General features: G+C 49.7%; 10 protein-coding genes, 2 long non-coding RNA genes and 2 pseudogenes across 52 annotated transcripts; 8 read left to right on the forward strand and 6 right to left on the reverse strand.

The window, feature by feature from the left end:
* Window positions 1–8,659: 8,659 nt before the first annotated feature.
* Window positions 8,660–87,356, reverse strand: NWD1 (NACHT and WD repeat domain containing 1). The gene is given in 19 exon segments (XM_069589150.1): window positions 8,660–10,838; window positions 12,718–12,823; window positions 16,039–16,589; window positions 18,542–18,818; window positions 20,706–20,860; window positions 24,356–24,446; window positions 31,054–31,326; window positions 38,449–38,657; window positions 45,777–45,899; window positions 48,919–49,116; window positions 56,867–57,025; window positions 58,324–58,441; window positions 60,925–61,084; window positions 63,410–63,613; window positions 70,759–72,031; window positions 76,484–76,781; window positions 84,813–84,929; window positions 87,277–87,311; window positions 87,314–87,356. Coding segments are annotated over 19 exon segments (4,692 nt in total). The 3' UTR covers window positions 8,660–10,536.
* Window positions 87,357–109,133: 21,777 nt separating this feature from the next.
* Window positions 109,134–109,253, forward strand: LOC138441942 (U4 spliceosomal RNA; annotated as a pseudogene).
* An 18,588-nt stretch (window positions 109,254–127,841) lies between these two features.
* Window positions 127,842–155,298, reverse strand: TMEM38A (transmembrane protein 38A). Its single transcript, XM_069590658.1, has 6 exons — window positions 154,265–155,298; window positions 135,085–135,241; window positions 134,677–134,861; window positions 132,128–132,215; window positions 130,202–130,319; window positions 127,842–129,435 (listed from the first exon to the last, which is right to left on the reverse strand). Exons 1-6 carry the CDS (start codon window positions 154,605–154,607, stop codon window positions 129,208–129,210), a joined length of 1,119 nt encoding a protein of 372 aa, XP_069446759.1. The 5' UTR covers window positions 154,608–155,298; the 3' UTR covers window positions 127,842–129,207.
* Window positions 154,507–168,711, forward strand: SMIM7 (small integral membrane protein 7). Of its 2 annotated transcripts, none has more exons than XM_069590660.1 (5): window positions 154,507–155,751; window positions 155,834–155,875; window positions 156,361–156,413; window positions 160,610–160,700; window positions 167,626–168,711. In XM_069590660.1, exons 1-5 carry the CDS (start codon window positions 155,660–155,662, stop codon window positions 167,639–167,641), a joined length of 294 nt encoding a protein of 97 aa, XP_069446761.1. In that variant the 5' UTR covers window positions 154,507–155,659; the 3' UTR covers window positions 167,642–168,711. The 2 variants fall into 2 exon arrangements, with proteins under 2 accessions (XP_069446761.1, XP_069446760.1); XM_069590659.1 differs by having other exon boundaries at window positions 155,683–155,751; window positions 155,834–156,261.
* Window positions 168,712–182,982: 14,271 nt separating this feature from the next.
* LOC138440784 (uncharacterized) lies at window positions 182,983–184,277 on the reverse strand. Its single transcript, XR_011257128.1, has 2 exons — window positions 184,129–184,277; window positions 182,983–183,204 (listed from the first exon to the last, which is right to left on the reverse strand). It is a non-coding gene; the product is annotated as an uncharacterized lncRNA (long non-coding RNA).
* Window positions 183,577–224,390, forward strand: MED26 (mediator complex subunit 26). 4 transcript variants are annotated; one of them, XM_069590661.1, is made up of 4 exons: window positions 183,577–183,713; window positions 183,900–184,773; window positions 220,915–220,989; window positions 221,666–224,390. In XM_069590661.1, exons 2-4 carry the CDS (start codon window positions 184,702–184,704, stop codon window positions 223,316–223,318), a joined length of 1,800 nt encoding a protein of 599 aa, XP_069446762.1. In that variant the 5' UTR covers window positions 183,577–183,713; window positions 183,900–184,701; the 3' UTR covers window positions 223,319–224,390. The 4 variants fall into 4 exon arrangements, with proteins under 4 accessions (XP_069446762.1, XP_069446763.1, XP_069446766.1 ...); XM_069590662.1 differs by having other exon boundaries at window positions 183,577–184,773; XM_069590665.1 differs by lacking the exons at window positions 183,577–183,713; window positions 183,900–184,773 and adding an exon at window positions 193,959–194,102.
* Window positions 224,391–226,298: 1,908 nt separating this feature from the next.
* Window positions 226,299–245,523, forward strand: SLC35E1 (solute carrier family 35 member E1). Its single transcript, XM_069590666.1, has 6 exons — window positions 226,299–226,948; window positions 227,354–227,424; window positions 229,653–229,790; window positions 230,804–230,929; window positions 241,777–242,022; window positions 242,492–245,523. Exons 1-6 carry the CDS (start codon window positions 226,522–226,524, stop codon window positions 242,720–242,722), a joined length of 1,239 nt encoding a protein of 412 aa, XP_069446767.1. The 5' UTR covers window positions 226,299–226,521; the 3' UTR covers window positions 242,723–245,523.
* A 209-nt stretch (window positions 245,524–245,732) lies between these two features.
* On the reverse strand, window positions 245,733–250,212 carry LOC138440785 (uncharacterized). The gene is made up of 2 exons (XR_011257129.1): window positions 249,962–250,212; window positions 245,733–247,058 (listed from the first exon to the last, which is right to left on the reverse strand). It is a non-coding gene; the product is annotated as an uncharacterized lncRNA (long non-coding RNA).
* A 79-nt stretch (window positions 250,213–250,291) lies between these two features.
* On the forward strand, window positions 250,292–269,606 carry CHERP (calcium homeostasis endoplasmic reticulum protein). Of its 2 annotated transcripts, none has more exons than XM_069590668.1 (17): window positions 250,292–250,439; window positions 250,750–250,923; window positions 255,546–255,730; window positions 256,786–256,923; window positions 257,184–257,335; window positions 258,947–259,058; window positions 259,152–259,241; window positions 260,469–260,721; window positions 261,746–261,921; window positions 263,463–263,898; window positions 264,755–264,993; window positions 265,893–266,026; window positions 266,693–266,779; window positions 267,053–267,196; window positions 267,280–267,396; window positions 267,882–267,976; window positions 268,237–269,606. In XM_069590668.1, exons 1-17 carry the CDS (start codon window positions 250,415–250,417, stop codon window positions 268,428–268,430), a joined length of 2,751 nt encoding a protein of 916 aa, XP_069446769.1. In that variant the 5' UTR covers window positions 250,292–250,414; the 3' UTR covers window positions 268,431–269,606. The 2 variants fall into 2 exon arrangements, with proteins under 2 accessions (XP_069446769.1, XP_069446768.1); XM_069590667.1 differs by having other exon boundaries at window positions 250,340–250,439; window positions 258,914–259,058.
* C5H19orf44 (chromosome 5 C19orf44 homolog) lies at window positions 268,853–292,831 on the reverse strand. Of its 2 annotated transcripts, none has more exons than XR_011257130.1 (8): window positions 292,708–292,826; window positions 284,068–284,812; window positions 281,719–282,031; window positions 277,105–277,178; window positions 275,611–276,031; window positions 273,392–273,487; window positions 271,630–272,142; window positions 268,853–270,153 (listed from the first exon to the last, which is right to left on the reverse strand). XR_011257130.1 is itself a non-coding variant. In XM_069590669.1 (8 exons), the coding sequence occupies exons 2-8, from the start codon at window positions 284,809–284,811 to the stop codon at window positions 270,052–270,054; spliced, it is 1,917 nt and encodes a 638-aa protein (XP_069446770.1). In that variant the 5' UTR covers window position 284,812; window positions 292,708–292,831; the 3' UTR covers window positions 268,853–270,051. The 2 variants fall into 2 exon arrangements, 1 of the variants encoding a protein (XP_069446770.1); XM_069590669.1 differs by having other exon boundaries at window positions 271,630–271,796; window positions 292,708–292,831.
* LOC138440788 (large ribosomal subunit protein uL11-like) lies at window positions 286,248–286,730 on the forward strand (annotated as a pseudogene).
* A 148-nt stretch (window positions 292,832–292,979) lies between the features above and the next one.
* On the forward strand, window positions 292,980–319,959 carry CALR3 (calreticulin 3). 2 transcript variants are annotated; one of them, XM_069592749.1, is made up of 9 exons: window positions 292,980–293,145; window positions 293,360–293,461; window positions 299,395–299,598; window positions 307,749–307,843; window positions 312,647–312,835; window positions 313,941–314,048; window positions 314,131–314,259; window positions 315,104–315,196; window positions 319,438–319,959. In XM_069592749.1, the coding sequence occupies exons 1-9, from the start codon at window positions 293,055–293,057 to the stop codon at window positions 319,579–319,581; spliced, it is 1,155 nt and encodes a 384-aa protein (XP_069448850.1). In that variant the 5' UTR covers window positions 292,980–293,054; the 3' UTR covers window positions 319,582–319,959. The 2 variants fall into 2 exon arrangements, with proteins under 2 accessions (XP_069448850.1, XP_069448851.1); XM_069592750.1 differs by lacking the exon at window positions 312,647–312,835 and having other exon boundaries at window positions 292,986–293,145.
* A 16,026-nt stretch (window positions 319,960–335,985) lies between these two features.
* On the forward strand, window positions 335,986–446,974 carry EPS15L1 (epidermal growth factor receptor pathway substrate 15 like 1). 34 transcript variants are annotated; one of them, XR_011256929.1, is made up of 26 exons: window positions 335,988–336,071; window positions 361,768–361,809; window positions 362,010–362,099; window positions 362,565–362,612; window positions 364,415–364,510; window positions 365,196–365,258; window positions 372,297–372,422; window positions 376,233–376,292; window positions 379,851–380,084; window positions 384,174–384,331; window positions 386,051–386,207; window positions 386,492–386,577; window positions 389,308–389,380; window positions 397,576–397,737; window positions 398,482–398,679; window positions 400,648–400,812; window positions 405,341–405,464; window positions 406,355–406,405; window positions 408,088–408,224; window positions 415,279–415,339; window positions 416,336–416,418; window positions 422,321–422,453; window positions 437,175–437,380; window positions 442,404–442,845; window positions 444,976–445,090; window positions 446,573–446,974. XR_011256929.1 is itself a non-coding variant. In XM_069589151.1 (25 exons), the coding sequence occupies exons 1-25, from the start codon at window positions 336,039–336,041 to the stop codon at window positions 442,548–442,550; spliced, it is 2,802 nt and encodes a 933-aa protein (XP_069445252.1). In that variant the 5' UTR covers window positions 335,988–336,038; the 3' UTR covers window positions 442,551–443,013. The 34 variants fall into 34 exon arrangements, 29 of the variants coding, with proteins under 29 accessions (XP_069445281.1, XP_069445252.1, XP_069445256.1 ...); XR_011256930.1 differs by having other exon boundaries at window positions 400,648–400,770; XM_069589151.1 differs by lacking the exons at window positions 444,976–445,090; window positions 446,573–446,974 and adding an exon at window positions 424,815–424,862 and having other exon boundaries at window positions 362,565–362,633; window positions 442,404–443,013.
* A 20,667-nt stretch (window positions 446,975–467,641) lies between these two features.
* On the reverse strand, window positions 467,642–470,240 carry KLF2 (KLF transcription factor 2). Its single transcript, XM_069589182.1, has 3 exons — window positions 469,852–470,240; window positions 468,842–469,667; window positions 467,642–468,322 (listed from the first exon to the last, which is right to left on the reverse strand). The coding sequence occupies exons 1-3, from the start codon at window positions 469,924–469,926 to the stop codon at window positions 468,147–468,149; spliced, it is 1,077 nt and encodes a 358-aa protein (XP_069445283.1). The 5' UTR covers window positions 469,927–470,240; the 3' UTR covers window positions 467,642–468,146.
* Between the last annotated feature and the right edge of the window lie 83,372 nt (window positions 470,241–553,612).

A 553,612-nucleotide genomic window follows, 5' to 3' on the forward strand; every position in this document is an offset into this window, starting at 1 on the left:
AGAATAAAAGGCTGTTCTTTTCAGCAGCTAAGTTTGTGGTGATTTGTTACTCAGCGATAGCTCACTTCTGACACGCTAGTAAAGTAATGCTCAAAATTCTCCAAGCCAGGCTTCAGCAATACGTGAACCGTGAACTTCCTGATGTTCAAGCTGGTTTTAGAAAAGGCAGAGGAGCCAGAGATCAAATTGCCAACATCCGCTGGATCATGGAAAAAGCAAGAGAGTTCCAGAAAAACATCTATTTCTGCTTTATTGACTATGCCAAAGCCTTTGACTGTGTGGATCACAATAAACTGTGGAAAATTCTGAAAGAGATGGGAATACCAGACCACCAGACCTGCCTCTTGAGAAACCTATATGCAGGTCAGGAAGCAACAGTTAGAACTGGACATGGAACAACAGACTGTTTCCAAATAGGGAAAGGTATACGTCAAGGCTGTATATTGTCACCCTGCTTATTTAACTTCTATGCAGAGTACATCATGAGAAACACTGGGCTGGAAGAAGCACAAGGCGGAATCAAGATTGCCGGGAGAAATATCAATAACCTCAGATATGCAGATGACACCAACCTTATGGCAGAAAGTGAAGAGGAACCAAAAAGCCTCTTGATGAAAGTGAAAGAGGAGAGTGAAAAAGTTGGCTTAAAGCTCAACATTCAGAAAACAAAGATCATGGCATCTGGTCCCATCACTTCATGGGAAATAGATGGGGAAACAGTGTCAGACTTTATTTTTTGGGGCTCCAAAATCACTGCAGATGGTGATTGCAGCCATGAAATTAAAAGACACTTACTCCTTGGAAGAAAAGTTATGACCAACCTAGATAGCATATTGAAAAGCAGAGACACTACTTTGCCAGCAAAGGTCCATCTAGTCAAGGCTATGGTTTTTCCAGTGGTCATGTATAGATGTCAGAGTTGGACTGTGAAGAAAGCTGAGTGCTAAAGAACTGATGCTTTTGAACTGTGGTGTTGGAGAAGACTCCTGAGAGTCCCTTGGACTGCAAGGAGATCCAACCAGTCCATCTTAAAGGCCATCAGCCCTGAATATTCATTGGAAGGACTGATGCTGAAGCTGAAACTCCAATACTTTGGCCACCTGATGTGAAGCACTGACTCACTGGAAAAGACCCTGATACTGGCAGGGATTGGAGGCAGGAGGAGAAGGGGACAACAGAGGATGAGATGGCTGGATGGCATCACTGACTCGATGGACGCGAGTCTGAATGAACTCCGGGAGTTGGTGATAGACAAGGAGGCCTGGCGTGCTGCAATTCTTGGGGTCGCAAAGAGTCGGACACGACTGAGCGACTGAACTGAACTGAACTGAACTGATAGCTCACTCATACCCTATGAAGTAGTCTTCTCAAAACCGTTTACCGTGTGATGATGAGGTGTCAATGTAGGTTCTTCAGGTGTGACAAACGGACTGCTTTGGTGGGGATGTTGATAACGGAGGAAATGACACGTGTGGGTGGAGGGGGGATATGAGAAATCGCTGTGCCTTCCACTCAATTTTGCTGTGAACCTAAACGTCTGTTTAAGAAAATGTCTGCTCTAAATCTAATCAAGTCATTTAAGGCCAGGGTTGGCGGACTGTAAATATTTTATATATATATATATTTGAAATTTGTTTGTTTGGCTGTGCCAGGTCTTGGTTGTGGCATGTGGGATCTTTGAGCTTTGTTGCAGCATGCAAACTGTTTAGTTGCTGCATGTGGGATCTAGTTCCTTGACCAGGGATCAAACCCAGGCCCTCTGCATTGGGAACATGGAGCTTTAGCCACTGGTTCACCATGGAAGTCCCAATATTTTATATTTTAAACAAATAACTATATAATAAAAGTATTATAAATGTTATATACAATATAAATATGTATGTTTATTGTATGTCTGTATAATACACACAGTATTAAAGTATGCAGTATAAATAAGTACAAAGAGGCAGATTGTAAGTATTTTTCACTTTGGGTTCATACATCCTCTGTCACTGTAGCATGAAAACAGCCATAGATAATATGCAAATGAACAGGCATGGCTGTGTTTCAATAAAACTTTATTTACAAAAACAAACATGTAGACTGTGGCTTGCTAACTCCTGCTCTACAATATGAGACTAGAGACAAAGCAAACGAATGCAGTGCAATGGGTGAACAAATCTTGATTGCATCCTAGTTTGAAGAAATAGCTAATTAGGAATGCTTTAAGACTAATTAGAAAACTTAGGAATGCCTATTGTACATCATGAGAAACGCTGGGCTGGAAGAAGCACAAGCTAGAATCAAGATTGCCGGGAGAAATATCAATCACCTCAGATACGCAGATGACACCACCCTTATGGCAAAAAGTGAAGAGGAGCTAAAAAGTCTCTTGATGAAAGTGAAAGAGGAGAGTGAAAAAGTTGGCTTAAAGCTCAACATTCAGAAAACAAAGATCATGGCATCTGGTCCCATCACTTCATGGGAAATAGATGGGGAAACAGTGGAAACGGTGTCAGACTTTATTTTGGGGGGCTCCAAAATCACTGCAGATGGTGCCTGCAGCTATGAAATTAAAAGACGCTTACTCCTTGGAAGAAAGTTATGACCAACCTAGACAGCATATCGGAGAAGGCAGTGGCACCCCACTCCAGTACTCTTGCCTGGAAAATCCAATGAATGGAGGAGCCTGGTAGGCTGCAGTCCAAGGAGTCGCTAAGAGTCGGACACGACTGAGCGACTGAAATTAACTGAACTGAAATTAACTGAACTGAACTGATTGTTAGTTTGGGCAGGTGTGTGCAGTTGTGTAGAATGACCTTCTTCCTTAAAGATGCCTCTTTACATAAGCACTGAAGTGTCTTGATATCACCAGGGCCAGAATTAGGGTGAGCAGTCTGTGCAAATACAGGATCAGAATCCAGTTTTATTGAAAATGTTGGCATTTTGTTCAATATGCATTTTCATTCATTTTGATTTAAACGTTGTGGTAACCCAACGTCTGTTTTGATGGTTGACTATTTTCGGTGCCTCTTTAACTTTGTGTCTGGGTGCTCCCTCCACTCTTCTCACCCTAGCCCCAGTGTCACTTCGAATTGGTTTAGCAGGAGATTCGCAGCAGTAGGGCAATCGGGGAATCTCATAAATACATGTTCATTGTCCTCAATATTGCAACTTTGCTGCGGGTTTGAATGTTTTCACAGAGTTTAGCAAAAAAAAAAAAAACTCTAGACTTTAAAGTTAAAATTTTTTAATTAACTAAACCCTGCCAGGGACTTCCCTGGAAGCCCAGTGGCTAAGATTTGGCACTCCCAATGAAGAGGGCCCAGGTTCAATCCATGGTCAGGGACCTAGATCCCACATGCTGCAACTAAGAGTTCTCATGCCATAACGAAAGATCCTGCATGTCGCAAGTAAGACCTGGCATAGCCCAATAAATAAATATTTTAAAAAATAAATTAAAAAAATACCGCCCCTCAAACTTATAGATACAGAAAGCAGATTGGGGGCTGCCAAAGGAAGGAGGTAGGGTCCGGTGAAATGGGTGAGGCTGGTCAAAAGGTATGGCCCTAGGGGGCAGGAATTGGGGGATTAAGAGCTGTTTCAGTTCAGTTCAGTTCAGTTCAGTTGCTTGTTGCGACCCCATGAATCGCAGCTCACCAGGCCTCCCTGTCCATCACCAACTCCCGCAGTTCACTCAGACTCACATCCATCGAGTCGGTGATGCCACCCAGCCATCTCATCCTCGGTCGTCCCCTTCTCCTCCTGCCCCCAATCCCTCCCAGCATCAGAGTCTTTTCCAATGAGTCAACTCTTCGCATGAGGTGGCCAAAGTACTGGAGTTTCAGCTTTAGCATCATTCCTTCCAAAGAAATCCCAGGGCTGATCTCCTTCAGAATGAACTGGTTGGATCTCCTTGCAGTCCAAGGGACTCTTAGGAGTCTTCTCCAACACCACAGTTCAAAAGCATCAATTCATCTGTGCTCAGCTTTCTTCACGGTCCAACTCTCACATCCATACATGACCACTGGAAAGACCATAGCCTTGACTAGACGGACCTTAGTTGGCAAAGTAATGTCTCTGCTTTTGAATATGCTATGTAGGTTGGTCATAACTTTTCTTGCAAGGAGTAAGCGTCTTTTAATTTCATGGCTACAGTCACCATCTGCAGTGATTTTGGAGCCCCCCCAAAATAAAGTCTGACACTGTTTCCACTGTTTCCCCATCTATTTCCCATGAAGTGATGGGACCAGATGCCATGATCTTCATTTTCTGAATGTTGAGCTTTAAGCCAACTTTTTCACTCTCCACTTTCACTTTCATCAAGAGGCTTTTTAGTCCCTCTGCACTTTCTACCATAAGGGTGGTGTCATCTGCATATCTGAGGTTATTGATATTTCTCCTGGCAATCTTGATTCTAGCTTGTGCTTCTTCCAGTCCAGCATTTCTCATGATGTACTCTGCATAGAAGTTAAATAAGCAGGGTGATAATATACAGCCTTGACGTACTCCTTTTCCTATTTGGAACCAGTCTGTTGTTCCATGTCCAGTTCTAACTGTTGCTTCCTGACCTGCATATAGGTTTCTCAGGAGGCAGGTCAGGTGGTCTGGTATTCCCATCTCTTTCAGAATTTCCCACAGTTTATTGTGATCCACACAGTCATGTGGTCCACTGGAGAAGGGAATGGCAAACCACTTCAGTATTCTTGCCTTGAGAACCCCATGAACAGTATGAAAAGGCAAAATGATCAGATACTGAAAGAGGAACTCCCCAGGTCAGTAGGTGCCCAATATGCTACTGGAGATCAGTGGAGAAATAACTCCAGAAAGAATGAAGGGATGGAGCCAAAGCAAAAACAATACCCAGTTGTGGATGTGACTGGTGATAGAAGCAAGGCCCGATGCTGTAAAGAGCAATATTGCATATGTTAGGTCCATGAAACAAGGCAAGTTGGAAGTGGTCAAACGAGATGGCAAGAGTGAACGTCGACATTCTAGGAATCAGTGAACTAAAATGGACTGGAATGGGTGAATTTAACTCAGATGACCATTATATCTATTACTGCAGGCAGGAATTCCTTAGAAGAAATGGAGTAGCCATCATGGTCAACAAAAGAGTCAGAAATGCAGTACTTGGATGCAATCTCAAAACTGACAGAATGATATCTGTTTCCATGGCAAACCATTCAATATCACAGTAATCCAAGTCTATGCCCCAACCAGTAACGCTGAAGAAGCTGAAATTGAACGGTTCTATGAAGACCTACAAGACCTTTTAGAACTAACACCCAAAAAAGATGTCCTTTTCATTATAGGGGACTAGAATGCAAAAGTAGGAAGTCAAGAAACACCTGGAGTAACAGGCAAATTTGGCCTTGGAATCCGGAATGAAGCAGGGCAAAGGCTAATAAAGTTTTGCCAAGAGAACACACTGGTCATAGCAAACACCCTCTTCCAACAACACAAGATAAGACTCTACGCATGGACATCACCAGATGGTCAACACCGAAATCAGATTGATTATATTCTTTGCAGCCAAGGATGGAGAAGCTCTATACAGTCGGCAAAAACAAGACTGGGAGCTGACTGTGGCTCAGATCATGAGCTCCTTATTGCCAAATTCAGACTTAAATTGAAGAAAGTAGGGAAACCACTAGACCATTCAGGTATGACCTAAATCAAATCCCTTATGATTATACAGTGGAAGTGAGAAAGAGATTTAAGGGACTAGATCTGATAGATAGAGTGCCTGATGAACTATGGACTGAGGTTCGTAACATTGTACAGGAGACAGGGATCAAGACCATCCCCAAGGAAAAGAAATGCAAAAAAGCAAAATGGCTGTCTGGGGAGGCCTTACATATAGCTGTGAAAAGAAGAGAAGCAAAAAGCAAAGGAGAAAAGGAAAGATATAAGCATCTGAATGCAGAGTTCCAAAGAGCTGTTTAGGTGACCAGATATCCTGATTTGCCAGTGACTGAAGAGTTATCATAACATGGAGCTTTTGCTTTTAAGTGGCATCAGTTCAGTTCAGTTGGTCAGTCATGTCTGACTCTTTGCGACCCCATGGACTGCAGCATGCCTGGCCTCCCAGCCAGCCCATGGCCAGCTCCTGGAGTTTGCTCAAACTCATGTCCATTGAGTCGGTGATCCCATCCAGCCATCTCATCCTCTGTCATCCCCTTCTCCTCTTGCTTTCAATCTTTCCCAGCATCAGGGTCTTTTCCAAGGAGTCAGTTCTTCGCATCAGGTGGCCAAAGTATTAGAGTTTCAGCTTCAACATCAGTCCCTCCATTGAACACCCAGCACTGATCTCCTTTAGGATGGACTGGTTGGATCTCCTTGCAGTCCAAGGGACCCTCAAGAGTCTTCTCCAACACCACAGTTCAAAAGCATCAATTCTTCGGCACTCAGCTTTCTTTATAGTTCAACTCTCACATCCACACATGACTACTGGAAAGTCTCGTGTACCAAGTCACCCTGATCACCCTACTTCTGATTTTTACCTTATAGCCTCTGTTCTATTTGATTGCTTGCTGTGATAATGCATTATTATTTGTGTAACCAACTAATAAGGAAGCTGACTTCTCACCAAAAATAACTTATGATAAATAAGTCCTGGAAGTGTCATGTACAATCTGGTGACTATAGTTAATAATACTGTATTGTATATTTGCTGGAATCAGAATTGCCAAGAGAAATATCAATAACCTCAGATATGCAGATGACACCACCCTTTTGGCAGAAAGCAAGGAAGAACTAAAGAGCCTCTTGATGAAAGTGAAAGAGGAGAGTGAAAAAGTTGGCTTAAAACTCAACATGCAGAAAACGAAGATCATGGCATCTGGTCCCATCATTTCGTGGGAAATAGATGGGGAAACAGTGGAAACAGTGTCAGACTTTATTTTTTTGGGCTCCAAAATCACTGCAGATGGTGATTGCAGCCATGAAATTAAAATGCTTGCTCCTTGGAAGAAAAGTTATGACCACCCTAGACAGCATAGTAAAAAGCAGAGACATTACTTTGCCAACAAAGGTCTGTCTAGTCAAAGCTATGGTTTTTCCAGTGGTCATGTATGGGTGTGAGAGTTGGACTGTGAAGAAAGCTGAGCACCGAAGAATTGATGGTTTTGAACTGTGGTGTTGGAGAAGACTCTTGAGAGTCCCTTGGATTGCAAGGACATCCAACCAGTCCATCCTCAAGAAAATCAATCTGAATTTCTTTGGAAGGACTGATGCGGAAGCTGAAACTCCAATACTTTGGCCATCTGATGTGAAGAACTGACTCATTTGAAAAGACCCTGATGCTGGGAAAGATTGAAGGCAGGAGGAGAAGGGGATGACAGAGAATGAGATGGTTGGATGGCATCACCAACCCAACGGACATGAGTGTGAGTAAACTCCCGGAGTTGGTGTTAGACAGGGAATCCTGGCATGCTGCAGTCCATGGGGTTGCAGAGAGTTGGACACGACCGAGCGACTGGACTGAACTGAACTGAATTGTATATTTGAAAGTTGCTAGGACAGTAGGTCTTAAAAGTTCTTACCAAGAAAAGAATGAAAATAATGTCATTTGCAACAACGTAGATGAACCTAGAGATTATCATACTAAGTGAAGTAAGCCAGACAGAAAAAAGACAAATATATGATATTGCTTACATGGGAAACCTAAAAAAAAGATACCAATGAACTTATATACAAAACAGAAATTCGCCTACAATTTGGCATTAACATATACATGCTACTATTAATATATATAAAATAGATAACCAAGAAGGACCCACTGTATAGCGCAGGGAACTAAACTTAATATTTTATAATATTCTGTAAGGGAAACATATCTGAAAAAGAATACACACACACACATATAAATAGTGGGTTGGCCAAAAGGTTCATTCGGATTTTCCCATAACATCCCAAATGAACCTTTTGGCCAACCCACTATATATAACTAAGTCACTTTGCTGTACACCTGAAATAAAGACACTGTTGTAAATCAACTGTGTGTGTGTGTGTGTGTGACTCAGTTGTGTCTGACTCTCTGCAATTCCATGGACTGTAGCCCACCAGGTTCCTCTGTCCTTGGCATTTTCCCAGGCAAGAATACTGGAATGGGTTGCCATTTCCTCCCCTGGGGATCTTCCCGACCCAGACATCACACCTCCTGCATCTCCTGCCTTGATGGGTGGATTCTTTACTACTGATCCACCTGGGAAGCCCAGTGTTGAATATTAACTACACTTCTTGTGATCATTTCATAATGTATACAATATCAAATCATTATATTGTACACCTGAAACTAATACAATGTTATATGTCACATTTCATTTTTAAAAGGACTCTCTAGAATTTAATATAAATTAATCCCTGCTATAGCTAGAGGAGCTGTATATTCCAATTGTCCTGGGATAGCCAGCTTGTTGTAGTTGTCCTGGAGTAATTGTTTGGATCACTCCCTTTCACTGTCAAAAAGTGTTTCAGTTTGGATAGTATGTTAATACAGTCCTGTTGGCACAATAACCATGCTCTCACCCTGGCTCCACCACAGCTGGGGAACCTCAAGCAAGTCACTCCGCTACAAAGCACTGTGCCTGTCAAACATTCATAGCAACTGAACACGTTCTTAAATGAAGACTCTCTACAGAAATACCACGGTAAGCAACAATTCAAAGTAGCATTTTATTAGTAAAAAAAATTCTTTCCTATAGCCACGTTAGTGTTTACATATGAAGCAACTGATTCTCACTGAGGCTGCTGAGATGGACACTCATTTTAAACCGGAAGTTGTAGCTAAATCTTATTTATGCATTGGGTAAACCCCTGATTCACAGAGACATGGTGCAAAGAGTAGCTTTTATTTTCTTTCAAGGGCTCCCGTCCCCTCTAAGTTAAATGGAGATGGCAGGAGAATCCTATGTTAGTTATTTCCAACACCTTAAAAACTGCTACCCAATGTATATTTTTAAATTACAGTTATAAAACATTTTTAAGTGGAATTTGATGCTAAGTAATATTTGTAGAACTGTCAAAGCCCTCCTTGGAACACTAGTTTTAAAAATGGCTGAATGAGACCATTGGTCAGGTCACATCCAGCTCAAAGGCCTCTATTTCTAAGGCTGTTTTTTTCTGTCTGGAATTCAGTTGGAGGTGGCGGGGGAGGAGAGGATGGAATAGCACCTTGAAGGTTTGGACTCTGCTATCCTTACAGCAAAAGCCCCAGAAGCAAGTGGGGGCTTTTAGAAGGCTGCAGGCAAAAGAGAAAAAGCCATTTAAGTGGAGCAGAAACTCAGACTTTTCAACTTGCACAAGGCAGAGATGGTCCAAAAGCATGGTAGGAAGATGTTGGCAGCTTTATCCATCTGCTTCCGAGAGTCTCCAGTTTTTAAGATAAAAAGCGTCTCTGGCCTCATAGTTTGAGAGCCAAGGAGCATAGATGGAAGAATGATAACAAGTTTACTGTTTTAATGCCAAATTGGGTCACAATGGACTAGAGACATGAGCCAAGTGTGCCTATAAATGCAAATTTGAACCAACTGCCAACTTGGTTAAAATGAGGACATTTCTCATAAAAATCCAGATTTCTGGCTTTACTTGTGACAACAGGAAGCTCTGGCACCAGTGGGCTGCTCTCCCCAGGGCCATTCTGGGGTAGAGTCAAGCTTCTCCTTCTCGTGTCTCGTGCCCAGACTGAGCAAAGCCCTCCATGTTGGCATTGTCGCCATCGTAATCTGCTGGTCACCCCAGTGCACAGCAACCAGCTTGATTACTTGTTGGTCCCTGTGGGCATTTGAATGTGCCATCCATGGAACTGATGGTTGTGCTTCTGGGTCTAAAATTCGAGCGAGGTGTTCCCAACAAAAATTGGAACAGGAAGGCTCTGGATTCTAATTTCTCAGAGTTCTCTCGCACCTCAGGCTCATGATCTTGAGCAAATCACAGCTAACTCTGCACGGCTGTTTCCTTATCTGTAAAATGGAAGCAGAAACTCCTGCCCTCTCTGAAGTATGGGCTGTGATAAGGATCAGACCGTAGCACCTGGTGCTTTATAAACTGTAAGGTTCTGTGGTCCTTTGTGGTTTGTGGTTTAGTTGGTCTCACATCCATCCATCCATTCCCAGCTTGACTAGCACCCCAGTTACCCTGGGGAGTAGCCTCTCCCATTCTCAGTCTGCAGAGTTGGGTGGTGTTGACCCCAACCTCAGTCTGGATGGACGTGGGGTCAGGACCACCAAGCAGAGTGCTGCATTTTCCTCAAAGATATCTTTGTGTCCTGGGATGGGTGTATGAACTAACTGGGGCTAACAGATTTAGAACCAGGACTTTGGATCAAACTGTTGGAAAGAGACCTTCTTTTCTGCTGAACTTGGCTGTCATGATGCTAATCTGGGGATAGACCTGAGAATACAGCTGAGGAGAGAAGAAAATGGAAAGATGGTAGGAAACAAGGTCTGAGTCACATAATTGGAGGCTTCGAGTCCAGATATTTATCAACACATACTTTCCTTTTGCTTCAGTTGGACTGAATGGGACTAACTCACTTGGTGCCATAGGGGGGTCTTACACCAGCAGGCAGACTTGTGAGCGTTTGTTTGATTTGGTTTCATTTCCCTGGGCACTCTCTGACCTCAAGTCCTGGGGTGCTCCTGCAGCAGCTTCCAGCTCTTCTCTCTGCCTGGATTTGACCATCCACACTGCTTTCTTGAAGTTCTTGAGAGGGTCCTGTTGTGACAGTCTTGACGAAGGGCACTGGAAACGCTCACGGATGAGATAGCCGTGTCTGGAGGGGGCAATGAAGCCATTGGAGGTTGGGATGATTCTGTTCACCACGGCATGGACAAACTGGACAGCCAACAGTGTGCCTGTAGGGGAAAGTGGGGGGATGGGCACAAATGATAAAAATGCAGCCACAGAGATCCAGTCTCACACATTTGAGAGTTAGCTGCATGGGGTCAAATTTCTTCTATCCCCCTTACTCGCTTAGGCATGACAGCAAAATTCTCAGTCCCTCTTGCTTCATCCACAATATGGGAATGATAACTGAGCCTACCTGCTGAGGGGAATTCTGAAGATTTGAAGATGGTATGCATGTCAAGTGCTAAGTATCAGTTTCATCCCAGAGTGAATTCAGTCAATATTATTATTGAAGAAGAAGTGGGAAAAGAGGTTGTGAACCTGTGCAGGATGGGCTTTTAAGGCCACAGTCCACAGACCTTAGCTTCTGAGCCATCTGTGACATTGTGCCAGGCATCTTTATTACACTGTATTAGAATACAGTGTATTTAGTTGCAGTGTATTAGAGTATAGCTATTCAATTATATTGATTCAATCATAGTGTTTTCAGTTATAATGTATTTGATTACAATATATTCAACTCTATCTGCTATTCATTCAGCCACTTACTTGCTTTATGACCCTGAGAAAATTCCTTAATCAACTCTGAACTTCAGCTTCTTCATTTGTCAAATGGGGATAGCAATAACTCCTACCCCTCCCTGCCAGTGTCAAAAGGGTCGCTCTCTCTATAGGAGAATCTGACAAAGGTACCTGTGGGGGACAGGTAGACCAGCTTCAAACCACAGCCCAGCCCATCTCTCAGAGCCTCACATTTTATAATAGGCGGATGTGTACTGAGATAATGAAATGACTTGGTGGCAGTATCCAGTACACAAGAAATGTTAACTTCTGTTAATATGTCCTTGCTGCTGCTGCTGCTAAGTCATTTCAGTCGTGTCTGACTCTGTGCGACCTCATAGACGGCAGCCCACCAGGCTCCCCCGTCCCTGGGATTCTCCAGGCAAGAACATTGGAGTGGGTTGCCATTTCCTTCTCCAATGCATGAAGGTGAAAGGAGAAAGTGAAGTTGCTCAGTCGTGTCTGACTCTTAGTGACCCCATGGACTGCAGCCTACCAGGCTCCTCCGTCCATGGGATTTTCCAGGCAAGAGTACTGGAGTGAATTGCCATTGCTTTCTCTGTAATACATCCTTAGTGTGATGTTTAACAGAATGAGAAATGTGGAGTTTTCAAAGTGGTTGATGTTAAACAAGGTTCCCCAAACATTTACAGGGCCTCAGGAAAGAGAATGAATGAAGGTCAACATCCTATAAGATACAATATGTAAACACTGTAAATCCAGCTAATAAACTATTGTATTAAATGAAATATATTCTATCCTACATTGGTTGATATACCTTCAGAACACCTGGAAGGTCAGGTTTGGGTTGAGGATTCTCAGGCTCTTCAGTTCCATGTCCGAATATAACCGTGTGGGAGACCTCAGCTGTCTGTGATTTTCCCCTTCTCTGCCCACATCCAACTCCATCCTACATCCCTAGAGGGCCTCAGATACATACATGTGAATCCCCACCCAGTTCACACATCCAGACTCCATGCACACCGTTCCACAATCACTCTCACAGCCTGGGGGTGTGCACACTCAAGGCATAGCCCACTTTCAGAAGGATAGACCTGGGAAAGAGGCCCACAGAGGCCCTAAAGAGGGCTTCCAGGGCAGGTGGGGAGGGTGTTCTGGAGTTCCAGGTTTTCAGAGCATGGGTTCTAGAAGAAGAGGTATTGCTCCAGTTGGGCCTGTTCCCTGAGGCTGCAGATACCTGCCCCCCAAGCAGATGGACCCAATGAAGGGAGGTCAGAGCAGAGCCCTCTAATGGCAAGGATCCAGAACAGGGTCTTTTGTCTCCAGATCTAAGCTCAGTCCTACCCTCAAAGCAAAATGACTCACCATCCAGCACACTCCAGACAATTATGGAGCGATCTTTCAAGCCTGCGTAGACATACTTGTCATCCTTGGAGAAGCAAGCACATTGGACTCCTACACAGTAAGAATTCTGTAGAAAAAGGCAATGTGATCTTGGTTTCAGACTGAAAGACACCTAGGAATCCAGCCCCAAGGAACTTCTATAGGAAGCCAGACTTGTAAACACTTCTTGGGTGATGCATATGTGCTAAGTCGCTTCAGTCATCTCCGACTGTTTGCGACCCTATGGACTGTAGCCCACCAGTAGCTCCTCTGTCCATGAGATTCTCCAGGCAAGAATCCTGGAGTGGGTTGCCATGCCCTCCTCCAGGGGATCTTCCTGAACCAGTGACTGAACCTGCACCTCTTATGTCTCCTGAATTGGCAGGCAGGTTCTTTAGCACTAGCACCACCTGGGAAGCTCCTTCTTGTGAGATGGATTAAGTTAAAACCTGGAGAGATGCTACGCATTGATATTCCTTGGCCCAAAATACATCTTCAAAGAGATTGGTTTGAGAGGATTAGTGACATTTTGCATTGGAGAACAGGAATTTTAGGATTTAATTTCTTAAATGATCTTGGTTATACAAGAATTAGCTCCAATTGTATTTAATTAAAAACTATATGCTAAATTAAATTGGGAATCCTAGAACAGAAAAAAGGAACTCACTGAAAAACATATGATCCTGGACTTCCGTGGTGACACGGTAGGTGGGAATCCACCTGCCAATGCAGGGGACGAAGGTTCAATCCCTGGTCCAGGAAGATTCCACATGCCGTGGAGCCCCTAAACCTGTGCGCCACAACTACTGAGCCTGCGTGCTGCAAGTACTGAGCCTGCGTGCTGCAAGTACTGAGCCTGCATGCTGCAAGTACTGAGCCTGCGTGCTGTAAGTACTGAGCCTGAGTGCTGCAAGTACTGAGCCTGCATGCTGCAAGTACTGAGCCTGCGTGCTGCAAGTACTGAAGCCCGTGTGCTTAGAGTCTGTGCTCTACAAAAAGAGAAGCCACAGCAATGAGAGGCCTGGGCATCTAAACGGAGAGTAGCGCCATACATTGCAACTAGAGAAAGCCCACGCAAAGCAGTGAAGACCCAGTGCAGCCAAAAATAAATTAGAAATTTAAAAAGATACAAATTAAAAAAAAACCAACAACATATGATCCCAATAAAGTTGATAGCTAATAATATTGTCCCCACGTTACTTTCTTAGTTTTGACAAACATACTTTAGTTGTGTAAGCTGTTAACATCAGGGGAAGCTGGGTGAGGAGCAGGTAAATGGGAACCTTCAAACTATCTTCACAACTTAATCTGTAAATCTGAAATTATTCCAAAATTAAGTTTATGTTTTTAAAAAGAAAAAGCTAGGTGTATTTAACTGCTGTGGTGATATTTCCCGACTCAACAAGGCAAAGGATTACTTATATCTTAGCCTTATAGGGACTTCATAAAAATAAGTCAGGGGGGATGAAGGCATTTTGAGATAAAACTGCATATATTCTGTTCTCTTAGTTTCAAGATTGTCTCCCTTAGTTTATTAACGATGCTTATATCTTGCCACCTCAGGTACTATCATTGTTCCCCATCTGGAATAATAGCACAACCTTACAAGACTGTTGTGAGGATTAAATTATAGAATGGTATTTTAATATGTATATTTGGACTGCAAGCAGATCAAAGCAGTCAATCCTAAAGGAAATCAACCCTGAATATTTATTAGAAGGACTGACACTGAAGCTGAAGCTCCAATACTTTGGCCGCCTGATGTGAAGACCCGACTCATGGAAAAGACCCTGATGGTGGGAAAGATTGAAGCCAAAGCAGAAGAAGATGGCAGAGGATGAGATGGTTAGACAGCATCACCAACTCAATGAACATGAATTTGAGCATACTCTGGGAAACAGTGAAGGACAGAGGAGCCTGGCAGGCTGCAGTCCGTGGGGTCATAAAGAGTCGGCAGTAGTGACTGAACAATTTTGCATAATATATAGGAATATGTAATCATATAACTCAACCATATTGATATAAAATTTATAATAACTTCTTAAGAGATGGATGTAAAAACTCTTAAACACTTTGTATGTAAAGGACTTATCAGTTTCCCTCCTCAGAACCTTTGCAGTTGCTGTTCCTTCTGCCTAAAATGCTGTTCCACCAGACTTACCTGACTTTCTTAATAGCAGCCCTTGCACGCTCTACCTGTTTCTCTTGCCCTATTTTCCTTCAAAGGTCTTGTTGCACCCCAAACATCACGTGTGTGCTGCTTTGTTTTTATTTCACAAACATTTCATAGTCAGGAGCTCTCCTAAGGACAGGTACCACCTCAGTGAACAAAACACATAAACATCCTGCCCTCACAGAGCTCACAGTGTCTCCCCGACTAGAACGTGGCTCCAAGAGGCGGGACGCTGTCTGCTATGGCCGCGGTGCCTTCCTTGGCACCAGAAAGAGCCCTGGCATGGGTCATACAATCAAAGCCTTTGGGTGAAAGAAAGGCCAGACAGGATCAGGGTGAGGAGAGTGAGGCAGGACTGTGCCAGCGCAGGATTTGACCCTGTCTTTATTTTTACTTTTTGACTGTGCTGTGTAACACGTGGGATCTTAGATCCCTGACCAGTATCGAACCCGGGCCCCCTGCATTGGAAGCTCGGAGTCTTAACCAGTGGACTGCCCGCAAAGTTCCAATCCTGTTTCTATTTTAAATGTTGCTATTTGGGGCTGCACTGGTGGCTCACTGGTAAAGAGCCTGCCAATGCAGGAGACACAGCTTTGATCCCTGGTCCGGGAAGATCCCACACGCCATGGAGCAACTCAGCCTTTGCACCACAACTATTGAGCCTGTGCTCTGGAGCCCAGGCGCCACAGCGACAGAAGCCTGCCGGCCCTGGAGCCCATGCTTTGCAACAAGAGAAGCCACCACGATGAGAAGCCTGAGCACCTCAGCTGGAGAGTAGCCCATACTCGCTGCAACTGAGAGAAGCCCGTGCAGCCACGGAGACCCAGCACAGCCAAAAATAAACACACAGATAAAATATTTGAAAATAAATGAATGCTGATATTTTATTTTGTGTGTATTTTTGCATTTATTTTGATTTTTTAAACATTGAACTAAACCATTATTTCTCTGGATGGCCAAGATTTTTGGCATCCCCTGAAACTCTCCTCTGGAGGCGAGGACCTCTCTCACTTAGCTCATCCTAGTTCCGAGCCTGGTAGGCCGCCCACAGTGTACTACCCTTAATAAATGATGCCCATCATCCATTTTTCTAATGCCAGGACATGCACATGGTGTGGCAGGCTACCCACCGTGTAGCTCATCTTGAATTTCCACTTGCACGCCTGCAGGTCCCAGAGACACAGTAGGGCTTCCTCGGCCCCGCTGACTGCCAGCTGCTCCTTGTGGCTGACCTCCACACAGGTGACTCGGCTCCCATGGGCCTCCAGAGGGAACACCTTGGAATTCACACACTCGTAAAGGAAGAGGTCGCCGTTGAGCATGCCGTAGATGACACGATAGTCAGCCAGAGCAGCCACACTGGCTATGGTGTCAGGCAGCTGGGTATAGAAGGTGTATTTTGGCCCATCGATGACTGGACAGGGGTCCCCCGGGCTGATGTCCAGCACCAAGACGGTGCTGTCATAGGCAATGGCCAGGTGCCCCTCGTCCTTACTGAGAGCCATGCAGTTGACGGCCTTCCGGGCTTCTGGAGGAGGGATACACATCACGTCTTGTCTGGAATTCAGGGGGAACACCAGGACAACCCCTGAAACGAGGCCAGTGAAAAGGAGATTGGCCTGCTCAGCGACCTCCAGACATCTGACCTCGTTGGAGGTGTCCAGAGCATCTTGCTCCTCACCTGTCATAGAGAGAAGGCCGCATCAAGAATGGATCACGGGGATACTGGTTCCCATCTTTTAAGGGTTAAAAAAAATGCTTTTGTTACCCTTCAACTTGGCTATAGCCAGCCTCCCTGCTTTTGCTCCTGCCCACCAATCATCCAAGCTTTAAAATACGACAATCGCAACATCTCACTGCCCTGCCTCAGACCCTCTGAAGATTTCGCAGAACCAATATACATGCCTTTCTCTGGTCTTCAGAACCTCTCATCCCAAATGTTTCCTTTTTCCACCCTCTGTAAAGGGTAGGAGAGTAAATATATTTGCCCCGTATGCTCTCTGCTGTCACCACTTAACTCTGCTGGCACAGCCCTAAAGCGTCCTCAAACAACATGGAAACAAATGTGTGTCTGGATGTGGCCCTTCGGCTGTGGTTTACTGACTCCTATCTCCTTGCCCACCACCCTGCTCTGTTTCTGCACTTCCTACTCTCCCCCATGACTAGCAGGCAAGCACCTCAAAATTTGCAACTTCATCTGTCTTGCTCACTGTTAACTCCCAGAGTTTGGCCCCAAGACTAGCACTAAACCAATGTCTGTGGAATCCAGACACAAACTTGAGAGTGAATTTCTTTTCTCATGTTATGATAGCCAGGCAGAAGATTGAAGGCAGAAAGAGAAAAGGATGACAGAGGATGAGATGGTTGGATGGCATTACCGATTCAATGGACATGACTTGGTGACTGAATAGCAACAGGAATTTCTATACTTCCGTCCACCCAGTGGGGATCGAGCAGATATTACTGCTGACGTGCCTAGATCCCCTTTACCATCAGTTCACCCAGATCCAAGACCTCATGGCTGTTGAGTGAAGGAAGAACCTCATTTAGAAATGCCTGGGGGCTGGGCCCACCACCTAGGATGGCCAGGGACTGCCTGATATGGGAGTAAAAAGGCTGGTCCCTTTGCTTCAAGATGGGACAACTGTGAAGTGCAATTCGTGTTCCTGGGCTCCTTGCGGAGTCAGGCTGAGACCAGCCCCATGTTCAGCGCTGCCGCCACCCAGCCTGGTTCCTCACTCTCTCCTCCTGGGAGCCCTCCTCCGTACACCACTTGTGCAAATATCCCCATCGGGAACCCTGCCTCCAGGGAAGCCTCAACTAAAACAGGAATTGACAATCAAATAATCAATGATCATATGCTAGAAATTTATGAAATCGAGTCCTGTTTCCTATCAGCCACTTTTACCCTAACTGGAGTGGGTTGTCACACACTGAATGTTTGGGTCCTACCCCTAAATATGTGTTGAAGTCCTAACCCCCTAATGTGATGGTGTTGCTGCTGCTGCTGCTAAGTCACTTCAGTCGTGTCCGACTCTGTGCGACCCCATAGACGGCAGCCCACCAGGCTCCCCCGTCCCTGGGATTCTCTAGGCAAGAACACTGGAGTGGGTTGCCATTTCCTTCTCCAATGCATGAAAGTGAAAAGTGAAAGTGAAGTTGCTCAGTCGTGTCCAACTCTTAGAGACCCCATGGACTGCAGCCCACCAGGGTCCTCCATCCATGGGATTTTCCAGGCAAGAGTACTGGAGTGGGGTGCCATTGCCTTCTCCAGTGATGGTGTTAGGAGGTGGGAACTTTGGAAGGCGATTAGATCATGAGGGTGGAGTCCCCGTGAATGGAATTAGTGGCCTTATAGGAAGAGACTCTCGAGCTTGCTTCTTTCTCTGCTCTCTGCCATTGGAGGACACATTGAGAAGGTGGCCATCTGCAAACCAGGAAGTGGGCTCTCGACAGACATTGATCTGCCAGGGCCTGATCTCAGACTTTCTAGCCTCCAGATCCATGAGAAATAAGTGTCTGTTCTTTAATCTTCTCCTCTTCCTGTCTATGGTGTTTATGGCAACCCAAACAGACCAAGACAGGGGCTTCAGTTCTTACCCACACAAAAGGCTGTGCTTAAGTCTTACAAACCTTCTGCCAAGGCCCAAATGCTGACTTTGTTTTTGTCCCCAGTTTTAGGGAAGTAGACGTAGCTGCCGTTGTGGGAGACTGCCGTGAGGCCAGTGCGATCCAGGAATGGGTTAGAGGCCCTCGGCTTCTGAGCGCAGGTGAGATCCCAGACTTTAAAAGATGAGGACTGACGGGAAGCAGATGCCACTAAGGCCCCGCCCCGGGCCAGCAGGCTCACCGGGGCCCCGACACCATCCAGGACGTCCAGCAGAGTCCCCTGGGCTGACAGACTCCACACCTGAGGATGGAAGCAGAGAGGCAGAACTGACTTCTTCCTCATGCTGCTCTAGTTCAGGAGTAGTCTTAAGCTCACTTGTCTGCCTAAGATAAACTTTCAGGCTGGAGTTCAAGGGCCTTCACATTTCCTCACCCCCTCAAACTTCCCTACATCTCATCAGTCAGCTATCATGGCAGTTCTCAAAGTGTGTTCTGGGGAACCCCTGGAAGTTAGCCTCCAGGTGGTTCTGCAAAAGGGGAGATTCGGGGAGTTCTACAAAAACACAATTATTTTTGCTGTTATTTAAGAGGCCATTTGTCTTTTTACACATTCTTCCTCTCATGAATGAGCAGTAGTCTTCAAGAAACTATGGAATATGTTATCAGAACAGATGGGAGAAGGTAGAATCAAATATGAGAATCTGATTGTCTTCTATGAAGCCAGACAAGAAAGAGATTTGCCAAAATATGAAACAACACTTTCCATGATTTTTTTGGTATGTGTTTCAGAAAATAATGTTTTCACAAAATTATGTTATTATATTCATATGTCATGTTGAATTAATGGAGAAGTATTTTTAGATTTGGGCATTTAAAAATTTAACATGGCAAGTATCAGTAGATATTAAAGGCAATACAGGATCTGAAAAATGACTTGTAGAAAAACTGGTGAAATAGGATCGAGGTCTGTAGATGAGCATTGTCCCAATGTTAATATCTTGGTTTTGATAATGAGATCAATGTGATATAAGATGTTAACCCTGAGGATAGCTGGATGAAGAGTTGATATGTATAGTTTATGTTTCATGGAAGAGTTGTGAAGAGACCCAGAGAGTACTCATATATGTGTGTGTGTGTGTGTAATCATATATATATGTACAGAAGTGTGTGTGTAATCATATACATATATATGTACGTGTGTGTATATATGTATGTCCAATCCTGCTCTTCTGAAAGTTATACACACACACACACACACACACACACACACACGGGGCTTCCCTGGTGGCTCAGGTGGTAAAGAATCTGCCTCCAATGTGGGAGATCCGGGTTCAACCCCTAGGTCAGGAAGATCCCCTGGAGAAGGGAATGGCAACCCACTGCAGTATCCTTGCCTGGAGAATCCCGTGGACAGAGCAGCCTGGTGGGCTACAGTCCACGGCATCACAATGAGTTGGACGACTGGGTGACTAACACACACACACATATATGTGAGATATATCTGGGCTCTCTTCACAATTCTTCTGTAAAACCTGAAACTATGTCAAAATAGATAATTTGTTAAAAACATATGAATCATGTTGATATAATCCACATACATGAAAGCTCCTTGAAGGTTCTCAATGGCCTTTAAAAATCTAAAGAGGGCCTAAGACCAGAATGTTACTGCTACTGTATCACATGCCCTTCTCCCCAGCTTGGAGAACGTTGAGCTTAATAGGATTTTTTCCCCGTCTCCCCAACCCTGCTCCTCCGAAAGTCAAACTCTTCCCAGCATTTCAGGTTTAGCGGGAGTGCTCTGTCTTTTGTTGAATGCTTCAATAGTTCCCCCTAGATCTGTCTCTGAGTGCCAGAAGACCACCCCTGCCATGTCATCCAGTAACCTGCTCTGTTTTGCCTGCACTGGTTTTTGTGGCTTTCTGTATTTTGAAGCCAAATAATCCCGAAAGAACCATACTTTGGGACTTCCCTCGTAGTCTGGTGGCTAAGACTCCTTGCTCTCAATGCAGGGACCTGGAGATCCCACTTGTCACAGCTAAGAATTTGCATGTCACAACTACAAGATTCCACATACTGCAACTAACACCCGAAACAGCCAAATAAATAAATATTTTTGTCTAGAAAAAGAATCATACTTTCTCTTCCAGAGGTGGAGGTGAGGATGATGGGCCATGCATCTCCCCCTCACCTGAATGAGTGCATCCCGGGACCCAGTGACAATCAGATTATTTTCAGGACCAAAAGTGGCTGTCTCTACCACATCTTCATGTTCAAGGTCAGTGGCCATGAATCGATGAAATCCCTGTGCATCTGCCAAAAATATCCTCACAGACCTTCCAAAACCTGAAACAGCAGAGACCAAGATTATACCTTTCACTCCTTGAGGAGTTTGAGAGTAATTGAATTCAATCAATAAAGATTTTTTTTTTTGAGCACCTACTATATGCAGGTGGAAAGAATACAGTGGTGAACAAGATAGACTAGGCCTCCATCCTCATGGAGCCTACAGTGGGGGAAGGGTGAGCACACCAGTGATCAATAACCTCATAGAAAACAGTAAAGTTATTTATTATCACAAGGCTATGAGTTTTCAGAGAGCTGATTCTGCCTGTTTGGGTTGCTCGTGGTCTCCCAGAACAAAGCTGGACACATGGTAAATACGTTTTGAAGATGGAAGGAGGGGTGGGAGGGCAGGAGGGAGGAAGGAAAATAAAATGATTACAGCTTGTGTTAAGGGCAATGAAGTCAGGGGCTGGATGCCACGAGAAAAACAGGACTCAGAGACACACATAGCAGAGAAGGCAACGTGACGATGGAGGCCGAGATTGGAGAGATGTGGCCATAAGCCAAGGAATCCTGGCAGAAGCTGGAAGAGGCAAATCACAAACAAGTGAAGAAAAAAAAACAGCGTCAAAAAAGGATACTTCTCGGAAGACTTTGGAGGGCGCCGGTCCCACCAATGCCTTGATTTTGGACTTCCTGACACTAGAACCGTGAATAAAGATATTCTTATTGTTTTAAGCTGCCATGCTTGTGCGGTAATTTGTTGTAGGACATTTGTATTGCTCTTAGAGAGAGGAAGAGGTGGCGAGCACTGGAAGGGTGGGAATAGCATGAGACGCCCAGAAGGAGGGAAAGGCTTGCTGTGTTTGAGAGAAGCATGGAAGCCGGTGTGGCTGGAGCGGAAGGAAGAGGAGGTGAAGGAGAGGAAGGAGGGGCAGATTTAGCGAAACAGCAATAGGAGCCTCCTTAGTGGTCCAGTGGTTAAGAACCTGCCTTTGAGTACTACTGATGAACCAGCAATGGAGGTGCAGACATAGAGAACAGATTTACCGACACGAGGTTGCGGAGGTCGGGGGTGGGAGAGAGGAGCTGGTAGGATGAATGGAGAGACGAGCAGGGACACATATACGCTGTCGTATGTAAAATAAATAGCCAGTGGGATAGCTGTGTGACATGGGGAACTCAAACTGAGGCTCTGTGACAATCTGGAGGGGTAGGCCCCCGTTAAAATCATGCTGATTTCATGTTGGGTTTGGGGGTCTATTGCATTAAATAAGATGTATAGAACAGTCTTTTGGACTCTGTGGGAGAGGGAGAGGGTGGGATGATTTGGGAGGATGGCATTGAAACATGTATAATATCATATAAGAAATGAATTGCCAGTCTAGGTTCGATGCAGGATACAGGATGCTTGGGGCTGGTGCACTGAGATGACCCAGAGAGATGGTATGGGGAGGGAGGAGGGAGGGAGGTTCAGGATGGGGAACACATGTACACCTGTGGTGGATTCATGCTGATGTATGGCAAAACCAATACAATATTGTAAAGTAAAATAAAGTAAAATAATAAAAAAAGACATATTGATAACACGAATGCCACTTATTTCTCTTTACCTTTTTAAAAGGGGTCACGAGAACATGCACAATATGAATGTGGTTCACATTTGTAGTTTTCATTCCTGGACAGCGCTGGTCTAAAGTGTCTTGGCCCCTGGAAGTGGCTTTGTAAAAATCAGACTGAAGGATTTCCCTGGTAGTCCAGTGGCTAAGACTCCACACTCCCTTTGCAGGGGCCTGGGTTCTATGCCTGGTCAGGGAACTAGATCCCACAGGCTGCAACTAACCCAGTCCACAGGCTGCAACTACCGATCCCACATGTGACAATGATCGAAGGTGCCGCCTAGTACAGCTAAGACCCAGGGCAGCCAAATAAATAAATTTATTAATTTTAGAAAATTGGACTGGGACTTCCCTGATTGTCCAGAGGTTGGGAATCCATGTTGCAGTGCAGGGGACAAGGGTTCAATCCCTGGTCGGGAAACTAAGATCTCACAGGATGCAGAGCGACTAAGCCCATTGGCCACAAGTAGAGAGTCCATGACAGTTATAAAAGATCTCACATGATGGAAGGAGGATCCCACATGCTGCAACTAAGACCTGATACAGCCAAATAAAAAATAATAAACATGAATATTTAAAAAAAACTTAGACTGATCTAAGGTGGCTCAGATGGTAAAGAATCTGCCTGCAATGTGGGACACCCGGGTTCAATCTGGGTTGGTAAGAGCCCCTGAAGAAGGGAAGGGCTACCCACTCCAGTATTCTTGCTGGAGAATTCTATGGACAGAGGAGCCTGGCGGGCTACAGTTCCTGGGTTGCAAAGAGTCAGACAGACTGAGCAGATACACTTTCACTTTCAAGGACAGTGAAAGTGATCTGTATGATGCTACAATGATGGATATACATCACTACCCATTTGTGCAAACCCACAGAATATGCGACACCAAGAGTGAACCACAGTGTGAGCCGTGGACTTTGAATGAGGACGCTGCGTCAGTGCGGTTTCATCAATCTTGTCGCAGTTGCCTCAAACACGCTGCTCTAGTGGGTGACGTTGAAAATGGGAGAGGCTAATGGGAGCAAGCAGGTACCTGGAACTCCCTGTGCTTTTTGCTCAGTTTGGCTGTGAACCTAAAACTACTCTAAAAATTTTTTTTCTTTAAAAAATAAAATCAGGATATGGAGCACCTGTTTGTCACCTCTACCAGGAAGCCTTCCCTGATCGCTTCAGACTAAGTCATATGTTCCTATAACCCCTGATTCTTGTCTGAACATGGCACCAACCAGGCTTTCTTGTGGCTACCTAATCACTCATATCTCCTGATATGCAGGGTTATGTGGGCTGAGTGTACTTTATCCTCTCACCCCTTGCCTCTCTATCCCTGTAACTCTCAGGCAGGAATAACCCCTCTCATTTCAGAGACAATGGAACAGAAGTCCAGAAAGTTTCGGAGATTTATCCAGAACAGAGGTTGACAAACTACAGCCCGTGGGCAAAAATTGGCTGGTCATCTATTTTCATATGGGAGCTAGTAGTTCTTAAGTTTTTTCCATCCTTGAAAGCACTAAACTAGGATTACTATTACACATGACAATGGTATAAAATTCAAATTTCAGCATTCATGAAAGGACTTTTTAAACTTTTTGGCCACACTGCATAGCATATGGGATCTTAATTCCCTGACCAGGGATTGAACCCCTGCCCCCTACATCAGAAGCATGGAGTCTTAACCACTGGACCTCCAGGGAAGTCTCTCAGCATCCATGCAAATTTTATTGGCACACAGCCATACTCACTTGAAATATTGTCCATAGTGGCTTTCTCATTACAGGGATAGGTTGGATCGTTATGACAGAGACCAGCAATGATGTTTACTATGAGGCCCTGTGCAGAAAGAGTTTGCCAACCCACTTCCCCGTTTCCCCAAGCCCCTCTCCACTTCCAACCAAATCCAGAGTTGCTGCCTTATGACTCCGACTGAGAGCTAAACGCTACCTGCAGCGAGAAGAGACTCATCTTCAGATACCACCAGGAACCCCACAGCTTCCGGAAGCTTTTCCAGCAGGCTGTCTCCTTCGGAGGAAACCTGTGCAGAATCAAGGATGCCCATCAAGCATTTCCACCAGGTTAAGGGTTTAAGGTCAAGGGCTTGCGTGTGATGCAAGGCTCTGCCACTCACTAGCTTTGTGATCCTAAGTAAATTCCTTCAGCCCTAGGCTGCCTCAGTTTCCTCATCTGTTAAGTGGGCGATGATCCCAGGACTGCCTCATGGGGCTATCATGGGGTTAGAAGTGCATGGGATAGAGCTTTCTGTCTCATAATCAACCCTTCCAAAGTGGTAGCTATTATTACTGTTGATGTTATTGTTGTAGCCAACTCAGGGACCTGGCGACTATCACAGCACTCTAGTTTTCTGCCCCAAGAAGAGCTCAGAGCTCATCAATAAGAGAGAAAGATAGATTGCAGCTGGAAGAGGGCAGTACCGTTCTCCCCATTCCCGAGTTGCAGAGATGAACTGATTTTGTTCAGCTCTTAGAGGAAGGTTTGGGTTTATTTTTGGTTGTTTTTGCTTTTGTTTTTGTCTGAAGCAGGGGCAGGAGGAAGTTAATTTTTGCAATGGTTGTCGATGAAATACAATTTTTATTTTAAGGCAGGACAAGAAAAAACTAAACATAAAATTCTCTCTGTGTGTTAGTTTGGGCCTTCTCCCTCCCTAAGGGGCAGTGTGCATCTGCCTGACACAGTAGCCAGCTCTCCTCAAAGATGGGAGTGCCTGCGCAACCATAAAGATCAAGTTTTCTTTCTTCTTCTTTTCCTTTTTACAATTTATGCTTTAATTTTGAGGGAAATGGAGATAGTAGGACAAGTAATTCTTTTCTATAGATATTTCACTGTGAAAGAGAGTCTTTTTAAGGTTCTCATTAGTTATCTACCTTATATATAATTGGAGAAGGCAATGGCACCCCACTCCAGTACTCTTGTCTGGAAAATCCCATGGACGGAGGAGCCTGGTAGGCTGCAGTCCATGGGGTCGCTTAGAGTCGGACACGACTGAACGACTTCACTTTCATGCATTGGAGAAGGAAATGGCAACCCACTCCGGTGTTCTTGCCTGGAGAATCCCAGGGACGGTGGAGCCTGATCGGCCGCCGTCTGTGGGGTCGCACAGAGTCGGACACGACTGAAGCGACTTAGCCGCAGAAGCAGCAGCACAAAGTGCGACAAAGTGGATCAGCTACACGTGTACATACAGGGCTTCCCTGTGGCTCCGCAGTAAAGAATCTGCGTACAATGAAGGAGCCGCAGGAGACACAGGTTCGATCCCTGGGCTGGGAAGGCCCCCTGGAGGAGGGCATGGCAACCCACTCCAGTACTCTTGAAAGGAGAATCCCATGGACAGAGGAACCTGGAGGGCTACCATCCAAAGAGTCGCACAGAGTCGCACACGACCAAAGCGACTTAGCACACACGCACACCTATATCCCCTCTTTCTCAGATGTCCTTCCCCTCTCACTCACCACGGAACACGGAGCAGAGTTCCCTGCGTGATACAGCGGGTTCCTGCCGGTTATCTATTTCACACATGTGAGTGTGCTCGGTCATGTCCAACTCTGTAACCCTATGGGCTGTGGCCCGCCAGGCTCCTCTGTCCCTGGGATTTCCCAGGCAAGAGTACTGGAGTGGGGCGCCATTGCCTTCCCTAGGGGATCTTCCCAACCCAGGGATCAAACCCACATCTCCTGCGTCTCCTACACTGGCAGACGGGTTCTTTCCTGCCAGCATCACCTGCGAAGCCCCTCTAAAAGGAGAGTGGAACCTAAATAACATTTAACCTTACAAAGAAGAGGCTTCCTTCGAGCCTCTAGTGGAGGGCTCTGAATCAATTTAAGCTGTACTTCGAGGGGGCCTGGACTTGACTGCATCTTTAGTTTAAGTTGATTTTCCCACTGTCTTCAAATGTGCTAAAAAAAGAATCAAGACTTTCTCCGTAGCGGGGCTAGGATCTGAACACTAGTGAGATTCTAGAGACCCCTAGTTCTTACAGCCCAGTCACCATCCTCCTAAATAGCAGAACTGATCTTTCTTCAGCCTGACCACCAGCTTTTTTGGGGTGCTGGGGATTGTCGTCCAGTCACGCCAACAGTGTTCTGCCCCGATATGCATGTTTCTAGGAATCTAGTTTGAGTTCTGCCAGAAAAAGACACTGAGAAGAGTATTTGAGTGCAACTAGTTTATCTGGGGGTTGATCCCGGGAAACACTGGTAGAGAGTGGAGAATTGAGACAAGGAGGGAAAGGCAGCCAGTCAGTGTGGCTCGACAGGCAGTTACCAATGCAGGGAAATGTACGTGAGTCCTGCTGGGGATGCCTTGAGAGGAGAGCAGGCATCAGAGTTGCCCCCACTGAGGGGTCAAGAGCTGGGTGGGGTTCTACCCACCACCTCTATTTCAGACTGGGTAGAGGCTGCTCCCAGGAGCATCAGTGCAGAGACCAAGTGTGCGGGTGTCGGGAGAGAAGGGCAGGAAAAAAAAAAAAGACTGAACTAGGTGCAGGGTCACAGATGTGCCTAACATCAAGCTTTTTGACTGCTGAGGCATCCATTTCCAAAGACAGCCATCTTGAATAAATAAGTTGGCAGCTGCTAGCAAAACCGCCAGATAAGGAACCAAGCTGCCCACCCATGAAGGTTCCTCTTTCAGAAAACTCTGGTAACCTAGATAGCTGACCACTTGGGGGATCCTGCCTTCCCCTTCCTACATCCTAGCTCCTCCCCGTATGTTTTAAATTTTCCAGTGAAGATTGGGTCCACAAAAGGCTTGGCACCTCACCATCAAATCTGTGTGGCCCTTAGGCATGCTATCTACCTTCTTCAAAGTTCTCTGATGGTTTTTAGCTGAAGTGCATCCCAGGATCATTAAAAAAAAAAAAAAAGAGCCACAAGAGCTGACCCAGTCATAAATAGGGGCTCTGTGGGAGAAATGTGTTAGAGCCCTCTATGAGTGATAGGTGCCCAGGCAAGCTCCATAGGCATTCCTAACCGAGGGCGTTATCATCAGTAGCCTGGGGACCTGGAATGGGGCATCAAAGATGAGTTCAGTTCAGTTCAGTTGCTCAGTCGTGTATGACTCTTTGTGACCCCATGAACTGCAGCACGCCAGGCCTCCCTGTTCATCACCATCTCCCGGAGTTCACTCAGACTCACGTCCATCGAGTCGGTGATGCCATCCAGCCATCTCATCCTCGGTCGTCCCCTTCTCCTCCTGCCCCCAGTCCCTCCCAGCATCCGAGTCTTTTCCAACGAGTCAACTCTTCACATGAGGTGGCCAAAGTACTGGAGTTTCAGCTTTAGCATCATTCCTTCCAAAGAAATCCCAGGGCTGATCTCCTTCAGAATGGACTGGTTGGATCTCCTTGCAGTCCAAGGGACTCTCAAGAGTCACAGGGAGAAATCTGAACTCAACTAGCATTATTTTCAGTTTACCCACTGTTATCCTTGTGCTCCCACCCTGCCCCGGCCGACTGGAAGCCTGAAGAGGTGCCCATCTGTTCATCCCTTTTAGTGCCCTGGATGTAGTTTCCCTGTGTGCCCCCATTTTACAGATGAGGAGACTGAAGCTCAGCGAAGGGCTGAGTAGCCCAAGAATACAACTAGGTAAAGGTAGAACTGGGGTCTTCTTTTCTGTTTTTGTTTTTTTTTGGTTTGTCTTTGTTTGTTTGCTTATTGAAGTATAGTTGATTCTCAACATTGTGTTAGCTTCTGGTATATGACGAAGTGACTCAGTATATATATTCTTTTCCATTATGGTTTATTACAGGCTATTGAATCTAGTTCCCTGTGCTATACAGCAGGACCTTGCTGTTTATCTATTTTGTACCTAACAGCTTGTATCTGTTAATTTCAAACTCTTAATTTATCCCTACCCACCCCCCCATCCTCTTTCCCCTTTGGTGACCGAAAGTTTGTTATCTGTCTGTGAGTTTGTTTCTGGTTTTTAAATAAGGTCATTTGTATCATATTTTAGATTCCACGCATCAGTTCAGTTCAGTTCAGTCGCTCAGCCGTGTCCGACTCTTTGCGACCCCATGAATGGCAGCACGCCAGGCCTCCCTGTCCATCACCAACCCCCGGAGCTCACCCAGACTCGCGCCCATAAGTTTACCATATGGCATTTGTCTTTCTCTGTCTGGCTCACTTCACTCAGTGAGATACTCTCTGGGTCCAGCCATGTTGCTGCAAATGGCATTATTCCGTTCTTTTTTTTTTGGCTGAATGATGTTTCCTTATGTATATGTACCATCTTCTTTACCCATTCATCTGTCTGAAGGATATTTAGGTTGCTTTCATGTCTTGACTCTTGTAAATAGTACTGCAACGAATATTGGGGTTCATGTATCTTTTTGAATTGGAGTTTTCTCTGGATTTATGCCCGGAAATGGGATTGCTGGATCATATGGCAACTCTAGTTTTAGCTTTTTAAAGAACCTCTGTACCGTTTTCCATACTGGCTGCACCGATTTACATTCAGGACTGGGATTTTCAAACTCAGTGGGTCTGACACTAGAGTTCATGTTCCTTGCTAGGCTGGAGGATATTAATGAAAACAATCAGTGATTGAAGGAGTAATGGGAAGCAACCAAGAGACCTGATGAAAGGACTGGGATTATCTTCCATGATCATGTTTGGTGCCTTGATTGCTCAAGGAGGCTGTGAGGCATGAGGTCCAGAAATCTGGAGTTTGGGGGTGATTCTTTTTTAAACCTTTTATTTTGCATTGGAGTATAGCCAATATTGGAGAAGGCAATGGCACCCCACTCCAGTACTCTTGCCTGGAAAATCCCATTGATGGAGGAGCCTGGTAGGCTGCAGTCCATGAGGTCGCTAAGAGTCGGACACGACTGAGCGACTTCATTTTGATGTTTCACTTTCATGCATTGGAGAAGAAAATGATGCTGAAGTTGAAGCTTCAGTATTTTGGTCACCTGATACAAACAGCTGACCCTTTGGAAAAGTCCCTGATGCTGGGAAAGACTGAGGGCAGAAGGAGAAGGCACCAGAGGCTGAGATGGCTGTACGGCATCACCAGCACAATGGACATGAACTTGTGCAAACTTCGGGAGATGGTAAGGAACAGGGAGGCCGGGTGTGGTGCAGTCAGTGCGGTAGCAAAGTCAGATACAACTGGCTGACTGAACAACAACAACGATGTAGCCAATTAACAATGTTGTGATAGTTTCAGGCAGACAGCAAAGGGACTCAGCCATACGTATGCATGTATCCATTCTCCCCCAACTCCCCGCCCATCCAGGCTGCTGTACAACATTGAGCGGAATTCCCTGTGCTATAAAGTAGGTCCTTGCTGGTTATGGGATGATTCTTTAGTGGCCATATTTCTCCCTTCCTGAAACTCTCACCTCCTCAGTAGGACACACAAAACCCTCTGTGATCTATTTCCACTCCACTTCTCTTTCCTCCATAGCACCCAGTGTGTTCCTACCGCCTCACCATGCAATCCCCTATTCGCTCCATCTTTGCTTATGCATCTTAGTAATCCTTTCTCCTTCTGAGGCTGTCTCCCTGGAGAGGAACCTTCCAAGACTGCCTCTATCAGAAGCATTTGTTCCTTCACCCAAGCAAGAACATGCTATTTCTGCCTCTACTGAAAACAGACTCTGCTCCTCTTAGTATGACTATGAGTCATTGGAGAGCCTGGCTCCCTCCCTAGACTGAATTCCTCCCTAGACTGACGATGTGGTTAGACTCTAATGCACGGCCTGGTGCCCTTGTTCCTCCACCTGCAGCTCCGATATAACGCAACCCTGGTGCCCCATCCATGTCCCCTCAATGTACCCCTCTATTCCTGAAGGGTGCGCACTGCACACCTGCAACTCGGCGCTGGGAGGTTGTTTTTTCTGACCTCACTCCTTCATACACTTGGCCCCTGTGCTAATGCTCCTGGGAGCAGCCCTCACCTAACCACTGATGCAGCTGGTAGATAGAAACCCAAGTCCTATCCCCTCATCAGGGACAGTTCTGATACGTGTTCTATACTTTCTCCCAGAGCACCCGCAGAAAGACAGGGCATCATCAGTCACACAGTGGCCAGCCCCCAGGAGACACCAAGAGACATTTCCTGGGCTGTGCTGAATTGCAGCCCCCTGGAATGAAGAAGCCAAGTGTCATTCATTAAAAGGTCAAAGGTGATGAAATAATGCCGTCTGCAGCACATGGATGGACCTATATGACATTCTTTCTCTGTGGGATCTAAAAAGAAATGATACAAATGAACTTATTCACAAAACAGAAACAGAATCACAGATTTGGAAAAGGAATTTATGATTGGCGGGAGGATATAAGGAAGTGATAGTTAGGGAATTGGGGACTGACGTGTACATACTGCTATATTTAAATGGATAACCAGCAGGGACCTACTGTATAGCCCAGGGAACTCTGCTCAATGTTATGTGGCAGCCTGGATGGAAGGGGATTTGGAGGAGAATGGATACATGTGTATGTATGACAGAGTCCCTTTGCTGTCCACCCGAAACTTTCACAACATTGTTAATCAGGTGTACTCTTAATATGAAATAAAAGGTTAAAAAAAAATCAAAGGTGAGATGGTTTCTCCCAACTTCTAGGACATCTAAGCACTTCGCAGCTGAATTAATGTTGACTCAGTCAACATTAGTTGCTTACCAAAGAGATGGAGCCTGTGCTGGACCCAGTAACCATCATTCTTTGTTTCTGGACTGAGACCCCGCAGGCAAGTGTATCTTCTTTGATGCTGGACAAACGTTGCCGCCTGTGCAGTGTTCCCGTGGCTGAGCTCCACAGACTGATCATGCCGCCCCGGGACACAGTCAGCAGGGTGGCCTGGGAAGCCAGCACTGCCGTGCATACCCAGGGGTCAGAGGCATCCCCCAGGATATGGAAAATCAGCTCTGCAGTTTCCAGATTCCAAGCACTGACCTAACAGAATGATAAAAAGACAGACCCATGTCAGAGGGAGACCTAGGCTGCAAGCTTGCCAGAGTCAAATGCAAGACCTGTTTTTTTTTTCTTTTTGGTCATTGCAATTAATTTTAATGATTCCGTTCCATTTATTTGTTTTTGTTCAGTCACTCAGACATGTCCAACTCTTTGCAACCCCATGGACTGCAGCACGCCAGGCTTCCCTGTCCTTCACAATCTCCCGGAGTTTGCTCAAACTCATGTTCATTGAATTGGTGATGCCATCCATTCATAGTTACTACAAAATATTAACTATATTAAAACCTGCTCTTTTTTAGAGTTTATACATTTAATTGTCAACACTCCATCAGTTTAAAGAAAAAGGAGGGAAGGACTTCCCTAGCGGTTCAGTGGATAAGAACCCACCTGCCAATGCAGGGCACATGGGTTCTCTCCCACTAAGCCCGTGAGCCACAACTTCTGAGCCCATATGTTGAAATAACTAAAGCCTGTGCGCCTAGACCCCGTGCTCTGCAACAAGAGAAGCCGCTGCAACGAGAAGCCCGGGTGCCGCAACAGAGCAGCCCCTGCTCATCACAGCTAGAGGAAGCAGCCCAGCGAGGAAGAGCCAGTGTAACCGAAAGAGGTAAATCCATGTAAACAGAAGTAATGGCGAATTTTAAAAAAATTTAATTAAGAAGGAAAAAGGAGTGGGGAAGTGGAAGGGATCCTGGAATGGATTCTAGAACGGCAAGAGAACGTTTGTGGAAAAACTGATGGAAGCCAAATGAAGTACGGAGTTGAATTGATGGTAACTGTCCATATTAATGTTTAGTTTTGATAAATGTACACTTGTTATGTAAGATGTGGGCACTGGAGAAAGCTGGAACAAGGCCATACAGGAACCCTCTCTACTATCTCTGGAGTTTTTCCACAAATCTAAAACTGTTGGGAGTTCCCTGGTGGCCCAGAAGTTAAGAATCCACCTTTCAATGCAGAGGACACAGGTTTGATTCCTGGTCAGGGAACCAAGATCCCACATGGCATGGGGCAACAAAGCCCAGGTGTCTCAACTAGAGAGCCCGCACACTCTGGAACCCGGGCACCACAGCTAAAGAGAAGCCCGCAAGCCACAGCAAAAGATCCTGCAAGCTGCAAACAAGACCCAACACAACCAAAAGTAAATGAATATATAAATTTTAGGGAAAAAAGGGTATTACTTCTCAAATACATGTTTTTAAAAACAAATAAATAAAATTGCTTTAAAATGCAGCTTTAAAAAAATAGAAAAACAGCCATGCCATATGCATATATGTTCATTCCAAGTAATTACTGATGAATAATTAGAGAAGTTTCATCCTCAACCTTACCCCCCAAAGTATCTTTTCATCAAAAGTAATCATTTAAATAATTCTATTAATTCTACTTGTGGGATTTATACTAAAGGACTAGGAAACGAGACACAGAAAGACATACACATATGTATATATGTATAAGGAAAGTTACCTCAGCTATTTGAACATGCAAAGAACTGGAAGCAACCTGTATGTCCAGTATGAAGGGATTAGTTACATAAACTGCAGCAGAGCCACGCAGTGGAATCTTATGAAATCACTAAACATGCTGATTTTGAAGAATTTTTAAGGTTGTGGGCAAAGATCATTTTATAAAACTGTAGATATGGTTTTATCCCCCTTTTGTTTCATACACACATGCGCACCACAAAAAGCAAAATTATGATAATTTTATGATGATTTTTGATAATTTTTATGATAAGGTTTGCAGTTATTTATTATCTATTATTTCTTTACTGTATTTTCCCAACTTTTGCTGATAACGTAGCTGATTTCTATAATCAGTTTTGAAAACAACCCACACCTCTGTAATAGCTAAGCCTACACTGTCCAATAGAAATACAATGTAAGCCACATATGATGTTACATTTTTTATAAGCCACATTTAAAAAGGTAAAACGAAACAAGAGATATAAATTTTAATGATATACTTCCAATATATTCAAATGTTGTCTTTTCAACATATAATCAATACAAAATTATTATTGAAATGTTTTACATTATATTTTATGATACTGAGTCTTTGAAATCCAATGTGTGTTTTATGCTTACTGTGCCTATAGGCTCAGATGCTCAGTCACATCTGACTCTGCAACCCCATGGACTGTAGCCCACCAAGCTTCTCTGTCCATGGGATTCTCTCAGCAAGAACACTGGAATGGGGTGTCATTTCCTCCTCCAGGGTATCTTCCTGACATAGGGATTAAACCTCCATCTCCTACCCTTCTCGCATTGGCAGGGGGATTCTTTACCCCTAACGCCACCTGGGAGCCCTCTGTATACAGTTCAGTTCAGTCGCTCAGTCGTATCCAACTCTTTGTGACCCCATAGACTGCAGCATTCCAGGCCTCCCTGTCCATCACCAGCTCCCAGAGTTTACTCAAACTCATGTCCATTGAGTCGGTGATGCCGTCCAACCATCTCATCTCTGTTGTCCCCTTCTCCTGCCTTCAATCTTTCCCAGCATCAGGTTCTTTTCCAAGGAGTCAGTTCTTCGCATCAGGTGGCCAAAGTATTGGAGTTTCAGCTTCAGCATCAGTCCTTCCAATGAATATTCAGGACTGATTTCCTTGAGGATGGACTGGTTGGATCTCCTTGCAGTCCAAGACTCTCAAGAGTCTTCTCCAACACCACAGTTCAAAAGCATCAATTCTTCGGTGCTCAGCTTTCTTTATAGTCCAACTCTCACATCCATACATGACTACTGAAAAAACCATAGCCTTGACTAGACGGACTTTTGTTGGCAAAGTAATGTCTCTGCTTTTTAATATGCTATCTAGGTTGGTCATAACATTTTTTCCAAGGAGCAAGCATCTCATGGCTGCAATCACTATCTGCAGTGATTTTGGAGCCCAAAAAATAAAGTCTGACACTGTTTCCACTGTTTCCCCATCTATTTGCCATAAAGTGATCGGACCAGATGCCATGATCATAGTTTTCTGAAAGTTGAGTTTTAAGCCAACATTTTCACTCTCCTCTTTCACTTTCATCAAGAGGCTTTTTAGTTTTTCTTTGCTTTCTGCCATAAGGATAGTGTCATCTGCATATCTGAGGTTATTGGTATTTCTCCTGGCAATCTTCATTCCAGCTTGTGCTTCTTCCAGCCCAGAGTTTCTCATGATGTACTCTGCATATAAGTTAAAGAAGCAGGGTGACAATATACAGCCTTGACATACTCCTTTCCTAGTTTGGAACCAGTCTGTTGTTCCATGTCCAGTTCTAACTGTTGCTTCCTGACCTGCATACAGATTTCTCAGGAGGCAGGCGGGGTGGTCTGGTATTCCGATCTCTTCAAGAATTTTCCACAGTTTGTTGTGATCCACACAGTCAAAGGCTTTGGTGTAGTCAATAAAGCAGAAATAGACGTTTTCCTGGAATTGTCTTGCTTTTTCAATGATCCAGTGGATGTTGGCAATTTGATCTCTGGGTCCTCTGCCTTTTCTAAAACCAGCTTGAACATCTGGAAGTTCATGGTTCGTGTACTGTTGAAGCCTGGCTTGGAGAATTGAGCATTATTTTACTAGCCTGTGAGATGAGTGCAATTGTGCAATAGTTTGAGCATTCTTTGGCATTGCCTTTCTTTGGGATTGGAATGAAAACTGACCTTTTCCAGTCCTGTGGCCACTGCTGAGTTTTCCAAATTTGTGGCATATTGAGTGCAGCACTTTCACAGCATCATCTTTCAGGATTTGAAACAGCTCCACTGGAATTCCATCACCTCCACTAGCTTTGTTCGTAGTGATGCTTCCTAAGGCCCACTTGACTTCGCACTTTAGGATGTCTGGCTTAAGGTTGGTGATTACACCATCGTGATTATCTGGGTCGTGAAGATGTTTTTTGTATAGTTCTTCTGTGAATTCTTGCCACCTTTTCTTAATATCTTCTGCTTCTGTTAGGTCCATACCATTTCTGTCCTTTATTGTGTCCGTCTTTGCATGAAATGTTCCCTTGGTATCTCTAATCTAGACTCTAATGTTCCCTTGATATCTCTAATTTGGACTCTAAGTGGACTGCCGCAGGGGCAGAGGCTTTGGGGGCAGCAGACCTGGGTATGGCAAAGCCCTCCTGGAGGAGGTCCCATTAACCCCACCATAGAGCCACCAGAACTCACACAGGACTGGGAAATGAATGCTTGGAGGGCACAAACAGAACCTTGTGCACCAGGACGGAGGAGAAAGGAGCAATGACCCCACAAGAGACTGACCCAGACTTGCCTGTGAGTGTCCAGGAGTCTCTGGTGGAGACGTGGGTCATCGGTGCCCTGCTGCAGGGCTGGGGGCACTGAGTGTAGCGTGCAGGCATGGGCCCTTTTGAAGGAGGAAGCCATTATCCTCATTATCTCCACCATAGTTTGGCCCCAGGTAAATACCAGGGAGGGAACACAGCCCCCCATCAACAGAAAATTGGATTAAAGACTTACTGAACATGGCCCTGCCCATCAGAACAAGACCCAGTTTCCCCCTCTATCAGTCTCTCCCATCAGGAAGCTTCCAAAGGCTCTTACCCTTCTCCATCAGAGGGCAGACAGACTGAAAACCACAATCACAGGAAACTAACCAATCTGATCACACGGACCACAGCCTTATCTAACTCAATGAAACTATGAGCCATGCTGTGTAGGGCCACCCAACACGAACAGGTCATGGTGGAGAGTTCTGACAAAATGTGGTCCACTGGAGAAGGGAATGGCAAACCACTTCAGTATTCTTGCCTTGAGAACCCCATGAATAGTATGAAAAGGCAAAAAGATAGGACCTGAAAAATGAACTCCCCAGGTCTGTAGGTAGGTGCCCAATATGCTTCTGGAGAAGAGTGGAGAAATAGCTCCAGAAAGAATGAAGAAACAGAGTCAAAGCAAAAACAACACACTGTTGTGGATGTGACTGGTGATGGAAGTAAAGTCCGATGCTGTAAAGAGCAATATTGCATAGGAACCTGGAATGTTAGGTCCATGAGTCAAGGCAAATTGGAAGTGGTCAAACAGGAGATGGCAAGAGTGAACATCAACATTTTAGGAATCAGCAAACTAAAATGGACTAGAATGGGTGAATTTAACTCAGATGCCCATTACATCTACTACTGTGGGCAAGAATCCCTTAGAAGAAATGGAGTAGCCATCATAGTCAACAGAAGAGTCTGAAATGCAGTGCTTGGATGCAGTCTCAAAACTGACAGAATGATCCCTGTTCGTTTCCAAGGCAAGCCATTCAGTATCACAGTAATCCAAGTCTATGCCCCGACCAGTAACGCTGAAGAAGCTGAAGTTGAACGGTTCTTTGAAGACCTCCAAGACCTTCTAGAATTAACACCCAAGAAAGATGTCCTTTTCACTATAGGGGACTGGAATGCAAAAGTAGGAAGTCAAGAAATACCTGGAGTAGCAGGCATATTTGGCCTTGGAATACAGAATGAAGCAGGGCAAAGGCTAACAGAGTTTTGCCAAGAGAATGCACTCATCACAGCAAACACCCTCTTCCAACAACACAAGAGAAGACTCTACACATGGACGTCACCAGATGGTCAATACTGAAATCAGACTGATTATATTCTTTGCAGCCAAAGATGGAGAAGCTCTATACAGTCAGCAAAAACAAGACTGGGAGCCGACTGTGGCACAGACCACAAACTCCGTCTTGCCAAATTCAGACTTAAATTGAAGAAAGCAAGGAAGGAAAACCACTAGACCATTCAGGTATGACCTAAATCAAATCCCTTATGATTATACAGTGGAAGTGACAAATAGGTTCAAGGGATTAGATCTGATAGACAGAGTGCCTGAAGAGCAGGATGGAGGTTCATGACGTTGTACAAGAGGCAGGGATCAAGACCATCCCCAGGGAAAAGAAATGCAAAAAGGCAAAATGGTTGTCTGAGGAGGCCTTTGTGTACGGCACATCTCAATTTGGAATAGCCACGTTTCAAGTGCTCGATAGCAACATATAGCTGGTGGTCACCATATTGGACAGCAGGGCTTATAAGCTACCAATATTACTTACATGTTAACGAGGACCAATTACTTTTATTACTTCATTGTAGAACAATCAACAGCTATTAATTATTTGGTGCTTACGATGTATCAGACTTTATTTTTGGGGGCTCCAAAATCACTGCAGATGGTGATTGCAGCCATGAAATTAAAAGACACTTACTACTTGGAAGGAAAGTTATGACCAACCTAGACAGCATATTAAAAAGCAGAGACATCACTTTGCCAACAAAGGTCCATCTATCAAGGCTATAGTTTTTCCAGTGGTCACGTATGGATGTGAGAGTTGGACTGTGAAGAAAGCTGATTGCCAAAGAATTGATGTTTTTGAACTGTGATGTTGGAGAAGACTCTTGAGAGTCCCTTGGACTGCAAGGAGATCCAACCAGTCCATCCTAAAGGAGACCAGTCCTGGGTGTTCACTGGAAGGACTGATGCTGAGGCTGAAACTCTAATACTTTGGCTACCTGATGGGAAGAGTTGACTCATTTGAAAATACCCTGATGCTGGGAGGGACTGGGGGCAGGAGGAGAAGGGGACGACCGAGGATGAGATGGCTGGACGGCATCACCGACCTGATGCACATGAGTTTGGGTGAACTCCGGGAGCTGGTGATAGACAGGGAGGCCTGGCGTGCTGCAATTCATGGGGTTGTGAAGAGTCAGACATGACTGAGCAACTGAGCTGAACTTAACTGATGTACCAACAAACTGTGGGAAATTCTTAAAGAAATGGGAATACCAGACCACCTGACCTACCTCCTGAGAAATCTGTATGCAGGTCAAGAAGCAATAGTTAGAACTGAACATAAATAACATAACATATCAAAGTTTGCAGGATGTAAGTAAAGCAGTACTCAGAGGGAAATTTATAGCACTAAAAATGACTGTATTAAATACTATGAAAGGTCTCAAATCTTAAGGTCAGAAAGAACTATCAAGGTTATCTAATCTCGGCACCCCCTCAAGTGGTTGTATACTTTTGTCTCATTTCAGGGAACACCTCCTTATAAACACAATATGCTATCTTTGAATGCTCTGGTCTCAGCCTTCCTTTGCAAACAGGGCAGGTATCTGTTACCTTTGAGCCTGAAGCTGAATACACAACCTTCTTTGCTTCATCCACATGAAGGCTCCAGGTCTGAGATTCAGTGGGATCTTTTGAACCTCCATCCCAAATGGTGAATTTCTCCTGGCCAGAGAGTAAGTCCCACAAGCGCAAGGTGTGGTCTTTCGAGGCAGAGACGGCAAGTGTCCCTTGGGCAAACACTTCCACACACCTCACCTCTCCTGCAACAGACCAGGGTGGAGGAGAGTACATTAGCTGGGAACATTTCGCCCTTCCAACTACCAAAACATCTATGGGCTTGGAAATCCCTGGTTTACCAAAGAAGAGATGTATAGATTAGAACACGTCTGAATTACAAATAGTGGAATGTGGGGGCTTCTCTGGTGGTCCAGAGGTTACGGGTCTGCCTGCTAATACAGAGCACACAGGTCCGATCCCTGGTCCAGGAGGATTCCACATGTCGTGAAGCAGCTAAGCCTGTGAGTCGCAACTACTGAGGCCTCACTCTAGAGCCCGTGAGCTGCAACTACCGAGTCCTGGCACCACAAGTACTGAAGCCTGCGTGCCTTCAGGCCCGTGCTCTGCCCTGAGTAGCCCCCGCTCACCACAACAGAAGGAAAAGCCCGCACAGCGATGAAGACCCAGCACAGCCAAAAGTAAACACATACATAAATGAACACATCAAAACCCATAATGGAATGTGGCAAAGCTAAACTGAATGAAACCACTGGCTGGGATTAAATCATTTGCCCAAACGTTGAATCTCTAATAAATAGATCATTGAAATGTATAAAAGTTCATCATCTTGGGGGTATTTAAAGTTAATAAACTAACCAAAAAACTGAAGTGAGATTATAGAAAATTTCATACTTGTGGAGAGATGTTTGTCTAAGAAAAACATGAAATCTGGAAGACATAAAGGGGAAAAATTGACCGATTGGATTGCATAAAAGTATAAAATTTCAGAAGGATAAACTTGAAAGATATCACATACTGGGAGAAAATATTTGCAGTCTATAACAGATAAGTGAAGCGCCTCCCTAATAAACAAATAGTTCTTACAAATAAGCAAGAAAAATGCAAATAACTTACTCACAAACTGGACAAAGAATATAAACAAGAAATTTACAGAAACAGTACAAGTGGACAATAAGCATGTGAAAGTGATGCTCAACCTTACTAGTAAATCACAAAAATCCATCATGAAATACCAATACTATTATTATTCATTGTATTGGCAAAAATGTGATGGATTGCTTGCTGGAGTGCTGGCAGAGATACAAGAAATCAGTTATTCTTATACCCCACTAATGAGAGTATAAATTGATAAAAACTTGCAAAGATGTAACTTGGTGACATTTTCTTAAAGTTAAAATGTGCAACCTCTTGGTTTTGATAATATACTATAGTTGTATAAGGCATTGCTAGTCTGGGAAGGTGTATAAAAGTACATGGGAACTCTTTGTACTATTTCAAAAATTTTTCTGAGTCTATAGATTTTTTTTTAGTATAAGAAGCTAAGAAAAAGATAGAAAACATGAAAAATGTGCATACAATTTGACTAAGAAATCCCACTTCTAGAAACGGTGTCTTACAGAAGTAATAGCATAAGTGTGTGAAGATGGATAAGGACTTTAATTGCAATATTGTCTAAGTAAAACAAACAAACAAACAAAAAACAAACAAAAAAAAAAAACTGGGGACTTTCCTGGTGGCCCAGTGGCTAAGACTCCGATCTCCCAAAACCAGGGGCTTGGGTTCAATCAATCCCTGGTCAGAGAATTAGACTCCACATGCTAAAAACCCCACCCAGTGCAGTCAAATAAATAAATGTATATTTTTAATGTTCAAAATGGATGGAGGGGGTACCCTGAGGGCACAGAAGCCATTCTGATCTTTATTAAAGAAAACACCCGAAGGGAAAAACACGTGCAGTCATACACACTGAAGTCGATCGGGTTCTGGGGTCTCTCAGGTGCGGGGGGATTTAAAGGGTTGACCCAGCCCCAAAACTTCAGCGCCCTGGTTAAACTGTGTCCAAAAGAGAACCTCGTTGTCAAGGTTTTTTTCTTGTTTAATCTTTCCTCTTTAACAGCAGCCTGAAAGAAGACAATTCTCTTTTTCCACTGGAAATATAAAACTGAAAAGCCCATCCTGGAACTTCCCTGGTGGTGCGTGGCTAAGACTCCATTCTTTGTCCAGGAACCAGATCCCACATGCTGCAATGAAGATCAAAGATCTTGTGTGCCTCAGCTGAGACCCGACACAGCAAAATAAATAAATTAAAAAATAAATATTTTAAAAACTAAAAACAACCTAAGAAAAGGGAGCTGGTTAAATAATACGGTGTGTGTTAATTGCTCAGTCACGTCCAACTTTTTGGGACCTCATGGACTGTAGCCCACCAGGCTCTTCAGTCCATAGAATCCTCCAGGCAAGAGTACTGGGGTGGAGAGTCATTCCTTCCTTCAGGAGATTTTCCCTACCCAGGGATCAAAGCCAAGTCTCCTGCACTACAGGCAGATTCTTTACCATCTGAGCCACCAGGGAGGCCCAAATAATATGGTACACCCATGTAAAGAATATTATGCAGGAATTAAAAATAAGAAGAAGGAAGGAGGTGAATATATATATTCCCCTGGAGAAGGAAATGGCAATCCACAACAGTATTCTTGCTGGGAAAATCCCATGGGCAGAGGAGCCTGGCGGCCTATAGTCTATGGGGTTGTAAAGAGTTGGACATGACTGAAGTGACTGAGCGCTTGCGCGCGCGCACGCACACACACACACACACACACTCACACACACACACATATGCACTGACCTGACCATAATAGTCATTATTACTACAATAGCCAATATTTACTGAGTGCTTTCTGTGTGCCAAGCATAGCTGTTAACATGCACTAAACTCCTTTAATCTCATAACAACTCTTTGAGATATTATTATTATCCCATTGGGCTTCCTTGTGACTCAGGTGGTAAAGAATCCACCTGCAATGCGAGAGACCCTGGTTCGATTCCTAGGTCAGGAAGATCCACTGAAGAAGGGAATGGCTACCCACTCCAGTATTCTGGCCTGGAGAATTCCATGGACTGTATAGTCCATGGGGTCAAAAAGAGCTGGGCACGACTGAGTGACTTTCACTTCACATTGTATAGATGAGGAAACTGAGTTATAGCCCGGGACGGTAACTTATGCAAAGCCACATGGCTACTAAGTAACTGAGCCAGGATTTCAGCCAGGAGCCCAGACTCTCAATCTCCACAAAACATTGATACAATCTATTGGGCTTCCTTGGTGGCTCAGATGGTAAAGAATCTGCCTGCAATGCAGGAGACCTGGGTTCAATCCTTGGGCCAGGAAGATTCCCCTGGAGAAGGGAATGGCAACCCACTCCAATATTCTTGCCTGGAGAACTCCATCAACAGAGAAGCCTGGTGGGCTACAGTCCATGGGGTTGCAAAGAGTCAGACATGACTGAGTGAGTAACCCACATACTTGTGACAGAAGCAAGCTGCAGCCCAGTGTGTAAAACAGCATGATGTGATTTTTCACAAGAGCTCAAGAGACAGATCTATGCCTGCATAGTGAAGAGAAGTCGCTCAGTCGTGTCGAACTCTTTGCAACCACAGACCGTAGCTTACCAGGCTCCTCCATCCATGGGATTTTCCAGGCAAGAGGACTGGAGTGGGTTGCCATTTCCTCCTCCAGGGGATCTTCCTGACCCAGGGATCGCCCAGATCTCCCACACTGTAGGCAGACGCTTTACCCTCTGAGCCACCAGGGAAGTCCTTACGTCTGCATAAGCCTGAGGAAAAATTGCTAATGGCGTATAACAGAGTGTGTGTACTGGTCACTTCCGGGGGAGCATTGACGGATCGAGGGAGAGAAAAGGAAGGGAATTTTGTTTTAGAATTCACATGTCCCCAGTATTTGGAGTGATTTTTATTTCTTGAGATTGGGATATTTTTCAACCAGAATTTTTATAAATAAAAACACTTTATAATACTTCCCATACATAGGCCATTATATCACTGTTAAAATGAATTAGTGGACCTCCTTGGTTGTCTAGTGGTTAAGAATCCACCTGCCAATGTAGAAAACATGAGTTCAGTCCCTGGTCGAGGAAGATTCCACGTGTCTCAGAGCAACTGAGTCCACACGCCACAGCTACTGAAGCCCTCGCCTCCTAGAACTTGTGCCCTGCAGCAGGAGACGCCGCCGCAGTGAAGGGCCTGCATATCACAGTGTAGATTAGCCCCTGCTCGCTACAGCTAGAGAAAGCCGATGAGCAGCAACAAAGACCCAGCACAGCCAGAAAGAAAACAAATGAAAACGAACTAGAGATATATACATGATATGGAAAGAGGAAAAAATAAAAATAAAAAACCAGGTTGCACAAGTTTATATGTCTATATATAATCATATATATCACACAGATATAATAACCAAGAAGAGAGATAAGAGTAGCGTATTGTGAAATATTTAGAAAATGATGAGTTTTGAGGATTTATTACCTTGTTTCAGTAGAATTGATTAATTGTGTGTTTCTATGATGTCATGTTTAAGAATGGCTGTTTGAACATAGGGAAGAGACCAGTGACCGTCAAAGAAGAGAAGGAGTAGGGAAGGGATGGACTTGGAGCTCGGGATTAGCGGATGCAAACTATTCACAAACAGAATGGACAAACGACAAGGTCCTACTGTAGAGCACAGCAAACGATTCTCAATTTCCTGGGATAAACCACAGTGGAAAAGAATATAAAAAAGAACCCATATCTGTGCATAACTGAGTCACTCAGCTGGACAGCAGAAATGAACACAACTTTGTAAATCAACTAAATTTTCAATAAAAATATTTTGTTTTAAGAAAAAGAATGACCACCTCACCAAATTCTTGAAAATTTCAAAGTTGACTCTCAGAAGCCAGTGCAAAAGACCTCTAGCACCCTACCATGTGATGGGAAATTTTTGTTTTCTTATTATGTGCTTCCCTGGTGGCTCAGACGGTAAAGCATCTGCTTACAATGCGGGAGACCCGGGTTTGATCCCTGGGTCAGGAAGATCCTCTGGAGAAGGAAGTGGCAACCTACTCCAGTACTCTTGCCTGGAAAATCCCATGGATGGAGGAGCCTTGTAGGCTACAGTCTGTGGGGTCGCAAAGAGTCGGACACGACTAAGCGACTTCACTTTCACTTTCACAGTGGCTTCAGGGCTTTCCTGGTGGGTGAGACGGGAAAGAATCTGCCTGCAATGCAGGAGACCCAGGTTCGATCCCTGGGTTGGGAAGATACCCTGGAGAAGAGAATGGCAACCCACTCCAGTATTCTTGCCTGGAGAATTCCATGGACAGAAGAGCCTTGTGGGGCTACCGTCCAGGGGTCGCAAAAAGCTGGACATGACTGAACAACTAACACACACACACACACACACACACACACACACACACACACACAGTGTTTTCGGTTTTTTCAGTAAATTGATTACTGAGTTTTTCTGATTATAGATGATAAGAGTTTGAAGACTTTAAAAAATGAATTAAGGTCGCCATGAGTCAGATACTGTACAAAGATTGAATCATCCTCTGGGAAAATAGCCATCCTGATGAAGATAATAAAATAAAGAGACTCATTTGTCAATACTCTATCAGTACCTACTCCACTGCAACCCCTTAGACAAAAAGTATAAAATTAAAGTATCTAATGCTGGGAACTTTGGGGTTAGGGAGTGTTTTAATCTGTTGCAGCCTGTTTGGAAAGCAATATGATGACACTTCTCAGTCAAGAGTGCCACTCTCTGGAAATATTCAACAGAATGAAAAAAATACTGACCAAGAGTTAAAACAGATTCATCCCAGTATTATCCAAATAGCAGATAACTAGAAATAGCCTAAATAGCCACAAAGTGTTTAAATAATTTTAAAAATTTAATAAATTCTGAAACATGCATGATCTATTAAGATAAATGAAATTTTTTAGTGCATTTAAACATTATAAAGATGAAGACATAATGAATCAGAGTAGCATTATTCACAACAGCTCCAAATTGGGAACAGTGTAAATGTCCTTCAAGTGATGAATGGTTGAAAACCCGTTGCTTCCATACAAGGGAATACAATTCAGCAATGGAAATGAACAAACTATCTATACTTGTAATGCAAATGAACTGCAAACTCATTATGCGGACTGAAAGAAAATTGATGCAAAAGATCGCATAGTATACAATTTCATTTATAAGAAATGTCCAGAAAGCACGAATCTATAGCCTCAGAAAGCACATCAGTGTTTGCCACGGGGCTGGAGTGCCCACTCACACTGTGTGTGTCAGTTGCTCGGTCATGCCCGACTCTTTGCGACCCCACGGACTGTAGCCCCATCAGGCCTCTCTGTCCATGGGATTCTACTGGAGTGGGGTGCCATTCCCTTTTCCAGGGGATCTTCCTGACCCGGGGATCAAACCCAGGTCTCCTGCATTGCAGGCAGATTTTTTACCGTTTGAGGCACCGGGGAAGTGCCCACTCACAGAGGTGAGCTAAATAAGCAGCTATTGTTTGAAGCTGCTGTGTTTGGGGTGATTTTGATTCTGCATTTTCCTTTTTTGTATTATTTTCCATTATGGTTTATCACAGGACATTGGATAGAGTTCCTATTCTATAGAATAGAATCTTGCTGTTTATCCCTTCTATGCACACACGTTTGCATCTTCTCACCCCAAATTCCCATCCGTCCCTTTCCCAATCCCCCACCCTTGGCAACCACAAGTCTGTTCTTTTGCTGAATCTGCTTCTGTTTTGTAGATTAGTTCATTTGCATCATATTTTAGATTCTGCATATGAGTGATACAATATGGAACTTGTCTTTTTCTGACTTACTTAGTGTGATCATCTCTAGGTCCATCTGTGTAGCTGAAAATGGCATTATTTCATTCTTTTTGTGGCTAATATTCATATATATTATATATCTTACATCTTTATCTATCAATCCATTGATGGTTGCTTCTAAGTCTTGGCTATTTTAAATACTGTTGCTATGGACATCTTGCAGGTATCTTTTCAAATTATAGTACAAATATATGCCCAGGTATAGGATTGCTGAATCATATGGCAACAGTCTTTAGTCTTTTGAGGAACCTCCTTACTGTTCTCCATAGTGGCTGTTCTGATTTGCATTCTTATTTGGGGTGTTTTGTTACACGGCTGTAGCTAGCTGATGCAGGAACAAAGACCACAGTTTTGACACAGAGAAGTGAATTGGTGGTAAATGGACCCTGGCAACTGACTGATCAATGTAGGACTCTAGGAGGAGCCTGATCATCAGCCCCATTTTCCAAGCCTCACCTGTGTGTCCAGGTAGGATGTGGACTGCCTGCTGTTCCTCCATGTCCCACACAGCCACCATGCCCTCCTGCGTGCCAACCAGCAGCAGCTTCTCTTCCAGGCTCCATGCCATGGCAGTGATGCCTGCAGCCACACAGAAATGAGAGCTCATGGGTCTGAGTTCTCAGCCATGAAACACTCTCCCCACTTCGCAGATAAGGAAGCTGAGGCCCAGAGTCAGTTCCTGGTCCAAGGTCACACATCTGGAGGTGGCAGAGCTGGGATTTCAAAGCCAGCCCTGTCAAGAGGCCAGATGCAGACTCTGAGCTGCTCTGAGGCAGGAGGATGGACCAAACCACTGTTCAGTCATAAGTGTCTCTAGTTCAGCGACTCCTACCCAGGGGTGATTCTGCCCCACACGCCCAGGGCACACTGGGCGATGTCTGGAGAAATTTCTGGTCGTTACAACTGGGCTGTCGATGTGCTCAGTCACTCAATTGTGTCCGACTGTGTCCCCATGGACTGTGGCCCACCAGGCTCCTCTGTCCATGGGATTCTCCAGGCAAGAATACTGGGGTGGGTTGCCATGCCCTTTCCCAGGGGAATCTTCCCCACCCATGGGTCAAACCCGCGTCTCTCATGTCTCCTGTATGGGCAGGCGGGTTCTTTACTGCTGAGCCACCGGGAAAGCCAAGGTGGTGGGGGAGGTGTTAAAGTCAGACCCAGTCCAGGTCTGAGAATCCAGGATCGTGTCTCCACCTCACTGGGACAGGATATGAGGAGGTGGGATTTTCCTTTTCTTTCCTTCCTTTTTTTTCTTTTTAAATTTGTGATCACTCACGAACTGTGTCACCTTGGAAACGTGAACTCAAACTTTTCATCTTAAAAACGAAGAAACTGGGAATTCCTTGGGGGCCCAGTGGTTAGGACTCCACACTTTCATTGCCGAGGATGCGGGTTCAATCCCTGGTTAGGAAACGAAGATCCTCCAAGCCACATGGTACGTCCATAAACAAATAAAAGCGAAGAAACTGAAGCCCGGAGTGAGTAGGAAGTTTCTCAACCTGAACGTGTCATGTGTGTGTGTGTGTGTGTGTGTGTGTGTGTGTGTGTGTTAAATTGCTTCAGTTGTGTCCGACTCTTTGCGACCCTGTGGACTATAGCCCACCAGGCTTCTCTGTCTGTGGGATTCTCCAGGCAAGAATACTGGAGTGGATTGCCATGCCCTCCTCCAGGGGATCTTCCTGGCCCAGGGATGGAACCCACGTTTCTTATGTCCCTGCGCTGGCAGGCAGAGTCTTTACCACTAGCGCCACCTGGCAACAGGACCAGAGCTCACGCAACTGGCACAGTGGGTCTGAAACACAAAACATTTTCCTACTGAGATGAGAAAAACCAAAAACACTTCTGAGTTGTGACTGCCTTTCCCTATGCTTTGACAGACCTCACCAATCAATCCCCACACTCTGTGATCTGCCCCACCCCCTACAGGAGCCATTCTACTGATATCATGCTTCTTTTAGTAATAAAATCCATAGCCCGCAGGTTTTGTTGAGTATTTGGTTACCCAGACTAAGACCTTATTTCCCAGGCTCCCTTATAGTCAAAGATGGCCATGTTCTCACCAGTGAAACAGGAGCAAAAAGTAGCAAGTTCTGCTTCAGGCTGTGTCCTTGAAGGGAAGGGGACTGCCATCTACTTCTTCCCTCTTCCCCCTGGCTGGAATGCCACTGTGATGGCAGGGGCTGGAGCAGCCATTTTGGGCCATTAAATGGAAACCTCACATTGAAAATGGCAGAGCAGCAAGTTTGGAAAGGTCTGAGCCCCTGACAACCTGGAGACACCATATTACCTTCATTTATGCGTGGACCGTTGCGTCTGAGAGAAAGGAAGCTCTTTTTTATTTTAGCCATTGCTATGTTGGCTTTTGTTACAGCGTCAGAATCAGCATCATAATAAATGCACATTCTTTCCTGTTAGATTCAGTCTTACAATCCTTCTCAACACAGTATTCTAGCAGCTCTCCCTAAATCATTTTTTTTTCCATGCAATGTATCAAGTGTCTCTTAGAATTTCTGTTTTTGAAGCTCTGTGCCTTGAGAATGTAGCTTTCCCTACAAGACTCTGTGGCACAGAAAAGGCACAAGTTATAATGTCTGGTATTTGAACAGCAAGCTACTTGTATTAGTAGCCTCGTGATTAATGTGAGACTGTGGGTGGGCAGACAAAGGGATGGATGAGCGGTGGTGGGCTGGTGGGTAAGTGGACAGATAGACGGCTGGCTGGGTGACTGGGTTAGTGAACGGATGGGTATTAGAAGGGCAGATGAATTTGATAGATGGGCGGGTGAGCTGATGAATGGCTGAGTGTCTAGATGGGAGGAGGGGTATTTGAGCAAATAGAAGGTGGCAATCTGGGGAAAATGGAAGGTAAGTGGTGTGGATAGAATGGTGACAGGAAGGATGACTCCTGGAAATACGGATAACCGATGGCGGGTGGGTGGGTGGGTGTGTGGGTGGGTGGATGGTGGGAAAGGAAGAAGGAAGAAGGGAAGGAAGGATGGAAGGACATACAGATGGACGGATGAGAGGGAGGAGGGGCGGATGGAGGGATGGAGGGAAAGACAGATGGATAGCTGACTGGTTGGAAGGAAGGGAGGGAGGGAGGGAGGGGGGTTGGACGGATGAAAAGGCAGACAGATGGAAGGAAGAGAGGGATGCTGCATGGATGGATGGAAAGGTGGGTGACAAACGGAGGGAGAGGACGAAATCCACTCCTCCTCTGACATTCTGCTGTCCCGTGGAGAACCTAAAAGTCCCACCAGCCTCTCCGGGGCCAGTCAGGAGCCAGGCTCTAGTTTCCAAACTTGCTAGCTTGAGGCTGTAAAATCACAGACGCTGTGGTAAGATGGGCACCGAACTCTGAGTGACGAGACCCCAGAGGCAGTCAGCATCCACTTGCTCTGGGCTCAGTAGCAGTATTTACACTAGCCGTCTACAGTCCCTGGGCGACAGATGGAGTCAAGTCAGCATGAGACAGCAGGGCCAGGCCCAGCTGGCACCCTTGGGACTTCCCAACCAGCAGAGGGGAGCCCCAGAGAGCAGCCTGAAATACCTGCATCCACTGCCCCCAGACGGACAGGGACTGCGCTGGGGAGACCCACCTTTGTGACAGCCGGTGAGGGTTGCCCGCAGGGGCCCTCCAGGCGGAGGGAGGAATCCTCCGAGGGGCACCAGCACAGGCTGTGGGCACATCCAGAGCCAGCTCTGTGCCTGTTGGCACAGCTGTCCCACCAGCCCGGGATGTGAAGTGGTAAAGAAATGGAGTCTGGCCAGGAGTTCTGTGCACAGGACGCTTCTCTCTGCAACAGAGGGGACGCTTGTTGAGGGGAGGGGCACTGCTGCCCCAGCTGGAGCCCTCCCCGCTTCTGCCTCCTTTTCTGTTCTCTCCACCCACTCGCCCCTACTTCAAGTGCACCAGGAGGATCCCCACCTCACACCCTAGACCTTGGGTTTCCTGGGAACAAAGACAATGCCTGTCTTGCTCATGGCTGTGTTCTGAATCCCAAGTGTGTTAGTCACTCAGTCGTGTCCTACTCTTTGTGACCCCATGGACTGTAGCCCACCAGGCTCCTCTGTCCTTGAAATTCTCCAAGCAAGAACCCTGGAGTGGGTAGTCATTCCCTTCCCCAGGGAATCTTCCTGACCCGGGGATTGAACCCCGGTCTCCTACATTGCAGGCAGATTCTTTACCATCTGAGCCAACAGGGAAACCCAGGCACCCAGCCAGTGTGTAGGATCATTTCACCAACAGTTCGTAGTTACCGAGTGGGTTAGTGTCCTGTGGCTGCTGTAAACAAGAGAACTTTGGGGGGCTTCAAACAACAGAACCTTCTTCTCTCACAGTTCTGGGGGCCAGAAGTCTGAAATCAAGGTGTGGCCAAGGCTGTGCTCCCTCCAGAGGTTTTGGGGGAGCATCCTTCCCCGCCTCTTTCAGATTCTGGGGGCTCCAGGCATCTTTGGCTTGTGGCCACATCACTTCAACTTCCTTTTTTTTATTATTTAAAATATTTATTTCTTTATTTTGGCTGCACTGGGTCTTGGTTGCTGTGGGCTTTCTCTAGTTGCAGCAAACAGGGGCGACTCTTCGCTGCGGTGCGCAGGCTTCTCATCGTGGTGGTTCTCTTGTCGCGGAGCACAGTCTCCGGGTGCCAGGGCTACAGAAGTTGCGGTTCGTGGGATTAGCTGCTCTGTGGCACGTGGGATTTTCCCGGACCAGGGACTGAACGCATGTGCCCTGCGTTGGCAGGAGGATTCTTATCCACTGTACTACCAGGGAAGTCCTCAATTTCTCTTTTTTTATTTTTAATTTTTTATGCAATTTAAAAAGGTTACATTCTGTTTACACTTATCACAAGATATTAGCTATATTACCCATGTTGTACAATACATCCTTGTAGACTATCTTACTCCCCCACGCCTATTTTGCCCCGTCCATTCCCTCGAGGCCTTCCCTAGTGGCTCAGCTGGTAAAGAATCCATGAGCAATGCAGGAGATCTGTGTTTGATCCCTGGGTTGGGAGGATCCCATAGAGAAGGAAGCAGCTTCTGGAGAACACCACTCCAGTATTCTGGCCGGGAGAATTCCATGGACTGTATAGCCAATGGGGTCGCAAAGAGTCAGACACGGCTGAGTGACTTTCACGTCACCATTCCCTCGCCCACTGGTAACCACTAGCTTATTCTTGTGAGTATGCTTCTTTTTTATTATATTCACTAGTTGGTTCTATTTGTTAGATTCCACGTATGTGATATACAGTATTTGTCTTTTTCTGTCTGGTTTATTTCATTTAGCACAATCCCCTATAAGTCCATCCATGGTGCTGCAAATGGCAAATTTTCATTCTTTTTTATGACTGAGTACTAGTCCATTGAATACATGTAGCAAATATTCTTTATTCATTTATCTGTCCACGGACATCTTAGGTTTCCTTCATATCTGGGCAATTGCTAATAATGCTGCTATGATCATGGGGGCTCACGTATCTTTCAGTGTTTTCATTTGTGTTGTTTACCCTGGAATGGAATTACTGGCTCATAAAGAATAGCAAGGAGAGATAAGAAAGCCTTCTTCAGCAATCAATGCAAAGAAATAGAGGAAAACAACAGAATGGGAAAGACTAGAGATCTCTTCAAGAAAATTAGAGATACCAAGGGAACATTTCATACAAAGATGGGCTCGATAAAGGACAGAAATAGTATGGACCTAACAGAAGCAGAAGATATTAAGAAGAGGTGGCAAGAATACACAGAAGAACTATACAAAAAAGATCTTCACCACCCAGATAATCACGATGGTGTGATCACTCACCTAGAGCCAGACATCCTGGAATGTGAAGTCAAGTGGGCCTTAGAAAGCATCACTATGAACAAAGCTAGAGGAGGTGATGGAATTCCAGTTGAGCTATTTTAAATCCTGGAAAATGATGCTGTGAAAGTGCTGCACTCAATATGCCAGCAAGTTTGGAAAACTCCGCAGTGGCCACAGGACTGGAAAAGGTCAGTTTTCATTCCAATCCCAAAGAAAGGCAATGCCAAAGAATGCTCAAACTACTGCACAATTGCACTCAGCTCACATGCTAGCAAAGTAATGCTCAAAATTCTCCAAGCCAGGCTTCAGCAATACGTGAACCGTGAACTTCCAGATGTTCAATCTGGTTTTAGAAAAGGCAGAGGAACCAGAGATCAAATTGCCAACATCTGCTGGATCATGGAAAAAGCAAGAGGGTTTCAGAAAAATATCTACTTTTGCTTTATTGACTATGCCAAAGCCTTTGACTCTGTGAATCACAATCAACTGTGGAAAATTCTGAAACAGATGGGAATACCAGACCACCTGACCTGTCTCTTGAGAAACCTGTATGCAGGTCAGGAAGCAACAGTTAGAACTGGACATGGGACAACAGACTGGATCCAAATAGGAAAAGGAGTACATCAAGGCTGTATATTGTCACCCTGCTTATTTAACTTCTATGCAGAGTACATCATGAGAAACGCTGGACTGGAAGAAGCACAAGCTGGAATCAAGATTGCCGGGAGAAATATCAATAACCTCAGATATACAGATGACACCACCCTTATGGCAGAAAGTGAAGAGGAACTAAAAAGCCTCTTGATGAAAGTGAAAGAGGAGAGTGAAAAAGTTGGCTTAAAGCTCAACATTCAGAAAACAAAGATCATGGCATCCGGTCCCATCACTTCATGGGAAATAGATGAGGAAACAGTGGAAGCAGTGTCAGACTTAATTTTTGGGGCTCCAAAATCACTGCAGATGGTGATTGCAGCCATGAAATTAAGATGCTTACTCCTTGGAAGAAAAGTTATGACCAACCTAGATAGCATATTCAAAAGCAGAGACATTACTTTGTCAACAAATGTCCATCTAGTCAAGGCTATGGTTTTTCCAGTGGTCACGTATGGATGTGAGAGTTGGACTGTGAAGAAAGCTGAGCGCCGAAGAATTGATGCTTTTGAACTGTGGTGTTGGAGAAGACTCTTGAGAGTCCCTTGGACTGCAAGGAGATCCAGCTAGTCCATCCTAAAAGAGATCAGTTCTGGGTGTTCTTTGGAAAGACTGATGCTAAAGCTCCAATACTTTGGCCACCTCATGAAAAGAGCTGACTCATTTGAAAAGACCCTGATGATGGGAAAGATTGAGGGCGGGAGGAGAAGGGGATGCCAAGGATGAGATGGTTGGATGGCATCACCAACTCAACGGACATGGGTTTGGGTGGACTCTGGGAGTTGGTGATGGACAGGGAGGCCTGGCGTGCTGCAGTTCATGGGGTCGCAAAGAGTCAGACAAGACTGAGCAACTGAACTGGACTGAACTAGCGGTCTAGTGGTTAAGAATGTTCAATGAACAGGACAGAACATAGGTTCCATCTCTGGTTGGGGAACTCAGATCTCACATGCCTCAAAGCAATTCAGCCCTTGTACCACAACTACTGAACTCTCGCGCTCTAGAGCCCATGCACAACTAGAGAGCCTGTGTGTGGCAGCTACTGAGACTGCACGCCAGTTAGAGAGCCTGTGTACAGCAACTGAGACCTCATGCAGCTAAATAAATAAATATATATTTTAAAAGTAACTACATCTTGGGGAGGGGGCAGTTTAGATGTATCATCACTATCAGCCCAAGTGTATAATGCGGAAAACTGAGGCATGGTGAGGTTCAGAAGCAGCAACCCACTTGGGCATTCTTGCCTGGAGAATTCCCAAGGACAGAGGAGCCTGGCGGCCTACAGCCCATGGGGTTGCAAAAGAGCTGGACATGACTGAGCAACTTAGCACACACGCAGGAGGTTCATCAGCTTACACCAGGTCACACGAACTGTGGGGCCTGGGGCATGGTGGCCATGCCCTGTGCCTGGGTTTGCTGGTGGGTGAAATGGGGTGAGGCCAGGGATAGGCGAAAGTGTCCCACTCACCATGGGTGTAGCAGTTAAAGTGGTGCTAACAAACTTAACTGTCAAGAGAAAAACTATTTTAATGCAATATTTTTTTTTAAGAAAATCAAAAGCATGCCCCCAGGTCCATGATGAACAAAATATCAGTCTTTCAAATTAAAACAAACAGGAATGGCACCACACCAAGTCATCCTGGAGCCGGAGGCACCGGGGGAAATCCATAATAGGACTGGTTTCTAGGAGCTTGCTGGAAAGCACTGAAATGTCCTGAGAGGGCACGGTTGCTCAGCTGCACCATCTGGTGGCAACATGTCTCTCTACACCTTCTCCTTGTGCTGGGCAGCCACAGGTTGTCAGTCAAGGAGCGATGCAAAGAACATACTGTGATTTGGGCTTTGAAATCTTTTCTTAAACTGGCCCAAGGTATTTTCCTGGGAAATCACTCCCTTTGAGGTATAAAACATCTGGTGAGCATAAATGCAAGAAGGCAAAAGCGTCATCCACTTGGGTGGGGTCCTAGATACCACCTTAGCGCTATTCAACATTTTGCAGATGACGAAAGCAGAGGCTCGGGGCAGAAGTGGCCCCTCCAAGGCCTTTCAGGTCAACAACATCAGTGCTGTCACCTGACAGTAAAAGGATCCTCAGAAGGCACCATGGGGACAGGCTCTGCATGAATTGACTTGCAAACTGTTCCCAGAAGCCCTAGGGGGGAGGGTTCACCAACACCCCTCATTTTGCAGATGGGGAAACTGAAGGCTGCAAGGCAAGGGGAGGGGTGAGAGTAAGGGAGGGGACGAGGTAGTAAGGGACGTGAAGGTCACACTGCCAGTAAACGCCAGAGCCCAGATTTAAATCAACGTGGCGGGACCAAGATACATGTACTTGGCCTGATCTATGTGATAGGGGTGGACATTTGGCAGGGAGCAGGGACAGACAGACTCTTACCTGGAGAATCCCAAGGACAGAGGAGCCTGGCGGGCTACAGCCTATAGGAGTGCAAAGAGTCAGACATGACTGAAGCAACTTAGCATAGCATAGAGGCAGATAGAGGATGCAAAAGAAACCAGAGAAAATAATAACTAAAGAGTTAAGATATGTGGACGTAGCATGTAGCAATGGAATATGCAGGGTGTGAGGGGCCAGGGGTGTCCAGCCTCAGTAGGCTTCTCAGACAAGCAACAGTTGTCAGGTATGAATGAAGCATGGAAGGAATATGGGAATTAAGCATCCTTATAAATCACTTGTAAAAACCCTCAAATCAAAACCAACTGGGAAGGGAAATCCCTGGTGGTCCAGTGGTTAGGACTTGGCGCTTTCAGTGTGAGGGCCAAGGTATCCGTGGTTGGGGAACCAAGATCCCATAAACTATGCAGTGTAGCCAGACGAAAACAAACAAAAAATCCAGTTGGGAAATGCATGATCAAAACCATCATGGGGACTTCCCTGGTGGTCCAGGGGTTAAGAATCCTGCATGCAATGCACAGGACCGGACTCAGGTTCAATCCCTGATTGTGGACATAAGATCCCACGTGCCGTGAGGCAGCTGAGCCCGTGTGCCACAACTACTGAGCCCGTGCGATGCACCTAGAGAGAAGCCCTCGAGCCACAGCAGAGATCCTGAATGCCACAGCTAAGACCGAATGCAGCAGGGGAAAGGAAAAAACACATCCCGGCCACTTCACACGCAATAGGATGGCTACTTTTTTTTAAATCAGAAAATAACAAGTGTTGTAGAGGATATAGGGAAACTAGCACCTTTATGTGCTATTGGTAGGAAGGTAAAATGGTACAGCCAGTATGGGAAGAGATCTGGCAGTTCCTCAGAAATTAAACACAAAATTACCACATGACCGAGCAATTCCACATCCAGGTATATATCCAAAAGAACCGAAAGCAGGGTTTCGTGAAGATATTTGTATCCGCATCGTCACAGCAATGACAGAGGATGAGATGGTTGGATGACATCACTGACTCGATGGACACGAGTCTGAGCAAACTCCAGGAGATGGGGATGGACAGGGAAGCCTGGCGAGCTACAGTCCATGGGATCGCAAAGTTGGACCAGACTGAGTGACTGAACTGAACTGAACACAGTGGAAGACCAGAGACGCAGGTTGGATCCCTGGGTCAGGAAGATCCCCTGGAGGAGGGCATGGCAACCCACTCCAGCATTCTTGCCTGGAGAATCCCACGGACAGAGGAGGCTGGCAGGCTACAGTCCACAGGGTCACAAAGAGTGAGACACAGCCGAAGTGACTTAGCACGCACGCACACACAATGGAACATTACTCAGCCTTAAAAAGAAGGATATCCTGACATGGATGAACTGAGGACTTTATGTGAAGTGAAATAAGTCAGTCACAAAAAGGAAAATTATCGCGTGAGTCCACTTACATGGGGTCCCTAGAATGGTCAAATTCCTAGAGACAGAAAGTAGAAGGGGGAGTGCCAGGGGCTTAGGGAGGGGGAAAAGGAGCGAGTGTTTCATGAGGACGGAGGTTCGGTGTGAGAGGACGCACAAGTTACGAAGACAAATGGGGTTGATCGTCGTGCAACGGTGTGTGAATGGACTTACTGCTGCTGACCTGGACAATCAAAATGGCTCATTTTATGTTACGGGCATTTCACCACAGTTTTAAAAAATACAAACAAACAAAATTCCGTCCTGGACAGAGTATCACCTGAGGACACAGGGATCCTTCAAACTCCAGGCCACAGCGGGGGCCAAACCCTGCTCAACACCTGTCCCTGAAAGCTAGGAATGGCTTTTGTAAAACCACTGATGTCTTTAAACTGATACGTGTAATTAGTGGGACGACAGAAAATGCCGACTTTGAACCCCAACTGAGCCCTGAATGTTCTCTGCCTGATCAAGACCTCCCCTGCTTTCTCATGAGTAGACCTAACTTACAAAAAGCTGTGCTCAGTTACTATCATTCTGAGTTTCATCCACTAAAAAAAAAAATTGGTGGGAACGTTTTCTCCCTTGTTATATTAAGTGTCGTGGGCTTCCCAGGTGGCGCTAGTGGGAAAGAACCTGCAGGTTCGATCCCTGGGTCCGGAAGATCCCCTGGAGTAGCAAATGGCTACCCACTCCAGTATCCTTGCCTGGGAAATCCCATAGACAGAGGAGCCTGGTGGGTTACAGTCTATGGGGTTGCAAAGAGTCAGATACGACTGAACACTATCTGTCTATACTAAGCATCAACATAATTTCCTTGATTTTGCCTAAAATATTTCCTATGTGTCCCTTTCTAGAATAAGATGCTGGAGGAATTCCTTGGCAGCCCAGTGGTTAGGACTCTGTGATCTCACCGCTGGGGGCCTGGATTTGATCCCTGGTCTGGGAACTAAGATCCCACAGGCTGCATGGCAAGGCCAAAACAATAAAAATAAACTTAAAAAAATTTTTAAATACAATAAATTGCTGGGCTGAGGTAAGAAGAAGGGCTCTTCCTTGGTAGTTTTTACTCCTAAACTCTCCCAGATTCAATTCAAAGTTCTAGAAGCTGGAGCTAGGAGAAACCCCTCAGCTATAACAGGAAAGGTATGTGAGTGGCTCAGTGAGGAGACTGGGCTTCTAGAGGTCGGTGCAGAGTGGACCACAGCTCCCCCATCCCGCCGTCTCCGCACCACTCACCCATGCCTCGGAGCTCCACTGCTGGGCGGCACAGCTGGAGAGCTTCCCGGACCAGGCTGACCTCAGGACAGTCCATGTGCGGGGCACACAGGTCAAAGTCTTCCAGCAGACCCTCGATGCCCCCAGAGAGGCCCCGGCAGCAAATCCAGGTCATGCAGCCTGTGGGCAGAAGGGGGCGCTGTGGGGGCCTGCGGCTTCTTCCAGCGCATCCTGGGAGGTGGGGTCTCACCTCCTCGTTTCTCTGAGGTTCTCACTCTCAGCCTCACTGACATTTGGGGCTGGGTCGTATTCTATGGCGGGGCCATCAGGTCGGGAGTGGAGAGCAGTGTCCCTGGTCTCCACCCACTAGATGCCAGTGACGCCTCCCGAGTGACGACAGTCAGAAGCATGCATATTGTCAAGTGTCCCTTGGGAAGCAGAGTCATCCCTGGTTGAGAATGACAGGAATGAAGACACAGATGGATGGATGGGGAGAGAGGGAGACGGGTGGATAAACAGAAAGATGGATGGACGGATAGATGATGGACAGACAGATAGACAGCCATAGATGGTAGATGGTGGGGTAGATCCCCTGGAGTAGGAAATGGCAACCTGCTCCAGTATTCCTGCCTGGAAAATTCCATGAACAGAGGAGCCTGTTGGGCTATAATCCATGGTGCTACAAAGAGTCAGACACACCTGAGCACTGAGCACACACACACACACACACACGTACACACACACAGATAGTACAATGATAGGAAAATAGATAGATGGATGGATAGAGATAAAGATGATAGATACATAAATGGCAGAGAGATAGAAATTTAGGTAGGTTGGTAGGTAGATAGATAGTTATGATAGATATTAGATAGATAAATATAAAGATGATAGATACAGATGGTAGAAGGAGATACACGTTCGATGAGATTTTATATTTATATAAATAACAGACATGCTAGATATGGCAGATTATAGATAGATGCAGACAGATAGGCGGGGAAGGCAATGGCAACCCACTCCAGCGTTCTTGCCTGGAGAATCCCAGGGATGGGGGAGCGTGGTGGGCTGCCGTCTATGGGGTCGCAGAGTCGGACACGACTGAGCGACTTAGCAGCAGCAGCAGCAGATAGATAGGTGATAGATACTAGATGGACAGCCGTATATGGTAGATAAAAATAGAGATGGTAGGTGATGGATTGACAGATAGGTAGACAGGGTCTCTCTCACTCTAAGGCAGTTTCTCATCTTCTGTGCTATCAACTAGCCCTAGATGCCAGCTGCAACCAAAATATCTCCAGACATCACCTTGGTGTGTGTGTATCTCGGGGCAGTGATGGTGCAGAACCGCCCCTGGTGAGAACTTGTGCCTTAAAAGGAGCCAGCGATTCTAACCTTCACCCTTCCACCTTGTCAGGCTCTGGAAAGTGGGAGCACCAGAGGGTCGGGAACCCACGCAAGCCCCTCCGAGGCCTTACCCAGCACCTCCTGCTTCAGCTCCTCGATACGGCCCGCGTGGACCAAGTGGTAGGGTAACTCCTTCAGCTTCCTCAGGTTTGCAACCGTGTTGGAGAACCACAGGGGCTGAGGGGCCACCTGCAGGGGAGGAGAGAGCTGGCAGCCAGGCCACTAAGACACAGTCTCATTCATTCACGCCACAAACATGGGCCAGGCCGGGTATCAGGTGACGCTGGAGGGACAGTGACATGATATCAGATGGGGACACCGACGCATACCCACACACAGGCTGGGCTGGGACAGGAGGGGTCTGGGGCTCCAGGAATCCAAGGGGCATTGAAACTGCGTCTCACAGGGTAAGTAGGAGCCTGTCTGGCAAAATGCATTGGAAATGATGGCGTTTCAGAGCAAGGGAGCATCATGTGCAAAGGCCTAGTGGTGGGAGAGAGCAGGATCAGAGTTTGGGAAGCCTGAATTATAAGACAGAGTGAAGCCAATACAGTATACTAACACATATATATGGAATTTAGGAAGATGGCAATGACGACCCTGTATGCAAGACAGGGAAAGAGACACAGATGTGTATAACGGACTTTTGGACTCAGAGGGAGAGGGAGAGGGTGGGATGATTTGGGAGAATGACATTCTAACATGTATACTATCATGTGAATTGAATCGCCAGTCTATGTCTGACGCAGGATGCAGCATGCTTGGGGCTGGTGCATGGGGATGACCCAGAAAGATGTTCTGGGTTGGGTGGTGGGAGGGGGGTTCATGTTTGGGAATGCATGTAAGAATTAAAGATTTTAAAATTTAAAAAATAAAAAACTAAAAATTAAAAAAAAAATTAAAAAAAAAAAAAAGACAGAGTGAAGGATCGTGGTTGGGCTGAGACTAGTGAGGTTGTTGATAGTAGATCACAAAAGCACTGAACATCAGGCTGGGGAGATTGGACTGGAGACAGAGGGCCAGTCATGGGAAGTATTAGAGGGGAGACATGATCAGACCAGATGGTCAGAGGCATTGCTGGGGAAGACGACTGGAGCGGGAGGTCCTGAGGCTATGAGACCAGGCAGGGGGCAAGCCACATCCTAAAGCGATGAGGCTGAGCCTGCAGAAGTTCTGGGCACACAGGAGAGTATCTGTGAGAAACCAGAGAGGAGAAAGAATCAGGCCGGGCCCTGCCTCTGGCCTGCCTGTCCAGGAGGGAAAATGCAAAAGAAAAGTCCAACTATAATAAAAGACTTGAAAGTGTATTCCCTAGTCGCTGTGCTATGCTTAGGGGAAATGTTAACAGCAGGGGAATCTGAGAGTGCCCACGGGAACTCTTACACGCGTGGCGACTAGTCTGTGAATCTAAAATGACTTTGAAACTGAAAGCTTCTTTTAAAAAGTCTGAGTTCTGGACTTTCCTGGTGATCCAAGGGTTAAGAATCTGCCTGCCCATTCAGGGAACACGGGTTCAATCCCTGGTCCGGGAAGATCCCACGTGCAGAGGAGCAGCTGAGCTCAAGCGCTGCACCTCCCGAAGCCCATGCGCCTAGAGCCCGTGCGCCTAGAGCCCGTGCCACGCAACTAGAGAAAGACCGCTCGCAGCAACGAAGGCTCAGTGCAGATGAGAAAGAAAGAAATACCCAGTCTGAGCTCTGCCTCGGAGTGAGGGGAGTGAGGGGCACATGGAGTAAAGAACAAATAGTCAAGGGAATTCCCTGGCAGTCCAGTGGTTGGCACTCTGTGCTCCCACTGAAGGGGACACGGGTGTGATCCTTGGTTTGGGAACTAGATCCCACAAGCTGCGTTGGCATGGCAAAAAGAAGAAGAAGAAGAAGAAGTAAGCAAAAGAAAGGAAATTATGGAAGGCTTACTGAAGGAAGAGTCATTTGAGCTGGGCCTCGAGGTATTTGAAAGGCAAAAAAAAAAAAAAGAGGTGGCAGCTTGTAAGCTAAGGACCCAAGTCTTAGAGCTCCTGAGTACAAAAGAAAGACTGGGAGGAAATACGTGAATAGTGACTGGAAGCCTGGGAGCAGCTCTTCAGAGCGGGGACTTCTGGGTCTAGCTTTTATCCTGTTTAATCCTGTGTTCTCCAACGATTACACACTATTCTCCTAGGTGGGAAATGAAATAAGTATTATTTTTAAAATGAGTAACACTTTGGGAGAACCAATGACTGAAAATTGAATTGTATGAGAGGATTCACAAGGAAAACACCAACCCCACCCCCCCACCCTCCCCACCTCTCATACATACACACACACACACACACACACACACACACACACACACACACAAAACAAGGAGGAAACTGGTGTGTTGCAGGATGAATCAGAGCATAAGGAATTAAATTCTGGGATGCCGCAAGGCATGACTTTGGAGATAAGCTTTTAAACGCTGTGATTTTGTTCTCTCATCTGGAAAGTTAGTGGAGCATAAATTCCTCATCTGCTGCTCCCCACCCTTCAGATAATGTTTGGGGACTTTCCGTCCTTTGTGAGAAAAGAAGGAAAGGAGGCAGAGTGTGTCTGGGGTGGAAATAAGGAATGGTAGTGGGCACGTGGCCCCAGCTTTGCAGCACAGAAGTGCAGAGGCTGAGAGTGGGGAGCAGGGGCCCTTGGACACCTCACCTTGCGGTCCAGGTTCAGGGGTTTTCCCACGAGTGGCAGGGTGATGAGTTTCTTGATGCCCTGGCTCCAGGCCCCTGAGAAGAAGTCAGCCAAGACTCCGTGACTCTTGGCTTTCTCAGGCCCAGACAGGTAGAGCTCTCGGACCACCTCGGCCAGCTGTCTGCAGAGAGGAGACATGGGCTGATGGGCCTGGGTGGGCTCAGAGGTGGTGACTGGCCACCACTTCCAGGAAGTGGTTCCCAAGTGCCAGTCCATCCGAAACTCCTTCTAGATGCTTGCTGGCTCAGCTGACCACCTGAGCTACTTGTCACCTACCATGTATCTCTAAATCAGCCCATCTTACTTTTTCTTTAAGTAATTTTACTTTAAAAAGGAATATTTGATAAACAACAAGACCTACTGCATGGCACAGGGAATTGTATCTTATAATAATCCATAATGGAAAAGAATCTGAAAAAGAATATATATAAAAATATACTGATATATATAAATATATTAATATTTAAGTGTAAATAATATATAATAATATATAAGGTAATTTTTATATAAGTACTAATTTATACATATATAACACATATATAATATATGATAATATGTATATATCTGAATCACTTTGCTGTATTCTTGAAACTAACACAAAACTGTGAATTAACTATGGTGGCGGTTTAGTTGCTAAGTCATGTCTGACTCTCGGGAACCCCTGGACTATAACCCTCCAGACTCTGTCCATGGGATTTTTCCAATTTAAAATTGGAAAATTTGGGTTCCTCAATAATTAAACATAAAGCAAGTTACTGTATGATCCAGAAATTTCACTCCAGAGTATATACCCCCCAAAGAATGGAAAAGCAGGCGTTCAAATAAAAACTTGTGCGTGCCTGTTCACAGCAGCTCTAGTCACAGCCACCAAAAGGCGGAGACAAGCACGTGTCCGCCAACAAATGAGCGAATGAACAAAACGTGACCCGTGCCTGCAGGGGAATGGCATTCAGCCGTAACAGGGAATGAAGCACTAACGCATGCTATAACATGGACAGACCATGGAAACGTCACGCTGAGATAAGCCAGGCGCAAGAGGCCACACTGCGTGCGACTACATCCATACGAAATGTCAACAACAGGCACATCCACAGAGACGGAAAGCAGGCGCATGGCTGCCAGGGGCTGGGGGAGCAGGGCCTGGGGAGTGGCTGCTGACGGGGGTGGGGTACCTTTTAGGGCAGTGGGAATGTTCTGGAAGTAGACAGAGGTGATAGTTGTACAACATGTGAAGATGCTAAATGCGCTCAACTATACGCTTTCAAGTGATGGATTTCACGTGAATTTCTCCTCAGTTTAAAGAAGCAGTTCATTGCGGGAGCTCCCTGGTAGTCCAATGGTTAGGGCTCTGCAATTTCACTGCTGAGGGCTCAAATTCAATTCCTGGTCAGGGAGCTGGCAGCCCACAAGACGTGCGGTGTGCAGTCAGAATGGCAGCGATCCAGAAGTCTACAAGCAATAAATGCTGGAGAGGGTGTGGAGAAAAGGGAGCCCTCCTACACTGTTGGTGGGAATGCAAACCAGTACAGCCACTATGGAGAACAATGTGGAGATTCCTTAAAAAACTGGAACTAGAACTGCCTATGACCCAGCAATCCCACTTCTGGGCATACACACTGAGGAAACCAGAATTGAAAGAGACACGTGTACCCCAGTGTTCATCGCAGCACTGTTTATAATAGCCAGGACATGGAAACAACCTAGATGTCCATCAGCAGATGAATGGATAAGAAAGCTGTGGTACATATACACAATGGAGTATTACTCAGCCATTAGAAAGAATACATTTGAATCAGTTCTAATGAGGAGGATGAAACTGGAGCCAATTATACAGAGTGAAGTAAGCCAGAAAGAAAAACACCAATACAGTATACTAACACATATATATGGAATTTAGAAAGATGGCAATGACGACCCTGTATGCAAGACAGCAAAAGAGACACAGATGTTTAGAAAGGACTTTTGGACTCTGAGGGAGAGGGAGAGGGTGGGATGATTTGGGAGAATGGCATTGAAACATGTATACTATCATGTAAGAAACGAATCGCCAGTCTAGGTTCGATACAGGATACAGGATGCTTGGGGCTGGTGAACAGGGATGATCCAGAGAGATGATATGGGGTGGGAGGTGGGAGGGGGGTTCAGGATGGGGAACTCATGTACACCCGTGGTGGATTCATGTCAATGTATGGCAAAACCAATACAGTATTGTAAAGCAAAATAAAGTAAAAAAAAAAAAAAAGATGTGTGGTGTGACTAATAATGATAACAAACAAGTTAGCTGTGTTAGAGCTCACGGTGGGGAGACCCTTGCATGCTGTGCTAAGTAGACTTTATTTCCTGGGAACGGGGAGTGAAGAAGGATCTGAAACAAAGAGGAACCCGATCAGGGAGTCCTTGGTCTTGGAGTCCCACCCAGACAGTGTCACCAACCCGCTCAACTCACCTGTGGGCAATGGCCAGAAGGGTGAAGCCGTCCACCGGCCGCCTGGCCAAGCAGTTACCCAGATCTCGACGAAGCCTCACCCACAGCAGGGGCGGGAAGCGCAGAAGCTGTTTGCTGGGTGGGGTCCAGTCTTGGTACACGCTCTGCAGGACCTCGTCATCCAAGGACAGGACATCCTTTAGCTCCGCCTCTGAGAGCCCATGCCTACGGAAAGGAGGGACGGACGTGGGAGCACACTTGTGTCTCCTGCATTTGGAGAAGGCAGACGCTGAGGGAGGGACAGATGTGACCAGCTCTACGGCACCCTGCCCATCACCGAAGGGTTCACCATGGAGATCAGCGTTTGGGCAGTGCCCACGGTTAGCTGGTACTCATGCCTGGTTCTAGCTGTACCCATCAAGTAAGACATTTCCTGATCTTTCCTTCCTTCTCACACCTACAGAACCCTGAACCATCCCTCCCCCAATCTCAGATGAGTCAAGTAGCACAGGAAGAGAAGTAACTTCGGAAAATAATGCATAAACCACCCCCATGTGTTTTTGCCTGAAAAAGGAAGTGGCTTTAAACACGATAAGCATCGGACTGGAATGGACTTCATAATACCTGCAAGCATTTGCCTGGAGAAACTAAGGCACTTGTCCACAAATTTCCTTTGGCTTAGAGAACAAGCAGAGTTCATTTCAAAGCAGATGAGAGAGGGAGGCTGGCTTCTGCTTACAAGGAATACAAACACCTTGTGTGTGTGTGTGTTCAATTCCCTGATATTGATTAGTCTTGGCAAAACTCGATTAGTCTTTGCCCTGCTTCATTCCACGTTCCAAGCCCAAATTTGCCTGTTACTCCAGGTGTTTCTTGACTTCCTACTTTTGCATTCCAATTCCCTATAATGAAAAGGACATCTTTTTGGGGTGTTAGTTCTAAAAGGTCTTGTAGGTCTTCATAAAGCCATTCAACTTCAGCTTCTTCAGTGTTACTGGTTGGGGCATAGACTTGGATAACTGTGATATTGAATGGTTTGCCTTGGAGACGAACACAGATCATTCTGTTGTTTTTGAGATTGCATCTAAGTACTGCATTTTGGACTCTTTTGTTGACCATGATGGCTACTCCATTTAAAATGCACTAGTCATAGCAAACACCCTCTTCCAACAACACAAGAGAAGACTCTACACATGGACATCACCAGATGGTCAACACTGAAATCAGATTGATTATATTCTTTGCAGCCAAAGATGGAGAAGCTCTATACAGTCAACAAAAACAAGACCAGGAGCTGACTGTGGCTCAGATCATGAACTCCTTATTACCAAATTCAGACCCAAATTGAAGAAAGTAGGGAAAACCACTAGACCATTCAGGTAAGACCTAAATCAAATCCCTTATGATCATACAGTGGAAATAAGAAATAGATTTCAGGGCCTACATCTGATAGATAGAGTGCCTGATGAACTATGGAATGAGGTTCGTGACATTGTACAGGAGACAGGGATCAAGACCATCCCCATGGAAAAGAAATGCAAAAAAGCAAAATGGCTGTCTGGGGAGGCCTTACAAATAGCTGTGCAAAGAAGAGAGGCAAAAAGCAAAGGAGAAAAGGAAAGATATAAGCATCTGAATGCAGAGTTCCAAAGAATAGCAAGAAGAGATAAGAAAGCCTTCTTCAGTGATCAGTGCAAAGAAATAGAGGAAAACAACAGAATGGGAAAGACTAGAGATCTCTTCAAGAAAATTAGAGATACCAAGGGAACATTTCATGCAAAGATGGGCTCGATAAAGGACAGAAATAGTATGGACCTAACAGAAGCAGAAGATATTAAGAACAGGTGGCAAGAATACACAGAACTGTACAAAAAAGATCTTCACGACCCAGATAATCATGATGATGTGATCACTAATCTAGAGCCAGACATCTTGGAAAGTGAAGTCAAGTGGGCCTTAGAAAGCATCACTACAAACAAAACTAGCGGAGGTGATGGAATTCCAGTTGAGCTGTTTCAAATCCTGAAAGATGACGCTGTGAAAGAGCTGCACTCAATATGCCACAAATTTGGAAAACTCAGCAGTGGTCACAGGACTGGAAAAGGTCAGTTTTCATTCCAATTCCAAAGAAAGGCAATGCAAAAGAATGCTCAAACTACTGCACAATTGCACTCATCTCACACGCTAGTAAAGTAATGCTCAAAATTCTCCAAGCCAGGCTTCAGCAATACGTGAACTGTGAACTTCCAGATGTTCAAGCTGGATTTAGAAAAGGCAGAGGAACCAGAGATCAAATTGCCAACATCTGCTGGATCATGGAAAAAGCAAGAGAGTTCCAGAAAAATATCTATTTCTGCTTTATTGACTATGCCAAAGCCTTTGATTGTGTGGATCACAATAAACTGTGGAAAATTCTTCAAGAGATGGGAATACCAGACCACCTGGCCTGCCTCTTGAGAAACCTACATGCAGGTCATGAAGCAACAGTAAGAACTGGACATGGAACAACAGACTGGTTCCAAATAGGAAAAGGAGTACATCAAGGCTGTATGTTGTCACCCTGCTTATTTAACTTCTATGCAGAGGACATTATGAGACACGCTGGGGTGGAAGAAACACAAGCTGGAATCAAGATTGCCAGGAGAAATAGCAATAACCTCAGATATGCAGATGACACCACCCTTATGGCAGAAAGTGAAGAGGAGCTAAAAAGCCTCTTGATGAAAGTGAAAGAGGAGAGTGAAAAAGTTGGCTTAAAGCTCAACATTCAGAAAACAAAGATCCTGGCATCCAGTCCCATCACTTCATGGGAAATAGAAGGGGAAACAGTGTCAGACTTTATTTTTGGGGCTCCAAAATCACTGCAGATGGTGATTGCAGCCGTGAAATTAAAAGACGCTTACTCCTTGGAAGAAAAGTGATGACCAACCTAGATAGCATATTCAAAAGCAGAGATGTTACTTTGCCGACTAAGGTCCATCTAGTCAAGGCTATGGTTTTTCCTGTGGTCATGTATGGGTGTGAGAGTTGGACTGTGAAGAAGGCTGAGCGCCGAAGAATTGATGCTTTTGAACTGTGGTGTTGAAGAAGACTCTTGAGAGTCCCTTGGCCTGCAAGGAGATCCAACCAGTCCATTCTGAAGGAGATCAGCCCTGGGATTTCTTTGGAAGGAATGATGCTAAAGCTGAAGCTCCAGTACTTTGGCCACCTCATGCGAAGAGTTGACTCACTGGAAGAGACTATGATGCTGGGAGGGATTGGGGGCAGGAGGAGAAGGGGACGACCGAGGATGAGATGGCTGGATGGCATCATGGACTCGATGGACGTGAGTTGAGTGAACTCCGGGAGATGGTGATGGACAGGGAGGCCTGGTGTGCTGCTATTCATGGGGTCGCAAAGAGTCGGACACGACTGAGCGACTGAACTGAACTGAACTGATTGATTAGTCTTCATTTTGCTGGAAACATTTCCCACATTCTTTACACATGCAGAATGCCTGCTCACTTGGAATTTTCTGTTGTCCAACGAGGTAGGTGTTATCAGTATTCTCTGAGATCTCCTCCACGAGATCATCTCATCTTTAACAGTCACAGCTGAGTCACTGGCGGTGTTCACCAGTTTCCCCATTGGAGTAGCCAGCCCGTCTCCCTAATCTGCTTTTCTCCTCTTGACAGGTCTTTCCAAACCAATATTCCTGGGAGCCACAACACGAGGGTTTACATGGGGTGGTCCAGTGTTTCCTCAAACATTTCCTCTTTCAGAATAGAATCTTCTGGAATTTCCCTGGCAGTCTAGTAGTGAAGATTCTGCTTCCAATGCAGGGGGCACAGCTTTGATCCCTGGTCGGGGAACTACGATGCCACATACCTTGAAAGTGAAAGGGAAGGTCGCTCAGTCGTGTCTGACTCTTTGCGACCCCATGGACTATACATACAGTCCATGGAATTCTCCAGGCCAGAATACTAGAGTGGGTAGCCTTCCCCTTCTCCAGGGGATCTTCCTGACCCAGGGATCGAACCCAGGTCTCCCACATTGCAGGCGATTCTTTACCAGCTGAGCCACAAGGGAAGCCCAAGAGTACTGGAGTGGGTAGCCTATCCCTTCTCCAGCGGATCTTCCCGACCCAGGAATTGAACTGGGATCTCCTGTATTGCAGGCAGATTCTTTACCAACTGAGCTATGAGGGAAGCCACATACCTCGAGGTGCAGCCATAAGGAAAAAATAAAGAATAAAATCTTCTTTCTCAATCTTCAGTATACTCTCGAAACAAACCAGGCTTAGAGTCTCTCTTTGCGGTTTCAGGCACAATGAATGGCTTGTCCACCAGATCAAAAAAATGGGACATCCTAAGAGGCTTTCAACCTGGATATCCAAGGGAGCACAGCCCCACACTTCTCTGGCATCACACCCCTGCACGGGGCCCTCTGGGTAGGGACCAGGCCAGTCCATTCATTCTCAGAGAAGCAGAGGGCTGCATCCTGGAAGGCCACTGACATCAGTAAAGCGTGGGCACTTTTGCTTAACCCCTGTTTATGGAGTGTCATCTTTGTGCTGCCCCCTGGAGGACAGAGAGCTAGAGCCCCACGTAGCTGATCTAGCACAGAGAGCCACATAGAAAATAACCGGGAAAAATAGAAACAGTAACACCAGTTGCTAGGAAGAAGATAAGCCAACTCACAGGAAGGAGAGAGACAAGGTAAGTGGCAGGAGAGAGAGATGGTTCTCGGAGCACGTGAGTCCCTCTGATAAGGTGCCCTCAAGAGCTGGAATTGTGCAGGAGGGGGCCTTCTTCCGTTTGTCAGATGGGGAAACTGAGGTTTGTGTATTCATGGTCCTGGATGGCCAGGGGGAGAGAAATTCAATTCCATCCCTGCTCTTGAAGATGTTGTATCTCATCAAGTCTAGAGCCATGATGTCCAGTATAGTCGTCACCAGCCACACAGTCATTGAAAGTTAAAAATTAATGAAGTTTCAAATCTGGTTTCTGGGATGGATAAGCTGGCTTTCAAGTGTTTATTTGCCACACGTAGCTCGTGGTTACCACTGTGGACAATGAGATAGAGCGTTGCCCTCATTGCCAATATTCTATTGGACGGTGCTAGAGCTGTGCATTGGGGGATGTGCCTAAGGTCACAGCCGAACCACTAGGTTAAGAGCCCTTCTCCATCCCCAAAGACATCCCCTTGACAATGTGGACCCAGGCGGTGCTAGTGGTAAAGAACCCTCCTGGCGATGCAGCGGCTCCCCATCATGAGACCTGCCTTTCCTGCACTGCAGACAAGCTCTGTGTGTGAGGTCACACCACACTGCATGTGGTGCTGGCTGAGGGACCTTGGCCAGTGATGTCTATTTGCAAGTATAATCTCAATATTTCTTTCAGCAGCCATATACAACGGACACTCAGCAACCCACTCTGTACAGAGGTGTTTGAAAAGGCCAGAACGCATGCCTAACAGAGTTTCTCAGCCTCCCACTGTGATGCTAAGGATCAGATCCTCTAGGATGCTAGGAGAACTCCTAGCCTCCAACCACTAGGTGTCAGCAGCATGCTAGACAGATGAGAGGTGACGTGCTGAGCCCAGGGACTGTAGCCCACCAGGCTCCTCTATCCATGGCATTCTCCAACCAGGCATACTGGAGTGGGTTGCCATTCCCTTCTCCAGGGGATCTTCCCAACCCAGGGATCGAACGCGCATCTCTTACACCTGCTGCATCGCCAGGAGGGCTCTTTACCACGAGCACCGCCTGGGAAGCCCCGGCAGATGATGGACAGATCCGTGTTGCTGTAGCTGTTCAGTCACTAAGCCATCTCTTTGCAACTCTTTGCAGGCCTGTGCACTGCAGCATGCCAGGCCTCCCCGTCCCTAACCATCTCCCGAAGTTCACCCACGTCCGTGTCCATTGCATCGGTGATGCTACATAGACAGATACATAGACAGATAGAAGGAAAGAGAGATAACCTAGACAAATGTGTGGAGACGGAAAGCAGATTCATGGCCGCCAGGGACTGGGAGAGGAGGATGAGGAGTGACTGCCGACGGGGACAGGGTCTCCCTCGCGGGGTGAGGAACCATTCCTCATGGTTATCGGTAGCACAACACTGTGGATGTACTGAGTGCTGCCAAACTGGAGACTTCAAAAGGGTGAACTTTGTGGTATGAATGATACTGGGTTGAAAAGTGTTCCTCAAAATTCATGCCCATGGGGATCCTGTGAATAGGACCTTATTTGACACCAGTCTTTGGAGAAGTGGTCAAGATGAGGTCCCACTGAGACAGGCTGGGACCTGGGACCTGGGGCCCTCTGCGGCGGTGCTTGCACCTGGACAAATGTCTCCTCAAACAACAGAATAAAAACAAACTATAAGGAACTGAAAACAGCTTCATGCATGCACCACTGGGGAAATTATGGATAAGACAGAAAAAGCAAAAACTCAACTGCCGCTTCGGAAGAGCTGGGAGCAAAAGCAGGGTGTTTCACAGGCCCCCTGCCTACCACACCACCAGAGGGGTGGACAAACCACCTAAGCTACCCCTTCAGCCCGACAGCTGACCTTCATCCAAATAAGGAACCAGCTCACTGGGAGCAAGCAAGCAAAGGAGATTGTCGTTTGTTCTCCCTCCCCCCTGCTGCAGCAATTCATGCGTGCTAAATTGCTTCAGTTGTGTCCGATTCTTTGCAACCCCGTGGACTATAACCCACCAGGCTCTTCTGTCCATGGGATTTCCCAGGCAAGAATATTGGAGTGGATTGTCATGCCCTCCTCCAGGGGGTCTTCCTGACCCAGGGATCGAACCCATGTCTCTTGCCTCTCCTGCATTGGCAGGCAAGTTCTTTACCACCAGCACCACCTGGAAAGCCTGAGCTCACAGCAGAAGCACCAGTAAAGCCTTGCCTGGATTTCTTGTCTGGCCTCTGATCAATTTCTATCTATTGCGAAGGCCAAGAACCCCGGTCAGTAACAATACTGGACAAGGCCAAGAACCCCGGTCAGTAACAATACTGGACAGGAGTAGACCCTAAGCCAATGAGTGATGTCCTTCCAAGAAAAGAGGGAAATTCAGACAGAGAGACACACAGGGAGGAGGCTGCAAGATGACAGAGGTGGAGACTGGAGTGATGCTTCTAGAAGCCCAGGCACGCTGAGCATGGCCAGCAGCGCCGGAAACGAAGGAGAATGCCCAGAACAGAGTCTCCTCCAGAGCCTCCAGGAGTGTGGCTCTGCTGACACCTCGATTTCAGACTCTGGCCCTCAGAACTGTGAGAGAATAGACTTCCATTGTTCTAAGGCACCCAGGTTGTTGTGGCAGCCCTTGGAGAAGAATGCACGCGTACAGTTCAAAACAGAGTGAACCCAGCAGAGACTCACCGGGAAGACACAATGTAGCCCAGCACGCGGGCCACCAGGAGCCGCCCGTGTGTCTGCTCCAGGCGGGCACACAGCTGTTGCATCGCCTCCTTAGCAGTGGAGGCCAGTGGGGCTGGCACAGTGAAGGAGGCCCACTTCCGGGCCTCCTCGAAAGCCAGCCTCAGCCGCCCTGGGTGTCCACACTCTGGGAGGCTGGCCCAGAGCATGTCCCTCTGCACCTGACTCAGTGTCCTCCTCGAGGCGGCCAGCAGGAGCTGGATCATCTCTTGCCCTTGGTTTCCAGAGAGGGGTTTCACCTCCCAGTAAGCCCCTTGGTCCGTGAGCACCTGCCGCATGGTGTCTAAAACCCCCCGCTGTCCAGAGCAGGCCGAGACGATGAGGTGGACCCTTGGAGGACATTTGGGAGGCAGCCAGGGGATCCTCCTAGCACAGTGGACAGAGTCCACCTCATCCACCGAATCCAGCAGGATCACAAGGGACTCAAAGTTTCGGCTGGAGACGGTGTGGAGGAGGATGTGGAAAAACTGGACCAGCCTGGTGTGGGCCTCTAGGACCTGGGCAGGGGGCAGGGGCAGCCCGTAGGCCAGGCACGCCTGGAAGCAGATGCTCTGGAGCAGGCCTCGGGCCTCAGAGCTCATCTGAGATGTCCCCAGCAGCCGCAGAATGGTCACTGTCTTGCGGCCGAGCAGCCCCGACATCTGCTCAGCCAGCTTGCACATCAGAGCCGTCTTTCCGATGCCTGGGGGCCCAAAAAGCACCAGGGGTGGGTGGGGGCGGCCATCACTCTGTCGCAGTCGCTGCCCCAGCTGGGTCAGGAGCTCCTGGCGTCCACAGAAGGTCCGGTTGACCTCGGCACTGAGTCCCAGGTGGTGGCGGATCTCCTGGTAGAGCCACGCCAACTCATGCCTGCCCGCCTCCAGCTCCCGGAGGCACTCAAGAACCTGATGGTTGGCCCTGGCCACAAACTGCTCCCCCAGCTCCTTCAGGTATCGGGCATGAGCCTTGTTTTTGGGGTTCACCAGGTCTCGGCTCCACGCTAGGTGGTGGGCCTTAAGAACTCCAGGCTGCCGGTCAGCAATGCGCCCCTTGAGGTTGCTGAGAAGGTTCTGGGCATCCGTGTCCAGGCAACCATCTGCAAGACGGTCCACCATTTTGAGGGCACAGTCTTCCAGGATGTGTTTATTGAGGCCTTGGATATCTCTCAGGAAGACTGTTGCCCCGTGATCCCCAACCGTTGAGCTCAGCAGGGCCCGTTCTATTTCCCACTCGATGACTGCAAAAGTAGAAGAGGGTAGAAGCATTATGTCATCAGCTGGCTCAAATGGGGACACTTGGGAGACATATTCCAGGAACAAGAACACTGGAATTCAGGCTTAATGTGGGCCAGAGTCATTTGGCATAACTATGAGCAACATGCAAAGGAAGGGGCTCCAATGTGTTCCAACAAAACTTTATTCATAAAAACAAATGGTGGGCCAGGTTTGGCTTGAGGCCACAATGTGCCAGAATCACTTGGGGGCTCACAAAAACCTACATGGCTGGACCCCGGCTCCAGAAGTTCTGATTCTGCATGTCGGGGTAGGGACTATGGTTTGAATTTCCAACAAGCTCCCAGGTGATGCTGAGGCTGGGGTTCAGAGGCCACACCAAGAGTGGCATTGATTTAGGCACTACTCGAGAAGAGCAGACTCACTGGAAAAGACTCTGATGCTGGGAAAAACTGAAGGCAAAAATGGGGCAGCACAGGATGAGATGGTTAGATAGCATCACCAGCTCCAGGGACACGAATTTGAGCAAACTCTGTGAGATAGTGAGGGACAGAGGAGGCTGACATGCTGCAGCCCATAGGACTGCAAATAGTCGGACATGACTTAGCAACTGAACAACAGCAACAGCAAAATCAAAGATACCTTGGTGTAGGCAACACACAGGTTGTTGTGAAGCAGTGTGTGTGTGAAGCAGTCTCAACATAAAACAATGCCATCAGACTCAAAATAGTTAAATATGGGGTTTATATAGCTCTTAGGTGTGGCCCCAAAAGAACTGAAAACAAGAGCTCAAACACTTGTATGCAGGAATTGTTCATTTCAAAGAGGTTAATTTCATGCCATGTGAAAGCAGCCGTAGATAACTTACAAACTAATGTGCTTGAGTGTGTTCCAATAAAACTTTATTTATAAAAACAAGCAGTGGGCTGGGTTTAGCCCTTGGGCCACCGTTTGCTGACTCCTGTCCCAGAGAATGCAGCAGCTGCCCTGAGGACCTGTATCTTCTAGAGCCAAGAGCCCACACTGACTTCTCCTTGGAGGCCTCTGTTTTGAAATAGCAGTCAGGTTCGAGTTATTTTTGAAACTGCCCTGGGCTCATCAGAGGCTCCCAGATCTCTGCAGCTGAGTGAGTCACGCCCTTGGAGACAGGACTCAGTCACAGAGCCAAAGACAACAGCCTCTCAAAAGTCCTCCTTGGTCTGACCCCACAACCCCCTTAGCCTCATGAATGGAGAGCAGAGACGAAGGCAACTCAGTCCTCAGATGGGATGCTTCTTGGACACATTTTGGCATGAACCAGTCCAAGACTGTCTGCCAGTAACAGGCTGTGTGACCTTGGGAAAAATCACTGCACCTCTCTGAGTCTCTGTTTCCTCCCTTTAATGTGAGTACTAATCCCAAAATTGAAAGAGCTGCTATGAGGATTTTCTATGAAATAATGGTTGTGAAAAGCTGAGCATATTATGCTGAAAGAATAAAAGGTTACAGTCTGCAATTTTATCTTCTGTGACATGGTCGAAAGAAAATAAATGAGATGGAGTTGGGTTAGGGCCTGCTAAGGCTGGGGTTTGTGGGGAGGGGTGAGTGTAGCTCTAAATGGCAGTGGGAGGGAGCCTGTGGTCAGGGAACAGTCCTTGTGTATCAACCATGGTGGTTACTTGAAGCTATACAGGTGATAAAATTGCCGAGAAAGAAAAGGCTCATACAGGCACATGCACAAACGGTTTCTGTTACTCTCTCTGTATTCTAACAATGTCCACTTCCTGGTTATAATATTGCACCCTAGCTATGCAAGATGTTACCTTTGGGGAAATCTGGGTAAAGGATACATAAAACCTCTTCCTCTTTATTATTTTTTTTTCCAATTTCTTGTGAAACTCTATTTCAAGATTAAAAAAGCAACTTTTTTAAGAAAGTTTAGCAGGGTGCCTGAAAAATAGTATGGTCTAAAGATACTGTCTATGACTTGCCTCTGACTCCACACCCATTTGTGCTTTTTGCTGATGTCTAGGAATTTCTATTTGTTCTTTCAGATGGGGCTTACTAATGGGTGAGGTTTGACATAATTGCTTAGTGATCTTATGGTTAATAAGATCACGGCCGAGACAGGACCTTTCAGGTCTCCATAACGACTCTCCTAGGTACGACTTCTGACTAGTTCCATTTTACAGATGAAGAAACAGAGGCTCCAAGCCTGCCAGAGGTCATGCCTGGAAAGGGGCAGGGCTGAGATGCCAATCCGGGCCCATCCCAAAGTGCAGACCCCCGATGCTGAGCATGACCCCAGGGTCAGATATCTCTCTGAGAACAACTGGCACACTTGCCTCGTGTCGTAGAGCAAGCTATAGTGACAGAGTAAGTGCTCGACAGACAGTGGACTCCACATTGTTCCACACACAGACGGTGAGTCCAAAACTGGCCTGTCCTTACTAGTCTCAGCCAGCCAAGGTCAGCCCCGCCTGTGATGCCAGGTGGGCCTCAGGTACTCCTGATACGATGGGGTGGCGAGGGAATTTCAGCTCCGTGGTCTTCCTCCCCCACACCTATGCTGCTGCTGCTAAGTCGCTTCAGTCGTGTCCAACTCTGTGCAACCCCATAGACGGCAGCCCACCAGGCTCCTCTGTCTGTCCATGGGATTCGCCAGGCCCCCCACACCTATAATCCCAGTCAAATCATGAGAAAGCACCAGCCAAGCCCAGACTGAGGGACATTCTATAAAAGACCTGGCCAGTACTCCTCAAAACAGTTCTGAAAACCTGTTACAGACCAGAGGAGCCTAAGGAGACAAAGGATGAAACGCAGTGTGGAATCCTGGGACAGAAAGACGTTGATGGGAAAACTGCAGAAATCCAGGTGAAGTCTGGAGTCTAGTTACCAGCCTTGTACAGATAGTAAATATCGATGTTCGTTTCTGAGTTCCGGTAAATGTACCTCGATCATACAAAACGTTACTCTTATATGAGTAAGAGAAATCTACACTATCTTTGTAGCTTTATAACACTGTAACTTTTTTGTTAATCTAAACTTATCCTCAAATAAGATTTTTAAAAATGGATTATGCCCTTACTAGAATTACTATATATACAATAAATAGCAGTCAATATATTGTAATAAAATACTATTAGTATAAATTGCTACGTTCAATACCTTTAAATAAATCAATTTATGTAATATGTTGATCAAATGAATTTATATATTTTATAGTGTGGGTAATATAAATTCATATATTCAATATTTTATAACATAAATTGATATATTTAATAGTATGGATAACATGAATTCATATAGTTAATAGTTTGGATAATATAAATTCATATATTTAATCATGTGAGGGCTTCCGTGGTGACTTGGTGGTAAAGAATCTGTCTGCTACTGTAGGTGATATGGGTTCGATCCCTGATCCGGGCAGATCCCAGATGCCACAGAGCAACTAAGCTGGTGCCCCACACCTATTGAATCTGTGCTCTAGAGCCCAGGAAACGCAACTACTGAGTGCACACTGCAATTACTGAGGCTCTCGTGCCCTAGAGCCTCTGCTTTGCAACAAGAGAAGCCACCGCAATGAGAAGCTGGCGCACCGCGTCTGAAGAGCGGCCCCCACACTCTGCAACTAGGGAAAGCCTCGCAGCGAGGAAGAAGGCTCCGCACAGCCAAAAGAATAAATAAAATGATATAAAAGATAAGGTGGGTGATGTAAACTGTCATACTGCTGCTGCTGCTGCTAAGTCACTTCAGTTGCGTCCGACTCTGTCTGTTACTAATCCATAAATAATAAGAACCTTTTTCTTACTGAAAGAACCTATTTCTTTCCTGAGTCAGCAAAGGATGGGGCAATGGCTTGATCTCACTGCCTTTTTAGAAATACCTTTCTGCTAGCCCGGTGTGGAGGACGGAAGGGGCAGAGGACGAGGTGAGAGGTGAGAGGTAAGGGAGCAGGAGGGAACCAGGTGATGAACTCAGCACAGCGGGGAAACTCTACTCCCCTCCTTGGGCAAAAGATACTTCTTCCTTCGCTTTAGTTTTCAGAGGCAGGTACGTTGATGAAGGACAATTTTCTCAGTAGCAGCCGGCTCTTAGCTAGCCTGGGGTGACCCACTCTTCCAGTTTTCCCAGAACTGTCCTGGGTTTGACCCTAAACACCCTGAATCCTGAAAGGATCTCGGTCCCAGGTGTATGGGGATGGTGGTCATCCTAGGACAAGTCCCCCAAAGCCAGGAGCCTGCCTGAGAGAAGGAAAGGACCCCGAAGAGAAGAATCCTAAGAGGCTGAAATTAACCAGGATGTGGCTACACTCTCTTGGGTGAGAAAAATAATCTTTCTCAGAACTGGGCCTCCGAGAGCTAGGTTGGTTTGGCATTTATAGAAATGCAGGCAGTGGTGTTTGGATAAAGCGTGATGTGTATTTTGAACCCCTGGGCATTTCCCGGGGACCCCAAGGGGAGTCTTGGCAGCCTCACCTGACCGGTAGTAGCGGTGCCACTGCTCCTGGCTGATGAGCCCCAGTCTGTGGGCCTCCTGGGCTCCGGAGCGCAGTGCAGAGATCAGGGTGGCCTCCTCAGGCCCAGAGGCCTCCCCAGTGCCCAGGGCCTGCAGCAGGTAGGCAGGGGGCACCGTGTTCTCGTCCCTCCAGAAGCTTCGTGCCACCAGCTCCAGGTCGTGGGGCCTGGCAGTCAGCTGAGCCTTCAATGCCTCCCACTCCTTTTCCTCGATCCGCGTGGGGACTGGGCAGGGACCGTACTGGTCACCCACGAGGGCCTGGAGGAGAGAGAAGTGGAGAGGTGTGGTATGGGGTTCAAGTCTTGGCTTAGGCATTAAGCTCAGGGACCCTGGGTGAGGCATGCCGAGCCCTTAAAATTAGCCTGGTGGTTGTTCCACAGAGATAATTAGATTAATGTAAGCATATCAGTTAGGGGTCCCCAGAGAAAGGGAACTGGTAATGGTTTTCTTGACATAAGAGAAACCATTTGGCCTAAGCCATTTTGCGATTGAAACCTGGCCTCAATGCTTGCCCTTGAACACATCTAAGTAATTAATTATCTTAAAGGAAGTGAGACGATGCAGGAATAAAGGAAAAGCAGTCAAGAAACAGGCCAATAGTCCAGTTGTTAGGGGGAACCACTGACTAAAGCCACCCACCCTAGCCAGGCCCAATAGTGACCACCTGCATGAGTTATCTTAAACAGGGGGTCCTGGTAAGGGACGTAGAATCCCTTGAGGAGGGAAATGTCAAAAGGTGGTTCAGTGGTAAAGAACCTGCCTGCAATACCAGAGATGCGGTTCCATCCCTGGTTGCGGAAGATCCCCTGGAGAAGGGAAAGGCTACCCACTCCAGTCTTCTTGCCTGGAGAATCCCATGGACACAGGAGCCTGGAGGGCTACAGTCCATGGGGTCGCAAAAACGTCAGACATGACTTAGCAACTAAACAACACAGAAAGAGACTCTAGTTCAGATATCCCACCAACACCCCCAGGATCCTTCTCGCTGGGATCCACCTTGGCTGATGCGGTGCGTGCACCTTCAGGAAAGACCCGGAGTCAGAGTAATTGGCCAGAGACAACCCAGCAACCAAGCCAATTACCGTAATACTGGGCACTGGGAGCCACGTGGCAGAGCAGTTCTCCTGGGTTCCCTTATCCTACTGCTCTCTGCCCGGGCATACTTTCCCAATAAAGTCTCTCGCTTTGTCAACATGTATGTCTCCTCAGACAATTCATTTCTGAGTGTTGGACAGGAGCATGCTCTTGGGTCCTGGAAAGTGTTCCCCTTCTTGTAACACAGAGATAAAACAGACTCCTAGTTAATCTTCAAAGGATATACATGTAATACATCTTTGAGTTCTGCAGGAACTAAGACTCCTGCCCAGGTGGAATATAGGATGATGGTGTAGACCCTCCTGACTTCAATCAATCAAAGCTTGGACGCTGTGGACCTTTGTCCCAATTCTAGGCTGAATTCACCTCTGCTCGAATCACTTCATGAATATGCATGCCCCCTTGGCTTAAAATTTTCTCAGTTTTGCTGTTCAGGGAGACACTGCTTTGGAAAAAGTCTCTGGTGTTTTCCTGACTTATTGCAAGTAATAAGTCCTTCCAGGCTTCCCTGGTGGCTCAGTGGTTTAAAAAAAAAAAAAAAATCCGCCTGGCAATGCAGGAGACATGGGTTCGATCCCTGGTTTGAGAAGATTCCCACATGCCTCCGGGCAACTAAGCCTGTGCATTGCAGCTACCGAGCCTACGTGTTGCAACTACTGAAACCCTCGTGCCCTGGAGACCCTGCTCTGCGATAAGAGAAGCCACTGCAATGAGAAGCCAGTGAGTAACTTCTCAGAGAGTAGCCCCTGCTCGCTGCAACTAGAGAAAGCCCGCGTGCAGCAACAAAGACCCAGAGCAACCAAAACTAAACTAATTAAAAAAATTTTTTTAAAAAAGAGCTAATCTGGAAAGGGAGACGGTGAGATCCCCATGCAGAATATCTTCCCTGAATATATATATTGAGCCAAACCCATGACAGCTGCTCAGCAGACAGCAGTGACCGAATCGGTGCTGGGCCCTGCCTTCCTGGACCTTGGAGTCTTAACAGGAGAAACAGGCTTCAGTCTGAGAATCACACCAGTGTCAGTATTTCAGCTGTCATCGTCCTGAGAGGAAAAGGCAAATTAGGTCGCACGAGGGCTGTGGAGTCCGAGAAATTCCCCTGAGGGAGTCAGGATCAAGCTACAGAGTAAGACACGAGAAGGAATGCCCCTGGCAGAGGGCCTGCAGGGAAACAGTACCTCCAAAAGCCCTGGGACATACTGTGTGGGAAAGACAGGGTCTACAGGACCAACAGGGAAGGGGCAGTAAAGGGGGATGAGGCCATCCCCTGGGACGATTTTGCAGGGCTTGCGGAGACCCTAAGATTTTGGTCTTATTGCAAGAGTATAGGAGGCCCTCTTTCCACCTTCAGCATGCTTGAAGAAAGAGCGAACTGGAATTCAAGAAAATTAGGCTGGAGAAGGCCTAGGACAGTGGACCCAAAGTCTTGAGTTTCTTCATTATGTAAAATGGAAGCAATCAACCCTCCCTTCTTCATTGGGACATACCAGAATATTCCAGGGGGTGTGTACCTGGGAAATCTGAATGACTTGAGTCCATGATGATGGTGTAATGGAGCAGGACCCTAGGGGACAGACCCCTCCCCCATATCCTCACCTTTAGCTCCTCCCTGAAATACATAGAAAACAGTATCTGACGCACATCTCCTGAGTTGTCTTGCAAAAAAAGAAAGTGTGAGTCGCTCAGTTGTGTCCAACTCTTTGCAACCCTTTGGACTGTAGCCCACCAGGCTCCTCCGTCCATGGGATTCTCTAGGCAAGAATACTGGAGTGGGTTGCCATTCCCTTCTCCAGGGGATCTTCCCAACTCAGGGACTAAACCCAAGTCTCCTGCATTGCAGGTGGATTCTTAACTGTGTAAGCCTCCAGGAAAGCCCAATGTGAAAACCCTCACCAAATGGAAGAAATTCACTTCGTGATGATCATGAACACATAGCCCTCAGACCTGTGGCACCTAAGGACTGGTAATGTTAACCCCTGTGATACCACCCTGTTACCTCACCATCAACTAGTCAGAGAACTGTGTGAGTTGATCCCATACCCGGCAACTCTACTCCCTCATCTGGCCTTTAAAAATGCTTTCCTGAAAGTCATCTGGGAGCTCAGGGGTTTTGAGCCCTAGCTGCCCTGGACTCCTTGCTTGGCACCTGCAGTCAGCGCTGTGCTTTCCTTCAGGACAACTCGATGTTGGTAGATCGGTTTTACTCTGCATGGGCGTGTGGATCCAAGTTTGGTTTGGTAACACCAAGGTGTTGAAGAGGATTCCACTCTCCAACTGCCTTTCTTGAAGGCAGAGCCGTGGACAAGCAAGAGGAGTTGGAAAAGATGTAGCCAGCCAAGCACAAACCGGAGCTCTCAGGAAGGAGACAGAAGATACAAGATGCTCCTGCCTGCGGGACCAGAGCAACGGGAATGGGAGGAGCTTGAAAGAAGCTCAGGTTAACACCACCAGGGGCAGCTCTCTGGAGATGCTGGAGCTGCAGGTGGCCCGAGAGAGCCAGAGCTTCTAGAAGGAAGTGCCATGGGGAGCCGTCCCCTGCCGCACTGCCTAATGACTTATTTACCAGAGAGATGCCTCTCCAAGGGCCTCCACTGCGTCTCTGAGTTTTGTGGAAAGCCCCCTAAACCAGAGCCACTGAAGGAGAATGAAGCTGCAACTCTCAAGAGTTAGAAGGGAGACACCTGTTTCAGGAGGAACACAGGAAGTGGCCAAAGGTCAGCTTGTGGCCCAAGGAACCCTTATGGAAGGATTTGCAAGGTCCCCGGGCCTTTCAGGCCTGGGGGAAGCTCCGAGATCACCCTCCCTCCCGTCCACCATCCCTCATGCCACCTGGAAGCTGCGTTGCGCTTTTGGCTGCCTGCAATTTCAGTTGCAAAATGGAAGTCCTCCTGGAGTTCCTTTTCTCCCCATCTCCCTTTTTTCTTTATGAAACTTTTTTCTTTTCTTTTTTTCTTTGAAACTCAACAAAATGATCAATCATCAGTCTCAATCATCAGCAAAAGCAGAAAACTGGGGGGAAAATTCGCAAAGGAGATACATAAGTCAGAGGATTTTGTTTTTGTTGCTTAATAACACAGTTGTGTCCGATTCTTTGTGATCCCATGGACTGTAGTCCTCCAGGCTTCTCTGTCCATGGGACTTCCCAGGCAAGCATACTGGAGTGGGTTGCCGTTTCCTTCTCCAGGGGATCTTCCAAACTTATGGACTAAACCCATATCTCTTGCATTGGCAAGCAGATTCTTTACCACTGAGTCACAAGGGAAGCAACTCAGAGGGTAGAGTCTTTAAAATATTAGACTGTATCTTAAAGCAATAATAATTAAAATAGGGAGCCATACTCAATACTTTGCAACAACTTTTAAGGGAAAAGAATCTGAAAACGTTTATACATATATATGCATTTGTACTCAGTTGCTTCAGTCGTGTCCGACTCTTTTCGACCCTTTAAAGTACACCTGCCAAGCTCCTCTGTCCATGGGATTTTTCAGGCAAGAATACTGGAATAAATTGCCACTTCTTCAAGGCTCCAGGGAATCTCTCACACCCAGGGATCAAGCCTACGCTTCCTGTGTCTCCTGCATTGCAGATAAACTCTTTACCTGCTGAGCCATTACGGATGTAGGTACCTGAATCACAGCTGAAACCAACAGAACTTGAAAATCAGCTACTGCCGGGAGCCAGCGTGAGGAAGCCCACCTGTGACAAGGTCATGCGGCAGGGATCTGACGGGCAAGGCGAGTCAAATCTCAGGGCTTCCCCCTGGGATTTCCTGAGCCTGTACGCCAAAAACCCAAAGTCTGCCGGCCTTTGTACTCTGCTTTTCCACTCTTCTGACACACTCTGGAAAAAGTCAACTCAGGGCTTTAGTCTTCTGCATTTGAAAGGGTGTTTCAATCCAAAAACCCCTCTGAGGGCTTTCTAGCCTGCCTGCAGGACTCGTACAGCTGCGCCTGTGATTGTTTGAGGCCTCCCCGACCTCGGGAGGCACAGGAAGCTTAAAACATCCTAGGAATGTAGGGGCTTCCGAGGAGTCAAAATCATTAGAATAGGACTGATTAAAAGTTTCGTTTGTTGAGCCAATACTTGCTGCCAAATTTTCATATATTTTATTTGTAGAGATAGTTGGTATATAGAGAAACAGGTAGTAGCAACATAAGATCTTTGAGTTAAGTACCTTCTTTGTTATAACCCACTGCACCTTTGTTCTACAGGAATGTATCTTTATTTAGTACTTTGAGGGTGAGGCAGAGTAAAGAAAAAACACTTCTAGGGAAAAGGAGTTTTCTGGTTGATAGACAATTATCCAGGAAGAGAGCCATAAAAATGTTAACAGGCCTCTTGGCCAGAAGATAATGTAAACCACCTGAGACCTTTTGTATACGGGAGGGTATGCAAAAAGAAAGCCTGGTCTCAGTGAGGGTCAGGACTGCTGCCCCTGCATAACTCTGCATATTCCATTATTTCTTTGTGTACAACTTGGGGTATATAAGCTGATTTTGAAAAATAAAGTTTTTGGAGTCTTGCACCGATGCTGGGCTTCCCTATGTCATTCTTTTCTCCCTTTTTTAGGCTGAATTCCCATCTGGAGCGGGGAGGCTCACCATGTCTACTTATTTGCCCTGGCTGCTAAGATCCATGTGAAAGGGAGCCTAAGGCGGGGCACCCTTCAATATTCAAGTGGGCGCCAGTGACTTAACGTAGATGGTGCAAACCTTTTGTCTCGAGGTTTTATTGGTTTTCCCTGTAAACCAAGTTATTGAGCCTCTTTTTCTCCACCTAAATTTCCTACTCTACCATTTCTTCCTAATCTAATCTTATATCTCTAAATAAATAAGTTTTTCCTTGCCAACACCGTCCCTGCTTCAAATCACCCTGGATCCACCGGGGCTGGACCCCGGCAAGCTATAAAATAAAAAAAATAAAGAATTCAATAAAAAAATAAAGACATGAAATCCAGTGATTCAAACTTCCAGTTATAAGATAAGTAAGTCCTAGGGATGTAATGTACACCATGGTGACCGCAGTTAACACTGCTGTAGGGTATATTTGAAAGTTGCTAGGAAAGTAAACCCTAGACATTCTCATCACGAGGGAAACCATTTCCCTTTTTCGTATCTATATGAGCAGCTGGGTGTCAACTAATATTATTTCACAATACGTGTAAATCAAGTCATTATGTTGTATACTTTAAGCCCATACAGTGCTGGGTATCAGTTACAGTTCAACAAAGCAGGAAAGAAAGAAAAATTGATGTCAGCCTACAAAGAAAAGTATAGGAGCAAAGCATGAAAATACAGTGGTAACTGTACAGATAAAACTTAACACATAGCAAAGCTTTTCACATCTGCCACCCAGATCTTAGTGTTTTTGTTTTTTTTTTAAAGAGACGTAATCTCTAAAGGAGATCAGTCCTGGGTGTTCTTTGGAAGGAATGATGCTAAAGCTGAAACTCCAGTACTTTGGCCACCTCATGTGAAGAGTTGACTCATTGGAAAAGACTCTGATGCTGGGAGGGATTAGGGGCAGGAGGAAAAGGGGACAACAGAGGATGAGATGGCTGGATGGCATCACTGACTCGATGGACGTGAGTTTGGGTGAGCTCCGGGAGTTGGTAATGGACAGGGAGGCCTGGCGTGCTGCAATTCATGGGGTTGCAAAGAGTCGGACACAACTGAGCGACTGAACTGAACTGAACTGATCTCTGAAGCAGCACTAGAACTTTCAGCAACCCTGGAACTGTTCATACCCATGCTGTCCAACACGGTGGCCCCTTGACACACGCGGCCACTGAGCCACTGGAATGCAGCTGGTGCAACCGAGGAACTGAAGTTTTAATTCTACCCGATATTAATCAATTTAAATCACCACATGTGGTTTGTGGCTGCTACGCTGGGCAGTGGGCTTCCCAGGTGGCATTAGTGGTAAAGAATCTGCCTGCCAAGGCAGGAGACATAAAAGACATGGGTTCAATCCCTAGGTCGGGAAGATCCCCTGGAGAGGGCAGGCACAGCAACCCACTCCAGGATTCTTGCCTGGAGAGTCCCATGGACAGAGAGCCTGGTGGGCTACAATCCATAGGGTTGCAAAGAGTCGAACACGACTGAAGCGACTTAGCACGCATGCACGCACACTGGGCAGGGCGATTTTAAGTCCAAATGGGCTTCATGTATTTGTCTTTATTTCCCTAGAAAACAGCTTTTATAAACCTTCTTTTACTTGCTGTATTCTTACCTCCAGAAGTTTTTTGGGGGAGCTGCTCAAAGCTTCTTTTTGATTAAGATGTATTGGGCAAAGATACTTTCTTGACTTTTTCTCTCTTTACCTTCTGGGACAGGTTTAGGCAAACTTTCTATCAAAGGCCAAATAACCAATATTTTCAGGGTTGATGGACAGATGGTTTCTGTGGCAACTACTCAGCTCTGCCATTGAACCCGGAAGCAGCCTAGAGTGGTATGTAAATGAATGACCGTGGCTGTGTGCCAATAAAGGTTTGTTTACAAAAACAAGTAGAAGGCCGGACTTGCCCCATGAGCTGTGGTTTGCTGACCCCTGCTCTAGGATTTATGAGCCAAAATTCTCTAGTTCTTGGTATATTTGAAACTTGGTAATGTAACAAATCAAAATTTTAGAATATCATATGCTGATTATAACTTAAACCATTAATTGTGAGCTGGAGATTGTTCTGGGATCAGAGAGAGTTTAGCTGGGGAGGAGAGAAGACCCGGGTTGGTCTTACCTAGGGTCAGAAGAAGTTAGCTCCTGAGGCTGGCTCAAAAAAGGGACGCAGATTGCTCCCAATAACACAGGGCACATGGGAGAAAAAAATTTGCATACCCTGTAGATTTTCACCTTCTCTATGGTTTTCTAGGATCTCAAAGTTCCCCAAACAAAGCTGATGATGTGGGAAAGCTCGGAGCAAATCCTAAGATCCCTTTGGGCTTCAGCACTCTGCTCCGCCACTCACCTGCTGCTTGCACTTGACTGCTACTGTCTGGATTCTGGCTAGCTCTCCAGAAAAATGGGTGCTGTGATCAATTAGCAATGTCTGCCATGGGCAGGCTATGAAGATTGAGCATGATAGCAGACATGCCACCCACTTCCCTCCATTGACGGGTGTGGTCTAGAAACAGGGCCGTATCCTGGTGCTAGAATGAAAAGTAAGAGTTACTCTGTCCCTCCCAAGAGACTCACAACAAAGGCTGGCCCAATGGATATTTCCTGACACCGGTCCAGCTCCTCCAAGCAGATTTCTGTAGTCAGGGGGTTAGTGGCCTCAGTGTTCCGAATACCCCACCGCAGGTCAACCACCTGGAAATGACAAGCATGGGTTTGTCAGGAAGGCGGCAGGATGGGTGATGTTTTCCAGTTCCTTTTGATAAAGGCATAAGGTTTCTTTCAGTCATTTTTTTATTTTTGGCTGCCCTACGCAGCATGCCAGATCTTAGTTCCTGGACCAGAGATCCAACCCTGGCCCCCTGCCCTGGGAGCTCAGAGTCTTAGCCCCTGGACCACCAGAGAAGCCCCTCTTTCAGTAATTTGACAACCTTTCCTCAAAGAGGGCTGTCTGCATTAAAAGAACTTGAATGATACCCATAATCCCAGTGTAACCATGAGAAAAATATCAGACAGACCCAAATTGGAGGTATGCCACAGGACTCCCAGGCAATCTTGCCCACAACTGTGCTGCTCATGAGTATGAAGGAGAAGACCAAGGAGCTGTCCCAGCCACAGGTGACTGGGGAGCTGGGACAACTAAATATAACAGCGTTCCTTGGCCTTCTGAATGTAACCGAGTTCTCCAGCCAGAAAGGAGACACAGATGGCGATAGTCAAAAAGTCTGGAGGTTGCTTAAAGGCAACGTACTAATGTCCATTTCTTAGTCATAGCAAACATGCTCCGATAATAGAAGATGTTCACAACAGGGGAAAAAGTGGGTGGGTGGGACATATGGAGACTCTATCCTATAGGCAATTTTCCTGTAAATCTAAATTCCAAACTCAAACATTTACTTTAAAATATTTTAAAACATTTTTAAAGAACTTGGGCATTTTCAAACTGCTCCTTTTTAAACAAGGACATGTCCACCCTTGTTTGCAGAGCTTTCTTTGCAAAGGAGGGTTTTTGCTTGACCAGAATCAGACATAGCAAAGTGTCCTGGGCAACTGCATGCTTCCGGTCCATTTGGGCCTACTGGCCAGAGGTGAGGCTGAGTAGAATGGTTTAATTCAAACAGTGAAGCTGATCAGGCAGAAAGCTGGGATGAGGAGAGAGTGGGTGGGACTCAGAACAGGCCAAGTCTCCCTCAATTCTTTAGTCTTCTCCCAGAGAGAAGGACATAAAATTCCTAATAAACTACAGCATGGGATAAAAGGACTGCAGTACCGGATGTGGCTGGAGGAGGAAAGGGAAAAGGAAAAAGGCTCAGCCACTGGGCCCGCACAAGAAACTCCACCTCTCCAGGCCACTGTCTCCCAGCCTGCGTCTTGGCGATGTTTATTGCCTTAGTCGCACATTAAAGGGACGCACACGGGGCGTTCCATCGGTGCTCAGCACCTTTGTCTTCCTGGTCTGCCACTGAATCATGAATCATGATCAGTGAGGGCAGAGGCGAATTCCCTCCACAGCGTTGCCTCTTTCTTAGTAATGTAGAGGGACCTTCCTGGTGGTCCAGTGGCTAGACTCTCTGGATGACTGTTATAAATGGCAAAGAGATAGCATCAACTGAGGCTGAGACTCCAAAGATGGTTTATCAGTTTCCGCTTAGAAACATGCAGGCATCTACATCCCCACCCTGGGACTGGTGCCCTCTATCTAGGGCCCATGGTGACGGCCCAGCTGGTGCACGTATCACATGCATGCCCACCCAAATATCCCACAGCCCTCGTAGACACGCCCTAAAGCTGTTCCAGTGTAGGGAGGGCTGGAGGACAGGACAAAGCAACAACGAAAGTGATATGCAAGGCTTCCCTGGTGGCTCAGGGGTAAGGAGATACAGGTTTGACCCCTGACCCAGGAAGACCCCACATGCCACAGAGCAACTCACCCCTTGCACCAGAACTACTGAGCCAGTGCTTGAGAGCCCGGGAGCCACAGCTGCTGAAGCTCACATGTCCTAAAGCCCATGCCCCACAGCAAGGGAAGCCACCGCAATGAGAAGCCTGCGTCATCCATCACACCAGCAGCCCCCACCGTCATTTGTTAAAGTACTTTTCCTTATTGATTCACTTATTTGGCTGTGCTAGGTCTAGGGGTGGCATGTGAGCTCTTAGCTACAGCATGTGGGGTCTAACTCCCTGACCAGGGATCGAACCTGGGTCCCCTGCATTGGGAGCAACGAAGAGTAGCCCCTGCTCTCTGCAACTAGAGAAAGCCCACGTACAGCAATGAAGACCCAGCACAGCCAAAAAGAAAAAGACAGTACATCTTTTTTTTTTTTTTTAAGTGACATGCCCAAGGAGCAGAGTTGCAAGGCATTCACTCGTAGTACTTTGCCACACCACCTGGGCAGACTGCAGTGCCCATGGCCATGACCTCTCCACCTGCCTTCTTTAGAGGACTTTCATCTGTAATTCTGGGGTGGAGCCCCTCTGAGCAGGGAGCCCGTATGACTGCCCGGGTTGCTGAGACAGTGAGCGGGGGAGGGTGGGTCGTTACCTCGAACATCAGGCCATGCTTCTGGCAGAAGGTCTGCACTTCAGGGTAGGCGGTGCTCTGTAGGGCTTCCCTCTCTGCATCCATATCTGCAAGGAACGGCATGGAGGCTAGGAACCGGAAAAACTCAGAACTCGTCCCTGCCTCGCAGCTCTGCTTTTAGCCTCAGGTGCTCCTACAGAGGAAAGCTATGATAAACCTAGTGTGTCCGCTCAGCCACTTTAGTTGTGTCTGACTCTGTGTGACCCTGTAGACCGTAGCCTAGCCTTCCAGGCTCCTCTGTCCATGGTGATTCTCCAGGCAAGAATACTGGAGTGGGTTGCCATTCCCTTCTTCAGGGGATCTTCCCAATGCAGGGATGGAACCTGCGTCTCTTACATATCCTGTGTTGGCGGGTGGGTTCTTTACCACTGGCGCCAGCAAACCTAGACAGTGTATTAAAAAGCAAAGACACCAGTTTGCCAACAAAGGTCTGTATAGTCAAGGCTATATTCTTTCCAGTAATCATGAACAGATGTGAGAGCTGGACCATAAAGAAGGCTGAGCACTGAAGAACTGATGCTTTTGAATTGTGCTGGAGAAGACTTTTGAGAGTCCCTTGGCCTGCAAGGAGATCCAACAAGTCAATCCTAAAGGGAATCAACACTGAATACTCATTGGAAGGACTGATGCTGAAGCTGCAGCTCCAATACTTTGGCCTCCTGAGGTGAAGAGCTGACTCACTGGAAAAGGCCCTGATGCTGGGAAAGATCGAGAAGGACAAAAGGGCGACAGAGGATGAGATGGTTGGATGGATCCATCACCGACTCAATGGATGTGAACTTGGGCCAAGTTCATGTCCAAGGGACAGGGAGGCCTGGCATTCTGCAGTCTGTGGGGTTGCAAAGAGTCAGACACAATTTGGTGACTGAACAGAACAACTCTTACGGAAGCTAGGACCCTTCATGAAGAATCAAAAGCTGCAAAAAATAGGAGGCATGCCAGAAAGACCAACTATGCCTGGGACTTTCCTAGTGTTAGTGCTAAAAATCCCACATCCCAGGAAACCGCTCAGACCCAGCTAACCAGTATGGTTGTTCACCTTTGGTTAGGGTTGCCAGATAAAATACAGGACACCCAATTGATTTGCATTTCAGATAAGTAATGAGAAGCCTGATAGCATAAGTATAGCCCACTCCCTGAACTCCAGAATGTGCATTTCTGATAAGCCCTGTTCCATGTGTAACACAAATCGCTTGTTAGCATAAGTACGTCCCTCTCTGCACACTGGCGGTGGTGGGTTACTCACTCAGTCGTGTCTGACTCTTTGTGACCTCATGGACTGCCAGGCCCTTCTGTCCATGGGATTTCCCAGGCAAGAATATTGGACTGGGTCACTATTTCCTTCTCCAAGGGATTTTTCTGACCCAGGGATCAAATCCATGTCTCCTACATTGCAGGCAGTCTTCCTTGCATGCAGATTCTTTACTGCTGAGCCACTAGGGAAGCCTCTCTGCACGCTATCTTATTCTAAAAGATCATTGGTTGTTTATTTCAAATGCAAATTGAGCTGGGTGTTCTGGTTTTGTTGGTTACGGTGGTGGTTTGGTTTCTTATTTTTTATAAATCTGGCAACCCTGCCTAGGGTAAATCTGGATTCTAAGATTATTTTCTTAGAATCTTACACTTGCCTTCATTGTATGGCCTTGTGCCAAGCATCATGCTATCCTTGGCTTCCTCCTCTGTAAAAAGGGGGTGATGCCTCTACTCTGCAGGGCTACAAGCTCCCCAAAGTCAAAAACCTCTGCTCTGTCTAAGTCATTGCTAATTTCTCAGCACTCAACACAGGCACTCAATAAATGTTGATGCAACCATTGAGGCTGCACTTACTGTAATGTAAGCATTCAAGAATTATTTGCTTTCTCCACGGCCAGGGGAAGGTCACTTGAGCATCCATGAAAGGACTCCTAAAGCCGCTAGTACAAAGAAGCTGCCTGGGTCCTTGCATAGGCACTGACCTGATGCCAATCTCGGACCTGTCTCCCACTCCCTTCCTGTGCCTGTCCTGTGAATTCCACAGTTTATTTATATTTGTCCATAAAATGTCCACTGTGAAGTTACTTTATGTCCGAACACTAAAAAGGATCCCTGGTGGTCCAGTGGTTAAGACACAGGTTCAATCCCTGGTCAGGGAACTAAGATCCTGTGGCATGCGTGCTAAGTTACTTTAGCCATGTCCGACTCTTTCCGACCCCATGGACTATAGCGAGCCAGGCTCCTCTGTCTATGGGATTCTCCAGGCAAGAATACTGATGTGGGTTGCCATTTCCTCCTCGAAGGGATCTTCCTGACCCAGGGATCGAATCCGAATCTCTTGTGTCTCCTGCAGTGGCAGGCAGATTCTTTACCACCTGGGAAGCCCCAAGATCCCGCAAGACAAAAATGCCAAAAAAAAAAGCATCACGGACACAATGGCAAACAGTGCATATGGAGAGAATGCAGCTTGCTGGAGCCGGCCCCTGCTGTCCTGGGAGAGCTGACTGCTAAACCATCAGGAATTTTGTTAAAACAGCCATTGTGAAAAATTAGCTTCTCGGGTGACTCAGTGGTAAAGAACCCATGTGCTAACGCAGGAGACTCAGGCTCAATCCCTGGGTCGAGAAGATCTCCTGGAGAAGGAAATGGCAACCCACTCCAGTATACTTGCCTGGAAAATCCCATGGACGGAGGAGCCCGACAGGCTACCGTCCATGGGATCGCAAAAGAGTCAGACATGACTTAACTAAACAACAACGACATGAAAAATTAAACTATCTAAACTTAGGATGAAACACATTATAGTAAAAGCGGAGATTGCAAATACTTAGACCTCATCACTTCTGAATTATTTTACTACCCTTGACCATGGATTCTGCTCTTGAGTTTGTTTACAGCTATTGATTTTGCATTAGGGAAATATTCGAGGATGGTGAGCTACCCAACATATCTGACTCCGTGTTTATGAGGTCACCCCAGGATAGCTTGAAATTGACCGTGGTGGGAGAATTTACACCACAGAAATTGGCAGACAGTATAAATCAGGGGGTTTTGTTTTAATTTTTGGAGAACAGGTTATTAAACACTTGCCAGCACACACTGTGAACTCTTTGCCTTCATGGAGCTTATAACCTGGTTGGAGGAGTCATGCATTAGATAAACAGATCAGCTGAATAACTACAGCTTATGGGGCTTGGGGCTTCATAGTTTCCTGGGCCTATTGGAGCTCAGTGTGACTATAACATGTGGGTGAGGTGAGAGTTATACCAGATAAAGTTGAGGAGTAAACCGGATCCTGTCATACAGAGTTTTGTAGCTGTGGGAAGACTCGGGCACTTTTTAAGTCTAGCTTAGAACATTTATCATTAATATTAGTTGAGGTATCATTTGCTACTCACAACAACTCTCTCAAGTCAGGCTCTGAGGCTGGCTGATGGAGGAGGGAGCAAAGGGTCAGGGACGCTCTCCCTCACCAGTTCCTATGTGTGTGGGTCACTGGCCGGGCTGCGCTCACATCCAGGTCTAGAAGATGCTGTGAGCCATGCCCACTGGCCCTGGCACCCCCCGACCTCCCAGTCCGGCCCTGTCCCTTACCTGAGACCGTAGAGCTGATAAAGATGGCCACGCTTCTGGATGCAGGCGCTGGGAGGGGGCCTGCCTGACCCTGGAGAAGTCGCCGGCGGGTGCCTGGGCTTAGGGGGCTGCAGTTCATGCTGCCCACTCACCTGGACAATCTTTCCCCAGGAAAAGGCCAGGGCCTCAGACACCTCACACCAGTGGCCAGATGGCCTTCCTAGGAGGCCAGCCGGGCAGGGCCATCTGCAGTGGGGTACCTCTCTCACCCTCTTAGGTTTCTTGACCACCTGCAGCCTCTGTCACCTCCAGAGCCCCTGGGGAGATGAACCAGCGGCTCTTCACGCCTCCACTTGGTCTACGAAACCTAATGGGGGGAGATGTTGGACAGTGGCCTCCCAGCCGACATCCCCTGGATGTTGACTCCGCCAGGCACCCGAGCCTTTTCCCCCTCAACCAACAGCTCCTCGCCCTGGGAGCTCATCAGTAGCCACAGTAACTGTGGTTTCCTGGCACTCAGCTTTGGAGCCCAGGGACCAACCAGCCTCCCAAACACCTGGGTCCCCTGGGGCTCCATGGAAATTGAGCCCTGGCCCAGGCGTGCAGGGGGAGGCTGTGCGATACTGGGAGCGGTGCCAAACCCTGGCAGGGCAGGCAAGAACGACAAACTCGGGGGAACCCTGATCCCATCCTGTGCTCACTGTGCTCTCCAGTGGAGTACGGGCACAAGGTGTACTATTTAAGCTGGCAGTTCTCAACTGGGGGCCGTTTTGCACCCCGCCAGGGGACACTTGCAATGTCTGAAGACATTTTTGGTTGTCACGACTGGGGGAGGAGAAGCTCTTGGCATCTAGAAAGTAGGACCCAAGGATGCTGCCCAACACCCCGCAAGGCACAGGACAGGGCCTCCACAGAGAACTATCTGTCCCCAAATGTCAGCAGCACTGAGAAACTGGAGCACCAACTTTAAATCAACTCTAGCTGAATCTCCTTGCCTGCAGGAGGTATGGAACCTGAGGCCTGCTCTCCTTGAGAAGGAGGGAGATTAGCAAGTCTCCGGAGGGGCAGTTAAGGACCTACCCACCTGGAACTGACTGAGGGATTTCTCTCACGGCCTGGTGGTTAAGACTCCACGCTTCTAATCCAAGGGGAGCAAGTTTGATCCCTGATTAACATCCCATATGCCGGTCAAGGTCAAAAAAACAAAAAGGAAGCAACCGAGATGTGCTGTTTGAAATAATCAAATACACCATTTGGAACAACGTGGATGGAGCTTGAGGGCATTACACTGGGTGAAACAAGTCAGAGAAAGAAAACTGCTCCAAGACCTCACTTCTACGTGAAATCCAAAAAGAGCCCAACTCGGGGGCTTCACTGGTGGTCCAGTGGTTAATAGTCTGCCTTCCAAGGCAGGAGATGCAGGTTCGATCCCTGGTTAGGGAACTAAGGACCCACATGCTGCTGGGAAACTAAGCCCACGTGTCGCAGCTACTGAACCTGCATGCCCTGGAGCCTGTGCTGCCCAACAGGGAAGCTCACGTGTTGCAAAAAAGACCCAGCACAAACCACCACACAAAAGAAGCCCAACTCAGAGCAGAGAGGAGAGTGGTGGGTGCCAGGACTGTAAGGTGGGGAGATGGGGAGAGGTCGGCCAAGGGGTACAAGCTTCCAGTCATGAGTCAGTCCACGGATCTAATGTGCAGCTTGACGATTACCGTTAACAGTACTGTGCTATGTTGCGTTATACACCTGGAAGTTCCTAAGAGAGTTAGATGTCCTCACCACAAAAATGAAATGGTAATTATGTGACACGTGTTAGCTAATGCTACTGTGGGTAGCCATCCTGTAATAAATAAGTGCATCATTTGGACATGATACACCCTAAACTTACGCAATGTTATATGTCGATTGTATTTCAATAAAGCCTGGGGAAAAATTTTTTTTTTAAATGAGCAGGACCCCTCAGTGCTGACAAACCACAGACTGGAGGAATGGATCCCTTGGTGTCCACGGGTTTGCTTGAAATGCTGACTCCTCCATTGCCTTGCTGGGGGACTTAAGCCAACAGCCTCTTTCCCGGGACACCAGCTGCCAGCTTGTGGTAAATGGAAGTGAGAACCACTCCCGGGTGGGCTAGGGTGAGAAGAGGAGGCTCTCATCTCAGGAACAACACATAAGGAAGAAAGCACAATGTGCCTGACAACCAAAAAAAAAAATACCCAAAGTTCCATGAGGAATCAAATGTGAACAAGGCCTTTGGGAGAGAGGTATGTAAGTACCCGCCTTAGCTCAGCTCGTTGCTCTGCGATGACCTAGAGGGGTGGGAAGGAGAAGCGGGAGAGAGGCTCAGGTGGGGAGGGTTTATATACATACGTATGACTGATTCACTTCATTGTACAGCAGAAACTAACACAGCATTGTAAAGCAATGATACTCCAATCAAAAAAATAAAGAAAAAGGGACTTCCTTGGGGATCCAGTGGTTAAGGCGCCATGCTCCTAAGGCAGGGGGCTCGGGGTTGATCCCTCGTTGGGCAATGAAGATCCCACATCCCACATGTGTGGTCAGAAAAATAAAGAATGAAAATATGATCTGCTTTTCCACTTGTTCATATATATATTTTTTAAAGGCCCCACTTTACGTACAGGCACTCAAGAAATAGTTTTACCTAACAGCCTGAACTTTTGCTCATCTTTTTCTTCTCTGCTCCAACTTCCCTTCCCTGCTTTGTCTATCCAGAAAGGCCTTGCTGTTCAGAGGTCTCCAGGACCACTCTAAGTTTGGAGGATTCCCTAGGAGGACTCACAGAATTCACAAATGCTGTTTCACTCACCCTGACAGTTTATTACAGCAAAAAGTTAAAGTGTTAGTTGCTCAGTCATGTCCAACTCTTTGCGACCCCATGGACTATTACCCTGCCAGGCTCCTCTGTCCATAGAATTCTCCAGGCAAGAATACTGGAGTGGGTTGCCATTCCCTTCTGCAGGGCATCTTTCGGACCCAGGGATTGAGCCCACATCTACTGCCTCTCCTGCACTGACAAAGAGATTCTTTACTACTGAGCCACCTGGGAAGCCAGTTTCAGTTCAGTTCAGTCACTCAGTCATGTCCAATTCTCTGTGACCCCATGGACTGCAGCACACCAGGCTTCTCTGTCCATCACCAACTCCTGGAGCTTGCTCAAACTTAAGTCCCTTGAGTCGGTGATGTCATCCAACCGTCTCAGTCTCTGTTGTCCCCTTCTCCTCAGGTCTAATGCTGGCCAATATATCTCAGCCTTTGCATACGCCATACTTGAACTCCCATGCTGCACCTTTTCAAGTTACGCACATTCCACCTTAAATGCCACTTCCTGAGAGGCTCTCTCTGACCATGCCATTGCTCCTTGACCTCTCAAATTGCTCCCCGCACCATCACCCTATTTTAATTCTCTGCACAGTACTCACCACCAGCTGATGTTTCTTCTTCGTTTACTGTTTGTCCCTCCTATGAGAACGTGACGTCCGCGTCTGTGCCAGGTCAGCGTGCCTGGCACATAGTAGGTGCTGAGTCCATAACTGTCCAATCAGTCAGCTCATCCACAGTTATCCATCTTTCTCAACTCCTGTTGGTCACCTAAGGAGACAGCTAAGCAAGCCTGGATTCCCCAGGAAGGACAGAGGTTTTCCTTGGGGGCTCCAGCCTGCCTTCAGCTCCTACTGGTGGTGAAAGGGCCAATTTAGAATCTTCTGGGGAAGTAGGCTGGAGAAGAAAGTTTCCTGGGCTCGGCATTGCCTGAAAGGCATGCCCCCAGCAACCCTAGTAACTTTTGTCTTAGGCACTTCACAGGTCTTTCTCTGCCAATTCCCCCAGCAACTAGGATAATGAAAGAAATTGTTTGGCTCTCCAGCCCTGGCTAGGCTGGGCACTTAGCCAGACTTGGCGGTTAACTGTTGTGTGCTGGCTAATGGGCTCATCCTAGCAGATGCCCTTTGTGGAGGGCAGTCCTCCCAACAACCTCGAGAGGCACACGCCATAATCCCGTCCCACCAATGAGGAGTGCGTGTATTTGTCGCTCAGTCGTGTCCAACTCTTTGCGCCCCCATTGACTGTAGCCCGCCAGGCTCCTCTGTCCATGGGACTCTCCAGGCAAGAGTACTGGAGTGAGTTGCCATTCCCTTTCTCCAGGGGATCTTCCCAACCCAGGAATTAAACCTGGGTATCCTGCATTGCAGGCAGATTCTTTATTGTCTAAACCATCAGGGAAGGCTGCCAATGAAGGAAATGAGGTCCAAAGAGATGTAACCCCTTGTTCAGGCCACTTGGCTTCCCTGGGCTTAAATTTTCTCACCCACCTTCCTGGTGGGTGAGAATGAAATGTACTTACAGAGACTGTGAGGCTAGCACCACGCCTGGTTTTTGCAAAGACCCCATGAAATGCTGGTTGTGATTCACTGCTATTTTTATTTATTTATTTATTTGGTTGTGCCAAGTCTTAGTTGCTGGCACAGGAAATCTTTGATCCTCAGGAGAAGGCAATGGCACCCCATTCCAGTACTCTTGCCTGGAAAATCCCATGGATGGAGGAGCCTGGTGGGCTGCAGTCCATGGGGTTGCTGGGAGTCAGACATGACTGAGCGACTTCACTTTCACTTTTCACTTTCATGCATTGGAGAAGGAAATGGCAACCCACTCTGGTGTTCTTGCCTGGAGAATCCCGGGGATGGGGCAGCCTGGTGGACTGCCGTCTATGGGGTCGCGCAGAGTCGGACACGATGGAAGCGACTCAGCAACAGCAGCAGCAGCAGCATTGTGGTGTGCAGGATTTTCAGTCGTAGCACCTGAACTGTTGGTTGCGGCATGTGGGATCTAGTTCCCTGACCAGGGATCGAATTCCGCCCCCTCTCCCCCACCCCCCGCCCCGTCCCATTAAGAGCAAGGACTCTTAGCCATTGGACCACTGGAGAAATCCTGTTAATGACTGTTTTTGCTAGCGGAAACATGAACTGAAACCACCCACCCTGTCCAGGCACTATAGTAACAATTTGTGTGAGTTACTCTGTGACAGGAGGTCCTAGTAAGGAACATGGAACTAACAAGCCATCACCAACTGGAAGAATTTGGGAAAGGTCAAAAGGAGATGCCCACATGTCCTACCAACCTCCTAGAACCCACCTCACTGGAATCCATCTTGGCTGAGTGATGCATGCACTGCCAGGAAGGACACTGAGTCAGAATGCTGGCCAGAGATAAGCCTCAAACTAATTCCATCATCATAAGCTTGAAAGTGGGAGCCACGTGGCAGAGAAATCCTTCAGCTTTTCCTTACCCTCCTGCTCTCCTCCAGGGCGCCCCTTCCCAATAAATTCTCTTGTTTTGCCAGCACGTGTATCTCCTGGACAACTCATTCCCAAGTGTTAGACAAGAGCCCACTCTCGGGCCCTCGGAGGGGTTCCCCTTTCTGCAATGTTTTTACTAGCGCCTCCTCCACCCAACTAGTGGCACAGTCAGGAATCAAAGGTTCCAACTGTCGAAGTTTCAGCCACAGTTAACGAACTCCAAGTCTCTAGAGCACAGTGTCTCAGCCTTGGCTCTGCTGACTTTGGAGCTGGATCATTCTTTGTTGGGGAGCCATTCTGTACACTGCGGTATATTGAACAGCATCCTGGCCTCCACACACTAGGTGCCGGTAGCGCCACCCTCTCAAAAATGTTTCCTACCTGGCCAGGTACACCCTGTGTGGTAGAGTCCGCACCTCCTGCTCCTGGTTGAGAACCATCCCTCCACTCTGTTACTATACTCCTGTTTCAGGCGTGCTTGCTCAACCACTGTTGTGTCCGACTCTGCGGCGCCATGGACTGTAGCCCGCCAGGCTCCTCTGTCCATGGGATTCTCCAGGCAAGAATACTGGAGTGGGTAGCCATTCCCTTCTCCAGGGGATCTTCCCCACCCAGGGATCAAACCCACATCTCCTGCATCTTCTGCCCTGGCAGGCAGATTCTTTACCACTGTGCCGCCTGGGAAGCTCACGTTACCATAGCCGTATTATTTTCTAAATTATTTTTTGTCTTTTATTCTTTAATATCTATTGGAGTATAGTTGATTTACAGTGTTGTCTTAGCTACTGATGCTGAATGTTCGTTACTGATGTTCGTTAACTGTTGCTGAATCAGTTATACATATATACGTAAAGCCACTCTTTTTAAGATTCTTTTTCCATATGGGTCATTACAGGGCACAAGCAGAGTTCCTTGTGCTATACAGTAGATTCTTACCAGCTACCTATTTGATGTATAGTAGTGTGCTGGGCTTCCCTGGTGGCTCAGTGAAAAAGAATCTGTCTGCAATGCAGAAGACGTGGGTTCGATCCCTGGGTCAGGAAGACCCCCTGGAGAAGGAAATGGCAACCCACTCCAATATTCTTGCCTGGGAAATTCCATGAACAGAGGAGCCTAGTGCACTCCAGAGTCAGACAAGATTCAGACGCAGCTTAGCAACTAAACACCATCACAGTGTGTATATATCAATCTCCCACTTCACACATCCCCACCTCATTTTCTACTCTGGCAACTGCAAGGTACCTGGTAACCCATGAACAGTATGAAAAGGCAAAAAGATAGGACCCTGAAAGATGAACGTCCCAGGTTGGTAGGTGCCCAATATGCTACTGGAGATCAGTGAAGAAATAACTCCAGAAAGAATGAAGAGGCTGAGCAAAAGCAGAAACAACGCCCAGTTGTGGATGTGACTGGTGATGGAAGTAAAGTCTTTTGCTGTAAAGAGCAATATTGCATAGGAACCTGGAATGTCAGGTCCGTGAATCAAGGCAAATTGGAAGTGATCAAACAGGAGATGGCAAGAGTGAACATTGACATTTTAGGAATCAGCGAACTAAAATGGACTGGAATGAGTGAATTTAACTCAGATGACCATTATATCTACTACTGCGGGCAGGAATCTCTTAGAAGAAATGGAGTCGCCATCATGGTCAACAAGAGTCCGAAATGCAGGACTTGGATGCAATCTCAAAAATGACAGCATGATCTCTGTTTGTTTCCTAGGCAAACCATTCAATATCATGGTAATCCAAGTCTATGCCCCAACCAGTAACGCTGAAGAAGTTGAAGTTGAACGGTTCTATGAAGACCTACAAGACCTTCTATAACTAACACCCGAGAAAGATGTCATTTTCATTATAAGGGACAGGAATGCAAAAGGAGGAAGTCAAGAGATACCTGGAGTTACAGGAAAATTTGGCCTTAGAGTACAAAACAAAGCAGGTCAAAGGCTAACAGTTTTGCCAAGAGAACTCAGTATCACAGCAAACACCTTCTTTTAAGAACACAAGAGAAGACTCTACACATGGACATCACCAGATGGTCAATACCAAAATCAGATTGATTATATTCTTTGCAGCCAAAGATGGAGAAGCTCTATACAGTCAGCAAAAACAAGACTGGGAGCTGACTGTGGCTCAGATCATGAGCTCCTTATTGCCAAATTCAGACTTAAATTGAAGAAAGTAGGGAAAACCACTAGACCATTCAGATACGACCTAAATCAAATCCCTTACAACATACAGTGGAAGTGAAAAATAGATCTAAGGGATTAGATCTGATAGACAGAGTGCCTGAAGAACTATGGACAGAGGTTTGTGACATTGTACAGGAGACAGGGATCAAGACCATCCCCAAGGAAAAAAAATACAAAAAAGCAAAATGGCTGTTTGAGAAGGCCTTACAAATAGCTGTGAAAAGAAGAGAAGCTAAAGGCAAAGGAGAAAAGGAAAGATACACCCATTTGAATGCAGAATTCCAAAGAATAGCAGGGAGAGATAAGAAAGCCTTCCTCAGCGATCAATGCAAAGAAATAGAGGCAAACAACAGAATGGGAAAGACTAGAGATCTCTTCAAGAAAATTAGAGATACCAAGGGAATATTTCAGGCAAAGATGGGCTTAATAAAGGACAGAAATGGTGTGGACCTAACAGAAGCAGAAGATATTAAAAAGAGGTGGCAAGAATACACAGAAGAATTATACAAAAAAGATCTTCACCACCCAGATAATCATGATGGTGTGATCACTCACCTAGAGCCTGACATCCTAGAATGCGAAGTCAAATGAGTCTTAGGAAGCATCAGTACGAACAAAACTAGTGGAGGTGATGGAATTCCAGTTGAGCCATTTCAAGTCCTTAAAGATGATGCTGTGAAAGTGCTGCACTCAATATACCAGCAAACTTGGAAAACTCAGCAGTGGCCACAGGACTGGAAAAGGTCAGTTTCCATTCCAATCCCTAAGAAAGGCAATGCAAAAGAATGCTCAAGCTAACCCACAATTGCACTCATCTCAATGCTAGTAAAGTAATGCTCAAAATTCTCCAAGCCAGGCTTCAATAGTACGTGAACCGTGAACTTACAGATGTTCAAGCTGGATTTAGAAAAGGCAGAGGAACCAGAGATCAAATTGCCAACATCCACTGGATCATGGAAAAAGCAAGAGAGTTCCAGAAAAACATCTATTTCTGCTTTATTGACTACACCAAAGCCTTTGACTGTGTGGATCACAACAAACTGGAAAATTCTTAAATAGATGGGAATATCAGACCACCTGATCTGCCTTCTGAGAAATCTGTATGCAGGTCATGAAGCAACAGTTAGAACTGGACATGGAACAACAGAATTCGTTGGTTCCAAATTGGGAAAGGGGTACATCAAAGCTGTTTATTGTCACCCTTCTTATTTAACTTCTATGCAGAGTACATCATGAGAAATGCTGGACTGATGAAGCACAGGCTGGAATGAAGATTGCCAGGAGAAATACCAATAACCTCAGATATGCAGATGACACCACCCTTATGGCAGAAAGTGAAGAACTAAAGAGCCTCTTGATGAAAGTGAAAGAGGAGAGTGAAAATATTGGCTTAAAGCTCAACATTCAGAAAACTAAGATCATGGCATCTGGTCCCATCACTTCATGGCAAATAGATCCGGAAACAATGAAAATAGTGAGAGACTTTATTTTTTGGGCTCCAAAATCACTGCAGATGGTGAGTGCAGCCATGAAATTAAAAGACACTCGCTCCTTGGAAGAAAATCTATGACCAACCTAGACAGCATTTTAAAAAGCAGAGACATTACTTTGCCAACAAAGGTCTGTCTAGTCAAGGCTATGGTTTTTCCAGTGGTCATGTATGGATGTGAGAGATGGACTATAAAGAAAGCTAGGCGCCAAAGAATTGATGCTTTTGAACTGTGGTGTTGGAGAGGACTCACCAGAGTCCCTTGGACTGCAAGGAGATCCAACCAGTCCATTCTGAAGGACAATCAGTCCTGAACGTTCATTGGAGGGATGGATGCTGAAGCTGAAACTCCAATACTCTGGCCACCCTATGCAAAGAACTGACTCTTTTTAAAAAAACCCTGATGCTGGGAAAGATTGAAAGCAGGAGGAGAAGGGGACGACAGAGGATGAGATGGTTGGATGGCAGCACTGACTCTAGGACATGAGTTTGAGTAAGCTCCGGGAGTTGGTGATGGACAGGGAAGCCTAGCATGCTGCAGTCCATGAGGTTGCAGAGAGTTGGACATGACTGAGCAACTGAACTTGACTGAACCACAGGTTTGTTTTCTACATTTGTAATAGTCATATTAATGTATTTCGAGGGACTCCGAAGTTGCAGGTATTAATACACATACTGTCACCAATACTCCCTGAGGAGTGACCTGAGAAGTGACCTGAGGACTTCAGTTTGCTACCCTGCTTTTCTTAAAAATTTTACTTTTAGCTATGCTTGGTTTTCATTGTTGCATGAGGGCTTTCTCCAGTCTCCATAAGTGAGGGCTCCTCTCTCGTTGTGGCGTGCAGGCTTCTCATTGTCGTGACTTCTCTTACTGTGGAGACCCAGCTCTGGACTGTGGGCTCAGTAGCTGTAGCACACGGGCCCTAAAGCTCATGCTACCCTGGTTGCTTGATGAGGAAAATAAACCAGAGAAATTCAACAATTTGCCCAAGTTCTCTTGACAAGAGACTGATGGAACTGAGAGGCAACCCCCTCCTTTTCCGGCTATATTGGAATCCGTGTATTCAAAAATTCTTGGCAAAGGTTTTAAAGCATGATCCGGTGTTCTTGCCTGGAGAGTCCCAGGGATGGGGGAGCCTGGTGGGCTGCCGTCTATGGGGTCGCATAGAGTCGGACACGACTGAAGCGACTTAGCCACAGCAGCAGCAGCAATAGTAATGTGGTTAGTCTCCCCTCCTTCTCGTTTGCTGCAAGTCTTTATCTTTTAGAGACTCAAAATAAAATATTAACAGAATGATAAGCTTTACAGAAGGACTCGGATTTGCCTCGAAATAATCCTAGGTGAGGTGGATGGCCTAGAGTTGGCCAGGGGGTGATGGTGGTCAGGGCTGGGCCTGGGAACTCATTGTATCACTCTGCCTACTTTTATGAGGTTTTCAAATTCTCTGCAGTAAAATTGTCAAATATTCTTCTATCTGCACTCTGAGGAAATAGTCGTTATTATCACTGTGTACTGAGTCGGGATTGAGTCCTGGGCAGGGCATTTCCAAGGCTGCTCAGCCATCCGGGAAGCTTAACGTTATCATTTCCATCTCACAGAGGAGGAATCTGGTCTGGGAAACGTCAATAAATTGAATCAAGCACTTAGCGTGGAAGGTGCTGTGCTGAGCTTGAGCAGAGCTGCAGCGCCCCCTGGAGGTTATGGCTGGGCCTGCCTCGTGAACTTGAACAGGGTGCGAGTGGGTTGAGAACGTATGAGAGATGGTGGCTGCCCCGGGTGCAGCATCTGGGGACAGGGACACCAAAAGAACACAGCAGTAAAGATAAATAATGTTTTTTAGATTGTTGTAAAAGGATAAAAATATTTCCATGCAATATTTTTTTAGGAAATCAAAAGCAGTGCAGAAAAACCCACATAAATTAAATATCATAATTTAAAATACAGAGAGGTGGGAATTCCCCCGCGGTCCAGTGGTTAAGACTCTGCTCTTTCACTGCGGTGAGTCCAAGTTAGATCCTGGTGGGGGAACTAAGATCCCACAAACGGGGCAATATGACCCCGCCCCCCGCAAAAAAAAAAAAAAAAAAAAAAACCACCAACAAATAGAAAACAGTGAGGTGGGTGAAATGAGTACACAAATGCAGAATCCTCTTTTCATTAAGATTCTGATATTTTGCTCGTCATGGATTTTTGTTTGCGTTGATTTGGAGTTTTTAATTACTTAATAGCATTTATTTGCAAATCAAAATCACAGTGAGACACCACCTCAAAACCACTGGGACAGTTGTAATCAAAAAAGTAGAAGATGACAAGTGTGAGTGAGCACGTGGAGAACTTGGAGCTCTGCTAGATGGGAATGTAAAATGCTTTAGCTGCTGTGAGAGTGCATTAAAGAGTTAAACACAGAATTGCCTTGTTGTTGCTGTTATTTAGGTCCTAAGTCCTGTCCAACTCTCTGCGACCCTATGGACTGTAGCCTACCAGGCTCCTCTGTCCATGGGATTTCCTAGGCAAGAATACTGGAGTGGGGTGCCATTTCCTCCTTCAGGGGACTGTCCTGATGCAGGGACTGAACTTTCGTCTCCAGCGTTGCGGGTGGTCTCTTGCAGGGAGCCACCAGAGAAGTCCCAGAGAAATGTCTGTCTAGATCTTCTGCCCATTTTTTTTGTTGTTGTTGTTGAATTGTTTGCTTTTTTTTTAGATTGAACTGTGTGAGCTATTTGGCATTAATCTCCTGTCAGTCATTTCACCTGCAGATTTTTTTCTCCCATTCCCTAGTGAGAGTCAACCATTCTTAAACTAGCAGCATAATTTGCTACGAAAGCGACACTCACCCACATGCAGAAGGGACGTGTCCCAGGCACATGAAACAGTTGTCACTCCCTGAGTGTTTGCCTAGTGACAGACACTAACCTGTCACTCTTACAACCTATTCAATAATCAGGCGCTAGTTTTTATCTCCATTTTCAGCAGGAGAACTGGAGAAAGGGAAGGCGAAATAACTTGGCCAGGTGCACAGTGCGGTGGTTTTTAAATCTGACTGTAAATTCCTTGATGGTCATCCCCTCAAAAAGTAGACACTAATTCTCCTCCGCTTGAGTGTGGGTTGCACTTAATGACTAGCTTTTACTGAACAGAATAAAGCAGAGGTCACAGTATGTGCATGTGTAGAAGCTGGATTTAGAAAAGGCTGAGGAACCAGAGGTCAGATTTCCAACATCCACTGGATCATAGAAAAAGCAAGAGAGTTCCAGAAAAACATCTACCTCTGCTTCATTGACCGTGCTAAAGCCTTTGACTGTGGATCACAACAAGCTGTGGGAAATTCTTAAAGAGATGGGAATACCAGACCACCTGACCTGCCTCCTGAGAAACATGCATGTAGGTCAAGAAGCAACAGTTAGAACAGGACATGGAACAGCCGACTGGCTCCAAATTGGGAAAGGAGTACATCAAGGCTGTATAGTGTCACTCTGCTTATTTAAATTATATGCAGAGTACATCATGTGAAATACTGGGTTGTATGAAGCACAAGCTGGAATCAAGATTGCCGAGAGAAATATCAATAACCTGATAAGCAGATGACACCACTCTTATGGCAGAAAGTGAAGAGGAACTAAAGAGCCTCTTGATGAAGGTGAAAGAGGAGAGTGAAAAAGTTGGCTTAAAGCTCAACATTCAAAAAACAAAGATCATGGCATCCGGTCCCATCACTTCATGGCAGAGAGATGGGGAAACAGTGGAAACAGTGACAGACTTTATTTTGGGATCTCCCCGTCTTTCCTCCGCACCACCCCTGCCACTGTGGTGCCCATTGTGGACCAAGCGGGGCTGTCAGCCGTCCTCGCCGCAGGCGGGGCAGGGCCGTCCGGCCCCAGGTGATCGCCTTCCTGCCCCTTTCTTCACCTCGTGGGTTTCCGCTGCCACTGCACGTCGCCCCCAAAGGATCCCGGCTCCTTGTGCTGGCTTTAACTTCCCTTGTGGCTCAGACAGTAGAGTGTGCCCGCAATGAGAGAGACCCAGGTTCAATCCCTGGGTGGGGAAGATCCCCTGGAGAAGGAAATGGCAACACACGCCAGTATTCTTGCCTGGAAAATCCCAAGGATGGAGGAGCCTGTTGGGTTAGAGTCCATGGGGTCATAAAGAGTTGGACACGACCGAGCGGCTTCACTTTCACAATCCCTGCAGAAGGTAACCTCAGCCATGAAATTAAAAGACACCTGCTCCTTGGAAGAAAAGCTGTGGCAAATCTAGACAGCGTATTAAAAAGCAGAGATCTTACTTTGCTGGCAAAGGTAAGTGTAGTCAAGGCTATGGTTTTTCCAGTAGTCGTGTATGGATGTAAGAGTTGGACCATAAAGAAAGCTGAGTGCCCAAGAATTGATCCTTCTGACCTGCGGTGTTGGAGAAGACTCTTATGAGTCCCTTGGACTGCAAGGAGATCCAACCAGTCAACCCTAAAGGAAATCAATTCCGAATATTCATTGGAAGGACTGAAGCTGTAGTTGAAGCTCCAATACTTTGGCCACCTGATGCGAAGAACTGATTCATTTGAAAAGACCCTGATGCTGGGAAAGATTGAAGGCGGGAGAAGGCAGTGAGAGGGCAAGATCATTGGATGGCGTCACCAACTCAGTGGACATGAGTTTGAGCGAGCCCTGGGAGACAGTGAAGGACAGGGAAGCCTAGTGTCCTGCAGTCCATGGATTCACAAAGAGGTGGACACGACTGAGTAACTAAGACACACACACATTCTCCAGTACCGCTTAAGCCTTCCATGATGGTAGCACTGGCTGACATCTGATTGCAGCCTCCTGGAAAATCCCATGGACGGAGGAGCCTGGTGGGCTGCAGTCCATGGGGTCGCTAAGAGTCGGACACGACTGAGCGACTTCACTTTCACTTTTCACTTTCATGCACTGGAGAAGGAAATGGCAACCCACTCCAGTGTTCTTGCCTGGAGAATCCCAGGGACGGGGGAGCCTGGTGGGCTGCAGTCCATGGGGTTGCTAAGAGTCGGACACGACTGAAGTGACTTAGCAGCAGCAGCAAGAGACCCCAAGTCTAAACTACCGAGCTCAACTCCCACATTTCTGCTTCTAAAACTGTGGATAACTAGTACTGGTTGTTTTAAGCTGTTGTGTTTGGGGGGACGTTAGTTATACAGCAGTGAATAATCAACCAACTTGAAATGGACAGAGATGGGATTTGAACCCAGGTAGTCTGGTTCCACCGCCCAACTTAAGTCGTAATATGGAAAGTTAGAAACAGTGTAGACATCCAGCTTAAGAAACAGCGTAAAGTATAAGCCATTCACTTGATAGAATTCCATGCAGCCATGAAAATGAATGAACTAGATCTTCAAGGCTTTCCCCTGAGAAGGTGTCCATGTTATATTATTACGCGATAAAAGCAAGGTGCCCAAGGGTGCATGTTGGATGAGTCCATTTTGGTCAAAATAGAAGCTTTTTCTCCACATATGTTCATGCGTCCATACTAAGTCACTTCAGTCATGTCTGACTCTTTGTGACCCCATGGACTGTAGCCCACCAGGCTCCTCTGTCTTTGGGACTCTCCAGGCAAGAATACTGGAGTGGGCTGCCACGCCCTCCTCCAGGGGGCCTTCCCAACCCAGGGATTGAACCCAAGTCTCTCAGGTCTCCTGCATGGGCAGGCAGATTCTTTACCACTGGCGCCACCTGGGAAGCCTCACAGAAGTTCATATGCGCGTAATAAAAGGGCTGTTCATTGTGGTTACCTCTGGGAAGGCACGTCATGGATGAGGCGAAGGGTGTCTCGCTTTCCTTTGACTCCATATGCTTCTCTATGCTTGGCATTAAAAAAAACAACAACAACGCTTCCCAATGGGGAGTTTCTTTGCCATCTAAGCCACCAGGGGAGTCCTTTTTAAATAACAGGTTCTTTTTCTTTTGCGTGACGTTATATTATGTCATTTCATTTTATATTTTTGGCCACACCATGCAGCTTGTGGGAGCTTAGTTCCCCAGTGAGGGACTGAGTCCACACACACTCTCGGCAGTGAAAGTGCAGAGTTCTAACTACTGGACCACCAAGAATTCCTTATAGTTTGCATTTTTCCTTTTTAACTGTTTTAGATTTCTTATTTTGGGCTCCCAGCAAAGTGACTCACTTATCCACATTGTACTTTTGTAATTTAAAAAAAATCTGAAAGATACACAAACAAAAGCCTTTGCTTTATAGGATTTTGAAAAATGTGCACCCCTTCAGGAAACAGTCTGGAATGTTTGGTGGAAAAAAAAAAAGTGTGTGACTGCCCACTGACAAGCGCCCATGTATGCATTCAGACAGAACAGGCCTGTTATTCACTTATCTAGTTGCAATTTTGTTCCAGGGTCATGGTGTGGAGAAAAGGTCCTTTTAGGATTTTGTTCAGTGGGCATAAGGCTGTCATAACAAATTATTCAAGAATCAGGAACTTCCCTAGTGGTCCAGGGGTTGACTCTGTACTTCCAATGCAAGGGGCTCAGGTTGAATCCCTAGTCAGGGAAGTAAGATTCCACATGCTGCAGGATGTGGCAAAAAAAAAAAAAAAACCAACAAAAAACAGTCAGATGTACTAATGTCTAAGGGCAGGAAAAGATAGATATTTCAGTTCAAGCAGGGAGAGTGAATTTTCCCTTCCTCTGTCTTTTTGCTCTACTTAAAGTGAAAGAGGAGAGTGAAAAAGTAGGCTTAAAACTCAACACTCGGAAAACTAAGATCATGGCATCTGGCAAATAGATGGGGAAGGAAATAGTGAGAGATTTTATTTTGGGGGGCTCCAAAATCACTGCAGATGGTGATAGCAGCCATGAAATTTAAAGACACACACTCTTGGAAGAAAAGCTTTGACCAATCTAGATAGCATATTAAAAAGCAGAGACATTACTCTGCCAACAAAGGTCCATCTAGTCAAAGCTATGGTTTTTCCAGTAGTCATGTATGGATGTGAGAGTTGGACTATAAGGAAAACTAAGTGCTAAAGAATTGATGCTTTTGAATTGTGGTGTTGGAGAAGACTCTTGAGAGTCCTTTGGACAACAAGGAGATCCAGCCAGTCCATCCTAAAGGAAATCAGTCCTGAATATTCATTGGAAGGACTGATACTGAAGCTGAAGCTCCAACACTTTGGCCACCTGATGTGATGAACTGACTCGTTGGAAAAGACCCTGGTGCTGGGAAAGATTGAAGGTGGGAGGAGAAGGGGACGACAGAGGATGAGATGGCTGGATGGCATCACCGACTCGATGGACATGAGTTTGAGCAAGCTCTAGGAGTTGGTAGTGGACAGGGAAGCCTGGCATGTTGCAGCTCTTGGGGTTGCAAAGCTTTGGACATGATTGAACGACTGCACCGACCTGAACAAGGCCTCAGCTGATTGGAAAGATGCAAGTGTGTTGGCGAAGGCCACCTGCTTTACTCAGTTCACCCGTCCAGATGCTCATCTCTTCTGAAAACACCTTCAAGGACACATCCCCTTTCTCCAGCTATCTGGGCCATCCCTCCAACCAGCTGAGGTGGCACATGAAATTAACTGTCTTGTGATAGTGTTTGGAGGTGACTAGGAGCCTTTGGGAGGTGATTAGGTTTACATGATTGGGTCAAAAGTGTAGGCCCCTCATGATAAGATCAGTGTCCTTCTAAGAGAAAGACAGAGAAGAAAGGTCGTGTGAGAACACAGCAGAAAGGCAACTGTCTGGAAGTCAGGAATTGGGCTATCACCAGACACCAGATCTGATCAGCACCTTGTTCTTGGGCTTCCTGCCTCTACACTCTGTCATATTTGTCGTCGCAGTGCCAGCAGGCTGAGCCGGGGAGCTTGCTGCTCCAGGTCGCATCATGGTGGAGTCCCCTGGACAGAGCTTGGTGAACTGGGTTCCTGAGGATGTTGTAACGAAGTCCCACAGACACGGTGGCTTAAAACAACAGAAATCTATTCCTTTTAAAAACATATGTATTTATTATTTATTCAACGATCTTGGTTGCACTGGGTCTCAGTCACAGCACGCAGGGTCATGCCAGACCTTTAGTTGGGTATGGGAGCTAGTTCCCTGACCAGGGATCAAACCCAGCCCCCTTGCATTGGGAGTGCACAGTCTTAGCCACTGGGCCACCATGAAAGTTCTCAGAAACCTATTCTTTTCCATTTCCAGATGCGGGAAGTCCTTCCTTCCCTCCTCCAGTTTCCAGGGCATTCCTTAGCTTGGGGCTGCATCGCCCATCCTCGGCCTCCATCATCCCATGATGTTCCTCCTATGCGCCTGTGTCCAACTCTCCCTTCCCTTACAAGGACATCGTCTACCCTAATCCAGTTATGACCCCTTCTTAACCTGATTAACATCTGCAAAGACCCATTTCCAAGTACGATCATAGTCACAGGTGACAAAGATTAGGACCTGAATCAAACAGCATTAAGAAGAGACACAATTCAACCCACCATACATGGATTTGGAGGACACACACAAGGTGGTTAATTCAGTTAGTGCTATATATAAATATATATGACTTAGTGGATAAAGAAGCTGCTTGCAGTGCAGGAGACATCGGAGACACAGGTTCAACCCCTGGGTCAGGAAGATACCTTGGAGGAGGAAATGGCAACCCACTACAGTTTTCTTGCCTGGGAAATCCCATGGAGCCTGGTGGGCTACAGTCCAAAGGGTTGCAAAGCATGGGTCAAGGCTGAGTGACTAAGCACGCATGCATGACTTTGGGCAAGCCCTTCCTTCTCTGAGACTCAGCTGCAGTATGGGGGTGATGACCAATACCTCCCTCCTGGCCCATCTGACTGGCCCCCACTTCTCCATCTCATTAATGGTCATTCACTCACTCAGCTGTTCAGGCCCCAAACCCAGAGTCATTCTCAATTCCTCCCCTTTGTCCCCTGTTCGACCCTTCAGGAGCCTCCCACCCAGTCCAGGCGCTATCATCACCTCTCCATTCATCTTCCTGTCTCCACCTTGATCCACTGAAGTCTGTTTTCCACGTCTCAGCCAGCTGGTGGCATCTCTGGTTAAAAACTATTCAGTCTCTTCCCCGACATTTAGAATAAAATCTACTCTTCTTTAAAAGAGACCTTACCTGTCCGTTTGACACTCTTCATATCAGTCACTGTATGTATCATAGACTCGTGGCAGAGGACTGAATAGAACCCCCCAAAAAAGGTGTGTCCAAGTCCTCACCCTTGGAACATGTGACTGTGACCTTATTTGAGAAAAGGGTCTTTGCAGATGTAATTAAGAATCTTGAAGCTTTGCGCAGTGGCAGTATCGTAGCCAATGAGGTTTATCCGAGGCGCGATTATTGCTAATTGAAAACTTTTCCCAATACCCCGCCGTGATTGGGAATGCATGTAAGAATTAAAGATTTTAAAATTTAAAAAATAAAAAACTAAAAAAAAAAAAAAAGAATTTAGACATATGACAATCTTTTGTTACAAAGGAAAAAATAAATAAATAAAAATACTTAGAACTTTGTAATTACTAAAAAAAAAAAAAAAAGAATCTTGAATGAGATCATCTCCGATGTTAGGATGGGCTCTAAATCCAATAAGAGTCCTCAAAAGAGAAAGGCAAAAGACTTCCGTGTTGGCGCAGAGGATAAGAATCCACCTGCCAATGCAGGGGATGCAGGTTTGATCCCTGGTCCAGGAAGACTCCACATGCTGTGAGCAACTGAGCCCCAGTGCCACACTACTGAGCCCGCGCTCTGGCACCTGGGAGCGGCTAGCCCTGAGCCCGTGTGCCCTAGCTTGTGCTCCACAGCTAGAGAAGCCACCTCAATGAGAAGCCCATGCCCCACAACCAGAGAGGAGCCTCTGTTCTCTGCAACTAGATTTAAAAAACACTTTTTTTTTTTTTTAAGAGAGAAGGGCAGAATGGAATTTGGGAGGGATAAAGAGGAGAAGGCCCAGTGAAGACAAAGAGTGGAGGGATGCAGTCACAACCCAAGGAAGGCTGACACCCCAGAAGCTGGAGGAGACGAGGAAACGTCCTCCCCTAGAGCTCTCAGAGGGAGCTCTATATACTAACAAGGAACAATTCGCAACAGACATAGCGGGGAAAACAAGGTACAAAACAGCAGGTATTTTTAAAAAAGAAGATGTGGGGACTTCTGGCGGTCCACTGGTTAAGAACCTGCTTTTCAATGCAGGGCATGTGGGATCAATCCCTAGCCAGGGAACTAAGATCCCACGTGTCACAGGACAACTAAGCCCATGTGCTGCGATTAGAGAAGCCCCATGGCGCAACAAAGCCTGCGTGCCCAGCACAGCCAAAACAAAATTTTAAAAACTATAGAGAGAGAAGATGGGGACACATATATGTATGCATGTTCACATATGCTGTGTCTAGTCGCTTAATCTTGTATGACTCTTTGCAACCCCGTGGACTGTAGCCTGCCAGGCTCCTCTGTCCATGGGATTCTCCAGGCAAGAATATTGGAGTGGGTTGCCATGCCCTCCTCCAGGGGATCTTCCTTCCCAACCCAGGGATCAAACGCAGCTCTCATGCATTGCAGGCAGATTCTTTACCAACGGAGCCACTAGAGAAGCCCTCACATGCTCACATAGGGAAAGAATATTTTTTTTAAAGGGAGGATAGCAAGAGGCCATGGTGGTATCTGGGGAGAGAGACAGAAGTTTGGGATGGGGGAGGAGACAGGAACACTGCTCACCCTTTGAAATCTTTGCATCTTTTACCGCAGACATAGTTTTTATTTTAAAATGCCAGTTAGGGGACTTCCCTGGAGGCCCAGTATTTAAGAATCTGTACTTCCACTCCAAGGAACACAGATTCCATTCCTGATCAGGGAACTAAACCCTCCATCCTCTGCAGCCAAAAAAAAATTTAAATGCTGGTTAGAAAGCTTTTGGAGCAGTACTGCCCCCATAGAATTTCCTGAGATGATGGAAATGTTCTCTGTCTGTGCTCCCTGATACGGGCAGACACCTACCACACATGGCGATTGAGTGCTTGAAAAGGAGTTAGTTCCAGGGAGAAAGGAAATTGTCAGTTTTATGCAAGTGCCATCCATTTAAATTTAAATGGCTGCCAGCTACCAAATTGGACAGTGCAGCTGTGTAGCATCATGGACAACATCTTAGGATTAAATATTGGGTGAAAAGGGCCAGGTCCAGAAGTGGAGGTATAATTTGATAGATATTATGTTTTTTTGTTTTGTTTTTTGTTTTAAAGAAACAGCTAGAAGTACAAGGGCAGGGGGAGGGGGCGGGAATGACAAGAAATAGACTAAAATACAACCTGCATCTGGAATTAAGGGTTATTTTTCTTTCTGGAAATGTTCTATAATAAGGTTACATTATTTTTAGAAATATACGTATTTATTACTGTATATATAGTATGGTATGGGCTTCCATGGTGATGCAAGTGGTAAAGAACCCACCTGCCAATGCAACAGACGTAGAGACACGGGTTTGATCCCTGGGGTTGGGAAGATCCCCTGGAGGAGGGCATAGCAACCCACTCCAGTATATTTTTTCCTGAAGAATCCCATGGACAGAGGAGCCTGACAGGCTACAGTCCATAGGGTTGCACAGAGTCAGACACTACCGAAACGATTTAGCACTCACCCACGCAAAACATGTTATATATGATGAATGTATACAGTTTAGTAAATTATATACAGCATATTAATTTACTGTATGTTATGCTATAGTACGTAGAAATTAAATCACATGTATTTCTGTATGCTGTGTGATAGCACATAGCAAATTAAATGACAGATACTATGTTCACCATATGCTATTATGGTACATAATCAAATTATATATAGTATATTAATTTATTGTATGCTGTTATCAGATCAGATCAGATCAGTCGCTCAGTCGTGTCCGACTATTTGCGACCCCATGAATCACAGCATGCCAGGCCTTCCTGTTCATCACCAACTCCCGGAGTTCACTCAGACTCACGTCCATCGAGTCAGTGATGCCATCCAGCCATCTCATCCTCGGTCGTCCCCTTCTCCTCCTGCCCCCAATCCCTTCCAGCATCAGAGTCTTTCCAATGAGTCAACTCTTCACATGAGGTGGCCAAAGTACTGGAGTTTCAGCTTTAGCATCATTCCTTCCAAAGAAATCCCAGGGTTGATCTCCTTCAGAATGGACTGGTTGGATCTCCTTGCAGTCCAAGGGACTCTCAAGAGTCTTCTCCAACACCACAGTTCAAAAGCATCAATTCTTCGGCACTCAGCTTTCTTCAGAGTCCAACTCTCACATCCATACACGACCACAGGAAAAACCATAGGCTTGACTACACAGACCTTAGTTGGCAAAGTAATGTCTCTGCTTTTGAATATGCTATCTAGGTTGGTCATCACTTTTCTTCCAAGGAGTAAGTGTCTTTTAATTTCATGGCTGCAGTCACCATCTGCAGTGATTTTGGAGCCCCAAAAAATAAAGTCTGACACTGTTTCTACTGTTTCCCCATCTATTTCCCATGAAGTGATGGGACCAGATGCCATGATCTTCATTTTCTGAATGTTGAGCTTTAAGCCAACTTTTTCACTCTCCTCTCTCACTTTAATCAAGAGGCTTTTTAGCTCCTCTTCACTTTCTGCCATAAAGGTGGTGTCATCTGTATATCTGAGGTTATTGGTATTTCTCCCAGCAATCTTGATTCCAGCTTGTGCTTCTTCCAGTCCAGCGTTTCTCATGATGTACTCTGCATAGAAGTTAAATAAGCAGGGTGATAATATACAGCCTTGACGTACTCCTTTTCTTACTTGGAACCAGTCTGTTGTTCCATGTCCAGTTCTAACTGTTGCTTCCTGACCTGCATACAGGTTTCTCAAGAGACAGGTCAGGTGGTCTGGTATTCCCATCTCTTTCAGAATTTTCCACAGTTTATTGTGATCCACACAGTTAAAGGCTTTGGCATAGTCAATAAAGCAGAAATAGATATTTTTCTGGAACTCTCTTGCTTTTTCCGTGATCCAGTGGATGTTGGCAATTTGATCTCTGGTTCCTCTGCCTTTTCTAAAACCAGCTTGAACGTCTGGAAGTTCACAGTTCACGTATTGCTGAAGCCTGGCTTGGAGAATTTTGAGCATTACTTTACTAGCATGTGAGATGAGTGCAATTGTGTGGTAGTTTGAGCATTCTTTTGCATTGCCTTTCTTTGGAATTGGAATGAAAACTGACCTTTTCCAGTCCTGTGGCCACTGCTGAGTTTTCCAAATTTGCTGGCATATTGAGTGCAGCACTTTCACAGCATCATCTTCCAGGATTTGAAACAGCTCAACTGGAATTCCATCACCTCCACTAACTTTGTTCATAGTGACGCGTTCTAAGGTCCACTTGACTTCACATTCCAAGATGTCTGGCTCTAGATTAGTGATCACATCATCATGATTATCTGGGTCGTGAAGATCTTTTTTGTACAGTTCATCCGTGTATTCTTGCCACCTCTTCTTAATATCTCCTGCTTCTGCTAGGTCCAGACCATTTCTGTCCTTTATCGAGCCCATCTTTGCATGAAATTAAATCAAATTCCATATAAACCTAGACTATGTCATAGTATGGCACCCCACTCCAGTACTCTTGCCTGGAAAATCCCATGGGTGGAGGAGCCTGGTAGGCTGCAGTCCACGGGGTCGCTAAAAGTCGGACACGACTGAGTGACTTCCCTTTCCCTTTTCACTTTCATGCATTGGAGAAGGAAATGGCAACCCACTCCAGTGTTCTTGCCTGGAGAAGCCCAGGGACGAGAGAGCCTGGGGGGCTGCGGTCTATGGGGTCGCACAGAGTCGGACAGGACTGAAGCAACAGCAGCAGCAGCAGCGCTCTTATACTAATGATACTAAATATAGTTTAGCTGTCCTGAATTATTGGAGGCCTCCATGCTCCGAAGTTTTACAGGCACTGGACTGTCCAGCTCCCTGGACAGTTGCACCTACTCTGTGTCCAGCAGTCCAGTGTTTAAGCCTTTTCCTGTCCCTCTGGGCAGATGACTTCACCTCTCCAAATGTTAGTTTCCTCATCTGCAAAATGAGAAGGTTATCCATGCCTCCCAGGTGCTAGAAATCACTTCTCCAAATGTATCTAGCACACCCGAGGTCCCCCAGATCCTTTCCAGGACCCACAATATCAGACCCCCAACCATGACGTTAATGCTACACCGTTTGCCTTCTTCTCTGGGCTGGCATTTACCCTAAAGGTACTCAGGCATCACGCTGGTGCCTTAGCAGAAATCAGCAACAGCACCAAATGTACTGGATAGTGAACAGTCGTGATACTGTTCATCACAGCACCTGTGCAGAAAAAGGGGTTGAGAGGAGCCATTGTCACTCGATTTTATCGCTGAAGCTTGGTGAAACAGTAAAAATTGTTAATTTAAGAAAATTTCAACCCTTGAGTATATTTCCCCCCTCATTCACTTTCTCATACTATTTTATAATTCACGTGTGGTTGAATTGACTCTTCAATGTGTAGGTTAGCAGACTTTGGCGCAAGTGCACGTTAATATTACCGTGGCCACAATCAGGATACTGACCCAGCTAGCTTTATCATCCCCTCAAACTCCTTGGCAGAAGGTGAAGAACTAAAGAGCCTCTTGACGAGGGTTAAAGAGGAGAGTGAAAAAGCGGGCTTAAAACTCAACATTCAAAAAACAAAGATCACAGCATCCAGTCCCATCTTTGCCACTTCATAGCAAAGAGATGGGGAAACAATGGAAACAGTGACAGACTTTATTTTCTTGGGCTCCAAAATCACCACAGACAGTGACTTCAGCCATGAAATTAAAAGATGCTTGCTATGACAAACCTAGACAGCATTTTTAAAAGCAGAGACATTACTTTGCTGACTAAGTTTTGTCTAGTCAAAGCTATGGTTTCTCCAGTAGTCACATATGGATGGGAGAGTTGGACCATAAAGAAGGCTGAGGGCCAAAGAACTGATGCCTTCAAACTGTGGTGTTGGAGAAGACTCATGAGAGTCCCTTGGACAGCAAGGAGATCAAACAAGTTAATTCTGAAGGAAATCAGCCCTGAATGTTCATTCATTGGAAGGATTGATGCTTAAGCTCCATTTAGCCACCTGGTGTGAAGAGCTGACTCATTGTAAAAGACCCTGATCCTGGGCAAGATTGAAAGCGGGAGGAGAAAGGGACAACAGAGCATGAGATGGTTGGATGGCACCATCGATTCAATGGACATGAGTTTGAGAAAGCTCCGGGAGTTGGTGATGGACAGGGAAGCCTAGTGTGCTGCAGTCCACGGGGTCACAAATAGTCAGACACGACTGAGCGACTGAACGATAACCACAAACTCCCTTAGGCAGTCTGTTTGGACGTCCCTCCCCAACTCCTGGCATCTTCCCATTCCTCTGTCAAGATAAGTTCTCTTGGAGACTTCCCTGGCATTCCAGGGGTTACGATTTCACTTTTCAATGTAGGGAGAGTGGGTTCAGATCCCTGGTCAGGCAATTAAGATCTGATGTGCCTCATGGTCAGAGAACCAGAATGTAAACAACGGAAGTAATAAGTAACAAATTCAGTAAAGACTTTAAAAATGGTCCACATTATGTCTTTTTTAAAAAGATAAGTTCTTCTGGAGAATGTCACATAAATGGAATCATGGGCTTCACCTAGTAGGTCAGATGTTAAAGAGTCTGCCTGCAATGCAGGAGACCCAGGTTTGATCCCTGGGTCAGGAAGATTCCCTGGAGGAAGGAATAGCTACCCACACCAGTATTCTTGCCTAGAGGATTCCTTGGAGAGAGGAGCCTGATGGGCTACAGTCCGTGGCGTGGCAAAGGGTCAGACTCTTTGACCGACTAACACTTTCACTTTCTTTTCCATCAGTCTCTATCTAGTCAGCACATTTGGATGATGGATTAGTGTCCTGGGCCTGCCTGGAGGGCTTAGAACAACACGGGTTTATTCCCTCAGGCTTCCGGAGGACAGAAGGCCAAAATCAAGGCATTAGCAGGGGCCACACTTTCTCCCGAGGCTCTAGGGAAAGAGTCGTCCTTGTCTTCACCAGCATTTGTAACGGCTGTTAGTCCTTGGTGATCTGCTGTCAGCTTGCACATCACTCCAGTTTCTGGCTCCTTCGTCACCCTGCCTTTTCCTCTTTAATGTCTGAGTTCAGACATTAAATGTAGCTTTCCTCTTCCTGTAAGGACACCAGTCTTACTGGATTAGGGCCCAGCCTGGTGGCTTCATTTTAACTCAATGACATCTGCAAAGACCCTATCTCTAAAGAAGGTCACCTTCTTAGATACTGAAGGTTAGGACTTCAATATACCTTTTAGGGGGACACAGTTCACCACACAATAGGTGAGTCCATGTCTCTTTAATATTTTGTGTGACAAAATGGGAAATACACATAAAGCTCTCCTATTGAGCATTAAGTTCGATGATCATCTTTAAAAGAAAAGCACTGGAACAAATTTTGGCATCCAGCTGGCATCCTTTTTCAGGGAACACCATTTTTATTTGAAATATCTGACAAACTGTGATTCAGCCTTGGCTGTTTGGCAGACTTTTTCTCAAAAATGAACAAAAGGAGCCCGTTCCTTCAAGGGAAACAACTGTCAGCTCTGTTGCCAATGACAAGATATAAGCTTTCAAGGGAAATCAAAATTTTGGAAATCCCATGTCTGCCACTGTGCAACCACTTCCTGACATTTTTATAAGGCTTTTTTTCTTGCGACCGAACGGTACTGATATTAACGAATGTAGCTTTCTGTTGTTGACTAAGAAAGCACGACAACCTCTGCATAATTCAGGGAACCGATATTTTCCAAGTGACCAAAGCTACAATATTCATAGGAGATCCATTCAGACAGACCAAAAATTTTAATGTAACCAAGCCTATTGGGTAGAATGGGGACTGCCAGAAAGATACATTCATGCCCTAACTGCCAGAGCATGTGAATGTGACCTTAGTTGGCAAGAGAGTCTTTGCAGATGTAATTAAGTTACAGATCTCAAGACGAGACCATCCTGGATTACCCAGATGGCCTCTAAATCCAATGACAAGTATCTTGTAGGAGAAAGCTGACAAGATATAAACACAGAGGAGGAGGAGGATGGAGGCAGAAATTGGAATAAAGCAGCCCTAGCTGAGGAATGGAGCCACCAGAAGCTAGAATAAACAAAGAAGTATTCTTTCCTTGAGGGTGGCACGTGCAAATGCCCTGGGGTGAGGGACAACATAGCATGTTTAAGAAACTGCATACTTTGGAGAGGTTCCATATGATATATAAGATACAACAAATTTAGATATAAGAAATAACAAAACAGACACTTTCTTGAAGTCCAGAGAGTCAGTTTTGCAGATCAGCCTGTGGCTCAACTATTCAGCTCTATCATTGTTGTTTGAAAGCAGCCACAAACAATGCATAAACAGATGGTCATGAATGCGTGCCAATAAGATTTTATTTCTGGGCACATGAAACTTGAATTTCATATAGTTCTCACATGGCCTGAGACAATTGTCCTCTCTTCCCACTCCTGTCATTAAACAATGGAAAATCCATTCTTAGCTCAGGGGTTGTACAAAATCAGGTGACTCTAGCTTAAGAAATAGAACATTTCCAATGCTTGAAAGACTCCTGCACCCTCCGCCAGTTATGTTCCAAGCATGCTTTTGCATCTCATCTTCAGAATTCTCTTCATTTGTGTGTTTTTTTTTTCCTGTGTGTGTCAGGGGGTTGTTGTCAAACCAAACTTGAGTACGCTTGAATACAGCACACAAGTAGTCAGTCTACTGACACCAAGTTAGGTCAAAGGAAGGTGCTGTGTTTATTGCAGTCACCAAGTGAGGAGTCTGGGCAGCTAATGCTCAACAGACCCAAGCTCCCCAATGTCTTTCAGGGAAAAGTTTTTAAGGACGGGATGAGGGAGAGGGTTTCAGGGTACATGATCAGTTCACAGGCATTCTTCTGGGTGACTGATGGTGAAATAATCACGAGTCAACATGATCAGCCTTCTGGTTCCAACTGATCTGTGGGTCTATGTTTGGGGTCAACATACAGTTAACTCCTACTTCCTGAATGGGGGTTTCAGTATCTGCAAAACAGCTCAAGAATATGGCTCAGATTATTATCTATAATCCTTGAGAATGAACTGAAAGTCTCTGACTTATCTGGGGCTTCCCAGGTGGTGCAGAGGTAAAGAATCCACCTACCAATGCAGGAGACACAAGAGATGCAGGTTTGATCCCTGGGTCGGGAAGATCCCCTGGAGAAGGAAACGGCAATCCACCCTAGTATTCTTGCCTTGAAAATTCCATGGACAGAGGAGCCTGATGGGCTACAGCCCATAGGGTCACAGAGAGTCAGACACAACTGAGCAACTGAGAATACATCATTATCTCGTTTTGCTTGACTGTTTTTCTTTGGTTCTGCATTTGCTTGCTTTTCCGATTAAATGTGCTCTTTGGAACTTGGGGAAGGCCTGGAAGACTAAGGTTTTTCTACAAACAAGAGGCAGGCAGAGGACATGAAAGTGGCCCCCTTTTGCCATGTGAAAACACAAGAACTCAGCTATTCACAGACTAGGAAGAGTGCTCACTAGCCAGTGGATCTGCTGACAACCTGATCTTGGACTTCCCGGCCTCCAGAATTGTAAGAAATAAATGTTGCTTAAGGAGCCCAGTCTGTGATAATTTGTTATAGCAGCCCAGTCTGATTATGGTAGATTTTTATTGAGGAAATGTGAATACTTGAGGGATGGTGAGATGCCCATTTGTGAGGTGGCACAGAGTTTGATAAAAACTGCTTTGGTTTTACCTAGTTAATTGTACTGTTCATTTTTTTAAAATTAATTATCAGATTTGGGGATTTAGAGTCCTAAAAATCATCCAGTCCAGGGCTGTCAAACTTTTCCTTCAAAAAGCTAAAGAGTTCATATTTTCAGCTGTGCAGGGCGGCCTCTTTTGAAATTACTCCACTCTGCTGTTATAGCTCCAGAGGGACCATAACAATGTGTAAACAAATGAGTATGGCTCTGTGCCAATAAAACTTTATTGACAAACACAGGCAGTGGGCTGAATTTGGCCTGTGATATAGTTTACCTACCCTTGACTGGTCCAACATTTTCCCTTAAGAGCAGGTGAAAAGCATTTACTCTCAGAACTCATTCTCAGGCCTGCCGAACATCTTGTCTGGGTGCCTTCACTTTTCTCTCTCAGCTGGCTTCTATGGGCTCAATTAGGTGCTTGCATCCTCCGCTAATTAAGCTGGGACTTTTCCCAGATACCTCCAGGCAGGTACCAATGAGAAAGTGCAAAGTAAACACGGTTTTAACCGCCCACGTCAGTGGTAACGGTTGATAATAGCCTTATCTTGGGTAAGCACTTGCTCAAGATTCTGCCAGCTCTTCCCATGTGTGTATCTTACGCTTCCCTAAAGGGACTGAGAGTCGTGAAGAGGACAGGGCCGCTCTCTTGGAATGAGATAGACGTGGATTTCAATTCTGTGCCCACTGTCAGCTCTATGTGACTGATGTCAAGTCACTTAGCCACTGAACCTAATTTTTTTCCCTTAGAATGTAAGCCACTTCAAAAAACATACTGTTTAGAAAATACCTGCTTATGTGCTTCAGTTCAGTTCAGTTCAGATCAGTCACTCAGTCGTGTCCAACTCTTTGCGACCCCATGAATCACAGCACGCCAGGCCTCCCTGTCCATTACCAACTCCCGGAGTTCACTCAGACTCACGTCCATTGAGTCAGTGATGCCATCCAGCCATCCATCCTCTGTCGTCCCCTTCTCCTCCTGCCCCCAATCCCTCCCAGCATCAAAGTCTTTTCCAATGAGTCAACTCTTCGCATGAGGTGGCCAAAGTACTGGAGTTTCAGCTTTGTGCTTGGCATGTTGCAAGTGCTTAGCAGAAGATTCTAGGTGTAACTGTGGTTTGCATTTGCTTATGAGAAATAGTGGATAGCTTCTAAAGGGACCCCTGTGGGTCCCTGCACCTGGTGCCCATGATTTTGTGTAATTCCCACCCTTGATTCTAGGGTTCTTGGAATTTTTTTTGAATGGACATGATACAACAAAAGTGATTGGATGTGATTCCTCAAATTTTTAAATATAGAATTACCATACGATCTGAAACTTCCCTATGAGTGCTTTCCTGGTGTCTCAGTGTTAAAGAATCCGCTTGCCAATTCAGAAGACTCAAGAGACACACATTCGATTCCTGGGTCAGGAAGATCCCCTGGAGTAGGAAATGGCAACCCACTCCAGTATTCTTGCCTGAAAAATTCGATGGACAGAGGAGCCTGGTGGGTTACAGTCCATAGGGTCGCAAAAAGTCGGACATTAGCACACGCGTGCATCAGAACGTCCACTTCTTGGCATATCTCCAAAAGAATACTGAAGAAAACTTTGTAGAAGTTCCATATCTTACTTATGGCATAATTACGTGAGTGTATCCATTTTTCAAAGCTGATTTTTAAGTGGTGCACTTAAAATGGGGATGAGAAGCAATGAAATATCACGTCCAAGATTAGGCTCTAAAAATCTATGACCCAGACATTCTACTCAAAGGTACATAACTCAAATTCGGAAAACAGGTAGCCAAACTGATCTTTATAGCAACACTATCTACAATAGGCAAAAGGAGGAAACAACCCAAGTGTTCATCCATGGATGAACAGATAAACAACATGTGTCATACTACTCAGCCATAAAGAGCAACAAAGTTCCAGTCTACATTACAACGTGGGTGAAGCTAAAAACATTGTGAAAACGTTATTCTGCATGAAAGAGACCAGACACAAAAGGGCACATATTGTGTGATCCATTTATAAAACAGGCAAATCCATGGAGATGGAAAGCAGATTGGTGGTTGCCCAGGGATGCAGAATTAGGTATGGGGAATGACTGCTAATGGGCATGAGGTTTCCTTTTAGGGAGATGAAAATGTCTTGCAACTAAATAGAAATTATGGGTATAGAGTATTGTGATTGTATTAAGTGCCACTGAACTGCTTACTTTAAAGTGGTTAGTTAAAACTAACTAACCACTGCTAAGTCACTTCAGTCCTGTCCGACTCTGTGCAACCCCATAGACGGCCTCCTACCAGGTTCCCCCGACCCTGGGATTCTCCAGGCAAGAACACTGGAGTGGGTTGCCATTTCCTCCTGTGTTATGTGAATTTCATCTCAATTAAAAAAAAAAACCTGCAACTTCCGTTTTGCTAACAGGAAAGATGCTGGCTTTGATGAATTTTTCTGGATTGAAGAGGCTCTCATGGGTGAGAAACTGAGGGCAACTTCCTGCCAACAGCCAGTAAAGATCTGAGGTCCTCAGTCCAACAGACCACAAGAAACAAAACTCTGCCAACAACCATGTGGGCTTGGAAAGCAGATTCTTCCCCAGTCAAGCCTTAGGATGAGACCACAGCCCCATCACCCTTAGTTAATTCTTAATACAGCCCATTGTAGAGGCAAGATTCAAGAGGTACACTTCTGGTGGTGAGGTGGATAAGAATCCACCTCACTGCAGGGGACACAGGTTTGATCCCTGGTCTGGAAAGATCCCGCATGCAGTGCACCAACTAGGCCCGTGAGCCACAGCTACTGAGGCTGAGCACTGCAGGTACTGAGGCTGAGCACTGCAGGTACTGAGGCTGAGCACTGCAGCTACCGAGGCTGAGCACTGCAGCTACTGAGGCTGAGCACTGCATCTACTGAAGCCCTCGTGCCCTGGAGCCTGTGCTCTGCAACAAGAGACGCTGCAGTGAGTAGCCCCCACTGCCACAGCTAGAGAAAGCCTGCCCAGAGCACTGCAGGCCCAGTGCAGCCAAAAATTACTTTAAAAAAATTAAGCTTTAAATAAAAGTAATAACAATTTTTTAAAAAAAGAGATAAATTCATTGGCTTCAGGTCACACTTTTACCAAGTTTCTCTGAGACTGAACCCCTGTTCATGCCACCTAACATTGCTGGAGGTACAAACACCTAATGTACTTTGCTTGATAAATGTTCTTTTGATTCCTCTTTCCCTTTCTTAGGTGAAGAGTGGGTAGAGGTATCACTTCATGGTTTGACAGACAAGATTTTACAGGTTTCTCCCCACTGGAGAAAACTACAATATACTCTGTGTGGCCGAGTGTTGTTTTTACAGTTTGAAGACCTGTGGCGACCTTGTTTTGAGCAAGTTGAGCAGAACCATTTTAACAACAGCATTTGCTCACTTCATGTCTCTGTCACATTTTGGTAATTTTTGTACTATTCCCGGCTTTTTGATTGTTATTATACTCTCCATGCTGATCTATGATCAATGATCTTTGACGATACTATTGTATCGGGCAGTGTCCTTAAAAAAGAAAGGGAAAGAGACAGAGAAAAGACCAGGTAAAGGTGGAGATAGAGATATGAATGATGGCGGCAGCAAGCCAAGGAGCTGCAGAAGCTGGGAGAGGCAAATAGCATCTTCCCCTAGAGCCCTCAGAAAGTGCACGCCCAGACTTCAGATTTCTGGCCTCCGGAACTGTGAGAGAATAATTTCTTGTTGTTCCAAGTGACCAAGTTTGTGGTAATTTGTTAGAGTAGCCATAGGTAGTTTATATACCCTGCAATGACCATCACCGCCCCCCCCCCCCCGCCAAAAAGGCATGTACATTTCTAGCCAAAAGTTGTAGTGCCAAGAAATAAAGCCCTTGTAATGTGGCCACTGTTCTCTTTCTTTGTAGAACTGGACTCTGGTACCCAGTGGCTTTGCATCCACCCCATTGTCTTCACTACAACAATCTTCCTCTTAATGGAAAGCAGGGTCTCAAAGAAACATCACTTTGCTGACAAGGGTCCATATTACTCGAAGCTATGATTTTTCCAGTGGTCTTGTATAGATGTGAGAGTTGGACCATAAAGAAGGCTGAGTGCTGAGGGACTGATGCTTTCAAACTGTGGCGCTGGAGAGCACTCTTGAGAATCCCTTGGGCTGCAAGGAGATCAAGCCAGTCCATCCTAAAGGAGATCAACCCTGAATATTCTTTGGAAGGACTGATGCTGAAGCTGAAGCTCCAGTACTTTGGCCACCTGATGTAAGGAGCCAACTCATTGGAAAAAACCTTGATGCTGGGAAAGACAGAAGGCAAGAGAAGTGGGCGACAGAGGATGAGATGGTTGGATGATGTCCCCAATTCTCTGGACATGAGTTTGAGTAAGCATTGGGAGTTGATAATGGACAGGGAAGCCTGGCGTGCTGCAGTTTATGCGGTTGCAAAGAGTTGGATACTACTTAGTAACTAAACAACAGAAACCTAAGAGGTATTTGTCCACCAGTGTTTCAGCAGTACTTTTTCACAAAAGCCAAAAGGTAAAAGCAACCCATAGTTTTCATCAATGGATGAGTGGATAAGTAAAGTGCGGTATGTCCATGTGCGTGTTCAGTCATATCTGATTCTATGTGACCCCGTGGACTCTAGCCGGCCAGGCTCCTCTGTCCATGGGGGTTCTCCAAGCAAGAATACTGGAGTGGGTTGCCATTTCCTGCTTAGGGGATCTTCCCAACCCAGGGGTTGAGCCCATGTCTCCTACGCCTCCTGTATGCAGGTGGATCCTTAACTACTGAGCCACCAGGTATGTCCGTACAAAGGAATAATATTTATCCTGAAAAAGGCAGGAAATTCTGACCCACGCTACAACATGGATGAACCTCGAAGACATCGTGCTAAGTAAAATAAGCCAGCCGGCAAAGGACAAATACTGTGTGATCCCACTCCTGTGAGGCCCCTAGAACAGCCAATGTCTTAGAGAAAGAAAGTAGAACGGTGGGTGCCAGGGCTGGGGGTGGGAAATGGGATGTTCGTGCTTAATGAGGATGGAGTTTCAGCATGAGAAGGTGAGCAAGTTCTGGAGATGGACAATGGTGATGATTGTACAACAATGTGAGTGTACTTAACGCCACTGAACTGTGTACTTAAAAATTATTAAGATGGTGGGAATTCCCTTGTGATCTCAGCTTTCATACTGAGGGTGTAAGATCCCCAAAGCTGCCCAGTGCAGCAAAAAAAAAAAAAAAAAGGTTAAGATAGCAAATTTCATGTTGTATATTTTACAATAATGATAATACCATGTTGTACATTTTACAGTAATAATAACAATACCATGCTGTGTATATTTTACAGCAATAATTTTAAAAAATGTGTATTTTACAATAATGACACCATGTTGTGTATTTTACAATAATAATAAAACCATGTTGTGGATTTTATAATAATGATAATAGTGATGGAGGCTTCCGAGGTGGCGCTAGTGGTAGAGAACCTGCCTGCCAATGCAAGAGCGACAGGAGCCGTGGGTTTGATCCTTGGGTTGGGAAGATCCCCTGGAGCAGGAAATGGCAACCCACTCCAGTATTCTTGCCTGGAGAATCCCCAAGGACAGAGGAGCCTGGTGGGCTACGGTCCAAAGGGTTGCAAAGAGTTGGTCACGACTGAGCAACTGAGCACACACAGAATAATAGTAATAGCAATGAAAGAACTTTCCTCTCAAGACCAAAGAAATTATGGAGCCTGACTCCTGCTGCTAAAATTATTCTGGACTTGAGAGCCGGCCGTTGGAGTTCCCGCACTACCCCAGATGGCAGAGTCAGCTTGCCCAGCCAATCATCCCCCAGCCAGCCAGTGGCTTGCTCATCCCCCTCCCAAAATAGGCCTAGAGGCTATTTTGGTACAATCTGTTCTCTCATAAAATGAGATCCCAGAACATTCGAGCTGGACTGCAGGGAGCTGGCTTACTACCAGCACCCGGCAGGCGCTAGATGAGCCAGAGCAGACTCTCTCTGGGGACTCTACAGAGCTGGCCTTGTGATCCAACCGTGGTGGCTCCTGCTGGTAGTCCTAGGAAGAAACTGAGAGTCTGAGAAGGGGGTTCACATGCCCAAAGCCACGCATCCTTGAAGGTGAAAAGACAGGATAAGTACAGGTCTGAGAAACTTCCGAGCCTATTCTGGTTTTCCTTTTCTTTTGGATGAAGTAGAATTCTCAGCATAGGTCCTGTGAGTTTTGACCATGATCAAGAATCGGGACAGTGCTGCCACCCTCTCCCCCTGAAATGTCCCTTGTCCCTTTGAAGACAGCCTCTCCTCCCCCTCCTAGACCCTGGAACTCACCGATCTGTTTTCTGTCTCTATGTGTTTGCCCTTCCTATAGCATCCTGTGGGGCTTCCCAGGGGACTCAGTGGTAAAGAATCTGCCTGCCGATTCAGGAGACACAAGAGTCGCAGGTTTGATCCCTGGGTCGGGAAGATCCCCTGGAGAAGGAACTGGCAACCCACTGCAGTATTCTTGCCTGGGAAATCCCAAGCATAGAACTGACAGGCTACAGTATATGGGGTCACAGAGAATTGGACACAACTTAGCGACTGAAAAACAACATCCCACAAAGGGAGCGCGCAGGATGCGGCCCGACTCCGACTTCTTTCAGTGAACACATGCATACGTGATTCATCCACACTGCTGCATGCGTCAAAAGTCCGTTCCTTTTCTTGGCTGAGTAGTTCTCCATTGCACGATGGAGTCATTGTATGATGCTCACCCACTCACTAGCTGAAGGGTATTTGGGATATTTCCAGGTTTTGGCGATTACCCAAACCAGCCACTATAAATATTTCTTGTGTGAACCTGAGTTTTTGCTCTATATGGGCAGTGATGTTAAATTTTATACGAAACTACTGTCTTCTGTCTTCCACTAGCAGGGCACAAGCATTCCAGTGGTGCCAAATCCTTACCAGCAATCTGGCATTTTGAGTTACTTTTATTTTACTCACTCTAAACAGTGTTGTATTCGTTTGCTAGGGCTGACTTAACAGAACACTATTCACAGTCTGAACACCGAACACAGTTCAGTTGCTCAGTCATATCCGATTCTTTGCAACCCCATGGACTGCAGCACTCCAGGCTTCCCTGTCCATCACCAACTCCCAGAACTTGCTCAAACTCATGTCCATCGAGTCGGTGATGCCATCCAACCATCTCATCTTCTGTTGTCCCCTTCTCCTCCTGCCTTCAATCTTTCCCAGCACCAGGGTCTTTTTCCAGTGAGTTGGCTCTTTGCTTCAGGTGGCCGAAGTATTGGCACTTCAGCATCAGTCCTATAGATAGGGTGCCTTCACATAAATTTGTTTTCTGACAGTTCTGGCGGTGAGACATCAAGGCATCAGCAGCACACTTTGTTTCTGCCGAGGCCTCTCTCCATCACTGTGGAGGGCCATCTTCTCCTTGTGGCCTCGCAGGGTCTTTTCTCTGTGTATGACTGTGTTCTAATGTTTTATATGGACACTAATGTCATACATCTATTCTCCTTGGCGAACTGTCTGTTCAAATCTTTTGATCATTTTTTATCAAGTTTTTAAATTTGTTTTACAGCTTTATTGAAATGCAATTGACATATAGCTAACTGCAGAGTAGGGCGTCCCAGGTGGCTCAGTGGTAAAGAATCCGATTGCCAATGCAGGAGACTCAAGAGACCCAGGGCTTCGTTCCCTGGGTTGGGAAGATCCCCTGGAGAAGGGCATGGTCAACCACTCCAGTATTCTTGCTTGGAGAATCCCATGGACAGAGGAGCCTGGCAGGCTACAGTCCATGGGGTCACAAAGAGTCAGACACGACTGAAGCAACTTGGCACGCACACACGCACAACTGGTATATAGCCTCGTGAAACCGCCACCATATTCGGGAAGGTTAAGACCTCCATCGCCTGGAGTTTGCGTCTACTTCATTGCCATCCCTCCCACCCCAGCCCCATCTCTCTCTCTCTCCCAAGCACCCATGACTAGATGCTACTACAGATGAATTTGCCTTGTCTATGATTTTTTAGGAAGGGAATCATCCCATATGCATACTTTCTGGTACAGCTTTTTTCCCCCAACGATGCATTTGAGGCTCATTCATGTTATTGTTTGTCCCTTTTTATTACTGAGCACTTTTCATTCAATTTGTTTCTTTTTCTTTTTGGCCACACTGTGTGGCATGCGAGATCTTAGTTCCCCTATCAGGGAGCACACCCAAGCCCCCTGCTTCAGAAGCATGGAGTCTTAACCACTGCACCACCAGGGAAGGCCCCATTCCCCTTTTGATGGAAATTTGTTCGTTGTTTCCAGTTTGAGGTTATTATTTAAAAGCTGCCGTGTGTGTCTTTGTGTGGACACATATTTTCATTTCTCTTGGACAAATACCTAACAGTGGAATGTCTAGGTTATACAGTAATTTTTAAAGAAACTGCCAAACTCTCTTAACTTTATTTTTTAAGAAACTGCCAATGGTCTTCCAGAGCGGTTGCACCATTTTATAGTCCCACCTGCCATGTGTGAGTTCCAGTTGCTCCATGTTCTTGCTAACACTTAGTGTGGCTGGTCTCCTTAATTTTAGTCCTCCAGCAGATGTGAAGTGGTATCTTTCCACCCATTCACCTGATGGTCAAGTATGTGGAGCATCTCTCACGTGTTTATCTCTATGCCATCCTGAACGTTCTTTATGGCAAAATGTCCACCCAAATCCTTTGCTCATTTTTAAATTGAGTGGTTTCCTTGTTAGTGAGGCTTAAGAATTCTTCATATATGTAGGGTCCACTCCTGTTTTCAGATGGGTGATTTTCAAAGATGTTTTCCTAGTCTGTGGCTTGACTTGCATTAACTGGGTTTTGCACAGACTCTTAGCTGCAAATCCCAACCATTAATCCCATTACTCATCCAACCTATTTTGAAGGGTAGTGATAGTCATCATCCTCTTTTTCCCAAGCAGCAAACAGGCTTAGAGCAGGGGAAGCCCGATGACCTGCAAATGGTACAGTGAGGATTAAACCTAAGTCTACCTAATCCAAAACCCTACAGACTTCACCCACTGCCTCCATCTCCCCCTGGTGACTAAGGGCTACGGTGAGGTTCATTCTCCTAGAAATTCCATGTGTCTCTAAGTTCACACACTCCCATTGTGCCCTGAGGCCAAAAGAGCAAGAAAGAATCAGACAAGCCATCAGGATTCTTTCACAACAAATTTATTTGCTGATCTTTCACACTGAGCCTTGATAGACATGCAAGAGGAGGAATTTGGGGGCCCTACAGCCTCAGGACCCACCAAGCTCCCGGGCATCACCAGATCAAGGCACTTTCCCAATAATTAGAAGAAACCTGGGACCCCAACAACCCAAGGCCTATGTGTCACAGCCACAGGCTGATGCCCTGAGCATGCCCTGAGCACCCACATGCAAAGAACAGTCCCAAGCTGGCCAATCCTGGGCCCAAATCCCACCTGAGACTGGCCATGCCTAACCCACCCACCCCTCTCAAATACCCTGGTGACCCAAGCTGAGGTGAGGGTGGCCAGGAGGGGCGCTCAGCTCCCATCCCCTTGCTCACCCCAAATCAAGTTCCCAGCCTGCCCAGTAGCAGCACGAGGTTTGGCACATAGTAGGCAAGTGTTTGTTGAATGACTGAGCGAGTGGCAATGAAGGACGCCAGCACTGAGGGAGGCCTCGTGGAGCTTCTGGAGTTCGACAGTGAGGGCTTGAAGCCCCTGGACTAGAGCCAGATCTTGGAACCTCCGCCCAGCCAGCTGCATTTCTTTGGTTTAGGGGGCAACCTGAAGCCAAGGATCAGAACAAGCCTCCCCCACCCCTCCACGCTCTTAAGTCTGGCCTAGACACATCTACTGAAGGCCTCCTTTGTTCCAGGTAACTTGTGGGGTTCTCCAAGCCACAAACACAAAAGATCTAAACTGCAAAACTGCTTTTTAAGCACGATGGACACCCGTCAAGGCCTCATCTCTTGACTGCGTTGTGCTTCTGAGCTTACAACGCTGGTTTGTCAGGTCCAGCCTCACAGTAGCCCTTGTATACAGAATGGGGTGAGGGGCTGCTATACTGATGGGCACACAGAGCTCAGAGCAGGGGGCAGCTTGCCCAGGGATGCCCAGGAGAAGTTGACAGGAAGAGACATGGAAATCACAGCAGCTACCTTACAGCAGACAGTAAACACCCATCAAACGGATGAGCCTCAACATGGCTTGAAATTCTTTCAGAGTCAAGGTGTCATTTTAGAGAGGGCGTAACAGGACCAAGAACATAACTGCCAAGGTTTCTGCTTGGAGCTATTGCTGCGATCCTGTGGACCGCTCCCCCAAAGCTGTAACTCTATGGGGACCTGGCAGAAGGAGAAAGGGACCCCCCATTCCTACAAATGCCCTTCACCCCCCATATCTCATTTAACCCCCCACATCAGCCCTGGAGGGTGGGCTGATGGCCCCAGTTTGCAGACAGGGAAGCAGAGGCCTGGAGAGGGGAGAACGGAACCCAGGTCCTGGGTCTGGGTCCTCTCCCTGGTGCCCTGAAGACCCCCTGGGCTGCCCGCTAATCTGCCTTCTTGGTCTTCTTCTTCCTGGAGCCCTCACTCAGCTCCTCTTTGGACTTGGCGGGCAGGGGCGAGTGTGGGGAGCCAGGCCCGCTGCCACCCTGGGATCCACCATGGTTGTTATGGTGATGGTCGCCCCCCGAGGCTGACCCAAACAGCACAGGGCAGACGTAGGCTTCCAGGACATCAAAGGGGGAACTGTGGGAGTGGGTGGCCGTCAGGAACACCTGAGGTGGGATGACAGAGGGACAGGAGACAGCGAGAGAGCCAGCGGGAGGGTGAGGCATAAGCAGATGGGGGGGGGCGGGGACAGAGAGAGAAGGTCAAAAGGTCAAGGACAGAGGGAGCCTAGACTCAGATTTCTGGCAGCATGCACCCCCAGGAAGGTGATCAACTATCCTGCCTTTTCCAGGATGCAAAGATTTTGGTGCTTAAAATCCCAGCCACACCGGAACAGCTGGTTACCTTTTCCCCAGGAATATTCCCCGCCAGCACGCGCAAACCTGGGCTCAGAGAGGAGCTATGCTTGGTCTGGGGTCACTCGCTCCCTTCCTCTGTTCAGTGTGGTCCCCTCCTAGGGAGCCAGCAATGAAGTTCCCCAGCTCCACGGGGCAGGGAAGGGTGTGTGGTCCTGAAAGGCCTTTCCTGAGTAGGAAGTGACTCCAACTAGCACCATTCCTGGTCCAGCCCGCTCTCCATGCCCAAGGCACAGGCCCCATACTCCAAACAGACTCCTACTCTCCTGCTTCCATCTCGGCCTTACGGGACCCTCGGCCTGGGAGACCTTGTTCTGCTCACCCTCACCCCCACCTGCTGGACCCTGGTCTTCTCATACCCTGCTCTCAGGCGTGAACCTGCTGACAAGCTCCCCCCGCTCTCCGACCTCGACCTTAGGGCTGTCCTTTCCCCAGACCCCTCAAGCGATTCAGCCTAAGTTTCCCATCCTCAGCCCAGGAAGCATGGGTCAGCATTAGCCAGGACAGGAGGACTTACCTTACACGATACCATGAACATGGTGAAGATGAAGATGAGGCTGGCTTTGGACACCGGGAGCCAGCGGGTCTGCTGGAGGGTGAAGAGGATGGCTCCGTACAGGCTGGCCTTGGTGGGGCTGCATGGGGTGGCTCTGGTTATCCGGAGGGTCTACATGGCTCAAGGCTTTGTTCTTCTGGCCCAGAGCCCCTTCTCCACCCGCCCCTGCTATGCCCAGCTCCCACCCCAGCTTCTCCAGGGTGCATGGTGGGAAGATGCCCATGAGACGTGGACGAGATGGTGCCTCCCTGGGCAGTAAAGAGCTAACTCGGTGCAAAGAGAGCCCTCTCCTCTGGCCTGCTCCTGAGAGGTCCCCACGAAGTTCTGCCTGATCGGAATGTCTTTGTTCACCTGGGGACTCTGGGTCATACCAGATGATAACGATGTGATTTAGGGTGGGGTCTAGGGCCACATGGTATCAGCTGAACCTCTGGAGGGACTGGAGACTGAGGTTGGCCATCCAGGGTGTCAGTTAGGTCCGTGTGACCAAGCTCCAGGAAAACTCCTGAACACCAGGGCCTGAGGGAACACTACTGGTTGGTAATCTTAAATACACACAGTCACACGTGGATACTGGGAGCAACAGGTGCTATCCACACCGCTCCTTGGAGAGGGGACAGTTGGAAGCTTGCACCTGGTCTCTCCCTTGTGCCTTTTGCCTTTGCCAGTTTTAATCTGTTCCCTTTGACTCTAATAAGCTATAACCCTAAGTATAACAGCTTGGCCAAGTTCTATGCCTCTTCCTAGCAAATCATCACACCTCAGAGTGGTCTTGGGGACTCCTGAACAATGCATCCCCTGGAATGTGAGATTATAATACACAATTTTTATTGATTTTCCTTTTCTTCTTTGAAGAATAGGCTTCTGATATTTTGACTTGCCCATGAGCTGAGTGTGCGGACACATCTCTCATGAGGATAAAATGAGATAATGCCATGTTTTGCAACATATGACATGGGAAGTAGTTTTCACTGGCTTATGTTGTTGATGTTCAGTTGCTAAATTGTGTCCAACTCTTTGCAATCCCATGGACTGCTGCAGCACGCCAGGCTCCTCTGTGCTTCACTATCTCCCAGAGTTTGCTCAAACTCATGGCCATTGAGTCACTGATGCCATCTAACCATCTCGTCCTCTGTCATCCCCTTCTCCTCCTGCCTTCAATCTTTCCCAGCATCAGTCAGCTCTTCATATCAGGTGGCCAAAGTATGGAGCTTCAGCTTCAGCCTCAGTCCTTCCAGTGAATATTCAGGGTTGATTTCCTTTCTGATTTAGGACTGGTTTGATCTCCCTGAAGTCCAAGGGATTCTCAAGAGTGCTCTCCAGCACCACAGTTCAAAAGCATCATTGGCACACGAGTGAGTCTTTAAATATTGTCATATTTTAATGACAACAGCTTTATGGAAGAAAATTTAACTAGCCTGATCCTTTCAGGTCTTTTAAAAATGTATTAGACTTAATGCCTCATGTGGGTCATGGGCTGAGTACTGTATATGACCATCTGGTCTTACCCTTTGTTCTCCACCTAACCCCAGCCACACTCCCCACCACCCTCACTTCCCATCCAAAATCTGTACCCTGGCCCTGAAGAACCAGGCAGAATGTTTGACTTGATAGTTGGCAGAAGCACTAGCCTCTGTCCAGAGTCTCCTTCTTTGCCAGAAAACTCCTCCTCAATCTTCAAACCCCATTTCATGGGAGATGAAGGAGTGTCTTATCTCCCTGAAGCTCTGCCTACCCCCTCAGTAGTGTCAAGGCTCCGCCTCTGAGGTCCTCCAGCTATGTCCTCTGGAAGCTTTTGGAAGGAGAATCAGGGGACCAAGGCTTCTAAGTTACCAGAGTATCCAACCCAGGGTCGGGCCCAGGGAGTGGGGAGGATGGGATACTCACAAGGACATGTGCAGAATCTCGTTGGTTTCTGGCTTCCAGACCCCTCGGAGCAGCTGCTCAAGGTTGGACATGAGGGTGACACCAGAGCCTATGGGATAGGGTACTTCTGAACAAGCCTGCCACCCCCAGCTTCCCTTTCTTCTTGGCTGAATTCCCAAGCAAGAAGTTTCTGGAGTCTTCTCCAGAGGAATATTGAGCCTAAGGTGTTGCAGGTGAGGAAACTGAGGCCAAGAAGGGACAGTCTTCCCAAGGATCACAAGGCATATTCAGAGCAAAACCAGCATGGAGTAAGGGGTGGGGGGGTCATATCCCACCTGCAAGATATGTCTCGATCAGATCTGGATTGTCTGCCCTGATGTTTTCAATCCAGGACCTTGAACTGTCCAAGAGGCTTCCAGAGGGCTCCCCACCCCCAGCCTCTCTCCCGCCTTGGGTTTCTGAGCTTTCAACCTTTCTTGAGCCATTTGCCCTCTGGAAGGCATGTTATACCCTTGGGGACTTTTCTCTTTAGAACAGGCTTCCTAGAGAGACAATAAGGAGACCCATATCAAGATTTTTGGTTGAATTTCTAGAAGAATCTTCCCATTTACTCCAAATGTATTGGCTAAAGAGGCTTAGACACTCACTGAAGGAGAGGTTGTGCCAACTGGGGTGCCCAATATGTACCACTGAACCAGGAGTTTGCTTCTGGGATGTCTTTGCCCCAAAGAGTCTTTTGGCAATATTTTATTTCACCACTGGGGAGGGAGCTGCTACTGGCAACTAGTGGGTTGAGGCCAGAGATGCTGCTCAACATCCTGTAACACGCAGGACAGCCCCCGCCAGAGCGTGATCCAGCCCTAAGCGTCAAAGGTGCCGTAGGACACTGGCTCGCTGGTGGGCACTCCCAGGCATTTGGGAGCGCCCACCTTGGTTGGCAGGAAACGGGAATGCAGAGCTCAGTGGTGTTCAGCACCTGCTCAAGCCTTCTCTGCCTGCCTCCTCATCACTCCCTGGCCCACCTCTGCAACCATCACTGTTGAATTGTCTGTTTCTCCTTTAACTTCCCTTGGTTTTTGCTTTACATGTTTTGGTACTCTGTTTTTAGGTGCATATATGTTTAAAATGGTTATATCATCCTAGTGGGTTGACCCACCATTATAAACTGTCCCTATGTAATTTTAGTAACGTTTTGTTTTGGTCAAAATGTCTATCTTGGTCTGCCTCTTAGTATAGATAGAGGAGGGGGAAAGGGGGGACTTCAAAATAGTTTTGAATGTGAATGTTGGGTTCAGAGGACCAGGCGTCAAACCCCATCTGTGCCCCCACAGCCGCATGACCTTGGGCAAGTCATTTTATTCCCCTCCTCAGCAGAAAGGGATGATGCTAACTTTCTGCTAAAGAAGGTCAAGTAAGATGCACAGTAAGCCCAACTCAAAACTTACCCTGGATTGGGGATCTTAACCTAGAGTCTATGAACCCAGAGGGGAAACAGAAGTACATTTTCATTTCCACATCCTTCACTGAAACACAGTCTTTCCTTTTATCATGAAGGGAGGCAACTACCTTGGCAGGATTTGCAAGTCTACGACTGTCATCAACGGAACTCACGGATTTTTTTTCTTTTCACATTCTCATTGTTGCAGATGGTTTCAAATACCATTTGTGCTCAACGCTGCTTCAAGAACATGAGACTTATTAGAAGTCAGTGGAAGGTCTGCTATTTAATCAATAGTAAATATGCATAAAGGGCTTCCCACGTGGCTCAGTGGTAAAGAATCCACCAGCCAATGCAGGAGACACAAGTTTGACCCCTAGATTGCGAGGATCCCCTGGAGAAGGAAACAGCAACCCACTCCAGGATTCTTGCCTGGGGAATCCCATGGACAGAGGAGCCTGGTGGGTTATGGTCCATGGGATCAAAAAAGGGTCAGACACGGCTGAGTGACTAAATAACAAACAGCAATAACAAATAGGCATAAAACCACTAAAGCCTATTTTAAAATACTTTATAACTACTTTAAAATAATAGGTTTCCTTTATTCCCTTATACATGTTATGTTATGCACTTAGGAAAATATAAAAAGGCCTGTAGGCTTTACTGGGCTAACAAAAGGGCCACAGTCCACAAAGCTTAACAGGGGTATGATTTCCTCTCTATGAGGCACTTGACAACGTCTGGAGACATTTCCAGTTGTTGCACTGGTGGTAGGTGCTACAGGCATCCAGTGGGTGGAGGCCAGGGACGTGCTCAACACCCTCCAATGCACAGGACGGCCTCCACACCCAGAAGGGTCCAGCCCCCCAATGTGAGTAGGGCCGCAGCTGAGAAAGCCTTCTCCAGAGGCATTAGCGATCATGGTTTCATTGTCCTATTTACTTTTTTAAAAGAAAATCTCTGCTGAATTTGTTACAATACTGCTTCTATTGTTTAAGTTCCGGTTTTCTGGTCCCAAGACATATGGGGTCTTGGCTCCCTTATGGGACCAGCTAAGACGGCTCATAACGGCCACTGAGAAGGGGCTCTCAGTGGGCTGACTTCCCTTTGCTCTGGTTATGGTCCTGTTTACCTTTGACCCACCCGGTGGCAATCATGACGAACCACCCGTGGTGGTAGTGGTGATGGGCGTGATGGATGCCCACGGCGATCTTGCGAACTCTCACCACCTCCTTCATGGCCACAAAGATGAGTTTCACTGGCAGGAAGCAGACACACTTGTAAAAGAGGTCCAGGGGGCAGAAGAAAATCAAGTACCTTTGGGGAGAGAATGTCAAGCATCAGGGGGGAGATAGACCCTGGGGGCCCCTCGGAGATGAGGTTGTATCCAGACTCAGGACAGTTGGGCGGAGAGGGTGGTGAGACAGGGCTGACTGTGGAGGTTTGGCTGGCGGGTCCTAGTTCCTCCCACCTCCCGGGTGGTGGGATCGCCCTGCCCGCCTCCTCTGCTCTCCCACATCCCGTGACCCGTGACGCTCACCAGACTGCTGAGGCCAGCAGGATGCTGGAGTTGTTGCTGAAGTAGTCGATCACGGGCTCCCCAAGGAGCAGATCAGCCAGGATGTAACTCCCAAAGCAATGCAGCATGGCACACAGCCAGGACGCCATGGGGTGGTGTCGGGACAGCTCAACTGCTCCTGAGGGGCACAGGGGTGTCCCCACCATCACCAGGGTGCTGAGGGCATGCTTCACCATCATGCCCTCTGACCAGCCCGTCCTAATTCAGCCGCCTTCTCAGAGTGTCCGCCCAAAGCCTTGCAGTTTGTCCATTTACAGAGGAAGAACCAAGGCTCAGAGAGACTGTACACGCGTCTGAGATCACACAGAGAGAAGGCAGAACCAGGCTGGGGCTCTTTCCTCTGAGCCCAGAGAGGATATAATTAAAACAAATCATATTTAGCAGGTCTTCCTGGTAGCTCAGTTGGTAAAGAATCCACCTACAATGCGGAAGACCTGGGTTTGATCCTTGGGTTGGGAAGATCCCCTGGAGAAGGGAAAGGCTACCCACTCTAGTATTCCGGCCTGGAGAATTCCATAGACTGTAAAGTCCATAGGGTCACAAAGAGTCGGACACTTTACTTTCTCTTTCATATTTAGCCAGCATTCCTGGGTCAGAGGTGGTGATGGTGGTGGTTTACTCATTAAGTTGTATCCGACTCTTGTGATCTCACAAACTGTAGCCCATCAGGCTCCTCTGTCCACGGGATTTTCCAGTCAAGAATACTGGACTGGGCTGCCATTTTCTTCAACAAGGGATCTTTCTGACCCAGGGATCAAACTTGGGTCTCCTGCATCGCAGGCAGATTCTTTACCACTGAGCTATCAGGGAAGCCCTCTCAGACACTGGGTTTCCGTGTTTGTAGGAAGGACTCATTAAATCCTCATTGGTGGCTGCAGCCAAGTGATCACTGTTAGTGTCCTGCCCAAGGAGACTGAAACTTGTTTTGTGTCGCTTGGCCATGCCTCTCGGCTCATGAGATCTTAGTTCCCTGACCAGGGGTTGAACCTGTGGCCCCTGCAGCGGAAGCACACAGTCTTAACCACTGGGCCACCAGGGAATTATGAGGAGACTAAAGCTTAAAGAGGGCAACACGCAGCTGAGAACATCTGATGCAGCCTTGGGCGGATGCCAAGATCCCCGTAAGCCTACACCTGTACCTTTGGTCTTTCCTTATTTTAAAGAAAAAAAAAGTGGGTGTGGTAAAACATACATAAAACGTGTCACTTTAACCATTTTAAGGGTGCGGTTCAGTAGCGTTAAGCACACCTATGTTATTGCACAACCATCCCCATCATTCATATTGATAGCTTTTTCACCTGGCAAAACTGAAACTCTGGCCCATCGCACATTAACTCCCCATTCCCCCTTCACTCCAGCCCCTGACGCCCACCACTCTTCTTTCCATCTCTGTGAACTTGGCTCCTCTAGAGACCTCAAGTGAGTGGAATCATACAGCATCTGCCGCTTTGGTGACTGGGTCCTTTCATTTTGCATAAAATCCTCAAGGGTCATCCGTGTCATGGGATGTGTCAGAGTTTTCTTCCTGTTTAAGAATGAATAATATTTCCTCGAATGTGTCTACCACATTCTGCATATCCATTCATCTGTCGGTGGACAATTGGGTTGCTTACATCCTTTAGCTGTTATCGATATGGCAGCTAAGAACAAGAGCGTACGGATATCTGTGAGTTCCTGCTTCAATTCTTTGGGGCATAATTCCAGATGTGGATTTGCCGGATCAAAGGTTAATTCCATTTTTAACTTTTTGAGACACTTTCGCGCTGTTTTCCACAGCAAGCACCCCATTTTACATTCCCACCAGCAACGCACAAGGGTTCCAACTTCTCCACCTCCTGGGTAACACTTACTGTTTTGTTTTTGAGGAATAGCTATCTTGATGGGTGTGAGGTGGTATCCCATTGTGGTTTTGATTGGCATTTCCCTAATGACTAGTGATACTGAGTTCTTTTTTCAAATACTTATTGGTCTTTTTTTTTTTTCTTCTCTGCACCACATTGTTTTAAATATTTTCACTTATTTATTTGGCTGCACTGGGTCTTAGTTGCAGCATGTATATCTAGCTCCCTTACCAGGAATTGAATCCAGACCACTGGATTGGGAGCACGGAGTCTCAGCCACTGGACCATCAGGGAAGATCCTTATTGGTCATTACAATATCTTCTTTGCAGAAATGTCTATTCAAGTCCTTTGCGCATTTTTTTTAAAAACTGGGTTGTCCCTCTGTTGTTGAGTTGTGCTCTTATGGAGAATGTTGATTGGCTTTGACTGGCCCCAGATAGGAAGGTACAGAAGAAATTTGAAAGGAGAATCTGAAGTCTTGCTTCCAAGTCTCATCTTATTGTGAGAGTGCCATCAGGGCAGAGGGAAGTCACCAGATACTGGTACCAAGACGGACAGTGCAGGCATGCCCAAGTGTGTGGAAGGGTACAGAAAGAGCAATGAGCAGAGCTGCATAAGGGAGTCCTTGAATATAGAATTATACTGACAGAGTGGGGAGGGAGAGAGAGCAACCCTATTAGCGTCACAGAAGGAACAAAGACACAAAGCAAAACTGGCCAAGCACAGATGCCACTTCTTCCAGGAAGGCTTCCTTGCTCTACTGAGCCAGTCACTCCTGAGGACTTCCACTACCCTGTGGACTCCACTCTATTGGTACTTTATGCAATCTTTTCACATCAAATAAGAGAAAGGAGCTTAGTGGTTGCTTAGGGATAGACGGGTGGAGAAGGCAGTGGCACCCCACTCCAGTACGCTTGCTTGGAAAATCTCATGGGCAGAGGAGCCTGAAAGGCTGCAGTCCATGGAGTCGCTGAGGGTCGGACACGACTGAGTGACTTCACTTTCACTTTTCACTTTCATGCATTGGAGAAGGAAATGGCAACCCACTCCAGTGTTCTTGCCTGGAGAATCCCAGGGACGGGGGAGCCTGGTGGACTGCCGTCTATGGGGTCACACAGAGTCGGACACGACTGAAGTGACTTAGCAGCATTCAACCCAAGAAAGAAAATGTGAAACAATGGACTTACTTACCAAATAGAAATAGGGACCCCACCCCTAAGGAAGATGGCTTAGTGCATTAGTTTCCACCTTGACTGTACATCAGGATTACCTGGGGACTTTACAAACACCTGATCCCTCTGCCCCAAGTGTCTCGGTTGGTGGGTCTGGGGTGTGGCTGGGCTTGTGGATTTTTTAACGCTCTTGAGTGATTCCTCTGCACAACATAGTAGAGCACACAGAGATAGGGGAATGAGCTGGTCCATGTCCTGACACCCTGCAGCCTGGATAACCCCAAACCTTCCAGCCAAGGCTGAGAGGTTGGGCTCCCAAGAACAATGGTTTTCAAACTGTGTTCCTGGGAACCGTGAGGGTTTGCAGGAGGAAAGGTGAAATCAAGTGGGTATGCTGGAGTTGAAATGGAGCACAATATTATTTACTGCTTCATCTCAGACTTCGGCATAAGGTTTTGTTTGAAAAGGAGAATCTGGTATTCACATAGTCATGCATACAAATGTTCATAGCAGTTTTTATTTGTAAACAACATAAATGGCTTCAATGGGTGAATGGATAAACAAACCCTGGTATATCTGTACCATGGAATACTATCCAATAATGAAACAGGAATGAACCAGGGATGCAAAAACTATCCGAGCAGATCTCAAGAGTATAATGCTTAGTGAAAACTGCCAATCTCAGGTTATGTACTGTATGATTCCATTTATATAACACTCTCCATGGGATAAAACCATAGTGATGAGTGGCAGAGAGCAGATCAGTAGTTACCAGGGGTTAGGCTTCTAAAGAAGATCCCATTATAGGGGGCTTCCCTGATGGCTCAGTTGGTAGAGAATCTGCCTGCAGTGCAGGAGACCCTGGTTTGATTCCTGGGTCAGGAAGATCTGCTGAAAAAGGGATAGGCTACCCACTGCAGTGTTTTTGGACTTCCCTTGTGGCTCAGCTGGTAAAGAATCTGCATGCAATGGGGCAGACCTGGGTTTGATCCCTGGGTTGCAGTATTCTGGCCTGGAGACACAACTCAGCGACTTTCACTTTTTTTTCACAAGGGAGTTTTCATGGGATGTCAGAACCATTCTATATCCTGACTGTGGTGGTGGTTCTATATCCTGACTCAAATCTACACATGTGATAAAATTTCAAAGGACTATATTTTTTTAAAGTGCAAGGAAAAACACCTGAATAAAGTCTATAGTAGGTGTTAATGGTATAATACTGGTGTCAATCTCCAGTTTTTTTATTTTTTAATATGTATTTGGTTGTGTCTGATCATAGCTGTGTACACAGGATCTTTCATTGTGGTTAGCCAGTGGGGTTAGCTGTGGGGCACAGCCTTAATTGCCCTGTGGCATGTAGGACCTTAGTTCCCTGACCTGGGATTGAACCTGCAAGCTCTGTATAGGAAGACAGATTCTTAACCACTGGACTACTGGGAAGTCCCAATTTTCAGCTTTTTTTTTCTCCCCATAATGAGCTATCATTAGGTAAGATGGTATCATTGGATGAAGCTGGGGAAGCTGGAAACTCTTTGCTTCATTTTTGCAATTTCTGGAAATTCCCTGGTGGTATAGCAGTTGGGGGGGCTTCCCAGGTGGTGCTAGTGGTAAAGAACCCACCTGCCTGAAGAATCCCATGGACAGAGGAGCCTGGTGGGCTACAGTCCATAGGGTCGTAAAGAGTCAGACACAGCTGAAGCGACTTAGCACAGCACAGCATAGCCACAGCTGAAGCGACTTAGCACAGCACAGCATAGCCACAGCTGAAGCGACTTAGCACAGCACAGCATAGCCACAGCTGAAGCGACTTAGCACAGCACAGCATAGCGGTCAGACTTGGTGCTTTCACTGTGGAGCGTGCAGTCCCTGATAGGGGAACTAAGAGCCTGCAAGCTGTGTGGCATAGGCACAATAAATAATAAATTACTTAGAAGTCTTGAACTTTTTCAAGATAAAAGCTATTTTAAGATCCCAAATTAAAATGAAGGTGTGGGGGTCTAGTTCTTTAAAACCATGTTTACGAAACCACCAGAGGTACAAGATTGATGACTATTAGTCAAACGGTACACTTTATACTACCCACTGAAAGTCTTGCAAATCTTTTGAAATAGTTCAGTTCTATCTTTATACTGTTATTGTCATAATCTTCCAGTCACCCCCCCCCAACTTGGAACTCAGGTGTCTTCTGGTGTCTTCTTGATTCCTTCCCTCCCCCACTAGCTTCATTTTCCAGAGAATGAATTTAGAACGAAGTTGTAAGACACAGTTACTTAGCTCTCACAGCCGGAGGTGGTACCAATGACTGTCTTAATTATTTATTTTGTAAATTTTATTTTAAAATTTATTGAAGCATATACATACCCATTCCTTTTCATACCCTTTCCCATTATGGTTTGTCATAGGATACTGAATATAGTTGCCTGTGCTATATGGGAGGCCCTTGTTGTTTATCCACTATATATACATAGATATTCATGCTCCTAAAGTTTGCATCTGTTTATCCCCAATTCCCATTCCTTCCCTCCCCCACCACCCCAGCAACCACAAGTCTGTTCTCTTTGGGTGTCTTTTTCTGTTTTGTAGCTAAGTTTATCTGTGTCATATTTTAGATTCCATGTATAAGTGATATCACATGGTATTTGTCTTTTTCATTCCGACTTACTTCACTTAGTATGATAATCTCTGCCCCTAAGTCACTTCAGTTGTGTCTGACTCTGTGTGACCCCATAGATGGCAGCCCACCAGGCTCCCCCGTCCCTGGGATGCTCCAGGCAAGAACACTGGTGTGGGTTGCCATTTCCTTCTCCAATGCATGAAAGTGAAAAGGGAAAGTGGAGTTGCTCAGTTGTATCCGACCCTCAGTGACCCCATGGACTGCAGCCCACCAGGCTCCTCCATCCATGGGACTTTCCAGGCAAGAGTACTGGAGTGGGGTGCTCTAGGTCCATCCATATTGCTGAAAATGGCATGATTTCATTCTTTTTTACGGCTGAGTAGTATTCCCCAGTAGCTCTCTTCAAATAGTTTACTTAAATCCAATGAACACGCCACTCAATGTGGATGCGAGATAACAAGGTTATAATATATGATCTGTTAATTAAGAGACTAATCAAAAGATATAATCAGTCTACCTCTTGGGATTTTGAAGGGAAAGCTTCTCTTTATATCTAGAGATTGGATGACTTTTGTCTCTAAATTGTCAAATCTAGGACTTCTCTGGTGGTCCAGTGGTTAAGAATCTGTCTTCCAGATGAGGGTTCAGTCCCTGGTCAGGGAACTAAGATCCCACATGCCTTGAAGTAATTAAGCCTGTGTGTTGCGACTACTGGGCCTGCAGGTCACAACTAGAGACAAGCCCGTGTGCTGCCACTAGAGAAGCCTGCACGCTACAGCAAAGACCCCGTGCAGCCAAAGGGATAAAAACAAATGAAAATTTAAAACTGTCAGATCCGAAAGCTCGACCTCTTTAGGCCATGTACCCAAATCACTGCAAGATGGTGATTGCAGCCATGAAATTAAAAGACGCTTACTCCTTGGAAGGAAAGTTATGACCAACCTACATAGCATATTCAAAAGCAGAGACATTACTTTGCCAACTAAGGTCCATCTAGTCAAGTCTATGGTTTTTCCTGTGGTCATGTATGGATGTGAGAGTTGGACTGTGAAGAAGGCTGAGCACCGAAGAATTGATGCGTTTGAACTGTGGTGTTGGAGAAGACTCTTGAGAGTCCTTTGGACTGCAAGGAGATCCAATCAGCCCATTCTGAAGGAGATCAGCCCTGGGATTTCTTTGGAAGGAATGATGCTAAAGCTGAAACTCCAGTACTTGGCCACCTCATGCAAAGAGCTGACTCATTGGAAAAGACTCTGATGCTGGGAGGGATTGAGGGCAGGAGGATAAGGAGACGACAGAGGATGAGATGGCTGGATGGCATCACCGACTCGATGGACTTGAGTTTGAGTGAATTCCAGGAGTTGGTGATGGACAGGAGGCCTGGAGTGCTGCGATTCATGGGGTCACAAAGAGTCGGACACGACTGAGCGACTGAACTGAAGTGAACTAAGTGCGAAGCTATTGATATAAGTAACTATAGACTACTGATACACTCAACAAGTTGCATGCATGTGTGCTAAGTTACTCAGTCATATTCAACTTTGTGCAACTCTACAGACTGTAGCCCACCAGGTTCCTCTGTCCATAGAATTCTACAGAGAAGAATACTGGAGTGGGTTGCTGTGCCCTCCTCCAGGGATTCTTTCCAACCCAGGGATTGAACTCATATCTCTTACATCTCCTGCGTTGGCAGGCAGGTTCTTTACCACTGCCACCTGGGAAGCACCCCAACAAGTTGACTTGATCTTAATCCTTCGGTGAGTACAAGGACCTTATCCATCTTATCTGCTGCTGAACCCTCCATCCCAGCCTCCTCCCTTCCTCCATGCTGGGCACTGTCCTGATACATGGTAGCTAATAATAATTGTGAGTGAAAGAACTCCTGTCTACCTAGAGCTTACATTCTAGCAAATGTGGACCAAACACTCTTAAGCATTGCAATTATGTTGGGCACTTTTAGTTACATTATAACAACCCCCCCCTTTACTTACTGAGTTCCTTGTTTTAATTTAGTTACTGTTGTATCCTAGGCAAATACATACCTTCAAATCATCCTCAAGGCTTCAGCCTCAGACCCCAGGCTTTCCACCCCAGATAACATAGGGATTGATATCCCTACCTACAGTGAGTTACAGGAGGGACCAGTATTCCCCTTCCCGCTCAAGTTCATGTCCATCAGAACCTCAGAAAGTGACCTCATTTGAAATGGGGTCTTTGCAGATGCGATTAAGGTAAGGATCTCAAGATGAGATCATACTAGAGCATCTGGGTTTGTCCTGAATCCAATGAGTGTTCTAGTAAAAGGCAGAAAAGGAACCACAGACACAGATAAGAAGGTGGTGTGAGTTAAACTCACAAAGAGATATGTTTTCACATACCACAAAGAGGTAAGTCCTAACCCCTGGTATCTGTGAATGGGGCCTTATTTGGAAATACGGTTTTTGCAGATGTAATTAATTTAAGGTGAAATGATTATGTTGGTCTCAATACAGTGTCTGGTGTTCCTGATAAGAGGAGATGGATCACAGTGGGGAAGGCTGTATAAACAAGGAGGCAGAGACCGCAGTGATGCAGCTGGAAGTCATGGAACTTCAAGGACGCTAGCCACCTCCGGAAGCTTTGCCTAAGCTTCCTTCCTAGAACCATCAGCGAGAGGGTGCCCCTGCTGACACCCTGATTTTGGATTTCCAGCTTCCAGAATTGCTAGACAATACATTTCTGTTGTAAGCCACCCGGTTTGTGGTACTTCATTATGGCAGCCAAAGGAAATTTATACAAAAAGCCAGATGAGGGGGATTCCCTGATGGTTTAGTGGTTAAAACTCCATGCTTTCAATGCACGGGGTGCAGGTTTGATCCTTGGTCGGGAAACCAACTTCCTACATGCCACATGACCAAAAAAATAAATACAATAAGAATAATAAAATAATTTTTTTTAAAAGCCATATGAGGTCAGAGGCAAAGATTGGAGTGATGTGAGTACAAGCCAAAGAATGCCAAGGATGGCTGGAAGACACCAGAAACCAGGAGAGGAGCATGAATGGTTCCTCTCCTGAAGCTTCTAGAACCCAGACACCTTAACTTTGGACTCAAGACTTCAGAACATGGAAAGAATAAATGTCTGTCGTTTCAAGCCCTCTAGTTTGTGGTCATTCATTGCGGCAGCCCTAGGAAACTAACATAGCACATGACAGACGAGGCAACAGATCCTGAGTGGCTGTCTGAAGATCAGCCAGGCTTCAGTGAGGATTTATGAGTTCTGACCATGTGCCAGGCTCTTGCTAGGCACTAGAGAAGCAGCCATGAGCAAGAGTTGGTTCAGGGGTTACCTTTATGGGGTCCGTAGTCTGGTAGGGAGGCAAAATGGTTAAATAATCCCACAAAGGGAGGTCAAAACTCATAAGGGAGAAGCACATGGTGCTTTGAAGGGTTTAATTCAGCAACTGTCTTAAGTGAGGAGGTCAGACTTCATTTAGGTAGCAGTGCTTAAGCTGAGATCTGAACAATGAGCAAGGATTTCCTAGAGGATGAGGGGTGGAAGTGAGAAGACAATCCAGGCAAAGGGAGCGCATGGGAGAAGGTCAGAAGGGGAGAGAGGGAAGCTGAGAGCAAGGGGACACTCGGCATGAGATACAGTGTTCAGGGAACTTCCCTGGGGGTCCAGTGGGTAAGACTTCTCCTTCCAACGCAGGGGTTGTGGGTTCGATCCCTGGCCAGGATCTAAGATCCCACACGCCTCTCAGCCAAAAAACCAAAGCATAAAAAACAGAAGCAATATTGTAACAAGTTCAACAAAGACTTAAAAATTGGTCCACATCAAAAACATCTTAGAAACAATGAAACAAACACACCCCTCCACACCCAACCGGAACAATACACTGTCAGCATCCAAGCCTCTTTCCTGGGTCCTCTGTCTGGTGTTCTAAGCTCATGTTGGGGAAAGAAACACGAAATTCACTCTGCTCTATAGAAGGAGCTGCCTTCTTTTCAGATCAGTCAACCTCAGAGAGAAGGCTGGGGAGGCGGAATATCGGCCTCTCCTCCAGAGGAAAAGAGCCCGAGTTTCCCTTGTACGTACACAGTTGGGAGGATCAATAAGCAGAACCAGCTGAGAGGCAACTTGGCAACACTGAGGAAATGAGTCACCTGTGAGTCACTTGGCCCCAGCAATTCCATTCCTCACTATTTGCCCAAGAGAGAAGCTCATGCACGTGAACCAAGACACAGGGTGGGGGCACATTTCACCGCCACACTGACGGCAGGAGAAAAGCAGCATCTGCTGATTCTTGGTGCGGGGTGAGTCACCCCAAGGGCTTCCTGGGTGGTTCTAGCGGCAAAGAATCCACCTGCCCGTGCAGGAGACCCCAGAGACGTGGGCTTGACCCCTGGGTCAGGAAGAGCCCCCTCCCCGGAGTCGGAAATGGTAACCCACTCCAGTATTCTTGCCTGGCAGATCCCATGGACAGAGGAGCCCGGCAGGCTACAGTCCATGGGGCAGCAAAGAGTCAGACACGACTGAGTGAGTGAACACAGGGTCACACAAAATGGAATACCACAGAGTAGTTATTTTTAAGTGGACTAGGAGCTTCCATAGTGGTCCAGTTGTTAAGAATTCACCCGCCAATGCAGGGGGCAAGGGTTCAGTCCCCAGTCTGAGAAGCTTCCACATGCCAAGCCTGTGTGCCACAGCTACGGAGCCCGCACACCTCGAGCCTGGGTCCTGCTACAAGAGAAGCCCCCACAGTGAGAAGCCCAGCACCTCAACGGAGGGTAGCCTCCCTGCTCACTGCAGCTAGTGAGCTTGCCTGCAGCAACAAAGATTCAGTGCAGCCAAAAACAGACAAATCAACAAATCTTAAAAACACAAATGAACCAGAGTTAGGGAATTCCCTGGTGGTCCAGGGGTTAGGACTCCAATCCCACGCTGGGGAACTAAGATCCTGCAAGCCGTGTGACGCGGCCAAAACAAACACCAGCAACACACTAGATCCAGACCTGAGCTCCGCAGCCTCAGCGTCGCTGGCGTGTGAGGCTGGATCACTCTCTGCTGTGGTGGGGCCCATCCTGTGCACTGCGGGATTCAAGGGGCATCCCAGGCCTTGTCTCACTGGATGAAGAAGGAGATGGAAACCCACTCCAGTATCCCTGCCTGGGAAATCCCATGGACGGAGGAGCCTGGCGGGCTATAATCTATAGGGTCGCAAAGAGTCAGACACTTCTAGTGTGGTGGGGACTAAACCACCACCTCACCCTGGTTGTGCCAACCAAAAATGTTTCTAGATATTGCCAAACATCCCCAGAGGACAGATCTGGCTGAGAATCCCTGCTCTAGATGCCTCAATACTGATAAATCCCATAAGGCTGCTGTTGAATAAAAAAGTTAGGTTGCAAAATGATATGTTTATGTATATTCTAGGTATAATACATATGTAAAACAACACAAGCTGCTCCATGCAGTTCATAGACATATGCACACTGGTGAAGGTATACATACAGGCATGGGAATAATATAGGCTGATTTTAGGGCAGTGATCATATCTAGAAAACTCCTGAGAGTCCCTTGGACAGCAAGATCAAACCACTGAATCCTACAGGAAATCAACTCTGAATATTCATCGGAAGGACTGATGCTGAAGCTGAAGCTCCAATCCTCTGGCCACCTGAAGCGAACAGCTGACTCACTGGAAAAGACCCTGATGCTGGAAAAGACTGAAGGCAAGAGGAGAAGCAGGTGACAGAGGATGAGATGGTTGGATAGCATCACTGACTGAATGGACAAGAATGTGAGCAAACTCCGGGAGATGGTGAAGGACAGGGAAGCCTGGCTTGCTGCAGTCCATGGGGTCACAAAGAGTCGACTTAGCGACTGAACGACAACAATATATCTGGAGAGGGAAAGAGGGGAAGGGAGGGGACTGGCTCTGTCACTATTTAAAAAAAAAACAACAACAAAAAGATCTGAAGCAAATCTATGTTCACATCTGGTAACTGTGTAGTGAACACAGGGGTATCTGTGTCATACATATTCTGTATGTTTGAAATATTTCATCATCAAAACTAGAAAAAAAACACAAGGGTCCACCTAAAAGTTGATAAGCAAGAAGGGCTTGGGGTGCTCTCCTGCCTTACCACGCCAAGCCCCCTGGGGGCCCCCACGGCCTGCCCCCTCCCCAGCGGTTGTGAACGGGGACCCAGGAACAGGAGGTCTCACAGCCTAGCGTGGGGCACCACGCGGTTTTATGCACAACAACCCGCCAATAGGTTCTAGAAGACTCTCAAAAGGTCATGTTCATAGAAGCGCTATTCACAATTGCCAAAAGGCGAAAACCACCCAAATGTCCATCAACAGATGACCGAGCAAACTAAATGTGGTCCATCCGCATGACGGAAAATACTCCTCAGCCTTAGAAAGAACTGAAGCACTGACAGGAGCTACAACAGGGGCGGATCCTGAAAACACGCCACGTGGAAGAGGCCGGGCACAACACGGCACACACTGTGTGGCCCCACTGGCGTGAGACGTCCGGAAAAGGAAAAGCCATCGAGAGAGAACGCAGATTACTGGTTGGCAGCGGCTGAGGAGCGGGGTGGGGAACGACTGCTCACAGGGACCGGAGTTCGCTTTTCAAGCGATGAAGATGGTTCTTGAGCTTATACGTTCCATATGCGTGCATGCCCTATTGCTTCAGCCGTGTCCAGCTCTTTGCAACCCCACGGACTGCAGCCCGCCAGACTCCTTGTCCATGGGATTCTCCAGGCAAGAATACTGGAGTGGACTGTCATTCCCTTCTCCTGGGGGTTTTCCCAACCCAGGTATCGAACTCGAGTCTCCTGCACTGCAGGTGGATTCTTTACCGCTGAGCCACCAGGGAAGTCCACATTCCACACAGGTGGGCTCATACAATATGGCCCTTTGCATCTGGCTTCTTTCACTGAGCTCAGCATTTTCAAGGGGAATACTCATTTCCACTGCTGTACTGTATTCCATCATAGGAACAGATCACAAGCTATTTATCCATTTTCTGGCAAATATTAATACATACTATAATCAGAAACCTGCCTCATAAAAGTCGTTTCAGATTAAATCAGCAACACGCTTCCCTTTCTCTTTACACCCTCATTGACTAACCACATGTTCTTGGACAAACCATCTTTTTTTCCCCCAGCTCTTTCCTTCTGTCAGGTGGGAACCCTAATCCCTTCTTTGCCTAACTCCTATCAGGGGTTGGAATCAAATTTTCCCTCCTCCATCTCACCCTGAAGTCACGAGCCCAAAGTACATCCTCTGTGAATCTACTAAGCGCCTCCATTATGAAGCCCAGTGCCCTCTTCTCTCCTCTGGGCATCTATTTAAAACGCTGCCAGCTGAGATTTAATCCTTGGGAGCAGCTGGTGGGTCCTATAGGGGCTGGGTCAGGTGAGGCCCCCATGTTTTGCAGAAATGGATACCTCTGCAACTAAAAATAACCCCCAGGGGTTGAATTCTTTCCAGGATCTTTCCTTTGCCTGCTGGGACGATAAGGTGGGGTGGGGGTGTGGGGAGCTTGGGTTTGCAGGAGCTCCGTAGGCTCCTCACTATGGGGGAAGCCTGGTAGAAAAGTCACACGTCTGGGGTTTGGCTCTGCGGCTCACTCTCCAGTGGCTTTGGGCAAATGACCACCACCACCCCCTCTCACCTCCAGCCTGTTCCCTCTTTTGTCAAAGGGAGAATGAGAGCATTCCCTTCACTGAGTTATGCTGATGATTCAATGCTGTTTATTATCATCTTTATGCTTTTTTAAAAAAATTAAAGGGCATTCCCTTGGCAGTCCAGTGGTTAGGATCCTGTGCTTTCGCTACCAAGGGCCTAGATCAGGGAACTAAGATCTTACGAGCCATGTAGTGTGGCCAAAAAAATAATAAAATTGAACTATAGTATCTTGATTTACAATATAATGTTAATTTCAGATAAATAGCAAAGTGACTCAGCTATATATACATAAATACATACTTTTTTCAGATTCTTTTCCATTATAGATTATTATTAGATATTGAATATAGTTCCCTGTGCTATACAGCAAACCTTTGTTGTTTATCTATTTTATATACAGCAATATGTATCTGTAGCTTCCCTGGTGACTCAGTAGTAAAGAATCTGCCTGCCAGTGCAGGAGATGCAAGAGACACGGGTTCGATCCCTGGGTGGGGAAGATCACCTCGAGAAGGAAATGGCAATCCATTCCAGTATTCTTGCCTAGGAAATCTCATGAACAGAGGAGCATGAAGGCCTACAGTCCAAAGCGTCACAAAAGAGTCAGACGTGACTTAGTGACTAAACCACAACGATGTGTATCTGTTACTCCCATACCCCTATTTCATACTTCCCCTTTCTGCTTGGGCAATCACAATTTTGTTTTCTATGTCTGTGAGCTTTTTATCATTTTCTCTACTCTCCTAGAAACCCTAGAAAGACAGGATGAGTCTCCCCATTACCACAGGAGAAGACTGGGGCCGGTGAGGACAGTCTGCCCTGAGGATCCACAGCAAGGCAGTGGTGGGGAAACTGTCCCCCTGGCTCTTTCCCTTTGCCATGCTTCATTCTAATTCCTTTTGCTGGGTCTTAGAGCAGCACCAGGAAGCAGAAAAATGTGGGTTTCAATTCCGGGTCTGCCACCAAAGCACTCCCCTCTCAATGGGTGAGCTCTGGCGGCTCACTCCCCATCTGGGCCTCAATATAGTCATCTGTAGAATGGGGATGCTGTCTAGAGCAACCAACTGTCGCTGTTTGCTTGGGCTGAGGGGTTTCTGGGGCTTTGGATGTCTGTCTTGGGCAAACCTGGGTGAGGTGGTCACCCAGGGCTATTACTCATTTCAAAGGGCTATTATTCATTTCATTTGTGAAAGATGAAAAGAAATTAAGCTTAGTGCTTAGCAATTATGTGAAGGTTATTTCTGGAACTGGGCTGAAATGGAAAGCACCTGTGGGTGGAGATTTTAGTGGATGGACTGATGATAAAAATCAGATCTGCCTAAGGAAGAAGCACTGATTCTGACCCTATTTCTGATCTGTGATGGGCTGCACACATTCCCTCTCTGGGGGTTAGTGTCCTGTCTGTGGATGGCTGGGAAGTGCTAGAAGATTCCCCGGTGTACTTTTTTTTTTTTTTTTGCTGTACCAGGTCTTAGTTGCAGCATGCAGGATCTAGTTCCTGGACCAGGGATTGAATTCAGGCCACCTGCACTGGTAGCAAGGAGTCTTAACCACTGGATCACCAAGGGCGTCCCCACAGGGCACGCTTAGCACTGCTACCATTCTGTGCTATTTAGTGTGAGATCCAAACACGGGAGGTGTGCTCACAGAGTTTCTGTAAGACAAGTCTCCCTCCCCCAAGCCTTGGTGCTCAGCTTTCTTCCTCACTTGTGGTTCTCTTGAGCTCCCCCCACTAATTTTTAAATGCTCAAACTGCAACGAAGATGTCCTTCAATAGGTGAATAATTAAACCGTGGAACAGTCATGCCATGGAGTATTATTCAGCACTAAAAAGAAATGGGCTATCAAGCCACAGAAAGACACAGAGGAGCTTTAAATGCATATTGCTAAGTGAAAGAAGCCAGTCTGAAAAGGCTACATAGTGTATAACTGCAACTCTGTGACATTCTGGGAAAGGCAGAAGTATAGAGACAGCAAAAAGAGCAGAGGCTGTCAGGGATTTGGGGAGAAGAGGCAGGAGAGACGAACAGGCAGAGCTTGTGGCATTTTTAGGTTAGTGAGGCATTTCTGTGCAATACTACAATGATGGATGTTGTTGTTTTAGTCACAGAAAGTATTGTCTGACTCTTTCCAACTCCATGAACTGTGGCCTGCCAGGCTCCTCTGTCCATGGGATTTTCCAGGCAAGAATACTGGAGTGGGTGGCTATTTCCTTCTCAGGGGATCTGCCTGACCCAGGCATCGAACCCACTTCTCCTGCATTGGCAGGCAGATTCTCTACCACTGAGCCAGCGGGGAGGCCCTATAATGATGCACACATGTCACTATATGTTTGTCAAAATCCATAAAATGTACAACACAGAGGAACCCTTATGTCAACTACAGACCAGTTGAGAATGATGTTGATAATGCAATACAATGATGCTAATAGGGCAATAACGATGCTGACAATAATGCTTGTTCATCAGCTATGACAAATGCTCCCCTCTGGTGCAGAACCTTAATGGGAGGCATGGCTGTGTGTGGAGGAGGTAGTCAGCCTATATGGAAAACTACTTTCATTTTTTTGTTGTGGATCTAAAACTGCTCTAAAAAAATTGTCTATGAATTAAAAAAGAAAAGAATGAAGATATTCAAACAGCTAACATATAAACATGGTTGCAAAGGAAGCTGCAAATCATATTTCTAGCTTCCCTTGAAAAATTAAAATCAGGTGGCGATGCACGTGGCTGGATCTCACCTGGGGACTGTCCTAACCTGGCTGTCTTTCTGCTTTCTATATGTGACCTGCCAGGCCCTTGGAAGCACGGGAGTTTAAGACTCAGTCTAGATTTACGATTCGTAACTGGAGGTAACTGTGCCCCTCTGAAGGGACACTGGCAATATCTGGGGACGTTTTTGGTTGTCACAATTGGGGTGTGCTGCTGGCTTCTAGTGGGTCAAGCTAGGGATGCTGTGAAACATCCTGAAACTCACAGGATGGCCCCCACCACAGAGGATGATCTGGCTCTAACTGTCACTCGTGTTGAGGTTGGGAAACACTGGTGCAGAAAACTGGAACTTAAAATATTGATGCTGGTACCATCCCCTGCAAGTCTGATTTTCATGATGGAGGGGTACTCCCTGCACAATGAGAATCTTCAAAGCTCTCCAGGTGACTCTAATGTGTAGTCATGCTTGAGAACCACTAGTCTGGAAGGCTCTTTGCGTGGATCAGGTCTTAAAGTAGCCACTGACTGTCACTCAGTCATTCCCTCATTCCTTCAGTCATGCAGCCAGCACCCACAACTTCCTCCTCTCTTCTGGCCTAGAGCTAGGAGTCTTAGAGGTGACTCAGATTCGGCCCTCCCTGCCCTATTGAGCTCCAGGTTCTTTCAGCCCATCATTTCTCAAATGTTAGTAAGCTTGCAGGGATCCTGTTCAAATGCAGAGTCTGTTTCAGTAGGTCTGAGTGGGGAGCTTGGCAGTCTGCTTTTCTTAACCCAGGGGTCACAGATGCTGTTCACCTGAGGACCACACGTGTTGTGCTTCATCCTCATTCAGGATTCTCATGAAAGTCTGACCCAGAAAATGCCTGCAGCCCAGGAAACACATTGCCTCATGCCTTACAAATCGTTCTACTACCTCTCACAAGTGCCTTAGACCTGACCACTGACCAAATTCTCTACAGATCTTCATAAGAGCCAGGTAAGGGGACCCAGATTATTGTACCAATGAGCCCATTTCACAGATGAGCAAACTGATGCTCATGTAAGCAAAACAACCTGCCTGGTGTTTACTCACTGCTAAAGGCAGAACTGGCTTCCAGTTTGAAGATTATTCCTTAACAGATTGGCTCTCAGGTTCACAAAATTCCTAGGGGCCCATGCATTCTCTAGCTGGCCCTGCAAACAGCACTCAGACTGCGAAGAAACCTTTACAGAGGCTTAGCAGGAACACCAAACTGGAGGGCTACAGCTAAGCCCAATGCCTCCCTTTTCTAAGGGTAGGCAAGTCCTCCAGAAAAACTGTAGTCATTCTTGGGGTCCAGCAGACCCGGGTTGGAATCCCAAGGCTGTCATCTACCAGCTATGGGACCACAGGTTCACTGCATATGTAAATTAGCTTAGCCTCTATTTCCTCAGCATCCCTAGGGGAGGAGAGCTTGAAACAGGAGCATGCCAGGTCTCTATCCCAGACTTTCTGATTCAGTTGGCCTGGAGTAGAGATGAGATAGGGGAAGGAGGGCCCCCAGGAGCCTCTAAGGCACCCTTTCAACCTTCAAGAACCTTCAGGCTCCAGCACTTCAAGTCCAGAAGGTTTATTCTGTGACTCCAGCAGGAATGTCTCAATCCCTACTGCATGCTCCCAGCCAGCCCAGAGACCGCTTTCCTTCCAGACACTTGTGTCCTACATCACTACCGGGCTCCTGCCCTACACAATTTTAGATCCCCCAATGTATGCTAGGTTCTGTACTTGCCCAAGAGACCTGGTATGAGCCACCAGAAATTCATCTGCAGACAGGAAATACAGCCCTGTGTTCGGGCTAAGACAACACAAAGCTTATTTTGCTTTGCAAAGGAACTGCTTTCCAAAAGCGCTTATAAAGAAATAGGCTCTGGCATGTGGACGAGCTAAAATAGAACAGAAACACTCCGCAGGCAGAGTATGATCCTATTTGCATAAGACTGTGCATTTACATCCATAACGACAGGGGTATAAATGCAGAGAAGTGAGGTCTGGAAGGCAGCCACAACATCGACTGTAATTATCTCTTTTTTCTTTAGGCTTTTCAATTTGATTTTTCTCTTTAATGTACACTAGCACCTATCTTTATCATCTTAAAAAAAAGAAAAGAAAAGCTATTTCTGAGAGGGTACAGGAGTAATTTACATCTAAGTGGGAGAAAAGATCACAAAGTTTCAGGTGATTGGTCTTTTTTCTAAATCTAAAATTCTATTGTCCCTTTAGTTTGCTGTTGTGCTAGAGTTATTAAAATAGGAGGAGATGAATAAGAAACACTCCCTAAGCCTTGTATAAAAATAGGCTGCATTCTAAGGAGGCCATTTACTGTTACTGGAAAAAAAAAAAAAAAATCCAAGACTCTGGGTCTTCCCCCAGCGATTCTCCAAAAGGGTCTGGAGCTGGTGGGAGGAGGCTGACCCCAGATTACCCTGCCCTAGGGCCGGTCCAGCTCAATAAGTGGAAAGGATCCGGGCCAGAGCTGGAAGAATTCCCGCTGGGCTCCAAGATCCGGCACAGCCTCGGCCCAGGCAAAGGGAGAAGAGGTTGCCCCAGAGCCACAGCAGGAAAGCGACATCGGTGTCACTTTCTCTGAACCTGATCACAGCCCCCAGCACTGCCGGCCCTTATATAGACACTCAGCTGCGGCTTTGGCTCTGGCGCCAAGGGCAAGGAGAGAGGTCAGGGCTGCAGGCAGCCAGGACTTGTGACCTGGCCAGCAGAGCCGACCCCCGCCTGCGCCCTCACCACGACCTAGCCCCTCGCCCAAGTTCATGAGACCCTCTGCTGCCAGGATCCCTGACCTCTCTCTCCCCGCATCCTCCCCAGCACCTGTTCCCCACTCCTCCGAACAATCACGTTCCTCTCCTGCATCTGCTTCTCCTCCCCCAGCCCCACAATCCCAAGGGTTCTCTCCTTCCCCTCGCTCACATCTGTCCCTTCTGCCTGCCCCCACGATACCAGAACCTGCCGGCGTCCCCGAACCGACCCCTGGGACTGCTTCCTCACGATCCAGGCCTTTCCCCTCCTCCAGACCCCTGGGTTTCCTGCCGTCTCCCGCCCCGTAATGCCAGCCCTCTTCAGCACCCCGGCGCTGGCTCACCTGGCTCATACTTGAGGTAGAGGATGGAGACGATGAAGTAGCTAAGGTCGAAAACAGGGAAGAGGGGCACCCGCGAGAAGCTGAGCGCAAGCTCGCCCAGGCTCAGCGCCGAGAGCAGCTCCATGGCGCCCACCGGGTCCCACCCCAGCCCCCGGCCCGGTGCGTCCCGTCGCTGGCAACTGCGCCCCCGCCGCTGGACCCGCCCCCGCCCGCCAGGCGCCGCCCCAACCCGGCCCCCGCGGGAGAGGAGGAGCGACCGCTGGCCTCCGGGCGGGTCGTGGGACCGTCCTGTCCCATGGAGCTCGGTCGGTCCAGCATCCCACACTCTCTCTCGAGCCATCATGACCCGATACAGCCCAGCCCGGGGGAGTGGGGTGGGTGGATGATGCCGGGTGCGGGGTCGCTGTGGAGTGTGAGTTGGACACGGAATCTATCCTTGGAGGGGGGAGATATCCGTTCCTCAAGGAGCCCACTCAGGCAGGACGGATCATTCAGGACCCCACTCCTGTGGGGCTCGGTTAGGACCCACGTCCTCTGTGGAGCCCTTGATTCGAGACCTCCATCCCCCCGTGGGACCGGATCACTTGTGAACCCCATACTCCCGTGCCCCATAGGGTCTTTCCGGTCAGATCCCTAGTCCTCTATCGATCCGTCATGATCCCAGCTCTAAGTCATAACTTCTGTCCTCCGCGAGGAATCACGTCCTCCGAGGGAACCGCTCAGTGGGAACCCCCGCCCCCGATAGTGCCCCCGGCTAGTGGGGATCTTGCCTTCCGTGGGGCCCAGGAGGAGGCCCTTTGGAACCCAACAGTCGGAGTGTACATGTCAGGGAGAGCCCACTGCGTCGGGATCCATTCCCCTATGCAGTTTAATGATCAAAAGATCCCGTTTTTCCAGAGGCCGCATCCTTTGAGAACCTAGCCCAGCAGAAGGAAAAGCTGCTGGGCTAGTGGTGTGGAGCGCTGGTCACTCACACGTGGGCGATAGGCTTCCAATCCGTGACCCAATCCTGCCCATAAGGTTCCTTCCCGTTGGATGACGTCATGTTCTCGCCCCGCCCTTTCCTGGTTACGTTCAAGGCCTGGGAGCTCAGATGGTGAAGAATATGCCCGCAATGCGGGAGATGTGGGTTCGAGCCCTGGGTCGGAAAGATTCCCGGAAAAAGGGAATGGCAACCCACTCCAGTATTCTTGCCTGGAGAAGTCCATGGACAGAGGAGCCTGAGGGGTTACAGTCCATGGGGTCGCAAAGAGTGGGACACGACTGAGAGACTAACATTTTCATTAACACCGGCTCTTCCTTTAAGGGGCTTGGCCTGTAGAAGGCGGGACCCTGCCCGCCTTGGTCTTTGATTGGCTCAGCCCTCTCCAGAGCTGCTTCCAGATTGGTTGGTTCATGTGTCTCTCCCCTCCCTCCCCGAGGTTTCCGCTTCCTGTTCTGACGGACGCGCCTGCCGTAACGATGATCGGGGACATCCTGCTGTTTGGGTAATTAGGGGGACCAGAGGATGGGACGTGAGGGCCCTGTACGGTGGGGGGCGGTCTAAGTAACCGTATTCTTTCTCTGCAGGACGTTGCTGATGAACGCCGGGGCGGTACTCAACTTTAAGCTGTGAGTAGGCCGCGTTGGACCGTGGCTCCATCCGCGGGAACCGTAGCCCCGCCCCTGCGAGCGTGAGCCTGCCCTACGACCCCGGCCCCGCCCCCAAGTCCAGGACTCTAGTTCCGCCTCCATTCCGGTCCGTCCTTCTCCGATCCTCTGCGCCACCGCAACTTGAAATCCAGACTTTCAGTTTCCCCAGTATCCCTCTGCTCGGACCCATGAGAGCCCATCCCCCGAGAATCTCTTAGCCCTAACGTGTATCCTCAGCCCCACATCTGGCACCCTCGGACCACCGCCTCCACCCCGTCGATGGCTGTAGTCATAGCTATGATTTGCGGGGCAAGTGGTGGTCCAGGGAGGATCACTGAACTGCTCGAAGTCACAGCAAACCAGCGGTAGGGCTAGAACTCTCCTCTGAGCTGGGGATCAGGGCCTGGAGACCAGGTGATGTGTTTGTCCTACTGAAAGTGGACGCTGTCTGCTTCTCTTTGTAGGAAAAAGAAGGACACGCAGGGCTTTGGGGAGGAGTCGAGGGAGCCCAGCACAGGTAAGGCCTCCTTTCAGGACTCTGAAATTGGTACATTTCGGAGAGGACAGTTTTTTCTCATCAGTTTTAAGTGTGTGTGGTGAGGGTGGCCGGAGTTTGTGCTGTTCCTTCTACCCACCTTTGTCATCCACTTGTTTCTCTTACCAGGCCTCCTTGCATAGGTCAGCACTCATATCACTTTTTACAATTATAATTTTCTTCTGTGTGTGCTATCATCTGGCTAGTATCTACTTCTCACACTTGGTCTTAAGCTCCAGAAAAGAGGCTCCAGCTTGTTTTGGCTTCCTTGTGTCCTTGAAGTTCCAACATTCCAGTGTGAATGAATGAATATCCTCACAAATAGGTATTTTCTTCAGAATGCTGTTGTTATTGTTCAGTCGTTCAGCTGTGTTCAGCTCTTTGCAACCTCATGAACCAGAACCCTCACAGGGCCCCCACAGGCTTCTCTTTTCATGGGATTCTCCAGGCAAGAATATTGGAGTGGGTTCAGAATGCTGTAGACCTATTTAATTTTCAATTAGATTAATTTAATTTTCAATTAGATTAGCTTTCAAATAAGCCAGAAGGTGTCATATAAAAATTCAGATGTAAATCAGAACATTCTACAACTTGGAGTTCAAGAGACCTTTTGGCATCTGTTGAATGGGAGCTGAGAAGCAGAACCCCATCGAAGTGGGGCCTGTGGACTCTAGCTTATCCCAGCCTCCGCCCCCTTTATAGCATTTTACCCGCCTGGCCTCTGGTGGCTCTTGAATATATACTTGCAGCTAAATTGACTCATGCAACTATTTGGAGTCTAATGGGACCTGTACCTGACTATTACACCCATTCATCCCTTCATTCACCTAGCACTGATTGAGCTCCTGTTATATACTAGCTACTGTGCTGGATGCTGGGAGCACAGCAGGGAACAAGACAGAGGTAATTCCTGCCTCTGGGTTGTAGTCACACAGAGTGGGACAAACAGTCCCTCAACAAAGAACAGACAGTAAAGGAGAAGATGTAGGCTAGCAATGGGGTTGCTGCTTCAGCTTCCTTGTATGGAGGGAAGGCCCTCTGAGGAGGCGGCGTTGTAGCCAAGCTCATGGGTGTCATGAGGGAGCATTGCATGGGGACAGCAGGAACCCTGAGGAGCTGTGAATCGGAACAGACCGTCTGACAGCTCTCCTTTATCGGGGGCTGGCCTGGTGGTGGCTGCCTTGTTAGGTGCTTCCTACAGGTATTTCATTCCACCTCTGTTTCTAAAAGGTAAGGAGCATTTTCCTGTGTTAGGAAACTGAGGAATGAGGAAACTGAGGCTCAGAAATGGAGCTCAACTTTTTGGTGGCCACCGAGCAAATCAGTGACAGCATGAGGATTTGAGCCTGGGTGTTTCTGTCTCCAGAGATTGTCCTCTCAGTCACTAGACCATTCATCTGTCAGTCATTCATACACGCTTACATTCGTTCAGCACTTGTGTGCGCTGCTTACCCACTGTGTAAGGCACTATTCTAGCTTGGAGGTAGCAGGGGCACTGATGACAAGGATGGTCAGAACAGTGACTTTCCTCTGACTGGGGGCTTCTTGCAAGGCTCCTTCAAGCTAGGACTCTGTGTGGGCTGATACCCCTGCAGAGAATGCTCCTCCCTGTCCATCATCTGCTTGATTGACCCCTAATATCATAGTGACTTCATTTACCGAGAGCATCCTATATAATGGGCACTGGGCAGCAGACTTCCCAGTCCCCCATCATCCCTGTTTACACCAGAAGAAACTGGGGCACACATAGGCCCAAGTCATCTGCGCGGAAGGACAGTAAACTTCAGCCCATATGTAACATCCGAGCTTATGCACTTAATCAGTGAGACTTCTGACCCCACCCCACTCCTGACGCACGCCAGGTTGGGTACCCCGTTATAGCTCCCACGGCACTCACAGTGAATTATCAGTTATGTGGTTACTTGTTTAGTATTTGTCCTCCCAGTGAGCTCCTTGGGGCGGGGATACCTGTCTCATTCCTCCCTGTACCCCCCAGACTAGTGGCCTTTAATCAGCCTTTGTTGAGAGGGAGAGAGGCCATTTTTGTGATCTGGGCTCAGAGAAGGGCCTCACCAAGCAGTGCCTTGCAGACATCCTGGGGATGGACCTGTCTCTGACATTTGTAGTCCGTGCTGGGCCAACGCTATGGAGGGTGTGTTATATGTCACTAACCCCGTAACTTGGACAACACTGTTGTTTAGTCACTCACTTGGGTCCGACTCTTTGCAACCCCATGGACTGCAACCCACCAGGCTCCTCTGTTCATGGGATTTTCCAGGCAAGGATACTGGAGTGAGTTGCCATGCCCTCCTCCAGGGGATCTTCCCCACCCAGGGATCAAACCTACGTCTCCTGCGGCTCCTGCATTGCAGGTAGGTTCTTTACCACTGAGCCACCAGGGAATCCCCTTTGGACAGTGCTGGACTTGTCTAAACTATGTTGAGCAAGACCTTGTGCTACTTCTGTGCTTGGATGGTGCAGCAGCGCCAAGTGGCCATCAACGTTGGGTTGCTCTGGAAGTTTCCGAGCTCCTACCTGGCATTCCATACTTCCCGGACAGCCCTGGTCTATGGATGGCACTTGGGGTGCCACCCTTGTAGAGCACCTCGTCTGGATGCCTCATCTCATTCTGGAGGCCTTAAGAGGCTGGGCAGTCAACCCAAAACCCCAGAGAAAGGTTCTGGAACCCAGGTCTCTGGAATCTTCTTTTCCCCTAATATTTATGGTTTGTAGTTGTATCAGATCTTAGTTGTGGCACGCAAGATCTTCCTTGTGACATGTGGGATCTTTCGTTGTGCACAGGCTTCTTTTGTCTGATGTGTGGGCTCAGTAGTTGCAGCTCACGGCCTTAGTTGCCCTGAGGCATGTGGGATCTTCTTGCCCCAACCAGGGATCTAAGCTGCATCTCCTGTATTGGAAGGCAGATTCTTAATCCTTGGACCGCCAGGGAAGTCCCTCTGGAGTCTTCATGTACCAAATTCCCTCTCCTTGGAGTGGTTTCTTTTCTTGGCATCAGTGTGTACTAGAGTAAGTCATCACCAAAGCAAAGCTCTTGTTTACATGTCTGAGTTACTAGGCTTTTTCAGTTGTAAGGGGTTTCCCTGGTGGCTCATATAGTAAAGAATCCGTCTACAATGCAGGAGACCAGGCTTCAGTCCCTGGGTCGGGAAGATCCCCTGGACAAGCGACTGGCTACCCACTCCAGTATTCTTGCCTAGCGAATTCTATGGAGAGAGGAGCCTGGCAGGCTACAGTCCATGGAGTCAGAAACAGTTGGACATGACTGAGCAACTAACACCATCACTTCAGTTGTAAATCCTGGAAACCAGCTCAAAATGTGTAAAGCGAATGGAAACATCCAAGGGTAGCATGATCTTCAGACACATGTGGATTCAGAGCTTAAAACAGACCTGTAGCATGTGGCCCTCCCCAGCTCTTCTTCCTCCTGGGTTGGCTTTACTCTCAGGCTGGCTTGTGTTAGTAAAGAAGACCCTCGACACACATTTTTTCTGTGGAGGGCCAGGTCATAAATAGTTCAGGCTTTGTGGGCCATCAGTCTCTGGTGCAACAGTTCACCTCTGTGATTTGGAAACTGCCATGGACAATATGTAAATGAATAGGCATGGCTATATTTTAATAAAGTTTTATTTACAGACATTAAAATTTGAATTTCATGTAATTTCGTGTGTCTCACTAAAAGCTTTGTTGTTGTTGTTTTTTAATCATTAAAAAAAAATTTTATTCGCTCATGGGCTATACAGAAGTAAGTAGCAGAGGCCAGTTTTGGCCTGTGGACCAGCCATGGTTTTCCAACCCCTGCCTTAGAGAGTTGGGCTTCCATCTTCACAGCCCAGCAACCCTGGTAGAAAGCAGGTGCCTCTTTCCCAGTAGTTGGGGCCACAGTCGCAGGGCCAGCTCTCACTGGACAGATTTGGGTCATGTGCTCTTCCCTGAGCTACTCAGAGGCTGGGGGCTTGGTCCTCTCTGGGGGTTGGTCATTGGCAGCTATAGCCTGAGTGCTCAGGGTTGGGGAACAGAGGTGGCCCAAAGGACAAGCCATGCTGTTGCTGGGATACGGGGGCAGGGGGTGTGGGGCGGGCAGGGGCCACAGAAGCACACTGCAGTGCTGAAAACAGAAGTGTTAGCCCTGCTTGTGAAAATGCTTTCTGACTTCCCAGGTGACAACATCCGGGAGTTCCTGCTGAGCCTCAGATACTTTCGAATCTTCATCGCGCTGTGGAACGTTTTCATGATGTTCTGCATGATCGTGTAAGTCCAGCCCGCCTGTCTCCTCCATCATTATTGCTCTCAGTGTCGTTCCCTAGAATGATCCTCCTGATGGTCGTTCTCTGTCCGCCCAGTCTGCACTTTTGTGTCATGATTTCTGCTTTCAAAGTAACTATGCTCGAGAGGAAACAGGGGTCTACAGGAGTTAAACTATGTCCCTGCAGTCCAGGCTGAAGCTTTGATTAGAACATGGCGTTCTCCAAGTCCTGGCTGTGCCCGGGGCCTTGGCGGGAGCTGTCAAGAGATGCCTTCCCTGGAGCCTGTGGCTCCGTCACCTCTTGCCAGCTCTGTTGTGCTTAGCCTATGCTTGGCGTTAGCCAAAGTGGAAACTATGGCTTGAGACCAGTGTGCTGCTGGGTTTTGCTCCCACCCTGCTGGAAGCCAGCAGAAGTGTATTCAGAAATTATTTCTGGCTTATATGCCTATTTATATTTATATTTTTCTCATTAGGTGAAAAATACCCGGTTGGATTGGTTTTCCTTTCAGTGTTAGGGCCATAATTCCAGTGCTGCTGTTAATGAATTATGACACTCAGGGGAAGCAGACTCAGGGGAAAAGAAACAAGAGCATCAGGGGTTCTGGGGCATGCTGGGCCCATCCCTGTGTCCTTTCTCTAAAGAGGAAGAGAATGAAAAGTTGGCTGTCTTGAGTCATTGAGATGCTGTCTTCAGTCATTGAGATGCTGAATTTGGGGTTGCTGGGTGGTCCTTGTGTCAACCAAGTAGCTGTTTAAGGGAATGATTCTAGGATGTAGGAGGTCAGGTGAGCAGGGGTTTCTGTGCCACTAGAAAGTATTTTAGAGCCCGGAAAGAGGACTGTAAAGTATGCCTGACAAGTATTAATTGCTCACTTATGTCTTGACTCTCTGCAGTCCCATGGACTGTAGCCTGCTAGGTTCCTCTGTCCATGGAATTCTCCAGATAAGAACACTGGAGTGAGTTGCAATGCCCTTTTCCAGTGGATCTTCCTGACCCAAGGATCAAATCCGGGTCTCCTGCATTGCAGGCAGATTCTCTAGTGTCTGAGCCACCAGAGAAGCCCAAAAATAGGGGCCTAGAAAGGCCCCTTTGGGGAGTTTGGATGAGGCCTACCTAGGTACAAAGAGGGCTCATGAAGAGATCAAGGAATTTGCAGGAGTGTAGGAAGTATAACTAAGTCCTCACAGAAAGTAGAAGTGTTGGGGAGCTCCTCCTTCATTCATTTATTAGTATTTATTCACAAGTGTCTGTCGAGGGCTGTGCTCCAGGATTACAGTTGAGACCGAAACAGCCACAGTCCCTGCCTTCAGTGAACACACTGGTCGCTCATACGGTTAAGAATCTGCCTGCAATGCAGGAGATCCAGGTTCAAACTGTGGATCAGGAAGATCCACTGGAGAAGGAAATGGCTACCCACTCCAGTATTCATGCTGGAAAATCCCACAGATGGAGGAGCCTGGCGGGCTACAGCCCGTGGGGTCACAAAGAGTCAGACACAACTGAGCGACTAACATTTTTCTGTCAGTGAATGCACAGAATAACAGGGCATAGCAAGAAAATAGGAAAAAAATCAATTGCAAGGTGGAGAATTGAAGGGGGAGGCTCCCAGTTTAGGATGGTCAGGGAGAAGCTAAGAAGATGCCATTGAAATCAAGACCTAAAGATCGAGAGGAAATCTGCCTTTTACAGAGCTGGAGAGAGGCATAGTAGTGCCAGCAGTAGCATGTGCAAAGGTTCTGGGGCAGAGGAGAACTCATTATGTTCTCATCATTTTCTCTGTCCATCGGCTTCATCATCCTTTCTTACCTGACCAGCTTTCTTCACTACTTGTCTGCTGGCTTGTGGCCATCAGGATGGTAGCCTCAGGCTTCGTAACCTCTCGGCTCAGCCCAAGGCTAGCTTAGCCAGTAGCCTAGGATCCTGATTTTGATTGTGACTTTTTATAGCTCCCTGACCTAAGCCAACTCTTTCAGCCTATGCTCTTGAGTGAGGGAAGCTTTTCTCCAGAAAGGGCTCTGTCAGGGAGGGTAGCGACCGACTCTTTCAGGCTGTTAAAAAGTGGAAATCACCTAAATCTCCAAGAATAGGAGAAGAGTCAGGTAGCTCAAAAGATACTCATATGACCAATGGTGATGACATCATCACTGATAACATGTCTACACAGAATTTTTTTTTCTTCTTTTTTTCTTTTTGGCCATGCTGCATGGTTTGTGGAATCTTAGTTCCCCAACCGAGAATAGAACCTGGGCCCTCGGCAGTGAGAGTGTAGAGTCCTAACCACTGGACCGTCAGGGAATTCTGCCTCCCCACTCCCACCCACACGCACACCCAGGAAAATGTTTAGAAAGTAAAAAGGTGGGCTATCACCTGCAGGTACACTCTGGCGTCACACTCTGGTGTTGTGACTCGCACACAGTAACACTGACTGAATGCTGAATGAGTGAGCGAGGGAAGTGACTGCCCGTGCGGAATCTGGAGGGTCTAGTCCAGCCTGTCCACTGAGGCAACCGTGCTGTGACTGCTGAGGAAGGCAGCGGGTCCAAGGGGATGGTTCACTATTCTGTACGCTCACTTTTGTAATTGTTGGAGCTGAGCTCAGTTGGAAATTTTTAAAAAGTCCTAAAAAGCTTGAATCAACCCTGAATTTTCATTGGAAGGACTGATGCTGAAGCTGAAGCTCCAATACTTTGGCCACCTAATGCACAAAGTTGGCTTATTGGAAAAGACCCTGATGTTGGCAAAGACTGAGAGCAGGAGGAGAAGGGGGCGACAGAGGATGAGATGGTTGGATGGCATCGTCGACTCAATGGACATGCTGCTGCTGCTGCTCTTGCTCCTGCGTCGCTTCAGTTGTGTCTGACTCTGTGCGACCCCAGAGACGGCAGCCCACCAGGCTCCCCCGTCCCTGGGATTCTCCAGGCAAGAACACTGGAGTAGGTTGCCATTTTCCTTCTCCCATGCATGAAAGTGAAAAGTGAAAGTGAAGTCGCTCAGTCGTGTTCGACTCCTAGCGACCCCATGGACCGCAGCCTACCAGACTCCTCCGCCCATGGGATTTTCCAGGCAAGAGTACTGGAGTGGGGTGCCATCGCCTTCTCCTAATGGACATGAGTTTGCGCTAACTCCAGGAGATGGTGAAGGTCAGGGAAACCTGACGTGCTACAGTCCATGGGGTCACAAAGAGTCAGACGTGGCATAGTGACTGCACAACAGCAACAAAAAGCTTGAAATATAGGGAGAAATGGAGAAGACAATGGCAGCCCACTCCAGTACTCTTGCCTGGAAAACCCCATGGGTGGAGGAGCCTGGTGGGCTGCAGTCCCTGAGGTCACAAAGAGTCAGACACGACTGAGCAACTTCACTTCACTTCACAGGGAGAAAGGTGTCTGAATGTTTAGAGACCAAGGGCACTGATACCTGCAACTTTGAAACATATCCAGAATTATGTAGATGGATAATTGGGTGGATGAACGGATGGATACATGGTAAAGTGAAGCGTTAATTACAGAGTGTAGGTCGTGTGTTTGTGGGTGTTTGCTGAACTGTCCTTTTAACTCTTCTTTATGTTGAAATATTCGTAAAAAATTATGGGCAGGGGAAGATAGGGAGAAAAGGAAAGTGTCAAGATTTTAAGTAAGAAGTGGAAGTCAGTCTTCACAGTTGAGTATTTTGTAGTATTTTCGTATGGTTGTGCACCTGTCACCTCTAGTCCCAGGATGTTTTCATCCACTGCAAGGGAAACCCACTACCCATTGAGCAGATCCCTCCCGTCCCTCCCTTTCCCGCCCTTAGGCAGCCACTGACCTCCTTCCTGTCCCTGCTGGATTCGCGTGTTGTCATGTTCCACGCTGATGGCGTCACGTGTGGCTTTTGGTGTCTGGCTGCCTTCGTTCAGCAGAACGTTGTCTGCGTTCTTCCATGGTGTAGTGTGTGTGTCACTGTTTCGTTTCTTTCTGTGACTGAATAATAGTCCATTGTATTGATAGGCCGCAGTTTGCGCGTCGGTTGGTGGCTATTTGAGATGTTCCCACTTTTCGGCTATTTTGAAGGATGCTGATACAAACGTTTGTGTACAAGTGTTTATGCAGACTTAAGTTTTCAGATCTCTGGTATATACCCAAGAGTGGAATTGCTGGGTCATATGGTAACTATATTTATCCTTTTGAGGAACCGCCAGACTCTTTCAAAGTGGCTCAGCAATTTACATTCCCACTAGCAGTGTCTGACGGTTCCAATTTCTGCACGACCTTGCTAATGCTTGTTATTGTCAATCTTTTTGATTATAGCCTTCCTAATGGATGTGAAGGTTGATTTACATTTCCCTGACAGTTAATGACATTGAACTATTGGCCGTTTGTATATCTTCTTTGGTGAAATGTCTGTTTGGATCTTTTGCCAGTTTTTAGTTGGATTATTACTAAAGTTGTAATTGGAGGGGTTCTTTTTAAGTTCTGGATACCAGTCCCTTATCAGGCAAATGATTTGAAAGTATTTCCTCCCATTTGGTGGATTGTCTTTTCAGTTTCTTGATGGTGTCATCTGAAGCGCAAAATTCTACAAATTTGATGAAATCCAGTATGTCTGTTTCTTTTATCGCTTGTACTTTCTGTGTTATAGCCTCAAAGTCATTGCCTCATCCAAGGCTTCCCTGGTGGCTCAGACGGTGGTTCAGATGACAAAGAGTCCACCTTTAATGCAAGATACCTGGTTCGATCCCTGGGTCAGGAAGATTCCCCTGGAGAAGGGAATGGCACCCTACTCCATTATTCTTGCCAGGAGAATTCCATGGACAGAGGTGGGTCAGAGGAGCCTACAGTCCGTGGGTCGCAAAGAGTCAGATACGACTTTCACTTCACTTTTCAACCTAAGGTCACAAGGACTTTCACCTAAAAGTTTCTTGTAAACGTTGTATAGTTTTAATAATTGGGTCTGTGATCCATTTTGAGTTAACTTTTGTGTATGATGTGAAGTAGGGATCCAGCTTCTTTCGTTTGTATGTGGTGTGACTTAATTGTTCCTGCCCCATCTGTTGTTAGTTTTTCAAATAACCGTTTTTATCTTGGAAAGAGTTAGGTTTATAGAAATGTTGCAGAGATAATACAGAGAATTCCCTTATACTATTAATTGACAGCACAAGGGTTAGGGGAGTCGACTGTCCTCGTAGTTGAAAATCCAAGTGTAACTTTATAGTTGGCCCTCCATATCCGCAGTCCTGCATCTACAGATTCATCCAACCTTGGATCGTGTAGTACTGCAGTGTTTCAGTTCAGTTCAGTCGCTCAGTTGTGTCCGACTCTTTGCGACCCCATGAATCGCAGCACGCCAGGCCTCCCTGTCCATCACCAACTTCTGGAGTTCACTCAGACTCCGTGATGCCATCCAGCCATCTCATCCTTGGTCGTCCCCTTCTCCTCCTGCCCCCAATCCCTCCCAGCGTCAGAGTCTTTTCCAGTGAGTCAACTCTTCGCATGAGGTGTCCAAAGTACTGGAGCTTCAGCTTGAGCATCATTCCTTCCAAAGAAATCCCAGGGTTGATCTCCTTCAGAATGGACTGGTTGGATCTCCTTGCAGTCCAAGGGACTCTCAAGAGTCTTCTCCAACACCACACTTCAAAAGCATCAATTCTTTGGTGCTCAGCCTTCTTCACAGTCCAACTCTCACATCCATACATGACCACAGGAAAAACCATAGCCTTGACTAGATGGACCTTTGTTGGCAAAGTAATGTCGCTGCTTTTTAATAAGCTGTCTAGATTGGTCATAACTTTTCTTCCGAGGAGTAAGCGTCTTTTAATTTCATGGCTGCAGTCACCATCCGCAGTGATTTTGGAGCCCCCCAAAATAAAGTCTTCCACTGTTTCCCCATCTATTTCTCATGAAGTGATGGCACCAGATGCCATGATCTTCGTTTTCTGAATGTTGAGCTTTAAGCCAACTTTTTTGCTCTCCTCTTTCACTTTCATCAAGAGGCTCTTTAGCTCCTCTTCACTTTCTGCCATAAGGGTGGTGTCATCTGCATATCTGAGGTTATTGATATTTCTCTCGGCAATCTTGATTCCAGCTTATGCTTCTTCCAGTCCAGCGTTTCTCATGATGTGCTCTGCATAGAAGTTAAATAAGCAGGGTGACAATATACAGCCTTGACGTACTCCTTTTCCTATTACTGTTGAAAAAAATCCAGTTAACCAAACCTTAGATCCTGTAGTACTGTGGAATTTACTATTGAAAAAAAAGACAAAATCCACGTATAAGTAGTCTGGTACACGTTCCAACCTGTGTTGTTCAAGAGTCAACTGTGTATATTTTTAACAACTCTGTAGTTTTCCCCTGTAGGCCTGTATCATAACCTGTATACCCATTCCCAAACTTCATGAACATTGATCCAGTTTCTAGGCCTCTCTTGTTCCAGATTTTTTCAGTTAGCAGTTCTCTAATAATTGTTTACTCAAAGGTCTTTTTCATTTATGAAAGTCACCACTGACTTGCCGTGATAGAGCATGGGCTAAAATAAGACGTAGATACTTTTTAGAAGAGTTACTTTTTTTAACGTGTACAGTTGAGTGTTAAGTGTGTTTACGTTGTTGTGTAATAGAGTTACTTGTAAAATCAGAAAATGATGCAAAATAATCTTAGTAATAGAATGTGTCTGACTCTTTGCGGTCCCATGGACTGTAGCCCACTGGGCTCCTCTGTCCATGGAATTTTCCAAGCAAGAGTACTGAAGTGGGTTGCTATTTCTTACTCCAGGGGATCTTCCTAACCCAGGGATTGAACCTGCCTCTCTGAGTCTCCTCCATTGGCAGGTGGGTTCTTTACTACTGGTGCCACCTGGGAAGCCCATAGTAATGGTAACCAGAAAATATTTCCTGACAGCATTTTCAAGGCTACAGCTTCCCATCCTCATGGAGGTTTGCCCTCTAACTTTTCCAGGCTGTTTGGTTCCTGAGCTCCAGACGCAGAACCGAGAGCACACCTCCTGAGTCTCTCTTCCTCCGTTCCTGACGACTTCGAGAATGTTTCTGACCGGAAACCGAGTGACCTTCCCAGAAAGTCCAAGCTTGTGGTGGGTGGAAAAAATGTTCGCCAAGATGCACACGGTTTCCCAGCCACATCGCTGTTTTCTTTTCAAAGATATTTTCACTTTGATCGCTGCCTTGAAATGCTGTCTACTTAAGGAGTCTGAGGAGAGTGTATGTAAAGGGCTGGGATAATGTTGCATTCCCCAAAGATAAAAGAACCTGTTTAATCAGAGCAGAATCTCTCTTCTACCAGGCTTTCCCTGGAAACCCGTTTCTGTGTCTTTCTTGGTTTATTTTTAATGACCATCCTTTTTTGGTTCGAGTGACACGGACTTGTAAAAATCTTTCTTACCCAGGGATCTGAAGCAGAAAGGCTGGCGTTTTGGTTTGATGCAGCCTCTTACTGCACTGCGTTTGTGATGACTGAGCAAGTCCATTGTTGCTGGGTCAGTGTCCAGATTCCTTTCCCATCACAGTGGGCTGTGCTCGGCCACACGGTGCCACTAAGGTTGCCCCAGGACTTTGAGGGTGAAGTATTACGGATTCCCATGGAAGAGAGGTGCAGAGCAGTTGGCAGGGTGAATGGGGGTTTTAAGAGAAACTTTGCCTTGCCTGGAAGCCCTCTATTAAAGTAACTTTTGGGGACCATTAATTGTAGAGTCTTTAGAATGAGAGTGATTTATGTGGTGGTACTGGGATCCAGTTCTGAAAGCTTGGGTTTGGGGGTCTGCTTTTTAAGTGGATGATTTCAAGATTGACAAACAATAACCCTCATTTGAGGAAATACAGCATTTTGCACAGAAGCTTCTTTGAATCCAAGTCTGAATTTTATCACCAATGTGGCCGTCTGGTGGTCAGCACCCGGATCCTGCAGGTGTTTGATTTATTTGTTGTGATGTGTGGAATCCAAGCTTGTAGGTAACCTGGTGGGAGGAAAAAATAAATATGAAGGCTTTTAGAACTAAGTAGGATTGAAAATAAAGCTCATTTCTAAAAAGGGCCTTTTGTTTATACATTTTTTTAACCAAGAAGTTGACTTTCTTATTTTACTCATTATTTTTTTGTTACTGTCATTGGGTTGTTTAAAAATTATTTTATTGAAGTAGAGTTGATTTAAGATGTTGTGTTAATTTCTACTATAGAAGTTGACTTTCAGTTTGAGTTGTTGCAGGCTACACTGTGGGGAACACCTAGGGTTTGTTTTATTATGGAGGCTTTCAAAAAGTTAGAGAAGAAGCATCGTTAGATATTCCTTTTCAGATTTTGTTCAGTATATGTTGGGCACGAATTGGGCAATTAAGATTTTGATGGGCTGCACCTGGAAGAATAGAAGGAGCGAGAGAGAATGGAGGGCTTTTGCTAGGCGAGGTTCACAATCAGTTATCTTGTTGCTCAGCTAATTCGTTCTGTTGGGTTGGCCAAAAGTTTCTTTCAGTTTTCTCCATAATATCTTACAAACCCAGACAAACCTTTTGGCCATCCCAATACTTCATTGCTTCTGTCATTTATTCCCTGATCAAATCCAGGCTGAGCATCGTCCCATGGTTTGTAAGTTGCAGGGAACGGGGCTGCTGAATTGAGCTTCACCCAGGCTGGTATTCTCGTCAGCAGGAACAGACATGCCAAGATCTTGGCTGGTCAGTCCTCAAGCCATATGAATGGTACGAGGAAACCTCTCTGCCTTATTCAGACCCAATGCTGAGGTTTCAATGAAGCGAGGCATTTGTGCATCGTGGAGATGAATCGAACTCAGAGAAGAGAATGCTGTCATCGAGATTTTGCTTCAATAGTTGTATTTTTCTCTGGAGAACTATCATCTCATTGTTCAGTTCTTATAAGCAATGGAGCTTTGGGGGACGCACATCAAAGGCTGTTATACATTTTTAAAGTGGCAGCTCGTGGATGTGTATCTTTAGGAAGCTTTTCAGGAACCCACATTGGCACCAAAGGTTACCTGAGTTTGAGTTTATGGTGCGTAGGATCCTACAGCACGCAAGTGCTGGTATTCTGAGTCTAAAGATGTGGGTTCAAATCCAATCTCTGTGTCTTGCTAACAGGGCCTTGACTGATTGCTTCTTCCATGGAAGCTTCCCTGTAAGCTCCTTCTTCCTTGACTGATTGCTTCTTTCCTGTAAGCCTTCCCTTAAGCCATTTTAAAGGGTTTTCGCATCTGTAAAATGGGCTTGGGGGAAGGAAACGGGGAGGAGTTTCTTGGTGGCCTGGTGGTTAAGACTTCTCCACTTTCTCCACGTTGACCCCTTTGAGCGCTTTCACCACTGTGCCCCCAGGTCCAGTCCCTAGTTGGGGAACGAGAGTTCCCCCAAGCCATGAGGCGTGACCAAAAAAAAATGGGCTGAAAGTCAGAGCTCTCAGGTTAGCTGTAAGGCTCGGTCACCCTGAAGGCGGGCCGAGTGCTGGACTGGGTGGCACAGTCAGCACTCAGCGCTTGTGTGCCCTCACTGCCTGAATTTCTCCCGTCTTGCTTCATTCATTCCGACGGTCCCCACACAGACTGTGAAAAGAGCACTCACATGATTTCAAACATTGGAAACAACGTCCAGCATGGAAGACCTTTCATGTCTTCCCATTCCTTTTCTAGCATTTTCCTTATACATACTGGTAGTTTCTACGGTGGATAAGGCAGTTTGGGTTCTGCTGTTTTCTTTTTTTGGATTGAAGTATAGTTGATTTATAATGTTACAGGTAGATAGCAAGGTGATTCAGTTGTATACATGTCTATACATTGTTATCTGATTCTTTTCCATTATGTAGTTCTCTGCGCTATACAATAGGGCCTTGCTATTTCTCTCTTTTGTATATAGTAGTATGTATCTGTTAATCCCAAACTCCCAGTTAATTCCTTGCCCCCTTGATAACCATAGTTTTGTTTCCTGTATCTCTGAGCCTCTGCAGTTTCCATTTCAGCATCATTTCCTTCATATTTTCTCGGCTGCCAGAGAGGTCTCATCATTCCCGTTTTTAATTCCCGAGGAGCGTCGATAAAGCTCTCTAACCTTGGCCCTTTCATATGTACTTTTAACTTGGGCCGTGTCCGCTGTTATAAGACCACCATGGTTGTGGCCTCCGCTGGCTTCTCTCGCTGGAAATTCCCAGAGCTCCCAGGGAGGCTCCATTGTCAGCTGCCACCACCGTAGCTTTTGTTTGTTTTATTTTCTTTTAAAGTTTCTTACTACCAATGCCCGTTCATTGTACAAAACTTATGAAGTACAGCTTTGCTATAAGGGAAAAAAGCACCCATAATCACTTTCCCCCGGAGAGTAGCACTCTGGGTACACATTCTTCTGGCCCCTTTTCCCACTGTGCATTGGGTATGGTAGATACCTTTTCTCTGCACAGATAGTATTTGTGTATCTTCTGGCCTGCTTTCCTCACCTAATAATATGACCACACTTCTGCATTTTTTTCCCCTACGATACCATTCTTATTAATTGCAAGTAATTCATTGTGTGGATGTACCGTAATTAATTTAACTGGTCCCCAGCTGATGGAGACTTGAGTTGTCTTTAATTTTTGGGTATTATAAATAACACAGCAGTGGACATCTCAGTATATCATCCCTAGTGGCTTTTTGGAGTCACTTTAAAAAAGAGTTTCCACTCCATATCTTGTACTAACTTATAATGGAAAAGAATCTGAAAAAGAATACACACACAAAAACACACAAATATATATATAATGGAATCACTTTGCTGTACACTTGCAACTAACACAACGTTGTAAATTCACTATACGTCAATTTAAAAATACCCAGATATCAAAAAAAGGTAGGATGGTAAAATGACTAAACTTACCATAGCTGCTGCTGCAACTTAACATATAAAAAAACACAAACATTTTGACAACTTTAGGCTAAGAACCGCCCCCACCCCTGGAAATGAATTTTAGGCACCTTACTTCTTGTCTTTGTTAATATTCATTTGCTCCTATGGTATGTATTATTTATGCATATATACATAATACTTAATTAACGTACATACCAAAGAACTTGGTTCTAAGTCCCTGTCATCTGTGACTGGGAGCAGTGTCTGGCACTTAAGCAGATTAAATTTGCTTAATCTGTGAGCAAGGATGAGGTTTTCAGCTCCACCCAGATAACTGTCTTAGGCAACAGCAGCTGACTTCATACCAGCTGGCTTTCCACCTTAGCCTTGATAGTTAACCATCCTTGGTTCGGTTCAGTTCAGTCGCTCAGTCGTGTCTGACTCTTTGCAACCCCATGGACTGCAGCACACCAGGCCTCCCTGTCCATCACCAACTCCGGGAGCTTACTCAAACTCATGTCCATCAAGTCAGTGATGCCATCCAACTGTCTCATCCTCTGTCATCCCCTTCTCCTTCTGCCCTCAATCTTTCCTAGCATCAGGGTCTTTTCAAATGAGTCAGTTCCTCACATCAGGTGGCCAAAGTATTGGAGTTTGAGCTTCAGCATCAGTCTCTCCAATGAATATTCAGGACTGATTTCCTTAAGGATGGACTGGTTGGATCTCCTTGCAGTCCAAGGGACTCTCCAAGAGTCTTCTCCAACACCACAGTTCAAAAGCACCAATTCTTCGGCACTCAGCTTCCTTTATAGTCCAACTCTCACATCCATACATGGCTACTGGAAAAACCATAGCCTTGACTAGACGGACCTTTGTTGGCAAAGTAATGTCGCTGCTTTTTAATAAGCTGTCTAGATTGGTCATAACTTTTCTTCCAAGGAGTAAGCGTCTTTTAATTTCATGGCTGCAGTCACCATCTGCAGTGATTTTGGAGCCCAAAAAATAAAGTCTGACACTGTTTCCACTGTCTCCGCATCTATTTGCCATGATGGGACCAGATGCCATGATCTTAATTTTATGAATGTTGAGTTTTAAGCCAACTTTTTCACTCTCCTCTTTCACTTTCATCAAGAGGCTGTTTAGTTCTTTACTTTCTGCCATAAGGATGGTGTCATCTGCATATCTGAGGTTATTGATATTTCTCCTGGCAGTCTTCATTCCTGCTTGTGCTTGATCCAGCCCAGTGTTTCTCATGATGTACTCTGCATAGAAGTTAAATAAGCAGGGTGACAACATACAGCCTTGACATACTCTTTTTCCTATTTGGAACCAGTCTGTTGTTCCATGTCCAGTTCTAACTGTTGCTTCCTGACCTGCATATAGGTTTCTCAAGAGGCAGGTCAGGTGGTCTGGTATTCCCATCTCTTTCAGAATTTTCCAGTTTGTTGTGATCCACACAGTCAAAGGCTTTGGCATAGTAAATAAAGCAGAAATAGATATTTTTCTGGAACTCTCTTGCTTTTTCCATGATCCAGTGGATGTTGGCAATTTAATCTCTGGTTCCTCTACCTTTTCTAAAACCAGCTTGAACATCTGGAAGTTCATGGTTCACGTATCACTAAAGCCTGGCTTGGAGAATTTTGAGTATTACTTTACTAGCACGTGAGATGAGTGCAATTGTGCAGTAGTTTGAGCATTCTTTGGCATTGCCTTTCTTAGGGATTGGAATGAAAACTGACCTTTTCCAGTCCTGTTTCTACTGCTGAGTTTTCCAAATTTGCCGGCCTATTGAGTGTAGCACTTTCACAGCATCATCTTTCAGGATTTGAAAGAGCTCAACTGGAATTTGTCACCTCCACTAGCTTTGTTCGTAGTGATGCTTTCTAAGGCCCACTTGACTTCACATACCAGAATGTCTGGCTCTAGGTGAGTGATCACACAATCATGATTATCTGGGTCATGAAGATCTTTTTTGTACAGTTCTTTTGTGTATTCTTGCCACTTCTTAATATCTTCTGCTTCTGTTAGGTCCATACCATTTCTGTCTTTTATCGAGCCCATCTTTGCATGAAATGTTCCCTTGGTGGTTCACAGAGCAGACCCAGTTTTACTTCCCTGGATAGTTAGGGGAGAAATCATTGCTGGGCTCCTTGGGATTCCTCTTAAGCAGCTGCAGGAGATGTGGTAATGAGATTGGCCTTCCTCTGAAGTGGTTAGATTTGAAAAGCCAGGGAGGTGTTTCCTGTACATGTCAAGCATTTTCATTAGCTCCTTCTTAACCAAGTCTGAGTTCATGAAAGATTTGACAGACTACCTGATGTTTTCCTATGTTGATGAAAGACACGTGGTATTTGTGTATAAAGCAAAAGGCATGCTATTTAAAAAAAGGGGTGGGGGAGGGGGACTTCCCTGGTGGTCCAGTGGCTAAGCCTCCATGCTCCCAGCGCAGGGGGCCTGGGTTTGATCCCCAGCCCAGGAACTAGATTCCACATGTTTCAGCTAAAGCCCAGCATAGCCATATAAATAAAAATAAAACATAAATATTTTAAAGAAAAGATATAAATTCTACTTGGGGGTTTGTTTTCACCATTCCCTTGATTTTCATTATGCAGAGGAAGGCACTTTAGGCCCTTCAAGCCCATTTTTGGCACTTCAGAGTTCCTGGAGAGGAGTCTGGTTCATAGCAAGTATTCCTGGATGAGAAATTGGGCGAAAGGATCTGTAGCAAACTGGAAATTCAAAGTCTACATTTTTCAGTAAGAAAACAGCAAGAGCTCATCAGTGTCTAGCCCCGTGGCTTTCTTTCTGATCAGTTGACTGGTTTGGGATTAGACCAGGGCTTGGCAAGCTGCTTCCCACATCTGGCTTCCCGCCTGTCTTTTTGCTGCCCACCACCTGTCTCTTCTTGGTCTAGGAGGTGGAATGGTATGTTTTTAAGTGGTTGAAAAGCAAATCAAGATGAAAATGGAAAGGAAATTCATGTTTTTTCATCCATAAAGTTTTATGGGAACTTCGTTGCACCCATTTGTTTGTGTATCATCCGTCAGTGGATGCTTTCGAACTGCAAGGACAGAATCGAGTCCTTGAGACAGAGACCATTTGACCCACAAATTGAACATGTTGACTGGCTGGCCATTTACAGAAAGGTTGCCTGCCGGTCCCTGGACTGGACAATTAAAGACAACAAGGATGTGCTGTGGGTGGATCTTACTCGTTTGTGTCTAGTGTGCATTCGTGTCAGTGGCTGTTAGTGGTATAGATGGGTTTCCACGTGGTGCTAGAAGTAAAGAACCCACCTGCCCATACAGGAGGCCTAAGAGACTTGGGTTCAGTCCCTGGGTCTGGAAAATTCCCTGGAGGAGGAAATGGCAACCCACTCCAGTATTCTTGCTTGGAGAATCCCCACGGACAGAGGAGCCTGGCGGGCTACAGTCCATGGGGGCTACAAAGAGTCGGACATGACAGAAGTGACTTTGCACACATGGGCCACAAGAGTGTGCTGGAAAGGTTGTAGAAGTTATCTTAGGGGGAGTAAAGCACGGTGCATTTGTTAGAGTTTATTGTGTTGAGTCAGAAAACAGATGGGAATGAAGGTTGCAGCGGAAAGCGCGGTGGATCTGGCTGAGCCCCTGGCTCCGGCACGGACAGACCTTGACCCGGGGCTGCATCTTGGCTCTTCTTTGCCCCCACGTCCTTGCCTGTGATACAGAGACAGCAAAGGAGAGAGCTTTGACACGTGTCTGTGACCTGCCTGATGTGGGGCAGGCACTCAGTGAAATGATGTGGTCATTTCATTAGGGCCAGTACATTTTAAGTAATCCTTTTAATATTTATGTATTAGTTTGGTTTTCGTTACTGCAAGCGGTCTTTTCTCTAGCTGAGGGGAGTGGGCTTCTCACTGTGGTAACTTCTCTTACTGGCTCTAGACACTTGACCTTCAGTAGCTGTGGCACAAAGGCTTGCCCCACGGCATGTAGAATCTTCCCAGACCAGAGATGAAACCATTGTCCCCAAGACGAGCAGGCAGATTCTTAACCACCAAGGAAGTCCCGTACATTTATCACAAGGCATCCTCAACAGGGTTTTGTGAGGCTTAATTGAGATGAGGCCTTTGTCTTCTCTCCCTGCCATGACGAACTGTCACAGATTGAGTGGTATCAACAGACACTTCTTTTCTCATGGCTTTTGGAGACTGCAGGTCCAGGACCAAGATGTCAGCAGTGTTATTCCCAGTGAGGCCTCTTTCCTCAGCTCAGATTGCCGCATTCTTGCTGTATCCTCACACGGCCTTTCCTCTATGTGTGCGTCTTATAAGGGCACCAGCCGTATTAGATCAGGGGCCCACCCTTATGACCTCTTTTAATGTTAGTTCCCTCTTTAAAGGGTTTGTCTCCACATACAGTTCAATTCAGGTTTACAGCTTTAACATGAATTTGGACAGGGGCACAATTCAGTCCATAATAGATGGTCAAGGGTCTGGGCTGTAGTAGATTACTCAATAGCTATTAGTTCACCTACTTGGCTAATAGTATGCTTTGAGGCATTAAAAAAATTTTTTTGTTATTTTAGAAGAATTTTTTGATTGGGTTTGTTTTCCTAGTGTGTTGACCAACAACCCAATAAAAAAAATGGGTAGAAGACGTACTTAACAGACTTTGCTCCAAAGGAGACATCCAGATGGCTAATAAATACATGGAAAAAAATGCTCAATACTGCTTATTATTAGAGAAATGCAAATCAGAACTACAGTGAGGTTATCACCTCACACTTACGAGCACAGGCCTCGGAACTTGTGGTGCACAGGCTCAGCTGCTCTACAGTGTGTGGGATCCTCCTGGATCAGGGATCAAACCCATGTCTCCTGCATTGGCAGACAGACTCTACCCCTGAACCACCAGGGAGCCCTAAAACAGCACATTTATTACCTCACAGTTATGGAGGTTCAGTTCAGTGCAGTTCCGTTCAGTCGTGGCCAGCTCTTTGCGACCCCATGAACTGCAACACACCAGGCCTCCCTGTCCATCATCAACTCCCAGAGTTTACTCAAACTCATGTCCATCGAGTCGGTGATGCCATCCAACCATCTCATCTCCTGTTGTCCCTTTCTCCTCCTGCCCTCAATCTTTCCCAACATCTTTTTTCCCAGAGTCTTTTCAAATGAGTTATCTCTTCGTATCAGGTGGCCAAAGTATTGGAGTTTCAGCTTCAACATCAGTCCTTCCAATGAATATTCAGGACTGATTTCCTTTAGAATGGACTGGTTGGATCTCCTTATAGTCCAAGGGACTATCAAGAGTCTTATCCAGCACCACAGTTCAAAAGCATCAATTCTTTGGTGCTCAGCTTTCTTTATCATCCAACTCTCACATCCATACATGACCACTGGAAAAACCATAGCCTTGACTAGATGGACCTTTGTTGGCAAAGTGATGTCCCTGCTTTTTAATGTGCTGTCTAGATCGGTCCTAACTTTTCTTCCAAGGAGTATGCGTCTTTTAATTTCATGGCTGCAGTCACCATCTGCAGCGATTTTGGAGCCCCCCAAAATAAAGTCAGCCACTGTTTCCGCTGTTTCCCCATCTATTTGCCATGAAGTGATGGGACCGAATGCCATGATCTTAGTTTTCTGAATATTGTTAGAAGTCCAAAATGAATCTCGCTGGGCTAAAATCAAGGTGTTGGCAGAGCTGGTTCTTTCTGGAGGCTGTAGGGGATAATCTGTTTCCCTTCCTTTTCCAGCTTCTAGAGGCTCTCTGCATCCTTGTTTATGGCCCCTTCCTTTGTCATCCCAGCCAGCAGGGGCTGGTCTGATCTTTCTCATGATGCCTTCTCTCTCATTCTGACTCTTCTCCTCCCCTCTTCCCCATTTAAGACGGCTGTGGCTACACCAGGAACATCTTTCCATCTTAAGGTCAGCAGAGTTGCAACCTTCCTTTCAGACGTGTGCAAAGTTGCTTCAGTCATGTCCAATTCTTTGCAACCCTGGGGACTGTAGCCCAGCAGGCTCCTCTGTCCATGAGATTCTCCAGGCAAGAATACTGGAGTGGGTTGCCATTCACTCCTCCTCCATTCCCTCCTCATCTTCCCAACCCCAGGGACTGAACCTGCATCTCTCATGTCTCCTGCATCGGCAGGCCGGTTCTAGCGCCGCCTGGGAAGCCCCGTTCCTTCCATCTCCAATCTTAATTCTCCCTGGACATCAAACACTATGAACAAGTTCCAGGGATTAGGACAGGGCTGTCTTAGGGGCTGGCTTCCCAGGTGGCTCAGCGGTAAAGAATCTGCCTGCCAGTGCAAGAGACACAGGTTCAGTCCCTGGGGTGGGAAGATCCTCTGGAGGAGGAAAGGGCAACCCACTCCAGTATTCTTGCCTGGGAAATTCCATGGACAGAGGTGCTACCATCCATGGGTTTGGTAAAAGATTCAGACAGGACACATCACATCAAATCTATGGGGGCCTGAGGCATGGGGTGTTACTTTGTCCGACAGTAAAAATTTTTGGTTTTGCAGACAACACCGTCTCTTAACTATGCAACTTGCATTTGCCACACACAAAACCACACAAACACATGGGCCTGGGTGAGTGGTTTCTTCTTTCCCTTTTTTTGTTTTAAACTCATGGAAAATTTCAAATGCACACAGAAGTAGACCAGTGCAGAGATTCCGTGTACCCATCAGGGGATGATTTTTAAGTCTTTCTCATATTTTGGTGTACTTTACTAATTGTCTATACTGCAAATATCTATTACTCGTGTAATCAGGAAAGAAAAGAAAAACCACAAAGAAGTAAACATCCGAGCATCCAGGAAACATGAGGAAAACCAACACTGCATTTTGAGGTTAAAAAGGAAAAAGATGCAAATAGACCTTATTAGAACCTCCATCCTTTTCTGCAGTCATCGTGAGCCTGAGTGGTAGGCAGAGATCAGGACATTCTCAGGGCAAGCGAGATCTCAAATCACGTAAGCTTGGGTAGGTCAGACCCTTCCAATAGAACCTGCTTGCGCTTGTCTCCTGACCCTTCCCCCTTAAAGTTGCATTGAGATAAGAGATTCTTGTCTGGGCCATCTGATGCAATAATCCAGTTCTGCTTTAAGGCAAGTAGACTATAGTTGCCTGGATGGTGGGTGGGGGTGGGGGCTGGGTGATCCCGGGTTTGACCACTTTGCATCTTCACTTGGGAGTTTGTGCTTCAGTGACCCTGGAAAGCTGAAAAACGCATGGAAGGTTCAGGAAAGGCCAGAGGAAATTTTGACCTGGTCCTGTGCATGTATTTTTGTGTGTATATTTCTGAGAAGTTCCACTGGGGATCTTTCCTCCTGGCTTCCATCTGCTTCCATTTGCTGCCCCACCCCCAGAGGTCAGTCTCCTCATTTGATTTTCCACATCAACCGCTTGACTTTCATCTGCTCTTTAGAGAGATGGCTTATAGCTGATTAGGTTCCTGTGTTTCCCCATGAGTCTGGGAACCCTGAGCTCTGGACCACAGTCATCATCTTGCCCCTCTCAACTTAAAAAATAGTCACAACCTGAAAGTTGATGGTTATGTTTTATTCAATGGGAAGTTTTAGGACTTCAAGCCTGGGAGACAGCATCTCAAGTAACCCTGAGAGAGCAGCTCCAGGGAAGCAAGGGGAAGAGCCAGTTCATGAAGTTGTACAGCAAAGGGCATAAAGAGAGTATTGTTAATTAAAGGAAACCTGCTATCTAAAGGAGGAATTTAGCGCTTTCCTATGTAGGGGAAGAAGCAAGAGTCTGGGCTCACTGAAATCATGCCTTCTATACGTATCTCAGGGAAGCCTGGCACGCTGCAGTCCATGGGGTCGCAAAGAGTCAGACATGACTGAGTGACTGAACTGAACTGAATTATGTATCTCAGCTGTCTGGGGCCAGCGTCCTGTGTCTTTTTTACATTCCAAGTTCCCCACTGCTGCCTCATGGCTGCAGGGTCACAGGTATTGTTTTCTTTCCTGGTTTCCCTTAGGGTTCAGAAATTCACTGATTGTGGCCTCCTTGTTTATTGATATGGCAGGACTGCTCCATTTCTCACTCCCAGTCCAGCCACATGACTCTGACCAGGTCTTCTGAGGAACCAAGTCACCCAGTTGGAGAATTAGGTGACCAGCCTGACAGACAGGAGTGGAGAAAACCCACTTAGTGATGGCGAGAAATAAGGCTGGCCAGGAGCATGGGGAATGCACGTGCATGGTGCGTAGTCATGTATGCCATGTGGTGTGTGACAGAGGGCCTCAGTAGGCCAAGGACTTAGGCAAGATGAACTACGGGACCACTCCGTTTTTAGAGCAGGCGGAACAGTAAGATTCAAACCCTGTGTTACAGCTGCCTGGAGTAGAAAAGGCCAGTCATGGATAAAAGCTACAATACCATTATCCTTTATCCTGCAGTTCCTTCACTGAACTTCTTATTTTACTTTTGTAGACACTAAAATAAAACAGTTCACTGGAGAATTAGTGGAGTGACTGATTTTGTTTCTTTGCTCCTGAGAGTAATTGAGAGAACAGGCAACTATAGTAAACAAACAAATAGCCTCTGATTCAGTCTAACAGATGATTAGATCATCACAATCAAAAGATTAGGTTATTTGAGCATTTCAATAGATTATACACTATTTTAATAAGATTTAAAAAAATTATACAATTTTTAAAGGTTCCTTTTCTTTTACAAAATTACTAGCTATATTCCCTGTGCTGTACAGTACATCCTTGCAGCCTGTCTTATCCCCAGTAGTTTGTACTGCCTACTCCCCTACCCCTATATTGCCCTCCTTCCACTCCTTTTTATGATTAATATTCCAGTGTATAGCCATCCACTTCGTTTATCCAGTCATCAGTGGATGGGCATTTGGTATTTGCAGGTTGCACCTATTAAGGATAGAACTATTACAGACATTTACCTGTACAAGTTCATGCCAGTGTATGTTTTCATTTTTCCGCTGGTGGTCGAAGGAGTGGAATCGCTGAGTTATGTAGTAACCCAGGCCTTCTTAAAGCTTTACTCTGGATCAGGCAGAGTGTGGCTTCTACTGCGTCCCCTAGACCAGAGTGAGTTGCAGACCTCCACACAGAGTCGAGAAGAGCCTTACAAGGGTCCAGAGGGCTTCAGCAGGGTCCTCATATCAAGCCCTCAGAGTGGAACCTGACACGTAGGAGGTACTCAATAAATATTACATACTCCCTGTTGTCATTCTCTTGATTACTAAGAATAATACAAAACTGGGGCCATAGGGAAAACATAAACTGGTAGGACTTAGGTTGACAACCATCAGTCAGCCTGACAGCAGATCCGTCCTCAGGATTTTGGAGATTATGATTACAGATGAACAGTATTTGAGTCAGAAAGTGAGAACTAGAGGCTACTAGAGGTCACAGTGACCACCAGCACTGGACAAGATCATCAGGAGGCGTCCCATATTCATTCCAGAAAATGTGGAACTGCAGGCAAAATTATCAGAATAAAAAGCACCTGTGAGAGAAAGTGCTTTGGTTTCTTTCCTCCCAGTATTTTTTCTATGAATTATGTGTGTAAGCATATATTGCATATCTTAATAAAACTAGATTGTAAGATATATAGTTTATATGTTGCATTTTATCATTTAACATTAAATTAGGAGCATTTTCCCATATTATTCAGTATTGGTTTAAATGACTACAGGATCTAGCTAGTTGTATGTCCTTTTACTTAGTAATTTGGAAAGTTTATAATGACACACAACTTGGTGGATTTCTACATGTTGCCCACATCCATAAGACCAGACCACCACCCAAATGGAATTACAGGATCCTCTGATCTCTTCTAGTCCATAACCATCCCGTTTTCATGAAATGATTCCCAGTTTATCTATATACCACCTTATTACTGGACACATAGGTGGCTTCCAATCTTTTGCCCTTATAAACGATGCTGCTGTGGTGATCTTCCTTGTAAGGACACATTTGTATCTGACTGCTTCCTCTGGATACATTTCTAAAAGTTGCAAAATCCCGAGTCAGAGGGTGTGAATGTTTGGAAAGGCTCTCAGTTGAAGTTCTGCGTCCATGTCAGTCCTGTTACTTCAGAATTCCCTTCCCTGTGCTTCTGCTATGCTTTGCCTGGACAGTGCACTTATGGTATTGTATTAATGAGCCCCTAACCCATTTTTAGGACTTGGCTTCAAAACTAGCTCCACAGGGGACTTCCCTGGTGGTCCAGTGGTTAAGAATCTGCCTTCCAATGCAGGGCATGCAGGTTTGATTCCTGGTCGGGGAATTAAGATCCCACCTAAGCCCTCACACCCACACCACAAGAGAAGCCTGCTCACGGCAACAAAAGATCCTGAGTGCCACAACTAAGACCGGTCGCAGCCGAGTAAATGTTTAAAATGGGTAACTACATATTCTCCATACATCTGTGTGTACCCATGTTCTCATGTGTATCTTTAATGCAGTGCTTCATTTATTAAATATTTGACCCTCCACTGTGTGACAGGTCTGCATAAATATGTCTGGGTGTGTGTACACAGCTACCGTGTATCTGGATGAGACGTGCATTCACTCACTTCACATGTAGTTAATAAGCACTCTTCTATCTACTGGGCTTTTCTGATAGCTCAGTTGGTAAAGAATCTGCCTGCCGTGCAGGAGACCTGGGTCAATTCCTGGGTTGGGAAGATCTGCTGGAGAAAAGGACTCCAGTATTCTTGGGCTTCCCTTGTGGCTCAGCTTGTAAAGAATCTGCCTGCAATGCGGGAGACCTGGGTTTGATCCCTGTGTTGGGAAGGGAAAGGCTACCCACTCCAGTATTCTGACCTGGAGAATTCCATAGACTGTATAGTCCATGGGGTCATAAAGAGTCGGACATGACTGAGCGACTTTCACTTCACTTCTGTGTACCGGGCCTCCCAGATGGTGCTAGTGGTAGAACCACCCACCTGCCAATGCAGGAGACCATAAGAGACACGAGTTCAGTCCCTGGGTTGGGAAGGTCCTCTGGAGGAGGACTGGCATGGGAACTCACTCCAGTATTCTTGCCTGGAGAATCCCTCGGACAGAGGAGGCTGGTGCGCTATAGTCCGTAGGGTGGCAAAGAGCTGGACACAACTGAAGCGGCTTAGCACATCCACATGGACTTTTATCTACTGGGGACACAGAATCAGTACCCTTAACAGAGCTCACAGTCATCTTAATGTTTCTTCTTAGTTTACTAACAGCAGGTCAATGGAGTGCTTTCCAGATTTTTTTCTTAATCTGAATCATGCTGGGGGGGCTGGGTGGAGCGGGGGTGGGAAGCAGCTTATTTCTAAGGACCCTTGATTTAAAAAGACAAGAAGTTAAAAATAATGGCAGAACCCGAATATACTCGGGGGAGGGCTTGTTTCTTTTATCTGTAGTGAGATAAAAAGTATCTCCAAATGGGCTGGTTTCCAACCTGGACACCGTGTACACAAAGCACCTCATTCTAGCAGGGAGAGTGAATAAATTAAAGCGAGGTAATTTGCCCATATTTATTTTATCCTACAAGTGTGATGTAAAACTTTTCACACGTGCAGGAGCAGGCAACCACAACCACGTGGGGCAGCAGCCGTTTTTTGCAAATAAAAACGCTTCCCAGAAGCATGACAAATGGAAGACTAACAGGTGTAGCACAGAGCCGCCGAGGCGCGCATGTGGTTCTCATCAGCTGCCTCTCTCCTGTTTTAAATGTAGGTCTTCCTGTAACAAGAAGAAAAGTTATTTCTCTCGAGGCTGCGGCTAATGATCCACTCACTCACCTGCCTTTTTTACCCGTTTGCATAACCGTATATGTAATAAGAGCTTCCACGGAGAGCCGGCAATGAAAGAAGGCAATGAGGAGGCGAGGGGCCAGGAGAAGCCCTTAGACTTGACATTTAACAGTTCTGGGTTTGATCGGTAACTCTGGGTGACCTAGGGCCTCAGTTTCCTCCTTGGTAAGGGTGTTTCAGTTTTCCAGCACCACCATGCAAAGCAGGGTGGGAAGGTCTTTTAAACCAGTGATTCTCAACAGGGGTCGATTCTACCAGCCAGGTGACCTCTGGCAGTGACTGGGGACATTTTTGGTCCCCTGCAGGAAAAGGGTGTTACTGGCAGAGACCAGGGATGCTGCCGAACATCTTGCAACGCACAGGACAGGCCCTACAACAGAGTGATCCAGCCCCAAATGTTACTGGTGCCCAGGCTGAGAAACGCCGGAGTGGACACAGGTTTGCAACGTTGGTGTCAACTCATGCGGCCTCGGGGCTTTCCTAGCTGCGGTAGCGGCTCCTCCGTGAGACACTTTGCTGTCTCATGTTTTGGGGATCGTAGCCCGAGGCGCTGCAGACCCCCGACTCGCACCGCCCCCTCTGGAGTGTCCCACAGCGCTCCTCAGTTGACCCTTCCGCGCACAGAATTACAACGTGGACGTCTGCCTCCTGGCCTCCCCGAACGCAGAGGAGCTGGGAAGGACCCCAGGGCGCAGGAAACTTGGCAGCTTCTCCCGCCCGCGATTCCCGTCATCTTCGTCAGAATGGGAAAAGCTTTTCTACCCTAGGAGTGAGGTCCTTCATCTGCCCTCTCCGCCCCGCTGCCCTGAGGGCGTCCGCCCAGAGCGCCAGGGTTCAAGGACTCGGCGCTCACCTAGCGTTTCCGTCGGAAACCTCCTGTCGCCACCCCCTCAACCTCCCGGCTTGGGTGGGGGCGGGGCCTCCAGGCGGCGGCCGTTGCCCCGCCCAACCGCCTCCCAACGGCTCCCTGGGCCAAGCGGTGGGGCAGAACAGAGGTGGGGGCGACTGCGCCTGCGCGCGCATGCGTGGAGTCTAGGGGCGTGGCCTGCAGGTGGCCCCGCCCAGACTCAGCGTCTCTGCCCGCCCTATCTCCCAACCTCCTCAGCGTGGCGCCGACGCTGCGTGCGGCGCGGGTTACCCAGAGTGCTTCGCGCGGGGGTAGCTCACTGGAGTTTGGTTCTCGAGGCGGCGGCAGCAGCGGCGACGGCTCCGGCGGCTCCTCCTCCTCCTCTGGTGGTGGCGGCGCCCCGGGCCTGAGCCCCGGCCCCGGCTCACCTCTCCGTCACCCCGCGCGCCCCCTCTTTCCCCGGCGCCGCGGGGAACATGAGGCTCCGCTCCCGGAGGCCGGCGAGTGAGTGACCCCGGTCCCCCGCCTCAGCCCGCCCGCCCGCTGGCCCGGCCGCTCCCCCCCCGCCTCGCCCAGGCAATGACAGCGGCTCCGCCGTCTCCGCAGCAGATCAGGGACCGGCTGCTGCAGGCCATCGACCCCCAGAGCAACGTAAGTACTCCTCACACGGGTTAAAGTGGAGGCCGCGTGGGCCCAGGACCCTCCCCCTCCCTAGTGCTCCTAGTCCGCCGGGCTCCGAAGGATCCCCCGGACACCCAGCTGCCCCTGAGGGCCGCTGCCATCCCTGTCTCTCTTCCCCCGGGCCCGGGCCGGGGGCTGGTCGGGCAGCCCGGCAGCGCTCGGTACGTGAGGCCGAGGCTTTAATGCGGCCTGGGCGAAGGGAGCAGATGGGAGCTGAGACTAGAGTTTTTCCCCCTCATCCACCCTAATTCTACGACCCTTGCTGTTCCTGACTGTGCTTGCCCACCTCGCCCTTACCATAGTACCCGCGACCCCCGGGAAGCCCTCCCGGCGAGGGGGAGGGGAGGGGGAAAGGCTGTGAGCAACTGGTGTCCGGGGTAGGACTCGGGGAGCCCGTGCCGCCGGTGTCTCGGCCTTATCGATGAGGAGGGAAGTCTTATTTACCTTGCCTCCCGGCTGGAAGAACCTTTCTGGCTTCGAAGGGAGCCCCCCTGGCCTCCTTTACACCTAGCCGGGTGCCCAAGGCGCGTGGAGAGTCCCTTTCGGTTCTGAGAGTGGACTTGCTTCGCTGGGTCTCTCTTGGGGTCGCTGCCAACGGAAGATGATCTTGTAGAGAGTGGGATTCTTCCTATTACCTTTCTGGGCCTAAGTATTCCTTGCGTATCACACCAAGGCAGAGCCCCGCTTTTGGGTAGTGAATTAGAGGTGATTATGTGCTCTCCCATTCCACCCAGAGCCCTTCTTCGTGTGCCCCCTACGTGGGGCCCTAGCCTGTTGGTTTGTGACCTAGACAGTCAGGGTTAACCCCAGGGTGTCGCTTTCTCAGGTGCTGCTCCACTGAGGCTGCTGTTTGTGGAGGGATCTCCCCTGCCCTTCACCGTGTGTGTTGGGAAGGATTTATCTAATTCTCATATTTTCTCTGAGTGGTTGTCCGTGATAGGGGTTATTTTCCCTTGTGGCCAGAGCAGGTTCAGCAATGGCAAGATGTTGTAGCATCCAGGTATGAAGTGAGCCCCTGCATTTCCTGGGAGACCAGGAAGTGGCCATTGAAACCACTTTAATGTGCTGGGGATGGAAGAAATAAACCATCTTCGGCTTGGCCAGGTAACTTAGGTTTCTGTCACTGTGGGGACTTTTGCTTTTCCTTTACATGAGTTTTGCTGATTACTTTTAGCAGTAGGTTTTAGCCAGCACTGTGGGAATAATTCATGGTTGGATTGTACAAATTTGGTAGAAAGAGAGGAGTTGTGATCTTTATAAGACTGATTTCTGTATCATAAGTAATTCCTGGTCTTCAGGCCCCATGAAGATAGACTTGGTGGTACTTGTCTTTAACAAATGTTGTATACATTTTTGTTATGACTTTGGGGGTGGAGTAGGCACAAGCTATATAAAACCTTGCAGAATTTTTGCAGTAACTGGTGCTGCAGCAATTCCCAAGACTGAAAAATTAGAGGATAAAACAAGTGAAATGAAAAATGTAGCCTTGATGACTTTCACCTCAGAGTGTAATTTCTCGAATTCCATGTGCTTGTTTGCCTTGCAGAGATTCTGAATGGTTGCTGAGATATTAGCACTGATCCTAATACCACCTAGGAGAGCTTTGGGATCAGGAGGCGCTTTAACAGGCAGTCACCATGTTGTAGATTAGGTGGGGCGGTGACCTCAGGGGTTCCAGTGTTTTGTAAGACTCTAAAGGGTTCCTAGGAGAACAGGAGGAAGAGGGTCCAAGCCCATGGTTGTGTTCCGTATCATGGAGTGCACATTTCACGTGGCTTCTCTGGGACGACTCAGAGTCTTACTGATGTAAGTGTAGTGGATAAAGTCGGGGTACTGTCTCTGAATATGAGTGATGAGAAAGTGCCTCCTTTAAATGCTGCTGTTGTCAGTGATGTTCCTGGGTGTTGTTACAAGCCATTTGACAGGAGTGTGGCTTGGAGCAAACTCCGCGGAGAAACTCAGAGCTGTGGAGGAATAGGTTGCCGGTAGAGATGGTGTGACCATATTTCTGCAGTTTCTCTTGATTGAACTGGGCCCAGGTGAGAGCTAGGTGGCTTCATCAAGGCATTGCCAGCACACAGCTGCTCTTCTCTGCCTTACCCAAGTAGAAACTCCACTTCTGCATAGTTAGTTGACACATATTTAAGATGCTCCTGGAAAATAAAAATGGGGACAGCGTTGAAGAGCCAACACTAAAATTAAACCTCTTTTGAGACAAGCGACCGAGAATTGTGTCATTAATGCTTACCTTTATGGGCATGCAGTTATGACAACAAACTTAACTTTTGCTTGAAAAGTCAATGTCAGGGAGCTGACTTAATATCCACAAGTATCTAAAAAGTTAGGGAAGTAACAAAGTAACATTTTCTGATCATCTCCCTGACAAAGAGAGTTCTTAAGAGGAAAGTTCTTTGCTCTAAATTCTAGCTTCTGGAGTACTTGAATATCTATAGCATCAGGCTTTGATTTAATAATTTTTGCCAGCTCAGTAATAAATTCTGTACACTTCTTTTCAAAAAGCAACTGAAAGTTTTTTAGAACAGTGGAATCCTTGCTCTTAGCGTTGTATGGCAGCCCAGGGTGTTGAAAATCTTTCCGAAGGGCACTGTGTGCCTTTGTTAATCTTGTTTTGTCATGGATAAAGTTGAGGAGGACTGTTTTCTTCCTGCCCAGAAATCAGTCAGTCCACTCAAGCATAGTCTCATCAGCAAGTGATTAGGTTCCTCATCAGCAAGTGATTAGATTCCCATTTGTATTGGACACTCCTTATTTTGCCAAAGTTCGGGCTTTGTCTTCCAGACCAGAGGACAGCCTTCAGGAGGAGTTTGTTTCTCTGTCTGCTCTGTCTAAAGCAGAAGTGTTAGGTGTACTTTCTAAGTGCTGGTTAAACTACTCAACCCTAGACTCCTTCTTGGGTTCTCCAGCAGGAAATCTCAGGACTACATTTCTTCCTCAGTATTCTGCAGACTTCAGGTGCCAAGGGGAGGTGACCAAGGGGCCTCTGCAGAGAGACATGGAAAAGATCATTTTCCCACCTAAGAATTGGAAGGTGAGGATACCAGTGAGCTTCGTTGGGCTGTGGGTTCCTCATCTACAACCTGGGACTGGGGACTGGTGTGTTTGCCCTATAAAGCTCCTTCTAGATCCAGGTTCAGATTCTGGACCTGGGCATCAGACGCTAACATGAATTGTTCCAGAAGTTTTGTCTTTTAATGCAGTATCTACTGTGTGAATTTTCTGAGTAACAAACGCTAACACACTAGCACAGAGAAGTATGCTTTGCCTGACTGTGCAACACTTCAGCAAAGTCTCCTGCTTCCTTCCCACAGCCTGTAAAGGGAGGTGGGGTGCGTGGCCAGTCCATGGTGGCCAGTCCTGCGACATCATGGCCGTAGGTGCTGCTGAGTGTCTTCCATGGCCTGGAGAGGACAAAATGCCTTTGTTTCCTACTGACTTAATGTGAGGTGACGGCCCTAAAGTTAGGGACTTACCCAGAGTTATTAGGCGATAATGCTTCCAACTTTATTTAAATGCACTGTAGTGATCTCAGATGTGGAGAGATGGCTTCAGAAGTGGCCATGAGGGCAGTGTTCTTGAGCCGGTAAGAAAAAATGTGGGCGCCTCTTCTCTCCCACACAAGTTTATAAGAGATTGCAACTTGGGTTCAATTTACCTGTGATGGATCCAACAGGATGATGACATTAGACAACCTGTCCTGGAAACATCTGAAGGTTTCTGTCAGGGGAACAGAATCCTGGGCCAGACCACACTGTGAAGTGGTAACTGCCAACTGATATGGAACCTGTCATGAGTCTGGTGCTCCAGCTTTCTTTTCTGCTTCAAGATTACAGCACTTCTGGTGTTTTTATAAAACACCATTGATCCTGCAGAAAAGAGGAATCTTCTAAGTTCTAAAATGGAAGGCTGTTAGTTCCAATTCTCATTAATACATTAGAACATATGAAATCGAAACATGCGGACTCTTCCTGACCACGCCGGTGGCCCAGATTCAGTAGCCTTCCTGTCTTTGCTCTTTTTCTGTTGTGGCCAGGATGTGGGAGGACAGCAGGATGGCATTTGTGACTTTGGGAAGTGGACAGGTGACAGTGTTGGTCCTCAGCAGGTGTAAGTCCTTGTTGTGACTCGCCCTCTTCCTCAGAAGAAGGTGGACTTTGCTTTCTGTCTTCACGGAGGTCCTCAGAGGTGGCGCTCTCATCAGGGGATGTTGTCCTGGCTGCCGGTCACAGAGGCCTGGAAGCAGTTCAGATCAGCTTAGGGGAGAGGCATTTGTCCTGATATAGATACAAACAGGCACTGTGGTCACTTGGGCTCCCAACACCGCTTCGAGTGGTGGGCCATGCCCTCCAAGGGGCCAAGCTTGGCGTTATGTGAAGGAGGAGCGCTCTGCTCTCTTGGCCTCAATTTGTCCATGTGTCTGTCTTCACAGATGGAGTTCCGGTTCACCCAGAACTGATCTTAACCCATCGTGGCCTCTCTCTGACTGCCTCCAGTGGTCTCCTGCCACCCCACCACTGTCAGCTGCGCTCTGGAAGCTGGGGGCTCTGTCTCTCAGCAGAAGTTGTGCTTTTTCTCTTTATTGCTGGTGGTGGCTGTCCTGAGTCTGCCTGGTGCCTGCGGGCCCCACTTAGCTGGTTGTCAGGTTGGGTGCCTGAGTTTGTGGCTCAGTGGCTGGCTGCGCAGCCAGTGCATTTGCAGTCCAGCCTTGTGAGTGCCCACGCTTAGAGCCCCCTTCTCCCACTGCTCCTTTTCATCCTCCGGACTGAGCAGGTATTGACACAGGGATTCCATGAATTGGAAAGCATTTCCCGCATAAGGAGGGCCTACCAGTATTCCGCATGCTGGATTTAAAAGTACACTCCAATGAATTTCAGTTCTTGGGAGGCAATACCCCTACATTTCAATCACCAACTCGACTCACACTGTTTATGGAGATATATGATAGAACTGGAAAAGGTGGCTCAGCTGTAAACATTTCTAGTGAGTGTTTATGGTGCTGGCTGTGGTGGGTGACCTGGGGATACCCAGCCACTACCCTGCAGGGACCTGGAGCAGGCGTGGTGTGTGCATGGATGGTCTGGGGCTGGGGCATCCTCACAGGGCTACAGCTCTTAGATCCAAACGGAACCGTTCTTCATGTGTCTTAATCCGAGATGGTTCAGAATTCTTAAGAACGTAAAATGACTTTGTAGAATCATTGTTTTCCTTCATTATTTGTGTTTTCAGAAGGAAAAGGAAGTCGTTTCTTGGTTGGTTTCTGACCTGAGGGGAATCGAGAGTTTGGAGGAATCGCTGGCAAGTCATCGAACAGTTTACCCTCTCAGCAATGGGATAGGAAGAGGGCTGGTGAAGGGCCTGGAGGCTGGTGTACAGTACGGGTTTAGGTTGGCTCTGTGTGGCTTCTGGAGGCAAACTTAGGACTCGAAAGGCAGGAGTTCATGGGAGGTAGATGCGGTTGGACTCGGGGGAGCTCTTCTTGATGATCATCAGAGCTGGCTCAAGAGTCCAGGGCCAGCGTGCCAGGAGGGTGTCGGACAGGACTGGGCCCTTGGTCAGGACTCAGACGCTTGACCTGTGAGTTCCTGGAGGTTCTGTGATTATGTATGGAGCCTGTTAAAATGAAGGGTCATGTCAGATGTGCCCCAGCCAGGTGGGTGGTGTTAAAAGCCTTCAAATGCTCCTGGGACTGCAACAGAGTTTCCTGGATTCGTCCATTGGCGACTATAAAACGAAGAGCTGCCATTTACTAGCACTTACTGTGTGCCAGGGATGCGTAGTGTACTTTGCATCCTGGGTGGTTCTCTGGACCACTCTTCACATGGATGCTCCATCTTCATTTTAGGGAAGAGCAGAGGTTGAGGGATCTTTCTAGTGTCACAGAGGTGGATACGGGAAAGCTTTGTGCCCAAATCCAGTGCTGGTTGGCTCCGAAGCCAGTGGGCCTAACAACCTGTTACATAAGCAGTGCCCAGAATGAAAGTTGAAGTCCAGTGCATCTTCTGAGGTTTACCTTAAATGTGAAGTGTTTTTAAATGTTAAGCTTTGCCTTTCCATTTCTTCCCAGTTCGTACAACCTTTCCCGCCTAAAAATCTTCTGGCCTACTGGCTCTTAACCTTTGGGGTATCAAGTTCCATGTTTATGATCAGAAGCATTCAGGAACGTCCACCTGATGGCATCAGTACACCTGATGGCAGGTGTACTGTTTTGTTTTTTAAAAAATTCAAGGACAGAAGCTGCTCCTAATCCAGGAATGTTGTGAAGTAAAGTTATAGCTTGTCATCAAAACAGCATCTACAGGAACCGGCAAGCTGACTTTACCAGTTTGTGTGGCACCTTGGGTCGGGCCCTTTGCGCTGCCTCTGGCTGGGGCCTCCTGTCAGCCCTGCCTCTCTCCCTTTCCCAGAAACCTTTCCCACTTTAATCCAAGACAGTCTCCTGCAGGCACCTAACAGGACTTAAAAATTCTACATTCCTGCTGAGACTAGATCTGTTCCCATGGGATGGCAAGTTCCTTGGTAACAGAGCAAGAGTTATTCCCCAACTCTCCAGAAAGAACTTCTTCAGCAAGTGGGTACTCAGATGCTTGATGATGTTCTTGTGAAAGGGCTAGTCTTCAGAGCCGGCTGTCAACATTTACTGAGTAGGTACAGGTTGCCAGCACTTTGCGCATTTAACTTACAGTAATACAGCAACCTGGTGAGGCAGGTACCAGTGTGGAAACTGGGGCTCAGTGGACACACTGGTAGAAGGGATGGCTCTGGGGTTGGAACCTCCCCCCACTCAGTCCTCGCCCATCTGCTGCTGCCTCCCATGTCACTCGGGAGAGGGCAGTGGATACAGGACAGGCGTTCCACTCTCCTGCCTAGATTTGGATCCTTAGGCTGGATTCTTCTGTGCAGCATTTTTATGCTTGTTCAACATGAAAGTTGTACCTGAATACTCTGCTTTCTCTTGAATCAGCTGAGAAAGAGGTGTTTTTCACTTTTTGTTTCTTGGCTGGCATTTTTCACCCCTGACAGAGAAGGTGACTCTTGATCTTAGATCCCTGTCTATCTGTGATCCCTGGAGACACTGATCAAATGCCACCTAGAGACTCTTTGGCCTTTTTTGATCATTGACAAACCAAACCCTTTCTGGACACCCCCATCCCCCACCCCCGCAGATTTCATTCTTCAGGGCCAGAAAGTGGGTGATGCTTTTTCCAGGCCACACTTCATGGTAGGCCAGCCTGGTGGCTGCTGTGGAGACTCTAGCCACTTGTCCACTGTGTACAAAGTGATTTTGTAGGTGGCTGGCCCTAGTCTGTGCCGGGGGTCCTGTGGTGGAGCCAGGAGAGTTACTGATGGAGCATTCGGCTGCACATGACTGTGGCTCTCACCGAGAGGCCGTTGGTGGCCTGGCTGTGCTCTTCCAGGTGCCGGTGGCCCCGCTCACCTGCCTGTACCTTCAGCTGCGTCCCCTGCCCACTCCCCGCCACACTTGGCTCTGCAGCGCAGCTGGCTTGCTAAGCTGGCCTTGGCTCTCCTGGCACACACCTGCGGGCTGGGCTCCCCTTGTCCCCGCGATGCCTTACTTGGATATCCCCCCTCCGCTATTCCAGCTTAGCTCTCTGGACCCCTCTGCAATCAGGTCCCTGGTCCAGCTTGTGGTGAGTCATGGGCTGGTGGCCACAGGGTGATCCCCAGCATAGCTACCTGTGTCCTTAAGACCAATCCTTCTTGAAAGCCAATTCCAGTGAACATGTCCCAGCTTTTTTTTTTAACCTCCTTGGTGTGCCTTGGCATCTGTGCCAGGCAGATAGTTGGCAAGCCAGCTTTTTAGTGCTGCGGGGGGGTGAGTGACACTGATGTAGAGGTATGTAAAAGAGGAACAATGGTTTTATACCCTTTCTGCTCATTATTTCACATTGTTTCCTTCAAGCATTCAGTCAGAAAGTTGCAGGCAAAGCACCTTTACTACTTCTGCGTTGGCTTGTGTTGCACAGAGACCCAGAAGCGGATCTCTTCTCAGGTGACGCCCTGGCTTTACTGCGTCTCTCTGTTTTGCTTTTTGTCGTGTTGCCTTTGCACAGTGGGTATCGTCTACCCAGCCCCTGTAGCTTTGGGAATCACTCTTACTGACCATCATCCAGGGTGGAAGAGGAAGGTACCTCTTCCCCAGAAGGCCACGTAGACGGTTCCTGGTACTTTGATTGAATTTGTCTGGACTTTGATTGAATTAGCAGACTGTGTTGATTGGTTCACCCCTAAATCAGGGCATGGTGTTATTCCATCCAGACTGACCCAGAGTAGAGAAGGTGCCCCCAAGAAACATTAGGGCACTGTTCATGGGAGAATAGGGTGGGAGTTGCCTGGTAGTGACCCTGGGTGATGCCTTTGAGGTGCTGCTTTAGTCACCTCTTTAAAAATTAAAATTTTGATATGATCGCACCTTCAAGTAGTTGGGTGTTGTGCTGGACCCGGTATTGGGTCCAGGTGACAGAATGGACATAACTGAAATATGAGTTCTGGAGTAAGCAATGGGTGGTTTGCATGGCGTCAGATCACAGCATGGGGTTCTAAGTACCCCTCATTCGGGCTGAACTGCAGACTCTGATTTGCCTGCAGTCACACTTGGGTGCCTTGTGTTGGCACAGGTGCCTGGTTGCAGCTTCTGGCCCCATCCTGGGCTAAGGAGCCCTCTGGGAGTCCAGGGGAGCCTCAGCACGGCCCAGCTTGTGCTCTGTCCTGCGCGCGCCTGGGCGAGGCTGGGTGGGAGGAGGTGGCGCCTGTGACCAAGCAGCAGCCGAGCTCTCCAGCCTTGTGTCCTCTCAGGCTCAGCATGGATGACTCCTGGGAGGCCTGGTCACAGCTGATTGTTGGGCCCATTTCCTCTTAACTATCCCCTTCCCCTGCCTAACAGAAGCTGGCACCTACTTGCATTTCAGAGTTTGGTTTTTTTCACTTACGTTAGCTGAGATAGAGTGATCTTTCATGGCCCTTCATTTTCCCCTTCCTATGTGTCTGGGGAGCTCTGACAAGCACCCAAAGTTGGTGATGTCTGCTCCCCCTTGGCTGGATGCTGGCAGCTGGGCAGTGGCAAACGTGGGCCACGTGTTACGAATGAGGCGTGTCTGGGGGCAGAGAGGTTTGTGAATGGACATTTCACTTTCACTTCTATTTTAAAGGAGCTTCTTATTCTTAAGCATTTAAAGTTCTCCCGTTGAAGGCTGGTCAGCAAGCCAAAGCTGCTGCTGCTGCATGCAGGAGCTTCACTTCTCACCAGCACCCTCCTTAATGAGGTGAGCTCATCCTGCATTTGTTTGTAAGGTTTCTCCTTGCACCACCGAGTCAAAATATTGTTTGTGATTGAAATTGGAGTGGGCGAACTGAGAGGGGAGCTGCTTTGTTTTTTGTCCTTGACACCATGTGCACCTGTGTGTCGCGTGGATAGGCTTGTTTCCCACGTGGTGGGAAACGTAGCAGCTCTGGGATTTGAACTCTTGAAGGCTCGGACAAGGATGGATCCACTTGCTGTTTGAAAGTTCCTGGAGAATCACTCTGACTTGGCTTGGGTGTGGGGTGAAAATGGTCGTGTCTGCAGGAAGTCAGGGAGGAGCTTGCAGAAGCAGCTCTGCTGTTCAGGCAGAAGCCGCAGGTGCCCCTGGTGGCTGCAGCCCTCCGGTGTGGCGGGGCAGCGACAGGGGGGACCCTGGTCTGGACAGGAGGTGGGGACTGTCTTTGGATTACTGGTGGACCTGCTTGGCGGCCTGCCTCACAGTCAGGGGAGTAAGCGTCTGCCTTTCGCCCTGGGGATGATGCTCCTTTGTCAGGAGTCTAGTCGGCATGGTTTTCTGTCCTGTCGGTGGTGGGCTCCCCCAAGTCAGGAGATAGGAAGTGGCATCATCTGCTTTGTGAGATGAGCTGGCCTTGGGCATGAGGATGCATTACTGACACTTGTCACTTGAGGGCGTCTCCCCGGGTCATTATGCTGTCCTTGGTGACCCACCGCAGGCTCAGTGCTGAATGCAGCTGCTTGGGAACGAAGGAGGCCTGAGGCCTAACGCTGAGTGGTTGCTGTGGTTGGCTCCCTCAACTGTACCGCACTGGCCTTTCTGCTCTCTCCAGACCTCCTGCTCATTTTACCTTCTCACCTTTGAATATTTGACTTTGCTTTGAGGACCCCTGTCTGGCCTTTAAGACTTTCCCCAGATGTCTCACCATGGTTTCCAGTGGGCCCTGGGCACTTGCAGGCCAGCCAGCTACTGGCCTCGCATGCTGTGCTGTTGGTTGGTGGCACCACAATCCACTGCTTTGCCGGCTGCCTCCCTTGGTCGCCATGCCTGTGAATGGGATCTCTAGGGAGTTGTAGCCTCTTCCTAGCCAGTCTTCTGCATCCAGATCTTATCTGCATGCCAGCCCCAGAGTGAGTGTTCAAAAAGACTGGGATGTTTCACTCTCTCTGTTGGGGCCATGTGGCTGACTGGGTAGCGTGGGAGCTCTGTAGGTGACATAGTGAAGAAGGCAGTCTTTCTCCAGGTGGAAAACTTGGGCTTCAGAGACGGGCAGAACTGAGTTGGGAGCGTGACTCTGCTGTTTGCCGTGTAGTTTTGGATGAAGTTAGGTTTGCAGCCTTAGTTTCCCCTTGGAGGATGTGCTCGTGGGACATCCTCTGCTGAGAGGGGGGTGTGGTCCCTGGCCTGAAGCATCCTGGGTCTCGATGTGTAGCTGACAGTTCACGGACTTGTCGGTGGGCAACTCACCCAGGTTCCATCCCTTGGTGGGTGTCCTTAGGATGCTTAGTGATTGAGGTCTAGCCAGTCATGGGGCTACATCTTTCCTGGCCAGTGATTGGTTCAGGGATGGACCTGTGACCATTTGAAAGTTGTAATGCTTTGCTGGGGTACTTGGGGGAGACTTAAACGGGAAAGATGTGAGCAGGTTGCTGCTAGGGTCTGCCGTGTGAGGACAGCCTGCCCAGGAGTAAGCCTGGTCCAAAGGGGTGGCGAGGAATACGTTGCCGGGGCTCAGTTGGCCCTAGGTGAGTGGGTGGCGTCTTGGTGAAGTCCATTTGTTTGTTCTGACCTTGCTGTCACTTGCAACTGAGAGAGTCAGCTGAGCACAGTGTGCCTAGTTTCTGACGTCCTCTCTCCTGCCCTGCTCCAACCTCGCTCAGCTGCTCATCAGCTCCTGACCTGCTGTTGCAGCCCCACCTAGACAGTCTGCCCTCCGTTCTCTTTCCTTCCTACCTGCTTCTCTGGGCTCAGGGTGCAGCTTTCCTCCCACAGCAAGGCCCTTGCCAGCTGTCCAAGGAGCACTGTCTTCTGTTCCTGGCACCCTGGTCTGATCTTGCCCACCTTTAACCTGTCTGGCCTGCCTGTGTCCCCTTCTGCTTTGGTCCCTTTCTCGCTGTTGCATATAGTTAATTCTGTTAGGGCCAAAGACCAGCTTACTGTGGGTCCATCTCTGATTTCAAGATGTGGGTGAGCACAAGCATTGCCTAATCTGGCAGCACCAAGCTGGGTTCAGGGTCGAAAGAGTTCAGGTTTGGTGGGGACTGGGCAGGGCAGCTGCTTGGCTCACAAGCATTGGGGTTGGGGTGGCTGGTTCCCCAAAGGACAGCCCTCTCCTGTGATGACTGTTGGGCCCTCTCCAGACCTCAGCCCCTTGGGGTCCTCCTGTGGTGCGTCGGTTCTCTTCTAGCCGTAGTGGCATGGTCAGACTCAGGCGTTGAGCTTGTCTTGTGTGTGTTGCTCAGTTTTAGGGAGTCTGGAGATTCTAGAGGCTGGAAATAGGACAGGAGAGAAGGTGGGCAGCTTTGGTTTGGCAGCACTTGCCTAGCCTCGTCTGTGGTGTGATGATCCCTCAGTCCCAGCCCCACCCCGGGAGTGCACATACCTCCTCTCTCCTTTGGGCCACGCCTGGACTTCCCCTGGAAGAGGGTGCTAAACCCTGAAGCCCCGCTGTGCTGGGAGAGCAGTGGCTCCAGGTCCTCCTCGGTTGCTTCTGCCTCAGTGGCCTCAGGGTGAATCGCCTAAAGCCTCTGGGCCTCAGTCTCTCTACCTGTGACATGTAGCTGTTGTGCCATCACCTGGTGGTGGTGTCCTGAGGGGTTGAGCATGTTAGGCGCCTGGTGCAATGTCTGACTTGGGCTTAGTCACCTAGAGGAGGGCGGGAGCTGCTGCTGTATCTCTGGTAAAGATGAGGAAAAGAGTGAGGGAGCCTGTCCTTACCTGAGGCCTTGCAGCTGGAAGGAGCAGAGAGCGGATTTTTCATTCTATTAGTGGGTAATAGTCCCGCAGGTGGAGTTCAGCCTGGAGGGACTGAATCTCATTCAGTCTAGTAGGCAACCATGATTAACAAATCCAAGTGTCCAGTGTCTTTTGATGTCATCTTTTAAGGGTTGTATGTTTGTAAGGACTTTATCTTTGGACCATAACAGAAGCAGGATAGTAGCAACTCACAGTACGCTCACTCTGTGATAGATAGTATTCCATTTAACAGATGAGACTCAGACTTAGCCAGGGTAAGTAGCTGGCCATCGCACAACTGACCTCAGAGACTTTGTTTTCCCCCGGAGGCCACTGTGCCCACTGCGAGGAGGGGAGCTGATGGCGAGAATGGAGATGGTGTCTGCCCGCCCATCCGTGTGGCAACCCCAGCCATGTGGGTGGTACCACCAAGGAACGTGCTTTAAAAGTTCTGTTTAACTTTAATGCCTACCTCAGTTGGCCAGTGCGCTTCTGGGCCTCATCCCTTGTGGGTAAGAACTGAGGCCTTTGCTGTGTTTTACCACATGGGGCGTGGGGTAGCTTGGGGGTGCAGAGCACAGCCCCTGTCCCTTCCTAGCAAACCACCCCCATCACACCCCCTGGTTTTTCTGGTATCTCTGGGCCCTCTGAGCCGTGTCAGCAGCATTCACGAGGTCTTGTCTTTTGGAGAAGAAAGCCTTCTTCCCTTTTCTTAACTACAGGTTGATGGGTGCAAAATTGTTTGAGCCTCCCCCCAAATGAAAAAGCCGAATGGATGGGCAGATAGAAAGAAAAGTGTTTCCTATGCAGGGGTTTTGGAGGTGGACCTGGGTTCAGATCTATGTAGCTCTGTTTCTCCGGTGCTTGTCTCTGGACAAATCGCAGCAGACACTGCGGACAGTCTGTCAGACTTGCTGTCCTCTTGTAAAGTGAGGACAGGCCTGCCCACCAGAGGGTGAGGAACGCCCACGGGGAAGTGGCTGGGCACAGCGGAGGTGCTGAACACAGGCGAGTACACGCCCCGCCCCTGCTTTCCTTGAGGGGTGGGGCTGGGGCCAGTTGTCCTCCTGGATGAGTTTGTAGATATTTAACTTTGGTTTTCACAGATGGTATTTTTTCCCAAGATAGTCTTCGTTTTAGTGTGAGCAGTTACCAGACAACATTGCATAATTTTGCACATTTCTGAAAGCTCCCTGGGGGGAAGTGGGAAGAAATTGGTTGTAGAACAAAATCTCAGGCTTGTAGACGGAAAGACACACTTCTTTAGAAGAAGTGCTAGGATTGGAACTCCCAACCAGACTTACCTGCCTGAACTTCTCTGAACCCCTCTATATTGCAGTGCAGACCAGGGGAGGGAAGGGATCAAAATACAGATTTCTGTGTGTGTGAAATCACCTAATTTACGAAGCAGTGTTCTTTGAATGTGGAGAACTTGGAGCTAACAATCACAACCTTCCAGAGACATCACCATATAGGGAAATACTGATGTGATGAATAATTGAAAAATATATACCTTATACTCAAATATGTGGTGAAATGGCATTGGCAGGTAATCAAGACTGGGTGGTTAACCGTCCTGTTGCTATTTTATATCTCCTACTCTTCCCCCTTCATCCCCCCCAGCCCCGCTGGCAGGACCCAGGAGAACTCCTTTTGAGAAATACTTACGCGGCAGGAGGTGTAGCTTTGGTCATGTCCTTTGATCTAGACGTTTTTTAACTCTTGGAAATTTATGTACAGACACATGGTCATTTTTAATAACAATGTTAGTGAATATATTTATCCAATAGTAATTGTTAGTATCGTTAATTAAATGGGAGAGGCTTAGGAAACATGGTACATCCACTGAGTCAGATAGCAGAGAGCTGTGAAGGTTGATCCTGAAGACTGCAGGAAAGGGGACACACTTTGCCATGATGACGAAAAGGAGCTTTTGTTGTTGTTGTTCAGCGGCTCACAACTAGGAAAGGCACAAAAACTGGAACTTAGGGTGAAATGGGAGACTTTTGTATCGGGGCAATAGGAATGGTTTTTGTTTTTGCTTTTCCTGTGCTCGGTTTTTTGTTAATTAAACAGTAAAAAGAAAAAGTAGATTGATGAGTGCTCTTCAGGCTAAAAACTACTGAGAGCAATCAAGATGTGGAGTGGGTCATGGGGCCTCTGTGTACTGCTACCAGCGGAGAGAAGAGGGTTGTTTTATCTCTCGTGCCTTTTTGGGAGGCTCAGAGCAGGAGTGTGCAGCTCCTTACCCCAGTCACGCCCACCCATCATGCTTTGCATGCTCTCAGAGCACAGGAGTCCAGCCCACCAGGACCGAGAAGACGTGTATGAAGTTTCCCTCGTTGCAGTCAGTGCCGCTGTGGTGGTGGCTCTGTTCAAGCCCCGGGGTCATCTGTGCTCCCTGCTTTTCTCTACCTTAATGCGCCCAATCCATCTGCAGGTCTTACAGATGACTTTGGTAGGTAACTCCACTACCAAAATGTATTTTCTCCTTTCATCATCTTTTCTCCGTCTTGCCCCTTCCAAACTGATATCAGATCACGCCATTGGCTTAAGACCCTCTGTGATTAGAACATGCATCCCCTCTCCTTATTGTCATGAAGAATTGATGCTTTCGAATTGTGGTGCTGGAGAAGACTCTTGAGAGTCCCTTGGACAGCAGGGAGATCAAACCATTCAACGCTAAATTTCAGTGGAAGGACTGATGCTGAAGCGCCAATACTTTGGCTACTTGATGCAAAGAGCCAACTCATTGAAAAAGACCCTGATGCTGGGAAAGATTGCGGGCTGGAGGAGAAGGGGGCGACAGAGGGTGAGATGGTTAGATAGTATCACCCACTCAATGGACATGAATCTAAGCAAACTGCAGGAGATAGTGAAGGACAGGGAAGCCTGGTGTGCTGCAGTCCAGGGAGTTGCAAAGGGTTGGACACGACTTAGCAACTGAACAACAACAACGACAGGTGCTGCCTGGCTTGGCCCCTTCTTTCCTTTCTTGCCTCATTTATGCTTCCCTCTCCCTCATTCATGGCTGTGCAGGACACCTTCCTAGATCTGACCTCGGATTCCTTCAGGCTTCTCTTGGCCAACCTTTGTAGAGAGCTCCCTCCCCGCCCTGCTGTCACACTGCCTGTCTCCAGACTCTTGTCCGTTCACGGCACACATAGGAAATAGGGTGTCCAGGCAGGGCACTGGGAAACTGGAGCTGGGAATGAGGGGCAAGCAGTTCGTTTCTTCAGTATAGTTTTGTGAAAAAAAGTGTAAAGTATTAGGGGATGTGCTGAATGTTGAACTTTATTGAATCTCCCAGTAACATTGGTGTTCCTAAAAGGGAGCACTGTGTCCTTGAACATAACTTTTATATGTTAGCTGGGTTTTTTTTGTTTTTCCTTGACATTGATAATCACCATGGAGAAGTTCAGTTTGCTTACAGATGATAAAACTTAGAACCATTTTTTAAGTACATCATAATTTATAAGAGTTAACAGCTAAAGAATGCAGGTTCTTTCCTCTTTTCATTTATATGTAATGCTGAATTATAGTAATGCAAATGGATTTTTGTTTCATTCAGGCTTTATTTTAAGCACTTTGAAGTAATAGAGAACTCTAATTTACTCAATGTGGTGTGCTTATAAATGTCTGACAGCTGGCTTTCCAGGAAAAATGCCATATGTACATACATGATTACACTGATAGAAAGGATAGGCAGCAGACAGTTCACAAGTAACCATGAAACGCAGCACTCTATTTTCAGTTCGAGGCAGCCAGTTGTTTCACTCAGACTGCTTTCCTTGTTTTCTGTTGAAGTTTTGTATCCATAGTCAACTTATGAGTTTAGTTTTGACATGAGCATTGACTGCTGATTGTTATGTTAGTGAGTGAAGTAATATCTTTGCAAAATCAGATAATAGTTTTCAAATACTGGAAGAATATTTCCTCAGTCGTTTGTGCTATTCCTAACAGCATGGCACACTTTGAAGTTTAATCTGCATAATCAGTATTTTCTTAAGTCTAAATCCCAGGGGATGGTGAGCTGTTTCTGGACCAGATAGTAAATATTTTCAATTCAGCTTTGTAGCTCATACTGTCTCTGTCACAACTCTGCCTTTATGCATACCACAGAAGCAGCCATAGATAATTTGTAAACAAACGAATATGGTTGTATTCCAGTAAAACTTTATTTACATGGCTGATTTTATGTTATGTGAATTTCATGTCAATAAAAAATAGATAAAAATGAAACTTTAAAAGTCTTTACGAAAGCAGGCATTGGTCTGGATACAGCCCAGGACTCTACAGAGGCCACCAACCTGAGAAGAAATCAAGCCCTGATTTGTAGTGTCTGCCAGTTTCCATGGTATGGATACTTTGACTGTGTCTGATTTCAAGCTGCTAGCATGATATCACCAAACATGAATTTGGGAAGACATGCTGCAGTAGTAGACATGGCCAGGATATGGTGGTCATGAACAAACCTGAAAACCCAAATAATAATGCTGTGCTCAGTTGTGTCCGACTCTTCACCGCCCCGTGGACTGTGGCCCGCCAGGCTCCTCTGTCCGTAGAATTTCCTAGGCAAGAATACTGGAGTGGGGTGCCATTTCCTTCTCCAGGGGATCTTCCCAGCTCAAGGATCTAACCTGCATCTCCTGCATTGGCAGGTGGATTCCTTACCACTAGCGCCACCTCAGTTCAGTTTAGTTGCTCAGTCGTGTCCGTCTCTTTGCGACCCCACGAACCGCAGCATGCCAGGCCTCCCTGTCCATCACCAACTCCTGGAGTTCACTCATACTCGCGTCCATCGAGTCAGTGATGCCATCCAGCCATCTCATCCTCTGTCGCCCTCTTCTCCTCTTGTCCCCAATCCCTCCCAGCATCAGAGTCTTTTCCAGTGAGTCAACTCTTCACATGAGGTGGCCAAAGTACTGGAGTTTCAGCTTTAGCATCACCTAGGAAGCCCCAAATAGTAGTAACTGTGGGGAAAAAATGAGTATTTCATCACCTTTGTTTTCAAATTTAAAAAATTGTTACACTTAAAAAAAAATTGAGGTGTAGCTAATTTATAGTGTTGTTGATTTCAAGTGTATAGCAAAGTGATTTAGTTATATTCAATTTTACACACACACATACACATATATCCCTTGTCAGAATGTTTTCCACTATGGATTATTACAGGATATGAGTCTAGTGCCCTACGCTAATACAGTAGGTCCTCGCTGCCTACCTATTTTCTGTCATAGTGTATATGACTCCCAGACTCCTAATTTATCCCCCCTTTTCCCCTTTGGTAACTGTGTGTTTTCAGTGTCTGTGAGTTGCTTTTATTCTGCAAGTAAATTCATTTGCATCACTTTTTAGGCTCCACCTGTAAGTGATCGCATGTGATACTTGTCTCTTTTAGCCATGTTAACACTGACTCACTTGGCTGAATACCTGAAACTGACACAACATTATAAATCCACTGGGCATCAATTAAAACCAAAAAAGCTATCCAAATGGAGAGATCCCGTGAGAAGTGAAAGGGGGTGCTAAAGTGAATTACAAATTTTTTTAACCATAAATGGTTGATTAAGAAGCAATAAAGATTCCACTTAAAAGATACTCTTAATAAAATTCTAAACCTTTGTTTAAAAAATGTTAAATCCAGGACATGTGCTATAATACAGAGAGGAACTCAAGTGATCTAGGGTAGCAGTCACTCCAGACCCCAGGAAGATGGCAGCAGAAGTGACACAGAGGTGGCACCCGTCCTTGCTGCTCAGATGAACATCTCAAGTGATATCTGTTTTCACCAGAGCGTTTGTCAGAGGAGCTCGGAACTCATTCCTACCTACTGCCTTAGACACTGTCTCTGTTATGCATGTTGGTGCCTTTGTTTTTCAGGAACTAGAAACATGAAGCTTACAAGCACCAACTTGAGCCACGCTGCCTGGACTTGATCTGGCTCCGTGACTGTGTGGCCTTGGGCGAGTTACCTAACATCTTGGAGTTTCACTGTGCTCATGCAGAAGATGAGAGGCAGTAGTAATACCTATCTCCTGGGGTTGTGTTGAGGATTCACTGAGTTAATACACGTCGTGTCCACCCGACACACAGGCCTGCCTGTGCAAATTAGTGTCTGCGGTCTACCTGACGCTGAGCATAAGTAGAGGTGATTTGTGAGCTGGATAGAGCTCAAGGATTTGTGACAGTATTACAGTGTTTTTAAAACTGTAATTAGCCACAAAAATACAAATGGAGGTTTCCTACAAAAATCCAGGTATGTGACTTTTCTAGAAAATTTAGAATGCTGCCAGGCAGGAGATAACTGCCTGCCCACAGCAGCCTTCAGCTGGCAGTCCCAACCACTCCCTTATCATAGCATTTCTTTAAAAATTACTTATTTTCTTTTTGGTTATGCTGGGTCTTCATTGTAGTGCACAGGCTTCTCACTGCAGGGGCTTCTGTTGTTGCGGAGCACAGACTCTGGACACGCAGGCTTCAGTAGCTGTGGCACATGGGCTTAGTTCTAAGGCGTGTGGAATCTTCCTGGACCAGGGATTGAACCCATGTCCCCTGTGTTGGCAGACGGAGTCTCAGCCACTGTCCCACCAGTGATTGATCTTTGCATGTTTTACCAGTGCTGTGTATAACAGCTGGCTCCCACGGTTCCTGAGTGCTGGCTGGCGTGAGCTGAGTGCAGCACACTCTGGGGTCGAGACACCCCTGTCCTGCTGGGATCTGGGCTGCAGGCCTCAGGCTCCTTGTCCAAGATGGCGTCAGTGCCTTTGCAGCTGACTCCTGGGATGGTTCTCTTGGTTGGAGTGTCTTGGAGGCCAGCATTCTGCTCCAGACCCTTTGCTGCCCCGGGTTCTCGGGGACTCCAGGCTGAGGTGACCACCTCTCCTGGCCCTGGGCTTGGGAGGAAGCCTTCCTCTAGTGTGTCATGTTGGTGATTTTCTTCATAGCTTTGCATTCAGTCACTTTGTCCTGTTTCCTTGTCAGGCTCCTTTCTTCCCTGCCATGAATGTAAGTCCCTCCAGCTCCGCCTGCTCCCTGAGTTCCTCCTCAGCACAAACACATTTTTATTTTCCTGGTAAATACTTAGCCACTGAATGAATTCTGGTGTCTTCTCTCTGTGAGCTGCAGCTGTCTCAGTGTGCAGTCTGAATGGTTTTAGCTCCCACGCCCAAGCTTTTCCTGCTGTTGGAGACAGCCATCCCCTCTCTGTGTGCAGGGCACCTTTCTCCTTGGAAGTGGCAGCTCTGTCTTCTGGCTGTGTTCTCCTGGCAGATCTTGGTCACTCTTGCTAATCTCACCGCTGAGCTGTAAAAATTGCTCTAGGTTTCAGCAAGATTCACGCCATATTTGCTTCTGTCCCAGCCGACCTCCCCGGACAGAGTGCTCTCTCCCTTCCTGCTGGTGGAGTCATGGAATAGGTGACGAAGGCAGGAGAAGATAACAGCCGTGACACCCGAGTCCAGTCTGCCGGACGGCGGGGCCTGCCGCGTCAGGGCCCCGTGCAGGCGCAGCAGACTTGGCTCTGCTTTCTTCCTCCTCTTTGTGGTGGAGTCGTTGCATTGCCCGGGTGAGCGTGAAAGCCAGTTGAGGCAGTACCAGTCACCATAAAAGTATTTGGCCCCCTAGGGCAGAGTTGAACACCTGAATTTATTTCTGAGGGAAAAATGAGATAAGGAAGTTGTGAAGATGAGCATTACAACATTGGTTGCAGTAGGAGAACCCAGAAGGAGATGGGATGCCCAGCAGTGGAGAAAGTCAAGGAAATTATGATGCATTAATGGGACGTTTAGCTTTTAAGATCATTATGAAGAGTATGTAGCAACAGGAAGACGTGTTCAATGGAAAAAAAAAAAACAAACCAGTATCTGTGATGCAGTTTCAACTACATAATTGTTGCAGACTCTGGATAAGAGCAGGAAAGTCACCCAGAGAAACATTGCCATGGCTCAGGCTGGTTGGGGCTTGAGGGGCTAAGGCAGAACTTGGCCTCTGAGGTCAGACCTGAGCCATATTGTTCTTATCTGCCTCCTGGGGCTGTTGGGGTTCAAGAGTGATGAAGGTAGTGGCCTAGAAGATGTTCTCAGAGGAAAGGAAGACCAGAGTGGGTGGAGAAAAACTCCAGAACTGAGGGTGAGGCGCTTGGGCACCATCACTGAGCCTGGTCAGTCTGTGTAAAAAGTTATGGGGCTGGATATAGGCATGCTCAGACAAAGCAGCTGTCACAAGTTGGCTAGGAGGTGAGCTCAGGTCCACCGTATCTGGGTTGGAATCAGGATCCAAAGAAGACATGCCTTAGATTATACAGTGGAGAAAAGACAGCCTTTTCAGTAAGTGGTGCTAGGAAAACTGGACAGTTCCATGTAAAAGAATGAAACTAGAGCACCTCCTCACACCATACACAAAAATAAACTCAAAATGGATTAAAGAGTTAAATGAAAGGCCAGAAACTATAAAGCTCTTAGAGGCAATACACTACTTGACATAAATCACAGCAAAATCCTCTATGACCCACCTCCTAGAATAATGGAAATAAACACAAAAACAAGTGGGACCTGATTAAACTTGAAAGCTTTTGCACAGCAAGGGAAACTATAAACAAGGTGAAAAGACAACCCTGAGAATGGGGGGAAATAATAGCAAATGAAACAACTGACAAAGGATTAATTTCCAAAATGCAGAAGTAGCTCATACAACTCAATATCAGAAAAACAAACAACCCAGTCAAAAAGTGGGCAGAAAACCTAAATGAACATTTCTCCAAGGAAGACGTACAGATGGCTAATAAACACATGAAAAGATGCTCAGCATCACTCACGATTAGAGAAATGCAAATCAAAATACAGTGAGGTATTGCCTTGCACTAATCAGAACGCCATCATCAAGCAGATGCTGGAGAGGGTGCAGAGGAAAGGAGGCCTTCTTGCATCGTTGGCGGGAATGTGAATTGATACAGCCAGTATGGAGATTCATTTAAGAACTAGGAATAAAACTACCATATGACCCAACGATCCCACTACTGGGCATATATCCTGAGGAAACCATATTTGAAAATGACACGGGTACTCCAGTATTTATCCCAGCACTATCTGCAGTAACTAGGACATGGAAGCAACCCAGGATGTCTGTCGACAGATGAATGGATAAAGAAGCTGTGGCACACACATTACTCAGCCATAAAAAGGAATGTATTTGGGTCAATTCTAATGAGGTGGATGAACCTGGAGCCTATTATACAGAGTGGAGTAAGTAAGAAAGAGAAAAGTAATACTGTCTATTAATGCATAGATATGGAATCTAGAAAGATGGTACTGATGAACCTGTTTGCAGGGCAGCAATGGAGTCTCAGACACAGAGAACAGACTGTGGACACATGGCGGGAAGGGGAGGGTGGGGCAAATCGGGAGAGTAACATTGAAGCATACATTACCGTGTGTAAAATAGATAGGCAGTGGGAATTTGCTTTGTGACGCAGGGAGCTCAACCCAGTGCTCTAAAAACCTAGAGGCATGGGATGGGGAGGGAGGTCAAGAGGGAGGGGACAGATGGATTCATGTTGATGAATGGCAGAAACCAACACAGTATAGTATAGTAGTTATTCTTCAATTAAAAATAAATACATTTTAAAAAAAGAAAGACATGTCTAGTGGGGCTAATGTGAGTGGGGTAATTTGGAGGTGAGAGAAAGGGAGGCTTGCTTGCACCAAGGGTCCTAGCCCACTTCTCAGGGTGGGGAGCAGTGGAGTCAGCCAGTGGTGCTTAGAAAGCCTCAGTACCTGTTGGATGCAGAAGTGCCTCTAAGTGCATCCAGAGGTGATGCCCGGGCCCCAGATGCAGCTGTGGAGCTGCCTGGGGGTGGGACTACTCAGGCAGTGGAGAAGTGCGGTGAGAGAAGGAAAGGGTCTGAGACTGTGCCTTGAAGAGCTCCGAGAGGAGGGTGTAGAGGTCTTGAATGTAGAGGGATGTCAGGATCTGCCCAGGGTCAGAGAGATGAGGCATGGCAGGGCTGAAAGGTCCTCAACTTTGGTGAAAATTTAGCTGGGCAGAGCAGTTTGGGTGCATTGACAGCCTGCATGCTCAATCATGTCCGACTCTTTGCAACCCCATGGACTGCAGCCCGCTAAACTCCTCTGCCCATGGGATTCTCCAGGCAAGAACACTGGAGTGGGCTGCCATGCCCTCCTCCAGGGGACCTTCCCTAACCTGGGGACTGAACCTGCGTCTCTTCAGCCTCCTGCATTGGCAGGCAGGTTCTTTATTGCTAGCGCCGCCTGGGAGGCCCAGGTAGAGCTCTCTCAATTTCCGTTTCAGTGTTAATGTAAGTTTTAGTGAAAACTTGTGCTGTTTCTTCACCTAGTTGCCTTGTCACTTCTGTTTGGTATCCACCTGTAATGGTGGCTACAGAAAAGGGAAGAAATAAATTTTTTAAGAAGTTTTAAAAAATTGGTTTAAAATAGTGAGAAAATAATAATAGAAAAATGATATACTGAGGGAAATACAGTAAAAAGCAAAGTCTTCTGTGTTCCCAGTTCTCCTCAGTGTTCTTTGCCTGGTGCATTTAAAGCAAGAAAAAGCTGCTGTTCTGGAGCTGGGCCCCACCTTGCCTTGGACGTTTGGTGGCCAGGATGTCATGTCTCTGCAGGGCTGTCCTCTGACATTCAGCCGGGGCAGGTGCTCATCCTCGGGATCAGTTTTGCCACCCTTCCCCTGTGGGATGCAGGTGGTTTGGGGTGAGGCAGACGGTGCTGATGGGGTCCACCCAGCCCAGTGGGGACGACTGTTGAGTGGTCAGGCTTTCCCAAGGGTCCCCTTCAGGCAAGGTTGGGAGGAAGCAGTTGATTTGGCTCTTGGTAGTAGAGGGCTTCGGGAGCCGTCGAGGTCCTCCCCTGTGCCCTAATCTTCTACCAGCAGCCTTCCGTTCAGCTGCATGTCAGGCAGTGCTACCACCTCGCAGATCGTCACTGAATTAGCACGCTGGATGGTGTGGTTGACTTCCCCGTTGCTTTAATGTTGCCTTCGCAAAAATCTCACCTGGCTTTCCTTCCCTCTGCTTATGTAATCCTTTGAAATCATTTCATGGTGGCCAAGGTAATTTGGAAAAAAATCTTTGTCATTGTGGTAACTTCTAGGACCACTGTGTTGAAAATAGAAGACTCTCCCCAAAGCCTTTGGGTCCTACTGGCCAAACATGGCCACCCTGGTCATAGCCTTCTGCTGCTCTTGTCCCAGCCTTCCCTCTGCTGGCCACCCAGACATGATGCTTTTTCCCTTGTCTTCCATGGGGCTGTGTGTGAGCAGCACTGAGAGTCGCCTCCCCATTCCCTATGACCCTGGTGGGGTGGCTGGTGCAGGTGACAGCTGGCAACGGAAAGGCCTGTTTGCTTTCCAGATGTTAAGCTGGTGACTGCAGATCCCAGCTTGCTACAGAGGGAGACCCCTGAGATGTTTATGACATTGGCTTAACGCGGTGCCCAGCAATGAGGACAGTAAGATGGGACTTGATTTATCTATCTGTCCTTCATTCACTCACGCTTGAGAACAGTAAGGGGCTAGCTCAGCTCTCTAGGGGGAGGGGGAGGCAGGATTTCAGACATTTTCAGGCTCAGGAGCTTAATACATTGGAGAAAACTGAAGAGTGAGGGGGAGAAAAAAGCTGTCAGATGCTCGGAGGCTGTTTTCTTGTCAGGAGGATGGAAATAGGTGATCGCTCACACAGACTGTTTGAGAGAACAGACTGCTGTTTACCTAAGACGTTCTGTAGATGTTTGTGGCCACTGGCCTTTCCCATGTGAGGATGGGAGTTTGGCTCCCTCTCCAGGGTCTCCAGTTGAAGGATGACAAAACCTCACAGGCAGGCTGAGGAGAGCACGTGTCCTGAAGCTGAGTCCCGGGGAGCTAGTGAGCCTGTCATTTCACAGCCTGTAAGACACTGCCATCCAGCTCCAGCCCAGTGTGTGTCCTACCCCTCTTCCAGGCCCAGGTTAGGCTGTGCGGTCCCAAGGTCTGTTGGGACGCAGGTGTTGCCCGACAAGCAGAATGGGTGGGGAGGGGGAGCGGCGCAGCTCTATGGATTGGGACGATGCCTCACAGGCTGGAGCCCAGTCTGTTATGAGGAGTGCATTACACACACGTGCCTTTGTCAGGCTTATGGTACCCCTGGGAGGCCTGGGCATGACAGCCTTCTTCATTTTCCGGAAGGGAGAAGGGACTTCATGCCGCCTCCTCCACCCCAGGGGGAGCTAACCTCCAACAAAGAGGTTCTCTTGCCTCCCGCCCTCTCCTCCTTTTTCTAGAACCTGTTGCATCTGTCGTCTGCCTCCATAGTCATTTTACAAATTTATTGAGGTGTAATTGACACAGAATAAACTGTGCACACTTAAAGTACCCAATTGGATATATTTTGATCTGTGAACACACTTGAAAAATCACCGCCACAATCATGGTATTAAACATATTTCCAAAAGTTCTTTCTTGTCCCATTGTAACCTTCCCTTCAGCCCGCCCCCATCCCCAGACAACTGCTGATCTATTGTCAGTGTAGATCAATCTGCCTTTTCTAGAATTTCGTAAACTCGTGTACTCTTTTTTTGATCTAGGCTGTTTGTTCTTTCCTCCTCCTTTTGAGATTCATGCATGTTGTGTATATCAATAGTTTGTTCTTTTTTGTTGCTAAGTAATGTTTCATTTCATGAGTATCCTACAATTTATCATACATGTGTTGATGGACTTTTGGGTTGCTTACTAATCTGTCAGAATGTCTTCCGAGGTAATTATACCATTTTATGCCCCCACCCCACCAGCAGTGTATGAGAGTATCACTTGTCCCACACTTTGGTGATGACTTAGTATAGTCAGTCTTTTTAACTTTAGCTATTTCAATAGGTATATAGTGATATCTCGTGATGGCTTTAATTTGAATTTGTCAGGAAGATCTGCTGGAGAAGGGATAGGCTATTCTTGGGCTTCTCTTGTGGCTCAGCTGGTAAAGAATCCGCCTGCAATGCGGGAGACCTGGGTTCGATCCCTGGGTTGGGAAGATCCCCTGGAGAAGGGGAAGGCTCCCCACTCCTGTATCTGGCTTGAATTCCACGGACTGTGTAGTCCATGGGGTCGCAAAGAGTCAGACACAACTGAGCGACTTTCACTATGACTCATAAGGTTGAGTATCTCTTGAAGTATTTGTGTTTGCTGTGCATATCTCTTTGGTGAAAGATTTGAATATCTGTTCACATCATTTGCCCATGTCCCCCCCTTGGGTTCTTTGTGTAATTATTGAATTGAAAGAGGTGTTTATATATTCTAGAGACGAGTCTGTTTTTAGATACATGATTTGTGTATCTTTTCTCCCAGTCTGTGGCTTGCCTTTTCATTTTCATAGCAGTGTCATCTTTTGAAGAGCAAATATTTTCAATTTTGATGAAATTGTTTGTTTTCTCTGTAGTTTGTGTTTTTTGTGTGTTATTACTAAAGTCTTTGCCTTTTAAACCCAAGATCACTAAGATTTTCCTCCTATGTTTTCTTCTGTAGAAAAGATGACATTCTGTAGTTTAACTCTAAGGTTTATGATCTATTTTGTGTTAATTTTTGTGTATTTTGTGAGATAGAGGTCACGGGTTTGATATTTTCTCTGTGTTGTTTTTTTGCCTATGGCTACCAGTTATTCCAGCATTGTTTGTTGAAAGATCATTCATTCACTACTGAATTGCCTTACCATCTTTGTTAAGAATCAGCTAGCTGCCCATGTGTGGGTTTGTTAAAGGACTGTTCTGTTCCATTGATCTGTTCAGTTTGTCTTTGCACCAGTACCATACTTCTAATATGGGCTTCCAGTTTTCTTTTTTTCCAAGTTTGTTACCTTTCTAGAAACTTTGTTTCCATATAAATTTTAGAATCAGGTTGTCAATCTCTCCCAAAGACCCTGCTGGAATTCCATCTTTGAATCTATAGATCAGTTTGGGGGAGAGCTGACATCTTAACAATATCAACTCTTCCCAGCTATTATCCTGGTATATCTTTCCACTGGGCTTCACTGGTGGCTCAGTGGTAAATAATTCGCCTGCTGATGCTGGAGACGTGTGTTGGATCCCTGGGTCAGGAAGATCCCCTGGAGTAGGAAATGGCAGCCCACCCCAGTATTCTTGTTTTGGAAATCCCATGGACAGAAGAGCCTGGCAGGCTGCAGTCCATGGGGGTCACAAGAGTCAGGCACGACTTAGCGACTACACAACAGCAATCTTTCCATTAACTGATGCCCCCTTAATGTCTCTCAGCCCTGGTCTGTAGTTTCCAGTGTTGAGGTCTTTTGTCAGATTTATCTGCAAGTTCTTCATACTTTTAATCGCTCTTGTAAATGGAATTGGTTTTAAATTTTTCAGTTTCTGAATGTTTGTTGCTTGTGTATAGAAATATCATAGAATTTTATATTGAACTTATATCTTGCAGCCTTGTTAAACTCACTTATTTTGTAGAATTTATAAGATTTTCCATATAGGTGTTCTGTTATTTATGAATAAAGACAGCTTTACCTCTCGTTTTTCAATCTAGATGGATTTTTCTTCCTCCCTCCTTCTCTCTTTTTCTTTCTTCCTTTTCTTTCCCTTGCCTTACTGTACTAGGTGAAATCTCCTGACAGAAATGAGTGGAATTGCTGAGCACACATCCTTGGTTTTGTGCCTGTTCCTGGGGGAAAGCATTCGGCTCTTTGCCACCAGGTGTGATGTTCGCTGTGGGTGTTGCTGGGCCGAGAAGTTCTCTTCTGTTCCTGGCTTGCTGAGAGTTTTCATCAGGAATGGATGTTCAATTTTGTCAGGTTTTTTTTTTTTCCCCTACATCTGTTGAAATGATCATAGGCTTTTCCTTTTTGGCCTCTTAATACGGCAGATTACATTGATTTTTGAATGTTAATCTGCCTTCCCCACTTTAACTTCTAGTCTTTGTTTTCTGTCTTCATTCCTGGTGTAGGCATGCGGAATTTCCCCTATCTGATTTGTTCCACTGTCCTCCCTTGAACCAGCTTTCTGTTCCTGCCCTTGGCATCAATACGACTTGCTGGTGGCTCATTGCATGGAGGCAGACATGGGCTAACTGCACAAGATTAGAAGGTTAGGTTAGTATTGAAACTGGCCAGGTATATAACGGGCACCCTGGCTTCCTCGTTGGGGAAGTGGCATAACACCTCCTCTGGAGGTCTGTGGTCTTAGGAGAGAACCTAAGTGGTAGGAGGCAGAGGCCCACCCACCCAGGGTGCCAGCTGGTGATGCCCAGGCAGTGGTCACTGCCTGCCCGCCTCTCCAGTAACTTAAGAGCTTGCTTCTTCCTGGGAACACTGACCTGCTCAGTGCTCCTGCTGTAGAGCCTTCAGAACGCCCTTGCTTTCCCCAGACTGGCCTCTGCCCAGGGTGGGAGCAGTGTGGACGCCTTTCTCTGTGAGCTGTAAAGCATAGCACATGCTGGGTATCCCAGAGGCAGCCTGGGCTCCTGGTCCACGTTCTCAGACCTTGTTCTGTGGGACCCTCAGAGGGTCTTTGCCCCCCATATGGGGGGCAAGGGGCTGGCTTGCCAGTACCTCTCCAGCCTCTTCAACCCCAGTAGCTCTGACATCTGTTTCTAGGATGGGATGGCTTCTCAGACCAGTTTTTCCTGAAAGTATAGCATATACCCAGAAAAGTGCATAAGTTTGAAGTTTATATCTCAGTGCATGTTTGTGAAGTGAACATACCCCAGTAACTCCCACCCAGGTCATGGACTAGAGCTTCTCCCCAGAAGCCATTCTTCTTCCCCCTCTTAGCCTCTCCCCACCGCCAACTCCCCTGACTTCTGTCACCATGGACAAATTTTGCCAGCTTTTGAGCTTCCAGTCCAAAACAGACGTATTCTCCTGTTATCTACTTTTTTTCATTTGACTTGTTTTGAGGTTCTGTCTTTGATGTTCTGTGTGGCAGTACTGTCTTCATTTGACATTGAACCGCTGGATCATGACGTCATCTTCTGTTTAGTGTTGGTGGCATGTGGATGGTTTTCAGATGGGACTGTTCTGAATACGGCCGCCCTGACCGTTCTCGGCACGTGTCCGCTCAGGTTTCTGTTGGTCCCTAGGATTTGCTGGGTCCTGGGGTGTGGATGTTCATCCTCACATGATGTTTGACACCGTGCACAGACTTCCCTTCCCGCTCCACATGATGATGTCCTTGGTTTTCTCCACGGCGCCTGTTGCAGGCATGCCTCCACTGCTGCAGGCATGCCCACTGAGAAAGTCCCCACACCCACTGCTGGTCTTCTGGCTCCACACAAAGCTCAGGGCAGCAGGTGGGGGAGCCACCTGGCTAGGTCCTGGGTGTTCATGTGTGTCTGCTGCTCCCCTCCCAGGAGCCTGTAGGACACTTCTGTCACCCTCCCGCTTCGTGGCTGGGGGGGGGCCCGGAGCTCTGCTCACCTCCGTGCGCGGTGTCCACTCGTGCTGTCTGCCCCAGAGTATGTGGTGAGCCCGTTAGGCCGTGTCCTGCCTGATGGCTGTCGTATCACGTAGGACAGGCGCACCCAACCCTGTTACCTTTAGGGCCTGGTGAGTTTGCAGATCTCAGAGCCTGTTCTGTGGAAGGAGACGAGGGCTTCTCCATACCTAACCTGTGACTTGCCAAGTGACGTATCCACTGTGGCACTGGCAGTTCCTGTTACTCTGCTCTCAGAACAGACATGGTGGCCCCGCGTGGAGTACCCAGGAAGGTGAGGGCCAGCAGACCCTGCGTGTCTGTCCCATGTCTGTGACTCACTCTCACTGCTTACCCCAGGCAGCCTGGTGGTCAGTGGTGGATGTGGTCACTTTTACCCACCAAGCCTTGGCAGCCTCAGGTTCTGGGGTTAGTTTGGGCTTGAGCCCCTCTGAGAAGGGGTATGGCCTTGGCTTTCTCCTCCATAGTCCTTCGGGTATCGTAACGGAGCCTGCTGGGTGTTGCCACCTTGGTGTTCCTGGCTGCTCAGTTCAGCCTCAGTTGCAGTGCCTCACCTGTTGCTTCTGTCCTTGCCTTCGGCTGTTTCTACCCATGCCTCAGCACTGGGCCATAACCAGCCCTTCCTGTTATCTCCCTGGCCTGTGTTTGGTGCCTTGTTGAGGGAAATTTTAGGCTCTCCCCTGTTCTCAAGACTCCCATAGCAGCCCAGGTGAGCAGACTGGCAGACTGTTGGCGCCGCACTGGGCACTGCGCTGCCTTGAAAGGATCTTAGAAACCACAGAATGGCTTGGTGGGCAGTGGACAGGGCCGCCTTGGCCTGACCCCCGTGGGCACAGTCTCCCCAGAGGGTAGTCAGTGTGCCTCAGTGTCTACAAATGATCTGTGGATTTCCCAACATTCCGCGCAGGCTTCCTGGCTCCTGGAAGGAAAGCCGGGCTCGGGTTGGTGGCTGGTCTTGATTCACGTCTTGGTTGGGCCGGGACTGGAAACCAGGTCCGGCCTGGCAGCTTCTTTGCCCAGTCCAAGCGCCAGGAGGGTTCACTGCAGCGCGGGAGTGCCCTGCCGTCCCCTCGCAGCTTCACTCAGCCTTCTCTTGGAGGCTGCCCCATCGCTTCCTAAAAAGCTGGCTGGTTCTCGTTTTGGGTTGCCGGTATTCTGGGTGTATGTGGGCCGAGCACTGTGTGCGCCCCTCCCACGGGCATCGGGCGTTTCATCTTACACAGCTGGTATTCTTACTGGCTGTTTCCACGAGAGCACGGCTGGGAGGGAGGAACCCACCTGGTGTGCTGTATGTTGTCACAGGCACTGACAACCGCACCCTTCTGCGAGCATGGATGCAGGTAGAAAACACTCTGCTGGGCTTTCTGACTTTGCAACTGCAAAGTGTAGGAATGAACCAGCTCCCGGATACGACACATTGAGAGCTCTTGCACTCTCTGAAAGGGCCAAGTTACAACAGGAATTGTGCGTTGACCTGATTCAGAGGTCAGGAGAGTTGAAGCTTGTGGTTTTGTTGGGACGCGCTGCTGGGACAAATGAGAGAAGGGCTTGAGGGCCAGCACTGTGGAGAGAAGCGCTGGTCTCCCCCTCTTTCCCCGCTCTGTCTGCAAGCCTCTCTCACCTCCGCAAGCCTCTCACAGAGCCCCCTGGTTGGCCGCCGTCCGTGGTGGCGGCCCTGGGCGGCCCACGAGGCTCAGGCAGTGTTCTCTGCCAGCTGCGTGGGCCAGGTCGCAGCTGCAGTCGGCTGCTCTGGCCACGGGCGCTCTGCGGGCTGTGAGTGTACAGCAGGCAGGGCCACGCAGGCAGCGGCCACCCTCCAGCTGTGGGCGCTCCCGGGGAGCAGAGGGAAACCACTGATGCGGAAGTGCTTTTGTGCTTTTGCAAGTGGTGAGCTTGGTGACTGTGGCTGAGACACAGCCCCCGCCCCAGTGTCGCTCTTCCTGTCAGCAGTCGTGAATGAGAGTGACTTAGCTCCTGTGGGTGTGAGGTTCCCATGGGGTCCTGGCAGAGGGAGGCGCCTTTGAAAGCCAGGCAGGGCGCTGACAGGGCATCTGCCTGAGGAAGGTTCCCCTGGCGCCTGCCCGGCTGTGGGACAGAGCAAGGCAGAGCGGAGCCAGGAGGCTGCCCCTTGCAGAGCTGAGGGGTAGACTCAAAGCACATCAACTTCTTTTTCTCGCTCGGGGAGGCGGGGTGGGACACACGTTTGAGTCACAGAACGGCACCCGTTTGGGGAACGTGTAAAGTTCATCAGAAGCGGGGAGTTCATCAGCCACTTGCTATGGCCGAAGAGTGAGGCTGGGACCAAATCACAGACACACACTCGCCTGGCAAAGCCCTTTCACCTGCGCGCACACCCTCGGCAGACACGACTGACACCTGCCATGGGGCTGGCGGGGCATGGTGACTCAGCCGAGGATGACCTTAGAGTGCTCAGCACGTCGGAAAGCTCGAGGTTTGCTTGCTTCTGGTTGCCATCTGTGTCGTGTTTGGGTTTGGAAGGACAGCTTGCTTGCTGATGAACAGTTCCAAAGCCTTTTGAGCTAATTGGTTTTTGTAAATTCTAGTCTAGACTATTCTGCTTTTAAAAAAAAAAACAACAACAACAGAAAAAATGTGACTTCCACATGGCTGGTTTAAAAGTGAGCTAGCTTTTACTGCTGACCTGGTGGGCTTTAAGCCCCCTGAAGGAGTTGGTGTGGGCTGTGCTGCATAGATGCAGGGCCACAGTGTGGTCATAGGCTGGCTGGACAGGCGGGGTGAGTCCCACCTCGGTGTGTGCCGTTTCCAGGGCCTGGCAGGGAGACTCCAGTGCCTTTGTCATTTATCAAGTGGTCTGCAGCTCAGGGCAAGCACTGGGGATGGGCTGAAGGCCCTGCTGTTGGAGATCTCTCCAGCTCTAGAGCACCCTAGGCGGGAGACCGAGGCAGCCCAGAGACCATCCGTTGGTGCTCTGGGCACGAAGCCAACCCTGTGTGGCTACAAAGAACTCTGTAACCTGTCCGTTTTCCCACTGTGGAAGGTGGATGAGGGTATGTGGGTGAGAGGCTATCACCAGCCTGGTGGTGTCTGGGAGCCCTCCCAGTACAGTACCAGCTGGGCTCTGTATGGTGGGCAGGCCCTGCACCAGGCTAGTGTAAAGCCACTCTTCTCCATCGTCAGCTGCATGGTGAGCACTGGACTTCTTTTGCCTTTCTGGACCCTCAGATTTCTTATCTGTAAAGTGGAGTTTGAAGAAAGAGAAGCTAGAGACTTTGGTGCCTGCAGGAACCCAACAAGGAGTGGTCCTGTGAGAGTCAGGCCAAAATGACTTACTATCTTACTACTGCCTTTGGGTCTCACCAGTTCTTGAACTTGGGGAGTACAGGGTTTCCCCTTTGCCACCAGGGCTGCACACGTCTAGCTGCACTGCCAAGAGGTTGGGGATTTCGAGTGGAGTGGGAACCGTTGATGCGTGGAGAAAAAGGAGCAGTGAGCGGATAGACGCCAAAGAAGTCTCAGTTCCTTGTTTCACATCAGGGCTGGAAATCCCCCACAGGGCAGTAATTATTCAGGGCCTGCGGTTTACCTACCTATGCCCTGAATTACTGCTAGGAGGAGGCTGAGAAGCGGTGGATCTGCCCCTTGGGCTAGCCCCACCTCTGCACATGGGTCCAGATGCAGGGCAGTGACCCAGCCGCACAACAGCTCTCAGACGTGTGCTGAGGGCGTGGGGACATCCTGCACTAGATGGTCTCAACTCTTACCCCAGCTGCTTCTGAGGGCTGCCGCCCTCCCTTGGTCCTGTCAGTTAGGTCCTGTCACTTGTGGGCATCCAGTGTCCCTTCCTCCTCCTCATTCACTGTGAGTCGAGCAGCAAATGTTGTGGGTTAGACTGGCTGCAGTCGTGACCTAGCACTCGATGCGGGGGTCTCCAGAGGGAGGCCTTGCTGCTTCCCCCGTGCTCTTGGTCCTCTCCTGATGGGAGGTCCACATAAGAACTGGGGGGTTTGGTTGGTGGTAAGGAGGGTCCCCTCCTTGCTTGCCAGCATGTGCCCTGGGGTGTCCTGAGGTGTGAATGGGGACATGTTTGGGAAGGGTTCTTTCCCTGCCCGAGCCCGGCTGGGAGGAGCCCAGTTTAGGAGGCTGCTTCCCCTCCTTTCTGCCTGGGATGGATATCGGTTCACTTTCCTGTCTGACTGTGGATACCCAGTTGTCCCTCGTGAATCCCGAGTCTAGAATCTGCTAGCCCTTGGCGCGATAGAGGAGAAGTCAGTTCCACACATGGTCACCAAGTGACTGTGTTCACCTGGGCCTCTCCCGGGGCTGCCCGCCGACTTCCCACGGACTTCTGGCCCTGCCTCTGCTCCTCGGAGTGTTCCGCTGCTGCCTGGCCCACCTTGCCTGCTCCCTGCCTCTTCAGAGGAGCCCTCCCTGCTCCTCCTCCTTGGCGCCTGCCCTGAGGACACTTAGGCATCCCCATGCACAGGGGCGGACATCATCACCTGGAAGGATATTTACTTGCAATAAAGAGGCCAATCAAATAATGAAAATATGTGGGCTGGGACAACGAACAATTTACAGGAGAAGTCGACATTAGTAGAAAGAGGAGGTGACACTTGGCTTCAGTCATTATTAAGGAAATAAAGATTAATATATGGCTATTGAAGGAGTCCTAATGAGAAGATGAGGCTGCAAGTGTTCAGACATCCCTCACATGTGAATTCTGCTCCTTTTGGGAAAGCTGTTTGGCAAGTGGTTTTGAGAGGTGGTTTTTTGTTTGTTTAGTTTTGTTTTGGTTTCATTCCCTGGGAATGAATTCCAGGGGAGATATCCAAAGGCCATGCATGTGCCAGGCTCTTCCGGAGAGCAGGAGGCTGTGAACAACCCTTGGGCTCTCTGGCCTGTAGAGCTGCCCCAAAGCCCCCTTTGGGGTCTGCGTCTGGGAGTGGCTCAGAGGCTTCCTCCCTGCACAACAATGGCATACTGTCTCTGCTGTGATGGTGGGTGAATGTATTTTTGGACAGACAGGTGCCAGGAAGGACCTAAAAACAGGGTGGTCTGTTGGGTAGCAGGACCAGTTCGGCTCCCACCGTGTCTAAGGTTAATGGAAGGCCATTGTGTGGTCAGCCTACTTTCCTCTGGTCTGCCCTTCCTGCTGGCATCCTGGCTCACGCCAGGGTCTTTGCTCTGGACCTCTCTCCCCTCTCCAGGGCTTGGATACCATCTCACCTCTGGAGGTGCTGAGGCTTCTGCTGTCCACCTCGGAGGCCCAGCTGAGATACTGCTCTCACCACAGGCACCCCTGGCCTGCCTTTTACCTGACACCTACCTACCTCCCTGCCCCAGCCATCCTGTACTGGGGTGTTTTTTTTTACAGGCCTGGAGCCTGGCTAGAAGCCTCCCCTTGGCTATACTGAGCCTTGGTGTCTCTGCTGTGCATTGGGCCCTCTCGTTGAGAGTGGAGGCAAGGGCCGCAGGCTGCTGGGCTATTACTGTCTGCTGGATCTGAGGCTGGAGGCCCAACCTTGCACTGCATAGAGCCCAGGACACCTGCCTGTTGGCTGTGCTGAGGGCAGAACTTGGCCTGCTTCCTAGTCCTTAGGGCCTGATTGCCTCCAGATGCCCAGATAATGCTCCCCACATAGCGCTCAGTGCCCTTGCTAGCATGGCTGGAGCAGGGGAGCCAGAGGGATGAGCCCTCGGGTGGTCCTGAGCTTGAGGAAGGCAGCAGACAGTGCTCTCCACAGCGCTGAGAGCCTGAGCACCGCCTCAAAGCCGAAAGCCCCTTTGGATGCCCGCCTGAGTGTAGAGGCTGCTCAGCTGTGACAGTGGGGTGGCAGGCCTTTCCCCAGCCCCACCCTGAGCAGCTTCCAGGAGGGTCTCTGGCTGTGTGAGGGTCTACAGTGCCAGCTTGCTCCAGCCCCCAGCATTGCTCAGGTGTTCTGCCTGCCCCTCCTCTGGCAGCAGGACAGCGTCTGCCCAAGGACAAGGACACTCTGTGCCACTGGGCTCGCTCTGTGGACACTGCTGGTTCAGGAGTGTGTAGGGACCCAGGGCTCTAAATACACCAGGGTGAGGTCACTGAGGTGGAGAGAGGCCATGTGGCAAGCCCAGGACCGTGCGGGCCAGAATCCCAGGGCTGGGGACAGGGAGCGGGTGGCCTTGTTCCCGTGGGACCAGCCTCCTCACTGCCCGGTTTGTCAGGATATTTTCTTAGACATCACTGCTTTGGGGCTCCAGAAAAATCTGTCTACCCCAGGGTTGCAAAGATATTTTCCTGTTTATTCTAGAAACCTTAGAGTTTTTGGTTTCACATTTAGATCTGGGGTCCATTTTAATTTTTGAGTATGCTGTGATGCTTAGTGTAATTGGAATCAACCCAGTGTGTATCTCCTGTGACTTTTCATCCACTGTGGTTTGAAGTTCATCTGTTGATGTACTGAAGCTGCAGTGTGCTCATTTCTAGAGCTCTTGAATTTCTTAGTCTGTTCAACTTTTGGACGACAGTGGTGTCGTTACAACATGTGACCACATGACCCACTCCTTTACATCACATTCATAAAATGTGATGGTAATAATAGTTCACACCTTCTGCTTGAGGTTGTGATAATTCAGTGGAGTAGTGCTGTATGGAAACAGACCTTGGTAGAACAGGGCCTGGTTCATAGCACGTGTCATCGAGGTATAGAATTGCTTGGTCACGAGACACACAAGTGTTTGATTTGACCAGACACAGCCCAGTGCTCCCCAGAGTTGGCCGTACCCCAGAACTACCTGGTGTTGTCAGATACCGTTTCCAGCAGTCTGGCGTGTGTTCGTTGCAGCCGCTTGTGGGTTCGGTGTGCCTCGCCTGATGGCCAGGAGAGTTGAGCGCTGCTGCACCATTTCCTGTCGTGCCCAGTGCCTGTCCGTGTCTCCCGGCCCGCGTTCTCTGTGGGCCCAAACACAGACCCGCGGGCCCTGTGGCATTGGTTTCCTTCCACTTTGTGACTTCTGCTCTCCTTGGGATGTCTTTCAATGAACTCTATAAAGATCTTGTTAAGGCAACTAAATTGATTAGATGATTATGCACAGCTGTTTTAAACGTGGTGCGTTTTATTCAGTAAGTCCTTCAGCCTCCCATCAGATGGCAGACCCGAGTGCATTTCCCGCATCAAGAGTGAATCTTGTTTCATAAATGTGAATTTCAGTTGTGCGGCAGCCGCTTGGGCAGATGGGTGTGTCCGTGGACAGACTCAGTCACCTGTTCACCGGGCACTGGAGGAGGCCGACGGGAGGGTGCGCACTAGGTGCGTGCTGGCCCCTGGGAGCAGGTAGGAGGCTGCAGGAGGGGGTCTCCGGTGATGCTGGCTCTACCGGCGCTTGGGAAAGGGGGAATTATGGAGCAGGCCAGCACCGGGAGAAGTGCCTGAGGTCTGACAGCGGCTCTTGTTTTACAGATCCGGAACATGGTGGCGGTGCAGGAAGTCATCTCCAGCCTGGAGAAATACCCCATCACCAAAGAGGCACTGGAGGTGAGCGCTCCAGGTCTGAGCACTAGGGCGGCAGTGATGCGGGGCCCGGGCTGCCCCAGCCCTGGGCTTTCTTGACTTCTTGGAGCCCCAGAGACTTTGCTCACTGGCCCAGCAAGGCCTTAAAGGGAGGAGTGAGGGGGGCATGCCCTTCTGGCCTGCACTGTGCCAGTCCACAGCACATGGGCGCTGCAGGAAATACGAGAGGCTTTAGTTCAGAGTTGAGGCCCCTTTCTCTGCAGGAGGCCCTGCACACTCTGCAGTGCGCAGCAGAGGCTCCAGTGAGTGAGGCTGGCTCAAGGTCCCGTGTGCTGTTGCCTTTGCCACAGTGTACTCTCACCTAGAAATCTCCCCTGGCCAAGTGTCCTTGAGGTGGCCGTGAATGGTCCGCGGCCTTCAGGAGTTGGGAGCCTGTGAGATGATGCTTCTGAGAATGCTCTGTCTGTCCCATGGACTGTAAGATCTGAGGACTTGGGTTTGAGAATTTAAATGTCACGAGGGGCCCAAAATCTTCATAGGTTTTGTGTCTGGGAGACCAGTGGTTTAGGGGGCCTGTGGGGTCATTTCAGAGACACGAGCCCTTCCCCCAGCTCCATGGGAAGCTCCATTTCTGCCTCTGCTCTCTCTTCATGGGGTGTCCCTGTCCTAAAAGCGTGTCATTGTGTCTCTCTGGCTGTAGGAAACCCGCCTTGGGAAGCTCATCAACGACGTCCGCAAGAAGACCAAGAACGAGGAGCTTGCCAAACGGGCCAAGAAGCTGCTGCGGAGCTGGCAGAAGCTCATCGAGCCCGTGCACCAGAATGAGGCTGCGCTGCGGGGGCTGGCGGGTGCCACCGGCTCAGCCAACGGCGGTGCCCATAACTGCCGGCCAGAGGCAGGGGCGGCCGGCCCGCCCAAGAGCGTCCATGACCTGAAGTACCGCAATGACATGCCAAGGCTGTGCGGGCAGCGGCTGGACAGGTTGGGCAGCCGCAAGCGCCGGGGAGACCAGCGTGACCTTGGTCACCCTGGGCCACCTCCCAAGGTCTCCAAGGCGAGCCACGACTCCCTGGTACCCAACTCGTCCCCCCTCCCCACCAATGGGATCAGCGGGAGCCCTGAGAGCTTCCCCAGCCCCCTGGACAGCAGTGGGCACGTGGGCCCTGAGGGCAGCCGCCTGGAGCACGGCGAGAATGACAAGCACAGCGGCAAGATCCCCGTCAATGCCGTGAGGCCGCACACCAGCTCCCCGGGCCTGGGCAAGCCCCCCGGGCCCTGCTTGCAGACGAAGGCTGTGGTGCTGCAGCAGTTGGACAGGGTGGACGAGACTCCAGGGCCCCCCCACCCCAAGGGGCCACCTCGCTGCTCTCTCGGTTCCCGGAACTCACGGCACGAGGGCTCCTTTGCCCGGCAGCGGAGCCCGTACACGTACAAGGGCTCCCTGCCCAGCCCATCACCTCGGCCCCAGTCGCTGGATGCCACGCAGGTGCCGTCACCGCTTCCGTTGGCCCAGCCGTCCACACCCCCTGTGCGGCGACTCGAGCTGCTGCCCAGCGCAGAGAGCCCCGTGCGCTGGCTGGAGCAGCCGGAGGGCCACCAGCGGCTTGCAGGGTCGGGCTGCAAGGCGGGGCTGCCACCGGCCGAGCCGCTCCTGTCCCGGGCAGGCTTCTCCCCAGACTCCTCCAAAGCGGACAGCGATGCTGCCTCCTCTGGTGGGTCAGACAGCAAAAAGAAGAAGAGGTACCGGCCTCGTGACTACACGGTTAACTTGGACGGGCAGGTGGCTGAGGCTGGTGTCAAGCCTGTCCGGTTAAAAGAGCGGAAGCTCACCTTTGACCCCATGACAAGACAGATCAAACCTCTGACCCAGAAAGAGCCAGTGCGGGCCGACAGCCCCGTGCACACGGAGCAGCCCAGGACAGAGCTGGACAAGCCTGAGGCCAAGGCCAGCCTCCAGAGCCCTTTTGAACAGACGAACTGGAAGGAACTGTCACGCAATGAGATCATCCAGTCCTACCTGAGCCGGCAGAGCAGCCTGCTCTCGTCGTCAGGCGCACAGACCCCGGGCGCTCACCACTTCATGTCGGAGTACCTGAAGCAGGAGGAGAGCACTCGGCGCGGGGCCCGGAAGCCGCACGTGTTGGTGCCTCATGGCCCGCCCACGGACTTCCCCGGGCTGAGCCGCGAGGTCACCCGGGACGATCTGGACAGAATCCAGGCCCACCAGTGGCCAGGGGTGAACGGGTGTCAGGACACACAGGGTAACTGGTATGACTGGACGCAGTGCATATCGCTCGACCCGCACGGCGACGACGGGCGGTTGAACATTCTGCCTTATGTCTGCTTGGACTGACTGGCCCTTCGGGCGCTCAGTGCATTCCCACCTTGCAGTCAGCCATGGAGGACGGGCACCAGGGCCCGCCGCCTCCAGTGGTTGGGAATCCAGGGGGTCCGGCCCGGGGCAGGAGGGAGGAGGCGAGAGTCTCTAGGTCTCTCTGCACTCGTCCCTCTAAATTCTCCTTTTGTGAAATGCTGCTACCAGTTTACTAACAAAATTGCAAAGGAAGGACCGCGTGAAAGGAAGGCCAGCAAAGTGAGTTCAGAACTCTATAGCAAACCAGCTATAAAAAGTGTTAGTCTCCCACCCCAGAAGAGGTGCGGACGCTTCCCAGCCCTGGTGAGCTGGGACCTCAGTTGCAGGCAGGCACAGAAAACCTGTGGGAGAGGTTACCTTTAACACAGTGACAGAAGCACGCATCTCATCTCTTTGCATTTTCTGTTTTTTAACATGGCCCTAAGTGTTTGAGGCAGTGGGCAATACTGCTGCCTCGGTTTGCACCCCACCTGGCCAGCTTTCCCATCACGGTGCCTCAGCTGTAGCAAGCTGCTGGCATCAGGCAGGCCAGCTGGCCAACCAGTTTGACCCATGCTCCCTGGGCATCTACACATTTGTATCTGGTTTCAGTTACAGCCCAGTTTTTAAAGAAATGCTGCAGAAATTTGTTTTCTAAAGTTTATTTTGCCCCCCTCTTCCATCTGACCACCAGACAAGTAACTTGCCTTTTGTTCTTCCCTCTTCAGTTTCCCCTTCCCACACATATCTAGAAAAGTTCACCTTTCTAGAGTTCCTTTCCCCTCAGAACACAAAAGTAACCGCGGGTGCTACTGGTGTGTAAGCTGTACTGTTGGGCGAGAAGAGACCTGTCTGTATGCTGGAAACACTCATAACCATTCCTTTAGATTCGTTTGCCTTATGGTTATTTGTCATAAACGCGATTTGCAAAAACAAGGAGCCTTAGTGAATGTACAGTACCTAGACTTCTGTGTTCTCAGGACGCAGAAGGGAGCAACTTTGCTATTTGGTCCAGTAAGTGGACACCTTGTGATATAAATGTGGAAATAAAAAAAAAAAACATTTGCACAAACCAGTCTGAGAATTGTTTTTTTAATTTGGTCCTTTATAGCCACATTCATCCTTTCTGGATTCTGGATTAGCCAAGACAACCTGGACCCCATGTCCAAGGTTCAGGCCCCATAGCTAGCCAGGCTGTGGGGAGATGGGCAGGGCAAAGTCACCAAGTCCAGCCTATTAGCCTTCTGCATGGAGACTGACCTCTACCTTGTCTTTCATTCATTCAGGGTCACAATGCCTCTCCCACCTGCAGAGTCACCTGCTAACTCTGGTTGACAGAGTCGGAGGGGCCACATTGTGTCCATTCCAGACCTCACTTTTCCCTAGGAAGAGAGAGCTTTGCCTTTCCAAGCAGGCTCCACAACCCAGGTCTCAAGTGACCTTGTCTTACCCCCTGAAATATTTGTAGTCTTCCTTAACCATAAAGTGATGATCTTTTCATTCTTCTCCCTCATCTCTGAAACCATAAGCTTTGGCTTTCTATTTTTTTCACTCTGGAATAAATCATCTTGACCCATATCTACTTGATGTCACAGATGAGGAAGCAACTCCCCCTTTAGAGGAGCAGCCCCACCAGGCAAATCAGGAGGTCCAGAAACATGCGATCAACCCAGAGCCACAGTTTCAGCGCCTCGGGGAATTCTGACATAGCCCTGGTGCAGGGCATACCTTCTCCTAGAAGTGGGTGAAGTAGCTTTGAGGGCAGTCTAAACTCTGCCCCTGCCATCTACCACCTGTATTGACCTGGGCTAGTCACTTTACTCCTATACACCTGTCCCCATTTGGGAGATATAAATGACACCCCAAAGCTGTGAGGAAGAAATATGATCTGAATTTAGCATTGGGGTGGCGGGGCAAAAAGCTTGTCATCAGGACCATTGGTGCTGTGGAATAACTAGTTTCCTCAGTCCACTGTGCCTGTTTTCTCACCTGTAATGTGGCCAACTGACGTGGGTATCCTGAGGATGACATCCTCCCGACAAAGGGTCAGAGGCACAGCTGGAAGCTATTAAGGTGCAGGTTGGCACCCCATGAGCACTTTTCTCAGACCTGGGCTCTGAGGAAGGTCACTGCTCCTTCACCCCCTGCAGGCACCACCTCTCCTGTGTCTGAGTATCTAGGAAGCCTTAGGGTACAGATACTGCCTGACTTTGAGAACACAAGGTTAAGCTGTGACTTCCCACCAACATTTTACGGATAAAGTTGGATTGCCACTTTTTAATTTGCCAAGTAAAGATACAGTAGAAGGAAAATTTTAACACTCTCTATCGCCCCCAAAGTTGGAAGTACATGATTTTTCAAAGTCCTGCAGTGTAAGATCATCTTGCTGAAAACACCAGTTGTTTTCCGCTGCGGCTTTGGGCTGCTCTATCCCAACTGGTCCTTGAGCATCAGCAGTAGGGGCCAGCACCACGCCCCTCCGTCCTGCAGATCCCTAGAGACAGGTGCCCGAGGAGGTTGCCATTACTGCGACCCCCAAACTGGCCAGAGGACGCATGCCACGTAGCTTCCCTTCTCTGGGCTTCGGTCCATTAGTCGGTGAAATGAAGACAGTAATACCGCACAGCGCATTCCCACAACGTGCTCCAGGGCGCTCTGGGCTGGCCCCTCTGTTGGAGTGCAGCCACGGGAGTTCGCTGCCGGTGTGCAGAAAGAATTTAGCCCATGGAGAGGTTTTCACCATTCGGTTTCTCTTCTTTTACCTTCGTCTTCCGACCATCAGGAATCTGGCTGGAGGGCGCCAATACAGCCCGGATATCGAGGTTTGACCCGCGAACTCGATCACCCGCTCACAGACACCGACATAGCCGGGACCTACCGCTCCCTCCAGCCCCTCCTGCCTGTGCTCCGGGACCCAGTTAGGCTCCCTCAGGCCAGCCCACTACTCAGAGCCCTTCTGGGCTCACGGTCCCCTTTCCTTCCGCTTCCGGGACAGACCCCGCCCTCCAGGAAGCCCATCGATAGGAGGGCGGGGCCTACGTTCGCTACGTGGTGGCGGGCGCGTCGGCCGGCGCGTGGCGGTGACGGAAGCGCCGGTGGCTAATAGGCAGCAGCGCTGGCTGGCGCTCCCGCCCCCGTCCTGCCCCGCCCCCGTCCGGCGTCGGGCCGTCGGGCAGGCGGGAAGGGGCGGCCGCTCGAGAAGGATGGCGGCGGCGGCGGCGGTGGGAGTGGGCGCGGGCGCCGGGGACTCGGGAGCCGCGGGAGGCGGCGGCGGGGGGGCGCGCGAGGGCGCGCGGGTGGCCGCGCTGTGCCTGCTGTGGTACGCGCTGAGCGCGGGCGGCAATGTGGTCAACAAGGTGATCCTGAGCGCCTTCCCATTCCCCGTGACCGTGTCGCTCTGCCACATCCTTGCGCTGTGCGCGGGGCTCCCGCCTCTGCTCCGCGCCTGGCGCGTGCCCCCGGCGCCGCCCGTCTCGGGCCCTGGGCCGGGTCCGCATCAGTCGTCCGGCCCGCTGCTACCGCCGCGCTTCTACCCGCGCTACGTGTTGCCGCTCGCCTTCGGCAAGTACTTCGCATCAGTGTCCGCGCACGTCAGCATATGGAAGGTGCCCGTGTCCTACGCGCACACCGGTGGGTGCCGAGGCTGGCCTAGGGGGCGGCGGCTGGCGCACGCCACCTGGGGCTTTGACGCTTGGGTCGGAGTGCGCCGGCTGGGGTTGCCCTCGACGGCCTGGAATGTCGGGCTAAGTCCGTTTCAGTCCAGAAGGCGCTGGAGGCCGCCAAAGCTTTTAGCAAGAGAGGGACACGCTCAGGGGTCTCCGGGAAGGAAGGGACTGAAAAGAAAGCTGGGCAGTGAGCAGGGCGGATCAGAACTGTTGGGTTCGGGGAAGGCCCACAGATAGAGAAGAACTGAAGTGGCTTGAGGGGCAGCCAAGCCTTCCTACCCCTCCGCCCCCCCAGTGGGGTTGGGACAGGTCCCAGAGTGGGTTCTGGGACTAGCGCAGCTCCCTGAATGCCCCTACCCTCTCTTTGCAGTCAAGGCCACCATGCCCATCTGGGTGGTCCTCCTGTCCCGGATCATCATGAAGGAGAAACAGAGCACCAAGGTAACCTAGGAGGGCTCTGGGCCGGTGGGGGCCCCAAAGGCTTCCCAGCTGTTGCTGAGCTGGTGACGTGGTCCAGGTTCCTGGTCTGCAGGCTGCCTGGCTTCCTGTCAAATAAGGAAGTCATCTTCTAGACCTCTGGTGGCTCTTCTGCTGCTAACGTTCTGGAATCACCCCTGGGGCAGTAGCGAGTGGGGTTGTGTGTTCCTGAGTTGTTTCTGATGTGTGGCCTCAGGATGCTGCTGCCCATCTCAGATCCAGCCGTCCTCCCTGTTTGGATTCCCATCCTGGGGTTGCTGGTAGGCAACTTGGATAACTTGGTCCCTTCTTGACCAGAACACCCCCCTCCAGTGGAATGAAGGTTGGAACATCTGACTCCTTGCTGGAACGGAACTCTGACACTTTTACATCTTTGCAAGAGATAGTGGTCAGGCTCAGGATTTCTGGGGTTAGAAGTGAGAAGCTAGTCAGAGGAATCTGATTTTGGCAAAGCCCAGCAAAGTCTTCGAAATAAAAACAGCCAGGAATTGTGAATGTCTGGAAATGGAAGTGAAAGCAGCCCGCAGAGCCCAGGGCTGCGTGGAGAAGATGCTCTGGGCACAATCCAGGGTCTGTTCGAGATGCCAAGCCAGGGTATTTCCTGGCTTGGAGTGAGAGAAGCTGTGGCTTCAGCCAGAGACAGCCTTGCCCTGTGTCCTTAAGTGGAAGTGGGATTCCTGTTGTCCCAGCTGGAATCCATTTCATGCTGGACAGAGCACCTCTTTTCTATGTGGTTGGTTTCTGGCATCCTGTATTTTATGTAACTTAGAACGGTGGTGCCCTGGATCAGCTTATAGAAATGGGGCCACCCCTGGCTGGTGTTGGCTTTTGGTCAGTCTTGTCCCCTGCCAGATCCAGTGTGCCCTGTAGCCCACCCCCAAGGTGCTGTCAGACGTGCCTGGTCTGCCCAGGTCAGAGCTGGCCAGCAGGTGTGTCTCGCCTCTCTCAGTATCACACTGTGTTTATCAGGTTTCCTGTGGTAAGGGTCATTGTACCTGGCTTGGGCAGGGAGCCAGAACATTTCACAGGGAGGAGACAGGGGAATGGCTTAGGCAGGAGACTAATGAGGATGATGATAGATTAAGCTGTGGCCCCACCCTTTCCAGATAAGGTCGGTGATCATTTCATCTCGGGGAAAGCAATGAGCCTTCAAAAGGAAGAAGCTGAGGACCAGCCAGTAGTGAGGGGCAGGGATTCTGGACTTCAGAGCTCTCACTCTTACCCTGTGTATGTGGGGATGGGGTGGAAAGCTGCACCACCCCCTCCCAAAATCTCTGGAGTGTTTTTTTGTTTGTTTTTAATCTCTTTATTTGTTTTGGCCGTTATGTGCCGAATGTGGCGTCTTAGTTCCCTGAAGAGAGATCAAACCTCAGGCCCCTGCATTGGGAGCAGTCTCAACCAGGGAAGTCCCCAAAGTGCTTTATGAGTGTCCTCTGTAGGGGAAGGATGAGCCAGGAGTAAGGAAAGCCACATGCTGGGAATGGACCCCATTTCTCTCGAAGTTGGGAGCCTATTTAGCCGTGAGAGTTCCGGGGACTTTCCAGGCCCGGAGATGCTTGAGCCTTCTGGAAGACCCCGGCCACACCACTCGCTGTTCACTCTTGCAGCCAGCAGTTGTTGGGTGCCTGCTGAGTGCCGGGCACCAGCATAGAGCAGGGAGCAAAGAGCTGCCCTAATGCAGTGCGGGGACGCAGACAAGGGAAAGGGTGCTTCTAGTGGGTGGGGAGCGCTGTGCCCAGAATACACAGCTGGGCAGCCTGACCGTGTCAAGGGGGCACCAGGTCAGGGAAGGTTCTTGGCCTTTGTGAACTGTGACCCCTGAAGGGAAAGGTCTCCAGCTGAAGAAGGTGTAGGGGGAGTGTCCTCACCAGGGATAACTGCATGTTAGAAGAGTGCAAAATAAAAGGGACCCAGGAAGCCCATCAGAGGCTTAAAGTTTCAGATCCTGGTGTGTTGGTGGCGGCAGCTGCGTAGATCCTGTTAGGACCAGCCCTGGTTTGTGGCTCTTAATGGGGGTGTTGGCACGGCTGGGGCGGTACTCTTGAGAACCATCTGCCTCTCCCCACTCCCCAGAGTGTTACTGTCCCAGCTAATGCCGGCATCCAGAGTGGCAGGTGGTGTCCCTTTGGGGCGGGAGAGAGCAGCCAGCCCCGCCCTGGCCTGGCGGCGACTCCTGCCATATCGTCTCACAGGTGTACCTGTCCCTCATCCCCATCATCAGCGGCGTCCTGCTGGCCACCGTCACCGAGCTGTCCTTCGACATGTGGGGGCTTGTCAGCGCCCTTGCGGCCACACTGTGCTTCTCGCTTCAGAATATTTTCTCCAAAAAGGTACTGGGGTGCCATCCAGGCTGCCCCTGCTGCCCCTGGGGTGTGCGGGTGGCATCTGAAAGGGCAGCCAGGCAAAGACTTCTTCGGTGTTGGAACAAAAAACATCTTGTCACCCTTCTGCTTTTCTATTGTTTTGTTTTTTAAATAGCTTTATTATTATTATTAGGAAGTTGACTTACATTCAATGTGAAAAAGTTGAGAAAAGCACAGTGAAAAGAAATCAGAAATTTTATTGAGCACCTACTGTGTGACAGGCACCGTAGTAGGTGCTGGGGACCAAGACTCAACAGAGACCTGCCGCCTGGCTCAGGGTTTCCTCTTTCCTGAGGAAAGTCACAGTCCTGTTCCCTACTGTTAACACTAGGGGTTATTTCCGCATGGTTTTTAGAGTTGCACTATTATACATACTTTTTAAGTTTTGCTTTGTTCCTTTATTATTTTAACATTGCATTTTCCCATATCATGAAAAGTTATTGCTCGTAACTCATAATACTCCCATTCTTTTCAGGTACCAGAATTAACACAGTTGGTTTCCCTATTGCACATGCAGATTATTTCCAACTATTCTCTACTAATAATACAATTTATGAACATCTTTGTGCAGAACATTTTTCTATTTCTCGGGTTATTTCCTTTTGATGAGTTTACCATTCTTGGGCCAGAGGGTATGAGATATTTACAGCTCTTGATATACTTCGCCTGTGGAACTATATTCCAACTCAGGCATGAACCAGCACCATTTCAGAGTGCCTGTTCCACTGTAGCTTTGCCAGCAGTTGCGTGTTGCTGGGTTTTCCTGGTTTGTTTTTCTTTTCTCGGTCCTTTGCATATGAAACACGGTGCTCGTTTCAGTCATGGGCAGTGGGTCTCGCCACAGGCGCACTTGCAGGTTTGGCAGTCAAGGTCAGATACCAGGGATGATGTGCAGTCACCATGTTTGGGGCCTGGGTAAGCGGAGCCCCTCTTGCCACTTACAGTTACAACCAGCCTTTAAAGAGGTTTTCTCTCTTCAGGTATTAAGAGATTCAAGGATCCACCATCTCCGGCTGCTGAACATCTTGGGCTGCCATGCCGTCTTTTTTATGATCCCCACATGGGTCCTGGTAGATCTCTCGGCTTTCCTGGTCAGCAACGACCTGGTGAGTTGGCCTGTGCCAAGAACGTGCCCTTTCTTAGCTGGTTCCGAAGTAGGTGCTTTGTCAGGGAATGACACCTCTGTGTTGACTGGGGCACCGGGCCTGGGACCGGCAGCCCTTTTAGCTCTCAGCTCTTTGATGATTCAACATTGCGTGCAGTCAAGGAAGTCAGCTTCTTAGGCATTTTCTTCTCAGTCGTGCTAGATTCCAGCTGCTGATAACTGCTGCATTTGTGCCAGGGCATTCAAGGATCAGAAATGCCAGCACAGGCAGCTCTCCCACCCTGGTCTGGTTCAGGTCTCACTTGCCCTTTCTGAAACTTGGCCTTGCTTGCACTGCTCGAGTCCTTTCTTGGTGTCGTCTCTGTCTGTACTGCCATTGACTCCAGATGTACCCATAGCTCTCTGAGCTGAGCCCAGGAAAGAGCATCTTCCCACCCACCACCTCTAGGACCAGCCTCCAGAGAATGTACTGGAAACTAATGCAAGCAACAGTGATAAGGAGGTGGGCATGGTTCTTCCAGGTCTGGGTTGGATGGAGTCAATGTAGGGCTTAATGAGGTCTGACTGGATTCTTTTTTTTTAAGATCAGTGTATCAATTTTTATTTTTAATTTTTAAAATTTATTTTTTGCTTCACTGGGTCTTCATTGCTGCTTGGGCTCTCTAGTTGGAGCAAGCAGGGACTGCTCTTGATTGCAGTGCCCAGACTTCTCGTTGCAGTGGCTTCTCTTGCTGCAGAGCACAAGTTCTAGGTGCGTGGGCTCAGTACTTGCCACTCACGGGCTTAGTTGCTCCACAGCATATGGAATTTTCCTGGACCAGGGATCAAACCTGTGTTCCCTGCATTGGCAGGCAGATTCTTAACCACTGGACCACCAGGGAAATCCCTGACTGGATTCTTGACATTGGTCTTTAATCTTTACCATCATCTGTGGATGCAGTGGAGGTTATCTCTGGTTTCAGGGTGCGAAACTGGCTCCATGTTCTGACTTCCCTTCCATGTTGATTAGCTGTAATGTTTCTGTGACGAACTTGCTGTCATCAACCAGAACTAGTTTATTGCCTGGAAGTACAGTGCACAAAAAGCAATTTACTGCCTCTCTTGCCTTTTCAACTATGAGTTTTCAGAGTAAAGAATTAGAGCTTACTCAGTGTTAACTAATGAGTTAAGGTTTTGCTTTTTTCAGGTGAAGGAGGGTTCTTTTAGTTTTTTGTATCACTGTGAACTCGTGCTTGTCAGGTGTACACATGATTTTTTTAATATTCCAATTATCTTTGCCTGGGCTGATAGAGTCCTTCCTGTTGGCTCCCTGCCCTTCTGACAGCACATATCAGCCTTTGGAAGCTTCTGGTCCAACGGGCTGTCTTCCCTCATCTTGTGCGCCTCCCATCCCAGAGCTGCTTCGGGAGCCCGAGGTGCTGTCCGCAGAGCGTGGTGTTCAGAGCCCGTCTGAGTGCCGTGTCCTCCCTGCTGTTGGGCTGTGGTTTTAAAGCCTTTCTAGTGGAAAACTAAGACGCATGTGGTAGCACAGGGGAGTTCATCCCGATTCACTCTCATTCCAGTGTAACACTGCAGGATTTATTATTGCTTTAACTTTTTATTTGCATCCTTTTCTGGTACGATTGGTTTCTCGCAACATTTCTTATTCACATACACCGAAGCTATTCATACATGATTGAACTGCACACACGAACAGTTGCTTCAGGTGAGTCCCTGTGAGACAGCTGTGGGTAGACCGTTTACGTTTCTTTGCGGTTCTCTTTGTCCTTAGAGCAGACTTTGTTACAGACGGACAACTGGAATACTGTGTTCTAAGGGTACTCGAAATAGCTGTTTTCACAATGTGCCTCTGTCCCCAGCTTCATGTGTATTTGGGTCCCTTTACTTCCGTTTCATGGGGTCGCAAAGAGTCAGACACGACTGAGCGACTGAACTGAACTGAACTTCCGTTTCAGGTTTTAGGCAATCCCACCCCACCCCACATAGAGCATGGCATGTTTCCAAATGACATGGCAGGGTTTATTCAAAGAAGTCTGGCTTCACTTTCTGTTGCCGCCTCCCCCCACCCCTGTAAGTAGCCATTTTTATGATCTTGGTTTACTCTCTCAGTGTTTTGTTTTGTTTTTTTTCATAAACATAAGCAAATTTCTATATATAGTCAGCCCTCAGTATCCACGGATTTTTAACCAAGGATCAAAATTTCAATCCACAGTTGGTTAAATCTGCAAATGTGAAAGCTGTAGATATAGAGGGCTGAGTGTAAATTGTACTACACCATTTTAACTAAAATTTTAAATTAACTAATTTATTTGGCTGCACCAGGTCTTAGCAGCACTTGGGATTTTTTTATGATTAGCTGTGGTACATGGGATCTAGTTCCCTAACCAGGGACAAAACCTGGACGCCCTGCATTGGAAGCGCAGAGTCTCAGCCACTGGAGCACTGGGGAAGTCCCTGCACTGTGCCGTCTTATTACAGGAGAGACTGGAGTCTCCTCGGATCTGGGGACTTCTGAACCAACCCCCACAGGTGCTGAGGGCCAAGTGTGTGCATTCCTCCGCCCTCCTTATACACACAGTGACTTTTTAGATATTTTAGATGTTTAGAAAAGGTTCTCGCTCAGTAGCATGGCCTGGGGATCGCTCCATACTGGCCTGCTAGGTCCTTCTTCCTCCTTTTGCTGCTGCTTCGCGCTGTCTGTAGGTTTGGCGTCGGTGCTGTTACACTGTTCTAACTCCCTGGTGTCTCTGTGTGTGCACACACACAAACAGGCCTACGTAGATTGTGTTCTGCTGTCTCGTGGCTCTCTTTGCTTTGCTTTCTCTTGCATTTAGGACATTTTTTGGTTTTCTTTTAGTAATAAACTTACTTGCATTGCCAATGGTAACCTCTTTTTCCTATCGAGGTCATTTTTTTGTGTGTTTTTTTTAAATTTTTGATTGGGCTGGGTCTTTGTCGCTAGATGCAGGCCTCTGGTTGCAGTGACCAGGGACTTCTCTCTACTTGCGCTGTGCAGGCTTCTCGTTGCAGTGGCTTCTCTTGCTGCGGAGCATGGCTCTAGGATATGCAGGCTTTAGTAGTTGCTAACTCACAGGCCCTGGCATGCATACTCCATAGTTATGGCATATGGACTTGGCTGCCCCACAGCACGTGGGCTCTTCCGGAACCAGGGACTGAACCTGTGTCCCTTGCATTGGCAGGTGGATTCTTAATCACTGGACCATCAGGGAAGCCCTGAAGCCATATATTGTTTGCCTTGATGGGACCCTTGTACGTTTTAACAGCAGCCTTAGCAGCACACAGTATTCTACACTGCTGCCCCCTGAAAGCGGGGTTCCTAGCAGGGCTCCCCCGCCCTCCCCTGTGTCTTCCCACAGCAGCCAAGTGAGTTAGGTTTGTCCTGGTGCTGTGCTCTATAGTGGAAGGGAGAAAGCTCAGGGTGGAGACTCATCATCTGGGGCCTGCTACTCATCATGTTTCCAAGAATCAAAGGCTACAGTGGCAGTTCCCAGACACATCCAGACCTGCTGCCAGCAGCTCAACTGTAGCCAGGTATGGATTTCTAGACTCTGAAGCAGGTGGCCCAGCTTTAAAGCTTGGACAGGATGGGTGAAGCCAGTACTTGAGAAATGAAAAGTAAATGGGAACAGGCAGGCTAATGGAGAAAACCAGATTACAAAGTACCACTGAGCCAGCTGTGGGTTTGCTTTCTTTTGCCTTCTGTGTCTTCAGCCTGGATTTAAAGCATTTGGAAACACAGAAGTGGGCACTGGGGGAGGAAGAAAGTGAAAAGCCCTCTTTACTGGCTTGCTGAGGGGGAAGGGAGATTGGTGATGCTCTGAGAGCATGGAGGAATCCTCTGTTTTTTGTTTCCTTTGTCCTCTCACGTCTCAGGCCCCCAGCAGTCCCATTTGGTGGTGGCAGCAAGGTCCCACAGGCGCCTAAGATGCTGAGGTGGGCAACCTCCCTCTGCAGCCGCAGGATAGGATTAGCCCCTGTTGCATTTTTTTTCTTTTCTTCATCCTCCCACTGCTTGGCCCCAAATGGAGGTACAGTTGTAGGAAGGAATCAGAGTGGGGTTATTAAGTCCAGCTTTCTGACTGGATGATTGAAAGAAGGAGACCTCAGAAACCAGAAAATACCAAGGAGACGTGGAAAGAAGGAACCTGGGGGAGATGATCTCATAAAAGACCATAAAAGAGACTTCCCTGGTGGTCCAGTAGTTAAGACTGCACTTCCACTGCAGGGAACATGGGTTCAATCCCTGGTTATGGAACTAAATCCTGCATGTCGTGCAGTGTAACCAAAAAAGAAAAAGGCAGAGCCAAGATGGAAAAGCAAGCAGAAATCTGAAATTCAGTTAAAGTTGGAAAGACAAAATTACCATTTAAAAAATAAAACAACAAAATCCTGAGCTGCACATGTGAGGATCTGATCCTAACAGCACACAAAGACAGAACAGTCTGCTCCCCAGGACCAGGACATCACTGGGTAGAGCACACGTGGGACAGGGCTGTGCACCACCGAAAGGCTTCAAAAACAGAACTGGTGTTGGAGCCGCAGCCCACTGGTCAAGCTTGTAGCCTGAACCCAGCTGAGTCTGCTAAAACCAAATATCAACATTATCCATGGGACCTACAGTCTTATAATATTCTAAATGTCCAGAATATAATTGAATTACTGGGAATACAAAGAAACAAAAATTTCAAGTCTTATGAGAAAAGACAATCAACAGATGCCAGTACTGGGATGACCCAGATGTTGAAATTATTGGACAAAGCCTGTAAAGCAATTATTTATAATCATGCCTCAAGAACGTTCTTGACACAAATGGGAAGAATAGAAGACAGAACCAAGGGGAAATTTCAGGATGGAAGAAACAACTTAAACTCACTGGATGGTATTGGATGAACTCAGTAGCAGAATAGAGATGACAGAGGGAAGTCCGTAACTTGAAGATAAGTCAGCAGAAGGCATCTAGTTTGAGCCACAGAAAGAAAAAGATTCAAAGACAAAAAAAGCTTGAAAACAGAAAAGGGATACATTATTTATAGGAGAACAGCAATTTGGACAACTGTGGGTTTCTCATCAGAAACCATGAAGTAGAATAACATCCGTAAAGGACTAAAAGTAAAGAACTGCTAACACATAATTCTATGTCCAGCAAATACAGAATTTCCAAAACCACTGGATCTATAGAAGATCAGGAATAAAGAATTGAACACCACTGTCAACCAACTGGAAATCTCATTGACATTTATAGAGTATGTTACCCAGCAGCAGCAGAATAGACATCTTTTCAAGTGTACACGTGGAAATTCACCAAAATAGATCATATTGTATGTCATAAAAAACCTTAAGAAAAGGATTGGAAATATACAACATATATGCTGTGATCATAATAAAGTTTAAAGTAAATAACAAAGAGCTAACAGGAAAATCTCCAAACACTTGGAAACTAAACAGCACATTTCTAAATAATCCATGGACCGAAGAGGAAGTCTCAAGGGAAAAGAAAAAAAATTTTAACTGAAGTAAAACTGACTCTTCCAAAAAAGAGAGAGGGATAAGACAGTACAAATAATCAGGAATGAAAAAGGGAACAGTACTGCAGAACTCATAGAACCTAAAACCATAAAAACACTGCTGACAACTCTACACACATAAAATCAATGGCAGCTGAAATAGCCCAGTTCCTCATAAGCCACACAGTATCAAAGTGTGCCCACTCCAGATGAAAAAGATAGCCTGAGTCTTATAGCTAGTAAAGAGATTGAACTCATAGCTTAGAGCCTTCTAAAAAGAAGTCATCAGGCCCAGGTGGTGGTTTTATGGGTAATTTCTACCAAACATTTAAGGAAAAATAAACACCAGTTTTGCACAATCTCCTCTGGAAAACAGAAGAGGAAAAGAACACTTTTGGTTCATACTAACAAACCACAAAAAGGACAGATATCCCTTGTGAGCATAGAGGCAAAAGTCCTTAATAAAATATTAGAATAAATCAAATGTAGGGATATGTTAAGAAACATACTACACTATGAAAAGGTGAGATTTAAATCAAGAATGCAAGGCTAATCAATACTTTGAAATCAATCAGTGTAATCTACTGTAATAGCCTAATAACACATAGTCATACCAACTCATGCAGAAAAGGCATTTGACAAAATCCAACATCCAGTCATGAGTTTTAAAAAGTCAACACACTAGAAATAGAAGGAAACTACCTCAGCTTGATCAAAGGCATATATAGCTAACATAATGATGAGAAATTGAAAGTTTTTTCCCCTAAATTCAGGAATAAGGTAAAGATGTTCACTCTCAACAGGCCCATTCCCCATGATACTTAACATCGTAGGCAGAGCAATAAAACAAGGTAAAGAAATAGATTTGAAAGGATGAAATAAAATTTTTTCTACTCAACAAAATCTTACACTTCTTACATTCAACTATAAATCATTACTTAAATTTTAACTTTTCTGCTGGGCAAAGGCATTAATGAAAAAAAGTTGAGAAACTATCTCCCTGTGTGTGTATATTTGGAGATAGACAGATACTTATAGATATTGAATTTTTTTTAATATAGAAAAGCTGATTGGAAATTTTACATTAACTGGCAAGAAAACTGAAATAGCTAAATAAGTTTGAGAAAGAACAGAGTTGGAATCACATTACAGAATTTTAAGACTTAGTATAAAGGTATGGATGTTGGTGGAAAAAGACGTTCATCAGTGAGCAGATAGACAGCTTGAAAGTATACTCACAGATACGGGTGACTGATTTTTTGCAAAGGTTCAAAGGCAACTCTGGAGAAAGGATAGTTTCTTTAACAAATGGTGTTGGAGCAAATGAACATCCATATGCAAGATCTGAGCCTTGGTTTCAGCCTCACACATAATACAAAATTTAACTCGTAAGGTATTCTAGACCTAAATATAAGAGCAAAAATGGTAACCTTCAGAAGAAAACATAGAGGAAACATCTTCATGTCTTGGAAATAGTTTGTAGACATTACACCAAAAGCACGGTCCATTAAAAAAAATTGCTAAATGGGGGCTTCATCAAAGGTAAAGGCTTTTGCTTTCCAAAACACTACTAAAGAAAGACAGGCTATAGACTGGGAAAAAAAATACTTGCCAGTGAAATACTGACAGAAGACTTGTGTTCGGGATATATAAAGAACTCTCAAAACTCAATAGTAGTTTTAAAATAGGCCAAAGACTTGAATTTCACCATTGAGATTGTACAGATGTGAAATATGTTCAACAGCATTAGTCATTAGGGAAAAGCAAATTAAAACCATGAGGAGATTCGGTTGTATCTAATAGAATAGCTCCAATGAAAAGTACTGACAGTACCATGTTTGTCAAGGATGGGGCACAACTGGAACTTCCCTGTTGTTGGAGCAACGGCAAAATGGCGCAGCCACTCTGGAGAACATTTGGGAGTTTCTTCTGAAGTTAAACATACACTGACCCCATGTCCCAGCAGTCTCACTCCTGGGAGTCTAGAGAAATGAAACTCGGGGCCACACAGAAGCCTGTACACAAATGTTTAGCAACTCTGTTTATGAGCACAGAGTACTGGAAACAACCCAGATGGCCTTCAACAGGTGACTGGAGAAAGAAACTTCGATGTGTTTGTACAGCAGAACATTTCTCAGCAGTAACAAGGGTACCAACTGTCATCCCTTACAACAACTTGGGTGGATGTCACAGGCATTATGCTGAATCAAAGAAACCTGTCTGAGAAGGTTCCATGCTGCATCTTTCCAGATAGAGGACAGTCTCCAAAAGACAAACCTATCATGCAGAACACCTCAGTGGTTGCCTGGGTTGGGGGAGGGAGGGTGCATAGAGAAGCCCTGGAGAGTGTCATAGGGTGATGGAGCTGTTCTGAACTCTGCTTGTGGTGTTGGCTACACAAATCAATATATGTGTGTTAAAACACATGGAACTATCCACTAGAAGGAAGAAACACTCAACTTTTTTGTATGTCAGTTCTTTTAAAAAGCTGGATTGGCTGGGTTGCTTTTCTGGAAGATATCTTTGCAAGCAGGCTGCCTTGTAAAAATAGCTTGTAAGTCCCTGTGGGTCACCTCAGGGAGGAATTCCTGGGAGAACAGGTCAGCTAGCCCTGAAGGCAGTTCTGAGCAGGTCCCTACTTGGATCTCCCTCACTTTTAAGAGGACTACGTGATCCTTCCCTATCAGAAGGTGCTGGAGATAGAATCAGGCCACTGCCCGAGGATTGCTGCAGCTCTCTCCCTGGCAAGGCCACTGGACACCACTGTCCTGAGAGATCCAGCTGTGTCCTCCAGTGTGAGAGGCCAGAGCAGGCTGGGAATTGGCCTGAGATCAGCCCAGGCTCTTTGAGGAGTTTGTGGTCCTAATGTTGACTAGTCGGTGTTTCTTCTGTTGTTCAGCTAGTCAGTTTTGTCCAATTCTTTGTGGCCCTATGGACTGCAGCACACCAGGCTTCCCTGTCCTTCACCATCGCCTGGAGTTTGCTCAAACTCATGTCCATTCAGTTGGTGATGCCATCCAACCATCTCATCCTCTGCTGCCCTGTTCTCCTTCTGCCTTCTCTTTCCCAGCATCAGAGTGTTTTCTGATGAATTGAGTCTTCACATCAGGTGGCCAAAGTATTGGAGCTTCAGCTTCAACATCAGTCCTTCTAATGCATATTCAGGATTGATTTCCTTTAGGATGGACTGGTTTGATCTCTTTGCTGTCCATGGGACTCTCAAGAGTCTTCTCCAGCACCATAGTTTGAAAGCATCAGTTCTTCAGTGCTCAGCTTGCTTTGTGGTCCAATTCTTACATCCATACATGACTACTGGGAAAAATAGAGCTTTGACTATATGGACCTTTGTTGGCAAAGTGATGTCTCTGCTTTTTACTGTGCTGTGTAGGTTTGTCATAGCTTCTCTTCCCAGGAGCAGATGTCTGCCTTCGTGGCTCTGGTCGCCATCTGCAGTGATCTTGGAGCCCCAAGAAAATGAAGCCCGTTACTGTTGCCATTTTTCTCCCCATCTATTTGCCATGGAGTGATGGGACTGGGTGCTTTGATCTTAGTTTTTACTTCTAGGCCCCCTTTATTATGGTGGCTTCATTCTGGCGAGGGTCGGATGGTGAAATTTTGTTTTTCTAAATTTTCACTTTTTTAAAAATTGTATTTGACTGTGCTGAGTCTGTTGCTGCGTGCAGCCTCCCTCTGGTTGTGGCGTGCCGCGCTTCTCGCCATGACGGGTGCTCTTGTTGGAGAGCACTGGCTCTAGAGCATGCCGGCTTCAGCTGCTCTGTAGCGTGTGGAGTCTTCCTGGGCCAGAGGTTGAACTCGTGTCCTCTGCACTTGCATGCTTAACCACTGGACGACCAGGGAAGTCGGCAACTAAAGTTTTGATGATAGCATCATTTTCTGTTCGTTTGGCTTGGGATTGTTTTAAAGCACTTTCAAAACCATGATTGCATTTGGTCCTCACAGCAGCAGTGTTGTACAGACTCATCAGAATCAGTCTTCCCCATTGCAGAGATGAAGGCAGAGAGGTTGGGCAGCTTGCCTGAGGGCTCCCATTGATGGGGCAGACCAGAGCCTTGGGCTCCCAGCCTTGTCAGGGGGGTCTTCACACACCCAGAGGCTGCCACCCCAGGACCTCCCCATTTGATACAATGCAAAATGTCTGCTATGGTTGGAATGTCTGTGTCCCCCTAAAATTCATATGTTGAAACCTAAACCTTACAACATGATGGTGTTTGTAGATGGGGCTTTTTGGAGGTGATTAGGACATGAGGGTGGGGCCCATCATGAATGGGATTCGTGCCGTTCTAAGAGACCCCAGAGCTTCCCTGGTGGCTCAGCATCAAGAATCCACTCACCAGTGAAGGAGACGGGAGTTTGACCCCTGATCTAGGAAGATCATAGGCCATGGAGCAACTAAGGCCGTGCACCACAGCTACCGCGCCTGCACCCAGTGCCCCGCGGCTACCGCGCCTGCACCCAGTGCCCCGCGGCTACCGCGCCTGCACCCAGTGCCCCGCGGCTACCGCGCCTGCACCCAGTGCCCCGCGGCTACCGCGCCTGCACCCAGTGCCCCGCGGCTACCGCGCCTGCACTCAGTGCCCCGCGGCTACTGAGGCTGTACTCTAGGGCTCACAAGGCCTAGAGCCTGCACGCCACGAGAAGCCCCCACGATGAGAAACCCACGCACTGGAGCTAGAAAGTAGCCCTTTCTCCCTGCAAGTAGAGGAAAGCCCATGCAGCAATGCAGACCTAGCGCAGCCAATAAATATATAGATAAAATTATTTTTAAAAAGAGAGAAACCCCAGAGAGTTCCCTTGCCAATTCTGTCCTGTGAGGACCCAGTAAGACCCACTGAACCAGGAGGGCGCCCACCAGATGTGGAATCTGCCAGCACCTTTATCTTGGACTTCAGTTCACAGAACTGTAAGAAATCAACCTGTTTTTTGTAACCCCTCTAGCCTGTGGTACTTTGTCATAGCAGCTCAGACAGGTGATGTCCAGTATGTAGACCCTGCTCTGCTAACCTCCCTGCCCAGGGACAGGGGAAAGCTCTGGTTCATGTCCTCTGCACACCTTAAGTACCTGATGTCCCCCCGAACCTCCACTTCCTTGGCAGGAGTGGGTGGTGATTTACTGTTGTGCCATGCAGAGTCGTGAAGGACAGAGGTTGTACATATAAAGTACCTGGTATCACACCATGACCTGCCTGGGTCTGTTCCCCTACCAGGAGTGTGACCCCCGAGAAACCACTGTATGTCACCACCCTCCCCAGGGCAGGCGTGCTGTTCTGAGTACAGTGCTGTTCTCGTTCCCCTGTCTCTGCAGACCTATGTGTCCCAGTGGCCTTGGACACTTCTGCTCCTGGCTGTCAGCGGCTTCTGTAACTTTGCCCAGAACGTCATTGCCTTCAGCATCCTCAACCTCATCAGCCCTCTGAGCTACTCGGTTGCCAATGCCACCAAGAGAATCATGGTCATCACAGTGTCCCTGATCATGCTGCGGAACCCCGTCACCAGCACCAATGTCCTGGGCATGATGACGGCCATCCTCGGAGTCTTCCTGTACAACAAGGTGAGTCTGGGCTGGGGGAGGCTGTCCCTTTGACACCCAAGGAGGCACCAAGCGTTGGTGGAGAGGATGGAGCCTCACCAGGAACCAAGAGGCAGGGGTTCCAGCTCCCAGCTTTGCCACTGCCTGGTTTATGGTCTTGGCTCCACTCCCTCCACCCTGGGTTTGTTTTCCCTCGTAGATGCCCCAGGCTCACGCCTCACTCTGTTTTGGCTCTCAGTTCTACCGCGGCTCTATTGGGAATGTCACGCCTTCCTTGCGAAGGCTCTGTGTACTCCCCTGTGAAGCTGTGGGATGGCTGACAGGGAGGGCTGCTCCATTAACCATTCACTGAGCGTACCCCAGCTCCACTCGGGGTGACACTTGTATCACCTTGAAGGCCTCTTGGCCATGAATCTCAAGCCCCTGCTGTGTCCTCTGAGTGCGTCCCAGGCACGAAACTGATGGCATCACTGCTCTCTTGACCTTGCAGACCAAGTATGACGCGAACCAGCAAGCCCGGAAGCACCTCCTCCCCGTCACGACAGGGGACCTGAGCGGTAAGGAGCACCACCGGAGCCCCCTGGAGAAGCCCCACAACGGCACGCTCTTCCCCCAGCACAGTGACTACCAGTACGGCCGCAACAACATCTTGACAGATCACTTCCAGTACGGCCGGCCGAGCTACCCAAACTCTTATACTTTGAACCGATACGACGTGTAGAGCCTAGCGAGCTGGGCAGGACGTTCTGCTGGTCCTCCCCTCCATCCCCGCCCCCAGCAGCATCAGAAACTCCTGACAACCAGTGAATGTACAACCCAGCCAAGGGGGGATGGTGTGGAACCAGCAGAAGACCCTGGGGTCCCTGGCCCCTACCTGTGCCCAGGAGCAGCAGGAAGCCCTGCCGTGGGGACCACCCCTGAGCTCCGGTGTTTCACAGCCTTTCTTCCTGGAGCCTTGTCTTCTGAGGGCAGCATCACTCTGGAAACATTGGCTAGGTTTTTACCTTTCCGCGTAGACTTATTTCCCCAAGTCTGTTCTTCAGAGTTTTTTCTGCTTTCCAGCCAGGACCCTCTCTGGAAAGGACACAGACCTCAGAGCAGGCAAAACGTGCTTTGCAGGGAGGGTGGCAAGGTAAGGACCCTAGGGTGGTGCTTGGTAACTGGCCACTTTCTCAGGCAGGCGCAGGACTGAAGCAGGTGTGGAGCAGAGGAGTGCAAGGGTTACGAAAACCTCTCCAGCCACAAAGGTGGACTCGGCTTTGGGTCAGCCCCATGACGGTTTGCAATTCTGGCCAACGTCCCTCAGTGCAGAGCAGTTGCAATTAGCATTGAATCCTTACAGCCTAATTCTCTGACCTGCAAGTCAGAGTTGGTGTGCCGACCGAAAGGGAAGGGCGGCTGCTGACTCCGACTCTCTCTTCCTTTGCTGGAGTGGAACGACTCTCCTCTCGGAGCAGCGAGAAGGATCATTCAAAATCATGTTCAGCGTTTCAAGCTCAACTACAATAATTATTTTGTTTTCTCATGAGCCTTCAACACTCTGTGCTTAACAGGGTATCTGGTGAGATGTTGGTTTTATGAGGATCTTGCATTTTCTAGGGCATATTTTGTAGTTGTCTGTGTTTATCGCCTCGGTCCCCCACCCCTCACCCCCCTCTTAGGGGATGCAGGATGCATGCAGATTGGCTTATGGTTGGAAACCCCTTTGGTTTTTAAATGTTTAAAAACAAGAAAGGTTGCTGGCGATGCCTGTCTCAGCACACGTCTGCATTTAGTAGGAAGGGATGAAGTGTTCTGAAGCGCTTTTCTAGTGACCACAACCTCTGAAAATGAGATGAATCAAGAATGTCACCTCCATACTTTTGTGTCACAGAGCTTGGCGCTCTGATTCCGTTAGCTGCTCTAGCAGTGTTTCCGTCAGGATCTGAATCATGTCCCAGGGAAGGGGCAAGCACCAGGCTAGGATTTAGTTTGCCAAATCAGTCTTTGGTCAAGAAGTTTGGGTTTTAGCAGAATCACATCACCAGGAAGATTATGTGAGCTCCGAGGGTAACCTGTGTGCTGAGGTCCAGGTTGGGACACTGGCATCACAAGAGATTGTGGCCTCAAAGGGGACCCTCCCTTGACTGCCGGCTGCCTTCTGCCCTGCGCCTAGCCTCTTCAACAGGCACTTGGCTTGATCAGCAGATGGGACCTCAGGTCACCTTTTATCTTCTGGCGTGTAAGATGGTTCTCTGCTCCGAGAGGAGGTGCCAACCGTAGCTTATGCTCAACTCCTGTTTGTTTCTGATAATTGGAACTTTGTACTTAGAGGTTACATTTTGTTGCTCACAGATGGGCCGCTCCTGGAGAGGTCATGAGGTCGCCTTCTGGCTTGAGCTTAGTACCACTGGCCTCAGGAGAACCCATTTGGCGTTGGCTTGCCTTTTCCTTACTTTGGCCTCAAGTTCTCAGACTACGTTGTGTGAAACAGGAAGGAGCCATCCTCAAGGATGTTTTTGCGCACTTGCCGAGTGCCTTCATCAGAGGCAGGAGTTGGACCTGCAGTTGGTCCACAATAAATAGGGGTAATTTTGCATGGCAAAGAGATTACAGTAATTGTCTTTATGATAGGAACTGATTCCTTGAACATAAAAGTTGAACTCCAAAATGAATTACGCTTCTCTGCAGGTTTAATGACATTTCTGAGGTTGCTGAAATTTGTGTATTTGTTCTTCCAAAGCAAGATCTGCTGGTGAGGGGAAATACCTGACTGGTTTCTTTACGGTTTATAAATGAATAAACGAATATTTAGTTCTGTATGTAAATCTACAGTGAGTACATACACTGGAATGAGACAATCGTATTCCATCAGATCAGAAGAGAAAGACATACTTTTGAGACTTGAAAGTTCAGAGCGGACGTTGACCTCCTGAAGGTTGGTTTTCCAGCCACTTGCTGCCCTGGCTCAGCCCCCACTCCTCCTCGCACATCCACATGTGCAGTTGGGTTGCTTCGCCCTCATCCCTGCTGGGGTCTGTAACAGCAAATTTAGTTCACCCATCCGTGGTGTGGTCTGCAAAACTAACTCGAACCCAACCCCTTTATCTTACAGAAGGGGAAACTGAGGCTCAGAGGGCATTTTTAAATAGTGTTTGTTCACTATCTTGAGACTCAGTGTGGAATTTTTAAGCACCTTATTTTAAGTCATTCATTATTTGGGAAAATCAAACCCCTGATACAAAGGAGAGAAGTCTAACAGGTTCAAATGAAGAAGTACCTGGAGTTTCTGAACTCTGCTGTGTATTTAGCACGCGTCATACAGCAGGTCCTGTGTTATCGCTGGGACATAACCAGACCTGGATCCCTTAAGGTCTAACAGCCTTGAGGCAGAGAACATTAAATTATTGAAGAATCTGAAAATTGTGAACTCTATGTCACCGTGCTTTCAGGACTTTTCACGCTATAGACTGTTCTGCGGGAATGATACTGTATATATTCTTGGATGGCATTTACCAAAAATAAATGACGGTCTCCAGGGAATTAAGATTGGTCCCAGTTTGTGGGTCAAGGGCCCCTTCTGAGTCAGTCTGTCCTCAGTGTGTCCAGCCACACAGTGTAAGACGCAGAAAGAACACGCCAGCTTGGTTCCCACATCCAGGCATATTGCAACCTTTTTATTTTTTCTGAGCCCAAATTTAGATGTGATTTATGGATTTGTGAGACATAGGATAAAACTAGAAATCACAGCATCACAGTTAATGACGTGCCTTTATTGAACAGAGTAACATGGAAAATCCAAGAATGTTGCAACAGCTGTGCTTATACAGCATCTGTGTGAAGGAATAATAGACAGTGAGTACCTGATCCATGTGGGCTTTTCACACACAGTCCACAGATGGTTACCTTTGCCTTGCTACAGATGAAAATGGGGCCCAGAGGGGTTAAGTGATTTGTCCAGGATCACACAGCTACTGCAGTCTGCCTCCAATCCCATTTCCCCCCATATCATTCAGAAACCACTGCCAACAGAGAATCTCCTTTCATCGCAATGGATAGGTAAGTTTCTTCTAAACAATTGCCTACATCCTTCTGTTCAGTGATTTACTGAGTGCTTGCTGCTGCTACTGCTAAGTCGCTTCAGTCGTGTCCGACTCTGTGCAACCCCAGAGATGGCAGCCCACCAGGCTCCCCCGTCCCTGGGATTCTCCACACAAGAACACTGGAGTGGGTTGCCATTTCCTTCTCCAATGCGTGAAAGTGAAGTCGCTCAGTCATATCCGACCCTCAGCAACCCCATGGACTGCAGCCTTCCAGGCTCCTCTGTTCATGGGATTTTCCAGGCAAGAGTACTGGAGTGGGGTGCCATTGCCTTAGGTGGTGCCAAAAACAGGAAACAGATAAATAAGCCTCCTGCCCTCTGAGCACTCAGCTCAATTTCTATATGTGTGACTAAGGAGCACTCAAGTGCTATGTTAGAGGTGGGGGAGAAAATGCTAAAGTGCAGGGTTATTTGAGGGGCACATGGGAATGTGCTGACATGCATTTTCAATTCACAGAATATTTTATCCACACATTTTTAAATACATGTGTCTCATTTAACTATCAAAACCCAAAAGGCAGATATTAGCCCCATTCTACAGAGGGAAACGGCAACAGAGAAAGGCTTGGCCCACTGAATAGGGCTGGAACCCGAGTTTCAGACTCCAAGCCCAGGGCCCTTTGCCCTGCAAAACAGCCTCAGTAAGTGAACAGTTTTGTTTTTTGTCACCTTTGCCTCACACAGTCAAGGCCCCCTGTGACAGGAAGACCCTAGAGGAGCCCTGATGGCCAGGTGATCCAGGCGGCTTTGCAGCTGTCTGCTGCAGCTCCACGCATGGTGCCGCTGTCTTGTGAGTCAGGCAGAGAGCCAAGTTCAGGGATGGCCTCCTTGCTCGGACACCAGAGCTGGAACCCCTCTTCAGAGATGTCCTCTCCCAGACACTGGAATCTTCCTTTGTCATCCCAGGGCAGGGCACTCCTTTGTGACCAGAGGCTGGTTTGGTGACAGGCAATCAGGCCCAAGGAATGCTCATTGTCTAGGACATGAAAGGATCTTCTCAGTTCACACAAGACATTCTTCCTGCCGTGGCTTCAGCTTGTTGACCACACAGTGTTCAGTTATTGCAGAAGATGAGGCTATAGCCACACAAAGCTTTGGCTTTATTGAAACCATGAATCTAGATGGGCCTAGATTTCCTCAGTCAGCCACTACTTTTTTAAACAACTTTTATAGTCAATATATAATTTTTTAAGTTTGGAAAAAAATATTAAGGCCAAAAGATTACCTATACTATACAGAAGTCAAAAAGAAGGAGACAGAGAAAACAACTTGTTTTATATAGACAAAGGTGCTTGTGAACAGTTTATCTCTGAAAAGGTACACAAGAAGCTGGACACAGCCGTTGCCTCTAAGAAGGATATGTGTACTTTCTTCAAAAGTGGCATATTGCCCATAATATTTTGTAAACTGCGTTTCAGTAACACTCCCCCGTGTTACTATTCTTCCTTGATTCTGTGTCTGCTGTATATGGTATTAGAGGATGTGCCACAATTAACCAACCCCTATTGCTGCATCTTAAGTACTACTTTGATGGGATACGTTTGCAGTGCACAACGCTGCACACGCTTCTGATCTAGGATAAATTCCTCCCAGCACATCTGCAGGACCAAAATGGGCATGCATATGGGTCCTAAATTCTTGCCTTTTTGTTACATGGGTTCCCTCAGCAAGGAGTGTGCACTGTGCTTGTTTTCTTAAGGAGTTCTGTTTCTAGGTCCTTGAAGATCATCTCTCTGCAGCAGCCTCGACTTCTAGCGACTGTCTCTCTCCTGCTTTCTCCTGACAAGTGGATTCTGATTTGGCTCACTGAAATAAGCCTGGGGAGGCTTTGTGATGCTTAAATTTTCAGTCTCAAACAGCATTTTAAACACTGTGAGATGAATGTATGATACAGTGGTCAAGGGTATACCACCTTTTTGGTGGTAGCTGAGCAACATCAGCACTGAAAGTGCAAACCCTCTGACCTCAGCACCTGTGTACAAGCTAAAACTTTTAACAGTGGTTTAAAAGCACAACCAACCCAAGAGACTCCAGAGACTGGCTTCACTAAGGTAGGGTAAATCCACACCACATTGTCCTGTGCAGTCATTAAAGATGACCACATGGGAACTTCCCTGGTGGTCCTGTGGTTAAGACTTTACTTCCACTGCAGGGGCACGGGTTCAGCCCCTGGTAGGGGAACTAAGATCCCACATGCCACGGTGCAGCCAACGAAAGAAAACAGGGTACAATTTGTTTGGTTCAGAGACCCTGTTAAGACTCTGATAAGTGCCGAGAAGTTTCATCTCATGAGAGTACACGTGTGCGACAGGGCTATCTCTGGCCCAGTCGTGGTGGGTCACAGGTTGAGTCTCTTCCCGGCTGCACCGGGTCTTCATTGCTGCGCAGGCTTCCTCTAACAGCAGTGCACAGGCGTCTCACTGTGGTGGCTTCCCTTGTGCAGCAAGGCCCCAGTGCTCACGGACTCAGTGGTTGTGGCACAGGGATGTAGCCGCCCTATGGCACGTAGGATCTTCCCAGATCAGGGATTTAGCTGGTGTCCTCTGCACTGCAAGGTGGACTCTTAACCACTGGACCACTAGAGAAACCCCAGGTTAAAGCTACCTGATACAGATCTTGACTGATACAGAGCAATCACACTATCCAGATTTCTGAGCATTATACGAAGCAGAACATCCCCTTGATAGTCCCTCTGCCTGGAGTGTTCACATAGCTGGTTTTGGAGTGGGGATCTCAATCAAACCTCACCTCCCAAGGGCCTTCTCAGATAACCTTATCAGCCTAGACACTGCCCTTCTCCCTTAATCATAGTCTTCACATCCTTTGGTTTTCCTCAGTAACACCTCTGAGGTGATACATTTGTTACTGATTTATGGGGTCTGCCTATCTTAGCAGTGGGCTCATGAGAGCAGAGATTAGGTTGGACTTGTTCACTGTTTCATCCCCAAGTTATATCCAACCTGCCTTTCTGTGAGCCAAGGATGGTCTTTACAGGTGAACATTTCCAATCAACTGAGGACAACAAAGACTGACTTGGAATCTTCAAAAAGAACACTGCATTCTTCTCATTAGACCTATATTTTAAAAACTGTACTCAATTTTTATATTTTAAATTCCACCAACAAGTACTCTGGACGTTTTTATCTCTGCTTATATAAGGACCTACATAAAAGCCTCGTTTTTGGCTCTTGGCCATTAGAGCCTATAAAATACTTGGTATCTGGCCCTTTATAGAAAGCTTGCCGGCTTCTGGTCTAAGGCAGTATCTCGCGTACAGGAGACAAACCATAAGCATCAGATGGGAGAAATTATGAAACAACAAAAAAGAAACGTATCTAAAACATACAGACATCCATTTCCACAAAATAAGATCCCATATAGCCAACCAAGTATTAATGTGAACAAAGCTATCTCAAGAGCGTCAGATTACCGGGCAAGTCCACAGTTTACATGTCTCTAATGCATACTGCTGCTTGTTACCTTTCCCCACAATTGGCACACATTAACATCACCGTTTTGGAAGCACTGTAACTGCATCTTTCAGGTTGGCGCTGTGGCCTCTGGACGCGCGGTGTAGAGGGCCCAGCACCCACAGGTCCTGGGCCCTCCCTCGATCACCGCTGCTTAAACGACTGCACAAAAGCCACGGGAGCCCCAAAGGGACGCACTCGGAGGCTAGCGGAGGCGGGCGTTTCCCTCGCCTTAAAATCTTATCAAACAGCTGGATCGAGGAGAAGAAACCGAATTGAAGGATCTCTTGAACCTCAATAAGCCAGTTCCATCCCTGCGAAGCCCGTAGCTTCCCGGTTCGACTTCCACCTCCGGGCAGGCCCGGGGGGGATGTGACAGGCGCCGCGTCCAGGAGCCTCCCGGACGTACCCCACCTCGTATTTTCCTCACTGTGGCCCCGCGAGGAGAAAAGAGGCCCTGACATGGGCAGGAATTCCCCAGGTTCCCTATTCCCGCAGAGAACGCAGCAAGTCAAGCCCCAGGACTGCAACGCGGACAGCCCACCCGCGGCTAACGGTCGTCCGCGCGGTTCTACCCGTTGCCCAGCGTCGCGCAACAGGAGCCCACTCTGCACATGCGCGGAAAAGCCAACGCACGTGCGAATCGCTACGCCCTCCCGAGCGCTCAGCCACGCGCGGTTTCTTCCCGCCCACCCCGTGCCCTCACTTCCGGGGTTTCCTGGCGACAGCCGTAAGTGGCGGGCGGAAGCAGCGCGCGAGGCCAGCCGTAAAAGGCTCCCTCGCGCCACTTCCGGCCGGCTTCCGCAGACGGCCCTGGTGGGCGATCGTGAGGCGCCGGAGGACGTTCCCCGCGGCCGGAGCCATGGAGATGCCGCTGCCGCCAGACGGTGAGGCCCAGCCCTGACTCGGGCCCCGTTGATCTCTCCCGGGGATCCCCAGCTGGCCCGCCCCGCCTCCTAGGGTCCCCGGGCCTAGGAAGGGGCGGGGCTCGGCCTCCCGGGTTTGCCCGCGGCCTCTCCCGCGGGTCCTCGCATTCCCGGCGCGCGCTTCTGGCCCCTATCGGGACCCGTACAAGGGCGGCCTCTCCGGGGCCCACCCCTAGGGACCCCGACCGGCGGACGCGGGCTGGGAAACCAGGGCCTCCGGATTTGGGCGGTCCTCGCTGACGCCCCGTGTGGCCTTTTCTCCGTCCTCCAGACCAGGAGCTCCGAAATGTCATCGACAAGCTGGCCCAGTTCGTGGCTCGGAACGGGCCCGAGTTTGAAAAGATGACGATGGAGAAGCAGAAGGACAACCCGAAATTCTCTTTTCTGTTCGGAGGCGAGTTCTACAGTTACTACAAGTGCAAGTTGGCGCTGGAGCAGCAGCAGCGTGAGTCCTCTCCAGCTCTCAGGCCGCCCCCTCTAGCCCTTCCTTTCTCCGATTCCATCTCGGCTCTACCACAAAACGCCTTATTTGGGGTCGCATGCTATTTCTTTGTGAAAAATGGGTTAGTTCGGCATGTATGATCTTTTCCGCTGTTCCTGGAGTCCTGCAGCCTCAGGGCTGCAGGGTCCGAGTGTCATGGAGAACGAGGTTATTGATCTTCCTTCTGGTCTCGGAATCAGGGATTCCTGTTGTTTTGCAAACATGATGACTGATGTCACCGAGTAGAGTGCTTCAGTGTTTTACAGAGAGGAAGTGATAGAAGCCAGGCTGAGTGGGACCCTCCGGACGAATACCGTCCAGCCCTCTTTGCGGGCTCTCTGGGGCGTCCAGCAGGGGTTTTGTGCATTTCTGGTGGTTGCAGTCCAGATCAAAATGAATTGTTCTGTGGACTTTACTACTTGGCAATTGTTTATGTTTACTGGTTTGTGCTTCAGGAACCCAGCCTCGCCCTTAAAGAGTTTAAGATGGAGTTTGTTATCACAGCTAGCCTATGAATAACAAATAGACACCAGATAGATAGTCCCTGAGCTCACTTCTGTCTTGTTCAATAGCAAATCCCTAGCTTCTAGATACCATTGTGTTGTAGATTGCCAAGCAGTTGGACATTGAAAGGTGAATGCTCCCCGGACTACAAGCTCCTTGAGGCCAACCAGACCTTGTTTGGGACATTACTGTGCCTAATACGTAGCATGTAGTAGGTGTTCTTATGGAAAAAGTACAGTGGCTTGAACAGGCACAGTGTGTTTTGAGAGCCGAGAGAGAAACCAAAGCGTAAGAGATCCGGCATGGCACCTAGATATTTGTAGACAGGAGAAGTGTTTGCTCTGGAGTGGGAAAGTTTCCAAGGGGAAAGTTTGGGTTTTCTTCCCTTGTTCAGGGCTGCTTCTGGTACCTGTTTAGGTTTTCGTTTGTTTTAATATTTATTTAGTTGTGGTTCGTGGGCTCCAGAGCTCAGGAGCTTGGTAGTTGTCTTGTGAGAACTTAAGTTGCCTGCGGCATATGGGATATTAGTTCTTGACTGGGGATCGAACCCACATCCCCTGCATTGGGAGGTTGATTTTTAACCACTGAACCACCAAGGAAGTCTTGCTTGTTTAGGTTAGAGATATGATTAGGGGAGGTCTGTGGCCTGAAATTGTAGGCAAAATGTACCCATTTACCTATGTGTTTCTGGAGCAAACCATTCCTTAGCCTCAGCCCATCAGATTTGAAACCCCTGGTATAGGCAGTAGGGAACCACTAGAGAGGCTGGAACAGGAAGAGGTGGCTTGGGTTTGTGTGGCCTATGTGGCGGACAGGCTGGGGGGGCATAAGTGGAGACCAGGACCAGTGAGGCAGCTGGTGATGTGGTCTGTAGTGGTCAGTGAGTTGTGTAGAGAAAGTGGGCCTGGGGGCAGCTGGTGATGCGGTCTGGAGTGGTCAGTGAGTTGCGTAGAGAAAGTGGGCCTGGGGGCAGCTGGTGATGCGGTCTGGAGTGGTCAGTGAGTTGAGTAGAGAAGGTGGGTCTGGGGGCAGCGAGGGTTGAGGGGTAAAATGCATGAGCTGAACTGCCAGGTGGATATTGATGTGGGTGACATAACTGGGCAAGGGAGGACTGCGTTTGGGTTTGGGTGACCATGAGGCGAGAGATGCTTCTCCGTCAAGGGGAGCCCACTACCACTCTGGAAGGTCAGCAGTAGGAGGTGGCTTGGGACTTGGTGCCATAATGTGGGGAGCTTGGGGTGCTTCTAGCAGGCGAAGATTGGGGCTCAGGGACTCCATTTTGCAGGTAACAGTATCTCTGTTGCTGTTAAAGTCTGTGACAGAGTTAACCAAGTAGAAATTGAGGAGACAAGAGTGTTCAGACAGAAGATGGAACCTTAGGAGGGGTTGAGGAGTAGTGGGAACAGAAGCTCAGGGTTCCCAAAGCCCAGAGAACGAGTGATTCTTGGAGTGGCCAGAAGTAAGGGTGCAGAGCAGGGAGGGCTAGCTTGCAAAGGACTTAGAAATTCGGGAAGCTCTGGGGAAGCTCTAGAAGGGTTCCAGTACTGTGTTCTGGAGCAGGGCTAGCCACTATGCAGCCAGCCTGGAGGTTTGAGAAGACCGAGTTCCGGGACCGCTCAGGAATCACACCCTACAGACTCCTACACCCTACACAGCAAACTGGTTTTGTTTTGTTTTTTCCAGTCTGTTGCAGAAAGTACAGTTTTGCAAAGTACAATAAAAATGTGAACTTTTACGAGAGTTCCTGGTGGTCTAGTGGTTAGGACCACAGTGCTTTCAGTGCCGGGGCCCGGGTTCAGTCCCTGGACAGGGGGCTAAGATCCCGCAAGTTGCACAGCACAGCCCCTAAAAATGTAAACCATGAAACATCAAACTGCCGTGAAAGCGCCCAAACGCTCCCCTGCTATTTCTGTGCTTGTCTCGGTGTCACCTCGGGCTGGCCCCTTGGACCCCACTTGTATCAGCAGCACTACGGCCACGGGATAGAGAAGAGGAAAGCGGGCAGGACTGGGCGCAGGGAAACCAATTCCCAGGGTGACGGGTCAAGGCAGAGTAGTGGCAGTGGTGGCCGTGCACAGTGGTGTGTGATCTAGAAGGGTGGCTTGACTGCGTGGGGTGCAAGGGAGAGAGAGGTGCACGAACTTCGCTTCTGGCTTGGGTGAGTGGGTATGGCTGTGCCAGCCATGGACCAGGAGTGGGGCTTTGGAAGGGGTGGGGCACAGGGCAGGAGGAAACCATACCTGTTTGGGGCATCTGCGGAAAACAATGGCTGTTTGGTCTAAGACCTAAAGCCTGAGGAATCCAGGGTGCCACTGGTAGATTTAGGGGTTATAGAGCAGTGGTCCCCAAACTTTATGGCATCAGGGACCAGATTCATGGAAGACAGTGTTTCTACAGACGGTGGGGGGGCGGGGGGACTGGTTTGGGATGATGCAAGTGCCTTACACTTGTGCACTGTATTTCTGTTATTATTACGTTGTGATATGTAATGAAATAATTAGACAGCTCACCGTGAGTAGATCATCAGGCAATCGATTATTCTCATAAGGAGCTCGCAACCTGGATCCCTCACGTGCGTGGTTCACAGTAGGGTTCATGATCCTGTGAGAATCTGATGCTGCCGCTGATCTGACTGGAGGCGGGGCACAGGCGATAATGGGAACGACGGGGAGCAGCTGTAAATACAGCTGCAGCTTCGCTGGCTCACTGCTCACCTGCTGCTGTGTGGCCAGGTTCCTCACAGGCGGAGGGCTGGAGGCTCCCTGTCGTGGAGTGCAGATTGGAACTGCAGCCACAGCAATACATCACGCTCCCCTGGAGCCTTGCTCAGAGAAGAGAGTCTAGTTCACAGTCCAGGCATCCAGCATGTAAGAGTCGGACAGAGGAAGGGAACAGCCACACCGGCCACAGGCGATAAGGAGCCGAGACGGGGCCATCTGACTGAGTGGGGATGGCTGCAGTGGCTCTGGGGGTGGGGTGGGCAGGCAGAGCCCAGGCCTCTGTGGGTTGAGATAAAGGGGAAAAGAACTGAAGGTGAACTTCGGCTATAAAATTGTTGGATGGGGAGGCACCGGCTGAAGGGGGAGTTTGTAAAGATTGAAGACTCCACTGTGACTAGATGCTAATGGGAGGAGCCAGTAAAGATAGAAAATGAAAGAGAGCAAGGGGACACATTTGCTGAAGCAGCGAGGGCTGCAGTCCAGACTGCACATCGGGGTGATCCCGTGGGGTGCAAGGGCCCTGGGAGCAAGGACCAGAAGGCCCACCTCAGACCTAGGCGCCCTGTGCGGGCCCTGGGCAGCACGCTCCACCCCACTGTTCTTTCTTTGGCTGGGGCCCCTGAGGGTGGGACTCAGAAGGGCTCCAGCAGTGTATGGTCCTGTTGAGACCAGATGAGGCCCAAAGGCAGAGAGGGCAGCCATCTGTCCAGGGACCCTTCCCCAAGTGCTCCCTTCCTGCCTTATCTGGCAAGGTTCAGGGCCTGCACTTGCCCATCCTGTCTCCTGCCGGCAGGACGAGGCGGCCTACACTGCCTCCATCTGGATTGACCCCTGAATGCAGAAGAGTAGAGTCTGTGGAAGGGCAGGCGAGAGGCCCAGTGTGCAGAGGCTGCCGCATGTGTCGGGTCGCTGCCGCGCTCCTTCCGCAGGGCCACGGGTGTGTGGCCTTGCTGGTTGGCTCTCCAGAGGCTCGGTAGCTTTGTTACCTGGAAGGGAAGAGTAGACTGGGGGACAGCAGGCGAGGATGCTCGGGGTCAAGAGAGCCCCTTGCGGAGGGACTGTTTGTTCAGGCCCAGGCGAGGGTGGAAGAGGGTGGCTTTGGGCTTCTGGGCTGAAGGACCGCGGACAAGGCCAGATGGTGTTACCTGGAGAGTGGGGAGATGACCATCCCAAAGGTCTCCGAGGAGAGGGCAAGTGGAAGGGGCCCAGGCCCTGTGAGACGGGGTGAATAGCTGGGACAGGTCGCAGGGGTCCTCTGCTGGGGGGTGAGTATATGGAGGGGAGCTGCCCAGGTGGCTGCCAAGGGGATACCTGGGCCCCGCCGCCTCCTCACAGGGGCTGCCTCTCCTCCTCTCCTGCCAGTCATCTGCAAGCAGCAGGCCCCGGAGCTGGAACCAGCTGCGACCCTGCCTCCCCTGCCCCAGCCCCCGCTGGCCCCTGCGGCGCCCGTTGCGCCAGCCCAGGGCACCCCGTCCATGGACGAGCTCATCCAGCAGAGCCAGTGGAACCTGCAGCAACAGGAGCAGCACCTGCTGGCCCTCAGACAGGTACGGGCCCGCTCCCCCCGCCCCGCCGCTCCTCCCGAGGGGCGCCTGGCGCTGCCCTCTGCGCCTCGGGCTTCGCGTCTGCGCTGGGGATGGGGCTGTCCCGTTGCCCAGCGCCTGGTGCGGGACAGTCGTCGCTCCTCCAGCGCTGCTGCCGCCTGCGTGTGCTTAGCTCAGCCCCTCACGCCGGACCCTGAGGTTGCGTCTCCTCCCAGTGAGCTCAGTGCATAGGCTTTGACACACGTGCCCCCGTCATGCTGCAGCAGATGCTGACAAGTGAGCCTCACGTAGGAAATGGTGTGACGGAGAACGCCAGATGGCCTCTGGTGCCATTGGCACAGTTCTTGCCAGTTAGGCGGAGGCTCTCGTGAGGTGGACCTTTTTCTCCCAGTCCATCACAGTCTGGTACTTTGGCCAGATACAGTAGGATGAACTGCCGGAAACCCAAGGAGAATAAAAGGACACTGAAATACCAGCCCTGGTTTTATTACTGAAGTTGAGATGCAAGTTGATGTATTGGAAACAAAATACTCCAGAATGTTCACTCTCAGTTTGCACATGGAACTCTTCACAAACCGGGCAGTCTAGCCTCAGCCAGCCCTGGGCGGACTGCTTGTGCCCCCGCCGTGCTGGGCCTCAGCCACGCCTCAGTCTGCCAGGGTAACGGGCAGAAGGCTGGCATCGCGTGTTAGTTCTGGACTCCTGGTTGCCAGCGCGGTGGCTCTGTTTCTGTGGCTGGTGTCTGTTTATGCACGTCCTCCCCGCGCCTTATTCACACCTGCCACTCATTCTTCTTCCTTTTTTGGTGAGCTCACACGCAGAGATTCCTTGTTCCTCTGGGCCTTGGGCTTGCCGTCTGTCGCCTCTGGTGGGGCATCGTCTCCCCCGTGTCTCGCCGGGCTTCACCTGCTGCCTGCTCTTGTACTGTGGCGTGACTCTCCGATGCTTGTCTCAGGCTTCCGGTGTGAATGCTGGGGGCGGGGCACGGATGGGCCAGCCTGGGCGTGTCTGGGCCGGGGTCCCTCCTCACGCAGTCTCGGCGTCACCCGGCCTTCCAGGAGCAGGTGACAGCAGCCGTGGCCCATGCACTGGAGCAGCAGATGCAGAAGCTCCTGGAGGAGACGCAGCTGGACATGAACGAGTTTGACAACCTGCTGCAGCCCATCATCGATACCTGCACCAAGGATGCCATCTCGGTGAGGATGGGGCAGGGGTGGGGGCATACTCCGGAACCTGGTGCTCCTGATGAGGTGGGGGCTCCCACAGCCTGTCTGGGCCCGGGCTACTCTCGGGCACCCCATTTCTCCCTCCGCTTTCTGCCTGAGCACTTCCGTGGGCTCTCCCGCCAAGAGAGAGAAGGAAGGCGGGTGGAGCTCCCTGGGCACTCCCAGGCGTCCACACGCCCTCAGACCTGGGGAAGCCAGCCCCGCTTCACCCGCTGTCCTGGCTGTTGCAGGCCGGGAAGAACTGGATGTTCAGCAACGCCAAGTCCCCGCCGCACTGCGAACTGATGGCGGGCCACCTCCGCAACCGCATCACGGCCGATGGGGCACACTTCGAGCTGCGGCTGCACCTCATCTACTTGATCAACGACGTGCTGCACCACTGGTGAGCGCCCGCCAGCCCCACCATCCCCCCGCTCCTCCGCCCCCTCCTGGCCGCTGCTCTGCCCGCAGGAGCCCGGCCTGTCCTGGGGCCAGGGATCCCTCTTCTAGAGGGTTGGTCTGAGCCACAAGCCCCCATGGGGAGGATAGCCCCCCACCCCCGTCCCCTCACATACACCCCTCGGCCCCTGCCCTGGACCCTGCGGCCCCCCGAGGCCACTGTCCCCTTGCGCCTTGCTTTCAGGGCAACTTCTGTGTGTTTCTCAGCGTCTGTTGGCTGCCTTGTTCAGACCTGCCCCTCATTTTTCTTTCTTCGCTGCTGCACACACACTCCATTGCCCTGAATGCACTCTGCTTCAGGAGTCTTCCCATGGGGCCTCCTGGCTAATCCTGTGTCCCAGCCCAGAGACTTGCCTCCCCTCTCCACCCAGCCCTCCTAAGACTGGGCCAGTATGTACTTCCTCATGGCGTTTCTGGTGTCTTAGGACAAAGGTTAAGTCACGAAACCAATGCCTGGACCAAAGACAGGTGGAATCTCACAGGGCTAGTGAGGCTAGCCTGTCGCTGTGAAGACTGGCTGCCACATTTGACCTTGAACTTGACCGGCTGAAGGGACAGCTCCCCTAAGGGCAGTAGGCGCAGGCCCGGCTCTTGCCCACTTCCGCCCGCATCAGCTGGCCCCCACTCCCTGCTTCCTGGGCCACGCGGGCAGTTCCGCTTCCACTTCGCGCTCCCTGCCTCACCTTCCCTTATTTCTCTGCCGCTGGGAAACTAGCAGCTGCTCGGAACCTTGTGTGCCCTTCTGATCCACCAGCCGCTCCACGGACTCAGGGCAGCTCGGCAGAGACAGCCCTGTTTCTGGCACTTCTGCAGCCATGCCTTTCCTGAGCCCTGCTGGGAAGCCCAGTGCCGCCAGCCCTGTCCTCCTGCCTGGACTGCCCTCCCCCATGCTCAGGCCCTTGCTGCTGTCTCTGGGCTCGCCTCTGGGAGGGGCTCCAGCTGCCCCCTTCTCCCCAGGCTCTGACACCTCATTGTACAGCCTGGGGAGCCCCCATACTCACTCATGCTCAGAGTGGGCCCGCGGCTGCCCCTCACCTGCGCCCGGCCCCCACTGAAAGGCCACTTCATCCTGCAGACTTGATGCCTAGGCCCCTGACAGCCCGCGTGCTCCCTCGTGGAAGGTGGGGTCCCAGCCCAGATTGCCTTGTGCAGAGAGGGTGGCTGTGCTGAGCAAAGCTTCAGGGCCTAGGCCCCACACCCACAGCAGCACCAGCCCAGCCCTTGTGGGCGACAGGGCCTCTCAGCAGCCCACGTCTGGCAGTCCTCAGGCCACGCTGGGAGGGCAGGGTCGTGGTGCTGATGAGGGGGCCGGGAGGACAGGCTGTGCTCTGAGAGCCCCTGGGCTGTGTTCTTTCCCACTGCCATCTGTCCATCTGTCCCTCGGGCCCGGGTGCCAGCATGGCTCTCGTGGGGGGCCCAGCCCTTGTCCCGGCCGGGTTGGGGGCCCGTTTCCCCGAGAAGGCAGAGGGGGCTGTGGCCGGAGCCGCAGTGGTAACGGGCGCGTGGCTGGGTCCCGCCCCAGGGCCCTGACGCGCGGAAGGTCTCTCCCTCACAGCCAGCGCAAGCAGGCCCGGGAGCTGCTGGCCGCCCTGCAGAAGGTCGTGGTGCCCATCTACTGCACCAGCTTCCTGGCCGTGGAGGAGGACAAGCAGCAGAAGATCGCCCGGGTACGTCGGGCGGCCGGGCGGCCGGGGCGGGCCGGGGCTGGGGGCGTGCGGGCTCGTCTCCCCCTGACTAGCCTCCCCCCTCTCCACGTCCAGCTCCTGCAGCTCTGGGAGAAGAACGGCTACTTCGACGACTCCATCATCCAGCAGTTACAGAGCCCGGCCCTGGGGCTCGGCCAGTACCAGGTGTGCACTGCTCCCTGAGGTGGGGGGCTGGGTGGTGCCCTCGGGGTCCTGGTAGCGTCTTCCAGACCCAACTCCCAGGGGTGCCCTGGTGTGCTGGTGAGCGATGGGAGGCAGGTCTGAGGAGCAGCACTGGGGCCCACCCCCTCCACAGCAGCCAGTGAGCTCCCCCCGAGGGAGCCCGCCAGGGTGTCTCCTGGTGTGCCATGACCAGGCTGCCTGGCATAGGCCCTGTTCTCGGGGGTGTGTTTGGCCCGCCTGCCCTGGTCCTCCAGGCATGATACGAACGTACAGAAAACCTTGAATAATCTAGGCTGAATGGTTGTCATGTTGGGCACAGGGTCCCCTGTGTGCCTCTCAGAGGGGGCATCTGCTCAGAGGACAGGGTCACAGAGCAGGGAGAAGAGGGCCAGATCTCCTTGGTTCCCTCTGCCGTGGCTCTGGCATTGCCACCCCAGCTAGAGCTGTCTGGATAAAAGACACCGCTCACACCCCTGATTGTCTGCCATGAGGTGTCGTCTTCCTGCACATCAAGAAGTGTCGGAAGCCACATGTTGACTGTTCCCCCTGTGATGCTCCTGACTGCCACCCTCCCTACAGGGGAGACGCTTTCGTGCTCAGAGAGGCAAATGACGAAAGTGCATCTCAGACTTCTAAAAAATTTTATCCACTACTTTTTGTTGCTAAATAAGAACGGTCTCACATCACCATACCACAGTGATACTCCCTGCTTTTCTCTTCTTGAGTTGGTGGCAATAGCTCATGGTTACTTAGCCGCCCTGGTCCTGTTCACTGTGTTATTTCCTAGTCCCCAGAGGTAGGTTCTGTTACTGTCCCATTTTACAGATGAAGAAATTGAGGTCCCCAGGGAGGTAGTGACTCGTTCAAAGCCATATAGCCTGTGAGCCCGTCCTAGGATGTGTGTCGGTGGTGGCATTTTAATGTGTGTGTGTCAGCCTAGGGCATGGCCGTCCTTGTGTATTCCCTTTGTGAGGGAATTTTAAGCTACTATAGCACTGATCATTACCACATTTGGCTAGATTGAGATGCTCTGTGCTTGTCAAGCCTGAGTTGATTATTTTACATGACAGTCCCACGTCAGCCTTGGATCCCTGGACCTTGCTGCCCACGGCGTCGCCCCAGCCTTCTGGGTGCTATCCCTATGCTGCTCCAGAGGGTCTCGGACCTTGAGTCCCACATGCTGAGTGCTGGCTCCATGCTCTCCCCCAGGCGACCCTCATCACTGAATACTCCTCAGTGGTCCAGCCAGTGCAGCTGGCCTTCCAGCAGCAAATCCAGAACCTCAAGACCCAGCACGAGGAGTTTGTCAACAGCCTGACCCAGCAGCAGCAGCAGCAGCAGCAGCAGCAGCAGCAGATCCAGATGCCGCAAATGGAGGCTGATGTCAAGGCCACGCCCCCGCCACCTGCCCCGCCCCCAGCCCCCACACCCGCCCCGGCCATCCCGCCAACCACCCAGCCTGGTACGTGGCATCCTCAGCACCCACCCGCCGGAGGCAGCCCCCAGAAAGCAGTCTTCTCCCCCCAGGAAGGGCTCGGGTTCTGTAGTCTCAGGCCCAATCCTAGGATCAGATTCTAATCTACTTAAAAGCACTAGGCAGATGATTTCACGGTTAAATGCAACCCAGCCCTTACACCTGAGACAGTTGTATACAAACCATCCCAAAGAATGGAGAGGAAGGCTCTCTAAGTCATTTTCTAGGCGAGGATAACTTACACAAGATCCACGTGAACAGGGAAAGAAATTTTTTTAAACGATGTCAAGTACCTAAGAGAACCGATGGGTAGGATTATTAAAGTCTAGGAAGATCTGGGTCTATTGCGATAATAATTTAGAAAAATGTTAATCCACTGTCACTTATGAGCGGAGATGGAGCAACAGTAAATAAAGTCTCAGCAAGTGAAGTCTGGCCAAGGATTTACAAGGTACATCGTGATCAAATAGGGTATGTTTTAGGAATATGTAGGGGTGGCTTAATACTAGAAGATCTGAGGCGTCCCTGATGGTCCAGTGCCTGAGACTCCGTGCTCCCGATGCGGGGGCTCGGGTTCCATCCCTGGTCAGGGAACTAGATCCCACGTGCTGCGACTAAAACCTGGCACAGCTAGATAAATACAAAACCTTTTTTTTAATACTAGGAAATCTAACAGAATAACAATTGGGAAGAAATGATTTTTCAGCTAGATGCAGTAAGTGTATTTAATAAAATGATGATAAAAATTTTTGAGTAAGCTAAAGTTAACATGGTATAGCAGTCAATAAGTAGGATACTTATTGTCGAGCTTTCAAAGAAGAAATCCCGAACAAGTCTTCTCCTATCTGTGCTGCCTTCCCCGAGGCAGTGGCAGTTTTCCATGGGGTCAAAAACCAAGGGTTTTTTGGGCAGTAAAGCCCAGCCTGGCTAGGCCCTGGGTTCTTGCTGAAGATCATTTCAGGTTGTGCTTCCTGCCGCCCCCTTCTCTGACTGCTCTTTTGTCTGGTTCTAGATGACAGCAAGCCTCCCATCCAGATGCCCGGGTCTTCCGAGTACGACGCCTCAGGAGGGGTTCAGGACCCTGCCGCCAGTGGCCCCCGTGGCCCTGGGCCCCATGACCAGATCCCACCTAACAAGCCCCCATGGTTCGACCAGCCTCACCCCGTTGCTCCTTGGGGCCAACAGCAGGTATCTCTTAGAACTTGCTGCTGGGGTAGGTGGATGGCAGGCAGGTGGGTGCTGGCCCCTGTGTGGGTTCATGGGCCTTTAACGGATTCTGCAGCAGGGCACGGGGTGGCGGGGGCGGCCAGAGGGTGGTCCTCTTCCCAAGGTGTGGGGACGGAGCTGGGGAGGAAAGCGGGGCCTTTGCATCCTTCCTGGGCGCTTGGGTTGCCTGGGCTTCTCAGTCACACAGGCCGTGCGTTCATATGAATGCTCGGAAGGTTCACCATGTTGAGCGTAGCGCAGTGATGTGCTTCCTTCCCTTTTTAACTGGTTCGGCCAGCAGTGTCAACATCTCATCACCTTAGAAAGAACCTGGTGCTTAGAAAGGGAAGGGAAGTGAAAAGCGTTCAGCCGCCAGCGTTTTCTGGGACTGGGACGTTGGTCCGTCTCTCCCTCCAGGTTCCCTGGAGTCAGACTCACAGGCCGGGGCGGGTGCACTTCGTCCAGCAGAGCATGACTGGCAAGCAGCCCACAGCTTGCTGTCCAGGTCCAGCTCTGGGCGTCCACTTGCCTGTGGGCCAGCCATGCTGGCTGTGGCCCTCCCTTGTGATCCTGTATGGAGCGGGGGGTGTGTAAGGGAGATGGCTCTGGGCTGACTAGTAAGGGATCATGGCTGTGATTTGCCCCCCTTCCCCCAGCCCACCCTCAGCTTCACAGAGGACTGGGTACCCGCACAAAGCGGCCCCCATCTGTGGGCGCCTGCGACGACAGCCAGGTCGTGGGGACCCCCATGTGGGGGCGCTGCTGCCCATTCGGTTGATGCAGAAACAAACGTGCCTCAGGCCTCCTGGCTCAGTCTTTCTATGGACCAGCAGGTTAGGCTCACAACAGTGGGGCTCCCTCACTGAGGGCCAGCAGTGTGCCTACCATCCACGGTAGGACACCTCGGCCTGGCCCGCCCGTGTGGTGTCTTATACGTTTTGAAATAGTTGTTATGTTGAAAATCTGGCTTTGGGGCTTCTCTCAAAAGACCTGAAGGCGTGGTGGCCTGGGGTGCAGTCTCAGCTCGGTGAGTGTTGACAGCGGCAGCCGGGCAGGTAAGACAGCTCCTGGAGGCAGAGCAGACGCTGACACAGGACGAGAGAGCCACGCCAAGGAGAGACGCGGCAGAAGGGGTGAACAGGCAGGCAGGGTGTGGTCAGGGCAGGGGTTGGCCACGGGCCCCGTGGCTCAGCCTGCACCCCCGGCGAGCACTGGGGAAGCACCCCTGCCCTGTGCCGCTGAGGGGCTCACGGATGGGTGTTCGTCCCATGGCTCCTGTCAGGCACGAGGTTGGGGTGCTCCCCGGTCCCAATGTGGGTGCAGCATTTGAGATTCTGGGCCTGGGGTGCCGGCAGGTACCTCACATCCTCCGCCCGGGTCAGAGTGACGTGAAAGCGGCCGTGCCCAGCTGGACTGTAGGCCTGTAGCTCAGGTGCTGGGCTCACGGCTACCCACCTTGCGGCCGGACACCAGTGTGCGTACTCAGCACAGGCCGGGACTCACCTCTGCTCTTTGCCTTGCAGCCTCCTGAGCAGCCCCCCTACCCACACCACCAGGGCGGGCCGCCCCACTGCCCACCCTGGAACAACAGCCATGAGGGCATGTGGGGTGAGCAGCGTGGGGACCCCGGCTGGAACGGCCAGCGTGACGCCCCCTGGAACAGCCAACCTGATCCCAACTGGAACAGCCAGTTCGAGGGCCCCTGGAACAGCCAGCACGAGCAGCCGCCCTGGGGCGGGGGCCAGCGCGAGCCACCCTTCCGTATGCAGCGGCCGCCGCACTTCCGCGGGCCCTTCCCGCCCCACCAGCAGCACCCGCAGTTCAACCAGCCGCCTCACCCCCACAACTTCAACCGCTTCCCGCCCCGCTTCATGCAGGACGACTTCCCCCCACGACACCCCTTTGAGCGGCCGCCCTACCCTCACCGCTTCGACTACCCTCAGGGGGACTTTCAAGCGGGTGAGTGTGTGAGTGTGAGATCACCCTTGGGGGGCGGGGTCCTCCCTGGGGCCAGTGGACACATCCTCAGTTGTCTCAAGATCCTGAGGCCAGCTCACTCACCAGCCTGCCCTGTGACCTGGCATGCTCTGAGCCAGGGTGGCGGGCGGGAGGGGTCAAGGGTGACAGAGAAGCCCAGCCCAGGCCTGGAAGCAGGGGGCAGGTGGGGGCACCTCCTACACGTGGGCTGGCTGCTTCTGTGTTTCCTTAAAAAATTTCGTTTCTACTCTGCTTCTGCCTGGATTTTCAGATCCATTCTTGACTATAAATTGAGCTGGGAAACCAGTAGGCTTATTGCTTACGTGAAGTGTTCTAGGGCTGCTGTAACAGGGCCATGGGCTGGGTGCCTCCCACAGTAAGGAATTCTCCAGTTAGTTCTGGAGGCTGGAGGTCTGAGATCAGGGTGTCAGCTGGCTTGGTGTCTCCGGGGGCCTCTCCTGGTGGCCCGTAGGTGGCCGGCCTCTCCCTGCGTCTCCTCTGTGTGTTAGTCTCCTCATCTTATAGAGATAGCCGTCAGTACTGGATCAGGGCCCAGTCCCAGGACCTCCGTTCCCCTGGATTAGGAGTGAATTTTCAGGGGCATTTGCACAGTCCAGCTCATAACGTGGCTCTTTGAAGGTTATGTGGTTTCCCTGTGGCTCCTCCTTTTACCCCGGAGGTCTGTTAGGTGCAGCTGTGTGCAGGACAGGCCACTGCCAGCCCCAGCTGCTCCTCGGGGCTGTGAACGGACCAGCCAGGGGAAGGCGCTGGGCAGGTCTGCTGGCACTGCCCAGCTCTTGACTTGCCAGCAGGCCTGAGTGCAGTCTCTGTTCTGCAGAAATGGGACCCCCTCACCACCACCCTGGCCACCGCATGCCTCACCCTGCAATCAACGAGCACCCACCTTGGGGTGGGCCCCAGCACCCGGACTTCGGCCCTCCACCCCACGGCTTCAACGGGCAGCCCCCCCACATGCGGCGACAGGGCCCTCCGCACATCAACCATGATGACCCCAGCCTGGTCCCCAACGTGCCCTACTTCGACCTCCCTGCTGGGCTCATGGCCCCCCTCGTGAAGGTAGCGTTGCAGAGCCGAGCACCAGGCTTTGCTGCACATGCTTGTTCTCCAGGTGGGAAGTTCACGGGTAGGATCCATTTCCCACTTGGCTACAAGACGTCGTTTCCCAGGCCCCTGTCCCCCTCATTTCCTGCACCCCAGTGAACTTGACTAGCTTGTCATTAGGGGTGTGTCTCAGTTAACAACCCTGCTTTGCATGCTCACACGTGGCCGTGAGCAAGGCCCGTGTCCCTCTGCTCCTCGGAGCGTCTGTCCAGGGCTGCAGGTTTGGTTGCTGCTCGAGAAGGCTGGGCGTGAAGGTGGGGCGGTGGGGGTCCTCTTGGTCCCAGCCTTGGAAGCCCCCTGTCCAGGGACTGATGACGGGTTTCTCAGAAAAGGAGTGGTCAACCAATCGAGCAAGGCAGGAGAGGGGGTCAGAAGGAAGCCAGGGCTCAGGGCACTCTGGTCATTGCCCCTCCCTGGAAGTTGAGACATGTCACACGGGGGCAGCTTGGAGAGCTAACGGCTGAGGGCCCAGCAGGGCTGCCCTTGGGGTAGGAGCTGGAGCAGAGAAGGGGCACAGAGCAGGCCCAGAGGTGGGCATTTGGGCACAGGTCATTGGTCAGCAAGTGAGGGCTTCTGGGGTCCACGGAGTGTCTGGATAAACAGGGTCTCTGCATTTTTGGTAGAGAGAGAATTCTGTAGCTTTTCTCAGCTTCTTCATGGAGCCCTCAAGCACCCCATTCAAGAACTGAGTCATTGGTGTGGCTGAAGCCCTACAAGAAGATGGGGTTTCCCGAGAAGGGCCGCCTGAGGCACTCTGATGCCCAGGACAGCTGTCTGCTGCCCTGTGGTTCCCCAGATGGGATGGGCCTGGGGTGCTGAGGCAGGGAACGGTGACAGCATGTTTTCTGCTGCAGCTGGAAGATCACGAGTACAAGCCTTTGGATCCTAAAGACATCCGCCTCCCACCCCCCATGCCACCCAGTGAGAGGCTGCTGGCGGCCGTGGAGGCCTTTTACAGCCCTCCCTCCCATGACAGGCCCAGGAACAGGTATGGCGCTCCCGGAGACCCGCCAAAGGGCTGGCACCAGGAGGGGAGGCTGCTGTCCCCTCCCGGCCTGTTCTCCCGGTCTTTCTTCACCAGAAACTCACAGCAGGCACACCTTCTGCCCCGGGGTGGTGTGAGACGCTTAACTAGGAGGGCCCACTGCTCCCCCAGCTCGCGTGTCACACTTGCGGTGCCCTTGATATAAAGCTTTTATCGTATTAGACAAGCGCTCATCTCGGGGCGGGTGTGTTTCAGAGACGGCCAGCTGCCGCCCAGCAGGCTTTGTCTTAGGCGTCCCTCAGGACCCTCTCCCCAGTGATCTCACTTCAGCGGTTACCCTGCCATGTGGCAGGGCGCAGGCCTACCTGCCTACATCAGAGTGCCTCAGCCCCCGTTATGGTAACCCACAGACCCTGCTCAGCTGTTCAGAGAAACCCCAGCCTGGAAAGGCGAAGAAGCCACGCAGGGCTGGGGGCGCATCCCGGGGCTGGCCCGCCCCTCAGCCTGGCTCCTCCTCCTAGGGGCAGCCTGTCAAGGCGAGCCCCCGAGGGCTTTTGTGTTGGGTCCTTGCTCAGGATCCCAAGCGAGAGAGGGAGGGCCTGTCAGGCAGGAGAAGGTCCCTGAGGAGGAAGACTCGGGTTCAGCCCCAGGACACCTGTGTCTTTACAGCGAAGGCTGGGAGCAGAACGGTCTCTATGAGTTCTTCCGAGCAAAGATGCGGGCCCGGCGGAGGAAAGGCCAGGAGAAGAAGAACAGGTGAGGGCCGCATACCCGCCGCATCCCCCGTGGAGAGCCAGTCTCCACAGTCTTGTCCCGGGGCGGCCTGCAGGCAGCTCCACCATGGCCCACAGGCTCTCTGTGGTGTCACGCCCAAGGCGAGGGGCAGGGATAGGGTCAGTTCTGGTCTTTGCCTGGGGCTGCTGCGCACAGCCTGCAGGAAAGGGTATGTCTGCCCCCGCACCAGGCACCTCTGGGTCTTCTAGGGCCGGGCTGGGAGTTGTCTCCGGCTCACCAGGCCTTTCCCCGCAGTGGACCCTCAAGGTCTCGGAGCAGATCCAAAAGCCGAGGGCGCTCCTCCTCGCGCTCCAACTCGCGGTCCTCCAAGTCGTCCGGCTCCTACTCGAGATCACGGTCCCGCTCCTGCTCACGTTCCTACTCCCGCTCTAGATCCAGGTGAGCAGGGCTCCGCTGCATGGGGTGCCAGGCCCGGGGCTCCTCGGTGGCCGTTCTGACCCTTCCCTCTCCCCGGCCCGCAGGAGCCGCAGCCGCTCCCGCTCCTCCCGAAGCCGCTCCCGCTCCCGCTCCCGCTCGAGGTCCAAGTCCTACTCCCCAGGAAGGAGGCACCGGTCGAGGTCCAGGAGCCCCACCCCGCCGTAAGATTTCTGTCTTAACTGTCCAATGACCTCTGGTAGCACTGGAACCCTCTGATGCTTTGCTGGGAATGTTGGAACGTGTCATTAGAAGACCCGCTCTAGGTGGCCCGCGCCAAGGCGGCACCTGGGGGCCCCCGGGCGCTCGCCAGCGCAGTGACAGTAGCATTGTGTCTCGCTCCTCGCTCTTTCCTCTGCCGTCACATTGTGAAGCCCAAGGCCAGGGCTGGGCTCTGTTTTCTAACCATTTGACGGGTTCGGTGTGTCCGGCCGTTGCCACCAAGTGTGGGGCAGGGACCGTCATCTTAGGGGACCCCTTACTGGCCGGCGAAGAGGATAAAGAAGGCGGCTAGAGACCTGAAACGTGTGTGTGTGTCCGTCTCACGCTGGCGACCCTTCGTAGGAGCCACACGCTGTAATATTCTAAGTTTTCATCCCAATAAATGTATCCACTCTTTTGTAAAAGACGTTACCTGTCTTAATTTTAGTTCCTCGGCTGGTCTGGGTTCTAATTCAGCACCTCCTATACCCGACTCAAGGCTTGGGGAAGAGAACAAAGGACATCAGATGCTGGTGAAAATGGGTAAGTTTCTGGGGAAGACAAAACAGCCCGCTCTGGGCTCTCGGGGTTTGAGGGGGCTTAGGGAGTCAGAACGTTCCCACTTGGAAACAGAAACCTGCAGGGCCTCTGCCGGTGCTCTTTCTCACCGCATTAGTTCCAAGTTCGCGACCTGCATGTCATGGAACTCCCTGTAGGCATTTGCACTGAACTTCACGTCAGGGTAAAGGCGCCACGCTTCGGGCTTCCCCTGGGTTGTAACCACTCATCCCTCTCTCTTTCAGGCTGGAGTGGCTCCGGCGGCCTTGGCGTGAAAGAGCAAGGGATCCAGGACCCCATCAAGGGGGGGGACGTGCGGGACAAGTGGGACCAGTACAAGGGCGTGGGCGTGGCCCTGGACGACCCCTACGAGAACTACCGCCGGAACAAGAGCTACTCCTTCATTGCCCGCATGAAGGCCCGGGAGGAGTGCAAGTAGGCTGGCCGAGCCCCGCTGCCGGGCCCACTGCTGGTGGAGGATGGCGGGGGTAGCCCGGCTCCTGCCCCGGCTCTGCCCATGGGAGCCACAGGAGGAGGAAGATGGGCACGGGTCTTGTGCCCAGTGCCACGCTGGATGGTGCCGAAGGCCCAGGCCCCACCCGCAAACCAGCTCTAACGTAGCAGCAGGCATCACGAGGGGGTACCCAGCCCACGCGGCCACAAGCTTATTTCCCCGGACAGTGAAGCAAGAGACACAAGACCCCTGGATAAAAACTCCCACCGTCTGAAGACACAGCCGTCTCACTCTCCCCTCAGCCTGAGCCTCTGAAACCAGGGGGCGTGTGTGCAGGGGACCTGCGCACGCACACCAGGCCAGGCGCTGCTACTGCTCACTCGTTAAAAATGGAAAAAAGCAGAACCTTTTTGATTTGCAGAGTTAAACGGGGTTTTCATTTTTATTCCAAGCGGTTTAGTTTTAGAAAAAAGAATACTGATCTAGGCTGATCCCCAGTGAGATAATTTGAAACCTATTTCCTCTGAGACATACCAGCCCTTAATTCAGTTACTTTAGCTGTTTAAGTTGAGGATTTTTTTTCTTTTTTCTTTTTTGAACATTAGCCATTTGCTGTTACCTACAGAAACAAAAAGTTCTGAGGAAACTCACCTGAGGCATCTTCAGGTCACGGAACAATGACACCCTTGGAGAACTTGTACCCTTAGCGTCTCTACTTGCTTTTTTCACTGAGAGGAACCCCACACCAGCACTCGTGGGAGACAGCCCATTCTCATCCAGAGTGCGGGGCGCGACCCCTGGCCCTGCCTCCTGCTCTGTCACTTCTTTTGCGGGTCCCCGCCTGCCCCCAAAGGGCGGGAGGCCAGAAGGAGCCGCCTCTGCCAGGAGCCGCCTGGGATCCACCCTCCTCGGCATCCCCGGGCAGCTTGGTGCAGTGCCGTTTATTTGTACAGAAACATTTTTGGAAAATTCTTTTCAATAAGATGCAAAATCCTCTCCAACTTTTCAACCTGATAGGATAAACTGTTTGATTTTTGTTCTAGATTTCCTGTAGCTGTGAATTGTTCAAACGTGTCTGATTCAGGATAAAATGTAAACGTGTTGTTAACAATTTCTTGTGGATTTTACTGTTTTGCCTTCAAATAAAGACCTTTTTTTAAAGACCTTTTTCTTTGCGTTTAAATCAGAAGCGCGCTCATGCTGAGGTGGGCGGAGGTGCGTCCTGAGTGCAGATTGTGTCTGAATCGTGGAGTTGGGTTGGAGCTCTGCCTGGGTGTCTCATGGGGGTCCCCAGCGTGGATGCGTGGCCCTGCTCCCTCGTTAGTCGAGGGGGCTCCTCACCCCCACCGTGTACTGAGCCTGAGAAGCCAGCACCTGCCCCAGTGGAGCCACTCCACGTGGCATCACCTGGCACGCTGGCATCCCCGTCCTGTGCACGTGCTGACAGGCTCCACCTGGCTCCACGTCACTGGCCTGTGGTGTCTCTCCAACGACAGGCATGCCGACAAGACGGGCTACTCAGCTGGAGATGACTGGAGCACCCCAACCACCGAATGCCGCCTGGGATCTCGGGGGAGCGTCGGGGCCAGCGCACGGGACCAGCTCCTCAGGGACTCGAGCCCATCGCTCCTGGCATGCAGAGCTCCTTCTCCACCTCCTCCAGGGCCGCCTCCATGGTCAGCAGGGCGGGCCTGTGTTGTCTGATGTACTGTGGGGCAGAGGACACACAAGGAAGCCATCAGCACTGCTGCCTCCGTGCGCTGAGGTTCTGGGTCCTGGGGATGGCACGTCTGTCTCCAGGGACTAAGAGGAAGAGGGCTGTGGTAAAGGGGACAGGGCTACCCGGCTGCCCTCAGAGGATACAGGCTGGGGAGAAGGGCTCGGGTGCCACCCTCAGGGTGTGGGCCTGGAGCAGAGCAGGCCACCAGCCACTCAGGGGCTATAGGCATAAGCAATCAGATCACTTCAGCTTGCATTCAGCTAACACACGTCCAACAGCGGAACAAGTTCAAGGACCCCTCAGGGGTGCCATCAGCCAACTCCAGAATGTGGGGAAGTGTGGGACAGCCTGTTTCCTTCCAACCAATAAAATAAGGAAACGAGAGGTGGGAAAGGGGGGGGTGGCCTGTAAGCAGCGGTTCTCAGAGTGGGTCCCCAGTGGGCCCGTGAGAGGAACACCCACTCTCAGGCCCACCCTACCGCCAAGGCAAACCCAGTGGTCAGGCCTTCGGAGGTCTTAACTGCTCAGGGCTGCAAACCTCTGCTATATAGGTGAGGAGTCTAAAAAAATACTAAGCAAACGGTGTAGGACTCTGGATACACGTGAAACAAATAGGAATGGAACGTACACCTTCTGTGAGTGAAAATCTGAACACTGGACACCTAATAATGATAACTGAGGAAAGTCAGTTTGGTTTTGGTATCACAGTAGTGTTGTGATTATTAATTTTTAAGTCCCTAAGAAGTACGTACTAAAATACACGTAGCTGAAATGCTAAAAATCACCAGGCAGAACGGTTCATACAGTACGGTGCCACTTCCATAAAGAAACGCCTATCACATCATATAGAATACTACACCTGTTCTGCATATTTCATACGTTGTGTAGAGTATGTGGCATGATATTGTACACATGCTTAACAGTTTATATTTTACACGGGAGAAATCTAAAGGATATATATTAAGTTGGTAATAACTATCCCTGAAATTATGGAGAACTTTTTAAGTAACAGATCTCCAACAGAGTTTTTATAAAATAATGTCTGTCATCGGACAAGAAATGAATTTTGGAGGGGAAAAAGCAAGATGAGTGTGATATCCCCAGAGCACCCGCCCTCAGGACTGGTGGCCCCCAGGAAGGGTCTGTGGAAGGGCAGGGCCCTTACCCAGGAGAAGGGCACCTTTGCTCTGACGTCACACAGCATCCCTGCCCCAGCCCTGGTCACCGCCAAGGAGAGAAAGGGGCTCCTTCGGCCAGGACTGAAGGGGGCTTGGGCCCCAGTGCCCCAGTTTGAGCCCCAGAAGCCCCCTGCCCTCTCCCCGCCATGGAAGTGGGAGCCCCGGAAGCCCCCTGCCCCCTCCCCCCCACGGAAGTGGGGGCAGCGCCGTGGTCACCTCTTTGGTTTGAGCCCCGGAAGCCCCCTGCCGTCCCCCCGCCATGAAGTGGGGGCAGCGCCGTGGTCACCTCTTTGGTTTCCTCCAGAGTGTGGTAGTGGAATGAGTCTCCATCCAGGGAGCGCAGGAGGGACGCGTGCAGGTGCCGGCTGGCCTCGATGAACTGCTGCGTCAGGCTCAGCTGCTGCTTCAGCACATCGTGGAGCGCGAACACGGCCGGGCTGTATGCAGTCAGGGCTGCCATCCCGGCTCCGGGTCAGTTATTGGCGCCCGGGGCCCCAGCCCCCAGCCCTCGATGCACCCTGCGGCCAGCCCTGCACCCCAACCCCTCGGCGGTGGCAGGATGCTCTCCGCAGGTACTGCCCCCTCCAGAAGCAGCAGCTGCCTCGCCTCGTCATGTGCCTTTCCGCTCAGTGGTAGATGAACTGCGCGCTCTGACTTGTGTGTGGGTCTCACACACTCGGCCCCCAGGCACCACCGGAAGCCTCAACCTTGGTGTCCAACACAAGGGAGGAAGGCCAGCAACACGGCTCTCCAGACAGTGCAGCCTCATGGTGTGGGTCTAACTCTCCTGAGTTGTACACTTCAACATAAGGAAGAGGGGAAATTTTACACTTGGTATGTTTAAGCACGTGAGGCTTCCTGGTGGCTCAGCACTAAAGAATCCACCTGCAATGCGGGAGACGGGCTCTATCCCTGGGTCGGGAAGATCCCCTGGAGGAGGGCACAGCCACCCACTCCAGTATTCTCGCCAGGAGAATCCCATGGACAGAGGAGCCTGGTGGGCTGCAGTCCATAGGGTTGCAAAGGCAGACACGAGTGAAGCAACCAAGCAGGCACGTATGCATGTTTAAACACGTAATTAAAATAATTTAAAATGCAAGTAAGATAAAATATGTAGGGACTCCCCTAATGGTCCAGTGGTTAGGGCTCTGAGTTTCCACTGTAGAGGGCACAAGTTTGATCCCTGGTGAGGAAACTAAGATCCCACATGCCACATGGCATGGCCAAAATTTTTTTTAATATTTATATATAATTTTAACAAAATAAAAGTCCAATTAAAAATAACTGAAACAGTTAAAAATGATCATTACTAAAATAAAGATCATTGCTAAGACTATACTCATGGAAAAGTCTCTGAGGTCAATATTATGTTTAAAAAAAGGATGAGGGTTTTTTTAAGATGTAAACATTTCACTTATAACCAATATATTTTAACATCTTCATCTTCTAAAACTGGTAAGAAAATTGAAATGGTAAGAAAAAGAGCAGGTTCCAGACGGCCCCTGGCTTCTGTCATGTGAGCCATCAGTGGCCCCACGGGGACCTGGCACAGACTGGGTTTCCTACAGTGACCGTCACCTCTTGCCTGGCACCTTCCTCACACCCCAGGCTTGGCGGGGCCTCCCCAAGGCCCCGTGATCCCTCCACACTCAGCAAGAAGGCAAGGGCCGTGTCCACGGGCCTGGGCCACTTGGTACTGGCTGAGTGCCTTCTGGAGGAAACCAGCTATGGAATCTGGAGACGGTCTCAGAGGGAGCACACAAAGGTGGCCCTGTCGCGGCGGGAGGCTCGCAGTGTGTCCCTGCTAACCTGCCTGTTTCCTCCAACACGGGTGTCCTATTGTAAGACAGACAAGGTTCTGGGACACTCAGTCTGTCGTCTGGGAGCCCAGAAATTGTGGCAGTTACCTGTGGCTGTGACCGTCCCACCAACAGATTCTCCAACCCAGCACCTAGGAGTGGCCCTACACCTCCAAGGGTGGATGTGAAACTGCAGGAAAATGTGTCCGCTTCACCTAAAGGAACCCACAAGGTGGGCCGGGCTGTTACCTTCTATGGCGTCTGCGCTGATGACATGGCTGGCGATGGGTGCTGGGTCCACGTAGGCACCTCCCAGGGCTGGTCCGATGGCCGCCACGCCGGCCGCTGCTCCAGACACGCAGGGGGAGAGGTGAGTGGGCAGAGAGTCCAGAGCAATGACTTTCTCATCAACAGGTAAGATGCTGAAATAGGCTATGTGAGTCTGTCTTTTCCTCTTTCTGAATGTGATGGCCACTCTCCTTGCTTGTTTTAATCTTTCCGCTTCTTAAAGTTTCCCCAAACCTGCCTCCATCTTTCTGGTAAGTCCTCCTTGTTCAATACACAGGTCAGGTGAGCTGGCTGAAGCAGTCCCTCAGCTCAGGGCGGCTGCCCTTCTCTGGATGGGCCCCCCTCTGACAGCCATTTGTGAGCTTCAGATGTTCCCTGGACTCTAGGAGGCTGATTTATTTAGGCTGCCTTTTTCCTCCCTCCTTTCGATGTCAGGCCTAATCTAGGAAATCAGCACCACTGATGTTTTACGAAAGCATCTCTAAATTGCAAAGAAGGAAACAGACATGCACCCATTTGCTGCCCAAAGGCTCTGTTCTCAGAAACGCAGCAGGAAGATATGGGCAGGGACTCAGAGGTTTCTGAGTTTAAAATCAGGGTTTAAAATCCTCTTGAACACCTTCCAGTGATTCAGCTGGGCCCATCTGACTGACCTGCCTCCCTGAGAAACAGAACAGTCACACCCTGTGGGCAGGTGCGAGGTCTGGACAGAAGCATCATGAAGCCCCTTGATCCAAATGAGCAGATCAAGCAAGAACTGCAGGGATTTCCCTGATGGTCCAGTGGTTAAGAATCCACTTTCCAAGGCAGGTTCAATCCTTGGTCCAGGAACTAAGTTCCCATGTGCCGTGCGGCAACTAAGCCTGAATGCTACAACTAGAGAAAAAGCCACCTGCCTCAGTGAAGAGCCCATACACTGCAACAAAGACCCAGCATGGCCAAGATAAGCAAGTTTCAAAAAGCAGGAACTGCACCCCAGCGCACAGCCTAGGAACAAGCTCTGTCTGCATCGTGGGTGTTGTCTAGACCAGCGGCCCCCAACCTTTCTGGCATCAGGGGCTGGTTTTGCAGAAGACAATTTTTCCACCAACTGGGGTGGGGGTGGTGATGCGGGGGCGCAGTTTGGGGATGACTCGAGCGCATTACATTTGTTATGCTGCCGCTGATCAGACAGGAGGCAGAGCTCAGGCCGTAATGCAAGTGACGGGGAGCAGCTGTAAGCACAGAAGATGCTTCGCTCACCTGCTCACCTCCTGCTGTACAGCCAGGTTCCGAACAGACCACAGACCTGTCGTGGTCTGTGGCCTGGAGGTTGGGGACCCCTGGTCTTGACGAGAAAAAGGAACAGTGCGTGTGTGCACGCAAAGTTGCTTCAGTCACGTCCGACTCTTTGCAACCCCATGGACTGTAGCCCGCCAGGCTCCTCTGTCACTGGGATTCTCCACGAGGATACTGGAAGGGGTTGCCATGCCCTCCTCCAGGGGATCTTCCCGACCCAGGAATCAAACCTGCATCTCCTGTGTCTCCTGCATTGCAGGCGGATTCTTTACCTCTGAGCCACTGTGGAAGCCCCGAAACAAAGAACGGGAATCACTAAAAGAAAGCGACCTTTCTGTCCACATGGGCCAAAACCAATGCTGAGAACAAGAGAAATGATGAGCCGTGCCTGCTGCACGCCAGAAGGGAATCCGCCAAACACACACAGCAAGTTCTGACCACCAGCTGGACTGGCGACACAGCAGCTATTAGAGCCCCCATGCTCAAGGACCCCAAAGCATCTGAGGATGCACTGTCCTGGAAGGCGGTCCCTGTCACACCTGATGTTTCGGGCGGGGTTGCTCTCTGGCGGGGCCTTCCTGGCCACTGCAGGTGCTGAGCAGCAGCCCGGCCTCCACCCAGAGACAGACAGTCACCCACCCTGGCCGATGTCCCCTGGGGCCAGGATCAGCCCCGCTGACAACCACTGCTTTAGTTTTTGGTTTGAAACCTTTCAGTGTTTCGAAGCTTGGGAGACAGTGGGGAATACCTAGGAAGCTCCCCTTTTCTGTGGAAGAGGAAGCAGGGGGCTGAGGTCCCATCAGCTGGCTGATGACAGCCCAGACCTCCTGGTCCAGGGGCTCCTGCCGATCACCACCGCAGGCCTGCCTCTCCCTCCTCCGACCCTCAGGCCGCGTCCTTACCGTTAGCCCACTGGTAGGTGAAGGCGGGATCGGGTGTCTGCACAGCCGTCTCCTTCACCACGACTCTTGGGTGTCCACCCCCGGCCCGCTTCTTCCGTGACTTGGGACTTGAGGGAAGGAGGTCTGACTTCAGACTTGCAGAAAATTCAGACCGACTGGCCAGCGTCCTGTCGGGAGACTCCTCTGAACGGGCCGTTGACTCAGATGCTGTGGGACTGGGGGATTTTTCAAAATCTTCTGAGTAAGTCGAGCTCACCGCGCTGGCCATAGGTTCCAGAGACGTCGGCCCCAGGCAACAAATGCCCTGGGGCCCAGGGGACGAGGCCGATGGCTCATTCAGGTGCTCAGAGATCTCGCTCTCAGAGGGGGGATCCCCTGCCCAGGGCCTTCTACTGGATGCCTTGCCCCTCTGACCTTCTTTCTAAAATGAAGGATGGCAGAGGTAACTGGAAAGTATTTTCGAATGAGCAACACAATCAAAATACCACTGCATTAGAAGTGAGGGCGCCCCAGGGACCCAGCAGGTGAGGGTCTACACGGTCCTTTCTAGACCTGGGCCGGCCAAGTATTGCAAGCAGAACTCTTGAAACCCTTCAGCACGAAGCTGCTGTGCTTAACACTGATGGGGTGAGCATGTGTTAGCAGCAGGTGGGTGAAATATGTTGTCATTATTATGTTTATTAAAACCTGTGCTGGGATTTCCAGCGGTTAAGAATCTGCGCTTCTACTGGAAGGGGCACTGTTTCAAACCCTGGTTGGGGAACCCTGCTGGGGGAACCCTGATGATCCTGCACGGCAGTCCTGAACGCTGCACGGCAGTCCTGAACGCTGCACGGCGCTGACGGTGAGGTGGTTACTAACACAGCAAGAACCACCTCGGGGCAGCAGAATAAATACAGGTCAGTGCAGGAATTGCTGTGGGGAGGCTGAAGTGGGACCTGCTCTAATCGTCTGATACGTTAAATAACTCCTCTCTTATCATCTTAAATCAGGGTCTCTGCACATTGACATGTTGACATTTAAGACACAAATATTCCCTGCAGCGGGGGCCAGCCTGTGCACTCTGGGACAGTGAGCGCCGTCTCTGGCCACTGCCTATTTGATGCCAGTAGCACCCTGCACCACAGTTATGACCACAATGTCGCCAGACATCGCCAAGTGTTCCCAGGGGAGAATCGCTGACCTAAATGAAGCATCATGGCTGCAAACCATTCTACGTAAAGATCTAAAGTGAAAAATCAGTTCAGGGACTCCCCTCATGGTCCGATGACTAAGGCTCCAAGCTCCCAGTTCAGGGGGCCCGGGTTCAATCCCTGGTCGGGAAACTAAGATCCCCCATGCTGCAACTAAGGGTTCATGTGCTGCAACTAAGGGTTCACGTGCTGCAACTAAAGATTCCCACAACGGAAACAGAATATCCCACATGCCGCAGTCAGATTAATTAAATAAATCTTTTTTAAAAAAAGAAACAAAAAGTCGGTTCACTGTACTTACTTCCCATTCCAAGTCTGATTTCTCACTGACAGCTGGAGCCAGATCATCCAGGGATAAAATGTTTATTCTAAAATCTGTAATTAAAAATGTAACATGGCAATATTTACTCATTTATTCCACAGGTATTGACCATCCTGTTGAAGAAACTGGGCTAAGAGCTAGGGATAGGAAGATGCAGAAGTGTTCTCAGAAAGCTAGCCCAGGCATCTGAGTACTTTTTCCTTAAAGGGCGAGATGGTAAGTATTAATAGTCCGGGCTTTTTTGGGCTAGCCTGTCTCTCTCACCATTGTTCAACTCTGCCCTTGTGATGACGGGAAAGCCACCAAGGACCGTGTGTAAGCAAATGAGTATGGCTGTGTCCCAGTAAAACTTTACTTATAAAAACAGGCAATGGGAAGGGCTTCCCTGGTGGTCCAGTGGTTAAGAATCCACCTTGCAATGCAGGGGATGCAGGTTCGATCCCTGGTCAGGGAACTAAGATTCACATGGCATGGGGCGACCCCAGGCATTGCCAACTACTGAGCCCCTGCCCTGCAACGAAGATCCCGCATGTGGCAACTAAAATCTGTGGCAATCAAATAAATACATATTTTAAAATAGACAACGGGAGGATTCCCTGATGGTCTAGTTGTTAGGACTCCATGCTTTTACTGCCAAGGATCCAGGTTCAATCCCTGGTCAGGGAACTAAGATCCAAAAAGTAGTGGTGGTGGTGGTGTAGTTGCTCGGTTGTGTCTGACTCTTTTGACCCCCAAGGACTATAGCCCATCAGGCTCCTCTATCCATGGGATTCTCCAGGCAAGAATACTGGAATGGGTTGCCATTTCCTTCTTCAGGAAGATCTGAAAAATAGAGAAGCAAGGAAAAAAAGAAAAACAGGCCAGAAGCTTCCCAGCCACTGGCCTCCACAGAGCGGCTCACAATGCAAAGAGGGAAGCGCAGTGGTAAGTGTGCTTGAGGTAGGAGGGGCGGGCCCTCCACTGGGAGGCGCCTCATCCTAGGTTCTCATTTAAAGCGAGTTAAGGGCACAGGGGTCTTTCCTGGGGGCTCAGATGGTAAGGAATCTGACTGCAATGCAGGAGGGCCAGCTTCAATCCCTGGGTCGGGAAGATCCCCTGGAGGAGGGCATGGCAACCCACTCTGGTATTCTTGCCTAGAGAATTCCATGGACAGAGGAGCCCAGCAGGCTACAGTCTATGGGGTCGCAAAGAATTGGACACGAGTGAGTGACTAACACTTCCGTTTCAAGCTCAGGCGAACTTCCACTCTGTGGTGCCAGCTGCCAGCTGCCAACACCTGAATGCCACGGGTGCAGGTTACTAGAAGAGGAAGGCTCCACGCAGTCCCAGTGCCCTAGCAGGTTTTGCCCTGCCAACATGTGGGCCTGCTCTTCCCTGGGAGGAGGAAGGCTGACAGGCAGCCAGGGTCAGGAGCAACTCCACCACATGGCTCACTTCATGACTGAAGCACAGAGGCTGTGCGTGTGTGATGTGAGGGGGACAGGGGTGTCCACCCTGTGGGGCCTCAAAACCCCCGCAGGCACATGATCCAACGCCGGCTGAGTTGGGTGGACACTTGGCGGGGCCCTCCAAGGTGTCTTAGGGGCTTCCACGGAGGGCGCCGAGCAGCCTGGCTGCGCTGGAGGGATGAGTCTCCCGGAGGAGGTAGGATGTGGCCCGCAATTCCAGGAACAGATGGGGCAGTCAGCGGGGGCAGCTGCAGCAGCGCCCACCACGCAGGAGGCACAGAGCTGGGGGTGAACGGGAGATGGAAGACCGAGCGGCTCACTCCTCCTGGAAAGGCTAGCTGAGTGCAATCCCAAACGCCAGGCTGCCCAGCAATATAAGACTGAAATGGAAGCCTAGCTCAGCACTTCAGCGCTAAGGGCTCACGCCGCCTCTGAACTCCTCCGACACTGCCAGTTGCCAGCATGCCTGTGGCACACAGGTCCTGGGATATGTTCACGGACAAGCCTCTGAACTAAGCCATCACGGCTGGCTCGGGCCAAGGCACCGCAGGAGACCGTGGACTAGTAATGTTATCGTCATGTCAGCCAACCCCACATCCCACAGGCTCACCGTGCAGGAGGCCCTCCACGTGCGCTAGCTCACGGTCATAGCTCTGCCCCGCGCTACAGATGAGGAAACCGAGGCAGAGCCTGAGGCCCTGTGGCCAGAAGGCGGCAGGGCAAGCGCGTCCACCCCAGGCAGTGTGTACGTTAGTCGCTCAGTCTTATCCGACTCTCGGCGACCTCGTGGGCTGTAGCCTGCCCGGCTCCTCTGTCCATGGAATTCTGGCAAGAATACTACAGCGGGTTGCCATTCCCTTCTCCAGGGGATCTTCCCAACCCAGGGATCAAACCTGGGTCTCCCGCATCACAGGCAGGTTCTTTACTGTCTGAGCCACCAGGGAAGCCCCCGCCCTAGATGGGCTGGACCCCCCAAACTCAGACTTGTCCTCACCACTCCTTGCTACCTTCCTCTCTTGAAGCTGCATCTGGAGGGGAAGGTGGGGTCTGGACACAGAGGGGGTCCCTTCCCGGCCAGCAGCAGGGGCTGAGGTGCAGCCTGGAGGGGCAGTCAGGAAGGGCCAGAAACCAGGTCTGGCACTCCTGTCGGTTGTCATGTCGGCCAACCCTGATCCTCACAGGCTTCCCGGGCAGGTACACCCACCTTCTCATCCACGCCCACCAGGCTGGCCAGGACATGCATCACTATTTCCTCGGGCCTGAAGATCCGAGCCTACAGCAGTGAGGTGCCACGTGGCATGCGGCAGGTGGTGGCCCCCGAGGGGGCTCCCAGGGGGCTTTCTCGCATCCTCAAGCCCACCCCCCTGCACAGGGAGGGGACTTTGGTCGGCTGTGCTTCTCCTCCCTGCCCCTACATCATGATGCCTTAGCATCTTGGATTTTTTTGGGGGGGGTAGGGGCACACCACGCAGCCTGTGGGATCTTAGTTCCCCGACCAGGGACTGAACCTGTGACCCTGCAGTGAAAGTGCAGAGCCTTAACCACTGGACCACGAGGGAAGTCCGCATCTTGAATATTTTGAGCTGTAGGAATCTGAGACACAGAAGGGGCTGCAAGAGCTCCCTGACCTCCTCCGAAGCAGGCTATAAGACCCTCAGGTAAGACTCACCTTCCCTTTACCTGGGGGAAAGGAGCATACTTATGTCCAAGATGGGGGGAACTGAGCCACCCCCCACCAGCAGGTTTCGCTCCATCTCCCCTCATCTCCTCCTATCCTTTTTCTATCACATTCTCCCAGGACTCTCCACTGCTCATCACACCTAGCAGGAGGCATCACCGTTCCTTTACGTTTTCATTTCCTTATGAAGGCTCCTGGGTCACATAAAACTTATATGAAATCTTTATTGAATCTCAGAATGCTTTTCTCCTGTTAACCTGTCTTTGGTTACAGAGCCCCAGCCGAGAAGTTAAAAGGACACAAGGGAAAAACTATTTTGCCTCCCCTACCACTGATTCACTGGCTAAAGATCATCCTAGCACCTGGGAACTGGGGGCAGGGGCGGGGCAGGTTTGCGTGTTTGTCATCGTACTCCTGACACCATCACGCCTGACACCTGCCGGCAAACAGCAGGTACTCAACCCAGTTATTTAACTGGGTTTTGGATTGGGGGCAGGAGGAGAAGGGGACGACAGAGGATGCGATGGCTGGATGGCATCACAGACTCAATGGACGTGAGTCTGAGTGAACTCCGGGAGTTGGTGATGGACAGGGAGGCCTGGCGTGCTGCGATTCATGGGGTCGCAAAGAGTCGGACACGACTGAGCGACTGAACTGAACTGATGGTAAGGAAACTGCAGAGGGGAGAAATCCATGTTTTCTCTTTTGCTCTTTTCTTAAATACATACGGTATTAAAACTCATGCTGGGGACTTCCCTGGTGGTCCACTGGTTAAGAATCCGCCTTCCCGGCTAATACAAAACAAAAATACCCCAATACAAAACAAAAATTTTCTCATTTTTAAAAAGAAAAGATCTGGGGAGTTCAATAAAGACAAGGAAAAAAAAAAAGAACCACCCTGGCTTCCAGTGCAGGGGATGCAGGTTCGATCCCTGGTCGAGGAACTAAGACCCTGGCCACTGCTACAAAGACCCAGCACAGCCAAAAATAAAAAATAAATAAGTACATAAAAAATCATGTTGAATGATGGTGAAATAATAAAAATGTCTGTGACTGCTTAGAGGTTGGTTTCGTTTTCTGCAATTAAAAAGGAAAGGAAGGACACCTCTCTTTTACAAGGAAAACTTTCTCTCATATGAGGCTCGAGAAGGATTTGCCTTCGCTCTGTCACTGGGCAGGGTCACTAGGTGAAGACTTTAAAGATAGGACGGGGACCTCCCTGGTGGTCCAGTGGTTAGGACTGCGTTTCAGACACAGGGAAGCAAGGGGTCAGGGAACTAAGAGCCCACAGGCCCCAAGGGGAAAAGGAAATCTGACTTGGCCCCTCAACTAGGAAAGAGGGTGTGGAAAAGCCGAGGGTGCCTTGCACCCCCCGTGATAAGACCCTGTGACGCCACGCTAGAAACCCTAAAGGCGGTCTCGCCCTCCCTGCCCAGGGTGACAGCTCTGCACAGGGACGAGGGCTACCGTTCAGACTGTCTTCCGTGGCTTCTGAGGGAGGCTCCTCCTGAGGCCCAGGCTCGCTCCTTCTCAGGGAGGATGAGCGCTCGTCAGCCCCCGCGGTCGAGGGCGCTGATTTCACCAAGGCACCAGGGGTGGAAAGCGACACCGTGCGGGAGGCAGACGTGTGCGTCTGTGGGGAGCGAGTTCTCAAGCCGGCACCGCGGGGGGCCCCGTCCGCTGACCGTGAAGTTGACAGCCACGAGGTGGGGCATGGCTTTGAGCTGGGAAGATCCTTACTGGGCCGTGAAAGGGCTCTTGGCGGAGTTGGGATTTGACCCTAAGTGGGCGGAAACAAATGAAGGGAAATTAACCAAACATGCTAAGTCCTGATCAAGCGACATTGGGGTTGGTGGACACTGTGAGGCCTCATGATGACCGTTACCACTTTTAGCCCCTTTCTTCTCCCCTCATCTATGGAAGTTAAGGGACAACATTTAGGCAAGATAATCCTGGGATCAGAAATACTCAGAAATATTGCTTGGCTTTCAAATCACGTCTGACTCTTTGCAAGCCCAACAACTGTAGCCTGCTGGTCCCCTCAGTCCATGGGATTTCCCAGGCAAGAATGCTGGAGTGGGTTGTGATTTCCTTCTCCAGGGGATCTTCCTGATGCAGGGATTGAGCTCACAATGCCTGCTTGGCTGGAGAAAGAAATGGTGACCCACTCCAGTATTCTTACCTGGGAAATCCCATGGACAGAGTGGCCTGGTGGGCTACAGTCCAGAAGGGTCGCAAAGAGTCAGACAAACTTGGTCACAAGAGTGACTAAGCAAAATTAGCCAAAGCACCTCTGCTGTAATTTCCCTTAATAACAAGTGCTGGTGAAGATGTGGAGACATTGGGACCCTCATACACTGCTGGCGGGAATGTGAAACAGTGCAGCCATTGTGGGAGACAGTTTGCCTGTTCCTTAGTTAGTTACACACAGACTTACTAATAGGACACAGCAGTTCTGCTCCTAGGAAAAACCCAAAGAACTGAAAACAGGGACTCAGATACTTGTAACACTATTCATAGTTGCCAAAAGGTGGAAACATCCCAGATGTCCATCAGTGGATGAGTGGATAAACACAATGTGGTCCATCCATGCAATGGAATATTACTCAGCCAGAAAAAGGAACGGAGCACTGACGCATGCCACAATGTGAGTGAACCCCAAGAGCATCATTCTAAGGGAGAGACTGGACACAAAAGGTCACAGGTTGTATGATTCCACTGGAAAAATGTCCAGAACAGGCAAACCCGTGGAGACAGAAAGCAGATTCGTGATTATTAGGGTCTGGAGGACAGGGAAACAGGGAGTGATTGCTTGGTGCACGCGCCCGTGCTCAATCGCTTCGGTCATGTCAACTCTTTGTGCGTCTATGGACTGCAGCCCCCCAGGCTCCTCTGTCCACAACACTCTCCAGGCAAGGATACTGGAGTGGGCTGCCATGCCCTCCTCCAGGGGAGCTTCCCAACCCAGGGATCAAACCTGCATCTCCTGTGACTCCTGCATTGCAGGCAGGTTCTCTACCACTGAGCCAAGAAGGAAGTCATCGGTGGCGGCTTACTTTTGGGAGGATGGAAATGTTTTGGAAAGAAACAGATGGCAGTTAACAACACTGTAAATGTATTGAATGGCACTGCACTGCTCATTTTTAATAGGTTAGTTTTAAGTTATAGGAACTTCACCTCAATTTAAAAAAAATGGAGATGGAGCCTTCCCAAGTTAGTGATTCCCATATGGTGCAACCAGCAAACGGGCATGGGTCACCAATGGCAGTGATCACAGCTGGGGCTGCATCAGTCATACAAAGTGCCGTCCTGTACAGTCACCAGCGCCACATGGTGCAAAACCACCTGACGTGTCCAAATCCGATCCCTTACAGAGCAGGCCAGGAGCGGGTCCCTGTGATCAGCTGAAACCCAGCCCTTCCTCATCCAACACTCTCTCAAGTAGCTTACGGGTGATGGCGCTCATCAAAAGACCCCAGCGCTATGACATAAAGGTTCAAATGCAAAGTAGTAATACAAACAAGTACAGAATAAATTAGTGCAAAATGCAGGGATGTCCCTGGTGGTCCAGTGGTTAAGAATCCACCTTGCAACGCAGGGGATGGACGCAGGTTTGATCCCTGGTTGGGGAATTAAGATCCCGCATGCCACAGAGCAACTTGTGTCACCAACTACTGAGCCCAAGAGCTCCAGAGCCATGTGCTGGGACTAGAGTCCCTGCATCACAAGGAAAGAGCCCACGTGCCACAATGGAGACCCGAGGCAGCCAGATAAACAAATAAAAAGTAAAAATGGATAAATACATGCAAACCTTACCAAGACTAGTTTTGTTTGTTCTTTCTCACTGGCTTTGGTGAAACCCTGATTGGTGGGTGTTTCTTTTTCCCTGGAAGATTCTATCAAGCTCCCCAGCAACTCTTTCATTTCCTCTTCATCACTGTCTGGAGAATCCAGTGTTCTAGGAGGTTGTTTCTCTTTGGGTCTTTGAGCATCCCTCTCCTTCCCAACCTGCGCTTCCACGGGGATCTTTTCCACCCGTGCTTCTCTCTTCTTTAGAAACCTACTGACCTTCCCACTCGGCATGTCTGTCTCAGGGACAGGAATTTCAAGGGCCTGTTCCTGGGACGGTTGTCCTGTGTTCTGTGAAGCAAGGTCAGCCGTCCTCCTGGGGGGAGTTTCCTCTGCTCCGCTAGGGAGCCAGTCCTCAGATTCCGCATCCGACAGATCCACCCGCACCTTCCGGTTCCTGATCTTGGTCTCTATCTGTGCCAGCTTCGTGAGCGCTGCGTTGGCCCTGACCTTGGAGGCGGTGGTTGATGGTCTACTTGAAGAGTGCCAGGGCTTGCTCCCCAGGACAGCGTTCTCTTTTGGCAGGAAGTGTTTTCCACCCAGAGTCTGGTTTCTTTTTAAAAATCTGCTGGGACCAGGTGCTATTTTGGTAAGACTTCTACTGATATCAGAGTTCCACATGGCCCCCATCTTTGAATCTTCTAAGGAAATATCACTGAGGTCGCCAAAGATGTCACACACAGGACGGCTGGGTTTTCTTATCGAAGCCATTCTAGGGAGTAAAGACAGAAAACTTAAGAATCAGAACACCTGATGTTCATACTGCCAGTTCAAATCTCTCAACAGCTCCCACCACTTGGGAGAGACCACATCCCCTTTTGCCATCTAGCCAGAGCCGCCCCTCCAAGCCTGATGACCACCATGAAACTAAGACACCTGGGACTTCCCTGGTGGTAGAGTGGGTAAGAATCCACCTACCAGTGCAGGGGACACAGGTTCGATCCCTGGTCCAGAAGATTCCAGAAGCCAGAGAGTAACTAAGCCCTGAGCACCACAACTTCTGAAGCCTGCGTGCCCTAGAGTGTGTGCTCCACAATAAGAGGAGCCACCCCGATGAGAAGCCCGTGCACCATGGCAAAGAGTAGCCCCCGCCTGCTGCAACTAGAGAGAGCCCCGGAGCACCAACTAAGACCCAGGGCAGCCAAAAAATAAGTTAAAAATATATAAATAAGACCTGGTATGTTACTACTGAATTACCCTTTAGGGCCAGGTATTAAGTGACATATGTTACCTATTAAAGACAAGAGTCAGCGATTCTCAGGCCCCAGCAGGATGCCCAGTACTTCATTCAGAGCTGCAGTATCTCATTTAACCCTCACTTGGCCCTGTGAGTTGGTTATTGTCATCCCTCTCTCATAGAAGGAGAGGAAGGAAATGAAGGCCCCAGCAGGTTAGATCCTGATCAGTGAGTTGTTATTGTTGTTCGGTTGCTAAGTCGTGTCTGATTCTTTGAGACCCCATGGACTGCAGCACGCCAGGCTTCCCTGTTCTTCACTGTTTCCCAGAGTTTGAGCAAACTCATGTCCATTGAGTCGATGTTGCCATCCAACCATCTTATCCTCTGTCATCCCCTTCTCCTCCTGCCCTCAATCTTTCCCAGCATCAGAGTCTTTTCCAATGAGTCAGCTCTTCACATCAGGTGGCCAAAGAATTACAGTTTCACCATCAGTTCTTCCAATGAATATTCAGGGTTGATTTCCTTTAGGATTGACTGATTTGATCTCCTTGCAGTCCAAGGGACTCTCAAGAGTCTTCTCTAGCACCACAGTTCAAAAGCATCACCTCTCTGGCGCTCAGCCTTCTTTATGGTCCAACTCTCACATCTGTACATGACTACTGGAAAAACTATAGCTTTGACTGTATGGCCAGTGAGTAGCAGAGCCAAATTCAGAGCTTAGGCTGATTCCAAAGATCTCGCTCACCCCCAGAGTTCTTCACTGTCTCTCCAGCTGCCCCACTTCAACTCCAAGTCAGTCCTACTCCCCAGTCGCACCCCAAGTCCGGTCTCCTCCTTTATCCAAATGTCCTCAGTTCTCTCAAAAAAAAAAAAGCTGTTGAGCTTTCAGCTTTTGGCTCGGAGGAGGCCAAGGTGCAACTTTCTTCGCTCGTCCCAAATCCGAGTTCACCTGACACCAGCCACCTCCACCATGCCGCCTAAGTTCAACACCAACGAGATCAAAGTCGTGCACCTGAGGTGCACCGGTGGGGAGGTTGCTGCCATGTCTGCCCTGGCCCCCAAGATCGGCCCCTTGGGTCTGTCTCCAAAAAAGGTCAGTGATGACATCACCAAGGCAACTTAGTGACTGGAAGGGTCTGAGGATTACAGTGAAACTGACCATTTAGAACAGACAAGCCCAGATTGAGGTGGTACCTTCTGCTTCTGCCCTGATCATCAAAGCCCTCAAGGAACCACCAAGAGACAGAAAGAAGCAGAAAAACATTAAGCACAGTGGAAACATCACTTTTGATGAGATTGGATGCGGCATCGGTCTCTAGCTAGAGAATTTTCTGGAACCATTAAGGAGATCCTGGGGACTGCCCAGTGTGTGGGCTGCAATGTTGATGGCCACCACCTTTACGACATCATAGATGGTATTAACAGTGGTGCAGTGGAGTGCCCAGCTAGTTAAGAACGGCAAAGGGAAAAGAAAAATAAAGGATTATTTGACAACCCCTCCCCTAAAAAAAAAGAGCTGTTGAGAGCCTGCCCTGGTAGTCCAGGGGTTAAGACTCCACATTCCCAATGCAGGAGGCCCAGGTTCAACCCCTGGTCAAGGAACTAAGATTGTGCATGCCACACAGTGAGGCTAAATAAATAAAAATAGTTTTAAAAACTGGCTGTACTCTGGGAGTTGGTGATAGACAGGGAGGCCTGGCGTGCTGCAATTCATGGGGTCGCAAAGAGTCGGACATGACTGAGCGACTGAACTGAACTGTACTATTTTTTTTGTAAAGCTGGTTTTGAAACTCAACCTATATGTTTAATGAGCTCCCAAGAAATCTTATTTTACTTAGTGTAAGAACTACTGCCCTGGGAGCAGGACTGGGGCCTTTGGACAGACACAGACCGCCCTCTCCTCCCATCCTGCACGAAATGTCAGCCACGTGCTGTGCGTGTGAGCTGGTGTACATTTTTCTGAGGAGAAGGGCCTGAGTTTTCATCGTATGCTCAGAGTTCTCGTGTACCCCTGGAAGAACATGAACAATCCACTGCAAGATTTACCAAGGTTTCAAAAGATTTTAAAGACTTGGGGAAAATATGGCATGGGTGGGTGTCTGCTGCAGGCCCTCTAGTGAGGAACTTGGCAATGGCAATGAAAACGTGAAATGCACGGAACCATGAGCCCACAGTTCCACATCTGGGAATTTACCTACAGTTACATTCTCAAAGTCACATAGAGATATCCAGGGAATGTCCTGGTAGCGTTATTCGTACTAATCAGAAACAGAGGCCCAGTGAGGTACCACAGGTACACAATGGAATATTAGGCAGCCATTAAAGGAAGGGGGAGAATCTGTGTGCATAGCATCTCCCACATAATGGTCTGTGAGGCAGAAAAGACGAGAACCATGCCTCAGCTCCATTCTGTTTGAATGGTGGGACTTGCCTGGTCGTCCAGGGGTTAAGACTTTGTGCTTCCGGGGTACAAAGCACAGACTTTGTGCTTCAGAGGGCATAGGTTCAATGTCTGATCAGAGAACTAAAATCCCACATCCTGAACAGTGCAGCCCCCCAAAAAACAAAAAATACTGTTTGAATGTTCTACCAAGACTATATATGTTACAGTTATTAAAAAACAAAAAAGTACTGTGAAACCCAAAAAAGCTTTTCCCCCCTCTCTATTCACTTGGAAAACTATTTATTAGGATTACCAGAATAAATAGAGAACAGTCAGTTATTTGAATTTCAGATAAACAGCAAATAATTTTTAAAAATTAAGTATGACACAAATATTTTTATGGTAAAAGCTAATGTTCTGAACATTTTATACTAAAAAGCTTTGTATTCCAAATACCTTTATATTAAATATTATTTATCTGAAATTGAAATTCAACTGGGTGTCCAGTATTCTGATTTGTTAAACTTGGCAACTCTACACCTTTTAAAGCTGAGTTCAAATATTTTGTGCTAGGCAAAGCATTTAACCCAATCCCTAAGATTCTGGACAAGAATGAATTATTTTTAGTATTTTATTGTCTGTTTCTCTGACTAGTGTGCTTGCTCTCTTATCCCCATCTTAACAATTCATATAGTAAGAGTGCCCAGCATAGGCCTGACCACAGGGGTCAGTGAATGCAAAACCACGCAGAATTCCTAGTGGGAGCGACCCTGGTCAGATTACTTAACCATTCTGTCCCTCAGTTTCAGTTCAGTTCAGTTCAGTTGCTCAGTCGTGTCCAACTCTTTTCGACCCCATGAATCGAAGCATGCCAGGCCTCCCTGTCCATCACCAACTCCCGGAGTTCACTCACACTCACGTCCATCGAGTCAGTGATGCCATCCAGCCATCTCATCCTCTGTTGTCCCCTTTTCTTCCTGCCTCCAATCCCTCCCAGCATCAGTCTTTTCCAATGAGTCAACTCTTCGCGTGAGGTGGCCAAAGTACTGGAGTTTCAGCTTTAGCATCATTCCCTCCAAAGAAATCCCAGGGCTGATCTCCTTCAGAATGGACTGGTTGGATCTCCTTGCAGTCCGAGGGACCCTCAAGAGTCTTCTCCAACACCACAGTTCAAAAGCATCAATTCTTTGGCGCTCAGCTTTGTTCACAGTCCAACTCTCACATCCATACATGACCACTGGAAAAACCATAGCCTTGACTAGACAAACCTTTGTTGGCAAAGTAATGTCTCTGCTTTTGAATATACTATCTAGGTTGGTCATAACTTTTCTTCCAAGGAGTAAGCATCTTTTAATTTCATGGCTGCAATCACCATCTGCAGTGATTTTGGAGCCCCAAAAAATAAAGTCTGACACTGTTTTCACTGTTTCCCCATCGATTTCCCATGAAGTGATGGGACCAGATGCCATGATATTTGTTTCCTGAATGTTGAGCTTTAAGTCAACTTTTTCACTCTCCTCTTTCACTTTCATCAAGAGGCTCTTTAGTTCCTCTTCACTTTCTGCCATAAGGGTGGTGTCATCTGCATATCTCAGGTTATTGATATTTCTCCCGGCAATCTTGATTCCAGCTTGTGTTTCTTCCAGCCCAGTGTTTCTCATGATGTACTCTGCATAGAAGTTAAATAAGCAGGGTGACAATATACAGCCTTGATGTACTCCTTTTCCTATTTGGAACCAGTCTGTTGTTCCATGTCCAGTTCTACCTGTTGCTTCCTGACCTGCATATAGGTTTCTCAAGAGGCAGTTCAGTGGTCTGGTATTCCCATCTCCTTCAGAATTTTCCACAGTTTATTGTGATCAGTATGTTCAGTATGGGGCATGGAATAAGCTTACAATAAAATTTAGATAGCTGTCATGATGGTACTGGGGGGCTTCCCAAGTGGTTCAGTGGTAAAGAATCTGCCTACCACTGCAGGAGATGTGAGTTCAGCCCCTGGGTGGGGAAGGTCCCTGGAGAAGGAAACGGCAACCCACTCCAGTATTCTTGCCGGGAAATCCTACAGACAGAGGGGCCTGACAGGCTACAGTCCATGGGGTCACAAAAGTGTCAGACACAAGTCAGCAACTAAACAAAACGATAACAATGACAGTATTTGGACTACCTGCATAATGGGTTAACTTTTAGCTGCAAGGACATGGTGAAGAGGAAGTAGAAAGCACTGGAACAACATCAACAGCTATCTCTGTGAATATTTCTGTAGTTATGGCTCCAGGCCATTTCGTGCTGGTCAGAGGGCAAGTCTGACCACCAGGCCAGGTTTTCTGGCATCTAGTTCTTCTGAAAGATTTAAAATAAATTTTAAAAGTAATTTAAAAAAATTTTTTTATTAAAAAAAAAAAAAGGAGGGGTGAATTCCTCTGGTGGCCTAGTAGTTAGGATTCCAGGGGGAGGGATTCAGTCCCTGATCTGGAAGTGATATCCTGCAAGCCCCACAGATCAGCCAAAAAAAAAAAAAGAATTTTAAAAAAATTAATAATGTTTAAAAGGGTAAATTTCATGTTATGTACACCTTACCACAACTAAAATAGATACATATTTTTAAATTTTTTATTGAACTATAGTTGATTTACAATATTGTGTTAGCTTCAGAAACATGTATTTTTTTTAAAAATACATTGTAAACTCACAATTACAAATAAACTAATAGGCAAAATACATGAACTGATATTTCACACAAAAAAATATACAAATGGCCAATAAGCATGTAATAAGATGCTCAAACTACTGCACAATTGCACTCATCTCACATGCTAGTAAAGTCATGCTCAAAATTCTCCAAGCCAGGTTTCAGCAATACGTGAACCATGAGCTTCCTGATGTTCAAGCTGGTTTTAAAAAAGGCAGAGGAACCAGAGATCAAATTGCCAGCATCCACTGGATCATGGAAAAAGAAACAGAATTCCAGAACAACATCTATTTCTGCATTATTGACTATGCCAAAGCCTTTGTGTGGATCACAATAAACTGTGGAAAATTCTGAAAGAGATGGGAATACCAGACCACCAGACCTGCCTCTTGAGAAATCTGTATGCAGGCCAGGAAGCAACAGTTAGAACTGGACATGGAACAACAGACTGGTTCCAAATAGGAAAAGGAGTACATCAAGGCTGTATATTGTCACCCTGCTTATTTAACTTCTATGCAGAGTACATCGTGAGAAACACTGGGCTGGAAGAAACACAAGCTGGAATCAAGATTGCCGGGAGAAATATCAATAACCTGAGATATGCAGATGACACCACCCTTATGGCAGAAAGTGAAGAGGAACTAAAGAGCCTCTTGATGAAAGTGAAAGAGGAGAGTGAAAAAGTTGGCTTAAAGCTCAACATTCAGAACACGAAGATCATGGCATCTGGTCCCATCACTTCATGGGAAATCGATGGGGAAACAGTGGAAACAGTGTCAGACTTTATTTTTTGGGGCTCCAAAATCACTGCAGATGGTGATTGCAGCCATGAAATTAAAAGATGCTTACTCCTTGGAAGAAAAGTTATGACCAACCTAGATAGTATATTCAGAAGCAGAGACAATACTTTGCCGACTAAGGTCCGTCTAGCCAAGGCTATGGTTTTTCCAGTGGTCATGTATGGATGTGAGAGTTGGACTGTGAAGAAGGCTAAGCGCTGAAGAATTGATGCTTTTGAACTGCGGTGTTGGAGAAGACTCTTGAGGGTCCCTTGGACTGCAAGGAGATCCAACCAGTCCATTCTGAAGGAGATCAGCCCTGGGATTTCTTTGGAAGGAATGATGCTAAAGCTGAAACTCCAGTACTTTGGCCACCTCATGCGAAGAGTTGACTCATTGGAAAAGACTTTGATGCTGGGAGGGATTGGGGGCAGGAGGAGAAGGGGACGACAGAGGATGAGGTGGCTGAATAGCATCAGTGACTCGATGGACGTGAGTCTGAGTGAACTTCAGGAATTGGTGATGGACAGGGAGGCCTAGCGTGCTACAATTCATGGGGTCGCAAAGAGTCGGACACAACTGAGCAACTGAATTGAACTGAACTGAACTGAAGGTGCTCAACATCATCCATGAGGGGAATTCAGATCAAAGCCACTATGAGATCCCACTTCACACCCACTAGAGTGACTGTAATCAAAAGTACAGAAAGGAACAGGTGGTTGGTGAAATGTGAAGATATTAGATAGAACCCTCATAGCCCTTGGAGGAGACTGTAAAAGGATGCTTTTGCCAACCTGGAAAACAGTGTGGTAGGTCCTCAAAAATTTAAACATAGTTACCATAGGACCCAGCAATTTCAATCCCGTGCAGCCAAAGATAACTGAAATGGATGCAAATGTTCGTAACAGTTCTTATTCATAATACACAAAAAGTGGCAACAACCCAAATAAATAGCCATTAACTAGCGAATGGATGAGAACTATTCAGCAATAAAAAAGAACAAATAATGATACACACAACATGCGCACGTGTCAAACACACCACACTAAGTGAAAATACCAGATGATGCAAAAAACCACACAGCCTATTATTCCAGTTACAAGGACTGTCCAGAAAAGGCAAATCCACAAACTCACAAAGCCCATCGGTGGTTGCCCGCGACTGCGGGTGTTAGCGGGGATGGAGAGATACACTTCGGGTGACCTACAAGTTCGAAAGCTGGATGGTGGTGATGCTTGCACCATTTGGTAAATTTTTAGTAAAATAACGTGAATTGTAAGCTTAATGGGGGTGAACTGTACCGTATGTAGATGAGTTATCAATAAAGCTGTTAAAAGATAAACCAAATTTTGAAAATTGGGGCGCCCTTCAGACCAGCGGGTTGTTCCCCAAGGCCTGGAGCGACCCACATCGGACCATCTTCTCCAGTGCGCCTCAGACAGGGAAACGGAGACTTGAGGCCCCTGAACCGCCCTCCCGCTGCCCGACCTACTCAGCTCCGGAGCGCGCCCCGTTTCCCTCAATTCCTCTCCCGAGCCCAAGCATCAAGCCTGGCCACCGCCCAGCCAACCCCGCCAACCTCCTCCCGCGAAGTCCTTCCGCGGAGGCTGCCGCCGCTCACGGTGGAACACTCCTGCCAGAGGGGACCGTTGCCCTCGGCAAAAGCGCCAGGGTAAAAGAGACTACATCTCCCGGGTCACCCCGCGCCCTGAGAACCAATAGAGCCTCAGGTCATAATCGCAAGGCTTCATGGGAGTGGTAGTTTTGGGGGCGGGCCTGGTGTGTACCGCGCGTCAGAGCCCAGTGGACTCTCGGGTCATAATCGCGAGGCGTGACGGGAGCTGTAGTTCCGGGGCGGGCCTGGCGGGCCGCGGAGACCGCCGGACGCGCAAAGGGGCAGTTAAGAGAAGTGGTGCCGCACGGTCCATGGCCGCGGCTCGCGTCCCGCTCTGGGCAATCTGTGTGCTGCGGGTGGCGCTGGCCACCGTCTACTTCCAGGAGGAATTTCTAGATGGAGGTGAAGGGGCGACGCCGATGGTGGCGGGGGTGTAAGCTCCCGCATACCCCGTTGCCCATTGGATGGCCTGAGTTGCCATTTGGCCCCGGCCTTTAGACGAAGGATCGGTGGTATCAAAACCCTGAAGCTTCGAAGCCTCGGGCGTCCCCATCATTCTCCCCACGACACGCATTAACAATTTTCAGCCCTAACTTGTGTTATTTACCCCTTACAGAGCGCTGGCGGAACCGATGGGTACATTCCACTAATGACTCCCAATTTGGGCATTTTAGACTTTCGTCCGGGAATTTTTATGGTCATAAAGAGAAAGATAAAGGTTAGTGTAGGAAACGTGAAATTAAGTTTCAAGGTAGGTGTGGCACACCCCAACACCCATTTCACAATTCGGGAAACAGGCCTGGGTAGGGTTGTTTTGTCTTTTCTCTCTTTAGAAGAGACCAAGATGATGCCTTTTTACAAGCGCTAGTCAGATGGGTTTGGAGACCGGAGGGCCTTAGGCTCCAGAAGGAAAAGATTAGAAGATACTTCTCATTTTTATTTTCAAGTTAAAAAAAAAAAAAGGTAAAAGTTACATGCTGTCAAGTGGATGGATCTTAGGGGGTCCAATAGAATGAGTATAGTTTGTGACTGGACACCCAGATCAAGATAGGAATTTTCAGGCCCCACTGCCACCCCTAGAGGCAAGTCCCCCGCCCCCACCCGGCCCCAAGTCAGTACCCTTCTGGTACCAAGAATAACCTCCATTCTGGCTTCTCATTCCTAATAATTAAAAGTAGATAAACTACTGCCTGTTTATTTATACACTTAGTTAGATTTCTAAATTTTTTTTAATCTACCTCAAGGCTCAGTCACAGCATGTGGGAACTTCCGTTCTGTGGCGAGATCTTTTCCTTGCCATGCACGAGCTCTCTAGCTGTGTCACCCTGGCTTAGGTGCTTAGTATGTGTGATCTTGGTTCCCAGAACAGAGCCTGAACCTCTGTCTCCTACATTACAAGGCCAGTTCTTAACTGCCGGACCACCAGAGAGTCCCCTCTTCATTGTTTAGTAGTTGGAGAAAAAAGAAAGGGAAATAGTATTTTGTGATGCATTAAAGTTATACGAAGCGCTCCATGCAGTGTCTGAAATTTCACAGTCCATAAATAAAGGGTTAGTGGAACACAGCCATGCTCACTTATTTGCATACAATCTGTGCCTGCTTTCAGATCACAATTCTCAAGGCAGAATTGAGTAGTTCAGACTCTCAAAAGTGTAAAATGTTTATTCCCTGGCTTTAACAGAAAAAAGTTTACCAACCGCTGATTTAAATGAAAAGTTCCCCTCTTCACCACCTTCCGTTGACCTTCCATTCATCTTCCATCTTGGCCTTGTTACACCAATGATGCCCTAACACCCGGCAACCTCTGGTTTTGAAATGTACTTGCATTGTTTCATAGATACATGGTGCTCCAAATTGTCAGGCTGTAGTGGAAAAAATGGAGTTGAAAATAACAAGTTCTATGAAGCTTGTCTAAGGAGTGGAGTTGTCATTTGTTTTTTTCCACCACAATATTTTTCCTTCCTCCAGCCAGAAATGCTGGGACTCTAGACTCTGCATTTCATTCACTCCAGCACGTGTCTACTGAGAGCAGATACAGGCAAGACACTCAGTATACTGGTTAATTCCACCCCTCATGGTGGCCCCCCAGGATCATGACATAGAAGTCACGGATGGAAAAATCCACAGAATTTAACTAGACAGAGAAGAGAGGTGCTGAGAGGTGATGGTGATGGCTGAGGAGTGGGGTGAGTCAGATGGCCTTCAGTTCAGTTCAGTGGCTCAGTCGTGTCCACTTCTTTGGGACCCCGTGGACTCCAGGCTTCGCTGTCCATCACCAACTCCCGGAGCTTGCTCAAACTCATGTCCATCGAGTTAATGATGCCATCCAACCATCTCATTCTCTGTTGTCCTCTTCAAGTCCTCCTGCCCTCAATCTTTCCCAGCATCAGGGTCTTTTCAAATGAGTCAGTTTTTTGCATCAGGGGGCCAAAGTATTGGAGTTTCAGCTTCAAATCAGTCCTTTCAGTGAACACTCAGGACTGATCTCCTTTAGGATGGACTGGTTGGACCTTCTTGCAGTCCAAGGGACTTTCAAAAGTCTTCTCCAACACCACAGCTCAAAAGCATCTATTCTTCAGTGCTCAGCTTTCTTTGTAGTCCAACTCTCACATCCATACGTGACTAATGGAAAAACCATAGCCTTGACTAGATGGACCTTTGTTGGCAAAATACCATCTCTGCTTTTTAATACGCTGTCTAGGTTGGTCACAGCTTTTCTTCCATGGAGTATGCGTCTTTTAATTTCTTGATTGCAGTCACCATCTGCAGTGATTTTGGAGCCCCCAAAATAAAGTCTCTTACTGTTTCCACTGTTTCCCCATCGATTTACCATGAAGTGATGGGACCAGATGCCATGATCTTAGTTTTCTGAAGTTGAGCTTTAAGCCAACTTTTTCACTCTCCTCTTTCACTTTCATCAAGAGGCTCTTTAGTTCCTCTTCACTTTCTGCCATAAGGGTGGTGTCATCTGCATATCTGAGGTTATTGATATTTCTCCCGGCAATCTTGATTCCAGCTTGTGCTTCATCCAGCCCAGTGTTTCATGATGTACTCTGCATAGAAGTTAAATAAGCAGGGCGACAATACACAGCCTTGACATACTCCTTTCCCAATTTGGAACCACTCCGTTGTTCCATGTCCGATTCTAACTGTTGCTTCTTGACCGGCATACAGATTTCTCAGGAGGCAGGTCAGGTGGTCTGGTATTCCCATCTCTTTCAGAATTTTCCACAGTTTATTGTGATCCACACAGTCAAAGGCTTTGGCTTAGTCAATGAAGCAGAAATAGATGTTTTTCTGGAACTCTCTTGCTTTTTAAATGATCCTACGGATGTTGGCTATTTGATCTCTAGTTCCTCTGCCTTTTCTAAATCCAGCTTAAACGTCTGGAAGTTCACAGCTCACTACTGTTGAAGCCTGGCTTGGAGAATTTTGAGCATTACTTTACTAGCCTGTGAGATGAGTGCAGTTGTGCGGTAGTAATTCTTGGCATTGCCTTTCTTTGTGATTGGAATGAGAACTGACCTTTTCCAGTCCCGTGGCCACTGCTGAGTTTTCCAAATTTGCTGGCAGATTGAGTGCAGCACTTTCACAGCATCATCTTTTAGGATTTGAAATAGCTCAACTGGAATTCCATCAACTCCACCAGCTTTGTTTATAGTGATGCTCCCTAAGGCCCACTTGACTTCACATTCCAGGATGTCTGGCTCTAGGTGAGTGATCATACCATCATGATTATCTGGGTCCTGAAGATCTTTTTTGTACAGTTCTTCTGTGTATTCTCGCCACCTCTTCTTAATATCTTCTGCTTCTATTAGGTCCATACCATTTTTGTCCTTTTTTGTGCCCATCTTTGCATGAAATGTTCCTTGGTATCTCTAATTTTCTTGAAGAGATCTCTGAAAGTGAAAGTGAAAGTCACTCAGTCGTGTCCAACTCTTTGCTACCCCATGGACTATATAGTCCATGGAATTCTCCAGGCCAGAATACTGGAGTGGGTAGCCTTTCCCTTCTCCAGGGGATCTTCCAAACCCAGGGATCCACATTGCAGGGAGATTCTTTACCAGCTGAGCCACCAGGGAAGTCCAAGAATACTGGAGTGGATAGCCTATCCCTTCTCCAGCGGATCTTCCCAACCCAGGAATTGAACCGAGGTATCCTGCATTGCAGATGGATTCTGTACCAACTGAGCTACCAGGGAAGATCTCTAGTCTTTCCCATTCTATTGTTTTCCTCTCTTTGCGTTGATCACTGAGGAAGGCTTCCTTATCTCTCCTTGCTATGCTTTGGAACTCTGCATTCAGATGGATATATCTTTTGTTTTCTCCTTCGCCTTTTGCTTCTCTTCTTTTCTCAGCTATTTCTAAGGCCTCCTCAGACAACCATTTTGCCTTTTTGCATTTCTTTTTCTTGGGGATGGTCTTGATCACTGCCTTCTGTACAATGTCACCAACCTCTGTCCATAGTTCTTCAGGCACTCTGTCAGTCACATCTAACCCGTTGAATCTATTTGTAGAGACAAATAGATGATGTATGATTGTAAGGGATTTGATTTAGGTCGTACCTGAATGGTCTGGTGGTTTTCCCTAATTTCTTCAATTTAAGTCTGAATTTGGCAATAAGGAGTTCATGATCTGACCCATAGTCAGATCCCATTCTTATTTTTGCTGACTATGTAGAACTTCTCCATCTTCGGCTGCAAAGAATATAATCGATCTGATTCTGGTATTGACCATCTGGTGATGTCCATGAGTAGAGTCATCTCTTATATTGTTGGAAGAAGGTGTTTGCTATGACCAGATGGCCTTAGAATTGCCTGGATGGTGACAGGAGGGACTGCAGATCATCTGACAGAGGTAGCGGGAGGGGGAGAATGGAGAAGAGAGAAGCAGATGTGGGAGTGGGGAGTCAGCGGTGAATTCAGGCTTAGACATACTGATGTAGAATGCCAGGTTCATTCATGATGGCTCTCAGCATAGGCAGTTATGGGGACAGGAGTATGTTGCACAGAGGGTAGGTTATAAGAAGACTAGTTTTCAGGTTTGTCTTTCTTGTTTTAATATAAGTATAGTTGATAGTTGATTTATAATATCATTTAGTCTCAGGTGTACAGCGCAGTGATTCAGTTATATATATATATATTTTCAGGTTCTTTTCCTTTATAGGTTATTACAAAATATTGAGTGTAGTTCCCTGTGATATTACAGTAGATCCTCGTGGTCAGGTTTGTCTTACAGTCCAGTATAAGGTAAGGGATTGGTTCAGAGCCATGAGGCTGCTGAAAAAGGGAGTTTGGTCTTGAAGTAAAGGACTAAGCTTGTATAAGATGATTCTCATGACAAAAGGATGGTTGTCTTCGTAAAAAGAGCCGCTACACAGGGGACAGCTTGAACCAACTCACCCCATGCGGTGAAGCACCTTTTTTTTTTTTTCCAGATCAGCACTCTGTTCTCCTTTAGCTATTGTGTCTCGAAAGTAGCTGTTTTATGATGAGAATTAAGGTAAAGAAGTAGGCTGCTCCATGTATTTATTTATTCAACTTAGCATTTTGTATTGGGATATAGCCAATTAACAAACAATGTAGCGAAGGGACTCAGCCATACATGCCCAGGTATCTGTTTTTCCCCAGACTCCCCTCCTATCCAGGCTGCCACATAGCAGTGAGCAGAGTTCCCTATGCTTCACAGTAGGTCCTTGTTGGTTCTCCGTTTTAATGTAGCAGTGTCTACATGTCCATCCCAAACTCCCTAACTATCCCTTCCCCACATCCTTCCCCCCTGCAGCCATAAATTCATTCTCTTAAGTCTGTGAGTCTCTTTCCATTTTGTAAATTCATTTGCATCATTTTTTAAAATATGGATTCCACATATAAGGGCTTGCATAGGATATTTCCCCTTCTCTGTCAGACTTACTTCACTTAGTATGACAGTCTCTAGGTCCATCCATGTTGCTGCAGATGGCAATATTTCATTTTGTAAAGAATTATTTAGTCAGTTTCGACTGCACCGGCCTTCATTGCTGTGCTCAGGCTCTCTCTAGCTGTGGCGAGTGGGGGCTGCTCTTCACTCATGGTGCGCAGGCTTCTCATGGCGGTGGCGTCTCTTCCTGCAGAGCGTGGGCCCTGGAGCACGTGGTCCTTAGTAGTTGTGGTACACAGGCCTGGTTGCTCCAGGGCATGAGGAATCTTCCTGGATCAGGGGTCACACCCATTTCCCCTGCACTGGCAGGCAGATTCTTAACCACTAGATCACCAGAGAAGTCCCAGAATGCTCCATTTTTTAACCCAGTCGCTACAAAGCTTCCTTGTATATTCCCACCCCTTGGAAAATGAAGGGAAGCAAAATGAACCTTTTATTTGTAATTAGACCGCATATCTGTCAGTTAGAACTGAAGCGTGTTTATAACTTAATACCTAACTTGTATATTAAATACAAAAACACATACATAGGTACGTGAAACAGAACTTCTGTAGCAGTAGCGAGCCTGTTAGTGACAAGCCCATCACATGTTATCGTACAGATGTGCTATGGGTGCAGGATCAACATAAATGGTTGGGAGGTTTATCATCGGGGTAGGAGAGGATAGCCATTTAATTCCTGCCTTGCGGACTGGTGTCATTCCTGTTCCTTCATGAGTACTTTTTATTTAAAGGTCTGCAAACCACTCAAAACAGCCGATTCTATGCCATCTCTGCACGGTTCAAACCATTTAGCAATAAGGGGAAGACTCTGGTTGTTCAGTACACAGTGAAACACGAGCAGAAGATGGACTGCGGAGGGGGCTACATTAAGCTGTTCCCTGCAGACACGGATCAGAAGAACCTGAATGGGAAGTCCCAGTACTATATTATGTTTGGTGAGTTTCGATAGTACTGACAATCATTTCTGGTGATTTTTGAAAACCCCTTCCACTTATAGGATCCTTAGATTGACTTTGCTCAAGTTGTGTTGAGAATATCTAACGGAAGGTTTTTAGTACTGTTAAACCTAATTAATTTGGATAGGGCATGGCAACCCACTCCAGTATTCTTGCCTGGAGAATTCCATGGACAGAGGAGCTTGACGGGCTACAGTTCTTGGGGTCACAAAGAGTCGGACACAATGGAAATGCCTTAGCATGCCCACACACAGATTTAATTAATATAGCAGAAAGGCAACCATATCATTCTATTGTTCTAGGGAGACAGTTATTTATTCAATATTTATATAACCCAGGTATTTTGAATGCCTCAGGAATGAATACCTTGACCATGGGCCATGTCAGCCCAAAGCCTGTGTGTATTATGGCTGGTGAACTAAGGGTGGGTTTTTAACTTTTCTTTTTGGCTACACTGCCTGGCTTGCAGGGTCTCAGTTCCCCAACCAGAGGCTGAATCTTGGCCATGGAAGTGAAAGTCCAGAATCCTAGCCACTAGGTCTCCAAGGAACTCCTAGGTGTTTAACATTTTTGAATGATTAAAAAAAGGACAGTACTTTTGATCCATAAAAATAATAGACACTCAGATTTCAGTGTCCACAAGTGAAGTCTTAATTGGAATGCAGCCTCTCTCTGCTCATTCGCATCTTGTCTGTGGCGGCTTTCAAGCAGCAGTGGCAGAATTGAGTGGTCATGACAGAGAATATGTACTTCACAAAACCAAAACTATTTACTGTCTGGTTCCTTACATCAAAAGCTTGTGGACTGCAGCTGCTACTGCTAAGTCACTTCAGTTGTGTCTGACTCTGTGCGACCCCATAGATGGCAATCCACCAGGCTCCCCCATCCCTGAGATTCTCAAGGCAAGAACACTGGAGTGGGTTGCCATATCCTTCACCAATGCATGAAAGTGAAAAGTGAAAGTGAAGTCGCTCAGTCGTGTCTGACTCTTAGCAACCCCATGGACTGCAGCCTACCAGGCTCCTCCATCCATGGGATTTTCCAGGCAAGAGTACCACAGTGGGGCGCCACTGCCTTCTCCGTGGTGACTGCTAGAATACAGTAAATGTCTCTCAACACCAGGAGTAATTAACATCTGTGCTGGAATTGGGAAGGGACCACATTTGGCTATAGGAACCAGACATAACTGAAGTGTGTGGATTCAAAAACCTTTAAGAATGAGGATTCTGGGAAGATGGGGGAATAGGAAGCACCAGGAATCTGTCTCCCCACCTAGACAACAGTTGCACTGGCAGAATCTTTCTGATGTAACTGTTGTGGAACTCTGGAGTCAGTGGAAGTATTGCACCTTCCAGCAGAAGACTGGGGAGGTCACTGGCGGTGAATTTCAGTTCTTTGCCTGGTAATACCTACCCATCTCCCACCTCTAGCCACATGGCTGACAGACAGCTGTGCACCCTGTTCCTGGAGCAGCTTTTACTGGAACCAGGGTAGGCAGAAAGGATCCTGTCCTCCAAATAACAAAGATCTGGGATCCGATGGCTGATTCCTGCTTCTGATGGTAGAGGCACAGGAAAACAGATGGCCAGCCATTGTTGTCACACCTCCATACGTTGTTGTAAGCCTCTCCTCTTCCCCCTGCAATGAATCCCAGGAAACTAAAAGGGCCAGAACCCTCCCTTCCCACCCTTCATTTTTCACCTTTCCCCCTTTAGGAAACTAGGCATTAAAGATTAGGACATTAAGAAAACAAATGCATATGCAAGGGAAACTAAAAAGTGACTGCACATACCCAGGAAAACACTCAGAAAAAAACCTGAGAAAACACTGTTTATGTCCCAGGCTGACCCTTGGTGCAAAGTGAGCCTTCAACAAATCAAGCAAGAAACCAAAAACAACAAAGCAAAGCCTACAGAAGGAGGAGAATCCAATTTCCAGGGTTAACATTAGACTCAAATGTCCAGTGTTTAGCAAATAATCACAAAGTATACAAAGAAGCCAGAATGTATGGCCCATTCAAATGAAAAAAAAAAATCAATATCAACTGTCCCTGGTAAAAAGGACTAATGACAGACCTGTTAGACTTAAATATCTGTCTGAATGATTCTAAAAGAACTAAGTGAAGATGTAGTGAAAGTCAAGAAAAATATGAGAAAGTGGAAATACAGTAAGGAGATAGGAAAAAAGCAAAAAAAAAAAAAAAAGAAGAAGAAGAAGAAGAAAGAAAGCCAAGGATATAGTAAACTTAACAAGAACTCAACCTCAAATTCTGGAGTTGGAAAGTACAACTGACGTGAAAAGTTCACTGGAAGAGTCAAAGGTAGATCTGAGCATGCAGAAGAAAGGATCCAAGAACCTGAAGATAGGTTGGTGGACATGATTAAGGCTGAGAAGCAGAAAGAAACAAGACTGAAGGAAAGCGAGCAGAGCCTAAGGGACCTATAGGACACCATCAAACAAACCAGCGTGTGCACTGTGGGAACTGCATAAGGAGGAGAGAGAGAAGGGAGCAGAGAGGATATTCAGATAAAAAGAAAAACAATGGCCTTACAAATAGCTGTGAAGAGAAGAGAAGCGAAAAGCAAAGGAGGAAAGGAAAGATATTCCCATTTGAATGCAGAGTTCCAAAGAATAGCAAGAAGAGATAAGAAAGCCTTCCTCAGTGATCAATGCAAAGAAATAGAGGAAAACAATAGAATGGGAAAGACTAGAGATCTCTTCAAGAAAATTAGAGATACCAAGGGAACATTTCATGCAAAGATAGGCACAATAAAGGACAGAATTGTTATGGACCTAATGGAAGCAGAAGCTATTAAGAAGAGATGGCAAGAATACACAGAAGAACTATACAAAAAAGATCTTCATGACCCAGATAATCACGATGGTATGATCACTCACCTAGAGCCAGACATCCTGGAAAGCGAAGTCAAGTGGGCCTTAGGGAGCATCACTATAAACAAAGCTAGTGTAGGTGATGGAATTCCAGTTGGCTATTTCAAATCCTAAAAGATGATGCTGTGAAGGTGCTGCATTCAATATGCCAGAAAATTTGGAAAACTCTGGAGCGACTTCACTTTCACTTTTCACTTTCATGCATTGGAGAAGGAAATGGCAATCCAGTGTTCTTGCCTGGAGAATCCCAGGGACGGGGAAGCCTGCTGGGCTGCCGTCCATGGGGTTGCACAGAGTTGAAAATGACTGAAGCGACTTAGCAGCAGCAGCAGCAGCAGTGGCCACAGGACTGGAAAAGGTCAGTTTTCATTCCAATCGCAAAGAAAGGCAATGCCAAAGAATGCTCAAACCACCACACAATTGCACTCATCTCACACGCTAGTAAAGTAATGCTCAAAATTCTCCAAGCCAGGCTTCAGCAATACGTGAACCGTGAGCTTCCAGACGTTTAAGCTGGATTTAGAAAAGGCAGAGGAACCAAAGATCAAATTGCCAACATCTGCTGGATCATGGAAAAAGCAAGAGAGTTCCAGAAGAACATCTATTTCTGCTTTATTGACTATGCCAAAGCCTTTGACTGTGTGGATCACCGCAGACTGTGGCTAATTCTTAGAGAGACAGGAATACCAGTCCACCTTACCTGCCTCTTGAGAAATCTGTATGCCGGTCAGGAAGCAACAGTTAGAACTGGACATGGAACAACAGACTGGTTCAAACAGAGAAAGGAGTACATCAATGCTGTATATTGTCACCTTGCTTATTTAACATATATGCAGAGTACATCATGAGAAACGCTGGGCTGGAAGAAGCACAAGCTGGAATCAAGATTGCCGGGAGAAATATCAATAACCTCAGATATGCAGATGACTCCACCCTTATGGCAGAAAGCTAAGAAGAACTAAAGAGCCTCTTGATGAAAGTGAAAGAGGAGAGTGAAAAAGTTGGCTTAAAGCTCAACATTCAGAAAACGAAGATCATGGCATCTGGTCCCATCACTTCATGGCAAATAGATGGGGAAAAAGTGGAAACAGTGTCAGACTTTATTTTTGGGGCTCCAAAATTACTGCAGATGGTGATTGAAGCCATGAAATTAAAAGACACTTACTCCTTGGCAGGAAAGTTATGACCAACCTAGACAGCATATTCAAAAGCAGAGATGTTACTTTGCCAACAAAGGCCCAGCTAGTTAAGGGTATGGTTTTTCCAGTGGTCATATATGGATGTGAGAGTTGGACTGTGAAGAAGGCTGAGCGCCGAAGAATTGATGCTTTTGAACTGTGGTGTTGGAGAAGACTCTTGAGAGTCCCTTGGACTGCAAGGAGATCCAACCAGTCCATCCTAAAGGAAATCAGTCCTGAATATTCATTGGAAGGACTGATGCTGAAGCTGAAACTCTAATACTTTGGCCACCTGATGCAAACAGCTGACTCATTTGAAAAGACCCTGATGCTCGGAAAGATTGAAGGCGGGAGGAGAAGAGGACGATGGTTGGATGGCATCACTGTCTCAACTGAATAAACTCTGAGAGTTGGTGATGGACAAGGAAGCCTCGTGGGCTCCCATGTCTCACATTTACTCTTGAATTTAAAGTCTGGAATGAAAAAGGTCTTTCTTTAGATTAAAAAAGAATTTTAAGTGGCTCAATTTGGGTTATGGTAATTACTCCCTCAAAACAGGATGGCAGAAATATCTGGCAAAAAAAAAATTACCACCTGTTGAATTAGAGATGATTTCACAAATATTTAATTTAGTTGGATTTGGTAAACAAAAGAACTGCAAATATCCACCTAATACTACCTTTAAATACACTCAACATGTCTGCTACATGTAAATTGCAAAGCAGCATATTTTGGAGTAAAAAAGATATTTAAAGTTTTCTGTATTATTTTGTTTTTAACTCAAAATCAGTTACATTTCACTGAAATCCATTGTGTCAGTCTTAGAACACTTCCTGTGATTTCTTAGCTGTAGTTTTTGGTTTGAGAGCAGCTTGAAGAGGAAGAGAGGAATATGTTTCACTGGGCCCTTCCAGGTGCCTTAACTATGCGACCTTAGATTATGTTTAACACGCTGGAAATGGGTAATGTGGCCCCCATTTTGCAAATAAGGAAACTGAGGCTCAGAAAGATTAAAATACTTGCCCCAAAGTCAGGTCAACCCCACTTCAGAGCCCATATGCTTCCATTCTTCACAAAAATCCATTCCTGCATAACTATTTTATGATTGCTGTTAATGGAAAAAGTCCAGATTTTTCTGGTCAGATCTGGGCACATTCTGAAGCTGAATTTAATAGTAAAAGCATGTAGGTACTTAGAGAAGAAATTTCTGACCAATTTCGAGGGAAAAATAAATTTCATCTTCCAATTCCAAGGTAATAGTTCAGTTCAATTCAGTCACTCAGTCGTGTCCGACTCTTTGCAACCCCATAAACTGCAGCACGCCAAGCCTCCCTGTCCATCACCAACTTCCAGAGTCCACCCAAACCCATGTCCATTGCGTCGGTGATGCCATCCAAGCATCTCATCCTCTGTCATCCCCTTTTCTTCCTGCCCTCACTCTTTCCCAGCATCAGGGTCTTTTCAAATGAGTCAGCTCTTTGCATCAGGTGGCCAAAGTATTGGAGTTTCAGCTTCAGCATCAGTCCTTCCAATGAATATTCAGGACTGATTTCCTTTAGGATGGACTGGTTGGATCTCCTTGCAGTCCAAGGGACTCTCAAGAGTCTTCTCCAACACCACAGTTCAAAAGCATCAATTCTTTGGCACTCAGCTTTCTTCACAGTCCAACTCTCACATCCATACATGACCACAGGAAAAACCACAGCCTTGACCAGATGGATCTTAGTTGGTAAAGTAATGTCTCTGCTTTTGAATATGCTGTCTAGGTTGGTCATGACTTTCCTTCAAAGGAGCAAGCGTCTTCTAATTTCATGGCTGCAGTCACCATCTGCAGTGATTTTGGAGCCCGAAAAATGAAGTCTCTCACTGTTTCCACTGTTTCCCCATCGATTTGCCATGAAGTGATGGGACCTAGATAGCATAGTCAAAAACAAAGACATTACTTTGCCGACTAAGGTCCGTCTAGTCAAGGCTGTGGTTTTTCCAGTAGTCATGTATGGAAAGTGAGAGTTGGACTGTGAAGAAGGCTGAGCGCCCAAGAATTGATGCTTTTAAACTGTGGTGTTGGAGAAGACTCTTGAGAGTCCCTTGGACTGCAAGGAGATCCAACCAGTCCATTCTGAAGGAGATCAACCCTGGGATTTCTTTGGAGGGAATGATGCTGAAGCTGAAACTCCAGTACTTTGCCCACCTCATGCGAAGAGTTGACTCATTGGAGAAGACTTTGATGCTGGGAGGGATTGGGGGCAGGAAGAGAAGGGGACGACAGAGGATGAGATGGCTGGATGGCATCACTGACTCGATGGACGCGAGTCTGAGTGAACTCCAGGAGTTGGTGATGGACAGGGAAGCCTGGCGTGCTGCGATTCATGGGGTCGCAAAGAGTCGGACACGACTGAGCGACTGAACTGAACTGAACTGATGGGGCCAGATGCCATGATCTTAGTTTTCTGAATGTTGAGCTTTAAGCCAACTTTTTCACTCTCCTCTTTCAGTTTCAGTAAGAGGCTCTTTAGTTCTTCTTAGCTTTCTGCCGTAAGATAAGGGTGATGTCATCTGCATATCTGAGGTTACCCAGGGTAATAGACTTTCACAGAAATAGTTCACATAGCTTTTGTTTTTTTAAAAAATTAAACTCTTTTCCAGCAATAACAACAATAACAAAAAGAAATTTCATAAACCACACATCTTTAGGGAACTCCGCTGGGAGATAGATGTGGTGTTTTTTGTCCTTCTGTAGGATGCTATTTCCAAGTTCAACTTCGCATCTACTCTGACAAATTGTTAATATTCTTTAAGTAATTATGTGCAGCCTAGTTCTCTCTTATTTAATCTGGAGGTTCATCACTACACGTTCTAGAAGAAATTGCAGTCATCTGCTTGTGTTTTCAGAGTTTGTTAATGGGGGTGGGTACAGGCTCGGGTCTGTGGATGTGGTGGACTTCTTTTTGAGACAGAAAGACACACGGACGCTCGAATACATTCCTACGGGTTCAAGTCAATGAAGGCGCGACTGGGTAAATCCAGACATTCTCAGAAGGCTTGACAGATTTTCCAGATCCCTCCTGTAAACCTGGTTTAAAATATTCAGAACTTCTTAGTCTTTGAGCAAGGAATAGAGTACTCTACAGAATTCCATTTCCTTAGTGACTGAAACTTGATCTCATACCAATTTAAAAACCATTAACTTTGTTGTGTGTTTATTTTTTAATGTGAACCACTTTTAAAACCTTTATTGAATTTTTCACAATATTGTTTCCATTTTATGTTTCTTTGTTTTTTGGCCGTGAGATGTGTGGGATCTTATCTCCCTGATCAGGGATGGAACCAGCACCTCCTGCATTGAAAGGCAAAATCTTAACCACTTGACCCCCAGGGAAGTCCCCAAAATCATTGAATAGAACTTCTTACAGACTTCACCATTCATCAGAATCTACATACTGATCGTAACCTCTCTTTTGCTTAGGATGTGGGGATATTGTTAAGAAAGAACATCTATATATGTGTACATTTTCTTGGAGCATAACAATAATAACAAATATTGAGCGTTGCCATACTAAAAGCTTTACATATATTGGCCCCTTGAATTAGCTTTGTGAAGTCAAGATTAACACCCCCATTTTATAGGCTGGGACACTGAGGCAGGAGAGGCAAATACGTTATTTGCAAATATGTGTCAGCATGGAAGGTGGCTGGGATGGGAGCCAGGCAGTCCAGCTCTGGAGCCCTCCTGTGGGTACAGGAGCCCTGGTCTGAGCTTCCGAGGGAAGGTCTGAGGTTCAGACTGCATGTGGCGGGGACGCTTACCAGACTGTAGACCTTCCTTTTCTTCCTCACCTGCTGGCTTACCCTTGAGCTCAGAGTGGCTGCGGTGGCCATGACCTGAACTGAATGTCGCCGTGCATTTAAAGAATCTCCCTGCGGGCACCTGCTTATTCCCAGACATGCACGCTCCCCGCATCTTTGTGTACTGTTTCGGGAGAATGGTGGGGATACTGCTGTGGTGATGTGTTACGGAAGGAATCTGAGAGCGGTTAATTTTTGTTTGCTTGTTTGTAGGACCTGATATTTGTGGATTTGACATCAAGACAGTTCATGTTATTTTACATTTCAAGAATCAGTATCACGCAAACAAGAAATCAATCAGGTGTAAGGTAAATGCTTTTCTATTAAATTGGTGATCGTGTTAACTCTTGAAAAGATGATAATGGGAGTTTGTAGAAAACAGTTTTGACCTTAAAATAGTTAAGGGAACCCTGGGCTGGGGGTGAGCCTTGTCTGTCCTGTCCCCATTTTCCAGTTTAGTGTGCCCATTAGACACACTTGCCCAGAACTTGGATTCGATTGGGTTCTGAAGTCTTTGGGGTTTTCTTTTTTTTTTTTTTTTGGATGAAAAATTATTTTATTTTAAATTTAAATGTACAGTTTTTTTTAAACTTTTTATCTTATGTTGGGATATAATTTAACAATGATTAACAGTGTTGTGATAGTTTCTGGTGGACAGCAAAGAGATTCAGCCAGGTATACATAGAGAGACATGTATCCATTCTCCCCCAAACTCCCCTCCCACCAGAAGGGCATACTTGCTTCTCACCTTGAGCTGTGACATCCATTTACAATTTGCTTCATAAGGGTTATAGCAGAATGGTGGTGTTTCAGCCCTCATCATCATTGGGCTTCTCAGGTGGCGCTGGTGGTAAAGAACCCACCTGCCAGTGCAGGAGATGCAAGAGACTCAGGTTCGATCCCTGGGTAGGGAAGATCCTCTGGAGGAGGGCCTGGCAACCCACTTCAGTATTCTTGCCTGGAGAATCCCATGGACAGAGGAGCCTGGAGGGCTACAGTCCATTCAGTCACAAAGAGTTGGATGTGACTGAGCAACTTAGCACGCATGCACATCCATCATCGTTAAGGAATGAAATATTCAAGATAAAAAATCACTCTGGAGAAATTAATCTTCCAAATAACAAAACTTTTTTTTCTAAATATTTATTTGTTTGGCTGAAATGGGTCTTAGTTTCAGCGTGTGGGATCTAGTCCCCTGACCAGGTATTGAACCCAGGGCCCCTGCTTTGGGAGCAAAGGGTCTCTAGCCACTGGACCACCAGGGAAGCCCCCCAAAACATTTTAAAATGGGAATATTTCTAAAATGAATGCATACATCCTTTACCTTTTTACCCAGAAGATCCTGTGAAAATGGCACTTTAGGTCTTTAGGGCCTGTTTATACTCAATGATCCTGCCCCAGGCTTCTCCAAAGAGGCAGCTTGCATTAAGTCCCTGGTGTCTGGGCCTAGGAAGAAGAAGTAGCCTCCCCAATGTACAGCCCCCACTTTGAAGGTAAGCACCAGGAAGTAGGGACTTGTCCCCTGAGCAATCCCCAGCACCCATAGCCTCTGGGAATCTGGGCAGAAGGCCAGTGTGTTGCCAAGATGATTGACAGCAAGGAGAGGGAGCATACGCGCGTGCTCAGCCACGTCCACTCTCTGCAACCCTGTGCACTGCGGCCCGCCAGGCTCCTCTGTCCTTGGGATTCTCTAGGCAACAATACTGGAGTGGGTTGCCATGGCCTTCTCCAAGGGATCTTCCTGACCCAGGGTTCAAACCCAGGTCTCCTGCTTTGCAGGTGGATTCTTTACCAACTGAACCACTGGTGAAGTCAGAGAGCATCCATACTTGCCTCTTAGTCCTGAGCAGTGGGTGTGGCTTCCTTACAGAGCCCCAGTGAGTCTCTGCAGAGTGGTTTCTCTCGGAGTCCCGCCTGCTGACCTGGTGGTTCGAAAGAGTCAGCAGGTCTCCCTATATGTGAAGACCTGACGCCCTCCCTTGGGGGAGTGAGGAGGAGCTCAAATTCCAACTCTTCCTCCTCCGCCTTAGTGTTGGACCAGCGGGCACGTCTTCGTGATTGACTCCTTTTCAACGGCAGCTCAGGTGTGCGAGGATGGAAAGGGGTGACCCTGCCAGACGGAGGCTGTGAGTTCTGGCCTGCACTGTGCCTGGGAGGCCAGAACTGGGTCACCTGGAGGCAGCAAGCCTACAGGGCCCTGGGCGGCACTGGCAGGCCAATGAAGCCCTCGGATGGGTGCCGCTATTTCTGCAAGCCTGCTCGAAAAATAAGAGATCAGTGTGTTGAGGGAGCTTTGGAGCCTCGGATCGTAGCAGCGAATCGGCGTTAGGGCCTCCTGGGTGAGGAGTACGGTTTTCTTCACAGGGCTCCGATTCTCTCTGTGATGCTATAAAAGAAATGCAGTGGTCAGCCCTCTGAGGTTTTCCTGGAGGAGGGCTGGTCTGCATTGTTAGAAAAACACCTCGGATGTTCTGGGGAGGGAAGGAGAGCGCAACAGGCAGAGAGAGGGATGTTAGATCAAGGCTTCAGCAGGGTGCAGAACCCAGGAGCATTTTATTTTTTTTCACTTTTGTCTGCGCTGGGTCTTCTTTGGTGCACAGACTTTTCTCTAGCTGCAGCGAGCGAGGGCCGCTCTCCAGTGGTGGTGCGTGGGCTTCTCACTGTGGTGGCGTCTCTTGTTGCGAAGCACAGGTCTAGGGTCACAGTCTTTAGCAGCCACAATTTGCAGGCTCTAGAACACAGGCTCAGTAGTTGTGGGGCACCGACCTAGTCACTCAGCAGCCTGTGGGATCTTCTCTGGCCGGTATCAGCAGGCAGGCTGTCTACCACTGAGCCACCAGGGAAGCCTGGAACCTGACAACGTTTTGACAGATGATTCCTGTGTGGGGTCCGAAAGACTTGGTGATGTTTGGAATGTGGATGTTGAGGGTGTGGATGATGATTCTCAGCAGCATTGCTGTTAAACAGGAGGGGAAATAAAGGCCAAGAAAGGGGTCAGGACCGACTCAGGGGTCGTGTGTAGAACAGCTGGTTGGAAAATCCTGGCTGATGCTGAGGAAGCATGCGTGTGTGTGCCCACTCACTCAGTCGTGTCTGACTCTTTGCGACCCCAGAGCCAGCCAGGCTCTGCTGTCCATGGGGACTACTGGGGTGGGTTGCCATTTCCTCCTCCAGGAGATCTTCGCGACCCAGGGATTGAACCCAAGTCTCCTGTGACATGAGGGAAGAGTAAATTGCTGGAAACTTTGAATCTGAAGCTTGGCTGACAGGTGGGATTAAGGATGTTGGTTTGAAGCTGTTTGCATATGTGAGAGTGTAGCTGTTATCCCTCAGGAGGCTTGAGCTTGTGGCCAGATCTCAGAGGGTGCCAGCCATGGGGCCAGCCAGCTCAAATTCTAAGCTAAGAAAGGTGAGTAGAGACAAAGGCAGGCAGAGAGCAGGGGGAGAGCATTGGAAGAATCATGCATTCAGCTGTCAGAGCAGACTACAAGGGTTGAAGGAGACACAGAAGAGACTGTAGTGCTGATTCTGAATAGAGTTATTGGCCACACAGGACGGCAGATCAATGGGGTACTGAAAAAAAATTTTTAATTGTATTTATTTACTTTTGTCCATGTGGGGTCTTCATTGCTGGGCGGGCTTTTCTCTAGGTGCGGCGAGTGGGGGCGACTCTCTCGTTGGGGTTCGTGGGCTTCTCGTTGCAGTGGCTTCTCTCGTTGGAGAGCAGATTCTGGAGCGCTTGGCCTTCATATTTGCGGCACTTGAGCTCAGCAGTTGCAGCTCCCGGGGTCTAGAGCACAGACAGGCTCAATAGTTGTGGCGCACAGGCTTCGTTGTTCCACAGCATGTGGGATCTTCCCGGACCAGGGACTGAACCCATTTCTCCAGCATTAGCAGGCAGATTCTTTACCACTGAGCCACCAGGGAAGCCCCTGAAAGTGTTTTGATTTGGCTTTTAGCAGGGAGAGACTCCTCCTGGCAGGGCCTTTATGCTGGGGTGGTGGTTTTCAAACCTGAGTGGTGTCAGAGACCCTGGAGGGCCTGTGAAGGTGACCAGAGGGTCCGCTGAGTTCCAGTGCAGCAGATCAGGGCTGACCTGGGAATGAGCATTGCCCCTGTACCCCCAGTGACACTGATGCTGCCGGGGTATGGTGCTGGGGTCCCCTCTGCTGGTGACAGGCATATCCTGGGAACCCCCAGCTTCCCTAGGCATCTTCCCACCCACCTTCCAACCTTCCTTTATTTTATTTATTTTTGGCCGCACTGTGCGGCTTGAGGGATCTTAGTTCCCCAGGCAGCGATTGAACCCATGCCCTCCTGCAGTGGAAGCATAGAGTTTTTAAATTTTTTTTAAAAAAATACATGTATTTGACTGCATTGGTCTTAGTTGCATCTTTGGGATCTTTCATTGCAGCGCACAGATCTCTAGTTGTGGTACCCAGGATCAGTAGCTGTGGCCTACACGGGCTTAGTTGCTCCCGTCATGTAGTTCCCCGACCAGGGATCAACCCTCATCCCCAGCATTGCAAGGTGGATTCTTAACCACTGAACCACCAGGGAAGTCTCCAGACCCCTTTTATTGAATGTTAAATGCTTTCCTTATGTCCAGTCTGGGCTTTTAACCATGCCCAAGAAAGAAACCAGGCCTACCCCAGCCAAGCTTCAATTGTTGGACGACTCATCAAGAGAGTGTTAGGAAGTTCTCCCCCGTGTTGAGAAACAAGGTGGGCTGCATTTGGTATCTTTCAGAACACTGAACAGGAAGTTGTTTTCCATACAGCTTTTCCTAAGTCAAACAGCACAATGATCCCTTGGTTCACACCGATCTACTCCATCATGATTGCCTGGGAGGTTAGAGGTGAGAGCTGTTGTCTTGGCCTAGGAAAGGGGTCAGCCACACAGGGAAGGCTGCCAGTAGTGAGGAAGTACTCTACGGAGGGGTGACTCTCCTGTAGGACACCCTTTCGTGGTCAGGTCAGCCCCTTTCTAGAGTGTCTCTGCTTGTGTTTACAGTAAGGCTTTGACCCATGACAACGTGCACTGCTTACCTAGACCTGCCTTGAAACATCGAGGGTCTCACTCTTTTCTTCTTCTCCCCGCAAAACATGCAGGTTGATAGTTTTACACACCTCTACACTCTGATTTTAAGACCAGACCTCACTTATGACGTGAAAATTGACGGTCAGTCAATTGAATCCGGAAGCATTGAGTATGACTGGCAGTTAACGTCACTGAAGAATATGGAGAAGGCATCAGCAGAGGCTGAGGGTTGGGACCAGGCTGCCAAGGACAAATCCCAGGTGTGAATTCTTCCCGCACAGCTGCTAGAAAGCGGAAAGCGTAGTTTGTGAGTACCCAGGTGCTGTACACCTGCTGCCTGGCTGGTAGTGATGGTGACAAGAATGAAACCAGGAGCCCTCCCTAGAGCTCATGTGCTGAACCCGCCGCACAGCTGCACACCTCAAGGCATTGTGAAAGAGTTAGAAGTATTTGAGATGAAAGCAAGAAGGGTTTGTCATCTTAACCGATACTTTTATTATTTATTTTTATTTATTTGGCTGCACCAGATCTTGGGCTTCCCAGGTGCCTCAAGTGGTAAAGAATAATCTGCAGGCTGCTGCAGGAGACTTGAATTCGATCCCTGGGTTGGGAAGATCCCCTGGAGGGGAGCGTGGCAACCCACTCCAGTATTGTTGCCTGGAAAATCCCATGGACAGAGGAGCCTGGTGGGCTACAGTCCATGGGGTTGCAGAGAGTTGGACACGACTGAGCATGCTTGCACCTGTGCCAGGCCTTAGTTGTGGCATGTGGGATCTTAAGTTGCCACATGTGGGATCTTAATTCCCTGACCAGGGATCAAACCCATGGCCCCTGCAATGGAAGCGTGGAGTCTTAACCACTGGACCACCAGAGAAATCCCAGACCAATGTCTTTTTCCAAAGAAAGGAAAAATGCATCAGCAACCTTTATAAAAATGATTTTCTTTTCATTCTGCATTTGAACATGGTATTTTTGAGCATCATGCTTGTGACCGGCAACCAAGCGCCCATGACCGTAACAGGTGTGTATTAGTTTCCTCTCGATGTTCAGTCAGTGAGTCTTGCCCCCCTCTTTGCGACCTCATGGACTGCAGCACGCCAGGCTCCTCTGTCCTTCACTACCTTCTGGAGTTTGCTTAGATTCACTTCCATTGAGTCAGTGATGCTGTCTAACCAAAAGGACCGCAAACTGTAGGCTGTGGTTGAAACCCCTGGTGAGGTTAGGAACCCCAGCACTCAGCCCCTTCCACCATCAAGTTGAGGAGGAGAAAAGTGCACCCGGGGTCACAGGCCTGCCTCTGCCTCTTGGCAGATTTCCTTTCTCAAAGCTGAGAATCTAACTTTTCCCCCCTGCACGCATTTGAAGGACTGGGAGAAGCATTTTCTGGATGCCAGTGCCAGCAAGCCGAGTGACTGGAAGGGCGAACTGGACGGGGACTGGCAGGCAGCCATGCTCCAGAAGCCTCCATACCAGGTGCGTATGTGGCACCACCTTCCTGCCAGCCCCTTCCCCACCCGTGTCCCCGGGGACCAGCACATATGGTTTGTTGTTGCAGGATGGCCTGAAACCTGAGGGCATAGACAAAGATGTTTGGCTCCATCAGAAGATGAAAAACAACTACTTGACTGAATACGATCTTTCAGAATTTGAGAACATTGGTGCCATTGGACTGGAGCTTTGGCAGGTCGCTCGTTTTGTCTGTCTGTTGTTTTCTGCACTGGGTCTCTGTTGCCATGTGTGGCTCAGTAGTTGTGGTGCATGGGTTTAGCTGCCCTGAGGTATATGGAATCTTCCAGGGCCGGGGATCAAGCCCGAGTCCCCTGTGTTGGCAGGTGGCTTGTTAATCACTGGGCTGCGAGGGATGTGCAAGTCGCCGGGTTTTAAACTTGCTCTGGTTTAATAACTCTGAACTTCAGCCTGAACTCCTGCTCCTGTCGTGCACCTGGCACCCCTACCCAGACCCAAAACTTGCAGTCCTAGATAAAACGGACATCCTTCCTGTCCTCTGGACACTTCTTGTCTGCCCCCACACGGCCCCTGGAAATCTGCCTGGAGCTGACCTTGTGGTGCATATCAGCTTTAGGATAAGATTGCAGGTTGTGATGTAGTGGGTCCAGGGTGGAGCCTGAGATCCTGAATCCCTAGCGATGTTGACACTGCCCATCCATGGCTCACACTTTGCAAAGGAAGGTTCTCAATCAGCGGTTCTCAAACATCACTGGATGCTAGAGTCCCTGGGGAGACCTTCAAAGCCCCTATGTCAGGTCATACACCAGACCTGCTAAAGCAGCATCCCTGGAAGTGAGACCAGGCATCAGCAGTCTTTGTCAATGTTCTCAGTGGTCCCCATACACAGCCAAGTTTGAGGACCAGTGCTCTGGAGGGAACTGACATTCCAGAAAAGGGTTTCAGCGAGTGTTAATGTCGACAGCTAATCTCTGTGACAGTACTGAATAAATCACCAGTTTTGATTTTGTGGGAAGTTTCCTTTTCCACACCAGTAACAAAGGGCTTATATTCATCCACAGGTGAGATCCGGAACCATCTTTGATAACTTCCTGATCACAGATGACGAAGAGTATGCTGAGAATTTTGGCAAGGCCACCTGGGGTGAAACCAAGGTATGATGAACACAATGAGCTGTTTTGTTTTTTTTTTTTTTCAAGAAGACAGCCCTGTATTATTTATGTATGCATTGGGCTGTGCTGGCTCTGTACTGTTGTACGTTTGCTTTCTTTAGTTTTGGTTGGTGGAGGCTACTCTTCACTGCAGTATGAGGGCTTCTCGTGGCAGTGGCTTCTCTTGTTGCAGAGCACGGGTTCCAGAGCGTAGGCTCAGTAGCTGTGGCGCATGGGCTTATTTGCCCCGCGGCATGTGGGATCTTCCCGGACCAGGGATTGAACCTGTGTCCCCCGCATTGGCAGGTGGATTCTTAACCACTAGGCCACCAGGGAAGTCCATGAACACAGTGAACATTGCTTTTGTTATTCATTTATTTCCATACTTGAGTCTCACATATAGAAAAAGGTGCTCTACTTTTTCTATAATAAACACCCCACCCAGATCAAGACATAGAACGTCACCAGAGCTCTAGGAGCCTCCCCATGTCCCCTCCCAGCCGGCACTCACCCCCAAAGGAATGGCAGTTCCTCTATTCCATCACTGCAGATGGATTTGACCTCCTTTTGAAATTCATATCAATGTAGCTACCCATTGCTTATTCATTCAGGCCGTGTTGTGAGGCTCGTTTGTATTTTCCCATAGAGCAGTAGCTTGTCCTTCGTTTGTGAATATTCTAGAAGCTATGCATCTGTTCTCTGTGGATGCAGCTTTGGGATGCTTCCTGCTTATGGCCTCAGGGATAAGCTGGTTCCCGTCATTCCTGTACCATCATTCCTGTACCTGTCTTTCAGTGGCCACATGCCCAGGAGTAGATGGAGCAGTCACCAGTTCATATGCAAACAGTTTCCAGCGGGTCATCCTATTTACATTCCCTTCTGCATGGATGAGAATTTCAGTGCAGAAGGGAATGTAAATCTTCGGCCATGCTAGGCATTACTGTCAATTGCTGATGAGTCGAATTTATTGAAGTCTGATTTACGTGCTGTGCAATGTACAGTTCCATGAATTCTGACACTTATACTCATGAAAACACCACTAAAAATCAAGATGTAGAACTATTTCGTGTGTGCGTGTTCAGTCCTGTCTGACTCTTTGCAAGCCCATGGACTGTAGCCCCAGGCTCTTCTATCCATGGGATCTCCCAGGTAAGAATACTGGCATGGGTTGCCATTTCCTTCTCCTGGGATCTTCTCAACCCAGGGATTGAGCCTGATTTTCTTGGATCTTCTGGATTGGCAGGCGGATTCTTTACCACTGTGCCACCTGGGAAGCCCAGAACAATTTCGCCACCCCCAGAAGTCTCCTTGTAACCAAGCCCTCCCCTACTCCAGCAACTGCTGATGATCTGGTCTCTGTCCCTATTGGACTTTTTGTTAAAGTATTGACAGTGTAGTGTTAGTTTCAGGTATACAGCAAAGTGCTTTCTCTCTCTATGTGTGTGTGTGTGTGTGTGTGTGTGTGTGTATTCTTTTTCAGATTCTTTTTTCCTTATAGGTTATTACAAGATGTTGAATATAATAGTTGTTCCCTGTGCTGTACAACAGGTCCTTGTTTTTATGTCCCTATAGTTTTGCCTTTTCCAGAATGTCGTATAAATCGAATCATGTAGTATAGGGTGGTCTTCTTCTGTCTTTTTCTTTTTTGGCCTCACTGTGTGGCACATGGAATGTTAGTTCCCTGACCAGGGATTGAACCCGTGCCCCCTGCATTGGGAGCATGGCGTCTTAACCACTGGAGGCACGGAGTCTTTCTGAGTCTGCTTCCCTCACCAAGCGCAGTGCCTCCCAGATTTCTCCATGTTGCTGGGGTTTCATCAGTACCTTGTTTCTCCATCTCACTGAGTAGTTTATCTGCTCACCAGCTAATGGACATTTGGGTTGTTTCCAATTTTTAACAGTATGATCAAAGCCGAGAACAATTTCGTATATAGTTTGTGTGTGTGTGTGTGTGGATGAGTGCTTTTGTTTCTTTCGGTTAAAATCCAAGATGGGGTTTGCTGAGTTGCATGGTGTGTCTTTAACTCTATGAGACATTGCCAGACTGGTTCCCGAGGGGCCACACTGTTCTGCACTTCCTCCAGTCTCCCCAGCACTGGGGATTGTGGGTTTCTACAAGTGTGTCGTGGTACCTCCCTCTAGTTTTGTGTGTATTTCTATGATGAGGAATCGAGGTGGGCACTGTTTCATGGTTTTTGTGGCCATTTGGATATCCTCATTTGTGAAATACCTGTGTTCTTAAACTAAAAAAAAAAAATCTTTTGGCCCCACTGCACGGCATAAGGAATCTTATTTCCCCAACCGAGGATCAAACGCAGCCCCCCTGCATTGGCGGCACAGAGTCTTCACCACTGGGGAAGTCCAAAATACTTGTGTGTTAAGATGTAATACCTGTATGTTAAGATGTAAGTTTTGTTGTTAATCAGGTATGGCAAGACTCCCAGACCAGGAAGTGGCCACCATCAAAAAAAAGATAATTTGTTTTACTAACAGATCCTGAGAGGAGGGGCCACGCCAGGCCATGCAGGGCCACATGGGGAAGCACCAGTGTTGGTCAGGAGGCAGAGGGAAAAGGTGGAAGATATGAGCAAAAAACTTTGGTTTGGTCTCTGCAGGAAGGAGTAGATGAAGCAGGATAAACAGGCTTAGGATTGTCTAGTTTTAAGAATTTCTGTGGGCCCTGGGGCACTAGTTCTCTATCACCTGGCAATGGGATAAATCAGATGAGATATCAGCCCTGAATATAAAAAGCCCAGTAGTGGAGGTGGTTAGGGACGTGAGCTCTGGATGTAGCTTGCATATGAAAGGAGTTCTTGCAGGCATCGACTCTCTAAGACTCAGTCCCCTTGGAGGGGCTGTCCCTCCCTGGGTCAGCAGGGCCCCACATGTCAGACCGATAGAGACGGGTCACGTCCGTCACCCTGGGACCAGCTGCAAAGTGGGTGCTTAAACTTTGAACATTTCATGGCATTTCGGGGGGAGGCTTCCCCTTCACTGATAAAAGGTGGTCATCACTAAGGGATTTTTCTTATGAGCCATTTCTTCTTGAATCTGATTTCTGCCACAAAGGCTTACTAAACTCTTTTCGGCAATGACTTCGGGAACCTCCTTGACATGTCTGCACTCAGTCTGGGCCTTTCTTTTAATTGCACAAGTTTGGAGTTTCTCATTTAGGCTCTGAGGCCTCTTCTCATCTGTCCCTTACTGGTCAGCTGGTTGAAAGACAGGCCCAGGTGCTCTGGGAATGGAAGAAGGAGGGGGTATTTGTTTCCTGGGGCTGCCATAACAGTGTCACCACAGACTCGCTGGCTTAAAGCATCACATCACAGATGGGCACTTCCCTGGTGGTCCAGTGGTTAAGACTCTGAGCTTCCACTGTAAGCAGGGTGGGCTCGATCCCCGGTCAAGGAACGAAGATCCCTCATGCCACGAAGCTGGTCAAAAACAAAAAAGCCCACAGCAAATGTATTCTCCCAAATTCTGGAGGCCAAAAGTCCAAAATCAGTATCAGTGGGCTGAAATTAGGGCATCAGCAGGGCTTTGCTCCCTCCAGAGGTTCCAGGGGAGAACCTTTATTTCATCTCTCGCAGCTTCTGAAGGGTCCCGGTGCCCTTGGTTTGTGGCCACATCCTCCCAGTCTTTGCCTGTGTCTTCACACGGCCGTCTCCTCTTCTGTCTCTGTTTGTGTCAAATCTCCCTCTGCCCCTCTCCCAGGAGAACACTGTGATGGAATTTAGGGCCCACTTGGTAAGCCAGTAGAATTTCCTTATCTCAACACGCTTAATTTAATCACATCTGCAAAGCTGTTCCCCCTACATAGTGTGTGTGTGTGCGCGTGCTAAATCGTTTCAGTCGTGTCCAACTCTTTGCAACCCTGTGGACCATAGCCCACCAGGCTCCTCTGTCCATGGGATTCTCCAGGCAAGAATACTGGAGTGGGTTGCCATGCCCTCCTCCAGGGGGTCTTCCCCATCCAGGGATCAAACCCACATCTCTTTCATCTGCTGGATTGGCAGGTGGGTTCTTTACCACTAGCGCCACCTGGGAAGCGCTCTCCTACTTCATATAAGGTTGCATTTCCAGGTTCCAGGAATGGGGACCTGAATGTCCTAGGGGGCTTCTTTTCAGTTGACCCCAGCTGGTGTGGAGGCTTCCAGGAGGCAGAGGCAGGCAGTATGCTGACACCCAGTCAGCCCTCAGAAAGCATAATCCCTGGCCACTGGGTTCTTTGTTTTTCTCCCCAGGGCCCAGAAAAGGAGATGGATGCCATCCAGGCCAAGGAAGAAGTGAAGAAGGCCCAGGAGGAGGATGAGGACGACATGCTGATGGGCAGGTTTAGTGGGCGAGAAAATAGCTTCAAAGGATTCCACGGAAGGAACGAGCTTTAGCCATCCCCACCCCAGATAAAGATGACTGGTAAAACCTTGTTTCTCTACTTTATTCTACCTTTAAAAGCGCAAATGTCCGCATACGTGGTCATTTGTCTAGTTTTCTTTGAAAAATGTTCCTGTTCTTCTCAGTGGGGTGGGTGTGGTTGTCCCCGAGCAGTCTCCCCTCCCCTTCCCTCTCCTCCCCCCAGGTCCCCCTTGTTCCAACCTCCCCCCATCCTGGTACCCAGAAACATTTCCTCTGGACAAACCCAAGTGCTGGAGGAAGCCCGAGGCCGGTGAGACTCTGGCCAAAAACACCACACTCTCTTCTTAATCCCCCTCACTGAATGTTTTATAAAAAAAAAAGTAGTAAAACTTACTTTGAGAAAGGAGAAATGATGCTTTATTGCTTTGGGTTGTAAATTACTGGGGCCTCCCTGATAGCTCAGTTGGTACAGGAGACCCCGGTTTGATTCCTGGGTTGGGAAGATTCGCTGGAGAAGGGGTAGGCTAGCCACTCCATTATTCTTGGACTTCCCTTGTGGCTCAGCTGGTAAAGAATCCACCTACAATGCGGGAGACCTGGGTTTGATCCCTGGGTTGGGGAGATCCTAATAACATGGGAAACTTTTCCAATATGGAATCTTTATGCAGCACCCTTGGCCTGGAAAGGTTTTGCATGCCTCCCTTGCACGCTGGTTATTCCAGAGAACCCAGGCCTTGCGCATAGACATTTAACATTCCACAAAGAAGGTGACGCCTTCCCCCGACTCTGCGGCCCACTTGTATGGCCGTTGGTTCTCTGTAAACCAGAGCAATGAAATCCATTCTCTGAAGTGAAAATAGTGATTACTTTGCAGTTTAATTTTTTTTCCCTTAAATCAAATGACTTGCTTTGAAAAAGTCACACATAGAGGCTTCTGTTTTGAAGAGCTCTGTTCTCACACAGAAATTTGTGTTGGGAATAATCAAATTTAGGACACCAATTTTGGAATTTGGAATTTAGTCATGTTATAAGGAAGCCAAATAAAATCGGACATGATACAGAGCATGTGGATAAATGACTGGTGTGAAAAGTCTGACCAGGAAGTGGAGGTTGGGCAAGTTTTGTTCTGGCTTTGGCTGAAGTTGGCAGACTTGCGACCTTGAAGTTTTTCGGCTGCCAGATCATCTTGGTCTTCCCAGGTAATCAGGGGTTATCAGTCTCAGAGGTCGTCTTTGGTGCCTCAGTGGTAAAGAATCTAATCTCCTGCTAATGCAGGAGTCCCAGGTTCAATCTGTGGGTTGTGAGGTTCTCTTGAAGGAGGAAATGGCAACCCACTCCAGTATTCTTGCCTGGGAAATCGCATGGACAGAGGAGTCTGGCGGGCTATAATCCATGGGGTCACAAAGAGCTGGGCACTTAATAGCAACTGAACAACAACAAACCAGTCTCAGAAGCTAAAGACTCACTCCCTGGAAGCGCAGGGGTGGGACTCAAACACTGCCCACCTTTTAAATCTCTAAACAAGGGAAAAGTTAATGAGGAAAGAAGCAGTGCTAGAACTCGAGGGAAAATGCCAGAAACAGCTGAACAAAGATGGGTCAGACCAGCTCAGACCTGGCAGGACTCATCTTCTGCAGCAGCACAATCCTGGAGAACTTTCTTCATCTTTGTGGCCACATGTGAGCCCTTAAAATGTGCCTGGTGGGACTGAGAAATGAATTTTTTTTTTTAATTAATAAACTTCATTGGTTCTTCACTGGTGGTTCAGTGGTTTAAGAAAACATGCTTCCACTGCAGGCGGCATGAGTTCAATCCCTGTTCAGGGAACTAAGATCCCACCTCGAGGTTGGATGCCTCAAGGTGCAACCAAAACAATAAAAATAAAACAATTTTTTAAATTAACAAACTTCATTTTCTAGAGAAGTTTTAAATCCACAGCAAAACTGAGCAGAACTGAGAGAGTTTCCATATACCGTCTGTCCCCACACTTGTATACCCTGCCCTACCAGTGACATCCCACACCACCGTGGTTCGTTTCTGACAATTGATGAACCTACATGGATACATCATTATCACCCAGAGTCCGTGCTGTGCATTAGGTTTGCACTTGGTTTTGTACCTTCTTAGGAGGAGTGAATTTTTAATCCCAGTTAATTGTAATTAATTAATTTTTTTCCAGTTTTACTGATATAGAATTGACATACAGCACTTCATTGGAAATAGATGGGGAAACAGCAAAAACAGTGTCAGACTTTATTTTGAGGGGCTCCAAAATCACTACAGATGGTGACTGCAGCCATGAAATTAAAAGACGCTTACTCCTTGGAAGGAAAGTTATGACCAACCTAGACAGCATATTCAAAAGCAGAGACATTACTTTGCCAACAAAAGTCTGTCTAGTCAAGGCTATAGTTTTTCCAGTGGTCATGTACGGATGTGAGAGTTGGACTGTGAAGAAGGCTAAGCGCCGAAGAATTTATGCTTTTGAACTGTGGTGTTGGAGAAGACTCTTGCAAGTCCCTTGGACTGCAAGGAGATCCAACCAGTCCATCCTAAAGGAAATCAGTCCTGGGTATTCTTTGGAAGGACTGATGCTGAAGCTGAAACTCTAATACTTTGGCCACCTCATGCGAAGAGTTGACTCATTGGAAAAGACTCTGATGCTGAGGGATTGGGGGCAGGAAGAGAAGGGGATGACAGAGGATGAGATGGCTGGATGGCACCACCGACTCGATGGACATGAGTTTGGGTAGACTCCTGGAGTTGGTGATGGGCAGGGAGGCCTGGCGTGCTGCGATTCATGGGTCGCAAAGAGTCGGACACGACTGAGCAACTGAACTGAACTGAACTGTGTAAATTTAAGGTGTATAGCATAGTGATTTGATTTACAGACATCATGAAAGGATGACCACAATAAACTCACTGAATGTCTGTCATCTCATATAGATATAAAATTAAAGAAATAGGAAAGAATATATGTTTTCTTTGTGCTGAGAACACAAGATTTACTCCCAACACCTTTTATATACAACATACAGCAGTGTTAACTATATTTATCCTGTGGTACATTATATTCCTAGTACTTATTTTTCTTATAACTGGAAGTTTGTACCTTTTGACTGCCTTCATCCAGTTCCTTCCCCCAGCCCCCTGCCTCTGGTAACCACAAATGTGATCTCTTTTTCTCTGAGCTTATTTTTGAAGAATAATTGTCCTACAACACTATGTTAATTCCTATTCCATTGCCGCGGCCAGCACAAGCAAGAGTCGCACCTGCACAGGGAGAGAACGGAGCGTCCCTGCTAAGAAAATAAGAGATAGACAAAAGATGGGGTTGAGAGGATCAGACCAAAATGGCTGATACCTTGCTTTATTGTGCTGCGGTATATATAGGGTAAAGTACGTAACTTAAGGCACTCACAAGGTTGTTTTTTAATCTCAGGATACAATCACCAGACCCTTACCATTGTATACAGAACACAATCAGAATATCTATCTTCTATGAAGTATACACAATAAGATAATCTATCTTCTATGAAATGTTGCCGAAACCAAACATCTTGGAGCCTTAAGGGTTACAAAAATTCTTGAGGGTGGCGGGACAGGGAGCTTAGGCACATGTCCTAGGGCCCGACATACCTGCCAGGGAGCTCCCAAGACTTAACCCTTCACGGGTCGTCCCCCGCAGCTCCCCTCTCTTTATTTTTTAAAAGCTCCATAAGATGTTGGTGTTGCAACATGTTTTTATGTATTAAAACTCTCATATGTAAAAATTCTTTAACAATGCTACGAATAAGGCAAGGAGCTAAACAAATTATGATAAGCACAACAGTCAGAACCGCGCCCATAGCAATTATACTTTGCCACAGTGAATGAAGGCTAGGAAAGTTAGAAAATAAATTTTGTAAAAAATTATCGACGGTATCAGCTATATTCAAAGTAGCTTTTGGAGAATTTTCGATGTCAAGAATTTCATTATGCAATTGTAAAAGATCTAAAGAAACATTAGTATTAAACCAAATTCCTTGTAGATGTTTTTTCACCTTATCCCACGGAAAGTCAGAAGTATTGTAAGGCTTTTTTGTAACACAAATCCATTTATAATTAGCATGGCACTGAATTTTCACGCGAAAATTAATGCTCTGAACTTGTTCTCCTAGAACTCTAACTACATCATATAAAGCTGATAATCTATCTTTTATTTTTTTATCTATATCTTCTTGAGTTCCCATTACTTTAGTAACATTATATGACAAGGAATCTACAGTATGAGCAGCTTGAATGGATTGTGCTAAAGATACAGAAGCGGTAACAGCAGTTGCTATAAGGGTGATTAAAGACACTATACCCAGAATAATCAGGCTCAGACCTCTTTTAGGACGGCTAAGAGCCGTATTAATGCGTTGTAACAATTCTAAAGCAGTTTCATCATACCATTCTTCAGTTATTTCAACAGGTAACATTACAAAAGCAGGTTGTTTTACTATTATAACTTGTTCTCCTTTGGCTACACCTCTAATGTAATTAGTAAGTATGCAATTAGAACAATTTAAATGATAAATATTCAATGACAGTGTTATTTCCATATGGCCTTGTATCAACATGAATGGATAAGGAACACAAGCTCGGGGATATAAAAATCCTGTAACTCCCACATCACCATATTTGCTCCCACTAATATTGGGCTGTAAATATAGACTATTGCCATGACCAAAAGCAGCCAAAAGTTTCCATAGTTCTGTCTGATATATAGGAGCAGTGTTTACAGAGAGAATGGGTGGATGCTGTCCTCGATATTCGGGGAAATCAGGTGTTCCTCCAGGTGCCCAGTCCCATAAAAGGGTGGTATTGGCATTGTTGATGTTATACACCGATGCAATTCGTGCTCGACATAAAGTCCAAGGAGTGTCTATTCCTATGCCGATGCTTAAATGTTTGTCACAAAACGGAATGTCGAGGGGTCCGGTTCCGTCACTGTACGATCTCTTTCCGGTTTTTTCATCAATGCCTGAAATAGTCACTCGAGGATAGGATATATCAGCTGACACCTGTATACAATGAGGATGCTGTGATTGATAAGAAAAGCACATAGGGTATTGAGTAGTAAGACCATAAAAGGAGATATTGGCTTGCTGAGGAGAAATGTGAATATCTGATTTTCCTCCTAAAAGACTTGTATCATTAACATATACAGGTACTGTTTCTTTATCCCATCCTAAGGATTGAATCATAGGCGGATCAGGAATGTATGCCCAAAAAGCCGCAGCCGCCCCGTTTTGTATCCGCTGTAACAATAATAATAACATGATCAGTATATTAGTAGGTGTCACTGGAGGTTGTACATGAGCCTCATTTCAAGCATATCGCATCAGCGCCTCAATTTGCCTCTGAGTAGGCAGCTCACTCGTGGGCTCGCTCAGTGTCATGCGTTGCATTTGATGTGTCAGGGAGTTCCTCTGCCGCGCGTACCAGCCTTTCCGGAATCCAGCGCGGCGCTTCGGCATCCTGTGGAAAAACACAAACATGCCCTCGTCCCCATATTAGTACAGGGTCTGGCCCATACCACAGATTGGTAAGTGGATCCTTCCATCGTACAAGTGGTTTTTTGCATGAGGATCGTTCTCCCCAAAAACGCTGGGCTGCTGAATTGCCTTCTGCGTCTAAAGTTAAAAAATTTAAAACATAAAGAGCATGGTTTAAGGCGTTATGCGGTGAGGGGCTATACAGTTCATTCCCCTTTTTTTGTTTTAATAATTGATGTTTAAGGCGTTGATGGGCTCGTTCCACAATACCTTGTCCCTGTGGATTATAAGGAATTCCTGTTTTATGATGAATTTGGAAAGAAAGACAAAAACGTGGAAAAGAACGGCTAGTATAACCAGGTCCATTATCTGTTTTAAGGGTTTGTGGGATTCCTGAAGTAGAAAAGCAAAACAGCAAATGTTGAATACAGTGACGTGTTGATTCTCCAGTGTGAAGGGAAGCCATGAGAAAACTGGAAAAAGTGTCAATAGAGACATGAACATATTTAAGACGCCCAAATTGAGGAATGTGAGTAACATCTGTTTGCCAGAGGTGATTAGGGCGTAAACCTCGAGGGTTGACACCATATTGAGGGAGAACAAAGAATTGAGGACAAGTAGAGCAAGATTTAACAGTTTGCCGTGCAGCTTCACTGGAAATTTTAAATTGCAACCGTAAAGAATGACTATTTTGGTGATGTAAATCATGGGATTTTCGGGCTGCATCAATAGCTGATTGAAAAAACACTTGTTTAGTAAGAACGTCCGCAGTGTGATTGCCTTGTACCAGGGCACCAGGAAGGGTGGAATGTGCACGAATATGTCTAAAGAAACAGGGGTGTTGGCGGCAATGGAGAACCTGTTGAATCAATGTAAATAAGTTAAGAACTTCAGGAGAGGTGGTGCCGATAATTGGAACAGTTTTAATCATCTGTAAGGCACCGACCACATAGGAGCTGTCTGTAAATAAATTGAAGGAAGTAGGTACAGTTAGCAACGCTTGGTGGACTGCAAATAATTCCACAACTTGAGCAGAAGAAAAACTGGTTTGTGCGTAATAGGTTTGATGGTTAATGATTAAAGCTGCAGTTCCATTAGAAGATCCATCTGTAAATATAAGTGTCGCTTCGGGAATAGGTTGTCGGCGAACTATTTTTGGAAAAATAAAGGCATGAGAGCTAGCAAATTGTAACAATTTATCAGAAGGGTAATGATGAGTAATCCGTCCCGGGTAATTTGCAAAAGCTATAGACCAATTATCTGAAAATTGAAAAAGCCAATCTTGTTGTTCTAAAGCATAAGGAACACAAATGAAGGGGGGTTCCATACCAAAATATTGGATGGCCTTGTGATGTCCCTTTGCTACAATTTTTGCAACAAGTTCATAGTAAGGGAGCACATGTTTAGTTGGAGTAGCAGATAGATATATCCATCGCAAAGGTTTATCTTGATAGAGAACCCCTGTGGGTGCTCGGGGGGTAGGAAGTATATACAAACCCCATGATCGTTGGTAATCACAATAAGTAATCTGTTGTTGTCTAATAGCTTTTTCTATTGATTGTAAAGCTGTTCGTCCTTCTAAAGAAAGTGTTTGGGGTGACGCAGGATCAGAGTCACCTTTAAGGATGTCAAATAATGGCTGCAAGGTATAAGTGGGTAATTTTAAATAAGGACGTATTTAATTAATGTCTCCTAAAAGTTTTTGAAAGTCATTTAGAGTTTTCAAATGGTCAGTCTGCAGTTTTACTAATTGGGTATTATAAACGCGAGGGTATAAGGAGAAACCCAAATAATTATAAGGAAAATGAGTTTGAATTTTTTCATCAGCAATAACAAGACCATTAAGGCTTAAATGTTGTTTTAGAATCGAAAAAGCTTGATACAATAGATGTTCGTCAGCATGAGCTAGTAATATATCATCCATATAATGAACCAAATATAGCTGAGGAAAACGTTGACGAACCGGAGCTATTGCTGTAGCAACAAATTTTTGGCACAGCGTAGGGCTATTAGTCATTCCTTGCGGGAGAACTCTCCATTGATAGCGTTGCATAGGCTCTTTAAAATTAACAGAGGGTAAACTGAAAGCAAATCTTTTGCAATCTTGAGGTGCAAGAGGAATAGTGTAAAAACAATCTTTTAAATCTATAACAATGATATAGGATTTATCAGGTATAGCAGAAGGAGTGGGCAACCCAGGTTGTAGGGCTCCCATATGCATCATTGTTTTATTTACCTTACGAAGATCTTGTAGCAATCTCCATTTTTCAGACTTCTTTTTAATAACAAAAATTGGGGAATTCCAAGCAGAGGTAGAGGGTTCAATATGCCCATGTCTCAGCTGTTCCTGCACCAGCTGTTGTGCGGCAGAAAGTTTTTCCTGTGTTAGGGGCCACTGATCGACCCATACCGGTTCCTCAGATTTTCAATCAATAGGATCGGCATGTGTCACAGGAGAATCAGAGGTCCCTAGGGAAAACACCCCAAGCCTTTTCGGTTTTGATTAGATTTTAAATCAAGGGGCAAAATGATGCCTTGATGTTGTTTACCTAAACCTTGATTTGGAAGTAAGCCCTGATCTAACATCAAATCTGTCACAGTGGGTGAAGGACTATATAAATAAACACCCATTTTGCTCAATATATCACGCCCCCATAGATTAACTAGAAGATAGGGCAGAATATAAGGTTTAAATTGGCCTGTATGTCCATCTTTATCTTTTTAAATAAGAAGGGATGAACTCTGTTCTGGATTGGTAGTTTGGCCAATACCCTGGAGAGTGGAAATAGCCATCTGTTTAGGCCATGTAGTAGGCCAGTATTTATCAGAAATAACGCTAATATCGGCCCCTGTATCAAGCACTCCGCGGAAAAGCTTACCATTAATGCGTAGCTCAAGTTCTGGTCGTGCCTCGGTAACATTTTGCACCTAAAAGGCGTCAGAGGACCCGAAACCTTTATCTTGACGGTCTCGGTTAATTGTTTTTCCTTGTATGACTAATGGAACTAAAAGAAGTTGAGCTATACGCTGTCCTGCATTGATTACAATAATTTTGTTAGGAGAGGAGGCTAATATTTTTATCTCTCCTGTATAATCAGAGTCAATCACACCAGGATGAATAAGTATTCCTTTTAAAGATGCACTGCTGCGCCCTAAAAGCAGTCCAGCTGTCCCTGGAGGTAAAGGCCCAAACACTCCTGTGGCAAGGGTTTGGACCCCCATCTCGGGAGTTAATACTGTGTAGGAGGTGGCACAGAGGTCCAATCCCGCGCTGCCTCTTGTGGCTCGACAGAGGTCTGCAATGGTCCTTTTGGAACCTGCAGGGTTGCCCCATAACATTGTTTCGGGGCCAGGGGCTGGCCCCTCACCCAGTTTCCCGAAACCGGGGGCAAAGGATTACCTTGAACATCCGTTTTGGAATGGCAATCCCGCGCCCAATGCTTTTCTTTTTTACAGCGTGGGCACAAATTAGGAGTGTTAACAGGGCTTTGTTGTTTTTGAGGGCACACTGCAGCCCGATGGCCAGGCTGACCACAAACAAAGCAACCCGAATTACCTGACTTTTGAAGTCCTTTTTTGTTCCGGGCTTGCTGCTGGAAAAGTACCTCTTTTATGCTTTTTCCTTGTAATGCTGCTGCCATAGCAATGCCTTGCATGTAGGAGGGTCCAATGTCAGCACAAATGCGAATAAAATCAGACAGATCTCCTTTTTTCGATAAGGTCTTAAAGCAGCTTGACAAGCAGAGTTAGCGTTTTCAAAAGCCAATTGTTTTGCCAATACCATCCCAGCCTTTTTATCTGACATTATCTTACCTATAGTATCTAAAAGTCGTGCCACGAAGTCCTGGTAAGGCTCATCAGGTCCCTGCCGGACTTTTGAAAGATCCTCTGTCTTAGTACTGGAGCTAGGAAGTTTTTTCCATGCCTGCCGAGCCGCATTTGATATTTGTGCATATGCACCAGGTAAGAAATTAAGTTGAGTATCAGTAGCCTGGTAAGGGCCTTCACCAATCAACATTTCATAGGAGGTCTGTATACCTTGCTGTCGGTTAACATCAGCTATACGAGCACATTGTTCAAAAAATTCAGATTTCCATAATAAATAATCTCCCCCTGAGAGACATGCCCTAGCTGTCTGCTTCCAATCATTTGGAGGTAAAGCTTGAGTACCCAAATTTTCTATCATAGCAATGGTGAATGGAGCGGTAGGACCGTATTGTGAGCAAGCAATCTTTAACTCTTTCAGTTGTTTAAAAGGCAGTGATTTATAATAACGCTGGTTGTTATTTTCAAAGACAGGAAAAGCAAGAGAAAAATCAGAGACAACCTCACCAAGTCGCTGTGCCTGTCTCAATGCCTTTTGCAGCGGAGACATGTTCTCAGACGGTGGAGGGGGCCCTGGAGGGGGATCGAGACCAGCCACAACAGAAGGAGCATAAGCAGGGGGAAGAGGCGGAGCAGAAGGAGATTTGGCATTGTTACTAGGAAGCTTGATTCCTGCGTTTTGTAAAGCAATAGTGAGGTTTTTAAAACATTTAACCAATTCATCTCTAGATGTTAACGCCCCTTTTTCTTGTGCTAAAAAACCCCAATCTTCTTGATGGTATTTAGCAGCTTCTTTGTCTAATTCTGCCTCATCTGTGGATGAAAGTAAATCATCATTATCCGAAGGACGCAATAAGTTAGAAAACGGAGGGTCGCTTTCAACCCCCTCGGGAACAGCATACCTGGGTTCCGAATCAGGAACATGGAGAGGATCTTTTTCCTGTTTTAATAAATTTCCTAAACGTTTTAATTCATCATTATCAAAGTCCAGGCAGTCACGGATTAGTGTCCAAAAGGATAAAGTTTCGACAGGGATTTTTTCAGGGCCATGTAACGTATAATGAGTCCGAATTTGTTCCCCTACCTTCTTCCATGTCTCTAAATTTACTGTACCTTCTCTGGGGAACCAAGGGCAAACTTCCTCGATGAATGAAAGAAAATTGATTAATTTAGGTTTAGAAACAGTAATTCCCCTATGTTTTAACATTACAGATAACATATGCACAAACAACTGGCGACTATGCGTCTGTCCCATATTTATACTCTCAACTATATACCTTACTACTCCTCCTCAATTTAATTCACTAGTATACTCATATACTCACTCTTTTCAATTAATAAGAGTAGTGGCGAGGAGAACTGTCGAGCTCGAGCCCCACGGTGGGCGCCACCTGCCGCGGCCAGCACAAGCAAGAGTCGCACCTGCACAGGGAGAGAACGGAGCGTCCCCGCTAAGAAAATCAGAGAGACAAAAGATGGGGTTGAGAGGATCAGCCCCAAATGGCTGATACCTTGCTTTATTGTGCTGCGGTATATATAGGGTAAAGTACGTAACTTAAGGCACTCACAAGGTTGTTTTTTAATCTCAGGATACAATCACCAGACCCTTACCATTGTATACAGAACACAATCAGAATATCTATCTTCTATGAAGTATACACAATAAGATAATCTATCTTCTATGAAATGTTGCCGAAACCAAACATCTTGGAGCCTTAAGGGTTACAAAAATTCTTGAGGGTGGCGGGACAGGGAGCTTAGGCACATGTCCTAGGGCCCGACATACCTGCCAGGGAGCTCCCAAGACTTAACCCTTCACGGGTCGTCCCCCGCATTCCATAACATATTGATTCAGTATTTCTATACATTTTAAAATGAGAAATAACGTCTTGGGACTTCCCTGGTGGTCCAGTGGTTAAGACTCTGAGCTTCCAATGCAGGGGGCATGGTTCAATCCCTGGTTGGGGAATCAAGGTCCCATATACTTTGTGGCCAAAAATACATAAATAAAAATTAAAAAAAATTATAAAGTCTTTGTAGAGGTTATCAAGTTAAAATGACATCATTATGGTTAACAAACGCTATGACAAACCTAGTGAAGTGAAATTGAAAGTGTTAGTCACTGAGTCATGTCCGACTCTTGTGACCCCGTGGATTAGCCTGCCAGGCTCCTCACTCCATGGAATTCTCCCAGCAAGAATATTGCAGTGAGTAGCCATTCCCTTCTCCAGGGCATCTTCCTGACTCAGGGATCAAACCTGGGTCTCCTGCATTGCAGGCAGATTCCTTACTGTCTGAGCCAGCAGAGAAGCCACAAGACAAACCTCAACAGCACATTAGAAAGCAGAAATATCACTTTGCCGACAAAGGTCTGTATAATCAGAACTGTGGTTTTTCCAGGAGTCATGTACGGATGTGAGATTTGGACCATAAGGAAGGCTGAGCACCAAAGAACTGATGCTTTTGAACTGTAGTGCTGGAGAAGACTCTTGAGAGTCTCTTGGACTGCAAAGAGATCAAACCAGTCAATCTTAAAAGAAATCAACCCTGAACAATCATTGGAAGGACTGACGCTGAAGCTCCAATACTTGGGCTATCTGATGCAAAGAGCCTACTTATTGGAAAAGACCCTGATAAGATTAAAGGCAAAAGGAGAAGGGGGAGGCAGAGGACGGGATGGTTAGAGAGCATCACTAACTCACTGGACGTGAATTTGAGCAAACTCCGGGAGATAGTGGAGGACAGAGGAGCCTGGACTGCTATAGCCCATCGCGATGAGCACGCACGCACATCGCCATATGTGGAGAGGCCACTGTGTTGGATGGTGCAGCTCTAGACTCTAGTGAGAAAGACCCCAGGTTGGTTGATCACTGCCCAGGATGGCTGCAGTAGAGGGAGTGACTTGGTGGGACTCTTATCATGGAGCCTCTGATTCCAGTCAAGACCAGGCCAGAGAGTCTCTGTGAGGTTGTTGCCCCTGTAGACGCTAGACGGTGAGGCTGGAAGCCTGCACTCGTTTCCCAGACACCCTTGCCCACTAGTGTCCCGTCATGTTCTGTGAGAAGGATGTCAGAAGACAGGCAGAGAGGAGAAGCCATTTTTTTCCCAGGCTCCTGCCCGCCCCTTACTCAGTGGAGACAATAACTAGGACTTTAGCAACAACAGCAGAGGGGCTTCCCTGGTGGTCCCATGGTTAAGATTCTGAGCTTCCCTTGCAGGGGGCGTGGGTTTGATCCCTGATGTGGAAACTGATATCCCACAGTGTGGCAGGGCCAAAACAGAAAGCAATAATGGCAGAAACAGCGGCGGCTAGTGAGGACCAGCTTCCTGCTGGGATTCCTGCTCAGCGCCCAGTGGTGGTGGGTTTTGGCATAACACCCTTTCCCTTTTGACTTTTAACCCTAGAGACTAGCAGTTTCCTCCTGTTACTAATCTTCAGTAACCTTGCCTTCCCCTCTGCTTTTCCAACAATTTTGTACTCAATCTCCTGTATCAAATTGCCTTCTGTTTGAAATACAGATATTGCCGGCTTCTCTTTTCCTTATGGAACATGGACTGATTAAGGATCCAAGGCAGCTAAAAGCCTCTGTCACCCCCGCCTGGACCACTGGGGCATCTTTGCAGCTGTTCCGCTTGCTTCTACCCGTCCCCTCTCCATCCACTTTGCCAGCCTTATCCAGAGGCACTGTTCTAGAACACAAAGCTGATCATGTGCCGAACTGTCTGGTGGCCTTCCCTTTCTCTGTGCACAGGGAGTGAAGGGGCCTGTGAGACTGAGAACTTGGAGCTCGGAGAGCAAGATGGTCTCACAACGAGGCTGAATCACATATGGTCCTGTTTCACTGCTCTGCGCACAGTGTTGTCCGATCAGACTATACATGATCTGGCCTTGTCTCAAGACCCTCGTGGGCTCAGCTGATAAAGAATCTGCCTGCGATGCAGGAGACCTGGGTTTGATCCCTGGGTTGGGAAGATCCCCTGGAGAAGGGAAAGGCTACCCACTCCAGTATTTTGGCCTGGGTTGCAAGGAGTCGGACACAACTAAGTGACTTTCACTCTCACTCTCAAGGCCCTCTGTCTTGTCCTCTGAGCTCCAGTGTCTCGGTCTCAATATGCTTCTTTGCTGTTCAGCTCCTTTTTGCTTGTGGTGGCTCCCAGCCCCCACCATCACTGAGTGCACCCACCCTTGGACTACGAGGTAGCACTTCTCACTGTGTATAGTTATCTATTTCCTCACGTGATTTTTTTTTCTTTTTGGATTTTTTTTCCCCTCTAGACTTGTGGTTCTCACAATGGCGGGGGCAGGGGAGTGGCCTGAGACCAGCAACTTCAGCACCTCCTGGGGATTTGTTTGTCGTTGTTCAGTTGCTAAGTCGTGTCCAGTTCTTTTTGACCCCATGGACTGCAGCACCCCAGGCTTTCCTGTCCTTTACTGTCTCCTGGAATTTGCTCAAATTCATGTCCACTGAGTCAGTGATGCCATCCTCTGCCACCCCCTTCTCCTTTTTTGCCTTCAGTCTTTCCTAGCATCAGGGTCTTTTCCAATGAGTCTGCTCTTTGCATCATGTGGCCAAAGTATTGGAGCATCTGCATCAGTCCTTGCAGTGACTAATCAGGGTTGATTTCCTTTAGGATGGACTGGTTTGATCTCCTTGCAGCCCAATGGACTCGGGTCCCATCCAGAGCTATAAATCAGAATCAGAGACCGAGGCTGTTTAGCAGCCCTTCTGGGTAGCTCCAGGGTGAGACCTATTTGTGGAGAGCGTGTGTGTGCCCAGCTCACTAAGGGAGCACCTGTGCTCAGTGAACACTTGACTGTGAATAGTTTGTTGAATGAGTCACAAAGCATGTTGTGCTCATTTGAGTGGCATGAGGTACATCAAGTTGCTGAAGACCTTTAAGCAGGAAGCTTGTGAGACTTCAGAGTGGAGGAGGTGGACCGGAAGCTGTGCCCTCACTACCTCAGGATTGCTCGACCTTCCAGCTCAACTGCTGAGAAGTGCCGCTGTCACAAGAGAGACCACGGAAGGGGAACCTGAGCTGGAGAAGCCTTGTGTCACTGTGGTCAGCTCCTAGGGGAACCTTCCTTCGTCATCATTTTAGTGGAAATCAGCTAATGATGAGTGGAAAGACAGTGTTAGTCGCTCAGCTGTGTTTGATTCTTTGTGACCCCGTGGACTGTAGCCCACCAGGCTCCTCTGTCCACGGGATTCTCCAGGCAAGAATACTGGAGTTGGGTTGCCATACCCTCCTCCAGGGGATCTTCTGGACCCAGGGATCGAACTCTGTTATCCTGTGTTGAAGCAGATTCTTTACCATTTGAGCCACAGATGAGCAGGTGTCCATAGCAAAAAGAAGGCAACACATGTCTAAAGAAATAAATGCCTCTCCAGTAATGGTCCTCCGGCAAACATCAAGCGCCTGCTCTGTGCAGGGTGCAGTGCGGAGGTAGAATGATAGCAAATACATACTACCACTTCCTCCTTTCAGAAGAGGGGATTGGGGGTGCACAGAGGCTACTTGCCAAGGCCACACATCAAGAAGGTGGCAGTTGAGAAATAATCCCAGGCGTTGTGGGTGCTGCTGCGGTGCACAGAGGTGAAAATATTGCAACCCAGTTTAGCTGACACCATATCACACACACACACACACACACACACCACACACACCCCTATCCTGGGACAGGGCGCCTTGTTGGGAAGGGTGGTGTACACACACACATACAGACCCCTATCCTAGGAACAGTTGTTGGGAAGGGTGGTGTGTATACACACACACTGAGACACACACCCTATCCTGGGACAGGGCGCCTTGTTGGGAAGCGTGAGGATCCTTTTTGCCAGGTGCGCGGAATGTCAACGGCATCCCTTGCAGAGGGCCCAGAATCGGCAGGAACCTGGAGGGCTAAGGGATCCTGGCATACTGCTAAGTCACTTCACTTGTGTCCGACTCTGTGAGACCCCATAGATGGCAGCCCACCAGGCTCCCCCGTCCCTGGGATTCTCCAAGGAAGAACACTGGAGTGGGTTGCCATTTCCTTCTCCAATGCATGAAAGTGAAAAGTGAAAGTGAAGTCGCTCAGTCATGTCCGACCCTCAGCGACCCCATGGACTGCAGCCCTCCAGGCTCCTCCGTCCATGGGATTTTCCAGGCAAGAGTACTGGAGTGGGTTGCCATCAACCTTGGCATCAGTTCAGTTCAGTCGCTCAGTCGTGTCCGACTCTTTGCGACCCCATGAATCGCAGCATGCCAGGCCTCCCTGTCCATCACCATCTCCCAGAGTTCACTCAGACTCACGTCCATCGAGTCAGTGATGCCATCCAGCCATCTCATCCTCGGTCGTCCCCTTCTCCTCCTGCCCCTAATCTCTCCCAGCATCAGAGACTTTTCCAATGAGTCAACTCTTCGCATGAGGTGGCCAAAGTACTGGAGCTTCAGCTTTAGCATCATTCCTTCCAAAGAAATCCTAGGGTTGATTTCCTTCAGAATGGACTGGTTGGCTCTCCTTGCAGTCCAAGTGACCCTCAAGAGTCTTCTCCAACACCACAGTTCAAACGCATCAATTCTTTGGCGCTCATCCTTCTTCACAGTCCAACTCTCACATCCATACATGACCACTGGAAAAACCATAGCCTTGACTAGACGGACCTAAGTCGGCAAAGTCATGTCTCTGCTTTTGAATATACTATTTAGGTTGGTCATAACTTTTCTTCTAAGGAGTAAGTGTCTTTTAATTTCATGGCTGCAGTCACCATCTGCAGTGATTTTGGAGCCCCCCAAAATAAAGTCTGACACTGTTTCCACTGTTTCCCCATCTATTTCCCATGAAGTGATGGGACCAGATGCCATGACCTTGGCATAAGAGCAGCGAAATCCTGGAAGAGGTGGTGAAGGAACGTAGGAGGAATTCCTCAAAGGTCCCTGGTCCGCGTACCTTCCAGGCCCCGCCCCTTTCGGCTGGGGCTAGGAGCGCGCGGCCCCGCCCTCGACCCCGCCCCTTCAGCTCCGCGGAACACGCCCCGCCCCGCTTTGGCCCCGCCCTCCCCTGGGCTCGGCTGCGCGCGCACCGCCCCTCGCACCAGTGCGCGCGCGCGGCCCCGCCCCATTCCCCGCCGGCGCTCGGAGCCCGAGTCCGCGGGAAGATGGCGGCCCCGCTCATCCCCCTTTCCCAGCAGGTACGCGCCAGACGGGCGAGGGTGCGGCGTCGCCGTGCGGGGCGCGAGGCGGGCGCTGCGGGGAGGCCTAGGCGTGGGGAGGCTCAGCTGGGTGGCGGCGGCTCGCGCTGAGGGCTCCCGGCGGAGAGCGGGCGAGTGGGCGGGCGGTCCTGAAGGTGACAGGCCGGTCCGGCCCGCGGCCTCCCGCACCGAAGCGACCCTCTGCGGACGGCGACCCCGCAGGCAGGGCCGCATCGCGTGTCCGCTCCGTCCGGCGCCCGGGATTCTCCGCAGATTCCAGGCCGGGTGAGGCATGGCAGCTTTCGGCTGCCTCCCGGGGAGGTGGGCGAGGGGCACCAGCATTTTTGCGGGTGCGGCGGCCCCGCGGGTCTTTGTCTCCTGTCGGGTCCCAGCGCCGCGGCGGCCAGCATCTCCGCCGCCGTGCAGGGCAGAGCCCCGCCGGAGCCGGGACCCCCCGGCATTGCGAGCCCGGACTCGTCTCTTCCCTTGGGAGCCCCTTCCGCCACCCCTGCGCTGTGAAAGGGAGGTGGGGGTCTCAAGTCTCCGGACTCCTTGTTGTGCCTCAGATCAGCCTGATGCTCTTACCGAGGGGCAGTGTCAGTGGCGCGACACAGACCTGAAATAAGAGCCGTGCACAGGCAGCCCTGCCTTCTGGGAGGCACGTTCATTCATTTATCCATCCTTCAAATGTGCATAGGGCCAGGTGCTGGGAGCGCAGCAGTCACCCAGACTAACAAGGTCGCTGCTCTCCTGGAGGTGACACTCTCGTGGGACCTAGAAACTACCCATGTCCTGCTGATAACAGCTGCCCTTATTTGCTGAATTTCTGTGTCGTACCAAGCACCGAATTATGTGCAGTTTGCCAGAATGATCTAGCACAGCGCTGGGATTCAGAGTGAGGATACAGGGTCACATTATCACGTGTTCAGATCTTGGCTCTGGGTCTTACTCCTCTGTGTGTCCTTGGATGACGCCCTTATCTTCTCCATGCCTCAGTAACCTTATTTGGAAAATGGGAATGTTAAAAAATATTGGGATCAGGTGAAAATTAAGCATGTCAAGTGCTTATAGCAATGCTTGTCACATCAGTATCACTCAGTGATCCTGTAATTAGGACCATTATTTACTTCTCTGGCAGATTGGGACATTTGGAAGTAGTGATGACGGCGGTGAGAATGCCCAACCCCGGAAGAGCTCTTAGGCAGATTGTCATGACTGGTCACCTGATCCATGGAGAGAGATGGTGCCTACTTGCTAGATATTGCCAGAACTAGCCAATTTGTAATACTGTCACTAAATTCAAAGCACTGGAGACCCGTGGTTATTAAACAACAGATATAAAAGTGCTCTGTAAGCTATTAAGTGCCCTGCAGATGTTGCATATTATTATTACTAGCCAGTCGCTACATTTTAGGGTATGGGGGGGGGTGAAACACACATAGGCTCATTTAATGATGAAATGCCTCTGGTTTTTAAAGCTTCTGATCCAAATGACACTTGCCTTAATTTGCACTTTGATGACAGTAGCTAATGTTAATTGAGTGCTTTAGAGTTTATTAAATAATTTCTAACTTGTGCTTATCCACACAACAAAGAGGGGATTCTTTACCGATGAAGGATTAGCTTTAGAGAAAGGCAGTGGTTTTTAGAGAAAGGCTGCTGTGAGGTCCTGTGTGAAAACCTGAATCCAGTCATGTGATTCACCTGCTTAGAATCCTTTAGACTAAAGTCCTAATCCCCTCCCCCCACGAACACCACCACCTCTCCGCCACGCCGCAGGAATCCCTGGTGGTCAGGTAGGCCTGTCAGCCTCTCCTGCCTCTTCCCCAGTCTGGCATCCACACCGCAGCCCTTCTTGCGGTTTTTCTCCTCCTCCCATAGCCTAAGCTCTGTCTGTCCTTCTGGTGTCCTGCAGGCTGTTCCTCCTTTCTGAAGCGTCCGTCCCTGTTTCTTCCTTCGATGCCGCCAAAGCCTGGCTCCCTTCAGGTGGCAGCTCACGTGTTCTTCTGAGAGGCCTTCCCTGCTTACCTGTCCTAACCCCCGTCACGCAGCAGTGTGCCTCCCTGACACCACCCATTGGCACCAGTCGTGGTCCACAGAAGTCTGTGGGTCTCTCTGCATTGTCCCCATTCGACCAGGCGCAGGCCTCTTGCTCAGCGCCCCTGCCTCTGTGCTCAGCACCCAGGGGGTGGCAGGTAAACCCGGGAAGCAAGGACCGAGGAGTTACACCACCCAGAACCCTTCACAGACAGCCTTTCTTCTCTCCATTTGGCCAGGGATCTGGGCCTTGAGGGTAGGGAGCTCCACAGCGTGGGTCTCCTGGTCTCTGACAAGTTCAGGGCATTCATTGCCTGGTGTGGTTTTTCCTGTTCCTTTCTCAGTATGTTTGTTGAATGATGACATGGCCAGACTTTCTTCCTTGGATAATCCTGTCAACCGTTCACACTTGCTAAGTGAAGCGCTGCACCATGGATTCCTGTCGACCCAGACCTACCAGGCGTTTCCAGTCTAGCTGAGGGCCTCCCCAAAGTTCACGATTATTACCGGGGAAGCATGGATCTAATTCCAAGATAGTTTCTGTTTGGGGGCAGTAGGGGAGCCCCCTCTGGATCAGGAGGCCCTGAGCTGGCTGGATTGAGGTGTAGGGCACCCTTGGAATGTGAATGGCCAGTTGAAGATGAGTGAAGCTGGTGGCCAGTGAGTTTGTGGAATGTGGGGTGTTTTTCCTTTGCCTCCAGGCCTGTCTGGGTTTTTCTTATCAGCCTTATTCCCGCTCTGCTCCCTACTCAGCCACATCTGTGATGTCTTCTCCCCATATAGTCGCTGCTGACCCTGAATCTAAATCTTGTCAATCTGAGGAGTGGATAGTTCTCCCTCTAACAGTGATTTTTTTCCCCTCCATCAGCATCTCGTTGATTTTTCTTTCTCCCAGGCCCCCTTTGCCTCTCCTCTTGTGGCCCCCCGGAAGTGCACCTGTGTTCCTTGCCGCCTCTGTCCCAGGTGCTCTTGTAGTTTGCCAGCCGCCTTGCTGACCTTAACCCGTGTGACCTGTCTTTGGGGCTGGTCCTCCCCGAGCCCTGCGGCACTTGCCAGTTCTGTAGCCCGCCCTCAGCCTTTACCGTCTTCTCTTTCCTGCTTGCATCCTTTCTTTCTGTGTGTTCCCGCCTCTCCCACCCCAGACCCCATGGCCAGAACCTCATGCTGTGACCTCCCGACGAACGCTGTCTGTCCCAGAGGCCTCTTTGGTGGGGTCTCCCCTCAGCTCCACCGGGAGTTGTCCCCCCTGTACCTTACGTGGCCCCCAGACCCAAGGAGCAGTGGTAACGGGAGGAGAGCACTGGGCTCAGTGGTAATGAGTCTGCCCAGCGCTCACGGATTTCCTTCTTCCTTCCTTTCCCCTTCGTCGTAAGTTTCTTTTTAAAAAATATATATTTTTCTTTTGCTCATTTTGCGCTGTGCTGGGCGTTCGTTGCTGCGCGCAGCTTGCTTTAGCTGTGGCTGGCGGGGCCCCTCTCGCTGTGGTCCACAGGCTACTCTTTGCGGCGGCTTCTCTTGCTGTGGAGCACAGGCTCTAGACGCATGGGCTCAGTGGCTGCGGCTTGCAGGCTCCAGAGCACAGGCTTGGTAGTTGTGGCACACAGCTTAGTCGCGCCTCGCTTCTTTTTAAAGTGTGCCACTGTCCGAGAAGCTTTTATTCCCATTTTACAAACAGGAAACGGAGACTCAGAGAGATGAAGTATTACTCACTTGCTGAAGTCCCATTGCTGGTGAGTGCAGAGATGGAGTTGCACCCACTTCTGTCTGCCTGCAGAGCCCTGCAGTTTCTGCTCTTCCAGGTGGCCCCCTGGGAGCCCGCCCACAGCATCATCCAGCAGGTGTGTCTGGAATGGCGGCTCAGGGCTTGGCACGCTTGCTTGTCCTTTCCTCCCTTGTTTTTCCCTCCAAAGTCATCTCTAGTCTCTGTATCTCACTCGAATGCTAATGCGGTGTAGCTTGGCGGTGGATGGGGGTGGAGAGTCGGGTTTTAGAGTAAATCTGGCTCATCCTGTAAGATCCAGAGATCCTGGCTGTCTCTCTTAGTGACCTGCATCAACCTGGTTTTTGTTGACTATGTGGCTCCCAGTCATGCAAAGAACATGTAAGTTTTGTCTCTTCTGCCCTAACTTTAAGCTTTAAAACAACTTTTCCCATGCCTAGTTCTTAATCCCAATCAGCTGATTGGGGAAGTGAGTGAGCATCTTTGATCAGATGAACTGAAGAGGGTTTTTCCAGTAGTCATGTGTGGATGTGAGAGTTGGACTATAAAGAAAGCTGAGTCCTGAAGACTTGATGCTTTTGAACTGTGCTGTTGGAGAAGACTCTTGAGAGTCCTTTGGACTGTAAGGAGATCCAACCAGTCCATCCTAAAGGAAGTCAATCCTGAATACTCATTGAAAGGACTGATGCTGAAGCTGAAACCCCAATACTTTGGCCACCTGATGCGAAGAGCTGACTCATTGGAAAAGGCCTTGATGCTGGGAAAGATTGAAGGCAGGAGGAGAAGGGGATGACAGAAGATGAGATGGTTGGATGGCATCACCGACTCAATGGACATGAGTTTGAGTAAACTCCGGGAGTTGGTGATGGACAGGGAAACCTGGCGTGCTGCAGTCCATGGGGTCGCAAAGAGTCGGACATGACTGAGCAACTGAACTGAACTGGACTGAACTGAATTGGATAGAGTGCACTTCCCAGGTGGCACTAGTGGTAAAGAACCCGCCTGCCAGTGCATAAGAGTCTTGGGTTCGATCCCTGGGTCGGGAAGACCCCCTGGAGAAGGGCAGGGTAGCCCACTCCAGTATTCTTGCCTGGAGAATCCCATAGACGAGGGAGCCTGGTGAGCTGTGGTCCACAGCATTGCAAACAGTCAGATGTGACTGAAGCGACCTAACACGCATGCACTGGATAGAGTGTCCACTCTCTGGTGCCTCAGGCTGCGCCAGCAGACCCAGTCACGACCCAGGTGAGAGGCCTCGTGATCCCCACTCCAAGGAGTCGTTTTGGGTCTCCTCCACCTTGACCTGACCTGAACAGCCAGCACTCCCTCAGAAAGCTGCTTGATATTCTTCCTTGGGACGCTGGTTGCAGGGCCTCGTTCTCCTTTGAAGCCCCGTCAGGGTGCCTGTTTCCCATGTTCGGGCCCCTAGGTATTCTTCCAGTGACCTTAGTTGTGCAGCGCTTCCTGTGCCTCAGTTTCCCATCTGCAGATTGGGAGTAACACTCTGTACTTGTTCTGTCGGCTTTGCGGGGCTGGAGCGTCAGGATCCCTCAGTGGCAGACAAGTGTGCGGGGTGCCTTCATCGTGCTGTTCGTTCAGGTGTTTTTACTGGGCATCTTCTCTGGGCAGGTGCTTTCCAGGCAGCAGGTTATACCTGTGAACCTGAAGACCCCCTGCCTCAGGGAGCTGAGGGTCTAAGGAGGGGCCTGTTGTTCTGTAGTTGCTAAGTTGCATCTGACTCTTTGCGACCCCGTGGACCGTGGCTCCTCTGTCCATGGGATTTCCCAGGCAAGAGTACTGGAGCAGGTCACCGTCTCCTTTTCCAGGGGCATCTTCCCGACCCAGGGATCCAGCCTGCCTGTCTTGGACTGGCAGGCGGATTCTTTACCACTGAGCCACTTGGGAACCACAGACATGCAGAAATGCACAGACATGTGCGCAGTGGAGTGATGGCGTCTGCGCTCTGAAAAGTATAAAGCTGAGGAGGGCGGTCAGATGTGGAGGTCTGGGAGGGCCTCGAGTCCGTGCAGGCACCCAAGGACTGGGCAGGACAGGCATTTAGTTGGCTCAGCTCATTCTCCCAGTCACCCTGGTCGGTCTCCTCCTTGCCTTTATGAAGCGGTCAGCTGAGGCCCAGAGGCCTTATGTCACTTGCCCGAGGTCGCAGCCAGCAAGCGCACGCCGACGCGCTCTTCTGACCCCCTCCCCGGCCTCTGCGCTGCTCTGTGGCTTCCCATCTGGGAGTTTGCTTGTTTGTGAAGCGGCCAGGCGCTACAGCCGTGTGAGTCGCATCTGCTTTAAGCCTCACTCATGCTGCTTCGGCAGTGGGCTCTGCAGAGTCTAGTGGGGAGAGAACCGCTTGGTTGTGTTTTTACAGAGTTGGTTTTGGCTGTGCTGGGATTTCCTTGCTGCCCGGGCTTTTCTCTAGTCGCAGAACGTGGAGGCTAGGCTTGTTGCGCAGCACGGGCTTTAGGCTGTGGACTTAAGTAGTTGTGGTATGTGGATTCAGTAGTTGCGGCTCCGGGGCTTACTTGCTCCATAGCATGTGGAATCTTCCCTGATCAGGAATCGAACCTGTGTCTCCTGCCTTGGCAGGAGATGCTTTATCACTGAGCCTCCAAGGAAGCCCTACGTTTTAGTTTTATTGTTTTAATCCTGTCTCCGTGGAAGGGGGATGGGGGGGTGGAGAAGCCTCCTCATTATCTTCATGAGGGGTCAGCAAGTTTCCCTGCTGGCGTGGCTCCTCAGCGCTTCCAGAGGCTGACGGAGGAATGAGCGGGCCTCGCCCAGCCCAGAGGGAGCTCGGACTCTGCTCAGGCCAGGGCGGCTCAGGTCCAAGCTGGAGGAGGGGCGGCTGACTTGCTTGGGTGTGTTGGAGACAGCTGCGTGGACAGGGCAGGGGGTATCCTGGGAGGGGAGATTGGCACGGCCTTTCTGACAGAGGCAGGACAGGATGAGGGGAAGCCGAGAAACTGGAGCTCCAGCTCAAAGGGCTGTCGTGGCTGGGACTTTGGGGTACATGTCCTGCTTTTAACTAGAGTGACTTAGGGTTGGAAGGAAGAAGGTGGCTTGGTAAAATGGGACACAGGAGTCTGTGCCTGGCCTACAAATCAGCCTGAGACAAAAGGGCCTGACGGGTGTCCGCTTGCCCAGAGAGGGGCTGACGCAGACGTGGGGGAGGAAGGGAGATGTGCTGGCTCACAGGCCCCACGGCTGCTCCTGCACGCAGGCCCGGCACGGCCATCCCAGTTCTTACTGCCACTTGCTAATGGGGGGAGTAGAGGTTACAGATGACCGCAGACAGCCTCCTCCTTGGATCGCCACCCGCCCTGCCTGCTGGGCAGGATTCCTGCAGCGTTGATCGTAGAAACGATTTACTGGCTGGGTTCTGGCCTGGCTGACACAGAGTCGGTTCTCCTTTTGTGCACACTGGCTGAAAGCAGGGGATGGTGGTGCCTGGCTTCCACTGTCTGTGGACTGGATCGGGCCGCTGCCCTGCCCTGCCCTGCCCTGCCCTTGACACCCCAGTAGCCTGCACCTCCCAGACTTGTCTCTCTGCCCCGCAGCCCCTAGGCCCTGCTTTCGGTAGCTTGCACATTCTCCCTGGCCTCAGGGCCTTTGCATGTGCTCTATGGTCTGTCTGGAGTGTCCTTTTCCCTCTTCATCTCTGGTTAATCCCGGCTGCTCTTCATATCTCAGCTAGCACGTCGCTACCCTGACAGACTGGCCCAGCTTTTCTGTTACCGCCTTGGGGGAGACCGTGTGCTTTTCTACATACCAGTTTGTAATTTTGTGCTGGTGGGAGTCTTCGATTGATGGTATTTGTCCCCCACTGTGTGGACTGTGTCTACTAAGGCAGGGACTGTGTCGGTTTTAATTTATCCTTGGGTGTGCTTCCCTGCTGATTCAGTGGTAAAGAATTTGCCTGCAATACAGGAGACATGGGTTTGACTCCTGGGTCAGGAAGATGACCTGGAGAAGGCAATGACAACCCACTCTGGCATTCTTGCCTGGGAAATCCCATGGACGGGGCGCCTGGCGCGCTCCAGTCCGTGGGGTTGCATGAATCGGATACAACTTAGTGACTGAACATCAGCCTTAGGTGCTGGTAATCATCTGTTGAGCTAAAGGGTGACTGGTTGGGCAAGTCCGCTTCATGAGAGACAGGCTCTCTAGCAGTTCTTGAGGAGTGAAGTGACCCGCGTAGCCTGCCTGACTGCTTCTGCAGGGGATGGCCAGAGTTGGCGCTAGCTCGGAGGCTCGCTGTAGTGAGGCCTGCAGCGACCCAGAGCAGCCTGGCCGGAGGGTGCCGGAAGGGCGGAAGGGCTGGGCCTCAAAGGAGTGTGTGGCTTGGCTCCTCTGACGGGGTCCTCCGTGGGCAGGCGCAGGACCAGACAGGCCTTCCTGGGAGCCGGCGGGGGGTGGGGGTGGCGTCAGGCTCCACTGAGACCAGACCGTCATCACCTTTGCAGCAGTCTTCCAGGCCAGGGCGGACCCCACACAGAGGCGCAGCCCGTGCCCTGGGGATACCCCATGATGTTTACTGAGCACTTACGTGTGCTGGCTCAGGCCCAAGAAGAATAAAGCCAAGCGCCCGCCCTTCAGACAGCTGCGCTGGGCCCGGGCTCCCAGATGATCAGAGGTCTCATGGAGGTCAGGTGGCAGCCCGCAGAGGTGGAGTGAATGGCCTCCGCTGGGCTGGAAGTGAGGAGAGGAGGAAAAGGGACCTGCCTTTCCCTTCTGCCACCCCTTCCGTCCAGTCAGAGCCCCAGTTCCTGAACTCTGGTCACCCGGGGTCCCCCAGAGCAGTGTTGGGGAGAGATTTGGGGCACAGGTCTTGTGTGGAAGGGAGTATGGTTGGACACCCCCTTTGTGCCCATTCACCACTGATTCCTTGTCAGGGAGGTGTCATTGCCGTCATCCGTATGCTTATGGATTTTTTACTTTTAATATTTATTGATTTATCTGGCTGAGCCGGGTCTTAGTTACGGCATGCGGCGTCTTTAGTTGTGGCGTGTGAACTCCCAGTTGTGGCAGGTGGGGTCTAGTTCAGGGATGGAACCCTGGCCCTCTGCCTGGGGTGCGCAGTCTTAGCCACTGCACCACCAGGGAAGTCCGAGGGTGGGCTTTTCAGTTTACATTTCTAGTGGAAACAGAAAACTGTGTTCTTTCAGGCTGTGTTTAAAGAGGAGAAACTGAACAAGAATACAGCTTGACAAAGAGGCCCTCTTTTGGAGACAGTGTAACCATTAGGACTCTTAAGTTTTGGGGCTGGGACCAGCCTCTTAATCACCCCACACCCGAGAGATGGCCATGTTGGAGGTCCCAGAACCTGATCGACTCTGGTGTGTGTGATTGCAAATGTTTCTTCCATTGGGTGTTTTCTTTGATAAGGGTTAGAATGGCCTCTGTGCCCTCAGCACACTCCTATGTCCATTTTGAACATGAAAAAATATTTATTTGGCTGTGCTGAGTCTTAGTTGCAGGATCTTTAGGTGCAGCACATGGGATCTAGTTCCCTGACCAGGAATCAAACCCAGGCCCCCAGCACTGGGAGTGTGGAGTCTTAGCCATTGGACCACCAGGGAATGCTCCCCATTTCCCCAGGGCCTGAGCCTACACCCATGATGATGAGTGAGTCAGGCAAGCCTGTGGGTCACTCTGGTGCTCACACATGAGGCCATGGAATCAGCAGCTTCTTCCAGACCAAGTTTCTAGTATTGGCTTTCTACTTTTTGATTTTTTTCTGCTGCCTTCTTGCCACTAGAAAATATTCTTTCATTCACAATCCTGTAAGTGGGTTTTTATCGGTATATACTTAGCCTACTGTGGGCTTCCCTGGTGGCTCAAATAGTAAAGAATCTGCCTGCAATGCAGGAGACCTGGGTTCATTCCCTGGGTTGGGAAGATCCCCGGGAGGAGGGCATGGCAACCCACTCCAGTATCCTTGCCTGGAGAATCCCATGGACAGAGGAGCCTGGCGGACTACAGTCCAGGGGGTCGCAAAGAGTCAGACACGACTGAGCAACTTTCTTTCTTTCTTTAGCCTGCAGTATGTGAAATTAACATGTTAAATAAAAACAAACCACAGAAACTAAGAGAACTGAAAGACTATTCTGTCCTGGCATTGAGAGCGGCTCAGCCAACGAGCTGAGAGAGAAAACGAGGGCGATATGCCCCGTCGTGTGGCCAGCACTTGGTGAAATAGTTCACTGTTTGCTGAAAAGACCGTTTGGCGTGGCCAGCTGCGACGTGGTTTGGTGTCGCAGCACGCGTCCTAACAGCTTTGTCTGACTTCTCTCCCAGCAGTTCTTTGTAGATAAAGCCTGGTCTTCTGTCTCAGTGACAGTAATAAAAGCCACCATAATAATAGATCTCATAAGTGCTTCCCTTTGCAGAGTGTGCTTTATCTGCGTTTTCTCGTTTGATATAGGAGCAGACATCCTTCAGATAGGGAGACTGAGGCCCCGAGAGGCTTCAGGCTCGTCTTCACTTCGCCACCTCTAGGTGGAAGCCTTGTCTGCCCGAGGGCTTACCCCCTCCCACCCATCTCACCCCCTCCCTTCCAAGGCGCCATCTCATTCTCATCCATCCCACGAACAACCTTTTCCTGACCCAGTGTTGTGGGTGGAGCTCACAACATGTGAGTGTGAAACTCCATCCCCCAAGAAGCGAAATATAGGGAAGGGGGCCCAGGCAATACAGTAGTCTTAACGTAAATTAGGCTTGAAGAAGTGTCTCTTTTGTAAAACGGAAGCGTGGGAGAGAGGGACTCATCTCAGTGGGGAATTCCGACGACTACCTACAGCTGGAGATTTGGTGTGGGGGCTGGCAGGTAATTGGCTTTCAGCAGGCAGACGCTCACAGCCACACGCCCCACTAGGGGTGATCCGCGCTCAGACAGGGTGAGAGGAGCACAGCGTGCAGAGGGGAGCATCCGCCAGGCCGGGAGGGAGGGCCGGCAGGGTTTGACGGCTGTGTGTGTCTGCGAGCCAGTGAGAGTGTGTGTTTGTGTGTGCACAGGTGAGTTTGCGGGGAAGTTGGGCCATCAGGGCCAGAAGGTGGCGGTGGAGCATGTAGCGGGCACGACCAAGTGGCACGCCATACTCCTTCAGCAACCACCGAGGGTCTTTCTGAGCGGAGTTGTGACCCTGTGCCAAGTGGGGTGGGGAGGGGAGCGGGCGAGCGCGGGTGCCAGCTGAGAGGCCGAGGTGTGTGCGGAGCCCGGCTCGGGTTGGAAGGCCGCCCCCGCTGCTTTGTCTGCCTGACCCTTCCCTCCTTCAGGACGAGGCCTCCTTGCTGCGCTCTCCCTGCCCGCGCCTTTGCTCTTCTGCCTCTGTGGTTTTCTCTGACCAGACCTCATGCTCTTCCCTGTGGTGGCAGGGACTGTCTTTTCACTCACTGTGGAACTGGGGAGCCTGGCTCGGTGCTGGGAACTCCGAGAGCCCTGGGCTCTACAGAGCAGTGGGCGCCGGGAGGCCTGACGGTGCCACCTGCAGAGGGGAGCAGGGAGGCGGCAGGGAGAGCTGCTGGCCCAGTCCTGGTGTCCTGTTGCGCCAGTGGTCAGATGGCAGGGATGTTGGGACCCCGGGTGGCCGATGTAGAAAGGGATTTGGGGAAGGCTCAGAGCATGCTCTGGAGAAGGCAGTGGCGCCCACTCCAGCGCTCTCGCCTGGAAACTCCCATGGGCGGAGGAGCCTGGTGGGCTGCAGTCCACGGGGTCGCTAAGAGTCAGACACGACTGAGCGACCTCACTTTCATGCATTGGAGAAGGAAATGGCAGCCCACTCCAGTGTTCTTGCCTGGAGAATCCCAGGGACGGGGGAGCCTGGTGGGCTGCTGTCTCTGGGGTCACACAGAGTCGGACACGACTGAAGTGACTTAGCAGCAGCAGCAGTAGCAGGGCATGCTTGGGCCTTGCCTGGTGGCTCAATGGTAAAGAATCCCCCTGTAATGCAGGAGACATAGGAGACTCGGGTTTGATCCCTGGGTTGGGAAGATCCCCTGGAGAAGGAAACGGCAACCCGCTCCAGTACTCTTGCCTGGAGAACCCCATGGACAGAGGACCCGGCTGGCCGCAGTATGTGGTCACACAGAGTCGGACATGACTGAGAACAACAGGGCACGCCTGGGGGTCGTTGGAACCACTGTGAGAAGTGGGCACCTTCAAGGAGGGCAGCCAGTGCCCTGCTGTGTGTAGGGGGCACTGACTGCTAAGGTGTCACCCCTGTGCATCTCTGCAGGGCTTGGTCCCCCAGATGGAGGAAGGGAAGAGAGAATGGACGTGATGGGGGAGGGGCTGTTCTCTGAGACGCCCAGAGGAGCCGTGTCTAGGAGGGCTATGAGCTTCCTTGGTAGCTCAGAGGCTAAAGAATCTGCCTGCAGTGCAGGAGACCCAGGTTTGATCCCTGGGTGTGGAAGATCCCCTGGAGAAGGGCATGGCAACCCGCTCTAGTATTCTTACCTGGAGAATTCCATGGACAGAGGAGCCTGGCGAGCTACAGTCCATGGGGTCACAAAGAGTCAGACACGACTGAGCGACTAACACACACACACAGGGATTCAGGGAGGCCAGGGCTGCGTTGATCTTAAGCAGGAGTTTGGGGCTGGAAGCTGCTCCCTGCTCCCTCCAGGTGGCCTGGGCAAGGTCCCTTTCCTGTCCCGCCCACCTGCGCCACCGTGTGGCTGTGTGGCCGCACTCAGTCCCGTACCCCTCCCTCTGTGCCTGGCATTCCCCCCAGGACCCCACCCCCTGGGAGTTTTCCTGCCAGTGGCGCCTCCTTCTGGCTCAGTCGGGGCCCGCTTCCGCGCGTGTGCTCAGCGTCTGGGGTCCCCTCAGGCAGACTCGGCCACGGTGGCCGCCGGCTGCTCTCCCTGCGGCCTGTGTCTGTGGCCCCTGCGTCGCTCCCCATCACGCCTTTTCCTCACAGCACTTGTGCCCGGCTGTTTTCATTGTCATGTCTAACGCCTCCTCCAGAGCAGGAGCTCCAGGAGGCTGAGGGGGAACCCCTTATTCACTGTTGCAGCTCAGCCGAGGCCAGTGCCCAGAACCAGGCCGGCAGGCCATAGGTACTGTGGAGTGGAGAAGGGATTGCCACCTCGATGCCCCGTCAAGACCTCCAGAGAGACATGTTCAGGGTGAGCAGCCCCTGTTCCGTGAGTTGCTGCACCACGGATGGCTGTGTTAGTGGGCAGCGTCCTGGAGGACGGGCAGTGTCTCCCCAGCTTCCTCCACCCCCTGCTGTCGCCCACTCCCAGCAGCTGAGTGTATGCTCGGTTCTCCTCCTCACGGGCGCATCTGCTCAGCGTGCCTTTAGGAGGATGAGATGATGTTCTGACCTCCCAACGAGGGGTGGGCAGACCTGTCGTCTCACTGAAATGGTGCTGAGTGACCCCGAGTCCCTGCTGGGGGACGTGCTGAAGGGCCGGCCCTGCCCATCCCTGTCCTGCCCCTCTGACTCTGCAGGCCCGGGACGCGCCTCCCGTTGTCACATCCGAGGCTCCGGCGCTAGAGTCCTGGGCTCACTTCGCCTGCCTCTCCCCTTGCTTGAGCCTCAGAGCTCAAGATGTGAACCCACGTCCCTTGCACTGGCAGGTGGATTCTTTACCACTGAGCCACCGGGGAAGCCCACTGTGTGCGCGTTCAGTAAGTGAATGAATGAATTCGTAAGTCAAGAGCAGAAAACTGGCAAATCCCAGGGCGCGCCACTGTCTTGAGGGGCTGGAGGAGCTTGGTGGTTTGAGATGCAGTCGTGAAGGGGTGGGCATCTCTGGGCATAAAGGAGCCGGTGGAAGGAGGATAGGACTTGACAGGCCAGTGTTTGTCGAGTACTCACCGCGTGTCAGCGGCAGCGGCGGGCGTCCGTGTCCTTTTTTTTCCCAAATGAAGAAATCAAGGCGCAGAAAGGCTGCTCAGCCTCCCCATGAAAGGTTGTTGCTGAACGACACGAAGATGCCGGGGTTCTTGGCCCCCGGAGGAGATTTCAATCCGGGGCCAGAGACGAAGCTTGATTGCTCAGAGCTTTTGTGTAATAAAGTTTTATTAAAGTATAGAGGAGATAGAGAAAGCCTCTGACATAGGCATCAGAAGAGGGCAGAAAGAGTACCCCCTGCTAGTCTTCAGCTGGATGTTATATAGTCACGAGCAGTCTGTTAATGAAAGAAAGGAATGTCTTAAAACGCAGGATGGCACCAGGCCCCTCACCCGTAAGATGCATTTTGGGATAATCTTGGCACCAAAAGGTTCATCCCGGGCCATAAAATGATCAGCTTGAATCTTGTAGAAGGGCAGATCACCATACAAATAGTTTCGTTTACATAGATTAGGGGAGCAATATCTGAGTATAACAGACTGATTTGTCAAGCAGGTTCTGAGCCATTAGGCAGAACCGACTTGAAGACAGAGTTTGGGGTAAATGCATAGCATGTTAGCATAGCTTAAGACAAGCATTTTCATAAGAAAAATGCATTGGTTATCTCAAGGTTTGAGAATAGTTACCTTCAGTTGAAACCAGGTGTCATTATGGCAACACAGTATTTTAAGAGAAACCCCCTTTTAAATTTGTATAGAGAAGGAAAAAAATATTGCTAGTGTGTTTCCTCCTGCCGCTTAAGAGAGAGAAAAACGTCTGACACTTGCAGCCTCTTTCCTCCGATTGGAGACCCCTGTCCCTGCTGTTACCCTCTCAGGCAGGGTGGCACAGCATCCCAGCGGTGGGATAGGCCTTGAGTCTACGTATGTGTGGCAGCGCTCTTGACCTCTGTGCGGTTCCGCTTCCCCTGGTGATGGGAAGACCTGGCCGAGAGGTGTGGGCAGAGGCTTTCTTGGGGAACGTCAGGGCTCCGCGTAGGTCCTGCATCCCGCGTGGATCAGCGTGTTGGAGCCAGAAGGCGGCCTCCACTGACTTCATTCCTTTCTCCCTTCCGTTTCTGGTAGATGGGGCGGAGAGCTCTGGTCTGCCGGGAGCGTGGAAGCTGTCACACCTTGATTCTGTGTTCCCCCAAGTGGCTTCCCGCCCTGACCTCCTCCTGCCTGCCCTGTCCACCCTGATGTGAGCGGTGTGTCTGCACGTCCTGGACGCCCTTGCTCCGTGGTTCTCCTTGTGTGTATGTGCTCAGTTGCTCATTCGTGTCCAGCTTTTTGCAGCCCCATGGACCACAGCCCGCCAGGCTCTTCTCTTCATGGAATTGTCCAGGCAAGAATACTGCAGTGGGTTGTCATTTCCTTCTCCAGGGGCTCTTCCTCACCCGGGGATCGAACCTGAACTTCCTGCCTCTCTTGCGTTGAGGCGGAGTCCTGCCTCTCCTGCGTTGAGGCGGAGTCCTGCCTCTCCTGCGTTGAGGCGGAGTCTTTACCTCTGTGCCACCTGGGGAGTCTCCGTGCAGGCGGGGACTATGAGCGTAACCCCCCTGAGGTCTGCATGGGTCGCAGGGAGGCCCTGCCTTCTGTGCCGCGTGCCGGGTGTGCCCTTTCACGGTCCTTCCTCGCGGCGCTGTTTGGGTCTCCAGGGAGAGGCATGTGTCTTCCTTCAGACCCTCGTCTGCCACGCCTCCTTTTCCCTTTTCTGTCCTAAAAGCAGGGTGTGTTACCTGGGGAACTCCGGAAGCCAAGGGAGGCCCCCCGTTCACGGGAAGGGCCATTGCACACGTGTGTGTCCGTCCCGCCAGGCTTAGGTCCCCGTGCACCTGGCTGCTGTGTGCTCACCAGCGGGGCCATCACCGGGCTTCTGCTCTGGCCCTTTCACTTCAGCAGGCTTCATAGAGGTTCTGCCTGGACTGCTTTTACTGCTGATGGCATTCTGACCCAGGGAGACACAGTGATTCGTTTATCGGCTTAACCAGTTGCTGACTGCCTTCGGTCCTCCACTGTCAGCTGCAGTCCCCGCACACAAGAAGGGCACTCGGATCCAACCTTCTTGCCCTTCTGCCTTCCTGCATATCTGATCATCACTGAATCCCTGGGGTTGTGTGTTAAAGAAATTCTGGATTTTATTATTTGGCAAAAGCACGATCCTGCCAGTGGTGAAGCTGTTCTTCATTTATCACGCTTGAACCTGAAGCAGCTTGTACCATGAGAATCCTTCCCAGAGCAGAAACATCAAATGTTGGTCTTTAGTTATATGAAAATTTTAAACACACTAAAAGCAGAGGGAAGAATTTAATGAACTCCCATGTACTCACCACCAGTTCACAGCAGAGGCCAACATTTTGCCAATATCTTTATCCAAGTTTGTTTTTACCTTAGAAATCCTATTTCGAGACTTCCTTGATGGTCCAATGGCTAAGACTCTACACTCCCAGTTCAGGGCTCCTGGGTTTGGCCTCAGGTCAGGGAACTAAATCGCACATACCGCAACGAAGAAGTTTGCATGTGGCTTTGAAGGCTTCAGAGCAGCAAAATAAATAAATACTTAAAAAAATCATATTTCAGTATGCACCTCTAGTAGTTGAGACTGTTTTCTTTTACATCACCGCCATGCCCTACCACAACATAAAACAGTTAGTAAGAATTGCTTAGTATTATCTGATACCCAGTCCATAATTCAGATTTCCCTAGTTATCTAAAAATATCACTTTGCATTTGGTTGTGAAATCTCCTGAGTCTCTTTTTAAAACTTTTAAAGTTTGGTGGCAGTCCACTCCAGTGTTCCTGCCTGGAGAATCCCCACGGACAGAGGAGCCTAGCGGGCTACAGTCTGTGGGGTTGCGCAGAGTCGGACACGGCTGAGGGACTGCGCGCACGCACAGGACGCCGTCCGACCAGAAAGTCGGTGCTCTGCACTTGGATGCAGAGCAGCTCCATCCCCGCAGGGATCTCTCTGGTGGCCCTTTTACAGCCACACCCTCTTCCCTCCTACCCCGTTCCTTCCTTAGCCCTTGGCAACCACTGAGCTGCTCGCCTCTGTAATTCTGGCACTTTGATTGTGTGCATTGGACTCACGCAGTGTGGAGCTTTGGAGACTGGCCTTTTCCACTCAGCATAGCTCCCGGGGCTCCCTGGGGGCTCAGTGGTAGAGAATCCACCTGCCAATGCCGGAGCCGTGGGTTTGATCCCTGGGTCAGGAAGATCCCCTGGAGAAGGAGATGGCAACCCACTCCAGTATTGTTGCCTGGGAATGGACAGAGGAGCCTGGTGGGCTGCAGTCCCTGGGGTCGTAAAGAGTCGAACACGACTGAGCAACTGAGCCACCACCACTGCAGTCGTGCTCTGGAGATTCTGCTGGGTTGTTGTGTCTCTCCGGAGCTGATGCCTTTTCACTGCCAGGTAGTATTCCATGGTGCGTGGGACATGGTCCGTTAGAGCGAAAACCCGCTGAAGGAGGTCTGGCGTGCTTTCAGGTTTGGGAGACTATTAGTAACAAAGCTGCACTCAGCGTTGAGTACGGGATATTCTGTGAATTTGAATCTTCCTTTCTCTGAATGCCCAGGATAGTCACAGTTGCGCGTTTAGTTAGTTTTGTTTTGTGTTTTAGGAAACTGCATGCCCGGCTGTTTTCCAGAGTGATTGACCCTTTTTCCACTCCCAGCAGCCGTGTATAAGTGACCTAGATTCTCTGCATGCTTCCCAGTGTCACTGCTTGCTGTTTCAGCTGTTCTGATAGCTATGTGGTGGCCTCATACTGTGGTTTCTCAAGAGAATTTTTTTTTTTTTACTTGAAGTATGGTTGATTTGCAATATTGGGTTAGTTTCAGATGCACAGAGAAGTGATCTGGTTATGAGTAGAGCGTCTCAGACTCTTTTCCAGTGTAGGTTATTACAGTATATTGTCCCTGTGGCTTTTAACCCGCCTTCGCAGCTGAAGGCACACTGGCCATCTTGTCACGTCCTTGCTTGCCGTCTGTACATCCTGTTTAGTGAGATGTCCCTTCATGTCTTTCGCTCATGTTCTCATTGAATTCTTTCCTTTTTGTGTTGTTGAGTTTTGAGAGTTGTATTTCTTCCTGGCTTCTCTGGTGGCCCAGATGGTAAAGAATCTGCCTGCAGTGTGGGACACCCATGTTGATCCCTGGGTCAGGAAGATCCCCTGGAGAAGGGCATGGCTTCCCACTCCAGTATTCTTACCTGCAGAGTTCCACGGACAGAGGAGCCTGGCAGGCTACAGTCCACGGGGTCGCAGAGAGTCGGACACGGCTGAGCGACTTACGCTTTCACTTTTACTCTGTGTATTCCAGGTACTAGTCCTTTGTTGGATGGGTGATTTGCAAACACAGTTGCCCTTGAGCAACACAGGTTTGAACTGTGCAGGTCCACTTCTATGTGAATTGTTTCTTTTTACTTTCTTGAGCGGGCCAACCCTGAAGGAGTGGCCTCTGTTTCTTTATTTTTAAAACTTTTTTTAAAAGTAAATGTGTACTACAATCAAGTACTACTTGATCCGAGTTTGGTTGACTCCACAGATGTAGAACAGAGGAGCCGTGTATAGAGGGCCGACTATAAGCTGCCCTTGGATTTTCGACTGTGCAGCGGGTGGGTGCCCTAACCTCCAGTCAGTGTTCAAGCGTCAGCAGTATTTCCTCCTAGTCTGCGACTTGTCTTTGCATCCACTTATCAGAGTCTTTCATAGATCAAACATTTTAAATTTTGTTGAGGTCCAGTTTATCGATTTCCTTTTTTTATTTCCTTTTTAATCAGGCTTTCAGTGGCAAGTCTGAACTCTCTCCTCAGCCCCCAATTCTGAATATTTTCTCCTTTGTGTTTTTCCCTGAAAGTTTTCTGGCTTTACATTTAAGTTCTTGATCTCTTTGGAATTAATTTTGTAGAAAGTATGAGACTGAATGTCTCCAGGTTCGTTTTCTCCCTCTGGAGGATGGCCAGTTGCTCCAGCACCGTTTGTGGACATGGGCCTCTTTCCTCCTGGCTGGCTCCAGCGCCTTTGTCAGAAGTTGGTTGGGCACACCTACGCGGGCCTGTGTCGGGCATGGCTGGCTGTCGTGCCCACGGTTGGGCACACCTACGCGGGCCTGTGTCTGGCTGGCTATCGTGCCCACGGTTGGGCACACCTACGCAGGCCTGTGTCTGGCTGGCTGTCGTGCCCATGGTTGGGCACACCTACGCGGGCCTGTGTCGGGCATGGCTGGCTGTCGTGCCCACAATTGGGCACACCTGCGCGGGCCTGTGTCTGGCTGGCTGTCGTGCCCACAGTTTTGTGTGTCTTTCCCACCATCAGTGCCACACTGACTGGATTACTGGAACTTGATAGCAAGCCTTAGGATGGGGTGGACAGAGTCCTCCCACTCTATTCCTTTGCAACATTGTTCTAGCTATCTTAGTTCCTTTGGCTTTCTGTATAAATTGTAGAGTAATCGTATTTGTGTCAACGAAGACTTGGCGGAATCATGTTAGACCTGCGTGTCAGGGGCATGCACGTGTACCACATGTTGCATTGGCCTCCAGAAGACCCCTCCACCCACCTAATTTTCCCACTGGCAGGGCTCAGGTCGCATTTGCGCCTTTGCCAGCCTGATAGCAAACACTGGCATTTCCTTCAGTTTTGCAGTATCTAAACTGAACATCTCCCCTAGCTCTGCTGCATCCCTTCTTTCAGAATCGCCTTTTTCTTCTCCTTGGCTAGCCTTTTAAAATTGGGGCATCTCTTTCCTCAGGATTTACGAAGGCTGTTTCTCCTGTCTCAGTTCTTCCTGCACTGTTCCCCTCAGCCCTGGCTTAGGAGCCTCGGGTCCAGCAGTTGGAGGGGGCTGTCAGTTTCAGGGAGGTTCCGGATGCCGCAGTGTTTGCTGATGCTCTGTGACAGCTACTGAGTTATATCTTGGTTTCCTTACCCGCAGAGTGTGGTCTGGCCTGCCTGGAGGGCTGTACACACAGCCGGGGTGATGGTTGTGCACACCGCCAGGGTGATGGTTGTGCACACAGCCGGGGTAGGGTGATGGTTGTGCACACTGCCGGGGTGATGGTTGTACACACTGCCGGGGTGATGGCTGTGCACACAGCTGGGGTGGGGTGATGGTTGTGCGCACCGCCGGGGTGATGGTTGTGCACATAGCCGGGGTGATGGTTGTGCACACCGCTGGGGGAACTTATGAGGAAGGTGAAATGCAGGGATTATCAAGTGAGCACTTCTCTAGCCCTGTTTTGGTCTCAGCATCTGGTTTTCCAAGTAGGAACTCACACAGGGATGTCTTCTGGTGGTATGTGCCTAACTTCCTGCAAAACTTGGCAATAGCTTTGAAAACTGCGGCCATTATGGAGTCTCAGTTTTCCTGAGGAAATGGCAGGCTGCCCTGGTTCTTGTGCTTAAGTCAAGTGTTGCACTTTGACCACGTCCGTTGACTGCAGTCTGCCACGATACAGTCACGTGTTTGCATCTTCTCAGGCGAGCCTGCTCAGGAGGCTGTGCAGTGGCTCTGTGTCCAGCTCTGTCATGCCCTGGCTGTTTTTGCAGAGTGCAGAGTGGGTTTGTGTCCCACGGCCTGGTCTCCTCTGGCTCCATCACTCCTGGGCTGTGTGACCCCGTGCAAGATAACTTCGGTCCCTTCACCCATATATGGGGGCAAACAGTAGTATCTGCCCTGTAGCATTGTTGGAAACAATTAATTGAGATACAGGATAGAAAACTGAGCGTTCAGTAAATGTGAGCCACTATTTATCAGATCAAGGAATTATAAATACTTTTTTCTAAAAGTTTAAACATGAAAATGGGTTTATGTTACAAATGTTTTGAAGCAAGCCAGGCAAGCGATCGTGATTTTGTTTTGCGGAAGAGCTCCTGCCCTGTATGAAAGCAGGAATCCGAGCTGATGGACTCAGTCCTGAGAGGATTAGGAAGCCCAATCCTCAGGGCTTCCCCTCCAAAGTAGTACTGGCGTGTTCCTCATCTCAAGCTGCTTTTCCCCAGGTGTTAAAATTACACACACTTGCATGAACTGTGGAGTTTTAAAGGCCTCCCAGCAGAAGGATGTGGACTTGTTCCCGGCTGTGTTCCCCTGCCTCGCTCCCCGTTTGTACGTTGCCTCTTGGGCTCCCCTGTGGCTCAGCTGGTAAAGAATCCACCTGCAATGCGGGAGACCTGGGTTTGGTCCCTGGGTTGGGAAGACCCCCTGGAGAAGGGAAAGGCTACCCACTCCAGTATTCTGGCCTGGAGAATTCCATAGCCTGTATAGTCCATGGTTGCAAACTCAGACACGACTGAGCGACTTTCGCTTCTGGGCTGGAGGATAGAGTGAAGAGGCCCTGGGAACGTTTCTTAGTATTTTAGGAGACCAGCTGAAAGGTCAGATTCACAGGTTATTTATTTATTTGGGTGTGCCAAGTCTTAGTTGTGGCATGTGGGATCTAGTTCCCTGACCAGGGTTTGAACCTGGGACCCCTGCAGTGGGAGCACGGAGTCTTCGCCACTGGACCAACAGGAAAGTCCCCAAAGTGAAAGTTATACTGAATGTCGGTGAATAATTCGGAGTCAAAGATGGCTTGTTAGCACCCTGGGCTGGTGGAGGAGAATGCCCTCCTGCACAGGCTCTGTCTGACTTCCGTTCTTGAAGCCGTCTCTGAGCTGTCCGCAGCCTCTGAACACTGACGGCCTTGTCCCCTGGCCTGTTCCCTTTCTGCCTTTGCCCTGGCCTCACTTTGGGGTTGGGCAGGGGTGGGCAGCTCTGGTGCCCACTCTCAGCACTTAGGGGGCTCTGTCCTAGCAGCGTGGCTGCCCGCACCAGTGAGCTGTTTGTGTCCAAGGCGTCTGCCTGTCATCCAGGGGCTCGAGGCCTTCGCAGCCTTTGTCTTCGGTTTTGTTGCAGTCCTGTATTGGGCAGCTGGCAGGCGTGACTCCACTGTCCCTGGAGGGAAGTTGTGTGGTAAGAGGAAGTGCCAGTTAGAGCTGCCGATGGTTCCCCTTTCCCGCCCCCTTCTGCTTATGTAGTGGCTGACGTGTGTGATTAAATCAGAACCTCTTCACTGCTGTCATTGTCCCCGGTTACCCAGACGGATCCCTGTGTTTAGTGAGGAATGAGTGAGGCATACTCTGGTTTCCCATTAGTTGCGGGTCGTTTGGGATTGACCTCTGAGTGCAGATTGCCTGTGAGAGGAGTCCTTAGCACTGACAGTCCAGGCTTCGGGGCCTGGGGCTTCAGGGCCTTTTCTGGACTGTTTGGGGTCTTGTTTCTCCTGATCGTGGATCTGATTCAGAAGCATTTGGGAAGTTTGAGACAGTTATTAACCCTCAGTGCTCCAAGTACCATAACTCTGTTTTTCACTGGAATCACAGTAGCTTAGAAACCTCTCTCCTGCCTGCCATGAGATCTTAAAAGAAATAACCACTGGGAATCCGTTTCAGAGCCACGCCACTCCGCTTGCTGGCAGCAAGCGGACCTTTGTCCAGGTCGGGGGAGGGGTCCCTGCGGTCTTGCGTTCTGCTCCCACGAGTCGCGAGCACATGGTGTACTGTCGGGACCCAGCACCACCACCTTTGCTGAGAGGTGACAGACAGCCGGCCCGACTCTGCCTCCTCTCTTGGTCTTATTCCTCCGGGGTGATGTGTTTTGAGAGCATGTAGACCTTGCAGTTGACCTATATAACATTATGTTAGTCGCACGTGTACAGTGTGGTGATTTGTTATTCGTCATTTATTTATTTGTTATTCATGTTGTGAAACGATCACAGTACTTGCCATCCGTCACCACACATAGTTATAAAATTTCTTTCCTTGTGATGAGACCTTTTAAGATATCCTCTTAGTAACTTCCAGTATACGATACAGTAATATTAACTAGCGAGAAGCTTGTACCTTTTGACCACCTTTACCCATTTTGCCCACCCCCTGTTCCCACCTCCGGCAGCCATCCTTCTGTTCTCTGTATCTGTGGGTGTGGCTTTTTGTGTTTTAGATCCACATGCAAGTGAGATTGTCTTTCCCGGTCTAACTTATTTCACTTAGCGTGATGCCCTCAGGGTTCAGCCAGTTGGCAAGGTCTCCCTCTTTAAGGACTGAGCAGTATTCCTCTGAATGTGTGTGTACACACCATGCCTTCTTTATCCATTGATCCATCAGTGAGTAAATATTTAGGTTGCTCCCAGGTCTTGGCTGTTGTAAACAATGCCCCGGTGAACATGGACGTGTTTGTTTGTTCTCCTTCGAGTTAGTGTCCTCATTTCCTTTGGATAAGCACCCAGAAGTGAAATTGCTGGATCGAGTGGCATTTCTGTTTTCAATTTTCTGAGGACTCTCCTTACTGTCTTTCCTAGCAGCCGTGGCCACTTACACCCCACCAGCAGTGTTGGAGGGCTCCCTTTTCTCCACATCCTCACCAGTGCTTGTTATTTTTCAGTCTTTTTGATGCTAGCCTTTCTGACCAGTGTGAGGTGGGATACTGTACTTCTTGATTTGCCTTTCCCTATCCGAGGAGCCTGGTAGGCTATAGTCTGTGGGGTCGCAAAGAGTCGGACACGACTGAGCAACTTCACTCACTCACTCAGTGACCAGTGATGTTGAGTGTCTTTCCACGTGCCTGTTGGTCATCTGCAATGCTTTCTTTGGAAAAATGTGTGTTCAGATCCTCTGCCTATTTCTTCACAGGCATATGAAGACTTCAAGTCATAGTGGGTTGTTTGGTTTTTTGCTGTTGAATTCTGTGATTTCATGTGGAATTTTAAATTCTGGCGATCAAACAGGGTGTGATGGTGGCCATTCCTGTCTAAGTCATTAGAAGCTAAGCCTCCCCCAGAATGGTATCTGCAAGGGCCCAGGGCGGGAGGAAGCTGCCAGCCAGGGAGTTGCTGTAGCTGCTGTACACTTAGCTTTCTTTTCGGCCGTGCCGCACTGCTTGCCGAATCTTAATTCCCTGACCAGAGCTTGACCCTGGGCCCATGGCAATGGAAGCACCGAGTCCTAACCACCGGCCTGTCAGGGAAGTCCCCACTTAGCCCTTCGTTTCTTCCCATGGTGTCGTTGTCTTTTCTTTCTCAAGCATCGGTCTTTACCCTCCTTTCTTGCCTTTTTTTAAAAGATATCTTTATCACATAGCGGTATATTTTAAAAATATTTATTTATTCATTTTGGGTGCAGCGGGTCTTAGGTGCAGCTTGAGGGAAGTCTTAGTTACGACTTGCGGAGAGTGGTTCCCTGACCAGGGGCTGAACCGCGGGCTTCTGCATTGGGAAAGTGGAGTCTTAGCCACGGGACCGCCAGGGAAGTCCCGTTTCTCGCTTTCTCGTATTTCTCTGCCTCTCTTTTTCTGCCTTTTCAGGACTTCCCCTCTTTCTTGTGTTCTGACTCTCCTCCGCCCCCCTTTCGGGCCTCTGTGCTCCCTCTCTTCTGTCTCCATTCTCTGTTGCTGCTGTTCTTGTGCTTTCACTTCTTCCTGTGTGTGCAGGTGTTGCCATCCCCCGGAGAAGCTGACCGTAAGCTGGGGATTATTTTTAAACTGAAGTGACTTTCTACCACACAGTAGTATGCAAGTGTTGGGCTGGTTCAAGTCAGTGATTGTAGCTGAAAGGAACCCACCTCCCTCGTTTTATTCATTATGAAACATTGCACAACAGTGTCTGAAGACTTTTAAAATGAACACTGTTACCCCACCTGTCATCCAGGACTCATTTTTCCTGGCTTTCTCTTTAGCTGTGTGTACACCTGTTCTTCCATACGATTAAGCATACTGTTGTCTTCTTCGCTTTTCTCAGCTCCCTAAGTCAACAGCACCTTTGCGGTGTCCTGCCTTTTTCCTTTCAGGCAGTAAAAGACCAGCACGTGTAAGAGCCTTTACAGCCAGCACCTTAGAGGTGCTGAGATCCTGCCCCTGCTGGCACACTCCTGCAGATCCTCTCCTCGCCACTGGGGGCGACTTGCTGAGGCTGGAAAGAGACCACAGACACTGCTGGATGTGTGAGGGTTTGGCCTCCACTTGGCTCAGACCCTGGGTAAATCCTTTAACCCTTGGTTAAAGTGTCTGCCTGCAATATGGGAGACCTGGGTTCGATCCCTGGGTCGGGAAGATCCCCTGGAGAAGGAAATGGCAACCCACTCCAGTATTCCTGCCTGGAGAATCCCATGGACAGAGGAGCCTGGTGGGCTACAGTCCACGGGGTTGCAAAGAGTCGGACACGACTAAGCGAGTGAGGAAGTTAAGCTGAATCCAGACATGGCTGAAGTGACTTAGTAGCAAGCTGAATCCAGGCGTGTCTCAGTTAGCCTCTTGGCTGTAGATCAGGTGGTTATCTTCTCTGAACAGCAGTATCTTAGGAAATCTGATGGCCGGAACGTGGAGTGTCTTCCGTGCCAAGCTGAGGACTTTGAACTTCCTGCCTGTCATAGTGGGAGCTGTCACTGGCCACGTCTTTCCTGGTGCCTGGGGCTGGTCAGCGCCTTTTTGCCCAGTCCTTCGGGTGGGTAGCTGGAGGAAGACCAGAGGGGTGGGAATAAGCCTTGGAGCAGGAAAACCAGTCTGAAGCTGGTGTGACTGGTGATTCATGGTGACTTGCGAAGGCTCCTGTTCCGGTTCTGGAGCCAGAGAACAGTCTCAGAGGATAATGGTGTCTGTTCCCCATGAGTTCCCGGATGCACTGAAATCCCATCGGTCAGTGAATGGAAACCAACTCCTTCCTGAATGACCGCCTGGTTTGTGTTGGAGTCAGGACTTATTTGAGAGCATTAGCATTTCCTTGTTCTAAACTGAGGAAGTGTCAGATGTCTGTCTGAGAATAAACTCCAGTCTGTGTTTTTTTGTTGTGAAGTCACTCAGTCGTGTCTGACTCCTTGCAACCCCATGGACTGGAGCCCGACAGGCTCCTCTGTCCATGAGATTTCCCAAGCAAGAATACTGGAGTGGGTTGCCATTTCCTCCTCCAGGGAGTCTGTGTAGAGAGGACATTTAAAGTGCCTCCATTTTGATTTTAATATTTATGTATTTTGGTGATGACAGATTGAGGGGATGACACTTTTTTTAAAGAGAGGCTTTGTGTCCACATTTGACCAATGTCTGTGGTTTTTTTAACAGATTCCCGCTGGAAGTCCATTATATGAGTCTTACTACAAGCAGGTAAGTTTTCACTAGTGTCTTTCTGGATTGAGTTTGGAGAGGGAGTGACTTGGAACCCCCCAGCTGTGAACTGCAACCCAGAGAGGCCTTCCCTGCCTTTCTGTTTCCCAGCTGTCAGCTAGCAGCCAGTGGCACGGGTGTTGCTTCACCTCCTGCTCGGCTGCCAAAGCCTTACCTCAAGTGTTGCTCCCCAATTCCAGGTAGATCCGGCATACACAGGGCGAGTTGGGGCGAGTGAAGCCGCACTTTTCCTAAAGAAGTCTGGGCTCTCAGACATTATCCTTGGGAAGGTAGGTGATGAACGATAGCGGTTTCTTTTCTGCCACCACCCTCAGAGCTCCCCTGGCAGGTGAACACTGGCCTGTGCAGACCCCTCTTCTTGGGGTCTGCACCCCTCTCGGGAAGCGGGCTGGCCCCTGCGAACCTCTCGGGGCTATAACGGGTGGATGCAGATGCTTTAACGGTTGCTGCCCGCCTTTGCTTGGGTAGCAGACAAGGGGCCTGAGCGCTCTTGGGGTCTTAGCTCTGGACTTACGTTGGCCCTGGAGCCTGGTACCCTTGGGAGTTCTCTGTGCTGCTGCCTGCTGTGTGCCTCGCTGGGGAGAGGGAGGGGTCCAGGCCGTTCACCTCGTCTGAGTCTGGCTGCTGGGACCTATTCATAAGGCTCACGTGTATCGGTGAGTGGCGACCATGGCTCCTGTTTGCTGAGGAAATGATCGGCGGTCACGCTCATGAGCCCTTTTGTGTTTCCACAGATATGGGACTTGGCCGACCCAGAAGGTAAAGGGTACTTGGACAAACAGGTACATACACGTGCACACCGAGTAAGTGGAGGGGCGGGGCCAGAGCTCCCAGGCCAGGTCACCTCTGCACTTCCTCCCTTGTTGCCACTGACAGGTGTCACCAGACATAAGTGGGTCCATCAGACTGTTAAAGCGGCAAGGTTTCATTTCAAAATAGAGGCCTCTTGAACTCTTGGAGCCGTGTTTCCTGGTTAGCATAGTCTTTTTAATAATTTGTGTGGTCACAAGTGATTCGGGTGTTTTCCAAATGTTCTGTAACTTCAGACTCTCAGGGAGGTTGCAGAAAATAGTGGAGATTGCTCCTGTGTGTCCGTCCCCTGCTCTCCCCGAAGCGCGGTGCTCAGGTCCACGTGACGCTAGACCAGAGGGCTAACGCAGAGCTGACCACGTTCATAGGCGCTTTGGTGTGGTTTTGGTCTCTGGTGTATAGAATTCTGTGTAATTGTATCACTTGCATGGATTCAAGGAACCACCGCCGCTGTCAGGATTAGAACATTCTCGCCGCCCCCGAAGAGTCCCCCTCATGCTGCCCACTGGGCGTCATGCCCTGAACCCTGGCAACCACTGGTCCCTCCTGTGATGTAATCCCGTCATTTTGAGAATATTCCGTAAGTGGAATGTTATAGTACTTTAGGCTTTCTGTGTATTGGCAGTTGGATTCTTCACCACTGCGCCACCTGGGAAGCTAGTACTTATGATTTTTAACTGGTCGTATTTTAGTTCAGTCTTTCCCCAAACTCTGTTCCAAGGGCTGTGGATCACTGTCCATGATCTGACCTGTGGAGTAAGCGCCATATGCTTCTCTTCCCTTGCTTGAGATTCGTAGCGTACGTTTGTGTGTTAAGGGTTCAGAGGACCTTTGTGGAAATGAACCCTGTTTTATTTCTCTTTTTAAAAAGTTTTTGGCTGCAGCACGTGGCATGTGGGATCTTAGTTCCCTGACCAGTGATCAGACCCCTGCCCCCTGCATCGGGAGTGTGGTGTCTTAACCACTGGACCACCAAGGAAGCCCCGAGAACCCTGGTATCTTTGCTGAATGCACTTCTTCTAACTTTACTGATATTCCCATTTCTCTATGTGCTACACGGACGTTCTGTAGACATCAGCCTGAGAAAGGCCGCTCTGGTGCTCACATTTCTATGAAGAAGATTTTAAAACCATAATTGTGTTTATAGCTTTAAAAAGAATCCATGTTCTTAGGCCTGTTGATCAATTTAGAAAAACTAGGTGATCCTGCACAAGTCCCCTAAGCCTGTGGCATGGCTAGTCTTCACTTCGGAGGAGGGTGAGGAGGCAAGGCCCCTGGTTCAGGTCCTTTGTCCCTGTGTGGGAGATGAAGTCCACATCTGGCCACTGGGGAACGGGGTTGAGTGGGGGATACTCTGTTCAACGAGGCCAGGGGGATCCACCGAATCATGACTGTCAAGTCCCAAACAGCTGTGTCTATTCCAAACCATTTCTAAAAAGCCAGTGCGTATTTGAACCACCGTTTAGACTTAAAACTGTACACGCTAACATTTCCTATATGTTGAGGGCTCATTGTTTCTGAAAATGTACCTATTGAAATTTTATAGCATTCAGAAAGCAACGGGCTAAGTCTGTTTTAGCACATTCATTTAAAAAGTGCCCCCAGGGTGAGACCGGTTCTACTTGAGTCTGTAAGAGACCTGAGCATGTGTGGGCTCCCCTGCTGAAGCGAAGTGAAACCCCTCGTCCCCCAAACCCCCTGACTGCAGACAGCGCCTCCGGCACCGTTGCCAGCGGGGTGGGGTTTACGCGTTCCCCCTCTCTTGGATTTGCAGGGTTTCTATGTTGCACTGAGGCTGGTGGCCTGTGCACAGAGTGGCCACGAAGTCGCCTTGAGCAACCTGCATCTGAACACGCCACCGCCTAAGTTCGTAAGTGTCGGGAGCCTCCACGCTTGTCTAATTCATCTGTTCGCGTCTCTCTCCATGCTTTCTCTTTCTAATTTTTTTTAATTGCGGGGAGATCCACATAATCTGAAACTGATTTTAGAAATGGACCACTGGGTGCTGCGTAGTGCATCCACAGCATTGTGTGCCCGTCTCCTCTGTCTGCCCCAGAGCGTTGCCGTAGTCCCCCACAGGAAACCGTGCGCCCATGAAGCAGTCATTCTCCATTCTGCGCCCCCACCCTGCCCCCAGCCCTTGGCAGCGCTGCGCTGCTGTCTGTCTCTGCACTGTGTAGATGTGCGCGTCTTGCTCCTCTCACCCAGCATGGTGTTCTCAGGGCTCACCCACTCTGCAGCCTGTGTCGGTACCCCATGCCTTTCCACGACCGAGCAAGACCGCTTTCTGGGGTCTGCCTCGTGGTGTTGGTCCATTCGTCTGTCGGTGGACATAGTAATTCACGTACCGGGAATTGTTTGCGCACCTGTTTTCAGTTCTTTTGGGTCTGTACCTAGGAGGAGAATTGCCGAGTGATGTGGTAATTCTGTGTTTACCTTTCTGGGACCTTTCTCCCTTTTGAAAGCGCTGTGACATGGCTACCCTCACAGTGAGCACGCGCTCCTGTAGTAGAATTCGGTGCCAGCTACAGTGGGCTCTCTCTCTCTCTCCTCAGCACGACAGCAGCAGCCCGCTGATGATCACGCCGCCTTCTGCAGAGGCCCACTGGGCTGTGAGGGTAAGTGCCCGGGCCAGGCGCCCCTCAGCTGCCCTTCACGTGCGCTTGTTTCAGTCATTTATGGCGTTCAGCACGTTTCATAGGATGCTTGTACCATCCACTTTGTTTCAGAGCGACTGTGCCACAGAATTTGGAAATACTTTTCCAAATTAGAGTCTTTTGCAAAAACCCATCACCTTTTCCTGTAATTGGGTGTTGTTGCCTACTAAGGCAGGCAGATGTTGCATTCTGAAATTTTCACAGTGGAGACCTTGTGTTTCTAGGTCATGTTCTGTGATTTTGCTGCCTGGGTGGGTTAATCAGGATAGAAGGAGAAATCGTGAGAACTCCGGACCAGTCCGGAGCGTGAAGACTTGCGGATGTCTTCACAGCTCTCTCCCTTACTTCCAGCCAGTTTACACTCGCAGTTCTTTCCTCTCTGTTGCTGTCATTGCTTTTTGAAAAACTTCTCTCACCACTTATAGTGTTCCTTTAAAGACAGGATGTTAAGGCCACAGAGCTGTGTTACTGCTTCTAGAAAGAAAAGAAATGAGTGACGTGTCTCTTAATAAGTGCAGAATTACTCCTGAAGGCAACCTCTGTGTGACTCAGATGGTCTCCCAATGAGACTCCTCCCAGGTCACTGTTGTTACGTTGCCTCAGTTTTGTTTGGCTTAAATACCAGCATTAATAGCAGTTCTGCCATCGAATAGACACCTCTCTTCAGCTGAAGTTGTCATACAGAGTGAAGTAAGTCAGAAAGGAAAACAGACGCCATGTATTAATGCGTATGTATGGAATCTAGGAAAATGGTAGTGATGAACCTATCTGCAGGGCAGGGATAGAGACACAGACGTGGGGAACGGGCTTGTGGACAGAGCGAAGGGAAGAGAGGCTGGGATTCACTGGGAGAGTGGCACTGACTGTGTGCGCTGCCGTGTGTGAAAGAGAGACCGGTGTATGACAGGCTCAGCGGGTGCGCCCTGATGGCCTAGAGGGTTGGGAGCGGGTGGGGCAGGCGGACGCTTAAGAGGGAGGGGATATATGCATACTTATGGCAGAAACCAATACCACATTGTAAAGCAATTATCCTCCAATTAAAAGTAAATTAAAAGACGCCTCCCAGCCCCAGGGGGTTTTGTCCTTTACAGGGTTGGAAGGGTTCAAGGAGGGAACCCGGGGAGAGGTCTGTGCCGGGACAGGGCGGGGAGGCCTCAGCTGACCCAGGGGCAAGGAGTTGGCTCTGTGATAAGTCAGGCACTTGGCCAACCGAGACCATAGTTCCGAAGGACTTCTTTCTGTGTAGTCCACTTGCAGGGCATCTGCTTTGAAGAGCTTCTGCTTCATTGTGAAAGACGGTCCATTTCAGCCCCTTTCCAGCAGGGGCTGTGTTGAGTCCTCAAGAGAGGAGCTGGCGGCCGAGGAGCCTGTGAGGCCTTGAAGAGGGGAGTCGGGGAAGGAGTGGTGCTGTAATGGGGCAGAGAGCTTCGAGTCCCTTCAGAGATCAGTGGCCAGTGTCAGCGATCTTTTCTGTCGTGGAGGTCCCCGGGCTTCCTGAAGCCAGAGCCGGCAAGTCTCATGGATCCGCGGACAGTCCCGCACTCCTGGCAGATGCAGGGAGGGAGTGGGCCTCTCAGCGCTGACAGCGACTCTGCACAGTGTCTGCTTGTGTTCTGATTGCAGTTTCTTTCTTTTGAATTGCGGTAAAATACACATCCCGCCTTCACTGACTTGCATGCAGGCCTGCTCAGTCATGTCCGACTGTGCGACCCCATGGACTGTGGCCCGCCAGGCTCCTCTGTCCACGGGGTTGTCCTGTCAGGAAGACGGGAGTGGGCCCCCATTTCCTCCTCCAGGGGATCTTCCCGACCCAGGGATGGAGCCCGAGTCTCCTGTGTCTCCTGCACTGGCAGGTGGCCCCTTCACCACTGAGCTACCTGGGAAGCCCCAACTCACTGTCTTAGCTGGTTTTAAAGCTGAAATACAGCTGATGTGCAGCATCGTTAGTTTCAGTCTCAGTGCCGGGTCGGTGTTGACAGCGATCTGGCACTTGCATGTGTTGGTGAGCTGGTCACCATGGTGGGCCCAGGGCGCCTCTGTCTGCATGTAAAGTCACTGCAGTGTCGCCGTATTCCTGTGCTGTGTGTTGCGTCCCCTGGCTCATGTGTTTCGTGCCTTGACGTGTGCACACTTTAATTCCTTTCCGCTGTTTGCCCAGCCTTCCACCCCTGCCCCTCTGGGAACCACCCGTTTCTTCTTTGTGTCTAAGAGGGTTTTCATTCTGTTTTGTTTCTTAGACTCCATGTGTAAGTGAGGTCATGTGGTATTTCTTTTTTTCTGTCTGCTTTCATCTGGCACGAAGCCCTCTAGATCCATCCGTGTTGTCATGAATGGCAGGATTTCTTTTTTTTTGAATGAGTAATAATTCCATTGTGTATGTGTGTGTGTGTGTGTGTGTCTGTATACACACCACATCTTTAAAAAAAGAGATTTTCTTAATTGCTGCCTGTGCTGGGTCTTCACTGCTGCACGGGCTTTGCTCTCGTTGCGCTGAGTGGAGGCTTACCCTCTAGTTGCGGGGTGCAGGCCTCTCACCGTGGTGGCTTTGTGTTGGGAGTACGAGCTCTGGGGCACACGGGCCTCAGTCGCGGCCGCATGTGGACTCGGTAGTTGCGGCTCCTGGGCTCGAGAGTACAGGCACAGTAGCTGTGCAGCGTGTGGGGTCTTCTGGATCAGAGTTCGGACCCGTGTCTTCTGCGTTGACAAGCAGACTGCTCACCACTGAGCGCCCAGGGAAGCCCCCGCCACATTTTCTTTCCAGTCTTCTATCGATGGACACTTGGGTTGCTTCCTTGTCTTGGCTATTGTAGACAATGCTGTAGTGGACATAGGGATCATGCCTTTTCCAGTTAGGGGTTTCATTTTCTTTGGAGAAATACCCAGAAGTGGAATTGCTGGATCGTATGATTGTTCTAATTTGTTGAGGAACTTCCATACTGTTCCCGATCGTGGCTGGGCCATTTTATGATCCTGCCAGCCGTGCACAAGGCTGTTTCCACACTCACACGAACATCTGTTGTTTGTTGTCTTTCTGTCAGTAGCCATTCTGACAGGTGTGAGGTGATACCCCATTGTGGCTTTGATTTGCATTTCCCTGATGATGACATTGAGCATCTTTTCATGTGTCTGCCGGCCATCTGTAATACGTCTTTGGAAACATGTCTGTTCAGATCCTCTGCCCATTGTTTAATCAGGTTGTTTGGTTTTTGGTATTGAGTTGAATGAGTTCTCTGTATGTTTTTAGATATTAACCCCTTATCAGGTAAACCATTTCCAAATCTCTTACTCCATTCATAGGCTACCTTTCATCTCTAATTGTATTGATTTTAGTCTTCCCCTTTTTTCCTTGGTGATTCTGGATAATGATTTGTCAATTTTGTTCATCTTCTCAGAGAACCAGCTTTTAGTTTTGCTGATCTTTGCTATTGTTTCCTCCATTTCTTTTTCATTTATTCCTGCTCTGATCTTTATGATTTATTTCCTTCTGGTAGCTTTGGACTCTTTTGCTCTTTTCCCCGTTGCTTTAGGTGTGAGGTAACGTTGTCTGTTTGATGTTCTTCTTGTTTCTTGAGGTGGAGTTGTATTGCCCTAGGCTTCCCTGTAGGGCTGCTTTTGCTGCTCCCCATAGGTTTTGGGTCATCGTGTTTTCTTTGCCACTTTTTTTTTAGGTATTTTTAAGATTTCCTCCTTGACTTCTTCAGTAACTTGTTGGTTATTTAGAAGCATATTGTTTAATCTCCACGTGTTGTGTTTTTTACATTTTTTTCCCCTAGATTTCCCTAATTGATATCTAGGCTCATAGTGTTCTAGTCAGAAAAGATGCTTGATACAACTTCAATTTTCTTAAATTTACCAAGGCTTGATTTGTGACCCAGGATTGATCTATCTTGGAGAATGTTCCATGTGGCATTTGAGAAGAAAGTGCATTCTTCTGCGTTTGGATAAATATCCTGAAGATATCAATTAGGTCTGTCTGGCCTGATGTGTCATTTAAGGCTTGTGTTTTCTTATTCATTTTCTCTGTGGATAATCTGTTCATTGGTGTAAGTGGGGGTGTTAAAGTCACCCACCGTTATGGTGTTACGGTTGCTTTCCCTTTTTAGGTCTGTTAGTGTTGGCCTTATGTATTTGGCTTCCCTGGAGGCTCAGTGGTAGAGAATCCACCTGCAATGCAGGAGACGTAGGTTTGATCCCTGGATCAGAAGGATCCCCTGGAGAAGAAAATGGCAAGCCACTCCAGTATTCTTGCCTAGAGAATTCCATGGACTGAGGACCCTGGTGGGCTACAGTCCATAGGGTCACAAACAGCTGGACACGACTGACACAGCTGAGCACACTCCTATGTTGGTTGCATCAATATTTACAATTGTTAGGTCTTCTTTCTGGATCGATCCCATGATCATTATGTAGTGTCCTTATCTCTTGTAATATTGTTTATTTTAAGGTCTGTTTTGTCTGATAATGAGAATTACTGCTCTGGCTTTGTTTTGATTTCCATTTGCATGGAATGTCTTTCCTCATCCTCTCATTTTCAGACTATCTGTGTCTCTAGGTCTGAAGCGGGTCTCTTGTAGACAGCATATATATGGGTCTTGTTTTTGTATCCATTCAGCCAGTTGGTGTCTTTGGTTGGAGTGTTAATCAGTTTACGTTTTAAGTAATTACTGATGTGTGTGTTCCTCTTAGCATTTTATTGTTTTGGGTTTGTTTTTGTAGGACTTCTCCTTCTCTCGTGTTTCCTGCTTATAGAAGTCCCTTTAGCTTTGTTGTAAAGCTTATTTGGTGCTACTGAATTCCTTTCCTTCTGCTTGCCGTTAAAGCTTTTGATCTCTCTGTCAGTTTTGAATGAGATCCTTGCTGGGTAGAGTAATCTTGGTTGTAGATTTTCCCCTTTCATTTACCTAAAGTGTATTCTGCCACGCCCTTCTGGCCTGCAGAGTTGTTCCTTAAAGATCAGCTGTTAATCATATGGGGTTTCCCAAAGCAGCAAGTATATTACCTACTGCTTTTCATATTTCTTTTGTGTCTAGTTTGTTAGTTTGATTAATAAAAATTTCAGTGTGTTTCTCCTTGTGTTTATCCTGTATGGGACTCTCTGTGTTTCTTGGATTTGATGGACTTTCTTATTCCTTTCCTATGTTGGGTAAGTTTTCAACTATAATCTTTCCAAAATTTTTCTCTTCACACTTTCTTTTTCTCTTCTTCTAGGACCTCTATAATTTGAATATTGGTGCATTTGATATTGCTTCAGAGGTCTCTGAGACTGTCCTCAGTTTTTTTCATTGTTTTTTTCTTTATTCTGCTCTTTAGCAGTTATTTCCACCATTCTGAGGTGGAATTTTCACCATTCCACCTCACTTATCCATTCTTCTGCCTCAGTTATTCTGCTATTGATTCCTTCTAGAGTATTTTTAATTTCAGTAATTGTGGTGTTCATCACTGTTTGCTTTTTCTTTATTTCTTCTAGGTCCTTGTTAAGTGTGTTAAATGATTCTTGCGTTTTCCCCATTCTATTTTTGAGATTTTGGATCATCTTTGCTAACGTTACTCTGAATTCTTTTTCAGGTAGTTTACCTATTTCCTCTTATTTGGTCGTGTGAGTTTTTACCTCATCCCTTATTTGCACAGTATTTCTCACCTTTTCGTTTTGTCTAGCTTGCTGTGTTTGAGGTCTCCTCTGCTGCGGTTAGAGGGTCATAGTTCCTCTCAGGTCTGGTCTCTGCCCTCGGCGGTGAGGCTAGTCCGGTGGCCTGTGTAGGCTTCGCGTCGGCAGGGGCTTGTGCGCGTGTTCTGGTGGGAGGGGGTGACAGGGCTGTGTGAGTGTGTTCTGGGGCGTCTGGGGGAAGCCTGTCTGCTGATGACTGGGTTTGTGTTCTTGGCCTTGGTCCTTATTTGGGTGAGGCACCCTGCGCTGGGTGCTCCCGGCAGTTGGGAGGTGCTGGGTCTTGAGTCTGTGTGCTCCTTTCCGGCGGTCAGGACCTCCTGCCCGTACTCAGCTGTTCTCTGCAAGACCTTCCGCATGTGAAGATGCGCTCCTGATGCGTCTGTGGAGAGAGGTGCTCCGCTCCCATCTGCTCCTCCTCTCTCTTGTCTCTGCCTTCGTGTTTTGCTGATGGTTTTCTGTGCTGTGCAGAAGCTTTTAATTGGGTTCCATTTCTTTCTTTTTGCTTTTGTTTGCTTTAGGAGACAGATCCTAAGAAATATCACCACGATTTATATCAAAGAGTGTTGTGCCTGTGTTTTCTTTTAGGGGCTTTCTGGTCTTACACTTAGGTCTTTAATCCACTTTGAGCATATTTTTGTATGTGGTGCAAGACGGCGTTCTGGGGTCATTCTTTCACATGTAGCTGCCCAGTTTCCCCAGCGCCACTCACTGAATGCACTGTCGTTTCACCAGTGTATGTTTCTGCCTCATTGGTCTTAGATTAACTGAGCATAAGTGTATGGCTTTATTTCTGGGCTCTCCGTTGTGTTCCTTTGATCTTTGGGTCTGTTTTTGAACCAGTAGGATACTGTTTTGATTACTGTAGCTATGTAGTATAGTCTGAGTTTAGGGAGCTTGATATTTCCAGCTCTGCCTTTTTTCTCGAGACTCTTTTGGCTATTTGAAGTCTTTTGCATTTCCATACAAATTTTAAAATTACTTGTTCTCATTCTGTGAGAAATGCCATTGATATTTTGATAGGGTTGAGTCCCTGGATTGCCTAGGGTTGCTTCTGTGGTTGTTTAGTCACTAAGTCATGTCTGACTCTTGCGACTCCATGACCTTGTAGTCTGCCAGGCTCCTCTCTCCCCTGCTGACCTTTGCCACCGTATCCGAGTCACTCGAGGCCCATGTCCTTCTGCCTAGACTTTACTTTGGAAGTGCAGGGAGACTGTCCTATGCTCTTAGGTGAGCCCAGTGCTGGATCCTTGCCCCCTGTCAGTCAGCTTCAAGGTCAGGGCTCATTCTGGACACTCACACTTTTCCCCTCACTCAGGCTGTTTCTTTCCAACTAGGTAGAAGAAAAGGCAAAATTTGATGGAATTTTTGAAAGCCTCTTACCTGTCAATGGTTTGCTGTCTGGAGACAAAGTCAAGCCAGTCCTCATGAACTCAAAGCTGCCTCTTGATGTCCTGGGCAGGGTAAGTGGTTCTCTCACCCAGGGCACTAGTGCTGAATCTGGTTGGTATGCCACCCCGCCACCTCCCCCGACACTGCAAGGCCTTACGGCACAGCCGTGCACCATCAGTTTTCACAGGAGCTGCCGTGGATGGAGTAGTCACTGCATGTAGGCTGGTTCGGGGCTTCACGGGGTGCAGCTCACAGAGGCTCCCCAGCACGCATGGGGTGGCGACCTCAAAGGTGCTCTCGCTGCCCAGGGCTGAGGACAGGCCAAGCTGGACTTGAACCCAGAACTCTAGGGCAGGAGTATGGTCATGTATGTCTGTATTTCCTTTCTATTTTGTTTTTCCTTCCTGTGAACCTAAGGTAAAGGTACTTTCAGTTCTGCTGCAAGTTTAGATAAAAATTTTATGCATTCTCCATCCTGCCCTCCCCCCCCCCCGCCGCTTTATTTTAAAGCCTCAGTTTTGTTCCTATTAAACACAAGTGTTTAAAGTTTTATTTTTTGGCCGCACTGCACGGCATGCGGGGTCTTCATCCCCCAGCCGGGGATCAGGCCTGTGCCCTTGAGCGGAAGCACGGAGCCTTAGCCGCCGGATCGCCAGGGAAGCCCCTGCGAGCTCCTTTAGGCGCAGCTCTCTGAGCCTGACCGCTTTCCTTCTGGGACTCGCTTATGGCCCCTCACGCCTGCCCTGTGCACATAGCCCAGTTCTGCGGTGGCTGTCTCTGTGCCGCTCTGGATCGAGGGGGATGGAGGTTGTCCTCTGGATGGAACTGCTGATGTGGCAGGTGCAGACCTAGAGCAGGAGGACAGCAAGGTCCCTGCTGCCCTAGGCCACAGCTGTGGGTCAGGCTCGTGACATTTGGGAGAACCGTGTGGGAAGGGGCAGATTCCTGCCCACGTGGATTCACCTAGTAATGACCCTGTTTGAGTCGCACATTTGCAGATTCTGGCCCCTTTTCATAGCACCCAGGTAAGACTTTGTTTGGAAATGAGGCCACTAAGAATAAGGGGATCTCACAGATCCCTTTGTCTTCTTGGTCGTGATGTGGTGTAGATGGAGACCTGTGAGGGGGACCCACGGTGATCACCAGTGATCTTTGTTGGGCAGGATGGGGTGATCTGCTCCTGCACAGGGTGTGCCTTTATTTGGCAGTTCTTCAAAGTACCTGACCATTGGCTGTGATGGTGTTGTAAAGCCAGGTTGTGCACAGGGCAAGATGGACAGAAGTGGGGTGTGCCTCATTAGGAGGGGAGCCACAGCTTGGGAGGGCGGGGCTGCAGACCTTCTACCCTGGCACCAGGTTTTCTCCACAGGGGTCACTTCTCGGCTCTTCTGTCGTTCTCCTTCCAAACACCAACCCACGTGTGCACCCGTTTCCCCGTGTTATGCACGCCTCCAGGCCCACACACCTACACGTCCGTGCGTGCGTGCCTGCACATCCACGCAACCATCCATCTATGCATGTGCACATCGGGGCACTCAGGCATCCGTCCATGCATCTCTGCACGCTCATTCATCTGTGCACCCCTGTACCCACACATTGGGTATCCATCTAGTCATTTGGAACCTCTTTTTGGAGTCTGCTTTGCACCAGCCTTGTGCTGAGCACTGGGAAGAGGAGGATAGAATTATTAATAGGCTTCCCTGGTGGCTCAGATGGTAAAGTGTCTTCCTACAATGTGGGAGACCCGGGTTCGATCCCTGGGTTGGGAAGATGCTCTGGAGAAGGAAATGGCCACCCACTCCAGTACTCTTGCCTGGAAAATCCCATGGACGGAGGAGCCTGGTAGGCTACAATCTATGGGGTCGCTAAGAGTCGGACACGACTGAGCGACTTCACCTCACCTCATCTCACACTCCTGGAGGTCAAATAAGTAAGTAATAGTTAAGATCCTAGTATTTATTTATTGAGGGCTTAGTATGTGCCAGACGCTGTTCTAGGGCTTTGTAGGAATGAAGTCACTGAGTAACTTGCTATTACTTTGTTATGGATGGTGTCACTTTCACTTTCTTTTTTTTTTTGAGGTACAGCACGTGGATCTTCCCTGAGTGGGTCTTGAACCAGTGCCCCCATCACTGGGAGCACAGAGTCTTAACCACAGGCCCGCCAGGGAAGTCCTCCATTTTCCGTATGAGGAGATGGGAGCCTTGAGAACGGGCAGTCGGTTGCTCAGGGTTTCATGGAGAAGGGAATGAGGTCCTGGTGGTCCCAGAGCCCTCGCTTTTCCCTGGTACTCCCCGACCCCACTATTGCCTCCTTGATAATCACAGTTGTGCTTAGTGGGGACAGTAGTAGAAGGGGCGGTACCTGACCCGTCTGAGCGGGGGGTTCAGGGCAGGCAGGGAAGACTGCCTAGAGGAGATGCCCCTGGGTTGTAGCCTCCAGAGGGATGGAACAGGGCCTGATGATGGGTTGAGAAGGCCAGGTGTGCAATGGCACGCGCAGAGGCCGCCCAGCATGCCGAGGAGGGCTGGCGTTCTCACCAAGCAGTTCCACCCACGGGGGATGGTGAGCGGTGTCTGGAGACATTCTTGGTTGTCCCACCTGGGTTGGGTGCTATTGATAGCAGGTGGGCAGAGGCCAGGGATGCTGCTCAGTATCCTCCCGTGCACAGGGTGGCCCCCACAGAGGTGATCTGGCCCCAAACATCAGTGGTGCCAGGGTGGGGTAGGACCGTGGGGCCAGGAATGCCTGTATGTGCTGTATTTTGGGGAATGGTGCTCTTTCTGAGCTGCTACTTCCTTAGCTGAGACCATGGACGTAAAGCACTCAGCCCAGTGCCAGACACTTAAAAGGGCATCCATGTGCTTGAGGGAACTATGGACAGTCTGAGGGTCCTAGCAGTCCAGGGGGAGTCCCGGGAGGATGGGCTGGGGTGTGGAGCCCAGCTAAGGGCACAGGGCTCCCAGTGCCAGGCGGAGTGGCAGGGTCTGAATGCTGTCAGTAGGGTGAGAGTGCGTTCGAGGGCAGGTCCTGAGGTTACCCTGGGGACGGGACTGGAGGCAGGGAGGCCAGCTGAGGCTCTGGCCTCTGTGGAGTGATGGAATGGCCCAGGCCAAGGACACAGCAGCAGGAGAAGAGGAGGGCCCTCACATGACAAGCAGCCCTGGGCTGAAGCAGCTAGTGGTTGACTGGGGGCCAGGTACCAGCATCCATAGCATCGTGGATGGACCCTGGCCCTTTGCCTGGCTCTGGGCACTGGTGTTTGAGTCAGGCCGGCCCCCCTACTGGTCCCGGATGGCTCACCTGGGTCAGGAAGCTCATGCCTTGATTGTACTTTGGAAACCCTAGCACACGGCATTTGATCCGTGCCTGCCTTGTCTTTCTGGATGCTAGGTTGACCTGGCATAATTTGTGGCCTCTTTGTCACCATCCACTGATAGGGGAGAGGAGGCAAGATCCCACAGTCCCACTCAAGTGCATGCCCATGGCCCTCTCCAGCTGGGATGGGGATGGGTGGGAGGGAGGGTGTGTGCGAGTGTGCACGCACATGCAGGGGGCGGGCTTGTGTCCAGAGCAACAACTGTACTAAAACCAAAGACTGAACGCCAGATTAGACGTGATCGTAACCATGGTCATCTGTTAGCGAAAATGACCGTCAATAAGGTGGAAAAGATCTGGAATTGACAACACTTCATCGGATGATGGCTTTTCAGAGAACCTGAAGACTGGCTTTTAAATGCACTTTGGTTTCCTTGTCTTAACCCGGGTGTGCAGTCAGAATGTGAGTTCTGGCGGGCGTGCCTGCCACCACACAGGCCCTTCCTGCCTGCGGGAAGCCCAGGTACTGTCCCCCACTAAGCCTTGCTGCTCTTCCCTTGCAGGTCTGGGACCTCAGCGACATCGACAAGGACGGACACTTGGACAGAGATGAGTTTGCGGTGGTAGGTCCCTGCTGAGACCCTTTTCCCCACCCTCCTGAGGATGGAAACGTGCCACTGGTGTGGGGATTTCTGGACTTTTTTTCTTTCTTTTTATTGGACTATAGCTGCTTGCAATATTGTGCTAGCCTCTGCTGTACAGTGAAGTGAAGCAGCTGTGTGTGTACATATACTCCCTCCCTCCCATCCTGGATTTTCTCTTTTCTTGTTTGTTTGTTTATTTATTTGGCCATGCCTTACAGCATGTGGGATCTTTGTTTCCCCACCAGGGATGGAACCTGTGTCCTCTGCATTGGAAAATCATAGTCTTTAACTGCTGGGCCGCCAAGAAATCCCTCTTGTCTAATTTTTTTAAGGATGTTTATTTTGACATGATTTGGGTTTAGTTTGACAGAATTCTTTTGAATCTGCACTCAGATTCCCAGTGTTGCCATTTTACTACAATGACTGTCTCTCTCCTTCCCTCTCTTCCACTCCTTGTCCCCCTCTCTCCTCTCGCTTGCATACGAAGGTATACAGGCATATATACACACACGTTAATTTTTCCTTTGAACCATTTTAGAGTCTCAGACATGGGCCTTTTCATCCTGAAATACTTCAGTGTGTCTATCCCCAAGCCAGAGGATTCTCTTAAGTTACCACCGTCTAATTCAAGATCAGGAAATTGGCACTGACATTGTGTAATTTATTGTACTATCCCTTGTTACTATAGGTTATATCAGATATGTTTTGTATATATACACACATATATATTATATGTATTATTTTATTAATCTGCTGTCAAATTGATTTAAGGATATTATTCACATTTTGCCAGTTGTTCCCCAAAATGTCCTTTATAGTGAAGGAGACTCCAGCCTCCTGTGTCTGTAGTCCTGTTTCTTGTAATCTAGGTCAGCTCCTGCATCTGTCTTCCTGTCTCGTGGTTGTGTGGGCATTTTTAAGGCCAGCGGTTTGTAGAGCGTCCCTTGGTGAGGGGTTGTCTGCTGCTGCCTCGCGATGTTCCGGGGCATGACTTCTGTGGGGCAGGTCCCCACTGGGGTGATGCTTGTTCTCCTCAGGGTTTGTAGAGCGTCCCTTGGTGAGGGGTTGTCTGCTGTTTCCTCGTGATGATCCGGGGCATGTGCTTCTGTGGGGCAGGTCCCCACTGGGGTGATGCTCTTTTTCCCCCGGGCGCAGGATGTTGCTAGGACGTGTGATGTCTTATTACACGTCTTCTGCCGTGATCGAGGTCAGGTGGAGGCTTCGGGATTCTCTCCGCAGTTACTGTTTTCCTTTGTGCTTGGTCTTCCGTGAGAGACGACGCGTGGAGGCTGAACACCCTGCACCCTCGCGCCTCTCCCCTGCTAGCTGTTGCGTCCTCCCAGGAGTCTCACCTGGATCAGTCAGGTTTCTGATAGTTGCCTTTTGAGGATTTCCTGGCTCTGTCGTTCCTTGTACATTTTCTAGCTTGCCCTCTACTGTAAGGGATTTGTTCACATCACAGTGGAGTTAGGGACGTGTCTGCTGTTCTCTGTTCCGTGGTTTAGAGTCCTTTACTCGCATGATTTATTTTGCCCAGTGGGAGCTCCTTGCAGCCCAGCTCCTTTGTCGTTTGGTTGCATTGTATCAGTCTTTGAGCATTTGCTTACTTTTGGCCTGATGTGATGTCCCCAGCTCTTGCTGTGTACCCCTTCTCTCAGCTCCATTATCAGCCATCGCTCCGGACCCCCAGTTCTTACAGTGGAAGGGTATTGGAGACCACGGTCTGGGCTCTAGAGTGCTCAGTGGTCACTGGGATGCCACTGCTTCCTCTGGCCCTTTCAGCAGACAGAGCCAGGAAGCAGGTGTCTGTGCAGACACGACCACCCAGCGTCCCGACGCTTCCCTGTTGGCTTCTGTCCATGCCAGGTCCCTGCACTCTTGCTCTCTTCTCCTTTAGCAGCAGCGCTAGATCTCTGTAGTTGGGGGCTCTCAGGTCCCACGGGCTGTCTTCCTGTGCAGCTGCCCTTCCTCCACACCCCTGCAGCTCCCCACCCACTTCTCCCAGCTGCCTGCTGGGCTGACTTTGCTGGGCCCCCATCTCCCCACCCTGGGCCCATGTCATTCTGTCCCCTCTTTTTCTTTCTCCCTTCCCTCCTCTTCATTCGCATCTTTGATCTTTCTCTCCGTTTTATGACATTTATTCTCTCATCTCATTACATTAAATGTCAAACGAAAATAGAATAAAGTAGCCCCTTATAGTTAAGGATAATGCTTTAATAAATAGTAATTAAGTTCAGGGCTTCCCTGGTGGCTCAGACGGTAAAGAATCTGCCTATAAGGCAGACCTGAGTTTGATCCCTGGGTTGGGAAGGTCCCCTAGAGGAGGGCATGGCAACCCACTCCAGTATTCTTGCCTGGAGAAGCCCCATGGACAGAGGAGCCTGGTGGGCTACAGTTCATGGGGTTGCAAAGAGTTGGACAAATTGAGCAACTGAAAAGCACACACATGATTAACTTCAGCAAAAAAAAAAAAAAAAAAAAATTGCTGAATAATCTGGGAATTCCTAAGTAATAAAAAAACAATGAAATACAATAATATCCATCTTCTGTTCTAGGAATTTTAAATGTATTTAAGATGAAATTTTATAATATACAAATGAATGAAAGCTTATTGCTACCTTACTATACTATGGTATAAAGCCTTTGAAAATTTAAACTTCTAGATTAAATTTAAACATTTTCGAAGAAAATTATGAATTTCTCATGTGATTCCGTTCATGCTCCCTTACACCCCACACTGCCCAGTTGTGTTTTTTCCCCCAGCACACATCAACTTCTCCGAGCATTTCCCGGGTTTCTCTGTCATCCTGGTCTTTTCACTGGCTGTCCATTATTATTTTTTAATTCATGGTAAAATACACGTAACAGAATTTATCATCGTAGCCGTTTTTCAGTTTGGGGGTTTGATACACTCCTGGGGCTGTGCACCCATCACTGCTGTCCGTCGTCAGAGCTTTTTGACCTGGCAGAGCTAAAGCCCTGTCCCCGTTAAGTGCTAGTACCCAAGCCCCTCATGCTTTTTTTTTTTTAAATTTTTTATTTTTATTTATTTTTTTTTCATGCTTTATTTTTATATTTCTTTTCTTTCAAATAGATCTGACTGTCCCAGGTCTTAGTTGTGGCGTGCAGGACTTAGTTCTCTGACCAGGTCCCTGCACTCCTGCCCTCTTCTCCTTTGGCAGCAGCGCTAGATCTCGGCGTAGTTGGGGGCTCCTAGGTCCCATGGGCCTAAGACCACGGGCCTTAGGTCCCATAGAACCCAGGCCCCAGCAATGGGATCATGGCGTTTTTAACCACCGGACCACTGGGAAAGTCCCTCTTTTTGTACTCATTTCAGTGTTGTGTGATTGAATGAACGTCTTGGAAAATCACGCATTGGTGGCATAGCTCATCAGAAAAGGTTTATTTTCACTCGTTCCGTTTGAGGCAGCCTCAGAAAGAGCCGTCTTCGTGGCATGCCTGAGCCAGTGAAGAGCTGCCCTCCGCCTGCCCTGGCGCTGGGCCTCGCCCCCCAGATGCCTTCTTTTGTCCTCGCAGGCCATGCACTTGGTGTACCGAGCCCTCGAGAAGGAGCCCGTGCCCTCCGTCCTGCCCCCGTCCCTCATCCCGCCCTCCAAGAGGAAGAAAACAATGTTCCCGGGGGCCGTGCCCGTCCTGCCCGCCAGCCCCCCACCGAAAGACAGCCTGCGCTCCACGCCTTCCCATGGCAGCGTCAGCAGCCTCAACAGCACTGGAAGCTTGTCTCCCAAGCACAGCATCAAGCAAGCACAGGTACAGCGCCCTCTGCGTGCTGGCCATGCCTCGCAGCGGCTGTTGGCACTGCTGTGTAGAGTCCCAGTAAGAGTTTGTTTGGGAGTGAGTCATTTGTGACCCAAGAAGGGTAAAGTCTGGGATTAAGTCACATCTTTATAGCATAGGTCTTAGGCCATCTGGCTGCTGTGACAGTGCCATAGACTGGGTGGCTTCCAAACAGCAGATTTGTCTCTCACTTCCAGAAACAAAAGTGCGAGATCTCGGCACCCCCAGACTTGGAGCTGGTGGGGCCGCTTCCAGGTCCACAGATGGCTGTCCTCTCGCTGTGCCCTTGCACAGCTGAAGGGATGCGGCAGCTCTCTGAGGCCCCTCTTACAAGGGCACACTAATCCTGTTCACGAGGGCCCTGTTCTCATGAGCCAGTCACCTCCCGGAGGGCCCCCCGCCACTTCTAACACCATCGCACAGGGGCTGAGGACTTGTGGTGTATGAACTGAGGGGGTCGCAGACATTTGGACCAGAGCAACAGGGCTTCAGAATTAACTTTCTCCTTCCCTTATACATAAACACCACCTTTCCCCAGACATACTGAGCGTGCTCCCTCCTCGGGGTGCTCTGCTCACCCCCCTGCCCCTCCTACCTCGGGCAGACCCTTGGCTGGGAGGGTGCGCCCCCAGATTGCACCCTGAGGCACCCGGCATCGCAAGGCCTCTGCTCGCAGGTCACTTGTCTGGAAGCCTGGTGTGACCGCTGCTGACCCTCTACCTGCATTCTTCTCTCTTGCACACCTGGCCTGTTCTGCAGTTAATTATGTGTCGTCTGTTCAGGTCCCCCCCTCACCCCCAGCCCTCTGCTGTTAGCTTTGTGAGAGCAGAGTTAGTTCCTGATTATAATGTCAGCATCGAGGAGAATCTCTGGTGCTCTGATGCTCAGTAGACACATGGTGCGTAATCAGATGACGGAGGGAGGCATCCGTCTCATGTTAGGAAAACAGGCGGGGGCTCCACCTCACCACAGGACAGCTCCTTATTTGTCAAAAGAGATGCTTCTCCCTCTGGCAGCATCATGAGGGGCTCGTTACGAAAAGGCACCATTGACGTTGTCTCAAACATGCAAGAACAGGAGATACATCTCTGCCTCACTTGTGGTTTCAGAGGCGATGAGCTGTGACAAGGCCAGCCAGCACCACGTGCGTGTTTGCAGAATGATGGAAGTGGAAATGAGAAATGCATAAGAAGACAGTGAGGTCTCTTGATAGTGACATTTGAGAAAAAGCCCAATATTATTTAGTTTTGGCTGCACTGGGTCGTCATTGCCGCACATGAACTTACTCTGGTCGCGGCAGGTGGGGCTGCTCTGTTGAGGTGAGCGGGTTTCTTGCTGTGCTGGCCCCTCTTGTGGAGCACAGGCGCTAGGGCACGTGGGCTTCAGCAGTCGCGGTGCACGGGCTTAGTTGCTCCAGGCATGTCGGGTCGTCCTGGACCAGGCATGGAATCCATGTTCCCTGCACTGGCGGGGGGATTCCTGGCCAGTGGACCACCAGGGGAGTTCCGGTGACCGTGACACACCTTTAAAGCTCGGTTTTCGACTTGTGAGGCTCAAGGAGCTTACATAGCTTGGAGTTGGGAAAAAAAAAAAAGATACCAGATAAGGAGGAGGCTTAGTCCTAGGAGCCTGTCGGAGAGGGAGGCATGGCCTCAGGCTGGTGAGTTGTGTGTGGCTCTTGGTGAAGGGCAGTCACAGCTGGCCCCGCCCAGGCACCTTTCCCAGCCTACCAGCTGTGCCCAGTACTTTCTGGGGCTGCCCTCTGGGGAGACAGACGATGAACTAAGCTTAAGATGATAAGCTTAGTTTACACTGGTAAACTGAGGAAGCTCCAGCAGTCCTGAGAAAGCAGAGCTTGGCCTGGCCTGGAAGTGTCCGGGAGAGGAAGGGTTGCCCTCCTGCAGGTGGTGCCCGCTGGAAGTCCCCGCTGCGGTGACATCTGAGCTGACACCTGAACGATAAGAGGCTACCCGAGGACGAGCGCCTGGCCAGGCTTTGAAGTGGGGACGTTCCCTGTGTCCTTGAAACAGGAAGAAGGCTGGGACAGGGTGAGCCAGGAGATGGTGAACCGGACTCAGAGAGGTGGGGCTGGGCCCAGTGACCTAGACTTGCATGAGCTGCTACTTCCCAAGACCCGATGCCTTTTTAAAAACTGTCTAGGTATTTCTGGTTGGGCTCAGTGTTGCTGCACGCGGGCCTCCTCTAGTTGCAGTAAGCGGGTCGCTGCTCTTCATTGCGGTGCTCAGGCCTCTTCGTGTGGACGCTTCTCTTGTTGGGGACTGTGGGCTCTAGGTGCACCAGCTCCAGTTGCTCCACAGTGTGTGGGATCTTCCCGGATCAGGGATCGAACCTGCGGCCCCTGCATTGGCGGGTGGATTCCTAGTCACTGTACAACCGGGGAAGTCCCAGACCCAAGACCTTGAGTCTGCAGAATTCTTGCCAAGAGTTCTTAAGTACCATGGGTTAGGCCATGTGTGGTGTGTTTCACTGACAAGGGAGCAAGCGAGACTGAGGTTGCTGATGGGGGCAGCCCGCCCCCTGGTGGTCTGGTGGCTCGCCCCAGATCCCAGGAGCCTGCTGCTAACCCCACCGGCTACACGGAGTACTGCTGGCCATGGTTGGGGGTCAGAGGTGGGGGTGTGTGTGTCTCCTTCCCCAGGAATAGGGGCAGCTTGTGGAATCACAGATATGAGAGCATGGGTCTCTGTGGACCCGCAAACTCCATGCCTCTCCCCTCCCCGATCCCTGCTACTTTCCTCATCCCTAGGTGAGCAAAGCCCTACCTGGGCCCCAGAGGGCCAGTTACGGGGCCCTGACCCCATGTCTCCTGCCTTGGTAGGTGAACTCTTCACCATTGAGGCACCAGGGAAGCCCTGCCCTGGCCCTGGTGGACCCTGGCATCTCCCCTTCTTGTGTAGGACTTGAGCAGGTGGTGTGAGGAGAGATCACACGTGCGCTGGGTGACCGACCACCGAAGTCAGAACACCTTGCTGGGCTCTCAGCTGCGTCCGCTGCAGCAGGGCCCTCCGGGGTGCTGGGTTCCCCCTGGGTGATGGTCGTGCTCCTCTGAGGCCCGGGCTCCCGCACCAACACTGCGGACTCTGCGTGCCCACCGGTCCCATGGGTGCAGTTTGCACGTCAGCCCCACTCACTGCGTGGCAGTGCCTTGTGTGTGCTGACACCTCCCAGGGGGGTCTGCTGGGTCTCAGGGAGTGGGCTCAGGCTCAAAGGAGGATGGAGTGCGGGGTCTGCAGCTGCAGGCCGTGAGGCTGGCCCTGTGGCAGCAGAGAGCACCCGCAGGTGGAAGATGGGGGGCCGGGGGGCCGGGGAGCCTGGCCTGGCCGCCAGGCCGGTTCTTGGGAGACAGGCCTTCCAGAACGAGTCGTCAGGAGGGTCCTCTCTGGTGCGCTTGAAGCCTCCCCCTGGCAGGGGTTACTGGCTTTGCTTGTGTCCCAGGCAGCGGGGTGGGCGGGCTGTTGGCAGATAGATCTGCTAGACCTTCACCTTTCTCTTGGGACAAAGGTTCAGGGCGCTGTGATGGAGTTGCAAGCGGCACAGACGGGCCACTGGGTGAGACTGACCGAGTCAGCATTCACCTTTCTGAGCCTCAGTTTTCCCATCTACAGACCAGAGATCCTGAGTCTGCCCGTCTGCCTCACGGAGGGTCTTCTGCTGAAATGAGCATGAGAAGACTTTAATAGTGTGATATCTGTAGGTGATAAAAAGCCTGAGGATTTTTTAAAAATAGAAGCTTATTTCCTTATTTTTGGCTGTGCTAGTCTTCGTTGCTTTTCTCTCGTTGTGGAGAGCAGGGTTGTAGCACGCAGACTTCTCTCTGGTCGCGGAGCGCAGGCTCTAGGCGCGCGGGCTTCAGTAGTTGCAATTCCTGGAGCACAGGCTCAGTAGCTGTGGCGCTTAGGCTTAGCTGCTCCGTGTCACCTGGGGTCTTCCCGAACCAGGGATTGAGCCCACATCTCCTGCGTTGGCAGGCGGATTCTTTGCCACCAAGCCACTTAGGGAAGCCCCAAAGCTTGAGGACTAACTTCTGAAAACCCCCTTCAGCCAACAGTAAGCTGGGTGGTGCCGGTGGCAGACAAGATGCGATTTGACGAGATCTTCCTGAAGACCGACCTGGACTTGGATGGCTATGTGAGTGGCCAGGAGGTGAAGGAGATCTTCATGCACTCGGGCCTCACCCAGAACCTTCTGGCACACATCTGGTAAGGGCGGACAGACGGACCTCTGCTCCTCAGCACTGGGCCTCACTGGCCCTCCCGGTGAGGTCTGGGCTGCGTGTGGGCAAGGCCGGCGCCGGCGGCTGTCAGGGCCGAGTGCGGGCCCGTCCCCTGTATTCCATGCGTGGCCACGCAGTCTCCGCCAGCGGGAAGGCTTCCTGTTTTGTCACTCAGGGGAGCTCGGGGGCGATCTGAATGGCCGGGGCCAGTTCTTGCTAGTGGTCCTGCAGCTTTCAGCACAGCCACTGGGGCTGCAGGCGCTCGATCCCGACCCCGTGCGGGTGCAGTGCGCAGTGAGGACGCCGAAGGCTCCAGCAGGGCCACCCTGGGCCTCGGGGCTGTGGCCGCGTCCCCGAGAGGCCCTGCCCCATGAAGGCCAGTGATACGGGGGTGGGGAGAGGGAGGCTCCAGTCTGCACCTCAGGACCGGTCGGTCACGGAGCCATCTCCACTGCCTGTGTCCTCCCGGGCCGGCAGGACAGTCTTCACAGCCCTGGGATGGCCAGCAGTGTCAGTCACTTCCTAGCTTTCTTCTCAGAGGGGTGAGTCCTCCCTTAGAGGGCTTAACCTGGGAGCTGTAAGAGAATTTCCATGCAGCTGGAGGGATGAGGCCCTCCCAGCAAAGCTGTGACATTCACTGGGAATGACTGGGGAAATAACTGTCCTTCACAATAATTGAGAGATGGCTGTATTGTGATGCAAGGCCCCAGCCGAGAAAACAGGCTGTCCCTCCTCAGGGAGCACATGCCTCCCGGTCCGTCACTGGGGGAGGCCCAGTTCCTGGTGATGACTCGGGTGGCCTGCACCCTTGGATGCTGAAGTGCCTGTGAACGGGATTCAAATTATGGCCTGATCGTCATGTAAAGGAAGGTAATTTATAACATGGATCTCGACCTGTAAGGGCCGACCCATAAATGACGCAACAAAATCACAGATATACTCGGGTTAAAGGAAGACCTGTGGAGGGGATGGCATACAGAGAGTGAAGTCCAAGGACAGGAAGAGCGAGCTCTAGACTGACCACTGGCACGCTGAAAGACAGTCTGGGGTTGTCTGCAGGTGGCTGGGGGCATGGGAGGGGATGCGATCAAAGCGGAGAGAACATGCCAGGAGGGATGCAGGGGCCGCGTGAGGATGTGGGCCTGTCCTCTGCAAGCGCCCAGGGAGCCTGTCAGAGCAAGCAGAGCGATGCCGCCCTGGTGCACACGGACAGAGCAGCCCCAACGTGTGGGCTGGAGCCCCTGTGCCTTCAGTGACGGGGAAGCGGGGCGGGCCGGAGAGACGAGACTGCAGATTGAGAGCCGCTGTGGGCTGGGCGTGCTGCGGGACTGGCTCTTGCCAGGAGAACCGGGAGAAATAGTTGCACTTCAAGCTTTCCTGTCCTGCCCTTGAATGGGAGCAAGAACAAAGATGCCTTAAAACCAGCCTTTAATAGAGACACTTGGTGGGATCTCGCCCAGCCCTGTTGGCTCCTGTTTGGGCCCGAGGCAGTTCTCCAGCCGGGAGAGGATCCCCCTCCTGCCTTGACGCTTGGGTTGGGGGCTGCTGTGGTGGGGGACTGCTCTTCAGTAGGAAAGGAAGTGCGGCTGTGGTCTGTTGTTTTCAATTACCGTCACGGTCCATGTTTCAGAAGTGTGGGTTCCTTGTACTCAGAACCGATGCTGGTGCTTGGGATGTGTAATCAGCATTGCCATGTTTCTCCCAGGGCCCTGGCTGATACGAGGCAAACGGGGAAGTTAAGCAAAGACCAGTTCGCGTTAGCTATGTATTTCATTCAGCAGAAGGTCAGTAAAGGCATCGACCCCCCTCAAGTCCTCTCGCCGGACATGGTGCCGCCCTCAGAGAGAGGCACTCCCATCCCGGTGAGTAGCTGCAGGTCCGTTCACTCCCAGTCGTTCCCCTAGTGTTCGCGGCGCTCCCCTCAGCCCGCCACCAGGTGGCACTGGCAGGCCACCGGGCAGGCGGGTGCTGGCGGTCTGCCCAGCCTTCGCCAGGGGCCCCGCGGGGTGTGTCTGGACCGCCCAGATGGTTTCCAGGTTGGGGGCTGGAGATGAATGATTTTACACCTCATTCCAAGACCTGTTGCCCTGCTGTCTTAGGAGGTCGGCTTGCTGGTTTGTCATCCTGTGTCTGAATTTGGTTCCAGGACAGTTCAAGCACTCTGGGATCCGGGGAGTTTACCGGTGTGAAGGAGCTGGACGACATCAGTCAGGAGATCACCCAGTTACAGAGGTAGGCTAAAACGACCCCTTCCCTCCGATTCCAGCCTGCTTTCCCGGGTTGCTGCTGGAAGCAGCAGAGGGTTGTGGACGACCTCTCCACTTGGCCATCATGAGTTTGTTCAGCAGGAGCAAAGGGACACAGATTCTCCCAGGTTCCTGAAATGACTTAATGAGCTCAAGTCCTGAGCTCCTCAGTGGGAGCCAGTGTGGGGTGTGGGGTCTCCAGCACTGAGGGCACCCCATCCCCTCCGCAGGAAGGCGTAACATCCAGACATGTAAAGCAGCTAGTCTCAGGAGGCGAGACTGTGACTTAGGAGGAGCCACTGGACGCTGTGAGAGGCCTCATGTCCAGGCTTCCACCTTCACTCCCAGCGCCACCCGCACACAAGGGCTTTGGCGGCTGTGTCTGTCCTCTCGGCGTCTGGCTGAAGGAAGACCTCTCCTTGCAGCGTGCCCTGTGGCCCTCTGTACAGCAGCATCCTCTTATCAGCTAATTCTGGGGGTGGGGGGGTGGGGCGTAGCCAGCTAAGGACCAAGGGCACCTGCCATCCACCAGAAAGCGAGTGTTTCTGGGCCGAAAGTGGAAACCGTGTCACCTTGCCAGAGCAAGTGAGGCCCTGCTCACAGCTGGGTGCCCCTCGGGCGTGGCTTGCACCCTGAGTGGAGCAGAGCTCTGAGAGGCAAAGGCAGCTGAGACCCCGTAAAACACCAGTCGGGTGGATACCTGGCTGGCTGCTCAGCTCAGCCTCGGCTGCCTCCTGGAGCCAGATTCTCTCCTTCGTGCTCAGCCCAGAACATGGCTCCTGCTCTGCCCCCGGCTCCCCGGGGCCATAGTTCCCAACCAGAGATCAGTGCAGGCGGCCTGGCAAGGTCGGGAGGGTCTGTGAGGATGGAGGGCTAGTTTCCTAGCGCCAGGGTGAGGCTGTTAATCAGGCGCGCAGGTAGAGGAGGGAGGGGGCCCGCTAACGCGAGGGTTGGAGTCCGGATGTCTGAGTCAGGCGGGGACTGCCTCTGCACAGCTGCGCAGCCTTGGGCAGCCTGGAGCATTTCCCGGTGAAGGTGGGAGGCGAGCGTGTGTAGAGCAGGTGTTTGCAGGAAGCTGGCCTGCATGACCTCGAGAGTGACCTTCAGGCCTGTTGCCTGGGGGTGTGGTGAAACGGTGCCTCTCCCCGGAGATGGGACCCAGTCTAATGGATCTGAAGGGGACGTTGTATTGTTAGGTGGTCCTTAGACCTGTGGGAACGAGCATGCAAGCTCTCACGGTGGTTTCGTGTCTGACCTGGCGACCCAGAGGAGGCCTTGTTGTTGAGCGGGTGCTGGGTTCCTGGCAGGGGAGGCAGGGTGTGCTGGCCGCATGAGGTTTCCGACCCGGAGGCAGCCCCTTCAGGCACTTGGTCGTTTCAGGCTGCTGTAAAAGCTGCCCCGGCCGGAAGGGGCTTAAGCAGCAGACGCATAGTCGCCTCATCATGGAGACTGGGGGTCCCGATGGAGGTGTAGACAGATCCGGTGTGCAGTATGGTGTGTCTCCTGACCCACATACAGCGTCTTCTTGGGGTGTTGTCACATGCTGGAGGGGCGCGGAAGGTCTCTGGGCTCTCTTGTAAGGGCGCTAATCCCCTTCCTGGGAGCCCTGTCCTCATGACCCAATCACCTCCCAACGGGCCCACCTCCTAACACCATCACAGGGGGTAAGGGTTTCACTGTATGAACTTGGGAGGGGCACACAAGCCTTTGTCTCTCAGGAGAAGAGCCAGGCTGGTTGCTTCCGGGGGTGGGGAGCCATCTGCAGCTAAGGTGGCAGACAAGGCCCCAGCAGGCACCCGGTGTGCGCAGCGGCCCACCACAGCCTGCTATGAGCAGTAGCCGGGCTCAGAGACCCTCACCCACTCCTTACGACCAGCCCTCTCGAGTCCCTGGCCCACTTTGCATCACTCTGGACTCGACCGTGGCTCCCCCGCTGAGCTCTGCCTCCCTGTGCCCGTTGACAGCAATGTTTTGCCGTCGCATTTTCCCCTTGCAGGCTGTGTCCTCAGTCCTTCCTGGTCGTCCGTTGTGGGACACTCCACCCCCTTTCCTTATCCTGTTGGGTTTCCCTCCACGGTGCTTAGGTTGTGTGCGTTCGTGTGTTCACCTGTCCCCGGTGAGCTCCTGAAAGCCGGGCCCCTTTCCACGTGTCCTCGGCGCCTGGTCTCCCGAGAAGCAGGAGCTCACCATTCATGGGCAGGCGCACCAAGGGCTTAGAGAGCGTGTTCATTTTCTCTTGCTGTTTATGGAATGGCTTAAAACAGCACAGATTCATTCGTGCGCAGCTCTGCAGCTCAGAAATCCAGGAGGGCTCAGCTGGGCCCCTGCTCAGGGCTTCACAGGGCCAAGTTCAGGGTGCTGTCCAAGTTCCTCAGAGCTGGAAGTCTGGGGCCTCCTTTCCTGCTGTATGTCGGTGGGGCTCATTCTGCTCTGAGGGGCGGCCCTGTGCCCCTCTCCTGTGATCCCTCCATCTTTAAAGTCAGCAGAAGCGTGTCCAGCCCTTCTCACCCTGGGCGTCACTCCAACACCCTCTACTTTCAAAGGCTCACGTGATCACGTTGGGGGCCAAGCCTTGTGGCATCCGCAGGTTCCACCCACACTTGGAGGGGAGAGGGTGACTAAAGGCAGATGGTCGTTGGGGAGAAGTGTGGGGGAGACGGTCAGCTCATTCCTCATGCCCTCTTTCTGTGCTTTCACGGACTGTTCAAACACACAGAGAGAAATACTCACTGGAACAAGACATTCGAGAAAAGGAAGAGGCAATCAGACAGAAAACCAATGAAGTACAGGTAAGCACGTGGCTGGCTTTGGTAGGATGGACCTTGTGTCAGATGTGGTTCAGGGGCTCCCGGCAGGGGTAGTGGGGCAGGGCAGGGGGGGCAGTGTGGCACTCATTGGAAACTCAGGCTTTTGGGGATTTACAGGTGATTTATTTTGAGTTTCCTGTAACCGTAGATAGTGGATTTTTTTTAAAGAAAAATGAGATATTCATGTAACGTAGCATCCGTTCTTCTGAAGTATATAATTCAGTCATTTTTAGCATATTCTTTATATTGCTTAACCATCACCTCTGTCTAGCGCCAGAACATTCCCATCGCCCCGAAAGGAGATCCCATCACCGTTAGCAGTGACTCCCCATCTCCTCCTCTAGCCCTTGATAAGCTCTTTTCTGTCTCTATGGATTTGCCTGCTGTGGACATTTCGCAGAAAGGGAATCATACTACTTCCCATCCTTGATGTCTGCTTTCTCCCACTTAGCCTGAAGTTCTGAGGATCAGGCAGTGCTCTCTAACCTGTTCTCAGGATGGCCCTGCTTGAAGAGTCTCCTTGTGGAAGGTGGTGACGGCGGACACTGGCGGTCTGAGTTGTTTTTCAGTCGTTCAGTTGTGTCTGACTCTTTGCAACCCCATGGACTGCAGCACGCCCAGCCTCCCTGTCCCTCACCGTCTTCTGGAGTCTGCCCAAGTTTATGTCCGTTGAATCGGTGATGCCATCCAATCATCTTATCCTCTGCCACCTTCTCCTTTGCCTTCAGTCTTTCCAAGCATCAGGGTCATTTCCACTGAGTTGGCTGTTTGGGGTCTGAGTGCCAGGGCTCAAATCTGGCTCTTCTTAGCAGCTGTATGCTTTTGGGCTAGTTATGTAACATCTCTAGACCTTATGCAACGTTGGTAATGAGTGTTCTGCTCCTCCAGGCAATGGGCTGGAGCCCGGGATCTGGCAGGCGCTCACCCATCTGGGCAGAGTGAGGCTATGCTGGAAACAGTGGTCAGTGCCTGGGAGCTGCACACTCGAAGACACCTTGGTTCCCAAGATGTCTCAGGTCTGAATGAATAGAGAATGGCTCTGCCACCAGGGGGAGACGTGAGTTGTCTGTGTGCCCCCTCACCCTGAGAATGCGTACTGCTGGGCCTGTTGGTCTCCATGCAGGGCCTTTGAGTGCTCTGCGCTCAGAGCTGGGGGAGAGGAGTGAGGCGGAGCAGTCAGCACTGTGGCCCCACCGTGGCTCTCCTGGGGGACTGCAGGTGCTTGGCTCAGCCTCCTGGCCTCAGTCTTCCCGCCTTCCGGCCGGCAGTGAGGAGCAGCGTCTGGCCGTGATGTGTGGGCGCCGTCCCACCACCCTGCAGTGGGTGGCTCTTTCTGGGCCGCCTCCTAGGGCAGCGGCCTGAGCCGGGCCAGGGGCGGCAGCACCCGACTCAGTGAGGCTCAGGGGTCTGGCAGCACTCTATTGCCCTCCCCCTCCCCTGTCCCACGAGGGCTGGGGGATGTAGTGAGACACCCAGCGGACAGACGGCGCGCAGTGCCTGCTCACCAGGCAGGAGGTGTCCTCTGTCACGGCTTCCGTCTGCAGGTGGGGTAGGGTGGGTTCTCACTGATTCACACGCTGCAGTGTCCAGACACTTCTTTCCTGGCTTCTCACTCTGTACACGTTGGCATCGGGGGTTGGGCCTTAGATGGTCCCCTGGCATGTTTTGGATCGAAAGGCAGGGAACAGCCTGCCTCTGTCGTCGTATTTTTTTGTTTTGCTTTTTTGCTCAAGTAAGCTGCATCATGTCTGAGGCCACGGGTGAAGGGACTGTTTTTCTGGGTGTTTGCTCATTCTGGTGTATTGCTGTCACCTCAGCCCTCTGATTTCTACCCGTGTCCCAGAACTGCCCTCCCGTATCACTCACCTTCCACCTTGTTTGGTGCAGGGATGCTGGTCTCATCCCCCATCTCCCCTTGGCCCTGGCCCAGCCAGCCACAGGAATGCCTGGCCAGTCCTCCTTCTCTTGTCTTTGTCACTCTGTACGGGCTTCTGTCCCTGGGGATCTGGGTGCTGTGATGTCCTTGAACTCCTGGGAAACCAGTCCCCAGGTCTCTGACGCCTGCTCCTGGGCGATTCTGAGAAAGCCGTGGGTCGGTCTGGTGTCTAGAGGTGCTTTGGTCTGCACAGCAGGCTGCATGAGGGCCCCCAGAACCTCGCTGCTGGGCTCTGACAGCATACTCCTGCAGCCTTTGAGATGTGGTGTGTGGTGGCCCTGTGCACCCCCACGACCCCTCGGAGCTGGAGCAGGGCCAGCGCCCGCCAGGCCAGCTCCTGCTGCATGGGAGCCTCACTTGTGCTCAGACCAGGGCGGGGCTCTGCTCTGACGAGATGGCAGCTCCCTAGGCAGTGACAAGACACTTTATTTATTCAGGCCGTGCCGTGTGCAGCATGGGGGATGTACTTCCCCGGCCAGGGATTGAACCTGTGCCCCTGCATTGGAAGGCAGAGTCTTAACCACTGGACCACCAGGGTCCCCTCAGAACACTGTATGTATTAAAGCTCTTTTGTGAGAACCAGGTTTGGCTCCGGTTCCTGTCGCCTTTTCCCAGATGGGTTTGGCCAGGAGATTGTATGTCACGCCTGCCAGCATGGGCTCCAGGGTAGGGCCCAGCATTGACTAGGAGGCCTTGGTCCTCGGGCCAGTTTATGTTTGGTTTTAAGCAATGGGAGCTTCAGCTTCGGCCCCCAAAGGCCTCCCCTTCCCCCTCCCATCTGAGGGGTCTCTCCATTTCCATGCCTGTCGTCCTAGTGAGATCCTGTGGCATCTTTGCCTGGTTTACTGTTCTGTTTTGTGTTTCTAACAACAGCTTTATTGAGATGTAACTCACATACCTTATAATTAATCCATTTAAAGTGTATAATTCAGTGGTTTTTAGAATGTGCACGAAGTTGCACAGGCGTCCCCACAGTCAATTACAGAACAGTCTCATCCCTCCAAGAAGCAGCTCCATACCCATCAGCAGTCCCCAGCCCTTCCCAGGCCTTGGCATCCGCCAGCGTACCTCCCGCCTCTGGCTCTGCCTCTTCTGGGCGTTTCCTATTCACCAGTAGCACCACTCATGTGCCGTGGGCCTTGTATGTCTGGCCTCTCTCCGCTCATTGTGGTTGCCAGGGTCGTTCCTGTTGTTGCCTGTATCAGTGCTTCGTTTCTTCTTCCTTTTAAAGATTTATTTATTTATCTTTTATTGGGTTTTTATTCTATATTTCATTTATTTGTTTTTGCCTATGCTGGGTCTCCGTCGCTGTGTGTGGGCCTTCTTCAGTTGCGGTGAGCAGGAGCCGCCCTCTAGTTGGGGCGCACGGGCCTCTCCTTGCGGTGGCTTCTCCAGCTGCAGAGTGCGGGCTCTAGGCACGCGGGCTTCAGGAGCTGCGGCTCACGGGCTCCAGGGCACGGGCTCAGCAGTTGCGGCTCACAGGCTCCAGGGCGCTGGCTCAGCAGCTTCGGCTCACAGGCTCAGCGGCTGCGGCTCACAGGCTCCAGGGCGCGGGCTCAGCAGCTTCGGCTCACAGGCTCAGCGGCTGCGGCTCACAGGCTCCAGGGCACGGGCTCAGCAGTTGCATGCACGGGCTTCGTTTCCCTGCTGCATGTGGGACCTTCCTGGACCAAAGACTGAACCCATGTCCCCTGCATTTACAGGCAGGTTCTTTGCCACTGAGCCACCAGGGAAGCCCCTTCATTTTCTTTTCGAATAGCTGAATATATGCTTCACTGTGTGGCTGCACCGCACTTTATTCATCTGTCCACCAGTTCGTCGCTGTTTGGGTTTTTATGTTTTTTAGCTACTGCAAATGATGCCACTATGTATATTAACGTGCAGGTTTTTGTGTGGACCTGTGATTTCATGTCTCTTGGGTATGTATATCTAAGAGTGAAATTGCTGGTCACTTGGTAACTCTGTGTGTAACCCTTTGAGGAAATTCCAGACTGTTTTCCAGAGTGGCTGCACCGCCTCTCATTCTCACCAGTAGTAATGCAGACGGATGCCAGTTTTGCCACACCCTCGCCGACACTTGATGTTAGTCCTGTTTTTTTTAATAGCCTTCCTAGTGGGTCTGGAAGGCTATTAAAAAAAGGCATTGTTAACATCAGGTGTCGGTGAGGGTGAGGCAAAACTGGCATCCGTCTGGTGGAGAAGGCGATGGCACCCACTCCAGCGCTCTTGCCTGGAGAATCCCAGGGACGGGGGAGCCTGGTGGGCTGCAGTCCCTGGGGTCGCTAAGAGTCAGACACGACTGAGCGACTTCACTTTTCTCTTTTCACCTCCATGCATTGGAGAAGGCAATGGCACCCCACTCCAGCGCTCTTGCCTGGAAAACCCCATGGATGGAGGAGCCTGGTGGGCTGCAGTCCACGGGGTCGCTAAGAGTCAGACACGACTGAGCAACTTCACTTTTCTCTTTTCACCTCCATGCATTGGAGAAGGAAATGGCACCCCACTCCAGCGCTCTTGCCTGGAAAACCCCATGGATGGAGGAGCCTGGTGGGCTGCAGTCCACAGGGTCGCTAAGAGTCAGACACGACTGAGTGACTTCACTTTTCTCTTTTCACTTTCATGCATTGGAGAAGGAGATGGCAACCCACTCCAGTGTTCTTGCCTAGAGAATCCCGGGGACGGGGGAGCCTGGTGGGCTGCCGTCTGTGGGGTCGCACAGAGTCGGACACGACTGAAGTGACTCAGCAGCAGCAGCAGCAGTGGGTCTGAAGTGGCATCCCATTGCCCACAACGCTTCCCCTGATGATGGTGAGCATCTTACCGTGTGCTCATTTGCCATTTGTATATCTTCTTGGAGAAAGCCAACTCATACCCTTTGCCCATGTTTTATTGGGTGGTTATCTGCCTTTTTGTAGCTGAGTTGTAAGAGTTCTTTATGTTTTCCAGATAAATTCTCTTATCAGATATATGATTTGCAAATATCACGTCCCCATTCTTGGGTTGTCTTTTTGCTTTCTTGACGTTGGTCCTTCGAAGCACAAAAGTTTTAAATTTTTATGAAGTCTGGCTTATTTATTCCATTTTTTGCTCTTTAAAAAAATTTTTTTTATTTTTTGGCTGTGCCATTCGACCTGTAGGATCTTAGTTCCCCAACCGGGGATGAACCTGTACCTTCTATATTGGAAGTGAGGAGTCTTAACCACAGGACCCCAGGGAAGTTGCTACTCTTACTTTTGGTGTCATATCCAGGAACTCATTCTCAAATCCAAGGTCACGAAGATTTACCCCACATTCTCTTTTAAGAGTTTTGTAGTTTTAGCTGTTAAATTTAGGCCTTTGATCCATTTTGAGTGAATATTTACGAATCGTGTGAGGTGGGGTCAAACTTCATTGTTTTGCACAAGGAGGGCCGGTTAGATCCTTTTCTTGAAGAGAAAAGATTCCTTTTTTCCCCTCGCTCAATTGTTTTGGCACCCTTTTCAAAAATCAATTGGTCATAGACATGTGGGTTTATTTTTGATCTCTCAGTTCTGTCCCACTGATTGCTGTCTCTATGCCAGAATCACACTGTCTTGATTACTGTTGCTCTGTAGTAAGTGTTGAAATCAGAAAACGTGCATCCTCAACTTCGGGTTTTTCCAGGCTGTTTTTTCTGTTCTGGATCCCTTGCATTTCCTTTTGACTCTTGGAGTCTGTCTGTCAGAAGATGACTGGCATTCCAGTTGGAATTGAACTGGGTCTGTAGGTTGTCTGGGTTTTTTTTTTCTGTCTTGTCTTTGCTCAGATACCTCCTCCACTCTGACCCCAGCATCCTTCCTAACCAGCAGCTGGCAGTCCTTCTTCCTCTGGGCTCCTCCATGACGGCTTCTGTGTTACAGAAAGAGGCCCAGGTTCCTTGACTCCCCCCGTGACACAGCTGCTGGGTCTGACGCTCCTTCCTCTTGTCTCCCCGCCTCCACCGTCGCTTGTCCTTCCCTCGGATGCGGCAGACCCACATTTCTACTCTGCCACTAGCCTTCTCTCAAAACATTTGATTTTATCCCTTCTAGACTTGTCACTCTCAAGGTCTGTTCTTCAAATTAGAGGTCAGGGACAAGGAGACTGGGGAACAGAAAACCCAGTCCGACAAATAACTCAGAGATGTGCTTTGGTGGACAAAGAGGAGCGAGCCATGACTTTCTGTCCTCAAAGCAGGGAGAGGGAGGGACTTCCCTGGTGGGCCAGTGGTAAAGAGTCTGACTTCCAGTGCAGGCAGTGCAGGTTCGATCCCTGTTCGGGGAACTGAGATCCCACAGGCCGTGGGGCAACTAAGGCCAGGTGCCACAGCTAGAGAGTCTGCGCACAGCCTCAGAAGATCCCGCATGACACACCTAAGGCCCGACGCAGCCAAACACATGGATACGCATTCTGTAGATATTAAAAAATCAGGGAAAGGGAGACCCTGCACCTCCTCTGGGTTGTGTTCTGAAATGACGTCAGCCTCTGGCAGCCCCAGCCAGTCCAGGGACCAGTCTCACCACTCCTGTCTCCCCAACACCCCAGCGGTTCCCTCGAGCCCAGCGCTCCCCTCGAGCCCGCCGCTCCCCTTGAGCCCGCCGCTCCCCTCGAGTCCTGCAGCCTCTCCTCGAGCCCACCACTCCCCTCGAGCCCGCCGCTCCCCTCGAGCCCGCCGCTCCCCTCGAGTCCTGCAGCCTCCCCTCGAGCCCAGTGCTCCCCTCCAGCAGGCTCGCCTGGAGCCCGCCGCTCCCCTCGAGCCCGCCGCTCCCCTTGAGCCCGCCGCTCCCCTCGAGTCCTGCAGGCTCCCCTCGAGCCCGCCGCTCCCCTCGAGTCCTGCAGCCTCCCCCATGCTCAGGCTGCGGTCGCCTTGCCCTCAGCCCCAGCTTGAGTCCGCTCCCCGCCACCACTGCTTCCTCGTGCCAGCCTCAGGCCACACTCTCCCTTCCCATTCCGTCTCCTTTAGTTCTGTACCTTGCAGGTAGATGTGACATTCACCTGGCTGAAAATAAGACAGCGACGCCTCCTACCCCCCCACCCCCACCCCCTTTCCCCCAGAGGTGCAGTCCGTCAGCCCCCGCGAGGCCTTGCACAAAGGTCTTGTGAGTGTTTAAGGAGAGATGTCTGTGCCTGTTCTTGCCTTCCTGTGTGCACAAGTGCTGGTGTGCCTCGCGTGTGCATGCTCTGCCGCGTGCCTTGTTCTTTTTGCTCTGTAACTCGGCCGCGGGGTGAAGTGCTCCTCAGGGTGCGTTGTACTGAAAGTCCAGCCAGGTCCGCTTGGAAATTTACATTGCTTTCAGATTTTGCCATCATAGACAGTGCACGTTTTCACACTTGCCCTTCCACCTCTAGGATCCTTCCCCTAGAAGTCTTTAACAGTCAAGTCCGAGGACACCTGCAATGGCTGTCTTGGAGCCAGGCTCCTCCCGCTTGGAGGAGCGTTAGCGGTCGGAACCGTCATGTCCTGCTCCCATGTTCGGCTATCCACAGGGCCTCCTGGCTGCAGAAGCCAGTGGCGTCTGTGGTGTGGCACGTGGCCTCTGGTGCTCTCAGCCTGCTCTCCTTTGATCCAAGTGGAGCACGGCATCCCCTTCTCTTACAGGCCCTCTGCAGCCCCCCACCTCCTCTGCACCTTCCTGGCTTTTCCCTGGCTGCCACCTGCTCGTCCTATGGGTCCACTGAAGTCTGTTTCCCCTGGGCTCTTCCCCCACGGTGCAGCGTCGGTCTGGTCTCCCCATGCCCCTGCGACCCTGACCGACAGCACCCAAGCTGTCCATTCCTTCCTGGTCATTTATGTCTGACTCACGCCTCCTCCCTCCCGCCTTATGACCACCAGTCACTGAAGAGCTCCCCTTGCCAGGAACCCAACCCCTCTGCTGGTGCCTGGCCTCTCTCAGGACATCAGTAAATACTTCTGGGGGCCTTAGTGAGAGATGCAGCTGGGGCCGCCACGCTGGGACGTGTGCATTGTTTGCTGTGGTATGTGTGGTTCTGTAGGGCATCTTTCTATTTCTTGAAATAATTTTTATTACTTTTTGGCCGTACCGCACAGCATGCAGGATCTTCTGTTCTCCAGCCAGGGATTGAACCCTGGCCCCCTGCAGTGGAAGCGTGGTGCCCCAGCCACTGGACCCCCAGAGAAGTCCCTGGAGGCTGTCTTGGGGGCTCTGGCCTCGGCTGTGGCAGTTAGCTTGGATGTGCCCCCGTTTTAATGAGTCTCGGGTAAATTCATGTGACCCTTCCCTAGGAATTACAAAATGATTTAGACCGGGAAACAAGTAGTTTGCAAGAGCTGGAGGCTCAAAAACAGGATGCCCAAGACCGCCTGGATGAAATGGACCAGCAGGAGGCCAAGCTCCGAGACATGTTGAGTGACGTCAGGCAGAAGTGCCAGGACGAGACCCAGATGGTGAGTCGTCGTCTCCCCACGCCCCCGGCCCAGCAGGAGGAGAATGCTTTTTAGGAACTTCCCGGGGCTCACCATGACCTTGAATCAAGGCTGAGACCTCCTACTGGTTTAGTAGAGTTGTTGAACGTGTCATTTGGGAAAGTGTCCAAGGATCTGTGGCCTGACCTCTGTCTTACCCGCCTTGTCAGATATATAAGTGTGAACCTATGTGTGAACACCCCACCCTGGCCCGTGGGACACAGCATGCCCGTCTCACCTCCACCAGCTGTCTTTGCCGCTTGTCACAAAACAGGGAGGCTGTGACCTCAGCAGGTCTCTGAGAAGAGGGGATGTTCAGCCTCAAGGGAGGGCTTCCCTGGTGGCTCAGAGGTTAAAACGTTTGCCTGCAATGCAGGAGACCTGAGTTCAATCCCTGGATTCGATCCCTGGGTCAGGGAAGATCCCCTGGAGAAGGAAATGGCAACCCACTCCAGTATGCTTGCCTGGAGAATCCCATGGACGGAGGAGCCTGGTGGGCTACAGTCCACGGGGTCGCAAAGAGTCGGACACGACTGAGCAACTTCACGTTCACTTCAGCCTCAAGGGACAGACGGGTTGCCGATGCTTCTCCCACGTGTGGAGAGGGGTCCCTGTGAGGAAGCTAGGCGTCCACTTTTTGGGCTTGTATCTCCCTCCCTGGGTCAGCTCATCTCAAGAAACACAAACCAGAGTTCTTCCTCGACGTCGCGTTTCATCTCATTTCAGATTTCCTCGTTGAAGACGCAGATCCAGTCTCAGGAATCTGACCTCAAGTCCCAGGAAGATGACCTGAACCGGGCCAAGTCTGAGCTGAACCGACTGCAGCAGGAGGAGACGCAGCTGGAGCAGAGCATCCAGGCTGGGAAGGTTCAGCTGGAAACCATCATCAAGTCCCTGAGATCCACTCAAGACGAGATCAGCCAGGTGCCTCCAAGGGGGCGGGCGGGGCAGGGCCTGCCACCCCTGGCTGGGGCTGGGCTGGGGCTGGGGTGGGATGGGGTGGGATGCAGCTTCTGGGGTCTCCTGCCAAGCAGGGTGGTGCCACAAGCAGGGCAGTTACGGAGGTGTGTGCGGCCGCAGTCCCAGCTGTCTGCGCTGCAGTAGGTGTCTCCCTGGCTCCTGCCCACCTCATTCACGTTAGATTCTCTCCTTGGGAGGCTTTGTTCAGCCTGAAGGTGAAGTGCTGAGAACCCCCAGCATATGTTCCCCCGTCATGTTGACTTTGGCCTGGTGGGGTCTGCTTTGCCTCACCAGCCTTCTGCTTCCCTGCTGGAGTGTGCATCGTTTTTGGAGGAGTGGATGCGGGCTGGCTGAGCACATGACGTTAACTGCTTTGAAGAGAGCCTAGGTTCAGGACCTGTCTCCCCAGCCTGGGTCCTTGCACAAATAAGAGGACAGAGTCCAGGATGCCTTCTGTCCCTGTGCAGCTCAAAGGGCGGCGCAGCGAGGAGGCCCCACCCCCTCAGGAGCTCTGCCCCTCCCTGGCCCTCTCTGGGGAGAAGGCCCCAAGGCCTGCAGCCGCTGCCCTGTGTGGAACGGCCAAAGGCCTCCTTGCTGGCCCTCAGATGGCCCACCTACACAGTGAAGGTTATGTTTGACCTTGGCAATATCAGAATGCACATCCATGCTTCCTTTCTTGACTGAATGTGGCTTTCTTTCTTGGCTTTTTGCCAGTTTACAGGCAAAAGTTGATTACAAACTCAAACCTCAGGGATTTGATAACATATATTGTGCTTTTTGGGGCTTCCCTGGTGTCTCAGATGGTAAAGAATCTGCCTGCCATATGGGAGACCTGAGTTCGATCACTGGGTTAGGAAGATCCCCTGGAGAAGGCAATGGCTACCATAACTCCAGTATTCTTGCCTGAAAAATTCCATGGACAGCGGAGCCTGGTGAGCTGCAGTCCATGGAGTCACAGAGTCGGACACGACTGAGCAACTAGCCCCAACAATGTGCTTTATTGTTAATTAATATCTGTAGAGGCTTTTCCCACTCGGCCTTTTTGCTCTTGTTGCTCAGCTGCTCAGTCGTGTCCGACTCTTTGTGGCCCCATGCACTGCAGCACTCCAGGTTCTTCTTTCCTTTACCATCTCCCGGAGTTTGCTCAAACTCATGTCTGTTGAGTTGATGATGCCATCCAACCATTTCGTCCTCTGTCGCCCCCTTCTCCTCCTGGCTTCGATCTTTCCCAGCCTAAGGGTCTCTTCCAGTGAGTCGGTTCTTATTAGCATCAGGTAGCCAAAGCAGTGGAGCTTCAGCATCAGTCCTCCAGCCTTTATAAAATAGCATCCAAGACATAAACGTATGTTAGTGATAATAATGATGATATTAAACATGATAGCTACTACTTACTAAGGCCACCCTGACAGACACTGCGAGAGGGCTCTTACTCATCAGTTCCATTTTGGAGAAGAGGAAACAGCGGTGAGGCCACCAGTATGCAGGAGACAGTTAAGATAAAGCCGGGGTCCGTCTGCCTCCACAGATTGCCGTCCTTTCCCTGGCCTCCCATGCCTTCTCCAGGAGGAGCAAACGGGGCAATAAAAATCTCATAAAGCGAAATGACTGCTGAACACCACTTTGAATAGGCAGTGAATCTGAGTTTTGTCCCGTTTCAGTTCATTCCGAATCAGCAAACGTGTATTTGAACACTTGCCTCTCTCAGGGACCGGGGATACAAAGAGGCTGCATAAGGGCAGCCAGAATGGGGTCTCTCTCTCTCTCTCTCTCTCGGTTTATGACCAGCCTCAAGTTTGTAAACTTGGCTCTGTAGACAGATAACTCAGCTATCTGCGTGAATCATCTGGGGCGGGATGCCCTGAGAGAGAAATGTGTTGCCTGATGCATTCCGCCTGAACCCTCCTCCGTGCTAACCATGTCTTATTTGTCCAGGCCAGAAGCAAGCTCTCACAGCTGCACGAGAGCCACCAGGAAGCCCAGCGCAGTCTGGAGCAGTACGATGAGATGCTCGACGGGGCCCCCGGTGTCAGCCTGAGCAACCTAGCAGACCTGAGCGTGGGTGTCTCCCTGACAGAGAGGGGCGGTTTTGGAGCCATGGTAAAGGTTGAATAAGTGTTTTCCAGTCCTGGGGTTGGGTCCCATGTTGGGCTCAAGAGAAGGCCCCTCCTGCTGGATCCAGCCCTCGCCAGCCTTAAGCCTATCCAAGTGCAGGGTGTTGCTCGTTTTTGCAGCTGCTCTGCCTCTTCCCCACCAGCCCTGCAGCCTGGCATCCTCTGGGACAAAGCCGAGGATAGGCCTGGATCCTTTGTGAAACCAGTTTGTAAAGAACTCCATCTTTGTGAGCTAGTGCCTCCCATTGGGAGGGCTTCCCCAAAATGGGACAATTCTCACACATTGTGAAACCCCACATTCTCCTCATTGGGAGGATGGAAAAGTGTGTGTGTGTGTGTCCGTGTTTCTACAAGGAGCACCTTGAAAAATCACAGGTGGAGATAAAGATCAAAAGGAATGGCAGTCAGCCCTTCTAGGGTGTTGCTGTGTCACCCATGAATTGGCCTGTCTCCTGAAATGTTGGTCACATTTGAAATGTCAGCACTTGGCTTCACGCCGCAGGACCCTGGGGGTCCTGGTGGGGGGCTGCTGGCATCCAGACAGTGTTACTTAGTCCCCTGTTGTGGCCAGAGTTCACTGCTCGGGCCCCGAGTCCTGGTGTGTGCTGTTTCCGGCTCACTTGGGCTGGTGAGGGCATCTCTGTGCTGCTGCGGGAGCCGGGGGGACACAGCTGGTCTCTAGTTGCCTTGTGCGCTGCCCCAAAGCCTTTGGCCGCACGCCCTGCACTGCCGTCTCCCTCTCCAGGCTCCTGCTCCTGGCCTTGTTCGCTCTGTGGATTCCTCCCCCTCCCCCTAACAGTTCAGCCTCTCTGTCTCTCTTCATGAGAGACTCTGGGCCTTTCTCGACGTGTCTCTTTTCTCAGTGGCCAAGTGCTCTGTCCCTAGGATTTACGGGAAAGCTTATGCCTGACTCTCCAGAGCGCTGAGAAGACGCTCTTGGTGTTCTCATCTGTCTCCCATCTCTGGCCTCACCTCCTCCCTCTGCCATTCACACATTCCTCTCCACTTGGAAAGGGCAGACGGATTTCCGTGTCCGCTCCAGGGCCCACTTAGGCAGCTTCGCCATCTGAACAGAGACTGTGAACGGTGCTCTTTCCTGCGCCACCCGAGGCGGAGTCTCCTGCTTGAGCGTCTGTCTGCCTCAGCGCGTGTGTCCAGCTTTACAGCCTTGCTCCTACTTGCGCCGTCTGTCCAGGTGCCCTCACAGCTCTCGGCTTGCCCGTTCCATCTTAATTCATGGGACACTCTTAAATTCTGTCGCGCAGGCTTTGATAAGATGGGTTTCCTTGGATAAAAAGTTGGCAGGGAAGTGTCATTTGGAAAATAGGGATTCTCCTCCCCCTCGGGCCCCCCGCCCAGACTTTTTTGCCTTTATTTTTATTCATCTTATTACAGATGTTTACATGATGGTCAATCCATCTTGAAACGTTGACATCACATGTGTTACATAGAAACCCACAACCATTGTTTGGAAGAAAAACTATCTTGTTGCACAAATACAATCTTTAAAGCACTCACTTTTTGGTTTGTTTCCATTTCTTAATAAACACTGTGAAGAGGGCTTTTGTTCACTCCTGAACATTTCAAGACTGTTCCCAAGGAGAGGGAGGTCTCTTAGTTCTCTTCAAAGGGGATGAAAGCAAGGGGCTTAGTTTTCTGAGAACCAGTGTAACCAAAGAGGTGCGTCTAGAGTGTTTTAAGTCTGGACAGTTTTACGGAAGTCACTGGCTTTAGTGTTAGGCCCACGTGACTTTACTTTGTCCGAGATGGCAGGGTTCTGAAAGCCGTGTTTATTCCTTGTGTCTCATCTGCTGATAAGGGTGCTGGCTTCTTATCCTTGGAGTCAATGCTCAGCCAGCCTGTCTACTAGAGAGGAGCAGAATTCAGCTTCACCACAAACTCATCACAAAGGACGGGCTTGTCTGTCACGTTCAGCCCCTGGCCTACTGGAGCCACGTTTATTGACTCTTCAGAGCAGATGATTGAATAGGAATTTTGTAAACCTTAGCTCCACCTTTGGTAACTGGACGTCAGACACAATGGGGGTAGTGGCACCGTGGGAATTGGCAAGGGCTATCAAACAGAGCTTTTATTTTCTCTTGAGAGTGCTGATTGCGCTAGCACACCACGCCCAGACCCCGTCTAAAGGGGTGGAATGTAGCAGAATGCCACCCTGATGCCCTTTCGGAGTTGTCACGTCTGTTTGCTGAGACGTGCAGAACTGAAGACTGGTCAGGGAGCTCCTCGTTCACGGTGCTCGCTCTCTGCCGAGCTTGGCCACCGCACTTGCACCTCCCAGGTGGGCGGATGGCTCCGTGCTCCTCAGTAGGTGGTCAGCAGATGGTGGAGTTGATGGCGTCCTTGTGCCAGGGCAAATCTAGCTTTCTGCTCTGAACCTGGAATGGAAGCCCTCAGTGGTAAACGGTTACCCTAACCACGTGAATCCTTTGAAGGGGAGGGAGCGGCTGCTACCTCAGGCCAAGCAGTTGCTCCTGAGAGAGAGAGAGCAGATCTGCCTTTCAGTTAGGGGGATTGCAGCCGGAGCACCCAGGAATCAGTGTCTTCTCTGCCATCGTCCACTGTTGAAAACATTAAAAAAAAGAAAGTACCAATTAGCAGTGGTACGTCACTGCTAATTAAAACCAAATAGAAGCTTCCATTCTATTTAGTTTTCCAGGTTGTCATTCTTAATTCACTGCTCTCTCCTGGAACAAATGCATTCCTTTCCCCAGGGCTGCAGGGCGTTGATTTTCCTTGCTGGCCGCCTGGCTTCCGTAGATTAGGACTCCTCCAGCCTGTTGGTCTGTTTCAGACCCCCACTGCTTGCTGGCACAGGCACCTCATGGTAGTTGGCACCACAGCATCCTTACTGAGTCTGTGTGTCGTGGACTCGGGCGCTGCGCTTGGGGACGTCGGCACTCACTTGCCCCAGACCTGGCTTGGCTTCTCCACCTCGGGAAGCCCTGTGGTTGGAGGCCCCAGGTAATCTTTCTCAGGTAAGGAAAACTGTTCCACATCCGTCAGAGGGCAGGGGTGTTGGTCCATTCCTCGGGAGCCTGGGGCTTCTGTTGGCCTGGTACCTCTGAGATACATCCTGCTCCCTGGAGTCACCCAGCCTTGTCAGGACCCTCCCGTGGGCACCTCTGACGTCACTGTCCTGCATTTTCATGGAAGCCCCGGCTCTCTCATCATCTGGTCTCAGTCAGTTGGAATAATGGCTGAATTTGCCAGCCCCAAGGATGCTGACACATTTGCCAGATTCAAGGAGGATGTTGTGCTTTTTAATGTCATAGTGAAACCTTTGTGTTTTCACTGAGGGTGTGTCTTTCTGAACCAGAATATCTCAGTATTTCTAAACCAAGTGCACTGTTTTCCTGCACATATTGTGAGGTCCGTCCCCAACCCCTTTCGGGTACATTTTTCCACTATAAAAACTTGCTCTTCAAAAGCAAGTCCCCCCCCGCCACCCCCCGCTGATTTAAATATGCTGTTTGCTTCTACAAATAAGCACTTTTTAAAGAAAAAATGCAAAGTGCTCTGTATGCTCTAGTAGCTCTAACTGCATCAGCACGCACTTCCTCTCGGGATGTAAATAGCCCTCATGCCTCTTGGTGTGGAAACAGGCATTTTTAAAAATGCCCACATAGGCACACGCTCTCTGAGGAGGTGCTTGAGGGAGGTGCATCTTTGAACAAGGATGCTTCGAGCTGCAGTCATTAGAGGGACTTGTTACATTTTCTTTCTGACATTTCCAAAAATAGGACTTTTTTTCTGACACAGTGATACATTAAAAAATATTTTTGATTGTGGTAAGAGACGCATAATGTAACGTTTACCATCATAGCCATCTTTCATCATACAGTTCAGTAGCATTAAGTATGTTCATGTTGTACAGCCAAGCTGTAGAACTTCTTCATACCCATTAAGTTCTACTCCCCATCCTCCTGACCACCTGCTGTTCTGCTTTCTGTCTCTCTGAATTTGATGGCTCTAGGGACTTCATGGAAGTAGAATCACGCAGTGTTTGTCTTCTGGCAACTGGCTTCTTTCACTGAGCCTGATGTCTTCAGGGCTCATCCATGTTGCCTGTGTCAGGCTTTCTTTCCTCCTGAAGGCTGAATGATACTCCGTTGTATGGACATACCACATTTGCTTATTCATTCATTCATCTCTGGATGCCTGGGTTGCTTCCACTCAATGATTTTTAAATAGACTTTCATTTTAGAAGACTTAAGGAAAAGTTGCAAAGATAGCTCAGAGAGTTCCTGTATAACCCACAGCCAGCTCACCCTGTTTTAATATCTTGTACATTTATCACAAATGAATGGACCGTTGTTGACCTTATTGTTAGCTAAAATCCGTCTTTTGTGTTTTTTTTTTTTTTTAATAAAAATTACTCTCTTCAGGGTCACATCACTTAGAGGGGAAAATACACCAGTTAGGTATAGAATTCTGTGCTTGGCTTTAAATCTGAAATAATGAAATCCCTGTCCTGTCTCTTCGCAAAATTACAGGACGATCCTTTCAAAAATAAAGCCTTGTTATTTAGCAACAACGCCCAAGAATTGCATCCGGATCCCTTTCAGGCAGAAGACCCCTTCAAATCCGACCCATTTAAAGGAGCTGATCCCTTCAAAGGTACCTCATTGGGCACCCACTTTGTCACTGAAAGGCTATTTGTTTTGTGCCCCTCTGGGTTTTCTCGTGACTGGCAGCACCCTCTGGCATGGGGGGAGGAAAGAAATTCTTGAAGCCTCACGGGCCTCTTGAATTTCTCACTTCACCTGGTTAACTGAAGAGCTGTGGTGTTGAGTCCGGGAGGGAAGAGCTCCACGCTCACTGTGACACGCCCACGTTCACGGGTAACTGGCTTGGCCCTGAGACTGCATCCGCCTTGCGGGACTAAGATAAGTAGCAATAGTGGTGATTATGGAGCCCCTAGTGAACAGCAGATCCCCACAGGCACAGTCTGCAAGGCCTTCCCACGCGAGTTCACCCAGAGCCACACACGAGTCAAGAACAACTAAGAATTCTAGAAACAAGATTTCCTAAGGTTTTTTTTTTTTTTTTTTTTGCAGAGCAAAACTATTTCCAAGAAGGCTATCAGTATTTTCCTGAGAAAAATGCCAGGGCAGGGAGAGGGCAGTGGGAGTGCCTTTCCAGTTAGAGACTTGGAGTGGAAGCGCCCAAGTTCTGAGAGATGACTCGGGCAGCTGCTGAGGCTCAGGTGTCCCGGCAGGCTGAGGAGGGGGCAGTTCTGGGGGCTTGGGTTCTTGGAACCCCGGTAGGGGGGTGATGGGGAGGGGAAGGGTGAGCTAAGCAGGGCAAAGAAAGAGAGTGAATTCAGGCTGGTCCTACATTTCCCTGCCGTTGGGCCCACGTTGAATAGCCCGAGTTCTTTCCGTTTTATCTTCATCATCCTTGCCATGATGAACTCCCCCAGCCACTGGCCACCCTTGCATTCCCACTTTGCTCTGCCCAGGTCATTTCCACCACAGACCTGAATGGTTCTCTCTTCTCTAATCCAGGTGACCCATTCCAGAGTGACCCCTTTGCCGAGCAACAGACAGCTTCAACAGGTAAAAAAGCCTTAGTTGAAACGTTCTGTGAACTGGTCCTCAGAATGTTCCCATTCCTGGATAACTGACGAGAACCCCCTGTACAACACAGAGAACTCTGCTCCATGCTCTGTGATGACCTAAATGGGAAGGAGATCGAAAACAGAGGGAATATATGTGTGGATAGATCTGATTTATTTTGCTGTACACCAGAAACAAACACAGCATTGGAAAGCAATTATTTTGTTGTTGCTGAGTCGCTGAGTCATGTCTGACTCATCATGACCCCGTGGACCATAGCCCGCCAGGCTCCTCTGTCTGTAGAATTTCCCAGGCAAGCATACCAGAGTGGGCTGCTGTGTCCTCCTCCAATAAAAATTTAAAAAGAAGAGTATTCCCATTCCTAGTTCAGGTTGAGGGAAATGGAGCAACCCCTTGCCGCCTCCTGTGCCAGGCGGGCTTCTGAAGGAAGCTGCGTCGTGCCTCCTTTCTCAGTCTGGCGCCCCTTCCTGCCAGCCGCACAGCACGATGAGAACGGGAGCCCGAAAGCCTGACGCCAGACGACTGTGCAGACGCCCGGTCGCCTGTGCCCGCTGTGCCACCTGTGGTACCCGCGCCCGGTGTCACTTCCGCCCGCACATACTCGGGGTGCAGTGGCAAGGAAGGACAGTGTCACTTTGCACGGAAGCCCCGCATCTCGGGCTTCCCCGGTGGCTCAGTGGTAAAGAATTCACCTGCCGATCGATGCAGGAGACAGGCTCAGTCCCCGCCTCGGGAGGACGCCACACGCCTGGAGGCAGCTAGCCCTGTGCACCACAGCTTCTGCGCCCATGTGCCCCAGAGCCTGTGCTCTGCAACAAGAGAAGCCCAGCACCACAGCCAGAGGGCAGTCCCCTCCCTACAGCTAGAGAAAAGCCCGAGCAGCAGCAGAGACCCAGCACAGCCAAAAATAAACAGAAGTTTTTAAAAAGATACTTAAAATTGGTACACATCATAGAGAAAGAAAGGCCAGCGTTTTGTTCCCTCTGGGTGATGGGGGCTCCCCGCTCGCTCACCAGGCCTGCGCCCCGCATGAACACACTGGGCGTGGTGGTGTTGGCATCATGCTGCCTGTCTATCTCCTTTTCCCCTGCTGTTTGTTTGTTCCTCTTGAGGTGGAATTCGTGTGACACAAGCCTAACAAATGTGCACAGCACAGGTTAGCATCTTAGAGCCCACACGCCGCCGGCCTGTGCTGCACGCTCCACCCCCATGTAGTACCAGAACGTCTCCATCACCCCAGAAGGAGGCTGTGGCTGCCAGCTCCCCCCACGCAGCCCCTGGCAGCGGCCAGTCTGCTTTCTGTCCTATGGACTTAGCCGCATTGTTTGTTTCTGCTGATTTTATTGAGAGGTGTAATGAACACACCACAGAACTCACCTATCTTGAGTGTGGAACCGGATGCGTTTCAGCGTGTGTGTAGCCAGATGAGAGGGCATCTGCACTGTCCCTAAAGGTCCCCTCCTGCTCCTCCAGCCCTGTGCCCCCAGATCTCTGGCAGCCACTGACTGGCTTCTTCCACTATGGTTTTTCCATTTTCTAGAATTTCACGCAAGTGGTGTCAGTCAATCGGGGTTTTTTTTTTTTTAGTGAGTATTCTCTCACTAAGCATAGCATTTATTCATGGGGCATTTTTTTTCTTCTCTTTCCAAAACACCTTCCAGATCCATTTGGTGGGGATCCTTTCAAAGAAAGCGACCCATTCCGTGGCTCCACCCCTGATGACTTCTTTAAGAAGCAGACAAAGAGCGACCCATTTACCTCAGACCCGTTCACAAAAAACCCTTCCTTACCGTCGAAGGTGAGTGACCTCGGGTGGGCCGCTTTTCCAGTGCTGCCTGTCTGTGGGCTCTCCGTGTATGAAGGCAGCCCTTCCCACCCGCATGGACCAAGTCAGGGCCTCCCTCTCTCGGACTGAGCTTGCTAGGCCTGGCCAGGGAGAGCCACCAGAGGCTGGGCCGTTGCCTGGGAGCTGGCGAGAAGGCCCAGCCTCCTTCCTGGATGGCACGGTGACCGTCTCTGCTGGTCCCTGTGGAGGCTTGCCCTGTGAAGCCAGGTGTCACGTCCAGCAGTCCGGTGAGCCACATCAGGGTATTCGGTGTCCTGAACAGCTGTCACCCCTCCATCCCTTTCAGTGCCCCTTTACTTTAGTTTCAGGCCCACTGGCTGGGTTCTCTGCTTGGCCACTGCATCCCCTAACAAACAAAGCAGCGCCGCACGTGCCCACAGGTCTGCCCTGCTGCCTCTGAGTGCCCAGTGCAGATGGCGACATTGGCATCAGCCTGCCTCAGGGGGTCCCCGCTGTGGCAGGAGGAAGTCCAGACGCAGAGCCTGCCACGCTGAGTGTGCTCCCCACCCCCCAGCAAGTAGTAAGCCCTGTGTTTTGTACATTAGGCCCAACAGACTGGTGTAAATTGGTGTCAGTGAGGACTTAAAAAGCAGAAAAGTAACTTTTTGATGGCATGAGAATTCTGTGTCTAAGTGAGGGCCATGTGTAGCTTGCCTGCATGCTCTAGGCTGCATCTCTGTCCTCATGTTACCCACGCCTTGGCTTTTCACTTGTCCATGGACCTGCTGGTCTGTAGCACTAGCCCCAGAGCTCCTTGAAGGCAAGGATTAACCTGGAGCATTTCTGTCTCTGTGACCCGTTGTGAGGGCCCCCTTTCATTCCTGATGTTGGTGGTCTGTGTTCTCACCTCTGTGTTGATCGATTCTATTCATCTTTTCCACAAGCCACCTGTTGGTTGTGTTGATTTCCTCTCCTGTCTGTTTTCTGTTTCACTGGTCTCTGCTCATGATTCCCTTCTCCCTGCTTTGCTCTTCTCCTTCTAACTTCTTAAGATCCAACCTTAGGTCATTGATCTTGGGTCTTCTTTTTCTAATGTAAGAGTTTAATGCAGTGTATTTCTGGGCTTCCCTGGTGGCTCAGTGTTAAAGAATCCACCTCGCCACTGCAGGAGACACGGGTTTGATCCCCGGTCTGGAAAGATCCCACATGCTACGAGGCAACTGAGCCTGCACACCGCAACTGTTGAGCCTGTGCCCTAGAGCCCAGGAGCCGTAACTACTGAGCGTGAGTGCCTGGAGGCTCGGCTCCACAGCAAGAGAAGCCCCCGCAACGAGAAGCCTGCACGCTGCAAGGAGGGCATACTCCCCATTTGCCACGACTAGAGGGAAGCCCGCGAAGCAGCGGAGTCCCAGCACAGCCAAAAATGAATGCAACCATTTTTATAACGCACCCGCGCTGTTCTCTTCAGGCACTGCTTCAGGCGCATTCCACACATTTTGATATGTTGTATCTTCATTGTCATTCATTTTGAGATATTTTTCAATTTCCCTTGTGAATGCTCTGTTGAACCGTGGATTGCTTAAAGGGCGTTGTTTCATTTCGGAGCACTGCCCCCCTCCCCCCAGGTATTTTATAATATTGGTTTCTAATTAGATTTATTGTTATTAGATAACATATCTTGTATGTTTTCAGTCCTTTTAGGTTTATTGAGACTTGTTTTATGGTCTTTGTTGGTGAACATACAGGGTACAGTTGAGAAGAGTATCTGTTTGCCATTGTTGGGTATAATGTTCTGTAAATCCCAGCTAGGTCAAGGTGGCTGTTCTGAAGGTCTATTTTTTCCCCCCCATTTTTTAAAAGGGGGCCACGCCCGTGTAGCTTGGGGGATCTTAGTGCCCCAACCAGGGATGGAACCTGGGTCACATCAGTGAAAGTGCTAGGATCTAACCAGTGGGTGGCCAGGGAATTCCCGCTCTTTCCTGTTTTTAATTGAAAGTTTAGTTGATGTATAATGTTGTGTTAGTTTCTACTGTACACCTCAGTGATTCAGTTACACACGCACACATGTATTCTTTTTCTTATTCTTTTCCACTATGTTCTGTTAGAGGACTGATCATCCATTCTTAAGGTGTTTGTTAGCTCTGCCAGTTGCTGAGGTGTTGAAATCTTCTCCTATGATTGTGGCATTGTCCATATCCCCCTTAATTCTGTCAGGGTTAGCTACATGTATTTTGAAGCTGTCAGTTGCCTACATAGTGATGTTTGCTGTATCGTCCTGATGCAGTGACCTTTTTTCTTTAAAAGGGTTCCATTTTTCCTCTGGTGATAATCTTTGTCTTAATCTGTTCTTATCACATTTTAAAATAGCCACCTCGTTTTTCTTATGCTTACTCTTTGCATGCTTTATCTTTTTTTATCCACTTACTTTCAACCTATCTGGGAGTTGAAGTTGATGTCTTTTGTGTTGAGCATGTATCAACAGTTGGGCCTTGCTTTTCTATACAGTCTGGAAATCTCTGCCTTCTAAATGGAGTATGTAGTCCGTTCACACTTAATGCAGTTATCAGTATAATTGCATTAAACATCCACTGGATCACGGAAAAAGGAAGAGAGTTCCAGAAACACATCTACTTCTGCTTTATTGACTATGCCAAAGCCTTTGACTGTGTGGATCACAATAAACTGGAAAATTCTGAAAGAGACCACCTGATCTGCCTCTGTATGCAGGTCAGGAAGCAACAGTTAGAACTGGACATGGAACAACAGACTGGTTCCACATAGGAAAAGGAGTACGTCAAGGCTGTATATTGTCACCCTGCTTATTTAGCTTATATGCAGAGTACATCATGAGAAACGCTGGGCTGGAGGAAGCACAAGCTGGAATCAAAATTGCTGGGAGAAATATCAATAATCTTGGATATGCAGATGACACCACCCTTATGGCAGAAAGTGAAGAGGAGCTAAAAAGCCTCTTGATGGAAGTGAAAGAGGAGAGTGAAAAAGTTGGCTTAAGGCTCAACATTCAGAAAACGAAGATCATGGCATCTGGTCCCATCACTTCATGGGAACAGATGGGGAAACAGTGGAAACAGTGTCAGACTTTATTTTGGGGGGCTCCAGAATCAATGAAGATGATGATTGCAGCCATGAAATTAAAAGACGCTTACTCCTTGGAAGGAAAGTTATGACCAACCTAGACAGCATATTCAAAAGCCAAGATGTTACTTTGCCGGTTAAGGCCCATCTAGTCAAGGCTATGGTTTTTCCTGTGGTCATGTATGGATGTGAGAGTTGGACTGTGAAGAAAGCTGAGTGCCGAAGAATTGATGCTTTTGAACTGTGGTGTTGGAGAAGACTTGAGGGTCCCTTGGACTGCAAGGAGATCCAACCAGTCCATTCTGAAGGAGATTAGCCCTGGGATTTCTTTGGAAGGAATGATGCTAAAGCTGAAGCTCCAGTACTTCGGACACCCCATGAGAAGAGTTGACTCATTGGAAAAGACCCTGATGCTGGGAGGGATTGGGGGCAGGAGGAGAAGGGGACGACCGAGGATTAGATGGCTGGATGGCATCACCGTCTCAATGGACGTGAGTCTGAGTGAACTCCGGGAGTTGGTGATGGACAGGGAGGCCTGGCGTGCTGTGATTCATGGAGTCGCAGAATCAGACACGACTGAGCGACTGAACTGAACTGATCAGTATAATTAGATTCAAGTGTATTATTTTATTATTTGCTTCCTTTTATTCTCTGTGTTTTATTCGTCTGTTCCTCTCTGTCTTCTTTTGGGTGATTTGCATGTTTTCTGGGATTCCATTTTGTAGTATTTATTGGCCTCTTTTAACTATACTTTTTTTTAAAAATTATTTTTAGAGGTTGCTTTAGGGATTGCCATTTTCACACTTAACTTTTTGTATGCTACTTGGAATTAATACTGTGTCATTTGCTGAACCTGAAGCTCTAATACTTTGGACACAGGTTGCGAAGAGCTGACTCATTGGAAAAGACCCTGATGCTGGGAAAGATTGAAAGCAAAAGGAGAAGGGGGTGGTATAGGATGAGATGGTTAGAGAGCATCACAGACTCAATGGACATAAATCTGAGCAAACTCTGGGAGATAGTGAGGGACAGAGGAGCCTGGCGTGCTGCAGTCTGTGGGGTCACAGCAGGTTGGACCCAAGTTAGCGGCTGAAGGACACGAACAGACAATGCAGTGTAAAGTGTAAAAAACTCGCCATCATGTCGATCCGTTTGTCCACCCACCCCAAACAGCAGTGTCTCTGTTATAGTTGTCCTAAGAAGGCACATGTCTAAATATATTAAATGCCTTATGACAGTGTTATAATTTTTGCTTTAATCCAGTGTATCAGTTTTAAACCAGTTTTACAGTCAGTTTTAAACCAGTCAGTTCTAAAGGAAATCAGTCCTGATTATTCATTGGAAGGACTGATGCTGAAACCGAAACTCCAAGACTCTGGCCACCTGATGCAAAGAACTGACTCATTTGAAAAGACCCTGATGCTGAGAAAGAGAGAAGGCAGGAGGAGAAGGGGAAGACAGACGATGAGATGGTTGGATGGCATCACCGACTCGATGGACGTGAGTTTGAGCAAGCTCCGGGAGCTGGTGATGGACAGAGAAGCCTGCCGTGCTGCAGTCCATGGGGTCGCAAAGAGTCGGGCACGACTGAGCAACCGAACTAAACTGAACTGATCACTTTTAAAGAGAAAAAGTAGTTGTTGTTTTCACCATATAGTCACCGTTTCTCAAGATCTTCATCCGTTTCTCAAGATCTGGTTTCCCTTCCATTATCGTTTTCCTTCAGCCTGAAGAACTCACCTCAGCCCTTGTGGCGCAGGGCTGCTTTGTTGGCATCCTTGAGTGTATCTGTGCCCGATCCAGCATCGTTTCTCCCTTTGGCACTTGTAGGATGTTGTCCAATATCCTCTAGTCTCTGTTGCTCTTAATGAAAAGTCACCAGCCTTTCGGATAGCTGTTCCCTGCATGTGACATGTTCCTTTCTCTGGCTGTTTTAGAAAACCTCTCTTTATCTTTGCTTTTCAGTAGTTTGTGTAGGGTCTGGATATAGTTTTCTTTTTATTTATGATGCTTGGGGTTTGCTGAAGTTCTTACATCTATAAATTAGGTCTTTCGCCAAGTTTGGTATGTTTTCAGCCATTATTTTTTCGAAAAAAATTTTCTTTTTTATTTTCTCTCTCTCTCTTTGTGGGATTCCAGTTACACAGGTGTTAATATTATCCTCAAAGTTCCCTGAGGCCCTGTTTTTCTTCTTTTCCATCAGAGTATGTAATTTCTCTTGATTTATCTTCAACTTCACTTCCACTTTTGTCCTTTGTTGGCTAGCTAATCTCCTGAAGCTTTTATTCTGGGTAGTTTACAGTTTTAGAATGTCCATGTTTCATCTGTATAGTTTCCACTTCTCTACTAAGATTTCCTATCTGGTCGTTCATCTGAAGTGTATTTTCCTTTATCTCATTAAGCCCAGTCACTGCTGCTGTAAAGTCATCCTCATCTGAGAATTCCAGTATCTGGGTCATCTTGAGATCATCTCCACGGATTGTCTTTTTCCCTTGAGAACCACATTTTTCTTGTTCTCTGTATTTGAATAACTTAGAGATATATCCTGTGCATTGGGAGTACTCTGTTGTGGAGACTTGATTCTGTTGTATTCTTCCAAAGAGTGTGGTTGGTTTTGTTTCAGCAGGCAACTAACTGGTGAGACTCACACCGTAGTCTCTCTCTGTCTGGCCTGTGGTTTCATTCCTGTGGCCTTAGCTGTAGGCTGCACTGAGTCTGCCCACCCACACACAGTGTAGGGGTCAGCCTGAGACCTGGGCACAGCTTATCATGGAATTTGGGACTCCCATTCTCTGCCTTTCCTTTCTAGACCCCACATCCCCCCTCCTCTTTTTTTAAGCTTTGGAAAAAATAGTCTATTAATAACTGTTTTATCACCATGTTAAGTCATGCAGTTACAAAGTAGTTAGAAATTTCTGAAAGGATATTATTGTTAAAAAAAAAAAAGAAGAAAAGTTCATTCTTAAATAAATAATATCTAGCACTTCACCGGGACACTGCTGTTCAAAAGGCCCTGGCCAAATAACTCCCCAATAAAACACAGACCCAGGTTGTTTGCAGCCACCTGGGGATGAAGCCACGTGCAGAAGATGAGGCCTCTAAATGAGGACACGAAGTCAGGGCATGTCGGGGCTGCTGGCAGTACTCAGCGCCACCAGCCAGACTCCAAAGAGGGAGTGCAAGCAGGTTTCTTTCTGGGACACTACTTGAATTATTGTTCAATTAGTCAACACAATAGATCTTGATAAGAGAACAGTTGATAAACATGATAAGGATGTTACTTAATGTTCTTTGGATTATATGTTGTAATTATGGTTAGTAAATTCCAACAGTCTTAACAAAGACAGCCTGCCTCATTTGCAGGTATGAAGACAGCTTAGTTCTCCACTGGGCTTTTTGTTTTTTTGCTGGGCCACATCCCTTTTTCGTGGCTGTGGCTGTCCTGGGATTCCCACCTCTCAGCTTCAGTGCAGAAAGACAGTGAGTTTCTTTTGGAATCCATAGCCTATCAATATTCTCAGACCATAGCTATCAAGACGGAAAACCTGGGAGTTCCCTGGTGGTCTGGTGGTTAGGATTCAGTATTTTCACGGCCGCAGCCGGGGTTCAGTCCCTGGTCAGGGAACTGAGATCCCACAAGCTGAGCAGTGGGCCAAGATAAAACAAAACCTGGAAAATTCAGCCTTGTACTGTTTTTTTGCTGCCAGATTTCAGTTCTCTTCCAAAGTCTTGCTGCTTTGACTCACTTCCTAGGTCTTCAGGTGATTGCTTTTTTTTTCTCCTTTCCCGGTCCAGAGTATTTGTTGGTATTACATGCAGGAGGGGTTGGTCTGCTGAACTATGCCAGGATTTGGTTTAAATTGCTGTGTCCTCCCCATGGCTGGGACAGATGTCCGGAGAATTTGTGGCTGAGTGAATGGGTGACGGGCACAGGAACTGCTTTTCACTCTCTCCTCTCCTTTTCACTCAGCTCGACCCCTTTGAATCCAGCGATCCTTTTTCGTCCTCCAGTGTCTCCTCAAAAGGATCAGGTGAGACCAATGGCTGCTTTTACTTCTCACTCGTCCCTGGGCAGGAGAATGGCCCACCTGTTTCCAAAGCTGGCATGTCCTCAGCGTTTGTGTCGTTAGTAAGTAGCACCCAGATCCTCACCCGGGGCAGTGTGGCCCATGCCACGGCCCTTGTCTTCCTGAGCGGGAGCTGGCATCTGCTGGGAAGGAAGCTTGGCTGTAGGGATTAATTCAGTAATAATGCTAACGTATTAGTTACTTTTTACTCAGTCCTCCTTATGAATGTTTGGTTTGTATGTTTGGCTTTTTTTCCTAAATAAATCCAAAGTTCTGTTGAGGCTTGTGCTATGGGCGCCCGCTGGGTTTGAGGGACCCTCCCTTCACAGCATAAACCCTTAGGTGTGCCTGTAAGGGAGGGGAGCTTTTGCGGACTGCCCACCCCACCTTGTCTGTGGGAACAGGCCCCAGTTGGTACTGCTGCCTTGCCTAGCATCTTGGCTTGTTAGTTACAGAGCTTGACTTCATAGGTGGGCTTGTGGGCTACTCCAGGAAAATCACACCACCCACCAAAGGAAAAAGCTCAGCAGAAATCTCTACCCACAGATGACCTCCCCCCGTGAGCCGCGTGGGCGGCAGTCCCCTCCCTCTCACTCCCCCTTCCTGGTCCAGCAGGACAGACACCAGGCCCTGTCTGTCCTTCCATGGGGGGCTTGCCGCTCCTTCTGTGAGTGTGAACGATGCTGGCTGGCAGCCCAGCCACAGGGCTGAGTGCCCCCAGCTCGCGTGGCCGCAAACCATCTGGCTGAGCTGCACCAACCACAAGCCAGAGTGGGCCGGGCGGGGCGGTGGGGACTCCTGGTTGAGGACCTGCACCCAGAGTCACCAGCCCGCACACAGACGTGACCACCCTGGATCCGCTCTGGCGCTGTGGAGAGCTGAGAGACGGCACTTCGGCTTGCCCGCGGGAGGCGTGTTCTGTGAGTGTGGGATAACTGCCTCTCCTGGTGTTGCTTGCAGGTCCCTTCGGAGCCTTAGACCCCTTCGGGAGCGGGTCCTTCAGTAGCGCGGAGGGCTTTGCCGACTTCAGCCAGATGTCCAAGGTAAAGCTCTCGCGTGGAGCCCCTGCACCTCTGCCGGTGTCCTTGTGCTGCGGTCGTGGTCTTGTCCTGGGCTGCCAGGCATAGTTGTTTCATGCCACGTATGTATTTCCTTGGCACCTGTCGAGCTCTGACATGCAAAACGCATGCTCACTTGACGTCGTGAGTGTGCAGACAGGGTCTGGAAGGTGTCCATGGCTGTGGCTGGACGCATTTCCCTTCCTCCAAGTGGCGCTACCAAAGCCTTGAGTCCCCCTGCCCCCTGCCCAGGCACAGGCGCGAGGGCCTCCCTCCTGCCCTCACTGGTGTCTCACAGCCGTCAGACCTCAGGTGATAAAGTCTCCCAATGGCCAAACAATGCAAGAAGGTGTTGAGCACAGGGGGCCAGGCCTGGCGTGCAGCCTGTGAGGCCAGAACCGGGGGCCACGGGCCCACACGCAGATGTGTCTGGAGCTGCCTGTGGGTAGAACCTGAGAAGAATGTAGAAAGTGAGGGCTGGGCTCAGTCGGTGAATAAATACGCGGGTGAAACGTGAGCTGTTCAGGAAGGCCCATAAGTCACTTCTGTTCGGCCTGGGCGGTGTCTGCGCGGCCATAATTACCTGAACTGACTGTAAATGTAGCCCCACAGGCGGTGTGATCACTCTGTCGAGAGGGGCTCGAAGGAGGTGTGGCTGGAGAGCTAAATCTTTAGCATAGCAAGAAGTCCGTCGGTAGAGACTGTCCAAAACAGAGCGAGCAATAAGAGTAGAAGCCCATGACTCTGAGGTGCATTTCAGAAGAAACTGCTGAGCCGTTGAAAGCGCTGGCTGTGGGGAGTTGATGTGCAGCTTCTGTTCTCCGCCCTAACCTTTAGTGTCCCTTGGTTTCGACTGCGAGCCCGGGTTAACAGGGGTTGAGGGAAGCGTTCGGTGTATGTGTCTTGGCCTCGTCGGGAGGGTGGGGTCCCCTCAAGGATGCAGAACCAGGTGCAGCACAGCCTGCTGGAGCCCCCGTGTTCTCCGTTTATTCCTCGGGTGTTTCCAGCCGCCCGCTTCGGTCCAGGCGGCCCGGGCTCCGTGGCCGCTGGGGCACTGGTGAACACGTGCAGATGCAGCTCCTGTCCCTGATCTGGCCCCTTAGTTGGTGGGCGGGGGGATGGCTGGAGAAGGAACCCTGGAGCGTGTGGGAGCAGGCATCTACAGCCTGGAGCCCGTACCTCCCACCCCTCGCACCCCGCATGCCAGCTCCTCAGAGGGGCATCCCGCCTGCTTCACTCAGCCCGAGGGGCGCACGGCTGTCTGGGTGCTGAGCGCTTGTGGTTAGCAATGTGTGATTGTGGCATGTGGCTTCCAAGAAACGTTTGAGGTTTTGTTCAGGTTTTCAGAGAAGCGCGTGAGTGTAAACTGTCGAGGTAGCAAATCTAAGTCCTGGCTGGAGGCAGAGCATCGGTTTGCCCATTGGCTGCCGTGGGAGGGAGCCTGGGGGTGCCGGGCTTTCCGTCCTGTCTCCTTCCCGTGCCTGGAGGGAGTCACAGTCCTGTGGGAACTGGGACACTGGTGGTCTGGGATCAGCCAGAAGGGACCAGAGCCCGAGATGTGCCTTCGTGTCCACCTGTGGCTGTGTGGCTGTTACATGCACTCCCCGGGTGGAACTGCGTGTCCTTGGCTTCTGTCCCTGCTTAGCGGGCGGGAAACTGTCCCCTGAAATGAAGAAACCTCTGCCACACGGGGGCGGCAGTCTCCAGGGAAGGGGCTCATGCCCTGTTCTCAAGCCAGCACGAGTGGGCCCTCTCCCCCAGAGGCAGGGGAACGAGGGCGAGCAGTGCCCCCGAGCTGGGACCAGGGGACAAGGACGAGGCGTGAGCCAAGCCCTCTGTATCAGGGCGCACTGGAGGCTGTGTGGAGTGGCCGCCTGGCGGGACCCGGGCCGCCGCCTCCAGGCAGCACCCGCCTGTATCTCTGCTAGCTGCAGAGGTGACCCTCAGCCAGGCAGTTCAGAGCCTGGCCCTTCCCTCTTGGTGCCCGTTCTAACCTACAGGTGCGTTTTCCCTCTTTTATTCCGCTTTCCCTCTCCTTGATCTCGTGTCCCGGATCAGGCCACACACACGTGCACTTGTGACTTCAGAGCCAGCGCCCCTTCCTGTTGGTGGCACTGGGCGGGACAGGGCTGGCTGGGGCCATGGAAAGTTTGTCTCCATTGTTTTGTTTCCACGATCCCATCAGCTCCTGATCTCATGTCGCTTGCCCAGCTCAGTTCAGCGCCCTAACCTCATAGGTCTGTTTTTCCCTTTTGGTTCCCTTTCTGTTTTTCAAGAACAACATGGTGTGTATAAATAAAATGCCGAAGGAAATGAAAGTAAAGTGGCAAGAAGGTGTTTTTTTAACTGCTTGGGGGTGTGTGTGTGTGTGTTTTGAACATCGCTGTCTCTTCTCCACCTGAGTGGGGTGGGGAGGCCATGCAGGCTGGCACCCTTCCTTAACTTCACCCAAAGCTGGAGTGTGCCCCTCTCTGCCCGGCAGTGCTGGAGGAGGTCAACCCGCAGTCTGATTCCCTGGATTCCTCTGGGAGTGTCTCCAGGCTTGCACCCTTAGTTGAGGTCCCCTCATACCTGAGGTGATTTTTCTAGGCAGTATTACCTTGCGTTAAGAACACTTTCCCCAAAATAGATCTCAGAGCATCTGAGAATAAAAACAAGACTCCAACTTAATTATTTCACCCCTCCTACCCTAGGATTTTTTTAAAAAGCCAGCTATGAAATACTTGACTGCCCTTTGTCAGCCCGTTTTCAGTTGTTTTTCAAGCATGCATTTCTATTTAGGGCTTTTTTTTTTTTTTAAGTTGAGGGTCATTTGTTTTAAGTCAATTTTTTGAACTGTAAACCTTTTAGAGCTGTGTCTTGTATAGTAGCTTTGCTGTCTGTGTGTTTTTCTTTTTTTTTTTTTTTCTTTTTTTGGAGCACACTTCACTATAGCCCAGCCAGAGAGCCCCTACCGGCTTTACTGAAACCCTTCTAAAAATAGCAACTTTCCCTGAAGCTACAGCCTGAGTAGGAACGAGTCAGGTCCCAGAGGAGGCTTCTTGGAAAACTTCAAGTCATGAAAGTCAGGATTCGGAAATGACGCAGGCTTTTTGGTGTCAGAAGTGATAAAACTCCCTGCTGTGGGCGAACTCTTTCTCCCTGGAGCGGGTCCACCAGCCACGCAGTGGGTTTAGATAGATGAGGGGGCGGAGGGTCGGCTTGGCCCACGGTGTGCCCAGCCAGCCGGGAGGCTCAGTGCAGCTTGCGCTCCGGGGTGCGGTGCACAGGCCGGGTGGACGAGGGGCTCACCGTGCGCCATGCAGCTCTGGGGGTGGGGGCGGGGGGTCCGCACCCAGAGGCTCCCAGGTGTCCCTCTGCACCCCTTCCCCAGAGCTGGCACATACCCAGCTCCCAGGACAAGAACGGGTCCACGCAGGGGCCTAGGGAGCTGGTCATGCCCTGTTTGCCAAGAAATTGATTTTGGTTCTCGCCTGCCCGTCTAAGGTTGTGGCAAGCGTGGAGAGAGCTGTCAACCCAGGGCGTGTCCTGGGAACAGCAAAAGCAGAAGCAGCTGCGCTCTCTCCATCTTCTCAGCGGCTGCTCCGTCTTCTTTCCCGAACAGCAGACCCTAACCGCTCACTTTAAAACTGAGCTGCAGGTCCACGCTGCACCTTGGCTCTCTGGCTCGCTCAGTCTGGGAAGGGCTCTGTGGATGACAGGAAGCAGCAGAAACACAGTGTCGGTGGCCAGCGGGCATTTGCAGATTCTTGCGGGCATCCAGGGGAATCCAAGTCACATCCACATTCTCAGCATGATGCTGCTTGCGCTGTCTCTGCTGATGTGGTTTGGGCGCCGGGTGGAGCCGCTTACGCATTCCCTTTCGACTTCTCGCCCAGCCCTGCGAGCGCGGGCCAGGCATGGTGGTCATCTCACAGAAGAGGAAACAGAGGCGCGGAGCCGGGAGCGGGGCCTCCAGGTCCCACCCTGAGGTGCTGTGGTGTCAGCAGGCCATGTCTCCTCGCAGTTCCTCAGCTTCCCTGGCTGTGAGATGGAAGGGGTGGCCAGAGGACTCTGTCCCCAGGCTGGTGGGACGATGTGGCGAGACCAGCACAGAGTGGATGTCTCCTACCCTGGGGGCCCTCTGAGGGCCCTCTGAGGTTCCAGGGGAGGAACTGGGTGCCCAGCGGTCTTGGCTGAGGGTGCCACCGCCCTCTCCCGGCCCCCTCCTTATCTCTGTGGACCAGCCGCCTCTCTCCCACCCGAGACGAGTATCTGGGACTAGGTACCAGGGACAGGGTGGCTGCATCCGTGTCCCCATGACCATAACCCTGTGACTGATGCCCGCCCTTCTCCCCACTGTTCCATCCACACGTGGGAACCAGGTGCCTAAGGAAGTCCCTAGAGTAGGCTCTGCTGTCGCTTGACCAGCCCCCCCGACCCGCACTGGGGAGAGCATTGCACGTGCCCCCCCTCACGCCTGCTCCACGCCCACCATGCACAGTCCCCCCTGACCCCTGTGCATCCCCTCTCCTTTGCTCTTCTGAGGATCATATCAGCATTTTCACTCCAGTGTCCACTACTTCCCTCTGTGTCCAACAGCTCTGAATCTGCTCTCTCTACTTTTCCCTAGTTCTTTTCTGTGTGAGGGAACACGATCCCTCACCCATAGAGAAAGCAGTCTCCCTTTGGGGCGCCTCTGGTCCTCTGCGCTCATCCATCCGTCAGTGGAGGTTTGTCATGCCCAGCGCCATGCTGGGGCTCCAGGAGCGGGTGCTCGTATGGACGAGTCCTTGCCCGCCGCGGCCAGGTGTGTGCCCTATCAGTGCCTCTTGCCTTTGAGGCCACTCAGTTAAGACAGGAGGGTCCTGGGTGCCTGACCCTGGCGTGATAAGCTATGTCCTGTCAGCTCCCCCTAGGATGTCTGAGCTGGTCCAGAAAGGGGTGGCACGGAGGGGTCTGGGGGCAGCAGTGAACTCCAGCCCATCTCTGAGAAGGAACAGCGGCTCAGGGTGGCTGGGAAGGGCTGAGCGCCCCCAGTCAGGGACCCTGTGTGTATGGAGGCCTAGGGATGGGGCACCCGGGGCTCCAGGCATCAGAAAATTGCCAAGAGAGGGTTGGGTCCACTGCAGGGCTGAGGCCAAAGCATTGCACAGTAAGGGGGCTGGGGGCTATGAGGAAGGCCCTGTGTGCCTTGAGGAGTACTGGGAGTTGCCTTTAAGCTTCAGGGCCTGGCTGCGCTGCTGCCTGCCCATCCACCTGCCTCCCTGCCCGCCTGCCATGTTTACCTTCCCACCTGCCTTCCTGCCCACCTGTCCCTCCAGGAGTCTCTTTGTGGCTGGTGTGACATGGTCTGATTTGGGTGTGAGATGGTGGATGTCGGCGGGGAGCAGGGCGCGGGTGAGACTAGGGCTGGAGGAAGCTAGTGGAGGGTCCAGGCCAGAGGCAACAAGATCCCATTGGAGGTGGCGGTGGCTGTGCCAATGTGGGTGGGGTGGGCTCTGGCTTGAGTCCCTGGGGGGGCAGCTCAGTGGCACAGAGCGGGTCTGGTGCCACTCTGACTGAGTGGCTGACACTGACCGAAGGGAGAGGGGGTGGCATCTCTGAAGTGTGAGCAGGAAGCCCCGATATCCCCTGGCGGGTGGCAGGGAACAGCTCCCCACCCCCATGCCCTGCCGCATGACATAAGCCCCCCGAGGCGCTGGGTGTTCCCGCCTGCTCCGTGTGTCTGCCAGCTGCCCCTCGTGGGCCAGAGGACCCTGTCTCTCGAGGGTGGAGGAAAGCGGGGGGCTGGCGAGCAGCGCCCGGCCGAGCGGGGCCGTGCCGCACAGCGTGGCGGGCTCGGTGGGCGTCCCCGCCTCCGTGTTAATGACTGTTTCTGCCTCTCTTTTCGTGTCCTCTCTTGCAGCCCCCAACTTCTGGGCCTTTCACCTCCTCCTTTGGAGGGGCAGGATTCTCAGATGACCCCTTTAAAAGTAAACAGGACACTCCCGCTGTGCCTCCGAAGAAGCCTGCTCCTCCGCGGCCTAAACCGCCGAGCGGTCAGTACGCTTCCTTCTCTCGCAGCCACCTGCCCACCGTTGCCGGGCGGCAGGGGACGGTGGGCCTCTCTCCGCTCACCAGCCCAGAGGGTCCGTGTTCGGAGCCAGAGGGGCTCCCCTCTGCCCGTCACGTGGCTCTGCGCACCCCGTGTGCCTGGAAGCACCTCTGGTCCTTCCTGCCCTCGCCTCGTCCTGTGGGCCCCTGGGCTCTGTGTGGGGCTCCAGGGTGGTCTTCAGAGGCCGGGGGCTAATAACCCTCCTGGCGGTTGGCAGAGCTGCTGCGTGGCCCCTGGCTCAGCATGTATTCATGGCCCCTCCAACCTCCCTACCCCTCCCGAACTCTTTCCCAGGTTGGCTCAGGGAGGGCCCAGGGCTGGGGGCGGCGGAAGCAGTGGCTGAAGTCACTTCACCCATCCTGCACCTCCAGATTGGTTCAGGACTTGGGGAGGGGTGGGGCCCATCCTTGGTCATGTTTGACATGAGAGGAGTCACATGGCTTAGGGCTCCCGTGCCCTCTGCTCCTGCCCCAGCGTCTAGGCAGGTAGCTCCGAACCGGGGGCTTCCTGCAGCCCTTCCTTCTCCTGGTTATGGGATGTTGCTGGCTTCTCGCAGGATTGAGGCTCTCTGAGGGTGCCGAGGATGGTTAGCTCGTTCGGGGTACCTCTCTTGGGTGATGGCGATAGCTCAACAGGCCAGGTTATCAGACTTAAAAGCAGGAAGCTGTTGCTCCCAGTGGCGGAAGGACTCACTGCAGCTTCCCAGTCATTAGTCTGTTCCCCCTTCGTGCTCTGCTCTGGTCCCCTAGCAGAGCCCCCTGTGCTGCCCCTAGACTGTAGCATCACAGAAGAACCGCTCGTGCGGTCGCGCCTTCTGTTCACGGCCTTCCTCTTCTGGTCCTTTCTGTTAGAGGGTGGCTCTCTCCTTCCCACCTGAGCGCGCCTGGCCCCCCCAGTCAGCCCCCAGGGCCTCCGCCTTGTGGCTGGGCAAGGGTGGAGGCCCCCTCTGCACCCTGAGGTCACTAGTTATGGGGGCTCGTCAGCTCAAGGATGGCCAGCCTTCCTACACCTGTCGCTAGAACTGCACAGAGGGGAAGATGCTTAAAAACGCACCCTCTCCCCTCCCGTCACTGGCTGGCAGGGCCTTGTCTCAGGAGGACAGGCCCTCTGCCCACAGTGCCCAGTTTGGCCGCCTTGTGGATGGGACACGAGAGAAAGCATGCCCAGTGGGTGGGGTGAATTTATGACATTTTCTATAAACCATGCTTCAAAGGCATTTACCCTGAAATGGGGTGGGGAGTTGAGGGGGAAGTGAGAACTATGAAGGAGTTCCCTGTGTCTGCAAGAGGCCGCTCACACCTTAGAGGCTGTGATCCTCGGGGCACACTGGCTGGCCGCCTGATTCAGTGGCGTTGGGCCTCCTCTATCAGAAAGACGGGAGCTATAGCCAACCTGTGCACCCAGTGACACGCTGCACGCGTGCACGCACACGCTCGCACAGTGCTTGCACGCCCCTGCGCACACACTGCACATGTGAATGTTCATGCACACGCACGCACACACGCCCGGCAGCTCAGCATCTGTTGGGCCTTGTGGAAGAGCTGCCCCCCTTGCTGGCTGCGGCAGGCGCCGAGCTTCATTCTCAGGGTTTCTTGGAAACATGCATCTCAGCCTCCTCCCCTTCCCTGAACCAGCGCGGGGGTGCCTTTGAAGTCGCCCTCGGCTGGCACCTCCCCTTGTGTCTCCCTCGGTGAGCCTCCCCACCCACCGCGGCTTCTGCTCTCAGTGTGCCCTGGCCTTGGGAAGCAGAGCCCGCTGGAGGCGCGGCTCAGCTCCTGGGGGCTGGCTTCGGGGCGCAGGCTTCTCTGAGCCCTGTCCGTGCTGGGGGAAGCCTGGGCGTGTAACCTGGGGGTCTCAGGCCGCCTCTGCTCGTCATGGCTTTGGCCTGCTGCACCCTTGCTGAGCCACAGCTGGCAAGGGGCCGGGTGCCCCAAGTATCCTCTTCACATCACGACCCTCAGGGTGCAAGGTCACAACTATAAGCCTGCCAGATTCTGGCAAGACCCTCAAGACCAGACAGGCACCATGATGCCGTCTTATCAGAACTGGAGAGGGAAGTGAGAGAGGTTCACATGGGTGCCGAAGCCACGCAGCAGGAAGGGCAGCAGGGCCAGCCTACACCCGGTGACCCCCACCCCCTCCCAGGCCTCCCACCCCCCCACGCCCCCAAGCTGTATTGAGAACCACGCCATGAGCTTTGGGTGCTCTGGATAACAGGCAGCCTGTGTGCAGTGCTTAACCTGTAAGTGGCCACACCGTGCCCGCATGGAGGCCTAAACATCTTTCGTCTGATTCTCTTACCTAGAAGCAGTGGCTGAACAGGAAACCCCCACGCTGTACACGTTGCTGGGTGGTAGGTACACGCTGTGTGGCGGGTGCTGTGAGAGCGCTTCATTGGTGCTTCTGTGATTCCGCACTAACCTGTAACAACCGGAGACTGCCGGCCGTGTCGATGCTCCTGCAAAGGCCGCCCGTCCCAGCGGGCGTCACTGAGCAGGGTGGATGTTGGTGGCGGGCATGGACTTGTCCTCTCCAGCACCCGACCCAGCGGGCGTCACAGCAGGGTGGATGTTGGTGGCGGGCATGGACTTGTCCTCTCCAGCACCCGACCCAGCGGGCGTCACTGAGCAGGGTGGATGTTGGTGGCGGGCATGGACTTGTCCTCTCCAGGCTGCTTCCCCGATGGAGGGATTGGAGCCCAGCCGTGTGCATGGCCCTCTTCTCCCCCGTCTGCATCACAGGGAGCAAGGCCTCATCGACTGGAGCCGCCTGGCCGTTGTCTGCTAATATATTAGCAAGACAAGTCAGCAGATGAGAGTCAGAGAAAATCCTGCTTGGAATATTTGTTATGGAAGCATCAGGCTCAGCTCTCGCTTTCTTGGTTCCTGAGATGGGAAGTAGCCAAGGGGATGTCCGTGGGTGGTGGTGGTGGTCTTTGTGAGGAATCAGAGTCCAGCAGTTGGCGAGTGCGGGTGTCACGGCGCGTGCTTTTCTGCACTTCTTGCTGATCCGGCCCTTTCCTGCTTGGAGGGGCCACGTGGCCAGCATGTAAACGTGCCGCGTTGTCATGCTCAAGGGCCACCTGACGTGTGGGGGGTGTTGGTCCTGGGAGGATGAGCAGGGGGGCGCTGAGGCGGGTCCCCTGCTCCCAGGGCCGGGTGGCTCTGGCGGCGGAGCCATGACCCCCCTCCTCCACGGAGGTAGGTGAGCAAACAGTCCAGCCTGCTGGGTGATCGTGGCTTTTCTTACATCACACAACTCCGTACCCACACTCCAGAGACCATGAGGAGGGAGTGGGCTCACCTTCGCCATTCTGTATGAGAAATGGATCTGATTGGCCACACTCCCTCTTGAGGCTCGCCTGGAGGGGGCCCGGAGCTTTCTGGAACCCCACCAGGTCTCTGTGTCTGGAGTCAGCTCTGGCGTGTAAGGCCAGGACAGGCGAGTCTGACCCCGGCTTGATCAGACTGGTCGCACGTTCTGGCCGCTTCCGTCTCCCGGAGGGGCTCTGGGCAAGTGTCTTAACCTTGCCGAGCCTCAGTTTCCGCGCCTGAGCTCGGGCGCAGCTGTAGCCTAGCGTGTGGCCTCTCTGGTGAGTGCCTTGCACAGCTGATGAGCATTGCTGTGAGCGTGGTATGTACCCACCAACCCGGCCCTGGGGTGCAGGGACCAGGACTCAGGGTCCTCCTTCCCCAGGGAAAGACGGAGGCTGGGCCCGAGGCCGTCATATGCATACAGGGAGTTCTCAAGGGATCCTTTTCCCCCATGAGTTGGCAGTTTAGCAGATATCTTTGCAGCCGAAAAAAATAGCGTGGGTAGTTGAACTTCAAAGAGGGCTCCAGGGTCCTTTCTGGCAAAGCTCAGCTGTCGTCACTCGTGTGGGACCAGGTGGATGTTTGGGTCTGAGTTAACGCCTGGCTTTGGGGGTGCCAGCCTTTGTGCCCCAGCGACTGCAGTGTTCACAGCCTGTGGGAGCTGAGTTTTGGTTGCATCTTTAAGTTTGATGAAAGATTAGTTGACATGCGATCTACACACAGCGTCAGCCTGTGCAGTCAAGGTGGGGATCCCGCCGGCCGGGAGCCTCCCCAGGGTTCTCTGGGAAAGGGTTCTGGCATCCAAGGCATGTGACTGGAGCAGCCCTCGGGCTGGCCATCTGCCCTGACCCAGGCCAGAAAGCTTTGCTCGACAACCTTTGAGAATTACCCTCTGGGGCAGTGCATGGCACTCTGGAGTTGGCACTGAGTTCTCTGAGCCCAGAGGTCTTTTCTAGAAAGGTCTATCAAGGTATGCAGTAAGGAGCAGGTGTCTGTTTGGGTAGAGACTCGGTTTCTTCTAGGCAGATGCAAAACAGACCGCTCCGGCAGCCGCCGAAACCTGTCAGTTAGAATTAGCGCTGGTACACCTCCCCCAGGTAAACAGCGATGTGCTCTCTGCAACGGACCGGAGATCAAGATCAGTCAGAACTCACCGCTGAAGAGTTTCTAGGTAAAAGTTGTTGATTTGCAAAGGGAGAAACAGATTTTTTTTTTCAAGTGCAGGAAATGGCTGTGTGGGTGTCAGTGATTGGGCCCTCGCGCCTGCGGCGACAGATAGCGGGATCCTGTGCCCCGGGCCCCACCCTTGCCACTTCCTGTAAGTGCAGCCCCACATTGCGGTTCCTGCAGTGCCTGGGTGACACCAGCTAGCGTGCCTTCACCGCTAACCAGCCAGTCACCTTTAACCTCTCCCCAGTTTAATTATTATTACAGCTAATGACCTTTTCACCTGCAGAATAAAGCCACGCACACTCCGGTGGTATCTTTCTGCCCCCTCCCCCTTCTCAGTATCCTTCCAACCCACACCAGACAACGGGATGCTATTTAATAACTAGGGTCCTGTTTGATTCAAGTGATTCTGAAAAAAATAAATCATCATTTCTCCCCTAGAACCCAAGTCCCCTCCCACACCTGTGACTGACCCCACACGGTAACAGAACAGGGTCACAGAAGGCGGCATCTTTCTTCTGGGTGCCTTTCTGGTGGCTGCCTGCCCCTGGGGCTGGCCCATTCGCCCGGTGGTCAGCTTGGCCATCCCGGGAGCTGTCACCCGGGAGCCGGCTGCAGAGGAAGCCCTGGTCCCCTCCATGGCGCCAGCCGGGGTGTGTGCCTGGCTCTTTGAGGCCAGGCGGCGCGGCGTGAAACCAGGGTGGTTACGCAGTGCCCCTGTGGATCCCAACCCCTTGTTTATCGTGCAGGATCCACTCTGAAAATGGCTTCTCCAGTTGAGCCGTAGCGGTTAGCACCTCGGCCTTGAACTTAACTACTTGAATTCCGTTCCCACGATGATTTCAGAGAGATAATTCAGTGGGTACATGTGATAGTTCTAGAACAGGACAAATGCAGTTCACCGCTAGCTCGAATGTGGAAAAACGCGACAGTTGCCGGCCAGCCGGGGTTGGGGTGCCCCAGGGTCGGGGAGCTCCAGGGGAACCTCAGGCACCCAGCCTGGTGGAGCCCTCCTTTTCCCGTGGGCTGCCCACTGCCCCCGCCTCCTGTCAGGAGCGTCCATGCTGGGACTGGGCAGGACTCCTGACCACAGTGCTTGTGAGCCAGCTCCTGGCCAAGGGAAAAAAGTCACTTTCCTCTCAGCTGCTTAAGGTGTGAAAAGCCTGAAGACGAATTGTTCTCTGGGGTGAATTTCTGTTTTGCAAAGTCGGCCGAGTTTGCAAATAGAAGCATTTGCCTACCTTAGCCCGCGGCCACCCTCCTGCACCCAGAATTGCGTGGTGGGTTGAGTGGGAGTTGGGTGACACTGCTACCACCTGTTGTGTAGCGGGGTGCAAGTCCAGACTTGGGGGGCCTGGAGCAGAGGAGTCGGGACTCAGCCTGCTGGGGTCTGGGGGTGTTTATAGCAAGGCCTTGAGGTGGGGTGCAAGAGCCTGGACTCCCCAGTCTGGCATCTGTGTGTAGGTGTGAACAGACAGCAGCTACCACCCTGGCCCTGGCGCCCCCCTCGCCCACGGCAGAGGCCCCGTGTATTGCCCCCAGCCCCTTGGTTTCACCTATAGCAAGGTGAGGGGCGCCCAGGGAGACGTTCCCCACGAGGTGCTGGCTTTTCTGACGGGGTGAATGTGGCCCCCCAGCTCGTCACTCCTCGCATTCAAAGCACTGAGTCAACCGCGCTGCTGCTGCTGCTGTCAGCTGAGAAGCAGCGGGTGTGTGTGTGAGTGGGTGGTGGGGACCAGCCCTGCGGAGCGCGGGGGCGGGCGGGCCCCCAACTCCGGGCTCTCTCTGCCTTTCGCGCTGCCCCCACACTGGGAGGGCTCCCGGTGGGCTCTGCCCCCCGCCCCTGACTCCAGCGCACACGAGTGCTTTCTCCTTTCCAGACCCGCCGCGCGGCACCCTGGGGACTTTGTTAAATGTGGGCACGGCACCTCCCTGCCCGTGCCGAGGTGGTGTCCTGGCCGTACGGGCGCCGCTCTGTAGGGAGGAACCAAGGCTGGGCCACCGCGGCCCCACCTAGCATCTCCCTGTCCCCCCAGGCACCCCACAAGACCCCTCAAGGGGACATGTAAGGCCAGCACATGGCTGATTCAGCAGAGTGTTGCAGACGCAAATCAAAAAACAAATATAATTAAAAACAAACAAACAAACTTTGAGACCTGCCAGGCTGTGTTATTTTTGTGTGAAGGCTGATTTATGGTTTGTAAACTCATTGATAAGTTACGTACCCCCTCCCCGTGTTTGCTGCGGAACCAAAGTAGCCCCTGCCAAGTTTCTTACGGATGTCTTTGGAGTCCTCCGTAGAAACCTCTTAAAAAGTGTGTTTTTCAGTCCTAAGGGCATCTGTCCTTTGAGGACCCCAGAAGTGTGGCAGCATTTTCCCCTTCTCGCCTTCTCCCTCTGACGGGGCAGTGACCCCACACCCCCTGGGCTCGCTACCTCTGACCACCCTCGGCACCTTGCGGAGAGTGAGACAAGCTCATCAGGTGTGGGGGTGCCTGGTGGATGATAGTAAATATTTGTTCAGCTTTTCTCAACAGTTCAGAACCAAACCTCATCCTGCTCCCTTCAATGCATTCAGCAAATTTGTCTTAAAATTCAGTAAATATTTTTAGTGGAAAATCTCAACGTTGTGATGGTGGGGACCTCAGATTTTATCTTGCCAGGGCTCTGATGCTTGGCCCGGCTTTGATCTGTGGGGTTTGCCTTCTCCTCATGTGTGCCTGAGCCAGAGTGAGTGGGGCTGGAGTCTGCGGGGCTCCTGGCTGGCACGCTGCCCGTGTGGCCCTGCGGCTCGCGGCCCAAGAAGTTAGGTCACCTCGTCCCACCAGAGGGGCCGGGTGTTTCTCTTGTGCGTTGGTGAAAAGCGATCTTAGCAAATAAAAAGTTTCCGAGTGATGATGGGTGAAGTTCTGGACAGCCTGCTTTCTCTCTTCCCCCAGTTCAGCTTCTTTGCCGGGTTCAGGGGGCAGGAAGGGAGCAGCCGAGGTGACAAGGAGGGCACCTCCGCAGCCATAGCTCTCCTTTAGAACCACTTTCAGAAGTCTGGCGGTTGTGTGGGTGTGCCGTGTTGCGTGGGATGAGTGACGGTCGTGTGTGTCCCATGTTGTGTGGGACGAGTGACGGTTGTGTGGGACGAGTGACGGTTGTGTGTGTGTCCTGTGCTGTGTGGGATGAGTGACAGTCGTGTGTGCCCCGTGTTGTGTGGGACGAGTGACAGTCGTGTGTGCCCCGTGTTGTGTGGGACGAGTGACAGTCGTGTGTGCCCCGTGTTGTGTGGGACGAGTGACAGTCGTGTGTCCCGTGTTGTGTGGGACGAGTGACAGTCGTGTGTGTCCCGTGTTGTGTGGGACCAGTGACGGTTGTGTGTCTCCCGTGTTGCCACAAATGGCAGCTTGGGAACGTCCTGTGTTGTGGAGAGTAGCAGCTCAGGTGGGGCAGCTGTCCTGACCACAGGCCTTTGTTTTTTATTTTTGTGTTTGGTTGTTTTTGTGTTTGTCTCATCTACGGAGCGGCACTTTCCAACTGCAGCCCTGAGTCTTATAGATAGAACCCAGCCACTGTCTGGTCGGGATGGAAACACACACCCTGGCTCCTGTCTGTTTTTGATTATGTTCTATTCATCTGATTTATTGAGACCCTCCCGCAAGTCACCCAAACCTGTTAAACTCTCCTTCGAGGTAAAAATTTGCAAGCAGGAGAGCCTGCCTTCCTTCAGTGTTCACGTTTGAGTCATGGAGGGGGTTTGTATTCCATCATTTTCTCCCCTCCCTGCCGACTCTCCAAGTGGAGACCTTCCCGGAGAAGCCAGGAGGGAGAGGTTGGCGCAGGGCTTCATGCCCTCCTGCCCCCGCCGGCCTGCCAGTCCCCGATCCTGGGTGCTGGGGGCCCTCTTGGTGTCGGAAAGTTCAGAAGCAGGAGAATTAAAGACACTGCTCCCAGGGTGGGGCCGGCCAGCAGGTTTTTTTAACAGCGCACACCGTGGTAAACCGTCAGGTTCATACTGTTTTTGCTCAAGGCCGTCCTGTGCGGTTTCGGTGCACCACTAGGGTAGCTGCTGAAACTGCTGCGGTTTCAAATCAGCCCTGTTCTGTCCTGTCTTCAACCTTGGTTCCCCCACCCTGTTAATGAAGCCTCCTCTGAGTACCAGGGAGTCACTGAGGGGCTCGGCAGCAGCTTCCAGCTCCGGGCTGGGGGAGGGTCTTTATCTGATTGCAGTCACACCCTCCAGTCCACTCAGGCCTCCCTGCCCTGGGCAGATGTCTAGGAATGACAGGCCAGGCGTCATCCTGGTTATTAGTTTTATACCAAAATTTAAGGCAAAAAAAAAAAAAAGATTTGTGCTCTCTTCTCTGAAACACGCCCCAGACAAGCCTCTTTCCTTTACTCTCGGTGCCTGGAGCCACAGAAAGGCGTAAAACGGCAGGTCTGCCCAGGGGCACGGAGGCAGATTGAGTTACCCTGTCACGTTTAATATGAGCACCACTTCAGAAAAAAACAATTAAGGACTTAGCAGAAGTGGTTACATAAAAGCAGGAACCAGCCCCAGAATGTATGAAAAGTGCAGCTGCTAAAAATAAGTGGGGGCGCAGAGTGGGAAGTGCTGTGGACTAAGGGCAGTCAGGGCAAGGGCGTCTTTTGAAAAAGGCGTCTCTGCTCGTGAGCGTCGTGTCAGGCCAAAGCCAGGAGGCCACCAGTTTTGCACGTGTGAGGTCCGATAACTCAGCCTCTGTGCCCGAGCACAAAAACAGATAACCGAGAAAAAACCATTTCCCCTGCCACCACCACTCCAAAACAGGAGCAGTTGATGTGCCCCGGTTTCGTATTAACACAGTCACGATTTCTAAATAACAACGGTTTCGGCAGCCGAGCAAAACCAGGCCCCGGGCCGTTCTTGGGTGTGAGTGCCTCCTTTCAAGATCTCACCGATCGATCGATCATCTCCGTGCCTGTTAGAAACCTCAGCTTGACATTCTTGCCGGCTGGATTCTTGACTGCCCCCCACCCCTAACCTCTGCCCCCAAAGTGATTAAAAAAAAAAAATCCCCCAGACCAGAGGAGGAAGCTCTTCCTAACTGAAAAAAAAAAAAAAAGGCACAGAAGTGGGTGATGGTGTATTTGAACATTTGCACTGTTGGGGTCACTCTCAGAGCCTGGCTGGGGTCAGCCGACCCCGTTATGCGTGCTTGGACGTTTGCCGTGCTGGACGGCATGGGGAGGTCTGCCAGGTGGAGGTACCTGTGGGAGGGAAACCACGGTGGCCAGGCTGCAGGGACCATGCCCGCCGAGGTCAGTGTGCCCTACCTTAGGATGCCATCCCCCCCGGGCGCCCCGGCAGAGGCGCATGCATCGGGTTGGTTGCAGGTGAGGCCCCGTCCCTCGGGGCCCAGGGAAGCCTGCCGGTGTCCCAGGGGCCCCCTGCACAGGGTTCACTCAGGATCCTGTCTATTCACAGTCAGCCTTGGGTGACGCCACGTCTTGGGGTTTGGAAAGCAAGACAGGGTCTGCATCTGGGTGTACGCTGCAGGGGGGCTCTTCTCTCGGGGGGCACGCCTGGGCTGTGGTACTGCTGCACCGTGGCAGGGGGAGGTCGCATGGAGGGTTTGAGGAAACCCGACAGGTGGGGGCCAGTGCAGGGAACTCGGCAGTTCAAGGGGAGGCCACCCCTGCCAGGGGGCTGTGCACGCCCACCCACCACCCTGCGCGGGCGGCATCTGAGCAGCTCTGCAGTTCTCAGTCTCCTTATGGAGCTCATGGGGGTGTGCCAAGCTGTCCTGCCCTCTGGGTATTGGAGCCATGCCAGCCTGGCATTGGCAGACTGGTAAAACATGATTTACGCCAGCAGACAGCCGACCCCAGCTCTGGAGGCGGTGGAGAGCGGACACTCTTTCACCCCGCCCGAGTGTCCTAGGGCTGCCATACCACATACTGCAGACTGGGCAGCTGAGAGAGCCAAAGCGGACTTTCGGCTGTGGAGGCCAGGAGTCTGGGATCAAGGTGGGGTCCGGTTTGCTTCTCCTGGGGCTGCTCTGGTTGGCCTGTAGACGGCGTCCACCCCCGTGCCTTCCCGCGGCCTCCCCTCTGTGCATGCGAGTGTCCTGCTCTCCTCTTTTCTCCCGAGATCACCAGTCGTCCTGGATTTGGGCCCACTCAGAGGACCTCATTCTAACTTAATTACCTCTGCAAAGATCCCGTGTCCCGAGACAGCCACATCCTGAGGTACCGGGGGAGAGGACCTGAGCATAACGAATTGGGGGTGGGGGACCAGTTCATCCCATCACAACCGCATTTCACAGATAAGGAAGCTGAGGCTGAGGGGGGTGGTTGCCATGCTCCTCCCCATCTTCCAGGGGTCCACAGCCCACTCTCTCTGAGGGCTGGGCCAGGAGGGCTGAGCACAGGCCTGGGGAGACAGTGGGCCCAGGCGCTTAAGGCAGAGGGACTGTCTGGAGAGAAGCCCTGGGCTGGGGTCCTGGGGGAGCGAGGTATGCTCGGGCCCCTGGAGGGGTGTCAGGGGACGAGGTGGGGAAGGGTTTTGTGTGGGCTTTCTTAACTCGCCACGGTGGAGCTTGCACGTTAGAAAGCTCTGTTGAGCAGAGCGGTCTGGGGAGTGGGGACACAGCTGTGGGCAGCCGAGTGCTCTGCTTTCTGGAGCTCGTGTTCTCTCGGGCAAGAGAGAAAATACACGACGAGTGAGCTGATGACGGAGCAGGGCAAGGGCTGCAGCGGTGTCGGCGCCAGAAGCGGGGAGGCCGGCCTCTCGAGTGTGCGGCACCCACGGGGGAGGGGCGCGCTGGCCCGCGCAGCAGCCGGGGAAGGCTGGCCAGGGCTGGGGTGGGTGCTCCCAGAGAGCTGGGGAGAGCTCAGCAGGCTCGGTGCAACTCTGAGTTAAAAGGCCGCCTGGCTGAGTGCAGGGGCCCACGGGGCTGGAAGCTGAAAGAGTGAGCTGCCCAGTGGCTGTCAAAGGGGGAGGTTCCCAGGGACCCAGGAGAGGCACGGACCACTTGCTTTGGGCGGTGGTGCTGCTGTGGGGACCCAAGCTCCCGGGGCTCATGCCCACCCTCCTCCTTGCCCAGGGCGCCCCCGTGATCTGCCTGGTTCCCGTTGGTTCACGGCGCCCGGTCGTATAGCCTAGGGTTGATGAGCTGCGGGGCAGGGCTTGCCTGACCCCTCCCGCCCGTGCTGCCTGCTCGCCTCCAAAGGGGGTTCTCCTTTGCCTGCGGTGCCTGCCCGGGGGGCCGTGCTCACCCATCAGCTCATCCCCTGGACCAGGGAGTAGGGCGCTGTGGAAGGTGGGTTTGGGGGAGGTGGCTCTTAAGGCCGGCGCCCAGACCGGGTCTCCCCGTCGTCTGAAGCCCACGGGGCTGAGGTCTGGGAGGGAGAGCAAAGCCAGCAGCTAGGAGGACAGGTCAGGGAGGAGCGTTTGGTGCTGGAGAGGGAGCAGCCCGAAGTCTGTGGCTCTGTCACAGATAGAAGAAGAGGGGCCAGAAGTAGAGAACTCAGCCTGTATGAAAGGTAGGGTGTGGGCACAGCCCCCAGGACTGCACTTGAAGAAGCCAGTTGCCCTGGGGAAGAGGGGCCCTAATTCCCACTGTCCTGCGCAGTGGACTTGGACCCGCCCTTCCGGGAAAGTGTCCCTGCCCCAGCAGGTGGGGTCCACCCAGGGGTTTGGGGAGAGAGAAGTTCGCCTGGCCCACCGGGCCTCATGGTTGATTGTGACCTGACTTGGGGCCACCGGGAACCTCCTACAACCTCCCCAAGCCTGCAGTCTTCCCCCTCCCCGCCCTTCTAGATCAGAGTGTCTCCTGTCGGAGCCAGGGGCAGGTACTAGGAAGGTCAGGCTGCAGTGGGCACGCCTCCTGACCCACAGCCCCACCTCTAGAAAGTGTGTGAAAGTGTGAGTCGCTCAGTCATGTCCAACTCTTTGCAGCCCCATAGACTGTAGCCCTCCACGCTCCTCTGTCCATGGTATTCTCCAGGCAAGAGTACTGGAGTGGGTTGCCATTTCCTTCTCCAGGGGATCTTCCCAATTCAGGGATTGAACCCGGGTCCCCTGCCTCGTAGGCAGTGTCTTTACCGTCTGAGCCGCCGGGGAACATCTCCTATAAATAGACACACGTGGGCGAGGCTGTGCTGTTTGTGACAGTAAGAACCCGGGAAGGCTAGAGGTCAGCACGGGGCCCCCATGAGGCCACGGGCAAGGGCATAGTCCTCTGATCCAGCCTTGGGAGGTGACAGAGAGCTGGGTGCAGAGCGGCCTGTGTCTCAAGAGCCCTGTGCGAGCCTCGGGAAGTCAAGACTCTCAGCGTTTCCTTAAACATGCAGACAGAAACCAGCGGCAGCTCTTGGGGGCGGGGGCAGGGGCGGCTTGGGGCCTCTGTGTCCCAGCCACACTGCTGGCGGCACCCGCCCACCCAGAGGTCCCAGCTCAGGTGGGAGGGGGCGTGGGGATTTTCACCGCTGCTTCTGGCGGGCTCCACCCCATCTCTTCTCTGTGGGCTCCCCTGGGGGCAGAACCATGTCTCTGGTAACTCGAGGTTTGGAATGAAACTGATGGAGTCAGGACGGCCTTTGTACCTTAGGGCCACCCAGCTGCTATGTCAAGAGACAAGTAAAAAGACTTGCGTATCCAGAGGGGCCTGACGTCAGGTGGTCATAGGCCCCACGTGTGCTGAGCCCCGCTTGCGCCCGTGGTAGGGCATCAGTCACGGGCTCTGACCCCTGATCTTCATGCCCACTTCCCAGACAGAAGCAGGCCAGCTGGGCCTGAGGCGTTGGGCCTGGTCTGGGTCTCAGAACTCAAGGGGACAGTGGCAGAAGTCCTTAGGGACCCCTGGGGACCCTCAGAAATGTGGCCTTAGGAAGTAGCGTCAGAGAGCGTGGTTTTGGAGCTGGGCGTGGAGATGGACGTGCAGGCAGGTGGCGTGGTAGAGGCCAGCAGGGTGGGAAGGCAGGTGCCCTGGGCTCAGGCACTGCAGACAGGTCAGGCATGACTCAGAGCCAGAGCCTGCCTCTGGACAAGCAGCCAATGTCCAGGGCTCTATATGGAATGTGGCCCTTGGCTTTTGGCTTCTTCTCACACATTAGTTTTAAAATTGGAAGAGCAAAACACGGGCAACGCAGTTAACAGATGAGAATCATGTTAAGTATGCCCTATCCTGGGCTTGGACACAGAGCTGCCGAATTGACTGTCTCACCCCCTGGGTACCTTAGTTACCCCAGGCAGCTGTTGGGCAAATGAATGGCGTCAGGCAGGAACCTGGCCTCCAAACCCAGCAGATCCTGGAGGCTCATCCCGTGGGCCCCCCTTACCAAGCAGGCCCGGAGAGGGGTCTGGTTGCTTGTGGATGGCTCTGACTTATCGGCAGGACTCGCTGGGAGAAGCCCCTTGTCCTTGGGCCACACCCCCAAAGCGTAGCCTTGCAGCCTCATTTCCCACCAGTTCTAAACACCTGTCTCCCGTGTCCTCGTGGAGATCTGCCTTGCTGGGACCTGGGTCTCCCAGAGCCACCCTCTTGGCAAGAGCCCACAAAAGCCCAAGGCCTGCCCCCTTGGAGCCAAAGGGACAGATGCAGGAGCCGGAAATGAATTTCAACCCAGGACGAATGTAAACCCAGGATGGCCGAGTGGGTTTGTCTGGTGAACAGCATACAGACCCTCACCACTAACATGGCTAACTCCACATCATGTTGTGAAACTAATTCCCCATCCTTCCTGTTTAGTTGCAAGTAATCCCTCCCCCTTTTTTTAAATTATTGGGCTCTTACAGTGATCTTTTTCTGCTCGACCATGACTTTGTAAAAACTCAGTGTGATCGTGAATGTGTTGCCCTGCCATAATGAATCACTTTGAAACACGCCTGCATGTGAGCTTTCAAAAGATGATATAAATTTTAGCTGTGGTGGGTGGGGAGGGGAGAAGGGTCATCTGAATTGGTTTTCTAAGACCGCCCATAAAACCATTAAGCCTCCGGGATAAAGGAAGAGGAAAGCAGAGACCCATGCCGATTCCCCCCGGAGTCCGTCCCACGAGCCACATTCCAGCTCTTTCCAAGTGAAGGATAGAGTTTCCCAGGGAGCTGGCACCCAGCTCCTCAGTCAGGACTCTTGTTCTGTCCCTGGTCAGTAACTTGTATTTCTTCTTTTTTTTTTCTCCTTTTTTTTTTTTTCTCCTAAATTTTCCAGGTAAAAGTACACCCGTAAACCAGCTTGGTTCTGCAGACTTTACCGAACCCCCTGATCCATTCCAGCCACTTGGGGCCGACAGCAGTGACCCGTTCCAAAATAAAAAGGGGTTTGGGGACCCGTTTAGTGGAAAAGATCCATTTGCTCCCTCCTCTTCAGCTAAACCTTCTAAAGCCTCCTCTTTGGGCTTTGCAGACTTCACCTCTGTAAGTTGAGTTCTCCGCCTTCTGTGCCATCCCCTCCTCTCCCCTGCTCTGCTTGCAGCTTCCTTGGGGTTATCATTTTATTATTATTATTATTTGTCTTTTTGAAATGGCAAACCTCCTCCTGACCCAAGTTTCCTGGAACCTCATATCATCACCCGTGTTATTTATTCTGTACTGCTTCTTGCTGTAAGAAAAAAACGGTTTCTCAATAAAAGAAAAAGAGCACTGGTTTGGATACTCTGTGATGAGGATGCATTTTCCTTCCGGCAGGATGGCCCAGAATGCCTGTTTCTTTATCTTTCACGGCAGCCTCTGTAGTAGTTCTGTCGCCCAGAGGCTTTTGTGTTCGTTCAGTTTTTTTTTGGCGGGGGGAAGCCACCACGTCAAACACTTCTGAAGTACCAAAACAAGATCGCTAAAGTTAATCTAGGTGCCGCTGTCTTAAAAAAGTCTCTGCGAGAGTTCTCACAGTCCCAGTTTAAGGCAGCAAAGATCAGGCAGATCGCACCAAGGGAAAGCAGTTTGATTTGTTTAAAAAAAAAAAAAAAGACTTTTTATCAGCTATGGAGAAAACCAAAATGCAACCTAGAACAGCCGCTCTGAAGCCCCTTCCTTGTGCAGGGAGAAAAAAAAAAACTCAGAAAGCCGTTTAGCAGAGTGAAATGCCTTTTCAGAAGCCAACTCGGGGATTTTGAAAGCCTGGCTCTGTGTCTCGGTTTGAAAAAAAAGATTCCAGGCTGTAAAAGGCTTTCATGCTGTGTGCTTTCTGCACCCTCACGAATTCTCAAAGATCTTGTTCTCAGAGAGCTTCAGATGTTGTCTTCCCAGAAGCGGTTTCCCTGTCTGTTGCTCACCTAGTATATTTTTTTTGAAAAGGCTTTCTTCACTCGGTTTGACACAGAATACCCTGTTTCCTCGTTAGGTGTGAAATGTATTGTTTCTAGATGCTTCAGCTCCTAGAATGTCTGTCTGAATGCGAGCACCGCCGTTCCAGTGCCCAGTGCGTGCCTGATTCATGTCAGATCCAGCTCAGCTGGATCCACAGCGAGGCTGTGGCTTACTGAAATCGCCCAAGATGCTGACACGTTCCTGGCTCTTGGCAACCTGTAAATATTTGACAACTGCAGTTGGCCCGGTTTTGTTGACGGCCAGTGCACACTGGATATATACAAACGGTGACATTGTTAAATAAAAGCCAGAAACAAAACCCGCTTTATCTACAGTTTCTTGAATAGCACTGCCTTTATTTTTTGGTTAAAAAAAAAGAAACACTGATGGAAAAAAATTGAGCTATTCACGTGTGACTCAGGTACTGTGTTTAGGGTAGGGGGGAAGGGTAAGTGGATTTGAACAGCAGTTTGAAGAAATGATTATTCTCTCTCTGAAATGCAGTTTTATTTCTTACAGTGCCCCTCCTGCCACCCAATGGCTGGTTTTTGGAACGCTTTTTTTTTTTTTTTGTTAACCCCCCCAAGATTTCAAGTTATTTAGCTCATCATTTCTGGTCATTTCAGCACAGTTATTAACTTCCTATTTTAAAACACCCATGGGGTTGAGACACCCTTAGTTCCAGGCAAGGAATTGGGTTCTGCCAGTTTTCAGGAGGTATAGAAACCGCCTGCAATACAGGAGACCTGGGTTTCATCCCTGGGTTGGGAAGATCCCCTGGAGGAGGGCATGGCAACCCACTCTAATGTTCTTGCCTGGAGAATCCCATGGACACAGGAGCCTGACGGGCGACAGTCCACGGGGTTGCAAAGAGTCGGACACGACCGACGGACCTGCACTCAGTCTGCAGCCCCGCTGTCTTACGTCTAAAATCGCCTTTCCCGCTTCGGGCGCCCCAGTCTTCCCTGGGGAAATCAGCTGACTGGGAGGTTCAGCCCCTTGTGATGGCCGGGGAAGTGGGGGAAGGTAGGAATCCAGCTGCTTTGTGTTATCCCCTCAGTCATACAGAACTGTCCCACCTCTGGGGGCTCGGAGTGTCTGTCATGTTCGTGGTGTCCAGGGATTTGGTTGATTGCCCGATGGTTTCTTTGTTCACTGGACCTGAGAGATAGGTGCCAACTGAAAGAAGGCCAAAGTTGGTTCCGCGAGTGTGTGTGTTTCAGCTTCCCTGGGGAGACGCCGAGTGGTCTCTGACTGCTCAGCAGCCTGGCAGCGTGACTCAGATCAGACGTTCTAAGCATGTGGTCAGGACGCGCTGTTAACCCGTGCAGAAGCAGCTGGGTCCGCTTTGGCTGTCAGGGAAGCCAGTGTCACGCGTGTACCCAGTCCCGCTCCCCGGCCCCTTGGCGCCCCAGCACTGCCACTCTGGAACCCTCTGATTTACTGACCCCGAGTTTCCATCAATGGGCTTCTTGTGCTTGTAGCGGCTCACAGGAAACCTCTCTGGTGTTTCTTTTAAAACGAGCCTTTTCTGTCTCAGGCAAATGTGTTTTATTAGGAAGTCGTATTTCTAGGTGGGCCAAACAGCGCTTTCTTTCGGAAGTGCGCATTAAGAGCAAATATCGGATGGGCTCAGTTGCGCTTTGCCTCGTCAGATGAGTTGGATGCATTTTCAACAGCAGGATAAGCAAGCTAACGGGAAGCGGCGAGAAGTGTCCCCACGCGTGGTGACAGCAGGCGGGACGCACACGTCCATCCCCGTGGAGGAAGGGTGTTCACGTGCGGAGGGCTCTGAACCTCAGATTTCCATGGAGAGGCTGCCAAAATCAAACCACCCAGAGTCTGTCGGGCCCGGTGTATCCCTCGTCGTCATGAGTGAAGTAGAAACTGGAGCTGGCCATTCGCCGAGCAGCCCCTGCACACGCTGGTGTTCCAGATCCGGGCCGTCGCGTGACGCACCTGACGCCTCCAGGTCGGAGGACCGGAGCGTGGCCTGGGCGTGGGCCGCCGCCAGGGCCGGGGAGGGGCTGCTCCGCTGATTCAAGACACAGAGGGAGCCACAGAGAAGCCCCTGCCTTCAGCCTGCCTCCGACCGCGTGCCCGCTGTGAGTCTCCACCCTGGAGCCTAAGCTCGCCTCCGCCGAGTCCGCCCCGAAGGCATCTAGAATGTTCTGTCAGCACGTTTGCTTTGAACTCGCAGACTCCTGGAGCGGGAGGTTCCTGGGCTGAGCAGGCCCCACCAAGGTGCGGGCCTGCTCCTCCGGGCTGGCTAGGGCGAGGTCCCCTGTCCACCCCGCTGCCTGTCGCCTCCCACCGCTGTCAGCGGCACCGTGGAGTTGTTCCCATCGACGTTTGTTGTTCTTTCCTTGTTTTTCTCCTGAAGAGGTGTTGGAAAATTCCCCAAAGAGTGCGAGGTGGGGGAGGGGAGGGCAGTTATCTGTGGCCAGTGGTGGAAATATGAGGGGCGGGGACTGGCTTTCAGGAGTCCAAGCTGGAGACCCATTTGATCCCTGAGTGTTTTTCTGGGCCATTTCTCTAAGAAACCAGGACTCGACCTTCGTGCCGGGAGGGCGGCTCCTCTTTGTGTTAACCCTCGCCTGCCCCGGCCTGACTCCCCAGACAGGTGGAGGGAGGCCTTCTGGGCTGTGCCCTCTCCTCCCCCTCCTCGGGGCCACACCTGGCTCCAAGCCAGGCTCCCTCAAGCCAGCCCTCCCCTGCCCAGCCCCCACTGTCTGGCCCCATCACCCCCAGACTGGCGGTCAGGTCATGAAACGTGGACACACGGCCAGTCCGATTGCCCCACTTGCTTGTCCCAGGAGTGTCCTTGGGGAAATCTTAGCTCCTTTCTGGGGCACACGGGTTCGCTGTCCCAGATCCTTGGGGTTCAGCTGACTTCTCCGCACAGAGGAGAGATGCCGACCCAGGCAGGCTAGGGACCCCAGTGGGCTGCAGCTCTGCTGGGGTCAGCGGTGCCGGAGGCACCTCACCTAGAGACAGGGCACAGTGACTGGGGGGCCTCGGGGGCCGGGGAGTCCCACCAGGGGAAGAGCGTGTGACGACTGGCTTTGCTTTCCTTTACATAGAGCTGGAAGTCCATCAGTTGAATGGTTTGAAATCACCTATCTCGGGAGAAGGAAATGGCAGCCCACTCCAGTATTCTTGCCTGGAGAATTCCATGGACTTTCTGAGCCTGGCGGGCTACAGTCCATGGGGTCACAAGAGTCAGACACGACTTAGCGACTAAACCACCAACTCGGGATCAAAACGATTTCTTCCCTTGTTTTAAAAAAATTTTTTTAAAAGTTACGCCGTTTGGAAAAGGACCCCCACCCCCCTCCACCACCACCATCAAGAATGAGAAACTCCTGGACCAAATGACAGCATGATTGCTGAGGGCTCCTGTGAACGTCCAAGTACAGAGTGGCTCTTAGCATCTCCCAGAGCTCCTGGGACCGTGGCTGAGACAGAGCTGCTGCATCTCTGGACCCTGTCGTCTCGTTTGGCCTCAAGGCCCCTGTACACGTTGGAGACTCAGAGATCTATTTGAGCATGAAGTCTCCAGCCCCAGCACCTCTCGCCCAGGCATCACGGCCTGTCATGGAGGCCCAGGCTCGCGGGTTCGGCGTCCCATCTCCTTGGGATTCAGCTGACTCCGCTCCCCAGCTGCTTCTAGACGCCTGTGCCGTCCCCCGACAGGAGGCCCGGCAGAGCTTCTCCGTCTTACCCCTCCACCCACCGTGAAGCCTCCTCCAGGCCGGTGGGTGGGTCCCCAGAAGTCTCTCAGCTCCCAGCAGGGATGGGGCGTCTGGTTTCTCTCCTAGGTGGAGGTGGCGGTTAAGGTCAGACTCAGCCCCGCGTGTCTCAGTGCATGTGACCGCCTTCCAAGCTGGGGGTCAGGACTGGGGCACGCGCGTCCCCTCTGCATCCCCAACCAAGAGGGGGCTTCTGGCTTGTCCTGGTTTTCACCCCCACACACCAGGCACCTCCCTGCAATGCATCCCAGCCTGGCGTTTCCCCACACCCCCTCAATCCCCCCCATGGCAGACCTCCACATCCTCTCTGCCCCAACCAGCTGGCTGGCAGGCAGGCACCATTTCAGGGACCGTGTAACCCACCCTTCGTTTTTCCTTTGCAGTTTGGCAATGAGGAGCAGCAGCTGGCATGGGCCAAGCGGGAGAGCGAGAAGGCGGAGCAGGAGAGGCTGGCGCGGCTGCGGCGGCAGGAGCAGGAAGACCTGGAGCTAGCCATCGCGCTCAGCAAGGCTGACATGCCTGCCGCCTAGGCGCGGCCCCGCACGCAGGTGCCCAGAGGCAGGACGGCCGCGGTCCAGGCATGAGGCAGGAGAAGACATGGAAATCCCTGCGTGTACACAGACACTTGCTCTTGGCGGTCCCCAAGTCACAGCCACTGTTACGTCAAGGGCTTGCTGGTCAGAGAGCCCCAGGAGCTGGATGCCTCACCCAGGAAGAGGAGATACAGTTCACCCCAGCAGAGGGAGGCCCGAGGAAAGGCCGAGGATCCACCTGTTTGCTGTGACACGCCTGCCTCCTTCCTGGAATCGGCAGGCAAAGCACGGGGTGAGCAGAGGAAGCACCTGTCTCCTTACCCTCACCCACTGCTCACACCTGGGCACACCCCCCCAGCGCCTCCCTGACTCCCCTCTCAGATAGACACCCCGGTGATGTATGCATTCACTGTATAAAAATTAAGTTTGAATGATTAATATAAAATATTTTAATACAAAACATAAGAATCCTTTTTTTTCCCCCACTTACCTGTTGTTTTGCTTTCATGAAGGTCCACGCGTGATGTCACAAATGCAGATTGGCCTCGGGCAGGCGTGGAAGACCAGGTCAAACATCTGCAGTTAAATCCTAAGTGTTTGAGGGAGTTCCCTGCAGTCCACGCAGGAGGCATGGGTTCAATCCCTAGTCGACCTAAGGTCCTGCATGCTGAAGGAAAAAAAATATTTTTTTTAAGTGTTTGAGCAGAGGCCACAGGAAAAAGCCAGCTTGGGAAGTTTTCAGAGGTCGCCCTATACCTCCGGTTGCAGAGTGCTTCTGAAACGGTGGGTGGTGACCTCACTGCCCTGTAACCAGGGCAGGCAGCCCTCGGTCACCATGCTGCTGTTTGCAATGAGATTCCCACCATACAGTTCGCTGGAGCCCCATCCAGTCTGCACGAGGGGCAAGGCCGGCGGGGCGGGCCTCCTCAGCAGGAACCCATACTCAGAATCGGCACACAGGGAGAGACTTCCACCAGCATGCAGTTCCCAGAAACCCCTAGAACCTTCCAGAAGTATGGACATCACTGTTGGGACGACCTCTGGTGTAGCTGAGGCTGTCACACATTTGCTTTCCGCTGGGCCTCTTCCATCCCCAGGGAGACAAGACGGCCCAGACCGACATCTCTCAGGTGAAGATGGTCCAAACTTGTGACTCTGAGCAGCCTGAGCACAGAGAAATGGAGTAGAGAAGCCCTGACCTTAAAACCAGGCAGGAAGGGGGCGAGACACCCTTTCCAGGACTAACGAGGCCCAGACTGTTCCACGTCAGAAGCAGCCTTTACTGGAAATGGCAGGGCACACACAGGCCCAGCCCCTCTGCTACCTAGAAGCCCTTTTTCTCTCTCTCCCTCTTTTTTTTTTTTCCGCAAGCCTCACAACTTGCAGGATCTTAGTTCCCCAAAATGGGATTGAACCCACACCCTCAGCAGTGAAAGCGTGGAGTCCTCACCACAGGGAATTCCCGTAAAAGCTCTTTCTTGAGAAGTTCCTTTTCAGAGCGTGTTTTGGGTCTCTGGGTTCCAGTACTTGTCTTGTCCCCTTCTGTCCTCAGCTTGGGCAGCTGTTGACAACCCCCTTCCTACCCAAGATGCTTTAGCCCAACCAGGGAATCGTTCTGAGAGAGGCATCTCTTTGCTTGTTTTTGCACTTTAAGAAACGTAATTTTTCAGACCGGTTTTAGACGTGCAAAAAAATCACAAAGAGAAGAGGAAGAGTTCCCATAAGCCCTTCACGACTTCCTTTATTTTTAACATCTTGCCTCAGGCTGGTATGCTTATTATAACAGAGGAACCCAATATTGGGACACGATTATAGACTACACCTGATTCATGGGCTTCCTGAGTGGCACTGGAGTGTAAAGAGTCAGCCTGCCAGTCCAGGAGATGCAAGCGATGAGGGTTCGATCCCTGGGTCTGGAAGATCCCCTGGAGGAGGGCATGACCACCCACCGTAGTGTTCTTGCCTGGAGAATCCCATGGACAGAGGAGCCTGGTGGGCCCCAGTCCATGGGGTGGCAAAGAGTTGGACGTGGCTGAGTGAGCACACACACCTGATTCATATCTCATCAGTTTTGTCCCCTAATGCCCCTTTTCTTGAAGAAGGCGATGGCACCCCACTCCAGTACTCTTGCCTGGAAAATCCCATGGACGGAGGAGCCTGGTAGGTTATAGTCCATGGGGTCGCTAAGAGTTGGACACAATTGAGCAAGTTCACTTTGACTTTTCACTTTCATGCATTGGAGAAGGAAATGGCAACCCACTCCAGTGTTCTTGCCTGGAGAATCCCAGGGACGGGGGAGCCTGGTGGGCTGCTGTCTATGGGGTTGCACAGGGTCGGACATGACTGAAGCGACTTAGCAGCAGCAGCAGCCCCTTTTCTACCCCAGTATTTCACATGACATTTGGTTGTCGTGTCTCCTTAGGTGCCTCTGGCCTGAGATAGTTGCTCAAGACCTGCCTTGATTTTGACGACCTCAACGGTTGTGAGGAGTGGTCAGCTGTGGTCTCCCATTGAGATGTGTCCATGTGTTTCTCATGGTTAGTCTGGGGTGATGAGTTTGGGGAGGACCTCTGGGGTGAAACTCCCTTCTTGTCACATCGTATTGAGCCCATGTCATCAACCAGATTCATGACCATTGGTGTTGACCTTCACCACCTGGGGATGGGTGTGTTTTTTTTTTTTTGGCTGTGCTGAGTCTTTCTGCAAGGGCTTTCTCTCGTTGCAGCGAGTAGGGTTTACTCTTCATTGAGGTGCAGGGGCTTCTTGTTGCGGTGGCTTCTCTTGTGGAGAAGGGGCTCTGGGGTGCACAGGCTTCAGTAGTCGCAGCACGTGGGCTGAGCAATGTGGAGCACAGGCTTAGTTGCTCGCAGCATATGGAATCTTCCCTGACCAGGGATTGAACCCCTGTCCCCTGCATTTGCAAGTGGGTTCTTTACCACCGAACTGCCAGGAAGGTCTGAGAGGTTTGTGTTGGAAAGACAGCTTTTCAGACGCGGGTGTTCAGTCACACTGTCTTGTATCAGAGCAGTACTCTAAAATTGAAAGTAAACCATAAATGGGTATTTAATAGATTTAGGAGAGTGAGATCAACCAGGACAGTGCAAGTCTTGGTAGACCTCCCTGAGGTCCTGGAGGGGGAGAGAGGGCTTTGTGTCCGTGGAATGTCCTTGCCTCTCTGTCGGCAGCAGTGGTCTGGGACCTGGGACCTGGTGTGAGGGTGGGCTTCCTAACCTCTGATGCGGCCCTAATCCTCTCTAGAAGAGGAAGCAGTTTTCAGAACATGGCTGGAGGCAATCCTTATAAGGCTTTCTCTTCCTGCCGTGGAACCATCAGAATAAGTCTGAAAACCCATACTGCTTGCCCCATTGTATCCCTGGGGAGGGAACTGACTGGGCCACCCCTCCCTGAGGTGCTCAGAGCCACGTGCATGCTAAGTCACTTCAGTCGTGTCCGACTCTTTGCGACCCCATGGAGCCCTCCAGGCTCCTCTGTCCATTGGACTCTCCAGGCAAGAATACTGGAGTGGGGTGACATTCCCTTCTCCAGGGGAATCTTCCTGACCCAGGGATCGAACCCACGGCTGCTGTGGCTCCTGCGTTGCAGACGGATTCTTTACCTCTGAGCCACCGAGGAAGCCCTTGCTCACAGCTGACCACTCCTCAAAACTCAAGGTCCCTTACGTAGGAAACTTGGAGTTGCGAACTTTCAGAACAGTACAAACGTGTGTTCGCATGTCCAGTCATTAAGGTGGCTCGCGTGTCTGGTGTTCATTGTCACGTGCTTGCCTTCTCTACAGGTGGCTCTGCCCTCGTGTGCTTTACAGCCCTGTGTACAGTACAGTAGCGAAAGTGAAAGTCGGTCGATTCTGACTCTTTGTGACCCCATGGACTGGAGCCCAGCAGCCTCTGTGGGCATAGAATTCCCCGGGCAAGAATACGGGAGTGGGCTGCCATTCCCTTCTCCAAGGGATCTTCCCAACCCAGGGATCAAACTGTCTCCTGTGTCTCCCCGCATTGCAGACAGGTTCTTTACTGCCTGAACCACCAGGGAAGCCCAGTACCTTTACTTCAAGGCCAGAATCTGTGCCATCAACGTGAGTGACTGAAATCGCAGGCATGAGGGAAACTGCAGCTTGCCCTCCGACTCCTATTGCTGAAGATCCTTCAGCTCCATCATCTCACCTCCTCTCCCTCCTCCAGCCAGTGACTCTTCCTGCCTGTTCATTCGATGCCAGCCCCTGTATGTCAGCTGTGGTACTGTACTGTAAGCTTAAACGTGTTTATTTTTTTGTGTTTGTTTTTTACATACTATTTGTGTGAAAAATATCTTAAACCTACTACAGTACAATATGATACAGCTGATTCTGTCAGTTGGGTACCTAGGCTAACTTTGAACAAATTAAACTTACAAACATGCTCTCAGAATGACTTGTTCATATATACGGGACTTCCTGTAAATCTCTCAGGTCTAATGTGTCATTTCAGGCTGATGTTTCCTTATTTTTGCCTCAGCAGTGGCCACAGGACTGGAAAAGGTCAGTTTTCATTCCAATCCCAAAGAAAGGCAATGCCAAAGAATGCTCAAACTACTGCACAATTGCACTCATCTCACACGCTAGTAAAGTAATGCTCAAAAGTCTCCAAGTCAGGCTTCAACAGTATGTGAACCATGAACTTCCATATGTTCAAGCTGGATTTAGAAAAGGCAGAGGAACCAGAGAGCAAATGGCCAGCATCCGTTGGATCACTGAAAAAGCAAGAGAATACCAGAAAAATATCTACTTCTGCTTCATTGACTATACCAAAGCCTTGACTGTGTGGATCACAACACACTGTGGAAAAATCATAAAGAGATGGGAATACCAGGCCACCTGACCTTACTCCTGAGAAATCTGTATGCAAATCTGTATGCAAGGAAGCAACAGTTAGAACTGGACATGGAATAATAGACTGGTTCCAAATCAGGAAAGGAGTATATCAAGGCTGTATATTGTCACCCTGCTTGTTTAACTTATATGCAGAGTACCTCATGAGAAATGCTGGGCTGGATGAAGCTCAAGCTGGAATCAAGATTGCTGGGAGAAGTATCAATAACCTCAGATGACACCACCCTTATGGCAGAAAGTGAAGAAGAGCTAAAGAGTCTCTTGATGAAAGTGAAAGAGGAGAGTGAAAAAGTTGGCTTAAAACCCAACATTCAGAAAACAGATCATGGCATCTGGTCCCATCACTTCATGGCAAATACATGGGGAAACAATGGAAATAGTGAGAGCCTTTATTTCTGGGGGCTCCAAAATCACGACAGATGGTGATTACAGCCATGAAATTAAAAGACACTTGCTCCTGGGAAGAAAAGCTATGACCAACCTAGACAGTGTATTAAAAAGCAGAGACATCACTTTGCCAACAGTGGTCCATCTAGTCAAGGCTATGGTTTTTCCAGGAGTCATGTATGGATGTGAGAGTTGGACTATAAAGAAAGCTGAGTGCCAAAGAATTGATGCTTTTGAACTGTGGTGTTGGGGAAGACTCGAGAGTCCCTTGGGCTGCAAGGAGATCCATCCAGTCCATCCTAAAGGAGATCAGTCCTGGGTGTTCATTGGAAGGACTGATGTTGAAGCTGAAACTCCAGTATTTTGGCCACCTGATGGGAAGAGCTGACTCATTTGAAAAGACCTTGATGCTGGGAAAGATTGAAGGTGGGAGAAGGGGAAGACAGAGGATGAGATGGCTAGATGGCATCACCGACTCGATGGACGTGAGTTTGAGTAAACTCTGCGAGTTGATGATGGACAGGGAGGCCTGGCGTGCTGCAGTCCATGGGGTCGCAAGGAGTCAGACATGACTAAGCAACTGAACTGAACTGTGTCGTTTCAGGCCAGTGTTTCCTTATTTTTCTGTCTGGATGATCTGTCCTTTGGTGTAAGTGGGGTGTTAAAGGACCCCCCTCCTTAACCAGTTTTAAATCCTGCCCCCTTCCCCAGGTACACACACACATACCCCCCTGATGTCTAAATGTGCATGTGTGTGCATGCTTAGGTGTGTCCGACTCTTTGTGACCCCACGGACTGTAGCCTGCCAGGCTCCTCGGTCCATGGAATTTTCCAAGCAAGAATACTAGGGCGTGTCGCGATGCCCTCCTCCAGAGGATCTTCCCCACCCAGGGACTGAACCTGAATCTCCTGCATCGGCAGGCAGATTCTTCACCACTGCGCCATCTGGGAAGCTGCTGTGAAAGTAGCCAGCTTGAAATCCACCAATCCATCCACACTCCCATGGGTTCTCGCTCAGCCTCTTCCTTGGCAGAGAACACTCACACCCTTCCCTGAAAAACAAAGAGTATCCAGTTTGAAAAATTTTGTTGTGAAAAATCTCCAAGCATAATAGCGAGAAGAGTACAATAACCCCCTGTCACCTAGCCTCACTCTCTGGATTTTGCCACTTTCTCTTCACCCACCCCTTTGTTTCTCTCCCTCTCTTGGCAAACATTCTTTAAAGCAGTTCAGTGATGACATCACTTCACCCTTCCATGGTCAAGTGCACTCGGCTAAGACCTGTGGGACCTTCTCTCGTAACCTAAGAAAATCAAGACTAACACCTTCCTTTCTGCAGTCGCATCTGCCAGATGGGCAGCAGCTTGTGGTTCTGAAGCATCATCAATTTGCCACTCTGGTGCTTGGGAGTGCTTAGGGGTTGATGCGCCCTCCCCCCACAGGCTCCCACCCATGGCAACTGGTTCCCAACCCCTTCACGGTCCAGCGACCCAGCTCCAGCTACGGTTGGACCAGAACCCAAGGGTCTGGGCTACCTGGTCTGAGCAGCATTTTGCCAGAGGATGACTGACTACACACTTGCTCCAATGACATGAAATCACATCTTCAAAGCCAAGTTCATTTAAAAGGACATGCTAGTCCTGGAACAGTGGTAGAAAGCTATTTTTAAAAAACAGGAAGTATCTGAGCAACAACCTGCCTCTTGAAATAATGGAGTAAATATTTCTGCCTCCTTATCAGATCTGGTGCCTTTGAAACATGGTCCTTTTTTTTTTCCCCAAAAATTTTCCCCAGTAAAAGTTACCAGGAGCTGTACAAATTGTATCACGAGCTGTTGTCGGAAAAACATAGAGGGGGATGGAAATGTGATCTTATCACGAGCATATTCCAAAGAAATTACGTGATGTGGGCTTGCACGGTTGCAGTTATGTTTGTCTTTAGCGGGTCTTTAAATATCTCACTGTGATTTGCTTTCTGATGGCCATGCTGAGTGGTCTCTGTGACCTTGGCCCCTGACCTCAGTTTCCTCATTTGGCCGAGGAGTTTGGACTATGCAACTTTTGAAGACTTTCTAGCTACAGGATCCTTAAGATTATTGTTCAGATCCCTAAGAAGGCACATATTTTAGGATCTCAGGTAATGTATAAGGAGAAAACGGAGTAGGTGTCATTCTGCCAGCCTCATTTTTGCTGAAAATATTTTGTCCATCTGTAGACAACCGTATAGCATTATAATCATCAGACTTGCTAAGAGACTGGAACTTGGTCATTCCCACCGCTCAAAATAAGTGGTCGTGATGTAATCTGATAGAGGTACTAATTGCTACCACGGCAATCATATTACAGTAGAGAAATGTGTCACTTGCTGTCCGCCTGAAACTATCACAGCATTATTAATTGTACTCCAATACAAAACGAAAAGTTTAATGAAAAATAGATAGAAATGTATAAGATCAACATGCTATATACCTTAAGTTGACCCAGTGTTAAATGTCAAATATATTTCAAAAATTTTTTCTGAATAAAAATAAAATATTTTCCATGCATGAAGTTTTAAAAAATATCCCACCAAAGGTGTTATTAAAAATAGATAACTGACTGAAATAAAGCATTTGTCATGCCCATATCTGACAAAAACAATTTGTATTCAGAATATATAAACCACTCCTACAAACAGCTTATATAAAAACAGATCAAAGACTTTAAAAGACCTTTCACAAAGGAAGATGTGCAAACGGCAAACATGCTTAAGTGCTCACCAATAATAGTGATTTAGGAAATACAAACTAAAGCCACATGCTATATAGGTGGTCAAATAAAAAAGGCTGACATCATTAAACATTGATGAGAATGTAAAGCAACCAGGAATTCCATTGCTGGTGGGAATGTAAAAAAAAATTTTAAATATTTTGCCCACTCTTGATAATGATTTGATAGCTAAGGGAGAAATATTAATTTAAATAACACTAGGAACTTCCCTGGTGGTCCAGGGGTTAAGAATCCATTTTTTTTCCCTATTCTTTATTTTAATTGGAGGATAGTTGGTTTACGAAATTGTTTAGTTTCTGCCATACGTCAACTCAACGTGATTCAGCCATAGGTATATAGATGTTCCCTCCCTCTTGAACCTCCCTCCCATCTCCCACCCCATCCCACCCCTCTAGGTGCTCACATAGCACCACCTAGACCTCCCTAGGTTTGAGCTCCCTGCATCTACGGCAAATTCCCACTGGCTGTCTCTTTCACATACAGTGATGTGTAGGTTTCAGCGTTCCCCTTGCAGCTTGTCCCCATCTCTCCTTTCCCTGCTGTATCCACAAGTCTGTCCTGAATCTCTGTTTCTATTGCTGCTCTACAGATAGGTTCATCAGTACTGTCTTCCTAGATTCCATATATACGTGTTGATATATTTGTTTTTCTCTTTCTGACTTACTTTATTCTGTGTAGTAGGCTCTAGGTTCATTCACCTCATTAGAACTGACTCAAATGCGTTCCTTTTTAAAGAATCCAACTTGCAATGCAGGGAATGCAAGTTCTATCCCCGGTCGGGGAATTAAGATCCCTTAGGCTGCAGGGCAACTAAGCACCATGACTACTGAGGCCAGTTCTCTGGAGCCTGTGTGCCACATCTAAGACCTGTCACAGCCAAATAAATAAAAATTTCAAAAGGAACACGAGTTTCATACGGTATAGTGTAATATCATATACTGTAATATGGTGTATAAATAGTATAAATCAGCAATATAATTAGATCACTACCAATAATATATCAATATATAATAATATATTAATATATATTACTAATATAAATATATTAATAATATAAGTGTATGTATCTTATAAGCTTTAAAAAACTAGTATAAGAAACACTAGTTTACTAAGTGAGCAATACTGAATTGCCAACGGTTTTTCTCCTACACTAACTTCACCAAGGGGAGAGGGAGGCCTTCCCAAAGACCAGAAGCATAAGGACTTTTGAGATAGTGGTCTGCTATGAATACTGTTTCTTTGTACTAAAGACAAAGGACAGAGTTTCCAATCCAAGAGCCAAAAAAAGACCCAAGACAAGATGTAGCCATTGTTCCACAGTAAACATGCTTTTTAAAGGAAGTAGAGATCCTGGGTCTAAGAGAGCGATGTGGTAGACCAGAACTCTGATTCCTTTCCGGTTCTAGATCCTGGGATAAGAGTCCCACAGTTTCTCTTCTCTGAGGGAGACCACAGAAGATGTGAAGCTGTGCAGAGGCCACGGGTGTGTTGCAGAGGACACAGCCTTGGAGTCACACTGACTTGGTGTAAATCCAGCTCCCGTAGCAGGATGAGCCTGGGAAGCCAGTTTGACCTCTGCAGCCATTTTTCCTCATCTGTAAAGTGGCGATGATAACACCTACCTCTCGGGGCTGTTGTGAGAATCCACAGCAGAATCCATAGGCTGTAGTGAGAATCTAGAACCTTCTAGATGCTCAAGGTAGTCAGAACAGTAGTAGTTGTTGTGTGTTTTATTTTTTATTACGAATTGTGGTTTGGAAAAAAAAAAACATGTAACATGCAATTTACCATCTCAACCCCTTTCAAGTGTACGGTTCAGTAGTGTGAAGTACACCGACTTTGTGTGCAATAGCTCTCTAGAACCTTTTCATCTTGCAAAACTGAAACTCTGTACGTACCCATGGAACAACAACAGCTCCCAATTCCCCCCTCCCCCCAGCCAGTAGTAGCGGGTTTTGTTATTACTGATCCACATGGTTATTATTAAAGCTGTGGCTACTTCGATGTGATTGCTTTGCATTTTGAGAGTAGGTGTATATATCCTCGTTCTACTACCCAGGAACAGGCTGAGAGGTAGCTCTGTCCATATTAAAAATAAGCTACTTTATTATTCCTTATTACAGGAGTCTTGTTCTAAAAGAACTCATATAGGGTTGAAGAAGACAGGAAGACCAGCCCTGCCATTAACTTTCTGTATGATTCTGTGGTCTTGGGAGAGAGGGGGGCTCAAGTGTACTGAACACCCTGTACACACCAACTCCATTGTCAGCCACCATTCAGGAAAACGGCAGTCTTATCCGAAACCAAGATGGTATCATTAATCCAGAGGCTTTCTACTCAGGGGGACCAGATGCCGCGGCCCATCTGTGGCACCATAGGACGGTATCGTGAGCTTGTCACCACTTCAACCGTGGTTATTTTTATAGCCGATGATGAGACTTTACTGGAAATGGCTTGGCATTCTTGTATAGAAAGCTCCTGCACTTAAACCTGGGTAGTTGGAATGCATGAGCCCTTGACTGAGACATTCCCACAGAGCAGATCACTTGCAGCCCAGGAAGAATTCCAGGGATGCTCAGCCTTCCCGAGGACCAGTTCTCTCAGGACCCTTGTTTGAGGCCACAGAGCCATCGTTCTGTCTCCTGTGTCACAGTTCTCTGACCTGCAAGGCTTACTTCACCTCCCCTGCCTGGCCCTCCCAGGAAGGAAAGAGATCTGCCAGGGTTGAACGCAGAAGGAGAAGGGGGCAGCAGAGGACTAGACGGTTGGAAGGCGTCCCTGACTCGCATGAGTTTGAGCAAACTCCAGGGTATAGTGAGGGACAGGGAGGCCTGGTGTGCTGCAGTCCATGGGGTCACAAAGAGTCGGACATGATTCAGTGGCTGCACAACAACAGGGGGAGAGAGTTCTCCCGTTTTCCATTCTTCATCCCGCTTTCTTGAGTTGTAAGCTTTTCCCAGATGCCCTCTCTCTCTCTCAAGCATTGACCGAGTCCAGGAAGGTGGTTCCTTTGATGGAGGAAGTGACAGGAGCCTGATCTGCAGCTGGGAGGGTGGAAGCGGGGACACAGACTGTGTTGCCCAGGACAGCAGCATCTCTGTTCCCCACGCCTGTGTCCTGGCTTGGGAGAGGTCCCTGCATGTGGCATTTGGGAGGTAGTGTGTCTTCAGGGGCATTTGTTACATTTCCAGCAATTTCTTTTTTATACTTTTATTTTGTATTGAGGTGTAGCTGATTACGTTGTGGTAGTTTCAGGTGAACAGTGAAGGGACTCAGCCAAACATGTACTCCCTCAATCTCCCTTCCCATCCAAGCTGTCATATAACATTGAGCAGAGTTCCCTGTGCTATAGGACCTTGTGGGTTATCCATTTTAAATACAGCAGTGTGTGCCTGTCACATCCACACTCCCTAACTATCCCTTCCCTAGTCCTCCCCCCCCCCAGCAACCTTAAGTTCTCTAAGTCGGTGAGTCTCCTTTTGTTTTCGAGCAGTTCTTTTTCTCTGTCCCTGACTTCCTCTCTCACATCCACACCAGCCCCTTTGAACCCTGTTTTTGCACACATTGTCTTGCTGACACTGTCCCCCAAACCCTAGGTCACTGCCATGTGTATTCCCTGAACTAAAATTCTTCGGAAGCGTGGCTGAGCAAACAAGCAGGCGTTTTCCATCAGTCATGGGCTGAGTCACCTCCCCTCAAAACAGACTGAGGGGTCCCCTGGGCTTGTGTACTTTCTTGGGGGCTTCAGGGGCCCTGGACAGATGGGAGATTTTGCAAGGCATCTGAAGGGCTGAAGTCAGCCAGTGAGACTCAGGGAGCTACTCTCGTCTGGGTCCTGCCTTCACCTGTGGCGTCTGTGACCCTGGATCTAGAAAATTCCTCCCACTTGGAGTTGGTTAAATGACAGCAGAGCCTGTTCTCACCAAATCACCTTCCTGTTGCCACCCAAGAGGCTGGGGTTAGTCTGTTCAAGCCCTGAGTCCTGGACACCCTTTCCTACTGTCTGTCATCTGTGACTTTCTCCTAGGAACCCTGGTGCGCGAGCATGCTAAGTTGCTTCAGTCACGTCCGACTCTTTACAACCCCATGGACTGTAGCCATTAGCCAATTCTACAATGAATTAGAATTCCATATAGAATTACCTAATGAAAATAAAAAAGAGGGTTTGAATTTTCACCCTTTCTGTGTGTCTGTTGCTAATGTAATACTGTTAGCAAAAGAGATGCCAAATTACTGTTTGTGGGACCAAGAGGCTACAGGTCAGTTCTGTTATTACTCTGATTTTCCTACCTATTTGCTTCTGTATTAAATTGCGGGTAAGATACACATAACTTAAAATTCACCATCTTAGCCGATTTCAAGTGTAGAGTTTAGTGGCATTAAATTCCTTCACATTGTTGTTCAACCGTCGCCACAGTTTTTTCATCTTCCCCAACTGAAACTCTGTCCCCGCTGAGCACTGACTTCCACGCCTCTCCCGCAGCCCCTGGCACCCACCCTTCTGCTTCCTGGTGGTGACTCCTCTGGGGACCTCATACAAATGGAATCGAGCAGTACTTGTCCTTCTGTGATTGGCTTACCCTACTCGACAGAATGTCCTCAAGGTCCATCCACGTCGTGGTGTGTGTCAGAATGTCCTTCTTTTTAAGGCTGAGTAATATTCCGTCGTACAGATGAGTGTACACTGTAGACACTGTTTGCCCCGTGTGTATGTACCATATTTTGTTATCCGTGCGTACCTTGATGAGACTTTATTTTACATTTCCATGCATGAAAAGAATTTCATTCAAAACAGCAACATTTTACAACGGAAGTCTCTATTCCCAATTGTTTCTTTTTAAAAATTGTTTTGTTTTTATCGCGGTGAGATCCACATAAAGTGAAATTACTCCTTGAAGATGTATAATTCAGTGGCATTTAGTGTGTTCATCATTCTGTGTGGCCACCACTTCTAGTTCCAGAACGTTTCTATCATCCCCCACAAAAAATCCTGTCTCCATTAGCAGAACTCCCCACTTCCCCTCCCCAGCCCCTGACAACCGCTGATCTTCTTTCTGAGTCCATGGATTCGCCTGTTCTGGACATTTCAGATACATGGGATCATGTATTAGGTGGCCTTTCTTTTCTGGCTTTCCTCTCTCAGCCTGATGTCTTTGAGTTTCACTCTGTTGGAGCACGTGTCCGGTCTTCCTTTTCATAGCTGAGTAACATTCCATTTTGTAGATGGGCCACATTTTGTTTTCTTCTTTTTTAAAAAAAACTTCTTGGCTGCGCTGTGTGGCCTGAGGGATCTTAGTTCCCCAATCAGGGGTTAAACCCATGCCCCTTGCATTGAAAATACAAAGTCTTAACCACTGGACCACTGCTGGTTGAGTCAGTAAGTCATCTCTGATTCTTGGGATCCCATAGACTGTAACCCACCAGTCCATGGGGTTTCCCAGGCAAGAATACTAGAGTGGGTTGCCGTTTCCTTCTCAAGCGTCCTTCCTTCCTGGCTGTCTCCCACACTGAAGGCAGATTCTTTGCTGCTGGGCCATCAGGGAAGCCCAGGGGCCACTAGGGAAGTTCCCTATTTATTCATTATTTGATGGCCACTTGGCTTCCTCCTACTTTTTGGCTATTATGAATGCTGCTGCAATGGTGGGCTAGGTTGCCATACCTTCCTCCAGGGGATCTTCCCAACCCAGGGATCGAACCTGGGTGTCCTGGATTGCAAGCGGGTTCTTTACCATCTGAGCCATCAGGGAAGCTCATGAACATCCCAGTTGTTTCTTAAACAGACAAGCCAACAACAGCAACAGCAGTAATGGAAATAATTGCCAAAACTTTTCTTCCAGGCAAAAATCTTTCAGGAGCCCCTCCCACTCAAAAAGACATCCTTGAGATCCATGCTTACACTGGAGTGCGAGGTCACCCAAACTGACGCTCTCCTTGGGCATTTCCACTGGCCTCCTGACTTTCTCATGCAGAAGTCAGCTCAGAGGCCGACAGTCGTCGATGCTATCAGGTCTGTCCCGAGACACGGCAGTCCCCTCACTTCCAGTTCCAGCTCCCAGGGGCCAGCAGGATTCAGCAGCAAGAGACAGCTTGTTGCTCTGAAGTTCCACTGTGTGTGTATGTCTCTCTCTCTTTTTTGTTTCGGTTGCACTATGCATCTTGCAAGATCTTATTCTCTGACCAGGGATTGAACTGGGGCCCTCAGCAGTGAAAATGCAGAATCCTAACCACTGGCCAGCCAGAGATTTCCCTGTCTCTCTCTTACTAATGAGGGCTTCCCTGGTGGCATAGACGGCAAACAATATGCTTGCGAAGTAGGAGACTCAGGTTCGATCCCTGGGTCAGGAAGATCCCTGGAGAAGGGAATGGCTATCCACTCCAGTATTCTTGCCTGGAGTATTCCATGGACAGAGGAGCCTGGTGGGCTTCAGTCCATGGGATCGCAAAGAGGTGGACATGACTGAGTGACTAACAGTTTCACTTTGCACTTAATAACGAGTTCCTCATTGAGCACCTACTGTGTGCCAGGCATAGCACAGACCCCAGCCATTGGACAGCAGCCACCAAGACACATGCTAAGGTCCTTCTTTTGACAGTGGAGGAAAGGGGGTCCTGGGAGTCACAGATTGACAATAGTGAAGCCAGGAGCTCAGCTCACACCTGGCCGATGACCCAAGCCCCTGCCTGGTTGCTGGGGCTGCCCCTCTGAGTCAGCAGGGGCTCAGATTTCAGCAGGCGGGGCCAAGCCGGCCACAGGCTCCTGCGATGAACAGCGCAGATGCAGGCAGAGGGTTGGTGGGAACCAGCCGTGCTTGATGGAACAGGCGCCAACTTCTGAGATGAGAAACCCTTCCTTTGACAAACTTCAGTGTGACTCAAAACGAACTGACAAGCCCCCAGTGAGCTGGCCTAAGTCACCCCGTGTTGCACTGAGGAAATGAGACATCAGGATGTATTTGAGGTTTGGGGTTCAACGGAAACACACTGGGAATGTGGAGAATTCTGCTCCCGAGAGCTGGGATTGGCGCCTCTGGGCACATTTTAAAGCCAAGTGAAAAATGGGGCTGGCTGGACTCCTGATCCTGGTTTCTCTCCTTGCTTTGAAATATCATAGAACCCCCGAGGCCACAGACAGTGGGGGGTTAGCCAAGGAGTGTGTCTTTCGGTCTTGGGACAGTCCCCAAAAGGCCAACTCGGGGTCAAGGTTGAAATCAGGGGTGTTGGAGGTGGAGAGCAATCCAGATGTGCTGGAGAAGGCCAGACGGCAACCTCATGAACAGCGAAGAGCATCTGGCACTCGGCGGGCGCAGAACTATTTCCTGAATGGCTGTGACAGTTTATAGCCGCACGCCTCAAAGTATGGCTGAGCCGGTCCCCAGAGCGCGGCGCAGATGTCAACTTCCGAGCCCTGCCTGAGCACCCCCCAGATGAGATTCAGCTTCTCCTGGAGGAACGGAGGGGGAGGAGAGAGGGGAGGCTGAGCTCCCATAGTGTGGGGGAAGGAACCTGACTTTAATTTACTTTTCTGACCAGCCCAGATGGAAGCTGTCACTCTCAGAGACTGAGCAGTTGCCTGGGGCCACAGCCAGAAGACCAGTGTCAGAGCTGGGGACCTGGGCCACCAGACTCCCAAGTCCTGTCTACACTGCCTGCTGCACACAACCCCGCATTAGCTTTAGCACAAACTCCTGGAGTTGATCAGAAATCCTGTCATCCCAGGAGGGCCTGAATTTGGGATTTGGTTGCATATGAGGACCTGGGAACACAAGTGCTAGGCCCACTCATGGGTACTGACTTCTCAACTGCCCCCCTCCCCTGCCATGTAGGTAGCACCCCTCACTCCTGGCTGCTCAGACCTCACTGGATGAGGGTGCCAGGTATCCATGCAGGTGTCTCCACCCCAGTGAGGTCAGGCCTGCATGGTGGGAAGAAGAGAGTTTGCTGGGGGAATCAGGGCAGACTTCCTGGAGGAGGTGATGCTTGAGCTAGGCCTTGAAGGATGGACTAAGGTTTCCATGGATGCATGGAAAGGGCTTTTGGGCATCAGGAACAGTCTCTGCAATGATGTGGGGTTGGGGAGGAGCCAGGGTGAGTCGGAGTGGTGGGGAGACAGAGATTAACATGAAAGGTGAAGGGTGACAAGGAAGAAGCAGAGGTTCAGAGGAGAGAGGCTGCTGACTGTTAAAGACTGGAATGCAGAGTGTTTTCAGCATGTTCTCAACAGGCAAGAGAGAGGCGTGTCTGGATGGCGGGGGGATACTCTCAGAAGCAACCCCCATGTAAATCCCACTGGAGCCATGAGGAGCTGCCCTTGGGGGTTTGGGGGTCACTCATGTGCAGCAGGATGGGCTCCCATTCTATAAGCCACACCCCTTTTGGAACCACAAGAAATCCCCTGGGGACACCAGAGACTTCACAGATCCCACCCCCACCAGATCTGCAGATGAGCCCCGGGTCCACACAGTCCCCCAAGCAAAGCCGGATGCGCGTCCTGCCTCCCAGCCTTGGAGCTCAGGCGCCTGCAACGAATCTCCCACCTCTGATTTGCTGACTCTGTCTTGAAGCAGGTCTCTCTGTACTATCGTTACTTCAGTTCCACGTATCTCCAAGGTTGCCAGCTTTCTCGTGTTTGGGGTTTCTAATTTCATTCCACTGTGGTCGGAGAACATACTTGGTATTATCTCAAGCCTCTTCAATTTGTTGAGGTTGGTTGGTGGCCCATCCTGGGGAATGTTCATGTGTATTCTGCCGCCTTTGGGTGGAGTATTCTAGACACGTCTGTTCAGTCTTGTTGGTTTCCATGCCTGTGTGTTCAGTCATGTCTGACTCTGCGACCCCGTGGACTATAGCCTGCCAGACTCCTTTGTTCATGACATTTCCAAGGCCAGAATACTGGAGTGGGTTGCCATTTCCTCCTCCAGGGGATCTCCCTGACCCAGGGATCAAACCCACGTCTCCTGCATTGCAGGCAGATTCTTTACCACGAGCCATCAGGAAAGCCTAATTGGTTTCCAGACTTCCTCTACTGAAGAAAAAAAAAAAAAAACAGTGGTGGAGGGGAGAGAAGAATAGAAAGGTGTGTCAATAACATGTTCTGTTCACGTTGATCTAGGTTAAAACAGAGCAGGTCCTGGGAAGCAAGGGCCATTGGCAGGCACTTGGCCTGTGTATCTAGCTCTTGTGACTCAGGGCAGCCAAGGGAAGCAGGAGGTCTGGCCGGCCGATCCCACTGAGTGGCCTCTGCTGCTCTGGCGTGAAGGCAGATGATGCTGGCCTAGCTCAGGCCCTGGCCTGGTGGAGGGTCTCACAGTCTGGCCTCCAGGCGTCTGTGTACCTTCTCGAGAAGGCTGTCCTGGGCCTTCTGCGCCTGGTAGAGCATCTTGTAGGCTGAGCGGGCAGGCGGGCGTGCCGGGTGTGAGTGGCACCTCGACCGCAGGCCAGTCCAGTTCCCTGGGAGCCTCAGCGTCTCTGCACAGCCTGTGCTGCTGCGAAAACCCAATTTCCGGACCACCCCAAAGCCAGGCCACTGGCAGTGCTCCCCTCCCCTCTGCTGTTGCCCCCATTTTACAGAGGAGGAAACCGAGGCGCAGACTGTGGCTGGTTGGAGCTGACGGTGGTGAGCTGGTGTTGATGTGAGATGGGAGTCCTGAGCGATTTGCAGCTGGGCCTGGGCAAGCTTCTCAGAAAAGGAAAACACATCTGAGTTTCCGAGAGGCGGTGAATAAAGCTTTCAAAAGAAAACAAGAGATCCAGGATTCTACTTCTGGGTCAATGGCCGAAGAGCTGAAAGCAGAGCCTCAAAGACATGTGTGCACAGCCTTGTTCACGGCAGCTTTACCCACAGCAGTCAAAACGAGAGAGCAGCCCAAGCGTCCAGCAGCGGATGAAAAGATAAACAAATGTGGGCTATCCACACGAAGGAATATTACTCAGCCGTAAACAGGAGGGAAATTCTGAAATACGTGACAGCATGGATAAACCTCGAGGACAGGATGCAGCCGCAAAAGGACAAATGGGGTGTGACCCCACTCCCACGAGGTCCCTAAAGTAGTCAGATTCGTAGAGACAGGAGGTAGAGTGACGGGTCCCAGGGCCTGGGCTCGCAGCTGGGGAGTTTGTGTTGAATGGGGCCAGAGGTTCACTTGGGGAAGATGAAAAATTTCTGGAGATGGATGGTGATAGTGGCTGAACCACAGTCTGAGTGTACTTAATGCCGCAGACCCACATGTACACTTAATACTGGTTAAAATGGTTGATTTGGGGACTTCCCTGGGAGTCCATCCAGTGGTTAAGACTTTGCCCTCAGATGCACGGGGGGCAGGTTTGATCCCTGGACGGAGAGCTAAGATCCTACCTGCCATGCAGCCGTAAGACCAAAACATAAAAGGGAGCAATATTGTAACAGGGCTTCCATGGGGGCTGAGATGGTGAAGAATCGGCCTGCAATGCAGGAGGCCCGGGTTTGAGAGTGGGCGCGCATACACACACACACACACACAGAATTGTAACAAATTCAGTAAAGACTTTAAACATGGTCCACATTAAAAAAAAAAATCTTTAGAAAAGGGTTAGTTTTGTTATGTGTGTTTTTTGTTGTTGTTCAGTTGCTTGGTTGTGTTCGACTCTTTGTGATCCCATGGACGCCTGTCCTTCACCATCTCCTAGAGTTTGCTCAAACTCATGTCCATCGAGTCGGTGATGCCATCCAACCATCTCATCCTCTGTCGTCCCCTTCTCCTGCCCTCAGTCTTTCCCAGCATCACGGTCTTTTCCAATGAGTCGGCTCTTCACCTCAGGTGGTACTTCAGCTTCAGCGTCAGTCCTTCCAAGGAATATTTAGGGTTGATTTCCTTTAGGATTGACTGGTTTGATCTCCTTGCTGTCCAAGGGACTTTCTAGAGTCTTGCATTTTATGACAGTGAAAAAAGAAAGAAAACAAGAGATGGACGGGAGGAAGATGAGAAAATGGAGAAGACAGAGGGTGGATATGGTACTCAGTCCTGAAGCAGGGTCTTGTCAGAGTCCCTGTCTCCATTCTCCCTAGAACAGTGAGCTTACTTCTCATGGTTGGTCTCAGCCAAGGTCCCACCCAGGGAGCCCCCCAGTCAGAACCAGCCTCCAGGGTTTGGGGTGAAAAATACTAAGGGAACCAAGAGAAGAGTAGGCGAGGGTGCGTGGCCTCAGAGAGAAAAGGGGTCATGGCACAGGAACCATGTTAATGGGCTTGAGGGACATGGGCTGGTGGTCACCCTGGCCTGCATCCTTCTGTGGCTCCCACTGCCCTTCAGTCCTGCATCCTGGACTCATCTCTGCCTCCTCCTGTGGGTTCCAGCCAGATCCACCTTCTCCCTCTTGAAAGCTCCCTAGGTGGGACCTCCCTCCACCCCTCTGCCTTCCAGGTGGGTCAATCCATGAGCCCTAGCATTGGAGGCAGGATCAGTGGTGGTCCCACAAGGCTGAATCAGCTATGTCCTCCGAGAAGCCCAGCATAGGCTCAGGGATCCATGGAGGAGACCAGTGGGGCAGGGGTGCAGAGCCGTGTGGGACTGGACGGCCACTGGGTCAGCCCTGGGGACTCTGGGTGAGGATGTAGGGAGACAGCACTCGAGAAACCCTGTCTTTTCCTGCTGTGCGGCCTCAGGCGGGCTCCTGTCTTCTCTGAGCCTCCCCATGCACTGCTCACCTCCCTGGCACACCAAAGAGTTCATCTGCCCTGCCTGCCCCCGTTCCACCTATTTGGGTAACATTGGCCAACGTGCAGTCAGGCCTGGAGGAGCCTAGTCATTTGAAAGAAGTCACCAAGTGTGGCCAAGTAGGAGGATCCATTGACTCCTCCATCCCAGAGAGTGTGTAAGGTTAGCTGGAAGGACAGGGCCTGGAAGGGCAAGGAGCAGCTGGCTAGCATTTCCAGCTGCATGAACGGCAGGTGCAAAGGCCCTGAGGCAGGTCTGGAAGGCATGTCTGTTTATTCGCAGAGCCGCGTGTGGCCATAAATGTGACCCTGCCCCTGCCTTCTCTCTCTCTTCTAGAAGAAGAATTAAAATGGGTGGAGGATGGGGCATTGAGGTTTGCCTCCTCCCTCTGCCTCTCTCATGAACCAGAGTGAACCTGGCCTTCTGAAGGTGCACAGTGAAGGGAAAACCCCTGCCTTCAGAGTGGGAGTCTTAGCACCAATGAATGACTCTGGGAAACACCTCTGGGCCTCAGTTTCCTCTTCTACAAGGACAGGGAGAGGATGCCTTTGAGGTGCTTTCCCCTGGTTCAGCTCGAGAAGCAGAGGTGTTGGGACCTGAGATTCCAGGGCCAGCTTCTTTCACCTGGTGTCTGGTGAGAGTCAGTGGGGCCCCCGCCCCTTGTCTGGTGGCCTCCTGCCTTTCCCCTGAAGATCCGGTGGTGGTTGGCTTTGAGGCCTCAAAGATTCCCCCAGTATAGCTTGGCTTGGCTGCTACTAGTGGCTATGGGAAGAAAGCAGGGAACAACATTTCCTGTCTGGAGAACAGCAGGTGCGAAGGCCCTGAGGCAGGACTGAAGAGGAACATGTCTGGTAGACAGTAAGGAGAACAGTGTGGCTGAGCACGTAGGCGTGAAAGAGAGCTGGGCAGAAGGAGGTGGGGCCCCACAGACCACAGTGAAATCTTTGGATTTATTCTAGAATGATAATGACCTGCTATATGATACCATCTGCTTTTACTGGGGAGATGAAATTGTCCCCAGTACGTGGTCCACGTAGAGGAGCCACTGGGTCCAGTGCCCTAGCTGGTTTGTGTTTCGGCTGCACGGGGGCTTTGCCGTGGCCTGTGCACCTTCTCTAGTTGCGGCAAGCTGGGGGCTAATCTCTAGTTGCAGTGTGTGGTCTTCTCATTGTGGTGGCTTCTCTTGTTTCGGAGTATGGGCTCTAGGGCACAGAGCCCTCAGAGGTTGGAGCTTGCAGGCTTTAGAGTGCAAGCTCAGTAGTTGTAGGGCACGGGCTTAGTTGCCCCATGGCACATAGGATCTTCCCAGATCAGGGACTGAATTTGTGACTCTTGCGTTGGCAGGCAGATTTTTAATCACTGGACCACCAGATAAGTTCCCTTCTTTTGCTTTTTATTGCAACATCTCAGGGAACTCCATCCACCCAGTTAAGCTCCCTTCCACCAGACACCTATGTTTCCTGAGCCTGCTCCTCTTTGCCCAAGATTTTCCGGAAGATGAGTTTTCCAGGATATTCAGAGGGAAGCCTCTCAAGGACTCACTGGAGGTTTCCAGGCCTGCCAGGTAGTGTGCAGGAAGAAAAGAGGGTGAGTTTGAAGCAGTTTAGCATGTAGGTGTTTCCAGGTGTGGGTAGGAGCTGTGATCTCAAGATTGGGCCAACCTGGGTTTGAGCCCAGCTTCCACCACCTACCCCTGCACTGGGCTAGGGGCTAGCCTTCCTCTCTTGGCACCCACTATCCACATTTGGAAGATGGGGGTGGCTATTCTCTGCCCCTACACACCACAGCTTAGTGGGAAGGTTGAAAGAGAGAATCTGTGTTAAGGGATAAAAGCACCTGCCCCAGCCAGGCGCTCAGCTCAAGTTCTCACTGCCTTAGTCATTCAACAAACACTTGTGGATCCTGGCTCTGGGTGATGAGGCGAGGCTGAATCACTTCTGCTTCCCCAGAACTCTGCTCAGGACTGAGGCATTGGGAGGATTTGCGGAATGAATGAGTGGAGGAGAGAGACAGATTGAGAGAGAGAGAGAAAGAATGCAACAGAGGTGGAGAGAAGGAAAGGAAGAGAGATTGAGAGAAAGATTATCAGCTGTCTATGCATCCTTCATATCATTCTATCGTCTATGCATCCATCCATCATACTTATCTATCCATCATCCAGCTATATATCCATCCCTCTATCCAGTCATCTATCCATCCATCATCTATCTATCCATCCACTATTCAACTATGCATCCGTCCATTCATTATATCTAACCATCATCTATCCATCCACCCACCATATCTATCATCTCTCTATCCATACACTCATCCACAATCATCCATCATATCTATATATGCATCCATCCATCCAGTTGTCTGTCCGTTCATTTATCCATCATATCTATCCATCTATCATCTATCTATCGATCTATCATCTCTCCGTCCATCACATCCATCTATCTGTCTGTTTCTGTATCTAGAGACATGAAAAGAAGTGGCTGGGGGGAGAAAGACTTGAAAGGCACACACACTGACCTCATCCCCACCACTGAGAATGATCCGGCCCCAGTGGTGATGGTGATGGGGTTGAGAAACCCTGAGCTTGTCACACACCTGCTCAGCATGAGTCCAGGCACCTGCCTCGGGCTGGTGCCTCTGGGAACCATTCATCACTGACCTGTCGCCTTGAAACTCTGTAGGGTGTGGCTGAATCTGGGTGCTAGCTCAGCTTTGCTGATGGGGTAGAGAGCTGAGTCAGGCGTATACTGGGACTCACCTCCTCCTCTGAAGGCTCTCCCTGCCCCCATTTCGCACCACATCATTCTGCGGGATGCCTGGGCCTCCCTGACATACAGGAAACTCCTGAGAGAAAAACAGCTCCTATATCTTTTGCCCATCACTGGAGTCACTCTTGGGAGAGCATTTTGGACAATACCCAAAGCCCTCCAAAACCGTTATCTTTTTCAGCCCTAGGAGGACAATCTGAAATATGGCCCAGCATGTATTTACAGATGCCCAGTGCTTGTCTGCATAAGCAACTCCTGGCCCATCTAAATGGAATATTATGCAGCCAACTAAAATGATGATAAAACCATATCATGGAGGAAAATAGATGGAAAAATAGTTATAATCTTTCCTGGAAAAAAAAACAAAACAAAAAACAAAAGATACAGTGATAGTCACAGCCATGTGAAAACAACCACTGACCAGCAATCCCTTTCTCCAAAAAACCTTTGATGGGAACTGGGTTATAGAATGAAGGGCAAAAGTATTTTTTTTTTTCTGGTTTAATACTTTGTATTTTCTCAAGTGGACACCAGGAAGGAAAAGTGTTCTGCATCTTCTTACAGGGATGGAGATGGGGCCCAGCAGTGAAGTTTTATTCATATTTTTCTCTGGGTAGCATCATCTGTCATGGAAGCTTGCTCCCTGAGATGGAGCCCCCTCCTCGCTAGTAAAAGTGATGAATGAAGATTGTTTAGGAACCTGAGCGTTTCAACTGCGACACTAATGACACGGGGACCGAATGACTCCGAGGAGGGAACGGCCTTGTGTCTGCTACAGTGCTTCTGTAGCATCCCCGGCTCCCGCCCACTCAATGCAAGCGGCATCCCCCAGTTGTGGCAACCCCAAATATCTCGAGACCGGGTTGCCACTGGCTGAGAACCGCTCATCTGAAAGATGTTAGGCATAAGTCAAGCTTTGGGTTTCAGAGAGGGGCAGAGAAAACAATAAGCGAGGGTTTCTGCATTAATCAGTGCGAGCCAGCTCTTTGCAGGCCCGTGTCTCTTGCCGAAAGGTACAGCTGTGTAGGAGCCTGACACTTTCTATTGTCTCAGTCAGAGGTACTCAGGAAACAGAAACTTCAGCAGCGTCAGTCCCTTCACAAGTAGCCTCTCATTGGAGCCAGAGGCCTTTGGGAGGTGTTTTCAAGCCAGTGAGAAAAATGGTTTTATCCCAAAACTCAATGAGGAAGATCAGAAGACCCTACCAAAAATTACTTAAAATCTCTTTCAAGTCATTCTTCTACTCCTATTGCCTCGGAAACCAGTTCCAAGCTAAGAGGGGGTGTTTCCAGAGATGGAGGGGGCCGTGCTCTGCTCTGGAATCGTTTTATTTTTTTTCAAAAGCTGCAGAGAGAGGATACAGAGGCTCACACACGTACACTCGCATGCCCTGCATCGCTAGCGGAAGTGGGTCCAGGCTATTGACTCAAGAAAGATGAATCAGATTGTCATCTTCCATTTCTGCTTTTTGTGGATTGCCAAACACTCTCAGCTGTTTCCAGGGCTGCTGGGGAGGCAGGGAGGCGGGGGGGTAGTGGTAGGAAGGATGAAGAGAGGGAGGGAGGGAGGAAATCCCAGCCTCTGTCGCAACAGGGCAAGAGTGTTTTTAAAACAGGCACTGCTTACAAGCTATTTTCACTTTCTGCAAACAACTTGTGCAATTGTTAGTGGCCATAGTTACCCACCCAGGGCTCCGAGAAGGGGGAAGAGGGGGGGGATCCTGGCAGGGAGCAGTACCTCCGTGCCTGATCTGAGGCATCCAGGGGGCTGTGTGGGGATCCTGTCTTGCTCACGAGGTAGACTTCTGGAGTGGACACCTCCAACCGTCAAGGCTGGGGCTCTGATGTGACTGTTGTCACACAAGGGCTGCAGGGGAGGGTCTTCTAACCCTCCAACACCAGCAGCAGGTGGCTTGTTACAGAAATCCCTCTAGTGGGATCTGGGGACCCTTGGGAAGCAGACAGACCAGGCTGACACCTTGACATCACTGTTCCATAGCTACCTCTCTGGGCCTCTTGTTTTCTCCTCTGGAAAAGAATACTCACCATTCATGACCCTCAAATATGGATTTCCTTTTTTTTTTCTAACAGGATGGGGAACTCATCTTAAAAAAAAAAAAAATCTGCTAAAAGGCAAGACCAGTGAAAGGCAATGCAGGTCAGAAACTCAGCATTTTACCCCTTCCAAAAAAAAAAAAAAAGTCTGTGCTTTACAAAAGTTTGGCTAAAACCTCAGAAGCTTCCAAAAAGAGGTAAGACTTTTTTTCAGCCTAGAGAAGGCCACGTCAGTGGGACTAGCAAGCAGTTTCTCCAGCTCTAGGGAAAAGCAGGCAATTTATGGTTCAGGGAACAACCTTAAAATAGCTCCTTCAGTCCTAAAATGTAGTGTTTAAATTTATAGAAAAACCCACAGGTTCCTGGCAGCTGGGGGCTGCAACTGGCAACCCTGGGTGCTAGCTGGGGCAGGACCCCCCCCCTCACCCAGACTCTGCCAGGCTGTCCTCCATCTAAGCTGCCTGTCCCCACATCCTCTCACCCCTCCCAAGTGTCCCAAGCCCCCAGTTATCCAAGAGGCAGGACCAGAGCTGTGATTGTTTTTTTCAAACGATGCAAAACTTTTTTTTTAATTAAAAAAAAACACAGCAAAATCTTATAAAAATGTTCTACTAGGTAGTCAAAATGCCCACTTGTCTTATTTACAATAATACAATATGTCACAGTTTCTATGTACAATATTATAAAAAACGTTGCACAGTACAAGTTAACGCGTTATTTTTCACAAGGCATCAAGCCTCGGTCCTCTAGTGTAGACCCGGTGGGGCTGGGGGAAGACGACGCTTAATTATTGCACCATTTTGAAAACAAAACTCGTCAAGGAGGATCGTGGTCTTCTCCCACCGGGCCTTCAGTCTCTGCTGGGGGTCGGGCATCGTGGGGGGGGGGGCGGTAGGGGAGGGGCGCCCCCTCGGTGGCCACGCTGTGCCCGGCCCCGGTCCTCTGGGTCCAATAAATACCAGTCACAGTTTGGAAGGGGGCCGTGCCCGGCGCGTGGGACCCGCCACGGCCGCGCGCGGGTGGGGGTGGGGGGCGTCCGGGCTACATGTGCCGCTTCATGTGCAGCGCCAGGTGGTCGGAGCGCGAGAAGGCACGGTCGCACAGGTGGCACTGGAAGGGCCGGTGGCCCGTGTGCTTGCGGTAGTGGCGCGTGAGCTCGTCCGATCGCGCGAACTTCCAGCCGCAGCCTTCCCAGTTGCAGTGGTAGGGCTTCTCGCCTGCAGGGAGAGGGCGAGAGCGGGTCTTAGTTTTCCTCCGGTACTCACCCCGCTGCTTAGTGGCTACTCGGGTGCGCACATCCTACCCTTAACCAGCTCTCCGAAGTGCTCCCGGCTACTTTTTGAACCCGTAGGCATCCTAGGCACAGGATCCCTCACTCCCCGGTCTCGCGATCCTCACTCCCCGGGTGGCCGAGGCGCACCCTGTCCGGACGCTCCTCGGTGTCTAGAGCCACGCCCCCAGGGGGCCCCTAAGCCTGCACTCTCTCCGCAACAGTCCGAGACACAGGGTCCCCCTAGGTTTCCTAAGTGCTCACCCCTGCCCAAAGTCCCGAGCCACGCTCCCAGGAGGATCCTAGGGGCGCACTCACGCCCCGGGTTCCCGAACCACGCCCCCAGGGGGCTTTCTAAGACCTCGCCCCCTGCCCAACCCTGGCGCTACGCCCTCTGGGGGTTCCTAAGCACGCCCTTCCGCTAGCGCGCCCCCGCAGTGGTTCCCAGCCCGTGCTCGGCGCCCACCTGTATGCGTGCGCAGGTGCGCCTTGAGGTGCGAGCTCTTGGTGTAGGTCTTGCCGCAGCCCGCGTAGCTGCAGGTGTGCGTGGCCGTGCGTTTCCGCGGCCAGGACCGGCGGCCGCGCTTGGGCTTGGCCTCCAGCAGCTCCAGCGGAGACGCAGGCGGCGTGAGGAGACCTCGGGCGGCGGGTGGCGCCAAACCCAGAGCCGCCGCGGCGGCCGCCGCGTCGTCAAAGAGACCGAAGGCGGCGGGCGCGGACGGCGCGTAATGCAGGCCGGGCCCGGGCGCGCCGAAGCCCGGGCCGCCGAAGGGAGGCGGGAAGGGGGCGCGCGGGCCGGGTGCAGGCAGGCGCGCGGGGCCATCAGGGCTGAGAGGTGGCGTGTCGGCCGGTGGCGGGGGCCGGCCCCCGGGGCCTCGCATGCACGCGGCTGCCGGGCCCGGGGCGCCTTCGCGCTTGAGGCCCCGTGGTCCGCGGGCCAGGCCGGGCGGGCAGCCGTAGCCGCCGCCGCCACCGTCCGCCTCGGGGGGCTCAGCCTTCACTAGGCGGCCCGGCGGCGCCAGCAGAAAGCGACCGTGCAGCGCGGGTCCCGGTGGCACGTCCAGTTCGGGCCGCAGCAGCTCGGACACCAAACCGCCCGCGGGGGCGCCATAGGGAGGCGGCGCGCCGGGGTCCGGGTAGTAGAACGCGGGCGGCGGGGGCGGCGGGGGCGGCGGGGGCTCCGGGGCGGACTCAGCTCCCAGGCCGTCCAGCCCCATGGACAGGATGAAGTCCAACACGTTGTTGAGGTCGTCGTCGGTGCCGCCTGCCTCGGGCTCGGTGCGCGGCCAGCGCTGCGGGTGACAGGGCGATAGGCGCGGGAGTGAGCGCGCGGTGGGGCGGGGATCGCGGCCCGCTACCCGCCTTCCATTACCCTGAGCCCGCCGTGCCTGCCGCCTGCGTTCTCCTACCCCGCAGCCCACGTTCTGCTACCCTGAGCCAGCCGCCCCCGCCGCCCGCGGTCCCTGCCGCCCTCACCTCCTGCAGGCCGCGCTCCCGGCACGGGTTAGCGAAAGTGGAGAAGGACGGGAGGATGGGCTCGCTCAGCGCCATGGCTGGGACCTGGGGCTGACGCGGACTCGGGACACCGGTGAGAGGCTGCCCGAAGCCGGGCTGGTCGGGGCGCGGGCGGGCGGGGACTGCTCTGCGGGCCGCGGCCGGGCCCGCCCAAGCCTTATAGGCGCGGCGCGCGCGGGGGCCGGGCCAAGGCGGCGGCGGCGGAAACGCGTCCCGGATGGGGACGAGCTCCGGGCGCAGCCTAAATTTAGCCGCGGTATATAAGCCGGCGGGCGGCGGCGGCGGCCGTGGCCACTGAGGCCGCCAGGGCCCTGCACGGCCGGCTCGGCCCCGAGCGCCAACAGCCAGGCCGCGCCCCCCCCCGGGCCCGCCCCCGCCCGTCTCCCAGGCGACGGCGTCAACACACGCCGCACAACAGCAGCGTGACGCCCAGGGATCCCCGCTGTCCCTTCGTGGGCTCCCGCCTGCGTGAGGACAGGGAGGACCCGGAGCGGGGAATAGCGTCGGGGACCCGGGACTGTGAATGGACCAGGATCCCTGACCGATGGGGAAATGGGCCCCGCAGTCACAGAAGGGTCCCCCAAATCCTTGATGGATGGGGGTAACGGGTCCGGCGAGCTCAGGGTGGTGTTCCCTGGACTCATGATGGATGGAGAGACTCAGCGACTCATTTCCTTGGGACCCACCAAGCCCTGATCTACTGCTAGGTCCACCACTCTGCTCGCATGATGATACCAAGAAGTGTTAAGTTTTTGAGACGCTCCGTCTCAAGGAAGCCCTTCAGGGAGGGGAAACTGAGATTCCGAACGTGCTGGGAGAGGCTTGAGGTCTGACAGCTGTCCACAGGCTTGGTGCCTTTTCTGACTCATGTAAGTGAAGAGACTCAAGACAAGGAATCTGACAATATAGACCCAGAACAGCGGGGCCGGTGGCAACAAACCTCCGCTGGGAGCCTCTTAAACACGGCCCCCTAGGTGCCTCACACCATGCTTGAGGACCTGCCAGGAAGGGACTGTCCCTTCTGCTGTTACTGTGTGCTGTTCTCTGTGGGCACTGGAAACGCATTTGCCAACAGGCAGACAAATCCCTGCCTTCGAGGCTTTCACTGTAATGAGGGGTGGGGGGTGGGGAGGAGATGTCAAATGAACAGCTATTTAGGGGAAAGCAGGGGCCGGAGAAGGCAATGGCACCCCACTCCAGTACTCTTGCCTGGAAACTCCCATGGACGGAGGAGCCTGGTGGGCTGCAGTCCATGGGGTCGCTAAGAGTCTGACACGACTGAGCGACTTCACTTTCACTTTTCACTTTCATGCATTGGAGAAGGAAATGGCAACCCACTCCAGCGTTATTGCCTGGAGAATCCCAAGGATGGAGGAGCCTGGTAGGCTGCCGTCTATGGGGTCGCGCAGAGTCGGACACGACTGAAGCGACTTAGCAGCAGCAGCAGCAGCAGCAGGGGCTGGAGATAGGTCGTGAGTGTGTGTGAGATGGGGAGAGAGAGAATGTGTGGAATTTTGAACCTCACCCAAGAGGAGATGTGTGAGTCAAGATGTAGGGGGAAGGGGAGCCAAGTGGGTATCAAAGGGAGAGTATCTCATGGTGTAACCTGGAGCCGGTATCCAGCCTTGGCCTCTTGATACCAGCACTCACATTCAGGCTTGGAGGTGTCCATGATCAGGTAGCGTCCCGCAGCTAGGCGGGGAGGGGTGCAGGCAGCTCCTAACCTGGAAACCTTCCCTGGGGTCAGGAGACTTTGTCACAGATAGCATCTGGACCCCCCTAAAGCCAGGGCCACTGCAGGGGGACCCCCTTGCCATCCCACAGATGCCAAGAGACCCTCTTTGGGGTCCACAGTCCTGGATCCTCCCAGCTGGAAGGAGCCTCAGGGGTGTGCCATCCTATTGTGATTCATCAGATTGTGGATTAGGCAAACACTTGTTGATAAGCCCTGTTTGCCAGCTGTGGGGCACCCAGAGGTGCTTTCCGTCCATCACAGTTCATGACTTCAAGTTGAGCTCCAACATGCTTCCTGCAGCCAGCCACTGTGATGGTGGAGGGTCAGCCAGCCACTGACCACTCCCTGTGTGACCTCGAACAAGTAGCTTTGCTCTCTGAGCTCACAGAATATAATAATGCCTTACCCTCACAGGGATATTGTAAGAGTCCTGCAGATGCTTCTCCTTTGGTGGAAGTGTTGATGAGATCCTGTGACCTTACCTGAAGGGCTGATTGCTTTGCTCACTGACATGCTCTGGGCCTCAGTTTCCCCAGACGATAATGAGCGGAAGTCGAAGGGAAGCGAATTTGTTTCCCAGGTTGTGTGATTCTCAGGCAATTGCAGACCTTGGCTCAAATGGCCCCTGGGTCATCCTCCCCCTCAGAGAGGTCCTACAGCTCTCTCCAGCCCATCCCTGTTCCTTCCCTACTCTTGATTCCCTGCAGGTTCTAAACACACCAAGCACGTTACCTTGCCCCTGCCCCCCAGGCTTTGGTACTCCCTGTGCCTTCCACTAAGCCTTCAGTCCTCTCACTTTCCGCTTGCTGGGCTCTGGCTCATCTCCCACCCCCTCCTGCCTTAACGAATGAACTTTATTTTTATAGAGGAGTGTCAGGTTTACAGAAAAAATGAGCAGAAAGTGCAAAGAGTCCCCATATATCCTCCCATTACAGCTTCCCCTGTTATTAACACCTTGCGTTAGATATGTTTGTTACATATCGATACATCGTTATTGAGCCAATGTCAATACAATGTTATTAACTCAAGCCTGCAGTTTACCTTAGGGTTCACTCTTGTGTTGGACACTCTCTGGGTTGCAACAAATGCATAGTGACATGTATCTACTGTTATAGTATCATATACAACAGTGTTCAATTCAGTTCAGTTCAGTCGCTCAGTCGTGTCTGACTCTTGGCGACCCCATGAATCGCAGCACGCCAGGCTTCCCTGTCCATCACCAACTCCCAGAGTTCACTCAGACTCACATCCATCAAGTCAGTGATGCCATCCAGCCATCTCATCCTCTGTCGTCCCCTTCTCCTCCTGCCCCCAATCCCTCCCAGCATCAGGGTCTTTTCCAATGAGTCAACTCTTCGCATGAGGTGGCCAAAGTACTGGAGTTTCAGCTTCAGCATCATTCCTTACAAAGTAATCCCAGGGCTGATCTCCTTCAGGATGGACTGGTTGAATCTCCTTGCCGTCCAAGGGACTATCAAGAGTCTTCTCCAACACCACAGTTCAAAAGCATCAATTCTTCGGCGCTCAGCTTTCTTCACAGTCCAACTCTCACATCCATACATGACCACAGGAAAAACCATAGCCTTGTCTAGACGGACCTTTGTTGGCAAAGTAATGTCTCTGCTTTTGAATATGCTATCTAGGTTGGTCATAACTTTTCTTTTTTTTTTTTAATTTTTATTTTTACTTTATTTTACTTTACAATACTGTATTGGTTTTGCCATACATTGACATAAATCCACCACGGGATAACTTTTCTTCCAAGGAGTAAGCGTCTTTTAATTTCATGGCTGCAGTCACCATCTGCAGTGATTTTGGAACCCCCAAACTAATGTCTGACACTGTTTCCACTGTTTTCCCATCTATTTCCCATGAAGTGATGGGACCAGATGCCATGATCTTCGTTTTCTGAATGTTGAGCTTTAAGCCAACTTTTTCACTCTCCTCTTTCACTTTCATCAGGAGGCTTTTTAGTTCCTCTTCACTTTCTGCCATAAGGGTGGTGTCATCTCCATATCTGAGGTGATTGCTATTTCTCCTAGCAATCTTGATTCCAGCTTGTGCTTGATCCAGCCCAGCGTTTCTCATGATGTACTCTGCATAGAAGTTAAATAAGCAGGGTGACAATTTACAGCCTTGACATACTCCTTTTCCTATTTGGAACCAGTCTGTTGTTCCATGTCCAGTTCTAACTGTTGCTTCCTGAACTGCATATAGGTTTCTCAAGAGACAGGTCAGGTGGTCTGGTATTCCCATCTCTTGAAGAATTTTCCATAATTTCTTGTGATCCACACAGTCAAAGACTTTGGCATAGTCAATAAAGCAGAAATAGATGTCTTTCCGGAACTCTCTTGCTTTTTTGATGATCCAGCAGATGTTGGCAATTTGATCTCTGGTTCCTCTGCCTTTTCTAAAACCAGCTTGAACATCTGGAAGTTCACAGTTCATGTATTGCTGAAGCCTGGCTTGGAGAATTCTGAGCATTACTTTACTAGTGTGTGAGATGAGTGCAATTGTGTGGTAGTTTGAGCATTCTTTGGCACTGCCTTTCTTTGGGATTGGAATGAAAACTGACCTTTTCCAGTCCTGTGGCCACTGCTGAGTTTTCCAAATTTGCTGGCATATTGAGTGCAGCACTTTCACAGCATCATCTTTCAGGATTTGAAATAGCTCAACTGGAATTCCATCACCTCCACTAGCTTTGTTTGTAGTTCGTCGGACTCTAAGGCCCACTTGACTTCACGTCTGGCTCTAGATTAGTGATCACATCATCATGATTATCTGGGTCATGAAGATCTTTTTTGTACAGTTCTTCTGTGTATTCTTGCCACCTCTTCTTAATATCTTCTGCTTCTGTTAGGTCCATACCATTTCTCTCCTTTATTGAGCCCATCTTTGTATGAAATGTTCCCTTGGTATCTCTAATTTTCTTGAAGAGATCTCTAGTCTTTCCCATTCTATTGTTTTCCTCTATTTCTTTACAATGATCTCTGAGGAAGTCTTTCTTCTCTCTCCTTGCTATTCTTTGGAACTCTGCATTCAGATGCTTATATCTTTCCTTTTCTCCTTTGCTTTTCACTTCTCTTCTTTTCACAGCTATTTTGTAAGGCCTCCTCAGACAGCCATTTTGCTTTTTTGCATTTCTTTTTCTTGGGGATGGTCTTGATCCCTGTCTCCTGTACAATGTCACGAACCTCCGTCCATAGTTCATCAGGCACTCTGTCTATCAGATCTAGTCCCTTAAATCTATTTCTCACTTCCACTGTATAATCATAAAGGATTTGATTTAGGTCATACTTGAATGGTCTAGTGGTTTTCCTTACTCTCTTCAATTTAAGTCTGAATTTGGCAATAAGGAGTTCATGATCTGAGCCACAGTCAGCTCCTGGTCTTGTTTTTGCTGACTGTATAGAGCTTCTCCATCTTTGGCTGCAAAGAATATAATCAATCTGATTTTGGTATTGACCATCTGGTGATGTCCATGTGTAGAGTCTTCTCTTGTGTTGTTGGAAGAGGGTGTTTGCTATGACCAGTGCGTTCTCTTGGCAAAACTCTATTAGCCTTTGCCCTGCTTCATTCCGTACCCCAAGGCCAAATTTGCCTGTTACTCCAGGTGTTTCTTGACTTCCTGCTTTTGCATTCTAGTCCCCTATAATGACAAGGACATCTTTTTTGGGTGTTAGTTCTAAAAGGTCTTGTAGGTCTTCATAGAACCGTTCAATTTCAACTTCTTCAGCGTTACTGGTTGGGGCATAGGCTTTGATTACCATGAATGGTTTGCCTTGGAAACGAACAGAGGTCATTCTGTCGTTTTTGAGATTGCATCCAAGTACTGCATTTTGGACTCTTTTGTTGACCATGATGGCGACTCCACTTTACTGCCCTAAAGATCCCTCCCTCCCCCCACTACATCCTGGGTTAGCTTCTATAGTTTTGCCTTTCTTGGAATGTCATACAGTTGGAATCACAATGCATGTATCTTTTTCACACTGGTTTCTTTCACTCAGCAGTATGCATTTAAGATTCTTCCATGTCTTTTGGTGGCGTGATAGCTCATTTCTTTGTATCAAGGAATAGTACTCCATTGTGATAATAGTTCAGTTATATCCATACCATCCATGATATGGATACACCACAGTTTATCCATTCATGGTAAACAATCTGTGGGAGACCCCAGTTTGATTCTTGGGTCAGGAAGATCCCCTGGAGGAGGGCTTGGCAACCCACACCAATATTCTTGCCTGGAGAATCCCCATGCACAGAGGAGCCTGGCGGGCTACAGTCTATGGGGTCGCAGAGAGTTGGACATGACTGAGCAACTTTCACATCCATTCACCTATTTTTTTTATAATGATAGTAGTAAATTACTTCTTAAATATTTATTTTTATGTATTTATTTGGCTGCACCAGGTCATAGTTGCAACATGTGGGATCTTTAGTTGTGGCTTGCAAGATTTGGTTCCCTGATTAGGGAGCACACCCAGGCCCCCTGCATTGGGATGGTGGAGTCTTAGCCACCGGACCACCAGGGAAGTCCGTCTGTTCACCTTTGAAGGACATCTTGGTTGCTTCCAGTTTGGGGCAGTATAGTTGCAATTGACTAGGCATTGATTATGGCTGCTATATAGTTTCATGTGCGTGTTTTGCCTGGATAAGTTTTCAAATTAATTGGATAAATATCTAGGAACACAACTGATGGATTGCAGGATAAGACTATATTTAGCGTGGTGTAAGACACCAAATTGCCTTCCAAAGTAGCTGTACCATTTGCTTTTCCATCAGCAAGGAATGAATGAGAATTTTGGTTGCTCCACATCCTTGTCAGCATTTTGTTGTTCAGTTGCTCAATTGTGTCCTACTCTTTGCATGGGCTGTAGCACACCAGGCTTCCTTGTTCTTCACTATCTCCCAGAGCTTGTTCAAACTCATGTCCATTGAGTCAGTGAGGCCATCCAGCCAACTCGTCCTCTGTCATCCCCTTCTCCTACCTTCAATCTTTCCCAGCATCAGGGTCTTTTCCAGTGAGTTGGCTCTTCACATCAGGTGGCAAAATTATTAGAGCTTCAGCTTCAGCATCAGTCCTTTCAATGAATATTCAAGGTTGATTTCCTTTAGGATGGACTGATTTGATCTCCTTGCTGTCAAGGGGCTCTCAAGAGTCTTCTCCAGCACCATAGTTCGAAAGCATCAATTCTTCAGTGCTCAGCCTTTTTATTGACCAGATCTCACATCCATACATGACTACTGGGAAAACCATAGCTTTGACTATACTTTTGCAGACAAATTAATGTCTCTGCTTTTTAATATGCTGTCTAGATTTGTCATATCTTTTCTTCCTAGAAAAGGAGTAAACGTCTTTTAATTTCATGGCTTCAGTCACCATCTGCAGTGACTTTGGAGCCCAAGAAAATGGAGTCTGTCACCATTTCCATTGTTTCCCCATCTGTTTTCCATGAAGTGATGGGAATGGAAGCCATGATCTTCAGTTTTTGAATGTTGCATTTTTGAATGCCAGCTTTTTTCCTATCCTTTTTCACCTTCATCAAAGAGGCTCTTTAATTCCTGTTCGCTTTCTACCATTAGGGTGGTGTCATCTGCATATATGAGGTTATTGATATTTCTCTGGGCAATCTTGATTCCAGCTTGTGCTTCACCCAGCCCAGCATTTCACATGATGTACTCTGCATATGGGAAACAGTGGAAACAGTGACAGACTTTATTTTGGGGGGCTCCAAAATTACTGCAAATGGTGACTGCTGCCATGAAATTAAAAGACACTTACTCCTTGGAAGGAAAGTTATGACCAACCTAGGTAGCATATTAAAAAGCAGAGACATTACTTTGCAAACAAAGGTCCGTCTAGTCAAGGCTATGGTTTTTCCAGTGGTCATGTATGGATGTGAGAGTTGGACTGTGAAGAAGGCTGAGCGCCAAAGAATTGATGCTTTTGAACTGTGGTGTTGGAGAAGACTCTTGAGAGTCCCTTGGACGGCAAGGAGATCCAACCAGTCCATCCTAAAGGAGATCAGTCCTGGGTGTTCATTGGAAGGACTGATGTTGAAGCTGAAACTGAAATACTTTGCCCACCTGATGGGAAGAGCTAACTCATTTGAAAAGACCTTGATGCTGGGAAAGATTGAAGGTGGGAGGAGAAGGGGATGACAGAGGATGAGATGGTTGGATGGCATCACTGACTCAATGGACATGAGTTTGAGTAAAGTCTGGGAGTTGGTGATGGACAGGGAGGCCTGGCATGTTGCAGTCCACGGGGTCGCAAAGAGTCAGACACAACTGAGTGACTGAACTGAACTGAACTTTGCATATTGGTTAAATAAGCAGGGTGACAATGCACAGCCTTCACATACTCCTTTCCCAATTTAGAACCAGTCTGTTTTTCCATGTCTGGTTCTAACTGTTGCTTCTTGACCTGCATACAGATTTCTCAGGAGGCAGGTCAAGTGGTCTGGTATTCCCATCTCTTGAAGAATTTTCTACAGTTTGTTGTGATCTACACAGTCAAAGGCTTTAGTGTAGTCAATGAAGCAGAAGTAGATGTTGTTTTGGAATTTGCTTGCTTTTTCTGTGATCCAATTGATGTTGGCAATTTGGTTCCTCTGCATTTTCTCAAGTCCAGCTTGAACATCTGGAAGTTCTTGGTTCATGTACTGTTGAAACCTAGCTTGGAGGATTTTGAGCATGACCTTGCTAGCATGTGAAATAAGTGCAATTGTGTGGTAGTCTGAACATTCTTTGGCATTGCCCTTCTTTGGGATTGGAATGAAAACTGACCTTTTCAGGTCTTGCGGCCACTGCTGAGTTTTCCAAATTTGCTGGCATATTGAGTGCAGCACTTTCACAGCGTCATCTTTTAGGATTTGAAATAGCTCGACTGGAATGCCATCACCTCCACTAGCTTTGTTCGTAGTGATGCTTCCTAAGGCCCTCTTGACTTCACACTTCAAGATGTCTGGCTCTAGATGAGTGATCACACCATCGTGGTTATCCGGGTCATTAAGATCTTTTTTGTACAGTTTTTCTGCATTTTCTTGCCACCTTTTCTTAATCTCTTCTGCTTCTGTTAGGTCCATACCGTTTCTGTCCTTTATTGTGCCTGTCTTTGCGTGAAATGTTCCCTTGGTATCTCCATGTCTCTAGTATCGTCAGCATTTACTGGTGTCATTTTTTTGTATTTCAGCCACGTTAATAGATGTTTGGTGGGATCTTGTTGTTTTAGTTTGCAATCCCTTGATGACATCTGATGTGGAGCACCTTTCCATGTGCTCATTTGCCATCTGTATATCTTCTTTGGACCACTTTTTAACTGGTTTTTTAATTTTCTTATTGGATTTTAAGAATTCTTTGTGTATTTTGAACACTAGCCCTTTCCAGGCAGGTGTTTTGTGAAGGTTTTCTCCCAGTCTGTGGCTTGTCTTTTGATTCTCTTAACAGTGCCTTTTGTAGAACAGAAGTTTTTCATTTTAATGAAGTCTAGCTTATCAGTTTTCCATTTCACAAATTGTGCTTTTGGTCTTGTATCTGAAAAGTCAGTGCCAAACCCTAGGTCATCTCGATGTTGCCTTATGTTATTGTCTAGAAGGCTGACAGTCTTGCATTTTGTGTTGAAGTGAACGATCCGTTTCGAGTTAAATTTGTTGCTGTTGCTTGGCTGATTGGCTTTGCACGTGGGCACACAGTGGCTCCAGCATCCTCTGTTGAAAAGGCCGTCCTCAGCTCATCTGACTGTGTGTTTCAGAGTAAATGTCAGCTTCCCTGGCTCCCTGACCCCACAGATACTGACCCCTCCCCAGCCCATATAGTGCCTTCCTCCACCCCCTGTATTTTTGTCGTACAGCACTTTTCACCATTGATCATTATTTTAATCCACCCGTTTGCTTTTCTTTTGTCCCTCCCACAAACAGTGGATGACTCGCAGGGAGGATGGGAGCCAGGTGTATATTGGACCCACTGCGTGTGTTCTTCAAGCCCAGCTCAGCACACAGTGGGTGCTCAATAAATGTTCGCCAGAGGGATGAGCAAGCAGATGATCGGCTACATCTCTTGCAGCCATGGGAACGTCTGCGGGTAGCTCTCTACTCCTGTGGGATTGTCTATACCCTCTCCCCTTCACCCAGCCCCCTGAGCACCTTCCTCGTCACCATGGGTGATAATACATTAAATATGTCCCCAAAAGTTATGTCCAAGTCCTCATTCCTGGTTCCCGTGAATGTGACTTTAATTGGAAAGAGGATCTCTGCAGATATAATTAGGGGTCTCGAAATGAGACCATCCTGGGTGAGGATGGGTCCTAAATCCAATGATAAGTGGCCTTATAAGAGAAAGGATGTGGAGACACACACAGAGAAGGCCATACGAAGGTGGGGACAGAGGCCGGAGATTGGTAGCTATAAGCCAAGGGGCACTGAAGCTTGCCAGGGGTCACCAGAGGCCAGGGGGGAGGCCTGGGACAGATATTTTCCTCGGAGCCATCAGAAGGAACCAACCCTCTCAGCACCTTCATTTCAGAATTCTGGCCCGCAGGACTAAAGAGAGGCTACATTTCTGTTATCTTAAGCCCCCCAGTTTGCATCATTGTGGGGTGGCAGCCCCAGGAAGCTCAGGCGTCATGGTAACCAGCTGTTCTGCCTTCCTAGTTTCCTCTTCAGAAAGGGAGCCCCTCAACCTCAGGGGCCTCCCTTGATTCATCTCTGTGTCCCCCAGCTGCGGCCCTGGTGTGGAAACAAACACGACGTGATGGCCACCCACCGAGGACCTCCCGGGGCAGCGTGAGACTCTCCAGCAGAGCATCCAGGGACGGGAACCCACACAGCGCTCCTCCAGGGGGTGGGAGGAACATGCGCTTTAGTTACCACGTAGCTGTGTTACCTCGGGCGCATCATGTAACCTCTCCGAGCCTCAGTTTCATGGTGAGATAGGAGTCCTTACTGCCTGATTATGGGCATGGAGGAGTGAGCAGGACAGGAGATCCTGGGCAGAGGGAGAGACTCGGCACCAAGGAGTTCGGAGCATGCCTCCTCTCTGGGTGCGGGCCTGTCTCCCTGCTATCCAGGCTGTGCCCCGTCCTGTGTGGGTATGTGTGTGTGTGATGTCTCAGATGATGATACTTTTGGAAAACAAGCTCTGGACCCCCAAATTCACCTCTTACAAGTGGGGTGACTTACTCCTTTTTTAAATTTTTTATTTATTTATTTTTGGCTGTGCTGGGTCTTTGTGGCTGTATGTGAGCTTTCTCTACTTGAGGCAGGCAGGGGCAACTTTCTCGTTGTGGTACACAGACTTCTGTCATTGCCAGGCGTGGGCTCTGGGCCATGTGGGCCTCAGTCATCACGGCTCGTGGGCTCTGGAGCACATGGGCTCAGGACTTACGGCGCATGGGTTTAGCCAGGGGATCTTCCCAGCCAGGGCTTGAACTGGCGTCTCTTGCATCACCAGCATTGGCAGACAGCTTCTTTACTACTAGCACCACCTGGGAATCTTCCCCGAGCATGGATCAACCCCATGTCTCCTGTATTGGCAAGTGGATTCTTAACCACTGGACCACCAGGGGGGACGTCTTGGGGTGTCCTGGCAAAGCTTCTAAGCAGCCTATCCCATTGCTAAGCGGGGGAGAATAAGGGATGTGACCAAGCATTACATGGTCAGCCATCAAACTGCTGATGCTGAAGCACACAGTGGGTGCCAAGTAAATGGGTACCCTTCTCCCTGTCCTGGGCAAACTCCTAAAGGCTGGGGACTGGCCCTGTCCGCCCCAGCAGCCCTCTCTTCCAGTCCGGAAGGTTGTGTCTCTTGATTGTGACGTGCTTGTTCTCGTCTCTTTCCCCAGCCCTCCCACCCTCTCCTAGCAGCCGCACATGAATAGTCTAAGCCTCTCAGATCCATCGATTATGTGTGGAGCATTGTGGTTGCACAGATTCTGAGAGTACATCCAGGTTCAGTGCTGGAAAAGAGTGCCGTGACTGATTAGTGATGTCAGTCACCAGTGAAGCCTCGTAGGAGCAGTAGGCAGGCCAGGCTCCTCTGCCCATGGAATTCTCCAGGCAGGAGTACTGGAGAGGGTTGCCCTTCAGGGGAGTAGGCATGCAGCTTCACATTTACCATCTCTTGCCAGGCTGTCTTTAAGAACTCAGAAAGCTTGCAAATCAGAAATTTTGAGCCTGAGCAACAAATAAATGTTGAGCTTCCTCTCCACATTCTACTGGACATGCAGAGGAAAATAAAAATGTACACAGCTCCGTTTCTGCCCACAGAGAGCTTACAGTCTCCTGTGACTGGGTCCTGGCTGTTTCTAGGATCCTGCACTTCTTTCCCCTTTTCTTCTCAAGTCTGGATCACCTCTCCCTTTAACAGCTGTTCTGTCCCAAATAGCTATTGTGTGTACTTGGCTCAGCTCCCGAGAGCAAGCACTCAGGAATTCTACAGAAAACACGTCACTTAAAATACAGCTGAGCTTCCAAGACAAATTGTGAACGCTCTAGAGGAATTACAGTCCCATGACAGCAGCAACTGGATGATGACTCCCAGCTGGGGCAATCGGGGTATTTCTGCTTAAGTTTGCACAAGTGTTTTGCAGCACGTTGCCAAACTCAGCTCCCCGACCTTTCGAGGCTTAGTGTTTCTCGAGGATGAGAAACGATGCAGGCAGGGATGACCCTGCAAGTGGGCTTTTCCTGCAGGTCACCACCTTGCCACTGCCGTGCTTGTGGCAGAGACCCATTGAGAAAGGGCACTTGCCAATTTGCCTTGCAGTCTCTGGGGTTTTCTTATCGCTTATGAACAATTAAGGAGTGAGCGTGTAGGGAGGGTGCAGAATGTGTTTGGTGGATGATTGATGGATTTCTATGAGGACCCTTCATCATCTCCTCACCAGTCAGGCTGTGACTATCTGAGTCTCATCGATGCAGGGACAGGAGAGGGGAACAATTATTAAGCACCTCCTGTATGCCGGCTCCTGCACCAAAGAGCTGCATGTATTTTCTCATGTTTAATGATCACAGCAGGTCTGTTCAGCATGGTGAGCAACGAACAGAATGGGGGTGCTGAGCCAGAACCCCAGGTCAGATCCTGGCCCTGGGACTTATAGATCAGTAACTCTGAGAGAATGGCCTTCTCTTTTTTGAACCTTTGTCCCTCTTCCATCACAGGAGCATGAGAATACCTTGTCACGTGTTAATGAAGGTAAGAGACACCCCATGTAAAAAAACTTTTCCTAGAAGAGGCCCTCTGTTCCTGGAAGCTATTTTTATTTGACTAAATCAAGGGCTGGTACATCCTCGCTTGTAGCTGTCTACAAATATGTGTGTGTGTGTGTGTGTGTGTGTGTGTATGAAGATGTCATGAATATTGTTCTTTTTTCAAAAAAATTATTTTGTTCAAGTATAGTTGATTAACAATGCTGTGTTCTGGTGTACAACAAAGTGTTCATCATATCTCCCATATATTTCAATTTTAACTATAGATGTGTACGTGTGTGTGTGCTTTTTATGAAGGTGGGAGTCACATAATATAAAACTAACCATTTTAAAGTGAGAAATTCAGAGCATTGAGGACATTCCCAGTATTATGCAACCATCCCCTCTATATAGTTCCAGAATATTTCCATCCCCTCAAAAGGAAACCCGTTCCCATCAGCCAGCACTCCTTATCCCCTTCTCCCCCAGCCCCTGGTAACCACAAATCCGCTCTTAGTCTCTATGGATTTGCCTGTTCTGGACATTTCAGCTGAAGGGAATCACACACTATGTGACCAAAGCAGCTTTTGTTGGCCCAACAGTTACATGCGTTATTTTTCCCTTTGTGAATGATTAGATAGATTGTGGAAGTCACTCAGTCGTGTCTGACTCTTTGTGACCCCGTGGACTGTAGCCCACCAGGCTCCTCCGTCCATGGAATTCTCCAGGCAAGAATACTGGAGTGGGTTGCTATTTCCTTCTCCAGTGGATCTTCCTGACCCAGAGATCAAACCTGGGTCTCGTGCATTGCAAGCAGCTTCTTTACCATCTGAGCCACAAGGGAAGCCTCTTATGAATAATTTGGAGAAAACCAAAAGAATACTGTTTCAGGATACATGAATATTCTATGAAAATCAGATTTCAATGTCCATAAATATATTTTTATTTATTTTTAAGTAGCTATGTATTTGGCTGTGCTGGGTCTTTGTTTTTGCGTGAGCTTTTCTCTAGTTGCAGGGAGTGAGGGCTACTCTCTAGTTGTGGAGCACGGGTTTTAGGGCGCACGAGCTTCAGTAGTGGCAGCTCCCTGGCTCTGGAGCACAGGCTCAATAGTTATAGCGTGTGGCTTAGTTGCTCCATGCCATGTGGATCCTCCCGGAAAGTGAAGTCGCTCAGTCGTGTCCGACTCTTTGTGACCCGTGGACTGGAGCCCACCAAGCTCCTCCGTCCATGGGATTCTCCAGGCAAGAATACTGGAGTGGGTTGCTATTTCCTTCTCCAACCCAGGGGTCAAATCTGTGTCTCTTGCCGTTGGCGGGCGGGCTCTTTACCGCTGAGCCACCAGGGAAGCCTTACGTTTTATTGGCGCAGACACACCCATTCATGGATGTATTGAGACAATGCACAGAAAGAGACTGGATGAGCTCAAGCAGAGAACACTGAATCTCTGGACCAAAGCTTAGAGAAATTGAATCCTTTCTGGACTCCAGAAACTCAGCTGGGTCCCCACACCATAACTGCCTCTGAGTGTGTATTTAACAGACGTTTCTGGAATTCTTCTTACTGAGCAGGTCCTGAAGAGTGAGTTGTCATCAAGAGTGAGTGGGTCTCTGCCCTTCCTTAGCTCCCAAGTGTGAAATTGATAACTAGCCAAACAGTTACGGAGATGAATCGGAAGACAACCTTTAGATCAGGATGTAGGGACATTCGGCATCAGGGATATCGTAACACCTGTTTGTAGAGGTACGGTTTTTTAGTGATGACTGAATTCATAGGCTTTTTGTTTTTTGTTTTTTTTCTGCTTAGATTTTTTGTTACCTTTTGGCCATAGCATCTGGGCTAGGGGCTGCCTTTTTATTTTTACTTCATTTTTATTTTCTTAAAAGTTTTATTTCGATTAAAATTTTTATTTTATTAATACTTTGTTTCTTTAGATTTAAAATGTCTAAATCATAATTTTTTATTTAAAAATTTTAGTTTTATTTAGATTTAAAATTTTTTTAAGTTTCAGAGTTTTCCTTGGTGGCCTAGTGGTTAGGATTCTGGGCTTTCACTGCTGTGGCCTAGGTTCAGTACCTGGTTGGGAACTGAGATCCTGCAAGCCACACAGCACAGTCAAAAATTTTTTTAAGTTTTGTTTAGGTTTAATTCTTTTCATTTAAAATTTTGAATTTTATTCAGATTTTCTAAAATTTTAATTTTGTTCTGATTTACTGTGGGATCTTGTGCATACTCTGAAATTTCCAAGTGGCGCCACCATCACCACCGTCCAGCTTCAGAACTTTTCCCATCATTCCAAGGGAATGCCCCTTTGCAGTCCATCCCCACTTCCACCCCAGCCCCAGGCACCCACTGGTGTGCTAAGCCTATCGATTTGCCCCTCCTAGATGTTTCGTGTGAACGCAACCTTCTCATCTGGTTACTTTCACTGAACATGATTCGAGGCAGAGTGTAACGGTCCCTGGTTCCTCTTCATTGCTGAGTAGTATTCCATCTGACGCATGAGCCGCGACTTCGTCACCCCTTCGTCTGTCGATGGGCCCAGTAGTGCTGTGTGTGTTGCCCTTGTAACTTCTTGGAGCCCAGGAACACCCCACACGCATAGCTTAGAAAGGGTAGTAGGGCCTCCCCGAGGGCTCAGTGGTAAAGACTCCACCTGCCAGTGCTGGAGACACAGGTGTAATTGCTGGTCCAGGAAGACCCCACACGCAGCAGATAACTAAGCCCGGGAGCCGCAACTCCTGAACCTGTGCCTAGAGCCCGGGAGCCGCAGCCACGAAGCCTACATGTGGCAGCTACTGAAGGCCTGTGCCCTGGAGCCTGTGCCCTGCAACGAGAGGCCACTGCAGTGAGAGGCCTGTGCCCACCTCCAGAGAGTGGCCCCTACCCACCACAACCAGTGGAAGCCTGCCCAGCAGTGTAGACCCAGCACAGCGAAAAAAAATTTTTTAAAAATTTAAAAGAAAATGCAGTAACGTCCTTTCCCGCCTCGTGTGCCCTGGCCTCCCCTTCCCTCACTGGCTGGGGACTCTAACACTGCTGTTTGCAAAGTCACCCCTTTGGGCAGCTGGTTAGACCTGTGTGGTTCCCTGCCACACCTAGCCAGGAGGAGGAGGATAGAGTCCTGCCCTCTGAGACACCCATGGGTCCTGCACTCACGTGCACAGCATAATCAAACAGCTTGACCTAACAAGAGGAACAGGGAAGGCCTGGGCGCTGGGGCAACAACAACCAATTTTGAGCCCTGCATGTTTGGCACCTCACACAGTCCCCTGACTTGCCTTCTGACTTCAAGAAAGGTTTGACCCTCGCTCGTATGGATAACAAGCCTGCACGGAGCCTCCTCTCCTTAGGGATCACGGCCTGTTGTCACACAGCTTGCTCTGGTTTCTTGTCGTCAGCTGGAGGAGCTGGTTTGGGCATTGACCTCATTTGAATCTGCCTCTGGTCCTTTCTTGGTACATGGCCTCAGGCACATTGCTTCACCCTGCTGACCTACAATGCTGTAATCAGGGTGGAAAATAATAATGACATGATTAAGTTATTATGTTATTATATCATTATTATATATTGTTAATAATGATAGGCACTAGACAGGTTGGCCAGTGCTCTTCAAGGGATGCAGAGTTTAAGGACCCCATTTAACATTGCTAAAGTTTATTTCTATATCTCCACATCTTTTATTTGGGCAAGGGGATAAGGAATTTCTGGATACCTGGAACAGCTTCTCTGGAAAGTAAAGAAACAAATATTTTTCAGATCTACTTTTTTTTTTTTTCACTTTCATTTTTTTAAGTTGAGGTGAAATTCACAAAAGGAAAAATTAACCACTTAAAGTGTATAGCTCAGTGACATTAAGCGCATTCAAAATGTACAAACATCCCTTCTAGCTAGTTCCAGAACACTTTCATCACCCCAGAAGGAGACCCTGGAGACATTAGTGGGTACACTCACTCCCCATTACTCCCTCCCCGCCTCAGTCCCTGGCAACCATTCATCTGCTTTCTGTCTCTATGAATTTGCCTGTTCTGGATGTTTCATAAATGGAATCATTCAGCAAGTGGCCTTTTGTGTCTAGCTTCTTATACTCAGTGTAATGTGTTCAAACTTCATCCGTGTTTTAACATGCGTCACTATGCTCAGTCATGTCCAATTCTTTGTGACCCCACGGACTGTATCCCACCAGGCTCCTCAGTCCTTGGAAGTCTCCAGGCAAGAATACTGGAGTGGGTAGCCGTTGCCTTCTCCAGGGGATCTTCCCCACCCAGGGATCAAACCCAGGTCTCCCACGTTGTAGGCACATTCATGTCTCGGTGCTTCATCCCTTTTCAGGGCTGAATAATATGCCAAGATCTAGAGGACCACATTTTCTGCTGATGGACATTTGGGCTCTTTTGACCTTTGGGTGATTGTGACTAGCGCTGCTGTGAACATTTGTGTACAGGTATTTGTTCGAGTCCCTGTTTTCAGCTCTCTGGTGTCTACACCTGGGAGTGGAATGGCTGGATCTTATAATAACGTTATGTTTAACTTTGGGGGAGCTGCCTGATCAAATCCATTTTGAAAAGGCTCACCTGGGATGGAGACAGTACTGGGTCTTCTAGCCTTGACCGCACCCCCCACCCCTGCCACAGGATATTTCTTCTTCTGACATTGATTTGAGCCTGTACAAGCACAATCTCATGTCTTCCCCCAAGACACCCTATGATGGCTCTCTCTGCCAAGCACTTTCTCCCCCTGTTCCAGGAACACAGGGCTTTTCCCACTTCCCACTGGGAGCCAAGCCGTGGGATGGATGAGTGACGCTGCAGCTTTGACAGGACGGAACACACCTGGACGGTGCAATCAGCCCCCTTTACAGATGAGGAACCTGAGGCTCACTGCCATCACACCAGCCGCCTCTCATCCCCAGTTCTTCAACATCTATGCTCATCAACCCTGGGCAAATGCTGGCTTGTGGTCCCTGAACTACAAATGCTTTTCTGATTGAATCTGGGGGAACGAGTTTAAACAAAAACTTAAAGAGTGATAGGCCCTGATGAAAAAATATCTACAGTGTCGTGGGGTCAGTGATGTCCCCACTAAAAGACACCCCCACATCCTAACCTCCCATATCCATGAATGTGACCTTCTTCCCAGGATGCATAGTAGCAAAGAATCCACCTGCTAATGCAGGAGGCCCAAGAAACTTGGGTTCAATCCCTCGGTAGGGAAGATCCCCTGGAATAGGAAATGGCAACCCACTCCAGTATTCTTGCCTGGGAAATCCCATGGACAGAGGAGCCTGGCGGGTTGCAGTCCACGGGGTTGCAGAGTCGGACACGACTGCATGAGCACGGGCACACGCGATTAAATGAAAGATCTTGAGATCATTCTGGATTTAGAATGGACTCTAAGTCCAGGGACAGGTGTCTTCGCAGAGAAAAAGAAGGGGAAACAGAGAGAGAAAGGCAGGCCACGTGAAGACGGAGGAAGAGAAAGGGGTGATGCGCCCACAAGCCAAGGAATGATGAGAGCAGGTTGCTGGCAGCCATCAGAAGCTGGGAGAGAGGTGGGATAGATTCTCCCTGCGAACCTCTGGAAGGAGCCAACCCTACCCACACCTTCATCTTGGACCTTGGCCTCCAGGACTGAGAGACAACAAATGTGTCTGTGGGATGCTACCCAGTTTGTAATCATTTTTTAAAGCAGCCACAGCAAGGCGGGGACAGGAGGGGTGGTCAGGGGTCTCTGCGCACTGAACCTGGCCTGATTGTGACTGAGATCGCCTGCTGATGCTGAGGTTCCCTGGGCCCAGCAGGGAGTCAGGCGTGCCCACAAACAGCCAGGGTGGAGCAAGATAAACGCCTTGAAAGAGGTACAATTATTCTCATTCTCATTCTCATTATTGTTGAGTCATAACTGGTCTCCGTGAAATGGGGGGCTCATTATTCCCCCTACTCCAGCCCATCCCTCCCCTCCCCACCCCAGTTAATGGAACCCCCTTCTTTCGCCAAGGCTACAGTTGCCAGATCAAACATAAGACGCCCAGTGAACTATGAATTTCAGAGAGCTGAGGAAAGATGTTTTCATATAAGAATCTCCCCATATAACTGCCTTCCCCTCCCCATGCTTAGCCTAGAGTTGTTTTCACAAGTAACCTTTTTTTTTTTTTGGCTGTGCCATGTACCTGTGGGATCTTAGCTCCCCAACCAGGGATTGAACCCGAGCCCCCTGCAGTGGATTGAACCCAAGCCCCCTGCAGTGGATTGAACCCGAGCCCCCTGCAGTGGATTGAACCCGAGCCACCTGCAGTGAATTGAACCCGAGCCCCCTGCAGTGGATTGAACCCGAGCCCCCTGCAGTGGATTGAACCCGAGCCACCTGCAGTGGATTGAACCCGAGCCCCCTGCAGTGGATTGAACCCGAGCCCCCTGCAGTGGATTGAACCCGAGCCCCCTGCAGTGGATTGAACCCGAGCCCCCTGCAGTGGATTGAACCCGAGCCCCCTGCAGTGGATTGAACCCGAGCCCCCTGCAGTGGATTGAACCCGAGCCCCCTGCAGTGGATTGAACCCGAGCCCCCTGCAGTGGATTGAACCCGAGCCCCCTGCAGTGGATTGAACCAGGACCACAGAATGTTCCCCCATCTGGGTTTGTCTGCTGTTTTCTTGTGACTAGATGGGATTTGGGGAGAGGACCACCGAGGTGAGGGTCCCTCCATGTCACACCGTCCCAGGGGTCTCTGATGTCGTCATGACTTCTTACTGTGATGTGAACACTGTGCTTCATGCTTAAGGGGCACCATGAGCATCCCCCCTAAACATCTTCAGGAACCAGATGGAGCTTCGGTTCCTCGAAAGCGGAAGACAGCGACAGGACGCACCAGGCACTGGGCCAGGCCCTGGGATGAACCCACTTCGAGCTGCTGGAAGACAGCTTTTAAAAAATGAATTATCTTTGGTTGCGCTGGGCCTTCATTGCTGTGCATGGGTTTTCTCTAGTTGCGGCAAGCAGCGGCTACCTTCCGTTGAGGAGCGAGGGCTTCTCATTGCAGTGGCTTCTCTTGTTGCTGAGCGTGAGCTCTAGGTGCATAGGCTCAAGAGTTGGAGCACACAGGCTTAGTAGTTGTGGACCTGCGCTTACTTAGTTACCCAGCAGCATGTGGAATCTTTAAGGACCTGTGTCCCCTGCAGCGACAGATGGCTTCTTAACCACTGGATCACCAGGGAAGCCCCAGACGACAGATTTTAATGGGAGAAAGTGGATGTAGAACTCCAACTGCAGAGCCTGGAGTCCTGAAACGGTCCTCTTATCTTCTGCCCAGTTTCCTGAGGCTGTGTGCTTTGCAGCTTCTTTAAGTGATAAGAGAGGCAGTCATTTTTGAGAAGTGTGCCTGAACCGTGTTCCTCTAATTTAATAGCCTGAAGAACCTTGGGCTGAGCCATTTTAACTCTCGGAATTGATTTCATCGTCACAGCAGCTCTGCGATGTTACCCAAATTCTCCCAAGGAGAATGGAGGCTCAGAGAGCCTCTTGAAGATCACACAGCAGCTTGGATTTGCTTGCTCCCACCAAATCTGCTCCCTATCGCAAGAAACCTTAGTAGGTAAGTTGCATCTTCCCTAGAATATGTTCTTTACTTAATCCATTTATTTGGCTCAGTGGTAAAGAATCCACCTCCAGTGCAGGAGACACAGGAGACTCGGGTTCGATCCCTGGGTTGGGAAGATCCCCTGGAGGAGGAAATGGCAACCCACTTCAGCATTCTTGCCTGGGAAACCCCATGGACAGAGGTGCCTGGCGGGTTATTGTCCTTGGGGTCGCAAAGAGTCGGGCACGACTCAGCGACTGTGCACGCATGCCCACACGTTTTAGCTGATTATTTTCGGCTGTGCCTGGTCTGCGCTGCTTTGTGTGGGCTTTCTCTAGTTTCGGTGAGCGGCGGCCTACCCTTTGTTGCAGTGAACGGGCTTCTCAATGTGGTGGCTTCTCTTGTTGCAGGGCACAGCTTCTGGGGCACTCAGACTCAATAGTCGCGGCACATGGACTTAGCTGCTTCGCAGCATGTGGGATCTTCCTGGACCAGGGATCAAACCGGTGTTCCCTGCATTGGAGGCAGACTCTTAACCAGTGGACCACCAGGCAAGACCTAGGATATGTTTTTAAAAGGTTGGGGGTGGGGGCAGGTCATGAGAACTGGGTCAGGGGGGCCTGCTAGCAGGATTTTCCAACCTTGGTGCTGCTGACATTTGGGGCCGGATGGGACTGTCCTGTGGACTGTAGGGTGTTGAGCAGCATCTCTGGTCTCCACCGACCAGATGCCAATTAGCATCCTCTAGTCGTGACAACCAAAAATGTCTCCAAGCTTTCCCCAAGGGAGCAGAGACCCTCCATGCAAACACAGGAGGCAAGCCTGCTACTCAGCTGTGATTTGCACTTCCAGCAAACCCAGGAGCCCAGCTGGGCGGTAGGCCCGCTTCCCAGCTCTGGAAGGAAATCTCCCTCCATCCATTGTCACCATCAGCAGCCAGCTTGGAAGACATTGGACATTTGCAATTTAATAGAAGTCTAAGCTCCCCTGACTCAGGGGAGGCTTGTACTCAGCGATCAGTCCTGTTTACACCAAACAATGCCTGAGGAATTGCAGAAAGCCTGTCACGTGTGGGTATGTGAAGAGCAAGAAAAACCAGAGGGGCCGTCAGCTCTCCTGACTCACATGCTGCTGTGCTGGGAGTTCGGCCAAGCGCTGACTCACGGCGATGTCATACCTGTGCCGAAGCCCAGGGACAGCACCCTTCTGAGAAAATATTGGCTCAAGCCACGGCCGTTCGGCTTGGCCCTGTGCTTGCTCGCAGCACCCAGGGTGTGAAGGGGTGTGGGACCCATGATGGCTTTGCGCCCTCCTGGGGAGCCCCGGGCTGTTTGCAGGAGGCAGGCTAAGTCAGCCGTGGAGGGTGGTGCTGGGCCGAGACTCCTGGAGACGGAGGAAGGGGGAGGGGAGCAGAACTTCAGATATGCACCTTCTGGTTCATTCTGTGTATTCATTTTCGTCTTTACCTTAAAAAAATGTTTTAGATGACATTCCTATCACATAGAATTAACTTGGGCTTCCCTGGTGGCTTAGAGGTAAAGAATCTGCCTGCCAGTTCAGGAGACTACAGTTTGATCCTTGGTCTGGGAAGATTCCCTGGAGGAGGAAATGGCAACCCACTCCAGTATCCTTGCCTGAGAAATCCCATGGACAGAGGAGCCTAGGGCCCTACGGTTCATGGGGTTGCAAAGTCAGACACGACTTAATGACTAAACAACAACAAAAATTAACCTGTTTTAGTCCTGCTATAACAAACTACCATAGACCGGGTGACTTAGAAACAGCAGGACTTTGCTTCTCAAAGTTCTGAAAATTGCACGTTAAAGGTCAAGGTACCGGGTGATTTATTTCACTCCGTTTGTCTTCAGGGCCCACCTATATGGGCACATGAATCAGGGTTTATGCCTTTTTAAGGCAGGATAATATTCCATTGTGTAGAGGAACCACATTTTTTTTATCTCTTCATCAGTTGATGGATATTTATATATTTCTTGGCTATTGTGAGTAGTACTGTTCCAAATTTGTGTGTACGAATATTTGTTTGAACACCTGTTTTCAATTTGGGGGAGTCTAAAGGACAGAAATGGTATGGACCTAACAGAAGCAGAAGATATTAAAAAGAGGTGGCAAGAATACATGGAAGAACTGTACAAAAAAGATCTTCACGACCCAGATAATCATGATGATGTGATCACTAATCTAGAGCCAGACATCTTGGAAAGTGAAGTCAAGTGGGTCTTAGAAAGCATCACTACGAACAAAGCTAGTGGAGGTGATGGAATTCCAGTCGAGCTGTTTCAAATCCTGAAAGATGATGCTGTGAAAGTGCTGCACTCAATATGCCACAAATTTGGAAAACTCAGCAGTGGCCACAGGACTGGAAAAGGGCAGTTTTCACTCCAATCCCAAAGAAAGGCAGTGCCAAAGAATGTACAACTGCACTCATCTCACATGCTAGTAAAGTAATGCTCAAAATTCTCCAAGCCAGGCTTCAGCAATATGTGAACCGTGAACTTCCTGATGTTCAAGCTGGATTTAGAAAAGGCAGAGGAACCAGAGATCAAATTGCCGACATCCGCTGGATCATGGAAAAAGCAAGAGAGTTCCAGAAAAACATCTATTTCTGCTTTCTTGACTATGCCAAAGCCTTTGACTGTGTGGATCACAATAAACTGTGGAAAATTCTGAGAGAGATGGGAATACCAGACCACCTGACCTTCCTCTTGAGAAATCTGTATGCAGGTCAGGAAGCAACAGTTAGAACTGGACATGGAACAACAGACTGGTTCCAAATAGGAAAAGGAGTATGTCAAGGCTGTATATTGTCACCCTGCTTATTTAACTTCTATGCAGAGTACATCATGAGAAACGCTGGGCTGGAAGAAACACAAGCTGGAATCAAGATTGCCGGGAGAAATATCAATAACCTCAGATATGCAGATGACACCACCCTTATGGCAGAAAGTGAAGAGGAACTAAAAAGCCTCCTGATGAAAGTGAAAGAGGAGAGTGAAAAAGTTGGCTTAAAGCTCAACATTCAGAAAACGAAGATCATGGCATCTGGTCCCATCACTTCATGGGAAATAGATGGTGAAACAGTGGAAACAGTGTCAGACTTTATTTTTTGGGGCTCCAAAATTACTGCAGATGGTGATTGCACCATGAAATTAAAAGACGCTTACTCCTTGGAAGAAAAGTGATGACCAACCTAGATAGCATATTCAAAAGCAGAGACATTACTTTGCCGACTAAGGTCTGTCTAGTCAAGGCTATGGTTTTTCCAGTGGTCATGTATGGATGTGAGAGTTGGGCTGTGAAGAAGGCTGAGCACTGAAGAATTGATGCTTTTGAACTGTGGTGTTGGAGAAGACTCTTGAGAGTCCCTTGGACTGCAAGGAGATCCAACCAGTCCATTCTGAAGGAGATCAGCCCTGGGATTTCTTTGGAAGGAATGATGCTAAAGCTGAAACTCCAGTACTTTGGCCACCTCATGCGAAGAGTTGACTCATTGGAAAAGACTTTGATGCTGGGAGGGATTGGGGGCAGGAGGAGAAGGGGACGACCGAGGATGAGATGGCTGGATGGCATCACTGACTCGATGGATGCGAGTCTGAGTGAACTCCGGGAGTTGGTGATGAAGACTTTCACAAGGGTCTTGCGCTATGGCCCATGGGTCAGCTGCCTGTTTTTACAAATAAAGTTTTTGTTTATCTTTGCATGCACTAGGGTCTTCGTTCCTGCGAGCAGGCTTTCTCTAGCTGTAGCAAGCGGGGGCTACCCTTAAGTTATGGTGCTGGGGCTTCTCATTGCGGCGGCTTCTCTTTTGGCAGAGCAGAGGCTCTAGGGGGCAAGGGCTTCAGTAGCTGTGGCTCCCAGGGTCCAGAGCACAGGCTCAGTAGTTATGGCGCATGGTCTTAGGTGACCCAGGTCATGTGGAAACTTCCTGTACCAGGGATCAAACCCATGTCCCCTGCATAGGCAGGTGGATTCTTAACCACTGGACCACCGGGGAAGCCTGCAAATAAAATTTTATTGGAACACAGCCACGCTCACTCATTTACATGTTGACTATGTCTGCTTTTCAGTATAACAGCAGAATTGAATCATTTCAAGAGAATGTATGACTGAGAAAGGTAAAAATGTTTATGTCAGGCTCTTTATAGAAAAACTTTGCCAACTCTTAAGCCAAGAAGGATCAGTGTGTACATCACTCCGACTCATGAGCTGGCATAATCAGGAATGGTGTTCTAGGTTTCCTGTCTGGTTGGGTTGTCCAGTACCTGACAGGAGTGTGAGAGATGAGGCCAAAGAGTTGGGGGCGGGGGCGGGGGCGGGGGGGGGGGTGCTTCTCTGGGGCCAGTTGTCTCCTCTGCTGGTTCCACCCGCTGCTTTTTCATCCTGCCCTGGGCTGGGAGGCTGGCCTTTAACACATCAATGGTTCCTTGTTGAGTCTGGCCCAGAGGGCAGAAAGAAAGTGACTAGGGAATTCCTCCTCTGGGGTTCCTCCTGCCAGGAGGCTGCGGTGGCTCTGTTTTCTGCTGAGGGCTACCCTGCCCTCCCCAGGACACACTGCCTGCCCCTTCCTCACCCCTGCTGCCTTGGGGTGTCCCCCCAGCGCTGCTCATCCTGGAGGCCGGACCAGCCTGGCTGGATTCCCAAACCCTGTCCCTTTGCCTCCTCTTCTCAGTCACCCAGGGTGAGCATCTATCTGGTCTGTGTCCTAGGGGATGCATGGACCCACCTGTCCCCAAAAGGATTTTCTCCTTTTTTTTAGTGGGTGAAAACAGAACAACTTATTTTTTTATGGACTGAATGTTTATGTCCCTTCAAAATTCACATGTTGATCTCCTAACCCACAATGTGATGGGATTAGGAGGTGGGGCCTTTGGGAGGTGATTAAGTCATGAGGGTGGAGTTGTCACGAATGGGATTAGCACCCTTATAAAAGAGACCCCAGAGAGCTTGCTCACCCCGTCTGCCGTGTGTTGTTCAGTTGCTAGGTCATATCCAACTCTTTGTGACTCCATGGACTGCAGCATGCCAGGATTCCTTGTTGTTTACTGTCTCCCAGAGCCTGCTCAAACTCATGTCCATTGAGTCAGTGATGCCATCCAACCATCTCGTCCTCTGTCGTCCCCTTTCCCTCCTGCCTTCAATCTTTCCCAGGATCAGGGTCTTTTCAAATGAGTTGGCTCATCACATCAGGTGGCCAAAGGATTTGAGCTTCACCTTCAGCATCAGTCCTTCCAATGTATATTCAGGGTTGATTTCCTTGAGGATTGACTGGTTTGATCTCCTTGCTGTCCAAGGGACTCTCAAGAGTCTTTTCCAACACCACAGTTTGAAAGCACCAATTCTTCAACACTCAGCCTTCTTTATGGTCCAACTCTGTACTGGAAAAACCATAGCTTTCACTATCTGGACCTTTGTTTGCAAAGTGATGTCTCTGCTTTTTAATGCTGTCTAGGTTTGTTATAGCTTTTCTTCCAAGGAGCAAGTGTCTTTTAATTTCACAGCTGCAGTCATTGTTCGCAGTGCTTTGGGAGCCCGAGAAGATAAAATCTGTCACTGTGAGGATACCATATATATTGTATCAGTGTATATATCGAAACATATTGTCTGCAGCTGGGAATCAGGCTTGTGTCAGAACCTGACCATGCTGGACCTTTGATCTCAGCCTGCTAGCCTTCAGAACTGTGAGAGGTGAAAATCTCTTGTTTAGGGACTTCCTCGGTGCCCCAGTGCTCAGGACTCCGCACTGCTAGTGCTGGGGGCCGGGCTTTAATCCCTGCAGGGAACTAGGTCCTGTGTATTGCAGCTAAGAGCCTGCATGCCGCATTCAGCTGAAGCTCTGCGTGCTCCAACTGAAGCTCCGCATGCTCCAATTGAAGATCTCAGGTGCTGTGGCTAGACCTGGCTCGGACAAATAAACGAAAAAAAAATTTTTTTTTTTTAAATCTACTGTTTACAAGCCACCAAGTCTATGGTATTCTGCTAACAGCAGCCTGTGCTGATGGAGACAGTCTGTATTACCTCCCAGTTTACAGGTCAGGAGCCCAGCATGGTATAGTTGGTCCTCTGTGCAGGGTCCCACAAAGCTGCAGTCAAGCTGTAAAAAGGCAGAGCCATCACTTTGCCAGCAAAGGTCCAGATGGGGGAGCCTCACCTGAGACTTGGGGTCCTCCTCCCTGGGTGTGGGCGGAATCCAGCTCCTTGTGGGTGTAGGACTGAGGCCCCCGGCTCCTGTAGGCTGCCTGTTCTTCCTCCTCACAGCCTGGCCACAGGCTTCCTCAAGGCTCGTGGCATTGCCATTCTCTGCTGCTTCCAATTTCTGCCTGCTAGACCTTCTTCTCTAAAAGAATTGTCCTTCAAATACTTAGTTTAATTTTGGATTGTCCAACGTTGTTTTTGTAAAATTCTGGTTAATACATGTAACAGAAATTAGCCCCCCTTCTATGTTTTGTTTGATTTTTGAAATTTGAAGTATAGTTGATTTACAGTGTTGTGTTAGTTTTAGGTATACAGAAAAGTGATTCAAATATATATATATATGTACACACACACATGTGTCCTCTCTTCAGTCCAACTCTTTGCGGCCCTCTGGGCCATAGTCCACCGGTCTCCTCTGTCCATATGTGTGTGTATATATATTCCTTTTCATATTCTTTTCCCTTGTAGGTTGTTCGGTTAGTAAAGAATATTGGGTGTAGCCCTTTATAAGTGTACAGCTCAGAGGCATCCAGTACATTTACATTATTGTGCAACCATCACCACTGTTCATCTCCAGAACTTTTCATTTCCCCCAACTGAAACTGCCTTTATTACACACTAACTCCCCATTCTCTCCTCCCCCAGCCCTTGGAACTACCATTCTACATTCTATCTATGAATCTGTCTGCCCCAGGGGCCTCAGGTAAGTGGACTCATACTGCATTTGCCCTTTTGCGCCTGGCTTATTTCACACACCGTCATATTCTCAAGGTACGGTCATGTCACATGGGTCAGAATTTCATTTCTTTTATGGTTAATATTGTGTTGTACAGATATACCATATTTTGTTTATCCATTTATCCATTGATGACACCTGAGCTGCTTCTACTATCCAACTTAGTTAAAAAATTTTTTTTTTAATTAAGAAAACTGTGGTTAAAAAATAAAGATTTAACCATCGGGCCCTCACCTGATTAGGCCAGGCCCACCTTCCTTTAGACGGACTCAGAAATCAAATGATTTGGAACCTTCACTGCATCTGCAAAAATCCCTTCACTTTGGCCCTATAATGTAACCTAATGAAGGGAGCAATGTTCCAACTATTCACTGGTCCCACCCATAAGTAAGGTTTTACACCAGATAGGAATCTTAGGAACCTGAGTCCCTCCTACCATGAGCCCCACTGCCTGCCATTGCCTGTGGGCGGTTAGAAGGGATTGCTCTGGAGGCTGGGGGGTGGAATTGGGAGTGGGGAGTTCCTCATCAGAAACACAGTGCCCCATCCTTGCACTGAGATAATGATAGTCCTTTGTCCTCTGGGCTGTGAGTGTCAGTGCCCTGGATGACAAGACCCTGCAGGCAGGAACGGAGGGACCGCATTCATGTTGCAAGTCCCCTGTCCCCATGCACAGAGGAAGCATCTGCTCACTTTTGAGACCTTTTGGAAGTGACCGGCCATTGGTTTTTGTCCCTATCGGGTCCAAGGGGACCCCTCGGAAATGTTTTCAAAGGACTGACTGGCTGGTGGCCAGACCTCTTACCAAGGTTATTGATCTGTTGCAATGAAGGACCTTCTGCAGACATTCGGAGGGCTGAGTCCGCATGACTCACGGTGTCCCGGGCACCTGGAGGCTGTGTACCAAAGGCGGGGACCATCAGGGGAGGCTGCATGTGTGCGTGCGTGTGGCTCCCGGACACACCTGGTTGAGTCACCAGGGGCACCGCTGGGCAGTGGGGACACCGGCAGGTTGGAGGGGGCCGGCCTGAGGGGTTCCACGTGGATCATCAGCTCCTTCAGGGATCCCTGTTTCGCGTTTGGGTCCAGTTTGGGGTCCTTGGGCCCGTCACTGAGGCTGTTTCCATGTGGGGCTTGGGGTGGGGGAGGGGTGGATCGTGAGTCCGTGGCTATGAAGCACGTGGCGCATGGAGGGCACTCACCTACAGTGGCCACCATCATCCGTGACAGCTGCTCGTGGGCAGGGAGGTGGCCCTTGTGAGCGCAGACCCTTTCACCACCACCCTTCCTCGGCCTGTAAGACGAAGCCTTATCCTTCCTCTGGGAAATCCCGCCAGAGTTAGCACCATTAGAGCAGGATTCCCTGGGTCATGGAGCTGGTGGGACTCTGCGCACCAGCTCCGATCCAAGCATGGAAGGTTCTGCTGAAGCCTAAGTCACTGCTGCCCCTTAGTAAATACACTAGGTGCTCAATAAATACCTGCCCAATTTTTTTTCAAAGGAGGATAAAACTTGCACGCAGCTTAGGGCTCTAACCTGAAGGGTACGCTCAGTGGATTGCACTGACGTGTCCATCACCCAGATTAAAACGTGAGAACAGCCAGTGTTCCCAAGGCTCCGTCTGCCAATGAGGGAAACCGTGCTTCCGACCTCTATCCCAGGAGATGAGTTTTGCCAGCTGTTGATTTCACTGATGGAATTCACTGTGGAATCACCATTATGCCTGCCCTCTTTCATGTCTGGTCCCTTTGCTCAATTTGGTGCTCAGTGGATCCCACCTTCTGCAGGTAGCAGAGCTCCTCCTCCTCAGCCCACCCTGCCATTGGGTTATTCAGTCACTAAGTTGTGTCCCATTCTTTGCAGCCCCTGGACTGCAGCACTCCAGCTCCTCTGTCCTTCCCTGTCTCCGAGTTTGCTCAAATTCATGTCCACTGGGTCTGTGATGCTAAACCATTTCATCCTCTGCTGCCCCTTGATCCTTTTCCCTTCAACCTTTCCCAGCATTGGGGTTTTTCCAATGAGTCAGAGCTTCGCATCAGGTCGCCAAAGTATTGGAGCTTCAGCTGCAGTACCAGTCTTTCCAGTGAATATTCAGGGTTGATTTCCTTAAGGACTGACTGATCTTGCATTAAATGAATATACTATAGCTCATTCATTGATGACATTTGGGTTCTTTCTTCCCTTCCTTCCTTTCTCCCTCTCTCTCCTCCCTCCCTTCCTTCTTTCTTCACTGTGAATACTGTGGTTATATTTCTTTAGTGCAAACATACAGATTTATTTCTTTAGGGGTACACGCCTAGGAGCAGGATTACAGGACTGTAACTTTAGGAGATACTGACAAACACTTTTCCGAAGTGGCTGGACCAATTTATTGTTCGTGAAAGCAGAACCCTCACCCCCCCCCCCCCCCCCCCCCCCCCGCCGCTGAAGGGAGAGTGCAGCTACTTAAGGAGCATGGCCCGCAGAGTCTGCAAAAAGAAAATCCTGAACATGAACCTTGGACAAGGTTTGAGAGTATCCCCTAGACTGGCTGACGTGGGGCATGTAGCAGGTAAGCGAATAATGGTCGAGTTGAATTTTGTGAAATGAGACATCCCCACCACACCTGAGCTGAAGAACATTTATTATGCCCATTCAGGTCCTGATGGCCTTCCCTGGTGGCTCAGACAGTAAAGAATCTGCCTGCAAGGCAGGAGACTCAGGCTTGATCTCTGGGTCAGGAAGAGCCCCTGGAGGAGGAAATGACAACCCGCTCCAGTGTTCTTGCCTGGAGAGTCCCATGGACAGAAGAGCCTGGTGGGCTACAGTCCTTGGGGTCGCAGAGTCAGAGATGACTGAACAACTCTCTCAGACACACACACACACACACACACACAGGTGCTTATTCTGACTATCACCAGCTTCTATGCCCATGGGAGTGGTCTTTCAGGAAAATATTGAAAAACATTGAATGTGGCTTCAGATTCAGCCAGGTGTGACTTTGCTGGGCTAAGTCGCTTCCCCTCTCTGTGCCTCGGCTTTCCCTGTCTGTAAAATGGGAAAGGCGTTGGGAACTCCCAAGGGCACTATGAGCAGTACGCAGACGCTGCTAGTGGACTTCCTTTGTGTTCCAGCGGCTAAGACTCCACAGTGTCAATGTAAGGGGCCCCGGTTCGATCCCTGGTCAGGGAACTAGATCCCAGCTAAGAGTTCACATGCTGAAACTAAAGATTCCGCATGTCGAAACTAAGAGCTAGCGCCGCCAAATATATATATTTAAAGGGAGACGTTGATAGAAAGTGACTTAAAAATCCCGGCTCACTGTGGGCGACCCGCAGATGCTCTGGATCCCAGCTGCTGGTGGTTCTTAGAGGAAGATTCCTTTCCTTTCCTCGGAAGATTTGTGACGGTTTACAAGCGGTGGGGCTTGCCAACATATTTCAAATATGTGCTTGGCCTCCCAGCCGCATCCACATTCCCCTTATCACTCCGGTGGAGGAGTCGGAGATCCCAGCCAAGGCGTCACTTTCCCTTCTCCGCGTCCGCCGGCTGCCAGCGGAGCCCTCCGCCCCGCGTATTCGCAGCCTCGGGTGTGTGTCCAGGGGCCGCTTGCATAAACTCTGTGTTACGTAAGTCCTGAGCTGATTTTTGGAAAACTCCCACCCCCTCCTCCCAGCACCTTTTTTTTTTTTTCCTCTTTCCCTCCAGATTTTCCAGTGTCACCCAAACACCCAGCTGCAGGAGGGGGGATGGGGAAGGGCTTGTTTACACGTCTTGGTTAGAACAGCGTGTCTGGAGGCCCGGCCAAAATGTGTGTGAGTGCTTTCGATTGTGGAAAAACAAATGTGATTTGAGAAATCGGAAAAAAAAAAAAAAAGAGGAAAAATGAAATGGAAAACAACTGCTGGCTGAGCTGGAACTTGGAGGCACGGCCCCGATTGTAGGATTTCTAACGACCCGGGGAAGAATGTTCCGGAATACTCTAGGAGGCCCTTGTGCTCTTGGCAGGCTGACAGCCCGTGCCCCTCACCCTCCACACCACATCACTCGGGCCACTCCGGACGTGCTGAGGAGGACGAATGGCTGCTTCTTTTCCCGGGGTTGTGAGCACATGTCCCCAGGCGCTTAAAAATAGCCACGGTTTATTGCAGACCTGAGTCTAACAATCAGGGTTTTCTTCAGATGTAAAAACTTTTCCACCGCAAGGGCAGTTTTTAAAAAAATATGTGTAGTAGGAGTTTTCCTTTTTTTTTCTCCCAAGAGTAGATATGAAGGCTTGAGTTTAAAATGGCCAGCCCAGTGGTGTGTGTGTGTGTGTGTTTGAAGATTGAGGGACCTACTAATATTGAATACCTACTATGTGCCAGTGCCTATGTGGAGCCCCCATTGGGCCTCAGGACTCAGAGAGCCATTAGTTTTTCTGGGGTGGGGGGAGGAATCAGAGGCACCGCTAATCCTTGGCTAGCCAGGAATTCCACTGTCTGAATCTGAAGTCTCTGATCCTGACCCAGGCTCGTTTCCCTGTATGAACCTAGCCTCCATGGATGGACCCCCTGAAACTGAAGGTAAGTTGCTGGCATATGTCTACCATGAATAATTCCAGCTTTCATCACGCAGGGCCCCAGGAGATCAAAAAGATACAAAACCAGTGACTTCCCCTCTCCTTGTGGGGAGCTTGGTCAGGGGGCTAAATCGCACAAGCTGCAACTAAAGATCCCATGAGCTAAAATGAAGACTCGGGGCAGCTAAATAAGTAAATATTAAAAAAAAAAAATACAAAACTGCTCCTCCGAAGAGATTTTTTAGAGAACCATGGCCTAGCGCTTGGGTCAAGTTGCTTCTCTTTTCCAGTCCTCAGTTTTGATATCTGAGAAATGGGTTTATCTCCTGATAATTGCTAGATACATGGTCTGGAGTCCCTCCCCACACTCCACCAGATACTGACATGTCGTCAGGGAGGCTTTTTCCTGCCTTCGTAGTGCAAATGTGTAACGAGGCCACCTTGATCTTTGTGAGAAAAGCTCAGGGCTGAAATATGACCTCTGGGAGGGACTTCCTGGTGGTCCAGTGACTAAGAGTCCAGGTTCCCAATGCAGGAGGCCCGGGTTCAATCCCTGGTCAGGGAACTAGATCCTGCATGCCCCAACTATAGATCCTGTGTGTGGCAACTAAGACCCAACACGGCCAAATAAATATTTTTTTAAAAAAGAAAGTTACTTGTTTATTTTTATGAGAAAGAAAAAAAAAATGTCTTCGGGGGTCTGAGGCACGTTTCCTTTTTCATTAATTTTCTGCCTGGCCAAGAGGTCTAACTGTTACCAAATGATTGGGTTGTCAGATTTAACATCACAGAAATGTAACGTCACAAATTTAACCTCATCAGATAAAACATGAGGTACCCAGTTAAATGGAGATTCAAACAGCACATTTTTAGCATAAATATATACCAAATTTCACATGAAATGGGACATACTTCCTCCATTAAAAATTTTTTTTTAGGTTTTAGAACCTAAAAATTTCATTTTCACCCTCTGAAGTAAGAAAAAAATAAAACTTTTCCTCTGTCCTAAATTTTTTTTTTTTTCTTCTGATTTTAAAAGATATCAAGGGACTTCCCTGGTAGTCCCAGTAGTTCGGACTTATCCTTCCAATGCAGGGGGTGTGGGTTTGATACCTGGTCGGTAAGCTAAGATCCCACATCCCCTGAGGCCAAAAAACTGAACCATAAAGCAGAAGCAGTGTTCCGACAAATTCAGTAAAGACTTTTTTAAAAAAATGGCCCACGTTTAAAAAAAAAAAAATCTTAAAAAAAAAAAAGAAATTACATTTCTGTGAACTCCTAAAAGTACCAGGGATCTGGACTTCCTGTCCGTGATTTATCAGCTGGCCCTAGAGAAGGTGGCCTTCAAAGTCCACGTTCCCTGGGTGGACAGTGACCGCAGACATTCCCTTAAGTGACACCGTCCGGCATCTCCCCGGCCTCAGACCAGTTCTGGGAAAAATCAGGGGGAGAAGTGTTGCTGGTTCAGGCCGCTCTGCCCCTCACAGAGATGCTTCCGGTCCTGAGGGGCTCTGTTTGAATACAAGGAAGTGTGAATCAGACCTCGGCGCCCCGGGAGGCAGGCCTGGTGAGGTGTCTTTCCAAGGGGCTACCCTGAATGCTCACCCCTTTGCTCACTGGCCTTCCGGCAGCCTGGGGTTTGAGGACAAATTTAGATTGTTGGTCATCTGACCGAAGTGGGCCTTCAACAGTTTTCCCAGGGTTTTAATGAGTTGTCGTCAGACCTTTCTCGAGGAACCGCTAGAGGATCAGAGCCATCTTGGTGGCTTGGGCCCCAGGTGGGTTTCGTTGAGATGAGCCAGGTGGATCAGATATTTGGGGCCCCAAATAACCAGAACCGCCTTTGATTTCTGTCTGGCTATGATGTCTATGATTTTTGCGTGATTTCTGCCTGATTGTGAGGAGGTTCAAGAGGGAGGGGACATATGTATACCTATGGTTGGTTCATGTTGAAATATAGCAAAAAACAACACAATATTGTACAGCAATTATCCTCCAATTAAAAAAAATAAATTTTTTTAAAAAGGAAACAAGCTGTAACAAAATGCAGTCACCAGATTGAGAAAATAAAAGGCAGGATACCCAATTAAACTGGGATTTCAGATAAACAACCATTTCCCCTCCCTCCGCCTCTTCACCACAGGGCATGTGGGATCTTGGTTCCCTGACCAGAGACTGAACCCTCACCCCCTGCATTGGAAGTGTGGAGTCTTAACTGCTGGTCCGCTAGGGAAGTCCTAAACAAAGATTTTAAAATGTAACTATATCCTAAATTTTGCACGGAATGAGATATACTGAAAAGCCACCCAGTGTTTACCGAAATTTGGACGTAACTGGGCGTCCTGTGTTTTGTCGGGAGGCGGGTGGGGGAGCACGCATCCTAGCTTGAGGTGGTAGTGGGTGCCAGGCCAGCAGTGTCATCTGCTTGCGTCATCACCACAGCCAGTGAACAGATGAGGAAGCTGAGGGCTGCGGGATGCCGGTGCAGAGTGAAAGTCTTCCTGGTGGGCGGCTGCAGGCGTGTCCACACAGGCATGCAGAATTCAGGTTTAATCCTGCCAGGGCAGAGCTCCTCAAATAATTAAAGGTAGCATTACAACATGACACGGGGATCTACCCCACCCCACCCCCACCAAACAGAAAACAAGTGTTTTCATGAGTTTTTGCACACACATGTCCACAGCATCCCTAGTCCCAATCGTCAGAATATAGAAATAAAGGAATTTCCTGGTGGTCCAGTGGTCAGGGCTTCACGCTCCCACTTGCAGGGGGCTCGGTTCAATCCCTGTTTGGAGAACTAAGATCCTGCCGGCTGTGAGTTGTGGCCAAAGAAAAAGGAAAAGGTAGAAACAACCCCAGTGTCCATCAGTGGATGAACGGATAAACACAATATGATCCATCCGTACAAAGGAATATTACTCAGCCATAAAAAGGAATGGATTCATGCTATGATGTGAATAAACCTCAAAAACATCGTGCTGATTGAAGGAAGCCCAGACACAAAAGTTTATATGTGATTCCATTTATAGGAAAGATCCAGACTAGGCAAATCCACAGAGACAGGAAGTAGATTTGGTGGTTGCCAGGGGCTGGGGGAGGGGGCTGGGTGATTGCTAATGAGACGGGCTGTCCTTTTGGGGGTGAAGGAGATGTTTAGGAACTAGATAAAGGCGCTGATTGCCCAGCACTGTAAATGCAATAAATGCCGCTGAAACACTAACTTGAAAATGGTTAAAATGGTAAATTTTATATTGTTTGTTTAGTTTATTTATTTGACCACAACTTTTTAAAAATATTAGGGAGGGGCTGGCTAAGAGGAAACTCGGGCTATCATCAGGCCTGTGGCCAGATTCCCGGAAAAGTTGTGAGCAGGGACCCTCTTTGGTGGGCTTCCCAGGTGGCTCAGTGGGTAAAGAAACCCCCTGCAACGCAGGAGGCGCGGGTTCAAGTCCCCGGGGCAGGAATATCCCCTGGAGGAGGATGTGGCAACCCACGCTGGTATTCTTGCCTGGGAAATCCCATGGGCAGAGGAGCCTGGTGGGCTGCCGTCCACAGGGTTGAAAAGAGTCAGGCATGGCAGTGAGAGAGCGTCTATGCAGGCTCACACCCACTTTGCTTGGTTACTTGCTGTCAGCAGCCGTGCTGGACAGAGATGTCAGGCTCCACTGAGTGCTGGGAAGCAGGACCACCCTTGTGCTGCCCCCTTACAGAAGTGGCAACTGAGGCCCTTGAGGTCAGGGGACTCGCCCAGGGGCTCAGCATGAGCGGCTGGGATTGCCCGTGGGACCTCAAGCCCAGCAGGTCCTTCCAGGGAAATACCATTTGCAGGCCAAGGGTGCTCAAGTCACCCCCAGGGGGTGAAAGTCACCTCCAGGGCCCAGGAAAGCCACCTCGGGACATTGTAGCTGGGAGAGCCAGGGGCTTCTCCTCTGACAGCCCCTGGCAGGCCCAGCATAAAGGGACTGACAGAGGATCAGTAAAAGGCCGGAATCCCCATAATCAGGAGATGCTTTGGTTAAGAGCTGGGTTCCTGGAACCAGGTAGCTGCCTTTGTTGGGCTAGGGGAAGGGCTTCACCCCTCTGAGCCTCAGTTTCCCCTCTGAACCTGCCCCTCCCCCCAACGGTCGGCATTAGCAGAAGGTGGTGCTATACGTGGGCTGGTGCGGCGTTGAACCCAATCCCTGGAGGGTTCACCATACCCCAGGGCATCTCAACCGAGCCTTGAAACCCCTCCCCCGAGGGGCCTGGACATCTAGTTATCTGTTTGAGAAATGAGAATTTCGGAGAGGACACTGGCTCATTCTGAAATGTTTAAACAGGACCAAAGTCAGTCCACCCTGCTGAGAACTGGGGGCTGGAGGGCGAGCACACACAGGGTGCTCTGGGTGGGAGATTTAGGATAATCCATTGATCGATGGATTGATCGATGGATAATACTTTCAAGAAAAGGAGGTATCGGATCGGATCATCTTGTTCTTGCAAGAGAGAGTGGTTCTCTGCTCAGGCAGAGCTGAGCAACGTCCCATGTAAAGGGGAGTTAAAGGCAGAGAGAAAGAGACAGAGAGGGGACTGCAAAGAGATGGGGAGAGGCAGAGAAAGTGAGAGGGGGACCGAGATTGGTTGATAGAATTCAGCCTTTGAGCTACTTTGAATTGAAGCCCTTGATGGGATTCAGACCTTCACCTGACAGACGCAGAAAGAAGCTGAGAGCTGGAGGGAGTACCCTTCATTCTGGCCTGCCACAGCCCCCAGCCTCACGGATGCCCTCTGTCCCCACTCCTGCATCCCCCTGGCCCACAAGTCCAGTTAAAAATAGCTAGTGGAGGACCATGGTGACTTCTGAAAGGGGCCTCAGCCCAGGCAGCCACGACGTGCAGGCCACAGCCAGTGACGGCATTCACTGTGGCAGCGCTCAGGGTACAAAGGCGCCTTCAGGGGAACCGGCATGTCTGGATCGGATTTCTGGAGAGCAAACGCTTCTTTCATTTCCCTGAGCCCCGGCAGGGATCTGCCCTAACGACAGAAGAAAACATCCCCTCGAAGGGAACAGGATCTCTTTGGGGGTGTGGGGGGAGCCCCAGGGCTCTACTGAATGCTGGCACAGAGAGAAGCCCCCAGGGCACCCCAAGGCAGCCCCCTTCCCCCATTTAGAGTAAGTTGGGAAGACTTCCTTCTCCAGTGTTATGAAAGCAGCTCTGTAGCACTGGCATTCTTTCTTTCCTAAATGCTTGGGGAAATTTACCAGTGACGCTGTTCAGACCTGGCTTTCTACGCGGGAAAGTTCTCCACCAGCCCATCGGTTTCTTCCATAGCTACAGGGCTATCCTGGCGATCTCTGTCTTCTTTTTAAGAATATTTTGTTTATTTGGCTGAGTGAGATCTTAGTGGCAACAGCCCAGATCTTTAGTTGCCGCCTGTGAACTCTTAGTTGCAGCATGTGGTATTTAGTTCCCAGACCAGGGATCGAACCCAGGGCCCCCTGCATTGGGAGTGTGGAGTCTTAGCCACTGGACCACCAGGGTGGTCCCCTGCTGATCTGTTTCTTCTTGAGTAAGTTTGGGGAATTTGAGTCTTTCGAGGAATTTGTCCATGTCATCTGAGCCATTGAATTGACTGGAATCAAGTTGTTTTTGGACGGAGGAGCCTGGTGGGTTGCAGTCCGTGGGGTCGCTGAGGGTCGGACACGACTGAGCGACTTCCCTTTCACTTTTCACTTTCATGCATTGGAGAAGGAAATGGCAGCCCACTCCAGTGTCCTTGCCTGGAGAATCCCAGGGACGGGGGGAGCCTGGAGGGCTGCCGTCTCTGGGGTCGCAGAGTCGGACACGACTGAAGCGACTTAGCAGCAGCAAGTTGTTTATAGAATGCCCTGGTGAACCTTTTGATATGTGTAGGACTTGTCCCCAGGGTCCCCTCTCTCCTTCCTGACATTGATCATTTGTGTTTTCTTTTATTTTTCTGATCCATGTGGCTCAGCCCAGGATGAGAAGCCCCACACCTTGGTGTTGACTTTGTCCCAAAATTCGGGCAGTAGTGGGCTTTGTTTTTCTCGCTGTTCTGATGGCAGTGACATCAGAGGTCCTTTTGGAAAGATCACCCCGCCTATGTACGGGGTGCGAACAACCTGCCTATGTAAAGGTGATGGTCATCCATCTTCCGGCTGCACCCTCGAGCTCCCTAACTTTAGCTTCTAAGCATAGAACAGAAAGAACTCTGGGCCCTGTGAAGTCCAAAGTCCCTGGCTCAGGTCTGTTCCTTTTTGTCAGGACTGGGCTAGGGTAAGGCAAGTGAGGCCTCTGAGTGTAAAGTTGAAAGAGGTGTCCATCAGCGGGCTTGTGGAAGGCAAGGTTGGAAAAAGCTCACAGAGACAACGTGGCCACGGCATCTTGGGTTACCATGACAACAGGGGATGCTAATCCCCGCTTGCTACACCTGTGAAGAGGGGGAGGAGATGGAATTAGAACTGATGCACGGATTAAATACATAATAATATGCCACACCTGGGGAAGTAAACATCCTGGAAATAATGATGGTGTGTGCATGCTCAGTTGTGTCCCAGTCTTTGTGACTCCATGGACTGTGTCCCTCCAGGCTCCTCTGTCCAAGGGATTCTCCAGGCAAGGAATACTGGAATGGGTTGCCATTTCCTCCTCTAGGGGATCTTCCCAACTCAGGGATCAAACCCGTGTCTCCTACATTGGCAGGCGGATTCTTTGCCACTGAGCCCCCTTGGAAGAATTCATAATAATTATTCAGCTTCCTTAGAGCCTCTGTGCTAAGTATTTAGTGCTTACAACAATGTAGGAACCATTATTTGCTCCATTTTACAGATGAGAATACTGAGATCCCGAGCTCGTGGCAGAGACAGGATTCTAACTCCGGTTGTCAGACCCCCAGCCTGTGTGCGCTTTGGTCCTTACTGCCAACCGAAATCACAGCTCCACCCGAGTTCCTCTCTGCTTGGGTTTGCATATTCGGCTGGAGAAAAGTGATTTAAAACAGGAACACCCACGGTGGCCCTGACTCTGCCTAAGTTCTGGAAGCGGGGCAGCCTCAGGACTCTGAACTTGGCTGGTGTTTTCCCCTAGCCCCAGGGGCCCAAGGACCAGGATTTGGCCTGTCTTAGGCCCCAAACCACCTGCTCGGCCCAGCGTCCAGCCGGCCTGTGTGCGAGTGAGGCAGAGAGGGGACCCTCTGCCGTCCTTATATACCGGGGTTATTTTTAACCCGGCCTTCCAGAACATTACGGAGCTTCCTCTCTCCGACTCTCAGGAAGCCCTACTTGGCTGTGTTTCCTGCTAACACGCGGCCCTGAGATTGCTGAGAACAACAGGCTCAAGACTGCTCGGCTCCGGGGGAAAAAAAAAAAACCTGGCCCCCTTTCAAAGCCCTGACAAAACCCTTCAAGAGCCCAGCGCTGCCGCCAGCCAGAGCATGGCCCCCACAGCGCTGACAAATTGGTCCAGACTGTGTCCAGGGCCCCCAGGCAGGGGGCCCCCAACTCCATCATCCCTTCCCAAGGTGGGTAGAAAAACCTGTGTCCTCCACCCTACTCCCACCACACCCCGTGGAGAGACAAATACTTGCCTTGGTGGATTTTTTTATGCTTCTGTTTTTTTAGTTTTTACCTGTGTATTTTTACTGAGGGGAAATTCACGTAACGTAAAATTAGTCATTTTCAAGTGGAACAGTTGGTGGCATTGAGTCCGTTCACCGTGTTGTGCAACTCTCTCCTCTATCGCGTCCCAAACATTTTCGCCACACCAAAATGAGATCCAGTCCCCGTCAGCAGCCCCCATTCCCGCTGCTCCAGCCGCTGCAGCCACTGATCTGCTTTCTGTCTCTATGGCTTGGCCTGTCGTGGACACTTCTTAGAGGTGGACTCATGCGCCGTGTGGCTTCCAGCGTCTGTCTCCTCTCCCATAGCGTCACGTTTTCGAGGTTCGTCCACATTGCGGGATGAATCAGCGCTTCACTCCTGTTTATGCCTGAGTACTGTTCCACTGCATGGATGCCCCCGTGTTTTGTGTTATCCACTCCACTGTGGTTTTCTGTTTGTTTTGGCGGCAGCACGCGAGATTTTAAGCTCCCTGACCAGGGACTGAATCCATGCCCCCTGCGGTGGAAGCTCGGAGTCTTGACTACTGGACTGCCAGAGAAGTCCCTGCTTGTTGATGGATGGATGTTGCTTTCCAACATACTTTGAAGGCTTAGGTTTGGAAGAAATTATTTTTGTCAGTGCTGTGTCATTTTTTTCTTGGAAGTGTGGCTGTTTGAGAGCAGAGCGAGTCATCCATGGTGTCTGCGATTTGGCAGCAGGTGCAGAGGAAAAGTGCTTGGCGACAGAGGCATCTCAGCACTTCCGTTCTGGCTGGTTTGACCTGTTCTTCCCGTGGTCTCCCGTGCGCAGTGATGGTTTCTCCCGGAGAGGCAGTGAGCTGTGGGGGCAGCTAGGATCTGGTTCAATCCAGCCTCCTTCACTTAACAACCGTGGGATGCTGGACAAAGCCCTTTGGTTCTCTTAAAGCCTCAAACCCTTATTCTTTGACATCATCCCCCAGTGTCCAGAGATCTTTGTGCTGGGAGGGCCCCCTCCTTTGCAGATGAAGAAACTGAGATTTAAAGAGGGCGTATGACTTGCCCAGGGTCTCAGGGGTACACGAAGCTCAGAGGTGGGGCTCGCCTGGTGGTCCGGTGGTTAAGACTCTATGCTTCCACTTCAGGGGGTGCAGGTTCGATCCCTGGTCAGGGAACTAAGATCCCACATGCCATGTGGTGCAGCCAAAGGGAAAAAAAAGAGGAAACAAAAAAGTGCCAGGGATGCAGCCCCAGCCTGATCTTGGGTGGGCCCCTCTCCTGGTCGGGGGCTGGCATCCTTGTGAGCAGCCCTTCTCCTGACCTTCCTGGGGTCCTTTCTTTGGCCCCTCAGAGAAGCCGCTGCCTCCTTTCCCAGGTTTTCTTGTCAATACCTCCTGGGGTCACCCCTCCATCTGTGGCTTTGTCTCAGATAAGATCTTGTCACCGTGTCTAAAGACATATGCCTGAGTCAGTGGTTCTTACCTGAGGGCGATTCTGCACTCCAGGGGATGTCTGGCAATGTCTGGGGACATTTTTGGTTTTCACAACTGGGGGTAGAGGGTGCTATTTGCTTTGAGTGGGTAGAGACCAGAGACGCTGCTCAACACTCTACAGGGCCCAGGATGTCCCCAACCCACAGGGCTGATGGACCCCAAATGTCAGTAGCGCTGACATGAGAGAGACCCTGCCTCAACATGCAAGAGGCCCTGTTTGCTGTCTGTCTGTCATCAATCAGTCCATCATCCGTCAGTTGGTCATCTAGTTATCATCTTTCAATCACCAATAAACCATCTATCAATTATGTATCTCCCATCCATCTAATTGTCTGGCATCTATCTGTCAGGCGTCTGTCTATATCATATGTACTCCTGGTGGCTCAGATGGTAGAGAATCTGCCTGCAATGCCGGAGACCCAGGTTCAGTCCCTGGGGAGGAAAGATCCCCTGGAGAAGGGAGTGGCAGCCCCCTCTAGCATTCTTGCCTGGGAAATCCCATGTGCATGGGGTCAAAAAGAGTTGGACTGAATGACTATCACTTTCACCATATCTATAATCTATCAATTATCTGTCTTCCAACTATCTACCTACTTGGCCCATCACAGATAACAATCCAGTCTCAAATATCAGCAGTGCCAAGAAATCCCAACCCAGCGATGACTCGTGTCTGTATCAGAAAGGGCCAGAGTCCTCTGTGGGCCGGCTTCTTCCCACCTCCCAAGACCTGCGATCCTCCTCCAGCCCTGAGAGGTGGGATCCTTTATCCCGGTGAGGAAACTGGGACCCAGGGAGGGGAGGGGCCTTGCGTGTGAAGCGGAGCTCAGGCTGCACTCTGAGGGCAGTAGGGAGCCGTGAGAGGTATTAGAGCAAAGGAGGAAACCGGTTGAATCTGTGTTGGGGAGATAGCTCTGGGGCCCGGATGTAGTCTTGACTGAGGCAGGGAAACCTCGAGGGGACCCCTTTGGAAGAGCTGAAGGACTCCAAGAAGGAGGGGGCGACCCCAGTAGGGCTCAGGAGAGGTACTGGAGAGAGAAAGAGAAGAGCAGGGCTGTTTCTGTAACACCAGCTGCAGGCTGTGGCTGCAGAAGGGAGGGAGCCAGCTTCATCGGGCTCCTCCTGGGGGGTCCAGGCATGGACTGCCATATCTGTCCCTGGGGAGGGGAGGTCCCCTGGAGAGGGGAATGGCAGCCCAGCTTGTCACCGAGTAAGCCTTCATCAGTGTTTATCTAGGCCAGGTACGGTTCAGTGGGGACACAGACTTCTGGTGAGGAACTGGCATGGGGGGGCTCCAGTCTGAGGGGGACATTTGGACACAGACACCCCCAATTCTGTGGGATTAGGATGGGGCCATGGGAAGGACCCAGTGCTGGGGGCACCCAGAGTGGGAACAGAGTCTCTGCCTGGGACTGGGGAGCACCGCCCAGGGAAATGGTATGTAGGTTCAGGCAAATAGGCAGAGCGGTGTTCCAGGTAGAGGGCATGGGTCTGGAGGTGAGACTTCAGCAAATTTGGGAAACAGGAGGAATTCAGTGTGTCAGAAGGAAATCTGGGGACATAAACCTAGATTAGAAAAGATCATAATGTGAGTGGCTCTTCCCCGGTGGCTCATTGGTAAAGAAACGGCCTGCAGGGCTGGAGACGTGGGTCAGGCCTCTGGGTCAGGAAGATCTCTTGGAGGAGGAAATGGTAACCCATTCCAGCACTCTTGCCTGGGAAATCCCATAGAAGCGCCTGGTGGGCTACAGTCCATGGGGTTGCAATGAGTTGGACACAACTCAGTGACTCAACGACACTGAGAGTTGGAGGTGGTGTGATGGTGTCATGGGGACCGGATCCTCTCTCTTGTCACCTCCCATCCCTGCCCCAGCATCTGACAAGGTGGCAGCAGCCGTGGTTGGGAACCGCATCCCAGTAGGAACAGGGGACCTCAGCTCAGGGCAAGTTTAAAAGTTGCATCTAAATTTATACCCGAAGCAGCTTCCAAGCCTGCAGCTATTTCTCGTCACCCTATTTTGGGTCTGGTGCCCTGGACACCTAACCCTTTGTAGCTGGCACCACCAGCCAGGTCCCAGCACTGAACTTAACCCTCTGACCTTGCATGGCCCCGGGTGGAGCCCCTTGTCATAGCTACCGGTTCCTGAAGTCACTCAGCAAACCCTCAGCCTCTGGGCTGCGTGAAGCTGGGGGATACAACCCCCTGCAGGCCATGCCCGAGGAGCCTGGGGTGCAGGACACAGACACCCCAGCCTGTGCAGTCAGGGCTGGACCGGAGGGAGGGGCGTGATGTGAGGAGGAGGAGACAGCAGGCTCCATAATGGGACCTGACACATGGAGTGGAGATGCAGGGGCAGAGAGGGGGTGCCCTGGTAGGGGAACCGCATGCGCAAAGCCCTGCAGGGCTGAGGCAGCCTGGGCCAGCCAAGAGAGGCGGAGATGCCCAGGGCCAGGCCAGCGGTGCCTGAAGACCGGAAGCCTGGACTTGACCTGAAGGCGAGCAGATTTCTCTCTTTCTTTTCAGCTTTTGTTTTATTTCTGTATTTACTTCTGGCTACACCTGGTCTTCGGCGCTCGGCGTGGGCTTTCTCTAATTGCAGCGAGCGAGGGCTACTCACCAGCTGCGGTGTGCGGGTGGCGCCTCTGGTCTTGGAGCTCGGGCTCTAGGGCGCAGGGGCTGCAGCAGTTGCGGCACGTGGGCTCCCTCGCCGTGGCTCCCGGGCTCAAGCGCTCTGGCCCAGTAGCTGTGGCCCAGGGGCTCAGTTGCTCCACGACACTTGGGCTCTTCCTGGAGCAGGGATTGAATCTGCGTCTCCTACACTGGGAGGCGGATTCTTTACTACTGAGCCACCAGGGAAGCCCGAGAGGGTTTCTTTAAAAAACAAAACAAAACTTTATTTGTATTGGGATATTGCCGATTCATGGGGGCTTTCCAGGTGGCTCTAGTGGTGAAGAATCCCACTGCTAATGCAGAAGACGCAAGAGAGTCAGGTTCAATCCTGGGTCGGGAAGGTCCCCTGGAGAAAGAAATGGCAACCCACTCCACTATTCTTCCCTGGAAAATTCCACAAAGAGAGGAGCCTGGCGGGCTACAGTCCATGGGGTCGCAAAGAGTTGGACACGACTGCTCATGGCGTGGCAGCATAGCCAAATAGCAGCGCTGTGATTGTTTCAGGCGAATGGCGAAGGGACTCAGCCACAGAGACCTGTATCCATTCTCCCCGAGGGGCTTTCTTGACAGCTGGCTTCCATCCTACTTGGGAGGGTCCGTGGCAGGGGGCGGTGGGGGCACAGCTGAGCTGGAGGAATCTTGCTGCCTTCACCTAGAAGAGCTGCAAGCATCTTCTGGCTTCTCATTTCCATGACCCTCCAACCATGGCTTGTCTCAATGTGGAGCGTTTTACTCCATGATGGATGCTGGCAGCAGGCCCCTCCGCCTCCCACAGTTTATCTCTGCACCCACTCACTCACTCCCTTACTCACTCAGTTATCTCAGTCATCCCTTCCCTGTCCCTGGGGAGCCTGGCACTCAGCCTGCTTTGGTCCTCCATGACCCCTGGCTCATCTGCCAGAGCAGATGCGTTCCTCACCCAGTTTTGCCTCAGGAACAAATTCCCCTTTGATTTCCACTGGCCGCCGCCATCTGGGATTCACACGCTGCTAATCCCAGTGCCAACCAACCCATATGGGGTGGCCCAGGAGTCCATGGACAGAGGAGCTTGGTGGGCTACAGTCCATGGGGTCGCAGAGCCAGACACGACTGAGCAACTAAGCCCAGCACAACAAGGGGTCTATATAGCCTGGGGCGGGGAACAATCCTGCCTGCTGCTTGTGTTTGTAAAGCCTGGGAGCTGAGAATATTTGTTATCTTTTCTTTTTTAAATTGTGGTAAAATATGCGTAAGTTGAAAGTGTTCGTCTCTCAGTCATGTCCAGCTCTTTGTGACTCCATCGACTGTAGCCCGCCAGGCTCCCCTGTCCATGGGATTCTCCAGGTAAGAATACTGGAGTGGGTTGCCGTTCCCTCCTCCAGGGGATCTTCCTGACCCAGGGATCAAATCTGAGTCTCCCGCACTGCAGGCAGATTCCTTACCCTTCTGTCTGAGCCACCAGGGAAAGCCTGGTGCGTAAGATAAAATTCGCCTGTGTAACCATTTGAAAATGCACAGTTCAGTAGCAGTAAGTACATTCACATTGCTGTGCCACCTTACCATCGTCCATCCTCAGAACTTTTTCATCATCCCAAACTGAAACTCTGTCCCCATTAAATAGGAACTCCGCATTCCCCCTCCCCGGACCCTGACACCCATCATGCTCCTTCCTGTCTCCTGTGAGTCTGACTCCTCTAGGGGACCTCATATAAGTGAGCTCATTTAAGTGAGGTCATATAAGTGAGATCAGTATTTGTCCTTCTGGGTCTGGCTTATTTCATTTAGTAATGTCCTCCAAATTCATCCGTGTGGTAGCCTGTGTCAGAATTTCCTTCCTTTTTGAGGCTGAATAATATTGCATTGTACAGATGGACCGTAGGTTGCTCATGCATTCATTCATCAATGGACATTTGAGTTGTTTCCACCTTTAGCTATTGTGTGTTTTCTTTTTATAACAGCTTTACTAAGATATAGCTCACATCCCATATAATGTCACCCACCCAGGGTGTACGATTCCATGATTTTTGTGTATTCACAGAGCTGTCCCTCTGTGTATTCACAGAGCTGTCGCCACAGTTGATCTTGGAACACTTTCGTTACCGTGAAAGAAACCCGTATCTCGTAACTGTAACCCCCTGATACAAATGATTTTGTATTTTTCAATAGTTGAAAAAATACAAAAGGAAGCATACTATTTTGGGACACAAGAAGCTCTATGAAATTCAAATGGTGTCCATAAATAACGTTTTATTGGCACCTGGCCCTGCCCATTGATGTACACCTTTTTTTTTTTAAGTTTTTTTTGTAAGTTTTATTCTTTCACCCACAGCATAATCATACTAATTTCTCTCTATATATATTTCTGGCGCATGGCATGTGGAATCTTAATCCCTTGACCAGGAATCAAACCCATAGCCCCTACATTAGAAGCACAGAATCTTTTTAAAAAATATTTATTTATTGGCAGCACTGGGTCCTCGTTGCTGCGTGGGCTTTCCTCTAGTTGCAGTGAGTGGGGGCTGCTCTTTGCGGCGGTGTGCTTGCTTCTCTTTGCAGTGAGTTCCCTTGTTGCAGAGCCCAGGCTCTAGAGCCCAAGCTTCAGTGGTTGTGGTTCACGGGCTTAGTTGCCCCATGGCGTGTGGGATCTTCCAGACCAGGGGTTGAACCCATGTCTCCTGCATTGACAGGCGGGTTCTTTGCCCCTGGACCACCAGAGGGGTCCCGGATGTGTATCTTGTCCCCGGCTACTCTCAAGCCACAGTGGCAGAATTGAGTGGTTTGGGCAGAGACTGCATAGTTTACAAAGCTGAGCCTTGGTACTGTGTATACCTTTGCAGGAAAAGTTTGCTGACCCTACAATTTCTCTGCACCTCATCATCCAGGCCCCAGTCCTGCTGTGGGTGCATGCGTGCTAAGTTGCTTCAGTCGTGTCTGACTCTGTGACCCCATGGACCGTAGCCCACCAGGCTCCTCTGTCCATGGGATTCTCCAGGCAAGAAGAGTGGAGTGGGTTGCCATGCCCGCCTCCAGGGGATCTTCCCGACCCAGGGATAGAACTCACGTCTCATTATGTTTCCTGCATTGGCAGGTGAGTTCTTTACTGCTAGGGTCACCTGGGAAGCCCTCTAATCCCGCTGAGCCCCCTCCATTTAGCCCAGGGATGTCAGTACCAGCCTCTTGCTTCCTTCCCTGACAGATCAGTATGCCTCCTTCAGGGAGGTCCTGCAAGCATCGCTGTGGATCGTGTGTTCAGATCTCAATCCAGATGCCCCCTTCAGTGGCTCCCTTAGCTCCAGAATTCTGAGCGTCAGCACTGCTGACATCTGGGACCGGATTGTCCTCTGTGGTGGGGCCGTCCTGTGCATTGCAGGGGTGCTGTTCCGAGTGTTTGTTTATTTGGCTGCGCTGGGTCTTAGCTGTGGCACCTGGAACCTCTGAGCTTTGTCGCGGCGTGCTGGATCTCTAGTTTTGGCGTGTGCACTCTTGAGCTGCAGCATGTGGAACCTAGTTCCCTGAGCAGGGATAAAACCCAGGCCTCTAGCCTCGGGAGCATGGAGTGTTAGCCACTGGACCACTAGGGACGTCCCAGATTGTAGGGTTTTAAGCAGCAACCCTGATGTCCACCCACCACATGCCTGCAGCATCCTCCACCTTCTGGCAGTGATGACCGACCATGTCCCCGCGTAGCTACATGTGCCTTAGGGGCAGAATTGCCCCCGAGTGAGGATCCCTGCAATAGAACTGCTTCATTTGTACCTAAGCAGTTTAATATTCAATATTATGTGTATATGTAGCTCTTTCCCTGCTGATAGATGCCTCTGCTACTTCTGGTTTTTCCCCTTTCTTAGAAATAATGTAACACTTCCTGTGTGTAACATTGAGTCACATTTTAAATCACAAAAGGACCTACATGAGACTCATCTGGCTGTTTGAGAAACACAGCATTCGTCCCCGGGAGCCTCTCCGCCTGGGCACTGCTGACGCTTGGACGGGACCCTTCTTTGCTGTAGACCTCTGTCCTGTGCATTGTAGGATGCATTGCAGCATCTTTGGTTTCCACCCACCAGATACCAGCAGCCCCCAATAAAACCTCCCCCACCAACATAACCAAAAACATCCCCCGACATTGCCCAGTGGCCCTGGGGCTTAAAATCTCCTTCCCCTTTTGTCTGACCCCACCTGGCCTGGCTTGGTGGGTGGTAGAAGGGGAGTAGAGACCTCCCCCTCATCACGCAGACACACCAAGGGACGCACTTTTCACACCTGAGGCCTCTCCCACTCCTCAGCGCCCTCCTGTGATATGTTGATTACTCGCCTCTTTAGCAGATGGGTAAACAGACCTAGCAAGGAAAGCCAGTAATCTATCCTCTTGCTCCCTCAGGTTTTCTCCAGGCAGCAGAAATTACAGCCCTCAGAGTTCCAAATAGCTTGTTTCTCTCTCTCTCCAAGGCAGCCGCTGAACACACTAGCCTGTGGTTCAGACTCCCAGCTGCAGAGATTTTTTAAAAAAAAAGATTCAATTCTCATGCGCTGGAGATCACAAGCTTTCAAGAAGGCAGAGCAGTCTGGTCCCTGATGAGGGGGCCTGGTTGTGTTTGCCCATGGCAGTGGGGAACCATCACAAATGTGTGATGGGGAAAGTAAAAATGAGCCCCTGCCAGTGAATCCCACCCAGGCTGTTCTGCTCAGTGAGCTCAGAAGGAGGCTCCTATAGACTTTTTGGTGAGAATGTGGGACCCTGAGATGGTGCTGGGTGCAGCTTTGGAGGCATGGCTTAGAGGTCACCTCCTCCAGGAAGCCTCCAGGAGTGAATTCCTTCCATTCTCACCTGGCCTGCTTTACAAAACTCCTCAAGGTTAGGGAAGCCTCCACCCCTGGGCCCTGAAGGCTCCTCACCAACTGGCGGGACAAGATGTCGAGGTGAGGGAGCCTTGAGAAGGATGTGGAGGCTCAGGCTGTTAGAGCTTTGAGGCTTCTCCGCATTTTCAAAAAAGAGAAGGCTATTTAAGCCAGTTGTTTCCAACTCTGCCTGAATATTCGAGTGACCTCGGGGAGACCTGAAGACCTACGATCCCACCATCTGAACTCAGTGAACATGGTATCCCCGGCAAAGGGATAAGCCAAGGTCAGGTGCCTTGGGATACGAGGGACAGGGGAGGACCATCGTGACTCCTCCAGATCCTGCCCCCAAGATGCACAACCAAGCCTGGGCGGCAGCAACCAGCAGGCATGCTTACTGGTGAATGGCTGTAAAACGCTCCTGATACAGGAGACTAGGTGCTGAAGAAGACTCTCGAGAGTCCCTTGGACAGCAAAGAGATCAAACCAGTCCATCCTAAAGGAAACCAGTCCTGAATATAATATTCATTGGAAGGATTGATGAGGAAGCTGAAGCTCCAATACTTTGGCCACCTGATGAGAAGAGCCGACTCATTGGAAAAGACCTTGATGCTGGGAAAGATTGAGGGCAGGAGGAGAAGGGGGTGACAGAGGATACGATGGTTATATAGCATCACCGACTCAGTGGGTATGAGTTTGGGCAAACTCTGGGAGATCGTGAAGGACACGGAAGCCTGGCGTGCTGCAGTCCATGGGGTCGCAAAAAATTGGACACGACTGAGCGACTGATCAACAACAACAACAGAAAGACATGAGAACCAAAGACGACCAGTGAGAAACTTCCCCGGCAGTCCAGGGGTGAAACTTTGTCTTCCAGTGCGGAGGATGCTGCTTTGATCCCTGGCAGGGGAGCTGAGATCCCCTGCGCCTCACAGCCAAAATACCAGAAGGAAAGACAGAAGCAATATTGTAACAAATTCAATAAGGACTTTAAAAGTGATGCATATTAAACAAAAGTCTTAAAAAAAAAAAAGACGACAGGTGAGTCTGGACTGGATCCTAAATGAGGAAAGAAAACGTTGCCTTAAGGGATACTGACTTAGTCTGTCTGTGCAGCCAGAGCACAATGTCAAGGCTTCCCAGGTGGCTCAGTGGTAAAAACCTGCCTGCAATGCGGAAGGCAAGTGTTTGACCCCTGGGGCAGGAAGATCCCCTGGAGAAGGGAATGGCAACCCACTCCAGTATTCGTGCCTGGAAAATCCCAAGGACCGGGGAGCCTGGCGGACAGAGTCAGACACGATTGGGCACACAGGCACGCCACGCAATACCAGAGACTCAGTGGCTTATAAACACAAACTTCTCACAGATCTGGAGGTTGGAAGTCCAAGTTCAAGGTAAGGGCTGATTTGGCACCTGATAAGGGCTTCCTGGCTCGTAGTTGTTGCCTTTTCACTGGGTTTTTACATGGCAGAAAGGGCAAGGGAGCCCTCTGGGATCTCTTTATAAGGGCCCTAATCCCACTCACGGGAGTTCCACCTTCATGACCTAATCATCCCCCAAAGGCCCCACCTCCTTGATACCACCACCCTGAGTGTTAGGATCCCAGAGTGTGCATTTTGGGAGGACACAAACATCAGCCCACTGCAGCAGTGGGATTCATTTGAATGCAAAACGTCAGTTTATAGTTGTTTAGTTGCGAAGTCGGGTCCAACTCTTTGCCACCCCATGGACTGTAGCCCCCCAGGCTCCTCTGTCCACGGGATTTTCCAGGCAAGAATACTGGAGTGGGTTGCCATTTCTTTCTTCAGGGGATCTTCCTGACCCAGGGATGGGACCTGGGTCTCCTGCATTGGCAGGCAGATTCTTCACTGCTGAGCCACCAGGGAAACCCTACAAAATGTGAGTAAGATCATGGGATTTCTCAGTGAAAAATCTGGGGAGTGCAACATTTGTCCTGGAGTTGTGTGGGAATCTCCTGGTTCTTAGAAATCGCCTGTATCTCAGGATATACAAGCAGAAGAATTTAGGGGCCATGGAACATGATGTCAGCTGTGTATTCTCAAATAGTTAAAAATGATATTATAGTGCTATGAACTTAATATTTATATCCCCCCCCCCATGCATGTGTTGGAGTCCTAATCCGATGTACCTTGGAATATGACAGTATTTAGAGGTATGGTCTTTAAAAAAGATGATTATATTAAAATGCCCTACAGTGGGCTCTAACCCAATCTGACCGGTGTCCTTATGTGTGTGCTTATGTGCTCAGTCCTGTCTGACCCACTGTGACCCCATGGACTATAACCCGCCAGGCTGCTCTGTCTGTGGAATATGGGCCCTTCTCTGAGGGCCAGTGGGCTGGTGGTGCCAGGGTGGGCGTAGGGTGCAGTCTTGGGCGGAGGTCCACACTGCCCCTTTCCAGCCTCTCCCCCACCTTGATGACCTCAGTCCCTTCCTCTGTCTGGTCTCTTGAGGTGTCCCTCATGAGAGCAGTGTTTGCTCCATGTTGCAGAAGTGGGAATTGGCAGGCCTGTCGGCCATCCACTGATGTGCTTCTCACGCCTGAGGGCAGAGAAACCCCGTCCCCACAAGCAGTCACTCCTCATTCCTCTCCCCCCACTCTTGGCACCTGCCAGTCTCTTTCCTGTCTAGATGGACTTGCCTGTTCTGGATGTTTCGTATAAATGGAATCACATACAACGTGACCTTTTGGGTCTGGCTTCTATTGCTCGTCAGTTTCCGAGGTCCCTGCGTGTTGCAGCATATATTAGCGCCTGTTCCTTTTTGTTGTTGTTCAGTCACTAAGTTGTATCCAACTCTTTGCAGCTCGATGGACTGCAGCGCACCAGGCTTCCAGTCCTTCACTGTCTCCAGGAGTGTGCTCAGACTCGCGTCCCTTGAGTTGACGTTGCTCTCTAACCCTCGCATCCTTTGCTGCCCCCTTCTCCTTTTGCCTTCAGTTGTTCCTGTTTAGGGCTGACCAAATATGTTATTTTTTAAAATCAGGGCTTATAGAAATGCGAAATGCTATATTTGGCAAACATCAAACGATGTTTGGTTTCATTTTTTTTTATCCCCTCCACAAATAGCTCAAAATTGACTCAAGCTGCCAAACATCACACACTCCCAATGCTTAACCACAAGCCCAAGGGTCTCCTATTGAAAAGATTCGGGGTTCAGACATCCTTGGATGGCCCCCATGGGACTAACATTTTAATTAAAAAGGTCTTACAATGACAGACTTGAAATGTAAACTCCCAGGCATAGAAGGCCCGAGCCATGCCTGACATTCCAGGCCAGTCTCCTTGGAGCCCAGCAGCCGCAGAAGTCCCCAAGCTGAGCCAGGAATAGTTCTGCCTTTTATTTGGAAAGAGAATTACAGGGCGTGCAGCCCAGCCCCAAGCTTGCTGCGTTGAAGCCGTATTTTTGAACACGACCTTAACCGCACACTTGCCTTCGATAGTCCGTGCCAGGCTAAATGCTGCCAGCTGCCTAGACGCTCGGCTTGAGGCTCTAAACACAGGTTCTTTTTTATTCCCGTTTTAAGGTCTATCCGACTATTTCTGTGCAAAAACAGATTTAAAATCTCGATGGCTCAGAAGCCACTGGCAGCTGCCAAGGCCGCCCTGTTCTCTCAGCTCCCCCCAAGGGGAATCTCAGGTTTACCTTGTCCGTGGGGATTTTCCTACCTGCAGGAGCTGTCCCTGGTTCCCCAAATTTCCACCTCCCCATCACCCCAAGCCTGGGGAGGGTGGGTCTCTGGGATTGATGGGCTGACTGGCTAGGATGAGATGAGCAATTCCTGGAAGGAGATCTGGGTGTTTCTACCAGAGAAAGCAGGATGCATGATGGGAATGAAAAGAGTCATGTGGTCACAGTGGTTGAGCCAAGATTTGAAGTTGGGCCCTAGCTAGGTGAATGTCATAGGCTTAAACAGTGTTGAGCCCTGGCTGGTGGGAGTATAAAATGGTGAAGTTGCTGAAGTTTGGTGGGTCCTCCAAAAGTTAAAGGTAGAATTACCAGCTGAGCCACAAGGGAAGCCCAAGAATACTGGAGTGGGTAGCCTATCCCTTCTCCAGGGGATCTTCCCGACTCAGGAATTGAACCAGGGTCTCCTGCATTGCAGGCAGATTCTTTACCAACTGAGCTATCAGGGGAAGCCTAGAATTACCCAATGATCCATTAATTCCAGTCCTGCCTCAAAGAATTGAAAACAGGGGTCCAGATAAAAAAAGGGCTTCCTAGGTGGCGCAGTGGTAGAGCATCCGGCGCAGAAGACATAAGAGATGGGGTTTAGTCCCTGGGTCAGGAAGATCCCCTGGAGTAATAAATGGCAACCAACTCCAGTCTTCTTGCCCGAAAAATCCCATGGACAGAGGAGCCTGGTGAGCTACAGTCCATGAGGTCGCAAAGAGTCAGACACGACTGAGCGACTGGGCATTCAGGCACGTGCTTCCTGTACCTGTTCAAATAACACTTGAACACGCATGTTCACAGCAGCACTAGTCAGAGTCTTGGAAAGGTGGAAACCACCCAAATGTCCATCAAAGGATGTGGATAAACAAAATGCAGTCCATGCATGCAATTGATCCTAGGTGGCACAGTGGTAAAGAATTTGTGTGCCAATGCAAGAGATGCAGGTTCAATGCCTGGGTTGGGAGGAGGGCATGGCAACCCACTCCAATATTCTTGCCTGGGAAAACCCATGGGCTGAGGAGCCTGGTGGGCCACAGTCCACAGGGTCCTAAAGAGTTGGACATGACTGAGCATGCACGAGGCGAGGTGTACAATAGAATGTTACTCAGCCATCAAAAGAAACCAAACACTGACGCATGCTACTATGTGGATAAACTTTGAAGACATCATGCTGACTGAAAGAAGCCAGACGCAAAAGGCCACATGGTGTATGATCCCATCTATAGGAATTGCCTAGAATAGGTGAATCTGTGAGGACAGGAAGTACACTAGTGGGTGCCAGGGGCTGGGGGAGGGGCAGATGGTCAGCGAGTGCTTATGGGGACAGGCTCTCTTTTGGGGGTGATGAAAATGTTCTGGAACTAGAGATGATGGTGAACTAGAGATGGTGGCTGCATAACCTTGTGAACCTGCGAAGCCCACTGAGTTTACTTCAAAACAGTAAATTTCATGTTATGTGAATTTCATTGCCAAAAAAAAAAGCAACTCAGCTCTACCCTTGGGTTCAAGGAAAGGAACTGTCTGGAAGCAGGTGGGGGAGATAACGGCATATCAGCAACACCTGTGAAAAAAACTTCGGGGTTCCGTTGGGTTGATATGACTCAGCAGGGGGAGGGGGGCGGGACGCAGTGAATATCTGCCACTCAGAGGGGGTATAGGGTCCGGAAGAGGGAGGTGGGTTCCCTGGCCAGATCACAGCCGTGGAGTGAGGCAAAGACAAAGAGCGGGGGATTCCGGGAAGAGCTCTGCAGGGCTGAGAAAATTTCAAAACCCATCCCTTCAAAGAGAAATAGTCAGTGTGAACTCTAGAGCTGGGCTGATTGCATTCAAATCCCAAACTCTGCCACTTACCAGCTGTTGTGGCCTTGGGCAAGCCACTTGGGCTCTGAGTCTCAGCTTCCTCCACTGTGAAATGGGGTTAAGAAGAGGACCTGTTTTGAGACTTCCCTGGTAGTGCAGTGGCTGGGACATCGCGCTCCCAATGTGGTAAGGGTCAGGGTGGAGGGTCTGGGTTCGACCCCTGGCTGGGGAACTGGATCCTACATGCTAAGAGTTTGCACACCGCCACAAAGGAGGAGGATCCCAAGTGCCACAACTAAGACTCAGCACAGCTGGATGAATAAATATTAAAAAGCAAATAAAAGAATAGGATCTGTTTCATAGCAGCTGTGAGAACTCAGTGCCTTGGGGTAAATGCATTATTCCCAGCACAGGGAATGGCATAGGGAAAGCTCTGGAGACATGAAGCTGTGCCGCAGAGTGATGATGAACGGTGAGCAGACCTGGAGAGAGGCTGGGTTTCCGCCTCCGATACACCCAGCACACAGTAGGTGTGCAGATGGCTTCAGATGCCTGCCCTGGCCTGGAGGAAACGAGCCAATTCCATCCTCTTTGCTTCAGGTTGGCCCCTAGGAATTAAAGCCCCCCCGCCCCCCCCCGCCCAGTTCTAGTCTAAAGAAGTTATACAAATGAGCAAGCACATAAAAAGATGCTCAACATCATTAATCATCAGGGAAATGCAAATCAAAACCACAAAGCGATACCACCTCACACCCATGAGGGCGGCTCCTATCAAAAACAAAGAAAATAAATGTTATCGAGGATGTCGAGAAATTGGAACACTTGTGCACTGTTGGGGGGGAAAGTGAAAAGGTGCAGCTGCTGTGGAAAGAGTACAGGAGTTCCTCGAAAAATTAAAAATAGAACGACCTTACGATCCAGCAGCCTCACTTCTGGGTAGATCCCGCAAAGAACTGAAATTGGGGTCTCTAAGAGATCCTTGTCCACCCGTGTTCATAGCAGCATTTTCCACAGTAGCTGAAAGGTGGAAGCCACCCAAGTGTCTAGCAAAGGATGGGTGAATAAGCACAGCGTGGTCCATCCATACAGCGGAATATTATTCAGCCTTTAAAGGAAAGGAACCTCGCACACTACACGGATAAACCTGGAAGACAGTATGCTGAGTAAAACAAGCCAGCAGCAAAAGGACAAGCGGGCATGATTCTGCTTAGGTGACGTTCCTAGAGCAGATTCACAGAGAGAGAGCAGAATGCTGGTTGCTAGGGGCTGGGGGAGGGGAAGTGGGGAGTGAGCATTTAACCAGGACAGGGTTTCGTTTTTGCAAGGTGAAGGGCACTTGGAGATGGGTGGTGACGATGGTGTGAATGTACTCGGGGCCACTGAGCTGTGCATTTAAAAATAGTTAAGATGGTGAATTTTATGTTACATGAATTTTACCACAATTTTTACCACAATTTGAAAAACCACACACACTCTGAGATGTGTCTGTAAGAGAATAGATAATTCATTTGTACCCAGGGTGGGGCTCGCTGGGTGATGCAGGGTGAACATCTCATTCTCTGGGTGCCCGTTTCCTCCACTGCAAACTGGGGCTGTGGGGCCACCCCCCGGTGTCATTAGGAAGGTTAAGATGTCGTGTGGGGAAGCCAGATGGGGTTGGGAAGGGGCGCCCCACATTTCGCAGGTCCTGCTTGGGAAATCAAACCTTGCATGTTCTATTTTGGCTGATTGAGCACCATGCCTGCACTTTATTGCACAGAAAGATGCCAAGCACTTTGAGCAACCATAAAACGAAAACTTGGGGCTTCCCTGGTGGCTCAGTGGTAAGGAATCTGCCTGCCGATGCAGGAGATGCGGGTTCGCTCCCTGGTCCGGAAGGATCCCACGTGCTGAGGAGTAACTAAACCCCTGCGCCCCAACTACTGAGCTGTGCTCTAGAGCTTGTGCTCGGCAGCAAGAGAAGCTGCCACAACGGGGAGCCTGCGTGCCCAGACTAGAGAGGAGCCCCTGCTCTCTGCAACGAGAGGAAAGCCTGGGCAGCAGCAAAGACCAGCACAGCCAAAAATAAATAAATAAATATTCTAAAAAACAAACAAAAAACCCCACAAACTTGCTGGTGTTTGTCCCGTGCCTGCCACGTGCCTGGCCCGCATTGTATCCGCCCATTTTACAGAAGAGGGAACTGAGGCTCAGAGAAGTGAAGTGACTCGCTCCAGGTCACCCAGCAGGATGTGGCTGGGGTGGAACTAGAAGCTCTAATTTGCCTGAGCCCAAGCCGTGAAGGCCCTGAAAAACAGGGGAAGGCTCCCCTTGATGGTTCAGAGACATGGGCAGCACTGGTTTCTTCTGACACAACACAGCATGGTTGGGTGGCCAGAACTCTGTTCTAGCTGTACAACTCTTTCATAAAGGCAAAATATATCCATTTTCTTCTCTATGGTGAAGAAGTGGGGGAAAGTGCTGCTTTATAAAATGTGCTGCCTAAATGCTATTGTGGGAAGGAGGGATCATCCCCGATGAGCCCCTGGAACAGCAGAGGGAGGCCTGGAGAAAATCCAAAAAAGGTCTGGAGTTTGGCAAACAGAGTTGTTCCAAGGTTGTTGTTTAGTCAACAATGTTACCCAAACTCATGTCCATTGAGTCGGTGATGCCTTCCAACCATCTCATCCTCTGTTGTCCCCTTCTCTTCCAGCCTTCAATCTTTCCCACCATCAGAGTCTTTTCCAATGAGTTGGCTCTTCAAATCAGGTAGCCCAAGTATCAGAGCTTCAGCTTCAGCATCAGTCCCTCCAATGTGTATTCAGGGTTGGTTTCCTTTAGGATTGACTGCTTTGATCTCCTTGTAGTCCAAGGGACTCTCAAGAGTCTTTTCCAGCACCACAGTTCAAAAGCATCAGTTCTTCGGCACTCTTTATGGTCCAATTCGTTATGGTCCAATTCTCACGTCTGTACATGACTACTGGAAAAACCATAGCTTTGACTAGACAGACCTTTGTCAGCAGAGTGGTGCCTCTGCTTTCTAATATGCTGTCCAGGTTTGTCATAGTTTTCTTCCAAGGAGCGAGCATCCTTTAATTTCATGGCTGCAGTCACCGTCTGCAGCTATCTAATTGCTCCCTTTTGACAAATGGACTGCAGACATGGGAGAAGATGGCTTTGGGGAGGCTGAGGAGTGGAGGTAGGGGACACAGAACTCTTTGTACATCATTGCAACTTTTCTGAAATAATAGTCTGGATGAGCTAAAACTATCCAAAGTAAAAACTTCCTTTTCATGAAGTCAACATGAATTTTGGCCCAGATGGGGCTGTGTCCCTGGGGGGAGGCTTATGCTTCAGGCTTGTCACCCTCGAGAATCGGTGATGTTGGGTCAGGTGGCCTTGGCTCACCAGACATGAGCATAAGGCCACCCTGAGGCCAAGCGGATTGGAGAGAGGAGCAGGCTTGGGAACAAGAGGGATAAGTACCCAATCCTTTCTTTTTTCTTCTCCTCTCCTCTGGGTCACTGGAAAGTCTTGTTGGTTCTGCCTCCAAAATGCATCTTGATTTTATTCTCTCTACTACCTGGCACCACCCAGCCTTCATCCCTGCTCCAACTCACCCCTCTGGCCTCCTCACCTTCATCTCCTCCATCACTCTGTTCCAGCCACCCTGACCCCCTTGTCCAGGACTTTTCAGCCTCAGGGCCTTTGCACTGGCTATTCCATCTGCCTAGAACACCCTTCCCCCAGGAAGCCACGTGGCTCCTCCTCTAACTTCCTCCTGTTCTGTGCTCCAGTGTCACCTGGGAGCAGTCGCCCTTGTCACTCTGAATTAAACAGTCCCCTCTCATCTGTTTGCTGCTTTGCTGAATCATCTGTCTCCCCTGCCAGGTCTTCACTTTCCAGGAGGACAGGTGTTACCGACCAGTGTCCTTGGCCTTCCCCAGCCAGTAGAAATTGATTAGAGGCCAGACAAAATATTCAGGCAAGGCTTTACTGGGGCCCCTGCTGCAGCAGGAGAGAGCGGCTGCATGTACCAGCTTTCCTTGCTTACTTGCTCCCTGGGGCGGGGGAGTCAAGCTCATTCTGTTCATGGTATGAGGGTAGAGAATGTGTCCAAGGGTCAGGCTGGAGGGATGGCTTAGGTGGTTTGCCCACCCCTTAGGTGGCTTAAAGCTCAACATTCAGAAAACGAAGATCATGGCATCCGGTCCCATCACTTCATGGGAAATAGATGGGGAAACAGTAGAAACAGTGTCAGACTTTATTTTTGGGGCTCCAAAATCACTGCAGATGGTGACAGCAGCCATGAAATTAAAAGACGCTTACTCCTTGAAAGAAAAGTTTTGACCAACCTAGACAGCATATTCAAAAGCAGAGACATTACTTTGTCGACTGAGGTCCGTCAAGTCAAGGCTATGATTTTTCCAGTAGTCATGTATGGATGTGAGAGTTGGACTGTGAAGAAGGCTGAGCGCCAAAGAATTGATGCTTTTGAACTGTGGTGTTGGAGAAGACTCTTGACTCCCTTGGACTGCAAGGAGATCCAACCAGTCCATTCTGAAGGAGATCAGCCCTGGGATTTCTTTGGAAGGAATGATGCTAAAGCTGAAACTCCAGTACTTTGGCCACCTCATGCGAAGAGTTGACTCATTGGAAAAGACTCTGATACTGGGAGCGATTGGGGGCAGGGGGAGTAAGGGACAACCGAGGATGAGATGCCTGGATGGCATCACTGACTCGATGGACGTGAGTCTGAGTGAACTCCGGGAGCTGGTGATGGACAGGGAGGCCTGGCGTGCTGTGATTCATGGGGTCGCAAAGAGTCGGACACGACTGAGCGACTGAACTGAACTGAACTGAACTAGGTGGTTCTGTGTGCAGGGTGCGTGCACAGTAAGCTGCTTTTGCCCGGAGCCCTTGCTTTTGATCCAGGCTCTTTATACGTGGCAATTAGGTTTTTTGGTCTCTTTGTATCTGTTAGTCTCATACGGTTTCTTTGTATTTTGTTGCTTGAGGAGAGGTGTGTCCAGGTGCAAGCTTGGCAACACTGCAGCAAGGGGTCTCAGGTCTCAGCTTGTCTCAGCTTCGTTGCAGCTTTACTGTGATACAGTGGGTGTATGAAGGATTCCCTGGTGGCTCAGACAGTAAAAAAAAAACCACACACAAAAACAAACAAACAAAAAACGCCCTCAATGCAGGAGACCCAGGTTTGATCCTTGGGTCAGGAAGAGCCCCTGGAGAAGGGAATGGCAACCCACTCCAGTATTCCTGCCTAGAGAATTCCATGGACAGAGGAGCCAGGCAGGTACAGTCCATGGAGCTGCATAGAGTCAGACACAACTAACACTTTCAAAGCGTGCACCTGGATGGGTTTTGGTAAAACTGCACGCACACAGTGGAACTGGTGAGCGTGTTTATGCCTGTAAATTTCCCGAGTCTCTTGGTAACTCCTTTCTCCCCTCCCCTTCCTCATCCCGTCCCTCCCATCTCCACCCCTTCCCTCATCCCAGGCATCCGCAGTCTGCTCTCTCTGACCATGGATTAGTTTGCACTTGCTAGAATCTCACATAAAGGAAATCATCAGGAGTTTTCCTGTCCGTTTTTTTCCACTCAGCATCACAGTCTTGAGCTCCCTCCAGGCCACCATGTGCACCTGCAGTCCATTCCTTCCTGCAGGGGGAGGAGGGCTCTGTGGTGGCCACCGACACAGTTTCTCCCTTCTCTGATGGGCATCTGGGTTGTTGCCATTCTTGACAATTCTGAATAAAGCTGCTATGAACATTCCTCTGAACAAGTGTTTTCACTTCTCTTAAGTAAATACCTAGGCGTGGAATGACCGGGTCAAATTCTAAGTATGTGTCTCACTTTTTAAATAGAGGTAAAATTTGCATGCCATGAAATTAACCATTTTCAAGTGAACAGTTCAGCAGAGCATTCGGTACATCCTCAATGTTGTGCAACATCGTCTCTGTCTAATTCTAGACCGTTTCCATCTCCCCAAGATGTTTAACCTTTCAAAGCTGCCAGGCTGTTTTCCAAACTGGTAGTACCCTTTCTACATTCTCGCTGCAGTGTTTGAGAGTTCCAACTGATCCACCCGTTGAGAGTCAGTGTTTTTTTCTGCCTGTTTCACCCAGAGCCAGCCCTGGCTCATGCAGGTGTTAAATAAATATTATTTGTTGAATATGTGAACGAATGAATGACCGTGATGACTCCTGGGGTGGTTTCTGAAATACACAGATGGGGCCTGGACTACATATGACGCGTGTTGAGGAGGGAGATACCCCCTGATGTCTGGAGACCCTAGGGCATCCGGGTCACAGTATAGCTCCACGTGCTGGCCACCAAACAGACCTCAGTTCATCCCTAGCACAAGTCCCATTTTACAGAGGGGAAAACTGAGGCTCTGAGAGCACCTCTGAGGAGGATGTGGGGTTAGCAAGGACTCTGCAAGGGTCCCAGGAATGAGGCAAGAAGGATCAAACCGCATCGAGGCCAGTGGCTGACCTGGTTTCAGGGGACTTGGCTCGAACCCCAGCTCTGCGGCTGTCATTGTGTGAGCCCAAGCAGGGCAGCCCCCATCCTGACCTTCCCCTTCCTCTGGTTTGATTCAGATGGTAAAGAATCTGCCTGCAATGCAGGAGACCCAGGTTTGATCCCCAGGTGGGGAAGATCCCCTGGCGAAGGGAGTGGCTACCCTCTCCAGTATTCTTACGTAGAGAATCCCATGGACAGAGCTACAGTCCATAGGGTCACAAAGAGTCAGACACGACTGAGCAACCGACATATGCAGTTAATTAGGCCGCACCAGGATCTTAGATGCAGCATGCGGGATCTTTTCTTTTTGTTCAGTTGCAGCCTGTGGGATCTAGTTCACTGACCAGAGCTCAAACCTGGGCCACCTGCTTTGGGGCTCAGAGTCTCACCCATTGGACCACCAAGGAAGTCACCACTTTCCTCTTCCATAAGGGATTTATTGAGGGTCTTGTGTGAGTGGAGTTCATAGCTGTGACTACGACACTTGGTCCCATCAAGTCAAATTCTAGGGGGTGAGACCAAGAAGAGGGGCAAGCTGGGATAGATCAAGGCTCATTTATCTTTATTGTTTTTAACTAGCAAATATCCAACATCCCTGGTTTTCCTATAAAACATATAATTACCTAAACAAATATTTAGAAGTATAAAAATATATAAATATTTTCCTTATATATTTATTTATATAACTATTTGTATACTTATCTATCAATATATTATATATTTTATATAATTTACTATATTTGCTGTTTTTGTTCAGTCACTAAGTGTGTCCGACTATTTGCAAACCATGGACTGCAGCAAGCCAAGCTTCTTTGTCCTTCACTGTCTCCTGGAATTTGCTCAGCTTCATGTCCATTGAGCCAATGATGTCATCCAACCATCTTATCCTCTGTCCTCCCCTTCTCCTCCCGCCCTCAGTCTTTCTCAGGGTCTTTTCCAATCTCTTTGCATCAGGTAGCCAAAGTGTTCAGAGAAGGTAATGGCAACCCACTCCAGTACTCTTGCCTGGAAAATCCCATGGACTGAGGAGCCTGGTAGGCTGCAACTCATGGGGTCGCTAAGAGTCGGACATGACTGAGCGACTTCACTCTCGCTTTTCACTTTTCTGCATTGGAGAAGGAAATGGCAACCCACTCCAGTACTCTTGCCTGGCAAATCCCTTGGATGGCGGAGCCTGGTGGGCTGCAGTCCATGGGGTCGCTAGGAGTTGGACACGACTGAGCAACTTCACTTTCACTTTTCACTTTCATGCATTGAAGAAGGAAATGGCAACCCACTCCAGTGTTCTTGCCTGGAGAATCCCAGGGACAGGGGAGCCTGGTGGGCTGCTGTCTATGGAGTCGCACAGAATCGAACACAACTGAAGCGACTTAGCAGCACCAGCCAAAGTATTGGAGCCTTAGCTTCAGCATCAGTCTTTCCAATGAACACTCAGGGTTGATTTCCTTTAGGACTGTCTGATTCAGTCTCCTTGGTGGCCACGGGACTCTGAAGAGTCTTCTCCAGCTCCACAATTATTACACGCAGACCTAGACAGTCAATCCTCATTAGTCAAAGAGTCTGCGAATTCTCCAACTTGCTAAAGCTTACCTATAACACCCAAATCAATTCAAGGACACACACACAGGGGCAACACATCTGATCACTTGGTGCAGGATCCCACCCGAGGGGGGACAAGGCGGTGCGCTGCCTTCCTGTTCCAGACTGTGAGCAAGCGTCCTTTCCATACCTTTTTAGCGCCACAGTTTCCCCACTGCTATGCTTCTCATTGATGATCCTGCTGTTTAAGAAGGCCCCCAAGGGTATTGCTCACGTACTGTCTGGGGTTCTAGGAGAACAAAGGCTGGGATGCATGTTGGGGAAAAACACGTGTCGCTTCATTCAGGCGTGAGTTCTGTTGGCCGTGAGGTGACTGTGGATGAATCAACAATATATATTAAACAACGTGTATTTAGGACTTCCCTGGCGGTGCAGTGGATAAGAATCCGCCTGCAATGTTGTTGGACATGGGTTCTATTCCTGGTCTCAGAAGATCTCACATGCTTTGGAGAAGCTAAGCCCAGGCACCACAACTCCTGAGCCCGTGCGCTGCAACTACTGAGGCCACGTGCCTAGAGCCGGTGCTCCCCGACGCGAGGAGCCACTGCAGCTAGAAGCCCGCACACCACGAAGAAGAGTAGCTCCTGCTCTCCGCAACTGGAGAAAGCCCTCTCACAGCAACGAAGACCCGGTGCAACCAAAAATATCTTAAAAAAAAACACCACCACCTATGGCTGATTCATGTTTAATATTTGATATAAACCAATGCAACACTTTAAAGCAATTATCTTTCAATTAAAAATTAAAAAAAAATTTAAATGCAAATCAATAAAATTTTTTAAAAAGTGTATTGAAATAGAAACATGTGGAAAACAAGGCTATACATTTACTGGTTGATGAAGATGTTGTGACCAGAGGCTTGCAGGAAACTAGCCTTGTATTTTCTTTAGGGGCTATAGTCCAATATTGGCTAATTCAGTGTTTTAGGAGCATAATGAGAACTGACTATACACACACACACACACACACACACAATATGTGAACATATGTAAATATATGCAAATATGTGATAACACACAAATGTGCAATACATGTAAAATTTTATATATAAACATATTTAGACACATTTAAAGAATACTATATATATATATGTATATAAACACAACATTGTAAAGCAGCTATACTCCAATCAATTAATTTAAAAATTTATTTCTGCTTTGTTGACTATGCCAAAGCCTTTGACTGTGTGGACACAACGAACTGTGGAAGATTTTTAAAAAGATGGGAATACCACACCACCTTTCCTGCCTCCTGAGAAATCTGTATGCAGGTCAAGAAGCAACAGTTAGAACTGGACATGAAACAGACTGGTTCCAAATTAGGAAAGGAGTACGTCAAGGCTGTATATTGTCACCCTGCTTATTTAACTTCTATGCAGAGTACATCATGAGAAATGCTGGGCTGGATGAAGCACAAACTGGAATCAAGATTGCTGGGAGAAATATCAATCACCTCAGATATGCAGATGACACCACCCTTATGGTAGAAAGTGAAGAAGAACTAAAGAGCCTCTTGATGAAAGTGAAAGAGGAGAGTGAAAAAATGTCTTAAGACTCAACATTCAAAAAGCTAAGATCATGGCATCTGGTCCCATCACTTCATGGCAAATAGATGGGGCAACAATGGAAACAGTGAGATAACTTTATTTTCTTGGGCTCCAAAATCACTGCAGATGGTGACTCCAGCCATGAAATTAAAAGACCCTTACTCCTTGGAAGAAAAACTATGACCAACCTAGATAGCATATTAAAAAGCAGAGGCATTAGTTTGCTGACAAAGGTCTATCTAGTCAAAGCTATGGTTTTTCCAGTAGTCATGTATGGATGTGAGAGCTGGACCATAAAGAAAGCTGAGCGCTGAAGAACTGATGCTTTTGAACTGTGGTGTTGGAGAAGACTCTTGAGAGCCCCTTGGACTGCAAGGAGATCCAACCAGTCCATCCTAAAGGAGATCAGTCCTGAATATTCACTGGAAGGACTGATGATGGAGCTGAAACTCCAAGATTTTGGCCACCTGATGTGAATAGATGACTTATTTGAAAAGACCCTGATGCTGGAGAAGACAGAAGGCAAGAGGAAAAGGGGATGACAGAGGATGAGATGGTTGGATGGCATCACCGAATTGAAGGACATGAGTTTGAGCAAGCTCTGGGAGTTAGTGGTGGGCAGGGGAAGCCTGGCATGCTGCAGTCCATTGAATCGCAAAGAGTCAGACACAACTGAGCGACTGAACTGAACTGATATTATATATATAATTTTTTTCTTTTTTACGGTTGGTTTGTTTGAATCCAAGCCAATGTGCCTTAGGTTGGAATGTCTCTTTTGTCTCTTTAACTTATAGTTTTTCCTCCTTTTATTTCCCCCTTTGCTTTCTATTTGTTGAGGAGCTGGGGCCGCCTGTCCTGTAGTCTCCCAGGATCTAGATTTTGCCACTGGCATCCGTATGTGTCACTCACTTGGTGAGTGAGTGGTTTTTGGTGTGGATTTTCCAGCATGCCTGACCCCCTTGAGACACAGGACAGGTCCCGGGGCTCTGTGCCATCTGAGGGACCCCGCCATGTCATGTCCTGTCCTCGCAGCCTCCAATGACCATCCACTGGAGGCCCAGCCTCTGTGTGGGCTGCATTTGGGGCCGGACAGCTGTCCCTCTAAAGCCAGAATTCCCCCTGGGACTGGGGTTAGGACAGCAAGGTGACTCCCACCCCTGCTGGGTCAGACGTGTCTTTATTTAGAAAGGGAATACTTTGTTCATCATGCATATTTTTGCGCTCATTTGATTTTCAAAAAGATCGCATTACATATTATTCACTTTCATGCACCGGAGAAGGAAATGGCAACCCACTCCAGCGTTCTTGCCTGGAGAGTCCCGGGGACGGTGGAGCCTGGTGGGCTGCTGTCTATGGGGTTGCACAGAGTCGGATACGACTGAAGCGCCTTAGCAGCAGCAGCAAAATGGAGATACTTTTAGAGCACTCTGGGCCCCCACCTCCCTCCTCTGGACCCCCTTGATTTTGATCCTCATTTGCATGTAGTAATAGTAATAATATCTTCCCCCCTACCACTGTGGGGTTGGGGTGAGGTTTGAAGGAACCCACAGACAAGAGAGTGTTTTTGGCCCCCTCCCTCCCCCAGGACAAGGTGGTCCTGGAAGGGCAGTGGCTCAAACAGGGAAACTGAGAAAGAAGAGGGTCACCCGGTCGCTGGGCAGAGGGGTAGGGGAGAGAGGACCGGTCACCTTCCTGCCCTCCCTGACTCTGTCACTGCACCAGTAGTTTGAGATGGCAGCCCCATTCTTCTGCTTCCCTCTCTGTCTACAGACTTCAGGCTTCCAAAAACTGACATCCCCTGGTTCTCTGAGTTTCCTGAACACCTACTATGTGCTGAGCTCAGCCCCACCCCTGCCCCAGGGCCACAGCAGTGAATAGGACAAGTCGAGTCCTGCCTGATGGTCCTGACATTCCAAGGGGATCATGTCTGATGATTTGATGACAGGTCATGACAGAGATAGGGAATTGCGCAAACAGGGTGGTGAGAGGGTATGGGGGCTATTTAGTATCTAGGGGACCCAAGGGGGCCCTCTCTGAGGAGGTGGCCTTTAAGCTGAGGCCTGAAGGAGGTGAAGGAAGGCACTGTGTGAGAATCTGGGGGAAGGTGCTTTGGACAGAGGGACCAGCATATGCAAAGATCCTGGGGTAGAGAGCAAGCTGGGCTTTTGAAGAGCCTGTGGCCCAGGCAGGGAGGGAGCGGGGGTGGAGAGGTGGGCGGAGGTTTGCCAGAAACTTCAGGAAACCAGGAGATCAGTTTGGGGATAAACATTCGAATCAGGCTTTCAGATGTAATTTCTCATAGCTTCGGCCTTTCTGGGGCCATTTGGCTGTGTAGTGCCTCCGAAGCCCTCCACTATCCTCGCATCCCCATCTGCCTGCCTCTCATCTTGGAGGTGTGCATTGGAAAGTAAAATCGTCTCCCCCTGGCTTTGCAACAAGTTATAAATACTGCACTTAGTTAAAGCTTAGTTTCCGGTAGTTATGTACCGATGTGAGAACTGGACCATAAAAAAAGCTGAGTGCCAAAGAATTGATGCTTTCAAACTGTGGTGCTGGAGAAGACTCTTGAGAGTCCCTTGGACTGCAAGGAGATCAAACCAGTCAATCTTAAAGAAAATCAACCCTGAATATTCTTTGGAAGGACTGATGCTAAAGCTGAAGCTCCAGTACTTTGGCCACCTGATGCGAGGAGCCGACTCATTGGAGAAGACCCTGATGTGGGGTCAGGGGGCGGGGTGCGACAGAGGATAAGATGATTCGAGAGCATCGCTGACTCAGAGGACCTGAACTTGAGCAGACTCTGGGAGAGAGTGGAGGACAGGGAAGCCTGATGTGCTAGCTGGACACGACTTAGCGGCTGAACAACAATAAATGCTCGAGGTGAGGGTGAGGGAAGCAGTGGGCATTTTGCCAGGTCCCTCTAGGTTTCTGTGTGTGTAGTGGTGGGGGAGGGTATAGGAACCACGGCAGAGCCCTAGGAACCCCCAGCCTGATCCAGGATGAGCAAGAGAACCCTAGAGGGCTTCTCAGAGGCAGTGTCCAAACTGGGGCCTGCTCCCAAGCAGCTGTATGGGCTAGGGTCTTGCTAAGTGCTGTAGCTCAGGCCCCTGCCTGGAGCTCCGGTTGGCTTTGAGAGGCCCAGTGTATTTGAATACTGTCTCTTCCTTCTTTTAGGCCTAGGGCTCAGGACAGTCCCTGAACCACCAGAAGCTCTGTAGCACCTGAAGATCTGGAGGGAAGTGTCCTTTACCTTTTTTTTTTTCTTTCAGTTTTGGGACTATCTGAAGGCAGAGGCAAGACCAGGGCAGGCCTTGTGGCGGGGGGAGGTTTCCCAGGGTTCTGCTTCTCAAACCTTGCCTCTTGGAGGTGGGAGGTGGAGGCGGAGTGAGGCTGGATCCAACCTGACCCACCTCAAACAGAGAATTTCTTTGAGGTTTCAGGATGTGTTTTGAAACATCTCTGAAGTTTTCGCTCACCCCCTTGACATTTTCTTGTTAACTTTGCTGTAAAACTGCGTGCAATTTTCTGTTGAATCTGTGTGTACACTTCCCCAGACTCAATCCTCTCAGTGCCAAGTGAATAGTCACTAAATCCGAGACAGGCCTGGGACCCAGGACCCTTTCTGCCGTGCTGCCATCCTTCCGCCTGGACACCCCTCTCTGCCGGCAACAAGATACAAAGAAACCCCACGGGAGAGGACTTCCCGTGGGCCAGCGACTGGAACTTCTCCTCCCAATGCACGGGCTGTGGGTTTGATCCCTGGTCAGGGAGCTAAGATCCTAGCTGCCGCCCGGCCCAAACACCAAAACATAGAAACAAGCGCTATGGGGCGGATAGAGAGTGGCATGGAAACATACAGGTTACCGTATGTAGATTAGACCGCCAGTGGGGACTCGCTGCGTGACGCAGGGAGCTCAGCCCAGTGCTCTGTGACAACCTAGGGGCGTGGGAAGCGGTGGGAGAGGGGCGGAAGTTCAGGAGGAAGTGGACACATGGATACCTATGGCTCACTGGTCTTGATGAATGGCAGGAATCAACGTAATATTGTACAGCCATTACCCTTCAATTAAAAATAACTTTCTTTAATGTGAAGCAGAAGAAATGATGATAATAAGCCACAACAAGCCCCTGAACCAGGTACTGCTCTCATCAACCGTACAAACGAGAAAAGCAAGCTGTGGTCAGTCTGTCTCCAAATTTGGTAAGAGAATGAAATGAGCTTTCTACCTTTCTTATGTTCCTGCTAATTGGGTTGTTCCTGTTCCTAAAGCCAACACTAGAAGATAGAGCAATATTTGTTGCTGTTCATTTGCTAAATTGTGTCCGACTCTTTGCGACCCCATAGACTGCAGCACACCAGGCGTCCCTGTCCTCCACTGTCTCCCGGAGTTTGCTCAAGTTCATGTCCTTTGAGTTGGTGATGCTCTCTAATCATCTCACCCTTCTTCGCCCCCCCGCCTTCTCCTTTTGCCTTCAATCTTTCCCAGCATCAGGGTCTTCTCCAATGAGTCGGCTCCTCGCATCAGGTGGCCAAAGTACTGGAGCTTCAGCTTTAGCATCAGTCCTTCCAAAGAATATTCAGGGTTGATTTCCTTCAGGATTGACTGGTTTGATCTCCTTGCAGTCCAAGGGACTCTCAAGAGTCTTCTCCAGCACCACAGTTTGAAAGCGTCAATTCTTTGGTGCTTAGCCTTCTTTATGGTCCAGCTCTCACATCCACACATGACTACTGGAAAGTGTTAGTTGCTCAGTTGTGTCTGACTCTTCGTGACCCCATGGACTGTAGCCCACCAGGTTCCTCTGTCCATGGGATTCTCCAGGTAAGAACTGGAGTGAGTTGCCATTCCCTTCCCCAGGGGATATCTCCCCAACCCAGGGATTGAACCCAGGTCTCCCATATAGCAGGCAGATTCCTTTACCATCTAAGCCACCAGAGGAACTGGTAAACAGACACAGAAAAGAATTCTAGGTGTTGAGGTGCTTGCTCTTAGGGGGAGAGGGGGGCTTATTCATGCCTGAGGCTGGAAGGAGGCAGGAGGGCTTCTTTTATGAGGTGAGAGACGTCAGAGGGAACAGCCAGTGCAAGGCCCTGTGCTCCTCACAGCCATCCTGCATGGTTGGTGATTAAAAAAAATTTTTTTTTAATTTATTTTTTAGCTGTGCTGGGTCTTGCTATTTCAAATCCTGAAAGATGATGCTGTGAAAGTGCTGCACTCAGTATGCCAGCAAATTTGGAAAACTCAGCAGTGGCCACAGGACTGGAAAAGGTCAGTTTTCATTCCAATCCCAAAGGCAATGCCACAGAGTGCTCAAACTATCGCACAGTTGCACTCGTCTCATATGGTAGTAAAGTAATATTTAAAATTCTCCAAGCTAGGCTTCAGCAATACATGAACCGTGAACTTCCTGATGTTCAAGCTGGTTTTAGAAAAGGCAGAGGAACCAGAGATCAAATTGCCAACATCTGCTGGATCATGGAAAAAGCAAGAGAGTTCCAGAAAAACATCTATTTCTGCTTTCTTGACTATGCCAGAGCTTTTGACTGTGTGGATCATAATAAACTGTGGAAAATTCTGAAAGAGATGGGAATACCAGACCACCTGGCCTGTCTCTTGAGAAACCTATATGCAGGTCAGGAAGCAACAGTTAGAACTGGACATGGAACAACAGACTGGTTCCAAATAGGAAAAGGAGTATGTCAAGGCTGTATATTGTCACCCTGCTTATCTAACTTCTATGCAGAGTACATCATGAGAAAAGCTGGGCTGGAAGAAGCGCAAGCTGGAATCAAGATTGCTGGGAGAAATATCAATAACCTCAGATATGCAGATGATACCACCCTTATGGCAGAAGGTGAAGAGGAACTAAAAAGCGTCCTGATGAAAGTGAAAGAGGAGAGTGAAAAAGTTGGCTTAAAGCTCAACATTCAGAAAACGAGATCACAGCATCTGGTCCCATCACTTCATCGGAAATAGATGGGGAAACAGTGGAAACAGTGTCAGACTTTATTTTTTGGGGCTCCAAAATCACTGCAGATGGTGACTGCAGCCATGAAATTAAAAGACACTTACTCCTTGGAAGAAAAGTTATGACCAACCTAGACAGCATAGTAAAAAGCAGAGACATTACTTTGCCAACAAAGGTCTGTCTAGTCAATGCTATGGTTTTTCCTGTGGTCATGTATGGATGTGAGAGTTGGACTGTGAAGAAAGCTGAGCACCGAAGAATTGATGCTTTTGAATTGTGGTGTTGGAGAAGACTCTTGAGAGTCCCTTGGACTGCAAGGAGATCCAACCAGTCCATTCTGAAGGAGATCAGCCCTGGGATTTCTTTGGAAGGACTGATGCTAAAGCTGAAACTCCAGTACTTTGGCCACCTCATGCGAAGAGTTGACTCATTGGAAAAGACCCTGATGCTGGGAGGGATTGGGGGCAGGAGGAGAAGGTGACGACTGAGGATGAGATGGCTGGGTGGCATCACGGACTCGATGGACGAGAGTCTGAGTGAACTCCGGGAGATGGTGATGGACAGGGAGGCCTGGCATGCTGCGATTCATGGGGTCGCAGAGTCGGCCGCGACTGAGCGACTGGGCTGAGCTGGGTCTCGTTGCTGCAGGGGCTGGTCTGTAGCTGTGGCACCCGGGGTTCTCACTGCAGTGGCTTCTCTTGTTAGGGGCACCGGCTCGAGGGCTCAGGCTTCAGGAGCTGTGGCTCGAGGGCTCGGTAGCTGCGGATACCAGGCTCTAGAGTGCAGGCTCGGGTTTGGCGGCACACTGGTTTGGTTGCCCCCACGCACGTGGCACGTGGGATCTTCCCTGTCCGGGGATCAAACCCGTGTCTCCTGCACTGGCAGGCTGATTCTTTACCACTGAGCCACTAGGGAAGTCCGATGGGTGGCAATTTTAACCCCATTGCTCGGGTGAAAAAACTGAGGCTCAGCTATCCCAGAGAAGGGGTTGTGGCAAAGCCGGCTCTGACTTTGGACCCTTTCTTCTGGGAAGAGGGTCGGGACTAGGCCTTCCTCTCAGCTTGTCCCCAGTTCATTCTGGGAGGTCTTACCAAGATGTCAAATGGGGGGTTGCAGGTGGGGGGCGAGGTGAAGGAGGGCCTTGGCGTGTCAGGGCCAGGAGAAGCCAAACACCTGTGAGCAGACAGACAGACAGGCGGGTGGCAGCCGGCAGAGGAAGTGGGTTAGCAGGTAGACAGGTAACAGATGTATGGAAACCCCAGGCTGGCCCGGCGTTGTGGGCGGGTGGGGGGTCTGGTGCCTGCTGCCACATCTGAAGGGCAGCCCCTGGCACCTGCCCCGCTGAGGAGAGGCAGGAACAGCTGTGGCGGCTGGGGTTCCCAGTGGAGGCTCACGTAGTCCTGGCTTGGGTGTTAGGGCACTCACGAGCTCTGTCCTTCCGCATCCCTCGAAACACCTCCTATCAGGAGGTTCGCCACTGCCTCCTGCATTTTCCAGCTCCAAGAAAGAAAAGGCCTGCTTTGTTTTTCACACTGTTTGTTTTATTTTTGGCTGCGCTTGGACTTTGTTGCTTTTGTGCGGGCTTTTCTCCAGCTGCAGTGAGTGCGGGCTCCTCTCTACCTGCGATGCTCCGGCTTCTCTCTGCGGTGGCCTCTCTCACCGTGGAGCACAGGCTCTGGGCCCATGGGCCTCAGTACTGCGGCTCCCAGGCTCGTAGGTGAGGCACACTGATTTAGCTGCCCCGAGGCATGTGGAATCTTCCCGGACCAAGGGTTGAACCTGTGTCTCTTGCATTGGCAGGTGGGTTCTTATCCACTGCACTACCCGGGAAGTTCCCCTCCTTTGTTTTTAAGTTTTATTGAGATATAAATGCACACACGCTATAATTCGCCCATTTAAAGTATCCTGTCCACTGGTTTCTAGTGTATTCACGGTTGTGCATCAATCATCACGGTCCATTTTCGAACATTTTCATCGCCTCAGGAAGTAACCCTGTGCCCTTCAGCTGTGTGCATGCTCAGTCGTGTCCAACTCTTTGAGACCCCATGGACTGTAGCCCTCCAGGCTCCTCTGTCCATGGGATTTTCCAGGCAAGAATACTGGAGTGGGTTGCCATTTCCTCCTCCGTGGGATCTTCCCAACCCAGGGATCGAACCCTCATCTCCTACGCTGCAGGCAGATTCTTCACCGCTTAGCCACTAGGAAAGCCCTGCTCTTTAGCTATCATCTCCCTATTGCTCCGGTCGCCTCCCCCGACCCTAAGCAACCACTAGTCTACTTTCCAGCCATATGGATTTTCCAGTTCTTTCTTTCTGCTTTTCCTCTATTTATTTGGCTGCACTGGGTCTTGGTTGCACCACGAGGGATCTTTGGTTGCAGTGCTCATATTCTCTAGTTGTGGCTCGCAGGCTCCAGAGCTCGCTGGCTCAGTAGTTGCCAGTGCAAGGGCTTAATTGCTCCCTGGCACATGGGCTCTTACTTCCCCAACCAGAGGCTGAACCCGCATATCCTGCTTTGCAAGGCGGATCCTTAACCCCTGGGCCACCAGCGAAGTCCCCGAAGCTTCCATTTCTTGATGGCGTCACTGGTCTAGCTTCCTGCAGCCTGTCCCTGCTTGGCACATATCCCTCCAGCCCATGTCAAGTGGTGTCGATTTATCTTCACATCACCAGCATGCGGTGAGTACTACCACTGTGCCCATTTCCCAGATGAGAAAACCAAGGTTCGGAGACTGCAAGCTCTGGGTCCTGTTACAGAGTCGGGGCGGGATTTAAACCTTCACCTCCCCAGCTTAAGCTCTTCGAAGTCCCCACTGCCCTTGAGATAAGGCCCAGCCTATTAACTCCAACTTGTCTAGTGGTCCTCCCCTCCAAGCCTTTGCCCATGTGGGTCCTTTTGCCTGGAGCACCCTCCCCACTTTCTGCAACTAACCCTCACTCTCTCCCCTGATACCCCATTTCAGTGTCCCTTCCCCCAGGAAACCCTCGAGGCCCTGGTATAGCTGTTCTCTGCCCCCTCCCCAGCTCTGAGCCCTTGGCTGTGAGACCAGGAGGCATCCGGCTGAAAATCTGAAAAATAAGTCCTGTAAACAAGTCACTGGCAGCATTAAAGGCTCTCATAGGCCGGAATCGCGATGGGGGGGCCTGATAACCCAGCTGTTTTGTGCTAGCTGCCCTGTGATGACATGGGCCAACTCTTCTCAGAAGTACGCATATGGAGAGGCCCCCAAACCGCCCTCCCCCACCCGGCGCTGATAGCAGATAACAGCGCCCGAGCTGTGGTTTTCGCAGTAATCAGACTTGTGGTGCTAGGTCGACCGAGCCGAGTGAGATCAAAACAGTATCTGGGCCCAGCCATGGTCAGGAGTGAAGGGCCGCGCGTGGGGCGCTCGGGGATACGAGGGGGGAGGCAGGGGGAAAGCAGTGGGTTGGTATTATGCACAATGGGGCTTTTTCCACCCATTTCACACTGAAGAAATTGAGGTCCGGGACTTCCCTGGTGGCCTGGTGGTTAAGAATCCACCGCAAATGCAGGGGAAATGGGTTCTATCCCTGAAGATTCCACGTGCCGCGGGGCATCTAAGCCCGTGCGCCGAAATTACTGAGCCCATTCTCCAGAGTCCACAAGCCACAGCTGCTGAAGCCGGTGAACCGAGAGCCCGTGGTCTGCAACAAGAGAAGCCGTTGCAGTGAGGAGCTTGTGCATGGCAATGAAGAACAGCTCCGCTCACTGCAGCTAGAGAAAGTCTGCATGCAGCCCCGAAGACCTAGTGCAGTCAGAGCTAAATAAAAAAGCAAAAATAAAGTCATTAACAACAAAAGAGAAACTGAGGTCTGGTTGGTCCACAAGCCACATTCCTTGGGTCTGTCTTGGCCAAGTGGGCATCCAGATGGGTCTCAAACACTCTTGGTTCATAGACAGGGTTCAGGAGTAGTGGAATGAGCTGCCATCAGGCCTAGAGCTATCCAGGGGGACTGTGGATTGTTTTAGGGGTTGGCAGGAAGTGCCAGTAGCTTAAGAGACTATGTCTAGAATGGTGGCTTCTTTTCTGTCACACAGTCATGTCTCCGCAAAGGGGCGCTTCAGTCTTCCCGGGTTCAGGTTTGAGGCTGGCAGTTGCCAGCCGAGGACTTGGGTCCTGGAGAGGCCGGCTCAGCTGAACCCTGCAGGAAACAGAGCCTTGGCTCCAGGATCCGTGCTATCCCACACACTTTCACACTCTTTCAGCTTTATCAGGAAGACAGACATGGGCTCAAACTCCCTGCACCCTGGGGCCTCCAAGGATAGGCCTGAGAGCCCCCAAGCTCCAAAGGCAGGGCTGGGTGTGCAGTACATCCACCCACTTCGAGCAAATATTTTCAGAACAGCCAGAGCATGCCAGGCCCTGTCCTAGGTATGTCCACAGGCACGTTTGGGAAAAAATCCAGACCCTGTGATCTGATCCTTAACGTCCTCTGACCCCATCTTCTCTCATTCCTAACACACTAGCCTCTCTCCTGTGCTGTGATCACATTGGGTTCAGTCTGCCTCTGGGCTTTGCATTAGCTGTTCCTTCTGCCAAGATTGCTGTTCCCATGTTCACTCCCTCACTTCCTGCAGGTTTGAGCTCAAACAAGGAGGCCTTCCTTGACCTGCTCAGCTGAAATAACCTCCCTAGTCCTGCCCACCTCCTTGCCCTGATTCGTTTTTCTGTATTAGAGATTTTTCCTGATGTTATGTTGATATGGATAACAAACCAGTCAGTCCTAAAGGAAATCAACCCTGAATATTCACTGGAAGGACTAATGCTGAAGCTGAAGCTCCAGTCTTTGGCTGCCTCATGTGAAGAGTAGATTCATTGGAAAAGACCCTGATGCTGGGAAAGATGGAAGGCAGGAGGAGAAGAGGGTGACAGAGGATGAGATGGTTGGATGGCATCACTGACTCAATGCACATGAATTTGAGCAAGCTCTGGGAGATAGTGAAGGACAAGGAAGCCTGGTGTGCTGCTGTCCATGGGGTCGCAAAGAGTTGGACGTGACTTGGTGACTGAACAGCAATGGTGATGTTGTGTTGCTTGTTATATATATATATATATTTTTTCCTCCATTGCCAGGAATCTTGTCTTTCTTGCTCGCTGTGGTACCCCAGCCAGGCATGCAGTCACTGCGTAGTAAATAGCTGTGAACAAGTCTGGGGGAGAATGGATATATGTGTATGTATGACCGAGTTCCTTCCCTGTTCACTTGAAACTCTCACACCATTGTTTGTTCATTAGCTATACCCCAATATAAAAAAAAAAAGTTTAAGAAAAAATGAAATAAATCGCTGTGAACAGATGGATAAAGTCAAGCGGAGGTGTGAGGTGGGGCTGATTGGGGTTTGGGGAGGTCTGTGGGGGACCTCTCTGACCTGACATTGGAAAGGAGGCCTGAAGAGTTTGCTCCTGGGGAAGTTGGTCCAGGTGGGGCCCAGGACAGGCACAGAGCCACCGGGAACCACCAGGCAAAGGGGTCACTGGAGTCCCCAGGCTTTGCTCAGGCCCCGAGTTCTGAGATTATTTCTTTCTCTGTTCCCCACCCCTGCCCATGGGATCTGGGGATTGATGTGTGTTCATGTCTGGCTAACTCTTTAAATAAACTTTTTATTTTGGAATAATTTCAGGCTTCCCGGCAAGTCACACAAGAAGTGCAGGGAGCTCCCCCTTGCCCTCCTCTATCGACATTTGACATTTTCACAGTATCTTCACCAAATTGAAGGGATGTTAATGTTTACGTTACTATTAATGAAATGCCACATTTTATTTGAACATCACCAGCTTTCCCACTGGCATCCATCTTTGGTTCCAGGATCCCATACTGCATTTAGTCACTGCGCTGTTTTAAAAATATGAACACTAGGGCTTCCCTAGTGGTCCAGCGGCAGGGAACCCGCCTGCCAATACAGGGGACATGGGTTCGATTCCTGGTCTGGGAAGATCCCACCTGCCACGGGACAACTAAGCCTGTGAGGCGCAACCACTGAGCCTGCTCACCTAGAGCTCGTGCCCTGCAGTGAGAGAAGCGACCACAGTGAGAACCCCACGCACCTCAGTGATGGGTAGTCCTGCTCACTGCAACCAGAGAAAGCCCTTTTGCAGCAACGAAGACCCAGCCCAGACAAAAATAAATTAAAAAAAAATTAAATAAAGGAATTCTCTTTTCTCCCCTCAAATAAATAAATAAAGTTAAAATATGGATTCCACGTATTGGAAGGGCTTCCTCGGTGGCTCAGATGGTGAAGAATCTGCCTGCAATGTAGGAGACCCAGGTTCGATCCCTGGGTGGGTAAGATCCCCTGGAGAGGGGAATGGCAACCCACGCCAGTATTCTTGCCTGGAGAATCCCATGGACAGAGAAGCCTGGCGGGCTACAGCCCATGGGGTCACAAAGAGTCAGACAAATCTGAGTGACAAATACAGACATATATTGGAAACCCAGCTGTGAAGCTGGAGCATGTTTGAATGAAGGGCTGGGTGGTGTCAGTGGACTTCTGTGAGGCTGCCCCTGAGCAGGAGGTCCCCAAGGTCAAGGTATGCTGTGAGGAAGCCCGGGAAAAATTGAGGCTCCATCTGGGAAAAGTGAAAGTGAAGTCGCTCAGTCGTGTCCGACTCTTTGCGACCCCATGGACTGTAGCCTATCAGGCTCTTCAGTTCATGGAATTTTCCAGACAAGAGTACTGGAGTGGGTTGCCATTTCCTTCTCCATGGGCTCTTCCCGACCCAGGGATCGAAACCAGGTCTCCCACATTGCGGGCAGACACTTTACCGTCTGAGCCACCAGGGAAGCCCACATCTGGGGCAGAATCTGCTAATCCTGGGAGCGGTCAGGGGTGGGGGTCCCACCAGGCTGCTCTGTGGGTAGTGAGTGCCCCATCACGGGGGCATGTAAGGAAGCTCTGTTTGGGCTTCTGTTGTTCAGTCATCAGGTCATGTCTGACTCATTGAGACCCCATAGACAGCAGCACACGAGGCTTCCCTGTCCTTCAGCATCTCCCAGAGTTTTCCCAAGTTCATGTCCATTGCATCAGCAGTGACATCCAGCCACCTCATCATCTGTCACCCTCCTCTCCTTTTGCCTTCAGTCTTTCCGAGCATCAGGGTCTCTTCCAATGAGTCAGCGGTTTGCATCAGGTGGCCAAAGTATTGGAATGTCAGCTTCAGCATCAGTCCCTCCAATGAGTATTCAGGGTCAGTTTCCTTTAGGATTGACTGGTTTGATCTCCTTGCTGTCCAAGGGTTCCTAGAGATTTTATGGCGTGCTCTGGCAAGCACAGGGAAGTTGGATGGGATGAGCAAATGTCCGATTCCCACTTGAGAAGAATTCCCTGGAGCACTTCCAGCTTGTTCTCCTTGTGATCCATCCACGTTCCTCTTTGCCTTCAAGTCTGAGGAGCTGAGTTTTCATGTTGGGCAAGCAGGTCCCTCTCTTTGAGCCTCAGTTTCCCCATCTATAAAACAGAGACTTCTCACACACTGGGATGACTGTCTTCACAAAGATGAAAATGATCAAGGGTTGGCGAGAATGTAGAGAAATTGGAACATACAGAGGGTAAATTTTTTTTTAAATTTAATCTTTGGACGTCCCAGTGCGGCATGTGGGATCTTTATTCCCCGACCAGGGATTGCACCTGTGCCCCTGGGCTGGGAGTGCCGAGTGGCAACCACTGGACTGCCAGGGAAGTCCCCACACTGCGGATGAGAATGTAAACTGGCTTAGCAGCTTGGAGAAGAATCTGGTCGTTCCGCAAAGTTAAACATCGAGTTGCCATATGACCCAGCAATTCCATTTCTTGGTACAGACCCAGGAGAAGTGAAAACACATGTCCCCGCAAACGCTTGCACGCATACGTCCACGGCAGCAATAGTCACAGTCGCCGAAAAGCAGAAACAACTAAGTGCCCATTGACAGGTGAGGGGATAAACACAGTGCGGTCCCTCCATACAATAGAATATTATTCACCACATGCGTTTATGCTCAGGACCTGCAGTGGTGGCTCTCTGTGACTCTACGGACTGCAGCCTGCCAGGCTCCTCTGCCCGTGGGATCTCCAGGCAGGACTACTGGAGTGAGTGGCCATGCCCTCCTCCAGGGACTCTTCCCAATCCAGGGATCAAACCCATGTCTCCTGCAGCTCCTGCCTCGCAGGCGGATTGTTTACTGCCGAGCCACGGGGAAAAGCCCATTATTCAGCCATAAAAAGGGATGAAGCTCTGATACATATTACAGTGTGGATGAACCTCAAAAATATTATGCTGAGTGGAAGAAGCCAAGCCCCAGATGCCATGTACAGTGCAATTCCATTTATAAGAAATATCCAAACAGGCAAATCCGTAGAGACGGAAGGCAGATGTGTGGTTGACAGGGGTTGGGGGTGGGGCCGTAAGGAGTAACTGGTAAGGGGGGCAGGAGGTCTTTGTGGGGTGATAATGTTCTGTAATTAGATAGAGGGGATGATTGCATAACACTGTGAGTATGCTAAAAAACCACTGGATTGTATACTTTAGAATGGTTAAAATGGTGCATTTTATGTTATGTGAATTTTTTCTTGATTTAAAAAATCAGGGCTAGCCTCTACGACCATCCCTAAAGCAGGGGGCTGGTGGCGGGGGGTGGCCACAGGTACTGTCCCCTCCCCCTTCCTTCGACTCAGTGACCAGGATAGATCTGGGGTTCTAACAACACCCCACCCGCCATGCCCAGGTGGCAGCTACCCAGGCTAGAATGGTAAAGGGGGAAGTGGGGCTTTTCGTGGTTCCAGGGCCCCTGGATTTGCATCGGCCACTTTTACATAAAAATCTTTCCAGGCTGTGCCCAGTGGGCCCTGAAGCCGGCCAAGGGGTCCTAGGGCTGTGCACAAGGGGTGACCTCGCTAGTTTAGTTGCTAAGTCATGTCCAACTCGTTTGCGACCCCATGGACTCTAGCCCGCCAGGCTCCTCTGTCCATGGGATTTCCCAGGCAAGAATACTGGAGTGGGTTGCTGTTTCCTTCTCCGAGGTGTCTTCCCAACCCAGGGATCGAACCCACAGTCTCCTGCATTGGCAGGCGGGTTCTTTGCCACTGAGCCACCAGGCAAGTCCTCACTGGAAGCTTGTGCAATACCCAGTGAGACCCGCTGGTTCCTGTTTTGGGGGAATGTTATCACTACTGGCTTCTTAGAAAGAGCTCACAGTGGGGGAGCCTGCCAGCCCCCACCGACTCTGGGCACCACCTTTGTCCTCTCTTTCCCTGGGGTGGGGTGCAGATCGCAGCTCTATCCTGGGGTCAGCAGGGGCTCAAGGCCAAGGGTTGGGGTGGGGGAAGGTGACAGGGCCCATTTACAGAGCACTTCTATGTCCCTGGCTTTCTCTGTGCTGTGGGTCATCTCCTGGGACCCCCAAATGACGTGTTAGCCCCAGGCCCACAGTTCAGCTGAGAACGTGGGGTTCATAGAGGTGTGGTGGCCAGGCTGAAGCCAGGCTGGGGTTTGAGGTCCTGGCCTGTTGTCAAGCCAAGGCTGATAAAGCCCCTGTTGAGATAAGCTGGGGAGACGGCCTGCCACCGTTTATTCAGGCAACAAATATTTACGGAGCTCCTCTCGGTGCCAGGGTCTGGGGCTGGGAGCCGGAAATTTGATGGGGGACAAGCCAGAATGGTCTTACTCTCCCGATGACTGATGGCCTATAGCCAGGGGACAGATGAGAGAGAGACAAACGAGCAAGAAGATCCTAGAGTATGGTGGGGTGGTAGTGGGGTCCGAGAGCTGCAATGAGGGCCTGATCGGGGGAGAGGGCTGGGGGGTTCTTGATGGTGACCCCCTCTCAAGGCACCTGGCGACGCATCTCTTTCGTCGCCCTCTTTCCTGCTTTGGTTTCACCCCCGCGGGTCTGAATTTGCATTATTGGGACATTTCTTCTTTTTAAAACTTCTACCTCCCACCTTCTCTTGGTGCAGGCTGAGGTGGGGGGCGGTGTTGCTCCTACCACACGGTCCCCCATGAGCAGAGGAATTCCTCCTCAGCTTCAGGCTTCTCAGAAAAGCCACCTCCGCGGTCCCCCGCTTGTGAAATGACCCCTGGGCTGGCCAGGAAGACCCTGCTGGACTCGCTGCCTACCGAGCGCCCCCTGCAGCTGACACTGGAAAGGACACCTCCTCGCCAGCCCCATTTTACAGAGGAGACCCCGAGGCCAGCGAGCTCAGACCAGGACTCGAATTCAGGGAGCCTCACCTCTTGGGCGCAGTGAGCCTGCCTATCCTCCAGGCACACAAGGGCATCAGACTAGAAAGAAAGAGACCCTGGAAGGGTCAAGGAGGTGCACACTGCCCCTCCACCAGTGACGTGGAGCCAAGCAGCCTGGCTTCACCGGGCCTCAGTTCCCCCTCTGGCACATGGACTGGGGACCCCTTCGCTTGTGGCTGTAGTGGCCTTTGTGTGTGTCCACTCCATATCGTCAGCCTCCACTTTAACCTCTTGTTGGCACTGCGCTGGTTTCAGAGCCATGTCCCTGCTCTTGCTGGTGGCTTTGGGGGTTCTACGTGGCCAGTCCCTGCCCCCACCCCAGGCCTGGGTCTCTCTGCCAGATCCTCAAACACATCAGAATCCCCCAGGACCCCAGGTCTTCGCATTTGCTCTTCCTGCATCCATCCATGTCTCCAAACCTCATCTAGTTGTTGTCAACTTACCTGTCAGTCTCGACCTGATGTCAAACTTCTTTCCTTTTCTTCTTTTTAAATGTTTTGTTCAAGTGCAGCATACAGACATCTACGGCTCGATAACTTTTCATCGAGTGAACACACCTGTGTAACCAGCACCCAGATTAAGAAACAGAACATTCCCAGCCCTAATCCTTCCTGCCAAACCCTGGTGGGCTCAAAATTTTTGAATTGATGGTTAATGATTACATAACAGCCCTGCTGTCTGTGATGTAGCTGCCAGATAAGCTGCTGGGTCCATGGGTTGCATTAATAGAGCCATAGACTCCAGAACAAGGGAGGTGATTTCTCCCCTCATTTTGGGTTGATCAGAGCAGGCAGACGGCTGCGCCTGCCGCTTTGAAACGGGGCACACAGACGGAGGGTTCAGTGAAGACCGCCATGGTGTGTGTGCTTGTATGCACACTTCAGAGTGGTGCCCTGGGAGAAGGCATCGGAGGCTCTAATGCGTTCAACTTAGAGGAGGACAGGCCCAGGTCCTTGACCAGCTCCAGGTGGCTCAGCGGCAGAGCAAGGCAGGGCAGGGGCAGAGGGACCCCTCTGAGCGATGTGTGGGTTCCTGGGCTCCTTTAATGGTAGTGAGCATCCCGTTAGGAGAGGGATGGAAGCCTGACTCCCCAGGATAGCAAGCTGAGCAGGAGCTCATTACCGCAGGCTGGCCAAGACAGGGGTAGTCTAGCCTCTTACGTCACACCAGGCCTGGCAGAGAGGAGGGGGTGGAGGAGGTCTGCAGGAGACATGAGGCCACACTGGGACCTTTCTTGGGAGGGAGACAAGCCCAGAACCTACCCAAACTCACGGGGCCCAAACTGGCTTTCCAGGCACGGGCCGGCCTTGGGGCGCTGGTTTTGGGTGGAGTTCAGGTCGGGTTATATCTGGCATGGCCGCTCCCTCTCTCCGGCTGCAGCTGCCGGGGGCGGGGGGCCACTGGGCAGGCTCCACCACCCGCAGTCAGGCTGCCGCAGGTGCTGGGCCGGCCGCTTTACATAGTCACGCTTGGTCTCCCCCGCCTGGCTTGCCGGCCTGCCCCTCGACTCTCACCAGGAAAGGGCCCCGGGGTCCGAGAGCAGGGGCCGACTCTGAGCCCCAGTGAGCTCTTGAGTATTTTTATTTCACTTCTGCGTTTCACTTTTACTGGTCGTGGGCGACATGTACATGTTAGTCAGGCTCCAAGCAGTAGCTGCTGCGTCTGGGCTGGTTCCCTTGTGTGTCGATCAGGGGTGGGGATTGGGGGCGGGCACGCAGACTCGGGTTTGAATTCTGTCCCTGCCATCAGCGGGCTGTGTGGTCTCTGGAGCGATCCTCAGCCCCTCTGAGCCTCCTGAGAGGGGCGTGGAGTGCAGGAGGGGACCTTGGGCCTGGGTTCTGATGCCACCCTGCTTCTGGCCCGCCGTGCAGCCTCAGGCAAGTCCCTTCTCCACTCTGGACCTCAGTTCTCTTCTCTGTAAGATGGGAATAACTGCGACCACGTCCTCGGAATGTTGCTTCTCTGACCCAGAGGTTGTTTGGGGTCTGGTTGGGTGGTTGTCCGGGGGAGGTGAGGTGTCCTGGAGACTTGGAACCAACGGGGTGTCCTTGAACTTGAGAAGCTTGAGCTTGTATGAGGCTAGTTTAAAATGCAGATTCCTGAGCTCCCCACTCACCAAAATCACATATATTGACCTCCCCACTTCCAGCCTCTTGGGAAGCAGAGGTGCTCTCTCCTGGGCTGCAGTCCTCATTTTGTCCCCAATAAAACTTGACTCGCAACTCAAAAAATAAAAGGCGGATTCCCAGGCACTTCCCGTGGTGTGGAGGGAGCAGGGGAGGGTTGGCCCTCAGGTGTCGGCAGATGCCATGTCAGGCCGAGAAACCTCAGGAAACGCTCTAGGACCTGTGAATGTGGTTGGAGACCGGTGAGTGTTTCCTGAGCGGCTTCCCTGGTGACTCAGCGGGTGAAGAATCTGCCTGTGACACCGGAGATGCGCATTCGATCCCTGGGTTGGGAAGAGCCCCTGGAGGAGGGCATGGCAACTCACTCCAGTACTCTTGCCTGGAGAATCCCATGGGCAGAGGGGCCTGGTGGGCTGGAGTCCGTAGGGTAGCAAAGAACTGGACAGGACTAGAGCAACTGAGCACACGGTGTTTCCTGGGACAGGACCGGGGAGAGCTATGGGGAGGGAAACACCAAGGCCCGGAGAGGTGAAGTCGTTTGCCCTGGGTCGCTCAGCCAGCCAGGGGCCGCACTGAGATTGAATGGGGTGGGGGAATCGCGCACACGGGCCCCGGCCTCTCCAGCGAGCCTGGCGCTCTGGTGCACCCCGCTCTGAGCATCTGGCCCAGGGGCCACAGGGCTGCCGAGGAACATGAAGCTTCGTGCTTCCCCCGGGAACAACTGGCAGCCCAGTCAGGGTTTATATAGCGGCTCCCAAAATATCAGGCTGCGGATAGGCTGAGGCGGCCGAGGGTGCGGCGGGCCAATGCCGTGGCTTCCTGTCCTGCCAAGATGTTTCCTGCTGATAGCTGGGCCCAGTGGCCTTATCTGTGACCCTGGGGCCACCAGGAGGACACCCCCCGTAACAAGGGGACAGACTGTTCTAGGCCCCAGGGAAGGGGCTGCAGGGACCCAGGAGGGGGTCAGGGTGAGCAGCCCACTGAGGGTGCTGGGTAGTTAGGTCCACTCTCAAGCTCTGAGATGGAGTAGAGCCCGACTACCCCGAGTGGGGCTGCGGCTCTGCAGCTACCGTGACTGTGTGACCCTCAGGAGCTGAGTCCCTCTCAGAGTCATCCTCATCCATCAAACGGGGATAGTGGTGGCTTCATTTTCAGTTAACATTCCCCACCCTAACCCTCCCAGCCTGCCCGTCAAGGAGCCCCCAGTCTGGGGGAGATGCCCCCTGCACACACAGCCCTACAGGCTCAGGGTTCAGCTAGAAGGAGGCTGGAGGAATCCAGGTGTCTGTCTAGGATGACTGCCTGGAGGAATAGTGTCATAGCTAGGGTGTAGCGGATATGTAGGAGTTCATCAGGCAGAAGGCATGGAAGGGATGACCAGGCTGAGGGAACAGTGTGTGAAGGCTTAGAGTCAAGTGACACTCTCCCTGTTTCACAGAAAAGGAAGCTGAGATTCCAAGAGGGGGTGATTCCATGGCTCTGAAACCTGGCACTTCCTCCTAGATCTGCCGACCAAGACCTGAGCTCCTGGGAGAGGACTTATTCCCTCTTGGTTGAGACCCTGGGATCTGGGGAACTTTTTTTTTTTTAATTTCAAAATAGATTTTATTGCAACCAAAATAATAACATTAGTTCATTCACATAATAAGCTATATATATGTGTGTATGCACATTTTAAATTATAGGCAATAAAAGG

The sequence above is a fragment of the Ovis canadensis genome, chromosome 5, assembly GCF_042477335.2.
Source record: "Ovis canadensis isolate MfBH-ARS-UI-01 breed Bighorn chromosome 5, ARS-UI_OviCan_v2, whole genome shotgun sequence".
Classification (NCBI taxonomy): domain Eukaryota; kingdom Metazoa; phylum Chordata; class Mammalia; order Artiodactyla; family Bovidae; genus Ovis; species Ovis canadensis.

Excerpts from the sequence above, each read along its gene's own strand:
- KLF2 (XM_069589182.1), bottom strand. The coding sequence starts at position 469,926 with ATGGCGCTGAGCGAGCCCATCCTCCCGTCCTTCTCCACTTTCGCTAAC. Across the intron at positions 469,668-469,851 it reads GGGAGCGCGGCCTGCAGGAG|CGCTGGCCGCGCACCGAGCC; the intron begins GTGAGGGCGGCA and ends TGTCACCCGCAG. Across the intron at positions 468,323-468,841 it reads GCACCTGCGCACGCATACAG|GCGAGAAGCCCTACCACTGC; the intron begins GTGGGCGCCGAG and ends CTCTCCCTGCAG.
- CHERP (XM_069590667.1), top strand. The coding sequence starts at position 250,415 with ATGGAGATGCCGCTGCCGCCAGACG. Across the intron at positions 255,731-256,785 it reads ACCTGCTGGCCCTCAGACAG|GAGCAGGTGACAGCAGCCGT; the intron begins GTACGGGCCCGC and ends CCGGCCTTCCAG. Across the intron at positions 261,922-263,462 it reads CTCCTTGGGGCCAACAGCAG|CCTCCTGAGCAGCCCCCCTA; the intron begins GTATCTCTTAGA and ends TTTGCCTTGCAG.
- SMIM7 (XM_069590660.1), top strand. The coding sequence starts at position 155,660 with ATGTGTCTCTCCCCTCCCTCCCCGAGGTTTCCGCTTCCTGTTCTGACG. Across the intron at positions 155,752-155,833 it reads GGGGACATCCTGCTGTTTGG|GACGTTGCTGATGAACGCCG; the intron begins GTAATTAGGGGG and ends CTTTCTCTGCAG. Across the intron at positions 155,876-156,360 it reads GCGGTACTCAACTTTAAGCT|GAAAAAGAAGGACACGCAGG; the intron begins GTGAGTAGGCCG and ends TTCTCTTTGTAG.
- CALR3 (XM_069592749.1), top strand. The coding sequence starts at position 293,055 with ATGGCCGCGGCTCGCGTCCCGCTCTGGGCAATCTGTGTGCTGCGGGTG. Across the intron at positions 293,146-293,359 it reads GGAGGAATTTCTAGATGGAG|AGCGCTGGCGGAACCGATGG; the intron begins GTGAAGGGGCGA and ends TACCCCTTACAG. Across the intron at positions 299,599-307,748 it reads CCAGTACTATATTATGTTTG|GACCTGATATTTGTGGATTT; the intron begins GTGAGTTTCGAT and ends GCTTGTTTGTAG.
- C5H19orf44 (XM_069590669.1), bottom strand. The coding sequence starts at position 284,811 with ATGGCTTCGATAAGAAAACCCAGCCGTCCTGTGTGTGACATCTTTGGC. Across the intron at positions 277,179-281,718 it reads CACGGAAGACAGTCTGAACG|ATTTTAGAATAAACATTTTA; the intron begins GTAGCCCTCGTC and ends TTTTAATTACAG. Across the intron at positions 270,154-271,629 it reads CTCTGGAGGAAACCAAAGAG|TACATCAGACAACACAGGCC; the intron begins GTGACCACGGCG and ends TCTGCCCCACAG.
- TMEM38A (XM_069590658.1), bottom strand. The coding sequence starts at position 154,607 with ATGATGGCTCGAGAGAGAGTGTGGGATGCTGGACCGACCGAGCTCCAT. Across the intron at positions 134,862-135,084 it reads CTGCTGGCCTCAGCAGTCTG|GTACTTGATTTTCTTCTGCC; the intron begins GTGAGCGTCACG and ends CTCTCCCCAAAG. Across the intron at positions 129,436-130,201 it reads TGTTCATGGTATCGTGTAAG|GTGTTCCTGACGGCCACCCA; the intron begins GTAAGTCCTCCT and ends ATCCCACCTCAG.
- EPS15L1 (XM_069589151.1), top strand. The coding sequence starts at position 336,039 with ATGGCGGCCCCGCTCATCCCCCTTTCCCAGCAG. Across the intron at positions 408,225-415,278 it reads ACCCTTCCTTACCGTCGAAG|CTCGACCCCTTTGAATCCAG; the intron begins GTGAGTGACCTC and ends CTTTTCACTCAG. Across the intron at positions 437,381-442,403 it reads GCTTTGCAGACTTCACCTCT|TTTGGCAATGAGGAGCAGCA; the intron begins GTAAGTTGAGTT and ends TTTCCTTTGCAG.
- SLC35E1 (XM_069590666.1), top strand. The coding sequence starts at position 226,522 with ATGGCGGCGGCGGCGGCGGTGGGAGTGGGCGCGGGCGCCGGGGACTCG. Across the intron at positions 229,791-230,803 it reads AGAATATTTTCTCCAAAAAG|GTATTAAGAGATTCAAGGAT; the intron begins GTACTGGGGTGC and ends TTCTCTCTTCAG. Across the intron at positions 242,023-242,491 it reads GAGTCTTCCTGTACAACAAG|ACCAAGTATGACGCGAACCA; the intron begins GTGAGTCTGGGC and ends TTGACCTTGCAG.
- MED26 (XM_069590662.1), top strand. The coding sequence starts at position 184,702 with ATGACAGCGGCTCCGCCGTCTCCGCAGCAGATCAGGGACCGGCTGCTG. Across the intron at positions 184,774-220,914 it reads CCATCGACCCCCAGAGCAAC|ATCCGGAACATGGTGGCGGT; the intron begins GTAAGTACTCCT and ends CTTGTTTTACAG. Across the intron at positions 220,990-221,665 it reads TCACCAAAGAGGCACTGGAG|GAAACCCGCCTTGGGAAGCT; the intron begins GTGAGCGCTCCA and ends CTCTGGCTGTAG.